Source organism: Temnothorax nylanderi, unplaced genomic scaffold (genome assembly GCF_030848795.1).
Source record: "Temnothorax nylanderi isolate EJ_2023f unplaced genomic scaffold, tnyl_v1.0 TNYL_tig0100_pilon, whole genome shotgun sequence".
In the NCBI taxonomy this organism is placed as follows: Eukaryota; Metazoa; Arthropoda; class Insecta; order Hymenoptera; family Formicidae; genus Temnothorax; species Temnothorax nylanderi.
Window position 1 is genome coordinate 217164 of NW_027249162.1, and position 485190 is coordinate 702353.

Consider the following 485190-nt stretch of genomic DNA (forward strand, 5'->3'; position numbering starts at 1 on the left):
TGTACGATCCAACGAAACGCGCATGAAGGACACTGTATCACGGGGGCCCGATGATATATCCCCTTCAACACAACCTCGAAACTCCCCGGCAAGCATACAACGAAGCAGCTTCCCTTCCTCGGCCCTCCATCCCGGCGCGGCCCTCCCTGACTGCTGCACAACCAATGTCGCTCGATTACACACATCGTTGATCAGCCTGGAGGCTCCTCAAGTTGCCCGGTGTATTATACGCGCGCATCTGCGATATACTCTCGCCATGCGATGCGAGGCCGAACGAGTCTGACGTCTGACTATTGCACGCATGATATCTGGCGCGGATAAAATGCCGTTATGTAAATTCCCCGCCCGCCCGCCCGCCCGCCCGCGGAGGACGTATACCGCGGAGAAGTTGCGAAATGTGTATTCTCACGTGTACAATGTCCGAGAACGAGGAAAGCTGCTTATATTATGTACGTACCCTAAGTACATATATGGCAATCTATAGCCGCGATATTTGCATTAATTTAATCCGCATTTGGATTTGCATTTGCGCCATACGAATCGCGATTTCGAGGTTTTCGTCCGACAGGAACCGCATCGCCGTTGATTATCGAGACAGTTTTGGGCGCATTATGCGCCCAGAGGCTTTGCTAATTGCGAGACGAGATTGATACACTTTGATCAAGGTGCACGCGCGTTGCACGCGAAAGGGAATTGAAAGGAGCGCGCTAATTTATTCAAATGAATCAGTGCCTCGTCGCGAAATATTGCAAAATCGTTTCTCACATTTCCCGCCAATTTCTATGCAAACCGGGCGGACGATAATCGATGGCTCAATTTCGTCTCCGCACCTTCCGTCTGACACCGAAGACAATGGCTATCCGTTTTTCCGACAAATTTTTCCCGCTACCCTCCCTCCCGCGTGTCGCCCGTGCTTTGGCGTGTCCTCCGGCTCCGGTGATCGCTACGCGGTAAAAATTTATCGTGGAAAATTGAAGTGCCACGGAATAATTGCTCGATCAGAAGCGATCGAGATTCCAGATAGCGGAGCCCCCAAACGATCGAGCCACGCGATAGTGGCCCCGGCCCCGATTATTGCGTGCCGTTCTGCGCCCCCTGTCCCCTCCCCCTCCTCACCGAGATCGAAGTACGAGGACTCACGAAACTCTGCAACCGACCCTGTCGCCCTGTCGATTACGATATTCCGCCAAACTTTTAATTTTTACCCCTCAATCGCTATATCGATCGTATACGGATAATTTAATATTGCGCCATCGAGCACGTATGTACGTGCTTCATGGGTGCATACACAACGATAAGATTCTTATTATATGTAAATTCTGAAAACGAGCATGAAAATTGCCCAATCGCGTCGAGATCTTTATTTCTCTTTAATAGTGTACTTCGGAGAATTTAAAGAAATGTTATCATATATTTATGGAAAGATTTATGGAAATCAAAAAGGATAGAAGCACTAGCGGATCCTGACGTATCTGCAAAATTATTTGATTTGATATTTTTCTTATTGCTGTAGTATCACGCTTAACTTTTATACTTCAGGATCAACGAGGACGTGGGGAAACTTTTGATCCTGCTTTTAACGTTTAATGCATTTTTTCTTAGATTTTTTTTAACGGACTCAATAATTCTGATTTCTTTTATTTGGAAGGGGGGTTTTAACTCCTCTCCCCCTCCCCAGGATCCGCCAGTGGATAGAAGGAAGTATTTTCGTTCTCTTACTATTGGACGGATTCCATATCGTGGAGAAAAGTTCGATAGACACAAAATTCGGCGATAAATGACGTATGTAAACACTCACCGTCACGCGAATGAACGAGCCGGCAATGTCCTGCCTCGATTAATCCCCTTACCGCTGCTCCTCGGTGCTCCTCAATGTTTAAGCTTCATGTTCCTCGATGCTCCGAATGCCGGATGGCACACAAAACACTCGTCGATCGGACGCCGCGAACGCGCGCGTACCTATTAGAAAACGGAGTCGTCCCGTTAGATCTACGATCGAAACGCGAAGCGATCGCTCGTCGAGAGATACAAAATTCGGCGTTAAATGACGTATGTAAATGATACTCACCAGTCACCGTCACGCGGATGAACGAGTGGCGATCTCCTGCGTCCTGCCTCGATTAATCCCCTTACCGCTGCGATCTACGATTGAAACCGGGTGGCCGTGCGAGGTGAGTCGATTAATGTGCCGAGAATACCGAGATGACCGCCCGTCATTGTATTCGGCACCTCCGACAGTCCCGACACCACCCAACACCTGTTTACACGCGAAGCTCATTCGGGACGAACGGAAAAGCGCGAAATACGCGGAGCGCCGAACGGTCGCGATCCGATTCGACGCGAAGTGCGCGGCATAGACCGGGAGCCAGCGAGAAAAAACATGTGTGATCGGCTACACGACGAAACTTTTTGGGACGATAGCCGGTGTCATGTGGAATACGAAAACGCAAGTATGGCGGCCTGGAGGTGTCGCCTTTGCGCAGCGTAATTTTTTGAATATGTTAAAAAAACTGTGCTTTTGGGGAATGGGCACCAATCTGATTCTTGTTTTATATTGTTTATTTGTGAGCAAAAGTACGCGGGCCGTATGCGCCATACCGATGCCGCGTCGCAAACAGCCCGCCATACTGATGAGAACGTGTCGTTTTTTTGATGCGATGTTGAATTTCGTACACCAAGCTAATTTTTTATGGAGAGCTAGATTTTAATTGTTTATCAACGAATATGAACATGCCATACCGTTTCGGCGTCTGAGTACTCGCCATACTGACGCAAAGACGTCATTTTTTTCACTAGTGCATGTATCTTAGGCACCAGTATGGCGGTTTATTTTTATGAAGATTATGCTAAAACGTGACAAGTGACTTTGAAGAAAAACTGAAAAATTTCTTAATACAACTCTACAAAATATAATATAACTCTACAAAAACATTTCTTAATTGTCATGTAATTACCTTATATGTGAACCTAAAAAACTTTTTAAATATCGAAAATTAAACAAATTGTGAGACTTCGAAGAAAAACTAAAAAATTTTTCTATCTGACTCTACGTTGTAGTCAAATTCATTTATGTCTGTAACAAAAAAACAAAAACATTTCTTAATTGTCATGTAATTACTTTATATGTGAACCTAAAAAACTTTTTAAATATTGAAAATTAAACAAATTGTGAGACTTTGAAGAAAAATTTTTTTTAAGGTAATTACATGACAATTAAGAAATGTTTTTGTAGAGTTATATTATATTTTGTAGAGTTGTATTAAGAAATTTTTCAGTTTTTCTTCAAAGTCACTTGTCACGTTTTAGCATAATCTTCATAAAAATAAACCGCCATACTGGTGCCTAAGATACATGCACTAGTGAAAAAAATGACGTCTTTGCGTCAGTATGGCGAGTACTCAGAGACGCCGAAACGGTATGGCATGTTCATATTCGTTGATAAACAATTAAAATCTAGCTCTCCATAAAAAATTAGCTTGGTGTACGAAATTCAACATCGCATCAAAAAAACGACACGTTCTCATCAGTATGGCGGGCTGTTTGCGACGCGGCATCGGTATGGCGCATACGGCCCGCGTACTTTTGCTCACAAATAAACAATATAAAACAAGAATCAGATTGGTGCCCATTCCCCACAAGCACAGTTTTTTTAACACATTCAAAAAATTACGCTGCGCAAAGGCGACACCTCCAGGCCGCCATATTTGCGTTTTCGTGTTCCACATGACACCGGCTATCGTCCCAAAAAGTTTCGTCGTGTAGCCGATCACACATGTTTTTTCTCGCTGGCTCCCGGTCTAGCAGTCTCGGATCCACGTCACTCGCCCAATCGACGCGGTAACCAATCAACGTGTCGCTTTTTCGTGAGAACCAGAAATTTATTGGCTACCGCGCGGCAAGCGTCTCCGCGTCCCGTATGCAGGAGCCATAACTTCGCGCGAGTCCGAGTCGCGAGTCGCGACGCGCTAATACGTGAACGTGCGTAGTAGGTAGAATTAAGGCTCTCGAGGTGCCTAGCAGTGCGTATACTGCGTAGGGTCTAGGGATCGCTTGGCTGCGCGACACCTTGAGATCTCTTAGACGTTGAATAATGGCCGTTGCTGACCGGAAAGGAAACAGCTGCGCCAATAACTTAGAAGAAGAAGAAGAGATCAAGACGTTGACGGAAACAGTGATATCTTCATCTTCGAAATGATCGAACTATCACGGAGAGTAGGGAGATATCTCCCTACTACGGAGGTTAGATCACCTACGTTTGGCTCGTTCGGCGTTCGTCTTTGGGGTGAGTTATGAAACTTGCGAAACTCATGTACCTATTTAACTCATGTGCTACGTTCTTTTGTAGGAACGTCGGACCGAGAAAAAGACGCCAGAACGTAAATGGTTCGTCCTGGCCATCTTTGGAGCTGTACAGCTCGAAGGCCATAACACAAGAAGAAGAAGCCAGAACGTAAAGTGATTCGGCTATGCATTGACGACCTGCGAGACTGCGATAAGAATTTAGCGAGGCTTTCGAAGTTAGATGATGTAAGTAAGATGATGTTGGATTTCGCACGTTTTATCTAAAAAAGATCATCGAAACCGCCGCGAGACCGTGTGAGCCGATTAACATATCAAGATGGCCGCCCGTATTCGGCAGTTCGGCACTTCAGACACCCGTTGTTTATACACAAAACTCGGGATGAAAAAACGCGGAACGGTTGCGATACGGTTCGACACAAAGTGCGCGGCAGTTTCAATCACGTGACTCGCATAACTTTGCGCGACGCGCTACGCGTGCAAGGATCGTGTTTGTCTGCGGGACACCTTGAAAAGTTGAAATCAAAACATTATGGAAACAGTAATATCCTCGAAATAATCGTGAAACGTAAGTGAGCTATCAGACTATCACGAGAATAAGTTAGTTCACTTACGTTTGGCTCGTTCGGCGTTCGTCTTTGGTGAGTTACGAAACTTGCGAAACTCATGTATTTAACTCATATACCATGTTCTTTTGCAGGAACATGTCAGATTGACAAAAAGATGCGAGAACATAAAGCGCTCGTGATTTGGTTACGCATTGACAACGCATTTACGACCTGCGACATGAACTGAGCGACGCTTTCGAAATTAGATGAGCTTTCGAAATTGGTAAGTAAGATGATATTGGATTTTACTCATTTTCTTCAAAAAGATTTCTTTCTATCACGATAATCTATATTAAATGTGTGTCGATATTCACTGCTGAAAATCTATAATTTGCATCACATACACTGTAGATTTTTCTAAATTCTAGGAGGTCCTTATGCATTTTTCTATTTTAAATCCTGTTGTAACTCGGATCCTATTCAAAACTTTTAGACTATGATATTTAGGGGTAAAAAGAGTTGCTCTTTCCAAAAATGTAGTCGGCAATGGAATAGAATATCTGAAAAAGAAGATAAAAAGGTTGAAAATGGATGTAAAATGAAGTAAGTGACTCCTGTTTTTTTACTGACAAATACTTAATTAATAAATGATTTCGTCTTTTTGAGTAGAATAAATCAATATAATTATTATCTGAGTGATCTATAATAAAAATTCTACTCAAAAAGTAAGACAAAATCATTTATTAGTTGAATATTTGATAGTAAAAAGGCAGGTGTTACTTATTCTTTTTACTTCTACTTTCAATCTTTTTTTCCCCAAAATATCCTATCGCATCGCCGACTATATTTTTGGAAAGAACTCTTTTTACTCCTAAATATCAATTAGAATTCAGATTAGAACCTGAGTTATATAAGAATTTAAAACCAAAACAGCGTATAGGGACTATACTGAGAAAAAAATATTTATTAGGTGGCTCCTAACAGCTTGTTTACTTAATATAATACACATATTTATTTAAAATTAGATATTTTTACTCAATTTAAATAAAAATATCTAATTCTAAATAAATATGTGTATTATATTAAATAAATAAGCTGTTAGAAGCCAACCTAACGAATATTTTTTTGGATCTAAATATTTTTTTCTCAGTGTAGACTTAATGGGTTAAAATATTAATAAAAATATCATTAAAACATAATGAGATAGTTGATTCGTTCGAGTGTCCGAGTCATTTGATACTCGCTACGATGCAAAAAATATAAATGCGTAAAGTAATCACAACAGAATGAACTTCACAATTGTAACGACCTAAATATATAACTACAAAAGCGTTATTTAATTATTATTTACAATTTGGAAACAACGAATAAAAATAATTTCAAAGCCGTAAAGATAAAAAAAAAGTTTTAAAAAATACATTCGTCTTTCGTATAACTTGTGAATTGAAAGTTATGACAAAATAAAACACACATCTTAGAAGTTACTTTAAACCATCTCAATTTTTATCGTTGACAATTTAAATTATCGGAAAAATTATCACAACTCAGCCCCATCGTTTCTCGTCGTTCCCGCGTCAGCTGACTTATTATTATGAGCTATTAAAGTTTTAGGATCTTGCCGAGCTCCGATATGGCTTCGGTGGCGTAAATTTATAAGAGTTAAAGAGCTTTATACCATTTATTCTATAAAAACACACATAATAAATGTCACGACAAATACGGTGCAATACACCGATATTAGAAATTTTTATGACACGTCAGATATAGGTAATTGACCGTCATGTAAAATGTCTTAAAATACTTTTCTTCTTTATTCTTTTATTTTCTCATTTCTCTCTTCTTTCGACTTGGACAAATTCAAAATAATTTCCTCTCGTAGGTAGAACGAATTTAATCGAAAGTTCTTTTCTCACGATTTTGCTCGCCCGCTTGAATGATGACGTTCATCGAAATCTACAAATCAACTTTCGCACGGATATTTCACGGTAATGTCTCCGAGAACGTGCGAGCAGACGCCAGTGACCATGTCGCCGACGACGAACGCCGTGGCGCAAAGCCGTTTTGACGCACGCGATCCCGAAGTTTCCATTTACGATACTTCCACGCGGAGTTTCGTACGAGGTCGCCGGGACGAGCAATTCTCGTGCCTACGAGCCGCCACGTCAATCAGTCGCCTTTACGAGCGGGTTATCCAGTGGGTTATCCAGTTCATGGAAAAGAAACATTAGCGTCGGTGCTCTCCGCGAGTTTGCTCCTAAGCCGGGAGCGATTGGCAATCTAATGTTTTTCTGAACTACAAAATCGTTGCGCGTCTTTATTGCTTCTGATTGCATAATGACGTAATAAAGGTATAGCACAAAATTTTAACGTTACGACATATCGTGGCCTGCAGATCGATCGTCAATGCACGGGTATTTGGGTCCACTTTGTACGACGGCGCAATTCTTATGCAACTCCCGGATATTCTTCTACAGCACACGATACGTTTCAGCTAGAAAATTAATTTGCTTTCTATGCAAATATCGACACGCGCTCTTCTTTGTTTTTTAAATTAAATTTTTTATAAGAAATATAATATACGTATACTCGTGTAGTATAAAAAAATTACACGTAGAGCATAAAGGAAGCGTTCAGAAAGATTCAAATTAGCAAGCACATTTAATCAACGCAGTCAGTCCAATGTTCAATGCAGATCTTTGGGGATCCGCCCGTTAAAAGGATGTTCTTTCACGATCGAGGAAAGATTTGTAAAAAGGAAGGAAAAAACTCGTTTTCTTCGACCGTCGGGACTTAAACGCAGTCCGTGCTCCGGAACCGAGAAATGGGATCGGACCGAAGTCTTAGGAGCGCGAACTATCGGTATCAAGGCGACGATAGCGGAACAATGGGGCGGTTGAGAAAAGGGGGTGGTTGAGTGATCATTCGGCATCAGTCAGAAACGATTTCCGCCGCGGCAGATTTCGCCTCGTAGTGGCGGCTCGTAGTTAGTCGCGGGGCAAGCCAGACAAATGTTCAGTCACCCCCTTAAAGGAGGCGACGTGGAAATGCGACGTGCGAGGTACCGTAAGTAAGAATAAGTGAAGCCAACCAAGTCGAGCGGTGACCGCGTTTCCTCCGAATCCCTCCGAACAATACGACGACGACGACGAACGATGGTTTGCGTTTGGCGTATGTAAAATTCGCAGCGTACCGCCGCATTTATCGCTGCACGGCGCGTTACGGCGTTACCTGGTCGAACCAGGTCGTCGTCGTCGTCGTCGGCATTCGCCCCGTAAGCGGCTGTCATTTTTTAGTAGAGTAGCGCGTAATGACGCGAGGTTGCGAGCCGAGCACGCGATTCGGGACAAAGGACGGAACGCGACGCGACGCGAGACGCAAGAATAATTTTTGAGCGTTACAAATGAACGTGGATATAGCTTCGAGAGTCGGTAAAGCTTCGAATATTTCCCATCCTGCATCCGTATGCGATGTATATAATGGTGTTTTCCCCGAAACGGCCCTCTCTGCCCGGTGAACTCCACGTTTCTCTCTATATTTGTCAAAGACGACGAGCGCCGTCTTATGGAAAATTTGTAGCTGCTACTCGAAATCAGGTGAAGCAGGCATCCGTGTGATTTGGGAGTAGGGATTTTATTGGATTCCGTCCTACCTACCTTTTATTGGCCCTCTATGAAACGATCACGGTGGGCCCCCTTTGAGAACTCAGCGTATACACAGTCGCGCATAAATGTACGTACGTATGAGTCGCGAACATATATAAATATGCCGGGCCATCTGACTTCTCCCGTCGAACCTAAACGCTGAGACAGTCCGGTTTACTGGACTGTTTAATTCGGCGACGGAAAAAGGAACTTTGATACCTTTCCCGCGCGAGCAGATCAGGAACGCTCTCGTACAAAATTATACGATGTGTCTAAAGAGAACGTAAATTATAAAAAACCCGTGTTTAAAAATGAAAATATATTGCACGCGAAATGAAATATTTTATGTAGTAAAGTTATGAGTACTTATTAGATTATATTACTGCACTGGGGGGATGAGACTTAATTATTCATATTTTTATCACAATTTAAAAATATCTTGTTCACGATAAAGAATATAAAGATATTGATATGTTAATTATTCCGTTAGATAATCAATTTCTAATCCATTTTAACGACACTAGCGATTTCGCGATACAGCGCTCGCACATGCGATATTCTAATGGCTAATTTCACGCTGGCTGACCAAATTCTTTTTCGAAAAACGGAAACGTCCACCGCGCGTGCGATCGATCACGCTAACGAGACTACGAAACCGTAAACTAGCTTCTCGATATATAGCGCAATGCAACACTATTGAACTTTATTGAAATGCCCCAGAACTCGAAATCGGCTGCCTGAGAAGGAGGGAATTGTGCGCGAGGAACGATATACTTACTTTTGCGAGGGGACGACTATTAACGAACATCCCCCCCCCCTCTTCCTCTTGAGAATTTATTTGTACAAAGTTATAATTGTACTCAAAGGCGCGGTTCACCCTGCGTTCACCGTAACGTGGCCGAGGATCCCGATATAGGAAATACTCGAAGGACCCCACTCTGATGGATCGATTTCCGAGCGATATTTTTTTCATGCACGTCATGCCGGCAACGTGCGTCGTAACATCATGCGCGACACCCTTTGTTTACGCGAGCGGTTTGCAACCGCGCGCACCGCGTACCGGATTGTCGGACGTGGACGATCTTTCGCGTTTATCTCGCGTAAAACAATGCCCGCTCCGAGGGAAGAATTAATTGGAATGTTTGAAAACATCACCGCGACCAGCCGGTGTTACAAAGTAGCGCAGCTCGTGCGGCCGAGCAATAAATTTTATACCGTCCCCGCTTCTTATTCGCCCTCACGAATATTGCATCAATTTGATTAAAAAAAAGAGGGGAAAAAAGGTTTAAAAAAAGTCCATATCTCCGATGTAACCGCTTCCGCGGCGAAAGAGGGGGTATGGGGCGCGTTTCTGGCCGCGAATCGAATAGCTATCGATATAAAAGGGAGGGGAGGTGTGAGGAGGGAGAAAAAACCGCGACGGGCCTGCAGTCGACGGGCAAGATACAAGGCAATATCGATTGAATATTAGGATCTGCGGGGCATGCGGAATCGGCGCGCACACATTAGCCTCTTTGACTTGCTAAATAGGTTAATTTGAATGTTTAAATTCCGGCTTCATGCAACTCAATTTGCGAGAGGACTCCGCGTCTGGTTAATTCCTTTCCTTCGTCCCGCGGGCCACCTCACGTCCCTCACTTCCGCCCCTCCTCCTCCTTCAGCTTCTCTTGCTTCACCTCCTCCGCCAACGCCGCAGCTACCCCGAAGCTGGACTGTTAACTTCCTGCGCATTTCGAGAGCGTCGGACATACGGAAACGCCCGACACACCCCTCTCTCTATCCCTCCCCTTCGAGCCCTCACATGGTTCCCCCTTAATTGGAGAGTATTATTTGCGCTCTGTTACGTCTGATCTTTTACGCATGGCTACCTCCCGATTGCCAGACCAACCCGCCAAACGCGGGCAAAAAGAGAAGGTCGGAGTGCAAATGGAGATTCGGATCGCGTTCGTCGTTTAACATAATTCGCGGCTGGCACGGGGCGGTGAATGAGACCGAGAAAATAGCTGAAACGGCGGTGGAAATAATGAAACCGCGGTACGCCGTAAATTTACAATTATCGAACCGATACTTCGTCTCGGACTGCAATTAAATTCTTACAACGCAGTTTCTCCAGTAATAATGGCACATCCTTCCGCGCGACTGCTCATTGACAAATCTTTATTCAGCGTTCATCCGAAAGCTACGTTAAATAATATAGTGTGTTATTCTTGAACCTATATTTTTATACTAAATAAAATTCTTTTCTTGTTTAATTAAATTGTATCCGAAACCGCCGACGTGGACGCAGATTACCAAAACTCGGGAATTTACCCGTAATTTTACGTGCGATATAAAACATTTGAAAAATTAGAAAATATGCCTATAATGGGTGCTTTTTATTTAGCGACTTAAGTCGACACAAGCGTCATTCTTTTTTTAACATCTAATGAACGACAAAGATAGAGTGACGCTTGTGTCGACTTGTTTCGTTAACTGGAAAGTACTCAATAATTTGCACACTAATAGACACGCATATGTACATCAGAATGTACGGTATATAAATATTGTTAATAAAAATTCCGTTAGAAATTATAAAGTGGACTATATCACAAATGGCAGACTAATATTTTCATAACTACATTAATCGGAATAGTACAGTTCCGGTTACCGGTAAAAACTAGCGCGTCCAAGGTATCCACATTAAAAATATTGCAAAATTTGGTTCGTAGTGCAATGGAAAAAACCTGAAAATACTGCTCTCTTGATCACGGTAACCTCTGCGCTGCTCTTGATATATATATATGCTTCCTCTCGTGTCCTTACCGTATTCATTATTTCAAACCGTCAAATGAAATCTTGATCACAGGAAAACACAATACTCGTCGTGCACTGAAGTGGGCACTTCAAAAAATATATTTAACAATCTTGAGTTACATCCACATCAGAGATAGTACATTCGAAATAAACCGTTGAGGATAATTGGACAATAAAACTACTGAAATAAACATTTTTTCGTATATTAATATCTATATTAATATTTCGTATTAATAAATAATTCGAAATTTTGCGAAATTGCTGTTTAAACTTTTCTATAATAGTCCCACACGTCGAACTTTTCGATTACTATCTGCGAAAGCACAAATAATCCTCTCTTTCAGCACGCTCCGTCTCTTAATTTATAATAATCTGCATAAAAATTATAGCTATTAATAATGACATAATTTCCTAAAAGTTAAATCAGGCTCAATATGATATTGTAATAAATGTACACTAGAATCTTTAAATTTTTTAATATAGTCGAAACAGAAACTGCTACTACAGAAAATTCTGTATTACTGTAATCGTTATAATTTTTCAAATGCTTACTTGGTCTGTATGCAATCATGACATACTTTTTTATGTCATTCTCTTTAACTGCCACCATTCGGTATGTCGTGCAACGATTGTAACATAGCATGTAACAGACGCTTTGGAACGTGCGATCGTTAAAATCGCGATTCCTGGCGCAAATTGTCCGATTACCATCATTATCACTGTCCTCCTCGTACATGGCCTGAGTAGTCGTCTCCTCTCCCAAACCGATCACTCTTTCCTCGTCGCAGTGCTCGCAATTGCACGCGGCTACATCCTCGATACCCATCGCGAAAATAGGCACTGTGCACATTGCAGTAATTATTACAGCATCACAAGTTGCCCCTTATCGAAATGCCACGAAAATTGCGTTATTGTCATTCAATTATTCTTACGTGCATGCAATAATTATACCCAAGAGCTCTTTACGTGTTTACGTGTACTTGTGCGTGGAAAAATTGATAAAAAATATTCCGTTTTCAATTTTACTCCAAAATAAACGTCTGCCTATGTATACGTACGCAATGCAATCACGATGTACAACGGTCGCATGTTCGATATCTAAATCGAGAAATGAGATAAAGCGCGGTATATGAGATGTTTGTCGAGTTGCAAAGTGTAATCGAAACTGAAGCTCGTTAAACACTATACGATGACGTTCGTTCGTCATTACAGTGCTGTAGCAGGAAAAGCTTGTTTTACGCAGAAATCACAGAATACTGTTATCAGGATGTATGTGAAAAAAATATTGTGTGTAACCGTATATACATTTTAACAGAAAAGTGTATTTATTATTTTTTTTTTTCGTGGACATTCAGAGCGCAATTATGCAGCGCAATTATGACTACGTTGCTGCATAATTAATGGCATATTAAGCACGGGCACATCTCTCTTGACAAACGCGAGTGCTTATAGCCTTAACGATTAACTCGGGAACCGTGAGTGACGAGCACGTGACTGCCGATATATCGGGAACATCGGCACACTGACCTCTGATCTCCTCAGAACGTAACTTAATATGCGTACACAGACAGTAGCGTTGCTATAACGACGTGACGACACGAAAGCAATGATTATATTGTCGATTATTTCCGCGTATCGTAACGTAACGTCGATATTCGGTTACATAATTGATCAAAGAATTATGTGCGACATTACTATAATTATATGTACATTTTCTAACAGCTTCGTAATATCGTACAACTTTGTTTCGATAAAAGCTTCTGCGCAATTAAAGTGGTTATATTAAGATGTTCAAACCATTACTTCAATATCGAAAAATTATATTAAAGCAGAGCTTGTACAAAAATTGAAACTGTTTGACTGTTACTAGCGAGAGTTTTTTTGCAAATTTTTTTCAAACGCGCTTTTTTGCTGTTTTTTTTATAAATATAAACCGTTTCTTTCATAAAAGCGCCGGCTGTCGTCGTGTTCCACAGCGCTCTCAAGTTATCGCTTTTATGTTAATTACTCGCGGGTGGTAATACGCAGGGTAATGGACTCGCGCGAGTCGAATGAGATAGGTGGCCCTAAGCTTTTTTCTCCTGGCACTCGAAAAAAAAAGGAATAATAAATATTAAAGCTTCCACCGTGTATTTCCGTGAAATAACGTTTAAATTGTTTCTGCAATATTTAGCTGTGAATATTCGCTCCGCAGAACTAATCGAGAGATCTGAATAAAGCAGGACACGTTCTAAAAATCGAAATAAAAATGATATACATAGATATCTAGTGTATTTATCTTATAACTTCCGCGCAGATGTGGGTAACGATATATTTTCGATTGATTGAAACTCTTTTCACGAATTGAAATAGATGTAATTCAAGTGACTGAGAGCGTTCGCGAAAGAGACGACCGATAGACGTCTACAATACCAAGGATCTGTATGTGTGTATGTAATCTTTTAAGTACGAGCGTATACCACTGGGATACCGCTCTCTCTCTATCTCGCTCTGACACCTTAAATCTTGAAAGTTTATTGCCATGACAATAACCGCCAGCCGGCACAGCTAACAATTATATAATGTCCTGACTTATGGACTAATTTGCATTTTAATCCGACCACCCATTGTTGCTTGCCATTGTCGACGGAATGCGCATGTCGTCTACTTAAGATGGCAAAGTTCGAGAGGTTGAAACGAGGCCGTCGTCAATTTGTAAGACAATGAACGCGAGAAAACGAGATAGATGTTACAGGCACGCGATATATAACTGTCCGCTTGAAAATTAATCGAAATAATGTGAAAATTAATTAGTTAAGGGGGTATTCTGGTTTGAAAGATCGTGAGAAAGGGTATTTTTCAGGAACTTTTTGTAGGGAAACGAAAAAAGTGAATAACGCTAAACTTTACATGTTCTTTTAACCTTATTTTAAGAATATATTTTTATTTTTTAAGTGACAAAAATGCTCTTTTTTATATTACATCCTGGTCACTAGGAGGTATAAATGAACTAGAATAAACATCATACGTTTATTAGTTTTTTTTTTTTTTTTTTAATAAAATACTAACAAAATTTTGTGAAAAAATATAATATTTTTAATGAAAAGGCCGCCATTTTGTCCAGAATGGGAATATTGGTCTAGTTTAAACAATAACCACACTGCTTCAAAATAAGATTTTTGGTTTTTGCGTTTCCAGATACCTAGAACAGCTAGAATCATTTACACCTCCTAGTAACCAGGATATAACATAGAAAAGAAGAGCATTTTTGTTACTTAAAAATAAAAATATATTCTTAAAATAAGGCTAAAAAACATGCAAAGTTTAGCGTTATTCGCTTTTTTCCGTACAAAAAATTTCTGAAAAGTACCTTTTTTACGACCTTTCTCAAACTAGAATACCTCCTTAAAGGACTTATCTTGTATCTTTCCCTCCTTTCTGCATATATTAAAAGAATAAATTATAAAATTAATAAAAATTAATTAGTTAAAGACGCATCATCTTGTGCTGTTCCACCCTTTCTGCATGCATATATTAAAAGAACAATCACTGACGTATTCACTTCGATCGCACTTGAAACTCTCTAGAATATAGAGGACCAAATGAATGGAAAGCGAAGTCGTTGCTCATGCGACGAATATGGAAAATATTCCAATTTACGAATGGTATAGTTCACTTTTCCTACGACTCCTCGCTCTTTCTTTCTCTTTCTCTTTCTCTTTCTGTCTCGCAATCGGTTCTTGACTCTATTAAAGACGCGTCCAGACCAGATCCATTTGCCTACCCGTCTGTCGGTGAGAGCAACCTATCCGCTCGCTAATTGGTAATCATTCACACCGATATTTCAACTTTTTAATCTAGCATACGAATGCGACAGCTAATACTTCCTATCACACAAAACCAACTCATCAATTAACGGCCATCATCCGTCCCTTCTTCGCGGAAGAAAAGATTCACTTGTTCAATAATTTTAATCTACAATGGTATAATTTAATTTAAGAAACGATAATATTTTTTTCCTCTTGTGTTAGAGGAACTACGTTACGTTTATCAATTGTCCCGTGAGAAACGTGTAAATCATCGTGGCCATCGGTTTGAGAGCTGATTTAGAAACGATATTCGCGAATTCGTAGCGCAGAAGTGCGGCGGACAACGTAGAGGTTGATCAGGGAGTAGGGGTCGGCGGAAAATTGTCAATCAGTGCAACCCATCCGGACTTGATTACTGCTCCGCAATCGCGCTTACAGCCGGTTCCGAACCTCAAAATCGCCCGGCCCGATTTTTTATGTCATAGTCGCGAGCGCCGGTTATTCGCCGCCGAGTATCGGTTGTAAAATATTGTTCGCCGTTCGATCCCTCCCGTGCGCACCATGCGGCGATCTTTTATTATTTTATCCGCACGCTGTTCCTTTAATTGCGTTATCGTGTACCATCTCCTATCGCGGAAAAAATATGGAGCGCAAAGCAAATTCAGACATTCAGGATATTTCAAATTCGATCTACATGACGTCCCGTAACTGGTCGGGCGGACGGTGATTCCGTATAAAAAAAAAGAGTGTCAGGAATGTCGAATAGAATTTTTCCTGCGAGGCTACCCCTATTTTTGAGAGCGTCGTTTTTGAAAACTGCAAAATTAATAATGGCCTTTCTCTCCTTTCTCGATATTATTATCGTTTTTCAATCGGCGTAGCTTATCAAATCGAGCGTTATATATGAAATTGCATTTCCCATTTTGAGACGGTATCGCGCGCGCGCGTAGATTTATGCATGTATGCGTCCCCGACGAGCGTATTTACCACTACACACGTCAAAAGTGAAAGCCCTAGCTGTTATTTTTGTCATCCAATTCGCACTGCCAGCTAGATTCTCCCTTCATTTTGTTGTATTCACGTTTTCATCTGCCTCGTGCTTGTCCAGCGTGGCGCAAAGCAGTTGAACCGCGTCGTGGTTCAATCAGAACCAATATGTCGCACTCTCATGCGAATACACACCGCGATTTCTGCGAAAAGCGCGTTTAAAGCGTGCATAAAGTGTTTGAAATTTCTTTGTAAAATACGTGTCATTTTGATGGCCGATCTGTATGCGGATGTCTCTCGCCCAAGATTTCACGTATTTTCCAACGGAAGAGAGAAGAGAGTCGTACGACGAAGATCCACGGCAAACTTTTTTATAACTTTGAATTTAGATTTTCTGCCTACGATATACAACATAAACGACCGCGCGCGAATATCTAGCGGACATTACGCGCGATTAAATAACGAAATGTGAGAATGATATTAGAAGATTAAACGGCCGCGGCGGTGGTAGCGATGTAATATCAGTTTTGTGCCAGTTTCTCCTCAGCTTTGCTGCGCGCGGCGTATTCGCGCGATGGTATTATATGGTTAAACTATATTATAAACGCGCGCAACATATGGCCAGCCATACATCATACTTCGATAAGAGATAAGAGCCATAACTTTTCGCGGCGTTACACACTGAAGTGCGCACGGCCGAGCGAGTTTCCGCTGAATTGGAGAGATTAGTAGAAATCGATCGTGCGCGAGAGAGAGAGAGAGAGAGAGAGAGAGAGAGAGAGAGAGAGAGAGAGAGAGAGAGAGAGAGAGAAATTTTATTTCTAGCGAAGCACGAGTTGTGTGTCACACCAAACGGGGGGAGACGATCCGGGAAAAAAAGAGGAGTGCACGATTGACAGTTTAACGTGGGGGCAGCGTCGGGGGAAGAGTTATTATTAATCGCGGCTTTAAAAAGCGAGTTACGAGCAGAACGCGTGATCGTGCGATCCGATCGGTTGGATACACCCCCGTAACCGGGGGTGCACGGAAACGCACGTCCTACTCAAACTGGAGCTGTCTACGCTCCCGCTATTCTATCCTCCTGTGGCGAGTGTTGTATACTAATAATAGTCAGTCACTCGATATAATAGTTGCACGTGGATAGCCAGCCATCGAACGCGTATTCTAACGTATACATATGTATGCGTATGACGTCTACTGTCTAGGCACATTTGTGATTACGCTAGGGTAAGACTTCGCGGGAGCGTGGTAGATACGTGAATGAAAGTCGATCGTGTGTGTGTGTGTGTACACGTGGGCGTCGTCTACGCCCTCCATTCACACCGATTGATGCGATATGTATCCTGGATTTATGTATGCGAGATGCGTCCCTATGTTCGAAAGGAAAGATTGGTTAACAGATTGAGTGCAGATGTACGAAATAATACAGTCGTTACAGTTTTGTCAAAATTAATTCTTTTAATTATGACTAATTAACGTAACACTGTTGGGCTTTTTATACATAAAAACGTGTGCCTATATGCATATGCGATAGAATAAAATTTACACGTTGTTAAATCTTGCATCCAATTTTTCTGTAACTACGAATTGATTAATTCTTCGATTGTGGACACGCGTTTCCTACGTCCGCCCCGAAACTCTGACAGTAACACTATTGAAGAATCAAGCCTAATTGGATCTTCGGACTCTTATTTTGAACAATCATAACGCGACGAGTGTAGACGAGTGTAGATCCCCAGATCTCGAAGTTAAATTAAGCAAAAGCTAAATGGGAGCTAATTCTCCGCTGGCAGCCTTATAAAAAGAGAGAATAAAAAGTAATAATAGCACAAAGGTCGCCTTTCATCGAAGAATTTAGCTCTTTGTGTGGGCTGCCTCTGTAACAATAATAGCATCTGCCCAGACCCAGGTCACAAGTCCCACGCGTGTGCGACGGATTCATGATATTACGACTACGTTGTAAAAATTCACACGAGCGAGAAATAATTCAATGTGCTCGACGCGAGGGCATCCTCGTGGCTTCATTCATGAGCCGCCCTCGTTAGTAACAGGGGTCGGCGCTTCGAATACAGTGTTTATAAATGTGACGTGTGGGAAGGATGCGCGTCGGTCGGAGATCAAGGGCCGACCCGGTAGGTCATCAAGGAAAATGAAATCATCGAAGGAAAAAAAAAGCCGATGACGCGCGAGGCAACAGCTGCGTCGTCGATTCATCGCCGGGCGCGGCGAACGCGGTGTTGTGTAATCGGTTAAAAAAATAATGAGGCTTTGCCGTGCATTTTTCATTAAAGCCAAAAAAATAAACAAGAAAGCGTTCCGTTTAGCGGTTTCACATTTACACGCACACCGCGCCGTTATGCAAACACGTTTTAATAGTTAACTCGTATAATCCGCGTATCGGGAAGCAGATATTAATGGCCCGCGATATTCCTACCAGGATAATACCGCTGCATGCTGATGAGTAACGTTCATTACGAGAGCATTACCTCGGGATAACCTGTGTGCAAGGGTGCAGACTAATCCTAGATTGATAAGTAGAATCCTGTGCGCACCGCCGTGTATTCACGACCGGTGAATCTTGCGAACTCGACGTTCCTCTACCGGATATGTAAGATCATTTCCGTAAATATAAGGTAACGTCTATCACATCAGGGGTAACGAGTTAATCCGACGAGTAAGGCTAAATTTATGGATACTAACTTATTCTTACATAAGCACACCCTCGCCAGAATATTTTATCTTTATAAATTTTTATAGAGCATACGGATTGAAGAATAACGACATCCTATTTACGTTAAAAATATTCCACGTTAAAAATATATTACGCGCGAATGAACTTTTCAAAGAACTTGGAGCCTGACACGCAGTGATATTTATAAAAGAGAAGAATTAAAACTTTTTCTCGGGTATTACTTCGTATATATAATCGCTGTTTAATCAGGCAATTACCGGGAATTCTTACCGAAAAATTTATTTCGGAAATGCAGCAGCGATAATCTTCGGTCGCCATAAATTATTACCAGGCGATTAACCGCGGAAGATCCGTCTGAAATGTCATCAAGGAGTGTTCACATCTCGTCGCGCGACTTAACTTATTAACTTATTACACGGCGCGGCAAGGGGGAAAAATGCGACGACGTTAAACGGTGTTTATAGAGTGCGCCTAAAACGAGAGCACTCGAATAAATTATGTGCGTGCGGCACGGAGCTGCTATAACTTTGGCGTGCGGTACTGATTATGAAGGATATTATGAGGGATATACGAAGCCGTCTGCTGGGACGCGTATTCCATACTACGTAAGAACGTAATGCGACGTAGGAAACCATCCCAGAGGCCCTCGTGCCTTCCTCCCTTTTTTTTCCTTTTTTTTTTTGACAAATATAAATTCTCATCTCCAACGAAGGAATGAGACACCATTTCTCCGGCGCGTTACATACGCGACATCGCGTATCCGCGCGCGGTAATTTTTAAGCAGATAGCATTCCAGAGAGGTGCCACCAATACCCTCGAAAGGGGATAAGTACATCGATCGGCCGTGTAGTTCTTTAGAAAAATTTGCATTTACGATGCGCCGAAGCGCCCCTTAACTCACTCCCCTCGGTCTTACAGCGTAGCGATTTGAACTCTTCAAAGAGCATCAAAGCGGACTCCAGTGTTTCCCCGAAGTTGCCGCAACACACACTCGCCCGCTCATCGCATTACGTAAAACTCTCGGCGCGGAAACTACCCCGGAGTTCTTCCAACAATCGAACCTTTTCTCTCCTCTACGGGCGCGCCTCCGCCCGAACGAGTTCTCAAATCTCTTTTATGCGTCGCGCAAAAATCCGCGATTACCGCGGTGAATTTACGCGGATCGCAAAGCCGTAATTACGCCCGTTCGGACGGAATGCCCGCCATCGCGCCGACGGTTATTTGCAATTCGTTCCATCTACTTAAGCGATCGTGTATATCCGAAGGAAGGGATACGGAAAGAGAGGGAGGGAGAGAGAGAGAGAGAGAGAGAAAGAGAGAAAGAGAAAGACTCGATGAGTCCAGACTCAACTCCGCGGGGTTCAGAAAAGTTCATCGATGCTAATTCGCCGATGAACGGGCGAGTCTCGTGTGCCGTCGGCTCGGTTTGCCCCGGCGACTTTGTAAAATCAATACCTCGCGGGTTTCCTGATATAGAAGTCTCGTTAAGCTCGATATTATCGGGGCTTTGAATACTAATTCTGTATGCCGCGTTTACCCGCGGATAAACGAAACGCTTGTTTTCGCGCGGTGTTATTTGCGAATATTACCGGGGTATAGTACCAACGTTGGCCGATCGTGTGCGTCCCATTTTTTTGTCCGTGGTATCAAAGATTAATGGAGAAAGGAGACGAGAGCCGTGCCGAATCTATGATTAATCGACCGCTGTTTCGTTATACCGCTCACGTGTTACGGGAAACTGTGTTTGTCCTTATTTTTTTGGCCGCGCCGGTTAATTGAGATTAGCGACGATATTCAAAGAGGCGCGATATCGGAGAGATTTATAATCGTGTTATGTTTTTTAACGCCAGTTACGTGGCGTTTCAATTTTTCTTCACGTTGTTACGTTCTATGATCAGCGTGGGAGGTGCATTGCGATATTAAAATTACTTGTGAGGCTCATATTTATGATTATTATTTGAATTTTAAAAACGTGTCAGGTGAGATAATTGTTCTACGCCGTTTCGATTGCAAAAGAATGGATTGTGGAATATCTACTTCGATAAGTTATTGTCACGATGACATATGTATCAATTTTTAATTGCGCGAATTAATAATCGCATATCGCAACAATTAAAGTATCTAAGATATAGATAAGTCTACGTAATAAAGTATAACACGTACTATGATAGACCATTTATCGGAGATACTTGAAATGTAACGAATAGATTATTTATTTCGTTCGTTTATTTTGTAATGCCCGTTAAATATTTCTGCGAAACTGTCTAGTACGTGGCTTTAGAATGTGTTTTTTTTTCTGTACGCCGTATGACACGTTGTGTTTACACGTGTCGGTGCGTTGAGTTTACGCGCAGTCATCACCTATTGACACTTGTGCAGGCAGGCAGGTAACAGTGCGCGTCATTCTGCGTATCTTCGCGTTTCTTCTCGAAATGTGCAATCACGATGAGTATATAATAAATCATATCTACCCAGTCAAATTGGCCGAATTGATGTCGATGGCTGAGTATCAAATTGTACGATAGTTACAGTAAATGATTACTAGCTCGCGCGGTTATTAGCCAGTCGTGAAGGTACTGAGATAACGATTACGTAATTACGAAACCGATACTTCGCACGGTTTATTTATTTGGAAACTCAAACGATGGAGAATTGTTTCACGATGATTACAAACGATAATTGTTTCCACAGAGACATTTAAACTCGAGTATATTTTACGCGCTTCGAATTTTTCACTGTTTCAAATGTAATTTGCTTTACACTTTGAAGACAATAACGCGAAATAATACAAGGATTAGATAATTAAGCTAATGAAATGTTGCTATATACTAATTGCACCTATTAATAATATAATAATATAAGTAAATATTTCTCATTACATGAATTGTATAAGAAACATCGCGAACATTGAACGGATTGCAGCTTCGCATCTTTTTCTCATTTTTTCATCGCAATGTAATAAATGCGCATCACATTCAAATGTCGGGATTGCCGTGTAAAAAATATTGCAAAATTATTCACATTCCAACTATTAGTTCGCGCGTGGATCGTAATTAATTAATTATAAGTAATTACTTTATATACCATATATAATAATATTCAAATAAATATTTACTATTATCTCCCTTTATTGTGTATTTTATAATATTATTAAAACAAATATTAAAATAAATTTTAAAAAGTTTTAAAAAATATGCGCTTAAAAAAAAGAGGATTAAAATCAACGTGAAGGACTTTAACAAATTGGTCAATTTTTACTGTATAAATATTTCGATCAATACTACTGAGACAAGTACATTATTAACAGCAAAGTTTGAATGTTACACGTAAATTATATAATTGTTTTAATGAAAATTTAAACGGTTGATTAATTATTTCGCAAACAAATTTAGTTCATTTAGATTTAGAAAAATTAAATGTATCACTGCTTATATAATATGTAATACTGAATTTCCATTGTATGCTTTCAAACGATCTTTGAGTTTTATTGTATAACTATGAAATAAAACTTATATAATTTATTATGATCTCCTTTTTCTTTTCACATTCTACTAGAAATATGCGAGATATTAGTAAAAGGAGAAATAAATTACGACATTTAATCGCGAGATGCAAATAAAATACAAGGGATAATCGTCCGCGCGCAATTGCCGTGCATCGAACAGTTTTGTTCCCCCTTAATGGGACAAACTTTGTACTAGTGAATCCACCGAAAAACGCACGAAGGTGCAAACGCGTCACGAAACCGTTCGGACACTGACAAATCTCTGTGCACGGTCCATTATTTGGATCGTTACATGCTAACTGCGCCGAGGTCCAACGTTAAAAGCATTAAGGGATGAAACGTACGACGAAGACGACCGAGGGATGTCGAAAAGCGTAGGTAGAGGAAGGCTGATGAAGGAGAGGGGGCGACAGAGATCGAGACTAGGCGAATGGATGCCAGGATGTATGTTGGTGGAACTTTGCTTTCTGGCTCTTCGAAGCGGCCCGCGCGCGCGCGCGCGCGCGTGTGCACATCCACCAGGTGGTTCATCAGCCGTACTCTGCGGCAAATGTTGGGTCCACGTTGGTTCCATCCTCTTCGTCCCATCGTTCGTATTTTCTCCCTATGCGGTGGACCATCAACGTTCCCGTCTCGTGCCGCAAAAGCTGACTACCCGCCCGCGACAAGGTCGACCTTTACTCGTTTGACCAGAAAGAGGCCAGATCCGCTTACGCCGGTACGAATTTGAGATTCTGTAAATCCACCAAAACTTGGACCTACGTCGTACTGGCTTTCCACTTATCTGCGGGAAAGCGAGAGAGAAAAGTGAGAGAGAGAGAGAGAGAGAGAGAGAGAGAGAGAGAGAGAGAGAGAGAGAGAGAGAGAGAGAAGGGGTGCAGAATCCGCGGGATAGAGGCAGGCAGACTATACTGTTTCCGGTACGATGAGCAGAAATGCCGGGCGTAATGCGAAAGGGAATCCATGTAGATGCCACTTGCCACGGTATACGAGCACACAGAGAGAGAAAGAGAGAGACACTCGTGCACGCACATATACACAAAACACATTCGCCGTCTGACAAAATGTTTGAGAGATATCAAAACCGCACGTCCGTGTGGCCGAACCGGCCCTGAACCGGCAACCTAGATATGACGGTTGCATGGCACTTCTATAATTAATTGCCGCGCGGACTCGGCGCTCCGCGGGCTGATTTATGCGAAAGTGATGTCGATCTTTCTTGTGCCCAAGCAACAGATACAATCTGGACTAAAAATCGTGTTATTATTACGCGACAATATTGTTCCGACCTTGCTGCATGCAGATGAAGCAAAATCCGGATTTCAATTCATCTGTCATTCGTGAAGACAGCCACGACAGCCGCGCGATACGATAAATCTCTGCATTAGATTAGATCCCGAAAATAAACGTAGTTTACGTTTCCTGTACCATTATTTCCATTCAGGCTTTATGCTCCATTGAATGAGCCGCAGAGCGAGATAATTTCCGAATCTATCGTCTCTGCTTGGTCCATTATTGCTCAATAAATCTTTATTTATCGGCCGCAAAATTCGTCGTCCGAAATTATACCTTCGAGTATATTCGTCATTAGGTTTAAACCTGCCATCGAACGAGAACATCTTTCTCGCTACGTCGCAATTTGCGGCGCTAATAAGCAAGTCATCGAAACGCGAAATCGAGTTAACCGTTATCTGAAGTCATATATCTTGCACAGAACCTGCGTTAATACTGAAAATGTCCGAGGAATTGATATAATTCCAACGATCTTGGAATACTTGCGTGAAATTCTTATCGTGGCGCGTCGGACTTTCAGTCCGCTTTCGGATCTCGTTCCAACGTAGGTAATTAATGACACACCGACAATCCGTTCGATCAAGAAAGAGAGAAAGAGAAGGAGCGGATTTGGTCTGACGAGTGAGTTAAATAAAGATGCAGCTGATACGTCGGTCGGCGATAACGTCAGTTTAAAATACCTCCCGCGGAACGACAGTAGAGAGAAAGAGAGAGAGAGAGAGACTGACAAGTCGGATGGACGAGTTCCATCGGCAGTCTAATTGCCGACGAAAATGATGGAAGGGAGGAGGGGCTGCGCACTATCTCGTTCTCTTCGCCTTTTACGAGACGTAGGCCCCCCGCTCGTGTACACTTGATTCAACAAAGCAAATCAGACTTCGACACGCGAAGTCGGTATGAGGTATCACGCGAGGTCGCCTTATCCTTTCCCTCCCCCGGAGGAAACCTTCTCCGCCTCCTTAGGCCAATCTTTTCCGACTGGCTTCTTAGCCTTGCCCACATTGCTTCTCTCCCTCCCGCCGGTTGTAGAATTAGTGTCAGGCTAATTCCGCGGCTGGATTTACAAGTTTTCTTTGATCGTGCGTTTCGATGCTACCATCCTCATTCTTCTATGTCCGCTCCGCGATCGCTCTCTTCAACCCCCGCGGGTTCGTCGGCGCGCCGCACCGCACCCGCGCTTTCACGGAAAAGCAATTGCTCCGATATTATGTGCTGCATTACGAGAGCAATTTTTTTCGCGTTTTTTCTTCTTTTTTTCACTCATTTTGCATGCCCGCACATAGCGGCGGGAGGGACAGGAGGGAGCGGAAGAAGAAAAGACAGGAAGCATGCGATCGGCGAGCGTTATAGTTCTCGTGCCAATTTAGACGGACCGATCGCGAACCCTCTGCTATGAACGGGATTCACACGAATGCCGGGATTTACGAGTATTCAGCGAGTGGGAACGGCAAAGTATGTTATTCGTTTGTTGCGCCGGTCCCTATTACGCGCCTCTGCACGCGCGTTCTCTTTTCCCTTTCCCATCGCGTCACCTCTGCGAAATAATCGGCGAGAATATACGTCCGCGCGAGATTCGCTATATTGTATGCGTATTAAGCGCTTACAAATGAATAATCTGCGCCGATCGAAGATTCCGGTTTTACGATCAAAATTTACATTTACAAATTGATACCATCCCGCGATGCGGTACAGAGTTCCATTAAAAAAGAAAAAAAATCTTTTGTATATAAAAAAATTGGCGGAACTTCGAAAAAAAGTATCGAGTCTCTTCAACGGATTGCGTGTTGACACAACGATAATCTTGTTTAACTATAGATAGGTACACTAATATTTTCATATAATTAATTCTTAAATTAATCAGATATATATTAGTAATTACGTGATTATCGTGTTAATTTCAATCTAGTTAATATTTGAATATTAATTTGACGATCGTGTTATTTTTGGTGCGTTTAAAGAATTCTCTTAGCGTATATCCTATTCTATAGTTATTATAATTTAATTATTTTTACGTTTACTCGACCAATCTTTGAAATACTGTCGGGATGACCTGCGCAAAACTAGAGCTAATAAGAATCCGGTCTCATTCCGGAGCGTAACTACTGAAGAACCGGCACTGGCAACAACGCCGAAACTACGTAACTTTTAAACGCTGCTGGGCATGTGTTAAACTAGGTTTTCGCGTCGCTTGGAATTAGCATTTTGACGACCCTTTTAAGAGCCTGAAACGCGATCGAACTGGGGCCTATAAGCTTCGAGAAGCGAAAAAAATAGCCGTTGCGTTGAGCACCTCTCTCTTTTTTTTTTACATATAACGCTGAAAGAACAAACGAACGCGTCGCGGAAAAAATGCGTGCAATATTGCAGACGTATGCATACTATTATATGTATATTCAACAACGCAAAATATCGACTTGCGTCGAGCGTTATTATTTGCGTAACAATGCCACGTTGTTGTAAAACATTCGAGAGACCAAATTGCTTTGACATACTTGGAAAGCGCTTAACAGCTTAACATTCATAAATTATTTCTCAAATTTATTCAAACATTAAAACTGGAACCAAATCAGTCGAACGAGTACAAACAAACACGAATGAGCAAAACTCGTTCCGGCGAGTGTCCCCGACTTGACACTCATCGAAACAATTATACATTTGTGTTTGTTCGTGCTCGTTTGCTTGGTTCGAATGCTGCTTAATATTCCTAATGTGAAATACACACATAAAAAAAATTAAGAAATTAACTTTAAAATAACAGAATCAACTAAAAAATAAAAAAATCAAGTTTAAAATTATGTGAAAAATAAAAAATCGCCTTTAAAACTGTCTAAAGTTACAACCCCCCCGACTTTCAGCCGAATTGGGAGCAAGAGATGAAAAAATTAACATATAAACTTAATTCCAACAATCTATTGCAATTGTGAATAGCAATAGATTTATTTCGATTTAATTTAGAAATTCATTTCAGAAACGTAAATGTTTTACCAACAAATAGTTCGCAACAAGCACCGACGAGATATTATTAAGGTCAGCCATCTCTGGGCAAATCTTCGTGACCAAAATAAGTCTGTTGAATCCGGCGATACTTACAGAATGTGGATATTATCGACTGTTGAAATAAATTTCTCAAGCGTCGATATATAAATATCTGAACAATTTATAATAGTATTGAATTCATAATTTATTATTATACAGATGTGTTATAAATAAGCACACATTTTTACGATACAATAATGTCGTTGTATGTTGCTGCAAAACTATATTTTTTTTCATGGTTATCATCTGCGTGAGTTACCAACCCCGGATGATAACAGCAAAAGTACAGTGTTAAATAAAAACTGAATATTATAGTATTTTTAATATACATATGTATCATAGACATAATGGGCCAATTCCTTTTAGTGACACAAGTCGACACAAACATCGTTCTATCCTTCTTGGCATTCAATGAATAACAAAGACAGAACGACACTTGTGTCGACTTGTGTCACTAAAAGGAATTGGCCCGATATCTCCATTATCAATATATAAATAATTTAACACACTCAAACTCATATTTATGGATATTTTTCTTAAAAGCGCGTAAGCAATCAAGAAATTGATATGTAATGAAACTCTCCTTTGCTTGGTCCAAATCCGGCTTAATTTTCCTGAATAATGTGAATTTGCTCATGAGAAAATAAAAAATCGACTTTAAAGGAAAAGAATCAATTAAATAATATAAATTTCTGTTAATGCATTTCCATTTTGTTGCGAAAATCGCAAAATAGTAGAGAACTTTTCTATTATACTTATATTTTATTTAATGTAACTATAATAAGTTCCACAATTATTATTTGTTTAATATTTAAGTTCCTTTTTTATAATTTTATTCCATTTTTGATAGTATTAATTTATATCTATATTAATTGTTATTTCTATACTAAAGAAGAATATATACTTATAGCGCTTTTCTTTTTTATATTTTATTACACGATATCGCTTATTATTAGCCGAATTTTTTTATTAATTTATCAAATTAGATTTATTATATAAAGTATTATATATAGATATTATATAGATAGGTTTATTAAATTAGTAAAATTACATTTTTGACGATAAAGAAATGATGTCGAATGTAACACGATTTATCTTCGTTCAGTTTCGTTTCTTATTATATTCCAACACAACAAACTTTCGAGAGAATATTTTTATTATTCTTATATATATATATATTATATATAAAATAAACAAGGAATATGGATATTAAATACGAATAACTTGACCGTTAAACTTATCTTAGTATTTGTTTATACTTTGAATGCAGGGGACCAGCAGACAATGTTAATATTTATTTAAATCTGGGCAAATGAGAAAACAAAATCATATTATTTTCATGAATTTTTATGTTTGTGTAAGACAAAATGTATTTCTTTACAAAGTGACATAGACACATATCGATATTGATGCATCAAACATAAAATAAAGATACATGAAAATTATAATATTATCTAATTATTTAAATGCTTTATTATATATTACACGGTACGTAAAGTGCTAAATGGAACTCTACCACGAATTATACTGATCGTTTAAAGCTTCATATATTAATTACGTTTCCCACAAGATCTTAGTTCGCGTATCGCTAAATGTCTGCAATTAAACGCAGCTAACATACAGCTATATTACGGGATTAATGATTAATGTTTGCTTCGAATTTTAATACCGTCCCAGTGGTCGTGCGGTCGAATCTACACGAAAGAATCTACATAAAGAAGTCATATATACATATAGATTTGCGGAAATCGCTGTATTTTTTTCCTATTTGCCGTTTGCGTTCGTCGCCAGGGAGCTTTTCTCGGAATTCAAACGCTCGAGGATCACTCCATTATTTGGGCCAATCCCGTGTTTTCGTTATCGCGCGCGTAGTAATTTCGGCAAGTACGCCGCGCCCCGCGCCCGGCTGCGCGAAGGAATGTAAGGGGTGGGGGACAGTTCCCATCAGGACACCGCGCGGTACGGCTGCGACGCGGATCCTTCCGACCTTCGATCAGCTTCGATCGTAATCGACGTAATCGTATTTGGTCGCGAACGAGCGTGATGTGTGTGATGTGGTAACGAAGGTACGGAGGGGACATGGTGTTCGCGAGTACGTTCGACGATCTCGCAATAAGAATGGCCGACATGGCCGCTTATCGCGAAAAATGCGGGTTAATCGTCGTCCAGCATGGTGTACGCGACGCTTGCGGAACCTGCGTTTTCTCGTCGCCGTGTCTCGCGCATGACGGTGGAATCCCTGGAATATCGACCCGCGATCGAGGCCGGCGTTCGAGACAATTTTGCATCGAGGTACACATCGGAGGCATCCGAGTACCGTGCCTCGCCTCTCCTGTAAGTACGCAACGCTTCATATTCGTTCGACGCGAGTAATTGCGCTCGCGAATGCGATCGCCATGTCGATGTCGTCCCGTCGAGAAGCTCGCGCGGTTTTCGTCGCGAGCGCGATGTACATCCGCCATGTTTCCCGTCAGCGCCGTTTTCCTGGAAGACGCTCGTCGCGGTCGTTTTTTTCGGGTGACGGGACAAATATTTATACGCGAGCGTTACTTCTGTAGTAACTTACGATAATTCCTTCGCGTAAACGGGGATATGTAGTAACTTACGATAAATTCCTCCGCGTAAACGGGGATTTGTAGTAACTTACGATAATTCGATTCCACGTAAATGAGTTGCACTGTCGCGGTCGCTGTCTCGCCGCATGCTATGATGACAACATCAAAGCGTACGAAGCAATAAACAATAGCCGAAGGCCCGTACTCTCAGCTCACTTTTATCATAAATGCGCGCATTTAACATATAGTTTACGTTACATGTACTGTAGAATCTTAGAAATAAATGCGCGCATTTATCGATAAAAGTGAACTGAGAATACGGGCCGAAGTCTACTACGGTTTGCAGACTATATACCGTTGTAAAAATTGGATGCAGGGATATAAATTTAGTTTACCCCCCCATGCTATTATTCTTCCCCTTTACATTGAAACATCTCTGAAATTGATTCGACGCACATAGAGTGTAACTAACGTTTCTTGCTGTTTCTGCTCCACACACGTTACTTTCCTTTTGCATCTGCCGGAAATCCGACTGAAGTTGATTAACGATAAATCGGAAAAAATATGCGAAGAATAATGTTTTACTTATTGGTGTTTGCTAACATCAAGAAGATCACCATTAAGAAGTTAATATAATTGTGTCTTGCTCAATTTAGAAATTAATTGGATCTGAAAATTAAATAATTTCCTTTTGCACGAGCCGAAATAATTAATAAGATATTTTCTTTTTTCTATTATATGCAAAATGAAGATAAACATCGAATAATATACGAATCGCCGGTTCAGATTACGGAAAACTGTGATAAATCGAAATGTTTATTTAATACATGTGCTTCGCGGAATTTAATACGGATACCGAGGCATATATATATAATGTATTCTATAATATTGACTTTCGCTTACGTTCTTTCGGACGATCGGTCTCGATTTTCTCAATTGTCAACTTGATTCGCGTCTCGCGCTACCGTCGTCGTCGTGTCGCGCACGTGTGTGAAGCTAGCATCTCAAGTGTTAGCATCTCACAAATAAACTGCAAATTCACTTGCATCCAGCATAGTTCTACAGTTCCTGATAAGTTTTAACAATAGTTCTGATGAATTTACTATTAAAATCGCGTTTTTAAGAAATGAGATGCTAACTTCCAAAAACACCTGATAGCATCTCATCGTATTTTTCGAATACATGATCACGGAGTAGTAAGTTCCATAGAGTTCTCCAGTCTAGACACATTCTGTCAATAGTTCTGACGATTAAACTCCGTAGAAAATAATTTACGATAGTTCTAGTCGTCGTAAAATATTTTTCGCGCAGTTCTAAACGTATTTAACAATTTCCTAAAGAGTTCTGGGAACTACCAACGTTGTGTTATTTTTTAAATAATTAATACTGCCTGGAAAATGGATTTTAAGACAAATAAGGGTGAGATGCTAGTCGATATTCGATAGTTCTAGTCATCGTAAAATATTTTTCGCGCAGTTCTGAACGTATTTAACAATTTTCTACAGAGTTCTAAGCACTACCAACGTTGTGTTATTTTTTAAATAATTAATACTGCCTGGAAAATGCATTTTAAGACAGATAAAGCTGAGATGCTAGTCGATATTCGATAGTTCTAGTCGTCGTAAAATATTTTTCGCGCAGTTCTGAACGTATTTAACAATTTCCTACAGAGTTCTAAGCACTACCAACGTTGTGTTATTTTTTAAATAATTAATACTGCCTGGAAAATGCATTTTAAGACAGATAAGGGTGAGATGCTAGTCGATATTCGATAGTTCTAGTCATCGTAAAATATTTTTCGCGCAGTTGAATTAGTATTTTAAAATCAGCTATGTGTTAAAGTGTAATCCAGTTTTAAGAATTTAACGGGCGCGATAATTATTTACTTTAAGTATCGATTATCTGGCACTGGTTTAATGTAAAAATATTTATGTTTCAGATCAATGCAGTGTTAGCAACTCCGCTGTTGTGCATCGGCCGGTGAGTAATTTTTAAAAACTGTGCTAACTTCGCGAATCTACACCCAGAGAAAAGATTTATTCAGAACAAATAAAATTTTGTTCAGACTAATAAATTTTTTTATTTATATATCGGCCTAATAGCATTTTATTAATTTCAAGCTTATTTATTTATTTGGCTAAATGTTTGTTGCTATAAATAAATATTTTATTAGATACTAAGTTCACATGTTTAATGTCAACTTAATGACTTTCTTAGTATCTAATAAAATATTTATTTGTAGCAACAATATTTTTTTCTTTAAATAAAATATATATTTGATTTTCATATAGGCCTATTGCTTTCTAATTTTATGCAAAAATCAAATAAAAAACAACGTTGCTTAAAATTGGTTTATTTTAACTTAAAACTAAAGAAATACAATTTTTTAAATAAACTTAAAGTATAAAAAATATATAGTACATAGTATAAAAGTATGCAATTACAGTTTTATACATAGTTAATTTAATAACAAATCGAAGTTTTTTTTAATTATGCGGCATAAGGAACAGTAATATAATGCTTCTCATTCATGCGTGTTAATTTTCGTCGATAGTTCATCATTACCTATCATTGTCCTGATTGTCAAGATTCTCGAGATTTTCATCTGCTAGTGTTAAGGGGGATACATTTTTCAATTCCAATTCAGCGAGCACATTTCATTCGTCACAGAATGCACTCGAGTGTTGCAGTTCATAATCGGTCAAGATATTTTCATGTGCATCGATAACTTTAATTATGCATTCAGCCGTATTAGAAGTCGTCGGTGCATTATTTTCGGTTGAAATCTGTATATGGGATTAAAATATTGCGTGATTAATCAGAAAAAGGTCATAAGCGCCGAAAAGTGCGATTTAAGTAGTAAAAGAGCGTATATTTAAATATACATATTTTTGTACGCCAATAGAAAAATTATTGCGAATCAAAGCCGTATTGGCGTTCGAAGATATTATTTATAAGACAGGCTTGAAATAAGGACTATATGAATACCGACCAATGTCGACATTTTTTCCATTTCTCACATTTTTTAATCGAATAACAAAAAAGAAGTATGTATAATACATAACCTATACATGTGTACGATTGTTAAAATTTATTTGACAACGATCAAAGATGGTTATCACAAATACGATATATAACTGTTTTCAACATTACTAGATGAAAAAACAACGGCAATAATTCGTTGAAGAGAAACGTTATAAGCTTACCTTAGCTTTAAGAGCTTCGACAGCCTTCTTATATCGTAATTGATCACCAGTCGAGGCAATTAATAAAAGAAGAATATCCACCGTGATTTCTCCAATTTGGTTAATTCCAATTTTGTTTTCTGCAATCGCAATTATAAAAACATTATTATTAAAACTGATGATCATACATTTCCTAAAACTGAAACGACATCGAAACGACGGAACATTCGAGAAAACTGATTTTATTTAAATAAATTTTATTAAAATAAAAAAATTTATATAATTTAATAGAATTTTTATTTGAACCACACATGCCCTCTCATTTGATAAAAATATTTGTTTATTTGAATAAGATCAAAGACACGAGATGACGAAAAGCTTCGCATTCGTCATACATTGATAATTGATACATTGTACGAGCTTTCTATAAGTGAAAGAAGAAGGACCGACATACATTTTTGACTATAAACGACTAATAACCCATTATGATAAAATAACTGTAAAAGTTATTCTTAGTGAAAGGTGATAATAGGGCGCCGGTCATTTGTCACATCTCACATATATGTATAAGTTTCGTGCATTTTAGAATTTAGAATATACTTACTTGTGAAAATTTCTATGTAGCTCTCCATATACATACGGATTAAGAAAATCGCGTCTTAAGTAAATAATGCGCTGATACTGAGTTTTTGACAATTATATTTATGTATTGATATAACAGTTTTATATATTAACATAAAGTGTGTAATTCACACACTTTTCTCTCAATATAATTGTATAATGTGAGATACACCATTTTGCACTGAGCTCTTCATTTCATTTATAGTTGTATAAAACATTAATTTACAGAAAAAGATTCGAGTTATTTCTCTTAAGTGTACTTGCGGCAAGAAATAATTGTTTGTATATGTATTAATTGATACAAGTAATCAATGAATTATTTCTAGTATTTATGTCATAAATTCCCAAAATTTGTTACTTATTAACGACTGTTATGTTTAAGTAATTACATTTATTAGCTTTGATAAAATGATTTTCTACTGACAAGTAATTGGGTTTTTGTTTCAATAAAATATTCTCTTTATTGACAAATTATTTGTTTTGGAGATAATATTTTATTGAACCAAAAGAAAAAATTTATTGTTGGAAGTTATTATTTCTTTCAATTTAGTAATTATATTTCAAGAAAATGTATTTACTTGCAACAAGTAATTTTTTTTCCGTGTATACAACTTAAAAAATTGCCATTGATTAATGCTTTTATTAAGTTTACCTACTTTTCTGTTTATCAGGCACCTACATCAATTGCATTAATCGGGAAATTAATCGTGGAATTTGAATAACATTAAGTATAAGCAACTTAGAATTAACGAAACTAATAATCGCATTCTATGTCGAAAACATTGATTTTCAGACTTATGTGTATTGATTAACAAGGGAAATCACCAAAGATTGTCCTCTCTGTAAGCGAGCGGCTCCTCGTTCTGCGAATTACTCGCATACTTTGAATTCCCCTCTAAGTACGACGAAGCGAATCATCATAGGACAGTATTCATAGTTCGATCTTATATTTAAGATCGTCTTGTCGTTAGTCTGATCATAGGCGGTCTTAATACTTTATTCAGCCAATAAAATGATCATATAGCATTTTGAAATAATGCTAATTGATGGAAATATTTTATTGAAAATATAATAAAATTATATTAAATAAAAATGTAATAAAATTTTACTGAAATCTCTCAATTGATCTCATTTCATCGTTATTCCATGAATATTTTAGTAAAAATTTTAGTTTCTTTAGTTAAATTTAATAAATTTCATGATACCTTAAAACAATTTTGTTATTACTTTTCAATAATATAATTTTAAAAAAATCCTTTCCTTATATTTTACAGTAATACATTACATTTTAGAAGAAAATTTATTATTTATTTTGAAATATATACAACCATTTTTCAATAACTTTTATTTCACTTTTCATTGATTTCATAATATTTTCAGCAGATAGCTCTGATAGAATTTTGCTGAAAGCACCATGAAATCGATGAAAAGTGAAATGGAAGTTATTGAAAAATTACTGAATATATTTTATAATGTATAATAATTTTTCCTATGAAACATGTAATAATGTGAAATATAAGGAAAATTAAATTATACTATTGAAAAGTAATAACAAAATTTATTTTATATGTACTATGAAACTTATGTTAGGGTTAAGAAGATTTTGAATATAAGATCGGACTATGAATATCGGCCTTATTGGGAACGGGCACGATGACCAAAATGGCGGAAATGAGCCGGCTCGTAAACACGCGAAACATGTGTACTCACTCAGTTTCGTCGATAAAATTGTTTTAAAAAATCAGAAATCAGTGTAGTTGTTTAGGATTAAGGTAAAGTCGGTATAATGGGGCGCTGTCGCGACAGCGAACGCCCCTGGCGCGAGCACAAACAACCCTCGGGCTTGACACGAATTCGCCCGAGATCACCCGATTCGTCCTTCGCGAGGCAACGACCCCCGCCGAGGGTCTCCTCTCGGGACGAAGACGAAGGTTGATCGATATCGATCCGCGCTCTCTTCCGTTTCTGCCTCGTTAAGGAGGAAGTCGAGCCGGTCGTTCGTGGCAATTAGCATCTCGGGAGTGTTCAGGAGTGTTCTCGAAAGTAATTGCGCACCCGCTCGATTGGTCGCCGCGTGAAACTTCTCATTTCGCAAGTTTTTCCGTTCGCCAGCAACGCGTGGCGAAGGGACGGATCACGTGATCACCGCGTGCGGTAGCGTGATTCTTCAAGAGAAAACCGTGTTGACGGCGAAACCGTCACACGAATCAAACCCGGTTTTCGCGAGTGCCTCTTTCTCGAGCGTTGTGATAACCGCGCGTAAGCTCAGACGAGCAGTCCAGTCCTTGTACAATATGCGCAGGGAGTACGATCGCGATATCGACTCCGCTCGCGGCCATCTTGTCGTGCCGCGCCGTTCTCATCGTTACCGCGGAAATACCGCGTCTCGTTGCATTAAGTTACTCTTCTCATTGTGATTAGTGTGAAACTCGCGCCCGCTATCGCGTCCCCAAGTGACCCAAAGTGCGCCTGAGCATCTCGCGAGTCATCGCGTGTTCGCGGTCGCTCATCTGCTTCGCGAGCAAGATATCCGCCGGTCGTGTTCAAGATCTCCGATCGCGAGGGCGGTACTCAATCGCTCTTCAAGATCTCCGTTTCGCGAGCCATCGCAGAGAGTACGAGCGACGTAAGATTTCCGTTCCGACATTTATCGCGAATGCTCAGCCCGCTCGATTGCGCGAGTGCGAGAAAACTTTGTAAAATACCGCGTGTCGAAATAAATTGTGTTTGTGAATCAAATCCAAAGGGCGTGCGTCATCTAAAATCCACTCCTCGCTAACTCCTCTAGGACCTTGCCCCGCGCCCTTGTCAGGGTGGTCCCGGCATTCAATTACGTGTCCCGAGGTCATCTCGGCCGGGCACGAAACAGTAGTGAAAGTGAATTTTACAATTTTATCGACAAAACTGAGTGAGTATACATGTTTCGTGTGTTTACGAGCCGGCTCATTTCCGCTATTTTGGTCATCGTGTCCGTTTTCAATAGACACCTGTCGCGATTAATGCGCCTTACTATACTGATTGGGCGACGAATAAGAGAACGAACTCTATCTACTTATATTATTATTAAAATTCTCAACTTACAGTTTCTTTCTTCTTTTTCTTATTTTCTAAATAAATTTCCAAATTATGAAGTTCTTTTATTTAATTTTGAAGGTTCCTCGCGAGTGTCCTGTGCGGTGAAAGGAGGAGGAGAAGGAGGAGAGACCTGACGTCCTGAGAGGAGGAGGAGGTCCGAGAGAGACATCGGGCACCGGCGGAGCAACCTTGGGGTAAGTATCATCTCTTATCTGCATAAAATTAATAGGTTTTTGCCATTTATTCGGACTGTTTTATTTCGATAAAAATAATTAGAAAAAAAGAAATCATTTAAAATTTTATAAAAATTTATTTTTGTAAATATTTTTTCTGGAATATAGATAATTATATCAGTGAATCTAATTAAAAGACAAATTAGATATGCGCGTAAAATTATGTGTATCTTTTGAAACATTTAATCATTTTCAGCGCCTCTTTAATTTATATCTTTCGTTTTTGTTACAGTATCATCGTAGCTACGTGGCTGAATTACTCCGCCCGTTGCGCATCGGATCGGTGAGTGACGAAATTTTTATAATAGTATGGGGTAACGGATTTGCGAGACCAATATTAGGTATATTTATGTATTGTATCCATATAATAGTACTATAGATAAATGCGACTTCTCACAGATCCGTTGCCCTAAAATGGATAGACTAGATCAGACTAGGCTAAATAATTAATCCTGGAGCATCATTATTTATCGATTTATTGTGCTTACGGGAGAATGCACCCGTAAGCACATACGTTATGTCGGTGCATTATTTATTAATGCATCTAATGTTCTTTGTATCGCAGAATATGCCAGTCACCTGAAATTTATAGGCAAATTATTTAAATTTGGCAAATATACACGGAGAAAAAAATTATGTTGTATCAATAGGATTAGTCTAATTGGAAATAATCTTGTTAATTCAATACATCATGCTTTTGTTTTAATAAAATAAGTATTTCTTTTAATCAAATAAGTATTGTTTTATAGATAGACAACAGATAGTTTAATTACAATTAAAGAATTAAAAAATATTAAGAGATATAGGTATCTGTAGATAGAGTATAGATAGGTTTAATAAAATATAATAAGTTGAACGATTATATAGATAAGACAATTTTTGATAAAACACAATTAATAAATGTGTTTCTTTATTTTCTTTTCTCTCTCTCTCTTTCTCTTTCTTCCTATCCCAAATATTCCTCCAGGATTAAATATTACCTAAATTGGTGCAAAGAAGCAAAATGTATTAATAAATTTCATGTGCATGCATTACAAATGAAAAAGACCAAAAGATATTTTGATTCATGTTGCATATTCCACATAAATCTTAATTATTGTACATATACATATATAGATCACACTAAGAAGTGTTAATCGTATTTATTTTTATTGTTTACATAATGCACCGATTTTATCCTAATCTTTTATAGTCTATCCATATAGCTTGGCTTTGTATAAACAAAGTAAAATAAAATAACGTGAGATTCAGTGAATATTTTGTTGTGGGACAAAATCATTTTTTATGTAGAATTATCTCAAAGTTGGTAGTTTTCATATCAATTATATTACATTAAAATACATAATATAATTGTAGATACGTATTTTCGATATGTCATATTAAATATAAATTTGATATTGAATAACAATTTGCGTTATAATAACGAAATATTTATATAGATATGTATATAAAAATTTGTAAAGACAAATGTTACAGCGTAAGAACTTGATAAATTCATTATATTGATTGCGATATTAATTAGGTGTAGATATTATTAGTCCCTTTGGATCTCACGTCATTTAGTCTGAATATCTCACTTGATATCTAAAGTGAGATTAAGTATTCGTGATTCGGTTCGCGGTTCGGTTCGGTTTATACTAAACATTGTTTGTTCATTTATTGATAAATAATTTATTGATCGAGTCATCGATTAATTTTTGAATTTCTCGTGTTTCTACATTATATTAATGAAATCTCAAAATTAAATTTTTCAAATAAACATTCTATTTCAGGAACTTCTTTTTTCATTATATTATTTATTTTACATTAATTACAAGAAACAAGCTCTTCAGATACTCAAACAAAGACACGATATAAGGCAAATGAGAGCTATACTCTGATATTAAAGCGAGAGATTTAAAATTTGTTTAATAAATTTTAAATCTTTCGTGTATTTCCAAGTACACGAATTTCCCAACATACTAAACCGCGCGCCGATTCTTTGTCGGACTGAAAACACAGTTTTCGTTGGAGCATTAGAATCCCTTATCCCTCCCCCCCCCCCCAAACGATTAAATCATTTGATGCTAATTTTAAGCATCTAAATTGATATAAAGAATTTATTGCGAAAAATATTTATTTTACAATTGTTTAAATCTTCCACTATTTGGCCCATTTTATAGTTGAGAATCGACAGCATCCTCAGTACCTGCCTGATCTTTTTCATCATCATATTTCCGATTTCTTTTGATCCACATGCTAGAAAAAAACAGGGTATTATTTTAAAAAGTACGCATAAAACATACGTGAAAACGATAAATTATCAGTATATTGTGCACTAACGGGAGAAGGTTACATTTTTCAGACAAGTGTGAAGTTTACACTGTGAACTGTGTGAAGTTTGCTGCCCGAGCCGAAGGCACGGACAGCAACCACACGAGTCTAAAAAGTCTTCGACCCATGGTGCACACGATATTTTTCACAATGATCCTTATGAATTTTATCAGAATGACCCATAAACGTGGCAAGGTCTGAAACATCTACATCATTCAGATTTAATTGGATGCAATATGTTGCCACGTGTTTTCGCAATATTGTGCCACGCAATGTAGAAGATTCACTTGCATTACACCCTTCTGAAAATTTTCGTATTAAGGACGTTCTCCGGTCCTTATACTAGAGAAAATCGATTTTCTTAGGATTTTACTATACGTTAATTTAGGTGTGCTTTATGCGTGGTATAAATTTCAGTACCTCTTCCGGTATAAAAAATAAAGATACTGATGAGCCTCAAAGTTTCAAAAAAAAAAATTTAAATTTAATTTTTTTTTAGTTTTGGCATTTTTTCCTTATAGAACTCGACGAGAGGAGCAACTTTGGTCCTCTTGGCCAACCTCGTATCTCTTACCGTTTGGTCTGGAAAACCTTTTCATTAGTAAAAGTTGAAACTTTGAGGCTCAGTATCTTTATTTTTTATACCGGAAGAGGTACTGAAATTTATACCACGCATAAAGCACACCTAAATTAACGTATATTCACAGTTTCAAGAAAATCCTAAGAAAATCGATTTTCTCTAGTATAAGGACCGGAGAACGTCCTTAATGCGCATGCTCTGAGATACTTATATCTTTCTTTATCAGTTTATCAGATCCAGGCAATCCAAAGATATACAGATTTTTTTCTGGTACTCGAGTTTGTTTCCGAAATTTTAAAATGAAATTAATACTTTGAAATAAATTGTTCGACAGTAAAACCGGTACTGTACGTCCCAATTTGCCTCTTATGCAAAATCTTATATATTTTTCGGCAATTTTTCTATTTTTTGGAGACAATGATTTATAAATGTATTTATACATATTTTTATTTAATTTCTCATAGTTATTGAAGTTCTCTATGAGAATTTTCAATTTCTCCTGCCCTACGTCGGTTAAATACATGTATGGAAGTTAATGTTGCTTCAGCCAAAGAAATCCAATAAGAGGCAATAAGAGAACGATTGGTGTAATGCCTCAAACGCTTCAGTTCGTTTTTTTTCTAAATGTCTGTACAATTTCCGAATATCTTCTACTGATGGAAAGTTAACTTTTTTATGCCTTTTGCGACCCTACTGTGTTTCTAAGACAGTTGTATTAATACTTGTTTCGATGTCGACAATTAGTAGTTTTAAAAAATCTTTGACTTGTTTCTTCTTTTTTTCGTCTTCTCTCTTTATACATTACGTAATGAGGATATTTCCAATATGTTTGATCAATGTTGATAAACTTGATGCTACCGCAGGAGTTTCATACATTTTTTCTTCCGAATTAAATTTTGCGACTTTATTAATCGCGCAGATGCAGTCATCATATACTTTGGGATCATAAATTGATTCAAAGTTTTCAATGTTTGTATTTATATCTTTCATCGCCAAAAAGAAACGACCAATAAGGCGTAATCTAGCACGAATCATATCGTGGTGATGTTGTGACTTATATTTTATGCACAATTTATTTGCATATAAAATTAACAATTTGTCATATCTTATAGCACGAGTCACTTCATCTCGCATTATAGGAAAACAGTTTTCCTTAAAATTTCATTTGCGGATGGATGTAATCTACAAGCAATTTTCCTACCCATAACTATAATACATTTATTTTCTGCAAATTCTTTTGCAAAAAAGCCCTTGCATTTAGCGCAAGCAGTAAAATCTTTAGCATTTTTTTTTGTTTTTTATTAGGACGTCAATTTTTAGGTCTCTTTCGGTGTAAACGAATGATGATTAGACCTACTTCGGGTCACGATATAGGTCAGGCCGCGGTCAGGTCGCTGGGTGTAAACGTAGCCATTCTGTATAAATGTAAAAAATATTACTTGCAACGCCATAACAAACGACTAGCTATAATTGACTGTCGGTAAAAATACTCATTAAATATCTGAAATGACTAACACCAAATAAGGCACAGAGTACATTAATTAAGTGCGCTTGTTGGTATGATCTAAAAGTGTAATTCCACTGCTGAAGATCATGATGAAATTTTATCCAAATGTGTGACTCAGTCTCCGGTAGAGTTGATAAGATATCCATCTTGTGTTTTAGCTCAGATCCTGATAATGTCATTGATTGCTGCTTGAAGAGTGGTAAGATTTCTTCCCCAATCCATCAATTGGATGACTGCCCAATTTTTTGGAATATACCCTAGTTGTTCCACTTGATTGTAGAACTCCTTGATATTGATGACTGGTCGTTCTAGGATCTCCAGAATTAACTTGGTGTTTTCCCTTGTGTAAGGCTTTTTTAAATCCATCACATCCAAAGCATCCCATGCAAACAATTGATAGATCTTGTCCAGATGAGGAGTGATAGCTTTATCATCTAATAAATCACTAATCTGTGGGAAATAATTAAAGTTGTGATTTTGATCATATTCCATAGCGAACCATACATCATTTGGAATTTTATAACATTCTTTGATTGATCCAGGTCTTCCTCTTTGGAGAAGTCTTCTGATTCTTCTATCCAGCCCCCAATTGTTTATTACTTTTGGTAATATTTTGTGTTTTTCATAGTAAGCAACAAAATATTCTCGTTTAAAATTGGCTGCAATGTCTCTAACAGCCTGTTCTTGAGAAACACGAATGGATGTCCCATAAAGATGCATTTTCTTGAGTCCACCTTCAATAGATACAATGGGATAATGATGTAATTTTTCCTGTCCATACTGCTCTATTAAGAAGGGGATAGTCTCCCTACCATGGAGTGGGTTTTCTTTATATCTTTTATTGTACTAAATAATAGGTTCCTTCTCAATTTTTTCAGAATTTTATGGACGTTATTTCAGTAGATATCAACAGTTGAATTTTGAGTTTTTTTTCAAGAATTGATATTTTCGGAAATTTTTAACTCAAAAGTTCTATGTAAAAAAAGGTATTTATGCATAAAAGGAGCCTCCTCTCCGATATCAATGACCTTGACATATGTTGTCAAGGTCACCCTCCTGAGTAACCTTCAGAAGTTTTTAGCCGGCGGTCGTTATTCGTTAAAAAGTTATTAACAACAAAAAGTTTGGAAAATATAGCAGCTATTTTGAGTATTAGAAGGATATATATTCAATATACAATTTATCAACAATTTACTGCTTTAAATGTTGTGTTTTGGTAAAGCAGCGACTTTCTCGCGAAATAAAGTATTCTCTGCTTTAACAAAAAGACTTCAATTTATCAACAATTTACTGCTTTAAATGTTGTGTTTTGGTAAAGCAGCAACTTTCACGCAAAACGAGATATTCTCTACTAAAAAAAAAAAGACGTAATTACGTCGTTTAACACGCCGTTGAACGTATTAAATTAACTTTTAATTTAATTTAAAAACGCAACAAAATATGTAAAACAACACATCTACTTGTAGAGTCGATTGTCACAGCGATTATAAATATTAATACAATGACAGTCATACAATTCGCCGTTGCTAACGCTGTGCGAAATCTGCGCAATTCGAAACGTTTCGCCGTTGCTAGTGCCGGGCGAAAGTGCGCGCCATTATTAAGAGTCCACGTTCGCGCCTCGTGATCCGCCATATTGGTGAACACGCAGTGCGTATCGTAAACACGTGAACACACAGTGACCGCCGGCTAAAAACTTCTGAAGGTCACGCAGGAGGGTGACCTTGACAACATATGTCAAGGTCATTGAAATCGGAGAAGAGGCCCCTTTTATGCATAAATACCAAAAAAAATTTGTATACATGAAAAATGTTGGATTTTTCTTGTACTTTGAGGTGGTAATTTTCATTTTTTACCATATTAATTTTTAGTACTTTTTTTTCATGAAAAACGAATAAAAAATTAATTATCTCAGAAGTGCCATGCTTAAAAGAAATTTTAAACACATTAATCGGATTTTAAATATTTTATTCAACTATAATATATTCAATGTTAATGGTTGTTAAGGATCGAACATAGCAATCTCGATGTAAGCATTGGGCCGCGAGGCTGACCGCTACGTGCCTGCCGTCAGTCGCGTGGCACGTATTCGATCCGGGGTTGTCGATCACGCCACCCTGCGTGGTTGATCACGCGTCGATGCCGCCCCACGCACAGGTGCGAGCATGCCGGCGTTGTCGAGAATTGGAGCACGGCGCAACTCCGGACACGCGCAGTGTCTTTGTTCGCGATAATTGCGCCCCTCTTGAGAACTCTCCCGGCGGAAGAGAACGGCCTCGTGGCAGACTCGTTTCGTACGTCTCCAAATCAAGTGATTTCGGCAAAACGGCAAATATTCTGTGTGCGTGGTGTCTCCACCGATTCGTGCGCGGCATTGCCGCCCAATAAGTTGTTAAAAGTGCGTGATTGTCAAAGAACCCGAGACGTTCTTTAATACGTGCCCCTCCGCTCAACCGGGAGAAGCACGACTCCATACTCCGAGTCGCCAAGAGCGGTCAACTGCTATCTTCGAGGGTGACCTTTCTGCTCACCAGGTGAGCTCGCCTCCGATCACTATATCATCGCGTCGCGTTCGCGATTGTCGTCTGCCTCGTGGACAAGATCTCCGTCGCAAGGGCATCAAGACGATGCTCTTGCAAGATTTCCGTATCGCGTTTGCGGCAGACAACAGATGAATCAAGATTTTCGATCGATTTGAATTCTGACAGTGTATGTGAAACGGTCGTTCGACATCGAGCCCCGATGCAATTCATTACTGGCCACGGAAGTCGTTCTCTTATTCGCAACACTTCCCTGATTTCGCCCTCTTTCTGGGCTGCGTTCGGATTCTCCATCCGAGTGCTAAAAATCCTATAAAATATGCACTGTTAAAAAAATCTGTATTAAAAATAATATAAAAATGTAGGAAGTTTTTATGCAGATACCGTATATGAAATTTCAAATACGAAGTTGAAAATTAAAGGAGTGGTATTTCGAAAATAAAAGTAACGAGTAGTAATATTACTATGCGCATCTGTTTGAAAAATCAGATACTTGTAAAGGAATCTTGATCTTTAAGTATATTTAAATTAAGTTCATGTTCATGTAAATTAGAAAACCTGTTTAATTTAAATATGCTTAAAGATCAAAATTCCTTTACAGATACACTGAAAAAGTGTTCAATAAAAAAATAATAATTTGTTTTGAGTAAATAATTCAGTCACATAGTACCAATGGCCAATTATTTGGAATCAAATTAAAATATTGTTCAGAATGAGATACTGTTTGCTGAGAAATAATAAATTATTTATTATATACGAGATGTGTACAGTGAAATGTAGAAAATATTTATTTATTGTATATATATTCCATCTACTGGTTTTTAATGTTGCGCTACTAAAATTGAGTAACTATTTACCACATTTGAATAAACAGTACTTTAAATTAAACTAAAATATGGTTCAGAATGAGATACTGTCTCCTGAAAAGTAATAAATCATTTATTGTATACGAGATATGTAAAGTAAAATGTAGAAAATATTTATTTATATAAATATTCTATGTACTGGTTTTTAATGTTGCGCTACTAAAATTGAGTAACTGTTTACCACATTAGAATAAACAGTTGTTTAATTTGAACTATTCACAAATTAAATCTTCAGAAACGCTTGTTTTAGTAACAAAATATTAACTTAAATTCAATTAATCGTTTTATGAAAAACTCTTGCATAGACTTTAAATGGACTTAATATTTACTTAAAACTGAGCATCCGAAATCTAAAAATGAAGAAGCATTATCTCCTTTCAAATTAATGTTTGATTTATTACACAAAATAGTAAGATGGTTTTCGATAAATATTTCATAAACTTAATAAATATTTATTAAAATATAATACATTATTATCTAAAATAATTAAAATTGACTTCAAATTAATTTTATATTGATTTATCATAACTTATCATAATTTTATATTGATTTATCATTATTTTATATTAATTTATCATGATTTAAATTGATTTATATTAATTTCATATATGTTTATTAAGGCTGCATTCCGATATTCACTGTTAGTACTGAAAATCTATAGTTTACGTCACGTATACACTATAAATTTTCAGTACTGGCAGTTAATATCGAAACGCAGCCTTAATAATCATATATGAAATCAATATAAATCAATTTAAATCATGATAAATCAATATAAAATAATAATAAATCAATATAAAATTATGATAAATTATGATAAATCAATATAAAGTTAATTTGAGGTCAAATTTAATTATTACAGAACTTTCTACATGTCGTAATTAATATATGTATTATATATCAATTATATAAAACAATAATATACAAAATTTTATATAATATAGACAATTAATCAATCACTATCAATATTAGTTATTATAGTACGAAAAAGGTACAGTTTGAAATAAATAAGTTATAGCGTTTATTTTCTATAATTATTACACTATTTATTAATATTTTTTAGGTACAAACTTATATGTAAACGTTTATACATAGTAATAATTTTATTTTGAACTCAAAATGAACGTCTTTCAAAAATTTTATATTAAAGAACTTAGAAATTAAGACTGGAATCTTGGGGGAGACGGCTGGTCTAGTGGGTAGAGCGCCAGATTCGTAATCCGGAGAACCGGGTTCGAATCCCGCTAGGCCGATGAGAATTTTTCTCAGCAAAACGCTGCCCCCCCCCCATCTGGCGGATAGATCTCAAATGGATACAGTATCCCTAGATGGAAAACTGGGCTCCGTCTTTCGGAAGAGACGTTAAACCGTTGGTCCAAAGGAGGAAATAGGAATGAAGGAATAGAATAGGATGGAATAGTGAATAGGGTTGGGTACGTCCCTTTAAAAACGCCCTTTAAGGCCCCCTCGGGGTAAATAAAGTATATATCTTTATCCTTTTTTAAGAAGGAATCTTTATTAAGTCGACCCAAGTGGCGAGTAACAATAACGCTTAATCACAACGTTTCGACCCGGGGGTTTGGGTCCTTCTCAAGTGTCTTGTAACAAAAAAATTTGTAACGCCGGAATTAGTTATCCTTATGAATTTTATCAGAATGACCCATAAACGTGGCAAGGTCAGAAGTGCCTGTGCCACCATCAGGCACACAAAAAAAAAGTGTCTTGGCCGAGACACTACACTAGTGTATTCCCATGTACTTTTTCCCGCTGAATCCGAATCCGAAGTCAGAATTGTCAGATTGGCTAAAATTTATTAGATAACCACAAAAAAATGCTCAAAAACACGAATTAAAGGCAAAAAAAATTGTTTTTTTTTGTGGTTATCTCATAAATTTTAGCCAATCTGACAATTCTGACTTCGGATTCGGATTCAGCGGGAAAAAGTACATGGGAATACACTAGTGTAGTGTCTCGGCCAAGACACTTTTTTTTTGTGTGCCTGTGTTATCTTAAGTATAAAGTCACAGTATTGCAAACGGCATAGAGATCAAATTACTGTTTGGAAAGGAGAAATCAATTATGACAGATACATATGCGACAAGTCGTTTTATGCTAATTGTATTACAATTATTGTAATAAATTTGGATACAAAATTCACGCAAACAGAGAACAAAAGAAGGTACCTGTTCCTGTAAATGATTAAATAGAAAGTTGACAAATTGACAATGTACAGTCGCGGTCAGAGTAGTTGCAATACTTTTCTTTTAACTCTACTGTCTTATTACAGATTTCTCGCGGCACATAATACTTATCGTATGCTACACATTTGTATGTGTATGTTTGACAATATTATTACTACCGATTGTGAAAGTAGTAGTTCTTATTCTGAATCTGAACGCGCGTTCTTAAACTCATTTTAAAGAAAATGTGTTGCAACTTGCAACTACTCTGACCGCGACTGACATAAGTATATATGACAGATATGACTATGTTTGTACATGCAAATTACATTATAATATGCGCTAACTTAAGCATCGATTATCTATACACAAGTATATATGAAAATATATACATATATAGTTACTACAATAACCAATCTTCCACAGAAAGAGAGTTTAAAAAAAGCATCTGTTGTAAATGTTCACCTGTTATACGATTTCTACTTTCGGTGACAATATTTCCGGCCCGTGAAAATAATCATTCACTTGGAACGGAGGTCGCAATTATAGTTAAATATTTCAATGCTATGTTTTTTAAATCGGAATGCATATTTATTAACCAATATTTTAGTGGATTGCCATCCATTTTCATTGGTGGTTGATTTAAGTAATATTGATGAAGTTCATCCACCATTGTGAAATCGTTATTTGTTTCGTGCTCTGCCGAGGTGCCCTCGGGACACGAATGAATGCCGGGACCACCCTGACCAGGGCGCGGGGCAAGAGCCTAGGAGTTAGCGAAGAGTGGGTTTAGGTAACGCACGCCCGTTTTTTTTATTGACAAGCACAATTTATTTTACAGTCTTATACACAGTTCCCGCACTCTTGCGCACCCGAGCGGGCTGAGCGTTCGCAGAAATGTCGGGCGGAAATCTTGAGTCGCTCGGTCTCTCTGCGTGGCTCGCGAACACGCGACCGATGGATATCTTGCTCGCGAGGCAGATGAGCGACCGCGAACACGGAGACGTGCGAGAGGCTCAGGCTCACTTTGGTTACTCGGGGACGCGATAGCGGGCACGAATTTTACACTAAATCACATAGATACGAGGCGCGGCAGAGCCGCGTTCACAATGTACGGCGCGGCACGACAAGATGGCCGCGAGCGGGGTCGATATCGGGATCGAACCCCCGGCGTTGATTTTATGAGAAATGATCGACCACTCTCACGCTCGGTGATCGCGACGCTCGAGATAATAGAGGCACGCGCGAAAACCGGATTCGCGTCGTGTGACGATTTCGCCGTCGACGGGTTTTTCGCCAAGGATTGCGCTACCGCACGCGGTGATCACGTGATCCGTCTGTGTGCGTCGTCCCGTCGTATTACGGGCGACGAAAACTCGGGAAAAGAGATGTTTCGCACGATGACCAATCGAGCGGGTGCAGATCGCGACGAAACTGGTGCGCACGATGCAACCCTTTGCACGGATGCACTGAGCGCACCCAACCTTCCGGAATTCGCGCGCGGACCAATCGACCGGGTACGCGCGCGACGAAAACCGGCTCACTCTCCGTTCACGTAAACGGAAAAGCTATCTGAGATGTTTCACGCGGCGACCAATCGAGCGGGTGCGGCTCGCGATGAAACTATACGGCCTTCGCGCAATTACTTTCGGCACTCCCGATAATATAATTGCCACGAACGGCCGGCTGGACTTTCTCCTTAGCGAGGCAGAAACAGAAGAGAGCGCGGATCGATATCGATCATCCCTCGTCCCGATAGGAGACCCTCGGCGGGGGTCGTTGTTTCACGAAGGACGAATCACGTCGATCCACGAAGTTAGGTGACGAATCACATCGATCCGCGATGTAACGCGTTGCGCGGTATACGCGAATTAGGAAACGCGTGCGCGTTTTACATTTGCATGTTGGAACAGTAGGCGCGACAACCGGGTGATCTCGGGCGAATTCGGGTCAGGCCCGAGGGTTGTTTGTACTCGCGCCAGGGGCGTTCGCTGTCGCGACAACGCCCCACCGTAACGACTTTACCTTAATCCTAAACATACCGCCCGCCTCGAAGCTTTAGTTTCGAAATTTTCTAACTCCAGATTTGACGAGATTCGAGGAGGTTGATATGTGAACGCAATGAATCTTAACTAATCGAACGCAGACTTACAACTATCGCAGAACTTTATTTACAAAACATACATGTGATCTATTCGATTACGCTGTCTAGAACTTACTTGATCTAGAATACTTGCACGGACCGCCCGCCGTGACGAACTGATTAGCGACGCGGAGGCTGAAGAGAATTCGAATCGTTGCCTGAAGTATCGTCAGAACACATCTCACAGTCAATTGGTAGCAAACACAGTTTCACGATCGGACACAGTTGTTACCTCCGGTCGCGCGGTCGTCAACAAAAACATATCTTCTTTAACAATGTCTTATTTAAATATTTATTAATTCAAATATTACATACCAATATAACTTTCTCCGAAACTCCATTCGAGAAAATTAAGCCATGGCGCAGGTTCTTTGTTTTACTATTTTAAAGGTATTGAGATATCGGCTTTATCTTGATAAGTTATCTGTATTGAAGCGTGCGGATTTAATTCTTCTTGTGCTGCGTCGTATTGCGACAGCATATTATAATACACCAGTCTCCGCTCCTGGACTTGCTCATCGGTAAAATTACATACGTCTTCTCCCATGAACAACTTGTCTAAATTGTTCTCGGTGAGGTTCCGAATATATTCGACTGCGTATAAACCGCAGTCGTTACTGGTACCTTGTTGTTGTGGCACTTTGGGATATTTAAATATGTGGCAAGTTACTTCGGAATAACGTATAGTTTCAAAAATATCATCTGCCACTTTGGGTCTATATGACCGATATGAGTCCAGTACGACACAACCAATGCATTGCCTCGTATGTCTATCCGCTTTTAAGATCACGGTAAAAAAGTGGTCAATTACGCTTTTAAGATTACGGTAAAAAAGTGTTCAATTTTTCCCGAAACTTTCTCCATTTTTTTATTTCTTCTTCGGTTAAAAAGTCACTCCCATCTTCGACCATCTCGTCTAATTCAACAATCGAAGTAATTTTCTTATCCTTATTCAAGATCTTCAGTCGAATTAATAATTTTATATTTGTAAGCTAATTCGCCCACATATAAGATACGATGATTACGATACATTTCTTTATTTATCTCTTCCAAATTTTGTATGCGTTTATAATTGTTTTTATTTATACGATTATTTATACAGCCTATCACATCACATAGGATGCAGAAATTTACATCTCGTAGATATGTTCGAATCGCCGTCGATGGATTTTTAAATTTCGGTGCTGCCATTATTGTGCTTAATGTTCCTGGCACACATACCCTAACAATTTTCTGCAGGGCATGTGGCAGACATTTTTTTATGAGCAGGTGTACGGCATCGTCTGCAAGCATTTCTCCATTTTTTACTTGTTTGGCCCATGAACAACTTGTCTGAATTGTTCTCGGTGAGGTTCCGAATATATTCGACTGCGTATAAACCGCAATCGTTACTGGTACCTTGTTGTTGTGGGACTTTGGGATATTTAAATATGTGGCAAGTTACTTCGGAATAACTTATAGTTTCAAAAATATCATCTGCCACTTTGGGTCTATATGACCGATATGAGTCCAATACGACACAACCAATGCAATGCCTCGTATGTCTATCCGCTTTTAAGATTACGGTAAAAAAGTGTTCAATTTTTCCCGAAACTTTCTCCATTTTTTTATTTCTTCTTCGGTTAAAAAGTCACTCCCATCTTCGACCATTTCGTCTAATTCAACAATCGAAGTAATTTTCTTATCCTTATTCAAGATCTTCAGTCGAATTAATAATTTTATATTTGTAAGCTAATTCGCCCACATATAAGATACGATGGATACGATACATTTCTTTATTTATCTCTTCCAAATTTTGTATGCGTTTATAATTGTTTTTATTTAATTAACAAATTCTTTTCTTCGTCAGTGAAAAATTAACCAAAGATATATATTTTTTGACCAAACTGACTTAACTGACTCAGTAATGAAGCGCCATCTCTAATCACAGGTGCCTTTACTATGTTTTTTTTTTTTTGAGGGGTAGCTTAATCCGCGAAACGAGGGGTAAATTAATCCATTCTGAAAAATAAAAATACAACATTATAAATGAGTGGTCGAACGAGACACACCGGGGAAATCAATCGGAGAATCGTTGGTTTGCTTTGTTCGCTTACCGACGACGTTTCTTGGGATTACTCGGCCCGGATTGCGGTGAATCCGCGTCGTTTTCCAGCTCCCACACCGAGGACGACGACGAGGAAATTCTGATAATTTTCCTCCGACGGGCGGTGGGCCTCCGGTTGCTCGATTCTTTCTCGTCGAGCGACGACGATGACGATGATGACGACGACGGCACTTTTTTTATTAGCTTCTTATGCACGGGCATTCGTCCTATCATCGGCGAGTCGTTTCGAAAGCTGAAGTCGGACGCCGAGGACCATGATGAAAATTCTTGGGTCTGGTTTCGGGGTCTCCCTGCTAGAGGTTTCCAGGGAACTCGAACGCTTATACAGAAAAGAAAACTCTTCCCAGATCTCCCGACGGCGTCTCCAGGTCATTTTGGGTTACCCCGAAGATTACTAAACATGCCGCTGAAAATGATTGACAAACTTCTCCATTTACAGTTCTTAAATTCTCGAAACTTGTAGCTCCCTTTACAGTGAGTAATAATAGTCGAAAATGATATAATTCAGATTGTGTTGGACTGTTAAGATTTTGACACAGGATGAAACTGATATTTCTTGGATAGTAATATATTTCTCAGTACAAGAACTCGTTGCAACGGTATAACGAAACGGAAGTGAAAGATCGGCGGGAAGCGCCACACACTCAGAGAGCAAGAACTAAAAATTAACATAGAGCGCATTCTCATACCAATAACGTAACATAGTCATAGATTAAATACATAAAAGAACATATATGCAACATGGACTAACGGAATACATTCGTCCTATACAATTATAATGACTTTTGCGTTTACTCCAACGCGATACATTTCTACCATTAATTTTTTCTTTTTTAAACGTATAATAGCGTGGAATTTCTATAAGTTTATCCGCGCCAATTAAATTAGGCGATATGAATATCAAGTTTGGATAATCTGCTATTAAATATTTTGATGAGATGTTGCGTGGAAGCACGCATATATTTTGTTCATCTAGGATTTTAAGCATAATAACAAAAAAATATAATAAATAAAAAAAGAAAATTTATAATTAAAAAAACAAAATTTTATATGTGTGTGTTGATATATTACGCAAAAAATATTGTTTTGCTTCTTCATCGCGAGAATTCAATGCAAAATAATCTATTAACATAGTAACTTGATCTAAAACGGAAATTAATGCATCTTCATCGGATCCATTTTTAATTATAATATTCTGTTCGTTAGGAAGATGAACTGGTAAACGCATTATAGTATGACTTTTATCTTGTAGCTTTTTTTCGATTATACGCCAACTGGCTTCTACAGGTCCAACATAACGTTTCTATAAAATTACGTATCTCATCATGATCAATAATTACATTTTCTGTTATCGGCTCAACTGTTATGGCAGCAACATCATATCCCTTGTAAATATACTTATACAGATATTTAACCGATTTAATACTTGAAACTATCTCAACATTAATATGGCAATTAAAAATAATTGATAAAATAGGACAATATGGAACTACATAACGATTATCAACAACATATTCTCCCGGACGTTCTAAACTTTTGCCATTATCTCGTCGACGATAATAAGGATAAGCATCTTCATCCATTCTAGTCTCTTTATAATACGGTTTAGGATAATGTTTCGAACATTTTCCATCTACCAAACACCAATCACCACAAGGTCCATGAATCGTATGTCTCATAACTGTGTCGTGTAAAACACGATTTTCACAAGGATCAGGAATTTCAGCAGAGATATATTTGTCAGCGATCTGTGGAGTTGTTATTTTGAAATTGTATTTTAAAGTAACTAACATATGGACATGTGGTAAACCGCGTTTTTTAAATTCAATAACATATACAAAGGCTATTACTTCTCCAAAGAATTGGGGGGAGGGGGAGGGGGGGAGGGGGAGGGGGAGGGAGGGAGAGGGAGGGAGGGAGAGGGAGAGAGAGGGAGAGAGGGAGAGAGAGGGAGAGAGGGAGAGAGAGAGGGAGGGAGAGAGAGGGAGAGAGAGAGAGAGAGAGAGAGAGAGAGAGCTTATAGAAATAAATGCATGTTTGAAGAAAAGAAGGGATGACTCGATATTAATATATATTACCTGGCCGTTTCTTTTTTTTTTAGCATCTTGGTATATATGATGACGCTGCATGCACGATTTGAGTGCTTTCGCATTCCTCTTCTTGAAACACGGATTTTTTTTTATGAAGTCTCGTATATCTGGGATGCTAGGCAGTTCGGCGTTTTTTAAAATATGTCCAAACTTCTCCAATATTGCCGTTTGCTGCTCTTCCGTATATTTTTTGTTATATGAATAATTATCTATAAAAAAAATGTTAGTATATATATATATATATATATATATATAATATGAAAGTTTTGTTTAAACAAAAAAATATATATTCAAATAAAAAGTAAATCAATTATATTATTAAGAAGGTACCTTGTGAATCGTCCATTTCTTCGTTGGAGTTGGCGTCTTCCACTGGCAATACTTCTGTCTGCAATTATAATAAATTTTACAATAAATGTCATCATAGCTCCTAATAAGCCATAAATATATCGAGATAATGCTTATTAGTCAAAGTTTATACGAGAACACACATTTAATCAAAGTTCGTAGAACGATTCAAACTGCACAGAGTTTTCTTTAACCAATATATAATAATATAAAAAGAAATTAGGGGTCATGCTAAAACATCATGAGTTACAATAAGTCTAATAAGAAACTACGACGAAGTTGAAAGCATTAAAATATCAGCTAGAATCTTATGTCCCCTTCAATATAAGTGTGTAACGCATTAACAAACTCACCCTGTATATACCTAATATATAAAAGCTTAACTTTATATAATAATTTCATCACGAAATGATCTGATGAGGAGACTGTCATTTACTGTTGTCACGAAACTTAGTTCTTAGAACATTCTGTACAACAACTTCCGATAGACAAGTACATCTGTAATAAGAAATTCATATTAATATTATCACAAACATCGGTTAACTCTTTGTCTCTTTCTAACGTCCGCGATTGCTGCCACCTCTGTAGAATCGGGAGGGCTTCTTGCTTTTTTGCCATCTTGGGGCTGAAACAAAAAGAGTTTATTTTTTAAGAAACAGTCTATTGTGAGTATAAAGACGTATATTTATTAAAAATATGATATATTTACGTCTTACGGTTTTGGATTGTAAAAATGGGGGAGGGCAGCCAATTAGAACGCGCCATTTTCGGGGTAGCCACGTGACGGATAGGGAAAGGAGTATAAATAGCAGCATCGACTTCTTTTTTTTTTGCGATAGGAAGAGAAAATGCCTAGTGTACACCGCCTCCCTAGGTGGTGGTCGGGAGGTCTTACGTGCACCGCATCCTTCAGGTGCCGGCCACCCGGGGTTATGTGGGGCTCGCACCCACTAAAAACTCTCCCTGTGCAACCTACCCCAGGTTTAAGCCACGAGCCCGCTTTCGCATTACACCGGACTCGCAGCAACCACACGCGTAAGCGCCCCTCCCACGTAATCCGCACGCGACCCGCTCGAAACGCGAGAACAACGCCGCCCGTCCATACCGGCACATCCACAGCCAGCCGACAGACACCGCGCTCCCATGACTGCGTCGCGGATGCCCCGCCAGGCGGGCCGCCAATCGCCCCCGTCGCATCACCGACAAGGCGCACTCCCGATTATCGAGCATTCCCTCCTCCAGTGCCCGACGTCATCCCAACCAAACCGATTAGCAACCGGGCTGGTCAGCACACGCTAAGCCCGAAATTAACCGGTACGTACGCACGCATGCCCACGCAAGTAGGACGGCTAGTTTGTCGAATAAACACTGGTGATCTAAGATCTCTAAGGCACGTTTAAAGCATCGACTGCGGATCTATCATTATCTTTTAGGCTCTCGAAGGCTACAGGTCACAGATCAGGAGCAATGGAAGCCTTTAGGAGAATTGTTTCATATTTTGATGTATTTATACAAAAGAAATTGGATATCATTAAACAGCTGCCTCTTGAAATATCCAACATGATTTTTGACATGTTGGGCAACCGATCTCTCCGGACGGTTTCAACGGTGTCTGAAGCATGGGAAACGATATCTATGGATGAACGGAGACGCAGGCTCCGTAAAACCGGCGAAGCCGCCGAAGTCGATGGTGATGGACCAGATGGTGGTGGTGGTGGTGGTGGTGGTTGCTGTGTTGATGGACCAGATGGTGGTGGTGGTGGTGGTTGCTGTGTTGATGGACCAGATGGTGGTGGTGGTGGTTGCTGTGTTGCTTTTCGTTGCAACTCGAGCTTTTGTGCTGCTTTTGACGCCGCCTCCCGCATCGCCCTCTCGAACATAGCTTGTTGTTGTTGTTGCAATTCGAGCTTCTGCAGCTTTAAAGCATGAAACCTTGATATGTTTTAGTAACTCTTTTTGATGATCTTTACAATAATTTATTCTGTCCTTCTCCATTTTTACATAACTGTCTACAAGCCACTGTTGAAATATACGACGTTTTAATAAAAAGACGTTAAATTCATCACGAATAGCCATACGATGTTTAATATATTGGCCTCTAGTTATTCGTTTATTCCTATTTAATTTTGTTAAATTGCAATTCCATCCTTGAGTACCATATGGATAAAATAATGGATATATCCATAGTTCAACATTTGGATCCATGGTACTAACGTTTTGCAAAGTTTTGTCATTTCTACTACGTATTGTTGCGTATGATTTTGGAATTTCTCCATCAGCAGTTGTACGAAAAATAGCAGCAACTTTATTAATTCTTTGAGCATTATATCGGCGTCGATCCATACCCGGTCTTAATGTAAATGATAATTGTAATTCTGGCAACAATTCTCCAGATTCTATTTCTAATTGTCGTTGATTTTCTAATTCTTCACCCATCATTTGATAAGATTGAGCAAATATATTCAATTCTCGCATTATATGTTCAAGATTTTGTATGATTTCAAAATCTAAATCTGAGTTTTCATTAAGACGATAATTTATTGCTTCATTAGAATCTACAATAAAAAGCCGACCATAAGTCGGATTTTCATTTTGAGCAGCATACAATGCTGTATTAATTTGGTAATAAATCTGTCCATGTATTTTGAAGCAATATGGACCAGGTCTTCTATTTTCAAAATTAACTAAATTATCATTAAATGACGCGAATGAAAATGTACTGTTATAACTACGAATATATTGGAAAAAATTATTAGATTTTGCATGACTACCATTAAATAAACTACGAAGAAATTGTGGAAATTGAGGAAAAGGTTCTAAATACACCGCACCGTGATTACAACAATCATGAAATGAATTTCCTTTGTTGGATATTTTTTTAGCTGCAAAATGTTTTGCCTTACAATGAATACAGGACACATCCGGCTTGCCGATTTATTTACACTCGTTGAAAGGTCGATCATTTGAAAAGTAGAGAAAGTTAAGGGTGTTCGAGCAGCACGAAAGAACGTTATGAAGAGGAAGCTATCTGTCAGGTAAAGAATTCACGTTTTGTTCTATTTCGCAGACGGTCTGAACGAAGATTCAACAAAATATAACAAAGGCTGTTAAAAGTAATACGAGATACGTTAGTAATAATCGGGAAAAGAAGCCACACGAGGACACATGAGATCATTAATAACTCAAGCCTCACGCAAGTAAATTTATCGCGCGTCTCAGATAATTCGCTCGCTTTTATCAGATTCTCTTTCGTCGGTGAAGTTGAATTTCAGTAAAAAATGGAGGAGGGTAAATTGTCTTCGATTCTTGCAGCAAGGCGTACATATAATTGTATCTATCGCGTTAAGACGAAATCAAATATTTGCATGTAGCGTCATGAGTTGTCTGGATAGTTTCACATCGTCTAATATGCACAAACAGCTTCTGGAGATTCTGAGAATAAACACTAAATAATTACTTAAATAAATAACTGCTTCTGTTGTTTTCCAATGTTTAATGAAAGTCAACTTTCCAATATAGAAATTATTGCAACAATTGATTACAATTTATATGCACAGTTCATCTTTCCTCTTTTTCTTTTGACGTTGGAAAGAAGTTCAGCTAAAACGAACAGATCTATTGTGTCATACATGCATATAATTATTTAGTAATAATTTCATCTTCTGTGCTTTTTGCATTTAAGGACGTTCTCCGGTCCTTATACTAGAGAAAATCGATTTTCTTTAGATTTTCTTGAAACTGTGAATATACGTTAATTTAGGTGTGCTTTATGCGTGGTATAAATTTCAGTACCTCTTCCGGTATAAAAAATAAAGATACTGAGCCTCAAAGTTTCAACTTTTACTAATGAAAAGGTTTTCCAGGCCAAACGGTAAGAGATACGAGGTTGGTCAAAAGGACCAAAGTTGCTCCTCTCGTCGAGTTCTATAAGGAAAAAATGCCAAAATTAAAAAAAATTAAATTAAAAAATTTTTTTGGTAAAAATTGAAACTTTAAGGCTCAGTATCTTGATTTTTTATACCGGAAGAGGTACTGAAATTTATACCACGCATAAAGCACACCTAAATTAACGTATATTCACAGTTTCAAGAAAATCTAAAGAAAATCGATTTTCTCTAGTATAAGGACCGGAGAACGTCCTTAAGATAATACTGTAAGGTTACACCTTAATAACCGCGGGATTATACTGGAAGTAGCGTGCGCGTCGGTTGCCGGTGATTGGCCGCACTGCCGACGGCAGCGCTAAATGTAAGAGCGCTAATGCGGCGGCCGGGGATTGGTTGTCTCCCCGGCGAGTAAGAGTAGTGAGGGTATTCTGCCGAGGAAGAAAGCGGGAAGTCAATCCTTGCAAGCCCGGCATGTGCTTGCAAGTCCGGCATTGTACCATTGGAAATACATTTTGGTGGTTAAAATCTGTACTTGTTCGTACCCGTACACACCGCGGTTTCCTCCTACGTGCTATCCTGACGAAATCAGCCTTACAATACGTATATCAATAAGAGACACGATATAAAATGTCAGAGTCTTTCTATGTTAAATCATAATGCAACGTCGCATTATGATATATAATGCGATATATATATATATATATTATGATATATATTTTCTTATGATATATCCTTACATTACCGGCAATTGTGCCGGTCTATTTACACGAAACACATCCGAACTATAATCCGAATTATCTTTACTATCTTTTTTTAACTACAATTGACCGACCGATTAAAGAAGAGAGCATGACCGCTTCCGACATCAAGCTAACGTGGGAGAAACTGGCTAGACAAACTTCCGAACGCATAACCTTTCGGCAACCGGTGGGTATACCGATGGACCTGTCGACGATCAAGGGGAAACTTGACACGGAGAAGTACAGGGATCCGTGGGAGTACGTCGACGACGTGTGGATGATGTTTAACAATGCCTGGCTCTGTAACCGCAAGACTTCACAAGTCTACAAACACTACACCGAGCTTTCGGAAGTGTTCAAGCAGGAGATAGATCCCGTGATGCAGAACCTTGGTTATTGTTGCGGCAGAAAATACACATTCAACCCACAGGTGCTTTGTTGCTACGGCAAGCAGTTCTGCACGATACCTAGGGATGCAAAGTATTACTCGTATCAGAACAGATAACCAAAAAAAGATGGAATGCAGAGGGAAGATAATAATAGAGAAGGAGGCGGTGGAAAAGATAGTGGAAGAGAAAGTATGAAAGATTGCAATTGTTGTAATGGTTGTGCACTTTTTCTGAGCATTTTCTTTATTTCTTGAAAATAATTTTCAAATGGAAAAGCACTAAACATATCCAGACATCCATAATTCTTAACATCTTCAGGCAAATGAATTAAGTTATGCACGTTGTACGTTACGTACTTTTCAGAATACAATATTTTAAATGTTTATACAAAATGTACTAGTAATTCATGTGCATATTTATTATTGTATTTACAATCGCTAGGAGTGCAAAGAATGGAAATTGCACAGTGTAGAACATAAAAATGTCTCTAGTAATCATTTGGCAAATATGACCACAAAGTAGCTAAACCCGTATATAAGAGAAATAGCCTAAACTCCGTCGCTTTCCAGCGATCCAATTCATCTAAACCTCTTGGTTTTCGAGAAAATTCTCTGGGTATGTACGGTATTAACAGCTTCAAATCTGTAGACAATTGATCAATTTGAGAAGCACGCAATTTAATACCCTTTATTCCTTATCGTCCCATTCTGTAAATTTATTTACATATTGTTTTAAATATTCAACTAATACTAGATGCGATCGTTCCAAAGCTCCGTTGGCTTGTACCTTCTCCGTATGGCATATATGCGGTATAGGGACGCCTCTTTTCTCTTTTTTGGTCAGGATGATTTTTTATCCACCTTTCAGGATTATATTTCTCAGGTAGTGAGAAATATTTTGAATCCATTGAAAATAAGGCATGACAAGCCATGACGTTTGATCCTTTTTTTATCTCGTCTCTTAGGTCGCCGTGGGGCTGTAGTTCTGTATTGTTTAATTTTAAATTGCTTAGCGAATCTTTTCATTAAATTATTTGTAAGCGGTTTTCATGTAGACGTCGGTAACAGGCGACGCGCGGACCGTTGATTCGGTCGTGTTTGTTTTCGACGAGCTTGTAGTCACTGTTGATCGTTGACGAATTCGGAATAGAACGAACCGAAACATGGGGAAAATATATAAGGACGCTGATCGCCGAGAGGGCCAGAGTCCTCAGTCCGCAGAATAGGCAGCACATCCGAAAATATTCTGAGCCCGAACACCGAGCGACCGAAGAGTCCACCCGCGAGGCAGAGCAGTGTTCCGGCGTTGTAACAATTTCGATTTAATAAAGTGCACTTGATACGAACATTACACTAACATTCTATCCGTGGCCAATAACTACATACTCATAAAATTTGTTCCTTGATCGCTTAATATTACTTTAGGTGCTCCAAATGTACAAATAAAATATTTTAACAGTGCATCAGCAACTTAAATAGCGGTTATGGATCTCAAAGGGATGGCAAGGGAAAATTTTGTAAGGTGGTCTTGAATTGTCAAAATATAGGAGTTTCCTTTTGTAGTTTCAGGGGTAGAGGCCCTACTACAAATATCTTATTTATCGTTTCAAATATTACATACCAATATATATAATTTTCTCCGAAATACAGATCGTACCTGAGAAACTCAACCCATCTCGGTGGTTCCTTATTTTGCCACGGATATATTGACACATCTGGGATCAGTTATTCAGATGAGAGTCTACTGCGGTTGCAGCTCGGTACAGCCGTTCTAGTTGCCGGTTTAATCGTTGATGATGCTGGTAAAATTCCAGCAGCTTTGTGTATTGTTTTTGTTGATTTTTCCGCAGCAGTTGCAGCTGTCCAAACATATCGGGTTGCTGGGGTTGAGTAAACATGTTACCTGCAACATTTTTATACAAATTTTATACACTAAATAATATATATATGTAGGGGAGTTCCGTTTCCGGAGTGATTAAGGCTGTCAGGCGTGCGAGTGAGTGAGAGATAAAGCGTATAGAAAGGAGTGGCAGGGGAGGCTGAGGAAGGAGAGAGTGATCGAGCGAGGAGGTGTGGAGGTGAGAGAGTGAGGAGGCGAGAGGGGAGATAGAGGAGGAGCAGGTAAAGGGGATTAAAGGGAAGAAAAGTGTCAAGGCGCAGAGGAGGTTAAGGCAGGAACGATAGCTAGGCTAGAGGGGCGACACGGTAGGTGAGCAGGGACGTGGGCGACGGCACGCGGCTGGGCGCGGACGATAGCTGGAATAGAGGGGCGACTCGACGGGGGATTCGGGACGCGTGCGGCAGCGCAAGGCAGGGCATAGAGGATAGTATAGATAGAGGGAGAAGTGATACGTGGAGTAGGAGGAGATGAACGAGTAGAAGGAAAGCGAGACGGAGGTAAGGAAAGTGATAGATAAGATGAAGGAAAAGGACAGAGGTAGAAGGGGGAGTACGGGGAGCACGGGGAGCGCGGGAACTTTGGATGAGTTGTGGAAAAGGAAGAGAGACGAACTAGATAAAAGCATGGGGGAAGAGAGAGATGATGCGTTTAAGAGAAGCAAGAAGACGGTAAGATCCCCTAAAACGGAGTACGAGGCAGGTGCAGAGGGACTGAGGGAGGCCATTAGAGAAATGAAGGAGGAATTTAGGAACATGATGATAGAGCTAGGGGAGGATATGAAGGAACAAGGAAGGAGGACAAGAGAGGAGATAGAGGAGTTGAGAAAGGAATTCGGGGAGCAGGAGAAGAGATGGAAAGAGGAGAGAGAAGAGCTAAAGAGGGAGAAGGTAAAAATGGAAGAAAGAGTAAAAAAGTTAGAGGAGAAAGTAGAAGGGAGAAAGGAGGAGAAAGGGGGAGGTACGATACGGGAGAGAGGAGGTTGAGGAAAGAATGAGAGCGGTGGAGAGAAGGTTGGAAAGGAAGGAGAAGGAGGAAAGAAGAAGAAATATAGTGATAAGGGGGTTGGAGGTAAAAGAAGGTGGGAGGAGGGAAGAAGCAGAAAAGCTATTGGAGGGAATAGGAGCCAAAGTGAAGGCGATAGAGGTGAAGAGAATAGGGGGGATGCAGAAAAAGGAAGGGAAATGGTGCTGCTGAAGCTGGAGAATGAAGAGCAAAAGTGGGAGGTGTTGGAGAAAAAGAGGAGTCTGATGGGCAGAAAGGAGAGAATCACGGAGGATTTGACATGGGAGGAAAGGAGGGTGAATTGGAAACTCAGAGAGATAGCGAGAAGAGAGGAGAGAGAGGGAAGGAGGGCGTGGATCAGAGCAGGAAGAATAAGAATGGAAAACGTATGGTAGAGGTGGGATGTGGAAGAGGGAGTGTTAAAGGATGAAAAGGGAAATAGAAGGAAGGAGAGCGGGGGAGAGAATGAAGAGGGGAGAGAGGAGGTTAGAGGGAGAGAAGTAAGAGCGGAGACGGGGGAATAGGAAGTGAGGAGGATAGAGGGGAGGAGATGGAGATCAGCAAAACGGAAGTTGGAAGAGGCGAGGACGGGGGGAGTAGGAAGTATTGGAGGATGGTGTTCTGGAATGTAGCAGGCTTGGAAAATATAGATAAGGACTTTTGGGAGGGGCTGAAGAAAGAAGATGTGGTAGTCTTAATAGAGACATGGATAGGAGAAAAGGGATGGGAAAGAATAAGGGGAAGATTACCAAAAGGGTACGAATGGGGAGTGCAAATGGCAAAGAAGAATAAAAAAGGGAGAGCGATGGGGGGGATGGTAATGGGAATGAGAAAAGGGATAAAAGAGAAAGGAACGGAGATAAAGATTGATAGGGAGGGGAGGATAGAGGGGAAGGTAAGGATAGGGGAGGAGAACTGGAGTATTATAGGAGTATATGCAAAAAAGGAGGAAATGGAGGAGACCGTACAGGAGTTAGGACACATAATGGAAGGAAAAGAAGAAGGAAGATTTACGATAATTGGAGGAGATTTCAACGCGAGGACTGGACAGGAAGGGGGGAGTGCAGAGGAAGAGGACGGGGGAGAGCAGAGGAAGGGGGAAGAAAATCGAAGGATAGGAAGATGGATAGAGAGGAGAGGAGGCTGGTAAATTGCTTAGAGGAGAGAGGATGGGAAATATTTAATGGGAATGTAAGAGGAGACGAGGAGGGGGAATTTACTTTCACGGGAGGAAGAGGAGATACGGTGATTGACTATGTAATAGGGGATGGTGAGGTAAGAGAGAAGATTGAGAGCATGACGGTGGGGGATAGAGTGGACTCAGACCACCACCCCTTGGAAATGGTTTTAAGAAGGGGGAACGACTAGGAAAACAGGAAGAGGGTGGAAGAAAAGGAACAGGGGAGTGTGGAACGAGGAAGGAGCAAAGATGTTCATAGAAAAAATAGGGGAAGTAGAGGAAAAAGAGGAAGAGTTAAATAAGGATTGGGAGGAAATGGAATCAAGAATAGTAGAGGCGATAAATGAGGTGGAGGAGGAGCTGGGAAGTAAGAAAAAGAGGAGGGGGTGGTGGGACAAGGAGTGCAGTGAGGCGAAGAAAGAGGCGAGAAGAAAATTGAGGGAATGGAGGAAGGGAAGAGAAGAAGGCAGCGTTTACAAGGAAAAAAGAAAGGGTTTTAAGGAGATATGTAAGTGGAAGAAGGAAGAAGAGAATCGGAGATGGGAGAGTAAAGCAGAGGAAGCAAGGAGTGAATCGGAGGTTTGGGAGATAGTAAATAGGGAGAGAAGAAAGAGGAGGGGAATTGAGGAGGGGATTGAGGAGGAAGAATGGAAAGAGCACTTTATGAAGTTGTTAGGAGGAGTAGAGGGGAGGGTGAGGATGGGGACGGAAGGGGGAGGGAGGAAAAGGAAGGAGAGGAGGAAGAGGAGGTAGGATTAGAAGAAATGAGGAGGATAATGAGGAAGTTAAAGGATGGAAAAGCTATGGGAAGGGATGGAATACCAGGCGAGGCATGGAAGCACGGGGGGAAGGAGTTGGAGAATTGGGCATGGAGATTTATTAACAGGGTGTGGAAGGGGGGAGGATGGCCGGAAAATTGGAAAGAGGGAATAATCGCGCCAATTGTAAAGAAAGGGGAAGGAAAAAGGGTGGAGGAGTACAGAGGGGTGACAATAATGGCGTCGTTATATAAGGTGTACACGGCAATACTGGCGGAGAGGTTGAGAGAGAAGCTAGAGGGGAAGAGAATAGTGCCACAAAACCAGACAGGTTTCAGAAGGGGAATGGGAACTATTGATAATATCTATGTGTTGAACCACCTGGTGAATAGAAGGTTGGGGAAGAAAGGGGGTAAACTGATTGCATGTTTTGTGAATCTCAAGGCGGCGTTTGACTCGGTAGACAGAGGGGTACTAGTAAAAGTAATGAGGGAAAGGGGAATAAGGGAAGGACTGGTGAGAAGGACGGAGAAGATTCTGAGGGAGACGAGAAGTAGGGTGAGGGTGGGAAACGAAGTAGGGGAAGAGTTCTGGACGGGGAGGGGGGTAAGGCAGGGGTGTCCGCTGAGCCCGTTACTATTTAACGTAATGCTAGCAGATATGGAGGAGGAAATGGGTAGGGTTAAATGGGGAGGGATAGTGCTAGGAGGTAAGAGGATATATACGTTGGCGTATGCCGATGACGTTGTGTTAATGGCGGAGGATGAGGATCAAATGAGGAGTATGCTGGAAAGATTGGAAGGTTACCTAGGCAGGAAAAGGCTGGAGCTGAATGTGGAGAAAACAAAAATAATGAGGTTTAAGAAAGGAGGAGGGAGGGACTGTAAGAGAAGATGGAGATGGGAAGGAAAAGTGATAGGAGAAGTAAAGGAATTTCGATATTTAGGGTATGTGTTTCAAAGGAATGGAGGGCAGGAAGCACATGTAAGGGAAAGGATCAAGAAGGCGGCAGCGGTGATGGGGAAGGTTTGGGGGATAGGGAAGAGAAGATTTGGGAAAGACTGGGGAAAAAGATTGTGGCTGTTTGATAGACTGGTGTGGACGGTTATGGGATATGGAGCAGAAATATGGGGATGGAGAGAGAGGGAAGGAATGGAAAGATTGGAAGAAAGGTATATCAGATGGGTTTTGGGAGTAGATGGAAGGACACCGTGGTATCTGGTTAGGGAAGAGCTGCAAAGGGAGAAGCTAAGAGGGAGGGCGGGGATGAGGGCATGGAGATTCGAGAAAAAGTTAGAGGAGGGGAAAGGAAGCGAGCTGGCGAGGCTATGTTGGGAAGAGTTGAGGGAAAGGGAGAAAGAAGGGAAAGTAGGATCAAGCTGGGAACGAGAGAGAGGAAGCTTCTTTGAAGACAGAGGAGTGAGGCTAAAAGAACTGGAAAGGCTGAGAGAAGATGGAGACGAATGGTATCATAAGCTATTTGGAGGAGATAAGGAGAAGCAAAGGAAAGAGAGACGGGAGAGGATCGAGGAATCGGAATATAATAGGTGGTACAAGATAATAAAAGGAGAGGGTATTCCGGGGTATCTGAAGAAGGGATGGGGAGAGAGCAGATGGAAAAGGGTGGCGAGGTTTAGGCTAGGGAATGAGATGAGAGAGAGCAGGTACTGGGAAGGAGAAAAGAAGAAATGCAGGATGTGCGAATATAGGGAAGAAACGTGGGAGCATGTATGGGAGGAATGCAGAAGATGGAAAGCAGGAGGAGGAAGTTGGCAGGAAGCGGTGGGATGGGTATTGGATGAGGAGGGGGGAGGGGAGGAATGGATGATGGAAATAGAGGGGGAAAGAAGGTAAATGGAGGGGGAGAGAATGGAGGGGAGAGAGGAGAAAGAAAGGAGAATGGAAGGAGACAGGAGTATAGGGTGGTCGGAGGAGGACGTGAGCGCAAGAAGGACGGGGGAGAGGACGCCGAGGGACCCGAACGAGGATGGGGAAGAGCCGAGACGGGAAGGAGGGAGGCAGAGGGACGCAGAAGCGGAAGTAGCAGAAGATGCGGAGGAAGCGGAAAAAGCCAAACAGAGGGGGAAGGGGGAGGGATAGGGAAATTAGATTAAGTGTAAGGTCGCAAATGACCAGGCTAAAGGGGTGAGAGAATGTAAGAGGTTTGGGTACGTTCCTCACAAAAACGCCGTGTAGATTGTGAACCCTACAGGGATATACAATAAAACGTACATACAATACAATACAATACAATATATTGACACATCTGGATTTTTTCGAGTTACCAATATAACTTTCTCCGATACTCCATTCGAGAAAATTAAGCCATGGCGCAAGTTCTTTGTTTTGCCATTTTGGAGGTATTGAGATATCGGCTTCATTTTGAGTTATCTGTATTGAAAAGTCAAAAATTAATCAAATAGTACAAACTTTTGTAGCGTAAATTTAATCATTGTACACACGTACAGATACCAGAAAATACACATACTCATTTATTTCCAATAAAAAATGGTTCGGAGACTCAGACGTGACTATCAGACCGTTCGCGGATGGAGCGGCTAAGAAATTGGCTGAGGCTTGCAGACGATTGTTGACTAATCCAAAGAAAGAAAAGAATATGAGAGAGTGGGTCGTAAAAGGTCTGTCGTATCTCACTTTTAATGCCAAAGTCAAAGAGGAGTTGATCGAGGATCTAGAAGCCATTTTTACGGTGACCGAGATCGCCGAGACTGCTGATCAATCTGTTCTCTTCGGCATGCTTATGACGTTGGTGAACTTGTGCAACGCTTATGACGAACAAGAACCCGAGATGATGGAATTGACAAAGTTTGTCAAATATCAACGCGGAAACTTCCTCGGAATTTCCGCTTGGTTCGTTGGCTCTCTCAACTCCATGTCCAAAATGAGCAAATTGTCATTGTTATTTCTCTTTAAAAAATTGTTTTAGATACTTGAACTTTTCAATCCTATTCATCAGCAATGTGTCGATCAGTTTCTCCTAATTTCCAAGTTTTTTCTATAATATTTTTTTGTCTTGATCGAATTTCAATTGTTTTTTTAATGACTCGATCTCCTGCAGTGCATTTTTTGACTGCTCAACATTTTCCACTTATTCTCTGCTAACTGGGCTTTCAACTCTGTCCTTTTGCGATTTGGTTATGTTGCAAATATTCACATCTGTAAAGTAACTAAATAAATTGCGCATACGTATGGGCGATGCAATATTACGTATGTTTAAACGTGTATAGAGTGCGTATTCAGAGTCGCTTATTGACACAAATCATTCGACATAACATCTTTAAATCTAAGTTTTTAAATATTATTAATAATACTTAAAAGTTAATTCTTCTTAAAAGATCATTTAAGCTCTCGTTAAGATTTCCAAGTTTTTTCTATAATATTTTTTTGTCTTGATCGAATTTCAATTGTTTTTTTAATGACTCGATTTCCTGCAGTGCATTTTTTGACTGCTCAACATTTTCCACCTATTCTTTGCTAACTGGGCTTTCAATTCTGTCCCTTTGCGATTTGGTTATAAATGAGCGCGCTGAACGCACTTCTTGCTGTTACCACGGGGAGCCACGTGGAGGCGTCCGCCCGAGCGCCGCCGGGGCGGTTCGGTCGCACGGCTCTGCCGCTGTTCGGTACCCCTTCGAACGACTCGCATCACTGATCTACGGCAAAAATGCCGGCAAGGCTTTAAAATCAGGAGTGTAAATGGCTCCCGAATGAATAAATAAATAAATGTGTAATTGGATGGATCAGGCCCAAGACCTTCGTCAATATATAATATACATCAGTGAGCTGGTGTTAAGAGTTTTATTCTTCAGCATTACTGCTGTCTAGGAGCAAAGGCGCGTTGTAGTCCATAAACATATGGTACAACTTTACTGACCTTCTGAGCGCTAGAAGCGATAGCGAAAGCACATTCTTAATTTTGGTAAGCGCCATTCTACTTTCCTCAATATATTTTTTTTCCGGCCAACAACGTGCATTTTATTTCATTATTCAGGTTTATACACGTCTCTGCTAAGGATCCTGCTATAATAAACAGCTCGTGTGCTGATATTTTTGTACTGTTAACAAATTCCCAATAAAGTAGATTTCTATTATTATATGCTTCTGACATATTCCCATTTGCAGTGAGCCTCTGTCTTACTTGCAGTTTTTGTAGACAGGAAACAGTAGTTTGAGGCATTGTGCTTCTCGTCCCGATAACAATCGGGAGAATCTCACATTCTTTCGCCCCTAATAGCGTTTTAAGGGGGGCTTTGAAGGACGCACATTCAGCCATCTTGTCCCTTTTTCCTTTTTCCAAGAGATCCCCATCCTCGTGGCATACTGTTACATCAACCACCAGGACCCTTTCTCGATATTGTATAATCAAGTCAGGTTGGATATTCCTGATTGAGAATCTTGTATTTGAGCTTCTTTGGTTATGGTCATACTATGTTGGCCCAAGACGTGGTGCTTTATCCATACATATACATGAATAAGGGAAGGTAAGGTAACTTTCTAAAAGAAAAAAAAAGATACTAACGAGATTTAACAACTGAACCATTTTACTCAGTAGTCTCACCGTCCATCTTACTTTACCTTTTTTTACATATTATTTTGTACTTTTTTGTGTATACATGTACCCTTATCAGCCCTGCTTAAAGATTAAATTTGGATTTTCATCGAGAAATTTCTTAGAGACGGAGGCTAGCTGTTTAACCTTGATGTTTTGTGCTTCTAACAAGGGAACCTTTCGAATTCGAAAATTTTGATTTTAATTAAACTTCCCACACATGTAGGAGGAGGAAACTTCCCAAACATGTTTGTTTAAAAAATTATTTTTTTTAAATATTGATGTTGTTAAATAGAGATTTTACTATAAGACTTTTATTACTGTTTTTTTCGGTTCCGGTTTATTAAAATTTTCTTATTGAAATTTGTATTGAAAAAAATTATTTATATGGATACTGCTTTTGTGGATATGTACTTATCGATTCGGTTCCAGTTTCGGTCCATTAAGATACTTAATAAAGGTTTCGGTTTTCTAGCTAACAAAAGTACTGGTATTTTGTAAATTACAGTTTTTTCGGTTCCGGTTTATTAAAATTTTCTTATTGAAATTGTATTAAATTAAATTATTTATATGCTTTCACGCATGTATTAATTTGTACATTAAATTTACGTTATAACATTTAATAAACGGTTACATTTGCTATACGTCTTTCGCAATCAAGGATAACCTCTAAATATTTTATACATGTAGAAGATATAGTTGTTAACTTTTTTTATACACTATATTATCAGATATGACATTAATTAAATGTTTCTTGTAAATGTATGTAACGTTTTGATGACATTTTACTTGAAAGAAAAAGATTACCTCGGATAAAGATCTTAAAATACCACGCAGTCTTCGCAGCGATGTAGCAGCCATTTCAATTTCACATGATTTCACGTTTCACGTAATAGTTTCATTTTTCACCGTTCACATTTCACTTTTCACAATTCACGCTAGGGGAAAAGTTTTATGATCGCTACTCAGGGCTGCTCGCGGAGACGAAAGACGCTCGAACTCAGGGACGGTATTAACTGTAAATTATATGGAGCTTCGGTGCGTGTTGCCCTTGCGTGCTAACCACTGTTTTTTTTAATAGAATTATTAATATTATTATGATATAAAGTTAAGAGTGACAGTAAAATGGGAATGTTAATTGCGCGCGCGTTTCAAACGATTTACCTATAAACCAAGTTTATACCTATAAATCGTTTGATAGATTGTTTTGCTACCGCCGTATGATCCGCGGCCACGGCCACGGCCACGTCCACCGCGATGCTCGTTGCTGCTGCTACGTCCACGACTGCGGTATGAGTCGCGAGATTTTCGACTCTTCATCCATCTTCTAGCTGTAACAAAAAGAGAAATTATTTAACGATTATGATGTATATTTACGCGAGCGGACACAAGTTGTAAATATATATATATGTGCGTGCGTTTGTGCGCGTGCGTGTGCGTGTGCGTGTGCGTGTGTCAAATCACGCAAATAGATGATAGTATATGTTCAAATTTAATGCCAATAGATTTCCAATAGATTTGTTGTTGCGTTCTTGCACCGCATCTCTCACACTTCTGTGTTAACGCTTGAATCATGTCCTCGTATTTCGACCAAGTGTCTACCACATGAGTACGCATGAATTCCTTGGTCCTAGGTGTAATCGGGTGTATAGGGTGTAATAGGGAGTTCCCGGCACCATCAAAATACTGGTCGATTTTGTCTACGTCCTCTTTTATTTTTTCTATTTTTATTTTATTTATTTCATAGTTGGCCTGGATCTCCGAAATTAATTCTTTTATGTGACACCTGCCCAGTTGAGGTACTATTGTTAATGCGTTTTTTTTAAGTGGTTTCCCCAGTAGGCCTATTCCACTATAAAGAAAAAATTTATTAACATTTTGTCGCTTTCAGGGACGAAACATCCACGTCAATTCTTGATGAATTTGCTCGCGAGGATAACGATATATCGTTTAAAGAAGACCGTGCACTCGATTTTATGCGCTTCATCTTTAAAATAAAAATTCAATAATTGATTTAAACTGAAGTAGATAGTTTTTCGGAACCATTTTTATTATGTCATAACATAATAAAGATGAATTAAAATTGTCTTGACGTAAAATTAATTCAATATAAAAATGTTATGAATAAATAGCAAAACGGCGTGCCATAAGTAAGAATCGCGATTTTTCTTAAGACAATTATTTTTTGAAACTTTTATATCGTGCAGAATTTAAAAAGTAAAACGGCGTGCCATAAGCAGCCACTTTTTTTAACGTATTCTACATAAACATTTTTCGAATTCTTTTTGAATTTTTTTTAAGTTTGAGCACAGTACTTAGTTTTTTTATTATTAAATTCCATAAATTGCTTATTTACTTTCTTTTGTGCTTCATATTTTTGTTTCAATTTATACAAGTTAAAACAACCTAACTTCCGAAGCGCGGATCTAGCTCGCGGCTGGTCAGGGTTCGGAGTAGGCGCGGAGGAAGACACAAGACTCGGTTAAAACAAAAACTCAACAAGATTTATTCCGAATAAGATCGAATACATTCGTGAGATCGCGAAGATCAAAAGCGCGGATATCGTAGCGGAGATATATACAAAGATCGCGGAGATCGAAGGCGCGAATATCGCAGCGAAGATATTAATACGTAGCATGTTAAAATTGGCGTTTATATAACCACTCCATTCTTGTGGTATAGCGCCATTTACGGTGTAACATACACCCTTCGCATTTGCGGTACGATTTCTTTTCAATCCGAAAAGACCAACCATATTACATTGGTTGCTTCCGAGTGCAGCACAGGATTTCACTGGTGCATTTATGGCAGAAAGCCGCAAGGTATTCCCAGCAATTTGGACTTCCTTGTAACCGACTATTGATGAGTTCGTCCCATGTTGAGGTCTTCCTACAAACATTTTATATATACCGGTCTGAAAGTTTGTTAAGTGACCGCTAACTCTTGATACTAATTCAGGACTCCATCTAAGCCGCCCTACCATATCATCTGAGTCGGGAAAATCAAATCCAGATAGTGCTTGAATTCCTTCTGGATTTAATCTTTCGGGTTCTCTATAACCTAAAAGGTTAAGATTTGGAACACTGGCATTAGGAAAAGCTCCTTCAGGGAGTGGATTCCAAGCTCCGTGTTGCTGATTCCTAGTACCAGTACGAACATAGATGTAACGTACGGTGATACGTAGCACTCATACTTATTATGATCTTCTAATCGTGCCTTTAGAGAAAGATCACATTGCAAATCGCAAAGTTCTGCCTGAAATTCTAGGCTTTGTTCCTCGATTTGCACAGTGAGAGGATTCTCAAAAAGTAATAAATCTTTTCTTAGCGTCTCGAAATCGCTGAAACGCGAATGAAATTGATTTATTAGAGAATCAATTATTATAATTTGTTTCTGAAAATTACAATTTATGCCGTGTTCTTCAAAGAGAATTTGGCAAGAGGGAAAAAAGTGAAGAATATTATTCTCTAATTGATTTTTAAATAGTAGCAGCTTTCTGCAAAAAGAATCGACATGACTAACTAATTGCGAAATAGTTTGATTGGTCTTTTGCAGCTTTAAATTTAAAGTATTTAAATGATTTGTCATGACTGTTATGAAAACAAGCTCGCAAAGCGAGTCTAAGTCTTCAAAAAAACATCGAAATTCCTCATATTTTGCAGGTAATGTGTTTTGCAAGAAAAGGAAGATCTCTTTTCTTATTGCAAAGAACTTCTCTAAACATTTTCCTGCACTAAGCCATCGAACTTCACAATACAGAGGCACATCTGTGTAAGTTGCGTTATGCTCTTCGAGAAAGTGTTGAAACTTTCGATGAGAGAGGAATTTGTGACCGCCTTTAATTGAATTAATAATTTTTGTGACGGTTTGCATTGCGGTGCATACTTTTACAACTTTCCCACATAACGCTTCTTGATGAATAATGCAATGAATGACAGGAAACTTTAAACCTCGCTGCTTTATTTGACCGAAGAATCCATTTTTTGAACCTATCATTGCTCTAGCACCATCAGTTACGATAGCCGAACATTTGGAAAAATCACTATCAAATTTTTCAAGAGTTTGGTTAACAGCTTCGAAGATGTCCAATATCCGTTGTTCTATCATGTAGTGGAACAAAATCTAAAAGTTCCTCGACATGTGAAAAATCGTTTTGCACGATTCGAGCAAAAATACTCAATTGACTCACATGTCGATTATCGGTGCTTTCATTTTTATGTACCATTGACATTCTCACCGATTGTTTTTTTTTTCCTTAGTACGCAGAGATATAAGAGATTTTGAATTTATACATACGAAACTATATACTTACGGGTATCGCAGACATTACCGATGTCCTTTTGACACATTCGACCCACGAACCCAATCGTCGGCCGTCCTTGATCGCGATCGACGAAACACAACCGTCGTCAAATTTGTCGTCGCTACCGTCACATATATCCCGATCGTCGGGGAAACTTGTCTCTCCCGAGCGGCGAGCCATCCCTGCAACATATATATATATATATATATATATAGATTAACGTTTTAGAAACACGTTAAAACACAACGCTGATAAACATCGTAGAGTAGCGAAACATCGTCGAACTGTAATAAAAAAAAGTAAACGTACTTTGCACGCAACGTTAAACGTTACAAATTTAACGAAACGTTGGGAGCGGAATTGCAAGTGTGCAACGAGACGCGAACGTAAAAACTAACGTCGCGCTACTGTACACAAGTTTTTGCGACCGTTAGGTTGGACACGACCACACAGCCCACGACGACGACGACGACGACGACCACGACGACCACGACGACGACGACGACGACGACCACGACGACGCTTCCGAATGTGCGCCGTACGACGTCATTTTCTCAATCGCGCGACGAGTACTCCGAATATCCCATCGATCGATTGACTCGATATAAATGAATTATTTAAGATGCTCGTAGGAGCATGGAACGAAACCGCGCGCGCGACGATCGTGTCGACCTACGTTCCGACCGCACGCCACCCCACTCATTCACGACGAATATTTATTTCGTCGTTTGACTCGTCGCACGGACATAATTACACGGTCAGATTTGGAGGGTCTCAAGCGAAGAAGGGGATGTGTGTGTATGTGTGTGTGTGTGTGCGCGTGCGCGTGTGTGTGTGTGTGTGTGTGTGTCTGTGTGTGTGTGTCTGTGTGTGTGTGTCTGTGTGTGTGTGTGTGTGTGTGTGTGTGTGTGTGTGTGTGTGTGTGTGTGTGTGTGTGTGTGTGTGTGTGTGTGTGTGTGTGTGTGTGTGTGTGTGTGTGTGTGTGTGTGTGTGTGTGTGTGTGTGTGTGTGTGTGTGTGTGTGTGTGTGTGTGTGTGTGTGTGTGTGTGTCTGTGTGTGTACCTTTGCGCGTCCTCTGGATGATCGAATCCATCGCGATGGGTGAATCCCATCATAAAGATGTCTTTAAGATTTCTGGCATCTCGCCAGATACCCCGCAACGCGACGATACCTCGCGAAGTCCGCAACACCCAAAATACAGGTGCCTCCCGCCTCGGGACCTGATTGCGCGATCCGTACTCCCCCGTTCAGCGACAATTTCCGTCAGCCGCGAAGGGCACCTCGCCACACGACACCATACCCAATACTCGTGCCTCCCGCCTCGGGACCTGATTGCGCGAACTGTACTCCCCCGTTCAGCGACAATTTCCGTCAGCCGCGAAGGACACTTCGTTACCTTACACACAACGCTATTACTCTAAACGCTAATACACGAACGCGGAACGCTAATACACGAACGAATACCACAATCACGCGAGACGCTAATACACGAACGAATACTACAACGAATTACACGGCGACTGTCGGCCGCGTGCGACTCTTCGGGCAGGGCGTTCACGTATTACTCTGCCGGCCGGGCCCTCCGCCAGTATTTCCCTCGATAATTACTTACGCGGTCATTAACGCAGAACGAGATACTCTAACGCGGAACGATACCTTAACGCCGAACACGACGAGTTCGCCCTTGTACACGTGTGACTCCTTTAACGCGGAACAAGACGACAACACATGCTTTCCGCGACTCTACGCGACTCTCGGAGGGGCCCCGACCGCCAGGCGTATCTTACTTGTACCCAGACGTGGTTTACGAGATGCTCGAGTAGTGGCCTTACAAATTCCGCAAGCTCGGCAGCCGGTCCTTCCGGGATGTTGTCTCTCGCCACGCCGACACGACAGTGACGATCCAGACGATCCTCTGGCCCGGCGGGATCACGCTGGGCCCGCGCGCCTGCGCGCCGTGCTTGCAAGCCCGACCGCCGGTATGCCCTCCGCGAAGGCAGCGCTCGACTTTCCGCCCCTGTCGGCGCCCTTCCTGATTGCTTCGCCCGTCGGCGGCATTTTCGACGATGTTGGGTCCGGCTGTCCAGGCCGCGACTTCCGAGCCGGTTTCGACTGCTAGGCTGGCCAGGCCAAGGCAAATCGACCGGCGGCAATGCCCCGTGGCGAGTTCCTCCGGGCTTATCCCGGCGTCGTTGGCTGATGCGTTCGCCCCGCGAAACGCTCCAAGCATAACCGGCAAAGGGCCCAAACGTGACCCGCCCGCCGGCCAACTCCTCCAAAGAACACCTCCCGTAATTCCCACGGCGCGACTAAAGCCGTTACAAGCTTTCCCGGCCATCCACTCGGCATCTGAAATTCTCGCAAAAACAATAAATTCTACCGATTCCTACGCTGTCGCCCCGCCCCGCTCCGGCGGAGGCGACATCCCGGCCGGACGTTCCCCTCGGTCCAGTTACCGTCTGGACAGGGGACGTGACTATGTCACGTCACACAATATATATTGCTTTGAAATATAATTGTTGCGCAACTACTTTTAAAAAATAAAACTCAAGTAGTACGTATCTTTATATTTCCATTCAAGGGTCTTCTCATTCCAACCCAAGCTTTAATTCTTCTTAACAAAATTATAATATTACAAAGACTCATTTTAATCACAAAGAATTAAAGAGATAACAGTACAAAATAAAAATATTTAATTAAAATAAAATAAATAAATTTTTCTTGTAAAATAACTTGGCGCTGCTAGACCTTGAAATGTAATAAAGTACTAAAAAATACTAAGTAAACTAAAATTTTGATTGTATTTAATAAAGCACAAAATTTTTGATTGAATAAGAAAGCAAAACATAATTTGTTCTGAGAGCCAATCACAAAAAGCTTCTCTTGCGACGCAAATCTTGAGGAAATAATCTTTGAGTTGTAGGTCTCTTAAATGGATGCCATCCAAGATTATGTTTAATAATTCTATGGACTTCGGTATGGCTCAGTTGTAGGTCATGTGCAATACTTCTTGTGCTCGTATGCGAATTAGCAATAACTGCCTCTCTTACAGCATTAATTGTTTTCTCTTCTCGTTGGGATCCATGTCTTGTTACACGTTCTAACAAGAACGTGTAACATCCCATGTTGACAAATTCTATTATATAAATATATAAAATTTGAAAAAAATCGTGCCCTGTTGTTTATTAGGAAATCGTTCGGCACAGAGGGCTGCGGGCTTGCTTCTTCTTCTTCTTCTTCCTTCAAATAATGGCCTTTAGTTCCTCCGGGTCTAAGTTGGCCAGCATCAGTATTGTCGTAGGCAGCCGCAGAACGTCTATTTCCACGGCAAACGCCGTTTCACCAGACCGAAATCATGGCGGGGTACTCCAGATTTGCCAAATTTGAAGTGACTAGTATAGAAAGCAGTCAAGTATGTGGTCGTCCATGTCATAAGTCGATGTTACAGAATTTGAAGAATGATAAAAGAAGTCTATACAATTTAACAGAAGGAGTTTTTAATAGAGGAAACAAATCAATAAGAGCAAGCGGAGACTCACTTTTGAAAAAACGTATTAAAATGAAGCCTTAAGGCTTGTAATCGGGCAAAAGAAAATTACGTGATTGATATCCTGCCTCGTCGCATTCGCAGGCGGCATATGCAACAATGTTTTTCCTATTTAAGGAGTAATTCAAATTGTAATGATTGCTACGGAGGTGGTTAATGACTACAATTTCCTTCTTATTAAAAGGAGAGCGGGAATACCACGGCTTAGAAGAGGTTTCAAAAAATGTACTATGGTAAAAACCCTTAACGAGAGCTTCTGTATCTAGATAACTGGAATTTTTCCATCATACATTGTTTAGCTGGCTGCGGCTTGCCTTTGATTTTTATGACATTCGTCATAAATAAGCAACATATTTACTAAGGCTCTCTTCCGAAATGCGCTGAAAGTATTGACAGTACTGCTGCTGAAATCAGCATTCCGAAATAGATTGTGGCAGCAATGAAACTCGGAATGCATTTACTGCAAACGGTAATAGTTACACCTCTGTGAAGTTAGCACCTCAATTTTGGAATTTTACATTTCACTATCCTGCAGTTAATCGAGGCGTTTGAAAACGTTCTCCCCGGTTGCGAGTGCCCAAAAGAAGAACAGCAAGCCGGTCGATCCGAAGCTTCAGACGCGACGCGTCATTTTGTCAGACGAGAATGGAGAGTAACCAAAATCGTCCGCAAAGCGCACCAAGGTGTTACCTCTATCATTGCTACATATCTATGCATTTATTTTATTTGTCACGGTTATTTCTTTGCAATTCCTTTAGGTATTCCTTTTGTAAATCTCTTATAATTTTCTTTGTTGTTCGCAACAATGCCAATTTATATTATTAATCGCGCAAGTCTTACAAAAGTCAAAGAAAGTTTCCATTCTGTCTGACTCTGAGGATAACATCACACTCGTGAAAGTTGTTAAGAAGGATTCTCAATCCACAAAAAAAGCAAGAAAAATGAAAGCGAGAATTTTTGCACAGAGATAAGCAGTGCTAAAAATGTAGATACCCCTAAGAAATCTGAAGCTGTAGTTAAGATAGATACGCTTATGTTCAATTCATTAAATCTTTAGATAGATATTGTTACATAAATTTGACATAATAAAAATTTTATAGAGGTTGACTCCAAAAAGAGCAGTAAATACGATATCTGTTGGAAAGAGTCCAACACAAAACAAGTAAACTAAAATCCAAGGAGATGAAAGTCTCCCAGTAAAAATAATGCACATTCAAAAATTGTCACAAGTTCTCCGGGTGTGTGAAGTTGGCACCCTTACTTTAAAATTCGATAGTTCTGATTAGAGTTCCAGCTTCTTTTCGAAGAGTATAGGAGTATTTTTATGTTTATAAAAAGAGTTCCGGCGATTAACATATGAAAAAGGCAATTAAAAAATGGGGTGCTAACTTCACACTCAACTTTAAGACCGAATAGTTCTGAATAGTTTATCTGAAGAATTTTGACGATTAGAGTTCCTGATAAAAGAAAAGATTTTTTGATTTTTTTCAAAAAACAAAAAAAATGAAAAAGTCTGATTTTAAGCCAGAATAGTTCTAAGTAGCTCATTTGATTTTTTTTCGAAAAGTTCTAGAGTTCCTGATAAGTAAAAAATTCTAAAACCTTAGAATTGTTTTAAAAAATCATCATCAAAACTTACGCAAATGACGTTCACGGTAGACCTTCGAAGTCGAATATCTTCTTTCTTAACTAGTGACCGGATTGTTTTCGATCATAGAAATTTCTTTCAGAATTCTTAGAGTTCTACTAAAAAACGGAACTCTTATCAGAACGTCTAGAACTTTCAAAAAAAATTTTTATGCGGACTTACAATTAGTTGAATTTCACGCGTTGCATCCTTGAAGTCGAATCTTCTTCTTAACTAGCCATTAAGAAGTTAATATATTATGTCTTGCTCAATATTTAGAAATTAAGTTAAAAGTACCAATATACTCGGACATGTACCTCTATCTGGATACTTTTATTATTTATTTATAAGTATAACGCGAATTAAGAACAAAGATACAAATATTTTTTCTTGTAGTTTGAAACTTTAGTTATGGTATCCAAACGTTTATTTCCATAAATTTATGTATTTTTAAAGGTATCCAGACATAAGCATTGGTGCATTTACTTACTTTTAAGTGTCTTAAAGGTACCGGGTATTGGAACCTTTGTACTTTAATTGGATTTGAAAATTAAATAATTTCCCTTCGCACGAACCAAAATAATTAATAAGATTTTTTTTCCATTATATGCGAAATAAAGATAAACTTTATATTCTACAAATTTAGATTTTGTATTAGACTTTTAGTCATTTTTAAGTCGAATTAGTTCGAATTTTCATTAGAGAATTAGATAATTTGTATATGACAATTAAAATTAAATCCATATAATTAATTGCATCTTTAAGCTTATCGGTTAAATGAGTTTTGATAAATGATAGCATTTATCTTGTGTTTTTACTAAATCTAGAATTTATTGGTACCTACAGTATATGATGATGAATAGTTCACAAAAGAGTACTTTTTAATGAAAAGTAGATTACAGCGGATATACTGAATAGTCCGAGCTTGTGAAAATATCGTTTTGTTAATGATACCACGTAAATGTAATTTTCAAAAAAGGCAAAAAAAAGGCGCCAAGTACACATTTATAATATATACATTAATGCGCAAGATTCACTTACGTGTACAAGCCGAAACAGTCGTTTATTATAAGTTTTAATACGATATCGTAACACGCGATTTGGCGTGAAAACGTGAGTTTTCGTTACCGCAGAGAAAGAGAGAAAAAGAGAAAAATCTCGAGATTCCCCGTGTACATGGATTTTTACGTAAATTTAACATTGTAATGACCTAACGCATTTTTATTTTTCGATATCCTCTTTCTATATTTGTAAAGAGTGTACAGAAGAATGGTGCACGGAAAGAACGGTTTTGCTGAAGTATCAAAAAATTTAGCTAGATACAGATCTGAAAATAATTTTGTTCCATCATCAAAATAATTATGTAAAACAATCAAACTGATTACTAAAATATCAAAATTTTTACAGCATTATCATTATACTTAAGCGACCTACTATAATTATTTTAATGGTGCAACAAAATTATTTTCAGACAGAAAACCATTCTTTCCGTATGTAGATTAAGGGCGTGCATTTCCATGATGCGTGAATAAGAAACTCTGCAAGTCTCCGGCTTTCGTTTGCGCTTCACAAAACCGAATTTTGTACCCGTACTAACATTATCAACAATTTCTGCGTGGTCGACGTTACTTTGTACATGAGCGTGAATAAATTGCATGTTATCTTTTTTAACCCTAGGTATACACAGTCTTATTTTGTCTATACACTTATACACTGTGGGTTCTCGGAGACCTCATCCCATTGTCATCGTAATTTCAGCAAAAATGAATTTCAGTTTATTTATTTTTTTTTTAAATCGAGCAAGAATCGATCAAGGAATAGGTCCATAATGCATAAAAGTCGATTGAATTAAAGAGTTCCGAGATATACGAGTTAAAAGAAAAGAATATATGAGACAAAAGTTTCTACGAACGCGAAAAAAGGAAGCTGGGCTGGGGTCTTGGAGACTTCACTGTGCATACCTAGGGTTAATAAGCAGCACTATGCTGCTGCATAGCAAGGAAGAAATCGATATAACTCATATTTTTATTTAACAAACCGTATATATGCAGTACACGGAAAGTACGATTTTGCTGAAGTATCTAAAAATTTAGCTAGATACAGATCTGAAAATAATTTTGTTGGTTCATCAAAATAATTATGTAGAACTTAAACTGATTGCTAAAATGTCAAAATTTTTTACAGAATCATATTTCAGCGACTTACTATAATTATTTTATTTAATGGTGTGTAACAAAATTATTTTCACTAATGTACATTTACACTAATATAAAATGTACATAAAAGAAGCCAGTTGTTGCCATTTGTACACGCATTAATCTAATAATTTCTTCGTCTGAATGTTGTTGGAATATTATCGAATCACTAGAGAATCTTAATATCTTGAGTTCGACTGATCGAGATTCAGCGGAAAGGCAAATATGTATAATATATGAGAAGCTTGAAGAAGTGCAGGATGTCTCTACTGAGATTACCCGGAAAAGGAAAAGACAGTATCTGAACATTTTTAACCCTTTAGGGGTCTGTGTACATAAATGTGTACATTAAAAAAAACAAAAGAAACAAAAAAACAAACAAAAAACAACCAAAACAAAAAACTAAAAAGAACTAAAAAAACTTTCATCAGGGACGTCTTTTAAGACTATTTTATAAATTATAACATTTTACTCCAACGGGATCGATGTGTGGCCCCTAAAGGGTTAAAGAAAGAGAAAGTTACGACAAATCGATTAACCCTTAAATGCCACCCGGGGTCCAGCGGACCCCAGACCCTTTACAATGATATATTTTCAAATGTTCCCGCCAAAAATGGAGCTCATATTTATTTATTTTTTATTTTTTATTTTTTTTATTTTGGAGCCAATATTTTAACTGTTGGCGATCTTAATTTTTTATACTATGTTGAAATTGAAATTTTTACAATATAAGCATTTTATTCTCTTTTCTAAGCCTTGAACAACATTGAAAATAATTTTCATAACTAAATATCAAAAAATCAATAAGTAAGGAGACATTTTTCATGCTGGGGTCTTTTAGACCCCATATGTCATTTACGAGATTCTTGAGAGGTGTGGCATTTAAGGGTTAACAACGCGTAATGAGTTAATATTTATTTTAACTGACACAGTAGATCAGTGTGATTATGGCATTTAAAATTATCATGTGAACGTTATTTGTTACCTTATATATTACCTTTTGTGAATCGCAGCAGAAAGAACAAAAGGTTCATGGACACATAGTTGTCTCATGTGTTGGCGCCGAACGACCGACGACACATATAGTTCGCCTAGTTTCGGCGGATTGCACTGATCCTGTTTTGTGGTAGGTCACTGGTAGGCGAGAACCGGTCGTCTCAGTTCCATTCTACAACTGCACGTGATTTCGACGTTCGTTCTGAGCATTTCCGTGTTTGCCTTATACCTTACACCGACGGTGTCGGAGAAGAAACGTCGATCATCGGAGATGTTTCTTCAGGATCCAAACAACGCACTGATGCCCCTGGAACTGAATATGCAACTGGCATCGCCATTCTTCGCGCAGTCACTGATCCCTCTACAACGCAAATTAGGTGAGAGGATGAATTCAAGCGAATGGGTATTTCAACCCCCATTGCTGCGCGGTGTCAACGTGGAGCTGCTCAATCGAAACCTCTGGCAGCAATTCTACGAAAATAATACAGAAATTATAATTACCAAGAGTAATTATATGCGGTCGGCGCATGTTCTCGTCCGTTCAGATAAACGTAAGCGGTATGGAGAAACGTGAGAATTATTATGTCCTCATGGAGATAGCACCGGCCTCCGATCGCCGCCACAAGTACTGTGGATACCAGAACGGGGGCAAGAACAGCAATATGGCTGGAGTTTTGCGGGGCCGATAGAGCCGCAACAGCCCTTCGGTTGTAAGATTTATAAGCATCCCGAGAGTCCGGCAACGGGGAGCCACTGGATGGGCAATCCGATCAGCTTCAATAAATTGAAGCTCACGAACAACATCAACGACACCAATAATAACGTGGTATTAACATCGATGCACAAATACGTTCCTAGGATCTGGATAGTCCGTTGCTTCGATGCGAAAACTACAACGAGCTCTTTACTGATCCAACCGCGTTGTTCGCTTTCAAGGAGACGGAATTTATCGCGGTGACGGCATACCAAAACGAGAACATCACGAAGTTGAAGATCAATAACAATCCATTCGCGAAGGGTTTTCGCGAGACGGGTCAGTCACGGTTCAAGCGAAAGCATCATTCGATCGATCATCAGGCCCAATCGAATTCCAGTCCCGACGAAGGGGTCTCATTGACCTATGACTCCGAATCGAATCAGCCGAACGATCCCCCTTAAGGGTTCCAAGCCCATTAAAGCATGCGATTATCTTTTACTTTAGCCGGGGAGTCGAAGTTGGCCGGCCTTGCAACGTGGGAGAAGCGGACGCGAATCCCGCCACCGTTGCGAGTCGACCTCCGGCACCAGGCATGCTTGAAACGCAGTACCCGTGCACTGCGTTTGACACAGATGGATATCCATTCACGAAATAACTTATTACTATTTGACACGGCTACTGGGGGCAAGTCTCGTCGAGACCGTGGACATGTTCGGACGTGTTTTGTCCTGAATAATTTTTGAAGATTGCTGATGCAATCAGCGCCGAGTTTGGATTGAATTTTTCGAGTCTGTATTTATTATTTTTGACTTGTTCTTGGCCGTTATGTGATCCTGAGGAGGATTAGGTGCTATAAAATTTACAAAGAAGTAGAAGGCTACGGTTACTCGTGGCATGAGTCTCGTGCGTCAAGAGGCGTAGTCGTTTCTATACCCGATAACTAGCGGCTACTCTCGAGGAGCCAGTGACTGCGTCACTGGGTGTCTCCGCACTAACCGAGTCATCAATCTCGCATCGTGCGTGCAGTGCCCTAACCATCCGAGAACCCGGGCGTGAAGATTCATTCTTAACTTCTTCATATTTACTGCGTGTTGGGGAACAAACGGATTGACAGCCGAGAGCTTCCCAGATAACCGTGCCCTTCCTTGGCTCTACAACTCACCAGCGGTACTTGGGCCCGTATCACTACAGGCTCTTAGAGGCGCAGTCAGATCGCCATTGACGCCACTTGGTTACTGCAGAACGCGCTGGCCAGCCGACATCAGATCTTGCGACCGAGCCGTACTGAATCGGAACAGCCCCATTGCAGCGGTCCAGCGAAACCACTGGGAGGTGGGCGCATGACTTGACTAGGAGACGCTATATATTCGCATCACCAGACCAGTAGCTGACTCTGACCCCAGGCCCAACGAGACTCGTGCAGAGAATCAAGGGCCTAAGACAGCCTGACTTCTTCGATACAATACGACAGTGCTTGCACCAGCGTAGTGTTCAGGCCACTTGAATCTTCGGATTCTAACACGAATTCGCCACTTTTTTCGCGTTCCTTTCTGCCACGATTTACAAAAGGTAGTAGTCTTGCCTCTGTTCACAACGCGGACGGGAGCGAGGACGCCGGCGTGGCCAGCGTGATTACCGGTAGTAGGTCCGACCGAGAGAACGAGTACGTGCATACGCGATCGCGTACTTAACGCGGATCGGCGAGCGACCGGTCGGTCGGCCGCGGGTTTGGTACACGGCCAACAGTGCCTCCGATTACGTAATCTGACTGATCGTTTCCAGTTTCGCCGGCGTGAACTCGCTTCTAGTATTATGGCCACACGAAGTAAGAAGTAAATTCGTAGTGTCAAATTATACTCAAATTAAGCTATTTTTAACCATTCTTATAAGTCGCTACTGCTACTCAATATATCGTTAATTTAACTAAAACAATGTTAATTTAATTATTAATTTGACTAATCAATGGAGTTAAAATGACATTCTTTGTGTTAAAATAATAAATTTTGACACATGGTAATTAAGAAGAACAAAATGTTATTTAACTCAAGGTATTGGTTTAAATTTTATCTTTTAATATTTAATAGCGTAGAGACAACTATAGTAACTATACCATTTTTGATTTATATAGAGTATATAGACTAATGATTATATGTATAGAATACTTTGTAATTAATTGTAATTGCAAGCCGTTTTATCGTACACAGACACTGTAAATCCAAGTGTGTTATTTCTACACGCATAAACGTTTAAAAATGACACATTTGACTGAAGCTCGTTTTACATGTTTTGTTGCGTGTTAAATCAACATGTTTAATCGTATTAATATGTTCAACCGTGTTAAATGGCATCATTCAAAACGACAAGAAATGTGTAAGAAATGTGTAAGAAGAGCTTTAGTTAAAATAACAAACTTGGTTTTGCAGTGAATTAGCCGTATAAAGAAAAGCCGAAAAAGAATTTCTCATTATTTTATAAAATTATACATTTCTTTTTTAAATGAAAGAAAATTACGCACGTTGCACGTAACTTTCTTCAATTTTTTAATACGCCATGAATGTCTGTACTTGATGCATTAAATTATGCGTTTTACTCGTTGATATTGTCTACGATAATCTTATCGTTGGATCTTTAACCGATTATACGCGTATATATCGGTGCTGCGAGATTTATATCAATATTACTCGTATAACGAACTCCCTCCGTGAATATATCTCCAATTTAAAATCGATTTAGACATAACCGTGCCGTGCCCGTACCGTTTACGGACAGAAAGATTAAGACGTTTCACACGTAGGTATCCGGCACCGGACTACCGATGCCGGGTACCCGATCGATTTTCTTTGTTTTTACAAATCGGCTATCGGACAAACATGTAAATGCTCCCATGTTAATCCATACACTTCGCGATCGGATACCCGGCGTCAGTAGTCCAGTGTTGGATACGTGTGAAACGGGTCTTAGTCGAATTTCATCCGTTGCATCTTCGAATATCTTCTTAACTAGTGGCCGGATCACTAGTAGTTAGTGGTAGAGTTACAGGCGTTTTGATGGGAGTTTTAAGAAGATATTTGACTTCGAAGGTCTGCCGTGAATGTCATTTGCGTTTGATGATGATTTTTTAAAACAATTTTAAGGTTTTGCAGTTTTTTACTTATCAGGAACTTTAGAACTTTTCGCAAGGAATTAAATGAGCTACTTAGAACTATTTTGACTTAAAATCAGACTTTTTCATTTTTTTTGTTTTTTGAAAAAAATCAAAAAATCTTTTCTTTTATCAGGAACTCTAATCGTCAAAATTCATTAGATGAACTATTCAGAACTATTCGGTCTTAAAGTTGAGTGTGAAGTTAGCACCCCATTTTTTAATTGCCTTTTTCATATGATAATCGCCGGAACTCTTTTTATAAACATAAAAATACTTTTATACTCTTCGAAAAGAAGCTGGAACTCTAATCAGAACTATCGAATTTTAAAGTGAGGGTGCCAACTTCACACACCCGGAGAACTTGTGACAATTTTTGAATGTGCATTATTTTTACTGGGAGACTTTCATCTCCTTGGATTTTAGTTTACTTGTTTTGTGTTGGACTCTTTCCAACAGATATCGTATTTACTGCTCTTTTTGGAGTCAACCTCTATAAAATTTTTATTTTAAACTTCTTTTTTTGTTTTTTGAAAGAAATTAAAATTTTTTTTATCAGGAACTCTAGTACTCGTCAAAATGCTTCAGATGAGCTGTTCAGAACTATTCGGTCTTAAAGTTGGGTGTGAAATTAGCATTCCATTTTTTAATTGCCTTTTTCAAAGTGTTAATCGCCGGAACTCTTTTTATAAACATAAAAATACTCTTACTTTTTGAAAAGAAGCGGAACTCTAATCAAAACTAAAAAATTTTAAAGTAGGGGTGCGAACTTTACACACCCAAGTTCTCCTCTGAAATAAAAAGAGAAGAAAGGCAGCTCTAACAGAGACTTGGAGGATTCCTTCTTTTGCCTCCACCTCCTCTCACACCCTCCTCTTTTAGTCTTTTTTCACCCTTCACCTGCTCCACCTGTTTCCCCAACGAGGCTACCGAGGGAACTCTTGCCCTATGCTTATTTTGGTTATCAGTTTTCTCTCCTTCTTTGGTAACCTCATTACCCGCTGGTGCCACTTCGTGGTCTGAGAGTTTATCCTTATATATGTTTATATTTGTTTGTGTCACGTTCTGTCTGTTGTTTGTCCGTTTTTTTTTTTTTGGTCAATGCATTTAAGCAACTTACCAGAGATTTGGACAAGTCGTGTGAAAGTTATTATTATTATTATTATTGCTCGGGAAATAATATCGGAATTCATAAGTTTCGTAACGAGGATTACTTTTATCTATCTGATTGTAATTAGGATAATCAATGTCGAATTCGGCAGGAATAGGTTTAAATGGAGGTGCGTTTTCTAGTTGTTGCAATTCCTGGAGGAGGGGGAGAGGATTAGAAGTAACAGCTTGCTTGATCTGGAACCTAATTCGTTTGATTTGAACTCGTCTACCTCCCTTTTTCGTCATTCAGCCCGAGTTCTCGAAAATGAATTTTAAAGCTCGCCACACTCTTCGTCAGCGCTCAAAGCCAATCCGCCACGCTCTTCGTCAGCGTAAAGGCCAAATTCACTTTCGGGAATTAATAATGATTATTGCGATTTCTAAGAATCAACCCCGTAATCACCACGCCTTTCGGCAGCGAAAGTACCAGTTCGCCACACTTCGTCAGCGCCCAGGACAGATCGCCACGCTCTTTCTCAGCGAAAACTGCGAGTCGAATCTCAGGAGTAATTGATTAAGAATTTTAATACGAGATGAGATCCCAGATTTCAAGCTTATTCTTTTTTCAAACTTATTTTACCTTTATTCTTAGATTTTAGTACAAACTGAGTTGTGCGTGAAGCGCGGTCTTAAAATGCAAAAGTACAGTAGGGATTAAGTCCCAGAATCGAGCGCGAGTGCTCGAACTTGAACGTATAGTCGAATGTCGGAAAGTGACTGTCTGGAATTGAGTAAGAATTAGAAAAATGATTTAAGTCGAGTAACAGAGCCGAAATCTAAAACTATGTGACTAACGAAGCCGAAGCCAAAAACGATGTGTCGCTCCGTGGCGTTTTCCGCCCTTTTTATACCTGAAATGGCCAGAACCCCCCGCGCGAGATTCTCATCACTTTACTACAAAAACACATGTGTTATTTTTACACATTTTAAGTGCGTTATTCATTGTAGACACTTTTTACATACTTTATCGTGTGTAAATTAAAAACACACGTGAAGTGTGTAGTTTCACTACACATTTTAAGTGCATTATTTATTGAAGACACTTTTACACGTCTTATCGTGTGTAAATTAAGAACATGTGAAGTGTGTAGTAATGCGTGTTGTTTTTACACGTTTTACATAATATTGAAAAATTATTCAAAGGGGTAGATACAGACTTTATAGACATCTATTTCGTCTCGGCCGGCCCGGGCAGCCCGCCCTCCTCACTGGAGCCCGTAATGCAAATGTTAAATACACGAGCGCGCAACATTATTGCGCAAAACCACCTCCAAATTTTCAAAGGGATCACCACACCGGTAGCACGCTTGGAATCGTAGCGCGAGCCGTCCGGCAGAGACGAACACTGAGAAACTGTTATTATGGGCTTTGTTATAACAACATCAGAATATTTTACAGGCTTTATTATGATATAATCTGCATTATACAAGTATAAATAATACTTTACTATGTTATTTGATTTATTTAAAAATATTGATTTTTTCTAGTTTTGTCCAGCTAGATTTGCATTTCATCCCACTTTGCGGCGTGACTTCTAATCCATGGTTCAGTTTGCGTATAAACTTTTGGATCCTTTGGTTTTTCGAGACAGTTCCAAGCACCTTATAGTCGATGAATCCCATTACATTCGAATATGCCAGCCAATGGATACGTTGTGTCCCAAACGTAATATGATGCTAGCAAACATATGACGGTTTTGGTGACCGTAGGTTCTGGTATTTTAACCCTTATATTTGTATCTGCTACCACGAAGGTCGAAGCTACGCCTTCTTCTGCGGTATATAAGACGGCACGTGGAGAATCTCCTTTTGCTCCGATCAGGTTCTCGGTGGAAGCCATCATCTGCCGGCATTATTTTATCTTAAAATAACCATATAGCTCATCGTACGATTTATTGGGCAATAAATCAGAACCGAATTACAAATTTTTCAGCTATAAATAAATAATGTTATTAAATAAATAATATTATAAATAAATAATATCATTAAAATTATAATTATTTTTATTAATGATGCTTTTTTCGAAAGTTTATGTGATTGTAGAGTTAAAACTTTGCAAATAATTATTTCTTATCTTATATAATTTTGGACAATTGAAAAAGAACCTAATATATGGTCCCGGATTGCTGCTCAATAAATGGAATAAACCATCTAGAAGATGGTCCTATAAAGGTTTTTGTCTCAAATAATATGTTACCTGTTTTACGATGAAGAGAGGCGTCGTCGATTTTTTATTTTTATTATTAGCGAGATCTTCATAAAGTTTTACTATAACGGACGCTTTTCCGACGTCGGTGATTGCCTCAATGCAGTAATATGTGGCCAAGGTTTTAATTAAACTATTAACGACAGCGATACAAACGGCGATGCGAGTCAAGCGCGGGACGTGGTGCGCGATAAAAATAAAGACTAGAATTTACAAGTAACGAACGTTTCGGCTCTTCCCTTGAGCCATCTTCAGCATTTATTAACACAAGAGGAAATCTATTCCTGCAGAACTCGAGGCGGCAAGCTCCCTTTCTGAGGAGATGTGATAAGCGAGCTGGTACACACGATTATGGTGGACATTTCCACTCAAGTTCTGTAGCAGTCAGAAAAGTACAATATTAAAAAGTCGTAGCAATCAGGTGTGAATCCGGAGAGTCGCACATCTCGGAAAAGAAGCGAGAATATTGCAGTCACACACGTGTCGGTTGAAATCGAAATGAGAAGAGGGTCACAAGTATGTAGGTCGGAAACGTAATTATAAACAAAGTAACCCGCCGGGGAAGGGAAAAACCGAAGGTTAAACAGTATTTATGATGGACAAGTATGCGTGGTGTAGGCAATCGGTATCTGATTGTAGGTTTAAACTATGGCGCTGTTGTCTAATGTATAAAACTTCAGAGATAAGTCGCTTGTGATAAAATCTTTCATGATCTAAAATCTCGACGTTTTCCCAATCGAAATCGTGATCATTCTGAATTCTATGATCCGTTATCACAGAGTGAGCAGAACTGTTTCTATTGATATGGCTACGATGTTCGGAAATTCTGGTTTTTAATTGTCTACCAGTTTGCTCCACGTATGATGCGTCGCAATCGCGGCAAAAGATCTTGTAGATCACGTTACTCGTTGCGAAAGTAGGAAGAGCATCCTTCTGAACTTTGATAAATCTGTTTAATTTATTAACACTGTAGTATGATAAATGAGTATCTGATTCTCTGAAAATATCTTTAAATTTGATAGAAATAGAAGGAAAAAACGGAACGGTGAACCATTTTTTAAAGGCAGCGTCATCATCGGTATCGTTAGGATTTTGTTTTTTTGTTTGTTTGAAAAAGAGACTTTTAAGACGTTCGTGAATAGTGTTAAAAATAAGGTCTAAAGGGTAATCATTGTTCAGAAGGATGTTAATAATAAGTCCTAGATTTTTTTCGTGAAACTTTGGGTGAGACAATAAAAAAGCTCGGTCGATAAGTCCCATAATTGTACCACGCTTTTGAGACGAGGGGTGACAAGAATTGTAATTTAAATAACGGCCCGAAAAAGTGGGCTTATGATACCAATCAAATTCGATAAGACCATTATTGTTGATAATGGTGGTATCTAAAAAATTGAGTTTTTTGTTACCAACCTCTATGGTAAACTGTAAACGTGGATGGAACGAATTAAAAGTTTGTAATGTGAAATCGACCATGTCGTAAGGTACCCACGTAGAAATGTTAAAACGGCCCAACATTGGGACAGTACCGTTTGCCGTTGTGCCAGTACTGGCCGCCAGTACTGTGCCAGTACAGATTCGACACAGGAGTGTAACGCCAATAACGGACGGACCAGTACTGGGCATATAACTGGACCAGTACTGGGTATATAACTGGACCAGTACTGGGCATATAACTGGACCAGTATTAGGATAGTATCGTTTGCCGTTGTGTCAGTACTGGCTGCCAGTACTGTGCCAGTACAGATTCGACACAGGAGTGTAATGTCATGCCAGTACTGGCATGTTAATCGCCAGTACTGGTTCAATACTGGCAATAACGGACGGACCAGTACTGGGCATATAACTGGACCAGTTTTGTATTTGTTAATAAATAGTATCTAATCTGTAACTGACACAATGAGTTTTCTGGAACATATATATATACATATGTTCCAGAAAACTCATTGTGTCAGTTACAGATTAGATACTATTTATTAACAAATACAATACTGGTCCAGTTATATGTATTACATATATACATATATTCCAGAAAACTCATGTATAATTTAAAAAGTATTTAGTATTAGTACTCTTACACACACGCGCTAATGAGACAAGACTATTCAGATGTAAATATTTATTTTGCGTTCTGTGTAAATCAAACAATGGGTAAATCGAACCAAGAAACAATAATATATAATGTAATACAAAGATATTAATATTTACGTAATAGGTTGCAAATCTTTTACATTAAATACAGGCTGTGAGAGGCCAAGCTGTGGCTCTCCAAAATCATATTGGATGAAAACGTACAAAGTAGTACAGTACAATGTATGATATAAAGATATTAATGAAAAAAAAAAAGAGAAAACGTTGAAGACACGTGGGTATTGTAAAGACAGCTTAACATACTGTTCTAAGTCTGTGTTACTGTTTTAAGTCTGACTTTTCTGCCACCATCTCTGTCGGGAGCTCCGGAGAACCAGCGACTTGTTCTTGTTAAAATCTCTTTCTCACAAATATTGGGGAATAGTTGTTTTAATGTATCTAATAAAGAGAATGAGTGATTTTTTAAAAAACCATATACAAATACATTTCACATGTAGTTTTATTTTTAAATTATACAAAAAAATATCTTACAAATAAATAATAATGATTTAATGCCTGCTGTTAGCAGACTTGGCTGACCGGAAAGTTAATGCGGCACTCTATTGACTAATAGCACGGCAGATGTGGAACACTCTGTACATATGATATATTTAACAGTTCAAACGTGAAATCAGTAACATTTAGTAGTCAATGTATACATTTACTACTAATTTTAAACTTTAAATGTATATCTTTTAACAAGCAATATTATTAGGCCTGTTTGTTTTAGCTAAACTTTTTGCACGGTTCATCTTTCCTCTTTTACTTTTCACGTTGGAGAGAAAAAGAGGAAAGATGAACTGTGCAAGAAGTTCAATTAAAACGAACAGGTCTATTAATTGTCACACTGATACAGATTACAGATTGGGTTAGGTTATGGTTAGGTTTTTTGCGGGGTGAGGGGTCCAGCCCCCACTAACCCTCTAGTGGTCGAACAACTTTTATAAAAAATGTACTTACAAGCATATTTTATAACTTCTACTTGACTTTTTTCCCATTTTGAATTTGGATCTTTAGACTCTTCGGACCATTGTTGAATCAGTTTTGTTTGACTTTTTGGTGGATAAAGGCAAAATGTTTTCTTGCTATCTTGAACAAGCCTTGAACAAGGAACCAAATCTATGATTTTTCGTCCATCTTTCGTGTATATATCTTTAAACCATATGATGGCATGCGTATTTCTACGATCTTCACTCATTCTATGCATGTAAAAATGAGAACATATAAAGCCGAATAAAAACATAAAATGTATGTATGCGTGCATATATCATTTTCGATCCTCTACAATCCACAAAATAGACTTTATATTTAGATTACATGGAGGGGTTAAAGCCATAGTGGTGTAATTTTTTTGACCACTTTTTTTCCTTTTTCTTTCAACAATCGAAATAATTTTCTTATCCTTATTCAAGATCTTCAGTCGAATTAATAATTTTATATTTGTAAGCTAATTCGCCCACATATAAGATACGATGATTACGATACATTTCTTTATTTATCTCTTCCAAATTTTGTATGCGTTTATAATTGTTTTTATTTATACGATTATTTATACAGCCTATCACATCACATAGGATGCAGAAATTTACATCTCGTAGATTTGTTCGAATCGCCGTCGATGGATTTTTAAATTTCGGTGCTGCCATTATTGTGCTTAATGTTCCTGGCACACATACCCTAACAATTTTCTGCAGGGCATGTGGCAGACATTTTTTTTATGAGCAGCTGTACGGCATCGTCTGCAAGCATTTCTCCATTTTTTACTTGTTTGGCCCATGAACAACTTGTCTAAATTGTTCTCGGTGAGGTTCCGAATATATTCGACTGCGTATAAACCGCAGTCGTTACTGGTACCTTGTTGTTGTGGCACTTTGGGATATTTAAATATGTGGCAAGTTACTTCGGAATAATGTATAGTTTCAAAAATATCATCTGCCACTTTGGGTCTATATGACCGATATGAGTCCAGTACGACACAACCAATGCAATGCCTCGTATGTCTATCCGCTTTTAAGATTACGGTTAAAAAGTGCTCAATTACGCTTTTAAGATTACGGTAAAAAAGTGTTCAATTTTTCCCGAAACTTTCTCCATTTTTTTATTTCTTCTTCGGTTAAAAAGTCACTCCCATCTTCGACCATCTCGTCTAATTCAACAATCGAAGTAATTTTCTTATCATTATTCAAGATCTTCAGTCGAATTAATAATTTTATATTTGTAAGCTAATTCGCCCACATATAATATACGATGGATACGATACATTTCTTTATTTATCTCTTCCAAATTTTGTATGCGTTTATAATTGTTTTTATTTATACGATTATTTATACAGCCTATCACATCACATAGGATGCAGAAATTTACATCTCGTAGATTTGTTCGAATCGCCGTCGATGGATTTTTAAATTTCGGTGCTGCCATTATTGTGCTTAATATTCCTGGCACACATACCTTAACAATTTTCTGCAGGGCATGTGGCAGACATTTTTTTTATCATTTTTTTTATGAGCAGGTGTACGGCATCGTCTGCAAGCATCTCTCCATTTTTTACTTGTTTGGCCCATGTATGTTCATTAGAATTTGTCTTCAATATTTTACTTGATTCGTCTCTTTGTATATCGTCCACTCGCAATAAAGATGGAGTCTTATCTGGATCAATGCAGCTAAATTCCCAGTTATAGGTCTTAGTCCATCGCAGGGATTTTGATAGAATATTAGATTCAACCAATATCGCTCCATAGCTCTTCAGGTGTGCGATTTAATTTATTCAAATCCGCGACTGCGGTATTTATTTTATCGCGTAATGATTGCAACTCGAGCGCGGATTCTTTCGCGACAGCTGGCAAATTAAGCAGCATCGACATGTGAATGCTTATCAAACGACGCTTATTTTCAAAACGCGCGTTCAACGTGTTCTACGCAATACCGAAATTCTCCGCGGTAACCCTGATATCTTTCACGCAATCAAGAGCGCGATCCCGAAGGCATGAAATTAGATAATACATACGCGAGAAATTAGAGATGTCGTTATTGTCGATGATAAGGGACGTAAACTGATCGCGAAAGCTCTCCCATTCTTCGTACTTCCCGTCAAACGAAGGAAGTTTTATCGGCGGAAGATGTGACAAAGAAAACACGGACGACGGAATTGCGGGTGACTGCGGTCCGAAACTGAGATTTGATTGATTCGGACTTACATACGTTTCCAGTTCCTCCAGACACTCCTTCATATAATCAGAAGCGCACTGATACTTCTTCTCGTAGGCCTCGTACTGTTGATCCTGGAAGTATGCGTGAGTCGTTCGCTTAGCAGCCAGGATCGCGGCCAGGAGTGCGGAATATCCTCCTTCGATGGTTGCCCAGACGTCCGTCAATGCACTGATTCGACTGCGAATCTTCGTCGCAGTCAGGTTATTTTTTCCAATTTTCTTGAAGTTCTCCAGTGCGCGATTGACCTTTAGCAGTCGCTGGAGCTGCCTTTCTAGCAGTTGTTCACTCATTGTGCTTGATAATGTGCGTGTCTAAAGTCTCCTCGTAACGAGAATTACCCCGATCCGTCTCGAAGGAGAATGTTTCGTGCTCTGCCGAGGTGCTTTCGGGACACGAATGAATGCCGGGACCACCCTGACCAGGGCGCGGGGCAAGAGCCTAGGAGTTAGCGAAGAGTGGGTTTAGGTAACGCACGCTCGTTTTTTTGATTGACAAGTACCTACAATTTATTTTACAGTCTTATACACAGTTCTCGCACTCTCGCGCACCCGTGCGGGCTAGCTGGCACTGGTGCACAATAGCACGCACAAGATGCGATAATGTTTTCCGCTCGCGAGGCAGCAACGGCGTTGAGCGGGCGCGCGATGACGCGGAAAGCCACGTACAGAGACGCGGACATTCACCGTTCGCGTGATTGAGACGGTGAATTTCAGGCGCGCGGAGGCGCAGTGATTTGCAGATGCACTAATGAGCGCGGGTGCACTGGTGGCACGGTAAAGCGGGTGCACGGAAGGCACGATAAAGCGGGTGCACTGAAAGTACGATAAGCGGGTGAACTGATGGCACGGTAAAGTTACGTATGCACGACGGCGTGGAACAACCGCGTGAAACGGAGTAATATTTTCTACTATTATGTATGCACGACGGCGTGGAGCAATCGCGTGAAACGGAGTACATTTTACGACTTCTTAGACCGGAGCTCTCGCGGTCCCGTTTCGGGAGTTTTCGGGGCGCGCGACCCGCATCGACCAATCATTTGTTAGCAGGATTACGCGATCCAGGCATGTCAGGATCGATAGCGCGTCAGCGCTATATAGCAACAATACCAGTACGGTCTGGAGGAACGGAAATATCTGAAGACTCTTGGAACAGGAGTTCCATATCTGCCATATCAATCTAAAATATTTTTAATGTATTAAAATGAAAAATAAACATGTTATAAATATGCATTTATACTTACGTCGTCATCTTCAGCTTCGTGAAGTTGAATTTTCTTTTGAGAAATTATTTTTTCCGAGCATGCGACGAACGACGATGCGACGAGCAACGAAGCAATGACAAAAATGATTGACATGAAAAATCTGAAAGTAGGGAGCAAATGAGAACAAAGATTTCCCGAAAGAAGAAAATAATACTTTACGTCATTTATGATTCGACGATGAAATCTGCTTTGTGGTACGCGAACGAAACAAAATTAATTCCTAGAATATGACGCGTCACACGCACGCAAACGAACGCACACACAACTATAGCCTCGCGCGTACTCGATCGTCGTAAACGGATTTTCAATCTTGCGTCACGAACGAGAGCAACGCATAGGCCATGTTGACGATATCGGTCGCCGTTGTCCGTGACAATTCTGCCAAATTTGTCAAGACGACTCGCTCCTCCGCCGAGGCATTTGGATCGGAGTGGAAGACGAACGCTGCGCAATATACTATCGCCGCGCATAAAAATAGTATATTGAATTTCAACGATACGAGCCGTTCGGCCGCTGCCGCGTCTCGTCCCTCGTCGTTCGAACCTTCCTCGTCGTGGGTGCAACGCGATAGAAATCGCGGTCAAGGAGTGACAGGGGTGCGGCACGAAATCACCTCGTTCAGAGGGCGGCTAAGGGATGACGTCACATGTATCGAATCGATACGCGATCGAGACGGGTTGAAAATCCTGAACAATTACCATATATATCTTCTACAATATCGGCATTAATAGGTGCAATACAACAATCTGGAAGTTGTATATTATCGTTAACATCATTTAATATGCCATCTCCCATATCCAATAAAAATTTTGCAAATTTAGTTTCCTTTGGAAGAACTCGCATGTTTTCCGTTAAAGAAAAACTTGTAAAATGTTTCCAAGTAGAACTAAACTTGATAGAAAGATGCACAATTTTACATCGGGTACCGTGTATCTTAATAGGAAGAAGTTGCCTGAAATCACCACCTAGTACGATAATTTTTCCACCAAAAAGTAAGTCAATATTCATAATGTCATGTAACGTTTGATCCATAATCTCTAGAGCATATCGTGGTGCCATTGGCGCTTCATCCCAAATAAAAATATCTGTTTTTTTTTTTTTTTTTTCAAATATTGAGCTTTTTTTGATTGAATTTTAATGCTGGAAGATGAATCTGCAAATAGTGGAAGTGGCAAACCAAATGTCTTATGAACCGTTTTTCCTGCTGACAATAATGTCGCTGCAATGCCCGTAAAAGCCATTGTACATACATGTTTATTACGAATTTTGGCTAAGTGATAGATAGTTGTATATGTAAACGTTTTATCTGGACCACCTGGACCATCGATATAAAAACAATTACTATTATGATTATTATTATTTAATCTATTTAATATAAGATCTACTATTTCTTTTTGCTTGTCATTTAACTGTTTATATTGTCTGATATCAACTTCCATAGCTTCTTCAATAGTCATATAATCATTTTCTTCGTCATTTTCTATCAATTGTTCCATTTGTGGAAAATCAGCAAGACTCTTACCTTTAGCACAAAGCATAGCATTGATTTGTGCATATGCTTTCTTTTGTCCTTGTAACATTCCAAAATGTCGAACATAATCTTCCGCCTTGCTACTTTAAAATTTTCCCAGAGCTCCTCGGGATGTAATGGTTGACAGTGCAATAATATACGTACAAATAACCTACGAAGCTGTCTTGGCATCATCCATTCAACAGCTTCATTCATAGCTCGTTTCCATTCATCATCATCTTCAATCAAACCTAAAGCTAAACATGCCGCTGAAAATGATTGACAAACTTCTCCATTTACAGTTCTTAAATTCTCGAAACTTGTAGCTCCCTTTACAGTGAGTAATAATAGTCGAAAATGATATAATTCAGATTGTGTTGGACTGTTAAGATTTTGACACAGGATGAAACTGATATTTCTTGGATAGTAATATATTTCTCAGTACAAGAACTCGTTGCAACGGTATAACGAAACGGAAGTGAAAGATCGGCGGGAAGCGCCACACACTCAGAGAGCAAGAACTAAAAATTAACATAGAGCGCATTCTCATACCAATAACGTAACATAGTCATAGATTAAATACATAAAAGAACATATATGCAACATGGACTAACGGAATACATTCGTCCTATACAATTATAATGACTTTTGCGTTTACTCCAACGCGATACATTTCTACCATTAATTTTTTCTTTTTTAAACGTATAATAGCGTGGAATTTCTATAAGAAATTTATCCGCGCCAATTAAATTAGGCGATATGAATATCAAGTTTGGATAATCTGCTATTAAATATTTTGATGAAATGTTGCGTGGAAGCACGCATATATTTTGTTCATCTAGGATTTTAAGCATAATAACAAAAAAATATAATAAATAAAAAAAGAAAATTTATAATTTAAAAAAAACAAAATTTTATATGTGTGTGTTGATATATTACGCAAAAAATATTGTTTTGCTTCTTCATCGCGAGAATTTAATGCAAAATAATCTATTAACATAGTAACTTGATCTAAAACGGAAATTAATGCATCTTCATCGGATCCATTTTCAATTATAATATTCTGTTCGTTAGGAAGATGAACTGGTAAACGCATTATAGTATGACTTTTATCTTGTAGCTTTTTTCCGATTATACGCCAATTGGCTTCTACAGGTCCAACATAACGAGTTTCTATAAAATTACGTATCTTATCATGATCAATAATTACATTTTCTGTTATCGGTTCAACTGTTATGGCAGCAACATCATATCCCTTGTAAATATACTTATACAGATATTTAACCGATTTAATACTTGAAACTATCTCAACATTAATATGGCAATTAAAAATAATTGATAAAATAGGACAATATGGAACTACATAACGATTATCAACAACATATTCTCCCGGACGTTCTAAACTTTTGCCATTATCTCGTCGACGATAATAAGGATAAGCATCTTCATCCATTCTAGTCTCTTCATAATACGGTTTAGGATAATGTTTCGAACATTTTCCATCTGCCAAACACCAATCACCACAAGGTCCATGAATCATATGTCTCATAACTATGTCGTGTAAAACACGATTTTCACAAGGATCAGGAATTTCAGCAGAGATATATTTGTCAGCGATCTGTGGAGTTGTTATTTTGAAATTGTATTTTAAAGTAACTAACATATGGACATGTGGTAAACCGCGTTTTTTAAATTCAATAACATATACAAAGGCTATTACTTCTCCAAAGAATTGGGGGAGGGGGGAGAGGCAGAGAGAGAGGGAGAGAGAGCTTATAGAAATAAATTCATGTTTGAAGAATAGAAGGGATGACTCGATATTAATATATATTACCTGGCCGTTTCTTTTTTTTTAGCATCTTGGTATATATGATGACGCTGCATGCACGATTTGAGTGCTTTCGCATTCCTCTTCTTGAAACACGGATTTTTTTTTATGAAGTCTCGTATATCTGGGATGCTAGGCAGTTCGGCGTTTTTTAAAATATGTCCAAACTTCTCCAATATTGCCGTTTGCTGCTCTTCCGTATATTTTAATTTTTTGTTATATGAATAATTATCTATAAAAAAATGTTAGAGTATATATATATATATATATAATATGAAAGTTTTGTTTAAACAAAAAAATATATTTTAAATAAAAAGTAAATCAATTATATTATTAAGAATGTACCTTGTAACTTGTCCTTACTTGAATGTAACTTGTCCTTACTTTCGCTGGCGTCCTTCTCTACTGGCAGTTGCATCTGCAATTATAATAGATTTTACAATAAATGTCATCATAGCTCCTAATAAGCCATAAATATATCGAGATAATGCTTATTAGTCAAAGTTTATACGAGAACACACATTTAATCAAAGTTCGTAGAACGATTCAAACTGCACAGAGTTTTCCTTAACCAATATATAATAATATAAAAAGAAATTAGGGGTCATGCTAAAACATCATGAGTTACAATAAGTCTAATAAGAAACTACGACGAAGTTGAAAGCATTAAAATATCAGCTAGAATCTTATGTCCCCCTCAATATAAGTGTGTAACGCATTAACAAACTCACCCTGTATATACCTAATATATAAAAGCTTAACTTTATATAATAATTTTATCACGAAATGATCTGATGAGGAGACTGTCATTTACTGTTGTCACGAAACTTAGTTCTTAGAACATTCTGTACAACAACTTCCGAAAGACAAGTACATCTGTAATAAGAAATTCATATTAATATTATCACAAACATCGGTTAACTCTTTGTCTCTTTCAGGGTGTCTAGCGGTCATGGAAACCTGGAAAACCTGGAAATGTCAGGGAATCTGCGTGCTCCTGGAAAAGTCATGGAAAAGTCATGGAATTTTGTGACTTTTCTGGAATTTCGTTAAAAACTTAAAAAATGACATTTTCTGTTCTTTTTTTATCTCGCAAAAAATTATTAGGATCAGAAACTTTGAGACAGAAAGAGTCACGACATCGATGACGTGTATATATACATATATATATTTTTTGTGTGGAATTCGGTGGTTGGAAAATATCGCTGTTGCTGAACGAGCTCGTGGCATTCTACCGAATGTATGTAAATATGTGGCAAAAGTTATCAAAGAAAAAAAGATTCCGAAATGCGCTACTTTTGAAACGGTTTCGACCGCGTTAGATGACAAATTACTCGTTCCTAAATTGACCTTTTTTCAATCCCTCGCGAGCGATGTACAGCCATTCATGTCCGAATTTCAATCCGATCATCCGTTGACTTTATTTCTTTACGGTGAAATTTATGCACTTGTGAGATCTATCATGAGGAGATTCGTAAAGGATGATGTCCTGAACTTGAAGGAAACGGATCTTTCCAAAATCGACGTTACTAAGAAGGATAATTTGGTACAACGAAATACATAAAAGTTGGATATGCGACTGAAGTTGCACTCAAACACGAAAAAGGCATTTCGGATCTCGAAATACTACAATTTAAAAACCAAGTACGCCAATGTCTTCAAATATTTGTAGAGAAGATTATGGTTCGCTCTCCTCTCAAATTTCCTCTAACAAAAGCCGTTTCTTGCATGGATCCGGCCATAACGAGTCGAGGAGAAATCGCTTATAAGCGGTTGTCTTTCGCATTACGGATTTATGTGGAAAATAATTTGATATCGGAAATAACGGTTGATAAAATTGACCGCGAGTACGGACATCTCATTAGTATAATATCCCCGTCGTTCAAGAGAAGTTTAAAACTTTCAAGCGATCCGAGATTCGTTTGGATCATTTCTGGGTCGATCTTATCACGAGTTGCAGTAAGAAAGATTACGAAAATTTGTCAAGTTTCATGAAAAGCGTCATGATTCTTTCTCACGGAAACGCTGCCGTAGAACGAGGTTTTTCCGTAAATAAGCAATGTTTCATCGAAAATCAAAAAGAAAAGTCGTTGATCGCTCAAAGAACCATCTATGATACAGTCAATGCCAAGGGAGGACTTGAAAATTTCGTCATAACGAAAGATTTGATACATGCAGCTCGTAATGCGCATATGTGGTACAAAGAGGAGCTTGCACGTGAAAATCAATGAAAGAGAGATGCAAGAATAAATTGTTTGAGTGTCTCTCGACCCTCCGAAGAGTGCATTCTTTCCACGATTAACCATCGCAAATAAATCATGGAACTATTACGGAATCTACTACTATTACGAATCACTATTATGTTAAGCCTTCTAATCTCATTATGTAATTTACATGAGATATGATTTTCTTCACTAGTTCGCCAGTTGACATATACTATTACTAGTTGAATTGGTACTTGATATGATACGAGTCATTTTTCGATTGAAAAATATACTACTATTTTAAGTGTTAATCATAAAATGTTTAAACGAGTGTTTATATAAAAATTATTTTAAACAAATTATAGCTAAGTGTTAAAAAACACTAATATTAAAGTTTATTTTGATAATCTGATGATGTAATGTGTTGTAAAATTCTGACAATTAACACTCCTCGCCAATAAAACAATGTTTTCTTCCGTTCTGGAGTATTATAATTTATTTTATCTGTATTTTACTGAAAAGTCACTTTTCTATTAACTTTCAAATTATGGATTAATGCCCTCGTGAACATAGATATTTGTTAGAAAATGGTCATGGAAAATTAAGATTTTTAGCCTGGAAAACCTGGAAAAGTCAGGGAATTTTACCGCTCGACTCGACTAGACACCCTGACTACGTATTGTTACGTATGATTCTGGAATTTCTCCATCAGCAGTTGTACGAAAAATAGCAGCAGCTTCATTAATTCTTTGAGCATTATATCGGCGTCGATCCATACCCGGTCTTAATGTAAATGATAATTGTAATTCTGGCAACAATTCTCCAGATTCTATTTTTAATTGTCGTTGATTTTCTAATTCTTCACCCATCATTTGATAAGATTGAGCAAGTATATTCAATTCTCGTATTATATGTTCAAGATTTTGTATTATTTCAAAATCTAAATCTGAGTTTTCATTAAGACGATAATTTATTGCTTCATTAGAATCTACAATAAAAAGCCGACTATAAGTCGGATTTTCATTTTGAGCACCATACAATGCTGTATTAATTTGGTAATAAATCTGTCCATGTATTTTGAAGCAATATGGACCAGGTCTTCTATTTTCAAAATTAACTAAATTAGCATTAAATGACGCGAATGAAAATGTACTGTTATAACTACGAATATATTGGAAAAAATTATTAGATTTTGCATGACTACCATTAAATAAACTACGAAGAAATTGTGGAAATTGAGGAAAAGGTTCTAAATACACCGCACCGTGATTACAACAATCATGAAATGAATTTCCTTTGTTAGATATTTTTTTAGCTGCAAAATGTTTTGCCTCACAATGAATACAGGACACATCCGGCTTGCCGATTTATTTACACTCGTTGAAAGGTCGATTATTTAAAAAGTAGAGAAAGTTAAGGGTGTTCGAGCAGCACGAAAGAACGTTATGAAGAGGAAGCTATCCGTCAGGTAAAGAACTCACGTTTTGTTCTATTTCGCAGACGGTCTGAACGAAGATTCAACAAAATATAACAAAGGTTGTTAAAAGTAATACGAGATACGTTAGTAATAATCGGGAAAAGAAGCCACACGAGGACACACGAGGTCATTAATAACTCAAGCCTCACGCAAGTAAATTTATCGCGCGTCTCAGATAATTCGCTCGCTTTTATCAGATTCTCTTTCGTCGGTGAAGTTGAATTTCAGTAAAAAATGGAGGAGGGTAAATTTTCTTCGATTCTTGCAGCAAGGCGTACATATAATTGCATCTATCGCGTTAAGATGAAATCAAATATTTGCATGTAGCGTTGTCTGGATAGTTTCACATCGTCTAATAACAGCTTCTGGAGATTCTGAGAATAAACACTAAATAATTACTTAAATAAATAACTGCTTCTGTTTTTCAATGTTTAATGAAAGTCAACTTTCCAATATAGAAATTATTGCAACAATTGATTACAATTTATATGCAGGTTACACACTAGAAATTGCATTATTATTGAACTGTGCATTTATCTTTTATCCATTATACATATAAGTAATTAGGCCTGTTTCTTTTCTTCTTGCACAGTTCATCTTTCCTCTTTTTCTTTTGACGTTGGAAAGAAGTTCAGCTAAAACGAACAGATCTATTGTGTCATACATGCATATAATTATTTAGTAATAATTTTATCTTCTGTGCTTTTTGCATTTAAGATAATACTGTAAGGTTACACCTTAATAACCGCGGGATTATACCGGAAGTAGCGTGCGCGTCGGTTGCCGGTGATTGGCCGCGCTGCCGACGGCAGCGCTAAATGTAAGAGCGCTAATGCGGCGGCCGGGGATTGGTTGTCTCCCCGGCGAGTAAGAGTAGTGAGGGTATTCTGCTGAGGAAGAAGGCGGGAAGTCAATCCTTGCAAGCCCGGCATGTGCTTGCAAGTCATTGTAAAGCCCCTTGCACAATGCCAGGCAACAGGCAATAGGAACAAGGAATAGAAATCAGAAATCATGTATAAATGCAAGAATAAACAGTGACACAGGCAATAGACACAGAGTTTCCGTCACGTTGGAAATTCTGTGCCTATTGCCTGTTGCCAACCAATCATAGCATTCGAATCTTTTAGGTTGTAATTAACGATTTTTTGGTTATTTCCTGTTCTTATTGCCTGTTGCCTGGCATTGTGCAAGGGGCTTTAGACTGTCCGGTAAAAGCCGGCCATTGTACCATTGGAAATACATTTTGGTGGTTAAATTCTGTACTTGTTCGTACCCGTACACACCGCGGTTTCCTCCTACGTGCTATCCTGACGAAATAAAATGTCATAGTCTTTCTATGTTAAATCATAATGCAACGTTACATTATGATATATAATGCGATATATATATATATATATATATATATATATTATGATATATATTATGATATATCCTTACATTACCGGCAATTGTGCCGGTCTGTTTACACGAAACACATCCGAACTATAATCCGAATTATCTTTAGGGGAGAGTGGCCCCATACCGACCGCCTAAATGGTAAAGGCCATAAAGTTGTTAAAAATAACTTTTTTTGACAGGTTTAAAGTTTTACTGTCTAGAGTGATCATTTCTCTAAACTTCCCGCCGGTTGATAAGGTTTATGGGTGTCGTTCTGAGAGATACAGAGAGCAAAGGCGAAAGTCTACGTTTTCGACAAGCTCAAAAAAGGTGGTCCGAAACCGACCTCCACATGGTCCGCAACCGACCCCCTATTTTTTTTTAGCGAATCGCAAGAAGAAGTAAAATTTTGAGTTCTTATTGTAATTTGTAAACAAAACACACGATGATTTGGAATTAATTGAAATGTTTGTTACTTTATTCAAATACATTTTAATGCTTTTTTAGAGGAAACAAAAATTAATTAATGAGTTAATGAATTAATCAAGGGCTATGGCTTAATTTGTTTTTGTTTTCTTCTGTTTTTGCTTTTTATTTTGCCGTTCTTCTTTTGCATTTTGTTTTCTTTTTTTCTCTTCCTGTCTCTGCCGCTTTTTTTCTTCTTGTTGCTCTTTTCGTTTTTCTTTTTCTTTCTGCTTTTGTTCCTGTTTTTCTTTTTCTTTCTGCTTTTGTTCCTGTTTTTCTTTTTGTTGTTGTCGTTTATCTTCTTTCATTTTTTCCAATGCACTTCGTGCATTTTTTTCTTCGGCAATTCGTTTTATCTCAGCGTCGGATGTCAAAATCGCTGTTCGGCCTGGCTTTCGACCTCTTCTTTTTTTCAGACTGCGCGGCGGAGCTTTCGGGAAAGGTGAAAGCTTTTCGAGACATGAATTGAGGGATGACGTTGATGCGCGCGAAGTTGATGTGCCGAATGGCATGTTTTCTTCTACTTCTTGCTGTTGGTGATTCTCTTCCTCTTCTTCTTCCTCAACAACATCGATTTCATTCGGAGCTTCATTCGGATTTGCTCGATCCGTTGTAGCACTCGGCATGAAATCGATTTCCTGGAAGATGTCTGAGTCCATTGGCCATATTCCCGTGGCTCTAAAGCCGGATTTTATGTTGACTTCATTTACGGCTAGCTCCAATGCACGTGAGGCCATTGCTGGGATGTCATATATTTGCACGACGCGCCCTGGATTCATTCGCATGAATGTTTCAAATTGCTTGTTAATCGCAGTTTTGAATGGACCAAATACGCTGACATCCAATGGCTGAAGGCGATGCGAGCAATGAGGTGGGAAGGATACAACATGAATTCCATGATCTCTGCAAAACTGCAACGCTTCCAAAGAGCGATGGGATTCGTGATTGTCCAAGAGAAGAAGCACAGGGTGTTCACGATTACAGCGAGTGAATTGTTGAAAACATTGCAAAAATTCGACGAACAATTTCGCATTTATCCACCCGCTGGGATTTGCTCCTCCTGTTGCGCCTAATGGTCCGCCATTCAAGAAATGTGCTTGAAAACGTGCACGAGGAAAGACAAAATATGACGGTGCGCGGATACCAATTGCAGATACAGCTTGGACCAGTGTCACTAAATTTCCGCGTTCGGCTGAAGTGATTTGCCCAATTTGTTTTCGACCACAACGTGAAATTACGCGGACTGTTTTGTGCACTGTAGAAATGCCCGTTTCATCAACGTTCCAAATGTCGCTTGGTCCGACTTTGATCTCGTTCATTACTGCAAAGTAATTCGCATAAAAAGCAGCAACATTCGTTGGATTGAATGCGCTGGCTCTGGCTAAGCTCGTCGCCTCGGGTTTTCTCAGAGATAATTTTGGGTGTCGGGACATAAAACTACGAAGCCACTCCAAGCCGGCCATTTCGTCGCGATCCCAAGAGTGTGGATATTTAACTTTTATTTGTTTCGCATATTGGTAGGCCAGTGATCGCGCTTGTCTCGATGTAAATCCGAAATAAATATCTGACGAATGAAGAAGATGATGTTCCAAAGAAATTTCCTGTTGTGCGTTGAGCACCTACAAGAACAAAAAAATAAGAAAAAACCAAATGTAATATGCCTACATGGAAAATGTAAACACAATTCAAAACTTACTGTTTTGAAGCCATTCGTCACAATGTTTATATTGTCGACATTCACTTCCGTCGGTCGCTCAGTTGTTTCCCGTTCTTCTGGTGAAGTATTTTCATTATTTCTCCGATGCAGCAACAAGGTCGATCGAGGAATTCCGAATTCACGTGCGGCTGCACGAAGCGACGATCCCAATTGCATTGCTGCAACTGCTTTCCGCAGAATCGCCGGATCTCTTTTTTGGGTTTTTCTTTTAAATGTTCGTCCCATTTCTAGAATAAACATGTGTGATTATCGTCAGAAGTCATTCTTAATAACATTTTGCCCCTTAAAAACACTCTATAAACAATCACGATTCCAAAAAATGGGGGTCGCTTTCGGACCACCACTTGGCGGTCGGTTTCGGACCACTCCGACATTTTTCACATAACGGCTCGTCGTTCACTGATGGCAACAGAGGCGATCTAATTTTAGTAGCGTGCGTTGAAACTGAGGCTATAAGTAATCAAAATAACTTACCTTTCGATTTTTCTGCAAACAAATAAGCACTACTAACTGAAGTACCGTGTAGCTCAGAAATGAATTCCACTGTTGTCAAAACACAATAGGACGCGAAAACATTACAACAAAATGAGAAGTATAAATGCAACCTACGACCAAATTGTCAATATTATAAGAGCGTTCCAGTCCCGCCACTGTCAATTCGGCCGGCAGCACCATCTGTGAGAAACATGGGGGGGTCGGTATGGTAGGACCGGTCAGTATGGGACCACTCTCCCCTACTATCTTTTTTTAACTACAATTGACCGACCGATTAAAGAAGAGAGCGTGACCGCTTCCGACATCAAGCCAACGTGGGAGAAACTGGCTAGACAAACTTCCGAACGCATAACGTTTCGGCAACCGGTGGGTATACCGATGGACCTGTCGACGATCAAGGGGAAACTTGACACGGAGAAGTACAGCGATCCGTGGAAGTACGTCGACGACGTGTGGATGATGTTTAACAATGCCTGGCTCTGTAACCGCAAGACTTCACAAGTCTACAAACACTACACCGAGCTTTCGGAAGTGTTCGAGCAGGAGATAGATCCCGTGATGCAGAACCTTGGTTATTGTTGCGGCAGAAAATACACATTCAACTCACAGGTGCTTTGTTGCTACGGCAAGCAGTTCTGCACGATACCTAGGGATGCAAAGTATTACTCGTATCAGAACAGATAACCAAAGAAAGATGGAATGCAGAGGGAAGATAATAATAGAGAAGGAGGCGGTGGAAAAGATAGTGGAAGAGAAAGTATGGAAGATTGCAATTTTGTAATGGTTGTGCACTTTTTCTGAGCATTTTCTTTATTCCTTGAAAATAATTTTCAAATGGAAAAGCACTAAATATATCCAGACATCCATAATTCTTAACATCTTCAGGCAAATGAATCAAGTTATGCACGTTGTACGTTACGTACTTTTCAGAATACAATATTTTAAATGTTTGTACAAAATGTACTAGTAATTCATTTGCATATTCATTATTGTATTTACAATCGCTAGGAGTGCAAAGAATGGAAATTGCACAGTGTAGAACATAAAAATGTCTCAAGTAATCATTTGGCAAATATGACCACAAAGTAGCTAAACCCGTATATAAGAGAAATAGCCTAAACTTCGTCGCTTTCCAGCGATCCAATTCATCTAAACCTCTTGATTTTCTAGAAAATTCTCTGGGTATGTACGGTATTAACAGCTTCAAATCTGTAGACAATTGATCAATTTGAGAAGCACGCAATTTAATACCCTTTATTCCTTGAATCCACAATTTTATAAGTCTTTTCATGACACCGAGACAAACGAGATGCATGTAATCCAAAGGAAACTGTGTTACCATTTTCAATGCTACGTATTCGAAAGGTGAATTATTCAAATGATGATCTTCATTAAGTCGTAATAAAAAATGTTTATCCGTGCGTAATGGAGCATTTTTATTAAGAAATACCATTCGATTATATTTCCATTCACCTTCTTCTTGACATTTGTCGCACCCATAATATCCTGTGTGGCCTTTAATACATTTCATGAATGCTTTTGCCGGGGCGTCGCATATTACAGCATTTATCAAAACTTTATTTTTTTTCCCTTTATATTGAAATCTTTCATTTTAAATTTTATTATATTCTTCAATAAATTGATGAATAATTTTATCAGGTTTGCTCGGTTTACAGTAGCGGTTTACAGTGGGGCGGCAGTGTGGTCTAGTGGTAGAGCGCCAGACTCGTAATCTGAAGAACCAGGTTCGAGTCCACTAGAGCATGGAATTTATTTTCCGAAAGCTGCGCCCTCCGTGCAAGATAGGCTCTTAGTGCGGAGCAAACTGGGCTCCGTCTTTCGGAAAGAGACGTTAAGCCGTTGGTCCAAAGGGTTAAGTGAGAGAAGGGTATTATTGGATGAGAATTGAATAAAGGGTTGGGAACGTCCCTAAAAAACGCCTTGCAAGCAATTAATTTCAATATCTCTGTCGCCAGTGACTGTAAAAACCGCTTTTTTTATCGCTTCTATTTCGTCATATATAACTTGAGTACACTGCCACTCGGTATCCATAGAATCGCACAGTACACTGCCGCTCGGTATCCATAGAATACTCCAATGACAAACGGTTTTTCTCTATAATCAGCGTGAACAATTTGCCCTAAAAGTGGCCAAAACTGTGCTTTTGAACTTTTTGCCAATGGTAATCTGTCAATGCCTAAATTGATTTTAATTGGATTTTTAATTGGTTTATACACAGGTCTAGTGTGTTGTAGATGATCTTTCAATGCTTTCTGCAATCCGTGATAATAGAAAGTGCCAGAATTACTGTTAATCATTGACGTTGTTGACGGAGTTTCCAATAATGTTCGTGCTTCACAAGGAAGATTTTCATGTCCATTAACTCTGAGATCTTTGAGCAATTTTGTAACTGCCAATATTATTCTCAAGACTCCACGTCCGTAGAAATTCTCGTAATGGAAATTCTTTTTGTAGATATAAATTCAAATCTTCATAAGACTGACTACTATTGTATTCGTCATTCAATTCCGATTCCACAAAGTCAGATTCTTCATAATTTGAATAAGAATCAGTCCTACATTCTTCGACATCTTCAGGCATGTATACATCGTTGTTATGCGAATGATCATTATTTTCTACAATAGAAATATTGTCATTGGACCTTTCTTTAGGAATCTCAATTTCTGTATCTATAATATTATCGATACGCGATAATTGTACCGAGGTGCCCCGCGCCTCGGGTGCCGCTCCACGCACCACTCGCCGCTCAATCCATTCTGAAATCAAACGACGTACGATTAGAGGTGCGCGGTTCAACGCGAAACACGCTGGAAAAATATTATCTAGTTGCTACAGTCTCTTTCGTATTCTCTTACCGTGGACGCTTGGCCGGGAAGCTAGGACCGTTTTCCACCGTCGACGACGACGAGGACGACGACGACGACAACGAGACAGTCGCGACAGTCGCGACAAACTCCCTCTCCTCCTCCTCCTCCTCCTCCTCCTCCTCCTCCTCCTCCTCCTCCTGGCTCTGCTTGGCGGCAACGGTGTCGTCCGACGACGACGAAATTCGCAACACAACTTTATGACAACCGATACTTTATGACAAACTGCTGTTTTTAAAAAAGGCATGTGCTCAAGCAGGCAGGCAGGCAGGCAAGCGGACAGGCAGGCAGGCAGGCAGGCAAGCGGACAGGCAGGCAGTCGGTCAGTCAAACTTGGATCAACAATTAGATCTTTCCAATTGCGAAATAGAATTTGAAAATAATACGGATACGAAACACAACTTAATTTATATGATACACGGATAAATTATAAAATACAAATATTAATAAAATATACAAATAACACACACACACACACAAATTTCAAAATAATAAATAATATATATAAATAATACATATTTTTAAAAAATTACTTAAATTTATATTTTTAATTATTGTGAGCAGTTTTTATGATACGGTGCATTATGTTGACTACATATTTAATTTCAGCAATGTATCGTATCTAATATTCCTGAAAATTCTTCAGATGCGACTCCATCCCGCGTACTTGAGACTAACTTACCGAATTCTTTAGCGTCCTCCTCCTGCTCCTCTTCCTCCTCCTCCTCCTCCTCCTCCTCCTCCTCCTCCTCCTCCTCTTGTGAATCTCAATCTAATAGTTTATCGTCAAATGTCTATTCCTCTTCCAACTCAACGTCAACATCTCACAATAAAGAGAACTTGTATATGAAAAAAGGTGAGAAAAAAAATTAATAAAATCAAATCAAATAGGCGAGAAACATTAATAGAAGAGGCACTTGAAGCTGTTAAAAAACTATGTCGAGTCAACCTCGCGGAGATCTCTCAAAGTGACTCCGCGGAGCATTTTGGCAACTTTATAGCAGCAAGATTACGCGAAATGAGTCCCGTTACAGTCATAAACGTTGCGAACGAGAAATTTTGAAATGTATCGCAAATTATTAATTGCCACCGTAACAAATGTCGCGAGTTTAATTTTTTTTAATTTTTTTAAATATAGATAATGTTTTATTTAACAAATGTTCAACTGAATTGTTAAATTACATTACGTTACATTACATTATTATATTACATAACGCTACATTACTTATACGCTAAAATAGAAAAAAAGAAAGTTAACTGAACCAAATCTATTATAAAATGTTATTATAAAATAAAAAAACCAACTTAAAATGTGTTAACGTCAATGATATACGTTCTCTTGCCATAGAATCGCCCCTACTCCATTAAAATTGGCATGTGAAAGGTAAAATGAAGCCCTTGTGAAACTCGTTTGAAAAAAATATATTTGAGTATAATTACATGTACATCGGCTCACAGCGATTATCGTTTCGTGGACAAAAAAAGAAAAAAAGGTAAATACAATTGAAGAATAGAAAAAAAATTTTACATATAATACACACATATAATACAGACGAATCTATTGACAATCGACGCGATAATTGTACCGAGATGCCCCGCGCCTCGGGTGCCGCTCCACGCACCACTCACCGCTCAATCCATTCTGAAATCAAACGTCGTACGATTAGAGGTGCGCGGTTCAACGCGAGACACGCTGGAAAAATATTATCTAGTTGGTACAGTCTCTTTCGTATTCTCTTACCGTGGACGCTTGGCCGGAAAGCTGGGACCCGACTGTGGGTCGTCCGCAGGGCTGCCAGAATGTGTGCCGCAGAAACCGCCGCTAGAGCGAGCTGAGCTAGCCCAAAATTCGCACATTCCCTAGCAATGTAGCCCAATATCGCTTTTTTTTCGTATCTCACATTTGGCAAAAAAATAATCATAAAAAATAAGTGTGATATACAAGAGTAAATTTCAAGTAAAACTCAAAAAAATTTAGAATGTGAAAAATCTTCAATAAAAGGAATTAATATTTATTTTTCTCTTGAAAAACTATAATAAAAGAAAACATAAAATCTTTTTTTCATTTTAGTCTTAACATACATAAAACCTTTTTTTAAAACCTTTTTTTAATTTTAGTCTAGACAGATTAGACTATAGAAGAGACGAGAACGGCTGAGAGCCAATTTCACCTTCTTCTTCTTCTTGGGTTTATTGGCTCCTGCCTCTTATACAAGGCTAACTGTAGTTGGTGAAATTGGCCCTGAGATTTCATACATCCGACAATGACATTGTCGGACGTAGCGATTGGCTGCGGGATAGAAAATTTCTCGAATCTCTAGATCGTCTACATCCGACAATGTCGTTGTCGGATGTATGAAATCTCAGCCTTAATCTACATTTATACATTTGCAATGTACGGTACCTTTTTACGCTGACGCTTATTTTCAGTGTCAAAAGACGTTACGTGATCAAAAATGACGAATCAGTATTTTTATTTTTGGTTTGATGTTCTTTTTACACTGAAAATGAGCGTCAAGCGTGAAAAGATACCTTGTGAAAAGATAGTTTGTATTGGCACTTTATGACTCAGTAGGTATGTCCGGAAGAGAAAGTACGTATTGCTCTGCATTATTACTATCAAAATTAGTAAGTGCGATATAATCTTCCTTTTCAATATCTTCGTCAACTTCAATGGATAGTGCAGAACTACTTGCAATTCCAGCATTGGCATAGTATGAAGCATTATACATAGAAGAATTAAATCGAGACAACATATCCTTAGTAGGAATAAAAGTTTGACAGCACACTTTGGTAACCTGTGGATAAAATATATAGGATAGGATAGGATTTAAGCTAAAGGGGTTCTACAATAAGTTGCAAATGCCTTGTGGCTAGTCGCAAATGACGTAATTGACAAATCACATCGCCGTATTATAGCATTTGCGACTGACAACAAGGCAATTGCAATTTATTGTAGAATTTCCCTAAAACTCTATTCACGTTTCAGTTGCGGCAACGCGTACGGCAGTGTGCATTGATTAATCAAAAGCCTTATCCAAGACTTTTAATTAGTCAATACACACTGCCGCATGCGTTGCCGTAGCTGAAATGCGTGAATGGAGTCTTAGCTTTACTATTTCAAAATACTGCCTAATTAATAGATTAAAAGAATATCAATATGGTAAAGATAATAAAATATTACTTTGAGGTGGACGCGTAGCCGCAAAAGTGCATCCAACATTTGCATCTGTATCCCGTTCCGCTGCTTGGTCTTAATTGCTGCCATAAAACTGAAAATTCGTTCAACAATTGCATTGCTTATTGGCAATGTCAAACACTTTAAAGCAAGAAGAGCAAGCTTTTTATAAGAATAGATTCCTCCCGCGTTTTTTAGTGACAATACACAGCTCCAAAAGTGCACTATATCTATCTCTCGTAAATCACTATTATAATCAGGATGGGGACATATATCAGGCAGTGTCAGAGAGCCGAGAGAACGCCATTGACTTTCTAAAAGATCTAGGTCTGCGTCTGAATCTACAATAAAATAAAAGAATCTTACATTTAAATGAATTTAAAACAAGGAATAAGGGTCATTTATGGAGTTATAGATCGATTATTCACCGACTAAATCAAGGGGAAGCTGCTCAAATAAAGGCCTAGCGGTTCTTTCAAGAGCAAAGCGTGGCGCCAAATTTTTCATCTTTTCAACAGTTTCTATGTTGTGAGGGAGTCTATCTGATAGCTGGTTGCATAAACATAGAATGTAATCAGCACATCTCTCACGAACGGTTTTTAATTTTTCAGGGGAAATATGCAAATTGAGTAGCACTTTTTGAAATGCATCTCCAAAGTTTACTCGATCCAGGGGCTGAAGATTATGTGCCTCTGACAAAGCTTTTTGTAACATCTGGATCTCGATGGAGCGCAATACTCCAGGCTTGCTAGTTTCAGCAATTGTTTTTGATTTTAGCACACGAGCAGAAAGAGAGAAGAACAGAACACGAAGATCGGAATAGACTTTCGTGACATCAGCATTTGTTTGCTCAAATGCGAGGTTGACCGTATGCACTTCGCGTAAAATTGACTTCAAGAAAGTCACATACAATAAATTGCTTGGATCTTCAAAAATTCCCACAAGAGTCAAAGCCTTATAATCATTTTCAGAAGCTTTCATCCTAAAGAATCCTTGCAATTCTGTCCACTGATCGAGAATTCCAGAGGCAACTGGAAGCCATGACATCCAACGAGTATCGCAGAGTTTCTGCAGCTTTACGGGATTCTTTCCCTCATTTATAGTCTGAAATTAGACAACATGTGTCAAGAGTCTCATAAACAAAATCTCTAAGTATAGATATGAACATATTTTAAAAATAAAATCATTTTTTACCTTATAATAATCCTTGTATTCATGTTGTCTGAGAGCACTGTGAGCAAACCAATTGTATGTCTCTTTCAATAAGTAATTTAAGTGATCAGGCATCTTGCGGAAAGCATATTGAGCACACTTGTCCAAAGAATGGCATATACATTTCATCATTTGTAAGCACGGCACTTCTTTTTTCAAATGAGTATAGAAAGAATTATTCAACCCACACATGTTAGAAGCACCATCTGTGCCAATTGCAAACATATTTTTTGGGGGAAGGCCAATTTTATGAAGATATTCCAAGAGTGTCTTTGCAAGAATTTCACCGGTGCATTTGGTAACTTTAATTATACCCAGAAAATCCGTCATAATTGATTCTTCTCTCTAACTGTAAAAACGGATGCAGAGACCCATAAACTTCGTGACAGACACATCGGTCGATTCATCCGCTATAATGGAAAACGGGAAATCCCCAACGTCCTGTACTAGCTCAGTTAATAATGCTGGTGACACTACAGCTGAAATGAGTTTGGAGCACTTTGTTCTGTGTAGACGAACATGTTCAAGTTTACTATTTTTACCCAAGATTCTCAAAAGTTCTCCAAGATGATCCACAGATGTAATAGATGTATGCATGGCTATGTAGACAGCTAACCGCAGATCTACAGTCTTTATGTCGTTAGTCATTGTTTTGTTTATATATTCTGTATAATAATAGAAATAAAGTCTACAATAAAGCAAATAAAGCAATAGGAATAAAGCCTGCGGCACACAAAGCTTTTTTATCTACTAGATCGATTGCGCGTGCTCATAGCAAATTTCCAGATAAAGTGATTCTGTGCCACGCAATCCAGTAGGTAAAAAAAGCATTGTATACTATAGGCTTTATTTGGATAGAAAAGTTTAATGTACAACGAGTATGTTAAACTAAACAAAATAAATAATTGACAAATCATATAATATGATAATAAACCATGCTGTAGCATCGAAGACTGTGTTCTTCTGTCTAGGACTTGCTCTTTCTCGCAATGTTTATTAGATTTCTTATGGGCGATAAGATCACTATGCTGTGCACGCAAATGGCATTTGCATAGTTTACAGTACGCTTCCTGCTTGCCATTCAACACATCATCCTCATTGCTTTCTTCAAGCCAATCTATGGACACAGTAAAAATGAAAAGACGTCGAATTAGACCTCTCTTCGACGCATTCGACGTCTAATTCAACATCTATTCTATCAACTATTATTTCTCACTGGGCATATATAAACTTAAATCTCAAAGAATATAATAGAAGCATTAAACAGAAAAAAATAAAGTTAAAACAGTACAGATTTGATACTTACTCTTCAGTTCTGGCTCTATTAACCATTTATTTTGGAAACGTTTCTTATATTTACCCCATTTACCCATCTTTACTATTGTAATATACAATATATATATCACATTTATTAAATTGCACACGATATAGATACCATAAGACAAATTTAAAACTACCCGCTCATAAAAGCTATCAATAACGATCAGACAAGAAGAGGACTGTGTAAAGATGCCAAATCGTGGTCTTGGTTTTGTACAGACACAACGACAAGGCACGTCAGTGTGGCGCTTGGCGCTCGTCAATTTGTCGAAGCGTCACACCGACGTGCCATCTCGTCGTGTTCGTGCAAAGCTGGGACCTGGCATCTCTGTTGTGCAATGTCCAAGTGCGTTCCTTGTCTGTGCGGCGCAAGCGTAGAATGCAGCCATAGATTTGCAAACCAGTGTTGCAAATCTCATAGTGCCAAACTATCGGTGTTTCCACAAATTCAAACCCAGATGAATTGAGTATTTTCGCTCAAGACACGGTGTAATGAAACTGTAAGATATAATTGTAAGATTACATAAAAATTATATTTTACACCGTGGCTTAAAAAATAGCAAAATGCGGAAATCCGCGTTTGAAAAATTTATACCGCACAAGAGTCCTCTAGATAGCCCAATTTGCGTTAAATAGCCCAATATGGCAGCCCTGGTCGTCCGAATCGATTTCCACCGTCGACAACAAGGACGACGAAGACAACGAGACAATAGAGACATTGGCGAGAAACTCCCCTTCCTCCTCCTCCTCCTGGCTCTCCGCACTACCGCTACGGCCGCCAGGGCTCGGCTTGGCGGCAACAGCGTCGTTCGACGACGACGACGACGACGGGAATCGACAAACTATCCGATGTACCCGCCTCCATCCGTCCGGCCAACCGTCCTCGGAAATGTCGTCGTCGGACGACGAGCACGCGGCTGATTCGACGGGCCTTTGACGGTAGGCGGCGGCGGTGCCCGGGCCGATCGGCCGCGCCTCTAACTTTGCCGCGTCTGCAGCGCTATGGAATCAAAAACGATAAATTAGATTAACAAAAGCGTTAAACGAGCACACGCACATGTACTCGCACACTACCATATACACACGCATACGTGCACACACACACACACACACACACACAATCCCTGTGAACCAGCGTTTCAGGTACTCACTCATCTGGGCGCTTGGTCCCCGTGTCCGGCGAAAGCTTGCTAGATATTCCCGGGGGCCTCGGCGAAGGCACGCTAGATATTCCCGGAGGCGTCGGCGAAGGCACGCTGGATATTCCCGGAGGCGTCGGCGAAGGCACGCTGGATATTCCCGGAGGCGTCGGCGAAGGCACGCTGGATATTCCCGGAGGCGTCGGCGAAGGCACGCTAGATATTCCCGGGGGCCTCGGCGAAGGCACGCTAGATATTCCCAGGGGCCTCGGCGAAGGCACGCTAGATATTCCCGTCGCACTGTCCACGATGGCTATCGTGAAAAGAAAAAGGGAAGCGCAACGAAATTTGTAGCACTACCAGGTGTGCTATCATTGGCAAAGTGCAAAGGCACAACCACACTTTACCTGTGGATGATTCCCTGAAAGGTGTCAAACCACCAACGTCCAAATCCTCCAGTACAAAACCGCATTTCCTGCAAATTGCATCACCGCGTCCCGGATCGATCTCGACGTCGGTGGATCCGCAACGAAGACACCGCTCGGTTTCAGACATCTGAAACACCAAAATATATTAATGTGCGATAATCCAACGAGAAATTTTACATTGCTCGTATCGTTTGTATTCGCGCCACCAACGCCAAGTGACCCCTGGGGGGCTGACGTTATTTGTGTAGATCGACCTTTTATACGATTGAAGGATAGAATACAACTAATTTTGTTGAAATCTTAGATATAAATTTGAATTTGAATAGGAACGATTAATGGTATTTCATCATTTCATACATGGACGAAATAATTGTTACCTATAAGCGGCATAAATCGAAAGCTATTGCCAAGTAAAGGCATTACTTTAGGTCCAGGAAAATCTATCGTTGGCCGAGATGTATCGATCAAATGTCTTTTCGGCATCCGAAATTTAGATATTTGCGACACCACCATTTTGATTGCTTGAAAACATTCTCGTAACATATTTGTCTAATTCTACAACGTAATATTGAACGATTTTTAACTCAACAACTCAACTTAACAAGATTATTAACTCAAGCACTTAACACTACCGGGTATATTTATATGTACAGGCAACAGTACTCGACGACCACTTATACTAGTTCTTATACTCGACTGCCAATTAAAATTAAAAGAACTGCTAATTTTTTATCAAGAGATGAAAAAGTACTGTTCTATACTATTTTCCGATTTTTGCAACAAAACAAAAAATGCACTAATAAAAATTTATGAATGAACGTGCATCCGTGCAACTCAGCAACAAGAGATAACCCATCGTTATTCGCGTACAAAAGATTAATAAGCTTTATACTATCAAAAGAATCGGGTATCTCAAGATTCGAGTCGCTTCTAAAAGCGGTTAGCAGAACCGCGTCGCGCTTTTATCGATCAAAACTGTTTATGAATTTTCGATCTATAAATATTCTACAAATGTTTGTCGCTGAATCAGACGCGGAAATGCATAGGAAAAATTAACAAATTTTTATTAACAAAAGAAAGAGATATTTCGAGTTTTAAATCGTTTTGAAGTAAGCGTCCGAAGTGCGCTGGTCTTCATCGTCATCTTCTTCTTCTTCTTCTTCTTTACAAATGGCTCCCGTTTCCGACTGTGATCGATACGGCCATGACTCACCCAAAAAAATAATTTTTTTAGCGGATTCCTCTAAATCTTAGAGGATTTTATTCTTATATATGGCCTCAAGAGAAATCCTCTAAAATCAAGAGGAAAATATTCTAAGCACAATATTTTTACAATTAAAGGAATTTCGTCTTGCATCTACAGTATAATCTTGCTATTCTTAATATCAATTTCCTCTTGTATACAGATTATATAATATTTTTTAAAGACGAATATTATATATTCTTACTGGATTTTTTTTCAAATAAAAAGAAGAAATTATTATGAAATTTATTTATTGATAAATACAATCAGAAAAATCACAGAGAAAGTACATACTCGGTAAACACCAACCAATAACATTAATGCACTCTTACTGTTAACACATCAGAGTCACTTGGAGAATTCAAAGCCGAATTGGATGGTAACTCAATGAAGATTACATCATTTTTTTCCTGTGACAGCACTGAGAGAAATTTGTTGGTGATTAAAACCATACTCGTTTTGTGAGACGTAGCATAGTGAACTTGTATGCGATATGTGGTTCATACATCCAAAATTCTGATAACGGCGCCTTAACGCGTCATAGTAGTCGATACAGAGACATTTAGTCATAGGTATCTAGACAGTTTGGTAATCTTCTCTAGACGTGTGGTACCGCGAGTCATTTCTATTCGTAACGCTCATCAAATGAATCGTATATTTACGAACACAAAATTTCGTAATGAGCCGGCACTGGTTTCTGACATTCATCCGACATTAAGAAATATTATATCATATATCCAATTCAAAATTTTATTACTCTTTTTAAACTGAATTTGTTTCTTAAGATGATTTTTGAAAAATTATTTATTTGCGCTGGTTATGACATATGTAGACTATATATAACACTTACATTAAATTAAGAAGTGGTCTACCACGAAAGGCAGTTGGCTCACGATCCAGAGGTCCCGAGTTCGAATCCCACCAAGGTAAGTGTTTTTTTCAAATACAGAAAAATAGAGAAATATTTATAATCATAGACTGTGCATCTTAAGAAACAAATTTAGTTAAAAAATAGTAATAAAATTTCAAAATAAATAATTTTTTTTATGTCGGGTGAATATGGTTCTTTACTAGACAGTTTGGTAAACATATCTAAACATTGCTGTAATTCTAACCAGACAATGCGCTTACCAGATAGTTTGGTATTATTAACTAGATGTCTTGTTACACGATTATTTACTATACTGTTTGGTAAACCGATTCTGAATTCTGGATAGCGTCACCAGAAATTTCTCTCAGTGAGTAAAAAATACAATACTTTAACTTTTGTCTCAGGCATAATACCATGACTTGAAAATATGTGTGCTGCATAATGAACAATATATTAACTGTATATACTAAGTCTTAAATAATATAAAGCTTAATATACTAACTTCATTATTTGTTGAAGAACTTTCACTCGCAGTAGCATCATTAGTGTCACGTACCAATCGATCAGTAGTAAATTGATCATCAATATTCACCTAATAAACAAAATAATGCAAATAGAAAAATAATGCTTTTTCTTGTAATACTAGCAAAATAAAATCATTAGTATTATTAAGAGTTTGTATAATCTAAACATACCTCTGCTAACTTAATTTGTTGAGTACACTCCGGTATTTTATTCTGTGCACTTATGTTTTCTAAAAACACAATCCGGTCACCGACAGGCTTGATCAACTCTTTAGCAAGGTTAGGAGTGATGAGAAATAATCTGTCAAGGGTCGGCTTCTCCAAATCGAATGCCGAAATACATAGAAAAGGTTAACAAGTTCCGTACATTATTCGAAGGAAATAATATTTAGAATTTTGTATTGCTTATTTTGAAATTATAAATTATAAGTGTTTGCGTCGCTGTTCTCGTCGATTCTAACTATTTAATTAACTTATTAATTGCATGTTTATCGCGATGATGTATAGAAAAAATAATGAACTTTATAGATTGTTAAAAGGAACGATTACATGGATCACATCTGAACTTGGAAATTCTTTTTGTCAATCCAAACTAATTAACAGTATTGCAGAATTTATACGGATCACTGATCAATTGCATGAGAAAGATTAACAGGCTTTGGGTATTGTCAAAGAAACAGATATCTCGATTCGCTATTATACTTTACCATCGTTCAATCAAAAAGATGAAGTCGATCAAATTCGATTTAAACGGCTGTCAACATCTTCGACGTCAAATTAATGTTAAATCGACGTCACCTTTCTGACTGGTTAAGCATAGATGTCTGTTATCATTAAAATAAATTATTTATTTCAGCATTCAGACGGAAATAACGGAACAATTCTTAAAATACTTTTTTCTTTTTACAATGTTAAATAACATTTATTAATTTGTCGTAAGTATTTCTACACTGAGATGTAATATTCTAGCATTGTTTGACATTGAGAAGTTTGGATTAAGTCATTGGAGGATTGTCAGAAGTGTGCTGCCAGCTTTTGTAAAAATTACAGACGGAATTGAACACAAGGACATATGTGCTCCCTTGAGACTATAATAGCTCTTCGTTCAGATTTATTAACTCCCAGATAGCAAAATGTTAGCAGAATGCGCGCAGATTGGCAGCAAATTTGATCAAAATCCCACACCAAAACCATAGCCATCTGTGTCCGCATTAAGCTCGTGTTCTGTCGACAGAGCCTGTTGACAGGCAATGTAAGCAGATTGCCAACAGAAACCGCGCAGAGCCTGCATACATAACCTGGCAGCAGATTGGCAGCAAAAACCGAGCAGAGCCTGCGCGCTCGACCTGAGAACAGATTGGCAGCAAAAACCGAGCAGACTTTGTCCATACCCATACAGCACAAAATATTTTGTAAATATTTTTTAGGAAGATTAAAATAATTCACAAAAATATTTTTTAAATCTTTCTATGTCCGCCAGATTATGTCAGAAAAATATTTTCGAAAATATTTTTAAAAAATTGCAAATAAATATGTACAATAATATTTGTAAAATCTTTCTATCAGAAATATTGCTTCGAAAAATAAAATATGTTTAACCCAATCAGCAATAATTGTTTCACGTTTGAAAGATTTTTTTAATATTTGAAAAATATACATTACACACAATATACTTTACATCTTACTTAGGAAAATATTATTTTGCATATCTATATCATTGCAGCAATTTTGGTTGAGCCTTGCGTTGTATTGCTGACAAAGATATGTCTCGCGGATATCATGATTTTGCTTCGCAGAAAGCCTGCTTATATTAGCCCTCAACTGAAATTTACTTACGAGTTCGTCTTACCATTATGCGCCGCTTAGTGGCGTCGTTGCAAACTATCACGGAAAGATGCGCTACCATGCATCTTTCTTAATTAAGAATCTGTTCGGTTTTTGCTGCCACTCTGTTTTCAAGTCATGCGCGCAGGCTCTGCTCGATCTTTGTTGTCAATCTGCTGCCAAGTATGTGTGCAGGCTCTGCGCGGTTTCTGTTGCTAATCTGCTCACATTGCCTGTCAGCAGGCTCTGTCGCATTTCTGGCTACAGTTTGACAACATCGTCTGATAGAGCAGTTTCCGCGTGCAATTTGTTGCCTTTCTGATACCAAAAATTTAATGCAGACTCTGCTTGGAATCTGCTGCTCAGGTTTGGCTATCTGGGCTGTAACAAAGTTATATAGTCATCTGGACCTGTTTTCTGACTTGAAATACGCGGGTACGTGTCTAAACATGAAAATTTATTTCAAGTTTAAAAAAATTTGATGTTTCTCTGAGAGATCGCAAAATTGATTGTTTATGAGATTACTCGATCAGATGCGACGTAACAAAATTGATGTTGTTTACTTATACAATTGTTACATTGCACGATTAAGTTGTATAAAGTGTAAAAGAGCCTTACGACGTTTCGCATCATTGAGAAATTCTTTACAGTTTTTTAAATAATTAAATCGTGTCGATTTAATTGTGGGGAGGGAAGGGTTTGTTAACGTTCTAACGATAACTGTGTTTTAAGTCCGGCTGTGATCGGCGCGCAGTGAAAAGTTGGAATATATATGTGTTACAATAATATACATATAAAATTAGATATAATATGAATTTGCCGTAACATCTATTAATGCTCGTATATTGATCTTACTCCTCATTATAAACATGAAAGACTTTATAAACGCTTTAGGGAATACGACTGACTCGGAGATGTACGATATCTTGGCAGCCGAAAACTCACAATCCGACACGTTCCTTGACGTTATTTTATGCTATGCGATTATTAAACTATGTCCCAAAAGGCAAAGATCTAGTCATTCATGTTGTAGGTGCGAATTATGTCGAAGCCATAATATCGATAGCCACCTTCTTGACATCAGACAATTTTGCTTCACGATGTCAGACAATGCTAGAATATTATCACACGGAATTATACTATGTTGATAACTTTTTATTACATAAAAAATTGTTTTACAAACACATTGACAATTCGACATTAAGATATGAACAAAGATATGATATAGATGAATAACAAATTGTGTAAAGAATAAATAAAAAGGCTTACTAGTTTGTAATTTGCACAGATAGATAGATATGATACAATCAAAGAACGGATCTGGTTCCAAATAACAGCTGTTCGATCGACTGTCAACCAGCTGTTATTTGGAACCAGATTCATTCTTTAATTATAAACAATTATGTTTAAGTATTTAATAACAAATATTCTACGATGTAACGGGGGACTTTTCTAATAATTATTTGGTATACTTATTATTACGAAAAAAAAATGTAAGCGTAACTCTATGAATAACGAGCGCTTTCCGTAATATGCATGTACAGGATATTATATTATAATTTGCATAATACTGAAAGAAAATATAAAACTGAGAGAAACTCTGACTTAAAATTATATTTAACACATTGACTGGCCACTATACAATTTAAGATACTTTGTTTCCGACATCATTTTCTTATTGAAATGTTTTTTTTTTTTCAATATACTTTTTAATTATATAGGATTTATTTTTCATCAAAACATACAAAACTTTACCCCTTCAAAAAATCAAATGGACGAATAGCTAGCGTCCATCTGTAGATCACCAACTATCAGTTAACTCGTATTCGGCGGTCAACATGTTAAAAATATTTCGAAAAGAGAAAAAGATAAAGATAATGCAATACACTCAATTATTACATATTATGAGTTGTAAATAACATACATATAAGGGAAACTTATATGAAAAAAGATTGCATATTTCTCTCAGAAGTCAGTGTTTTAGTTTTATTTCTATTTTACTTATTTGTATTTTACTTATTCTATTTTACTTATTTTAATGTTTTTTTCGTTAGGTTTTATCATTTACTTTAGTAATGGATTCAAAAGTTCAATCAGTTGGATCAGTTGTAATGCATTTAGAATTAAAGTATTATTTTTTCTAAACTATTATATGTATGTCATTTAGAACTAAACTCTCATTTTCTCGTGATATTTACAATAATTTACTGAAAGGTTTGGTTGTGCACGAGATTTACAAGGTGTTAAATGCATTTCTAGTAATCCACAAATCCATTATTCTAATTTAATACTTTGAGTGCCAAGCTGATTTCGGCATTGAACTTAATAAATCTTATACATTATTTTAATATTTTATTGCTTTTTTAAATGTCTTAAATTGGATAAATAAGACCCCAACGTCACTCACAAATGGATGATTTTACGGAAATTTACGCATCACCCAGATATAGGTGACATGATAGCACTCGGAGTGTTAAAACAAATAATAATTTGCCACTCTTTGATACACGATATGCAATAGCGTAACTATCTTGTAATTACATTGATTTGCAAATATAATGCAAATATAAAATTTGCATTAAACTATTGCAAAGCCAAATCGATATTTTTAAAAATAGTTATTGCGCACGACAAATTATTTACTTATCTTAACTATATTAGAAGCATATATTTACGCAATTACTTTTTTGTTATCCAATTTAATCGATTTATAGAAATGAAATTGTTTGTTCCGCCAATAATGATTAAACCAGAAAAGTTTATTATTTTCGACGACAATTGGCAATACATATATTGAAACATTACACGTGGCAACCGGCCAATTGTCGTCGAAAATAATAAACTTTTCTGGTTTAATCGATTTATGTATACCGATTTATATATATTTTTCTTTGTAAGATTGATTCTTTCCAACGCAAGGAGAAAGTATTATAGTACTGACAGTAGAAATTTAACTTTATTTATGCCATAGATATAGGAAAAGAGTTAATCATGAAGTCAAATGCGTTACATAAGAAATTTTAAAAAATTTTTTATATTTTTTAACACTGGTGGAAATGGAAAAAAGAACACCAAGAACACCCATCCCACGAAATCCAAAATTGATGTGTTTAAAAAGACAAGGTCGTAGAACTTATAGAAATTTTTATTCACAGTGCCTTACATTAGTAGGTGATATATCCACCTCGTGCTGCACTATAATATTAAACCCTTCAAGCATACTGTCATAAAGGCGTTAAATGTGTTCCTGTGGAATATCTTGCCGTGCCTGGAGGACTTGTTCACGCAACTGGACGAGATTAGTCGCCAGTGGTCTAGCAGCCGAAACACGTCGACCCATAATGTCCCACACGTGCTCAATAGGTGACAAATCTGGTGAGCGCGCAGGCCATGGAACTTCTCGCAGAGCATCTTGTACAACACGAGCAGTGTGTGGTCGTTATCTTGCTGAAACAAGGTGCTACCCAAGCCACCCAGGAATGGCAGAAGAACAGACTGAATGATCTCTTGAACATATCGATTGCTGTTTAAAGCACTCTTTACGAACACTAGAGGTGAACGGCTACCATAACTAATGGTATCCTGATATGGAGGAATTTGTCCTGCAGATGTTGGTTCATAAAGATAATTTCCCTGGCTAAGATGGCTGCAGTCTCAGCGCGAGCCATGAGAGTGACTTCCTCCACTGACCATCTGGCCTTTACTCGCTCGACATCAACAACGCTGTTGGCCACCAACGGATGAGCCTTGGCAACATGAACCCTAAGACCACGCATGGTCCGGTACTCTGCCGGGCGTAACTCACAGCGATAGACTTCTTAGCTGTCCTGCTCAACCATGGTTTCATTTATAATGGTTCGCTCTGAAGAGCCAGCTACGAGCCCGTCAGAATCCTCCGCACCAACGGCGCTCTCACCTACGTGTCTTGCACGCAGTTCTCGAGCCATCCGAGAGTCTGGAAATTTAGAATTGTTTGCTCTTTCTTCCATAATTTACTGCGTGTTGGGCAGCAAACGGATTGACAGCCGAGAGCTTCCCAGATAACCGTGCCCTTTCTTGGCTCCACAACTCACCTTGGACAGCGATACTTGGACCTGTATTATTACAAACCCTTAGAGACGGACTTAAATCCAGTTTGGACCACTCGGTTACTGCAGAGCGCGCGCCGACCAGCCGACATCGGACCGAGATCGGACCAAGTCGTACTGAACCGGAACAGCACCGTTTGCAGCGTTCCAGCGAGACCCCTAGGAGATGGGCGCATGACTTGACTGGGAGAGGCTATGTGTTTACATCACCAGACCAGTAACTGACTCTGACCCCAGGCCTAAAGAGACCCGTGCAGAGAATCAAGGGCCTAAGAGAGCCTGACTCCCCCGATACAATACGACAGCGCCCGCACCAGCGTGATTTTCAGACTACTCGGATTCTCGGATCCTAACAACGTTATACACAGTCCAGACGCCTGATCTTTGTAAAGCCAGCCGACGCCCGACAAACCTTCTTCGCAAGGATATGTTTCCCACAAGGAAGCTGAAGCCATGCCGTTCCTTGTCTCTTGCAACCCGTGGGACTTGCTTGCGGTATAAACGTCTAGAATGCTGGCTCAGGAGAGTCAAAGGACCCGTGTCAACCCCTGCCAAGACTGTGACGTTGGCTGATAATGTGCGCAGAGAGCCATAGCGACCCTCACTTCACTACCGCATGGTAAACGTAAAAGAGTCATAGTAGTTACTCCTGCCCTGGTGTGACGAGTGCGTAGAGTCAAGATATCCACGCTCCTTAGGACGACGCCGAACACATTATCTATCACTCATGCACAACAAAACCGGCTTTCATCACTGAAGACTACAGTATGCCACTCCTGTTTCTAATGTGCCCTTTAACGGCACCACTGCAAGCGGCTTTGACGGTGTTGTGGGGGTAGGCGAACCAATGGCACACGTGAACGCAGTCCTAATTATAGGAGACGTCTGCGGACTTTCGGGTTAACATCATGTTATCAGAGTATGTCACTGTTTATACAGTGTCAATTCGATCTTTGTTGCTACTGTCCTTCATGGTATTCTTTTTTCCATTTCCACCAGTGTATTGTATTAAATTGTTATGTAAAATTTTTTTAATTTTTTATACATAATCTATAAGTCAATAAGATAAAAATTATTGTACAATCCGTTCCTGTTAGTAATTGAAAAATTAGCATACAAAACAGTATATGCAATTTGATATGTTCTATTATCTCCAGTTAATGACTGTGTTATTCGCGATAAAAACATAACATTTATCTGCGTATTTCTCTATTACGTTATTTACAGCTACTAATTGTAACTATGTGAGTTAAATATGTGAGTTAATATTTATATATAATATGAAATATACGTACATACGCGTATAATATGCTCGCAACTCGTCGCGTCGCGTAAAAGAGTTACGGTGCGGTCTCGCTTCGCGTGTACTTGGCGCGAGACACTACCGTGTCTCTTGATATATGTACATATGAAAAGTACAGGGAAAAAAATGAATGTCCATTCGGAGTAATTTGATTTCCAATGAATTGTAACTGTTTTTGATCAAAATAGATAAGAATTATGAAAGTTCTTTGAAAATGCCACGAGAGAGCATGGTCAGATCAATTTCGACAAAAAGTGGACTTTGATCGTTTTTCTCCTGTACCTTTCATATATAAAACAATATTTGTGCAATTTATTATAGTTATCAGTTAGTAATTACTATTTCTCTGTAACTTACTATAGGAGAATGTAGAAACAATTATCTGTGTTTCTATCTCATTTTATATCGATGATTCCAGTATTTTCCAAAATATTGAATAATTTATATAAATAATGTGATGGCACTGATTATAGATTCGTAAAAAACAAATTTAAAACAAAACTTTTTATTTTTTTGTAAAAAGACTTTTGAATTAAGATCCATTTTCTGTTATCAATCCATTCACGGTTATCGACAGCCATAAACTTTGTAAATTAATATATTGTAACATAAATATATAAATAAACCAATATAATAACTTTTTAATATTTAATACATTTTCTTTTACCAACACCTGTTTTCTTATAAATTTCTTTAGGAAGGAGAGCAAATAATTGGCTGTTACAATCGAATTCGTGACTTGGTTTCTAAACTATTAATATTTGGTAACTTTTTCTTATTAAATAAATAAGATCAACAGTTATATCTTTTTAAAATAAATTTTACGAAGTTAAATGCTATGCTCACGTATGAAAAATATTTTACAAGTACTTTAATAACGCTAGAAATGGAATATTAAGGCTTAATTCTTTAATGTTACTTTTTTATTTAAATTATTGTTAAGTTATTTTTATCTCGAGTAATATTTTATTTTTTATTTCTTGAATTTATATTTATATGTACCGAACTAAGCAAATATATTACCCTTATTTCTATTTAGCTCAAACTTTTAATGTATCAAAATGTTTATAGTTTCCTAAATGATCAGTCAGAGTAGGTTGATTATCTTTATCTCTCGCTGTCGTTTTCACTTTGCGCCTAGCACTCGAATCATTAGTATCTTATTTTGTGAGATACCTACATACAGTCCATATATCAGCAAAGAAATATCACGTGTATATTATACTAGTAAAAGGGTGTTTTTTATCGATTTGTTTACGACTATTACCGATCAGAAGTACACCTGTCACAATTCATTTTCAAACATAATTGGTCCTTCGAGCCGGATCTCGCGGCACATACCTTCTTCGAGTGGATAACGGGTAAAACGGTAAGACACACGAAGCTCTTTTAGTCAAGCTGCAAGGCGGGATGAGGATACAGCAGAACAAGGGTGGTAGCTCTTCTAGCCACGCAAAGATGGATGCGAGATAATAAAGATTGAAAGATCGTACATCGATTGGGTATAAGAGAATTGGGTATGAGAGAACTTGACAATTAGCTAAAGGTTAGTATCATGCAATTAATAGTTTAAGCAGAGAGAAACCTGAGAGAGGCCATCCGGGCTGATTCGGGCTTTTTCGTGGGGACGCATTTTCCGACGCGCCGCCTGAGAAAGTGCGCCTCAACTACGTCGTTTCGCTCGGTAACCGCACATGGTTTGCGTCCGTGCTAATGGTTCGTGTCCGAACTAGCCAGTTAGAGGGGATATGCTGCGGCCGCGGCGGCCGCGCTCGGCCGGCCCGGCGCTCGGCAAGCTTCGACCGAGGAGAGAAGGACAGACATACGATTTACTGTCTCGGTTGTCTCCGTCTGCTATGCGACGTTGCCACGTCTGCCACGATCACCACGATGCCACGCATTTCAGGTATCGCGTACGGTGTCTCGCCGAGTGCCAAGTCTCGAGTTGGCAAATCGACGACGCGCTACGTTACATTTATAAATATTTATAAATTATATACATATATATATATGTATATACATATGTATGTATGTATGTATATATATATATATATATAATTTATAAATATAAAAATTGTAAATAAAACAAAATAAATATTTATTAACATAAAAATTAAAATTTGTTAACGTAATATATAGAAATCGCGAGTTTTTTATTACTATTTTCATTGACTACGTTTACACGGCTCGATTTACGCCGAAGTTATAACATTGATGTTATAACTATAACTACTGACGTTAAATGCCGTGTAAACACTTTTTTATGACGAAGTTACCACATCAATGTAATAACTTCGTCATAAAAAAAAACGTTTAGACGGCATTTAACGTCAGTAATTATAACATCAATGTTATAATTTCGGCGTAAATCGAGCCGTGTAAATGCAGTCAATGAAAATAGTATTAAAAAAATCGGGATTTCTATGTATTACGTTAACAAATTTTAATTTTTATGTTTATAAATATTTCTTTCATTTAATTTACAATCGAGCCGTGTAAACGTAGTCATTAATTCAGGAAGGAAAGGATTTTTAGGGGTCAGAGGAACAGCTACGCATAAATAAAATATATTATATATTGTTATTTTATTTAAAAGCCAATCAATTACAAAACGTTTATTATATGAAAGTACTGAAAGTAGTATAAAATGTATGTATTATCTCTGAAAGGATTTTACATATTATTTAGGATAGTAGTATATGTTTATGCCCGAAATTTTTTTTTCTTCTCCGGCTTCGCCTCTGCCTCTGCCTCTGCCTCTTCCTCTACCTCTTCCTCTGCCCCTGCCCCTGCCTCTGCCTCTCCCTCTCATCGCGGTATATACAGCCCGCACTAGGGAGCTCAACGTTTCAGGCTGTAATAAAAAGTAAATGTTTTGAGTAAATTGACATATTTTCGTATACATATATACATGAATAAATTTTATTATTAACACTTTGTCGAACGCTATCACGTATGCGTCACATGTGATATGTGCGACATCGAAGTGTTGTGTTAACATTTTTAATAAAAAATTATTCCATTTTTATACTTACGTTCAATACGATCGGCTCAGTCGCCGTCGGAACCGTTGCTGTCATCGGCATCGTGGCCGTGGGCACCGTCACAGCCACCGGGGTCGTCGTTGACGTCGTGGCTCTGGGAGCCGTCGCGACCGTCGTCGGCATCGTGGCCGTGGGCGCCGTCACAGCCACCGGGGTCGTCGTTGATGTCGTGGCTCTGGGAGCCGTCGCGGCCGTCGTCGGCATCGTGGCCGTGGGGGCCGTCACGGCCATCGGGATCGTCGTTGCTGTCGTCGGCGTCGTAGCCGAAGGACTCGTAGGAACCGTCGCGGCCGCTGGGATCATCGTTGACGTCGAGGCTCTGGGAGCCGTCGCGGCCGTCGTCTGCATCGTGACCGTGGGGGCCGTTACGACCACCGGGGTCGTCGTTGTTGTTGTCGTCGGCAACGTGGCTGCCGGGGTCGTCACGACCGCCGAAGTCGTCGTCGCTATCATCGCCATCGTGGATCGTGGATCGATGCGAGCCGCCGTATTTATTATACTTGCTGAAACAGATGACAAATATACATTACATAATTAAACATTTAAATGTTTACATTGTTGTGGAATCACGGCCGAAATCACGGGACGTGATAACACTGCATTCCACGACAATGTAAATATCGTTATTTTCGGTTATGATACTCACAGAATCGCTCGTCGCCTACCGCACGTCGTCCTCGCACCGCAACCAAAGAAAGAAGAAGGAACGTCGCGTCGCGTATCGTGATCGACTGTACGCGCATGATTGCCGATATCTCATCCTAACGCGCGCACGTGCGCGCGCTGAAATCGATAGATCACAAATATATCAATAATTTTTATTGCTATATGTTGTAAATATATGATAAATATACAATGATGTTGAAAACAATCTCTAGTCCCGTACAACTTTCTTACTTTCCACTAACATATCCGTATATAAGGAAAATTTTCTACGCGATTAGATGACATATACATTTCAACAATCCGATAGAAGCAGCAGCATGTAATCTTGAAAATCTTCTTTAATTAAGAATTGTTAAATGCATGATACTAATTGTAAGAACCATTTTACTTTCGAACGTGCGTAAAAAAGTAGTCTTTATTCAGGATTTTCTCCAGGAAAAACTCCGCAACTTATCGATTTGCAACTTGGCACGTTTATTACATTACGGACGTGCAAAGGTAAAATTAATAAGTAAAACATTTTACGTGTAAACTGTAAAACATTATAGATATTATATTAATCCGTATCGATCTTCAATGCGATATATAAATCCCTATTTCACTGATTTCACATGGTACATATGTTATTGATAAATATTAAGTATATTTATTTGCCTCTGATATTTTGCCATCACGTTAAAAGTAAATGTGAAGAGAGAGCAGAGATAAAAAGAGATTACAATAACAGTTTTCTGTTGACGCAACAGTACTGTTTGCAAACATTCTTACAGCCATGGCAGCCGTATCAATGGCTTCGAAGCAATTGCATCTCAGCGTACACGAAACGCTCTCGCTACAGTAGGCGGAGCCTTTTTTAACGGAGCCTATCCGTTCCCGACCGCTCCAGTGGACCGAAGAACGAAGTTATATGCTACGCCATTTGTGCTTAACTTTTTATATACACATACGTAGACAACCCATAAAATAAGAATGTAATACCACGATCTAGTTCTAGCACTAACAATAAGTGTATTATGTTAAACTTTATTATATATAAAATTAAGTACAAGAGAATTAATCGAAAAATCGTGCACCAACTTTTGTACAGCAGCAAACTTTTGCGCAAAGGAGTTAACGCAATAAGAAAAGTGGAATTTATTTAACAATATAACTATTGAGAAAAAACTTTGAAAAGAAAAAAGTAATGATACTTACCGTCTTGCCAAACGTGAAAAAAAAGGCTTCTCAACTTATGTCATTTATGTATATATATATAAACTATGGAAAAGTTAATGTATTTTAAACTTGTGTGGATAACGAGAAAATATTATAGGAGGACTATGGATAGAATAGGTTTTAAATAAATAATACCACAATACCTGGCTTGGCCAATAAGTGTGCATACGTTATTGTTATATTGTCGTATATATTCGACAAGAAATGGCAAAAATAATCTTTAATATATAGCTGTTATTCGCAAATCCAGGTAGTAGCTTCATTTGAAATAACTTGTAAAATATTTTTTAATATAAATAATGTTACAGAAAAATGTTTTTTTATTTTTGCATTACATTTCACAATTTTTTAAATGTTATTTGATGTTAAACATAATATTACATTAAATTATCGTACGTTTCAGATTCTATTCTATGACTTATGGTATGTACTCTGTTGTTTATACTATGAGCAATTTTGATGAGAACAAGTTACGACAGTCTTTGTACTTAGGCCTTTACTATATGTAACGTTAAACGTATATTGAAATAAAAGTGTAAGGAGGAAAATGTAATTCTGGTTGACACTTATGAGCATGACGCAAAGATCGCAATCACAGTCGAAATAATTGCATAAATCAAGGACTAGCATATCTTATCACGAGGAAATTTACAAGTAAATTTCCTGTTAAATATACAATTCATTTTTTAACAGAAATACAATTTATAAAATTGTATTCATGGCATTTCTTTTTGTAGTGATTTATAAAAATCACTGTAATAATTTGGAATGTCATATGTTATATGTTGCACGGTATTCGTGTTGCACTTTGCCCTGTGTAATTATATTGAATACCGTGTGTCAACGTGTAATATAACAAAAAATTAATGTATTTCCTTAAAATATTTGTATCATTATTCGTATCTTTTAGAATGTCATTGGTAATAAGAAAATAGATATAATTTCTCAATTTCACAGCATGATCGCATTACAACTTTTTGTTCTAGTCCGTGATAGATTTGCTAGTCTATGAGATTTATGCAATTACTTCAACTGTGATTGCGATCTTCCATGACACTGGGAAATTCATATTACTTTGTCTTATTACTGAAAAGTAATATTTGCGGTAACGTAGCATGATGTGCAAAATTCATACCCAAAGTACACATTGTAGATGCAACATCATGTTACCATGCCGTCATATTACTGAACATAATGACATTACCAAGATACTAATAATAACAAAATATTCAAGGAAATATTTATGTATTTTAATTTGCATATATAATATTAATCTTATACGTTCTACGTTACTTTTTTCTTTCATTTTAACTTTCTCGACTTTGTATATCTTTTCCTTTAGTACTTTATATATTTTCTTTTTATTACTTTTACTTTTTATTACTTAGTTATACTTTTATACTTTTTATTTGTTCGACAAGTTTTTTAATTTTCTATTAGCTGTATTTATTGCTTTTGCAGCACCATTATTATACCGTGTACGGGAATATATTTTAACTGTCATTAAGAATTTTAATGCTTGCATGCGATGATTGTAACACTTTTCATTAGTGTCAAACCATCCAGCATGCATTTTATTGGTTGCATACATACCCTCGTTTACAATTTTCTGAAGAACTTGTGTAGATGACCAGTGACGTTGCCATGTATTATTAAAAGCCATTAATTGCGTTTTGATGATCTCGTTAAAAAGGCTTGTTGGTCGAACTAATTTCGTGACTGTTGGAGCATCTTCGTCTGGGTTCGGATATTCACGATATTCAATATATTTTTCATTAGCCGTCGCATCATCCATTGGTGTTTTCGACATTGTTGTACGATAGTCATCACAATTATTTTTTTGAATACATCGTCGTGCCACATACCCTGCAAAAAATGTAATAGCATTTTCATCATAATTACCAAGTGTATTTTCATTTTCGGTGTCCATATCACCTATTTCTTCCAGAATGTCTCTGATAAATAATTCTGGATAATCAGCATCAGCATTATCGTCATCAAGAAAAGGAACGTTTGCATTCATATTATTTTCAACCCTTTTAATTGTCTGACTCGGTTGATTAATAAGGGTCTCAGTCTCCAGACATTGCACGTTGCCTTTGTCACTCGTCTGAATATAACCTGTGGAAAGAATATGTCTGAATGACAGTCGGACCATTCTTGCGGTTGGATTAGGATTGAATCCTCCGCGTTGCCGAAGTTTTGAAAAAAAATGTTCCACTGAATCTTGGTTACATAAACCTGTTGCAAGTTTAAATTCTTCATATTTACTTGCAAATTCCTGATACAGATTAAGAATAGCTTGTACTGTAATTACAAAACCTTTGAAGCAAGGAACTTTATTTATTTTATTGGGATTTTTGGACCATTCTAAAGACCACTGCACAAAGTCAGTTAATAACATTATAATGTCGGGATTTTTCTTTGACAATGGCCGTTTCCCACCAAATGTAACATTAAGGCTGTAAGAGTTGCAAGCATCAATTATACTATTCATCTTCTCTGCAAATTCAGCTGTCGCTTTCCACGTATTTAAATTTAATTCTTTTCCATCGCCGGCTGTTTTTATTGCAGCTGCAAATCTATTACTAAATAACTGAAAGGCTCTTTTAACATTCATTGCCTCAAAATTGTTCGGACGAATGTGTGCCTGTGTTATATGGGATAATAAATTTGAGCCTCTTTTTGTGGCATTATCGATACTCCAAGTCTTTACGAAATCGGAATATGATGCAATTATTTCTCCTTTGCAATATAATTTATCATGCGTTCTAAAATAACTAGCTAATCTTTTAACTAAGTGCGGGAAATCGTATGAAGCATGATATTTTTTATTATTGTAAAAAAAATATGGTTTGTGTACCTCAACGCCGAGTTCACTATAAGCGGCTTGGTTACTGGTACCTTGATCGCACGTAACGAGTTGCACATCAGCACCCGTTTCATTCAACTTGTCTAAACATATTTTTAGTATCTCAACTATTTCAGTTGATTTCATGCACTTACCTGGAAGAAAATACGCAAGAGGTTGTCGCCATGGATGACGTGCATTCAAGCTATCTAGGCAAAATAGAAAGACGCATTTAGCTCTTTCTTCTGTTCTACCTAGAGGTCCCAAATCTCTTAGACCTTCTACTTGGTCCAATTTCGAAGAATATTCTTCCCAGCTCTTTATACTCATTTCATCCCATTTTAAAGCACACGCTCTTTCTTCCTCTGGTAATTTCGAAATTTTTTCTTTTAATTTGTGAAATATAATATCACAAAATCCTGGTTTTACATCATATTCTTCTATCCATCTTCTAATTGTTCGCTGTCCAGGAAAATTACAACCAGCTTTCTTTAAGCGACAAAATGCTGATGCTGAATAATAGTACAGCTGTTTGGACAGCATTTTTTCGTCCTCTGTATATTTTGTACGTGGCTTATGCAGTTGCAAATGAATCATGCTTTTTGCAACAGGATGCAGTTCTTGTTCATTTATTAATTTTTTTAATGTTTCTTTACTCTTCTTTAATGTTTGTTTAGTCGACTTCTTTAATGTTTCTTTACTCTTCTTTAATGTTTGTTTAGTCTTCTTTAATGTTTCTTTAGTCTTCTTTTTACTTTTCAATATTTTACATTTTTCTGACATACGTTGCATGAGAACATTTTGGCGCCTTAATTGTTGTCGCAAATGTCGATTTTCCATATTTAGATCTTTGATTATTTTTGCATCTTTATTATTTGTTTGCGTGCAATTATCTTGGCGTTGATCATTTGTGGGTGGCATAGGTGGCTCGAGATGCATCCATTCCATTATATTTTCCTCTTCCGCAGTTACATCAAAATTTAAATTACCACGTTTATACGTACGCAATGCAGACTGTTCAGGCAATCGTACTTCCGTCACGTTTTCATTATTGAATGAAAATGCCGTATAATTTGTCTGTACTTCTTGTCCAATTTCGACATTTTCACTGTTTGCTGAAGAGCCTGCAGACTGTTTAGGCACTTGTTCTTCTAATGTCATGTTTTCATTATCAAGTGAAAATGCTGCTGTATAATTTGTCTGTACTCTCTGTCCAATTTCAACATTTTCATTATTTGCGGAAGAGCCTGTGTCATTGTATGGAATTGGTATAGCATTCCGTGTCAATCGTTCTTTTGTGGCGTTTGTGAAACACGTAGCCGTAAAATGATCCTCGCACAATGATGCCGATCGAAGGGTAGCGGGAGAAAATGTTTCCAATTTAGTATTTCCTGCAACAGAAATATAAGAAACTACATATTAAAATTACGATTACACGTTTACTTAAAAAAAGTGACATTGCAATGCAATTCGGTAAATCGCGTCCAATATTAACATTTATAATAAAAAGTAGAGTCGAAAAGTCTTCAATCACTTCCTCGAACCTTGTTTAATGAGACAGTAATTATTATATGTAACTGAAAAAATGAACATCGCCCTTTTCTTTATTGTGATTTAAAAGAAAGGTTGTTTGTTAACATTAAAAGTTAAATAGATTGAAAAGGGCTAAAACCAATGATCGAAAACATCGTGACAATTATAATTGATCAAAACCAACAGTCGAAACGTTGTGACGATTACAATAAATAAAGATTTGTTATTGTTCATTAGTGGAAGCTTAGTAATACAACATGTTTTAAATTAGACAAAATCCGTGTTTAATAAGGTTAGATCATTCCCTTTTTAACGTAATATACTATGTTTTATCGCAAAAAAACCCGAGGTCTTAATATCGACATATTTATAATTGTCGCGATATACATACGCAGATCTTCCTTTGTCAGCATAACAATATATTAAAAAATAATATTTATTCTCCAACAACCTACCTGTATTACGTATCCATATTTCGTATCTCGCATCCTTTTGCATTGGAAATCTAAATAGGCGCTTAGAAGGTTTCGTATTCGTACAGTCTTTGTACATACACCTATCATAAATACGAGTTACACGGCACTCACTCGACATTGTATTATTAGATAGATAGATAGAAATGTTACTTTATTACCCCAAGGGGTCTGAAAGGGCGTTTTGTAGGGACGTACCCAACCCTGTACAACACACAATATTTCATTTTATTCCATCATACATAATACGTGGCGTTTTGTAGGGACGTGCCCAACCCTTTACATATTTGCTTATTAGATCACACACTAGAGAAAATCATTAACAAAAATCAAAAACAAAAATTAACAAAAATCATTGTCTTATATATGCGTCTGGCCTTTGTGTGACCTTATAACAGTACTAATACATTTCACACCCTCCCTACCCCTTCCAGTGCCTTCCCTCCGGTCCCTCCCTTTTGTCCGCTTCGTCCTCGTCTGATTCCATTAATAGATTTTCCTCCATCTTCTTCGTGATTTCCTCCTCTGCCGACCTCACTTTCCTCCTGCCTTCTTCCTCTCTTTTTTCCCATCTCTTTTCCCTCTCTTTTCCTTTTTTTATTCTTTTCTCAATCGACTTGTCTTCATCCATTTTCACCTTCATTCTACTTCCTTCTTTTCTTCTTGCTTCAAGTACCTTCCATTTCTCTTCCTCGCTTCCCGTCCTTACTAGCAATGTTAACCAATCTCCTCTCTGTCCTATCACGTTCACCTCCTTCATTTCCACCTCCAGTTTTAATCCTTCTGTAAATAACTGCTTCACCTTTTCCCAGTTTGACTTACCTCCTCCCCATCTCTCTTTCTCTACCCTAATTATTACGTTCTTCCTTCTTTTTTCTTCCTCGTTCTCTTTGTCATCCTCATACCCCCATTTTTTCTTGAATACGTTATCCCCTCTCTCCTCACTCTCGTCTCTCTTCCTTTTTCCTGATGTTTGCTCCATTCTGTGCATCCTCCTTTTCAGTTCTTCTATTTCCTTCTTAAGATCCTTCGTCATTCTCGCTGCTTGCTCCTGCACTATCTTCTCTATCACCTCCCGGTCGATTGCTAATGTCCCTCTACATTCCACTTTTCCGTCCATGTTTCCTTTCCATTCCTCTCTCGGCATTTTTCCTTCTGCTCACCTCGTTCACCTCGCTCTATCGCATCCCTACTTCGATACTTCTTCTTCTTCTTGTCTCCCTTATGGATCTCCGGTTATGAGAACCGTAGTACCATGCTTTCTCAACAAGACAACGGGACCAGCGCAGGGGGACGCTGGGGCCCTCTTGTGTATTTTGCAGAAGGCTTCAAGCCATTATATCCTCGCTGAGATCGATAACCAATATAAACGCGTGTAAAAATCTATAACTTAATTTTACATTCTTTTATGAAAGAAAGAATAGCCTTAACTATCTTATAATTTAAATTGCTAAATAAGTACAAACATGAAAAAGGGGCCAAAAGCTTAAGTTCAAATAGAGATTGCAAAAACTTTTTTCTATTATCTTCAAGTAAGCTACATGACCAAAAAACATGCTCAATGTCCTGAAAATCGGAACCGCACGGGCATGAGGGGATTTCGCCGATACCAAACTTATATTTAATAACATTAGTATAAGGGTAACCAGCAAGCAGACGGGCCATTATTCCAAAATCGCTTCTGGAGATTCTAAATTTAGAAAGAAATATCAAGTTCAAGTTTAAATCAGCCAGATTATCCATATAAAACCTGCCCGAACCGTTATTAATATGGTCCATAAACTTATCATCTATATCGATGTATGCTTGCAAAAGATGCGAGGACATGTCTTTATGAGAGACTTTATTATTAAGTAAGGTGCCGTTTATTGAGGCCTCCTTGGCAGCCGAGTCGGCCTGCTCGTTACCCAATATACCCCGATGTGCAGGGCACCAAGAGAATCTGATCGAGCATCCGCATGATGCGGCAAGACTAAGCTTCGTCTTGATATTCGGAATTAAAGGGCTAAGCTTACCGTTACTGAAAGGTTTAACATTAGCAATGGTCTGTAACACGCTCAACGAGTCCGTACATATATTTACATAGTCCCAAGACTTAGAAAGCGTTAGGTCTAAGGCGGTAATGATTGCCAAGGATTCGGCGGAAAAGGAGCTCGTAAATTTGTTCAACTTGAACCGTAAAGTGATGTCCTGTTGAGGGATCCTTATCGAGCAACCCGCAATCGGTACTCCATTCCTCTCCGATTTAGAGCCGTCAGTGAAAATATATATCTCCGAAGAGGAAGCTCTCTTCAACGAAATTAGATTCGTGAAGGCGAGATTAGGGTTACCATTATCTTTAGCGAATTGCCCAGAGGAGCTATCAATGGAAGGATCAACAGCAAAAATATGTTGAGGAAAGGAGAAAACCGGATGTATATCCCAGGTGTATAAATGACTGCGAAACGGGGCGATCATAGGCCATCGAGACACTATGAAAGGAATATTACTAGGAGCTATGTTTTGGCGATTACTCAGCCAATGCAAATTGGAAACCTTGTTTATCAACCTATTATTACGTAACTGAATCTACCCAGAAACTGATCATATTTGTACGATATCCTCCTAATAAGCGATTTCTGTCCCGAAAACGCCCAGCACACCCTATTGGATGAAGACTTGGGGATATTCACAGCCACTTTATAAGCTGAACATAATAAGCTTTCGACAGTCTTGAGATGAGACCGAGCGGCACTTATGTACCACATAGAGCCCCACTCACAGATCGCTCGGATAGTAGCATTTATGAAGTTAATAGCTAAGATGGGACTAATACCCCATGTTCTTCCGGCAAGCCATCTCAAGATATTCACGAATGTAAAAGTTTTTGTTCGCAGAGAAGTTATGTGCTCCTTCCATCTAAGACCACCATCCAGAACTAAGCCCAAATATTTAATGCAAAGGCTCAGAGGTATGATGCCACCAGGCAAATCCAGACCCTCCGGGAGGGTCAAAGATCTTTTTCGGTGAAAAACAATGAACTGAGTCTTCGGAAGAGAGACAGACAGATCTAAGTCGTTCAGCCATTCCTCCACCCTGATAAAAGTCAATCTCAAACAAGAGATAATATTATCCAATCGTTCGTCCGAGCACAAGATCGCGATATCATCAGCGTACTGTACTATAATCGCGTTATGGGGAACATGAAGTAGGATAGCCCTAACATATAAATTGAATAATACCGGGCTCAGAACTGATCCCTGAGGCAAGCCCCTTTTCAAAAACTTGCTACCATACGAGCAGCCTGATTCATAGAAACAAGCTGTCCTAGGGGAAAGAAAGCTTTTAAAGAATCTTTTATATCCGGAAGGGATGTTGAGTTTGTTTATCATACTAAACAAAATGCAAGGGTTGAAATTGTCATAAGCCGCTTTAATGTCCAAGAAGAGAGCCCCCGTCATATTACGTTGAGCAAAAGCCTTATAGATCACCAGATTGATAAGAGCCAAACAGTCGTCACATGATTTTCCCCTCCTAAATCCGAATTGGCAGTTAGGTTGTGACCGAACGGTCTGTAGGATGTCACCAATCATACGCGGTTCTCGCGCTGGACATAGACTTTTGTTCGCTTTATCACGGCCGCCACTCGATTTACTTTAACAAACCGAGAAAGAAATATTGTTGCCGAAACTGACCTTAATTTCGCCCCCGCTAATTCCCCTCTTCTTTCTGTTTCAGGATCTCCCTCGCTGCCGGATCGTGGATCGTCGCTGGACCTCGCGTTCATGGACCTCTTCTGGGACTGCAGCTGTGCACCGCCGACTTCGCCCCGGGACCTTCGCTGGACCGCCTCTGGATCTCCCCGTAGCAGTATGTGAGTATGGATCGCCGACAGGTAGTGAATTTTAGGAACTCGGTAAGTCGTTTAAGCGTTTTCGGACTTTGGAACGGGTATCTTTAAATAATCGTGAATCTATTTCAATTTAAAGGTATAAATTTAATTTCCTCTATTTTTCAGATACAGCGATCAAGATGTTTCCCCGATTTGAGTACAAGGTTTAACAATTGTGATACGGTCACTATACGTTGAGTGAATACGCCTCGCGCTCATTAAAAGGAATACGCGTTGTTATAGACGTAACTACGGACTGACGCGCCGTACGCGGGTATGTCCACTGGTTCGGTTAAGAGAATCTTCGACTCGTCAGAAGGACCGTCGACCGCACTCGTCGAGATCTCCCAGCGGACTCCTCGATGCTCGGATCTCGCGATGCCTCTCCGGACTGCCGGTTTTGCCCCCACTCCTCGTCAGGCACGCCCAGTTCGCGCTCCGGGCCTATGGCAGTGGTCCGTTGATCGTTAATCATCTTTGACAATCACTTTGTTCTCTCGCTTCCGCGTTCCACACCGAATTTGGGAATAACACATTCCTTATTCGAGTTTTTCGGTGTTTGCGCCGTTTGTACCTCGCATTCCATCACGTACGTTCATACACCATCTGGATACCAGATGTGCCTTCGCGAACGTTCGATTCGACTCTACGCTTGTCGCTCGATTCTCCTTTTAATCAATTTACTCATTTTAATAATTAGTCTGGCTTTTGCCGAATTCTTGGAATTCTCAATTCTTTAGGAAGATCAAGCACCACGTTTACAATGGTGACTCTAGTCGCACGTTCGCTCACAATAAATTTTCCGACTTCGGCTGCAAAGTGGGTCGCTCGCGCTGTCGTTCGCTCACCCCTGGTTCGCCCTTTTTGTTGTTTTTGGGTCGATCGTTTTTACAACTCCCTATACCACGTTCGGCTGACCGACGTGTTTGCCTCGCACCTGTTTGGTCCGCCTATCGCCCGCCGTTTGGAATCGCGCGCTCCAAATTTTTCCCTACCGCGTTGGTTCGTCCATTTTTGGACTCGCGATGATTTTACCTTTTCGACAGCCCGTCCGTCCTCGCGTGTGTTCTGCCTTTACACCCGAGACTTCCCGTTTCGCGTTTGCCTCGCGGTTCGCGTTTTCGATCTCCACGCGCCTTGGTTCGGGATTTCCGTATCCCAGCTTCGCGGTTCGCGTCTTTTCCTCTGTTCCGATTTTTTAGACCCCCACGATTGGAATTTCGTTATGTTAATTGCCCCCGGTTCATTGACTTGCCCGTTCGACAACCAACGTGGTCGCGGTTACGCCATTGTCGTTTATTCTTACGGATCGGGTTGTGAAATGACTAGTGATCTTATTTAGGGTAAATGTCGTGCATTTTATTTCGTAGACATTTCCGTTGGGCTCAAGGTAGACATATCTATCTATTTTTAATTATCTACGTCGCTCGTCATCGGTCTTGCCGGACAAGTTTGTACTCGTTTATCATTTTGTTACTCTACTTGACGAAAGCCGCCTACGTATCTCGCACTCGGATCATAACTACGCATTTCCGTTCGCCATTTCTTAATTCTGTAAATTGCTCAACGATTGTGTAAATAAACATTTACTTAACCTATGTCTTGACTCTGTCAGTCTTATCTTTATTTGTAACCAAGTTCTTATCCCATCGGGTAAGTATCGCTTTAACTAATCTTTGTACATGTATATCTATACCTATGGTTGACTTTATCGGTCTCTTATTACTCCCTGTAAATATTACTTATCAAATGACTTCTTTAGCGCCATTCTCGCTACAAGTGTCGGTTTTGCCCCGCAGTGGTCTAAACTTCATATTTTGCTCTCCGTGTAATTCGCACGTCGCCCAACATGATATCTATGTGTCGGTTTTTCCCCCGACGGTTTCGCCCCGCAGAGGTAGGAAATTAACATTTTCTTATTTTATGGAATTCGCACATCGCCCAAAATACATTATAATTAATTCGCGGTTTCTGCTCTTTATTTCCCGCACAATACTTTTGCTTCATTTATTCTCGCACCATACACTTATATGTCTTTATTTACAGTCTTCGTAATATTTTCTTTCTTCCACGTCCTGTCCAATGGTGCCAGATCCATCGGTCCTCTCGATCTGTTTGTGCTGGCTCCATCCTCCATCCTTAGTCGTTTCGCCGGTGTCTTCGTTACCTTTACCACGGGCGTGGTTAGCACTCTTTGCTCGGTGATCGTTGGCTTTCGACTGCTCGTTGCTGCTCCCGGCTGCTCCGGCTCGGCTGTTGGCTGCAAGGTAAAAGCATCTCCAATTCTATATATTTCTCGAATCGGCCCTTGATCAATTTTTCAAATATTTTAAGGACATTAGAGGCCAAGGAGATAGGTCTAAAATCCACTTTATTAGGTTTAGGTATAAGCACCACATCATAAAACTGCCATTGAGAAGGATAAGATCCATCCCGTATAATTAAATTAAAAATTTCCCAGAGAATTGATTTAGCAGAGACAGGTAGTAGCTTCATAAGGTGATAACCGATAAGGTCCGGACCGGGGGAGCTAGAGCTTTTAGAAGAGGCAATAACAGCATCAAGTTCAAGTAAAGAAAATTCATCATCAAAAAGAGAACAGAGCGGAGTATCCGATATGTTTTCAAATTGATTATTCACCCAAGGAGGTGAAATGGTATCAATGTATCTGTGAATATTTTGCAATTTACTACTTGAAGGTAAAGTGTTTGGTTTGAAGAAAATGGAATTTTTAAAAGAATTGATTGTTTTCCAGAAAGTCTTAATGTTAAAATTTTCGTTCGACGAATTATCTTTCTAGCCTCATCAGAACTTTTCCTGTATATTTCCATGTTTTCTCTGGTAAAATGTGCTCGGCAGTTCTGGAAAGATCTTTTTCTACGGGCAATGGCCTCTTCACATTCCGAGTCCCACCATGGTTTACAATTCTTTACCTTGAATTTGGACTTGTAGGATTTATAAGTTTTAGATTTCTGGTCGAAATATTGGATGTGTCCAGAAGCATCAGAGATTGATGCGCCAGCTTTAAGGGCACAATCCAGGACCGATGAAGACCATCGGTCGTAAGCATGTGCACCAGATATGTCAGACAAAGTTAGGTCTTTCATAGATTCGTCAATCAGTTCGCTGAAGTAATCCTTGTTTATTTTAGTCAAGCTCATTCTAGGTCTTTTATTGGGATTTGTAGAGTTGTGATCAGAGGAAAACTGAATATATATTTGGAAATGATCACTACCAAAGGGTTCCTCGGAAATAGACCAGGAGCAATCATGGCATAAAGAACTAGAAACGAAGGAAATATCAGGGCAACTCCGAGAATGCGAATTCTCAGAAACTCTAGTGGGGTCTCCGTTGTTAAGAAGAACTAAATCGAATCCTGAAATCGCTTCCAAAAGAGAAATTCCATCCCTATTGTTCTTAGAAGAGCCCCATGTCTCATGCTGTGAATTAAAGTCTCCACAAAATATAACTGATCCCGAAGAGGCGTCCATGAAACATTGTATGAATTCCTTCCAACCGGCTTGATTGATATGCACGTCCGGAGGTTTATAGACCGAAACGACTAAGATTCGTTGATCGGATAACTTGCTTTTCAGAATCGAAATGCATGTAAATTCAATGCCCGGATTATTATGAAAATCAATATTTATAAGAATAGGATCCAGTTTAGCTCTACATAAAATGGCTGTACCGCCACCAATAAAAGCATCAGGTCTATCGTTTCTGAAAGAGTGAAAGTCTTTGAAGGAAAAATAGGATTTTCCATGAAGCCAAGTTTCCTGAAGACATACTATATCGAATTCGATAATCATATTAGAAAATTCGTGGAATTTACCCGTAATGCCCCTACTGTTCCACTGCAGTATCCTCATACTGAAAGCTTAACCGAGTTTGCTAAACAAAACGCGCAAATACTGTGATACAGTATGAGCCCTTACATGTTCGGAGTTTTCGCTTTTATATAACATTCTAATATCATTTAAAATAATTTCAGGAGCCGGGTATAAGCCAGACAACGAGGGTAATACGTAATCGGAGATCAGGTCCGAAGAAGCAGAATCAATCTGGTAATCCATATTTTCTCCAGGCGTAAGCCCCTCGCCGGATGGGCGGATAGTAGACTCCAGATCAGGAGGAGGAGGGGATAATTCGGATCTGTTGCTAACACTCACCGATCGGTTCGACCTCTTACTCCTACGATAAGACCTAATACCCTCGACAATGCTATTAGGAACCACTTTAATCCAGGCGTAATAAGCCTGGGATTTAAGTTCGTTAATGGCCTGCTGGCAAGATTCCAATCCTCTGGATCTAACCAATCTCTTAGCCTGAGAAAAAGAAGAGTTCGTGTAAGCCATAACAGTGTTGATAATCAAGTGTGATGTATAAGAGAGACAGGACGGATCAGATGAAGCATGATTGCCCCTGCAATTGATACAACAGGGGGTTGTAGTACATGGTTCGGTCGCAGGATGCGACACACCACAGCCAGCACACAGAGATTCCCCTCTGCAAGCAGCCACAGAGTGTCCCCATCTGTGACAATTAGCACAATTACGAACTTTGTTAACAAATGGAAAAACTCTACATTTGACTCTCCATATATAAACGAATTCCGGGAGGAGATTGGATGCAAAAGTGGCTTTAATTGATAGTGAGTCTTTAATTTCGTCGCTTGTCTTGTCTTTATATTTCATCCTCTCTAGAGAGAGAATTTTGACCGAGCCTTTGGGCCATGAAATCCCGTCCAGAATCTCCTCGCAGGAGAGACTAGCATCCACGTTCCTAATGACACCAGTCCTAAATATCCTATAATTAGGTATATAAACACTTAAATCCGGAGGCAAAAGATTCTTATTTTCTACAAACGCATTCGCCTCTAAATATTCCTCAAATTCAACCTTTATTAGATTTTTCCCAAGTCTTTGCATAGTATTGATGTTGTATTTACTGCATAATAATTTACCGATTTTCATTGGGTGAGCGTTACCAATGTTATCGACATTATCACCAGAGTTGGAAACGCTCTCAATATGTACCAAGAAAGGAGAGAGAGATCCATCTGTATATCTATTCTCCGATTGAGATCGAATAAAACGGAGCCTAGGGGAGTTGGGCTCGTTATCTGGAACCTTCTCGTTCGCAGCTTGTAATTCCACATTGTCATTCTTCCTTAATCTCTTGGGTGAATTTCCGTTTTTATCACCTTTAGGAGAGGACGAAGAGCGATTTTGTTCCCTCCTTTAGTCATCATGAAACAGATGAAAGACACCTAAATTCAAATGTAAGCAATACTGAATATTATACGAGGATTATATTATACACTATAATTCCAACTGAACACATTCAGGAGTATTATGCTTCCGAGTGTTCTCGAGCAATGAATGTACACAATATCACCGCCGTCCATACATAGAGGCACTCAGAGACCAAATTGTAAACAAGCCGAACCGACTTTCAAGGCGAACTTGAGAGCGTGAACAGATTAGACGAACTCATACCGACAACTAATATTATGATATTAAACCCCCCCAGATGTAGGGGGAATAAATTTTGTCCTTAAATTCCAATACAACACGAAAGACAACGCATGTAATAATTAAATAAGACTATCTGCGTATAAATATAATATTATAGGATTATGAGTGTTCCCGTGAGCGTGCCCGAATATGCGTACACAACCCGCGATCCCAAGGGCACAATCCGACCAACCAAACTCCTTCCAACAAATAGTCTTATAGTATAAAGGCCCTCAGTTTAAGGGAAAAATAATAAATTTTTAAACCTTAAGTTCTAACGCAACACACGAAATATCATGTGCTAAATAGGTAACCCATTCAAAGTTGATAGCATATAATAAATAGGTACCCATTTAGTGCTGAAATTTCCTTAGACAAATAAATTCTGGAATGTTATCCGAAGGACGGTGAAAAATAAACATGCAAAACAAGATAGAGGAGAGCTACCCGTAGGAGAAAGCAAAAACCGTTATGTATGTAAACAAGACGAACGGTCTCTCAAAGTAACATACTCGTTAATTTTACATTATTCAGCCTTCGGGTAAAATGTTCTCCATAAATAATGTTATAAAGGAAATAAATTAATCATAAATGTCTCTATATAATAATAACACGTGCGAACTATATTATAAGATCGTGAAATTTCATTAAATAACGTATACAATAATGAAAGTTCACTAAAACCAGAAAATACTTAGGTAACGAACGAAAATATAATATTACAAAATATCAAGTAATCTGGTAATTATACGCGGGTATAATTGAAAGTTTGGTAACGGCACAAACTAAATGAAAAAACACAAATATAGAGAAAGGTAAGGCATAAGCGTGAAAAGAGCAAAATCAGTAGGATGTGGTTATCTCACTCAATTAGCACACGGATATTCTCACAGAGTTCAGCTGTATGATCCTTGTAGTTTTCAGTTAATCTTCTCAATGGAATTTGTACGTGTGGCTTCTAATTATATTTTTTTTTTCCAGGTTCTCCCACGACTCAGTTTTTCCCTGTTGCGTATAAAGCCCTCCATCGCACACGTGACGACTTCCAGATTTGTTATGGAACACAGTAGACGTCGGCTGGCTATCGCATCACAGATATTCAGCAATAAATATTTGATAAATGTTGAGATCGTCACTTTCCCGACATTCGGAAAGATTCCGCCTGAAGAGAGTACATATGACTCACGTCTGTCTCAGACGGTGTCCCAAGACGGAATCCACTTCGATACTTCGATCCCTCGATCACTCCGTTTGCCCGCCGCTACACGATGCGCGCTCGCGTTGCGGATCCGCCTTACATCCTTTCCGCCTCTTGTACCATCTCCTTGCCTGTGCCATATCCTCCAGTCAACCATAACCTCTTTCTTCTGTCTCTTTTCTCCGACTGTTTTCATTTGTCCTGTTCCGCCTTTTTTCTCGCCTCCATTTCCTCCACCTCCTCTTTGCCTTCCTCACGTCCTCCGCCACTCCTCTCCGTCAACCTCTTCTCTATTCAATTCTTCCGGACACTTTTCACTTCCCTTACTATGATCCACCTGTTCCCCCGCCGGCGGCCACGGGGACCCTATATCGACATTGTATTATTATTGTTAATATAAAATTATGAAATAAATATAAATATACTTAAAATATATCCAAAAACACTAATCTAAAAATAAATGTAAGAACACTTTTTAAACAAAAAAAAGAGAAGTAAAAAAGAAAAGAAAAGAATGTCAAAACCGACACGATAAAACACACGCGCACGAACACGCAATGCTGTTTAAAGTTAATCACGTCGGATGAGACAGCGACACGCTGTTTATGTGTTACGAGAGAAGTACACAAATCTTCAAACCGACACGATAAAACACACGCTTAGTGCTCACGACCACGCAATGGTGTTTAGAGTTAATCGCGTCGGATGAGACAGCGGCACGCTGTCAACGTGTTGCGAAGCACACTAATCTCGTTAAGAGATAAGATTCTCTCTGTACGAAGTTGCACAGAACCGTGCACGAATAGCGAAATATTAAACAATATTCACAACTATAACCTTAAAGCTCGTCGCGGCCGTCACGCTTACTGACTGTTCTCGCAGTCAATGAACGATTCGCCTATTATCGCGCTTCTTATGTTTCGCGTCAAACGGCCGAGAAACTACGATTAAACGTTTATATAGACCGACTGAAAACTTTAAACGTGTTGAATTTGTTGATATCGATCCGTTATTTAAATTATTATTATATTAATATAAAGATTAACTAATGTATTAGTATTAAATGTTAATGAATTATTGTACATAATATTTAGTGCAAAATCTTTACTTTTATTTAATTGTAATCTAGCGCAAAAAGCATATAGAATGTTTATGGAAAATTGTAACTGTGCAGGTTTTGAAAATGCAGCACTTCCTTTAAGTGCAAAAAAAATGTAGTTTACACATTTCTCAAGTACACATGTATAAACTGTAAGATCGATAGGGCTCCTTGCACACAGTCAATTAATTGTTTATACTATCTTAATAACTGCAAAATCCTTACACCAAGAAGAAGTATTGAATTATTACTATTTTTTAAATTTTGATTTTATTTTTACAATATATAATGTATAACATGTGTAGTAAATTAAAAAAGTCATATTTAAATTACACTTGTGTCATTTTCTACATATTTCCAAAGATAATGATCTCTATAATGAATGAGTCGTTAACGAGTATATTCCACTAATCCTTTGCATACTACACGCCTCTGTATTAGATTCCCTTAATATGATGTATTAATACGAAGTGCCAGTATGCTAGGTCTCTTTTGAAACTTGCATTAAGAGCAATGGATACGTATTTCCAAACATAAATTTGATTATTTTATTTTAGTATTGTGGAATATAAAATCCATCAATTCATGGCTTACAATTAGCAGTAACGATGTGCGTACTAACGCAGATGCAATAAATTCATAGAATTACACATAATTGAATGAAATAATGTGTTCGAGAGCATTAAACGCTCTACTGTTATCGCATTACTGTTTTCGAATATTTTGCAACAAATTTCAACATGCAGCGGTGGAATTATGCATCCAACTCCGACTGCAGTCTATTTTCTTCACTGAAAGAAAGAAGAAGAGGAATGTTTCAAAGCATTTGTAGTGAAGTGGCCCGCAGTTTCCGACATAAGTAAAAAGTTAAGCACAAATGGCGTAGCATATAACTTCGTTCTTCGGTCCACTGGAGCGGTCAGTGGATCGTCGCGTAGGGAACGGATAGGCTCCGTTAAAAAAGGCTCCGCCTATACTGTAGCGAGAACGTTTCGTGTACGCTGAGATGCAATTGCTTCGAAGCCATTGATACGGCTGCCATGGCTGTAAGAATGTTTGCAAACAGTACTGTTGCGTCAACAGAAAACTGTTATTGTAATCTCTTTTTATCTCTGCTCTCTCTTCACATTGATTTTTAACGTGATGGCAAAATATCAATATATACTTGTGAAATAGGGATTCATATATCGCCTTGAAGATCGATGCGGATGAATGTAATATCTAATGTTTTACAGTTTACACATAAAATGTTTACTTTTTAGTTGTACCTTTGCACGTCCGTAATGTAATAAACGTGCCAAGTTGCAAATCGATACGTTGCGGAGTTTTTCCTGAAGAAAATCCTGAATAAAGGCTACTTTTTTACACGTTCGAAAGCAAAATGCTTCTTACAATTAGTATCATGCATTTAACAATTCTTAATTAAAGAAGATTTTCAAGATTACATGCTGCTGCTTCTATCGGATTGTTGAAATGTATATGTCATCTAATCGCGTAGAAAATTTTCCTTATATACGGATATGTTAGCAGAGGTAGAGGCAGAGGAAGAGGTAGAGGTAGAGGCAGAGGCGGAGCTGGAGAAGAAAAAAAAGCGTGGGAATTAATATTTATTATTATCTCAAATAACTTTTGTAATACATACTTTTTTTAATTCACTTTTAAATAAAATAACAATTAATATATAATTATATAATATATTTCATTTATGCGTAGCTGTTCCTCTGATTCCTAAAAATTCTTTCCTTCCTTAATTAATAAAAATGGTATTACGTTAACAAATTTTAATTTTTATGTTAATAAATATTTATTTTGTTTTATTTACAATTTTTATATTTATAAATTATATATATATACATACATACATATGTATATACATATATATATATGTATATAATTTATAAATATTTATAAATATAACGTAGCGCGTCGTCGATTTGCCAACTCGAGACTTGGCACTCGGCGAGACACCGTACGCGATACCCGAAATGCGTGGCATCGTGGTATAGCCGGCGCGTGCTAGCGGCAACGCCGGCGACGTCACAGCTCAAGAGAGAAGGAGACAGCAGATCGTATATCTGTCCTTCTCTCCTCGCTCGAAGCTTGCCGAGCGCCGGGCCGGCCGAGCGCGGCCGCCGCGGCCGCAGCATATCCCCTCTAATTGGCTAGTTCGGACACGAACCATTAGCACGGACGCAAACCATGTGCGGTTACCGAGCGAAACGACGTAGTTGAGGCGCACTTTCTCAGGCGGCGCGTCGGAAAATGCGTCCCCACGAAAAAGCCCGAATCAACCCGAATGGCCTCTCTCAGGTTTCTCTCTGGTTTAAGATACATCCTTGTTAATTATTCTTTTAATAATTTCCCACTCGGCATGTAATATTTCAGAAACATTTCTGCAAAATTCCATTTGAAATATTACACCTTTCATCAATATTTCAGAAATATTTCACGACCGTTTCTGCAACATTTCTGCAATGTTTCAATCGGCACAATTATTTCAAATGCAACTTTGCTGAAAGATTTCGGCAATATTTCTGAAATATTTCTGAAATATATCTACGAAATATTGCAGAAACACTTCAGAAATATTTCAAATACATTTTACACTGAGAAAAATGTTTTGTATTAGCTAACAAAATTTTGTTACTGACGCAAAAACTATTTGTTGATATGTGAAAAATGAAATATTTTGTTACCGGAACAAAAAAAATATATTAAGCCATGTGCGTATAGTCGCCGCGCATTTGTCCGAAGAAATCCGCTCTCTCAGCCGGTCACCCATCCAAGTAGTATACCGGCGCCTTGTTGCTTGACATCGATGATCGAACAGGGTAGTAGTGATCTTCTGACTCTGACGCTTCTTTCTTTCTTATACTTGCTTATTTTGGTGAGCATAAAGCTATCGCATAACAATATTAACAATACAGATATACGAATAAATCTTTTTTGCCAGTCAGCGTCGAATATTATTTTATATTAAATATTATTAAATATTTTATATTTTATATTAAAAATGCCATATGACAAAATTTGGAATATTAGAAAATTCTTAATAAAAGAGAAAAAATGCAATAAAATGCAATATTAAATAATAATAAATTTAATTTTTTATAAGTTCTAAAGTCTGTCAGCAATTTTTCGGAAATATTACAAATGCAATGTTGTATGTGAAACATTCAAAAATATAACGCGTTCAATGTAAACGTAATAATAGTTTTATCATGTATCAGAAATGTTTCTAAACCATTACATCTGCAATATTTCTTCTGCAATATTGTAGAAATTCACTGCCTGCAATTCAATTTTTCATTACCTACGCAATCTTTCAGAAATTTTTCAGAAATATTTTAAATGCAATGTTGCGTTTGATATGTTACAGAAATATTATTCGTGCAATGCAAACGTAATATTACTTTTATAATGTTTCAGAAATATTTCTGAAATATTGCATCTGCTACATTTTTTTGCAATATTACAGAAACTTACAAATATTGTAAACAACTTTCTGAAAGATTTCAGAAATATTGTTAATGCAATATTATAAAAAACATGATGCAGGTACATTTCTGAAATATTTCAGATGCATAGTTACAAATGAAATGTTAACGAAATATTTCTGCACCATTTCCGAATATTTCAATATTTCAGCAACATAACATGCCGAGTGGGTTCATACTTAGTTCTCGTTCTCATTTACAAGTATGAATGTCGATAAAAGAATTAAAGTACTAAAAAAAGACAATCGAATATAAAGGCCGCGTGTACGCATTGCAAATATTATTTTAATTCGTTCACCGTTACAAATGAGAATATCGCACAAGCTAAAAATTTGTTTTAAAAAACTCAGCAAAAACTGGTTGCAATTATAAATGTGCGATAACATATATCGCTAACACTGCGATTTTTTTTCTTGAATCACAATGCGATAAGCAATTGGATTTTTAATTTCGAAATTGCATGCTATGCGATATAAAATCGTGAATTCAGCTCAAAATCGCACTTGTAATGTGTGAAGTATTTATTCACTCAATTATATTTATATAGGATATGGTAATACAAAATGATTTAAATGTTATGAATGCACGTTTGATTCATCCGATTTTATTAAGTACTTATTTCTAATACTATACATGGTTTAATTAATCTGTTTGAAATTTGTTTTTCTTTATTAATTCGTAAAAATTTTGTAGAATGTGGTATTTATATATAATGACGTAGAACAAAGAAAATATGAACTTAAAATTATTTTGAACGTTCACAAGTTTTTATTTACGGCAAGATATGGAACAAATATACGTCATTTTTTCATATTTTGAATAAACATTTATATATGTTTATATAAATAGTTTAATATATTGACTTTCTCTAATTTAACTTATAATAATTTCGAGTGTTATATTAATTACTATAACTATTTAACATTATGTGTACAGTACAATATGCTATACAATTCTTTTTATGCCGTGGAAGCAGTTCGATTAACTAATACACAATAAAGAATCAATGTAATTTTCTATTTCATGAAGATATCTTTTTTTGAAAACGTATTCCAAATATTAGGGATTTAATTCTCAATGCTATTACACTGAAAGGCAAATGCTTCGTATTTGCTGCGTGGTAGCAATTAATAAGATTTTTAATTGTCTGATCACCATTGCAGCTGTTCTGGGCACGTAAAGCGAATTTTGTTGATAGAAAGATATCTTTCGGAACTCGATCGTAGAACTTTTCATGTCAGTTTCCGGAGATTTATTTGTCTCTCACATTTATCTAATTTATATAATATATTTCAGGATTATTTGTGGACACACCTTTTGTAAAAATGCATCAGAAAGATTAACAATATAGAATAAAAGATGTTAAAGGTATAAATAAAAAATATATGTTAAAAGGACATGCCTGGGAAGTATACTGTATAAGTATATACGTATATGTATATGTATATACTGTGCATTCAATAGTAGAATTAGAGAAAGGACGAGGGTAAAAGACAATATCTAATAGAAATATTCACAATTGCTCAATTAACGTAAAATTATAATAAAGTCAAAGATAACAAAAATATCAATCAATATTCGATAGCGATTAATCGTCGACGTATCGATATCAAAAATCTGTCAATTCGACTAATCATTTCTGGCTGAGTAATATTTGATTTTTATCTTCTTATGGCTCCTACGCACACACACTGGACACGAAAACGCTTGCCGCGCGGCAGCCAATAAACTTCTGGTTCTTACGGGAAAACGGCACGTTGATTGGCTACGCGTCACTTCTCGTCACGTGTCCGTGCATGCCATGTTCTACAAGAGCTAGGGGCATCCAGGAGCGCAACCGCTCACTGAGCGGCTAAGTAGCAATCGAATGTGATTGGTTCTTACCTTTAGCTCCAACCAATCACATTGGGCGCGTTCAGCAGACCAAGCCGCTCAGTAGCAGTCGAACGTGATTGGCTCTTACTTTTAGAACCAACCAATCAACGCAGAGTGTTGATAAGACGAACTCAACAGTTGTGTCTGCTGAACGCAGCCATTAAATTGCTCCTTAAGCCCGTGTCACACTACGTATCGCGGACGCGGATCGGATTGGGATTACGGATCGCGGATCGGATGTCAGCCAATCACATATGAGCTGCTCGTCTATGATTGGCTAGATTACGATCCGCGATCCGCAATCTCAATCCGATCCGCGTCCGCGATACGTAGTGTGAAGCGCGCTTTAGCCGCTCAGTGAGCGGTTGTGCTCCTGGGGCCCGATTCTCTAACGAGAAACGTATGCGCAAACTCTGCTCTAACAGAAAGGCTGCAAATTGATTGGCTATCGCACAGTTTTTAGCCAATAAGCTTGCAGCATACGTTTGTCGTTAGAGAATCGGGCCCCTGGATGCACCCATTATAACCTTAAGGTGTATTTTATTTTGCTCCATTACAATTATTTTGAAACGATGTAGAAATAAACCAAAAGGTAAATCAGATAATACATAATTAAAGGAAAAACGAAAACATAAGAGCTACAAAGAGCAGCTACAAGGGACAAGTTTTATGGCAAGAGCCAATCCCCTCTCGTTACACGTCAAGTGTTCCGGGAAAGCGGCGCTGATTGGCCATCGTCGCGTCTCGTTCCTCGTATATCAAACGCTATTTTAATTGTTTCGCATCACATATATTAAAACGCATCGATCGACTCTGGAAGGCACTCTAAAGATAAATAATTTCCGGAGGCTTGAGAATTCTTCTTCAACAGCCAGTCATTATTTCCGAAAATTTCGTCGCACGACGAATGGAATATTAGCGCGGCATTTTGTCGAACCGAAGAGGCTGCCGGAAGTGCGAGCTCGCGACGGAAGTGCACGGCGAGCGAACTCGATCGCGGCGTCGCTCCAGCAACCAGTCTCGTCAAACCTCGATCGGCGACCATTGACTGGTGGACTCTCCTTATTGTCGAGCGATTTTCGCTGATTTGCGAGGTATCATTACACTCTCAGCGGTTCGTCGCGCGATTTTCACGTCTCGTCCATACCAAGCGACGTTACGACCACGTGCACAATTGGGATTCATAATGACGCACGCACATCGAAACGCAGCGCACACGGCGAAACGTTCCGACGAATTTTCACGCGCGATATCGCGATAACGTCGTGGTCGTCGTATTGTCCGTCGTCACCGCCGCCGTCGCCGGTGACGGCGAGATCGGAGCATTCGGAGCTCGGGGCGGGAATACGAAAGCGATCGCGAAACGAGGATTGGAGTACCTATTGTAGCAAGATGTCCTTTTTTCCAGGTTAAACGAAAGCGATTTGACTGCGAGATGACAGTGCCACCGGACACCTATCAGATCTCGCTGAACATCATAGAGGCGATCAAGCAGCACCCGGTGCTCTACTGCACCGAGGTGAAGGGCCTGCCGGTGAAGCTGCAGGAGTTCAAACAGAAAGTCTGGAAGCGCATCGCGGACGAGCTCGGACTGGATCGTACGTCTCTATGACTATGTTTACACGGCAGCTTGTAATCCGTTTAATAACTACCGTATACTATCTGATCAAAAATTTTTTTCTTATAATGATTATTTAAATATGAGCCTATTTTGATATTCTAAACGTTTGTGAAATAGTCTTTGATATATATTGTATACTAAAAGTTGTAGTTTGAATATCGAAAAACATTTAAATCAATTTCTTTTCATGTATATATACTAGAAATTGGAGTTTAAGTATCAAAAGAAGCTCCTATTTAAATGATCACTTGATCAAAAAAAGAAAAAATTTGGATCGGATAGTATACAGTATAGTTATTAAACTGGATTATAAGCCGCTGTGTAAACGTAGTCTATGTTATTATTGTTTCTTTCTTTTTTTTACATGTTGTTATTAACATTGCTCGACACTGTCTGTTGCAGCCACGTGGGTCAGACTGAAATGGAAGAATCTTAGGGATACTTATTGTCGTATCTTGAAATGCAAGAATAAGACAGAAGAAGGGACGAGGAGGAAAAAGTGGATCTTTGAGGATCACCTGAGCTTCATAAAATACCCGTAAGAAATATTTATGACAATATTTTGGAACTTTATTTTAAATTTTCCTTTCTAAGCCGAGGATACTTTGACAGGTACGAGCCAGACTATCAGCCACAATGCATAGAATTGACCAAGGAATACATACAGGAGATAAACTCGGGTGAATTGAGTTCCGAGGGTCTGCTGGAACAATTGGAGGACCGGAACAACGAGGACTACAGCGAATACCTGGAGGTTCTCGAAGAGACATCGGCCGATCCAGTTCTACTGGTACCTGAGACGATAGAAACGTTGGATGACGTAAACAATGATGTGCAGTTTGTCACTGAAGAAATCGCGAGTGAACAAGACTCTACGCAACAGGCTCTCGACACTTACGTTCAGCAAATACAATCGAAATATCGAAAAATACGTCCGAAACGAGTGAAGACCAGTCATCCCTCCCCTTCGAAAACATCTAGCTCCAATGGGATAAAAGAGTCTTCCTTTAAAAATGCAAATGCACTTGATACTGATACAGCGACTAGTCCCATTCTCGTGACGAGTCCGTCAATACCAAGCACGTCGACCACGCCTGTGAAAGAACCGAGCGGCGCGAAGGACGACACTGCTTTCGATAAAGTTTACCTGGCACCTGAAAGTAAGAGTATAGAATTATTTTTCGACAGCATGGCACAGACGGTGAAGAAACTACCGCCTAAGGCGCAGGCGGACATTAAGATGCACATCTGCAAGCTCGTCACAGAGGCGGAGGTGCAGTATTCTGGCCAGACCATGCCGCAGACTACACAACAATTCATAGCGCCGCCTGGCATGATACCCAAGCTAGTATTGATACCTTGCAATATGATAGATAATCAAAATCCTAAAGTTTGATCCATTCATGTACATCGTACGTTGGATTACAATTATCAGATTTAGTACAAAACAATCACATTCATTTTACGTTTTACGTGTTGACGATGCGTTTTAAACCGTTAAAAATGTTCTAATAAGTAAGACTTTGTACATATGCATAAAATATCGAATGTCAGCTACACAAAGATTTCTTATATGGACAATAAAAGTCATGCTAATGCTTTAAATTATTTATTAAATTATTTAGTCCCTTTAGCAAAAACTAAAATTTGCATGAACAATGATCGTTACATAAAAAATGTATGATAGAAATACATAAAAATATATAGATCGACGAGTATTGGGAATATCTGATGTGATTCATGTTTCTGAATAACATTTAAAAAATTATATATGTATTGTACAGATGCGATTCACAAACGTGTGGATATCATCGGATTCGATTTTCAAACTGACCACAGCAGGCAGAGAGCACGACCACTTGATACGAGTAATACAGAAGTTAGTCGACAAGGTAATTCTTTCTCGAGCGTGTCGTGATACTCTCGGAGTTAACCAGTAGACAGAAACACAATATTGTGAATGTAAGGGGCGTATTCCACTGGGAATGTGCCTACACGCTTGTATGTACTTTACTCGATTTACTTAATGTCTTTGACAGATTGTAAATACACTGGGAGATTGAAAAAAATGTATGTATTATATATTTTTATAATAAAATGTGAATTTATCAAAAGTGATCTAGCAAAAAGACTGAGTGAATATTTCATCAAAATCAGTTTTCAAATTTAGTTTAGATAAATATAGTTTAATATCAGTTTTTCTCTTATAAGTTTTGTATTAATTTGTTGTAGAGCAGTTATTAATTATTCCATTTAAAAAAAGCTGAAAAATAATTATACTATGTTAAAATTTGGGCAGTTTCCCAATGCTCGATTAGAACATTCGTTAATTATTCTTCCAGGATTTTTTTATCTATTCCTCTCCCTTGGACTCCCAAAATTAATTATAAATAAACTTCTAATAGATTGTAAGCGAGAATACAAATCCGACACGAAAAATTGTTAAAAACTCCATTACATAAATGCATTATTTAGATTCTAGAAAGATAACACTGTTAAACTGCTACTATGTTTATCGCTCGTCAGGTGTAAAACAAGAATAGAATAAGCAAATAGCGCTAATAGCGCGCTCCCCGAACGCAGCCTATAGCGTATTGACGACTTATTAATGTTTATCAATGTATCTTTGATAAACAGATACTATGCAACTAAAGAAATAGTGTTACATAACTGCGAAAAAATATATTTGATTTTTACTCAGATTAAGAACTACAAGACGATTGCAAGCATGATGTAGCGCGCATGCACGAAACACGTGACACTTTACGTATTTTAATTTTTAATTTAAATTATCTCTGAAACAAAATAACATTGCGTTCAGTACCAACGATGAAAATTATAAAAATAGTTAAGTTATGATTGCAAACAAACGGAAAACATTATTTGCGTATCTAAATCATTTCATAACAGCAAATTAGGGAGAGAGGGAAGAAGGACGAATTGCTCTATTTGCGAACGATGTTCCAGAAGTATCATTATTATTATTATTATAGAGACCCTGTATAAATCAGGTAATTATAAATCAGTGCGGTATAAAAATATATCTTTTGTAAATCACACGTTTCCTAACACGGCGTAATTTCTCGAAGATAAATAACGGGAAATAAGTTCTCTCTTATCAGAGAGCTAAAAGCACGTATCCAGACCACGCATGCGCACGTGAACCTCACCGCGCGTCGTTTATAATCAGCGAGAAACTACAATTTTTTCTTCTTTTCCATCCGTAGTAACCGTAAAGGCCCTTGCACAATACAATGCCAGGCAACAGGCAATAGATTTTCAACGTGTCGGGTGCCGTGTATCGAATCGGCTCAGTGAACGATTGCGCTCCTGGATGCCCCTAATTGCTGCAGCATTGCTACAGCCGTGTATCAAAATGTTATTCCCTGTTCATATTGCCTGTGTTTTTCATTGTGCATCCAGCTTAATTTGCAATCTCGTCGGCACTCGGCAGAAATAATATCAAATGTGAATCGACGATTTCGTCCGTTGATAAGCGGCCGAGATAATTTTGTTTAGTTGTTGTTTCATGCCTCGATAACGCTGATAAACAGCTGTAAATGTTTCCCACTTTCCCAGTGGAAAGGTTTAAACTTAAAGAGCGATCTCTCCGGAACAGTTGAGGCTCGGCCGGCGAGGATGCTGCGACACTTGACGCGGGTGCAGCGGCACGCGGACCTGCTGAGGCAGCGTTCGGCGGCCCAGTTCGCCAACGACGCCAACTCTTCCAGGAAGCAGGTGAGTTGTGCGCCCGACGCGAACGTCGACCGGGAGCAATTGGAGGTTAGGAGCCTGACGGATGACAGTTCGATCGGATGAGATCTGTGGAGTTCGAATAACAGTAACAGATGATATCCTCGACAATTCCGAGCAAGTCGAACCTTCCTCTCGGAGCAACATAAAACTTCTCGTCGCGAAACCGGTCGTGATTGGCGTGTAATCGCGAATCTGTCTTCGGGTGGATATAATTGAATAATTCGTTTACGTTCGTCGCAGACTTTGACGAGGACGTTTTCAAGTGCGGAAAGCAAAGCTGGAACGATGAAAATTGTCGTTCATCACGCGAGCAGGAACGTTGAAAGCGAAATGTTTTTGAGGTTAGGAAATCTGCCTTACCGACGGTGCGGGATCGGCGACACGTGATGGAACGGCGCGCGAAATTTGAACTTCAATGTAATTGTAAGAACAATTCGTAGTTGTATTTTAATGCGGTAAAATAGTTAAATGTTTGTGAGTATTTTATGAACTATAAAGCGACGAGTCTCTGTTTTGAGTATCTGTGAAAACCGGAAGTGAGAGTTTTACTGAATAAATTCACTTTCCACGTTTCGAATGAATATATAAATAAATAAAATGTGCGGGTTTCAAAAAGATGGGTGAAGCCTACGTGGAAAAATTTACCATTTTTATTTGTCGAACTTTATGTAGGAACCCAGTGGCAGCTAGCAAAAGCTTCTAAGACGTCTTAAAAACGTCTAAAAGAAGTCTAAAGACTTCGGATGTCTTTAAAGAAGCTTTTGCTAGCTGAGGAGTAACGAATACTTTCGTCCAAGACCAAATTGAACTGAACGTTTAACCGGTTGCCGTTAATTAAATTTACAGAGTTCAGAGGTCAAAGGCGACGATGACAGGAAGAAGTATAGAGAGTTCGTCGACACCGTCACCCCAGGGCAAAAACTAATTAAAGGTCTAAAGCGAGATTGGAAAATGCTGAAACGTGTACTGTCACCTAACAGAGAATTCTCCGACTTCGAAGCGCTGTGGAAACCCGAGATAATTCCTAGTCATTGTGACGTGCTCATCATTGGCGGTGGAGCGATTGGTAGCTCGATAGCGTATTGGCTGAAGCAGAAGATCTATAGAGACGAATTCAAAGTTGTTGTAGTTGAGAAAGATCCTACGGTAAGACATTGATACATGTGCTTTCTAGTTCTGAAGCTTTCTTTTTTTAGATCAATAATCTATTCGTTTGATCATTAAACGTATAATAATAAAATATTATTTCAGTATACCAAAGCTTCCACAACTCTTTCGGTAGGTGGTCTGCGTCAACAGTTCTCTCTCGAAGAAAATATCCTCATGTCACTGTACGGCGCGGAATTCGTGCGAAATATCAACGAGCATTTGAGCGTCCCTGGCGAGCCGCCCATCGACGTGAATTATCACCCTTACGGCTATTTGCTATTGGCGACCGAGGAGGGTGCTGAGACTTTAGTACAGAACTCAAAGTTACAGAATTCTTTAGGAGCGAAGAATGTCATTCTTACGGCAGAGAAGCTGAAGCGCATGTTTCCTTGGATAAATACCGATGGGATCGCGGCGGGTTGTCTTGGGCTGGAAAAGGAAGGATGGTTCGATCCGTGGTCCCTGTTGTGTGCCTTCAAGAAGAAAGCTAGTCATTTGGGTGTTCAATACGTCAATGCCGAAGCCAAGGCTTTTAAGTATAGGACGCTGCCAGGAGTTTATGATCGTGACATGAATCCTGCCAAAAAATTAAATAGCGTAGTCGTAAGTATACATACATACATATACCTATATGTACATGTATACATATACACCTGTGTATATGTATATATACAGGAGATGTCCCATTTTTATTGTCTACTTCGAGTATCTTGTAAATGCCACAGTTTCGTGGAAAATGTTTCAGACAAAATATGTTTGATCCTGAGGGAGCAGTGAAAAACTATTATTTGTCTGTGAAAACACTCGCACGAAATACTCCCTTTACAAGATATTTGAGGTAGGCAATTAAAATGAGATATCCTGTATATTGACATATAATATTCGTAATTGTAGAATGATAGACATATGTGTTTTTTATTAGATAGAAACAGAGGATGGTGAGATTAGGACAATAGAGTTCGCCAGAGCTATTATTGCTGCAGGCGCGTTTAGCGGCAACGTAGCCGAGTTGGCTGATATCGGAACAGGCGAAGGATTATTATCTGTACCTTTACCAGTTGTACCTAGGTAATTTCATTAATAAGGGAAAAAATCGAATTTTGATACTTTTTGCCTCTATATCTTTATTATTATCGAATTTTCTTTTATAGGAAGAGATACGTATATTGTTTTCATTGTCCTGACGGACCTGGTTTAAACACACCTTTAACGATTGACTCTAGTGGTGCATATTTCAGGTATGAGTCTAAATACTTTTGAGATGTAACATGTATTATTTTACAATTAAAGACAATAAAAGTAAACGAATATAAATTATTATAATACAATTTTTATAAAATGTAAATGAAATAACTTCCAGACGAGATGGTTTAGGAGGTAATTATATCTGTGGAAAATCACCAGAATCAAACGAGGAGCCGTCGATCGAGAACTTGGATGTCGATCACGAATTTTTCGACAATAGAGTGTGGCCTTTACTCGCTCACAGAGTACCAGCATTTGAAAACTTGAAGGTACGTATACTTTTCATTATTGACATAAAATACTTATAATTCTGTAAAAATGTTGAAATTATATTTGCTTTTTTTCTGATGATGTATATTCTATCATTATGTATCAGGTGAAATCTTCATGGGCTGGATACTACGAATACAATACTTTCGACGAAAACGGTATTATCGGTCAGCATCCTTTTCATCACCATGTATACATAGCGACTGGTTTTAGCGGACATGGCATTCAGAAGGCACCAGCGGTGGGACGTGCGATATCAGAGCTGATTTTTCATGAACGTTTTCTGACTATAGATTTATCCAAACTGAGTTTCGACAGATTCTTAAAGTCGGAACCTATAAGAGAAGCTAGCGTCTTTTAGGTAGTAGAGAAATAACAATCATCTTTTTTTTTGTACTTGATTGTATTATGGGGTCTGTTATACTGAACTGGTTGGACTAGTTCAGAGTTTATCTTTTTCCTTCCAATGTGGAATAAAAAAGATGAACTCTGAACTAGTGCAGCCAGTTCAGTAACAGAAAACAGACCCTATGTATCATGTAAATTTGTAAATATAATTATTACAAAACTTGAAAAGGTATCTTTTTAATAATAAAAATACCTAAATGCAACAATTTTATTAAAATGCAATTTTTACAATGGTATTTTGCAATTTTTATAATGGTAATTTCACAGTTTAATTTACAATGGCATTAGTATATAAACTGTACACACAAAATGATTCAATATGTGATCAAGTTAAAAGTACGCGACTCAAGTTTCACGTTTCACAGCTAAAACTTCATTCATATATGCCGCAGCAACTTCTTCGCCTATATTCTGTAATACATCTCGCAATTCGCTAAGAGATGTATTGGTTTGTATCTACAAAGAAATAAAAATTACACAGTTCAATGATTTATGTCGATGAGAACATACGTTCGAAAAAATGCAAAAGAACGCGCGAAATACTCGATGAGAAAATGAAAATCTTACAGCAATAAAATTCAAGAGGAGCAACGTCGAATTAGTTGATGAGCTCTGTTCACAAATATTCAGTAAGTACTCGAAGTTAAAATGCTGCGCCAATTTTCTCCATCCCTTTGTCACGTCCAGAATGCTTGCTAATTGCTTTTCCTCCTCTGAATCCATCCACACTTTCTGCGTGTCGTCTATATTTTCCTCTTTAATTGTGTCGTCTACTAACATGTCACTTTGACCAGAAACGAGTTTCAAGATCTGCAACAACGCATTTTTTCTTAATGATAAATACGTTTTTATAGATAATGATAACAGATAAGATAAATGATAAAATTGATAAATGTATTTTACAAGTTACATGAAATGTTTTCCGTACATCTGGCATGTTTGAGGCCAAGTCAAAAGATGATTGCCCGGTGCATTCTTCTATATTTTCATCTTCCGACTGTACTTCGGTTTTTATATCTTCCATCGGCTCCTCCTCAAGCTATCATAAAAACAATCAAGTTTAAAAAAAATTGAAAACACAAGATACTAACAGTAAGCAATTATACGTACGGTACACGATTCACGATCAAAATTCCGTAAGTGCGGATCAGCGCCGTATGTCAATAAAAGGGCACATATCTCTTTGGCGTTCGTTCCTGGTATAACTATTGCGGTGTGTAGCGCCGTATTTCCACTAAAGTTCCTCATGTTTACGTCTATTTCGGTCTGCTTGGAGAATTAAGAGTATTAGTATAACACGATTTTTTATATATAAAAAAAGGATGCATTTTCAATTAATATTCAATCCTACGTGTCTTAACAGGTACTCGACAACGTGTTTATGGCCTCCTTCGACTGCTATATGTAAGGCAGTTCTTCCGTAGGTCATGTCAGTACTATTTACGTCTGCGCCAGCTTTCACGAGAGCACACACTGCATGATGAGAGCCCGCTTTGGCAGCTAATTGCAAAGGTGTCCATCCTAAATCCGTATTTGCTTCGATGTTGACGTCTTTTTCACGTAATAAAACATCAATGTTTCCTTCCGCTTCTGGAACTAAAATTATAACTCTATGTAAATTTATACATAAGATAAAATTATTATGTATTATTTGTTACGCAACTGTTACGTTTTATCTCTACTACTGAACCGAAATATTTCGTCAAATATTAATTCATCACATTTGTTTTAAAGTGTTGAATTCTTTTAAATACCCTTAAATTAATACATACACTTTACAGCTCTGTGTAACGGCATTTGTCCGTAATGATCAGTTATATTTGGATCTGCACCAAGCATGAGTAATGCTCTTGTAACTTCCGGTTGATCTTGCGAGACAGCATAATGCAGCGGACTCTATAATATAACGTGATACATTGAAATTTTTATAATTAAATAGAAAATAGAGTATAATAATATCGAAAAAGTTTACCTTTCCAGAACTGTTTTGAATGTTCACTAACTCTTCAGCATCTGAATGTAGAGTGCTCAAAAGCATTAAGATTCGTTTTACATTATCCTTTTGTCCATATCGGAGCGCACAGTGCAATGGCGTATCTCCGTAAGTTGTTCTGTCTTTAAGCGAGTTTTTAATAATATCTTTCACTTTATTTGGCTTTATTCTGATATTTTGCATCATCTCGATAATAATGTCTTTCGCAAACAATTTGTCGTCCTGTAGAAACATAAAATACAAATTTGATTAACATACAATAATGATGCAACAGCAATAGAGATTGCTATAATGAATTGCTATAAATGAATTTGTTTTTTAAGACACATACATTGAAACTAATACTTGCCTTTTTATTCGGCGCACTATCATAAGTTAACTTCTCTTCGCTTTGTAACAATTTCTCGTACAACATAAGATCTAATTTGAACAATGATACGTTTTTTATATATTGTGATTTTTAAATAAGCTTTTTTATTCGCATAAAAGGGCACTTACCATCTGAATTTATATGTTCGACAAACTCGCGGAACTCACTAGAAGAACATCTGTCATCTAACATCTTTTTTAGTTCTTTCGATATTTCTTTAGATATTTCGTTGCTTTCGTTGTTTGAGGACGTATTTGTTAGTAGTGGATTCGTTAAAAACATATCATTGTTAAATGTCGCTTGCGCCAATTCCGCGCTATTTGAATGAGAGACTCGCGTTCTCTTCCTACCTAAAATTGCAAAAATTTTGAGGAATTAAATTGAAAAAAAAATATAGGAGAAAAAGGCAAAACAAAAAGGAAAAACATAATAGATCATAACTAAGAATATTTAACTTTACTATCAACTCACCTAACATGCGGTCACTCGGCTTATACGTGAACTTGATTGGTTCTGAACAAGCTGCATCTGAAGGACGTTCTAGCTGTATGAAGACTTCCCTTGGAGAAGTGATACTTCGATCCTTGTACGGTGGAGTTCTAGAAATACAGCACGATCAATCATATACGTTGTGTAAGGAAGAAAGAATATTTAAGTTAATTAAGAATACTTAAGTTGCTAAATCACATGTAATACGTACCGAAATGCCACGGCATATTGATGATGGACATCCAGTTCCGAGAAACGACCATAATCGATCCAGGTTTCAGTGTCGTCTTCGTCGATCTCAAAGAATTTTATCTTTATGTTTTCTGTAATATAATGCGTATTTTTCATCAATATGTACGTACATACAACGTACATTGTTTATAGGCAAGGCATATTTATCTAATGCTAAGTCAGCAACGCTTACTTTTTGAAACTTTCTCCACAAGTATGAACACCTCTTCACCACCTTCACAGCTACTAGTAAATTTGTCAATTCTGCATATCTTAAGTTCTCCAGTTAATGCGCTTTCTGTTAAAATAACATTAGGGTTTCTTTAGTCGATGAAAATGACTTTTTATTGTTCATACATTTACTGACAAAAATTAGGAATTAGGAAACAAAGGTGTTCTTTAAGAAAATTGTATATTTTTTATTTCCTAAAATATATACGTTAACAAGAAAAATTATAACTTATAACTTTCGTCAGTAAGTGTGTGTATGTATATACACACACATATATATATATATATATATATATATATATATATATATATATGTAGTACAAAAGTAAAGTCAGAACCTTGATATACTTTTCTTTAAAAACTTTATCAATAAATTATTTAAACTTACTCAAATTATTGATTGGGTTGCTATAAACCGGCGCTGTAATCGGTCTCATAATATTATGTACATCTTTGATAAATCCTTGGAAACAAAGAGCAACACTGTTTAAGTTTATAGCTTTCTGATACTGTTCTACGTCGGCTCTAATCTGTAATCATTGTAAGATACGTTTTGAAGAGCGTATTCAATTTAATTTTTTTTTAGTAAAAAAATAAAAATATAGCAGCATTAAAATCTACCTGAGCGTCATCGCGCAAACTGAGAGTAGCGTTTATATTTGAACGTTTGCGCTCCTCCAGAACTTCCTCGCGCAGTTTTCGTAGTATTTCGTCCTTAATGTATCTTCTCGCCGTATGTATGATACCCATACCAATAAATCTGAAATAGAAGCATGTATAACGCTAACTAAAGAATAAAACAGAAAAATTATGTTTGAAATTATGCAATGCTAGAAGATGTAGACATACTCTGCTGTAAAATCATTTTCAGGCGAAACTTCTATATAATGTGGATCCCCTTTATCCGTACTATCAACTCGCCTCACTAATCTATGAGCATGTGGTATCCTGAGATCTTCATCAGTTGTAACCAATGTGCAACGTATTATCGCTTTATCCAGAAAATTGTGTAACTAAAAATACAAATAATAATAATAATAATAATAATAATAATATCATTATGTATGAAGAGAAATTAGTTTAGACAACTAATATTAATTTTTTTTAGTAATACAAAATTCAGCATATTTACCTTAACTGTAGGTACGGTATTTTTATTTCGTTTACGTCCGTAATATGTACCTAGCAGGCTTCCATGTGTCCCTGCCATTTCGGATTTGTATCGAAATCTAAATTTACCCACTGGCTGCGTCAAGATACTGAGAGATGCCTCGCCAAGTATCGTCACTAACAAGTTAAATAGAAAAGTTTCATTTATATTCTCTATGCAAAACAATTATCACTAACATTAAAATACAAGGAGTTAATATTAAATATTGTATTTGCATAATTCAGACGCATACACAGAGACGGGTAAGTTACGTCTTAGATAAGACAATTTAAAATCGTAAATGTATACCTTTTGCATTCGTTATATTAATATAATCCTCTGTGACATGCATAGGCGACGAGGACGTCGACATGGGTGACGTAACGCTCATGTTTCCCTGAGATGCAGAACTGCTGATTGGACTTAGGACACCTGTACTATCCATTGATGTTAAATCTGGAAGATGCAAGGCACATATATATAAAATCATAAAAATTAATGGCCTAGTTTACACCGTGCGACCTGATCGCGACCTGACCTAAAATAGGCTTCTAAACAAAACGTTTACACCATGTAGACCTATGATACTTTTGGTCGAATATAGATAAAAATCCAGTATCCAGTATTTATTGGTACACTCTCTGCACTTTAGGCGATCTTTAGGTCACCTGCGTTTACACGCGTTACGTCCTACTTTAGGTCTACGCCTAATTTAGGTCAGGGCACGCGAAAAAGAGACCTGACCCAAGCGAGGTCGCAACTGTTTACATCGTCGCGACCTGTCGTGTTTGGGTTGAATATAAGGTATAGGTCGCGGCCTAAACGCACGGTGTAAACTAGGCCAATGTATCTTGTATAAAAAGCGTATTATAATGTATAAAAAAAAACGTCATTATATATAGCATTATGCAACGATAATCTACCCATGACTCGTTTTAATAACTATATACACAATACATAAATACGAGAACATCACAAGTTCTTTTTAATATCTCAACAATACTTATTCTTTTGGAGCGTACCTATCTCGTCATTCTCGTCCATAATATTTTATAAGTATCTTAAAATATAAAATATAAATATGGAATTTTGATGCGACAAAAGATTTTCTAAAATGCTCAGATATTCAGGACCGTGTGGCACACTTTAGGTCCAGTTCCACGAACGTCGGTTAACTTTTAAATCTTAGGTTAACTCACTCTTCGTCTCTTTCTAAAGAGGACGTTACGAAGAGACGAAGAGTGAATTAATTAAAAATTAACCGACGTTTGTGGAACTGGCCCTTATAACAATAGGTCTGTTTTCTATTGCTGAACTGGCTGTACTAGTTCAGCAACAGAAAACAAAAACCCACTGTCACTAGTGTCACTTCCAGTTACTTCCAAAATCTGCCAGATAAACAAGGAGAGCACGATTGTTTTCTTTTTACATCAAGGTAATCCTCCTTGTCACATGTAAACAACTGTCAGGTATGTTTTGAGATACGGTAGAAAGCGGGGATGTCCCGCGACCTCGCGTCGGGATGCGTGCAGAAACAAGCGACGGAACTGATTACGATTAACTGACGTATTAACAATGCAATTGCGGGTGAGTCGAGTTCGATTAACGTTTCTTCTGGCAGTCTGGCACGTTTGCAGACGCAGGACAAAACGCGCGCGCGGCGCCAGAACGCGCGCTCGCATTACCGTAAAACTGGTAGTACGGGTCCTCATTATCCGCGGTAACGCCGGTCGTCAACATGCTCCGCATCGCCATATTAATGTTCTCGTAAGCGTCCGGCATCTCTGCGGACGATTATCCTCACTTCTCGCGAATTAGCGGGACCGGGCAGAGTACGCGTGATACTCGTGATGCCTGTCACGCGAGTTGTCACACTAAGTTGTCACCGGAGACTCACGGAGACTTGTAGATCTCGACTGGACTCGCCGTCAGGACGTGTGTCAGACACTCTCGTCCCGACAATGCCGCGGCGATAACGCGAGCTTGTTACTGCTTGTTACTCACCAAACGCGCATAATCAACTGCCTTTAATTCCCGGATGCGTCAACGATATAACCTTGATGATAGCCGGCGGTTCTTCCCCGAGAACGCACAACGCACGTCGGCCAATCGCGCGTCAACGCGGCATCGCGATATGCATGGATTTTCCGCGATTAGGGACGTATTCTGCGTCGCGCGATACCCCAACGAACTCAGAAATCCCTCAGGAAGCCTGCTCTTATTCTCTCGGGTCCAGCAAACGGCTTGATTTTCGCTTGAAAAGCAGCTAATATTTTGGCTCACATTTATTTTGCGTATACCTGAAACTTCGCAAAATATCAACGTCGAAATATGAACTCTGAAAACCGTATATAAAGTATTATTCGAGACTCATTGATTGCACGAATCGTATAATTACAGTATTTATCTTCTCTTCCTTTTATTTCAGTCTCCTTCGAAACGCAGTTGTGTTCATCGTGCCACACGCTTCCTGCTTGTCATCCCGATATTTGCGATATTCTGTTTTAGTTTTTGCGAAGTTTCTTGTGAATTTCCAAACGTTATCAATACTTCCTGTTGCCAAGTTTAAATTACCGGAATTATCTTCATTGATCGTTATGAGAAGATAAAAAACGATTAGTTAAAACACTCATGTGGAAAGTTGATCCGAATAGTGTAGTCAGTTACATCTTGATTCTTTGTACGAGCTCTTGATCTTTTCTTCGTGCTGTAAAATATAATAATACCAAATTAATTTTGATTAATCTCAATTGGCAAGATTCAATATTAGTACAACTGATTCAAATTGAACAGGTAAAACAGCAGTTTTATTAGAAGAATACTTATTGTAAAGATTTTGTTAAAGCAAAGAGAGAGAAACAATAAGTACTTAGTCTAAAGTAAAAAAATAACATAGTGCTTATTGAAAAAGTTATTGAGAAAGAGAAAAAATATATAAAAACTGGAAAATATAACATGTGAGCGTTAATTTCAGCTTGTACATAATTAGATGAATGTTATATTGTCTAAGATCAAATTAAGAATTGCATGCATTGGAGGACATCCATCAGCAGTTGAAACATCCCGAAAATGTTGCAGGAATTTTCATATGTTGCGCAGTTTTTTTCCAGGTCATCGCTTATCCCGGTGAAAGTATGTTGTGTGTCAGAAGTAGATGACATGTCCTTTCTCTCGTTTTATCTTTATTTGATAATTATTCTCCGGTTTCGAGGTATTGACATGCCTGTTCTTACTGTATGGTCTTTCGAAAATTTTAGAATAGAAATATTAGATAGAAGATTAGATAGAATATTCGAAAAATTTATTCAACTAAATTTTAACTCAGCGAATTTTTATATTAAACATAAATTCATCATCACTATCGATTTCTCTCTTATCTTAATCAGTAAGTGCTGAAACATAGTATACTCAGATAAATTCCATGCTTATCGAAATAAAATTCAAAATTATTTAACAAAGAATAAAAGATCACGAGAAATTATTATTATGTAACAGCGGAAAATTCTGAAATATAATCATACACGTAATTTTTAAGTCCATTAAATTCTCGATCTTATTGTTAGTAAAAAAGATGCATTGAAATAACTTTTTAAACGTTATTAATTTATCTTATTAATTCTAATTAATAAAAAATTTTATTAATTTACGTATTGTAATTAAACAATTATAATTGTTAACTAATTAATTAACCAACATAGGTCATAAATAATCCTGCGCTTAATGAACTTTAAAGCTTTTTTATCCTGGGAAGAAATTATCCGGAACAAATTCATTTAATTTTCACAAAGTAGGCGCGACTGTTGACTGATTAATTTACTTTTAGCTGCTGGCTCATATGTACGTTCTATGATGTTCTACAAGATAACGATGTAGTAAATGTGTGTCTATGATAGCGCCTTCAGTATGTTATAATCGTACAAGCCTCGATTAGCATACATATGGTGGGGAGACTGATAGCGCAAATATATATCTCTCTGGACACCTTTGAGCTGTCCGTGAGTTAAATTCCACTCGTTACACGGCTCGTAGAAACGCTTTCTCTGCAGACATCGGATCAACCCGTACAGTAACAATGTCAGCTAAAAATGAAAAAATCGGGATCATTGGAAGGTAAAGTAATCAACTGTAATTTAAATTAGAATTTGGATTGTTCACATAAAACTGCAAGCTGTAATAATTGTGTAATACGTTCATCGATTAATGCGATTTTTATAGATAATTGATTACTCGTTACTAATCTATTGTAACAAATAATCACAGTAATTGAGCATAAGCAATTACTATTTTTTAGCAACGTACATAGATAAGTTTATAAGTGCCTTACATTGGATTGGTTATAATATCATTCGGAAAATCGGTTTTCTCTCATCATTTTAATCGCTCAACGTTTTTCAAGTTACTTAAGAATTGTTGTGCTAAGAGTGCAATTAAAGTTGCTTGAAACTGCCGTTTCAACAATGATCGAAACAGCTAATCGCCGCACAAATCTCTATAAAAATTAACTCTTATTCATAGAACATTATATTTATAGAACATGAAAGAAAGGTAGTTCTTTAACGGTTAAACTTGACCTTCACAGCTGATTCACAGAGACTGTTAGTTTAGAAAGGAAAATTGTAGTGTTTTTTACTAATCGCGATATGTATTCTCAAGAGCAATAAGAAAAACATTCAAGAATACATTAAAAGGCACTGTTATTCTCAATTTTAATTATTTATTAGCGCGTTTTATAAAAGCAGTGAATTTTTATTTCATTCAGCATTAATGTCCGATACTTTATCATTCTATTAATCTATTAATCTATTATCACATCGTACCATCGATTTTTTTCCAAGCCATCAAACGATGTTTTACAAGAAGGGCGATTGCAAAATTCTTAAGTAATTGCACTTTTTCGTAAGCTATACTCGTCCGGAGATAAGATAATGCGCGGAGTGCCGGTAAACAACGTTTCTTACAGTTATATCTAACAAAATGACGCGTTTGCGGTCATTTATGATGATTCTTACAACAGATATCTATTTTATAAGTAAAACATATCACGCGAGAATGCAAACTTGAAATGGAGTATCGTAAAAATTTCGTACCTTTTCATAAGATTATCATTTTATATTTGTCTTAATATCTATTTCAGTGGCTTAATCGGGCGCAGCTGGGCGATGCTCTTCGCCAGCGTAGGATACCAGGTGACCATTTACGATGTCGTCCAGGATCAAATTAAGAGCGCATTAGAGGACATCCGTCAGCAGTTGAAACGTCTCGAAAGTGACGGCCTTCTCCGTGGTGCACTGACGGCGGATCAGCAATTTAATCTGATAAAGGGTCTGTTCGTCCATTTCTTCTCTTTACTACTACAGCTATTACTACAGCAGTTTCTTGTTACTACAACCATTGTCCTTTAACGCAGAAACGATTACGTAAAATGCAATGATTGCGATGTTGGGCGAGATCCACAATAACATCCATTTCTCGTCGTTAATATGATAGGATAGCGTTCGGGATGGTTTTTCCAGGAAAGTTTCATTTTCCATGTGGAATTTAATCAAGGATCTGGATTGTAGGATCATCCAATTTGGCGGAGACTGTGAAGGGAGCGAAGCTGGTCCAAGAATGCGTGCCAGAAAATCTCCCGTTGAAGACGAAACTCTACAACGACCTCGACAAGATCGTCGACGACAAGGTGATCTTGTCATCTTCGACGTCCACGTTCCGCCCGTCTCTTTTCAGCGAGAAGCTAAAACACCGCGAGCAGATTATCGTCTCCCATCCTGTACGTATTTTCAGACTACTTGTAATACAGTAAATAATTTACAGATTTTTTTTGCGAAATCTTTGTGCTATAAATCGAATTAGCAGAGATTAACATTTATATATAAAAATTCATACTTATATTACATATCAGAGAGAGACATTTATAAAATTATTATAAGATTTATTGTAAAATATTACAAGACATAAGATTATATATTGCATTTATAGTTATAGATATAAGTTTTGATGCAAATGATAAATATTTACTTTTTTTAATACTAATAATTCAATCTTACTAAAAGACAATCTCGTAATAACTCAAGAATTAACAAGATTAGGCAAAAAAACATTTGTTAATCGCACCATTTGTTATTTAAATAAGTTATTTTGATAATTAGAACTCTTATCGTGTTGCAAATACAGGTGAATCCTCCTTATTATGTACCACTTGTGGAAATAGTGCCAGCCCCGTGGACGCGTCCTGATATTCCTGAGAAGACGAAGGCCATCATGACTGAGATCGGCCAGAAACCCGTTGTCTTCAACAAGGAGATCGACGGTTTTGCGCTCAATAGAATACAGTATGTGTAATCGGACGTTTCGCTCGCATAAATCCATTTTTGGACGATTATTATCGTTCAACTGTACAATGATACTTCACATACAAAGAAATCACATCGGCAGGTACGCAATCTTAAACGAAGCTTGGAGATTGGTAGCTGATGGAGTACTAAGCGCAAAGGACATTGACGCGGTGATGAGCGAAGGTCTCGGAATGCGTTATGCTTTCCTCGGTGCCTTCGAGGCCGCGCATCTGAATGCCGAAGGTAAGCCAGTCGCATCATCTGGATGCGAAGAGTCGTTATATCACCATAAAAATCAAGCGAACTTTTCCACGGGGATGCAATTCACGTTGTAACATATTGTCTTGTAGGAATGAAGAAGTACTGCGAAACATATAGCAAATCGATCTATGATACGAGCATGACTTTCGGGCCGGTGCCCAAATTCGTGGGCGAGATGGCGGACAAGATCAGCAACGAGTTGAACGAGATGTGCCCACTCGACAAGTTGCAGGAGCGACGCGCATGGCGAGACACCGCCTTGATAAAGCTGTCCATTCTCAAGAAAGAGTTAAATGAGATAAAAAAGTAAAAATTGATAAATTGTACACATGCCATTGATGTGCCAACATTGAAATCTTTTAAACAGACCTATGTGTGATGCAGTAAATTTTATCACGAAATTTTACCAATTTTAAATGTAAAAAATGTATCATTTCTACTGTATAAATTAAATGCAAATTATTTCGTTCTTACATATTAACGCAGAAATGGAGATGCATATATTATTTGCCTACCTGGAAATTATTTCTTTATTGTAAAGATAATATAAAAAAGATAAGTCAAAATGGAATTATATTTTACTTTATTTATATAGCTACAGACTTTAACGTTTTCCTCCAACGCGAGGTGCAGCTTTTTGCGTCACCTTGGCAACCTTCTGTTTTGCTGCTTGTTTCGCTTTCGGAGGAGCAACAGCCTTCTTCGTTGCTTTCGCGGCTCTCTTTTGTTCCTTCGCAGCCCTGAGAAAAGGAAAACGAGCGAATCAGTTAAAACATAATTATGACGTAATATTAGATAATACTATTATATTGATTGTATGAATCCGCAAAAGCCAGACAATGTAATTGAAAATACAGTTCCGGGTGAAGTAATCCAGATTTGTTTTAAGACATTCTGAAATCTGACGAAACATAAGAAGCTTTGTCAGAGGAACAGATGTCTATCGCATGCAGTTTGTCTTCGAGCAAAAGTATATACTTGCTACTTGATATATAGGCTTGTTCTTTTTAGCTGAACTTCTTGCACTCTTTTTTCTTTTCACATTGGAGAAAAAAAGAAAAACCATGCAAGAAGTTCAGCTAAAAAGAACAGGCTTCATGGCCCCTTTTCAAAACGCACATTTATTGATAAATGCGCACATTTTTTTTTTTTGAGATGCTGTAGTTAATGTTACATATACTATAGAAACAAACGCGCACATTTATCAATAAAAGTGCACTTTGAATACAGGCCTATACTTCTAAATTGCTTCAGAGCGAATAATTGTTTAGTTAACAAGCGAATAGAGATAATCGAAAGAATGCATACTTGATCGCCTGTTCCCTCTGAGCTTTGCGAATCTCTGGCTTCATGTTACGTTTAGCCAAGATATCTGTGAGGGAAGCGCCGACGATGGCACGCTGGAACTTCTGCGTGCGCCTCGTCCTCTTCTTGGTCTGCTCTTCCTCCTGACCCTTCTTGTGTTTACGTCTAAAAGACAAATTGCGTTAATTCCACGTTCCCTGGAAAATTGCACGTCGGCCCGATTTTATCTTTACCTGTATAAAACGGTCCATGTCACTTTCCTAGGATTTCGCCTCATCAGGTGAGCGGACTCGCATTTCGAGTTGAGGAAGGTGAAAGTCTGCGGAAGCGAGATGGGGGTGATTAGTTACGCCAACACGTGCAACAGGCGAAATAGACGACGAGACGCGTCGCGATAATCGAGAAACGCGATGGAAGGCCATTCGATCGCCGATTATTCCGCTTGCATCGTCGTTACGTCGCCATCCCGGCGATACTCACCTTTCCGTCAACTTTGACCATGGTCTTGCCATGGCCCGGGTATATCTTGTACCCGCTGTACGCGCACAACCCGATCCTGGAAATAGCATATGTGGATTAATTACGGACATCGCGTTGTCGTAACGCGTCGCGTTCCCGTCGTAAATACGACGGGATCGCATCGGGAACATCGGATTCGTATCTCCGCAACGGAAAAACCGCAACTTACTTCATCTTGACACGACGCGGAGAAGCACGCTCGACAAAAATGGCCGACGCTCTCGTGCTCCGCGCTTACGACGGCGGCGGGCGGACGGATTCACACCGGAGTTCTCCGTCGGACCGGCAGGGTGCGTTCTTGTCAGTTAAATATCTCTAATCTGATTGGTTCTGCCATTTTTAGGTGAGAATGGCGGAACCAATCAGATTAGAGAACACTTTCCGAAGGACTCGATTAAATGAACATCATATGCATTCTTATTCTATGCTCATACAGGTACACGTGATGCATGCTCCGGTATATCCGGCATCTGCTGAGAACCACGTGAAAATATATTTGTTTTCTCCATTCAGTTAGATAGAATTATATGATAGGTGTACGAGGGATACAAATCCAGTGAAATTATAATTTCGTTTTTAGTCAGCGTAATAATTGTGAAGAACGTTGTTGACGTTCAGTTGTTCTCTGTGAGAGGTTATGTCTTTCCGTGGACGCGGTGGCGGAGGTTTTAGGGGAGGCGGTGGTTTTAGGGGTGGCCGAGGTGGCGGAGGGTTTAACAGGGGACGTCCTGGTGGTTTCGACAAGGGCAGAGGGTAATTTAATCGATATTGCAATGATAATCTGCATAAAATACACCAGACAAATTTGTTATAGGTTAGATTAAATCACGAGTGAAATTCCAAAGCGTTAAATGTGCTTCTCTCTGTAAATTCATCACAGGTACGATCAAGGACCTCCGGAGACAGTAACGCCTTTAGGACACTACACATGGACGGTAGAGAATGACTTGGTTCTTAAAGTCGACATTGAACAGGTGCCCTTTTTCAATGCGCCGATCTACACAGAGAACAAGCAGCAAATCGGGAAGATAGATGAAATATTCGGCAATATTCGTGATTATTACGTTTCTGTTAAGGTAGCAGAAAACGTGAAGGCTGGCAGCTTTCAGAAAGATGCTCAGGTATTGCAACGCTAAAATTAGCAACATTTATATATATATATATATATATATATATATATGACTACCTTATTAAATATAAATTTTGAAAAAGTCATACTACTTCTTCAATTTTTAATTGTCTAATCAATCTTATAAAATCGAATACATGGGATGAAGGTCAGATCAATCGATTACAAGTTAACTGTTCTCACATGGAGCCATATATCATCCCAAAAACATTCGTATATGAATTTTTATGTATGTACATATGTTATTAATTATTGATTATAGTTATATATTGACCCAGCAAAGCTATTGCCTCTTCAGAGGTTCTTGCCAAGACCTCCTGGAGAACAAAAAAGAGGTGGTGGCCCTGGCAGGGTCATGAAAAGAGGCGGTGGAGGCAGAGGAGGAGGCTTTGGTAGAGGCGGTGGCAGCAGGGGTTCCTATGGGAGAGGAGGAGGCGGTGGTTTTGGTAACAGAAGTGGCGGCAGTGGAGGATTTAGAGGTCGTGGAGGAGGCGGTGGATTCAATCGTTCCAATTCAGGTGGTGGTCGAGGAGGAGGAGGAGGAGGAGGAGGAGGCAGGGGAAGATGGTAGATTTTAAATCAACATGTTAATGTACTAGAATAATATCTTGCGACGTGTACTATAATGATAAATATTATAAATCATAAAGAGAAAATTAAATATTTTATACAATTTACTCAGTTGCCAAATTTCTTTTAATTGCTTCAACTATATCGCTATGCCAAGCGTTATTTATTTACATACATGTACGTACATATACACATGTGGATTTGTGCTACAACGTAACATATGCGTGTACGTATATTGAAAATTTTATATAAAATCGAATAATACGATAAATCAATCTTGATCGAACTTTATACATTTCCCAAGTTCTTTCTCCGCTCGTTTCAGCAATTTATCACGCCCTCTTTGCTTGACTTTTTTCTTCTTGCTCAACTGCTCCGTCCTGTCTTCCGATATTTTATCCCAATATAACTTCTCTTCATCACCTGGAAAATTGGAAACGTAAAGTTGGCGATGCATATATTATTCGCAATATACAAGATATTTACCTTCTAAAACAGCCAAGCGTCTTCCTTCATAGCTCTTCTGCACGAATGTCTGTGCAGCTTCTGCTGTTTCGCATCTTACATAGGCTTCACAAGAATCAGCTGTTACGTCTATATATTTCACAGAATTGTTTTCTTTTAACTCCATCTGAAATTAAATATTTGGCATATATAATATTTTGCATTTATAAAATTCTTGTTAAAGATGGAATCTTTAATATATTATATACATAGTAAATATATACATATATCATAATAATAACAATATATAATAAATATAGTATATATACAGTAAATATATAATAATAATATATATTAATATATTAAATACACATTAAAGAAATTCTTTCTCTAATATTAATTTACCTTGAAATTCCGCAGATCTGTGCAAGGCTCATCCATTTCGATCTTGACTATGATTCCTGGCACATAATTAACACGTCCATAAGATTTGTTTTCTTCATTAAGTTTCCCGTTATCATTTTCATGTTTAAATTTATCATGCGACGTATTATTCTGTCCGGTTTTATCGTGGTACCATCCATTCTTTGTCATAATTCCGCCTCTTTCCACCTCGGCTTTCCTTAAATGCAGTTTTAGTTGTGACATTTTAGATCGTTGCAAATCTAAGTATCTGTTTCTAACACGCTTCCAATCCGACTTCGCCATTATTTGCAATCCCATTTTACTACAGATGTCATTGTCCTGAATTTTGCTTCTTTTTTTCCGATTCTTTTTCTTCTTCCTTTCGTCGACGCTAGTCTCCTCGCTATTTCTCATGTCGAGATCTCTCGCGGAATGTTTTTCAGTTTGTAATAAAGCATTTGGTGTCTCATTGCTCTCATCGCCTTCATACAGATATCCCAATTCTGTCGTTTCATTTTTATTCGAACTTATCACTGGTTCTTCGCATTCTTTTTTTACTGCTTCTTCACTGATGTCTTCTGCAACAATTGTGTCGTCTATCGTGAGTCTTTTCCTCTTTTTTTCTGTGACTTTGTTACGATTTTTGTTCGAAATCTCTTGATTTTCTATATTGCTGTTTCCAGTGATCTCTTTTTCGCCTTCAATACATGACTTTTCCGGAGCAAGTTTCCTTTTCTTTAAGCTTTGTCGACCATTATCATCTGCTGTATCTGTTTCGTTATCGTGAGTATTATCCTTGTCTTCGGATTCTTCTTTTGACATCTTTTCTTCTTCATTCTGCTGATCTATTATAGTTTGATCTATACTTTCTTTCCTCCTTTTTTTTACTTTAACGTCGCTTTGGTCTGCAGCAAACGATTTTCCCGGGGCATGTTTTTCTTTCTTTAAACTTTGCCTAACATTATGATATGCTGCATCTACTTCGTTATCGTAACAATTATCCTTGTTTCCTTCGAGTTCTTCTTTTAGCATCTTTTCTTTTTCATTCTGCTCATATGTTGTGTTTTGATCTGCAGCTTTTTTCTTTTTCTTGACTTTAATATCATTTTCGTCTGTAACAAGCGATTTTTCTGCAACATATTTACCTTTTTTTATATCTTGTCTATCATTATTATCTATCTCATTATCTTTGTCTTCAGAGTCCTCTTTTGATACCTTTTTCTTTTCATTCTGCTGATCTGTCGTACTTTGATTCATCTCCTTTTTCTTTTTCTTGATTTTAATATCACTTTCGTCTGTAACAAACGATTTTTCTGAAGAATATTTTCTTTTTTTCGAACTTTGTTTAACATTATTATCCGCTACATTTATTTCATTATCACAAGTACTATCTTTGTCTTCAGATTCAGCTTTTGGTATCTTTCCTCTTTCATCTTGCTGATCCATTATATTTTGTTCACCAGCTTCTTTTTTCTTTTTCTTAACTTTAATGTCGCTTTCATCTATAACAATCGATTTTTCTGAAGAATGTTTTCTTTTCTTAAAACTTTGTTTGCCATTATTAGATCCTGTGTCTACTTCGCAGACGTCATCTTTATTCCCTGTTTCTTCATTGGATGCCTTTTCTTTTTCATTGTCTTTCAGTTTTGTCTTAGCCTTTGAACTAATTGCTCCAACCACCGCATCTTTTTTAGGTTCGTCAAATGTCGTTATACTTAATACTTCAGTAGGAGGTGTATACGATGGTAAGACATGTCCCTTTTTCCGGAATATCTGTAAAATAATACGTTAAACTATAACACATTGCCAAGTTATGGAAGTTCTTCTATTATTTTTCCCATCTGCAATTATATAGCGATATATTTGACGACCGTTAACGAGCACTTATCTTACCTTGATGCATTCTTGAGCACTGCTTGGCATATCAAATTCCACAAATGCGAATCCCCTTATCTTCCTGTTGCTCTTGTTACGTGGAATCGAAACGTAGTCTACCGATCCGTATTTAGAAAAAATTGATATCAACCAGTCATGATCAGCATCTGGAGGTAGATTTTGCACATAAATCGTGCATTCGTCGACATTTTCCTTCCTCTGAATCGGAGTTAATCGACAGACTTTTGTACCGTCCTCTGATACTTTTAACATAGTTGATCCCTGCAGAGCCTTAGCTATCCTGCTGATATCTGTGGTTAACTCGCGCAGCTTATTGAATCTTGTAAATACCTCGAGATCCACATCTAAAAGACCAAAGGCAATTACAGCTGGTACTTTGATATCTTTTAATAAGATTAAAAAAGTAAGATATTGTATAATCTCGGATAGCTAAATCTGTCGAGAACAAATTTTGTATCTACTGCAAATTTCAATAGAATGCCAAGCTATTCTACTAGAAAGCAGAATTATTACAGAATCCGCTAACAGAATGACTGCAGAAATTGAGCAAAATCTGTGCCATTTTGTAATCATTTAAATAAAGTATTCTACTTGTGATGGCCACGTATGCCCCTACAAAGATGGCACCACACCAATTAATCGCATTTTCTCGCAAGCGCTCGACCGCGCCGACTTAAGTATACAAACAAATTCAACAATAATATTCATTGACCCGACCGACCACGATGCTCTTATCGAACGACAAGAGCTAGGCGGGCATTTGTGGAGTGGCACCATCGCGACTTGCAGAGAGTTGCATGGTATTTTTAGGGATGCATCCTCTACGTAACATCATTAGGTACATCCAACCATACACTCCTCTCCATTATCCACAATTGACAACCACCCACATCCCCAAACTACTTAAATGTTTGCAAAATGAGTTTACAAAACTCTGCTCGGTTTCTGTCAACAATCTGCTGTTAGATTATATTGGCAGGCTCTGCTGGCAAAATACATGTTTAATATGAATGTAGATGACAGATCTGTTATGATATCTGAGCAAGTCTGCTGCCTATTTATTATCATGCGAGTACTTTACTTTCTAGAATGCTATTATATATACTTTAAATCTAATAATTGATCTTGAATCAAAGACATAAGGAAGAATTAGGTACTTACAGGGACTTTCTTTCAAACGTCCAGACAGGTAGCGATCCTTATTCAAGTTAGCATCGCTGAAATAGAACTCCATTTGCTTGAGTATCAAGGAGTGCAACGCTTTCTTCCTCAGTCTCGGTTTACCATGCGAAGCGCCCGATTTGTTGTTGCGCTTAATCGTATCGATTACTGGTGCCTGTATTTGAGGAACCGGTATACTTTCCGAGGCTAGCTCCATATCTGATTCCTCCATCACCATTGTATTCTCAAAAAGACATGCAACAGGCTCCCTGAACAAAATTCACGTACTGTAAGAAATATTTACAAGTCGGTGTTCGAGTCAATGTACAATTTCTATTTTATTCGTAACTCAACAAATTTTTTTTTTTTTATGTCCCTCGGGTGAGGGGAAGTATGTGCCAAATACTACGTTTACGCGAGCGTTACTTCTGTAGTAACTTACGATAAGTCACTCGTTTACGCGGAGTAAATTATCGTAAGTTACTACAAAATCCCATTTACGCGAAGGAATTATCGTAAGTATAAGACTCAACGTAAACGTAGTATAAAACTCACCAATTATTTACAATATAGGTTAGGTAGATCACGAAAACTTGCGAGGAATAGCATACGACCACGTTCAACGTTCAACCACGCAGACCACGCTGCCTCAACCACGCTTAACCACACTTAACCTCGTTCTCGCACTTCTCGTTCCAAACAATTCTCAAGCCTTCTAGATTTCTAGATGCAAGCTGCGTAGTATGCCGGGTGCCAGGCCAGCAGCCAGATGCGATTTCATGGGAGCGGTGAGTGGTGAGTGCGGTGCGGTGACGCCAGGGACGCGGGAGACGTGGAACCCCCCATGCCCCCATCACATCCCACATATCCCACATCCCACTACACGTAAACATATCGATGTACTCAAAACCGAAGCTCGCCGAAGCGAAATTTATGTGGCTTCGGAAAACGAAGCAAATATATATGATGTATATATTTATTTATACATATACAATATAATAAGTAAATATAAATAAGCGTCTTAATGAGATTTTTCAAATTTATCTTTAGTACATTAATTTTTTTATAAATAGTTATTCGGAAAAAATTTTTTTAGAGATAAGTTGTGAACGGACTGATTCCTTCGACAGAACGTTGCAAGCTGATTGATATATCACTGATTCGGATATAAATTTATCAACGAACAAACATTTCAACTCACGTAAATGAAAGAGGAAAGAAACAGACACGTTAATGAAAATAATTATTTTAATTAATATATGACAAAGAAAATGGTATAATAACGGTGTATAACAATATTTAATCTTTTGAACATATCATTTTTTACATTTTAGGCCAATGATTTATTCAAAGATTATTAATAAAACTTTATTTATTATTTTTATATTTATATGTACAAAGCATAAACTGTAAATTAACTATAGATATAAATTTAAATGTTAAGGAAACTAATTCATTATTTAAATTTATACAGTGTTTCTTTATATACTTCGTACATAAAAAATAGTAAATAATATTTGCATTCACCATTATTATAATTTTTCGTCCGATTCGAATAAGGTAAAATATTGGAAGATTTCAATTACAAGGGAATGCGAATAATCAATTCATTAATCGACCTGCACTGATTTATTACAAATATTAAAATATGTAATTTTCAGTCGTTTACATAGTTTTCTTATGTCATTCTTAAAATAGCAAGTCACTTGAGGGATATAGAAATGTTAAGTTTTTAAAATTTCTTTCCTAGAGGAGACCCGAAGAATATCGAGCCTTGAGCATTCGGACTATCAGAATCTTATTCTGACAGAGATTACGCTTATTAAACAACGGGTTTGAAAACAAACGGCGACGTAATTTTTCCACGACGTGGAAAGTTTCCACGGACAACCGGCGGGTGCAAGTATTCCTCGACAGGAATGTATTTCGGTCCACCGAAGGTGTGAAGCAGGGCGATGGCCGTCATCTTCAACTCGGCGAAAAAGAATTTGTGGTCTGCGCAAAACAAACGGTACAAATGTAATCTGACGTACAAAAATTCTTTAGATAATATACGAAGACACTAGCGATATTACTTGCGGGCATGTTCTCCAGCTTCGGGTGACGGCCGAAGAATAATTGCTTCGCGACATCGTGCTCCTTAGTATTGTTTTTCAGCTGTTGTTAAAATATCAAACATGTTAGTAACGGCTAAATGCAAAGAATAATTCATAATAAGCAAGTAGTTTACTGACCCCTATAATCTTTCCAGTTAGCATCACTCTAACGCATCGTGGGTCCATCGGATCATATCCTTTATCCTTGCAATAGCTACCTTGAGCCAATGACACCAGGATAGTCGCACGATGATCTTTCTATAACACAATCGGGCATTAATGCAATATAATTGTAAAGAAGTTTAGATCAACGATTAGCGACAGGCGAGTTAGATTATTTTGATAAAATTATATTTTTAGCTTCTTATTTTTTCAAGCCAAATAATAAAATTATATAATCAAACTTTTTGCTTATCTCTTGATAACACAGTAATTAAATTCTTTTGAATTATATAAGACAATTACATAAGATAATTATCAGAACTCTTTAATTATAAGATGTACATACGTGATATCAAAATGTGAAACAACAGCAATAATTTTTTTAAGTTACACTTTGTGCAAGTATAATAAAATATTGTAGGTTTAATCTGAGGATCGTTTCTGCAAACTGAACAAGTATATCTTTTTAATTAACATAACAATCAATGTAATTATCGCATGATTAATCTTCAATTTCTTCCCAATCGATAAGAAAATGATAAGAAAAATTAATGGTCCAAAAAATTATTAGAATTTCTGGCTTCTTTTCCTGCGCAGTTGTTAATACTTGTTAATACTATATATTTTTGCATAATCATGAAATAATCATATTAATTTTGTATATTGATTTAAAACAATGATACACCTTTTGCAGCTTGCAAGGATAAGACAACAAAAAAAAACAGTGTATTCTAAGCAACATGCTGCATTTTTATCGTCTTATGATGCCTTATCATGAAACATCAAATTTAACCCTGATAATATTTTATTACATTAGTATAGATATAATCTAAAAAATTATTGTTATCGTGTAACGTTTGATGTCATGCACAGTGTACATTGTATAACTAAAAAAGTTTTAATTATTGTCTTATCAAGAGATATTAAAAATATAATTATCAGATCGATTTATGCAAGGATCTCTTTTTTTAACAGAATTATTGTATTGTTCGTCACATTTTTCAGACTCGTATCCTAGATGCTTTAGATAGTATAACGTGCAGTACAACGTATACAATATATGCGGTATACGTTGCACGGATGTGCAACAGCTAATAATCAATTGATATCGTACTATCACTACTTACAGCAAGATCTTGAGCGGTGAAGTCGAGAGGAGTGAGGTACATGTACGGTATTCCAGTACCGTTTCCAACAGGCCCGTCGGCGATGGAGATCAAATTTGCAACGGGAAAGCTTTCAACATCCTTCCTTGTGCTTATCGTTGCTACGGCTCCCCAATCTGCCGACACATAGATCCACACGATACTGAATGCGTAAATAGGTATATTAATGATACATGACGCGCTGAATTAAATGATTTTAACAAAACTCCTTTTTTTCCTATACGATAAAATGATTCGAATTCTAAAAGTAGTTCCTTTCAGGTTGACTCGAGTGAAGAGAGAGCCAATTTCTTTGTTTGATCCCTTTGTCTTCTCTTCTGGGAAACAAAAGGATTATTCTTACATTTACTGTAATATTCGAAGCGGTCTTTTTGTCGTGTTTTGCATTCGACAATGGCGACGAATTACTTATTTTTAGTTGACATCAGGTCAAATATGCTTGGCGCGAGACCAAAATACCGATATTTTGTTGACGGCAAATAGCTGTACGTATATACATATATTATTGTATATATATATATATACACGTTTTATCGACAAGACGCAATAATAACACACCACGTGCAGTTTTTTTTTCTTTTTCGTCCTATCCCCGACTTTCGATAATTATCTCGGCACGCACTTCTTGATAAAATAACACGCAAGCTGCGAAAATTTCCTTTCAATTACATACTTAATTCAATCCTATTATCGAATCGAAACTGCACGCAGCGTGTGCGCGTGTATTCGCGCACGTACATACGTCCGCCGCGTATCTCGAAAGTCCGTTTACTCTTTATAAAACAGATACGCGTTTATGTAAGTGCTGTTTACAGAATACATTAGCATATATATTCTGTATGCTGGTGTATATTCTATAAATATATCAGAATGTATAATTAATTAAATGATATAATTTTTAGACATAATATTATTATACTGTGCTACTTCATTAATGTAAAAACTTGTTCGGTAGGTTTTCTAAAAAGATATCACGATTACCAGCTTGATTAACGACGAATCTGGCTAATAAGGCCGGTATTAGATGCTCTGAGACTTGGGCACGAGTGAGCCGAGCCGGCTGAGCGTCGTCGAATCCAATCGAACGCGTCAGGAATTCGACGGATTCGTGCAGCTCCTTTGTCTTCCTCTCCACGGAGTTCTCCTCGATTTCATTCCAGGATGCGGGCTGCGCTCCAGCATAGAGTTTACTCGCGTCGCTCAGCAGGACGCACAGAGCGACGACGCTCGCAAATCGCGACATCATGGTACGCGCTGTACGCTGTTATTTCACGACGCGTAATTGAAGCGAGAGGACTACTCAGCGATATTTTCCCACAAAGGCGGTGCTCGGGAGCAAGTGCGCCTTACAAGTGGCTAATGCTGACTGCGCGCGCTTTACAAACCTCGCGAATAATGACTACTCGTCATTGACGAGGTCGATGACTGTTTTTCCTTGACTTGCGCAGCGAAGACAAATTTGGTAGATTAAATCCGGACGCACGCGTATTATTGTTGCGTCGTTATCGCGCGCGTTTAGCAAATCGACGCGCCGCGTCGCGTTTCGCGCGACGATGCGGCGAAATTTGAAAAAGATCAACTCTGTAAGCTTACTTCGTAATATCGCGCTATGTTTCATTGCAGACTTGCCGTCGATATCGTGGGAAAATGCTAAGACGCGTCAAGCGAAAATCAACTTGCGATCTCTACGTTTGACGCATCATGACTCGAGTTTTCGCGGAGGTAAGATCGCCGTTAATTTCTAACGATCGACGACAGATCGAATTCGCTGCTCTCCGGAAGATACGAGCGAATCATTCCCTCCCCGGGTCTCGTAAAATTTTAGAAGATCGTTTGTGGCGCCTGGTTGTGGTGCAAGGTCGAAGAAACTGGTACGCCGGCCGCTGCGAGGCACTCCGCTCGATGTAGGTCGTCGTCTAACTGTTCTACGTACCGTTTCTCCGCCCCTGGAGACTCTGTATCCTTCGACAGCAGCAACAGCAACAGCGTGAGCGGATGTAGCAACACCTACACGATGATGTCCGTATACCTCACGCTGTACGTTATATCGTTACGGTAATATTAGCGGCAACGCGATCGCAAGAACTCGGTAGCGTGCACGCCCTTCTTACGTCTTCTTCATTGGAGAGGATTTCCCTCGTCGCTGTTGAAAACTGCTGAAAACCAATTATCATTAATACAAAAAATGTCGTTACAAAGCAATATTGCGTTTTTCCGCCCGAATAGGTATCAAGTTAACGTTTCGACTTACTTAGTCTTCTTCAGAACGCAATGAGAACAAATCTGATAAAAATACATGTCAAAAAAATAAAAAAGATGAAAATAAATAAGAAATTGAATAGTAAACTCGTAATAATAAGACTTGATAGAGTAACTTAAACTATACTGTCTCATTTTTCGATTATTAAACTTTTGAACTTGAGTCCGACCATGAACCATAGTTTTTTCATCCATGCGATTGTTGTTCCGTTTATGTATTATATTGTATTTAACCATTTTATTATGAGATTATTATTCAATTTTTTATTTATTTATGACATCTATTCATCTTTTTAATTTTTTACATGTAATTTTTTATCAGATTTGTTCTTATTGCGTTCTGAAGAAGCCTAAATAAACGTTAACTTGATATCTATTGTTTCTAATAAATCAATTTTTATTTAAATTAACATATCCTTTGTCGTTGCTCGAAAATTGGCCGTTTGACTTTCACACTTAGCTTTGATAAAATAATTATATTATATTTTTACATCATATTATATTTTATATGTTACATTATACTTTTTAATTATTTTTTAATTAAAATATTTTTCTCACGCGCTATTTTTATACAGATTTATATCTGCCTGCAGCGGAATTCTTCAAATTTACATTTCTATTACTACTAATGACGATTCGTGTACGATTTATATAGCTTTTAACATCACAAAGGCGAAGTTTTGTAAAAAAAAAAACGTTTGATGGAAAGTGTATTTTGAACGAAGATCCATCCGTTCGCGTTGTGCCGTCTTCGCGCGACATCCGTCTTTTACAAGTAAATGCAGATTTCCGTTATCCTTTTATCTTATTGAACACCAAGCCGGGTTTTAGCTATCGCCACTCTGTAATCATCCGCTTCCTCGTTTCTTCCTCGCCTCGCGGACGCGCGGCCGCGGCGTTCTCCTACTCTTCGGGTCATTTCATGCCGAGATCTTCCTCCACCGCATGTCCTCTTGCCACCTCTTCGTCTTCGCTCCTACCGTCCTGACGACAAGGCTGTTCAGTCGTTATACGACCTTCTTCCAGGGTTACCAGCCAGGGGTTTCCTGCCAGTTTCCCGCGGCTCTGATTTTTTCGTCCTCGACGCGCGCCGATTGCGTTCGCAGAAGAAACGTTTTTCCGTCGTCGGGGACTAGCACGAAACTGTTATACGCGATTACTAACATTCGGATCAGATGTGTTACATGGAAAATCGTGTGTGGATGGATCAGTAAATAATCGCAAGAGCACCAGGAATCGCGTGGAGCCGAAGGGAGGCCTCGATCTGTCGGCGATTCACTGTTTCTCCACATAATCGAGGTATAAACAGAATGCTTGTTTTGCAAAAAATTATTCATTATATTTACACAATTAATAATAAAACGCTTTTCGATGCGATATGTTCGGTAAGTTCGTCAGGTGGCTAGGTCCAACGATTGAACTAAACGCGAAACTATTAGAACCTGTAATTAATTAATATGTTGACAAATAATTGATGTGACAATTCTCTGTCTGGATTAAAATTAAAATCCTTAAGGGTATCGGATTGCATAAGTATGGAACAGCGAGATCTATCGTTTAAGAAAAAGAAGGTACCAATTGACATCCTCCAGATTTGCACGAACGTTATACATCCCTCGCGAACAAGCCAGAGAGGATGCAGCATCCCAAATCCAGGGCAAAATGATCGCGCGCGTAAAACCGTGATTCGCCAGGCACACCGCGTGCGAAATTGAAATTACACAATTCGGGGGCAGGATCCCCCCCCCCCCTGAAGCGGGGAACAAAGTGGGTCATACTGACCAACATCACCTGGCCGCGTCCCATTCACCGTGTCAGGAAATACCGAGACACCGGGTCACGACCACGGACGTTACGGCCCGTGTTATGAATGGTGAGCGGCGTTAGACAATTTTAACGGGCGAATACATGTCACCGCGCAACGTTATTCGACCTGGATATTAAAGTCAGATATAGGATTATCAAAGCCGTAGGACAACTCGGAGGAAACGTTAAGACAGATCCGTGCGGGAAGCGTGTAGAAAGACAAAAGAAAGAGACGATGCGATGCCGGAAGACGTGGAGGAGAGAGGCTTGCTGAAAACCCGTTATACATTGAAACGGAATTCCACTTGACGTAATATAGTCTATACGTTACAAGGAATTTATCGGAATTTCTAGGTTGCGAATTTGCATTTATCCCGAAGACAGATTCTCTCAAAAACTGCGCGTACATTTGTTATCTATTTATGCCACTCACGATCGGCTTCGGTCGAACGGAACTTGTTTGGAGTAACGGCCTTACATTTATAATTAGTATCTCATTTGGCATGCTACGTTACAGCGTAAGATGACGCGTTTACAGTAATATTTCCGGAATTCTCACAACGTATCTGATAAGCTTATCTAATTGTGATCTTGCATAGATAGACGTGTATGTATCTGCGTTACAAATAGATTTAATTATGCCGCTATGTTTAATTTTACTGGATGTGGGTCATATGTTGCCTTCTTTTTAATGCATTTCTTTCGCTGTGCAAAACGCGACACCCGCATTTGAAATTGAGATAAGAACCATCACGTAAATACTGGCACAAATGCAGAATGCTGGTGTGAGAAAAAGAATTCATGAAAAGGAAAGCCAGATATTGCATTGTACAGGTTGCGTTGTAAACTATTTTTGTACCTTAGACGTAAAGAATTGTATTTCCATTATTATGAATTTAGAGAAAACAGAGTTTAAAGTAGAGTTTTAAATAGGGAAGTGGTGTATTTTTTTAAGATATAAAATACAAGCATCAAATTGATTTATCGAGTTTTTAATAAAGTAATTTAACTGACATGTTTAATAGTATAACACGCTGTACCAAAATTAAGGCACACTGTGAAAATTTTCAATATGATTTTTTCTAAACATTGTGTTCTAAACATCTTAGGAACTATAGTAATAATAGACATAAGACTCTTTATCATTCTTTATCGTTTATCATTATACAATTCAAGCTCCTGTTATATTAAAAAATTTTATTTTTTAATAAGTATATTAATCCGTTTCCACAAAAAATGGAGATACGATTCTTTACCTCTAAGGTACAGATTTATGATGCCCCTAGACTAATCATAAGCGATAATTTCCAGGCATCATATGTGAGAGATGCGGAGACGCCTATGGACATTCCTCGCCCTTCTGGCATGCGTGTCGGGCGAGTATCTAATGGGCGGTCATCTGGATAACAATGCCGGATCAAAGAGCCGATCCGGCAAGCTCGAGAGCTCCTCCACGTCGAGACGGAAGATACGTCTGGACGACCTTGACCTGGATCTCGTGGCGGCGGAGAGCACCGTTGCCGCTGCCGCTGGCGATCCCGCTGAGGCCTCAACCGGCGACGACGGGGACGCTCCACGTTACCATATCCCGTATCCTTTCGCCTTCAACGGCGGCAAGCCGTTCTCCCTGGAGAAGGACCCGATAACCGGTAAGATCGACTTCGCGAAAGCACCGCCTGTCAAAGCTCTCAACTATACCGGTCGTTATCGCGAGCGAGGGGATAAAGAGAGTGAAGACGGCGATGACTACGGGGACGAGGATGAGAGCGGCGAGGAGAACGCGGGACAGGAAAGAATAAGGAGCAAGGACGGCCATGACGTCAGGCCGAACGAGATCAACACGCACACGCCTAACTTTCACGACTTCCTGAACCTGCCCGTCCATTATTCCTCGGACAAATACGGGAACGATAAGTACCCGTTGATCTCGAGCTCGTACGCGAATACGAAGGTGCAGAGCGGCGCCAACAGCTACAGCACGTACAATCACAGACCTCATCATCCGGAGAGCGATATGTATGTGCTTCCCGTCAAGAGCCCGTACCCGCCGGTAACGAAAACGAACACGTACAGGACGACGACTGTCGACGATCTTAAAGCGAAGTGGACGAGCACCACGAGCCGTCCGTTAACGACTACGACTTCCGCGTCGCCGATCACGACGAATTCGTCGCGCATCGTGCTTTCTATCTCAACCAAGGCACCCGCTGTAACCACGTGGAAGCCGTCCAGTACCCCGGTCACGTTTCACCCGATCGACCGTACGGAGACGGAAAACGAGAAGAATCTTCTGCCGATAGAGAAGCTGCACGCTACCAGCCACGCGGAATCTCATCGAAATCGAAGCGACGTTCCGGCGCGGCCTGCGAGCGACGGGGCGACAGAGAAGACGCCGGTCGCCACTCGTTACAAGGACCAACCGAATCTCAACAATCTCGTGCTGTCCCACGCGAGACCCGAGACGAGACCGTCGCCGCAAAACGAAGAATATAAAGATTCTTATGACGCATACGAGTCGGACGGTGAGGGCGACGGTGACGGCGAGGAGAACGATTACTTTTTATTCGGCGATTTCTTAAAGGAGGATGTTACGTCGGCACCGTCTACGACCACTTCCAGGGCAACGACCTCGACGACGGCTGCGAGCACCACCACGACGGTTACCGCGTCGTCAGCGGAAACCACGACGTCGACAGTCGCGCCTTCACGACCCGTATCTTCGACGCTGCCCACGTCGCCTCAAGAAGACGTGCCCGCGAACAAACCGTTGCAATTCCCAACGATGTCGCAACACCCTTCGTCTTTGAACAACGACAGAAGACAGGGCGTTACGGAGCGTTACGACAGTCACGGATATAGACCGAACCCGGTAATCAAGGAACCAGACTGGATAGGACCGGGAGTTCCGGTGGAGAGCACGAGTAACATCGTGATACCGCCGGATCAGGATACCGTGTCCTTCGTCCTGGGAAATCGCCAGAACGTCGACGGCGGTTATTACTCGGTCGGGACAGCCGTTGGGGAGAATCCTTACGGCTCGTCCGAGACCGACGCTCTGTTCTGGCCGCTCCGCAACGATCCACACGAGCCCACGAAGGAAGTGAAACACGAGCATTTGCCGGTTTCCGTTACCGAATCGAATATCGATCGCGTTACGCAGAAGTGGCCGCCCAATTCCAGCCCTCTGAAGGGCAGCAACGAGCTCGACCTGACGAGACCTCAGAGTCCCCTTGTCGCTGCCACAAGCACGGTAGTTCACGATACGAAGAATCTAAACAAGGAAAAGGATGCCGGCTATGTCACTTTTCCAGATGACGAAACGAAGAAGAACGTATTGACGGAAGAGCACGTCGTGATCATAAACGAGGCTGACGGCAGCGTTCGCGAATTGCCACCCAAGACGACGTTGACGGCGACGAATAGAACGAGGCTCAACGCCACCCAAGACGACGTCGTCGGAGACCTGCCGCAACTCGCCGAGGACCTGGTGCCGCCCGCGGAGAGTCCTAGACCGCCGTCCTATTACTATCATCACCAGCACGATACGTCGAGGCCGAATCACTCGAGGCCGCCCGTATCGAGATTACCCTTGCCGCCGCGTATCAAGCCACCCTCGGGGTTGCCGGTGTCCCCGTTGGACGCGGGAATAAGGAAACGTCCGTACTCGCCGGACACGAAGCTGCCCAACATCCTGCCGCAGTTCCGTCCTAATGCGAAAACGTCGCACGGTCATCGCGGGCCGGATATAATAGGGACGATGCCAGCCGGGCAAGGGATGTCCACGAGAATCAGACAGCCGTTGCCGGCTCATCCGTCGCGGAGGCCTCTGCCGCCGCCGCCGCCCTCGTACCTTCAGCGCCTGAATCCACCGCCGCCGCCGATCCACGCGGTCAGACTGGCCCTCACGCCGACCTCAAAAGTGGACAGCGTAGTCCTACCTCACGAGACGGAACCGACGATACGAAGACTCCGTCCCCCGCCCGGGGTACCGTTCGTATCGCGGGGCGGACCGGAGGAGAACACGCCATCGAACAGATTGCTCGCTCCCGGCAACGGTGACGGCGAGGGCGGCGAAAACAGGAAGGAGGATCGAGGCAAAAGTGAGGTCGTGGATGAACGGGAGGTCGAAGGCGCGGAAAGGTATCCAGAGGAACCGCCGATGACCCCGCCGAGACCGCCGCTGTTCCCGAAGCGCAGAACGGCGGATCCGCCGCGCGTCGCGACCTTGCAGATGATACAGCATCACGGCGAATTCAGCGACGAGGGTGACGAGGGTGACGAGGCGCAACCCGTGCTGGCGCACGAAGCGGAGCGCAGAAAATCGGATAATCATGATCCATCGGAAATACCGGAGCAACCTGTGTACGTTGTGTATCCGGTCAACACCGCGGTCAACATACATCCGGACGATTCTAACGAGAAGGACGGCAGCGTCGTCGTGGGTACGCGGGGCCCTCAGCGACCGCTACCACCCGACACGCTGCTTCAGAACGAACCGGACGACACGCACACCGTCTACAACGGCAGACCGATCGCCCTGGACTTTCCGTATCCGCTAGAACGACCCGATCCGTCGTCCGTCTTTCCCGTCGGCGTGAAGGAGACGCCCGTGCTGATACCCAACGAGCAGCGGCAGCAACAGCAGCAGCAGCAAGCTTCCGCTGCGATCGCGAACGAGCGGGAGAACGAGAAGAACGACGCGGTGAACGTAATCCCGTACTTGCAGGACTTCCTGCCGTATCGGAAGAAGAACGAGGCAGCGATCTCCGTGACGTTGCATCGCACGGCGTCGATCGCGACGTCGTCGTCGTCGAGCTCGACGTCAGCCGCGTCGACGTCGACCTCGACGCCGATCGCTTATGTTTACACGCCGACGCACGCACCGTATCCGGCACATCGTCTCGACGAGATTCTCGATGACGACGACGCTGCCGCAAACGTCGACGCGAAGCAGACGGTGCTACTGCCTTCGCAACAGCCGTCCAGCTCTTCCAGCTCGGCACCGGCGCCGCAAAACTTCATGGCTCCTTTCGTCGCCAGTATGAGCGCCGAGACGCCGAGCAAGAATGGCTGGAGCGTCGTCGAGCCACCCGCGGCAGCGGAGAGGAAGTCGGACAGCGACGGCGACGAGGCGAAATCTGCCGACTCGGAGAACGACACGCAGACCGAGAGGAACGAGTTCGACCCCGATAATTTTAAGCCGCAGCTCTTCGGTGGTTTCAAGCCGCTCTACGAATTTCCCACGGAGGACGTGGAGCGTCACGACGTCGCTGATGCGGACACCGAGATAAACATGCCCAGGCACGCCAAGGAATTGCTGCCTGTACCTGATAAAGGATAAACTTGTAAAAGACACCCGGACACTTTGCTTCTTTTCTCTTGAGTCTTGCTCTCGGACATTTCGCTCTTACTTATTACTACTCTTCTCGCGTATATGTAAACGAAAACGTAATATGTAGACGAAAGCGAAAACGAAACGTACGCGCGTAGCAAAGAGAATGAAGAGCGAATGTCTCTGCGCGCTGCTCGATGAAAAGATGCTTCGTAGTATCGTAGTAGAGCCAACTCGAACGGTAGAAGACTGTACTCCATTTTCACTCCGCTTATAATGTATTATTAATATGTAAGAACGTCGCGATATAAAATAATATTTAATTTATTACAATTAAATGACTAGCATTTGTTAATCTCTGTCTTGTAGCAGCGTTAACATCAGCCAAGTATTGGAATATGTAGAAAATATTGATGCACGTATCGCTAAGAATGAACGTATCGAAAGTATCAAAACGTTGAATAAAAATATCAATAAATATTAATATAAGTTTTTCACGAGCAATACTTTTGCAATGTGTTTTGTGCAATTGTGTATTATATTCATTAGGCATTCCCATTGAAAAAATCCAAAAATTAAACCTTGTACTTCACGTAATTTCTTACTTACATTTATATTATTATATCGCTAAATTTTATGATACTTTTGGTCAAATCATATTATGTATTATATTATATAATATATTTACTATTTTTTTATGTAAAGATATTTCTCATGCAAACGTATGAAAGATTAAATTGTCTAAAAATTATTCAGAATTTTTTAAAAGGAAAGGAGATAGGAAAAATTAATTTTTGGCATTTTTTCTCTTATGATCTTTTCTATTGTGTACTTCATCATACAGTCTTATATAAGTCTTATATAAAATTTTTACTTAAATGCGTACTTTTAGATTAGAAGCTCTCGCACCACACGTCTTACCCAAACAGTCGTAGGTCAAGTTTGAGAACAACATCACCGCTTTCGACTTCATGCAAGTTGATCCTTTTCTGGATTGGCCCGCAAGAATTTTTACTGTCTCTCATTATGTCGGCCACTCTGATCTCAGCGCGACCAAGGAACTCTGCATTAACAACAATATCGCGGACATTGAAAAAGTTATAATTTAGCGATTAGAAGATTAATTATTAATCTCATGTAAAATACTCATATAAAATTCAAATATGTCATTAGACTCGTGAAAATGTCAACAAATTAATCAACAGCTATACGAATCAAGCGCGGTACGTGGTGCGCATTTTAATTCGTTACTTCTGTAACTATTAATTTCTTTACTTGCGCACTACGTACCACGCTTGACTCGTATAGCTGTTTATTAATTTGTTGTCATATAAAATTATTCAATTTCCATAATGAAGATTATACCAAAGACTTACCATCAGGACTATAGTATCCTTTGTCGAACACAGTGATGCAAAGAGTATCCTCGAGCAGGTCTTTTACTTGGAATTGCATTGAAGCATCCCACAAAGGGCAATCACTTCCGGATACGACACCCGTTCTTTCTTCTTGAGAACCCATGGACACTTTGCAGAATGCATTACACTTCCCTAGAAAAGAAAAAACGCTTGTATATGCATATGAGTAGTCTATCATCATAAACAACAATTCTAACGTACAAAAATATATATTTTTTTCCTTTAAAGCGTTAGTAACTTTGCTTTTGTGCAACAATTGCATAGTCTTCAAAAGTTCTCCCAAACATAGTATACTTACCCTTGTCCACAGATTTTTCAGCTAAACTTAAGTCCTCCCAAACATAGTATACTTACCCTTGTCCACAGATTTTTCAACTTAAAAGCTTAATCTTCCTTGTTGTAAAATTGATATATTTTAATAAATGTTTCTCATAGTTAATATCTCTTTTGAAATAACTTTTTGTCATGCAATTACGCTCTCTTCCAATTTTTTTTATTCGCCAAAGCATTTAATTTTAAATTAATATATCGTGTGAAGAACATTACTGTCTTTTAAGTCGTACCAGAGACATATGGATAACGAGTTTAACTTACAGCATGGAAAATAATCGAAATAGAGAAGGAAACTGTGCAGTAAAAACACGTGAAAATCATCAAAATCAGCAGGTGCAATAAAAATCAATCAAACGAGTCACCATTCCACATGAAATACAAGTACAGCTGTTTAGAATTGTTTTAAAATACAGGATCTCGGTACTTTACCTTTCCTGCCAATGGCAAGATTTTCAGCCTCGACAACTGCTAGCACCAGCCTACCTTGTGGAAGTCTCCTGCGAACTACAACACCATGGCAGGTTTCTGTTAATAGTAAAGCGTGGCATCCAATTGTAATCTTAGAACTGATACAAATGTTTTCTGGCTTGATTTTTCACTAACGCACACGTGTTTCTCGTCCGATAGACACAATTACTATATACACTGTTTTGACACAACCTTGAAATTGCAGGAGCATTAAGCATAAAGCGTTAAAAAGCATATCAAGCTACACTGAGAAAGACAAGGTGCAATAACAAGCAACCTAAACCATTGAATCCTTACCGGATGGAGCTTTTAAGTTGAAACCTTCGAGCACAGTGACGAGAATTCTGCCGCACGCTCCAAATTTCGCCTGTTCTGTTCACCCACATAAAGTGAGTAGTTATTATTGAATATTGAATTTATTAAATAGCTCAATTATTTATGCAAACGTACAAGCTCGACGTCAATGTACTAACGTACAAACATTATATGCTTATAAATCGCGTCGGAAAGCAATTTACAGAAGTACGAATACACGATGTTCGATAGGTTCAATGCCTGATTAATTATCGCAATGGCTACTCACTTGACCGCTGTCTTTGCAGGCAATTCTGCTCATTCTCCAGAAACTTTTTGCGTGCTTCCACGATTCGTTTCGACCACATTAAACATTCATTCGCAGACGATGCTAATAATATTATCGGCTTCTTTTGGTCTTTCAGTCTTATTGTTAGAGTTTTCGAAGAATTGTCCGCTGCGTCACTTCCGCTCAGGCTACTGGTTCCGTCACTTTCTCCAGACAAAGACAATTCATTGAGAAATATTGGCTACGAAAGAAAAAAGTCAACTTTTTGATAACGGCATTGTAATCATGAGAAACTTTGACTTATAAAAATATTCTTCTCTAAAGTTCGCATACATACTTTTCTGTACATCTTGAACTTCTGATGCTCGTTACGTTCGAACGAAAATTGTTGACAATTTAAGGAAAATTTCAATGGTTGAACGAACAGTAGAAAGTCATTCGTGAGGAAGCTGACGAGCTCTTTACCACTTTTTGACTGTAACAAAACGACAGTAGAATCATGTGGCACAAAGGTCTGCAGAATCCCTGAAGAGATATATGTTACCTTATGAAGTATACCGAAATGTAACAGTTTTCGCAGTCCTACGGAATTCGTCATGGAATTAAAGACAAGCTGCTCTTCAAGGCCGTCACATATAACATGAGTTTGCAGCCATTCCAATCTGTCAGAATTTTCTTTTTCCCCAATACTTTCGTTTACCTACGTGATGTACAATATTAGATAACACAAATCCGTAAATTATTCTATTCTCCTGTGTACTAAGATATATTACGATATATAAGCCTAGTTTACACTGTGATTACTTGATACGCGTATTAAATAGTAAATAACTAGTAAATTAGTTTAATTATTGGCTGATCAGCTCAAATATACTATTTGATACGCGTATCAAGAGATCGGTGTAAATTAGGCCTATATTACTTTGCAGAATAAATCACTTTTACTTCGCCAGTCAATTAATAAACAACAATGGGAATATTAATCGACTCTACTGGCTGATTACATCAGCTTATATTGGTTAAAAGAGCGTCTTGACGATAATCGAACCATCGTGGTCGTATTGTCTTGGCGATTATAACGGTCAGTAGAGTCGATTAATATTCCCATTGTTATATATTACTTTGCTTTATACTTTGCTTGATGTTATTTTTACCTGAGTACAAAACTCCGTGGCTTTGGCCAGTGCTTCTTGCAGATACTGCCTATCAGGATGATCGACTGGCGTGTAATCTAAAATCTATAATTACCATATTACATATATTACAGCATATGACTACAATTATCTGCAGATAAAAGCGAATACCTTCTTGATGATGAGCGGATACCTCGTTATCCTTTGCATCGGCTTAATTAAAAACGAGCTTAGTGGCATCCCCTTCGTCCGCGGATCTTGCTGACATACCTGCGCGACCTTAACGAATTCCGGCGAAGTTTCCGTCAAACGCTGCATATACGTCGCAGCTGGTAATTGGCTGCTGCAAAATCTTATATAAGGTGACATCCTAGGTATCTGTGCAAAATACATAAATTATATGTAAACAGATTTCACCAACCAAGATGTTTCTGTGTCGCACATTTAAAATTGCACTTACATTTTCACATAATACATCGCCAATCATTCGTATTACTCCGTTATAGCTATTATCCCTTCGTATCCTCAGAGTCCTGCAAGAAATTCACTCGTGTTTCTTCAGTGATTTTGACATCGATAGAAAGTATACTCTGTCATAATATACTAATAAATTCTGGTTACCTCAAGAAGTTATCGTTACATGCGATAATATCTCTCGTATTGATAAATATCCTCTCTATCTCATCGATACTTAGGACTAAACTTTCGATTAACGGTTTCTCAAACACCTAAAATGTGCAATATACGTATATAAATATATCTGTCATACCAGATTCCCCGAATCTCCTTTCATTTTCATCGATCTTCTAATCAATTTGGAGTCGCGCGTTTTCTTTAGTCATCTTTCATCTCTTGAATACATGCGTGACGTTAAGAATTAACGTCAGTTTCGAATTAAAATCTTGTTGAAGCTTATAATAAGATTTCGTTGTGCATATGTGATTGGCGATATAATTTCCAAAGTCACTTATTTGCACTAATGAAGGAATAACTTTTCAACAGACGCCACTTCTCGGCGGGAAAGTACTCCAAATTGACATAAAGAATCCTTGGATGAAAGGAGAGAGAACCGTACGTCATTCTAGACTAGAATTCAAAGAAGAAAACGAAAAGGAATACCTCATGTACTAATCTCATGTCTTCTATGTAAGCTTGCTCAGTCACGATTAGCTCTTTAATGTGTTCCTGGCGTTTTCTCTCCATGGAATCGTGACATATCGTTGTATCGATCGTCAATTCATTCGCTACACATAAAATATATACAAAAAAGATGTTTCTTCCGCGTAAAATCGTCATTAAATATGTTCTTTTTAACTTGTATTATCTAAAGCGGGAACACTGATTCTCATTCTCAGAAATAATAAACGTAATATTTTGATAAAAGTATTTCGTATCCCATTGGAAGTACATTGCGAAAAAGAGAGAAAATATATGTTGAGACAATGTCGATAAAAGAATGCCGTTGCATTATGAGCGATAATACCGAGTAACACACGATTCGCAAAAATAATTTTACAACAGACAGATATTTTATTTCGATCAGCGGTGAAATGCGAACGTATCCGTGTATGCACATATGGATATGTTTACATATGTATAAGAACATCGGCGTACATATGTGTGTGGAAACACAATATAATATTTCTATATATATATATATATGTATATATGTATATAAAGTGTGAACAAGATTCGTATAGTCACACAGAATTGTTCATACTCTCTTACAACATTCTCCACTACACGCCAGATTACACCGTATCCTATTGTGAGACTTCAGATGAGGTTCGATATTAGAATAAACAAACAACTTGCAAATAGTAACAATCTTAGGAGTATAACGCACTACACGGCTACATCGACTAAGGGTAACCAGTTGCACAACTTGCTTTAGACAATCCCGCCGCGTCACCATCTGAATAACGTTATGCTGGACTGGTTGTCTGGAATACCTAATTATTAAGCACACAATTATTGCCACTGTGACATAACGTATTTACTCGCTTCTGTCGTGGAGGATTACATAGAACGCGTAAAAGTTCTCGCAATAGCAATAAATAAATATGTTGTGCGCTTGATTTCTTGCCGAATTAGCTGTATCATCTTCGTTTCTCTAAACGACCTTATGATTGGAGCCTCAAGGGAGTCTCTAAGGAAGCCAGACCGATCATACTTTTGCGAACATTCGTAAAAATGTTCATCGAACGTTAAATTGTCAATGTTGTATCAAAGCTTCGTAATTACGTGTACGCTGAACTCGGTGCAAAATGTAGGCTCTAATAGGGTTCTCAAGGATCTTCTTTTTTCTTTTCTCGGAAACAATAAACATTTGAATATATCTTTTAATATAATAAATTCTTTGTAACGAAGCACTGTATGTTAACGGGATAATAGTACAATACATTACACGAATAAAGACGTTGACTGTCGATTACGATCCAGGAAATGAACAGTCAGTCGATTAACACACACACATATAGGAATGCGATTCGATGGAAAAACTGATTTACAATAACATTACTCACTGAATCACGTGGTCAACACTATCGTTTACTTATAGCTCATTATTAGTGATCCTCGGCAATTATTGTTCACGTACGAGTGCTAATTTATTTAGGCTCTATCGTAAAAGGCTGTGAAGAAGGAGCACATTACCCTTAATCTCTTTAGTTATTTACAGCAAATAAAGTACTCGTTACTCGTGCGAGATAGAAGCACTAAAAATTGAACAATCATTGGAAATTATGCCGAATCTACAATGAGCAATTAAGTCGTGTATCGCTTTGCTTTACTTGACTTCTCTTCCCGTTTTCTACGCGAATGAACAGAATACCTTTGCACAATTCGCTAATTTCTTTCACTAGACGTAAGAAGCCGCGCGCAATGTCAGGCGTCGAATGAAACTGTGTACACTTTTGGGACATTTCTGGGCTCCTTCTCCTCTTATATCGCTTTCGATCGTCGCAGCTAATAACCGGCTGCTCGATCGTGAGATCGTCACACATTTTCTAGGCCTCAGGGTGAGACAACGCCGTGATTTCTAACGGCCCGCGATACGTACCATAGTAATGTTCATAAAAGACAAAACATAACGCAACCATCGTTGCTTTTCTAACGACTATTTCTATTTCACACAACTGTGATCAACGCAGGTATTACAACTACAGACGGAGGAAATAACAGAAACACAGTGATGAACCTTAACTTCTAAGGGACGATCGAATTAAATACTCGAAATTTTGATCGACCACCAAAATGTTCCGAAGCAAGAAGAGACAAGGACGCTATCCTAAAAACTTGCTTCTTCCTTTTTCGAAAAGCATTTTTTACTTACAATTTGATATACTTTTATAGACCAAGTTCCTTAAAATAAACCTCTTAAACGTAAAATCGAGCTGAACATACGTTAATCCGCACGTGAACGTGGACATCGTCACGGGATGCAGTATGCATCCAACATGAACTTAACAAATCACTTAAACATTAAGTAACAATAGTATTCGTACCATGACGTAATGTTAAATATTTCTAACGTGAATAAGCTAAGAATTTAATATTATTGTTTCTTAATTGTACGTCAGCATAGATAGAGAACTGAGGTAGACCTTTGGTGTTGGTGCAGATCAGGTGGTCGTAACACTAATGAAACGATTGGACTTGGTACATGCGCGCATTATTTTTATGCAACGAACATAGTATTCGGATGGAAATTCGTTTAAAGATGTAAAACGGTTAAAAGCTAAAATGTCGTGACTCATGTTAACAATTCGAATGATAACATTAATGAAAGAATGAGTGCAACCCCGCACCAGAGGGAAAGGCTTGTATAATATGTATAGGTAGAGGCTATATTTATAGAGACGAAGAGCCAACCCTGAGTCTTTCTCCCTGCCCTTCTCATATTAATTTTTTCTTTTTCGATTCCCCCCCCCCCTCTCTCTCTCTCTCTCTCGCACACATACACACGCACACACATACACTCCTTTCCCTTCTTATTCCCCTTTCTCTGTCTTTCTTTGCTCACTTTTTTGCTTTTCTTTCTTTTTTTCATGCACAGTGTCTCCAACGATGAGACTTCTGTTGTCGTAGCACGCCGTGCCGAATGTAGGAGCTGCTATTGTTCTTATTACACTTCAGGTGCTTTTAATTTAAACCAGCAATGCTGTTCTGCTGCTCGGCCCTTTATGCTGCGTGTTAAGCAAAAGCGAAAGATATAATTAATAAAAAGGAGATTACAAAATGCGCGAATTATAGACTAAGAATAGAAAAAACTGAGGCAGCTGTTCTCTTCAAAGCATCTCTTCTAATTTTAACATATTAAAATTGTCGTTCGAGAGAATCATAGAAGCATAGAATTATACAAAGTGTTTTGCTAAATAAAAATTCCTATTCCTTTCTTATAAGGCTTTCCGCATTAAAAAATTTGCAATTAAACGCACAAAAAAACAGCCAATTCGAAATTTATTAAACGAACAAGAATTCTATTCAGAAAACGTTCTTGTCAGTTTTGTTCTACTTGGGAAAATATAACAGCCACTGTAGGATCTTTAAAGACCGCGTTCATACAGATTAATTATAATCTACAATAATCTACATATTATATACGAGTAATAAAATCGCAGGTTACATCTATCACAATTGTTAACTGTTAATTGTTAATCGTAATATCAAGGAAACGGCTACCTCTGACGGAGAGACGGACGGACGAACGAATGGGTAGACATGCAAGGCAGACACGCAAGCTGTTTCGTAAACTGAGAATAATCTGTCGCATCCGTTTCTATTTCTATTTCTAATGTAATGTAAACCACAGGCGATAAGTGTGTGAACGATCTCTTTATGCTTTTGATATACCAATAACCAGTGCCATACACAACGCATATGCATTAGAAGAATGAGAATAATGTCAATTATTAAAAAGTGCAAGCGGGCTTTGAGGACAACCAAACGCATCACTTTTACACAAATACTTACATTACAAAAAAAAGAGCTTTCCAATGATATCATTAACTCAGACAAGGTATATAACTGATGGAGAAAATATATTCTTCGATATATTAATCTACATTGAGCTTATAAAAAATGCTTTCTCTTTCTCTCTGCTAACGCTCCATTTACAACAATATATATTAATCTAGAAGATGCAGGAAATACGCTACATATTTTCAACTTTACTGTCTTACAAGCTATTAACTTATAATATAATGCTAACATTAAGTATATTTGATAATAATTGCAATAACACGCTCCATCTTTACTTATTCTACGAGTTATAAAATGGTATAACTCGAATTATAAGGTGAAGCCTAACTATAATAAAATAATATAATAATAACATAATAATAATAACCATGATGACAACGATGGTGGTGTTGATGATGATAGAAATAATAATGGCGATAGTGTTGATAATGAAAACAACAACAACAATGATAAAAGATACAATAAATAAATAGTCGTTTTAATTGAAACTTGTTACACCTGACGATCGTCCGCCTATCTGTAGCCAGAAGTTATATATTTCGCATTTCTATAATTTTTATTTTATAATCTATTAGTTGGTTCAATCACTCTCTCTAATGTTTATACGCGTGCAGTCAGTACGTGTGGAAATTTAATATAAGTTAGCGCTACATAATTTTCTCTGTTCACACTGTACTTGTGAGGTTAAAAAGCCTAAGGTGATTCTGGGATTCAATTTCGGCAATCACGTACGAAAGGAATACTTACACATAGGTGATACGTAGTTGCTCGGAAAGACGCCGGATACGCCGTTCAATTCACCTCTCCACCATGATGCTTCTTCCTTAGCGAGTACTGATATAACGTCACCTTTCTCGAAGCTTAATTCATCCTCATTTTGTGCTTGGTAAGGATACAGAGCCATAACACGTTCTATAAAAGAAAACACTTATGCTATAATTTTAGCCCGAGTAGATTGTTCTAAGAATTAGAATTTAATCTAAACATAGATAAGTATAGTTTTGAAAAAATTGTAAGATAATAAATAAATTGCAGAATTTATAATATTTACCAATATTTGGATCCGTTGGAGAATCTTGATATCCTTGGGAGACAGGTGTACTTCTGTTACTACTACTGGTTAAGGGTCTAACATAAGTTGCTGGAAACCAACCAACTTGCCTCTTTTTACCGCGTGCCTAAATAAACAATGCGCTAGTTATTACTTAACAGTATGATAGTTAAGATAAAAAAAAATTTGTATTCTTTCTACCTGAAGCTCTCCTTCCCACCAACCGCTGTCAGTCTTTTTACGAATCATTATTAATTGTCCTCTTTGCAAATCTAACTGTTCTGCACTTGTTGCTTGATAGGGCGCAATAACTTGAACAATTTCTGGTTTCCTTCCTCTCTGTGAAAAAAAGATTTTTCTCTTGAGTAAAATTAGCTTTTCGATATATTGAAAAAATTCCATATATTGAAAAATTTTAAAGAAAAAGAAAAACAGTTTTATATAAAATACAATAACGATAAAAATGGATGTAATAATATGATCAAAAATACCTTATAATACTGCATTATCGGGATGTCGGAAGCACAAAAAAGCAGTAAGCAATTACACTCTTATAATAGAAAAAGGTCAAATTGTGAGTACATTAGAAGTTTTTGCTTTTACCTGCTGAGCGGCCATAGCAGCAAAGTCTGGTAATTCCGCTCTATCCTCAGCAGCTGCTCTTTCATCTTCTAACTGCTCCGCCGTTTTCTCTACCTGCTAAATACGAGCACGCTTTATAGTTTGTCGTATTTAACCTTTTTCTCATTGTCCGATATCAATAACGGATAAGTGGATTAATAACATTAGCATTTCAACACGTACAGTTAAATGTGAGATACAATTGCAAACGCAATTTGAAATAAACAATTACGAATACGCACTTGCGACGCTGCGGTCGCCGGAGTATCAGTTTCACTCTTAGCATCTGCGATTGCAGCAACATCAGTGGACTGAACGTTAGTAGACAAAGGCGCACCCTAACACACAAACCCGTATTAGAAACTTTCAAGCAAGCTTTGTTAATCCAAACTTTTTGAATTGACAAAAAAAACAGAAAAAAATAGTTGTCAAAGCAAGCAATTATCTTCAACTTTCGAATAAATTAATGATTAAAAACTAGCCAAGATGAAATGCAAGACATTTCTAACGTACCTGATTGGGAGCGTCGCACTTCTCTACGTAATTAGAAGGAAAGATTCCACTTTTATTCCCTACACAACCGGTCCACCATTCGCCTTCTTTTTTCGTAACTAATATAACTTCCCCTTGATTAAAATTGAGATCGCCGTTTTCAGTCGAATCGTATCGATAAAGGGCAACGTAATATTCATTGAGACCTTCAACCGCGGTGTCTTTACTGCTTGCGATTATTTCTTTCACGTACGACTTGGGGAACCAACCCTTATTTCCAGTGTTGGCTGAACCGTACCACCAGTCGTCCTGAATAAAATAGATGCTTTAGAAAACGTATGTATATACATTATCTTTCATATAATAAATATAATAGTAACCTGCTGCTCAGAAACATTGATAGTTTCTCCTTTTTCAAAAGTAAGATGTTGTTCCATAGTAGGTCGGTAAGGAAACAAAGTGGTAGCTTGTATGTTACAACATGTACCTAATCCTAAAGTAGGTATAATAGCCTCTACTATCGGGGCTTCTCCCCCTAATGATCCCGCATCGGATACGTTCTCGGGAACTTCCGCTATTCCTCTGCACAATCACAATAAAAAGGCCAACACTTGGTGATATATGGAATGATACACTCTTGATATTATCATCATAAATGAAAACAACTAACTCTAACGTTCTCTTCTCTACACTGTCTTGTTGTATGAAAGTACGTTCGTTGTCCAAATCAGCTGTACCAGTATCCACTGGTTCCACATAAGATTCGGGAAACCAACCAGTGTGACCACGAATTTCTCCCGCCATCCATCCTGGTTCAGCATTTTGCACAGGTGGTACCTAATAGCACGTTATATTACGTTAACTATTCACGTATTGAATCAATTTTCTTTTTAATAATGGCAATTCTATTGCGTTTATTGTATTTACCAATATAATATCACCAGGTTGAAACGATATTTCGTCTTGATTTCGCGCTACGAATTCGTAAAGGGCTCTGTATTTGCGGACGCCCACAACGGCAGCTTCATTTATTGAGCTCTCAGTAGTTTCGTTGACAGGCCAAGCTGTGTCACTGGTAGGTGGCTCTCCCCAACCGCTATCTCCCCACGCAGATGTGGCAAAGTCAGCAGCTGAGGCATTGCTACCTGACCGAAGTTCGATTACTTTCTGCTTTTTCTCATCAAAAGTGGCATAGAGCTGTTTACAATCCGTCACTAGATTCTTTATTTGGGTCTTAATATCCTCGAGCTGAGCGTTATTATTTTCAATATCGGACATTTTAGAATCAATCTGAAAAATACAAATTAGAAAATAGAATATTGATATCGCTGAAGTTAAAGTCCATTTATGCAATTGACAAACGTCAGGATCATACCTGCTGTTGTAAATCTGCTATTTTATCTTTCATCTGCTTAAGAGTAATTTGTTTATTGTCGAAGGCCATTTTAATAGCCTCTTGTCCGGCTGCATCTTGCGCCGCATTAATTTTATTTCTCGCCTCGATACGTGCTTTCTCTTGAGTCAGCGCTAGCAATCTTTGATTTTGTTCCCGAAGTTTATTCTTTAACGCGGCCATTTCTTGTAACTGCGTGTCTCTCGTTGTTCTCATACCATCGATAGTCGTTTTGACGCCTGACACTCCTACCCGAGTGTCACAAATCTTTTGTGACAATTCCTTCACTTTGTCGTTCTAAAAAGTCAGAAAAGGCAATATAAGGTTTGATCATTGAAGTATTATCTGGATCTATTATTTGAAGTATGTATCTTTCTAATATACTTACAAGTGTTCCAAGTTCGATGGTCAAGGTCTGATTCCTCGCTTTTAACTTGAGAAGAACGTCCTGCTCTTTTTGCCTCTGCGCTTGCAATTCTTGTGACTTCTGTCGTTCCCACTCCAACTGCCGTTGTCTCTCCATTTCCCTAAATGTCGCGAAGCAGCGCTGGTTTTAAATCCATACAGATACAAATTTATCTAATAATATTGTATAATGAACTTACTTGCGTGCCGCCTCTTTCTGTTCTTGCGCGCGTTTTCGTTGTTCATCCTTCTCCTGTTCGATTTCCTTTTGCCTCTGCATTTGCTTTTCAATTTCCGCTTGTCTACGCCTCTCTTGCTCTAGTCTGCATCACAAAACACAAAGTTTTTTCCTGTGTTACGCTTGATTAATGAGCAGTCGTACTTGCCTTATTTTCTCCTGTTTCTCGGCCTCCTCCCGTTCTTTGCGTTCCCGTTCTTCCTGTTCCTTCCGCTGAATCTCTAATAGCGCTTTACGCCTACGTTCTAATTCCGCTTGACCTTTCTCAAAGTTCTCTTTACGTTTATCTTCGAATGAAGTCTGGAAAAAGACACTTTTTTCCCTTCCGTTTCTTTTTGCGCAAAAAGATATTTTTATATTGGACACGTACCTGTGGCATGCCCGCTAATGGATCGATATTTTCCGTTGCATTTTGAGACAGCGTTAAACTGCTTTGACGTTGCCGTCTAAATGTAGGTGGGATAAGTTCTAGTGGAAGCGTTGTAGGTATAGTCTCGCCGGCTTTAGCGATATCGCAAAGATGCATTGCAAGCACAAATTCCTCGGAGCCTAAACGTCCATCCGAATCCATATCAGATAGAGCCCTGTTGACATACATTTTGGAAATTTATTTTTTGTTCTACAATACGTATAAAGAATGTTGTTTCATATGCTATTTTGTAGTAGTATTTTGTTACTATACCATATTTGAGCGAGTATGAGTTGTGGCAGTTGCGACTGCACCATGATATTTCTTGCTTGAGGCCCAGATAAAAAGCCAGATCTCGTTCTGTCCCAAGTATTAAATAATTGAGTATACTTTAATTTAGTCTGATGCGGCACCGCCCATTCCGTAGACTGCGGAGAGCCAACCGAATGCTGGCTGTGCTGCGAATCCATAGAGCCTACTCTGTCTATACTTGGTGGACGTGCCGTTGTACTCAAAGGTGTATTCGTAGACACTGGCGTTTGTGTAATTGCGCCATTGACCAACGCGCTATTTGCAGTTGTCGAGGACACTAACGGTAACGCTACTGACGGAGCAACTCCAGTACCTGGAAAAAAAAATTAATAAAAATTAATATTGTAATAAATGCAAGTACGATCACGAGACATTGTTTTGCATATATATCTATATATACCAGTATTTATTGATCCAATGGATGGTATCATACTAGGAATGCCAGTCATAGGAGCAACCATACCTGCACTAACCATGCCTAACGGCTGCGTCGGCATTGATTGTGCCATATTAAAGGCAGCCATTGGTATAGGAGTTGTATTTAAAGGGGCGATTGATGCCACTGATGGAATACCTAATTAAAAATTAATAAATATATATAATTAAATAACTTATGTTTATATTTTAACGCATTCTTATTTTTTTACCTATTCCAGGGGCAGATATAGATGGGGACGAAGAAATAACTGAGGAGCCAACGACGGAAGTCGTAACTTTCATTGGCGACATTCCTGCAACAGGACTATTTGGAAACGAAGGTGGTGCTGGTTTGGGTGGTGGGCCACCCGTTGCTGCCACAAAATTACTCCCTGAAATAATTCCGTGTGATTATTATATATGTCAGAAAACAGTTGTAAATGTCCGATTATTTAAATCCAAGCGACATTCATTATTTCTGTTCGGTAAATTATGACAAATATTTAAAAAAAAACAAGAAAAAGCACAAGCAAAAAGATTGTGCCAATGCTTTCTTTCTTCATAGCATGTCAATTTTAATCGAGCGATATAATGAGATTTACTAGTAATTGTGTTAGCCATAAACAATACATATTGGGTTTGTGGTAACATGTTTATTTAAACATACCAATATTTGTGGGTGGTGCAGGTCTTTGTGGGAGACCACCGGTCGTGGTATTAAGGGTAGGTGCGACTCCTTTTTTTGCCGCGTAAAGTGTAAATTTATTATTAACGATATATATAATTGTCGAAAATGAAGAAATGCAAATATAATTACAAGTACACAAACGGTACATAAATGTAAACCCCTCAAGTAGATAATAAGTAAAGGGTTATCATCGACAAATAAAAATTTAAATTCTACGATTAGAAAATAATATCACGATCTTTCCATTTACATAATAACATCCAAAGTTGTTAATGCCATCGCTTTTATCTCTATGTTTAAGCATGAGAACTATCCCGAGTTTGACTTTTTGTTGAATAATATTAAAATGCTATACAATAATCAAGATGCAAATGGATTTGTTTTTTCATGATAAGTATACTTGCTAAAAAATCTATCATCGCAAAGTCCAACACCTACCTACACGTGTAATAAAAAAATAGTAAAAAGTACTAAAAAGATAACGAATTTTTAGTTTAAGCAAAGACTAATATGTACTTTTGAAAGCTTTCGCGGCGACATAAATTTCTGAAACGAGCAACATCAAAAGTATAAGCTGTGCATTTACTTGTATATTAAGGAAATCATAATTATCTCATAAAATAATATCATAAATAAAGCTATGTCAGACATATCTGTAAAGACATTCCAAAATTATGTAATATAATTAAAGTGTAGTGTACATACACCAGCGAGAGAAGGAGTTTGCTTTACATTATATTATATAACATAATAATGTTGAGGAATAAAATGGTTTGAAAATATGTTTAAACTAAGAACACTGTCAGGCGATCGAATAGAAGCTTGCTTCAGGAAAAAGAAAACAAACTGGCTCATAAAACACAGAACATTCAGTATGATTAACATACCCACAGAAGGTGGCGCGGGTCGAGCGGGTGGCTTAGACGGTATATGAGTTGTGGCATGTGTGCTTGGAGCCACATTCTGTCTATTTTGTTGTAATGCTGTGTAGTATGATGAATTATGAATAACACACAGATAAATTATGTTTGATAATTAATGTTTCGTGGCCAAAATAACAGCGACTTGTCCAATTTAATTTATGAAAATGATAGATAGGACTGACAGACATGATATTGTAATAATATATGTTGGATATTAGTGGTACTGTATTTATGTTTGATACATCTGAATGAATCTAATAAGCGACGAATATCTGAGTGAGAAAGAGGAGAATGTACCTCTGGGTGCTTATAGACGCTCTTACAAGTCTCTTATAAATCGAGATCTTTTTTCTGTTAGTTCATGAGATATCACACAAGCATCTAGCTGACAATCATTGATCGAGGTAGAGGAGAGTGAATAACACCAAAATGAGTCAACGTTTAATGATATATACCTATAAGGGTGTTTCCAGCCGTGGGTATCGCGCTTGCCATAGGTTGAGATACCATCGGTTGATGTCCGCTTAAATTTACTAGAGAGCTAACGTTACTTGGAGCGGTGGAACCATTTGGCAATCCAGTCAGACTAGCGTCGCCTAAAATGTCTCGTGATGTAACTTCATGTTTCCCGCACAAAACTATTCTATTCACCTACCGATTGAGAAAGACTTTAAACTCTGTATAAGAACGGGTGGCAGTACTTTGGGGATTTCGAAGCCGCGCAGTTTCAAATTGATCAACTTGCACGCAATACTGAACTCATTTACATCCATCTTCCCATCTGCGTCTGTATCCGATAATGCCCTGTAACGTACAAAAAGATTAGGAAAGATTAGGAAAGCCCTATAAAGGTTTGGGGGCAATAAACAGCATCCTTAAATAGTATCTTTACCATATCTGTCCGAGAATGGGAGGTGAAAGTTGAGATCTGAGAAGGAAACCTTTCGCTTGCTCGCCAGTAACAATTCCATTGATCGGTTTTAACGAGTCAAATTGTTCCTGGTATCTCATTCTTTCTCTAGGCTGGATCACCCAGGGGTCCATACCTGCGCATCAAACACAATATTTAGAACAAGCGTACCATAATTTGTAATAAAATCATTCATTTGCGAAAGCATCACGTCTAGCTCTTGTCCAAGTCCGTCTATATCGAGAAAAGTTGCTAATGTTACAAGATAAAATTATCTATCCCAATATAGGAAATATCGAGCGTGATAACGTGTACTACAGATGACATAAGCGATAACAAACTGATATTAATAGACGCGTAAAATAGTCAATAGACGACTGACAGCGGGGAATAATAAGCGAGATTCACCTGGTGTCTGGGGGGTGACCATTTTGTAGGGGGATCGCTGTTCGCTGCTTCGGTACTCGGTACTCGAGGCGGTATCACGTTAGAACCTCGCGTCTCTCGCGATCGAGCGGTTTAGCGGCGATAGTTCACGCCAAGGTTAGCTTAGGTTAGGTCACGGTGATCGATCCTCACCTCGACGGCCTCGCGCGACGGGATTTATCTGCTAACGAAGAAATCGAGTCAAGGGGGAGACAAAGGCAGCCGAAGGATCGAGAGCCGCGCGATTTCTACTCGCGATCGGGGCAACGATCTCGGTACAACGGTAGAGCTGGCGGAGGATTGTCCGAAATATCGAACGCTGGACCGCGCACGTCGAAAAAAAAAATAATAATAATAAAATAGGTGATCTTTATCGCGGACACGCGAAGGGCGCTCGCCGAATCATCCGCGTGCGTGGCCCATTTCCACGTCGCGAAATCGCTAATCGCGCACCGCCCACCGTTGTCGGTCGTTCGCCATCGACGCCCCTCATCGCGCGACCTACGACCCCGCCGTGCCGTGTCGTCTCTCTACCTGGGTGTCGATCCACCTGCCTGCCCGTCCTCGCGTCAATCCAACTGTCAATCGCGGCGCGTCCGTATCCTCTGCCGCGTGCGCGCGTGCCGAATCGAACAACGGCGGAATCGATCTTCCCGCCCCGCGCGGGAGGGAAAGAGGGACGGGAGAATCTGGATCGCGCGAGGAGCTGTGTCGCTGTGTGGCTGTGTGTGCCTCTCTCGGCTCGGCGCGATCGGGTCGCGATCGAGGGGCGAGCGACGAGATGACCACCACTGACCGCCGTCAAACTCACCCAGCTCGCGACCGCTCGTGTGCAACTACTCGCGCACGTCACTTTCACGAACGCTCGGCCGCGCTCGGGACTGTTCGGCGAGAATCGATATCCCGCCTCCGAGACTGATTCCTGCGATCCGCGGCGAAGATCGTTTGGTTCCCCGAGAGAGAAAAAGAGAGAGAGAGAGAGAGAGAAGTTTGGGCGGCGGTAACCCTCTCGAACGACGAGTGCGGAATGTTGCCGGAAGCGCGGCTTCGAACGTTGCGAATGAGATTAATTGCGCACAGTCGCGGGCGATCGTCTCGCGAATTGCGACGAACGTTAGAGCGGTTAGAGCGCTCCGTCCGGAGCGCACTTCAGACCGTAGCCGCGAAGGTGCATGGCTCATCGACGACTTGCGAGTCGCAATCGCGGTCATTTGCGTCATTTGCGAGCTTTCGTCGACGCTTCCTGGCACTGCGGGCGAAATAGACGTTTGTATCGACTATCGACGAGATAGCGAAATGTCAGGGGTGCCTTTTCAAGAGGAGAGGGGGGGAGGCCGGGGAAGGCAATTAATCGGCTGGACGGACCGGACGGACGGCCGGCCGATCCTATACTTTACGCACCGAGCGGGCGAGCGCGGCGATACCGAATTACGAGTGCCCGAACGGGGTACGCGTCCTTGGCGATAATAGATATTCTTCCACGCGTACATACGTGGCACACGTATACCGAGCGCTGGAAATTGCGGAGCGGGCGGACCGGGCAGTCAAGCCGGAAACGCCGAGCGTTCCGCGAATCGGCGCTGATCCACTTTTAACGACGGTGCCCGCGCGTGCCTCCGCGATTTTCGCAGCGCGAGATCGTTGATTATAATTTTCGAAATAATGACCGCTCCTCCTCCCCCCTTTCAACAGTCCCTGATGCCGTCGCGCGTTTCGAGAGAATCTCTCGTCCCTCTCTCCCTCCCGATTCCCTGATGACACAGATAGCCCTCGCTATCGCGGGTTCTTTTGTTTTCTTTTTTACTGTCTCTCGAACGAAAAGTGCCGGTCGAGTCGATAAGTGCATGTTTGTTGCATCAGGATTCGCTTCTCGCCGATAAACCCGCCGGCCCCGAGAGGGACTCCGTCTAACGATATAAACGCGATCACGGCACGCCGTTAGAAACGCTTATTGAAAGCGTTTCGCAATCGAGCGGCGGCCTATAAGTACGCAACCTCCGCCGGCGACGTTGGCGCGGCGTCTTCGCCGTTTTTCAGAGATCGTCGTCTGGGACTTGGAGAGCTCGAGAGGACCACAGGTATCGCCGATTAAAGCGGGACGTCGATCTCGAGACGATCGTGCCCTTGCGGCACACTCCGTCGCTTTCGCATACGGAATCATTTAGTGCCTCACGCGTGAAGTTGCGCGCGTATCGGAGCATTTTCGCGACGCGTGCTTCGCATCTAAATATCCGCGCGTCGTGACCTGACGGCTAGAACAAAATTTTAACAATAATTAATTCCCAACGAGATATAATAAAATAATAGCGTTGTTTTATTGCATTATAATTATTATTAGAAATTAATTATTATTATCTATTAATTATTAAATTATTATATATTATATTATTATATTTTATGTTTGTCATTTTACACTTATATCGTATAATTATTATTATTAGGTATTAATAATTATTAAATTATTGAACGGTCACGATGCGCGAATGTTTAGATGCGAAGCATGCATTTCGATTCGAGCGTGTTCCCGACATGCGTAGTTAATCGTTTTTTTTTGCCGGGGGGGCGACATTCCATTCAACATCCCGATCGATCTCTGAATTGACCTCTCGCAATCAATTTTATTGTTTATATAACCGGAGTCTTTTAGTATTATTCCACTTCTCGTCCCGTTTCTGTTAATCCGTCAGACGCGCAATCGTTGCTCGCTTTTCGTTCCGTCGCACGAGAAAATTTATCGGCGTCGTTACGCGCAGCGTAAACTTCACAGCGCATCAAATTTGAACGAGATCGAATAGAAAGCAGTAACGAAAAACTGTAGACGAGGTCAGGGCGAGGTTAATCGTTTGTACATACTCTCTAAAATCTGAATCAGTGAATAGTCACTGATTCAGATTTAAAGAGTACATACGAACTATCGCGAGCGAATAAATGAGAACTGCTTAACGAATGAATTATTGCAATATCTATAGGTATATATACGCGTATACGAGCCGATTATGGCGATTCTTTCTATACGGCGATCGATAAAAGCGTTTCTTCGTGGGATTAAACTGGCCCACGTTTCGCGATCTCTTGTCGATTTAATTAGAGCGCATCGAAGGACGCGTATAATCATGCATCGTAAATGTCTAACTTCGTCGACCGATAGCGCCTCGTTTCTTCCTCGGAAACGGCGCGATGGTTGTGCATATTTAATGATAAGGGTGACTTCGATCGAATTCCCCATTTGACTTAACACTTCGGGAGCTAGGTATATAATACGTCGATACCTTCGCTCACAACGCGGCCAAATTCAGCCGCGCGCATAAATGAGAATGCTTTAAAAAAATTCAACAAAATAAAGGAGCAGAGAGTTATTACAACGTGAATTACATTAAAAGTTGATTTTTAATTAAATATATATAAATTACAAAACCGGCCGTTTTGGCTCCACTTCAAGCCGTCTTCAGCAATAAAATAATAAGGCCGGCATAGTTTAAACCCATCAGCAAACTAACGTCAAAACATCAAATGACGTCCTCGACATTTTGACGTCAAAATGTCAAATGACGACAGCTTGCTATCTGGGAATCCGGCAGGATTCGTTACGAATTGGTTATTGCGACGAAGAGGGGGATAAGAAAGGTGCAATTAATATTCTCCATGTAACGTTATTGTACAGAGCTCTGGGAGTCAATTATGTATCTTGAAACGAGACGAAAATTACAAAAGTGAGGAATTTTAATTAGAATATCTACGATTTTATTGATCGAAATCGGTTCACTTTTATAATTTTTACCTTTTTTCAAGATACATAAAATCGACCTCCTGTTCTCTGCATTTCATATAAGTAAAGGGTACCAAAGTTATTTTTATTAATTTTATTACCGTTCTACGTATATACCATTTCTATGTAGCCGCAACTGATGTTATGTATACAAAACTTGTAGGTACATATATACATTAAAAAGCGCATGCGCCAAATAAGATCATATGCCAATAAGCTAACCCTTTACACATTCTCACCTATACTTGCGGCCATATGCCTATATGAATGTCTTTGTACCGTTACTTGACGCATGCGCAATATAACACTTTATAGTATTATATAGTATATACTTTTTTGAGGATACAATATACGACCAGTGTATAAAGAAATTCGCCGTCTAGTATCAAGAGACACGGTAGTGTCTCGCGCCAAGTACGCGCGGAGCGAGATGCACCGTGACTCATTTATGCGAACGCACGAGTTGCGATACCTACATATATTACATAGAAGTATGTGTATATACTTATATATTCGTCGAACGCGCATATGCTACATGCAACTACAGAAAGCAAGATAACGCTACGAATTTGATTCGCAAACGGACGCGCGCAACGCGGTGAAGTTAACCGCGATAGCGCGGACACACGTGTCGCGTTTGCGCACGTGGACTAACGTTGCGATAAGCAGGCACGTAACATACATACGCTATTCGCAACTTTTTCATCGCGCGGGCACCCGCAATGAGGGATACCCGCCGCGCGCTTATATCGCTGTTACGAATGCGCATTCCACGAAAGGAACGCAGAAGGCGTCTCGCGAAACGCTATCAACAGCGTGAACGTAGCGGCGGAACGTATCAATCAATGAATCTGAAAGAGAAGCTCGGGGTCATCGAGAGACGGCGATCTTTCGCAAAGACGACCCCCGGACCCGGAAGGATCCTTATCGACAATTCTCACGGACTCGTCGCAGCGGGGGAGGGGGGGGGGACGCAAGACGCTGCCGTCGCCGATTTCAGGCGCCGGCGCCCGGCGCCAAGTGCCTTCTCCCCCTCCCCGCGGCGGCATTGGTAGTTTGTCGCGTGTTCACCCCGCGACGCGCTAAAGCTAGCCAAGTTCGCGGCTAGCGTCGATCTGTCGCGTTTTGCGTACGCACACGGCATCAGCCTCAGCAAGGATTCTTATTATAGGCGTGCGTGCGGTGCGTGCACACGCGTGCACAGTGCACATGTGTGTGTGTGCGCGCGCGCACAAGCGGTACACGTGTCCCCGTTCGATAACCGTCGGTAAGTCCCACGTTTCTTCTTCCTCCCCATCGAAATTCGCGGTCTGATGGCGGAGGAAGGTCGATGGGCGAGAGACAATCAAACGTGCCATACGGGTGCGCGAGGTGCGTGTACGTTGACGCGCCACCGCGTGCATCGCGACGGCTTCCCTTCGACGAGGGCTGTCGCTATCGATCGGCCAGTGCCGCGACGAGAGCAACCATCGCGCGACAGCCGGCCGGCGTAGCGTGGTGCGTGATATCGCACCGGCACGTCGAAGTCAGCTTCAGCTAGAGAGGCTCGGGGCTCCAGTAACGCCAAGAAGGTCACGCGGGGAGGGTCACGCCGAGTCACGTTTATGGCGCGACTCGGCAGCCTCGGCACTGCTCGGCACCGCGAGTTCGACCGTGGAAGGCGCCGAGGCACGGTTAGCGTCGAGGGAGAAAGAAAAAAAGAGAGAGAGAGAGAGAGAGAGAGAGCGCGGGTAATTACATCATACCGTCATTTTTCTGAATGGGGAATCGACGGTCATCGGTAAGTGGCGCCGACGCCGCCGCTCGCGCATCACGCGACCGTCGGACGACCTCCCCCCGCCCTCCTTCCCCCTCCCCCTTCCCTCCTCGATCGCCGTTGGATTGCAAATTACGATAATGCAGTTGACTTGGATCGGGGGAACTGCTTGATTACAAGCGGGAGCCGAATGATCGGAATGCGCCTTCTCGTTAATTGGCGGATCGCCACAGTTTATCGAGCGATTAAATCCAGAATGAGAAAACGCACGCGACACGATAATACGCCTTGCGTCGAGGATCGCTTACGTATTTGTCTCGACGGAAGTTGCTCTCCATTGTGCGCACGACAATGCATATATACGCGAGAATAATCCGATCTCAACGATCCTTATTGTGGAAAAAAAATGCGGAAGCTTGTGTGTGCGAGTAATTGGAGGTGGACATGACTCCGATGTCCGGGCGAGCGGTGTATCGGCCACGCGTCCGCGTGTTCGCGTCCCACGTTTGCCGCCGAGGAATTCTCAGCTCACGTTAACGCTCGCCGTGGTATTCATTATTCGTCTAATAAATATTTCATAGTTTCGCCTGCTTTCTAGAAATGAGACGTAGGAATAAAGGTTCTGCCTTTTTTTCAAATGTTAATCTCGAACTTTGTACTTTGCCGGGCTCTCAAGAACAGGAACTTGCGTTTTCGAAGGTATTTAAAGGCGCTTTACTGAACCGAGAATCTGTTCATGACAGTTGTATCCATTCTACCATATTTTACCAATGTAGATTAACTTTAATTTCAGTTTAACTTACTTTTTATCTTTTTCTAATTTTTAAAACTAGAAAAGATAAGAAGTAAGTAAAATCGCATTAATCTGCATTGATAAAAATAGACGTCAGTCGGTGGAGAATAATCGGAAAGAAACGGACGCGAAGGACGTTGATGCGCGCGTAGGAAAACCTGCTGGCATATTTAATAAACGACGGAAACTGTGGTGAGATAAAATGCGAGAAGGCATGTGTTCGCCATTCGCGGAACAAACAACTTGCGAGATGCTTAGATTCTCGCGCCTGGGGGTTCTTTGAAATGCGAAACGTAAGCTCGTAAACCACGTGAGCAAACGTGGACGTAAGCGAAGGTGTAAGTATACGACACAATGGAATAATAACGCATTTGCAAAGACACGTGGCTAAATACGCAGACTCGCGCCTCATATTTTTGACCTTAAACCCCTCATAACGCGCAGTTTTACTCCTTATGTAAGCGCAGACGGAGCCGCGGCGCGGTGGGGTCGCGCGACGGCCGCGACGTGGCGGAATGTGTAGTTTGTTTGTTTGCAAATTAGCAATGCCTTCGCAACAACCTTATAAGTAATGGAAGACTAGTAACTAGTTTGTAGTACGTGCGCGGAACCTTGTCCGAGAATAGTCATTAACGAGAAGTTCTCCGTGAATCGATAAAAAGAGAAGTATACATCCACTGAGATAGACGATAATGCCGTTTCAAGTTTTCCTTTCTCTTCAGCAAATCTTCAACATTCTTAGAATATTTATGCGTTTATGCAAAGATATCGATGGAACTTACACCTACATATGCGAATACGCAAATATCAGAATTTTCATGTACATACACATTGTACATATATGTATCTTTCTTTCTCCATCTTTGTATCTTTTTCCTCTCTTTTTTATCTTTATTTTATTCTTATTCTTTTTCTTTTTATGGTAATGTTTTTCTGCATCTTATATTACTTCGGTTTTAAAACATTGTACTATATCTTGAACATTTTTTGGTGTTCTGGTTTCAGCCAGCTTAAGAGAACGCTGTCCCCTAGAAAGTGCATGATAAATGACGATATTTAGCCATCTATCTCTTACATTTTTTTGCGTTCGGTTAGATAGATGTGATAAATTAGGGATGGGGAGTTATCTCGTAGAACGAGAGAAAAAGAGAGATCATCGATTCCTCTTCCGTTGGTCCACAGGCTCTAAAAACGACGTATGGCCACGTTCAATTCGAATGAAAAACAGAGACAAGCTGGACAGGGGCAAATACCTTTCCCGTTTTCGCGACGTGGTTACCAAGGGGACCGAAGGGGGCGAGGCGAGTAACGCGGCGCAGCGTGGCGCCCTTGCAAGGACAGCCGCCTTCTCAATGTATTCCAGCTCGCGAAATTTTTAACCCGTTCCCCCGTTACGCGCTTCACCGAGCCCGATCCGGCCGTTCTCGAAACGCGCTCGCGCGACGACGAATTCACCTTTACGATTGCACAAATAATTAATCGCGCCTGCTAAAAGCGCTTCAAGTAGAATCGGATCGATTCTCCGAACGGCCGTGCCGGCCAAGTGCCGAGAGTGGTACCATCTACTTCTATCGAGAACGAATTATCCGCTCTTAGCTCTTACCTCGAAGAGACAGAAATGTCCATACGGTTTTACACGCGCGATTAACGAACATTGGATGAGACGGATAAGGCAGTGGGAGAGACGCGAAATCTTCTAGAAGGGTGCCAGAGAGACATCTCGGTTCGTCTCGATTTGGCCCAACTTGATACCGGCACGACGACCTCCTCCTCCTCCTCCTCTCGTCTCTATATCGCCTTGCGTCCTCTCCTCCGTCACTTTTCTCTCCGGAACGCGGCTCCCTTCGTCGGCCGGCGCGGCGGCGCGGCGTCCAGCAGAAAAGGCAACCGTTAAGGCCCGTCCGGATGGATTTGCATAAAGCGTAGGTACGCAGAAGGAGAAAGGAGCAGCCGATCACGCGTCTAAGGAACGTAGCTGCCGTAGCTGGCATCCTTCGCAAAACCCGACCTAGATCGGTCGATCTTTTTTTTTTCTTCTTTCTCCTTGCGCGCGAGAATGCGGGTTACGCGGTTATGCAAATCGATCTACGGGTAAAACCATTGCGCGATTCTCCGTGGAACGCGACACGTTATTACGCTTATCCAACGCGTATCTATAATTGGCTGGAAAAAGGGAAAAAGAAAAACGCCGGCAAGCTGGCGCGCGCGCGCTGAAAGTTCGCGAGCCTGCTGAAGCAGGCAAGTTCTTGCACGCAACCGCTGCGCTGCAGTTTGAACAGGTGAACGCTCCTTTCTGACATTGCGTGTACTTAAATGTCAAGCGGCGTGTGTTTGCAACAGGACCTCCATTATCACGTGCTTTGTCGACGCGTGGAAGTATATAAATTAACGCGGCAATGTTAACTAATAATGAGGATTACGTTCCATTTTTCACCAAATGTTCACCATAGCCGGCTTGATTTATTTGCCTACCGGTTGCGTTTCGTACTGCAATTCGCATTGCGTTTATTATCAAATGTACTCTCGTGAGAGAGCCTTCGACTGGGGAGACCGTCAGACTGTTTGCTCATTAGCGCAGCGGCTAATGCAGAGCGACGACTTCGGCCGAGACACCAGTGCCATTTTTCTCTCTTTCTCTCTCTCTTCTCTCTCTCTCCCCCGTTCTTCCATTCGCACTCGCGAGAAACCAGTTGCGATTTTTCACGCGGTGGGAACTAGAAGCCGCTCCCTACTATAAATAGCCTTCGGGTTTCGCACTGGGGCCGACGATGTCGGCCTCCGACACGGCGACGGCGGTGGTGGCGATGATAGCGGTGGCAATGTCTGGGCCGGTATTGCTAACATGCGCCCAACTGGCATTTCTGTCGCGTGCGAATAATCGGCCGCCTATCTTCCAGCTGAAGCTTCACTTCTCTTCTTACACGATGCATTGATACTCGTGGAAAAAAGAGGGTGAATGAGAAGGGTCGCGGCGTATTAATATGTGTGTATATGTACATCTATACTTTAGAGGTAGAGAATTGTATCTCCAGTTTTTTTTTTAAATTAAAGAGTTCATACTTTTTCCAATATACCAGGAGTTTAAATCGTATAATGTGGTTAAGGGTCTTATGTCCCTTAAAATTATTACTAGTTCCTTAGATACAATGTTTAGAAAAAGTCATTAGAAATTTTCATAGAAATAATGAACTTCAAATCCTGTTTTCTCTAAATTTCTAATAATGGAGATTCTTTACCTCTGAGGTGCAGATGTATGCAGATACACGCCCGAGAAGCGCGACGGAGGGAGCGAAGAGGATAAGGGGGGTCCGCGTCGCGACCTGCATCGGAATTTTTATTAGGCGAGAAGGAGAGCCCCCCACCCCCCAATCGCCGGGCGACCGATCGTCTCCGCTTAAGACGAAAGTGCGAGGCGACGACCAAATTTGGAGCGCATGAGATTAGAACGGCTAATTAATCGAAAACGGCGCGATCCGCGCGTCCTTCGCGAATTTCGCAATTTCAGAACCAGGGGTACCTACGTAAAGCGGAATGGCATGCAGCATGGTATCCCGCTCGTACCCCTTTGCAAGAGAATTTAATTTGTTGAAAAATATCTCAATCGATTGCGCGTCACGCGATATGATTCGGAACGAAATCCGGGAGGGAGGCTGGTGAATATATACAGCAATCAGGATTGCTTTAGCTATCGAGTCCTTGCGATAACGTAATCTTATCGAAGGAAACTAGTATCTCTATTGCTCAAACAAGTAGTAGCTGTCTTTCTCGTCCAAGTTTACAATATATTGTTCAATCGTATCTCAGTCGCGTGGTTCATAAATTATCTATCACAGACGATCCTGTGAAGATCATGCGGGAAAATATTACGGAAAACTGCAGTAACGATGAGATATAACATCGAGCCGGCGAAATTTCGCGGCGCGCAAGCTAGAAGCCACCGCGTGAAGTCGCGAAAACGCGACATGTCGCAAAAGCCGCGTTAAACGGAGCGTAGCGTTTTATTGCCGGTTTCCTTGCTCCATTGCCCTGCAAGTTATAACGTGCCTTATCTCTCGCATCATCCAAAATAGGCTCGTCTCGCTGTGCGTGCCGCGGTGTGAGTGATTTAAAATCGTCTTCGCGGAGGACACAGTCGAAAGGCGGAAGAACAAACAGCCCGAATACAAATATCCCTAATTCCGGTGATCGGAGCTCGCGCTCATTAGCCGTGAAAAGAGGCTTTATAAGGAGACACGGTAGGGTATCGCGCCAAGTGTATACGCGCAGCGAGACACAGACCGTGCAGCTAGACGCGAGCCGACGAGTTAGAAGACCTTTAGATTATCGAATCTCAATAACGGCTGAACCGACCAAGTTCTGATTAGGCTCAATCGATAGCTCGGGTTCGAATTATATGATACAAGGAGTATACGCCGCGACGGGCGGCACGCGCGACGGACCGATCGGTTCGCGCGCCTCTTCCGATTCTCGAGAGGGGGAATACGAATTCGAGTATCCTGAGTGTGATTGACCTGACAGAGAGAGAGAGAAAGAGAGAGAGAGAGAGAGAGCGCCTGGTCTTCCTCCCTTTTTATTTCGCATCCGTTTTCGCCCCCCGGTCGAGACGTTCCCCGGGGGGAACGTGTCGGGCCCACGTCCGATTTTGACAAATCGAGATCCGCCTTTGTCCAGGGGAAAGAGAGAGACGGAGAAAGAAAAAGATGAAAAAGAATATCGCTCTGAAGCATCCGCGAAGCACCGAGTGCACCGAGGGCCGAATCTAGCCGGCGCGGCGTACTTGAAACGCGGCTCCGGGGCCCGGGGTCTCCGGGGACTCCGGGGAGCCTCTCGGTGAGCCAAGCCGAGTCGTGTCGTGTCGAGTCGTGTCGAGTCGAGTAGAGTCGAGTCGAGCCGAGTCGCGGTGAATCGCGTTCGAGCCGGAGCGCCGGAGCACGCCGCGCCGGCTGAGCATGTGGCCAGTTCGCCAGTTTCCGTCCGTCCTTGGTGCGCGCAGGGTTGTGCTCCATTGACAAGTGCGGGGACCGTCTGCGTGCGTGCCGCCGGCCGACAACGCGCCTGTTTGCATTTCGAAAAAGCTGCCCGGCTCGGAGATTACTTGTGTGCGATCGGTATTATACACGCGGTATTATATACGCAGACATAGAACTAAACGAGCGGGTAATTACTTCGTGTCCGTCTCGCGCGATATCGCATCTTTGCATTAAGTAAGCCGAGAGACACGCTATTAAATATTAAAAGATAAAACTTAATTGAGTTAAATAACAAATACCTTGAGTTAAATAATATTATGTTATTTTTAACTATACCACGTGTGTCGAAATTTATTACTTTAACTCCGTTGGTTTAGTTAAATTAACATATTGAATAGTAGCAGTGGCGACTTATAGGAAATTGTTAAAAATGACTCAAATTGAATATAATTTGACACTACGAGTTTAACAGTCCAGGCTCGAAATATTGTGCTCGACCGTTACATTGCCGTGTTGTCGAATAAAATTTCTGCCGGAGCGTTGTAAATACACGTTCAGGGCAGCGATCACGTAACTTTCCCGCGGAAACGTGAAAAAACGTTTCATGTATTGATGTTGAATAGAAAGAGATAGTCACATGAAATTTTTCAGTTTTCACGTTTCCACTCTAGGGGAAAAGTTACGTGATCGCTGCCCGGAGAGCTAAGTACCGCACAATCGGTATATTAATCTGATGTATTCGTATACTTTAGCGAGAGGAGAGCTTAACATTGACGCGAGAATTATCAGAAATACTGATTATATACGTTACTTGTGTTATGACAAGATTATTACTAATTATGACATTCTTTGTTTTGATCTGTGTCACAGAATAATGTATAAATTTATAAACTTGAAAGAGAACTGCATCTTGCATTTCTCTTAACAATAATCTTGTCATAACGCGTGTAATATATAATTAATAAATATTTCCGATAATTCTCGCGTCAATATTAGATCTCCTCGCTAAAGTATGAATACGTCAGATTCTCTATGTGTCGTCGTTCGTATGCGGGAAATATAGTTTTACGGAGGAATTTATAGCACGAGTAATTCGACGAACGGCAAAATGAAAAAGGGAAGCGAAATTGACGGTGTTAATAAACGAACGGTGCGCGGCCAATAAATAGGCCGATATTACCCGTTTGCCGTCTTTTCCTTTTCGAGTTCTAATCCAAAGACAATTGTATCAATTGCATCAATGACGATCCGCGCTGATCGTCTGTCCGCGAGTCTAATTAGTCTGAACGGGTCTCCCGGGTGGTGCATTAAAAGCGCTACGCACCAGGCGTAATGTTCGGTATTGGGCTCGGTATTAAATCTTGCGACTTGTCAAACCTCTCCCTTTCTCTCACTCCTTTGCATACATATGTATATCGTTGTTACGCAATACGCGCGCAATGCATGAACAATGTTATAAACAACATTGCATTACGCACACGCACGACTGCTCTCGTACATACGGTCGGCGAATACGGTCTCCGCGTCTTTGATGATAAGCTTATTGTGGAAAATAATGCGAGGCAATTAAAAGTAGAGCTGTTACTTTTGACAACTTCGAAGCTTTGAAGCCTCGAAAAAATTCGAAGCTTCGAAATTTCAAAAAATATATTTGTGTGAATGGCAAATTCATTCAGAGAACGTTAAAAGCTTCGAATTTTTTCGAATATCGAAACCTTCGAAGCAAATGACTAGCCTTAAAAGCGCGATGGCTTGGAGAAAACTATACGTGGAAAATCAAACATGTACCCTTATAATTGTTCAAGCGTCTTTATAATTGCCTTGCGCGATTCTTAATGCAAAAAGGAGTGAAATATATAAGAGACTGTAAATAAAATAACAATAAGTTGTAAATATAAAGATAGCGCGAAACAAGTATCACACAATACTACAATTTCTTTTTCTGTTGCCATAGTTTTGCCCGGAAGTCGACCTAAGGGAACGCCTGATGTGTTCGGAAATCCGATAAGCGGTTTTGGCCGTCTCCACCGCCGCTGGATCGAGCCTTATAGCTAGGAATATCTCTCGAGGAGCGTGTACGAGTTGCCCTCGTGAACTGTTCTGCACGCGCCTGTTTCTCTCGGAGCTACTTCCGAATGTCACAACGAAAAGAATTCTCGTGACACGAGATAACGATGTCAGAATCGATAGAGTATTATTAAAACGATCGTCCGTCGCGAGTGAAGCCGTTAATCGTGTACCGATAAGGGTTTCTATAAAAGCTCTCTCTTTCGCGCGCATTATCGTAAATACTGAATAACGTAGGATAAACTCCGGAAGGCGAAATGGCGTACGACGACGTTATCCTTCGTATGGGCGAGTTCGGCCGCTACCAGCGCAGGGTCTATCTTCTACTCTGTCTTCCAGCGATATCGTGCGCCTTTCACAAGCTAGCCGGAGTGTTTCTCGGAGCCAAAATGAACTCGAGGTATAGTACAGAGCAAACGTGAAGATAATTACACGGTGGATTACGAGGAATTTATGGTAAAAACGAACTACTCCTTTGCCTCCAGGTGTTTGCTTCCACATGAGCACGCGGAGAACGTCACGTTCCACCTGAGCCAGGACGTGCTGAACGCAAGCTATCCGTGGGACCATGAACTCCGAGGGTGGTCCCAGTGCATGAGCCGTGACATTATCGACCTTGCGAATGGCACGATTTTTGGAAACGCAATTGGCAACGGCACCGAAGGAGGAGGCGTCAGCAACTGCAAGCAGCACGTGTACGACAGAAGCGTGTACAAAAGTACAACCACTTCTGAGGTACGAAATAATAATTATTTTGCTGTAGCGTCTTTGCAAACTAAAGTGTTACCGCGTTTTCTCGACAATTCTCGCACGAATGAGATCCAAGTGGAAATTAAACGACGAGACGAACAGAAACTCGATCTAAAGAACACGTATATGAATCTCGATAGACAGATGACGGATAATAAATGTTTGTTTTTTTACAGTGGGACTTAGTCTGCGACAAGGCGTGGCTGAGAGCGACGGGGGACTCGTTGTTCATGGTAGGAGTCATGCTTGGCTCGATGATATTCGGCGGTTTGTCCGATAAATATGGTCGTAGACCAATTTTCTTCCTGTCTTTAGTCATACAGCTGGTTGGCGGTATACTAGTCGCTGTCGCGCCCGAGTTTATTTCCTACGTAATCTTCAGGCTAATTGTCGGGTCAACCACCAGTGGAGTGTTCTTAGTAGCTTATGTCATAGGTAACTGAATTCGATTATCAATATCGTTCATAATATTTAGCGATGTGTCGAACAAAAGCTTTGGAAAACTTTAATTGTATCAGGCAGCATGTAATCATCTCTTTTTATCTTTTTCAGCTTTGGAGATGGTCGGGCCAAAAAAGCGGTTAGTGGCTGGTGTTGGTTGCCAACTATTTTTCACTACTGGATACATACTCACCGCCGGTTTCGCGTATTTCATTACTGACTGGAGAATGCTGCAAGTAGCCATCACTGTGCCAAGCATCGCATTTCTACTTTACTGGTGGTACGATATATAATAGATATATTCCAAGTAACGCGTACAATTCCGGACTCAGCATCATAATTTACAAAGTCCCGGTTCGTGGCAGGTTCATTCCCGAGTCCGCGCGATGGCTTCTAACGAAAGGTCGTCTCCAAGAAGCGAAAGATTTGCTGCAACGTGCTTCTCTGGAAAATGGCGTAGAGATGCCGAGCGAGACTCTCGATACACTTCTTAATAATAACAGCGAGGATAGTATGCCCGACGCAAAGAAGCCTTCGCTCTTTGATTTGTTCCGTTATCCGAACTTGAGGCGGAAGAGCATTCTCCTATTTTTTAATTGGTACGACGAGATGATTTCGTCAGCTATTTCATGCATTTCGTTTTTTTTACGCTTGAGTCTTACGTTTAGTTCTGCGCTAATTTTGATTTTCTTGTTCATGCAGGCTCGTAAACAGCGGCACGTACTACGGACTGTCTTGGCACGCGTCCAATCTTGGCGGTAACGACTACGTTAATTTTGTAATATCTGGACTGGTAGAAGTACCGGCGTACACTTTCCTCATTTTCACCCTGAATCGATGGGGCAGAAAGATCATTCTTTGCGGCTGTATGATGGTGTCCGGATTAGCGTTAATTGCCACGTTATTTGTTCCTGCCAGTAAGTATAAATTTACTAGTATAAATAACAATTTTATTTAATTCGTGGCATCGTAATTTTATATCCTCTTACACATATGTGTTTGAGTAAAACTGTCTTTATTTGCTAATTTGCGAAAGAACATTTAAAGTGAATTCAACATTGAATTTAAAAGTCATCTATCCTTCACGTTGACGCTCGACGCTCATTTCAGCAAGCAAAAATCTTCAGAAATAATATCTTTTTATATATATATATATATATATATCCGTAAAATATTATTACTTGAAGATATTACTTGAAAATAATTGAGATTTTACGTATTTCGAAGTCTATGTTTGATTGTACTGGGACGATTAACGACAATTCAGTGACGACGCTGAATATTAAACAAATTCAACTTCGACGCTAGCGTCAAAGGGAAATCACGTTCACCCTGTTGACGCTCATTTTCAGCGTCTCATGAATTGTGTTGCTAATAAACGAATTCATTTCTTTTCAGATATGCCGTGGTTAATCGTTTGTTTAGCAATGATAGGAAAACTCGCTATTACTTCCTCCTACGGTGCAATTTATGTGTTTACTGCCGAACAATTTCCGACCGTCATTCGAAACGTCGGACTAGGTGCGAGTTCCACCTTCGCCCGAATTGGCGGAGTTATCGCGCCATACGTCAATCATCTGGTATGTTATAAATATCACGCTATTTTCTTTGATATCTAGAAGCATAGAGACATCCAAAGCAAGCAATATCGATGTCCGATTGTTATAGATGACATGAAATCATCTAATTAGCATGTTATCTAATCGTTCCAGTCGGAAGTATGGATGCCATTACCACTTGTCATATTCGGATCATGCGCCTTACTTGCTGGACTAATGTCTCTTCTTCTGCCGGAGACATTAAACAAAAAACTTCCTGAATCGATTCAAGACGGCGAGCTTTTTGGAAAGTAAGTTTTCCCTGTTTTGACATCTATTCCATGCAGCTTATTACCTCAGGTACATAAATGACACATTCTTGGAAAAATTTTTTTTTAGGAAATTATCGAAGAAGAAGAAAAAGAAGCAACAGTTGATGCTCGAACAATTGAACGATATAGAAATAATAAAACCGTTAAAGGCGCAGGAAAAGCAGAATGGTGTGCATGAGAAGCAGAACGGATGACATTAATTTACGAAGATCAATGTCGGTATTACACTCAAAATACATACTCGATTCCCGTCTGACCGTGTTTTAGATGTCTGCCACGTGCAGCACACACGCCTGCGGGGAACTTGGCGTAACGCGATGCTTTCGGTCTGAACTTCTAATATCTACAATCGATTAACATCTGTTCGTCCTTGGTCGAGCGATCGTGTCTCAATTGAGTCGGTTCGAATAAACAATTGTTTATACAGAAACGAAAGTTAATCAACCGTCAGAAGAAACGTACATATATTTCTAATATGTATTTTGAAAATAGGTGATGATGATGGCGTTTATTTAGGTGTCATAACGTGTTGCGGTAGCCCATAGACTATAAGAATTCTGCCGACAAACATATCACTACTCAAACATCTAAACGTTCTTTGTAAAAGAATGACTATGGATTATGTATGGAACATTGCAACTTATCAATATAAAAATTTTTGCTAGTATTCTTCCTCTCTGCTTTCCTCCTTTAATTCGTTGACAACTGATTAAATATCGCTGGTCAATAGCAATTACCTCAGAAAGGGACACCTAATAAAACGTCTTATTATACTGTGAACGTAATTTTAAACTTCACTGATACACCTGAATACATAAATATAATCTTTTTTTACTCAAGATGAGATCACGATAAAAATTTCAAACTTGTGAAGGAAAAAAATTAAACGATTTCTTCATGACATGTCTTATTTAATATATATATATATATATATATTGTATATATTAGACACATATATCATATATGTGTCTTATTTTACATACTATATATATTCATCGATATTTGGATAGAAAATTACAAACAATCAATTTTACATTTTTCTCAAGTATTGGGAAGCTTAATTTGTAATATTTGTAGTTAATCATTTCCAAATATGGCATTTCTTTTCGGGATTCATTGCACTGCCAACCGGGCAATTGTAAGCTTCGGCGAAGTCTTGTGAATTTGAAACGCTTCCTATCACTCTCAACCGTCCGGTGCTATGCACGTCAGATTGAGCGTCATCTATAGTGGCGTTACTCGTTGCCGCAGCTTCACACCACAACTGCAAGCATTACCGTAATTTCAAACATATATTAAAACACATAAACGTTTACTTTATCATTATTATTATTATTCTCACAATTTTTAATTATTGCAGCTCTGTATTCATGGTCTGTGATACTTACATTAGCATAGGATAGGAAGAAAAGTTGTTCGGTCGTGAGGTTTTCATGGCCCGGCAACACAGTATCCGGTTTTCCGCATTCTCTTTCTCTCCTTTGATACGCTCTAAACGCTGCCTCTAATCCCATTGTATCCGCGATATTCTCTCCCGCCGTCTTGTTGCCATAATTCTGCAATTTTTGACAATATAAGTACGATTAAACATTTTCAAGACGCACGACAAGAAAAATAACGGTAATTTAAATTAAAATGGTAATTAAAAATACAGAATAGATAACGTACCTTTATTTTAAAATTCGATTCTTTGTCAACGGGATAATTGTTAAATTGTTCGACAAAACATTCTGCTCTTTTGCCATATGCTTCGGCCATTGCGGATAACCATTCCACAAAATCTCCGTTCTTATCATACAAGTGTCCTAAAAATTATTTTTTGGTTCTTTTTATCATATTTTTTAAATATTTTCAAAGAATTTTTCAGATATACTTTGGAGTAAAATGATAGATGTCACTATATTATCGCAACAATGAAATACTGTAACTTAATAAAGTAAACGAGAAATACTATTCAGAAATATTATTTCATAACGTTACCAGAATCATCGAATCCATGATTAACTTCGTGACCCATGATTGATCCAATAATACCATAATTAATAACTCTGGAATAAAGCGTAGTTAGAAAAAATTTTATTAAAAATTATAAATTTTTTAGAAATAATGTAAGATTGTTTGTAATAATGTAAGCTTGTCACTACGCTAGTCGCGTTGATATTTTTAATCAAAATTATTCACTTACTGTGGTCGGTCATAAGCAAATAATGGGCTCTGGAAATCCGCTGCCGAGAGGGCTATAATCGAAAAAGAGATTAATATCAATGACAACGTGAATAGTTGTAAATTCGTTTAGATTTAATTCTTCTAAAAAAGGCGAACCTATGGAATTGTCATCCGGGGAGAAAAATGCATTTACCATTACAGGGCTTATCATTCTGTAACACGGAATTTATTACATGAATTTATTTCGCAAATTAAAAAATAAAGCTGTAATTATGTCGGAACAAATACAAATGCAATATCTTACTCCTCTTCCTCTTCCTCTTCACCTGTCTTCAATAAGCTTCGTAGACTTTTCCACTTACGGTATCTGTCATAGCTGAGAGTATTCTCGTAATGCGAATTTCCGACAACGAGCTTTAACAGATTATAATTAAATAAGACAGTCACTATAGGGAGTGGCAATTAATGAATTTTAAGAAACTTACTCCTTGAAAATATCGTTTAACGATAGTGTTATTCCTATACCAATCTGGATATCCGATAAAGTTGTTCATATTCACTAATTTCGCTAAAACAAAATCCCTAGTATCCTCATCCACCCAATCTGATTCTTTAATCTGATACTCTACTTCCTTTTGTATATCGTCTATCATGTCCGATGCCTGCAATAGGAATAAGTGATCCAATCGAACAAAGATAGTCAGAAGACTGTTATAATAATTCAACACAAAGTGCTTACGGTTGCCAGGATTTCATCAGAGAAATGGTTTCTCACATATTCGTACGCTAGAATGTCGCTCATTTCTATTTCCTGTGCACATTGGGCCGATCTGTGGTAACAATTCATGATCAGTTTGACATCGGTATAATCTAGAACCAACTCAATTTTGATTCACGCGTTAAAACTATATTAAGAATAAGAATGTACCCAGCAAACACCAACTAACGCAAACAGAATCACGATGATAACGAGAAGAAAAAAACATGAAAAAGACTGGCGAGTTCGCGAAAAATAAAAAATTAGGACATAGTAAACAGATGAAGAGTATGTAAACGTTAGTTTTGGTGTTTGTTAGGGTAAAAATAGAATCTAATAAAAAATAATTATATTTCTAGCGAGGTGAAGAGCGAATGGTTACGCTGATAATTATGTGAGAAACTATTTTCGATAAAAGAGCTTGGCATCATACCTCGCTGGAAATCCAAATATCTCTTCATCATCATTCTCCTCTTTTCCTTCCCATGCATTGTATAATTTTCTCATTTCACTTGTGGTAGTTCCTATTATTCTGCTCAAGAAATTCCAATGTATATAGTTCACTGAAACATTATCTCGCGTGAGCGTGTCTATCGACGACATTTCCTTATTATCGCCGCACTTTTATCAAAATTTACCGATTGTTCGACTCGACGTCTCATCCAGCAAAGCGACAAGACCATCGAAGTAATTTGGTGAATTAATTTTTAAATCTAAATCGCTATCTATAGACACGTGGGCCTCATCAAATAATTCTCCAATTTTGTACAGCCAGTTAATCTATGTGGCGTCAATCATGCTTAATTAGTCAGAGACAATAACAGATTAAATTAATCAATTAAAAAACGACTTACTGCGCTGTTGGGAGTTGCAGGTTTCTTTTCATCATACCATGCTTGGAAATCTTTGAGCGTCATCTTCTTATCCTTGCTGCGATCTGTAGTAATCTGAAATATATTATTATACAGTCTTCTTTATTCGTTGCCTGCGAAGTAATGTATAACACTCACCTTAGCTAGTTTCATGTTAAATTCGATCATATCTTGAATATCTTTATTCATATGTTCCTCCGAGACTTCGACACCTCTTACTTTCGCTATGGCGCGAGCTACTTTCGAGATGTAATTAGCGTATTTCTTCAGCTCATCAACTTCACCAATCGTTACTTCTGTGCTGATCTGCGGTGTTGTCGCCTCTAAAGTTTTCTTTAGTCTCTCCATACGTTCTTGATGCTTCACGCGATTTCTTTTGTTCTTCCGCACGTGTAATTTCTCTTGAACATGTGTCGATATTGCTCGTCTCTTTACCCTCTCTTTCTTCATCTTATGGTTTTTGTACTTCTTGGAGTGAGTACTACTCTTCATCCGTTTACTATGTCCCAATTTTTTATTTTTATTTTTTATTTTTTTTACGGACTTGCCAGTCTTTTTTATGCCGACTTTTTTCTTCTCGTTATCATCGTCATTCTGTTCGTTTGTATCATCATCTTCATCGTCTTCTTCGTCGTCATCTTTATCGTCATTTTCATCGTCATCATTATCATCTTCGTCATCATTGTTATTATCGTCTTCATCGTCGTCGTCATTATCACTTTCATTGTCATCGTTACTATTACTACCGGTTTCATTATCATCTTTGTTTTCGCTTCCAGGTTCTTGACTACCTTTCTGCTCGTCGCTTTGCTTCTCCTCGTCACTGGGATCTGGAAGAGACGGAAAAAAATTAACGGAGCCGACCGAGACTCGAAACTCGGGATCCTTCGTTCATACGCCTAGCACTTAGGCTGCTACCCCATGACTGCTCCACTACTACGTTGATTTTCCCGATCTCCTATCAATACCGGCCTTACGGCCCTAAATTTCCTACAGTTACTATTAGTACCGGTTTCGTTATCATCTTTGTTTTCGCTTCCAGGTTCTTGACTATCTTTCTGCTCGTCGCTTTGCTTCTCCTCGTCACTAGGATCCTCATCGCTTTCATCTTCTTCGCTATCGTCGATTTCACCCCAGACTCTATATGAACCCGGAGGCATATGCGGCATATTGATCTAGCAATAAGAACTTACATTAAAAAAGATCACTAATGAGAAATTAAGGCAAATTTTCTGAATATAAATTTACATCCACGTGTAATGCAAAGAGCAACGCAAAAAATGAGTGCTCGATGATACATAATATATGTGAATGCTGTATACAGCGTCTTTATAACGTTATTATATATAATAACGTTATAAAGACGCCAATTACATCGCTTTTGGATTCAGATTTGATTGCGTAATGTTAATACCATGAAGACATAATGATAATCTTAATTAAAAGCTTCTGATAAGTACATGTACTATTTTCCGAGTATCGTTCCAACCATAATCGATCACGCGCACGTCGTGAAAAGCATTTCTTCCCGTCAAGCGCACATATTGATCATCCACTTTTTGCCAACTGTATTCCTGCTCGTTCCACTCGTCCGGTTCCATTATCAACGGCCAGCCGCCTATTCGCGACATGGTAAAGACAAGCGGCTCGAGCCCATACTTCTCCATTGCATCTAGAAGCATTTCGTGAATCAGCGATTATATCGTGGAACACGATTATGTATAAAAATAATAAATATTCGAATTTTTGCACGGTTTCAATTCATTCGAGAGTCATTCGCGGTTACCTGTATCCGTGCATACCGCGTACCACTTCTTCGCGAGCTTCACCGCCAGAGGATCGCTCTTCTTGGGACCCTCGTCAAAAATTTCTGCGAAATATCATTCAATCTTTAATATCATTACACACAAGTTTCGAATTACAGTTTGAGCTGATTTGGCGTTTACCCTTTATTTGCTTCATGACATTCATTTGCGCACTTGCGAACATACTCCAGGTTTCCATCCCCTTCGGAAGGGGATTATGCTTCGGCCAGTTTCCACATGCGTATTCATAAAAATCATCGCACGGATCCACAGTTTTGTCCATGCTCTCCGTTATTATCCGAGCTGGAAAAAAATGAAAGCAAGAAAAAAGACAATGGATATAATTATAAAGATTTAAATTACCAGACTAGCTGTAAATTGAATTATAATTACAACTACATCCGTTGCTGTTTTATAAATACCTATTTTTTTGCACTCCTGAGATTGGCATACGGTCGAGTTATTTACTTCCTTATTTTCTTCCTTACTTTCTTCCTTATTTTCATCTTGTTTATTGTTTAAACCAAACAACCATTCTAGATGTGAAGGATATTTCTGGTTTTTCGACGGTGTGCCATTTTTCACTAGAAGTACGCCAATGAAGGCGCTACAAAATGCAATTCAAAATCAAATAAGTATAATGGTACTATGTAAGAAATGATAAGTAACGATATATGAAAATAAAAAACAAAAAATAAATCTGATGTATAAAGAATAATTCTTAATTAATACCAGTACTTATTTCAGAGAGTGAATCTAGAATTTGAAACGAGAAAAACACATCTATATAAATATGGATCGCTTAGGCTTTCCTGACTTATCAATTAAGACAGATTAGTTTTCTAAAAATCAAAATTAGTGATCGCCGATTCGCTTATGATTGACATCGTATTTAAAAAATAATTATTATAAGTTACTTACAGAAAGATTAACCGTCTCATTGTTGCACAACAATCTGAGGCTGATATAAATTTTAGTTGCACTATGTGGTAAATGTATTCTTACGTTCTTCGCCGCAGAATAAGATTATTTGTTGCATAGCTCTTTTATTTATACTGCGGAAGGATCCTGCAACGCAATCATATCGAATTGATAGAGCCGAAGGCCGGAGGCTCATCATCTTTTGTCCTTCTGATCTATATTAATATGAAACGGTGCCTACGATAACAGATATGCGATAACGGATAATGCTGTAATCTCAAACTCAACGAATATTAATTTTCACAAATTCCTCTTTTTTTCTCGCCCAAGTTTAACAACTTGGAAGGTAATGCACAACGAATAGATCTTCGAAAATAGTACCCTTTTTCGAAAATTTGGAAATGCTAAATAAGGATTAATGATAAATGAAAATAGCAATTGAATTGAATGTCAAATAAATGTTTAAGAGTTGTTTACTTTATTTATAGGTATTACAGGCAATTTTACGTATTATATAAGAAAGTTTGTCACAAAGATATTTACCTTAATACGCTTTTCTAAAAAAAGGATATTTATCACCTCGCCCAGTAACATTGTAATTCCAGAAATTTATTTATCGCTTACCTATATTAGATAAATTTAATTAGAAGCATAATTTTTATCATGGTCAACGGGATCTCGTGTATCTATTTAATTAATCGACGTACTTACAACAAATTATCGTTTTCAGGACGTCCGTCGTTTCACGATTATCATATCTATTCACGTAATGCAATTTAAATAAATTGCAAAACTGTGAAGATAAATTGATTGCAGAATTGTGTGTTGCGCATTAAAATTATTATAATGCTCTAGAATTTCTTTCACGTTTATTAATCACGCTTTCAAAAGATGTATCGTAAACGGAGCAAAAGTTAAAATTTCTCTAAATATCAAATAAAATACCTATTATTTTGTAAATATAATAGGTATTATAATACGTAAATATAATAGGTATAAAATAAATCTTTATTTACATTTGCAAAAAACTTTCTTTTATAATGATTTATAATGATTTTTTAAAAGAAACTTAGATTGAAAAAGGAGTACGTAATAAACGATCATGGTAGTTTAAATTATAAATATATAATTTAATTCCAATTCCGGTTCATGTTATTTCGGATGATTTTTGTATCCAATTAACGCTCTGACGCACGTGCTTAATTAAATATTTAACAAACTGAATGAAATAAAAATAATAAACTTATTAGAATGATAAATGACCGAAATATAATAATGTACGTGAAAAGCAGAAAGGGTAAAGTTAATTTTCGAAAACCAATATGATATCCAAAATATGTATTCCGTTTCTAATCACATATTTTAGACGATTAAATTTAGCATAATCAGATATTATTAAAAACTTATTCTAATATTTGTCGGATTTTGCTTCGCACCCTTAATATCTGCTGTTAAGTAATTTTTATTCTCAATAGATCGAATATAATCACAAGCAAATTGGTCGGATATAATATAATATTATTATAGACATGTGCATTATTTTATTAATCAATAATTACTGTGAGATACTGCATGAAAGATTCTTTGCAAGATTGTTTTAGATCACTTCCAGATATTGCCGTTCGTTTCGAGATTCATCAGACTGCCAATCGGGAAATTGCTTTAGCAAAGTTATCTGAATTTGATACGGAGCCTATAATTCTCAGTCGCCCGATGCTATATGCTCATCTCTCTTGGCGAGTTCCATTAACTGATTGGCAATCATTTCTCATCATAACTGTAACTGTAACGTTTTTATTTTTATATAATTGAAGTGCAAAAATATCATTAATTATATTATTATCTTCTATAATTTTGATTTATAGTTTTCTAAATGCCTGTCACACTCACATTGGCAAAGAATAAAATAAAGAACAGTTAATTGTTAGTAAAATCTTCCATGCCCGGAAGATACTTTCTTTCTCCTTATTGCCTTAATAAACGTTAAATATCGTCTATAATCTCATTGCGTCCGCGATGTTGTCGCAGTCCTGTAATTTCAGTCAGTAAAAAATGAACAATAAAACTTCAGTAAAATAAAGATGGATTTGATATCAACGATCAATAAATATAAATGACTAAATAAATTTTCAGTAAAATAAAGATAATTTAAATATACAGCGAGCGATATACCTTTATCTTTTTATTTATATTTTTATTCAATGGCATAATTATTAAACTGTTCCACAAAAAAATCCTCCTTTTTGTCATACGCGCTGGCCATTGATGAGAACCATCCCAGGAAATCACCATATTCTTATCGTAACATGTGTCCTAAAAATTATTTCTCTATATATATTTCTCTTTTTTTCACCAAATATTCTTAAAGAGCTATCATTATATTATCGCAATAATTGTAAACATTAAGTATACAAAGAAAGCATAGAGCTTAATAGCAGTGTTATATTTTCTAAAGTACCTGTATCATCGAATCGCTGTAAATATTTGCTAAAGACAGTTTTCCAAATACTTGCTTTTTTTCATACCAGTTTTCATACCAGGTTGTATATTGTTCAGCAAATTTATTTGAAAGGAGAATGTGACAAACGACAAACGTTTTATGAAATCGTATGGAGTATATAGTTCCTCCTATTTTGGAAAGTTCTTTTACCTAAAAAATAAGTAAATTTTATCTAATTAATAATTAATAATTATATAGAGCTGACAATGGAAACTTATATCAAAGAAAAAAAATACAAGAAACGATTAATTAAAAATGACTTTTGGACAATGGTTCTTGGAGATACTGTTCCACTTCGTTCAATTCTTCTACATGTCGTAAAGGAAAATGGAATGTACATATATACGTACACATATTTAAAAATGTAGGCTTATTCTCATTTATTTCATCTGCATTTAATTCCTTTCTGTAACTTTTAGTTCTTCGCAGCACTCTTTGGTTTTGGTTACGTCTCTGAACAAAAATAATTCCGCAAACACTTTCCAAGTTTTTTATCTAAAAAACGAATCAAAAGAAAAGTTTTAATATAATAATACAACTAAAATTATTTACAATATAAAACAATTAATTAAAGATAAAAATTTATAATTAATAACATTAATTTTTATTATAAGCACAATTATTATTCTAATTAATTTTAAATTTTAACATTATATATCTGAAATGCGCAACTGGCAACTGCTGCTTACTTGGCGGCTTGGCGCATCGTAATTCACAATTCACCGTATCTACGGGATTTAACCTAACCTCTAACTCGCTGCAGGTGAGATCATTATTTACACCTATCAATCGCAGTTCGATCGGATATTATATTATCGATTATTCTTCAGCACGTACTCCGATCTCCTTCTATAATGAATCTACCTCGAGTACTGATTGTTAGCACGAAGGAGGGGAAGGCTAAGGAAATCGCAGAAAGTGAGTACAAGGGTATACTGTCATAATTCTCTTCATAAATAACTATTTATGCTGTTCCGTGTAATTGTATTTCACGTGTGTTTCTAACGCAGGCATCGGGGCGGAACGTCTGTCCGAGGAAGACAAGATTGTGGACTACATGTGGAACATTGACAACAAGTATTACACATCACAGGTCTTGGTACGCGCCGTAGAAAACTTATCCCACAAACTGTCAGCGGAAGAGGTCGACGCGTTAATCGTGTACCACGACGCGCAGGCAGTAAGAGACATAATGGGAGTTTAGCAATTAAATCGACGTGTGTTGACGCCAATTGATATTCCATAGGATAAGGTGGACGAGGAGCTGGAGCAATTGGCGTCCTTGGCCACTTCTTTGACAGCAGCAGAGGTGCTGTTGTTTTCCTGCGGCGCGATATCCGACTCGTTTCTGCGAGATAAAGGTACTGGGGCGATGGAGAACGTTGACGTTTAATGTACAAGTACATTTATTCCCGTATTGTGCACCAAGTCGATGTCTCTTGTATGTTTTTAGTGTTAAATTGGTGCGTGCGCAACAAGTTTGAGCTGGTCGAGTTGGAGCAAACGGGAGATTCGGAATGCGATGCGGAGGGCAATAAATATGGCATCGATAGGATCATCGAAGCTCTGCATGCTCACATGTGGCCCAATATCGTGCTTAAAGGTAGCCGATCGAAATTGCTGCTATTAAAACGGAAACCCAAGTATACAACTCTTTCCACGTAAATGTGGATTAAATTGCGTTTCGTTGTAGACAAGTCGTGTATGGGGCAAGCGCTGGAAGTGAACAAGATTGAAGAACAATTTGAGAATATTCGGTTAACGCGCGACCCTTCGGAAACGCTACGCATGCAAGACATGCTCGGTCAGTACGAATAGTATGGACGAAAGTGAGTCTATGAAGCGCCCGTGGATTATTTTATCGGATCTTAAATTTACAGACGGCATAATGGGCGACGAAAATGCGGACTTCGGAGAGCTGTACGGCCAATTGATGGCCATGAAGGAGCACGCGGCGTCCTTGCCGACGAATGAAAGGCGCCTGGTGGCGGAGCAAGTAGTCACCGCTTTTTGGAAAGCTATGGGTGGCGATCTTCTGGAGATCGAGGATTAAATCTAAGACCCGATATGTACTGCGTAGATCGATAATTTACTTTAATTTCTCGATTCTGAATTGATTTGAGATAGGAGGCTCGGAATAATGCGACGCAATTTACGTAAAGACTGACGCATACTGGAACGATGTATGCATCAAGAATGTATAATAGAAAGAAGATTGTTTAGAAAAGAATTCCGTGTAACTAAAGTGTATAATGTTTCATGTATAATATGAAGGTAGATTAATTATTTTATGTACTATAAAAAAAGACGTATATCTTAAACAAAAATCATACGAACGAAATTTCATAATCGATACGTATATCAATGTTATTTAGGACGCTATGTATATATAATGTGTATTTCCCAATAAAATAATTTTATTTAAGAATAAATGCGAGAAATTTTTTACATCGAGTTTTTGGTAACGACTATATATAGAAACAACATATGATACAATATATTTGATGAATGTATACATCAATATGGTCTGTGGCTGTAATACAGTGTCACCTGTGTATGTACAAGTGTGTGTTACTGGGAAGCACTCAATAATGGTTAGGCCCTGTGCACAATAGAGCACATATTAGGAATGAAAATAAATATAAAATATTAAGAATCGGAATTAAAAATAATAATTAAACGTGACGCACAATGGAAAAGAATAAAATATAAGATATAAATATAGGAATATTCGTACATTTACATATCCTAATTTAATATTTATTACAGGAATATTCCTATATTTATATATATCCTAATATTTAATATTTATTCTTGTTCCTAATTGTTCCTAATATGTGCTCTATTGTGCGCAGGGTCTTACTGTATGCACTACGCACTACGCGAGTGCCATCCTAACCATGCTCGACTTGAGTCGACTGTGCGACGCGATGATTCCTGATGCACGCACGTGGACCTCCACATCGCTTTTCGAAAGCTGACTTTTGGATTGTTCATTATTTATAGGCGATGATGAATCCTACAACGAGAAGGATGATCTCGTTTAGGTTGATTCGCCCGTACAGCCAGTTGACGAACAACAAACCGGCTAACTTGATCAGAAACGAATTTCTCGATTACTTCACGAAGGATTTAAAGCACAGCTTTATTCGTTCCAGCCCAGTCTCTCCGATCACCGATCAGTCCCTGGCGTTTATTAATGCTGGCATGAATCAAGTATGCTCGATCTTGAAAAATGTGCCTCTGGTAATAAGTCCGCTGATGTACACTTCTATGTTTACTTTTTAGTTTAAAGGGATTTTCTTAAATTATTACGAACCTCCTGTGACGAAGGTCGCGAATTCACAAAAGTGTATCAGAGTCGGTGGCAAGCACAACGATCTAAGTGTCGTTGGCAACGATAGTTATCACCATACCTTCTTTGAAATGCTTGGCAACTGGTCCTTCGGAAATTATTTCAAGGTGCAATACAAAAAACAATGTTATATTCACTTGGTTGTTTCCACTTGCAGTACTTATTTATGTAATCTTATCACCTTCAGGAAGATGCTTGCTCATATGCCTGGAATTTGTTAACGAACATTTATGGCATACCCAAAGAATGTTTGTATGTAACATATTTTGGTGGTAACGAGGAACTAGGCATGAGTCCAGATCTGGAGTGTAAGGATATTTGGTTGCGACTTGGTCTACCAGAGTGTAAAGTTTTACCTTTCGGTATGCGAGACAACTTCTGGGAAATGGGGGTGTCAGGCCCTTGTGGACCTTGTACAGAGATACACGTTGACTACATGAAACGATCAACTAATCAAGCCGAACGAGTGAATAAGGGATATGCCGATCTTATGGAGTTATGGAATATAGTTTTTATCCAATATGAAAGGTGAACTATTAATTCTTGGCTCTAAGTATTTTAAATCTTTTCAATCATACTATGCAGCATGCTTTTGATTATATATATATACTTATATTTTTATTATCTTGTGTACTGAGAATCTAGATATTGTTTGAAATTTTTTTCTACTTAATATCATAGTTTGCTAATTTTATCAGTTAATGTGAAATTGCATAGTCTATTCAATATCATAATATTTTATGTTAGGCTTGCGAATGGATGTATAGTACCTTTACCAAACCATCATGTTGATACAGGCATGGGACTTGAACGATTAGTTACCTTACTGCAAGGAAAAACATCAAATTATGATACAGACCTCTTCCAGCCGTTGTTCAATGAAATACGAAAGCGCTCGAATGCGCCAGAATATAAGGGAACGTTTGGTGATGATGATACAGGCAAAATTGACTACGGTTACAGAATTCTAGCTGATCACGCAAGAATGATTACTGTTGCATTGGCTGATAATATGTTACCTGAACAATAGTATGATTTTAGTATATCTAATATGTATATATTAGACGAATATGTATATGTTATCGTCAAATATATTATAGTATTTGTATATAATTTCAGTCCAAAGTTGCGGAGAGTATTGCGGAATGCGATAGACGTAGGGGAGAAAGTCTTCAGAAAACCTGGCATTATTTCAGAACTTGCCTGCAATGTAGCTGATAACCTGGGTGTAGCTTATCCAGAATTGCATACTAATCTGAAACAGGTAAAATAATTAGAATTAAAATTATTAGGATAAATATTGAAATGATGAATGCTGTTAAGCTCTCTTGTTGAGACACATTTTAAATGATCTCAATGTTACTGGATGCAATTTATCAGATACAAAGGATAATAGATTTTGAAGAAGATTTGTTCAAGAGATTACGGAATACTTCTGGTAAAATGTGGAGTAAGATGATTGAAACTCGTCCTGAATTAACAGCAATCACCGATTGGATGGCTCCTGGTCTAGTTGATGGCTATAAAGATCTACAATCCATGTTGAAAGAATTGTAAGATATTTCTTTTAATTGTATCTTCTTTTACATAGCATAATATATTAATATAATACATATATAATGATCCATATTATTATTTACAGACGTAAAACTAACGTGTTGCCTGGAAATGTCGCATTTAAGCTGTACGATACATATGGTCTTAATTTGGAAACTATAGCGCAACTAGCACAGATCGAATCTTTATACTTTGATGAAAATGATTTTGAGGAGCAGCTTAATAATCGTAGATATCAATCAAGAATTGGATTAGACAAACGTAGTACTGTAATTACTAAAGAGTCTTTGGGAATACTTGAGAAAAATCACGTACCTAAGACGGATGATTCATTCAAGTATAATTATATATATGACGGGAATACCTATATATATGAATTTCCAGCGCTTAACAGTAAACTCATTGGCATTATTCTCAATGGTAATGTCAAAGCAAACCACATATATATTTTTCCGATTAAACTGTACAATGTAACTCTAAAATTGAATATCTATTTCACATATCGTAGGAGAATTAGTTGCGAGTAAAAATTATTCCAATATTACAAAAGTTAATAATGCTGACGATAAAATACTCATCAATGAACTAGTAAATAGCACAGGCGAGATTGGAATTATATTGGACAAAACTGAATGTTATTCATTAGAAGGTGGCCAAGTTTCAGATAAAGGAAACATTCGTATTAGAAATCTACTTTTTAATATAGATAATGTCAGGAAAGTAAACGGCTATGTGATTCATTCTGGACATTTCGCCAAAACAGATTTACCGTAAGTGTCTCTTATATTTAGATATATTTTTAGATAATTATAAAACTTATTTCAATTTATATATTCTAATTTGATTACAAAAAATTATACAATACACAAATCTGTTTTCCAGCACATCAGAGCTATATTTACAAATAGAAGATGATTGCTTAGTCAATATAGAACCGAATATTCGTGTTGGAGCAATGAAACATCATACAGCAGCACATTTATTAAATGCAGCTTTAAAGCAAGTTATGCAAGTAATTTATCAACGTGGATGTACAGTCGATACGGATAGTTTAAAATTTCAGTTCAACTCGTTTGGCGAACAACTTACATCAGGACAAATGAGGACAATAGAAGATTGTATTAACAATGTCATACAATCTCATACTGCAACGACTGTGCAAACTGTGAATTCGCTCGAACTGTTAAAACAAAATGTTACATTGGTTCCAGGAGAGATATATCCTTACACAGACATTAGAATCGTAGAAATCAATACTGACGACTTGAAAGCGAAGTTAGTGAGTCCGAATTTTAAACATCAACAAATTCTTTGAGCTAGATTTGATGCTAATATCAATTGTGTACATTTAGGGAACCGTGCTGCGGTACGCATGTTCATAATACAGGTGTACTACAACACTTTTGTTTTTCAACATATACCTCAAAGGGAGTAACAAAACGCGCTGTTAAAGCTGTTGTTGGTCCAGGAGCTTTACATATGAGACAAGCCGGTGAGAGAATGTGTCAGAGAATCGCCGAGCTAAAAAACGTTTTACAAAGTGGCAAGCTCACATACGAGATACTTAATGCAGAAATAAATCGAATAAAACAAGAGATTAATGATCAGCACGTACAAGTACCTTACTTGATTAAAGAGAAATGTTTGACGCATCTGGAGAATTTGAGCAAGACGATATGGCTGCGAGAGAAAGAAATAGAAAAGTACGTAATATATGCGTATCATATATGAGTAATCTGTTTAATTCTGAATAATCTTTAATAATGGGTGTTTTATAGAGATTCTATAACTCGTGAAATCACTAACGCCACGGATTTGTCATCTTGTTTTATCGTACACTGCCTGAATAAGAATCCCACATATTTATCATTGCATGAAGTTGTATCGCTCTTCTCTGGGATGCCAATATTAATTTTCTCTTGTACGAATGGATTTGTAAAGGCAAGATGTTCTATGCCACAGGTATATTTTATTCATATGTTTCATAAATGTAGATTTCAATATAAATCGTATAACAATATATAAGTTATGTTACAAAGAGTAAATAATTTAATGTTTAAATGTAGTAAATTTAATGTAGTAAATAACATAAACGTTTATTATTAACCGTATATAGGAAATGACCTCTAGTGCATTTAACGCACAAACTTGGATGGATATTGTACTTCAAATCTTTAATGCAGAGCACGGACCTATCAAGGGATTCAAACCCATGTTAGTCGCAAATATGAAATCTACAAAAATATCACAGGATTTTCAGATACGTATGGAAAAAGCAATTACAGAGGCTACCAAGTTTGCGTCCACGCATGTAAAGAAAGTTGAGCTCGCTAATAACAAGACTCAGTAAATGACTTATTTCGTATTTTATCTCTTCATCCTCTTTCTATTCGAATTGACATATTTGTAATTTAACGTAGTACCTAAATAGATCAGCCTTTATTTACCTATTTATATATTTCCCATTCGCGTATAAACATCAACGAAATAATTCACAAAAAATTTCAGCTAAGATGTAGGTCGTACATGTCTCGTGTAAAATTGCTTTAGCGCAGACCATTGGGCTGTATGGAGCAATATATGTGGCCTCTTCGTTCGCATGTAATCAACCGTTTCTTCAGGCGTCCAATTGTTTTTCTAGAAAAACGACAAGAACATTTCACTGCTAATGATGTCAAAATTTCTTCAATTTTACGTTTAAACTATGTCATGTGATCTCACTGTTATTAGATAGCATGCAACCAATGTCGCGCTTCTGGTTCTTCCTGCTTTACAATGAACGTAAACCGTGCCAGATTGGTCGCGACCATCGACGATACCTGTATGACTTAATTTTTTACTCGATACGTTGCGGAATTTATTAATAAAGTTTACACCTTCCTCCAGTTTCTCTTGAGAAGGTGCTTGAAAGATGTCCGTTGTAGACAACTGCAGAAATTCTACATTGTACCTGCGCCATTCCTGAATGAAGAAAGAGTATTGTTGCTCTAAGTCATGTATAAGTTTATTTTACACTATCTCTCACCATACTATGGTTTATTCTCAAGATTCAAAGTCTTATTGTCGCGCACCTTCTCTGTGTTGGATAACAAAGACAACTCGTAATCCTCATTCATGGACACGACAGCCTTGATATTTTCATCGTCGATTAACTGAAAAAGAAAAGAAAAATCTAAGATGTAAATTGTATGTAATAACGTCATTTAAATGCTTATAATTTAGCAGCTGTTGCATGAGATTTATTTGTTCAAATGATTGATAAGTTTAAAATCTGAGACATACTCTTAATGTATTATTACACAGAAGAAGAGTCACATGTTATGGATCAAAACACACTAAATATATGTATTATAATATAATATATATTATAATATAAATATAAATTATAATAACGTCTTTTGTGGCATTCTTATCCGACATTTATTTAAAAATGAGAAGATCAAATAAAAAGCCGTGAAGGCATAAATGCAAGCTATTATTGTGATCAAAGTAACATTGCTGATTTGAAATATACATCCTTAATTTCTGTCGTAAAAATAGATTTATAAAAACATACCTGCTTGGTCGTTCGTCGAAACGGTAAGGCGCCCAGTACAACAGTCTCGTCTATCCTATCGTACCAGTTCCGAGTCGTAATCTTCTCCATGACGACGTTATAAAGTAAGGTTGGATAAAACGTTACCCTCGCAAACATTTTCGCTAAAAATCAATTCCGAAAAGTTAGCTCGAGTGACGATTTAAATACTTTCGAGAGTTGAAAGAAGAAACGTAAAAAAAAAGACGGATGTATTTCAGCCTTGTGATTCTCAATCAACGGTCAACATAACGGTAAATCTGATGTCTCAAATAGGTTGAAGAAATTAATCCCGTTTAATTTCCCGATTACGTACGATACGTATGGTTTGCATATAGATCACAACGAATGAAAGACGGAAGAAATGTCTTCCATGACAAAAGTGAATTTAACACATGTGGCTCAGATGACCTACTCCCGCAAGATGAACGTGGCAGGATCATAAGACTGGTGGGGAAAGTGATGCAATATACGCTTCCTCGGCTAGCACCTTACATTTCCATAAATTTTTAGACTTTATTTAAAGAAAAAAATTTTTTTTCTGAAAGATATTACAAGGCATTTGGTGTAAGATCCAACATCTTGATAGTAATCGAATGTTACTTGATTTTATACAAGGATAAAATATAGTGGAAAAGTAAGATCGTTGTTTTTTCCCCAATATTTAGGATTATTCAAGTCATCAGATGTCGTGTATAAAATTATGATCTATATTTTCTTTCGATTAAGAATCATTTCTATAAATAAATATATACAAATATATTTACATATAATTATCATTAGGCTAAGCTAACTTCGCGGTTTTCTGATATCTCGAGTAAATCTATATCTAAGCAATAGGATCCCAAGTCTCCTTTCCTAAATAAAGCGATAAAGTGGTCCGCCGCAGATTTTAAATCGGGCTTGACTGCTAATCGGCCGTCGAAGCTCTTTATCTTCACGGTTTTTCCCAACTTTGCGGCAATGAACGTGAGCACGTGCAACACATCGTCATTTGGTTCTTTCAAACCCAATATGTCCACATATTCAAATCGGCCGTTCTTATTCAGCCAGAATAGTAGATAATCCGCGAGCAGCTGCGATCCCGCTACATGATCTTGCAGACATCCGACCAAGGCCAGCTTGAAGCCAGCATGAACGTCTTTGATGGAAGGCGCTAGAATACCTGGGGTATCAATCAGATACACTGCTGGGTCCTCCGATATTTTTACACGAGTCAATACAGATCGCGTGATACCAGCCGTCGCGCCGACCGGAGTAGCTTGGCCCAGGTTAAGGTGATTGTTTCTCAAACGATTAATCAGAGAGGACTTTCCAACATTGGGCACGCCGATGATCATCATGGAATAAGACTCCTCCTCCGCCCTATTGTAACGTTGCGAATTTAACATCAACTTCTTGGCCAGGGGCAGGATCCGCCTCACGCCTTTGCACCGTTGATCTTTGAGATTTGCGAAGATTACGTTGGACAGCCCTTCTCTGTTCAACGTAGAGACTATACTGCTCTTGTGTCTCGTGTCGGCCAAATCTCTTTTGCTCAGTACAAATATGTGTGGCTTCAAGCCGGTCAGAGTCCTGCTAAAATCGGCGTAACGCCCGGAGACCGGTACCCGCGCGTCGTGAACCTCTATGATGCAATCGATATTTTTCAATCGCTGTTGCATCTGCTTTAGACCCTTCGTCATGTGTCCGGGGAACCATCGCAACACATTCGGCGATACGAACTTTTGTCGTAGATTCGCGACTACTTTACCTCCTGTATTTGTCATCGTTCCTGCCGTGGCTTCAACGTACGTTCGATTCGATACTGCGTCCTTAAACGATCGTTCCTTCTCATAAATTCTAGAACATCGATACAAGTGACCGGTTAATGATCGTTAAGATCAAGAACTCGTGAAGAACGGAACGGTGTACGGAACGATCATTCAAATACCTAGAAAGTCTCTTCGGAATTTATCTTAAAAGACAGGTATTATTACAAATCGAACATTGATATCAATGCAAAGAAATAATAAATCATGTGACAAATAATAGAGCACGCGAGACAAATGCTAGCATGTAGGATGCAGGTTATTGCGGGGGTATTTTTTTTATTGGCCAACTAAATGTAAACATGAAGTTGCCATTACATGGAGCGCGGAAACGCGGAAACGCGGAAGCGCGGAAGACAAAATTTACTAGATTTCCGTCGATCCGTTCCGTTCATTTGGTTGCCTGAATATTACATGGAGCACAATTTGCGCGGAAAAGCGGAAGCTCTCGACGCAAAGTCAATTGAAACGAGGTAAAAATTACAAAAGTAAACAGATTTGCTAGATTTCGACAAATAAAATCGTATAGATACTCTAGTGAATTTCCTCACTTTTGGTAATTTTCACCTCGTTTGGGCTGCGTTCCAAAACCACACTCTTAGCGCAAAGAACGTGCTCTGTCCTTGTTCAACTTTCTGTAATGCCCGTTCTAGACTGGAGGATGATCCTACTCGCGGCTCATCCTATAATGAGTAGTGTAGACGAGTAAAAATCATGGATAATCAATGATTTTTTTTTGATTATCCATGATTTTTACCCGTCTACACTACTCACTAGGATGAGTGTGTGTCCGGGCAAGACGTAAGCAGTAAGAAAATCAACGGTATGGATTCACTACTGCTTACGTTTTGTCTTAAGTTCTTGACTGTGATTGGCTGATTTGTTTACTACTAACGTCTTACTGCTTAAGTTTTTCTATGTGCCCGGGCCTTTAAATTCTCCTTCTATTCATATATGCCATATACTACGTTTACGCGAGCGTTACTTCTGTAGTAACTTACGATAATTCACTCGTTTACGCGGAGTAAATTATCGTAAGTTACTACAAAATCCCGTTTACGCGAAGGAATTATCGTAAGTTACTACAGAAGTAAAGCTCGCGTAAACGTAGTATATTACTACGTTTACGCGAGCGTTACTTCTGTAGTAACTTACGATAATTCCTTTGCGTAAACAGGATTTTTCTTCGCGTAAACGGGATTTTGTAGTAACTTACGATAATAATTTACTTCGCGTAAACGAGTGATTTATCGTAAGTTACTACAGAAGTAACGCTCGCGTAAACGTAGTACAAGCCGCTCAGTAATGCCCGATCTACAATAGCTGGAGTAAGCTGGAGTAAGCTGTAGTAAGCCTCAAGATGTAAGAAATTGACCAATCACAGTCGATTATTCTCCTTACATTCGCCTGTAATTGGTCAATTTCTTACATCTTGAGGCTTACTACAGCTATTGTAGATCGGGCATAACAGTTGAACGTGATTGGCTCTTACTTTTAGAACCAACAAATCAACGCAGAGTGTTGATAAGACGAACTCAACAGTTGTGCAACAGTTGTGTCTGCTGAACGCGCCCATATAGATGTTCTAAGTTCTAAGCTCAGTTCAGTAGTCTCAGTACACACGATCAACATAGCACTGTGTTTCACGTAGCGTTTGAGCGATAATACTTTGTACATAGTTAAACTGGTTCAAACTATAAAATTGTAGCCACTGGATTACGAGCGACAAATTCGCTTGAAACGCTTGTTTTAGCAGCACGTGAAATTGTACCTTAAGGATTCTGAAGAAGCGGAGCTTCAAGAGAAAAAGCCCAATTTGGACCACGTGGCAAGCGCGCAAATACATTTTGTACAAGTCGTGCGCGGGACATTATCCGAACAGTAAGCTAGACCTCAGACTGTAAAATTCAAATAAATGTGCTCGTATTGAACATAAAATACGGACCATAGATTACGTTTACACGTCACCATTAATCGGGTTTAATAACATCTGTAGTTATATATTATAATTTCCTTAAAACGCACATGTTCATTTATACGAATTCAGGTAGCAAGGAGAATTTACAGAGAATTATTTTTAAATTCCCGAATTATGAAATGAACTCTTTTTCCGTACCATTTCTGCTCTAAAAAACTCTTAAGAGTTCAAAAGAAATTCATTTCTATGACTAAGTTTACACAACGATATCGGTTAGAAATTCGTTCAAACGAATAATTAGGTAGGGATGACCCTCGCAGTAGGGGAAAGACTGGAACTTATAAATAGTCAATAAACAGTCAACGAGACACAGTCCTACAGTACAATTTAATCTTGAAACTCAGCAGAGGTGGCACCGTCTGTAGTAGCTGAAAAAAAATTTCAAGTGAAGAGCTACTTCAAAAATTTGGTTAAATTTCGCTAGTAGTCCTAATACAGCCGCGAGTACTGGAGATCGCAAATTTGGAACTGACACGAGTGACGTATGCACAGAGGCTACGTGTGCCAAACGCAGGGTCTCAAAACTTTGTTTCTCCGTGCAAAAAATTATTTTTTGTGGCTCTTTAAGAAAAATAACATCAAAAGAAGTTAGGTAAGTGTTAAAATTAAATATATGACAATTATTATCAGTGAAAACTCAGCCTTATTTCTGATTGCCGATTGCCAGTTAGGGCCAAAGCACATAACATAACGTAGCGATATACGATGGCCGTAGTCTCCGATCTGACAGATCAGGATACGCCAAAGCTTGTGCGTTACTTACGTCCACGACTACGACTGTCATATGTGCTTTGGCCCTTACTGTTACCAAAAAAGTTAAAAGTTTGTCAACTCTGCAACTCTCTTTTGACAACCGCAATTAGGAATGTTCAGTGTAAAACTCGGGGCAGATGGCGCCATGGCGTTCTGTCCTGTCATGGCGGCGTCACTAACACTAACTCAATATACATGTGTGTGTTGGTGTATCTGTGAGCACATCCGTGAGATATAAGGTCTGTTTTCTGTTGCTGCACTGCTGAACTAGTGCACTCTAGTACACTAGTTCTGTACTAGTTCAGCAGTGCAGCAACAGAAAACAGACCTTATATCTCACGGATGTGCTCACAGATACACACATGTATATTGAGTTAGTGTTAGTGACGCCGCCATGACAGGACAGAACGCCATGGCGCCATCTGCCCCGCGTTTTACACTGAACATTCCTAATTGACAAGCGCAACATGAAAATAACACTTTTCAACTAGTAGTTGCGTAGTTGCCATCGTTTGCGACGTATTGTAGGCTGGCCCTTATAAACTCGCCATTTATCCTAGCGCGTGAGAATTCTTGTTTACGAGAAAGGCATTTTATATACTATTAATTATATTGTATTAATTAATTACTATATTTGTATATGTATGATATCATAATGCGGCATTTTAACATATGCAAAGAAGCAAGGATTATTATATTCTCCATATCTTTCGTTTTTTTTTTTTTTCAGATAAAGAATATGACATCCCATTATCAATTTTTATATTGCGAGAGTTGTAGTGAATATCCCTATGTTGGCAGAGTATCCCTAGGAGAGGAGTATAGTGTTGATTTTATCTATCAATATGTGAAAGGAAGATTTGTTCCCAAAAAGCACCAGAATATTAGTATATTTCGTACTGCTCCTGACATAATTGGGCCACCCAAATTTTCAAATTATGGAGAACTATTTCATTTATCATGTTTCGTTGGAGAAAAATTGGTATGTGTATTTCTTGGGGGTCGATTGTGTATCTGCAGGGACCGTATTCTCGAGCCTGCCCTAATGATTTTCGTATGCGACTTTCTATTTGAAAAGCATTGAATTTCGCATGCGAGTTTCATGAAAACGATTCGAGAATAGGGCTCCTGGGGGTCTATTACGATTCTTGAAACGAGGAGAAAATTACAAAAGTGAGGAAATTCACTAGAGTATCTATGATTTCATTGGTCGAAATCTAATGAATCTGTTCACTTTTGTAATATTCACCTCGTTTTAAGATAAGTACATAGGAAGCTTTCCAGCAAGCGACACAAGTGACTTTTGTCTTTGTTACTTTTATTGCCAAAAAAGAAAGGCAGCTTTCCAGAAAGCGACACAAGTCGACACAAGTATCGTTTTATCTTTGTTACTCATTGCCAAAAAAGAAAGATAGAACGATGTTTGTGTCGACTTGTGTCGCTTGCTGGAAAGCTCTCATAATTGACTCTTAATACTGTCCTGTAGAAAGTAAATGCAATTTAAATTTACGCTACAAGATTTTGTAGTATTTGACAAAGTGGTACCTGATTGACCACGTCGCCAATTGGCTAATTTAATATAAAAATTTCTGATTGGCTAGTCTAGCGGAAAAACTCCAAGCACCGGCTATGGGGAGCTTTCCAGCAAGCGACACAAGTCGACACAAGTGTCGTTTTGTCTTTGTTACTTATTGCTAAAAAAGAAAGATAGAACGACGTTTGTGTCGACTTGTGTCGCTTGCTGGAAAGCTCCCATGGTCAATCGCAACATGGTCAAACGGGACGCTACCTATTGGGCATCTTATATCTTTTCTTTTTTTTTAATACAGAGAAATCAAGACGATGTCGATATATCAAGATCCCCATGGCAAAACAAAGAACCTATTATAGTAGAGTCTAATTTTTTTAATTGGCGTAACGCACCGATCGAAAATAATTATATTGGTATGTAATATTTGAATTTTGATAAATAAGATATATTGTTAAAGAAAATACGCTTTTGTTGAGAAAAGAGTATAATATATATTTTCTATTTTGAAGATATCGAGTTTCATGAAGCTGTGTATCCAATCAGAGTTTCTATATACGAAATACATAATCCTGAAAGCGTAATTGAAATTTGGGCTCAAAATTCTAATAACCAGTGGTTTCAGTTGTGGAATGGTTGTGGATCATCTGAGATTGTGCCTCCGATATCAAGATTATTTTCCCCATCCTTATCGCATCCGTGCAACTTTAAAACGAAAATGCTCAGACTAGTATTTGCCGACAGCTCATCTCAATCTTACACAAAGATAGATGCTGTGATGCTTATCGGTACATCAGAATTGATCCTTTCTAGAAATCCTAACGAGAGTTTAACTATTCTGTTAAAAAAAATTAACATGTTCTATCACCATGAGGATGATTATAATAATTTAAAAACAGATTTAAAAAATGCACACTTGGATATAGTCCATCTGCAACAGAATTTTCCTGAATATTGCGTTATTTATAAAAGGTATTATTATTGTCGACATTAAGTAATAATAAAATTTTTTTATTTTCTTAATGATAAAAATAAATTTGTTTCAATGTTATTTGCAGCGATATAAAAAGGGTTTCTTATAAGAGTAAGAAGCACAAAACGGTATTTCAGGAGATAATCCCTGATGGTTATGTGCAACCTAATGGAGAGAACTCGCGTCGTATTTTATCAAAAAATCATCCGAATTATGCTAAGCGTATGAAACTTTCTTCGGATAAATCCAAGGAGCTATCACGTTGGAGTTATTTGTCTGCGCTTCCTGTAAAATATTCTAAGAAGTCTATATTTCTCATAATAATATTTATTGCAATGTCATCTTGTGTAAAGTTTAATATTTTATCTTTGCAGGATGAAGTACTACTAATGATATTAAAAAACATAGATTTGATGACGTTATGCCGCATGAGTAAAATAAATTGCCGCTTCAATAATTTAATACGGGACCGTGAACTCTATACACGTTTGAACATACGATGTGTAACTTGCAGACGTAATATGCGCAACATATTTCGTTACTTTATATCTAGATGTAAATATTTGCGACAGTTAGATCTAACAGCAAGCAACTTTAATGTTAATAATTTCGTAAAGTTTCTTGATAATTGCGGCAGAAATTTAACGCACTTAAGATTGAGTGACTGCAACTCTGTCAACAATTCTGTCTTACTTAAAATTTCAGAGACATGCCAAAATTTGAAAGGTATGTATGTACGTATGTATGTATTTATATTGTATATGATTGTAATGATTACGGGTAATTAATTGCATATGACTAATACATGTTTTTTTTAGAATTGGATCTATATAATTGTTATCTCATAAGAGACGAAGGATTTTCGTATCTCGAGAAGCTAAAAGGTTTTGAACATTTAAACCTTGATAGAACACGTATAACAACTAAATGTCTTTGCAACATACTGCAAAAAAATCAACGGATGCGTGAGTTACATTTGGCACCTATCACCTTATATAATAATTTAGACCAAGACGCAGTTGTAATAGAGTTAAGAAATTCGTGTCACGACTTGGAAGTAATAAATTTACTTCACGTACCAGAGGATATGGTTAATCTTACAGACCGGGGTATTAACGCCCTCGCTGACTGTAAGAATTTACGAAAAGTGTACCTTTCCCTGTAAGTATAGGCTACATTTTCCTTTTTCAAATTCATGTTTCCATATTTTTTATTGAAAGTATATTTGCTTCTCTTGCATCTCGAGCATCTTGAAAAAGTTGCGTTGATTTTCTCTTTACAATACTTTGAAGCACTGTAATAATTATACGGTTTTTGTTACAGATTAGAAATCAGATACAATACTAATAATGATGATCATTGCTTAACCAAATTATTTTCTTCCTGTCAACTCCTAGAAGTGGTTTATTTGTCCGGTTATATCCTCACTGATCCTTATTTGAAATTACTATCGCAGTGCAAAAACTTAAAACAATTATATTTTTTTCATATAAACCTTGTAACATATGATAAATGTTCCGTCATTTTGGAACAATGTCCTAAGCTGCAAGAGTTTCATCTCATAAACTGTTATAGCCCAGGTAGGATAGGTAATATTAGCAATTATTTAGTTAATCAATGGAAGGAAAGATATCCGCATGTGTCTGTCTATACATTCAACTGATAATTTAAATAGTTTTTGTTTACTATTTTGGGACATATCAATTTACTTTTTACTTACATTCACTTTTTATATTTTAAATAGTTTTATATTTTTATATTTACATATATATTTCCTTCTAAAAATGTTAAATCGATACTCGCATCTCTCGAAGTTTATTGTTGACTCTTCCGCGATGCTGATTAGTTCTCTCGCTGCGCTTACTTCATGAGCGGCTGTCATGGCATATTTTGACAATACATATCTGTTGTGTAGCTAATAAATAGCGCGCGTCTGTGATGTTTAGTTCACTTTTTATAAATAATCTGGTGAATTATGTTGTGAAAGAAGTTAATGCCTAATAAAAATAAAATCTTCATATTTATTTATAATTTTATTTTCGAACACTTCTGTTTTTTTCTTAAATAGCGAAACTTGAAATATGAATTTAGGATCTTAAAACACAAGAAAAATTTTCTTCTGGAAATATGCTTGCAAACTTTCCATTCAATTAAGGTAGATACTGCATCAGCGAAAACAAAGATTTTTGATTGGCATGAAACTATGTTATTCTATAGGGCATTATACGTGATCAGGAATTAATTCACGATTTTTTACCACGTAATTACGGAAATATAAGCATTCAAAGTTGGTCAGTTTTACATTAGGGTATGTGTGAACGACGTGCAAAATCGTAATTCACGAGATTTTACGAGTATTTTAAAAAAAGATTGAGGTTTGGAAAACAGAAGATCTTATCAATTAAACTATTACGAATGATTTAAAAAAAAAAAAAAACGTTAGTTCACCATTGCAATAAAAAGATATTCAATATTACAGCAAACAAAATGTAGCTAACAGAGAAGCTCTGGCTAGGCTGCGTCATCGGAAGCGTCACTCGGGTGTTCTCCCTTCTCCTTCTAACTTGCTAAGATAGAAGAAGAGGGGAGTGTGCTCGTGTGCGCTCGGGTCCTCGGGTGACGTTTCCGAACGCAGTCAGTGGGCTGGCAACTGGCAACAGCGCGGACCGCACCTAACCTCACTGTCGACGCCAATGTCAAAATAATCAGAATTAATGACCCAAAACTTCCAGAAAGTCATTTTTTATCATTATTTTGATAGTTGAGAAACTTACGATTATATTGCACCCAATTTTTTAGATTTTTGTTACAGTCGTTTTGACAAATGTGAAGTTGGTACCCCTGTGTAAGACACTTCGTTTTTAATTAATTACCTGTATCTGGGATTAATTATATGGTGTTATTATATATTTCTGGAGACTAGAAGTTGCACGGAACAAGGTGATACCAAATATACATTTTTTAATACATTAATAAAATTTTTTTTCGAGTGCTCTATTTTGACTCACGACAACGCAGTATCTTGCAAACTTTCCATTCAAAGAGATATTGACTTCTAAAGTTACAAAACTATATTAGAAATAAATAATTTCGAAATAATGTAGGTTTATCCTCTTTACTGCTTTACAGTAATCAAAATTTACCGTAATCAAAATTAAAATAATTATTGTATTTACCGCTTTACAGTAGTCAAAATTCGAGTAATAAATATCTTGTTCAAAGTGATTAAAGGCCATTGCACGTAACAAAATTTTAGTCATAATCGTAAGGCCGTAAGAAAATAGACCAATCACACTCGATTATTCTTCGAGCTCAAGGAGAATAATCGACTGTGATTAGTCTATTTTTTTACGGCCTTACGATTATGGCTACGGTCAACGTGACGCTACAAATGCTTTGGAGCGTTCTTCTTCTCCTTCTTTCTTCATTGAAAGAAAAGAGAAGAGGAATGCTTCGAAGCATTTGTAGCGTCACGTTGACCGTAGCCTATGACTAAAACTTTGTTACGTGCAATGGCCTTTAAGGGGATCCTAAATACCGACAATTACAGTCAAAGCTCGTTCTTTAAAACGGCTTTATAGATCGCAAAATCCTTTTACAGGAGTAAAGTATAGGTACTAATGAAGAGTGGGATTATAAAAAATTAGTAATAATTGAAAAAAATGTAAAAATGCTGTCACCTCATTTTCTAATATAAACAGTTGTATAAGTAATATGTACGAAATGAAATGTTCCCACTCTTCAGAAGACGTGCACAAACAATAACGTACCTTTGAAATTGAGATTGAAAGCCTGGAATAAAAATGAGAGCTTCGAAGAAATTATAACCTATAACCATGTCTATCCTTGTCTATCATCATTGTCTATACAAGGACAGATATAGAATTTGGTCGGTAATACTGCGGCTCCAGGATCCCCTTAACACCAATCTTTTTAATACGGTGTTCTCAAGCAAAAAGTGTATGAAATGCCTGATCCATAATGTCAGTCAACCACTCATTGGTTGGTATTCATAAAGGCCATCGCGCACAAAACGCATTTAGATAACAGGATTAGTTCATTTTGCGTTAAGTGTGAAATATAAATATAAATCTTCATGAATAAAAATTATTTAACAAGATAAATGTTTTAAATTCAGCGGTAGGGAACGCCATATTGATTTAATTGATTCTAGCTTCTATTGGAGGCGCTGCCTTTCAATGCCTTCGTTCATAAGTAACACGACTAACATGAGAGTATAGTTTACCCTGGTCCTGGACTCCTCTGTTCCTGGTCCACCCCGTTTGGAGCTAAGTGAGAAGACGTGGTGTCACACGTGAATAGACGATTTTTCGAAATCTTCGACGAAAATGGCAATGCACATACCGAAGGCGCCCGGCGTGGCGCAAATGCTCAAGGATGGGGCCCGCGTAAGTGACACCATTCCGTTTCTCGAATATTTACCGCGTGCACGCGACGAACCCCGCTACGCGGTTCCATTGACGACGCTCGATCCCGGTACATGAGAAGAAGGGATCGTCCCGCGTTCTTACCTTTTATGGATATTTTAAATCGAAATTCGACGTACCCGGGAATCGTCAATGCGAGCAAGGAGCGGCCTTCCCTAAATGATGCCTGAAATGTCGTGCCTTATTCTAGAAAATCAAACTTGAATAAAATATTAAAAATAAGTCATTTTTATTTGTGTGCACGCGTGCACGCGGTGCGTGTGTGTATGTTGTCAAAGTTTTTGTAATTTTTTTTCAAGTTTTATGTGCATGGCAAGTAATAAAACGAAAAATTTGGCACTGTCCGGAATGTTGTTCCGTGATTCAGAAAATTAAATTTGAATATTAAGAATAGATTGTTCGTGTATAGATTATTCGTGTGACGCGTCAAGATTTTTTACAAACTTACGTATAGTACAGCAAATGTCAAGATGGAAAATTTGACTTTTTGCGCACGTTGAACCAGATTTGGCTGCTCGAGATTTCAATATGTTTGTTACTTTGCATTTTCAGTATTTTTCGGGCCTCGAAGAAGCGGTCTACAGGAACATTACAGCCTGCAAACAATTTGCGGATACTGTAAGGAGCGCATATGGCCCTAATGGCATGAACAAGATGGTCATCAATCATATTGAGAAATTGTTTGTAACTAATGATGCAGTGACGATTGTTAACGAGTTAGAAGTGGAACATCCAGCTGCCAAATTATTAGTCTTGGCATCAAAAATGCAGGAAGCTGAAGTAGGAGACGGGACAAATTTTGTTATTATCTTTGCTGGAGAACTGCTTCATGCCGCGGAAGGACTGCTTCGCCTGGTACATTGATTTATAACGTTTAGTTGTATTAATGTATTAATAAAGCATTTTTGTCTTATATTTGAAGTATAAAAAAAATTTTGGGAATGACACATGTGTCATTAATAGAGATATTTCATACTTTGACTTTTTAATTATAGGGCATTACAACTTCGGAGATTATTGAGGGTTACGAGGCTGTCTTGAACAAGGCACTTGAAATCTTACCGACCTTGATTGTTCACGAAGTGAAAGATGTACGAAACGAGGAACAAGTGAAGAAGGGAATTAGGAGCACTATCATGAGCAAACAATATGGTAACGAGGATATCCTTGCTTCCCTCGTCACCAAGGCTTGCATCTCCATTTTGCCGGAGAAGACGACATTCAATGTGGACAATGTGCGAGTTTGCAAGATACTCGGGGGTGGTTTGAGCAACTCCCAAGTGATGCAAGGCATGGTATTTAAGCGTCACGTGGAAGGAGAAGTCACGAAGAAGACCAGCGCGAAGATTGCGGTTTACACCTGCGCCGTGGACATCATTCAGACCGAGACCAAAGGCACTGTGCTGATCAAAACGGCCGACGAGCTCTTGAAATTTTCGCGCGGCGAGGAATCGCTTTTGGAAAATCAAATCAAGGCGATTGCCGATAGCGGCGCCGAAGTGGTGGTGTCCGGTGGAAAATTCGGCAGCATGGCCCTGCACTATATGAACAAGTATAATCTGATGGCCGTTCGTATCCCGAGCAAATTCGACGTTAGACGACTTTGCAAGACCGTCGGTGCCACTGCCCTCTCTAAGCTGGTAAATTTATTCGTCCCAATTTGTTTTCAGCGTTTTGTATATCTTTATGTTACTTATACATGATTATGCGTTGGAAATAAACTATTACAGTAATCGACGGTTTCTATTAAAGGTGCCTCCGACAAAAGAAGAGCTAGGATATGCCGACACGGTATACATAGACGAATTGGGAGACACCATACTGGTGGTGTTTAAACTGGAGGGAAAGGAGAGCCGCGTCAGTACCGTGCTTGTGCGTGGTTCGACCGAGAATTATATGGATGACATCGAGCGCGCGATCGACGATGGTGTCAACACGTTCAAGGGTACTACGAGAGACGGCAGATTTGTCCCGGGTGCGGGCGCCACGGAGATCGAGCTCGCCGCCCAGCTAGCGGCGTACGCAGACACGCTACCCGGTCTTGAGCAGTATGCTGCGCGCAAATTCGCCACTGCTCTGGAGATATTCCCGAAAACGCTGGCCGAGAGCAGCGGTTTCCGCGCTTCCGAACTTGTATCGAAGCTGTACGCAGCGCACAAGGAGGGAAAGAAGAATTACGGTGTTGACATCGATGTACGTCTATTTCCTTAGTTTTAATATGTTCAATATCTCTTCGACGTGTTTGTCTCGAATATGAGTATATTCGTCACTCTCTTTTTTAAAACTATGGCATCTTGAGCTGCGTTCGTTTTGACACTTTCAGCGCTGAAAGCATCGCTCTATCTTTGATATTCGATGTGCAATGAAGATAGAATGATGCTTATAGTGCTGAAAGCGTCGAGAACCTAGCCTATATGGATAAAAACCCGAGTCATATACTTTTTGGATGATAATATTAATTATATAATATGAATTATATTACAGGCTGAAAACGCAGCTTTGATTGATACCATCGAGGCAGGGGTCTTTGATCTGTATCTGACGAAGCAATGGGCGATCAGGTACGCGGTCGGTGCGGCGTGCACGGTTCTCAAGGTGGATCAAATTATTATGGCAAAACGGGCGGGCGGTCCGAAAGTTCCAGCGGGAGGCGTTCGCGACGAAGACGAGTAATAATGCACGAATTGACGGCGTAATTGCAAACTTTCTAATTTAAAACGTTATTTGTATTTCTGAGTTTCTGGGAATGTCATTGAAATAGAAATAAATGCCGAGTTTGTGCTTAATTCCACATGATTAGAAAAGAAAATGTACTTTCTATCGCGCACCGCACTTGTGCATTTCTCTAAAAATGGTCAAGAATTTCTATAATTTTATATTTTCACCCAATGTACTTGCTGAATTTCGAATTGTATTAATTAAAAATTCAGCAGATGTATTAGATGGATATTAACTCAAATACTAAATAAACTTGTTAAATATACTATCCGATATCATTTTCTCTCTGTTACCTTGAACAGAAATATAAAAATCACGCAGTAAATAAAGAATGTAATAAATAACATAGATGAGCATATTGCAAAAATAGTTTTGTAATGTGTATAAATTTTGTTCCAAAATCTGTATAGTAACATTTCTTCGGCTATGAAGAAATCAAATCAATTATATGGATGATGAAGGGAGCTTTCCAGCAAGCGACACAAGTCGACACGAGCATCGTTCTATCTTTCTTTTTTGGTAATGAGTAACAAAGATAAAACGATACTTGTGTCGACTTGTGTCGCTTGCTGGAAAGCTCCCGAAGTATATCGGTGTATTTTTTATTCGAAATAAGACAGCGATTATGTATAGTTAAAATTTTAAAATTAAATAATTTTCAATGAAGAAACGGAAGAAGTAATTATCGGATTTGTGCGACAATTTTATCGGTGCGTTCCAAAACTCATCAATTTTAAAAGTTCCTAAAGTCCTTTCCGTGCTTCATGCGATAGCCAATCATTGACATTCGTATTTCTAACTGAACACACCTGAGCATACCCGGCGGCCTACCCGGCATGATACCCGGTATATAGTTAATATAGTTTAGTTCGTCCTTTTTTGTCCGGCCGGCTTGTCCTTACCGCTTTATTATCCGTTTGTTTGTAACTTGTAATTTTCCTGATGAGAAGCAAATAATAGTGAAATTGTCATAATGTTTCGCACGGTAAGTATATAGCCGTTATTCTACAGAAGATACGAAATCATTTCAGAATGAAGCGGATGAATTTACGTAGTGCATTATTTTTTTTAGGTTATTTCACAAGCACGTCGAGCCGCCCGGTTAAACAATGTGCGATATTTGTCGGACGAAGTGAACGAGACCACAAATATAGAAAAGTGTAAGTACACAATGTCATCGGGGAATTACTCCATAAGAGTAGATATTTATAATTAAACAATTCATATTTTGACTTGTATACGGAGTATAGTTCTTTAATGCTATCATTTTTCAATTTTTCTTCTTTTTGCAGGTGTAAACAATGTAATGTTGCTTGGAAGGGTTGGAGCGGATCCTCAAAAACGTGGAAGCATGGAACACCCGGTTGTGATATTCTCTCTTGCGACACATACGAATTATAAATATGAAACAGGTAACATACAATCTGCCTAACTAGTTTTAAACGCGCAATAATGTAACGTTCAAAGGAATATGTTTGAAGTTCACACGGAAATTCGAACGACTCGCTAGATCACGCGCCCGCTGCGTGTATTTTCACCGAACGAGCGAATAGCGACGCGAGCAAAATAAATATCACCTGAAAGACGCGTGATCGTACCTTCAGACAGTCGGTCGAACGTAACGAGAGCTAGAATACAAACGATCTCTTCCATATCTCGCTCGCCTCGTTACGCGCTCGCTCGGCACCCTCAATCTAAGTAAATCTTAAGTGTAATCGTGGAGGAGCGTAAAGTAGACGATCGTCTCCCGTTGGGCACCCAAAGTTTATTGTCCAAAAGTTCCGCTTATCGCGTTCAAAATCAACGAATCGCGGAAGTGCTTAGAACATTTTTAGCGGACAGAGAGTCGTCATCGCTCACTCGACGCTGTGCCTGTCTATTGCGAATTGAACGGTGTTCTCCAACATTTTCGCCGCCTTTTTTTCCCCACACCGATCCTAGCGTGAATTCCTCCGCGTCACACTCGCCCCGCGCTCAAGTCTGAGCGACCCGGCATCTCAGGCGATCTCGTCGAGATCGAGCCTGAACAGAATAATTATATTAAAGTATATTTATTTATTCCCAGGTGATATATTGAAGTATATTTATTTATTTCCAGGTGAATTTATGCAAAGAACAGACTGGCACAAGATATGTGTTTTTAAGCCTACTTTAAGAGACACTGTATATAAATATCTAAAAAAAGGTCAGCGAGCGATGATAAATGGTAGAATAAGTTACAGTGAATTCAAAGATGGGGAGGGAAACCTATCCTCCAGTACATCTATCATAGCAGACGATGTAATATTTTTAAAATAAGAAGTTTTCACGTGTAAACAATACATATATTTTCTATATATATTTTTTTCAATAAAAATTAATGCAGAAATAGACATTTCATTTCCTTTTATTCTGCAATCTATGTGGATAATTAGAACGACTTGTATTTGCATAAAATATATCTTTGTTTATATTTGAAACGTCAACTATATTCATGAATTAATATTGTTCATATAATCCTTGCTGTAATTCGATTCATTAAAAACTGTAAAACTGTTGGTGTCCAAATGCATGTTAGATATATTGATGATTAGTGTCTGAAAAAAATTTATTTTTCGCAAATTGTATTTTGGATGAATTAAAAGAATAGTATACGTACCTTCTTAATAACTAAATAAGTCTATATTTACAACATTCATTATTTCATGTACTCTTCATATAACAACTTATATAATAAAACAGTTCTAATTTCTAGAATTTTACATTGTTTTATACACGCGAAACGATATATATAAATTTCTTCAATCTTAGACGTATATGCATTGTTTCGCACTATTATTATGTCTTCATATATGCTGTTACATACATATACATACACATATAAATATATTTATATATATTATATACATATATTTATATAAATATATTTATATATGTATATTTATTCATTTATTGAGAGACACGGTAGTGTCTCGCGCCAAGTGTACGCTCAGCGAGACACAGACCGTGTATATATATATATATATATATATATATATATATATATATATATATATATATATATCTATATAAACACTTCCGTTCCTCTGACATTTGTCCATGTGAAAATTATTTACACGATTGTAAGGAGAAAAGATGTACATACATATATCTATAATGATATATATATCTTTAATGTATAGACGTACATACACATGTGTTCTTTACATGTATATATGTGTATACATGTGTGTATCTTTATAGATATATATATCTTATCTCGATAACATCACGCAATTTTTAGACAGACGTTTTATCTAGTGTGTGTAACATGCACACGCATTTTATCTAGATAATAATTCCTATTCAACTATGTAACTCGTTCTGCATTATATAGTATAGAGATCACAGTATACAAGAAGCCAGATATATATTTCTCAATATTTATATATCATACCTGCCTCATTCATTCTGTCGTCCTTTCGCTCGCACTCATACTTTAGAGTTTTCTCATATTTTCTCAATTTTATATCTCTCAAGCTTTTATATCTTCGGTTTTATATATCGATTTTATAATTTCAAGTGCAAAAATACAATTAGCAATCTTCTTAAAATCTGTTTCCTAATTGTATATGCGTCTTGTTTCATCATGTTCTTCTCTATAGTCCTCTTTCGCGGACTTTCGCGGTTTATCCCCTGGTTGACAAACCTCGGATAAAGAGTCGTGGAATGTAAGCCACAATCACACAGGCAACAAATATAGAAATTTCGAATATAAATTTTGATAGTAAAATATATGTATATATATTCTTTCTATAGATAAATTTATATATTCTAACTCTGGCCCCGAATTTCCATAATATTCTTGCACTACTCCTCTAATATTCGTCTTAGCTTTCATTCGCATTTACAATTCATTAATTCAGTTCATTAATTCCGCTTATATACAGTTCCTACAACGTATAATCGATTATACGACACTCGATTGCGGCGCGTAATCCTTGATATAACGCGTACATCGAGCACAAGGGATGCAATATTGGTTCCAAAATCGTGATATATCGAGTTTTTTTGGAACAGTCGACTAAATACATAAAACGTTCTCTTATTAAACGGCAAATGTTCTTGGCACAAATACGTGAAAGTAAACGGAGAACCGTTTCGGCGCATATACAGTAAGAGCCTGAGAAAATCCAATTAAATCTTTCTTCGAAAATCTGATTCTACATAGATATACATAATTATTGAACTGTCGTGAAAAGATTTTGTCAAGCTCTTTGTACATCAGAAACTATGGAAATATTAATAACGTAATTTTTCTGTGATGCAGTTACATTGAATGTCTCAAATCAAGTAGAGTCTCTCTTTGGGATCGACCTTATTCATGGACTACCTTTCGGCAAGGGAAAAAAAAGTCGTACATCACAGAATATATACTTAAGATTAAGAAAAAAAAAGAGAAAAAGAGAAACGCGTAAGAAAGGAAAGACCTGGTAACAGTTCTTCTTCTGGCATTCTTTGTACATTGAATCGTCGTGTGTATGGTTCTTTAAGTGCACCCAAGACCGTACGTTTCATACACACCTCGTCGTTGTAAAAATGGAAGGGAAATTGCCCGGTACGGATGGTTTGCCCCGTTACGAGGAGGGAGTGAAGTGGAGAAAGGGATAGGGCGGAATATCCGCGAAGATTCAGCTTCACATTGAAGCATCTGTCATTATCGGCACTCAGTAGAATCTGTGTGAGGGCGAAAAGGAAGGAAGGGAGTGAATCGTTATCTGATTTACACCATGAGGGGGATATTCTCTTCTTGCGCTTATTATCGCACTCTTACACATAACGACGAAAATAGGATTCTGCGTGATTGCAACTTTGAGTCCCCGACAAATACATAGAATTGGGCACAAAGGGCATAAAATTTCATTTCTTGGATCTTTAAAGAATCCCTCATCCCTAAAGCATCAATTAATGTGCCTCTGTGAGTTGAATAAACGTGAATGCTCGTTTGTCTTCTTCCATTCTGACGATTATTCGCAGAAAGTCTCATAACATGTTAGCATACAAGATCGTAGCTTTCATAACGTTTCGTCCTTTCGATTTATATTTTGAGCGTCCTAAGATTTATTAACGATTGCATTCGGCAAAATCTCGAGCCATCATGGCATGCTTCTCTACATCAACTACCACTTCCGAGATTAGATCTGATCTTCATTATCGCATTTTCCCGAGCTTCATCGATGAATTACGTTTTTCGGATTTCGCCTTTTTCCATCTTGAAGATCTTCACGTATCTTCATGCAGACGATGCCACGTTCTTATGAACAAACCGGACGGAGTCAATGATCGCTTGCGAGCGATCTCCGATTTCACTCCGCAGTTCGTCGATCGGTTGCCGATGTGGTACCCTTCTTACGTCATTTCGCCGCCGGCCTCGCAGGCCGCCGTGGTGCGGTTAATGATTACGCACGATCATTGCGTTCCTACCATCGCTAGGTCTCGCGTCACTTCCTCTCTTCCGGCTCCTGATTGGTCTTAATGAGATTGTACGCGTGACTTCTGTACTTGGCAGGTGGGTCGTGCAACGACAGGGGCTGCTGCTGCTGTTCGCTCGACGGCTGGTTCATGCTGGACATCGAGAGGTCCGTCGGCATGTCCGCTTCCGGTTCCGCCTCGGGACTTCCGAGACCCCTCTCCTCCTCCGGTTCCGATTTTATTCGCATCTGATTGCGCAGCGATGATATGTTCTTGATGTTCTTCAACTCGATCGAATTACGCAGAAATCTGCAAAGAACATAGATGACCCATTGAATTCTTTTTGCCCGTATACATATTCTAAATGCGAAAGTTATCGTTGTATTAAGTGATGAGTAGAAACAAAAAAATAGATTCTGATATTAATATTTTATTGAAATTATTTCAAAATTAACAAATTTACTCGTCGTATTATATCTCTATCACATTTTTTTTGTATAGCAATCACGGACTAATTATTTATTGCAATAATACTCACTGATAACAATGTCGTTCGCCCTGGACTTTTCTAAGTATGTTCACGCGGTAGTAATAACGTAAAGCTCTGCTCATTTTGTCGTAATTCATAGAGAGATGATTCTTCTGGATGCCCCAGAGTCGCGCTAGACCAGGCGGATCGACGATCTTAAAGACGCCGGTTTCCCGACTCTTCCACGAGATGTAATGCTGATACCGTTGCGCGGGGTCGTTCAGCAATTGCTGAAGGAAGTCCCAGAGCAGTCTTCCGTCTAAACAGAACGGCGGAAATTGTGCTACAATGTGAATAACAACCATGGGAGGATTAAAGCAACGGTACTACGAGATTCTGTATTTAATAAAGTGTCGTCTAATATTAATTAACAATCCAAAAAAAACATAAGAATGGAAAATTGGCATTTCTTAGCTATCTTTATAACGCATTTGCGTTATCTAAAAACAGCTACGTTTCGCCGACTACGACTAAAAATCGCGGGTTAATCGCAGATACTAACTAGTGTTGGGCTCTGACGAATCGCTGGGGAAGAACTCTCTGGTCGCGCTGGCGGCGGTCGATCGGAAGGCACCGGGCGTCAGCGGCATCAATTGGTGCGGTAACGTCGGGCTCGGTTGGTCCTTGACGCTCACCTCGCTGAGCCTCTGTGCCGTCAAGGCGGTCGGCGTGGCCGGTGGGCTGCTGTTGCCACTCGATACCTGATGAGTGTTGTCCTCGTCCGAATCGCTCTTGTAGACCTGCGTCTGATTCGCGTCGGTCGCGTGGCTAGGTGAGCCCGACTGACTGTCCACGGACGGCGCCGGCGACAGCGTCACCGAATTGGCCGACATTAGCGAGGCGAGATTCGAGGCGTACGGCTGCGTCTCCGTCCACGTCGGCGTAGGCGGATGTGAATGTGGACTCAGCGGATACGTGGACGGTCTGGTAGGTGTCACCGGACTGCTCGGCAGGCATCTCTGTAGCTGACTATAGTCGCGCACCAGCATGGTCAGCACATTGTGCAGCACGTCGCCGGCGCTCGGACACCTCTCGCCCATATCGGCCTTGGTCAGCAGGCACAGGGCCTTGCCGTTCATCTGGAACACGTCCATGTCGAACGGCGGCAGGTCGAATTCCCGTTCAGCCCACCGCAGGAACGCTGCCACGTCCTCCCGCGACCACAGTCTAGGGTCGGACACTGAAAGGAGAGAAGATGCCATTGGCTGTATTCGCGGCGGTCTTTCTGACCACTATGCGGTTTAACATCGTCTATACGTTCTTAATTAATTCACTAATACCTTCAATATAACAACGTATTAATATTGATACGAATAGTATGAATAAATCTAAAAAAATCGGAGCAATTAAAGTGCGATAAAAGAAATATTCTTTAGCTTCGTTTTCACTCACGATCAACGTTATTCACATAAAAATTCTATGAGACCTGAAATCGGTCCACGAACTAAACACTTTTATTTTACAAACTTAACGTAAAGAAATTATAATGTTATACTTAATGTTATAATATATTATTCTTAATATTATAATATTTACCCAAACTCGTTGGTAGGTGAGTTTTAAAGTCCAAGACGGGATTGGGCTGTGGGTGTGTCGGTGGGAAACCCATCGAAGGCCCATACTGGGCCCTCCAGACCCAGTCCGGACTGAAAGGCAAGGATATACCTGGGGGCAGCCGGGGCTCCATTCCGGTCATTCCGCCCGCAGCGGAAACCGCCGGTAGCTGCGATATCTGAATCGGTGGCAGCAATTTCATAACACGCCCTCAGATTTACTGATGACTTCTGCAACAGAAGAAATAAATCAAGTTTATTAACAGATCTGATTTTTAAGAATCTTGTGATTTAGCAAATCTCGTAATGAGGTAGGTCGATATACCAGAAATGTAAGTTGACTCGTGTAGTCTTGTAAATATTTAATTTATATCTATACGTAATAAATACATCTTTGTGATTTAATAACTAGTTGAATGTTCTGGTATCATTCCAGTATCATTCTTTTCTTAGAAATTATGACTTTATTAAATCTTGCAATCAGATACAACATTATCGCTCGATCTGCTTAGCGAGCACGTAACACGAAACGATGTTGGCGTCATTTCGACGCTACAGGCGCACGAAAGTGATCTATATATATTTATTTGCGACTATGGAGACGCGACACTGTGTGACGTAAAGTGCAATCTTCCGTATCTATATCGTCGAAAATCGATCCCTGATATATAGCGCTTTACCTCATCTAACGATCGGCTCTCCGATGTAGAACGGCGGAAGATAATAGCGCCAGATTACAGTTACACGTCGACTTCTTACACCGTGGACGTGGAACAAGCAAGACGATTTAAGAAGAGAGAAGATGAGAAGAGAAGAGGAGAAGAGAAGACGGGGAGAGGAGAGAAGAAGACGAGAATAGGAGAGGAGAGGAGAGGAGAGGAAGAGAAGCGTCGCGACGGCGGCGTTTCGATACGTCGTCGTTCTCCATTTCCTGATCGGCGACCGGTTCGCAGACGTTCATCGACTATTAGCATAGAATGTCGGGGCATAAGAATGAAAGCCGGCAGGAAACGTGGATTTACATAACGTATTTCCATCGACGTCGACGAAGCTATTTCCGTTCTCGACGTCGGCTCGCGGGGACCAGAGAGCAGCTAAGCGAAACTCCTTATAGCGCACGGCCAACGTCTAGATTCTCAGTTTCGGGCTTACACCATTCATTCGAAATCTCTTTACACGTACATCTCGTTACAATCTCTTTACACACCGTTTAATTGCTTCCAGAACCTCGGTCCTTTAATTTCCGTCGCTTACGATATACCGGAACTAGAAGTGTTTCGTAGCTACAGTCTTCGACTTCAGAGGATACGTCATTAAAATTCAGACTGAGTCACTTCGTAAGGTTTATATGTTATATCACTTATACAAGATAAGAATTGCACACCTTGTGGTCCAGAATATCATCGGTTATGCGGAAGACCTCGCGATAGAGTTACGTTGGAATGTAAACAAAAAGGAACTAATTGTAAAAGAGTAGTATAAAGCGAGGTAGCTTCCTCATCTCGGTAATGACACTATTTACGTGATAATCATATGTTTATAATCTGCGTGCTCGGTTAGATATAATTATTAACGTATCGGTGGGTGATTGCGCCTAATGTCGCGCGGCATGTCTATAGCTTTCTTATACTTTGACTCGTGACATTGTAACGCGAAAAAATCACGGTTACGATCTGATTTAATACGTCTCGTAACGAGCGGACTTGCGATAGGAAAAAGCCTATTGACGTCACCGCGCGTTCGATATTATCGAGGTAAAATTATACAACTATTGTAATGTGATACTGTTTATGTCGCTTTACATATTTAACGTTATCGCTGTTCGAATATTTCGGAACAATAAGCAACTCCAATTTCGTGCTTATTGTTAGAAAACAGAAATGTTTATATAGTTACAAAACACTTTCACTTTAATTTATTCTTCCCTAATTACTACTTTTTTTTTAATCGCTGCATTTATTATATTGATTATTGCCGTAAATGAAAATAAAAATACAAGTAAAAGTTAATTTTAAAACTCTTGAAAAAGTAAGCCAGTCTCTGTCATTATTCGGCTCCTTTTTTACTCGAGATTCGGCGATCGACGGGTTCCGGAATATTTTCAGTAAAAAAAAATCTCCTTTGTGACACTTCGAAAAATGATCGGAGGAAGCTCTCGGCGGCACAATTGCGGCGCAATGCTGGCTCGAGAAGAGAGAGAGAGAGAGAGAGAGGATTGCCCCGAGGGAAGAAGGCAGGAACCTCGGCATGCGAAGGTCGATGTGCCGTTGTCTCGCACCAGGAAATCCTGGTCGTCTCTTCGGTCTCCCCCCCTTCTCTCCTTTAAATACCGCGAGTAAGCAAGCGGCCTCATACTCAGGTGCTCCTTTCGGTCGGCGATTTTTTTGCGACTCGGCTAATTAAAGCGGCTACTTGAGAAGCGGCGACGAGGGATGGGATTTGAGTGATCGCCTTCGCATCTGCCTCGTGACGTTGGCTTCTGCGTTGCTTATTCTGCCATTGACTTATTATACTTAACTCCGAATTACAAGACGAAAGATCCACAGATATGAAAATATCTTTCGATGGCCATCGACTTGAAATCGATCACCTTAGGGGATAACATTTCAAATTACCAGCGCATTTTGCAGCTTCGACCGAGACGATTTTAGCGTATCGGAATGCGAGAGACGAAAAGAGCGATAATTGCGCAAGACCGAGCGCGAGAGCGAGACATATATTTTTCCCCTCGCAAGGAAGGTACGAAGAAAACACCGGATTCTGCGGTTCCGTTCGCGTGTTTCTCCTTCGCGAATCGCTTTTTTTTCCCTTGGCGACGGAAGAAAAGAGAACTGATCGCCTTCGCAAATCGCAACGGAAGAGACGGGTCGCAAAAAATTGCAACCGCGACGCCACTTGAGACTTCCGGTACGCGAGCTGAAGGACGGAGAACGCACCGGAAGCGCGTTCGATCGCGACGAGGTAACGCTGACATTTCCGCGTTGCCTATTTCTTTGCGCCACGTCACGGCACGGCACTTGCGTAATATATGTTTAAGTTCTTGAAAACCCCTGAGCACTTGGAGAGCTCCTCTTCTTCAGTTTCAACATGCGTCTCAATTATTCCGCTCTCTCTTTTACGAATTTTAATATAATTTTAATTACATGACGCAATCAACTATATGTATATACATATATATGTATCACTGTGCGGATACCGTGTTTTTGGAGCACTCACCCGGGACACCTAGAGACTTTTAAGTCTAAAGGGTTTTTGAAAGCGTTCCTGTGTTACAAAAAATCTATAAAAATTCATATATCATCTTTAAGGTTTCAAAAAGTGATTTCTATACTTACATAAGGCCGGAACTGTTGCAATTTTTTTTTAAGTGTTGAAACATCAGGAGAAAATTGTGAAATACGAAAAATTGATTGTGCCTTAAAAGGCCCACGGTGTCCACGCAGTGATATATATACAATATATATTTTAAACAAGATAAACTAAAAGATGAACATATATCTTACAATGTTGTTAAGATTTAAGATCGATTTTTTTTCGTCTTGCGAAATTACTTTCGTTAATAAAGAAATTACTTTCTTTAGTTGCCGATAAACAAAAAGAATAGATTAAACTAATTCATGAAGCAGATAAATTCTTTCTTTTCGTTTTTCTCTTTCTTTTCCTCAGTCTTGTATCTTTTTTTCTCCCTAAGCTTCCTTTTCTCGCTTCCTTGTCTTTCTCTTCTTCACTCCGACATTTCCTCTCCTCTATTCTCAATCCAATAATGTTCCTGTCACGTGGAGGACCTGCAGGTGACCTTGATTATACCGGCTTGTTTACGATCGATCTTGCGACTTAACGACTGGGTTTTCCGACGCGAAAAAGCTCTCAACCGATCTCGCCGTTGCAAATGTGTTTACGTTGTCGCGTGTCGGAATAGCTCGGAAGTCTTCACGTAGAAGTGAGTGCGATAATCGTTTGCGCGTGTAGATAACGCAGCTCAGGCAGTAACTGTCATTCGCCATCACGCATCGTAACGCAACAGCCACGTGTCTCGCGCCGCGACATGTATGTAAATATTACCGGAAGCTGCAGACCTCGATTCGCAGACCCCGAATGTCGCGGAAGGCGCGAATGAATCATGTAAATGAGCGAATCAAGAGAATAGAATATTCATTCTCGTTACGCCAGCGTGAAGATAAAAACACTAAAAGTAACACGCATTCGATAATAAAGACATTCTGAATTCATCTCCCGCAATCTTTGAATCAGCGGTCTTTTTTTTTTCGCCGCGACGAGACGCGATGATTGTATTTAAATCGAATCGACCGTGAAGTTGAAATGCATGAGGTGACACCACGTGCTCCTCATGTGAAACGCGGCAATCTGCGCGCCAGGGCACTAACAGCCAGCGCGGGCGGCTCGTCGGCCGAGAAATACCTACGTTTCGCGGAGCGAGCGATAAAGTATAAAACGTTTTCTCCTCCCCGGGGGACAATTTAATTCCCGTCAGTCAAACGCGACGCGCCTCGGGGCTGTAATCGGTCAGCCGGCGGGTCGGCAAAGGATCCATGATTAGATAGACCTCGTCATACCTTGTCGTTTCGGTCTCGCCGTCCTGTAAGGACGTCGGTTACGGTTACATTGCCACTCGTCGTCGTCGTCGTCGTCGTCGTCGTCGTCGTCGTCAACGTTGTCGTCGCTGTCGTTGTTGTCTCTCTTCGTCGATCGTCGCGGTCCCCTTAATGTCAGAGGTTCGTTATGCCTTATTCATATCGGCCCGCTGGCACGTACACACAAACGACCGGTTGCGTAACCCGCGCATAAGGAAACGACATGTGCGATTTGTTAAGATTAACACGCACGTACACACGCACGATACGCATACACTTGCTCGCGATATCGCTCGACCCGGTACCATTGTTGCGCGATCCAAAGCGAGTCTCTCGACGATGACTCTCTTGACGTGTATACTCTTACGAGATACAAAATCTTGGGCTGTGTGCACCAAGCGTGTGATAAGCGATAAACCGTGTATGAGTAGGGACCGTACGTAAAAAATAATTCGAACGTATGATATAACGAGTTTATACGTTAGTAATAAAAATGTAGCGAATAATGTATTACACGATACACAGCCAATTATTAATAACAAATTAATTTATAAGATATTTAAGAGAGAATGTCTATCTCTCGACCAATACATTTTATACATCTTGTATCCGCGCGTTGAAGTAATTAATTTCTCGCGATGAATAAAAATCCCAGAAAAAAGATCTGCCTAGAGTAGAAAAACATTAATGGACCAATTAGAATCTTCAAGGCTCAGTACTATGATGAGTATAAGAGGCGATCTTTAGCGATATCTTGCTTACGAACGAGCCGATGATCTTGCAAGAAATTATCCGTGCGGTGTAACAACGTCGTTCTGACGTCGTCGCGGCGTCTTCTCGGGTCGAGAAGGAAGAGTAGGTAAGTACCGCGCATCCGCGCATGTGGCACACGCACGCACGAGGCGGATGCGCAAGACGGACGGATCAAACGGACGCGGATGCGTTTCGCAACGTCGGAAAAGGCAAAAAGAGTCAACCGTCAACCCGTGCGTCAACGGCGAAGTTTCGATTCTCGTATCGCGCGAAATAATCGCGCGAGCGACAATTAACGTGCATTAATAATACGATACCGCGCGATTGCGATCGCTCTCGTCAATTACGCGCGGATCATTCATTAGAGCGCGGCCCGTCGTATATCGATAATTACTTAAGCGTGAACGGCGCCGACACGTCCGCGTGTCACGCCACCGACGCGGCGCATAATAATCGCTCGGCAAGAACCGCTCCGGACTAAACGGTTATTCGGAAAGCGCGTCCAATCGCGAGCGATAGTTGTCGGGCCTGAAGAGTTACATGGTAAAAAAAATAATTCTACGAACGCGGTATCTCGACGCGGTTGGCCGTTAATAGCGCGACGAATGAATCACTGCAGGAAATTAGGAACAGCTATATATCCGCGCGCAACGTAATACTATCGAATATTTAAAATATCGGACGCGGTATCGGTATCGGAGAAATGATCTTACTTTCCTAATTATATATTTTCCTGCAATTTGGTTAATTATTTTGTTTTGTTTTATTAACGGTTGCGTGCCGCGAGATGGAATCCGGAAAAAAATATCGCGTGGCGCAGCGGTACCCTATTCCCTGTTCACCAATTGGGTAAAAATAACGGGTATCGATGCACGCCCGAGGCGACGGTGGGTGACGTGTGTCCACATGTCTGTGTGTGTGTGTGTGTGTGTGTGTTGCGACCTCGTGTGGGTGCATGTCTGAAAATACAACCAGGAAGAGGTACGTACATACGAGGAGGTACGAGGAATCGGTTCGCGTACACGGTGGAAGGAGGAAGGAGGAAGGTCCTTGGCGCGCGCGTTCGAACAAGGATTTAAGATTTATCATGTATAACGCTCAAGAACGCGAAGGAGAGCCTTATCTCCTCCTTCTCTATCGGATACCCGTTTCGCGTTTCTTCCTCCTCGCGCCGCGCCGTACCCTTCCGGGTTTTCTTCACTTCCTGTTTCTCCTTCTCGCTCTCTCTCTCTCTCTCTCTCTCTCGCGCGCGCGCGCTCTCGCTCGCACGCACGCACGCACGCACGTGGACGCTTTATCGGCCCCTGTCTCTTTGTCCGCCGATGTCGAGCTGCACTACCGCGCGCGAGTGATTAATACGGCTAACATACCTGCGCGAGATACGTAAACTGGCGCAGTAATTAGCGGACAGCGATTTTTAACGAATCTCCAATCTCGCACGTCTGAAATCTGTTACTTAGCGCCCTTCCGGTACATTCACCTTTTTTTCTTAAGGCGTTATTTATTTTTGAAGAAAGAGCACATTTTATTATCAACTTTACGTCGCACTTTGAACCTTCACGAGTGATTTGCACTCGTAAAGGTACTAGATACGGCGGTTAGATATTGTTGTAATACAGGATTTCAAAGGTCAACATTCATTGTTTGCTGTGACAATCGATCCGTCATTTGCGTTGGATGTAACTTCACCGATAACAGCGCGCTGTTGATAATATAGCTTCCAGCGTCGCGTCGCCTCCCGATTTTATTCGGAATATCTATAGACACTTTTATAAAATAAATTTGTATACGTAGCGTCAGTAAATTCCAAAAATAACCCAGGCAAACATAATGATATTTTTATATCGACCTTAAGTTATCCGAGACAAAGGATGGTACGTCACGATGATTAACGTTGCACGTAATATGAAAGAAATAAAAAAAAAGATCCGGTTTTTCGCGAAGAACTCGCGGTTTCCTCGCGGAAAGTGGAAGTTTCCGCGAAGACCGAATATCGACGCAAGCGCGATTGCCGGGAGATAAGCCGCAATAAGGAAACGCGTTCCCGGTGCATGACGCGTTACCGAAGCTTTAGTGCCGATGACGCTGTTGACCCGCCTCTTGACGCGACTCGCACGCAGTTTCACGGAAGAAAATAGTTTTCCTGCTTTGTACGATCGTAGATAATTAGGTAATCTTATCACACCGATATCTTCTGCCGAGTGTGTAAGAAGTCTGTAGCTAATCGGCCACGGCAAGTTTAACCAGTTTGAGAATGCGTTTCAACGAAATATGCCCTCGATGTAATAGCGAGTACATTGTAATAAGTATTTTTTTGAGCTGATATTAACGAATATTACTGTTAATATTACTGTTAATTGTATCCGAAGCATCAGCCGCTGGCGAACGTCGCGCGTCGGTCTATTCGCTTCGGATCTTAACTTACTTACTTTAATAGTTGGAAAATAGAATTTAACTTACTTTTTATCTATTCCTAATTTTTAGACAAAGATAAAAAGTGCAAGTTAAACCGAGATTAAAGTCAGGACATCACAGTCCCTACGTCGTCGGTGCAGCTTTTGGAGAACCGAAGATCACCGCCGATCTTGGTTTACGCGTTCGTTTATACGTCGAGCGAACAAATTCATTAACGCTAAAAAATGCGCGGTGGCAACTTGGCGTTATCTCCGTCGTTGATCTTTGCGCACCATCGGCAATCGCTGGTCACGCGGCCGCGCCACGAGTTACGCGCTCGCCGCGTAATCGTGCGTTACGCGTGTTGCACGCGTAAACACGGATCCGAGTATCCGCAGGCTGGCCTCCGAGCGGTACCGAGACCGACCGGAGAAAGTCGAGCAGTCGAGAGAAGTGCAAGGAAATAAATGCGTGGTAGCGAGCGCGACGTTCTCCTCTATACCTACCTTCGGTTCCGTCCGTTCTCTCCTTCTTTCCCGTTTGCCCGGCCTTCCCTTCGCTTTTGTTACGTTACGACGGGACGTTCCGCAAATATCCGTCCGCGCTCCTCACGCGAACATGTCGAGCTCTGCACGAACGTTAAGTTTTTGCGGATAGAAAAGTCCGAGCGAGAAACATCGAAACTACGCTACACGATAGTTGGAAAATAGCTGAGATAGCTTTCGTTTAGCAGATAATGTTTGTAGAGAAAGATGTACTCTCTCTCTCTCGCTCTCCTAGAGAAGCTGAAGATACAATGACCAGAGTTTTTAGAATGTTAATATTTACGATTCGCGAATAATTTAACGAATCAAGCGCATTAATAATGCTATAAGTAATTATCGTTACCACTTTCGACTTGTATATATAGAAACGTATTTGCAGAAATTACCTATTTAAGCAAAAAGTTCATCGATTTTCTGACGCCAACTGCATAATTTACTGAAGATCAGATACGTGACCTCTCGTTTCGATATAAAATCACGTGTTATTTGCGAAGCTAATCCGCAAACCGCTGATTTAATCAAACCAGAAAAAAGTATTAAATATTGCGCCATATTATTCAACGATAAGAATTGAAAAGCTGCAACGAACAGCAACGAAAGAAACTTGACGCGTTAAGTATGAAGAGGACGAATTATCAAACTTTATCTCGTCGGGTGGCTAGAAAATCCAGTTGTCTAATGACTTGTTCTTACCGAAAACTTGGTTTACCAACTTGCTGGTGAATCTGCGAGGACGTGACGCAAGCGTCGAGCTTGCGATGATCGAAAATACTCGAGTTCGCCGACCAGTCCAAGGTCACGTGGAAAAAGACACGAAAGACATCAGGACGACTTTCCAATCACGAGCTCCGCTAAGCAGTTCCACTCCCGGAACTTTTTAACTAACGAACCAGGGAACGTCGCGGTGTAATAAACGGCGTCGATCTCTCTCTCTCTCTCTCTCTCTCTCTCTCTCTCTCTCTCTCTCTCTCTCTCTCTCTCTCTCTCTCAATTTTCATTCTATAGTCGAACGCAGGTAAGGTCGCGCATAACAGCGATAATCAGATACGCCGCGTTCTTTATCTAATCAGAAATCCAAATAATTTCCCATTTGCTCTTCACTTGAGAAGCGGTAACATCCGTGGTCTTTTCCTCACGGTAGCGACGGATATTTCGTTCACGCTATAACATGTGGAGAACAATATATTTTGTACTTTCGTTCAGACTGTCTGGACTTTTTTAGGTGGATTGTGTATTTAAGTATTGTACGAAAAATAATCAACACACGTTTCAAAGAGGAAGAGATTACGATATTCCGAAAATGTCCTAATTGGTACGTTTCAATAATTTCTCGTAAAGAGAATACCGAGTACGTCGTCACATTTTCCCCTTTCCTTAATTTGTCAAACGCAAGGCGCGTTCTCGACGTTCTCGGAGATAAACTCTCTGCCGGGCCCTTCGCGTTGCATTTTCCAAGTATTTATGCGTTTGACGCACGACAGGTATCGAGAAACGTGCATTATCGACGCGCGCTTATCACGTGCCCGTGCTTCTCGCGTAAAACAGAAGGTGACTTAATCGTGACGAGCGCGCGCGCGTATCGTTCCTCAAGGCGGAAGCGAATCTTCGCGATCGCGGTTGATCCGAATCGCGAAGACCTTATCGCCGCTTCCACGTCGCGCCGAGAACGTATCGTCATGCCGATACGAAAAGCGTGCGATAATTTCGCGGACCAGGACGGAGATAGCACGGTGCGCGTTATCGAGACTCCGATCGGTCGCCGATAAATCGCGAGATCTTGCCGCTCCGCCGTGGAAATCGGCGAGATTGTTATTTCATTAAATATAGATAACGATGGATGTTGAAGTTTGCTCGGACGGGGGGCAGATCGTGTCCGAAGAATCCTCTTCAGCACGGTCGAATTTATTTTGACAGAAATACGTTATATCAATCGCAGCATGATTTTCAAATTCGCGTAATCTCGAAAGATTGCAACGGATTCCTCATCGATCTACGATCGAGGAAAAAGCGATACATGCTTTTTTAGAGATTTGTTGACGTAACAATCGACGTAATAATAATAATAATAAAAATAATGGACAGTTACGATGTAAATTTACTGCTGTAAAACCGCAAATCTTCATGGAATTTCGATGTTTTCACAGAAAATATTACGATAATAGATCGTATGCGAGTATTATTTTTCCAACTTTTCGATACGCGAGCGTACACGTAATCGTATACGTAATATCGCGATTTCGTCTGCGTTCAATTTTAAATTTTTTCAAGTTTGCCTTATCGAGGTACGGACGTGAATTTCGGAGGTCACGAGAGCGAAAGCGACGTTACAGGTGCGCAGCCGGCGCTTATTGACTGATTTATGTTTGCGGGATTCCTTAGCAGCCTCGATTTTCCGACGTTTCGTGACGGCGAGAGCAACTGTGCTAACAGAAGAGATATCGACTAGCTAGCTTTTTTTTTCGGTAAGTTTCACCTTCCTTCCGACTGAATATTTCCCGGTCCATCCTTTTACCTGCTCCTACAAACAAAGGGGTGTGCGCATCCGTGTAAATCATGGGTCCTCCATTTTGACAATCGTGGGATCGTCATCGAATCCATAAGGAATTTTTACTTGTATCTGGCGATAAAAGCTACTTTGTATATTTTAATAAATATGTGTAAAAATATATGTGAACGTCATGTAAATTTTATTTCGATTTTTCCTTCGTCTGCTAATTTTTGTTGACGTTACACTGTAGGATAATTCGAAAAGCTTATCACATGATACTCAATATGTGCCTCTTCCGTTTCTGTCTCCTTTTCTTTGTTCTCCGTTTCCTCTTTATCGCCCCTGTTACACTTTATTTCTATACAGACACAAGTTACGAAATATTCGATAACGCAACAGTGCTCCACCTGCGCGCATGCACATAATTGCGCTTGCAACGCACATTAGCGAGTCTATAGATAAGCCTTTATCGGTAAGAAAAATATCGCGTCTTCGACGCCGAGCGATGGAAAATCGTTTTTTTTTTAAATTTCACAAGCGCTTTCGAAGTTTATTTATATTAATAAGGTGCTCTTTCACAATTTTACGAAGTAAGTTTTCATTGAATTCATCTGAATTTATCGTCAGTCGATGTAACTGCAATCGTGACAATAAACCGTTTCCCGATTAGACAATCTGTAGACTCCGGGGGAGACTTGTTCTATATTTTCAATAAAAAATACCGTCTATCTACTTAGTCGCTTGTGGCGAAAGAAATGCGGGATGAGACAATAGCGGTTCAGCCGACTCTTGCAACTACGTGGCGCCGCTCTTGCGACATGTAGCGATAACCCGGACTTGCGAGTCGAAAAGAATCCCCGATGGAGCGCGGGATGTTGGAAAAATTCACGATTACCAGACGGAATTAAGTCACGCGTGATTGCCTGACCCGACGCGGTTTAATTAAATTGCAACTAATACACCGAAGATTTATAAGTAAAAAACTGTGAGAAGTTTGGAAAGAAACTGAGAAATTTCGCAATTTTTCTACTTCAAGATAGCGGATAAATTAACAAATAAGATAATTAAATTGGCTAATATCAAATTATCATCGCGCAGAAAAAAAGAAGTGTCAAATCAACACTGATATACCTACTTGTATATACGCAAGAATATTATAATCTTATAAGAATTTCAACTTTTATTTAAACTTTTTTTTCTTGATTAAACTATATAATATTTCGGTTAATTATAATATAAATGACTTCATTTAAGCAAGTTGTTTTCGTTTAACGCAATATATAGTCTCATTTTAAAATTACATATTTTTGCATATATACATCAATATTGTTTTCTGTGCGGAAATGAAAAAGGGAATAATATAAATAACTTGCAATACTATATACAATAAATATTGCAAATTGGTCGTTTACGACTCTCTCTCTTTGTCTTCGCTTCATCTCGTGTGTCGCGCGCAGCATTGTGACTGGCACAAATATAGCCCGTAATTATCGCAGTATTAAAGTTTAGTATTTGGAATTTCGCGCACTGGTTGCTCAGCTGCACGAGATAATGCGCCGTTATTAAAAAAACTGGGCAAATAAAACTTGAATAAATAAAAACCGTCATAATCGCGAATTGAAGAGATACCAATCTTCAAATATCATCAAATATTTTCTTCCTCATGACGGCATGATGCGACGATATTCTGAGAATCTCTCGTAAATGAATAATATGTGATAAAGATAAGGGAAATCGAGGTTGCTTATCGATTCATTCCATAAGTAATCCGGCTTCAGGAAAAAGTATTTTTAGTAATTACATTTCGAGTCGATTGTGCTTATATATTTAAGAAGATCTTCAACATGAAAAGTCGAAAAATTTTAGCAAACTAAGAGCTAGAAGTTAATGTAATGTAAAATACATTTTAACAGATACTCGGTTTAAATTATATTTTATTGATCGAGTCCGCGACGAAGCTTAGAAAATCGGATTAAATTCATTTTATTGCCAAGAAAAAAAATCAATTTCAAATTCGATTAAGCGATACTCTCACCCGCGAAGTATGCGAAATAACACGTGAAAATTCACGTTCGCTAAATGAATTCAATTATTATCTCTTGTTCTTCACGCGCGCGAGTCACGAAAAATACATATTAATTTAATGTAGGAAATGTAAAAAGGAGCCCAGAGGCGAGAGATCGAATCTCGACACGGAATGAAAGGGGAGCAGGATGGCGTGGACGTAGCTTAACCATGTGGGCTGCGCACTCGACCGATAAAACGACTCGACTCGACGACGTGTCAGTGACCCTTTCTCGTCCACCACCCCCTTCCTCCATTCGTCTCCTGCTTCTTTCCTCCGTGCCCTCGACACTCACCGCCGTCGTTCCCTCCGGCTTCGTTTCCTTCTCTCCCGGCTCCCGCTGATAGTTTCGAGGCACCTGCCCGCCAATGTCGACATGTCAGGCATGATCCGGGATGTTTGCCTTGTGGAGATTCAACGGAAGATCTGACTACGAGTCAGAAATGATCATTCCCTCAGCCTATTACGCGAGATGGACTGTGAGAGATTTACTTTTAAATTTATGCTTCTCGCTGAAGCCCTTAAAAGACTCTCCAATACATTTCGTGTTTTTCCAAGCAATCTCGGAATTAAATGTCTCGAAGAGGAAGATCAGGGAGAATCCCATTCTTTCCCAGGAAAAACCGAGCGTTGAACGTAGACACGCACGTGCGGGAATTTTCACGTGTCGTAAATGGGAACGGTATTCCGAAGGAAAGAGAGCGCCGATCGAGTTTAAATCCCCAGGTCACTTCGTAACAAGCGCGCGGGCCCGCGCGATAAATTGCGGTGCAATTACGCACGATCGCCGTCAAGTATATAAAATCACACGTCGACGATTACGTCGGCAACACCTGTTGGCGATTTCGCACGCGTCCTCCGTGAGACGCGTTTCGCTACGCACGACCGGCGATTCCGGGAGGAAAACGATACTCGTCTTTAACGCGCGTTCGACCTATAGGTTTGATTTACATCCCATCTACATCCTTCGCAACGCTTCAAGATCGACGTTTCCGAGTTGTGACGCAACGACGAAAGTATACTCGCGGCGAGCCGTGTAATTATGCGACAACGTATATCACGTGTATGGAATTGCGTGGGATGTAAATAATCGACTCGCTTAATGCATTACCATAATTATGACGATTCTATCGCTCGGGTGTTATTTGATTATCCTCGTTCCTTCCTCGGTGGAAGAAAGATGAGGAGCTCGGTGAAGAACCCACCGCGCCGGTATCTCGCATCTTAGCCAGAGACGGAAGCGATCGCGCGGCAATGCTCTCGAGCGCGGGCCGCGAGCGCTGCTCGTTTCGAAGATCTCGAGGCAGATACGTCCTGGAACTGGATCCGCGTCGCCCTCGAGCGGTGTTCCACATGTTACCTCGCCACCAGCGCGGCCAGAGAGATTCACACGTAGCACATACACACACACACACACTCGCGAAAGCGCTCGGCCGAGAGGTCCACAGCGCGACCGGTATCGGCACGCGGTGCACACTGTTATTAAGGAACGGTCTTTAACAATTAGCACTCGAGGTATCGTACCCGTTGATCGCTCGAGATAATCTCGCGTGTTCCACGTATCCCGCAACGTACCTCCTCGCAACGATATCCCTTTCCGAAATACCATCCCGGGAGAGTCCGGGAGATTATTACGGATTTATTCGCGTTCGAATAAGGTCTGGCACCCACTCGTGTAGCGCCGAGGTGGTATGTATCGGAAATGCCGAGGCAGTCAGCTGCGACGAAAAATCGACAACCTGTTACGCGCGGTAGAGTAACGTTATTCGAGACTGAGAACCACTGGCCGGGTCGGCCACAAAGAGAGCAGCGTGTGGCCTCCGATGCACGTGCATACAAGTAACGCCGGAAGTCGATAAAAAGCCTGGTTCACCCTCGGCATCAGCTACTCTCTCGTCATGGGAAACAGCTTCCTCCTTCCAGTCCTCTTAGAAGCTCTCTTCCGTTCCTCTCCTCACCTTCTCCTTCTCCCCCGTTTTTTCCTCTATGTTTCACTTTCGACTACTAAAATGGTCCCCAAATTCTGAAAAGATTTACCACGCTATCCTTTTGTCCGTTATTTATCCCTATTTCCCGCTGCCTTCGAAAACACGTCATTTTTGACAGACGAACAAACACGGTATAAAAAGCATTTTTTAAAGAATTATTGACTGTACAAAAAGGAAACACTAACTAAGAACACTAGCTCGCTCCGTGAGCGAGTATCTAATATTATTGATCAACGATTGATGAACGTTCGGAAATTGTGTACGAGATGAAAAGGGTCTTTCCGTGGCCATTTAGAAAACCATGTCTGGAGGGTCAAGACGTATTCAGTAGAGGGAAGAAGAAGAAAAGAAGTAAAATTAAAAATGATCATAAGTTTCGCTTCCAAGAACTTAAATGCAAACATGTGCGTCCGTAGTGCGGAGCACTCGGAGTATAAGGCGAAGGAAGAGAAAGAGAAAGAAAGACATGTTTGTATAACGTCGACAAAATACATTCCCTGCGGCCGCCTTTAATGATCAGCACGTTAAATGCACATTACACTCGGCGATAATAAACTTACAGCTATTAGTCGCAGATTTGTCCCAGCGCGATGTGCTTTGATACCAGATTATTTTACGGCAGAAACGAATATTATTAATAGAATTATAAATTCTGAGGCTAAGATAATTTCCTATAATCGATCTAGTTGTGTGTTATTTTTATATTAATTTTAAACCTTGGCAGGCAAAGTTAGATTTCATGTCAAGTAAAAATGGCTGTAAATAGATTGTAAAATATAGCCATCCTTCTTAATCCTAAATATAGCCTGGCTATCTTCCTTACAACTTTTATTATGTGAAAAAGGTCAGAGAATTTAGGGAATTCTTTATCGACCACTTCATCATTACTATTGTTAGCCCCTCGACTCAAGGAAAAGCAACAAACCTAGCTTAAGGACGTTCTCCGGTCCTTATACTAGAGAAAATCGATTTTCTTTAGATTTTCTTGAAACTGTGAATATACGTTAATTTAGGTGTGCTTTATGCGTGGTATAAATTTCAGTACCTCTTCCGGTATAAAAAATCAAGATACTAAGCCTCAAAGTTTCAATTTTTACCAAAAAAATTTTTTAATTTAATTTTTTTTTAATTTTGGCATTTTTTCCTTATAGAACTCGACGAGAGGAACAACTTTGGTCCTTTTGACCAACCTCGTATCTCTTACCGTTTGGCCTGGAAACCCTTTTCATTAGTAAAAGTTGAAACTTTGAGGCTCAGTATCTTTATTTTTTATACCGGAAGAGGTACTGAAATTTATACCACGCATAAAGCACACCTAAATTAACGTATATTCACAGTTTCAAGAAAATCTAAAGAAAATCGATTTTCTCTAGTATAAGGACCGGAGAACGTCCTTAATAGAACGCAATTATAAGGAAAATGTCAAAAAAAATGTCAAAAAGAAAAGTGTAGCCAACGTTTGTTAGCTTAATATCGGAACCGCGGAATATTCGAGAAATATCCGTAAAAAGGAACATAGGATAAAAATTTTTTTTTTAAATAAAACCGACTTCAAAAAAAGCTCTAAAAGGTATTCAAAAAATTAAAAAAAAATTGAAAAAAGCTTTAAAAAGTATGAAATAATTGAAAGTATTAACTTTTAAGAATTCCTTTCAATTTTTTTAAATCGGTGCAAAATTAATAATACTTTTAAGAATCCCTTTCAATTGTTTGAAGTCGGCGCCAAATTAATAATTACTAAATTAATTTGTATGATTTTTAATTCTATTTTAAATGACTGAAAAAAATCATCGGCGCAACATAAAAAAAACGACGAAATCGAGGGTTTTCGGGATTCGAGTCTCGGAGTTAGACGGCGCGTGCAAGCTAAACGACTGACTTGACGATAAATGTTGTTCAAATCATTATTGTAAATAATTTTGTGCTCTACAAAAAAGGTATGTATAGTTAGTTACCCTATCTTACCTAGTTTTCGAGATATTTGAGAAAAAATAAAAAGAATCGCATTTTTTGTTGATAATATTGTCAATAACTTTTTATTCCCCGTTAATTTTGCGAAGCAAAATAAATCCCACTCACCTCAAATCAAAGCGATTCATGGTGGTTGCAACCTGGGAAGATTAATTGGAAGGTTCGATTTCTAATATGAGCTAGTAACCATAGTAACCAGTTTATTTACAGTGTAGTGACTCAAAATATTTTTAAAACTAAAATAGATGAAACAAAATCACTAATAGAACACAACAAAAATGGGGGTAATGCGACAAATTTTCAAAGAAGAAACGCTACATTTCCCACACGCAGTACATATTACTCGTGCTAACCTATGTCGTATTAACGGACACACTCGTTCCGGATTTATCGAGTTTATTGGCTCGTAGGAGACCCATCTTGCTAAATCGAGATCCCGAGAATCGCGCGTACGGCTCGCGGGAGACGCGATCGCGCCTAATATAAGCCAAAGGAATCGCGCCGACACCGGGGGGTAGGGACACGGCCAATGTGTACCAGGAACGCGGATCTGCGTCTGGTAGTAGCGTATATAAATACGCCACTAGGAAGTGCTTGCCAACAGGAAGCGTCCGCTGGGCAATGAGAAACAATAGTGCGACGCGGCGCGACCGCCCACTCTCGGAGCCGCGCTAAAATCGACCGAATTTTCGCCCACCTTCGCTCTATTTTACCTAACGCCCGAATGTTTAGCTGCGCTCATTTTCGCTTCTCCCCCCCCCCCCGTGACGAAAAATCACGCGCGTGAATCACCGGGCAGAAATGCATGTCGTGGGATACATGGAAAACACATAGAAATACAAGGAAAAAAATTAGAAAAATATATAAAGAGATATCTCGACCCAATCCCGAACTGAATTTTTCCAACCAAAAGAGAAAGAGAGAGAATCTATCGTTCGTATGATTTGTCGACTAGACGCGATAAAATCTTTATGAAGAAATAAGGATCGAATGCAGAGACCGGAATTGCTTCTACGTATACCTGATATAACCCGTGTTGCGCAATTTAACGAGAAGCATGACAACGCAACGATAGTTCATGCATGTGCAACACCTTCTATTGCACGATCATTCGTGCAACAACAGCGGGCATGCTCGGTCTAATGCGCGACCTACAGACCAAAAGTAATTAGTATGCTAAACTATTTTGTCGGGCGTATGCATCGACCCGGCGGCGCAGATAGCGGAAAGTTTTACGTCAGCCGTATGAATAAACGATGGCCGGCACATCAAAATAGATTCGCGTAAAATTATTCAGTAGGCCACGTGACCGAACGGCCCGGTATTAATCGATATTACACGGGTATTGAGGCGACACATGACTCGATCGACGGGCTTTATGAGGGAGGGATTATTTAGAGCGGCAAAATGATGTTCCTTTAGAGGCGCAGAACGAGGCATTTCACGCTCTTCTCTTTCTTCCGGTGAAGTTCACGGTGAAGTTTTGTAAATCACAACTTATAGATTGTATTTTGAAGTACTTGTAATTCAATTATAACATTTTCATTGTGATGTTGATTATCAAATATCTTCGATGGAAGTGATTTAATTCGAGGGTTTACCGCGAATTTAAACGCATGGTTAAATAAACGACATTGAAAATTATCGGCGTTGAAAATAATGAGTAAGGGCAATGTTTTGCCAAATTAATTTGGGCACTCTTTCGAAAGAATGCGCGGCTCTTAATCAGAGCTGAAGAGATAGATCAAAATTAGGATGATAACGAGCTAAACGAGGTCACGAGATCATTTCTCGCGGAAGTGTTATTTTCACCATGTGGGAAACACTGTCCTAGACGTTATGTAAGGACCGTATTCGAAGTATTGCGTGAACTCTCACGGATGTATTGTCTCGCCACTTAGCTCGTGAGATCGCGGATCGTTAAGCAACATCGATATTATAAATCTACAAGAAACTTGGCAACGAAGAGCCGAGACGTCACGAGGAAAAACCGCAAAATAAACGGGATTATTTCTGATATTTTTAACATCGATATCTTATCTTATTACTTAAGATCTTCGATTAACATCTTACAAAATCATGTCAAAATAATCAACATGTCAAAGTAGAAATATCTGACAATCTTGTGTAAAGTATAATTTGAAAATATTCTATTTATTTCTTTTTTTAATCGTTTTATAATAATTATTAATATATATTAAAATATTAATATATTAATATTAACATGTGCCGCGTTCACATAATAATTACAAATTATAAATACGATTTACATCACATTAATTAATGATAACATATAAATTATTGATCTTGTTTTTCAGTAAATTGTTACTTAATTACCGCAAGCCGTGTCGATCTTGCATATTAATATTTGAAATGGCATCGACTGATATCGGCGTAACTCGTGATAATTGCTAGAGAAGGTCTCAGTGACCATAAAGCGTCAAAACGAGCAGCCTATTAAATTTAAACGCCTCTCCGGTCGTGGAAAGAAACCGGCCGCGAAAGTCCGCACGAGTATAAATATGTCGAGGAGGAAGTGTGCGACTATAATAATAGAATCGGCGGAGGTATGCATCCCGCGGAGGGAGGAATCTCGACGACGACGACGACGACGACGACAGCCGTTATTGCGGCGAAGGCGACAAACATGACGAGAGAAGACCGACCCGAGCGACCGCATTAAACAAGTGTTGATCCGGTCGACGGAAAAGTGTTCCCAATAACTGGGGAAGTAACGCTGAAGAACGATTGGCTGTCCGGTTATTTATCGTAATAGAATAATGCGATCGTAGGTGCATGCGTGCGTGTGGCTGACGGCGCGCGGCGCGACGGGCGCGACGGCCGTATCGTCTCGCAGCTCGCAGCTCGCAGCTCGCAGCCACCCATTCCGATAAAAGCCACCCATCGTCATGCCACAATAACGATAGGATCTCCGCTCGTCGCTCGTCAGTCGGATGCGGGTCAATGGATAGTCGTGAATAGAGCAAAAATGAAGAAAAGGCATGCGTGAAGAACTATATAGGAGTTAAGATTTGTCGAGATGAAAATTTGAAAAATTATAAGAAAAATGTTGAATATATGACGTCATATAAATTGTAGTTAAATGTATATGTAGATTTATTCTCTTTTCTTTAATTTATAATAATAAATAACACAAAATGAGTAAAATAAAAAAGATAGAAAATTAATTTACAAGATATAATACATAAGTGGAATATAAGGATATTTATTTTAATTCTGTATAATTCGTAATACAAAATTAATTAAATCGAGTTAATTTATTCGTTGACTCACAATCAGCGAAAAGATATTGATAGTTATTGTTATATGTACCTATATGTAATATACGAAATATTATCCGTTTATTGAAAAATTCGGCAACGCTGTTTTCACATTTTTTTTTTGTTAACGGAACACGCGACGACGATTTATATCCTGTGAACTGTTATTGCGTGGCGTTCAATTTTCAAGCGAAGTTTCACCCACTTTCGCTGTAATTATCACTCGATGTATATACCACCGAGTGTCCCGACTGTTCCGTCCACCGGCCGGAGATAACTCGATACGAGGCGAGAATAAAACAAGCTCCGGTGTATTCTGTATGGGGTACGCGAGGGGGTCAGCGAGGGAGGTGGATGGCGGACGAAGGAGGGATAGGAAGAACGAGAAGAAGGAAGGAGGAGACTATCGTCGTCTCTTGTCCCGGATCCGACTCGTAATAATAGTTATTTTGACAGTGAGGAATGCCAGAGTGAGCGCGAGCGTACGCGTGAAACGCGAGAAGAGAGGCGAAGAGAGAAGTTGAAGAGGAGGAAAAGGAAGAGAAGACAGAGAAAGAGAGCGACAAAGACACGATTGACAGCATAGTGCATTAAGAGGGAAACAAGAGAAAAAAACCGAGCGCTGGTATATTCAAATAAAAATTGTCTTACATCTGCAGTATCTATATCGAAGAATTTCTTGCTTTCGTCGTAAAAATATTGGAACAAATACGCCGGATTTAAAAGCGCTCCGTCGTTCTTTGTGGCTTCCGAAATGTTCCACGCGGCGGGGAAGAATTTCGCGGGCGATAAAAGGCGCGAAAAAAAGCTCTCGGAAAAGATTTTCGCGGCAAGATACTCAAAGCGACCGAGTCGTCGCTTGTGTAACTTCTTTTCCTCAATCCCTTCCTCGTCGAGAATAATATCCCACTTTCGCGATATTCCACGACGTCCTGGAAATTAGTCACGGAAGTCTTCTTCCTCTAAAATATTTCCTCCCGCTAATGGAAGCGTCCGTACTTTATTTACCGAAAGCATAATATTGCGATTTACTCTCTTGAGATTTATATTCAGAATTTTCACCCCCCCCTCCCCTTTCCTCCTACCATGTTAACAATCTGAGAATTCTTTCAAGCCACACAAACTATTGGGTGGAATGGAAAAAATCAGTTATTACAAACTTTTTTCTAAGTTATTTGATATAACTTTGGTAATGATTTTTGTTTTTGATAAAAACTTTAATAGAGCTTCCCTTTAATATCTATCTAATGTAATATTTTTTATTCAATAGATATTCACGATATTTTTAACTTTCTGCTTGTCTTTTTGCGACTGTCCTATTATAAAAAAGTTTATATTTGATTTTATCAAGCGCGGACACTCACAGTTAAGGATGGATATCACAAGGAACATTTCAGTCCCTACACACACCTACATACACACCTACACATCGGTTTAAAATTCTTTGCGGCTAACGCTCATCTTATCCGCCTGAAGCGGTCGCGAAGCGCGCAACGTCATGGCGAAGGCTAACAAATTTTTATTCCGTTCTCCCTCTTCCTTTTTTTAGTCTTTCTTTTCCTTCCTGTTCGGCGAAACGGATTCTCGGAAGGAAGCGAACAGGAAAGAAAAGGAAACAAAAAAGCTGGATATCATCCATCGCATTGTGGCATCTTCTTATTGGATTTCTTGTGTTCACGCTATTGAAAGAGAAAAGAAACGAAGGAAGAAAAGATAAAAGATACGAAAAATTCGTTCGAAATCGATTAGATTTAGATTTCTAACATAAAAAAATATGTTTCTTTAAATAGCATCCAATATGACGACATTCGGAAGAATGCACAGCAGGGAGTCCTTCGAAAAGGTTTCGGCGAGTTTCGAATGGTGTGAAAAAATTATTCTCAATGTTATCAAAATATTTTTAGTATAATCTATAATGATTAGATATGTTGAATATAACAACGAAGTTTTGCCTATTTACTGTGATGCAAGGCTACTCCTGCGAAAGTAACAACTCCTATCGATAAACAAACGTTTTATTGTAATTAAAAGATACAAGTAAAAAATAAGCTTTAGTTTTTGCTATTCTACTCCATTTATATAAAACACACACGGCGTCTACCTCATATTCTTATTTTTTTATATTCCTAAATTAGATTGTATCTCGCTTCCACTTTTCCTCAATGCAATTGCACTTTTATTTATGTGGATGTATATGATGTGAAAAAATGTACGTATATAAATAGTGTTTTGAACTTGGGTCCATAGATTCACTAATTGTAAGCCTAAATGACAGCGGTCAATCATTTCTGTGAGAAGATAGAAAATTATCCCATACAGAAAAAAATCCCATATTTCCATAGGGAGTAGAGGCAAAGTAATCCCATCTTACGGTGTCAAGCTGCAACCTTTTTGTTCACGAGCTTTTGACCTGGGCATGACCTGAGCACTCATCGAGTTTCGATAAATTGGGGATGTGCAAAAATAGTGAGGACAATCAAAGAGTCGCGTACATAAAAAGTCTGCAACGCTTGGTATTGTCAGAGGTGTTTATTTTGTCTCTACAAGAGTAACTATCCATCTATCAGATGGGGTTGGTTTATCCATTCAAGAATACTTTACATTGTATTGAAAAAAAAGGAGTTTTGCCGCAAGGTATACGATATAAAAAAATCAAAGAATAGCATCTCAAATAATTTCCTTTAAGTCTCGCGTCATAAAAACCAATCGCGAAAAAGTTTATCGCAGAAATCCGTCGGCAAAATGCGGCGCACGGACAACGGGACACCCTGTATAAACGTATCCGTTACGTAGCACAGGTGGACGGTAAAAGGACGTACAAGTAATTGAAGGAACAGGATACTTATCGGAGAAACGGAGATGAATGAGGAAGAGAGCCGAGATAGGAAGCAGAGCGGGACAGGGGGGGAAAGGGGAGGCTGATAAAAACGCAAAGAGAAGGAACAGGGACGCGCGGGGAAGAGAAAGAAAGGAGAGCGAGGGAGACGAGGGGGGAGACGAAACTCGGGGCGATTGCGCGAAGCGAAGATCCTTCTCTCGCTGCCTCCCGAGAGAGCAGAAAAAAAAAGGAAAGGTCCAAGGTCCGTGCTTCCGGTCCGGATACCGACCGGTTCTCTTGCGATACAGACGTGGAAGAGGAGGGAGCAGGGAGGAAGGAAGATAAAAGGATCTATCTTCCCGTCCAAGCGCGAATATCCGCGTCGAGCAAAATCTTGGCGAGTGGGCAAATGGTTTCAACGGCGTTTATACGCCTTATCGATCCTTCGAAGAAGCGCTATTATTGATCATCTTTCTGAAGTGCGAAAACGTCGAAAAAATCGCGTGAAAGCGCAAAATATTTATATGCCGTAAAAAAATGAGCAAATAAATATGTAAAAACTTTAAAAACTTCACAAATCGCGAAATGTAATCTTTTTTTTAGAGAGTCTGTTATAATTGAATATTTTATAATTAAATAATGGAATAAGAGAAGAAATATATAGAACGCTTTACTTTATTACGAGGATCTGTAATGTTCTTTGAATTTACCTCGACGTTTTTGAAGAAGCTCTAAAGATGATTCCAAAATTATAGGAAAAATATTGAAGAGCGTACATCGAAGAAAAGAGGGATCTCAATTAACAACGATCTTGGCACAATTCGAAGTCGATGCTCTTTTCTGCTACTCGATTGGAGATAACACATTCGCAATTTCCAATGACACGACCGCGGATGTAGCGGATTGAAATGCAATTAAAGGGCGAAAGATCGTTCTGTTTGGCATGCAATAAAAATAGGGCACATTGCCCGCAAAATATGGAAATCGTATCGTTGGTAATGTGAAAATATACTGTACCAGTTGCTTATGATGGTTTCATCAACTTGCAATTAATAATTGTATGCTTTTATCAAACTTCGAACAATTGTTTTCTATTCAATATTCCACGATCTATCTAATAAAACTGATAAAATATATTGATAAAATTAAAATAAAATGCTTATATTTATTTCGATACTCGAGACGAACTTACAGTCCTGTTTCGTCGAAAGAAGAAAATTATTTGCTGACGCTCGCTACCACCTTATTGTCATCACCGATAAACGATTATCGATCGAACGACGATGACAATAACGGCTAAAATATCTGTGATAATCGGCCGACGTATGACAGACATTGATTATTGCATAATAATCCGCGTCAAACAGCTTCTAGGAGTCTCTCTTTACAAGAAAACTATCAAGATTGGAGATTGCAATAGAATTTCTAGATGTGAATAAACTAATAGAAATTTATATGTATAATAAAACTCTGTAGAGATTTCTGTTTAACTTTAATTTATAAATTTCTACTAAAAAAAGGAAAAAAATTGAGAAAATATCAGCTTGTCAGCCAATGGGAACAAAATACACGGTTTATGCATGTTTTCGCCTGTTCCACTTGTTCGCGTGCGAGAAAAAGTAATCTGGTTATGAATATAAGATTAGAATTTCCCGGAACGACGCAGTCCAGCTGTCCTACTCGCATTACTTCGTCAGCATCGATCGCGCTTGTCTGGTCTATTGTAACTTTATATATTCTTATATATTATATTCTTATGCGCAATCGGTTTCCTAGAAAATTAGATCATTGCTTCTGCCACATTTTATTAATAAATACTCTACAAATTATAAAAATGTATAAAGTATTATCGAGCAAACGTTCAATCTTTCTAAAAACTTTCCGTATGTTATTACGCCCTATCTTTGTCATTTTCACATACATTAAGGAAGTCGGTGCCCGATCTCTTTAGATAGGTGAAGGATTTTATTAATTACGAGATTGGGCGGTCTTTGATCAAGGTCGAGGAGGAGTGTTCCTCGCCCGAGTTGGTCTCGCCCGCGATCTCGGCGATCGATAGAGCCGCTCTAGAGTGGAGAAGCAAGCACCGAAGAAATTTCCATCCACCCCTCCCGCCCTTGACCCCCTACCTACTCCCACAGTAGCCGACGGTAGTGCGCTTCCTCCCTTACTTCCGGGTTCCGGGCTCTTCCGGCGAGCTCGATGGAATTACGTTAGAAAGGCTTTCTTCTCTCCCTGCTCTCTATCTTCCCCTCTCCCCCGACTTCTCCTTCCGCTCTATATACGCGCCCTTCGCAGCCCACCTCTCATTTTCCTCTATTCACCCTGTTCCCGGCCTCTTATCAACGTCGACTTCGACGAACCATCCTTCGCGCCGGTCGTTTCCTCTGACGTTATATAAAACGAGACTAAAGACTCGTGCAGGCTTTCAATTCTTTGGTGATTTTCTTCGCGATTTACGTGTGTCGGCCAATGGTTTATGATCATATAAAACTCTGAGATTTGCGTGTATTATGCTTTCCGACTTTAACAATTTCTGATAATTGGCACTTTTCTGATAACTGCTTTGCGTAAAAAACGCATTAAAAAATGGATAAGACAAAATAAATTAAAAGAGAGAGAAACGGAAAAAATAAAGATTAGAAGGTTACTGATACGCCTCGACATATTAATCGGAATAACCGGCATTCCTCCGATTACAGCCGTGGTACAGAGAAAGTGCGCAACTAACGATACACACCCTCGTGGATCGCTGAATTCCGAGCAATTCCGGTAATCCGTCCCCTTTAAATGCTAATGTTTCGCCGACGCGAGACCGCCGCGCCGCTATAAGTTGCCGAGAGAGGAGGCCTTCGCGTGTGCGTTTCTCTATCCGCGCTTCCGGGTGACAGGTCTTCCAGCGGGACGACGGAGCCGCGCGCGTTCAAAAGACTCGTCTCTCCTCTCCCGTCTCGGTCACGAGTTACTGTCTACGGTTCTACTCCGGCATTCTCCTTGGGAATTCCACGTTCTTTCGACGCTCACGTCAGCCTCCGGACGCGTATTGTCCATTTGGTATACTCTACGTTTCTATACGCTTCTTTCTTCACGTCTACAAATCATCTTTACACAGTTCGAAAGTGTCTTTCGCGTCGAAATAATTATCATAAAAATTCCGTAAAAAAAGGTACAGCTTAGAAAATTCAAGTATCCCCCCAATGTACTAATAAAAATATATTCCTGGTGAAATAGTCTTTAATTTCGTACCTTTGTCTTTCGTAGTTGCTTTTTCATATTTGTCTCTTGTATATCGTAAGAAAGAAGAAACATTGCGCGAACGTTAAGAATGTTAGCAGCGATTACGTTTAATTTTACTCTTGTTGTCAACAAGTCGTAAAAGTCTGATTAATTTTTTTTTTAGCGCATATCGCGGAATCTCGTTCGTATACGCGGCACAATCGTAAATCAAGCCGTGTGCGCCGCGCGAGTTGGATCGGCTGCGCCCAGCTTGTACTTATTAATTTAATCGTAAATCAATCAACGCGCGTCGCCGACCTATGTACGCGCGATAACTGGCGAATGTTCAAGTAACAGCGACATTAATATCCATGCTCTCTAGTAGCATCCGGCGCATGTATAATTCCTATTAGGAAAGTTCGCGCAGCAACACAGATATACGCTTCTCACAATCTATTTAAATTGCATATTTCGGATTTACGGGCTTCTCCTGCGTCTTACCCATGTATAATCATTATCTAAGTTCAATGAACTTTGTATACACTCAATATTTATAACAAATTTCATAATCGGATTAATTTTAAAGCAGCAAAGTTCGAGGATCTAACAAAAGTTTAAATATTTCTTCAACAGTGTTATGTGCAGTGCTAATTTAAATTATATATATCCGATTATAAAAGAGGACGCAATTATGAGAAAAAAATGAAAAGAGAAAAGATCGTAACTTTGCACGCGGCAGAGAGAATGCTTCTTAGACATCGCTAAATTTAGCGTTGAGGGAAGAATTGCAATTCTGTGCGCGGCGAACGAGCTTCCGGTTCCTGTCCGAACTGCTACTCTCGCAGCTTGCCTTTATTCCACTCTCTTTCTCTCCTCCGTTCTTCGACGCCAAGAGGATGGCAGCCTGACTTGCAGCTGCGACCTGCGACACGACGCGCGACGCGTGCAATGTATTTGGATCCGACGATGACGACAGCGTGTCGTATCAAAAGTTAAGAATACGACGGCCACACGGAACGAGGATTACGCGTCCGCTCGTTCGCTCGGTACACTCTTTGTAACCCGTGCATGCAGATGATAACCTATGTACATATCGCAGTCGTCTGCCAGCCAGCCAGCGGCAACGGCGTCGTCACCGGAAACCACCGGCAATCAACCAGGCGGCCGAATATCTTTGTGTTGAATCGACGATAAATGACTCTGCGATTTCTCAGGCACACACATATTTTTCACCAAGTTAAAACTCATGTTAAATTCTCGTACGTTCTTTTCGCTTCGCATTGTTAGCCTGCTTGATAGACTTTGACGCTGCAATACCTATGTAAGTTTGTATCAGCTGAAATAATTTATAAAGTCGATAAAAACATTTTGTACTACTATTAATAAAGAAATAAATCCTTTGCCTCAGAAACTTCTTTATATCGTGTTAGCAACGCGCTTGTAGCGCTATTTAATTGTCTAATTGATAATTAATGTTCATACGTGAATGAATAAAGAGATTTAAAAGATGGCTTTGGCTCCTAACATATTTTTCCAAGATTCGCAAACGGATTCTCAACTTACGCCAATGGATCAAGCGACCGACTCCTCGCTTTGTCTTCTTACTATCTACTCACGGAGTTTGTAAACATCTCCACGACGACGGACTCTTCTCGCGGAGGAGATTTACTTAATTGCGCGCGCGCCGCGCCGCGCCGACCGCCATTCTCGCGGTTTCGCAATGAGGAAGTATCGCGAGGAGGATCCGCGTTAATCAGTAATCAATCCGCGTCTTTACCGGACAAAGGAGGAAAGCAGCTCCGGCTCGCGCCTGGCGCGACGAGGATATCGTCACGCGCGACCGCTTCTCTCCTCACTCTCGGTTAATTTGCCCGGGAGGAACTGAAGTTTTTCGCAGACGAGTTTCCTCGTTGCGTTATCTATTTTTATCGCACGACCAATCGGAGTAGGACAGCGGTGACACGGATATGCAACGTCGCGTGATTTTTTTTTTAAACTCATCGATTCATCATTGAAATTACCGCGGCGTGAATTTTCGCTGACGATTGATTTCTTTTCCTCGTTTCTTGGCTGTCAAATTTAAATAACTTCGACAGGAATAAGAAATCCAGACTGTCTGGAAATCAATTGTGAGAATCTTTCCCGCGTTATTCGAGTGGTATTTTTTCCTAAAAAATTATTGCGATGCTTTCGGAAACGCAAATCTGTACTGTCATTGTCGCGTACGTACGCAAACGCCCTTCTTTCTACGTTCGCAGAGAATGCGTTCTCCTTTTATCTTGTGGCGCATTAAGTGGCTGCGTAATGCCTGCGTAACTTGCGTGTCACACAGGCACACGGGCATGTGATTATTCGCGATCAGTCGAAAACGAAACTCACCGGAATTACGATTTTCGGTCTTCGGTCGCGACGATTGGGTTACGGGGCACGTGCGCGGGGAACGATACCCCGCAGAAAACTTGAGAAAGAGAAAGAGAAAGAGAGCCGGTTTCGCCTGATGGCGGTGCCCGCACAAGACTCGCGGAAATCTTGCGAAAGCCCCGAGCAGGTTGGGTATTACGCGCGCAAACTCGCTCGCTCGCGCTCGCGTTATGTAAATGATAACGCGCAACTTCCTCAATAACGATTAAGAAATACGAGCGGTTCCTACCGGGCTGGGGTTTACGTAAACACGTTTCCGTAGCCGGTAGAGTCTCGCCAGATCCCATCGATCCCTGTCGTCGGAGTGACTGGGAGTGACGCGCGCTCACGTCTTTAACGTCGCCACGATCGTCGCCGTTCCGGCAGAAATCCGCTCGAGGGGGCCCCATTTACGGCGGAACGGTTTTTCGAGCCGATAGAATCGCCTTTGAATATTTCGACATCCGCTTCGGAAGGTGTGTTTGAACGCCGATTCGTTTCCGCACGACGTATAACCCGTGCGTACTCATTTTAATTTTTCGTAGGAACTTGTAGGAACTTGTAAGTAAACGTTACACAATCTCGCTTGCGTAACACGTCGAGAGAGATATCGTAACATTTATTTATATCTAATAAATGTGACAATGCGAAAACGATCGAAACCTGTCTAATTTTGTATCAGCTATCTTCCGAGTCTTTCTGTATTCATATAATCATATACCTATATATACGTATAAAACGTTTAATATTTATATGAATCATCGCGAAGCTATCTCACTGATGGGAAGTAGCGTCACCAAAGTAGTTCGGTATCTTAAAAGTAGGCTAAGCACACCTTAAATTATTGCTGTAGGTTAAATAATTGTACCTTACGTAATTGCATCTAATTATATACGTTAGCATCAAATGGCAGCCGTTTAAAATTACACCAAGATATGCTAATAAGCCTTAATTAACATTTTAGAGTCCACCTTCGCGTGATAAGATAAAAGATTGTTGTAAGATTACATATAATTATTACTGTCATGCCCTATTTTATCAGCGTTATTATATCCATTGTTTCTTCATGAATTCCAAACAAAATTGATTACTCCATGATTTCGGGCGCGATCGAGCGACTCGTTAATTTCTCGTGGCGCGGAAACTCGCGGTTAATCCGAAGAATCCTCCGATTTGTCGGGCTTTCGCGAGAGACGCACTCGCACTCCGCGTCCACGGAGACGACGCGGACTTATTTACCCGTTCGCGATGTCCCGCGCAGAGGCGAACGCGCGTTTGACGTCAGCGACTCGCGTTAATTAAATTCCGCACGACCGGTTATTAACATCGCCAAGCGGATTAAAAGCGAGGCGGCCGGGGCTTCCAGCGGATTTCCGGGTATACCGCGCGTCGCGGCGCGCCGCGCCGCACCGCGCCGCGCCGCGCCGGAATTAACTCCTCGTGCTCGGATACGGTAACGAGCCCACGGGCTGCGTTTCGCTCCGCGTATCTCGAGCGCGGCCTCCACGAGGAGAATCGAGGAAGAACGAAAATGGACCGGCGGCGTCGAGTGGCTGACCTTTCGCATATGAGAGCTCGACGCGTCTCGCCGCGAGAGTCGCGTCGAGACGCGAAAAATAAATCGCGGGATCGCACGATGGAAAATACCGGCAACTTTTCCGCGAGAATGTGTCAAATTGAAAGCGATAAATTAAAATAATTTGCAAAATTAGGAATTTTGAAGGAGAGGCGAATCGTCGTTATATACCGCAATCAAATGCAATCTTCGTATGTTATTCATCAAGTAATTTCCCTGATTTTCGTATCCGTATCGATTATAGGTTTTCGCTATTAATAACACTGCATTTAAAATCGTTGTGGATGCAACTTCATTTTAGTGTTTGCAAAAAGGAATAAAAAATAAGAATGATTGGACACACTTAAAACATAATTTGCTCAAACTATAGCTGTAAAAGCCACATTTTCAGGTGTTATATATTTGGCACAAAGAAACAATGTCATTTACAGGCGCCACAAGCGCCTGGCAATAGTCAGGCAAATAAAAATTAAAAACAATCAATTGGGAACTATAACAGTTCGAGATCAGGCCTGTGTTTAAAATAGTTTCATATCCATTTCTAAATTCTAATTCTTAGAATTAGAAAAAGATAAAGAATAAGTTAAACCGAGACGAAAGTTAATCCGTATCGATAGAAATATAAAGACACATCATTCATCGCGAAACGCGGAGTATACGCGGACCCGCGAATGCGAGTGGTAAATTTTCGCGAATCTCGAGCGAGTTCCGCGGCGTTCGTAAAAACGGCGAATCTCGCGATTCCGCGAAATGCGGAACGGCGCCGGTGCCGCCGGTGGTGACACAGCGAGGGTTTGTTTACAATCGGGAGAAACTCGTCGAAGGAGCGTCGGGCGCGCGCACGCGCCCCCGACTGTGCGTGGCATACGTGACACGTACGTATATAGGTATCGGCGCGCACACACACGCGCGCGCACCCCGAGAGACGGGGGAGGAGGGCGCCGCGAAAATTCGTCGTCGGACAATTACCTCGATCGCTGCCTCTGCTTCGTCGTCCGTTGTCGGCGCTCCGTCCCGCTGCTCCGTTCCTCTTCGTCGATAAAAATCCTTTGCCGGGCACCGACACCGAGCTGCTGGGGCTAATTATCACTTGCCGTCGCGCTCCAACCGGGCACAAATCATTCCACCGTTGTTCATCGGCGGGGGTTCAAATTTCGTCGCACTCCTCGCGATTCGTGCGCTCCACGCACGCACGCATGCACGCACGGGGACGGCACGCGGCGCGCGTAATCAGGTCGCGGCGGGCGGCATCCGCGCGCGCGAGATACCGAAAGAGTGAGAGAGTGAGAGAGAGAGACGGCGAGATTATCCCGCGCGGAAACTCGTCGTCGCGGCGCACGTGAACACGTGAGAGGGATTACTATCCCGGTACGCGTATCAGCCGCCGCGTTCGTCAAGTTATCACAGAAGAGAAGAACGGGAGAGAATCCTCGGTCATTAGCACTCCCCAGTTTTAGCGCACTCGTGTCACTCGTGATTTGTCTCTCCGGCTTGCTTGCGTCGCGGCACTCGTATACTCCGCCGGTGTTCTCCTCCGGTCTTCGCGATACGGCACAACGGAGGAGGCGGGGCGGGGGCGGGGGGGGGGGGATGGCGGACGCGGGGACGTACGCGCTCGCGCGGAACGGACAACGCGGCCCTCGCGGAGGTGCGATATATCACCCTCGTCGACGGCGTTTCGACGGCCTCGTCGTTGCGGCAACGCGCGCTGCGATTGCGATTTGCGATCGGCGAGCGGCTTCGTACCTCGGTACTGTCGCGTTACGAGGTCGGCGAGCGACTGATCCGTCCGCCGCGCTGTAGGAAGTGTCGAGTGAAGGTTGCCGCCAGACGCGCGACATCCCACCCCACCCCACCCCACCCCACCCCACGCCGCTCCGCTCCACCCGACGGACGCCCGGTCGCTGCGCCGCGATGGTGCGCCGTGCGCGAGCGAGACGGCACGATGCCGTATTACTACTCCGGAGAACAAGTGGAACCGCTCGGCCGACCATTGGCGGCCGCCGTTGGCCAATCGCGGGCCGCCATTGGCGTCGGCGCCAGCGGAAATAATCGAACCGCCGTCATCGCGCGGCTTGAGTGGGGTAGATCGCCGCGAAGTCGCGACGTACCGGCGAGGGGGCGAGGACGGAAGGGAGAGAAAGAGAGGAACAAGGAGAGAGTGAGATCCCCGGCCGACTTCCTCGTAGCTTCCTCGTAATCGCGATCGTGATTGTCGTCGAGTTAACCCCCTCCGGCCGATCGTCTCTCCTCCGCTTTGCCGCGCGGCGTAAAACAACGGCGTAAAACAACGGCGATGTAGGTAACAGGCGGCCGGGCCGGCCCGCGCCGGCCCCGCGATGACTTTTCATTTCCTTCCTCCTTCGGCCCCGACTTCAGCCCCGGAATCCACTTGCGTGAACTTTGCAGCTCCCGCGCGCGCGCGCGCGCCACGATACGCGCAGCTACGTTTATGCTGAGATTCAAACGGCTACGCCGTTGGCGCCCGCGCCGCTCGACTCCGGAGTCCGGACGACGAACAGCTGAAAATGGTCACACGTCGACGTTCGATGCTCCCGCGCGATATTTTTGCACGCCAGTAGCGGAGTGGCCGCGTAGTTCACGTGACAGATCGATTTTCCCGGCTAGATACACGGTAAGATAAATATTTGATATAATAGCGCATGTTTCTCGTGTAGCTGTTCTATATAAGTTTTATTAGCCGATATCTCAACTTCTCAACGTTCTCAACTCTCCAACCGCATTCGAGGTTACTCGCCGAAATGCACTTGGAAAATTTCTGCGATCTTATATCTTCGAAATTTTTCAGGTATTGTTTTTTCGCATAAATCTCCGAGATAAATAATATTACGAAAAATCACTCATACATGCGTGCGCGAGCGAAACGAATTTTTGACGATCAAGATCTTTTTCAATTTATTTAAAATATACTTGAGATTGAGATAAATTATAAATACCATTCCATCTTTTGCAAATGCATTCCTTATCTTGGTTGTCTTGCTTTTTCTTATAGATATGGTTATCGTGTAAGCTTAATTATATTTTACTGTATTTACCGGTTCGGTTTGACGAAAATAAACGCCACGATCGCAATCAATATACCGATTGTCTTAATATCATACAAATCGATCCGGATATTATTTGTTGTTCGCAGTTGTGTTAATGTTACAATAAAGGAAAAAAAATGAATGTGTTAATTAATTGCGAGATAAGATGCTTAATCGAACGGGAAGTAATCAAGTTTAAACGATCGAGTGATAACGCATTGCGTCCCATTCTACGGAATGATCTTAAAGGCTTAAACACAATACAAAGGTAACAGGTAATAGGAACAGAAAATAAGCCAGGAAACAGAAATGACCGCACTTCAATAATATAATAAAATCGAAAAACTGTGATTGGTCAGGTGCGGGTAATAATAATAAGAATAGAAATCCATCGCGCCGGAAATTCTATTCCTATTGTCTAATTCATATTCCATTGCGTTGATACACAGTTTTTAGTAAGTTGAAATGTGGTTATTTCTGCTGCCTGTCTTTTCCCTTTCTTATTCTCTATTGTCTGTACCTTTGTATTGTATTTAAGGCTTAACCCGGGAATAGTCACCCGGGGTAATTTTTGAAAAAATAAACCTCACCACCGGCACAGTAATTTTCTTTACTGACCTAGAATTGATATATATAGTCTACTTTTCGATGGTCCTGAGATCCAACCTGCATAATAAAAAGAGTTAATTTGTACACTAGTGCTGTTGGCGGCGAAGACAAGCTCCCCAATATATACATAAATTATATATGATAATTTCAAGTAAATTAAAGTAATGTTTATATGTGTAACTTGAAAACCCTAACAAGTTAAATTTTAAACTGCACTATTTATGTATTTATTTTTTTTCTTTGTTAGTTTCCAAAGTTCCTCCAAAAATGTATAGCTAACGGCGCCAGTGACCTGTACATTTATAATACCAACCAATTGAAACTTACTGGGGCGTAGAAATCATCCCAGGAAATCGTTTATGTTAGGAAAATTAATAAAGTATGGTAAGAATTTACATTATAAATTAGAAATAATAATATGAGTTTGAACGAGATTGAGTATATCTATAATATGTTTATAAATAAATAATAATATATAGATAATCATAACAACTATAATATAAAATAGGAAAAAAAGAATTGAATAAAAACATGTGTATATAAATGCTTAAAAAAATAAGTAATAAAATAATTGTTATCAATTTTTTTATTATAAAATATGTTTTGTTAATAACAAATATAATATTTCTGTATAATTTGAAAGAGGAAACACAATATCACATTTTAAGTGTCAAATACCTTTATATAATAATGACTCAGCCTTGTCTTAAATTGCTATAAAATAAATATTATCTATAATAAATTTCCTTTTTTTCTAATAACTATTTTTTACGATCTCTCCTTTAAATGCAATCTTATCGAAAGCCCGCAATATAAAAGCGTTTTATTAATTGCTATGTCTTCATTTTGTAAAAATACTGTCACAATAAGTTGCTTAATATGCTTCTTCCGTTTGTTTAACATTTTTTTAGTTTTTCGTTACTATTTTTAGAAAATATTGCGTAAATCTATACACAATGTTCTCAAATGTTAATAAATTATAGAACAATCGATAATATACAATACGTAATAAATAACAATGACATTTAATTGGGATGTAAAAATCACTCTAGGTGGTCATTTACGCAAAAAAAATCAGGTGACTATTCCCGGGTTAAATAGATCGCATTAGACATTCCTATCGCGAAAGACAAGAGAACAAAGTAGAATTTTTGAGTAGAAAAGAAAAGTCATTGACACTCCGATTTTTTGGATTAAATTATTAATGATATAGCTCTGATAGCTTACGCAAACAGATAATATACCATTTCACTGATAATCGAAAACGATCGCCGTATCGATAAGAAAAAACGCGAATGTAACTACCGTACGTTGCGAATATTTAGCTCCGCGCGATAAAAAAGATCGGGCGCTTATTTCAGAAAATAAAAGAACTTTTTAATGTCTTGCGAATAATGCGTTATTGTAGAAAATATCTACTATTTACTATCTTAAACTGTTTTTAACTTGAGCTTTTTTTTTTAGTGTGACAATCGCACTTTTTTGCACGAACGTTCGCAACTTCGCCGCTTATTCCGTTATTTATCGCGGTATGCAAAAGCGCGATCGACAACCGGTTATTTTACGAATTCGTTCGTCCGCTTGCGATACAGCGAAACGCGTCGCACTTCGAACTTGTGGAAAAAAAAGAACGGCGTCGGATCACGGGGGGGAAAATGCTTGTTAAGACAACACTCGTGGAGAGGCGGAGAGAGAGAGAGAGAGAGAGAGAGAGAGAGAGAGAGAGAGATATATATATATATATATATATATATATATATATATGGAATGGAGAAATAAGCGAAAGATAACATAAACGAGATATAAAAATTTTAAACCGGTCGAAATGTTTGCTATCCGTCGCAGGATATGAAGTAAAGCTACCGTCGGACTAGCGGATAATAATGAAAGCAATCTCGAGAATAGAAAATATTCATAAACTGTGAATTATATACTTTTCGAAAAATTACTCGCTTTGATCAATTTCAACCGCGCTGTCGTTGATCCGGCCGAACTCATTAATCCGCCATAATCTCGAACAAACAAGTCCATCTCCCTCCTGCGTTTCTCCTCCCTTCAACGGAACGATCCCACCGCCGCCGCTTATCTTCTGGCAGAACGCGAAAAGTGCTACAATACATTGCCACGCGCGACGCACGTGGTCTGGTTTCCAGATTCCTATCCTCTCTTTATTCTATTTGATATCGTAGCGGATAAAAATTGCCATGTGATTCATATTGGGGAACGAGATCCCTCGATGAGCTCTCTTGGAGTGGGTTCTTCCTTAATTAATATCTCGGGGCACCGAATCGATACCTTCCGGGGAGCAGCGAATTATATATTATCGCAAATCAAGTACACGTATTTTATGAACTCGATTTCGAAAAGGTAACTCACTGTTTATCGAAATAAACTTTATTTTCGCACGGAAACGAGATGATCTCTCGTTGCGACATGCAACCACATTAGTGGTCATACAATCTGTATTAAACCCTGACCTTGCCACGATAATGAGTCTAATTTTTGAACGTGATGTGTCACTGGTTGTGTATAATCTCCCGCTTGTTCCTCGAGATTTTCTTCTACTTTCTTTTATTCTCTCGCGAAAAGTTTTTAGCAAGAGGCGCAATTTAGAGAAGCTGGAAGTTTTAGAAACCAATAATTCGGATAAACGTCTTGAATTACTATTGAGAAAGAAGATTCTAGCTGAAACATCGTTCTTTCTAGTCTGAAGTAGAGACGGATCAATATGCATTCTCGAATCTTAACATTTCCGACGGGCAAAGGTAACTTCCTAAATAAATTGTGTGCATTCCGGCTATATTGTTTTGCTTTAAAATATCTTCCAAAGTTCAATAGAATGTTGCTAACGACTACTGCACTGCAAATCCAAGTGTGTTATTTTTGCACGCATAAACATCTAAAAATGACACACTTGACCAAAACTCTTTCTTCATGTGTTAAATTACGTCATTTAAGACTTTTAACCCTTATGTGGGCAACCAACTTTTGCCACGTCGTTAGGCAACCAGGGTACCCGGGTATCCACTACGAGTTTTTCTTAATTTATGAGTGCGAAATCGTTTGGAAACAATTTATTTTATTAAATAAACTTCCATAGAAGCTATCTAAGTTATATAAGAGTCCCGGGGCCCGTAAGAACATTCACAGAAATGTGAAACGTACGGCCCTGAGAGGCACGCAGATGCGAAGGTCGGACTAACGTAGGTAACCGGAGAGGGGTGAGGCAGGAGTGGTGGAATAGAGAAAGTAAGAAACGTGTAGAAGCCTGTTGAATACGCAGCAGTAACGGTCGACAGCAGTTATCACGTTGTTTTTGTTTATAAAAATAAAACGTGTGTATTTTACGTGTGTTCGGAGAATTGAAATTTATGCACTATGGACGAAGAACTATCTAGATCTGAATTTGCAAGGTAAATATTATTCTATATATTGTTCTATACATATTATTCTATAATTTTCTGTTTTCTTTTATCATATTTCATTATCGCGTTTTAACTATTGAATTTGAATCCAGATTGAATCGTACCGAAAGAGATGCGTATATAAAGCGTTTGCTTGGAGACGCATCTGAAGAATCGGAAATCAATGATAGCAGCGATGACGAGGACTGGGTTCCGAATAAAGTCACAATGAATGAGCCACAATCGGACGCGGGAATTGCCGGCGAGTCGTCAGAAGGAGAGGGAGAGAGCGACACTGAGCCTGAGGAATGCGAGAGTGAAAGCGAAGATACACCAGCTGCAGCGACGCGGGAAAATGTAACTACTTCGTACGTAACTAAAGACAATACCGTTTGGTTGAAGACTCCACCTCAAGTGCATCAAACCCTTTCACATAATATTTTACGCCAAAGAAGTGGCCCTCACAAATCTACGGAAACGTTATCGGTAAGAGATACATTTACCAAAATTATTACTCCCGAAATGGTCGATCTTATAATTCGACATACAAACAGAAAAGCCGAAGAAGTGTACAATAAATATAACGCAGAGAATCCGAATTCTCAACGATCGTGGAAGGCAGTAACTCCTCAAGAATTTTATGCTTTTTCCGGAATTCTAATTTGTAGTGGCGTAAACAATTCCAATACTGACCATACGAGCGAAATGTGGAAAACTACGTCATATCCTCTATATCGTGCTGCAATGGGTTACAAAAGATTTCGTTCAATATTGCGATTTATTCGATTCGATGACCCCAGAACACGCCAGACACGAGCAGAAACAGATAAACTTGCTCCTATAAGAGATATTTGGACGATTCTCAATTCTAATTTGAACAAGATGTACAAACCGACAGCAAATTTAACGATTGATGAGCAATTGTATCCGTATAGAAGTCGCACAAAATTTACCCAATATATTCCGTCGAAACCAGCAAAGTACGGAATCAAAATTTGGTGGATCTGTGATGCGGAAAACGCGTACCCCCTGCAAGGTATTATTTATGCTGGAAAAAGTGGAGATGTTCGAGAGAAAAATCAAGGGGAGAGAGTTGTAAAAGAACTCGCAGCACCATTCAAAGGAAGTGGCAGAAATATTACTATGGACAACTATTTTACTACTCTACCTCTGGCTAAACATTTACTTTCGTGGAAAATAAGTATCGTTGGTACTTTGAGGAGAAACAAGCCTTACATTCCAAAACAGATGGCTCCCCATAAATCGAGAGAAGAATTTTCCACGCTCTTTGGTTTTCATGAAAATGTCGCAATTTGTTCATATGTTCCAAAAAAAAACAAGGCAGTAATTTTGTTATCGACTCTGCATTGCGATACTGCTGTAAGTGATAATGAAAAGAAAAAACCAGATATGATCGCTTTTTATAACAAATATAAATGTGGCGTCGATACAATGGACCAAATGGTTAGCCGATACAGTACACACAGGCGAACTTCAAGATGGCCTCTTGCTCTGTTTTTTAACATTTTGGACTTAGGCTCTCTTGCCTCATACATAATTTATTATGAGAATAACAAAATGATTTCAAAAAAAACTAACCAACGACGGTTGTTCTTGCGACAACTGAGTGAGGAGTTGGCAAAACCATTTATAGAAGATCGCTCAGCCAACGTGCAAATAATGCGCCACTTTTCGACGAAACTTGCGATTGACAGCATCATCGGCTTGCAACTTAGACCTTCTGCGATTCCCTTGGTCCAAAATCAGCCTCGAGACAGCAGTGGCAGGAAGCAAATCACGGGATTGTGCCATATTTGCTATAAAGAAACGATAAAAAGGCGCAGGAAAACACGAAAATGTTGCGCGGCATGCGAAAAGCCTGTGTGTGATGAGCACTGTAAAACATCGGTGAAATGTATGGACTGCATCTAATAAATGTTCACAATTCATGAAAATCATTAGAAATGTTTATTTATTAACTAACATTCCAATAATAAATGATAAAAAATGTTATTAATTCATTTACAAGTAAAAAACATTATTTTTTATCTAGTGGGTACCCGGGTACCCTGGTTGCCCGCATTATGTATGTGTACTTTTGTCATGTTTTTCAGGATCAAAATATTACAAAAAAAATTTTCTGTAAGTGAATTTCCCTTCTAAAAGAGTTAAATAATGGAGATTCGGAGGCATAAATCGAAATTTTAATTTTTCATCAAACTACGAGCAAATATATAGCGCGGTGGATACCCGGTTGCCCACATAAGGGTTAATAAATTAAAAGTTAATACATTCAATCGTGTTAAATGACGTGATTCAAAACGGAAAGAAATGTGTAAGAAGAGCTTCAGCTAAAATAACACACTTTAACTTGCAGTGTGTAATGGACTTATATGCTAAAAAAATTTTTAATTTACTGTTCTCGACATTTCATTATCATTTGTACCCGCACTGAAACCGGAGAAAAAATGGGAATCTGAAACATTTCTTTTTGTTTTTAATTGGTTCAATTTTATGGATCACGTTCACTAGGTTGCAAATTTTATTTCAGTGATACGGGAAAGTTAAATAAACAATCGTGTTTTAAAAATTATTATATTTTTTTCTCAAAAAGAGGTCATCTATGTAAATTAAAAAAAAAATTTGTCTCTACCGCGCTTTAAATTCTTTTACTCTTATGTATTCGCGAATCCCTCGATTTTCTATACTCTGCAGTCCCTACTAGTACCAAGGTGCGGTAAGAGGTCGTCATTGTGGACGAGATGGTTAAAAACAGCCGTATTTTTCCGCGCGATGCACTGAGGTATTCCTGGAAAAAAAGCACGCCATGATCGGCACCGGGCCACGATCACCATAGAATCGGTCGATGTTCATATAAGTTGGGGGCCCCAAGATATAACAGGAAAAACAGGTTTGTGGGCGTCCTCCAAGAGCTACCTGGCTCTCTTCTCGACAAGTTCGCTTCCACCGAGGGTCCGGTCTACTTCTCTTTTCTTCCCTTCGGGATTATCGGCTTCCTTCCCCCGGTTCCCTTGACGGCCGCCCACAACCTGAGCCTCAATTCCTGCGGAAGGGATCGACGAAACAGGAAGGCGAAGAGGCGAACGAAGAATGAAGAAAAACATGTACGAATATACGCGCCTGCGCCCACGCGAAGCGCCTTTCTTTTGCAGGCGTGTTTACACGACCGCAGAGAGACTTCCTCCAAGAGTGTGCACTTCATTTTGAAGCTCCCGCGATACGTTTACAGGAGCGATAAAAGTAAAAAGCGTTGAAGATTCATCAAACTGTTTAAACTCAATATAGTTTCCGAAGAGTGCGCGCTAAATTTCAAAAGTTGCTAGAAAAAAACATAATAAAGATAAAATATCTTGAATTTAACACTCATTAAACTTCAAGCTTAATTGTTGCAGTTTTTCGAACATTTAATTTCCGAAACTTCTTTATATCGAAAGAAACTTGTCTTAAAACTTTTATTTCAAAACCTGTTCATTTTATCGATAAAATATTAGAGACGAAAAATACCGTTTCGAATTATATTAAAGCTGAAAAGAGACGTTTAATTTTAGGCGATTAATTTTTCGATAATAAAGCGACGATTCCATTTTTTAGTTCTTTTTAATTCTTTTCTCCAAAACAAATGTCTATATTGTGGTATGAGAAATTGACTACATTAATATGGATATGATAAATTAATAATATCTAAATATTTTTATTATTCGTATTAATTCAAACATATATTAGGAAAATTAGGAAAATAAAGAATCATAAACTTTTACGGTATCGTAGACTTTTTAATGCTTTAATACTAATAGAAGCTTGTTACAATCAAGTAGATGATGGTATCTCTTCGATTAATTATATCACGTAGAAGTATAACGCTTAGTTGGTTGACTTTTAATAACGATCGTTTGAAAGTTTGAAAGAACACGCACTTGCCACTTGTTCTCCTCGAGTGGATTTTATTATAGTTTTCAAAGTTTAACGATAGCTTTGCTAAAGAATTCCAATCGCGTGAGAGATACTAAATGGGGTGACTTGCTGTGCTGGAACCGTAAAATCTATCTAAAATCTAATCTTTATGACATACGGCAAAATTCTAAAGATTCAGATATATGCAAAATAGCCGAAGAAAGGACGTTATCACGAGAGAAAAAAGAAGGTTTGTGATACCGATTATTTGTCGCTTCTCAGATAGCATCCGAATATCCGGAATGTCTATGGACGTAATATGGACATCCACGGGATATCGGTGCTGTCTGGCTCGCAATTACTTTTGACCGTCTGACAACTATCTTTTGTTAAATTTCAACGAAGCCTCGTCGAAAGAGCGTCGTGCATATTTATCTCCGGAAAAGCAAGGTTTATATACACTTGTGTCTAAAACATCATGTGTCATGATATAAATCTGCATTTTGAAAGGACAGAGGACACAAAGGAATGTAGACGCTTAAAAGCATTTCAAAGTAGATCATCACCCTTAATTAAGCAAATCTTTATGAGTTTTTGTTTATTTTAAGTCCTTTATTTTACAAAAGTTATCTAAAATCTATGACACATCATGCAGAATATTTTTAAGATCGAAGCATAGGAAATTGTATCGACAGTAAAGTTGGAAAACTTTTTGACATTTATTAATGAGTGCATTAACCCTTAAAGTGTATACGTTTTTTCGGTATCTACTAAGTGTGTACGTGGGTCTGTCACATTCAACGCTATTTTTCCCTACCTTAAAGTATTTTAAAAAATTCATGAAACATCTGTCTACATTGTAGTTGACGATTTTATAGTCATTTTGATAAATATCGTTTATTTAATATCTTCTAACAGGCTTGCAAGTTTTACGGTTACGAGCAGATATCACTTTGGCTCGGACGCCGTAGACCGACGTATACACGTTAAGGGTTAAATATATTTATAAAAGAATATTGTATAAGTAACAAATATTCGTGCTATTATATAAAAAAAAAATTTTCCGCGATATTTTATTCCATATTCTGTAAAATTTGGATGGAATTTCACATATGTATGTCCATTATAAGCTAAAATACTAAATCGGCTTTTGAACCCCCAGTGGGAAAGAACTAGCTAGCTAATGTTGGATCTTTTTCTTCGTAAATATATAAAAAGGACCCAACTAGGATTCAGGGGTTCACATTGAAGTCATCGTTCGCGCAAACAGGAAAAGTTCTTTCTATTTTTGCCGCCCTCATACCTGCTCTTATGATTAATCACCTTTTACTAAGCACAAAGACGTGAAAAAATAGCATGTAAGATTTTTAAGTAAAAATGATGGAAACCGAAGAAAAAGGATGAAGTAGTGAAATGTGATGATTGACTGTCTTGTTGTTACTGTTATGTATATCGAATAGTTGATTAATGCTGTCAACAATATGATATATTATATTTAGCGAAGCTAAATAACTTAGCTTTAAAAAAGGTCCCGGATAACTTAGCTTTAAAAAGAATTGTCTATACAATTCGACAGAAAAAAAACTCCAGACCTAATCATTTCCCGTAATGTTTTGGACGCTGAATACGACTGTGTTTACTAAATTGCTCTATTACATCACAATTTTGAGAAATTTACAGTTAAAGTCGCAAAGAAAGGCTGTTTTTACGTATTTTGTTATATTATAATTGCGTTTAATTATAATTCATTATAAATATGTGACGTGCTGGAGAAGTTTTATTGCAATTAAAATTAAGTATGTTGTTAGGACTTTCAGCCTTCAGGAATTTTTTGTGTCGGCTACGGTCAATAAGATATTCATTTTTAAATATAGAGTCTATTGCGGAGAAAGCTGTTAATTAGAATATTAGATCATTAACGACTTACCAAATATATACTTTTTAATTAAATTTATTTAAAGTTTTTTAGGTCGTTGAATACGAATCCAATGTCAAAATTGACAAATTCAAATCATTCAATGGTTGTATAGGAATTTTTCACACATTACTTAATACAAATTTGATATCTAAATTGACATCGGACTTTCGTATTCAGCGACCCTATAAAAACCTATAAATTTACAATAAATAAACATAATTGAAAGCTTATTTAATAAATCGTTAATGATCTAATTCACAGCTTTTCCGCAATAGACTTCTCATATATAACCATGAATATTTTGTTATGGTTACATAGCCGACACAAAAAAGTTCTTTGAGGGTTGAAAGGTCTTAACAACACACTCGTGAAAATAGCCCTTTTTTGCAACTTCAATTTCAAATTTCTTGAAATTGTGACATATGGAGCAATTTTAAAACCAGATTCGTATTCAGCATACAAAAAACAATTATAAGAAATGACTAGTCTCGTTCTGGTGTTGAAAGAAAAGTGATTTTCTATTGATCTATTGAACTGTGCTATTAAACGAAAAGCTCCGGATTCAATTCTGTTGGTCCAGTCACTCTCACATTAACATTTTTTCTCACTTCTGTGTCTGTCTTATAATCTTTAAACATCTATCTATCCTCGTATCCCCAAGACTTAACTTCTCGTCTGAATTTCCCTAAAATACTCTTGTGTGAGAATATAAGTAGGAACACGAAATATCTCCAACTTCGCGACGTTTGGAAACAGCGAAGAACACTTATGCCCTTTCTGAACATGTATATTCCACTTGTAAGAGTAAGACTCTGTTCAATTCGTTTGTTACTTCCACGACGCTAGAGGCATTAAATCAAGCTACAGATATCAAGCTACAAATATCTAGATATTTCGCAGTGTCTTTTCTTACTGAAAATACGTGCAATTATACAGAACAAGCGAGTAGAGAGTGTTGGAATTAAAATATCGCCGGCTCTCGCAGCGGTACGCGATTGTTGTGCACGCGCGCATTGCTCTTGTTTGTTGGCTCGACCGCCGGAGCATCGAACGTTGTCAGCGGTTTAGTAATCTGGTGGCGGCGACGCTGGCGCAATCCGGGAATTTCTCGCGCGAGGCGAAGGAAGGAAATTGCGTTGCCCAATTAGAAATCGCGGGAGACCGCAGAAAGAACGGACCGAGAAGAAGAAGGAAAGACGGGGAAGAGAGGGATTTACTCGGAGTAAATCGGGCGAGAGGGAACGGAACGGGACGGGACGGAACAGAACGAGGACGCGACGCTTCGCGTATTTAACCCTAATCTGGCCAATCCTGTTTTCCAACCGAAAGAAAGAGCGCGCGACGATGCTCGCTAGTATAATCATTTAACGAAAGTCGTCGTTGTCGTAACGATAATTATGTAATAGAAGCGAAGATTTTAGCATTCCAAATGTATCAGAGATTGCGTGAACTTTAGTCAAATCCAGTTTTACTTAATCGATTTTTTTTTATTGCTACATAATTATCAAATTTATCAAATTTAATTTGTAATAATATATAAATACATAAATTGTGTGTGATTTATTGTATGGATAGTCTAGGACAGATAATGAAATAGACAGGCAAGTAAAGCTTACGAGAATACGAGATTGTCGACACACTGGTGTAAACGATCGTCAGAGATGACGATAAATCAAACGAAGAGTAAGCTTAATAACTTTTTTTTTTTTATAAAAAAGATGCAAAAATATCCGGTTCTCTCCGTGTTGAGCGGATAACAGTCTCTTTCCCCCTCATCTCCCCGCGGTCTATCTCGCGCGTGACGGGAATCACTTAGGTCGCGGTGCGGCCTCGCGGCAAGATGCAAGAGGAGCGTGAAAAAATATCGGAGATAATATCCGTTGCGTTGATTATTATTAAACGTCGTCACTTGTCCGCCGTGGATGTCCGCGCTTTTTTTCCACGAGCGTGATATAAAAAGGCGTCGCGCACCGTCCCTCCGGCACGTAGATCGGCGCCGCCGTTTCCACGAGGCGACGATATAAAAAGAGTCCCTTTGCGAGTGATCCTTGCGGATGATCGAGGATTAATAACGACAGGATGAACTTTAACACGCAGCTAGCATTTATCCCGCGGGCGGTTATCGTCGAAGCGAGAGAGGACGAAGCGATCGAGCCGGCGCGGCGGCGGCGTCGGCTCCGGCGCTCGGCTCCTCTCTCGAAAGGCCAAGCCGCAAGTAAAGATCGATGGATCGATAGATCACGGTATCCGCGCGTTTGCAGTCCTGCGAGTCCTCCTCCCTCCCGCCCGTCCTTTCCGTTCGTTAGCCGATGCTCCTAGGTGTCGTTTGACGCGGGGATTATTATTTATCGTTCTGTACGCTTGAGGAATTAATCAGAACTGCGCGACGCGCGTGGGAGACTCGGAACTCTGAAAACGATATATGAAATTGACGCGCCATTTTTGCGAACGCTTTGCGTGTCACACGAGATGTTTCGTTACGTTAAATCGTCCGTGACATTTTTATAATTATGTCTCTTATATCAAAGATTAAAATTAGAACTATATATTGTGAGGACTAGTATAATATATATCAGCATCGTACTAGTTAAAAATTAATCTTTGGATTTTAATCATCTGTATTAAATATAAGCCAGTTATATTAAAAAAATCTAAAAGAACGTTTTTAGTGGCATCTGATATCGAACGCTACTCTATTTTTTTTAAGGAATAATTCATAAGTACTTCATTTTTTGAAACTAAGATGGAATCAATGCGTGTCAAATGTTTCCGAGATAGCAAGAATACTTTATCAATATACATATCAAACATTTTTTTTTATTGCTATGATTCGCCGAACGACGTTGATTACTCTTCTTTCTCCAGATATTGGAAAATGTCAGGCGTTACGAATTTCACGCGAAATAATCGGATTCGCTCGTGTTCTTCTGATTTCTGCTTGTAAGTCTGCGAGAGCTCGCCGCTGTTTGAAGTCGGCATCGGGACGCGGTCGATATAATTTCCGGTGGATATACATCACTGGGATTTATGGACGCGTTCGCTGATTTACCATGTCTCGCGTTAATCGGGATATTCTCCCGTCGATCGCGGAAGAGATCGCGGATCCACGATTTATAGTAGGCCTGGCATTGATTTTGCGATGCGATGCACGCGCTTTCGCGGATCTTGCGTTCGTTTCCTCATTTAAATGTATGACTGCCTTTTGCTGGCGTGAGGAAAAAAACTTGCATTTTAATTCTTAAATTAATTGAGCAAAATTATTATCGACGCTTTTTTTTTTGCGCGGTTTTTAATTAATTTTATTGAATGCATGAGATCCAATTTCTTTTGTATCGATAGAAACTTCGATGGGCAAAATTTAATTTAATCTAACGCTATATATTTATATCAGTGTATTGTGCTTCAACTTCTCTATTTCAATATTTCACGAGTACGTGTAAAATACCTCTTGAAATACTGAGTCGCGTTGCTGAAGGGTAGTGCGTTCGAAAAAAAAGAAAAAAATCGACAAAATAAAAATTTCTCTGCACATAGACAGTTTTCATTTGTATAATATTTCATATTTTACCTCTCCGTTGAACGCGCGCGCAGAGTTTACGTAATTTCAACACAACGTGTGTTCGACTGGCGTATCGGTGCTGATAATGTAAAACCAGGATCGGGAGAGAAAGTGTCTCTCCTTCGCCTTAAGGCTCGTTCACACGCGCTTCAAACACCGTGGCGCGGCGGCGGCGCGACGACGGTTCGCTCGCGGGCGCGTAAATGCACGCAGGCCGAACTTATATAATCGATTACGGTAATACAACGGAGTTATGGCAATCTCCGGACAGCCACGGCAGGCAGGCCAGGTAACCCAATTCCGTGTTGACCGGACATATTGGTGTTTGCCGCACCGCACACCGCGTTGTCGGTCGAAGAGAAAAGCGCGGCGAGGGAAGGTGGCCACTGGCCAGCGTACCGCGGTCCTCGCGGGATATTACCTCCATCGAACTGAAACGCGATCGTTGTTACCGGACCCCCTTCGATTTCGCATCCGTTCCGAGCGACGCGGTCGCCGGAGATTTGTTTCCGTAACACTTCGAGTTTGACTGGTATTTCCAATTTAAATCCCCCGCCGATCGTTAAACAAACATCGGTAAGCAAACACACTCGCGTTTGATTATTCGGCGTGTGATTATTCAGTGCGTTGTCTGATTTAAGTATATGAAAACGTCGGTGATTCGCCCGCAACGCGTTTTTCAGCGTACACGCACGCGCGAGATGAACGCCCGCGTATACTACGCGAACCGGTGGGAAATAAGCAAACCGCGGAGTGTAATTACGTAACGAGACAGGCGCAGATTGAGACGCTCCTAACTAAGTCATTTATTTTTCGCGGCGTTTGATAATGTACGAGAATTACGAGGAGGCGGGATATATTTATTTTGTATTGACATGTTCTACTTTATTATTTTGAAACTATATGTTATATTTTATAACTGATAACCGCAGAAAAGGTTGTAGGTTAAATAATAATTAGATTTTATTGATCTGAAATTTAAGGCATATACGTACGTGATATTATTATATGAAATATAATACATATTTATATATATTTAATAATTAAATAATATTCGATACACATACACTGAGAAATCCATTTGTTGAATCAACTAAATCTTTAGTTGGATATGAGCAAACAAATTCTTTAGTTAATATAACAAAAAATTTGCTTAACATAACAAATTTTTTTTTTGTTTTTGTTATGTAAACCAAATTTTTTGTTACATTAACTAAAGAATTTGTTTGCTCATATCCAACCAAAGATTTAGTTGATTCAACAAAATGGGTTTCTCAGTGTAGAAACTTTGTATAGCTTTAAAATTAGCGGTATTTTTTAATTTGATGAATTGGCGTGTTTTTTGCATGCAATCTTGTTAATGTAAAAAAACCGTAATAGCATAACAGCGTTCTAAAGATGGAAAATCGTTAAGAGAAAGAGCGAGCTCATTTTACGGACTGTATTATTCGATCTGGAATTAAATTTCTATCATTTAAGAGTGAACGGAAGTAATGAACTGATTGTGCAATAGGAAATTCGCTAATAAAAATTTAATTATACGAAACTGCAGCTCATGATAATAAAATAAAAACGATCAATTTTTCCATCTTTAGACATTATTTACAGTAATACGCAAAATTATATTTTATAGCATTTGTTATATTTTTACTTCCGTATTAACTTGTACACAAAATGTTTAAATTTTCGTTGAAGCAGATGGATGAGATACAGAAAGATTATCGGGAATTATTTCGCTAAATTAGTCGAATAAGTTGCAAGTTATTTTCAAAAACAAGCAGATTAGACAAGAAGAATTTAATCGCGAATTCGCGAGGCGGTAAATTCATTTAGTCGACTCCGCGCGAATCCCGTTCCAATTAGGCAAGCGCGAAATTAATATTTCGAATGGCTCCCGGTGCCGTTTAAACGCAATACGTAATAATTCGCGATAACGATCGAACCGTTGTGCAACATCGCGCCGATAAGTTAAGAAATAGTGTTTCCGCGCTGAAAACGTCAGGAAACATTATTCTACGGGACATATCGCGCGCGGGAATCTGCTTTAATCCCAGTAATAATCGCGCGGCAAAAGCGAGCACCGCGAATGAGAAACGGTGGAAAGCGAGCCTAATGAGGGCGATATGCAATTTATTGCACCGGCACGGCGAAGCTGGTAACGTCGTCGTGGCGCCCGCGCCGGACGGGCCGCCGATGAAAAAGGAACGAGACAGAGACGTGGAGAAATAGATACAGGAAGTTAGGAATCGACAGAGATGCATATAAAAATACTTATTCCGCTTCGGGAATTAAATTTGACTTCTCAGATGATGTAAAACAGTAAATAGCTTAAGAGAGAAAGAAAGAGACGAAAACAGAGGGTGAAAGACAGAGACATAGACAGGGGAAGTGGGAGAAAGGGACGGAAAAGAAGAACGAAATGAGCGACGTTGTAAGTAATCGGAGGAAACGCGCGTGGTAATCGCGGGCTTATTATGGCTGTTGAGCGAACGAGAACATAGATTACGAGCGCGTCGATTAGCCTAACTGCGAATTGCTCTCGGCGGCAGTGCGCCTCGAGATGACTAATTTGTGTAATCGGGATGCGATCGTACTGAAAAAAAAAAAGAAAGAAAATGTGCACGCGTACAAGTGCGGCGCGTTTGGCCAAGCGCTGTACACGTAATCATTAAAATGTTTACCTTATTTCGACGAGCTCTCCTGTGAGCGATGTTTCCCATCGATTAGATTGATTCGTACCACTGGCATCGGTGCTTACGCTTGAACAGTCGATTATTGTATTCTTTTGTCTTTTATCTGTTTGAATTCCCTTGCTCTCGGCTTTCTTGCTATTTATTTCCTACATATATCTATATATGTATAATTCTTATTAATGCCCTATTTATCCTGAAAATTTTACTTTGAGCATGATTTTATATTATAGTCGTGTATTATGCTGCCTATAATAATAACTATTATCACTATCTATCAAACGACTCACTATGATTTTTGAGAAATCTTTTTGAATTTAATAAGGGAGCTTTGAAATACTTATGAATTAGTCGGAAATAACTCGAGCTGTTTATATATAAACACATTTACCGCGGATGCGATCACGGTTCACGGGCCAATTTAGCAACCTATTTCGGCAGTATTAATTTTCAGTTCCGATAATGCTCGCGCAACTGGAATATTTTCTGAGAATTAGTGGAGGAGCAAATAGCAAAAATAATCGCGAAACATCCTCGTCATCGTCGGCATCGTCGTCTACTAAGCAGTATTTAGAATCCCCCCGTGGAGAGAGAGAGAGAGAGAGAGAGATGATCGTCGATCTATTTACGCGTTTCTGGACGTCTCGGAATTTTGGACGGCGAAATTAAGCGGCGGTATCGTCGTGCAAATTAAATTCCTAGGCGCGTCGACCGGCCGTAGCCAGTCTTCTACCCGCGGCCGAAGTAGTATAATTCGTCGTGCTTATCGATTGTCGTCGATTCCGAACCGGAATTCCTCGTTTCTCCAAGGAGGAAGTTTTGTTGTTGATTCAAAGCGATATACATCTATCGAATTAATAATCAACAATATCTGTCAAACTATTTTATTCGCGCAACAGTACCGGTTTGCTTCGGCGATACAATATTGTTGATTCGCACCAGACAGCGATAATTCAGTTTAAGAGAGTAGCAAGCAGGAATCTCATACTTATTTCTTATATTTTTTAAATCTCGCTATAATTGTCGTATAACGCGATAATATATTATACCCATTTTTAACAGGTCTGGAACATTTTGTATAATCGGACCAGTCTGCGGCGGCGGATCTTCGTCATCGACCGAAGTTCGCGTTTCTTCCTTCCTGGCGCCATGCAGCGGGGCTTTATCGCAGTGGTGAGTAATTCATCGAATCTGCTTAAGTTTCCCGTTCATTTCTCGCAATCGGCTTTCAGCGTCAGCTGCACAATTCCGTAGAAATTTCGCATGTATTCGCGTAACGTTGCGAAGCAACTTGTATGTAGACTTTAACGAATCTTTACGCGCGTACATCGTTTTATTCGATGCACCGTTTATTATAGAAAAGTTTAATTATGGCATTGAAACGTCGCCGTATCATAAATAAAATATTCAGCGTATAAATTCGTGTAACCTATAGATAAGAAAGTTAAATAGTAACCTTTTCGCATTTGTTATTCGGATTCGTTTTCGTTTTTTTGAAGATGTTAGGTGGATGTCGTGCGAAAGATATCGGTACTTTGATAATACAGATTTGAATCTTTTGTGCAACGTATGTTGTTAGTATAGGCTATATATACTTACATTATTAATACAAATGTCTTTTTAACTGCAGATATTTGTTGTCAATCTTTTTCAACATATTTATGTTTAATTTATATTAATTGCTAATTTTATTATAATAATTGTGTAACAAATTACATTCACATTGATACAAAGTTGTACGTTGCAATTAAACGCAGAATAGAATTGTGTCATCCGTTTACGTGCTTACACGAAGCTTAATTTGTTGTTATATGCTTCTGTAGCTTAAGGCATTGAAACATTGATGTAACGCAGTGCAATGTAGTGGGTAGGTAGAGTTCGGGTTGTCAGATGATAAAGCTTTTCAAATCTTTATGCCATTTCTTCGCTATTTTTGAGAAAACTTATCGACTTATTGAAATTGTCATTATTATTATCGATCATAGACTGAATTTACGATTCTTGTAGTAAAGTCTCGCTTTTATCAGAGACACCCTGTGTGATTTTTCTTCCTAACACTTACGATATGGGAGATGCTTATACATTCCCCATGGGCATAGCACGGGACGAACGAAAACATTTCCCCCATCCGTGGGCGACCGTGACGATTCGATTTTCAAAAGCCCGTCACGTAAGACGAGAACCAGACGAAGTTAGGCAACAAGTGGAAGATAGGTCCGACGGGAAAAAGAGGCAGGCAGGCCCTCGCGACCCTCGTTGAAGTTTTTCCTCTCTCCCGTCATCTTTTGTTACGTTCTATAGCAAGTTGGAGGCAACCCCCAACAACGGCGAGGTCGTTGATGCTTCTTCCTCGCGATGCTTTCCTCCACGTCATTTTCCATCCCGCGTTCGAACGTCGTTGTATCTTAAATGATATACCACGGATATCCCTCCGAACGTCTGCCTCGAACGTAATTATTACGAGAATAGAAGACAAGAGTTAATAGTGACGTAACTAGTCTAGACCGCGCACTTAGAGTATCAGCTTCTTATAGTTATCAAATTATATTTCCCGTGACCGCGTACGAGAAGCGTTTCCTTTCACGAAAATTTTGCGTCAATTTAAAGATTACGTAGAATTTTATGAAGCTGAAAATTTAGAAAGTAACTTCTTAGGCAGTAGTATAGTAAAAATCGATTGCGAAGATAAGCTGTATATAAATATGCGGAAATCTTTCATAATAACTTCAACTCAGTGAATGAAAAAGTAGATATGTTTTTCATAGAATATAAATTACCATAAAACCAATAATGCAACGCTATTGGATGACGGAATTTACGATCAATATTTTGGACGAAATTATTTTCCAGACATACATACGATTTTGTTCGATGCAGATTCAAACGTCGGAGACATTCATTCTTAAGTTTTGCATCCGAACTGACGAGTTTCGGTTCAGATTTTCCTTGTTTATTTTATCGGCGATGATCGGGCGCGCGAAAGAATGCCACTAGATGTCTCTTTTATTACAAAATAAATAATTTGTCGAAAGACCTTGAATCTTTCTTAAAGATTCAAAGATTGCATCGTTTTTTTTACTTTAAACTGATTATGAAATGAATTTCATCATTCTCTATTTATATCGTAAATAAGATAACAATTAAAAAAAAAACAGTTGAACTAAATCAGGTTTAATTCAAACTAGTGCAAAGAAGTCTAAAACACTCTTAGGCTTATGTGCGTTGCACTTTTCGACTCGGCTTCTCCGCTTACTCGGCGCTTTCGATCCGGGGTAATCAGGACGGGCGCGTGCATCCCGCCAATTGTGTGTCGAAGAGCGATGACGAGACCTTTACTGGAATCCGGTCTCTTCCTCTCTCTTCACCTCTCGGCGTTGCACCGCGACCGAAGGAAGAGCACACAGCCTCTTCTCGAGAACGATTACGCCACCGTGCGCCTCTCTCGACCACACGGCCTGCGCCACGCCACAGAAGCGTCTCGGAAGCCGAGAGGATGCACAAAGTAGAAAGGACGGAGAGTGGAGAACGCCGATGACGACGGCAGCGAGGAGGTGGTCAGAGGGAGAGCGCGGGGAAGGGTGTTCCAACCGTCGTCCCGGATGTGCAGCATCATTACACGGCATTCTTTGGTGATGCAGGCGTCCGAGATATCTCTCTCTCTCTCTCTTTCTCTCTCTCTGTTCCTCCTCCCTCCCCCTCCCTCTTTTGTGCTCTCTTCTTTGCGCGACTCGTACGAACGCGAAAATGCACGTAAACGGGCTGCCCACGCAAAAAGGGCGAAGAGATGGGGACCATCTATCGAGGAAGAGATCACTACACATGAGATCAGACATGAAAGATGAAGGAGCGATAATCTAATTGCATTATTGGGGATCGGAAAATTTGAGAAAAGAAACGTAAATTTGAAAAGATGTAAAAGTAAAGAAGCTTATTTTTGTTGTTAATTTTGGAAACATTCGAAGCAATCGGATTGCTTGCCCTCATTTAATTGGGAGAGCTCGAAAGAAATATGTAGATTTCTTAATTACGTTTCTTAACGTTTCTTTAGTATTTGATAGGTTTTAATACTAAAATTATTAATAATTGAAGTAAATTTCAAGAGGATCTCTTTCATATGACGGGATCGAGTATCGAGTGTCTTTGCATTCTTCGGTCAGTTCAAATTACTGATGGCTCTTAAATAGAGATTAAACGTAAATAGTTTGTTGGCGAAAATATTCGATTACATGAATTTTACGACATAAATGCACGCGCTGAATATCTCCGACAAGTGTGTCGTATTACCGGGGAGTCGAATTACCGATTAAAGAGAAGACCCGCGTTCCAGGAAACTATCGCTTCCTCGATTATTATGCGAAAGACGGCATTAGTGTCACGTAGCGTTCACCCGTTTTCCGGGATACGGGGAGATACCTCGATCATCATTTATGCAAATTAACATTTTCCCGCTCCGGACATGGGCAAGATCGCGGTTGAGCGCCAAACGACGGTTTGCCAAAGCATAAACGAGCCGTCTATATCTCGAAGACAGTATATGTCACATTTCTTATTTATCGCAATTGAGATGCATGATACATTATACCGTTTTCGTACTATTTTTCAATCCAAATTTAACTTATGTACATACTCTTTCAAAAAAAGTTTTGAAATATTTGTAATATTTTTATTAACACATTATTAATTACTTTTTCGTGACTATGGAGAAACAAAAGAACAATTTTTTCGCGTTTTTATTTACACATATAAATATCTAACTTCTGTATTTGCAATAATCTTCTTCAATTTTTACATACGTCCCTATTATACAAAGAAACGTTTTTATTCTCATGTTATATACGCGGGACATTTCATTGAGGATTGAATCGTAAAGTAGCCAATTCGCAAGTGTCAAGGGATTGACTCAGCAATTAACGATCGTCATTATATCGATGCCTTTCAGTCAAGACCCCTGAGATTTTCGAAAATTCTCTTCAAAGGCTTGGCTCGAATTGTCGGACAGGCCGGCCCGGGTCCCCGTGCGTAACATTGGACATGTTCGATCTCTCGAACGAATCGTCCTCGCGTCCCACAGGATTAGGAGGGAGAAGGTAAGTGGCCTAGGAGAGGTAGCGGAGTGTGTCGCTTCTGCGGGCGTGCATAACACGCACGTGCATACGCATGTACGCACACACCCACGCCCTGGCGAACGGGCGACGAGGCGGCCGCGGCCGGTCGTAGTACACTCGACTCGAAATCAGTCGCTCGTACGAGCACTTACGTTGGAGGTGGAGACAGAGAGAGAGAGAGAGAGAGAGAGAGAGAGAGAGAGAGAGAGAGAGAGAGAGAGAGAGAGAGAGAGAGAGAGAGAGAGAGAGAGAGAGAAAGAGAGAATCGGATAGGAAGACGAGAACGAGCGGAACTGAGGTCCGCGGAGCTTCCTTTCCTTCGGACATGCCTGGCTGCCTCCTCGTCCTCTCCCACAGATTACGACCGACTTCTCCTCTCCCTCTGCGCGCACCTCACTCAACCTCAGACACACACTCTCTCTTTTCTTTTCTTCTTTAGCGTAACTTGGTTCTACATTCGTTTATCGTGATACCTAGCTAATTGCTTTGCCACTAAATCTAGAGACAAATTTAAGTTGTGAAAAGATAATTCAAATATAATTTTAAAAAACTGTTTTCTTTTTGCATAGAATTAATAATTATTTCTATTAAAATCCTTTTAAATTTTCAAATCTATTCTATGCAAACTTTCTGGGGAATGAAGAAAATATTAGATTTTATCATATTTAAGGTAAGTCGGGAAATGATGCCACTTTGTTAATATTTCGTTTAATATTCGATAGAAAATAATGTTTTCTAGTCGTTAACGTGAGATTGTTCATACAACGAGTGACAAGCAAGCTTCTCCAGTTTTATTGTGTTAAATCTGAAAAATCTGGGAAGATCTATTCAAACCAAGTGTCGAGTTTGTTTTTTTTCTCAAAGTATTCCTATCAAAGCATAAAATAACAGTATTAAAATAACATTTATGTACGTCTTTCTTCATTAAAGTAACGACTTTCCTTTCCATATAGGGATGCAATGCTTTTGACCGGTACTGTATATTATAGATTTTAGTTTTTTAAAATATCGTGAATATTGGAATCGCTATATACAATATTCGATAAATGTATATTTAAAACAAAATTATTAATTTTTCTGTGAAATTGTGTTCTGTGAGATTTTACCAACTGTTAATAGTTAAATAATTTATTATTAAAAATAAATCAATATTTTTATGTATGTATTACATTTTATTTATTGAACGCTGCATATTTCTCACAATACTTGCATCTTTCTCCGTTATAGGTGGCATCTTTATAGAAGTAAGATGTCAGTTTTGCGGAGATAAACATATAATCAAATTACAACATTTTAACGATAACTTTTAGGGTGGCTATTTTCAGCACTGCTATGTGAAAATTTACGTATTATTTTGCAAAAATTCCGTAGCGGTTGTGACTATTGATTTGTTCACATTTCTATATTTTTTTACTATGGCATCTTTCCTCGACTTATATATTGTACGTGACATTCGGTCATACATTTGTTTTAAGTAACAAATAGCCTTCCTCTCTTTTTTTCGTTTATACACTTGTCTACTGACGTGCAAACACGACGAGACAACGAAACATAGTTGCTAATATCGAACGTGTAACGACAATGATCGCGAGACCATTAGGAACCTTCTGGCCTCGAAAGGAGGAACTACGTTGGACGCACCTACTTCCGGGACGCGCCATGCCTCGTCGCGCCTTCACCTGCGAGGAGTCCGTTCCACGGGCCAAGCCGTGAAAGATCCTTAGGTATCCGACGAGAACTGTCGTACACAAAACTCTTGATCGCGTACAGCGACTAAAAGAAACTAATCGGGCCATCATACGCCGGTGTATATCTCTCATTTCGATAATACCTCAGCCTGGTGCAAATATTTAATGCAAATTACGGCTGTTTTATATGCAGTGCATTTTATATACATGGAAAGAACGGTTTTGCTGAAGTATCTAAAAATTTAGCTAGAGACAGATCTGAAAATAATTTTGTTGCACCATCAAAATAATTATGTAGAACACTCAAACTGTTTGATAAAATGTCAAAATTTTTTACAGCACTATTATCATACTTCAGCAACCTAGTATAATTATTTTGATGGCGCAACAAAATTATTTCCAGATCTGTATCTAGTTAAATTTTTAGATACTTCAGCAAAACCGTTCTTTCCGTGATCAGTAACGATTTGCAGGAGATTGAAATTTTAACCGAATATTCGGGTCTCTTCAATTAACTTAATTTAAATTAACTTAAATAAAGAAAAATCAATGAAGATAGAATTTATTCGAGAGAATCGCTCACTTTGTCGCACGTTATATCTATGATTACGTTTTTGGCGAATGTTCATCAAGTAGTTTGATGTTCGAAAGTTGCGAGTTACGAATTAAAAGCTTAGAGCTGAGAGAGTTAGAAACTGAGGAAACTGGAGTTTGTGTACAAACATCCGATATGCGTTAAGCTTCTTAATACATATAATAATCCCAGGCACTAAAACTTTCCTGTATTCGTTGTTGCATCGGAAATGACAGTATAGCAAGCGTGTGTACCTTTCCCATCGTTGCGGCTGATCGAGCGGCGGATTGACCGAAGAGGTATGGGCGAGGCGCGATGAAAGTAACGGGGTGATCGTAAGTAGAAACGGATCGTGCGTGCCATACGATAATACGCGATAGGTACGCAACAACAATGGGCTACCGTACCGCAGCGCTCGAAAGCGTCGCTGATGCAATCCGCAGCAAGTTGTGACACGCGCGAACACACACACAATGCAACGAGCGTCGCCGAGGGTACACATAAATCGCATACTTATCGCCCTCCTGTAGGTAGCCTTGAGACACCACGGCACGGTGGTGTAATGTGTATCGTATAGTTCAAAGATCACAATGCCCACACAATGATTTCGTTCATGGTTCTTAAGTCTAACAAGTCAGACGGAACGAAACACTTCCAGCTTTTCATCGACTATCTCAATTTTCCGAAGACTCGTATCTATATAGGGATCTATTTTGTTTTAAACCTCATCAATCAATCCTTTGGTTAATTGATGATAATCCCAGGGATAGACTTATTGTTAGACGCGCCAAATTTTATCATATGTGATATCTATTATCACAACATTATGACTTGACAGACCTAAACTCATATCTAAATTTTGGCATGTTTTTTACCTCACTTCAATAAAAATATTAAAAAAGTATACGATTTTTATCTCTGAAATAATAGAAAAGGCCACGCATAAATGGTCTCATCTGCGTTGACGGTGGAAGAAAGGTTGCGACAAATGGGCAGCATAAGTGAGCCGTGTACTGGAAACCGAGCCATGTTTGGGCCAGATGTCCTGCATCACTATTTTCGAATTCCATATAGCAAAGTCAATTTACGGCGAACAACTGTTTCGAGAAGAAAGTTCGAAAGGTCGTTCCGTGTGATTTGAACTTTAGTACCGCGTGTCATTCCGTACGGTAGCGGAACCTTTCGATTGGCCGGGAGTCGATATTGCCTAGATACCGTCGCGCACGGTGCACGATTTATTAATCCACCACGTGGTGCACACGCTCGTAAGATAATGCCTCGTATTCTCAGCGCACATTTGCCGCTAAGTGTGCCTGCCTGACTCTCATTTCGTACTTAAGTCGCGTGTCACGCTTATATTGTATTAGACAAATTGAACGAAAGATCAGGCCGTCACGTTTAGCGGCTAATTGCACGGCGCGAACACCATTAAGCATGTATTCTTACCTGCATTTAGCGCTAAATGCGATCTTCCGATTCTGAGTTTTAACGCTTTTGATACGAAGATTGCGTACAGCGTCAATATACGAGGTGAGAATCAGATAGACGTATTTAGAGTTAAAGTGAAATTATTACATGCTATTATTACATTATTACATGCTATTATTACATTGTATGATCACGTTAAATAAAAATATAAATATAATAATGCAGAATATATACTCTTGTATACTCTCAATATAGCTCGATGTGTATATTAATTAAAAAGTGTCAAACAAATATCGAACTAATTACAATTCATATTTTATGAAAATTAGTTTTAATATAGAAAGAAATATTAAGATATTTGATATAATAGAATATTTTTGAAAGTAATACAGAATATATATATTTTTATATGTTAGTGGTCAATACAATTAAGTAACTAAATACGTTGTTATATTTAGAAATATTCAATGCAATGGGTTTATTCCAAAATAAACTGTATCTGAAAAAGTTTCTGTCAGAAGCGTGTAATCTTACTAAAGCAAGTAAAATGTAGAGTGATTAATATATTTTTGTTCAACGTTTTGCCATATTTGCAATCTAAATTAGACATTCCGTATAGAATGCAAGTAAACAGGTTTGATCGCAATTTGACCACAAAAACTTGAGGCCAAGGTAAAAAAAGTGGCAATTACTTAATTACCAAACAGTTAATAGTTACAGAATTTAATACAGAAGTCAACAATTTTATGTGAGTTAAGCTTTAACAACGAAAGTAGATAACAGAAGATCAGTTTTTAGTAATCTTTTTAAATTTACTTTGACTGCTATTTTACAATATTACGTTTCAATTTTATAGAAACACATTAAATCCCCGATTTAAATATTAATTGTCAAAATAGAAACCATTAAAAATCAGAAATTCACTTTATGGTTATTTTACCAAAAGATTGACTTTATATTTCACAAACAATTTACGAAAAAATATTTTTAAATTTGGAACCCTTATATCTTATGAAAAATATATTTTAAGCGGAAAAGGATTAATCAGCTATCAACTTATCGTAAATATACATCTAATAATTTTGTGCACGAGCATACTTTCTCCCACAATCGGCTTTATATGTATTTAAGCTATTTAGCACGTGATAATTAGGGTTTTTCGTCGTGTGTTACGTGTTATGCCCCCCGGGAAGAATCCATTTATGGTACTTTAGAAACGGTGACGTAAAGTCATCGACGAGCGGTCACCGCCGATCGCGGAAGAAGAAAACTTTGGACAACTACGTCATCATCGCGTCCCAGTCTTCGCCGACGAGTTCCTGTACTCCGTGCGGTTAGATAACAGCAGGAAGCCGATTCGGTTGCATAATATCGATGTTGCGCAATCGATACCTTCACCTTATGCGCGCCTTATATCGTTATGTCGAGAGAGAAAATCCTGTCCGGAGAAAGGGGACGGCGACGAAGGAAGGTGTTTCGGATAGAATTTCGTCCAAAATTTAATCCTGCGCTGGTTTCGTAGAGATTATATAGACATGTTCCGTGCCGGACTAACTTTACGTGATTTGTTTTCTACGACATGCGGATCACCAGTGACCCACGTAGTATGTTCATTATAGTTGTTAAATAAATTAATTGTGTTTCATAATAATTACAAAAATTAATAACTAAAAAAATTATTAATTATAAGAAAAAATGCCTAATGCGCAAAATGCAATGCAAAACAAAGCGAATACTTTATTAAATATTTATTTAATATTAACATTTATAATATGAAAATACTTATTAATAATAAAAAAAAGCCAAAATATCAAACGGCCTGTCTGAACGGAAAGTCCAGCGTGGGTCGCCGGTAACCCACGCGATATGGAACGTGTTAAGAAGTTTACGGAACACAAGACGGTAAAGTTTTTAAAGATGTAATTAAACGATAAAAATTGAAAAATTTGATATTCTTTGATATACTGATTGTTTGATTGTGAAAATTTGATATTTGATATAAGAAATAAAATATTATTCTTTAGTTTATTGAATATTTTTTTTCCTTATTATATTGATAGCGTCTGAATTTAAATATTATCTTCGATTTCTTCTCGTTTTTAACGAGAGAGGATGAAATCATAATACCACATTTATTTATTGTTGAAACTTTATAATCGATATTGGTTTCTATTATACTCAGCGCAATTTTTTTTATATTTTTATCACGCTAACTGCAATATGCCGCATTTTTACGTTTTAAACAAAGAAAATAAAACAAAAATACTGCATCCGAACGTCAATGCTAATAGCTTGAAAGCGAGTTATGCTTTCGAACGTACTCTGTCTGTGATGAATTTACCTGACAAATCTCTAGTCATAAGCTTTATTGATTTAAACTTAAGTCAGATTGCATTATAAATGCGCATTACTTAAAATGTGATTATTGCGAGCTCGGAATGATTGCCGCTACTGTTAACGATGTTCAAACAGAGAGAGAAACTCATTTTAATACACTCGTATGTTACCGCACGATCACAATAGACTAGCTAATATTTAAGCGGCGCGGAGTAACAGCGATACCCGAGTGACTAGAATGGATATTCGCGTTCTGCTTAAAATTCCGCTCGTTCTCGCCTGCTATACTCCGGTAAACTAACAAAGGTTGCGATAGCGACCGCCCTGAATCTCTGATTCTTGCTAGGGATCGGCTCGAATTATCGCTGCTTTCGTCGACCCGAAACAATATCGAGTGACTCCTTGGAAATCCTGTTACGTAAAATTCCTTACGTCGATCAATAATGGATCTTTTTTTTTGATTAAATTAATATTTTTTGGACCGTAAGATAAAAGGAAAACTCTGATTCGAATTGCAAGGTATGTGTCGGAGTAATTATGTTCGAAAATTATTTCGCGAAAGAGGGGGGGTGACGTTTTTTCTCTGAGAATAAAAGCAATCTCTTTTCTTGCTGGCAACTCGGCAACCGAGTGTCACACCCGAGCGAGCATTATTGATAGTGTTTTCTCTGGCGTGTCTCTCTCGAAGGTGGCATGGGCACGTGGGCAGCTAGGCGTGTATCGATACGTTTCCGAGATATCATGTCTGTTGGAAAAGCCGAACGCGATGAGGTAATCAATGCGGGGAAACCAGTGCTAACAAACACGCGTACGGAAAGCGGTGCAGTAAGTTCGCTTCTTTTAACTGGAACGAGGCCCAGCCTCGAGCTGTCGAGTTGATCGATTATCGAGCGTCAAAAGTCAGTTGCACATGTAAAACATGGTAAAAATGCTTTTTTTTGCGTAACAGAAGGTGAATCGAAGACCGTCCACGGATTATGCCTATCAAATTTGTCCAAAAAGTTATAAACGTGAACAACTACAAGCAGTTCAGTCATAAAATCATTACGCAAATGAGGACGTAACGGTCGTAACGAAGTCCGCGCTCTTGGAAGCGCCGCAGCTTTGCGAAACATCCTACGCAATCCATACGTATATGAAATACCTATCGAGCAAGGATATGTCAACCACCGTTGAGATATCAACATGTAGCATAAAGAGCGAGAAAAGCCACTCGGTTGCGCAACCTATTCAGCCTAAGTCGTACATTTCCGATGGGTCGTTTCAGAAAATCTTATAGGAACGGCGAACGAAGAATGCAAGAGAAAAACCGGAAACGAAGCGCGAAAAAAAGGAAGGGATCGAGAGAAAAAAAGAAGTTACGGGTCAACGGCACACATCGGGCACGACATAAATCAACCTCTCGATTACGCAACGTTGATTTATCGTCGGCGTTGGTCGCGCTCGTTAGACGTTTTTCTCTCTCTCTCTCTCTCTCTCTCTCTCTCTCTCTCTCTCTCTCTCTCTCTCTCTCTTTCTGCCTCTCGACCACGTGCGTTTGCGCAGCGCTCGCAGGTCGCGTGCACACGCATTCGCTCGCGTAAATATCGGTTGGTGTACACGCGTCGTGCGGTGCATACCGGTGTGCACAGGCAATCCGCGTGCGGACAGCTAATCGGCGCTGTAACATCGTCGCGAATAAAAGAAGGCTATTAACGCGCGCCAACCAGCGTCGTTTTACTGCGCGTTTGTTCCGGCTCGCCGCTGGTCATATGGATTTTAGCGTCTGCTGGTCATAAATAACCGTGCAACGGAAAAGTCGCGGGGGACTGCGTAACAACAAAATAAATGTTATTGCAAATTTATTCGCGCTACAAGTATTTTAGAATGATACAATTCAGCTCGAGACTTTGATTCTTAATTCTTTCGTTCTCTCGCTCTTCAATCCTTCATTCGTTGGGAAAAAATTATGAGTAACTCCGTTGTTTTGTATTTAACGTGACATCTAAAAATTTCGCAAAACAGTTTCTATCTCGGTTCGGCCATTCAGATGTGTGAGCGCTTGTTTCGATTTCACGCAGAAATTCGCGGCAGTATCCGGTCATACTCTGCGCATGTGTGTAATTAATCACGTTGCAAAAAACGTACAAGGCAAGCGTTGTCTTTGATTTTTAATGCGTTGCTACAACCATCGGACGCGGGGGGTTTTTTTTTTTGCGAGCGAGGCTATTTCTATTCTGGTTCCGGCATCCGTCGTTTTCTAAGCGCTCGCGGAAGTTTCGCTGTCGTCGTTTTCTTTCTATTTCCTACGTTATCCTGTACTGTTTCGGAAACTGTTCGATATTACATTCTTGGGAAATGGATCTCTTTTTGTAAATCCGCTGCAGACGTTATTGATGCACCACCACCGGCCGGAAAATTGTTCATGATTTAAACATGTTTATTGCAACGTCGAGATGTAACGTGTATGATATTATGAATAACATTTTTTGAATAGTATACTTATATTTTTTAATTCATAACCATGAATGATAAAATAATTCATTACCATTATCTTTTACATCTCAGAATAAAATCGCGCGCTAAATTGAATTTTTTCGATTTACTAAAATCATGCCGGAAAAATTCTCGATTTATCAAAGTCACTATAATAATTATTTCATTTCTCTCGAGGCGTAAAAATTTGGCAGGAAGTAATGGAAATTACGTAAATACTTTCTCGATCGAGATAAGATAAATTGTATTCTTCAGATCAACGTTAGATTTAACGTATGGCGTGTTCGCCGAGATTAATTTCGCACGAGAAACAGAGTATTCGATAAAATTAAATTTTTCGGTGTTAGCTATTAAAATATATTACGGAAGATAACATTAAGTCGGTTGGTGAACGTTTTTCGTGATTATGTACGGCGCGGCGCGTTGTTGCGTACACAAGGTCGCCGCGCTACCATTCGCATTTCGATATTTGAGGCATGTAGATAGTAGCGCATTTTATCTTCGTATTAAAACGCTCATTCTTCACAATCGATTAGAGATTTATCTAATCACGACTAATTAATTCTCGTGACTACCGTTTCGTGGATGTTTCGGGCCTGTAGAAGTTCTTGAAGTTAGATATTTCGAGTTGCTGCCTCGAAGCAAGAATTAGAAATAAAGGATCAAAGGCTGTCGTTTCGTGTTATGTGGAATATCTTTTCACGTCACACTTAGTAAGTGCAATTTGCCTATCACTTTCATCGGCAACGCGGGATAACTCGCTGCTTTGTACAATATACCTACTCTTATGATATGTGATTGATTCGAACTGATTCGTAACGGAAAGCCGAACGATACATTTATTAAAAATCTGAGATACGGAATATTTAGCGTATACACTTATTTTACAATACGATTTATATTTCATTGAGTCGGTTGACGCGAGGTCTTGGCCTTGGTAGACATTTTTTTTGTTTACGACGTACAGCGCGCTATTTATGAAAGGTCGTTTCGTTATCACTCAGGCAGCGAGACTCGAACCGGCAGTACGGCATCCCGCGCGCGTCGCGTTATTATCCCCCGAGATTCCATCGCGACAAGTACCGGGAGAAAACGCGGTTATTCTCTGCGAACGATTAGTTATTGCCTGTCCGTGCAATTAATTATCCACTAGAATTAACGACTCATAAAACGTACCGAGGCTAACTTATCCAAGCAGACGTATCGTGCGATTCATTTATCGAAGTAGAAATCGAGGCGATAAAGAAAGAGTTTGAAATAATGAATCATTGTTTCATTCGCTGTTATTTCCTTTAATATAACATTTTTAATACAACTCGCATCGCGACTTGAATGTAATTTGTTCATTACAGGATCAAGAGGGCGGAGCAACGCACGAATCCTGCCTGTCCGAATGCTTCAACCCGCCGTGATATATCGCGATCGTATTTATTAATATTTCGTGTATTTCGCGGGAATGCCGTGCAAAAAGTACGCGCGATTTCGTATTTCCGTTTTCGCGAGTGAGTGTTGTGCAACGACGAGGAATCCGAGAGGAGCAGAAGGAAGGAGGAAGCCTTGGAGGCATCGGACGACGGCGGAGCAACCACATGGGGTGAGTGATTTATTATTTATTATTTTATTTGCTGTGCGCGGAATTAAAACGCGCCCGTTATCTTATTACGATTCCTTTTTTAACTGTGTCATAATTACCTATATTACATCATTTAAATCGTGTCGAAACAAAATTTGGCAATTTCCTATCGATACGTTTATTCTGCCTTTAATGAACATTATATACTAATATAGTCTATATGTCCATATTAATTCCGGATAATTAAGCCCCAAAAATACATTGTTAAAATTTCGTGTAACAAACGCGAGTATTGTGGGACAATCTGCATTTTCAAAAAGAGACATTGACGAGTATCGATTGATAGGCGAAAAGCGCGCGAGAGGCATTAGTGTGAGGTAACGTCGAGGCCGAGTACCGGTTGTAACGGTACGTTACTGTATTGTGCATTATCTATAAATTGCGTTTCTCACTGTGTGTACGTGCATAGACAGCGCGCGCGTTTTTCTTCAGCCTTGAGAACACCGCGAGCCCGTTATGCACACGCGTGCTTATCTGCGTCTCAATCGCTATTACTGCCGGGTATATATGAAAGTGCGAGTCCGGACGGTGAAAAGTATGACACGCTAATGACATAAGACCTCCGGGCCAGATCGGGGCGGTCGGTACTCGGGAAATTAACGCGTCGTAATTAATACTACGTACTACGAAACTCAGGAATGCATTGTTTCGAAACCTTAACGGCACATCGGACAGTTCCGTCTCTCTCTCCCGATATCGCGATTAAGAGGACGCGAGGCGCGCCTCGCCTTGAGATCCCTGAGATATCGCGGTGTTACACCGGCATTCTCCGAAGAGATTTCTTCTTAAAATGCAAATGAGAAAGCTCGACGTCGTTGCTTTCTAATTTCCTAATTTTCATTCTAAGTATTTTAGCAATTAACCGTAGCACTCAACTAACTTTCTGATAACAATCGTTAGATGCGTTCTCTTGTCAACGTTTTAAACGGCGAAATTTGCAAATTGATGGTGAAGAATATACTCTGTAAAACGGAAAATAATTATGCATTAAAAAAATATGAAGGAATTACAATATATGCAGTTAATGCAGCTTTAAAAGAATACGCGAGGCGAGCTGGTTCCTGATATTTTTATTCAATTATTTTGATAACGCATTTTGAAAAGTAGATCCGATATTTAACCTAATTCGTATAAACTAAACGTTTTAAATTCTGCTCATTTACATTTGTCTCGATTTTGCCAAGGATCTTTCATCTTTCTTCATAACTCGACGTAACTGTTGTAAGTTACCTTGTTTCCCGTTTGATTTTTAATATTCCGGATTGAAAAATGGAGCATCTATCTGCATCAGCTTGTTAGGCACCAGATAAGACGCCACCGAGATCGGGCCGCGCGCAAATGTCGCGAACGCGGAGAAAGTAGGCTTAAATAATAATGCATTCATGAGTTCTTTTTCTTTAAACAAACGCGCCGCCGGCATTACGTCAGGGGTGCAGTCGCTCGAGGTGCGCGCACCACGTAATGCATCCGTGGAAGCGTGGGAGCCGCGGCGGGCCGCGCCGCGCCGAGTATGAGTGCGCGAGCGGCTTCCTCTCACGGCGTCGCAGCCGCGCTTTATCTCGCCGTTTATAAATAAGGCGACCTCTCTCTTTCTCTCGATGGAGGAGGCGGTGGAAGAGGAGGTACGCGTTGCTCAGTTCCGGCTTCCAGTCGCCCGAGTCTCTATTAATACTCGATCCCCTTAGTCTCTCCGTCCTCTGTCTCTCTCTCTCTCTCTCTCTCTCTCTCTCTCTCTCTCTCTCTCTCTCTCTCTCTCTCTCTCTCTCTCTCTCTCTCTCTCTCTCTCTCTCTCTCGAGCTTCTCTTCCTCCTCCTGTTCTATAGCCTCTCTTTCACCTCGTTCGTCGATCCGTTACTCAATCCTTCTGTCTTCTCGCCACTTCGCGCGCGCGCGCGCGCGCGCTTCTTCCATCGGCAATTCCCAGGGAAATCGTACACTCGATAGGTCCGCTCTAAAAGAGATTTAGCTAAACAAAGGAATCTGGATATTAAGAGATGAACAATTATAATAATACCGTCTCATCGTTCTATATAACTTTGTCACGAATAGGCTATGAAATTCTTTTCTCAATTCCCTTAATGCTGAAGGATATAGATAATCTCTTTTACGAACTATTGACAAAATAATGGGAATATGTTGTCGTAATTTAGATAACTGAAAAAAAAAACCGTAAATTCTCATTTTTAAGTTGCATTTCTGCAAAAGAATGCTAGTAGGACGTCTAGTTTTAAATATCGACTTATTCCTTCTACATTTATTTATGATAATTTAGTTTACATCACTTTATTTATTTTTAATATTTTATAATGTCGAGCTGATATAAAGACGAGGGAGAATACCTGACCTAATACCGATCAGAAATTTTCGTTTGCGGTGTATCTATTGCCGGTTTAGGTAAGCGCATAATCGGGCTTACGGTCGGGCTTACGCACGCACGCACTCACGTACGTGGTGCCCGCCGTATAGATAACACACTGTTGTTCGACACCATTGTAACCAACAGGCATTTGCGTGCGGCAGGAATGTCCACGGTCACGTCTAATCACGGTTAATCGGTATTCTAATCACGCGGCCGCAACCAAATCGAGATAATCGATCGCGGTCAACGCAGCGATCCCGCACTCGTGCGCTCGGAGCGAGCGCACGAACAAAGCGTAGTAACGTAATTAAGTGATTACAATTAGCTACGGGCGTCGAATAATTTTCTCCTCCCGTGATTCACGATATAAACAGTTGATAGCCGTACCATATGCTCGACACCCGGAAATGATTGTAAAGCGGGGAATCATAATTGATCATCTCTTATATGTTGTTTTTAAGTATGAAAATGTAGATTATTTTCGATAGTTTTGTTATTTGCGTCATTGTTTTTGTACTGTTTTGCCGACTTCTTTTTAATCATTTGCTAAGATTGTTTTTTAATTAAACATTTTTCACTTTTGTGCAAAACATGTCGCCACATGTTTTGTTTTTAATGTTTTCTTATTTGCTTATGTCTACGTTAATATATGTTGCTTACTTGGACAAAAAATGTTTCATAAATTAGATAAATTATCTATTAAAAAGTACACATGCGTTTTAAAATACTTCTGAGGAAATTATGTCAAAGTCAATAAAAATACACACTAGTCGAGCAATCAGTCTAACTCGTACGTGTCATATATATTTCTCTCAACGATATAGAGCTTTGAATTAGATAATATCACTGACGCCACTTATCTTTAATCTTGAGCACTAAAGATCCCGCTACTTCTCACCGCTTTACTCTAACATACTGGAGCAAGTACGTCACAATAATATAATAGAGGAGGCGATTTCTATAATATCCTAAACGTATGTAAATTTCAGATGGATCGAATATCATATCGCGATAAAATAACAATATTACTCTAATTCTGAAACGCGTTGTACAAATTTTTTTTCGATTAGCGGAAAACCTCTCGATTTATTTTAGAAACTGTCATCGGCGATAACGATGAGATGTGCAAAATGTAATTTTTATCGCGTTGAGAGAAAGAATAAATCGCTGCACATGGCGCCGGCAGTTGTGACTTCGCCAGTAAATCACGGTCGATTTATGGATTAACAGAATGTTTCATTAGGCTAGCTCTCTCAAATTAGCCTTTTTTCGGTTAAGTTCGCGAATTGATCGCAACCAGAAACGGATAAAGAGTGTGAATTATTCGAAAACTTTATTTCGTGTAATCCTCTGTGCTGATAAAAATCACATATACATTAATTTTCTTCATAAATTACAATATATGTATGAGTAAATGAAGATAATTCTATAAATGTGGACACGATCTTTGCAGTAATAATATTTATGGATGTTTCATTGATTGTAAAATTAAATGAGATACAGATATATCGCTATAATACTCGATGCGTATAACGTGCAACGCATTTCGCTGTCGAGATTAAATTATGATTATGAAACATTCGATCGTCGGTCAATTTTTGTAAAGCGGCATTAATGCATCTGTTAGCATTTAAACGGTTAATAATTTAACGAGCATTTACTTATGTCTAATTTAAAGAAATCGGGCGTCGTAAACTCTTTATTACGATTGCAACACGCGTCAATGAGGACTAATTTTCTTGGAAAGGATATCTAAAGTACGCCGGAGGATAAAACCGCGCCGCGGACAAGCACGTACAAAATGTTTATGATAATTGTAAATTGCGGGAGAGTACGGGTATCAAGATAAAGAGCCGGCGTGAAATGTCGACGACAATATCTCGCTTCTGCGTTAAAACACGCGCCGGATCACGTTGTTTCAAGAGCTTTCAGGAATGGCTCGCGCATTAATTCTAAAAAGGGTACGGAATAAAAAGTACATTAAAGATGATAAATTCTCATTTACAAATTTATCACCTCGCTCTTGTTTATTCTGTTGAAGAATTCCAGATATCAATCATCCGCTTGGCGTTTTTAAAGTAATAATTCGCTGTCGTAATTTTCTTGTCGCACTTTAATATAATTTCAACATTCATTTTTTGCTTATCATCGCGATCAGTTTGACCGTTAAAGTTTTATCTATCGCATCAAACGCTGTAAAGGTTTCACGTTAAAAGACGTCTTTCTTAAATTTTAAAGAGCAGGTTACGCGAAGAGAGATTTGAATTAAATATGTTGACAGAGATTATAATGTAAAGTGTCTCCGTTAATAATTTCTATTAATTAGGAATTCAGCATTCTTTTCCGAAGAAAAGATTATTTTAGCCTCGGCGTTAGAGTTTAATTACATTTGTTATATCTAGAATCGTAATAATTGGAATAATCGTATCGCGAAGCTTTAATATTTCACGAATACTTTACCGGGTTCCGGAGACACGGAGCTCGCACCTGAAAAGGTATGCCGCGATAACGGTGAAAGGCGAATAACACAAGTGCCTCCGAAGTCGCATAGTTTTCGTTTAATAACAGTAGCGACTCGCCGTGGCTCGTTATTACAATTATTTTAAACGCGCACCTTTAACCGTCCTGTCTATTACCGTTTATTAGTGCCCGCCGTGTAACAGTCATCCGCGTGTAAAGAAGGCAGCCTGCTTCTTTCGTTTTTTTCGATTTACTTAACGAACCCGATAGTCTGATCACCGTTATTGCGGTCCATCAATAATATAAATCTGCTGCGCTAAAAACAGACCGATCCTATTCCCGCGACAGCATCCGCGCTCGCGCGCGCGCGGAATTGATGTCATTACTGACGCTGCGAACGAGATCCCTATTTACCGCGGAGCAGCATCGTGAATTCTCGTTATATCCGGCGATCGTTTCCTGCCTTCTCTCTCTTGTTTAACGGACTCGGCGGTTTGGCGAGTTTATTTTATAATTATCGCGAGTTATGACATCCGTCCGGCGCGGCGCGGCGCGCGGCGTCTTGCCGATATCTGGGAAAAGTTGTCCGTATTAAACAGGTTCTGCTGCACGAACGTTCGTAAAATATTCATTCGCCGTGCCGCGGCGAGTAGAAAAATTTCGGATTAATCGTGTAAGCATATTAGGATCGATTCTCTGGCGGAACATTGAAGCTTGATACGCTACCATTTTGTGGCGGTTTTCAATTTTCTATACGCGTCGGTTCTACTCTGTAGCACTAAACTCCAGCTGCTGCCGGGACTCGATATCGCCCAAATGGATACATTGTTCTAACCGCGGATATGAGAGCATTGGACATTTGATTTATCCGATCAAACTTGGAAACTTCGGGAGACTTCGAGGCTTGTCACGTGAAAATCTTTCCGATATATTAACTTTTGATTAAAATAAACTAGATCAGCGAATAACGCTGACTGCAATTATACGGAATGCATAATTTACTGCAACATATTTTCCTTGAATTAGCCACGATAGTCAAGGACGTTGCATATCTTAAATGCGGTATTAAAAAGCTGGCATATATATTATATACTTCGAAATAGCATGGTTTAATGGAGAAGTATTTCTCCACAATTTTATTGCAATAATACAATATTTATTCTTTTAGTGGTCATACCGTATAAATCATGCAAAAGAACGCGATTGCCTACCCTTAAAGAGTTACTAAATAAACGATGAAACAAGAAATCCGTGATTTAACAAGTATAGAAACTTTACATTGTTCCTCCTGAAGAATCATGATTTTTAACTTATTAATTTTCGAATATTTGTATGACTAATTGGAGTCCATGTCTTCTAAAACTATAAATTCTTCTATAAATAAAATATTAGAAATTTCGGGTCAGGCGTGCTTATGACATTTCGACGTTCGTCTTGTGCTCGTTGAAGTCGCGAGGATCGATGGAAGGCCGAAGATTAGACGAAGGCAGGGAAATCACATCGGAAGACGTTATTAATAGGCCTGATCGTACCGCGTGGGAACCGAATCACTGCTGGAACTAATTGTCACGGGTGTGTGCTGCGACTCACGGTCGGTCAGGGTCGGTGAGCGCCGGAGTTCCGTCGCGACCGGAAGTCTCCGCGGGCTTTTCGACGATACCGAGGAAACGGAGCACCGCGCTACGACGAATAATGCTATCGTGTCATCGGCACGTCCGTTTCACGATATCGCTCATGACTCTCCCGTGCGTCAGAAGAAGGCGGTCAGCGTGGTGCTGGAGATAAAGATCGCGAAGTGTCCAACCGCAGCTTGACGTAGCTTGACGCGCATGCGAAAAAAAGCCCGATTTTATCAATTTCGCAATTGTATAGCCCGCGATCCTGTAGGAAGAGAAGATCCAAAACGAACGATATCTTGCCCTGCAGTAAGATGTCCACAATTTTTGTGTATGATCACGCTTTCCCTAATTTTTAAAATTATTTAAAAATGGGATTTTTAAATGGAAAATTGCATGAAAGTTTCATTTTAATTTATAGTTTTTTATTTATTGAAATTTGTTACGTTAAAAATACAGATTGTTGCATTTTAATTAAGTATCTATAATAAAACTAAGGAAATATTATATTTAAAGGTCTATGATATTTCGACAATCTTGGGATATCTTTTGTCCTTCGTATATGAAATTAATAATTAACACAATATATTACATAGAGACACCTTACTGTGTGATATATGTACATATACAAAAACTTTTGCGCCGTTCTGTTCGGTTCGTAACGCTCGTGGCGAGTTCTTTTTATAGTCGCTGCCACTCGTTGCGACGGATAATTTGCCCGTTAAGAGCATTCTCGAATTAACTCATGTTCCCTCTTACTTACGACGAGCTCGCGCGAAACTATTTTCGCTACGCCTCGGGTACGCGCGCAGGAAGCAGCAACGATTTCCACAAGATGACGTAATTTCGCGCAATGAGTCCGACAATGAGCGACGACGAAGCCGACGCAAAAATTACTTAGAAGAGGGAGAAGACGAAGACGAAGACGACGACGACGACGACGACGATGGAACGGAGGAGGAAGTGACGCGACGCAGAATCACGCAGACTTAACCGGAAATAATCTCATCGGAAAATAACGCGTCATCCGTGCTGGCGTGCAGCAAGGAACACGACTCTTTACACGAACGCGAGTGCATGCGCCGCGTGTACGTCGCGTGACGTTTTCTTCTTTCTTCACAGCAATAGCGACAACGACAGTTTTTTGCACGACGACCGTTTTAATGCGCTATTGCTTTTATTTAGATAATGGCGATGTAAGTAACCGCCAGTAGGGCTTGACGGTAATAAATGATAGTTCGCTTAGCCGTCATAAACTTGCTATGAACCGCCTTTTAATTTTTTCCAACTTTTTATATAAAATACAAACTGTGTCTCTTGTTCTAAAACTGGCGGCGATTAATCGGACAAATGTAAGTTAAACTATTATAATTTTATAGATATTTTTTTTCTGCGAAATTATAAACGGATGCTGATACAAGTGTTTGCGCGAAGTATATAGAAATATAGATATATATAAGCTTTTAATATTATTGAGCTATATTATTAGTGAAAAAACAGCTGGATAGTTTGCCCAAAACTAATCGTATAATGTGCAATCAAAATTTGACAAAGATAAATAAATATAATGGCAAAACGTGAAGAATTCCATCGGCGAAAGAAGGAAATCGTAAAATATGAGCGATGGTTACACCCATCATCACCATTATCACGGTAGATGTTATCGCCGTGACTACCATTAAACATCGACGACGAGTCATCGGAGTTGGTTACTCAGCTCGCGGCCGTGCGACTCTGACCGACCTCCCTCCTTTTTTTCCCTTTTTCCCCGTGGATAGAATTTGAATGAAGAACTCGATTAACCGGCGTTCGAACTATTCCGGGAAGAAATTCCTGGACGCACGGACGGAAGTCGGAATATCTTCGTTCGCGCGCGCGGCGTCATCACGTTCGCCGATATACCAGGCGTTGTTATACCGAGAAGCGAAGCGTCATAAAAAGTGACAATTATAGATTATGATGTCACTATCTTTTTCCGCATTTTAGTTATTGGATTAGATAAATGCAAATCAAACGGTAGAAAGCGAGAACCCTTTGAAAAATCATCAAGCGAAAATATATTTTACATTTTGTTCGAAAAATCTTTAATTTTATGTATAAAATGACGACGACTAGAATTAGGATTAATTTGTAGATGATATTGAGAAAGATATTTTATAAAATTTCACGTTTATGCGCTAATATACGTTGATGCTGTGGGCTTGAATCACTGAGGAATAAGTCCGCATATTTTTTCGTATCACGCAACGTTCGTCCTCCTCTTCTTATTTTCATGTCTCTTGAAATAAGCGCGAACGAACGTCTCTCGAGACCCTTCTCCCGTTTTCTCGTACTTGACGCAAGTTCGACGCTACCTCACTCTACCTACCTTCCCCCGGCCGTCACCGTCCCACCGCGCCCTCGCTATGTTCCCTAGAAAGAGGAGAACTCTGTGGAAATCCTGGCGAGGAACGTCGGTTCCGGTGGGCGGCGGGAGGTGGGCGGTAGAAACTCACGGGGGTGTGGGAAGGGCGGCCTCCCCTGGCTGGGAGGCATTTCATTTCCTTGGCGACTTCCGGCAAACGCGACGCTTCCGCCATATCGGGGCCGCTGCCGACGCCGACGCCACCGTCGACGTCGAGTCTGTTCGTGTTCCTGCGCTCCCTGGTTCCGGTTCCGGTCTCCCCCGGTCCGCGCTCACCCCCGCGGTGCCCACCGTCGTCTCGACTCGAGCTTCCACCCACGCCTCCGGGCGCACCGAGTCCTTCCGCTCCCTCTCTCCGACGTTCTCCTTTCGCTTCCGTTCGTGCCACCCGCCCGCGCCGCACCCCTCGGCACCAGGCTTTTCCGCCGCCCTCGCTGCTGGTGGTGGCTCTTCCTTCCAACTCGTCTGCGACACCCGCTACGCCGTTAACATTACCAGCACTATTACCGTTAATAGTGTCGTCGCTGATGCGGTCGGATCGAAAAACGTATCGTTTAAAATACGCTCCCTTTCGCGGGAACGGGAAAGTGCTCGGCGATACCGACCAATCTAGTAAATCAATTTGACAGCTTTCACATTTCTTTAGTAAATCTATTATTTACTCTCGTTAATTTCAGTAAATTTCAACTTAGAATTACTTTCCAGACTGCACACATCTTTAAGACATCTTAATGACGTTTTTAAGACGTCTTATGTCTCGATCTTGAACATGGTGCTATCTGAGTTGTTAATAGCTGAATTAATAATAAGGCGGGTAACTTTTGCCAGTTTTTCCAAATTATGACCGATATAATTTTATGCTACACTAGAAAATAATGTCCACTGATTGCGTGTCTGCAATAACGGAAGAACATCCAAGTAATCCAGAATTAAGCGTATCGAAATACCAGCGATTTCATCTCCAATAGAGAAATGAGGAAAAGTCGATTGTTCGGAGAACTGTCTATACTTGCTCCGCGATGGATTATCGTGGCGTGTCTTTTCGAGACACATCTCGATCGAATCGATTGGGTGGCGAGACGAGGCACGGAAATCTCGATCAATATGCGACACGCGCGTCCGATTATTTCGAGATCCACTTAACTTCGCCGACGCCGACGCCGACGCCGACGCCGACGCCGACGCCGACGCGACGTCGACGCCGACGTTGACGAGAGCGCGGATAGATATACCTCGTGGCCCCTTGGTTCTCCGGCGGTATTTCGTGTAACGGGAGGAATTGGTATGCCCGCGTGTGTCGCGGGATTACGTATTCCCGGTGAGAAACCGAGCGGTTCGTGCACTTACCCCGGATGTACGTGTGCGCCGCGACACGCCGCGAGGAACACAGGCCTTTAAGCACCTGTCGCGCGCGACGTTTTCTTGATTTTGCGATGCCAACGAACTCGCCGCGATACACCCGGAATACATTTCGCGCTGCGAAAAAGGGGCGCCTCTTCCGGGTCGAGTTTACTCGGCGATTGGGTGTCGATGGCCGGTATCTCCCGCGGGATGAAGTACTTCCAATCTTCACCGGAGATTTCGGAGAAAATGGATTATCGATGAAACCACTCGCGCGTTTCTTTCGAAAGTATACACACGTATCCCTCATCGAGTATGTGGGAACGAAAATAAGAGATACTAAGTAAAAGTTATGTCATTATTATATGCGTAATTTTTCGGTGACAAAATAATGTTGTATTTTTATAAGAAAAATATGTTTTAAAGATTATAATTGACTCTATAATTTGAATATTATAGATAATATGTATAAAATCGATAGTATAATTTAAAATATATTTGAAAAGTGGAAGGCTTGTTCATTTTTAAACATGTTAGGAAAATAATTATTTATATGCGAATATATTAAACATCGTTATATTTTCTGACTTTTCTTGATACATAAATTACTTTATACTTTTATGTTGATTATACTACAAGCGCATTTCAGCAAATTGATTAGAAAATATGTTATGCCGTGCACCTAGTTATGCGTAAAAGAAGAGAAATACCGCTTTTATATATATAGATTATATTGACGAATACAAATGGCTCTGGACCAAGTAAATAAGATTTCCTCGTGACGGAATTAACGACAAGATATGTAAGCAATTAAATTATCGTCGATTTACGCACACGCAAAGCGAATGGGCGCGAAGGGGGAATAAATGAGACAAATGAGAACCTGTCGCGAGGAAGTCGTTGTTTTTTTGTGAAAGAAGTCAGAGAAGCAATTATCGAGAGACAAGCGCGCGCGAGGGAGAAACGGGCGAAGGAACGCACGTGTGTTACATTCACCCTCGGCGTGATGGGGGTAACCTTTCACACAGCCCGGAGAATATAAGTTTCCCCGAGAGAGCCAATGACGTTTCTCCTCCAGGGTTTCCCGTCTCCAGTTCCATAATGTCCTCTCTCTGTAATACGAGCGATGGCACGAAATTGTGGCGTTTATATCCCGCGATTAAGAAGTTTTGTAATATTGTATTTTTTGCGCCGCGTCTCGTCGATCTCTGTCAAAGTGACGGTTGCGAAACGTCGCGGGGAAACCGCGGCCGAAGTTGCGCATTATGTCGACGCGCTTTTTTGCCGCCAAACTTTCGCGCGACCGTCGCAATTGTGATATTGTTAGGTACGTCGAATTCTAATACACAATATTTCAAGAGCCACGATTTTAGTAGATTTTTCGGCGAATATTGAATCAATTTTTCCTTCATTAAAATATCTGAAGAATCTAATTAAAACAATGATGGAATTATCACGATAGGAATTCTAGAGAATCAATTCGCAGAACTGAGATCGTTCTATATTTAAATTGCGTTGTTACTATTAGATGCTTGCTCATTTTGATTTCTTTGTATAAATATCTTATTTCACGTTTTTCCAATTCTCTACTCGATTCCTTTAAATCGACTCCCCCTAGATCTCGTGTCCTAAAACTCGTCGATAGGTAAAGTGAAACAGGGAGTCGTATATATTTACCTTGGAGACTAGGTTGTCGCAGGTGCAAAGAAAGGTACCGTCCTCCTCGAGAGGAGGAAGTCTTTCAGAAATGTTGGGTGGATTCTTCCGACCCTTCGCAGGATGGACATTGAACACGTTTAAATTCCAGTGAATCGTTTCCAACAGGTATCGACCCCTCGCGTGGTCGAAGCTGTGGAATTTCTCGATCGAAACACAATACGGAGATCACATTCCCGGCCACATGGCTGTCACTCTTTTTGTATAAAAGCTACCTTGTATTAAAAATGACCAGAAAAGACGGTGCGGATATAAAAAATGATCCTTTCCAAATTATCGAGTGTTCAATTTGTTTTTAATTCTATTTTGATTAGTAGATTAAAAAATAATTTATTATATACAAAAAATAGAAGCAATTCCTGTTTAAAATTATGGAAGGATGTTTCTTTTAAATAGGTAGTTCACGTTCTTAAAATTATATTTATAGTTTAAATTTCTTAGTATATAAATTATAGTTATGTATTAAATATAACATATAACGAGTCTTATCTAAATTCTGTTGAAAACCATCTTTAATTATGCATAATCTGAAAACAATTTTCGTAACAAATTTTATTTAACTTATTTTATCAAAAGAAATTAGTCAAGAAATCTAATCTGTATATAACCATATCTTAACATTGGCACGTAGTTTGCATTATTTGGAAAATATGAAAAGAAATAACATATAATAATCAATCTTCAGGCATTTATCGCGATAGTCGACTCTATTATCGAAGATATTGAGATTTTTTTCCTGTTATTATGTTCACGCTTCGGTAGATGCAAAATAGATCATTAAATTATACAACAACGTGGTCATAACTCGAGCCGGCCAGCGAACCCCGAAATCTGGAAAGTATTTTTCGATGATTTACGAGCTACGCGGTATACGTGCCGGTTCGGTTTCCGGGCGACGAAGAAAGCATCGAAATTTTGGCCGATACCCACCAGCGTGGGTCGACGTTGCGTCTCGACGACTGCTCTAACAGCAGTTAGGAACGTTAACGATCGGTCGTGAGTGATAAACGATCTTGTGAAGTTTTAAGACAGTGGTTCGAAAAGAATTAGATTTTGATGGCACGCGGGGGTTTTAGAAAACTTACGACCTCTACGTTTACGTTTCGTTTAAATTATAGTCTGCGATTGAAATATTACTACAAAATGCGAAAACTAAATTTCGAGAATATTTCTTAATTATGTCTTAATTATTTGAAAATTCCTTATTTTTTAATTACTTTAAAATTGAATCCTATTTTTAATTATCTGCTAATATTCTTTCGCTGTCGACACTTTCTGCTGTCGATACTAATTATCTGGAAAATTAAACTATAAGTTAAAGTTGAGTAAAATTTATTTATAATTAGAAAAATTAGAAAAATAATTAGAAAAATTACTATATCGAATGCAATCAAAAACGCATTCAGCTTTTTCACGATTGAACTTACAAGAAAGCCTCTGTGGAGAGGCGCGATTTGCGATTATTTTCGCGCGAGGAATAGTTTTGCGCGCGACGAGTCGACGAGTCGACGAGTTTCGGAAGAACGGCATTGAATTTTCCGTCACGACGAACGTGATGTTGTGTCGCACGAAGACAGGAGGGTGGTGTAACGGCAAGTGTATCGACCCTAAAGTGCACAACCTGCGACACCCTGAGATCAGGGTGTTTTCTTCCGCGGGGTCGCCCGTAAAAATGGAGGAACGTTCCCGACAAGAGAGGAGGGCGACACGGCGCGGCGGAGTATACGTCACCCGACACTCTCGCAGGTCCCCAGGGTGGGTTAAACGGTATCATCCCCATATGGAAGGGTCCGTACCACGTCGTAAACCACACGGGGCACCATCTGCGCTCGTTTCAACGTCCCGCTACCGCTTTTTCCATGAACCTGTCCGCGTTCGTAAAATGCGTTGACGACGAGGCATCACGCATGATGCAACACGGATGCGTTCAGTAGCTCGTGCACGCAGGACAGATTTATCATCATAGGTTTTCGAAAAATTGTGGAAAAACCGGCATTGCGAGGATAGGGAAAATAGCTGTAGTTTCGTAATGAATATATTCGATAAATGTGCAGGGGATATTGCAGAAAATCTTTGAGATTAACTTTCCTTCTGTCAAAGTTTAATTCCATGAAATCTTGGATATCTTGGATCTTTAATTCACTTGAAATCTAATCAATTTTAACATCTAAATAATAAAGCTAAAAGTAAGTTAAAATTAAGATTTTATTATTTATATTTTGCACTTCTGTAGCTAATTGTGCATAATTTTTAGTTTTCAATTACAAAATTTTCGTTAGATTATTTCGACTTTCGGAGAATGGTGCATGTATGCGCAGAGTCATGTTACATGTGCTCCCCTGAACGAGCATGCATGTGCGTCTTTGCGACAGTAAACTCCAGGAGGTCCGACGTTTACAGGCAGGACGTTCCGCGGGCTGTGGTACACGTGGGACCTCCCTGCACGTTGTCGGAAAAAGAGCATACAAAAACCACGGTTTGTTTAAAGATCGCTATTTCCTTTCAGGCACTTTGCCTCGCTCGTTCTTTTCCCCCGTCATGATCCTCGTTGACGACGCGATCTGTCGATTTTGCAGGCTTGTTACGTTCTTCATTACGATCTCAATCGCAGTATAATATATGTAACTGATATTTAAACCACTTTCATCCGAATCTCAAATTCACGTTTTAGAATAGAAGAACGAACAGTATACAAAACAAAGGGATGATTTTTTTTTAAATACGCACCATGCAATTAGTTTAATTCGATTTAGAATCTCGTCCTGGACGGATCGTCGAACGATACTCTGATGACTAAATCTATGTTAAGCGAACATGACGAGATGCGTAACATTTCGAAATAATTTACCGACGCCCAGTTTCCTGTCTGCGGTCGGCAGGATCCGGCATGTCCTGAACGTTTGAAACGTGACTCATGGATCATGTCGCAATCGCGATCGCCCATTATGACTGGCAACGATGACTGACGTCGATGCAGATGTTGACACGGCGTCTCATAAGACCCTGTTTATGCGCCGCGCATAAACGGACTCGCGCTCTTTTGTCATCAGATTTTATGGTGTCTAATTCGCCGCGTTGGCATATTGCCCTATCACTTGATGCACATTTCGCTTGCATAAGAGGATGATAATATTATTACATTGCATCGCGATATTACAGTAAATTCACTCAATTATAAATTACAGAACAGGGATATAAATATCTTTATATATCTATATATATCTAGACATTTTTATATTTTTTGAGGATAAAATAAATAAATGTTAAATTATACATTCAAAGAAATATGCGCCATGCATTAAATTTTTGCCATCTCATATTTGTATACAATAATTTTATATTTTGTTTTGTCATACAAAGTCTGGCACTGTCAGATACAAGTCAGATACAAAGCACAATTATACATATTCCACAATATGGACAGTTAATCGAAAAGTATAACGTATGATTTCCGAAATTGGCAAATATTGTGTTACCAGGGAGTGGTCTAATTATCTCGAGAGAGGAAAACATTATTTTCCATTAGAATCTCTCTGGTGCGGATTGAATTGTGTGGAAATGTTGCTATATATATATATATCTCTCTCTCTCGGATGAAACCCAGCGACGGTGACGGGATAATGGCGAAACAGAGAGGGATACCGCGCGTCGGTTTTTCAGCGGCCAGAAAGAGCGTATAAGTCCGCCTTCGCCATGTGTTGTACGACATGCGGAACGGGAGAGAGATGGTAAAAAAGCATCACACACACACACACACACACACACAGAGCGCGCGGCGCGCAGGGGTAGAGAAGGCAAAATGGATCGAGGGTGTTGCGAGGGGTTGAATTATAAAGATGAAAGCCGTTGTCAATAGGGAGGACCACCGCCACCCTTCTCTTTATCCTCTTTTGCACCCTCTACCGCGGGATCGAGAGAGCGTTCTGTCTCTCCTTCCGCCGTCTCTCTCTCTTTCATCCAAGGGGTGCTCTCTTCTTTCCCTCTTCTCTTTTCCATTTCTCTTGCCGCGTACGCGCCCGCTTCCACCAGCATAATATGACTCGTGTCTCTCAAAACTGGCACTGGAACCGTCGTTCCGTTAGCGATGAGTTTTCAGATCTGTCTACTGGAAGATAAGATACGCGCCGCAGTAATCAACCGCGGCGGCTGAAACTTCGCGACTGCTGCTGGTCCAGTTTCGCTTTGCGCGCGAAACTCTGGTTTCGCATAAATACGTCAAAAGTTCGAGGTAGCGCATCGCTCGTCGATGACTCGTTCTTTATGCAGGGTCGAGTATTTTTACCGCATGTTTTTAGAATTTGTTTTAAAAAGCTATATTGATAAGCAATTACACACACCGCGTATTCTATCAATTTTTTGTAGCTTATAGTGGACTTACAAACCCTATCTTCTCCCTGCTGAATTATTACATAATACGTCATTAAAGCGAATTAAATCCGGTTCAGTCCAGTCTTTCAAACCTGGTAAGTGTCAAGCAGATGACGAATTTACTTCGACGAATAACAATTATTCATTCGATAAGCTATTACGTCTCTCTTATGAAATCGCGAGGATCAAAGGAGAAATGTCTAACGATGGATAACTTCTCGTTTAATGAAATTATGCGGTAATGAATTAAAGCGAGAGCGTCGTGAGTAGGATACTGAAATAAGCATAATGCACGTAACGCGATATTCGCACTTTGTGAGAGATCAACGAGATAGTTCTTTCCAAGATGACTTTTCCATCGGGCGCGTTGATCCCGGCAATAGGTCAGACTACAAAGACCGGTTCTTTCCGAGATGTTCGCGCGATCGTAGATCACAAGAGGATCTCGTTGAGATCGTCGCCATCGTTCTCCGACTACAAACGAATCTCGTTAGAGATCGTTGCCGCGAGGCCGAGTCTGTAATTCCTATCTGTAATTTCAGGGCCGTACTCGGCCACATGCTTTTCTCACGACTTTACATACATATACACCCGACTTCGCTTGTTATTTTTATATTCTACTTCGAGAATTTAGTCTCTGCGATAAGTTATTAGAAAGTTATTACTTTACTACGTTTAGACGTAAAAAAATCAAAGTCACAGTCGCTCTTATAAATCAATTTTGAGCACAATGCAGCATGAGAAATCACGATAGTTATTTAGATTCTCCAAAACTAAAAAAAAAACATATATATGAAAATGAAATAAATCTTTCTGAATTGATCCCCCGTTTGACGCCGAGCGCCAATTTCGCGCGGTTCATATATTTTTTTTTCGCCGATGCAACAATAGCTAACTGCCCCTTTGAGGGCGTGGTGCACGCGAAAGGGAGGACGATCGAATCGGCCATTCGTTTCAACCCTTGACACCCTACCGACTCGGAAAACGAGGCGCGCATCGCGAGACGGATCGGTTCGCGACGCCGCGCTTCGAAAATCGCCGTGTAATTCCGATTGCCGGTTCGGAGCCGGCTTGTGTTTTCCGACTCTAAAGGGGGAAGAGACGCCAACTCGGTGGCGGCATTGTGGCGGCATTGTGCCAGCGATTATGCGTCGTGCAACGCTGCCCGGGGATACGTGGGAGCAACCGGGTGCGGGCCGCGAATCCGTGACGAATTTACTTTGGCGATGTTCACCCTATACGGGATATTCGCGAAATCGCTAGTTGATCCGCGAGATTACGATGGAGACAAGTCAAGAGTGATTCGTCATTTTGTTTTGCAGAGAATTATACATAGTTATTCACTGCAAAAGTTGAATTAATGATGTTATTGGAATTTTTTCACATTAACATCAGTGTTAGTCTTTATATCCTCGCACTTCTATAATATAACTTCTGAATATATTATTGTTTTAACATTTGAAGTAATTTCAAGCATGATAAAATATGTACGTCAAAACAAATGAATTATTAAACTAACTTAATACTAAAGTTTAAACGAATCTCTAATATTTTTATTGTATTATTTCATCAAATTTTAAAATTCGACGAAATAATAAAAGAAAAAATCTATTTAAATATTAATTTTGCTGTTACGTCGATTTATTAATTTTTTTACCTGTTTCGATATACATATTTATTCTCTTCAAGTCTTGACATTAAATTACTTTAAAATGAGTATAGGCAAGCTTTTTAATTTTCACTGAAATAAAATGGTTTCTATATTCTGCGCATGATGATAAATCAAAGAAAGTTTAAAGATATCTTATTTTAAATGCTCATATTAAGCGTACTGTTGAGCAAAAATGACATCGCCAACTTCGTCAACACTTAATTGTCCGGAAAGTCAAACGCATTGTCGGAGGAGGAGTTCGATCTCCGGATATTCTCCGCGGAAGGAGTCGCGGCGAAGTTCGTTAAAGGAGAGAAAAAAAGGAAATGAACGGCGGATGAAATCTCGCGAGAGAGAATAATGACCCGTCGATCCGATCGACGATTATAAATTGCGGCACGCAGCTGGAACTATCGACGCCGTTGCTCGCGTACGGACGAACGAAGGATGTACCGGTCTCTTGCCGGATCGATCGATCAGCTGACCGTCATCATGGATCCGTCAATGTTTCTCCTCTGTCATTAGATGGACGGGAGATTTTGCATGAATATCATTTGGCGGACTTCTTCCGTAGCGTTAGACAAAACGGATTCCAGAATGGAGAAATAATTATTTATTTTAATCCGTAATTAGACAGGAATTTTGTGTGTCGGCGTCACAAATTCATCAAAAAATGTTTTTGCTAAAAAATTTTTTTCAATTGTCAGACATTTATTTCACGATTTATTTTTGCTTATTTTTTTCTGTTTATTGAATTTAATACGAAGAAGTTAAAGGAAAGTTTAATCAATTTAATGAAAACATAATTTGCATTGTAACGAAAGAATATGATCTCTGTCTTCATAAGAAACGTATTAGTACATTTTTATTTTCCATAACATGTTACGTTTAACGATCAGCGCGTGCTGAATGTTTTTCTGCCATCCATAGCGGACCGTATATACGAGCGACTTATATACGACGATTGCATACAGGACGCTTTTAGTAAATTGAGTGTTTGCGCGTACGTTCGTGCTCGTGCGTACAAAAATCCAGCGAGGCCCCGTTAGCCTAATTAGCCGGTTGCATCTCGCGGCCAGGCCAAGAAGATCGTCGCGCCGGCCGGCACGAAAAGTGAAGAGGTGATTCGAGCGGAGTCGAGCGTGCGAAGAGGTCTCATTCGAAACAATTGCTGCCGGTCCATCAAGCTTCATCAGGGTGATTAGCGAACGACGTACCCCGCGGGTCGTCCCTTTAGATTAGCCACAGCAGTGTCCTCCCGCTCTCTCTCCCGATCCTCTCCCCCCGCCCCTCCGCCGCGCCGTTTACTGGCCGCCGTCGTCTCCACCTTCTCTCCTCGCCTTCGTCTTCTTCTCGTTCTCATCTCGTGCGATCGTGCCGCTCGTTCCAGCCACCAATGAGCGTTGCATGTCGGTCAATGACACGCGCGAACACGCGGACAAAGTGGCACGTCGACGTCACGCAGAGGTTCCTTCTTCCAAGCCCATTCCTCTCCTTCCTCTCTCGTGACTCTTCTCTTTTTCTTCTTCTCTCGGTATCATCCTCTTGGTTGCCTTTTTATCGTCCGGAGCGTGTTTAAATTAACGATAGGAGCGCCGGGATGAGAAGGGAGAGAGGAGGAAGCATATGTACGGAAATCATAGGCTAACTCCTTCGAGAGTCGTTAAAATCCGCATCGCGCGATAAGATTGGGTTTCATCGAGTATTACATCATTAGATTCAACTGCTACTATCGCACTTATTCGTAATGCGGTGATGACTTTAACCGATATTTAATCGACGACTTAGAGCTCAATGGAAGCTCCTGCGGATCTAAGATGGATGTCGATAAAAAAATTGATCTAAGGATTTCTTCCTGTGAGATTTTTCACTGGTACTTGCCATTTATTATTGCCTTTTCAGGATAATAATCTGGAAGCAGCCTGTCTGTAAAAACAAAAGCGCACACGATACACTTAATTTTCCTCGTTTCCTGAAATCATCTCAACTACTGTCTATTTAAGTTAATAACCGCGACGCGACGCCAGCAGGATCGGGGAGGAAACGAAAGTATCTTCCGCATGCAAGGAGCAACATTGTAAGCTGTAATACGTTCCTCATTTTTGCACTTTTCTTTTATTAGTATGTCGCTCGTCTTGTCGCTGTCATTATCCCGTTAATAACGTATTATCAAGATAGGAATATCCGTCTATGTATTTTCTTTTCCATTTTCGTTTCTATCCACTCGAGGACCTATTTAAAGACGCGCGATTATATCGTATTTACATAAACGCGATTACAGTAAAGCTGAATTAAACCTTTTTATAATAATATGTTTTATACAGTCCACATATGGATATGTAGATAAATTCTCTTGATTACTGTCCCTGCTATGATTAAAGTAACGATGGAAAGTTAATGGTCGGAGGAAATGAAATGCATGTATCTTTCTTAAAGCGCGTCATATATTATCGATTATTTAGCCTTATTATATATTTTTTTGGAGAGTGCATAATGTTATGAACCATTCAACGCCATAATGATCGCCTTTTGAAACAGAAAATTTATATCTTTTAATCCCTCTCTTGGGATTTTAAGCATCCAGCAATTGTAATGTATACGTTGTATATGAAAAAATTCTATTATTGTCTAATTATTGTCAGCATACCAGAAACTCTGCGAAATTTGCAATACTCTCGAAAATATATCTTTTTAAAAATTGCCTTTTTAGAATTTACGTCTTTCTATTTTACGAAAACTGTGAAATTCGTAAAGTTTTTGGTATGCTCTTAAAATTTCTTTATCTATAACTATTATTACAAGATGATTAAAATTCTGGAAAAATTTTTCGTTTAAAGGGAATGATTGTTTTGCTTATAGAATTGCTTCTATAAATATTGAAAGTTTGCTATATGTATATAGATATTTATACATGTTATTGCTTTTATGTCTAAATTCTAGACAAGTTTTAATAAAAAAAAAAAGTTCTCATGCATACATTTGATATTGTTGAGTAGTGTCGTTATTCAATAGACGCGTCGAAGGCGGAATCTCTTTGAAGAAACCTAAATTAAATTTTATGAGTTCGAAGAGTCGGTTATTGATGTGGGAAAAATCGCAGTTGGGTCTCAGTGATATGCTTCATGGATAAGTTACGTGGAACTGACCGCGTTCCGCCATGTGATCCATTTATTATCTATCGACTGAGCGTTTCTAATTTCCTACTTTAATAGTGCGCCGAGTGTGCGTCTTTTCATTTTCTATTTATTACTTTTAGGATAGTTATGACTGGTGAGTGATCCATAGTTTTCTCGATCCGTAATTTTCAAAGTAGGTCACACTAACAAAAAAAAAAAAAAGAAAATTCTCTACATCATGATATAAGACACGTGAAGAAATATATTCTTTAATGGATGAAATATTTTTTATAATTACTTCTACCAATAATATAAGATTACTACGATGTATGTATAACTTGAAAAATATAACTGAAAAACCGATCAGAATATTATTAAAGAGTAGTACATATGTTTCAATGAACAAACTTTTTTTCCTTGAACTACTTTGTGATATAATAATATATAAAAATATAACGAAATAAATAATTATTCGATGGACCTGTTCAAACGGATACGAAAAAGATTTCTGCCTTTTAACGATATTCTCTAATGGTCAAAATAGTGCTTGTCACACGTCGCTTCTGGCGGGGCTCTAACTATCCATCGGGCAGGCATTATCAATGCACCCCGATCGATTTTGGTGGTTCGATAGTGCGACGCGGTCGCTATTTCTCGGCGGGAGTCCAGTTTCCTGGACCAATGACCACGCGCGAGGGTTAGCGGGGGACGGCAAAAATCCATGGGGTCTCTGCCGACCGGTCGGTAGTAGTCCAACTACCCTCCTGCAGGATAAGCCGAGATTGATTTGGCACTGCGAGCGGGAGAGGCGGGGGGGAAACGTCGACCGGCACCCCCGGGGGACCGATCCCAGCTGCGCCAGGAATGACTAATACGCGAAACGCTCTCGGGGTGCGTCCGCATCTAGGGGCGGTAAGCGAGAGATGCAGGGGGTGGATGCACCGAACCCGAGGTCGACGGTTGAAGCGAACTTCGCACCCTTTTCTCAATTTTTGTTGTCGATGAAGTTCGAAACTTCCTTTGAACAGACTAGACTGATGGAGTCATAATTTATTTTTTGCGTATAACACTTAGTTTCATGATTAGCTGCGAGGACTTAATTTTGTTGACAAAAATCTCATGGAAAATATACGATTTCCCTTAGAATGCGTGTCGAACATTTTTCATCTAATAATTTTTCGTTTGAATTCAAAATTATTCTCAACACAGCAGTTTGCTGGCATCGACGCGACCCAGTAACACTGCACGCGGTCTCTTCTCTAACATTCAAGTGGCAAATGCTCCGGCAAGACGAAAGACATCCCGATGCACGAGCGGGCGACGCGCCACCGAGCACGTCGGACCAAGTGGGAACGTCTCTCCGACCATTACTTCACCTCGTGCTCGAACGGATTCTGACTCCACGGGTTAATTCGACGGGATTGCGGTGACGGGGAGGGGTGTGGCGAGGGCAATCAAATGACCGATTGACAGAGAGGAGAGCCGAGATAGAGGGAACGCGAGCGTGCACACGAGAGAGGCGACTGCAGTTTAGAGCGAACGCGGAGGAGAGGAGAGAAGTAGGAGAGAGGTCTACTCTCGAGATATGTGGGAGCCACTCGGTCTCCTCGTACACACAGATAGTTTCGAACAACTTTAATTGATTTTAGGGGGACACGCGATCGTACCGGAGCGCGACAGTCGATCGCGCTCGTTCTTGACCGTCACGAACGCGCTCGTACGGACGAGCGAACATTTTCGGTAACGTAGAGTCCGATTGGCTCTAGAAACAGCAATATATTTGCAGTTCGATAAATTTTAGCGAATTCAAAATGCATATCATCGTCATTAATCTCATATGTAATAAATATGTCTTATAGGATTAATTTATCAATTATATAATGGTGACAATTAAGCTTTTCGCATTAGGCGGTTCTGAATTTGAAAAAAAAAAAGAGTAAAATTGAACCCAATCTCGATTTTACTCTTTTCGGAAATACTCTCCATGATATTTATTATGTAACCATTTGCGATTCCAATATGTGAGTTTCCAATCGCGATTCCGTCTGTTCCATTGATTGCAATATCTTGTCGAATACCCTAATTAGTCATGTAGCAAATATTTTCCTTGTACATCACACGTGCTTGTCTTATTCCGAGTATGATGAACGCGTATCGTCGCGCCGACATGAGGTAGAGCTCCCGATTTCTCTAGAGACGCTCCGAAGCGTTGAATGGGCAGCGTTGGTAGGTTGAAAACTAGAACGGAAGCCGGTGCCCTATAGTTCTCCCCACAATCGATATGAGGCGACGCGGACCGGACTTCCATCCCCTGGAAACGAGGTCGCGCGACTCCCAAAGGGTGACATAGGGAGAAAGAGACGGGGATGTTGAGCGGGGGGGCCCGACGAAGGTTCGGCCGAGGGCTGAACTTGTTTGTCGGAAGCGTAGGTTCCCTGCTAATGCCCTGGTTAGTACTCCGGTTTCCTTTGTGCCACCCCACACATAGGCAATGGCATCGTCCACCCCTCCGGACCCATATCCCAGGTCGGTTTCATCCCCCGCGCGCGCGTTCAAACCATGTGGTGCACCCTTCCACGCGCGCGGCCACCATGGTAACACACCCCTAGTTCTATGCAATCTAAGTCCCGTACACGCGCCCTATTTAAGCGGACCACGTGCCGGGGAACAGGGGGAAGGAGAGAGGGTAAAATCTCGCGGAAAATCGATTTTCCGAAATTTCATAGCGCATCAATCGTGCGAAAAGTTTGGATTTAAGACAGAGAGACTTTTTAATGATAATCAAAAATATAGCTTTGTATTTTTAAGAATCATAATCAAAACGCAAGACCCGTCGCGTTAATAATTACTGTTTATTTAGATTAATTAAATTTCCATTTATTCATAAATATGGTTATGTTCAAGGAAGTTGTAGCAGTTTGTTAATTTGAGATTAATTAATTCAATTTGTGGCTAGTGTTTAAAACAAAACTATAATATTATCTTACTTATCACTCTGCTTTACTCTAGAAAAAAAAATCAATAATATTCATACATATACGAAATAGGCTTATATTATTTATTTGATATTTTTTAAACAAAATTATTGACATTATAGTTACATACTATTTTATATTGATTGCTTACACATAATGGGGGAAAGGGATGAAAGATCCTATTCCGTAACGAGACACGTGTACCGCGGTCTTCTTCAAGCTGCGAAAGGGTTTCCACCTTCCAGAGGAACGTCTTCCCCCCGTCTCTGCTGGCCGTCCGATGCCTGTTCCCCATTGTTCGTAAACGGGCCTTCACACCGGGCGCGGCGCTTTACATGCCGCGCTGAGCCACTCTAAATGATGAGATTTTCGCCGGCGGTCGAAAGAGCGTCGGGGAGACGGGGAACGTAAAGGGGCGCCCGGAAAGGGGAATGGGGCGAACGAAGCCGCATTAAAGTATTGCTCCGGTCCGCTTTTGCCACGGCTTTTGCGTCGCTTTTTGGTCGCGTGGAACAATGACGAATCCCCGACGTCATTGTGACCGTCCCCGGCGTCGCGGAGTCTGAGGAAAAGCGCAGGAAAGAGAGGAAAACGTTGAAAGGAATTCGACGGGGGTGAACGCGGGGAGGAGGAGGGCAAACGCCGCAGAGGGTTGCGGAAAGGGGGTACGCTGAAAGAGTTGGTGTACGCGTCGGGTGACGATCACTCGCCGCTGATTACATGGACCATTGTGCAAGGACAACGACGTTGGCACACGTGGGAGTGAAAGAGGATAGAGCGCGGAAAGGAGCGCGGTACTTTGGTACGGCTCTTTGGTTCGGGAGGGTGGTAAAACGCGCAGAAAGGGCGAGTCTCCGTTACGAGATATTGTCGTCGTCCACTTGATTAAGACGCCCGAGGATGCCTGATACAAATCTCATTAAAGACATTTGACTAACGAATTGATGTATTCAGTTGCATCAATATCTTGAAGTGGTATTTTATTTATTTCATTTATTATTGAATTTATTTTCCTTGAATTGCAAATTTTGCAACGTGCAGTTCTTCTCACTTGTGCGAATCTCTCGTACGAATATAATATATTCGTGTTTCATTATCCTCTTCTTCCCATTTATCCTCTCATAATTTCTCGTATCTGCGACTTCGACTTTAACAAATCAACAGAAAGTATTGAAGTATAATTACAACGATTGATTGTATATTTATCATATTGTATATTTAATTTATTGCGATATTTTATAATGACATGTATTTAATGGAGCAAGCAGTTAATCACTTAACATTCCAAATATTAAATAGAGATTTTATTATATCCAAAATATATATACTTCAGATTTGTACAACTACATGTAAGTTGAACACGAATAGGTTTGTTTCTATTTTATTTAGTTTCATGGTGACTATCATAATCGCGAGCTTTGCGGCGATGTCACGTTAAAATGGCATCGATCGTCGAGCGGCAGGAGGAAAATCAGATCCTCCATCGAGTATCTTGATTGGAAGGGCGTGGTTTCCGGTATTTAGAGTGTTCCCCGATCCTCGACGTTACGCACTTGCGTAACGACGTGGAGGAGGAAAAGAAGGACGGCGACGACAACGGCTACGACGACACGTTTTTCTCGAGCGTGGGAACACCTACGATTGTCATGTTATTCTCGAGTTGGAATTGACTAATGTTAATTAGCTTTATCAGTCCGACGATTTTTATCCGCGACTGTCGGTAGATCAATAATCCCACGTCCTTCTCGTTTCGAAAAGTCAGGATTTCCGCGAGAAACGTTGAAAGGCCTTAGATATTTCGATTATTAACTTCCGAATTACCGAACCCGGGCGCTGCGGAATTCGGTCTTACAATAGTATACGTACACGAGACTCATCATTACCAAAAAAATTAGTAGACATTAACTTCTTTTACAACATAGTTTACTAGATTATTTTTAAAAAGTAAATATGTAAATATAAAAATATTTAAAATATAAAAAGTAAATCGATATGTCTCAAAATAGTAAACAGAAACTATTAAAATTATCAGCGGAATGTATAAACGGACACATGCGGATATCTTTCCTTCCATTGTTTAACCAATCGATCGCTGATATCACAGAATATAAGAAGAAACTCTTGCAGTTTAGGACATTGTTCCAAAATGACGGAACATTTATCAGGTATCGTAAGATTCACGTCAAAAAGATATAACTTTTCCAAATTTTTGCACTGCGCTAGTAATTCCAACTTGCGATCAGAGAGGACAGCATATGACAAATAAATTTCTTTTAAATGTTGACAGGAGGAAAGTAATCTGTTCAAGCTATTATCAGCGATTGGGCGTCCGCATCTGTAACAAAAATTATATAATTATACTTTAATCGCAAAGAGGAAATTAATATAACTTTTTCAAGATGCTTGAGACGCAAGAGAAGCAAATGCACAAATTTCGACAAGGGATACGGTAACATGTATTTTGAAAGAAAATATAGCACACACTCACAAGGAAAGTTTCAATTTTTGTAAGTTCTTACAGTCAGCGAGAGCGTTAATACCCTGCGATGTAAGATTACTTGTGTCCTGTAAATATATTGCTTCCATGTCCGGACACGAATTTCTCAACTCTATTGCAACTGTGTCTACGTTTATACAGCGCCTAGGTTCCAAATTTAACTCACGCATACGCTGATTTTTTTGCAGTATTTTGCAAAGACGTTGAGCTTCTATAAATGTATCACAAAGGTCTAAATGTTCCAAACCATTTAGCTGCTCAAGATATGAAAATCCTTTGTCATCTATGCGATCACATCCAATTAGGTCCAATTCTAAAAAAAAATGTATTAATCATATACAATTTACCTATAATCTTGACAATCACATATATACATATACATATATATATATACCTTTCAAATTTTTGCATATCTCTGAAATTTTAAGTAGGGCATGATTGTTAACAGACACGCAGTCACTTAATCTTAAGTGCGTTAAACGCCTACCGCAATTGTCAAGAAAGTTTACGAAATCCATAACATCAAAGTTGCTTGCTGTAAGATCTAACTGTTGCAAATATTTACATCTAGATGTAAAGTAACAAAATATATCGTGCATATCTGTAAAAGATACATTTCGCATGTTTAAATGTGTATAGAGTTCAGGGTCCCGTATTAAATTATTGAAGCGCTTATCTACATAATTCATGCGGCATAACGTCATCAAATCCAAGTTTCTTAATATTATTAGCAGTATTTCATCCTGCAAAGATAAAATATAAAACTTTAATACACGAGATGACATTGTCACAAATATTATTATGAGAAATAGACTTCTTAGGATAATTTACAGGAAGCGCAGATAAACTGCAACGTGATAGCTCCTTTTCGGATTCATCCGAAGAGAGTTTCATACGCTTTGCAGATTCTCTGCCGACATGGGGATATCGACTGCAACTCTCGTAATATAACGGTTGACAATAGGATGTCATATTTTCTTTCTGAAAGAAGACAAAAAATATTGAGAATAATAATCCTTGCTTTTTTATAGCATATACTGAAATGCATTATAATACCATATATTTATAATTACAGCGCAAAGATTATATAATTTAAGTTTATCTTGCTTCTATTTACATTGCTAGTACTGACATTATTGTTTGCATGTGTACGTGACGTAAACTACAGATTTTTAGTACTGACAGTGAATATTGGAACGTAGCCCTTGCTTGTAGAAAACGATTTCAATTAACACAACAAATCTTGTTTTACAGAGAATAATGCATAAGGTATCTATTTTTAAAAACATCAATTTTCATTGAACTACTTTTTTTTACTTTTCTATTAACAAATTGTACTTCCATTGTAGAATATTATGTACATACATAACATTTAAAATATGTCAGTCAAACTCAAAAATTTCTTCACTATTGCATCGTTCTTTTATAACAGAATAAATTGTTAATAAATAATTATTTTATAAATTTTAATTTTAATCTCAAATTTAGGATATTTTGCTTTATAACATATTGCTTTATTTCAAAGAGTAGAAACTTATGTTAACGGGCCATGAAACCTAATATATTAACAAACGTATGTAGGTTTTAATATGGTTAAACGCAATATAATATATCTAAATACATAAAAATCTTAAATATTTAATAAGTAAACATAATCGAAAATTAAAATAAAGCGTATCTTAGTCAATAATATCTGAATACATAAAAATCGGACGTTTCGATCTTCGTCGGGGTCATCTTCAGTGGTACGTTAAAATTTGCGGAGTTAAAATATAAAATTGTAGGCATGTTTGCGCTAAGCCAATGCATATGCATCCTAAATCTAATTTCTTAATTTATGAGCATATATGTGATGCTGTCTCTATGGATCTGTTTTACGTGACTTTTATGTCCATAGTATAGAAAAACGATCAAGAGATATGCTGACAAATTGGCATTATTTTGAGTGTCGGACAAATATATAATCTAAAGCTATTGTATATGAGTCGGGGAGTCTAACATATAAATAATAGTAAGAAAAAATTATTTACCTTAATAGCCAAATTATGCATGTCCACGATAGGCAGACCACAGAAAGATGACTTGCACCGTTAAAGGTAACGTTTTAAGTAAAAGTCGATGTGTCTGTTGATGTCTGACATGAGTCAAATCAATAAACATAGTGTGATTCTAAATAGTAAATAAAGTGGTATCACTAAACTTCTCAAGTTTAGTGATACTGCGTAGTGAATTGAGAATGGGGATATAGCTTAAAGATATATAGGAGGTCTGTGTCAGCCAATCAACATCGCGGAAAAAAAGTTCTAAAACTTTGATACATTCGAGATTTAGTTAATACGCCTTTTTAGAAAAGGAATAGCATAGTTTAATTTGCGAATGATTATGTGGAAATATACCCTAAAAAATAAAATTAATCAATGTAAATATATATCTAATTAAGGCGACTACATAATTACCGTTTCTATTTTCAAATATCATTTGTATATTCGCTATTTCAGTAAATCAGAGGAAAAGCTTGATTAGTCTATTCATAATGTAATTTATATATAACGTACAAGAGAGAAAGAGATAGAGAGGGAGAAGAAAATGATGTTTTATCTGAACAACATGTTCTCAACGCGACCGCTCGGGGATTAGTCCGTGATATAAGCTACGTGATATCAGATATTGATCATCTGGAGCTACTGCTAAGATATCGAACGGTACACCCGTACATCAAACGTCGCGACCGCTCGCAAAACCAGTCGCGAAGAAACCGGAAGCGAGTTGGATTCTTACATGGAAACGCCTCGATCGGGCAGGTAGGAACAGGTAAAACGGGTGGGGCTTCCGCTGTGAGAGATCGTCGAGATCGAGATCGATCGCATCGATCATGCGCCAGCGGCAAGAAACACCCCGATAACCGGACGGAGTTATCTCTCTGGTGACGCGAGCATCGGCTTTGCCCGTTCTCTTGTCCGTCTCGTCGATCGACGACGCTGCCCTTCTTGTTTCCCGATCGGGTGGAAATCGGTTACGCCAGCCGGACCTGCCGTTTGTAATTCAATTAAGAAAGCGCGAACTGTGTGCGCATGACGTAACGGAACCGCTTTCGTTACGTAAACGCGCCTCTTCATTTCCGCGCGTCTGTAAGCGCGCGGGATCCGCGGTAGAGAGAGAGAGAGAGAGAGAGAGAGAGGGAGAGGGAGAGATAGCGGAACCGAATTCGTTATACCCTTCGATACGTTTCGCGATATCAAGAGGGTGATAAGTCTTCTGTTACATGTACGAGTCGGTTACTTTCGTCGATTGCGAGATCGTTTCTGTGTGCAATAAAAGATCCGTGTAACGCGCCGCGCAACACGTAATCGGAAAATCGCGGCTGTTATATATGGCAGTCTCTTTTACCTGGATTTCTATTACATATGTATATTTTCACTTGTGGCCTGAAATAGGAAGAACTTCAGTAATGCCCGCACATTTTTTTCTAATCGATGCATGGAGATGCCGCAACGCGATTTATACGTTACTGAATTATACGTCTAATCAATAACATCAGGCGCATTGAAACGCTCAATTTCTGGAGGAGAATCGGCGAGATCTCGACCTCGAAGTTCTTCGTATCCTGGGGAAAAGATTCGATATCGCGTAACGGCTTCCTCCCAACCAGGTGCCACTTCCTGGTTCTTCGAGGAATCTCGTATAAATACACCTGCACGCAGGTGGACGCGGATGAAGGAGTCATTGGGGGAGAGGAAGGTGCGCCCGCCGTTATTATTCCGATGCCGCTAAAGATGGAAAGATATAGAAGCGCGATGAACGATGAGACAAAATTCGCATCTTCTGTATTCCGGAAATCATAAATTTCAAGCGACTTCGATTGACATATGACAGCCTTTTCGTGTATGTCCAGTTTGCGTTTAAATTTACAACAAGTTACACATTATATATCTATGCTTTCTCTCGCATTCTGACATTCGTGCATGTACAATTTATTTCGTTATCCTATCGAAGCGTGTCACGTTTGGTGCGCAGATTTTTACAATTTTTCAGAACTATCTCGCGTTACATACTTACGCATATAGTATAACACGCATGTTTTTACCTTCTTTAGATGTCAAGCGGAAATGTACACAGTTATCTGCATTCCGACGTAGCTGCCTTCCGTACATTTTTCTCTCTTCATTATTAGTCGTGCCGTGTCATTTCGTTTCGCCGCATTAGAATTTTCGCGTTCAGGTGTAAGCCGCGTGGCTATAGAATCGCGAGGTGAAGCGATAATGCCATTTTGCAGCGAAGGAGCGCATCGTCGGTCTTACGAGGCGAACGCGGCGATGTACCGTACACGCGTTTAGGTCGATCGGCAGAAGCGCATAGGAATCCGGGAAGCGGGACCCCGGGGGCCCCCGATGTCCCTCATATCTGCGCTATACGGCCTTCCGACCGCGAGGGTTGGCGGAGGAGGGCACCGGGTACCGTTCTGTCCCCGGGAACCTCGGTTCACCGGGTCGGTTCTCGGTTCTCGGTTCTCCCAATGCCTCTGTGCGGCTCCCCCCGGCAAAAAGCCGCCCGCCAGTCCCGCCACCACCGTCCCTCGTCGCCGTCGTTCCCGCGAACCACCATCCTCCGCTCCGGCGCGGCGCGGCGCGGCGGCCGACGTTCGAGCGGATTTTGCCCCTGAAGGCGCGTCGACGCGCTTCTCACCCGTTCTTTCTGATCCCTCGTGAGGAGGAGACTCGTGTAGCACGAATGATTATGAATTCGTAATGAGAACGTGAGAAGACTGCGGATGGATCGCCTGTTAAGGCCGATCCTGCTTGAACGCGCGGCATCGGTTGTTAACTGCCGTGCTTGTGTGCGCGACTCGTTATCACATGTATGCACTTTTTCTGAGTTATAATACTCGCGTAATATCTTTCGATATTTTAAAAGCATGCATATTACTTTTAAAATGTAATTTAAATATATTTTTCTTCGAAACAATATAGTACATCAAAAAGTAGAGTATAAAATTTAAAATGTTTTCTATACGAATTTATATTCGCGGAATTTAACTTTGCTACGAAACGTTTTGGCGAAATTTAAAGTAACTGTTAATATAAATAATTTTATAGTAATTGAGAAGTACCTGATAAATTTTTATATAATTTTATTATTTATTTGCGCATACAGTCTAATTCATCTAATTCTCAATTTCAATTTTTAATCGCTTCTCTCATAAGAACGAATGTACATTTTTACTTTGATTATTAAAAAAAAAAACTGCGGGAGGAATTCTACAAGCGGTATCTTAAGTCGATCCGGATCAGGAAATGCGAGATATTCAGCGGAAAAGAATTCTCTCTCGTAGGCGGTGGAACTAATGCGACGATCGCGACTCGAAAGCCTCCCGAAGATGAGGGGAACGCGGGTCCCCGGGTCATTCCAACGGTGTTTCCTCACCTCTTCATGGTAGGACCGTTCGATTCCTATGCTCGGTGAAAGCAACGTATTCCCCGTAATGACTTCCCCGGTCGGCGCGGTAACTATACCGTCCACCCGGCGGAGTAATGTCTGGTAACACTGGTAGTGGTTACTAGCAATCGTCGTTACGGGACTCTCCAGACGTACGTACGTACCCGGCGTGCTACCGAAAGAAGGATCTCTCGCGTATCTCGCCTCACCCCGCTTCGTCTCGCCCTGCCTCGCTTCGCCGCGATCATCGCCGCGTATACTTTGTTTGCCGCCGGCTTCCGCGAATTCTCGCGACCGAACTGTGACCGTCTGAGACCTCGTGGGAGTCGCAATAAAGTTCTTTAGAACACATGATCGAGGATTCCGTTAAGGTAATTACTCGTGCAGCGAAGACCCCGCGGCATTGATAATAATCAATCGTCTTGAGAAAATTCCTCGAAAATTATAGAAAATCTTTTTGTGAGTTTGAAAATAAATGCTTAAAGCTTCTGAAATTCGTATAGTATGAAATAAATGGATATTATCGGAGAAATTGCGTCAACAAAATTAAGAGCGCGAAGGCACTTAGTGTAAGTATCCGCGTGTAAGAATAAGAATAGGATAAATTCCTAACGTGGAAATATCGCTAATTGCATCGGCGGACGCCTCGCTGTAGAGTAGAATATCGATGACCGATAGTCATTTTTACCGCGATATCGATTATCTAAAAGCGGCAGCTGGACGGCATTAAAATTGCAGAGAAATCAAGACGCGTCATTTCGCAAACCGTTGAAGATTATTAGCGTCGACAAAAATCGAGCAGTACTTTAAACGATCTGCGCGCGACTAAAATACGTTGGCTAGACCGATAAATGTTGAATATTTTCGCAAGTACGGAGCTGTCACTCATGCACTTAATAAAATATAGCATCTTAATTTCATAAAAACCCGTCAGTATTTGATACCGAGATCAAATAATCTATTTTTTGGCTGTACAAGCTTGGTCTGATTAAATAGAAGACACAAATAGATTTAACTTATCTAACCCCAATTTTTGTATTTTCATAAATAAAAATTTTTTTTAATTTAAAATCGTTTTAAAAAGTCGATAAATTAATATAAATATGACTAATCACAATATCATAGATACCCTTTTTTATAAATATAAAATATTGTGAGCTTTTATTCTTGTTATTGTATCGCAATATATATGCAGTATCTTCTTCACGTTAATCGCCATTTTTTTAAATTTTACATTTATTAAAGAATGTGCGATTTGTAAAATTACATTATTAGTAATATTTACACTATATACCGACAAGTTGGTTTCTCGTCGTGAAAGACGTAGTCATTCTATCGCGATGTAAAATGAACGTGAATCGATCGTCTCGCTCGAAGAGAAATAATCATGCGAGAATGACGCCGAGCGTCTTACCGGAAGTGGCCGCTACTCGATCCACCTCGTAGTACTTGGGAGGGACCACCACCTCCGTCATCATATCACCTCCATCGCCATCTCAGTGAGACGGAAACGACCGAGGATGAGCGTGTAGCTTTTTACGCGAGCAAGAGTGACGAAGAAACCGGGCGGCGGCCCCGACGAAGTGAGGAGAGGGCACCAGTATATACCGAGGGAACCCGGACGGGAGTTGTGGGGGGGGAACGCCACGCGTGATCGAGTTACATGGACGAAGTGGCGTGGTACAGGTGAGGTGAGGTTGGTGCACGGACTGCGGGACAAAGAACCGCAAGAAATACCGATACCACCTTACTCTCCGGCCCGTAAAGTCGTTGTCGCGCTCGAAAATCAGGCGTCTTCGAAGAGACGCGCGCGCTCGCTCAGGTTATAGAAGAAGTTCCTAACTCTTCCCGCTTATCGAATTAACACATCGTCATTTGCAAAAATGTGCGGATTTATCGTGACATTAAGTTAAGAAGATTTAAGACGAATTTCTCAGCTTGCAATTAGTTACCAACTGATCCAATGATAATAACATAAGGAATAATTTTGATCACAATAGCAAAAGTATTATTGATATTAATAGCGATAATAAGAATTATATTAATCTTCGAAATCTTGTCTATCTGGGGTACATTCGACGCGAGATTCACAGCGCGCGGCAGCGTTACCAATTAAATTTAATTTCTACTTTAAGAGAGAGAATTAATATTCACGCCCAATATCTTAGCTCTAATTTCATTTACTAAAACTGGCAAGTCAATGTAATTAAGACCATTTCTCGAAATGGTTAAATATCCACCGGCGTTGATGTTACAAGCGTTCGACAATGCGCGTTCGTGCCGAGATTGCGAGCGCGCCTTTATGGGCCCGCTGACACGCGAGCCGACGAAGACATCGATACATCGAAACGTTGATACCCCGATGGCGTTCCCTCATCCTCCCCTTCTGTGGTTTACATACCGGAGGGGTAGCCCTGTATCGTGTCGCGACCATTATGTCGCAAAACCTTCGCCTTACCGCGATTCGGTGAAACATTATTCTTCCAGACCGGGCAGTTCTTGGCGCGATGGAATTTCGAAATACGAGAGCGCAGTTTGGTCAAGTATCTCGACATTTTTATGCCTTTTCCTGCACAGCTTCGAGTTCCCGACTTCCTCTCGAAAATTTCCTTGGACGAGACACAACTCTTTATACTTCTATATTTGATTTTAAATATTTTATTAAGAATTAAATTAAAACTCTGCAGAAACGAAAGATTCGCTTATAATTAGCTGAATTGAATTTTTAGATTAATTTAGGATTCTGGATCGATTCTTTATTTCCGAATAAGAACAAGAGTAAGATTTGTGTATCCACCGTCTGAGCCACGGAGAGTCGAATAATTATCAATTTTCGATTACTTATAACAACGCGGAAGCTATCGACGCTTGACGTTTTCGTTAAGGAAGGATTCGGATTGGTCGAAGAATCTTATTACGCGTCATGTGCGCGCGGATACATATGGCCATTTTGTACGGGAGCGAGACGTACGTCGACGTTCCGTTATCGTGCTCTCGGGCTCTCTGCGCGTTCTCGGCGCATTTTTCGTCAAAACAGCCGAAGGCGGGCGGCGGCTCCTCGTTACCGATTCCGCGTACCTCATACGAGAGCGCCGATCTCTCGTTGCGCGCCTTCTCCTTGTTACGGGATCGCATGTACTTTGTTGCACCGTGTCCTTTCCGTCACGGCGCCGACAAAGGACCCTTCAATTTTCCCCCAATCACGTAGGAAATTCTCTCGCCGCGCCCTCGTCTCGCTTTATATCTCTCATTGTATCGGGCGCGTCTTTTGTGCCGGGCACAATTATCGCCAGTTACGTAAAGTCCCTATACACGCGATAAAGCCCTTTTCTTCTCTCGGAGAAGACGCCCCGGCCGCGGCGTCCAACGAGATCCTCGTTGTTTCTTTTCGTGCCTCCTCACTTTGCGAATTTTCGGCGACGGACGTACGCGCCTTCCTCCTCCTCGCTTCCTCCTTCGTGTGTTGCTTCGTGACACGCATTGTGCCGACCGGAGGAATTCATGCCTGTCGCGAGTGACGATAACTATCACATGTCAAGCGAACGTCCTGACTCAGGATCATTAGGGCTACAAAGATACTTTAATCCTCGCGCGGATGGGCGCGTTATTGCACGAAACGCTATTGGGCACATTCGAGGTCTTTTAAGGCATCTCTTGTTTTACAGCAGCTATACACGTTCGCGTTTCATATACGATCACGCCGAAAATTTCTCGAAAATTTCTGTGGTTTTTGTCATGCAAAAGCAATACAGTTTACATGGTTTTTTAAATAAATAGAAACTGCAGTATCATACTTCATACTTTCTTGTCGTTATTTGTGGATCTATAAGATCTTCAGAAGACTTCTGCCAAGTGTTGTTGGTAAAAACAGTCTGTCAGAGATTTGGATTTTTCCCTTTAAAAATCAAGTATGTGAGAATCAAAGGGATTAATCTTAAAATCACATCTTGATATGTTTCATCATTCTATATGTTTAATTCTAGTTTCTGTTCTAAAAGAGACATAATAATCTTATCATGCAGTAGGGATCGTTGCTCCCATTATCGTCTCGTGGAGATAATCCGACGCAAGTCGAACTGACGCTTTGGAATAAGCTCGCAGGTCGGCGGCAGAAGGCAGTGATGATTCGGGGACGTAGAACGAAGGAGCGAGAGTATAGACTCGGCGGGCGAGGGAAGCGAGAAAAGAAGCGTAATGAGAGAGCGGAGAAGCGGGACGAGGGAGGCATGGCCGCAAATTGTCTGAATTAACGGGCACGGGTAGGGTCGTGCGGGGGTCGCGTGGCGTGGCGATGAAACACCACGTACGCGACGCGCGTTCGATCATCGTCGATCGGCGGCTACGTCGTCGTCGTGATCGCGAAACGACGTTGCGACGGCGCGGCGTGGCACGTGGACGCACGTGTGGGCTCCGCGGATTTCGCGGATCGCGCCGAGCCGGACAAAACTTTCGCGGTTATCTTTAAATTGACGCAAACCGAGCCGAAATGATCTCAATTAGGGGGTTCGGCCTCGCGAACAGGCCCGACGAATCTTCCTCCGGTCGACTCGGACGTGGCGGCGTGCCGGGCTCGAAAGAGGTCGTCGCGTAATTGGGCGAGAAGTTATTTTCAAGCGGGTGCTCGCTCGACCGATGCTCGGCTAGAAGGATGAAGTAAGAAGAAAGAGAGAGAGAGCGAGATGGAAAAGTTTCTAGTTTCTATCGACGAAATTTATTTCGACTTGGCAGATAATCGAATGTGAACGTCAGGTGTAAATTAATGAAATTATATTTATATGTAGTTTCTAGCGATCTAAAATATATAAACACATACTTGAACAAATTTGATTTTTTGTATCAGTATCAGTATCGGTTTAACTAAAATATTTTTTACGTTGTTAGCAGTTTCTTTTATCTCCATCTTAATATTATTAATATATTATGTGTGATATTCGTTAAATAGTAAATAATATTAGGTGATAGTGATATTTAGCCAAAGAACATCCGTCAATTGAAAATTATCGAATAACCATTGCTGGATAATCATACGAATTTACAGACATACAGACAAATATAATAGATAGATAGTATCAATAAATGGTTTGTTATTGGTACAAGTTTTTCTCACAAATCGCAAATCACATGGAGAACCGCAAAGCGTTGAGAAAGTCGATGTAGAGATCGAGCTTTCAGCTCGACTCCGTTTAGGAAGTAGGCTAGTCCCCCTAATTGCAGTTAATTGCCCATTCGTTGGCACTCGCTTACTCGCGATCAGCGGAGGTTACGCAGGGCTACTCGATGCTTACGTAATGACCTCTCAGCCAATATTCCCGAACACAATCTCGCGTCACAAAGCACCGTATTTCAAGTTCGACGGAAAAAAGTTAATTTACGAGGTTCATAGGTTTACAATATCCCACATTCTTGTCTCACATTTTTCGAATTACGTCCCAGATTACAAACTCGTTTTCTCGTAAATTTTTGTCAAATTTTTATGTAGATTGGCGAAGTCTGTCGGCGACGTGCAGCAGATTTAGTATTTTCGCTTTAGCGAAAGTAGTTTGTAGCAAAATGTATAGGATAGATGAAGTGCGAAATGCAGATTGCACGGGTTAATCGAAGATCCGGTTGCAAATGAAATGGAATGTGGTTTTAGTACAATTTAGTTTCAATACTAACGAAATGCGTTAAATATAAATTACAGTATAGCCATCTTCTACAGTCGATCGTTTTGTCTTGAATAATTAAGCAGAACGTATTTAAATTGTTTTTAAATTATTTCTCTGCGTTTAAAATTAATTCTTCGCGATGTGGGCGAAATAAATCTTCGCTTCCTAGAAGAGATGGAAAATTTTTGAAGAGTAAATCGCAGTTTTCTAGTAAAAATGCGTTCTCTCCGTTTTAATATTTCGGGGTTTTAATATTTGCAACGCTCGACCGCGGAATGCGGACTGACGCGCCGCAGCTCGGGTTAAATCGCGGGTCTTCATTGATTTTCGTCTCTCCGGGAGGGCGCCGGGGGTGTTAAAGCGCTACAGGCAGTTTTAGAAGCCGGAAGCAAGTTCTAGCCAACCCGGAAATTGCCTCCGCGCGGCGGCCTCTGGCGCAAGAGATAACCTTCGGAAAACCTCTCGCCTCCTCGTTCCTTCGTCCTACCTCCCTCCCTCCCTCTCCCCCCTCACTCTCTCTCTTTCTCTCTCCCTTCATCTTTCTCTCCGCTCGACGGGCACACAGATAAGGTGCTACCCTACGGATGTTCTAAGTTTCAAACGATTTGTGTGGAGATGATGTGATCGAAACTCCGCTTAACGAAGCAAATTTGCAATATCTGCTGCCACGAGAAATTTCTTCGCGAAGATAGTCAAGCTATTTCTTTACTGTTTCTGCGCTGATTTGATCCAATACAAATATGTACAAAATAGACAAAATATAAGCAAGTAGATCCTAGATAAATTAATCCACAATTAATAATGATTTTTATTAAAGATAATATAGCATGACAGAACAGTGCGACTATCTTAAAAGTAAAGCGTTTAGTTGCGCAATAAATTTTTCCTTATCTTACATAATTTTATACTAGACCAAAAAATTTACAATATTATATTTCAATAAATGGATAAATGACAAAGGACTTTCGGTTATTCGTTATTAAACATCAATGTAACGTTAATTTACGCGCTGTCAACCGCGTTGTAGGTTCTCTCAATGCGCCTTTTTACTTGTCACTTGTTATATTTCCCGCTGTATTCTTTTATTCTTAAAAGAAAAGCAAGAAATGCGCACGTATAAATTTAAATCGCTCTTATGATCAAGAATTTAAACCAGATTGGTCAATCAGGCCGCAACCAATCGTTCTCGGGTTAACCATAACTTCGGCACGGCAATTCATCGAATTAAACTCTCGTTATTCGTGCGGGAGGAGTTCTCGCTTCGTATACCGCTGTCTTTCCATCGCTCCTTCGCCCTTTCCGTTTCTATTCGTTCGATATGCTCTCCTCGACCTCTTCTCCAAGGGTTACTCTTCCGAGAATCGCGGTCGTTATCGAAAATGAAGTGGATTTGATCGGGCAGACCTCGTATCTCAAACGAGGAAGGTGTGCCTGCATGATATTTGCTTTGCTTCTTCCATGATTACTTTTTCTGAACGGAGGAATTACACCGCCAAAATGAGACGTGGTGAGAGCGAACGAGCAATAATTCCAGTATGTATGAAAATAATTTTCATAAAACTAAATCTTGACAAAAGCTGAACATTTTTCTAAAAAAGACATTTGAGTGTTTAATTTGTAAGAAATTTTCCAATGCTATGGCACGAATTGATGACAAGTATTTAATTTAAAAACGAGTAATTATCGATATATTTCTTTTTAACCATACTTGCTAATTTAATCTTTTTATAATCTTGAAGTTGTCGAGTTTTTCAAAGGCGATCCTCGGTTAACGCGAGTGAGGGGTGGGTTTATCATCAGTCGCAACGCGCGGAGGACTGAGAAAGGAACGGAGGTGAAGACAGAGTGAGCGTAAAGCCCTTGTCGAGGGAGTTTTCAACCGCTCTCCGGCCCTTGCTGGTCGTTCGCCAGGGATGCCGGAAATTGAGCAGAGTCCCTCGCGCTTCCTGCTTCCGCATACGTCATCGATTCACCCCCCGTTCCCCGCGCTACGGCTCCAACTTCCTCCTTCCACCTTTCCGCCACTCTCTCTCTCTCTTTCTCTGGGATACCTCCGGAGTCTGGATCCCTCTCCTCTCGTCGACGACCCCCCGCGTCGCCCTCGCCCTCGTCCTCGTCCTCGTCGCCGGAACGAAAGCTTTGGCAGCGACCGTCGGAACTTGGCAGGGATCGATAATCATGGCGACGGCGCCGTGTTCCCGTCGGATTTTCACCTCCTAAGCTCGCCGCCGCTCGTTTGCACGCAAACACCCCCAACATGCCGCCCCCCCCCACTCCCTTTTTCCTCCACGAATCTCCCAAGTGCGGTTTATGGCAACGCGACCACCTACGTCGAAATAACGACGGGAGATTTTATCTGGACCGAGCATTCAACTCACGAGAAAATCTGCGGGTAAACATCGTTGATTTTTTTTGTCCTCGATCTTTCGAAATTGAACAAGTCCTCTTTTATTAAATCCAACAACATCGTGTTGCCTACGATGAAATATTGACAGCAAAGTTTACTTTTTGTCGTTTGCAAAAAATTACATTGTCTGGCGTATCGAGTTTCTTTTTTCTTCTATTTTATAAAAACATTAGTCAATAATTATTATTTTCTAGCATGATTATATAAATACGTTTTTAATAGTACTATGTTTCGAATTTCGCACATTAATGGTAATGACGCTCTTGCAAAATGCGGAAATAAGAATTTACGAGTGCGGAACAAGTAATTGATATTAATTAAAAACTCTTTGGATACATTTTCTTTTGGAGAAGTTATTTATAGCCGTCAAGACGCGCGCACCAATTGCAGCCAGTAATACATCCTGTTGTAGGAAATAATAATAATATCGTTGCAATAATGTCCTATCACGTAACCCGTTTCTTTCGCAATCGCGCCGTCACGGTGAACGAAAGAAATCGACCGCACGATGCGATCGATTGGTTGCGAAATCGCGACCAATCCGCGCAAGAAACCCGCGCTCGCGTTCCACCACGCGGGACTTCCGGTATTTCCGCTTACGTCAAAGCCAGCTACATCTACAGCGTCCCCTTTTGCACACACATATACATAAGCGCGCACACACATACGCACATCCATGCCGCCACGGTTCATTTTCCACCGACGGCTCTCTTCCACCCTACTTCCATCTTCTCGACTAACCTTCTTCCGGGTGCCACCCTATCCGTCACGATCACTCAAACCACCTGCCTTCGCCTGACTCAGTATTTGTATTTCTATACACGTGTATCGTGTGTGTGTATGTGTCAAATGTGTAGATGTCTGCGCGCCGTCATACAATAACGCGCAAATCTGCTTCAATAAAGGCGGCACGGAATCTCCTCGGAATATCACGGCGGGTTAAATTGAACACCTCTCCTAACACGGCTACAATTACACGACCTACTTTGCGCGATACGCAGACAAAAGCTTCGAGCCACGGCATGGCGATAAAAATGAAAATAAATATGAAAACAATTAAAAGCAAATGAAAAAAAAATTCTGAAATTATTTTATGCATTTCCTATGATTCAGAATACGAACACTGTATCGAGAAAAAATTATTTCTTAAATGGCCAAAGCATCCACAGGATGCAGTGTAGATGAATTATTCTGTATGTCGAGTGATATTTGCTTAAAAAAGAAGATCAAACGTTTTAACTTTACTTTTGTGAGATCAGTATTAATTTTAAATTTCTTCAGGATATCGATACTTCTTTGTTAATTCTAACGTGGACCTATTGGCCTTGCTGATCACTTCTCTCGCGAAACTTCTCGCGATTCTCACATCCCACGCCAATGCGCTCGCGCTCGTTTGCACGCGCTTCGATCCGCAACTGCTCCCGCATACACACGGGACGAGTAATCGATAATAAGTTAATGGCCACGTTCGTGAAGCGTACTGGCGAATGTCGGGGCTATCCAATCGTATACCGATGACAACTTCCGGTCGCCGTAACGACCGTCCGACACGCGATAGCGATCGCGGGGACTCGCGGCCCTCAGCGAGAGATCGGCCAGATTACCGGGACGAGCAGTCGGTTGCTCCTGGCGATGGCCGGATCTCGAAGCGGCCGACTGTACGTTGCAGCCAGTTGCAGCGTCAAGTTTTGTATATGTTACGCTGATTATAAGCTCGTGTGGAACAGATCCCGATCGGTTGCGTTTGCTTAACGACTTCGGCTCTCACTCTCTCACTCTTAAAAATAATATGATAAAAGCAAGTATCCGAATGAAAGGATGATTGAATATTGAAACTTCGTGATAATACTTTGCATGTCACAGGTGGGGAAATATATTTTTAAAGATACGAAATTATAATTTATATAAGTTACTTTGTTAAAAATAACTCGCGTTTGTATAGTTTTTTAATGATACGAATACAGTTTGCAAAATATATTTGTTATAGGTTCAACGGGCATGTATCATGAATGCAGTATTAATTCTTCTTATACTGTCTCTGATACTTATCAGCTTAGTATCAAAGTATCGTAAACATCTGAGCACATCTGGCGATCCACTTTCGGTCAGGTGGCTTCCTCGGCGGCTTCTTCTTGCTGTTCAAGATTACCAAAAGTGGTTATGCGCGAGCGCATCGCCCGCTGGAAGACAAGAAAGAAGAAGAAGAAGAATAAACGGAGGCCGGAGCGCGCGAAGGCAAGAAGGAGAAAACGACCGGTGGAAGAGTGGAGGACGTTCCGTTATCGCTCACCTCCGCATAACCGTACCTCCGTAACGGAGGGCGCGATCCCAGATCACCTCGTGTCTCTTCACCGAGGAGGCCAGGTCATCTAGCCGTAACCAGTGCGATCCGACCGTCGTCTCTCCGCTTTTTTCGCCGCTGTCTGCCAATCCTCTTTGTCCCTCTTTCTTTCTTTCGCTTTCTCTCTTTCTTTCTTTCGCTTTCTCTCTTTCTCTCTCTCTCTCTCTCTCTCTCTCTCTCTCTCTCTCTCTCTCTCTCTCTCTCTCTCTCTCTCTCTCTCTCTCTCTCTCTCTCTCTCTCTCTCTCTCTCTCTCTCTCTCAACTTTTCGAGCCAAGTGAATCGATTAAGAGCTGTAGTAATAGCCAGACGCGCATCTCGACCGTGTGTATTTCCCACTCGGCATACCAAAGATAGAGAGAAGGAGAGAGAGAGAGAGAGAGAGAGAGAGAGAGAGAGAGAGAGAGAGAGAGAGAGAGAGAGAGAGAGAGAGAGAGAGAGAGAGAGAGAGAGAGAGAGAGAGAGAGAGAGAGAGAGAGAGAGAGAGAGAGAGAGAGAGAGAGAGAGAGAGGGCCACATTCACGGTAATCACATTTTCCGGATCCCCGGAATGCCGCCGACCCATCATCTCTTTTGCGCAGGGCGCGATCCTTTCCTTTCGCGCGAACATCACTTCTGTGTACGGATTACGGTATACGTGTGATATTTCAATCGCCGGTTCTCTCGGATCGTCTTGATTCCGTTGGCCGTAGTTTCTTGCTGGAAACTTTGTAGGACGGGGGCGGGGGCTCAGAGCGATTCGAGTTACCAAACGAGAGAGAACATTTTACTTCCGTGTATCGTCCACTTAATGAGAATTCCTCCTGACTTGCAGCAATTTCGGCGTCTCCTAACTGTTTCGGTCGATGCCGAGCACCTTTGGCGTCGTGTTGATGCCGTGCACTTGATCCCAAGTAGATTCAGAGTAGACGCGCAGCACTGAATATACAGAATGTCAAAGGAATAGCGATGTCTTATCTCGTATGCTGCAAAATGCTCTCAGACTATTTTTTAAAACAAAGAAGTTTGCATTTGTTACGAGACTCGAAGCAGCGAGAAATCTTTGTCAAAACTTTTGATGTCCCTTTCCCTCGCGCGGAGAACCCTCTCTTCCAGAATATATATTCTCTAAAAAACTTCGCAAACGATGATCTCCTTTGGCAATCGATGTGCCGTCCCACTTGAGACAGGCGCTATCGTTTCCGGCGGGTTGTCGCCGAATGTGGCGCGACACCCCCGCGATTGCCTTAATGTTCGCGTGTAACGGCTCTCCTCGTGACGTTCGTTTGGCTTCCGGGACAAGCGAGGGTCGCCGAAGACCCGGAAGTTCGTCCAACTCGGCGCATTAACCGGCCTCTCGTCTCCCCTTCTTCTCTCTCCCTTTCTGCACGACGAACGAAGGCGTTATGGCGCCTTTTAGGCCTTCGAGAATCCGACAGCCTCTAGCACCCGGAAGTGGACGAGAAAACGATCCATAATACCAGACCCCGGTACGCTCGTAACCCGAACGTTAAGGAATTTACCGCCGAAATTATTCTCAACCCGCAATTACGTCCCAGCGAGCCGCTTTTGGACTGTACACTTGATCTGCCTTTATGTGTGTGTGTGTGTGTGTGTGTTTTTGCCAATCGTGTTTTAACCTTCCGAGACCCTGCGTATCATGCACGATTAGGCGAAGTAGCCGTTCTTCGAACCTGTTAAAGCACGGAATTTATATTTAATCTCGTTAAAAATGACCTCATTTAAATCCTTTTTAGACTCTTGGATCTTTGCGTCGCTTTTGGAGAAAAGCCATTTAAAAAATTAAGAATAAAGTAAGAAATAATCATAGATTCAAACAAGTAAAAAGTCATGATTTACAAAATAAATATCAATTTAGAGAGATGGAATACATTATTAAACTAGATGAGATATAAGTTTTGATCTGAATATCATGCATCGCGATATAAAATTTTCAGTGTTTTCTCCATTTATTAAGAGCGATATTTTTTCAGTTTTAAAAAATTTAGGACATGAAAGCTCTTTATTACAGTGGCGAATGCTTAAGTTACTTAAATATATCCTTTTCGCTCGCGAGTCTAGTCTCAAAAAGCGACATGCCTCTGACGGGTTTCTTTAAAGATACAGTAACAGTCTGAAGACTATTACGGTGCTTTATTTCTGAAATGGCGCGTATAGATTTTGTCAAATGACCTCCCGCAAATATGGACGTCTTTATCGGGCGTCTTTATCGAATCGAAGTTGATTATTTGACTTCGAAGGTTTTTCGAAAACGACTTATTTGCGTCCACTTGACGAGTCCGTTCAATAAATAAATCAATCGCGATATACAATCACCATCGTTAAAAAGCAGTCAAATGCAGCTCAATATCAGTTAGAATTTCAAGTGAAGAAATCTATCATTAAAGCGACATCGCCGTGATCGATAGTCCCACATGACGAATAAGATAATGAAGAATATACAGAACCTCTCAAACTTTTATCACTTCTTACTTATAAATTCTTTGATTGTAAGATTACAGCATTAGTCTTTATAAGTAATTTATGAATTCTTGCGCATTAAGTTTTGAAAATAGATATTTCGTTCGATCCGAAGTGTACTTTATTTTGCTAGAATTTCAGTTCGATAATTTTAGTTTGATTAATCTGTTATGGACTCTAGAAGAAGAGAGATGACATTCAATCAGATTTTTGCCGATAATTGTTTTTGCAGGACTGATTAACGAATCCCGTAGACGAAAAATAAAGAGATACATTTTACATATCCCATAAATATTGAATGTTTCAAAATCTCGAGTAATTAGCGACCCGACGTTTCTCCTGGCATACAATCTAATCTATTTCAAAATTGATTGTAGAATCCGTGTACGTAAGGAAGCACAGCGGTGACTTGCGGCAGCTTGCGTAAAAGCCAATTTGCAAACTCGTCCGCAAATTGATCTTGCGCGACCCGCGAGTCGGGAGGATCGAAGAAACCGCGAATGCTTCCGCGGCGGCCGATCCGAAGAAGTCGCGGTGTCGAAAGCCCCGAGGAATCGGATTGGCTCACCTACTGGGGATCCCGCCAATCGTCGTGGTTCCCGAAGACCTGGTCCCCATTGGGAAAAATCTTTAAGGTCGCTCCGCAGGAACAGTTAGTCGATCCGGAAAGCCGTTATATCTCCCAATACCACTTGGCAGCGGCGGCGACGGCGTCGGCGAGTCTTCGTGCTTGCTTCGGGGAACTTTCCTCGCAGATGACCTTCGGCTCCCCGCGTGCGAACCAGTCGGCGACTAGGCGCAAAATTCCGCAACGCTACCACTCAAATTTCCTCGCGCACCTATATACGTGCCAAGAATGTTCAACTAATATACGACTCGCGACTATTCGACAAGTAACACGACGACGGGCAGAAAAAAGAAAACGAAACTTGATAAGAAACTCGAAGAGACTCGTTTCATTTAATTGTGAATGGCCGATCCTGCAAGATATCTTCATCGACTCATTCAGAACATTGATTAAACGCTGAAACATTCTTATCTGAATTAATATATTTGGAAACCAATGAGCCGCGTTAATGCATGCCGAGTTAACGATATCACACATCTTCTCAGAAAAACAGGAAGCGGGTAATTGCTGCTTTTCGGCCATTAAGAGCCGCTCGCGGGCATCGGACCGGTCGTCGTCTCGATAGTTAGGAAGTTGTCAGGAGTCATTGATCTTATCGGAGGAAGGACGACGGGAAACGCGAATCGAGATTCGCGTCTGCGATTTCTTGATGCGTAATTAAGCGAAAGAGTGTGGATGTCGCGAGACGCGTGCACACTCTTGAAACGCTCTTGCTTCTTCTTCTTTTTTTACGCAAGAGAAAATAAGCGCAGGAGAGAAGCTGAGAGAATCCGTCGACCTTACTCGACGCGACCTTCGAATTCCGCCAACGTCAGCATAGCGATATCGTCGATACTTTTTCCTCGATGTTCCCATTAGAGTATTGCGAAAGAGATACGATATTATATAAATCTCACGCAGAAAATCTCATTTTCACAGTTTTTCCTGTGTTCTTAATGCCCGTCCGGTTTGCTGTGACATTGCTGTTCTTATAGCAGAGATAAAAAATATCCCGACGCAACGATTATGTTGAATATTATGATTTATTAACAGTATAAAGAGAATAATTACATAACGTAAAGATGTAGATATCGAACGGAGTTTAATGTGTACCGGGGTACAAACAGATATAACAGGTTCTATATTTCTTCTTCTTTTATTATATTGACGATTACCGTCATTACCGACACGATTAGCTGGCATTCTCGTGTTAATTTCACGCTGTTCGAGATAACTTCGATAAATGCAATCGATATAAAATATTCTATTTTTATTTCGACATTCTCGGCATTACGCAATGTAATAACTAGCTTAAAAATATTTTTCTGTATATTATTTGGGTTTAGCGAACCCACGGCGGGTATCTGAACTCCATTCACAATCCACAATCTGCAATCATATACACGCGTTTTTATGTATGACATTGCAGTAAATAATTGAAAGTAGAAGCAAAAATAAATATAGTATCTATAATTTAAAAAGAAGAAAAATAAATTGAAGTACAGTGCTTGAAATTTATTATTCAATTTTATTGCCGTATAGAAACTTGGCGCGAGACACTACCGTGTCTCTTGATAGGTACATGTTAGACAAGCGCGATTTCAATTAAAATCACAGAAAGAAATGTAAAATTACGTGACGATATCATCTGGCGCGTGCAGAAAGTATGTCGAAGAAATTCGACTATGAGACGTTGTTGCGATATCACGACTTGATTATTATGCTTCGCCTGACGTGAATTCTAGGCGTTAATCGGTTGCAAAATACCGATAGCCGTCTTAACGTGGCGCTATGTGCAACAATTCTTATCGCTTGTGCCCAGCTCTCCTTGCATTTTTTTTTGTATCGCCTTACACAACGCGTAAATATTTCTTTCCTCATATATATAGGTATCTCAATATAAATTGAAGACTCGCGTACACTTTTAGGTAGCTAAGCTTTGTGAGAATTTACGCTGTCAGTTACGAGTGTTCCTTCTTCGCTTCCATCAATCGTGTGAGTCGAATTAATCGCTAAATTATCCTTACATAATTTTATTTAATTTAACTTTATTAGCGAAATTTTTATTTGATAACGATAAAATCTTATTTGATAATGTTTTCTAAGCTTCCAAATTTACTCATTCCACACCTCAGATTTAACATAATTTACGTTTTTGCTCATAGAAATCGTATTACCTAATTTCTTATTAGAGATACGAAGCGTCGAAATTTTTAGCTCTAGTCGGGTAAAGTAAAATTTCCTCCACTATCTAGTGAAATCCTCTGACAAGCTCTCTTAAAAACTTTCTGTAGTAAAAACCACCCGTGTAAAAATATTGAGAAATTACACATAATTTTTACAGATTAATTTCGTGCGACTTAGAAAACACGCGTTTTTTAGCATTTTGTATTTATATAAATCAGATATAAATCAGTAATTTTCCTCTTTTGAATGTTCACAGACTTCGCTGCACGAGTTAAGGCCATTGTACGTAATAAAATTTTAGTCATAACTATAAGGTCGTAAGAAAACTGATCAATCACTATACCTTATTTTTCAACCATAAGGAGAATACTCGACTGTGATTGGTCAATTTTCTTATAGCCTTACGATTACGACTAAAATTTTGTTACGTGCAATGGCCTTTAGGATACGTGGCGTAGTCCGAGCCAGCAAGTGACAAAGCGCGGCGAATTTCACTTGGCGCGCCGCGCGCCGCAGTAGATACGGACAGACGAGACGCGCGCAGAGACGCGGCAAGTAGATAGGGGCACCTATGCGCGGCCAGTCAAAGTACCTGTTACCGCACGGCGCGGCGCGGCTCCGGGCGCCTCGGAGAAGGCGGTCTTCAGACTCCGGGCGTGGGAAGCTGCGTTGGCGTTACGTTACGTTACGACAATTGGCCCTAACGCGCTAGACGCCGAGCCAATTAAGAGAGGAGGTCTCTCCTCTCGTCGATGACGCCACGCGGCAACGATCGAGAATGCCATGCCATGCCGGCTCGTCTCTCTCTCTCTCTCTCCCCCCCCTCTCTCTCTCTCTCTCTCTCTCTCTCTCTCTCTCTCTCTCTCTCTCTCTCTCTCGCGGATACACGAAGCGATCCCTTTCACTTTCCTCCGCGAGTCCGCACGCGAGAGCCGATAAGGCCTCGCTGTCCTTACTGGAAGAGATTTTCAACAGTTAACGGTATCAATAATACGCTAACTCTCAACGGGTTACTAGAGTTAGGAAGAGTTCCTCAAGCTTCCGGCTTTTGATCGCGTGAGCGTGGAAATTGCGCGTCTTCGCCGATTACAGAATTAAAGGTTGCGGAGTATTTGTTGATTATTACGTTTTTTTCTTACGATAATTATTCGGAAGTCTTTCTTTGTCTTTGCTAAGTTATCTCTTAGAAATAAAATGTATGCATCTCACTTTTGAGGAGGATGCAATTTATAACTTGTCACGCGATAAAATAATTTTAATTCTTTCATGATATGCGCGCGTTATTAACATAGTACACGTACGTGTAAGTGGATACACGATGAATCAGAGGCAAATAACTTCTCACAGTCGGAAGGAAGTCGCGAACAAAGCGTCGTTTCGCGTACGCGGAGGCAAGGTAAGGGACAAGATAAAAATTCTACGTGCAAAAAAATGGAGAAAAAGTCCTCCCCGCAGGGGAATTCCAGCGAGTTCCTTCCTGGTAGCCGTCACCTCCCTCGGCCCTCGTTTCTTCCTGTAACGAGGAGAGGACGCGAGAGAGGAAGAGAACGGCGACGGAGAGGCAGAGGGAGGTGGCGGCGGCGGAGGAGGAGGGCCGGGTTCGCCTCGTGGGCGACTCGTACGTTCCTAAACTGCATTCCAGCCTGCGTTGCCACGTCTCGTTTCACACACGTGGACACGCGTGCACACGCCACAAACACACACACACACACACACACACACACGTTCACGCAACACACACACACACACACGTTCACGCACACACGTACATGCGACACACACACACACACACAACACGCACGAAAGATCGCAACCAGGAGCGACTCTTTCGGGTGGGGGTGCATCGGAGCTCGACTCCTCGTAAATATTCCGGCCAATATATCCCTCCTTTCTTCTTTTCGCTCTCTTGTTCCGCGCCCTCCTCGCGCCTCGCTCCTCTCCTTCCGTTTACCGTCTTGTTCCTTCTCTTTTTCGCGTCGTCACGTCCGCGAAACTGCGCCACGAGTCGAGCCAATTTCGCGTCGTCGCGCGTCGTCGTCGCCCGGCACAAGTGAATTCTGGGACGCTTTTGAGCGGAAAAATTTGGAACGCGCGCGACAGAAATGTCTTCGCGGCCCGTCTACGAACGATCTTTCGAAAATCCTGTTGTCGTCGTCGTCGTCGTGTCGCGCGAAAGTTACCACGCGATACGAAAACTTCATGGTACATTTACTTGTTTTATTTTTCGCTCGGAAAAAATATCCGGTGAATATCAGTCAACGCGGCAAATCGTAGGAAATAGAAAATCTCGTCTTTGCATCTCTTGAAAAGAGATAAAGATTATAAAAAGCAGTTGTTTTCTTTCACAGAAGAGACGTGATGTGGATGATTTTTCTCCTATAACATAATTAGTGTTTTATAATTTACATTATTAGAGAGAAACAATAAAAAAGAATGGATGATTAATTCACACTTTTGATATGGTATCAAAATTTCATTTTATTATCATAACATTAATATAAAAAAATTAACACATTTGGCGATGCCTTTCTTGTAATATACAGGGTGTTTCCCGAGTGTGATGTCGAAAACTCCAGGAAGTGATACCTTGGGCGATTTTAAAGAAAAAAGTTCCTATGAACAAGCAGAGTTATGGGCCTTCAAAGTTAAAAAAAAAATAAAACTTTGAAGGTCCATAACTCTGCAGGGAAGCATTTCCGGGTCCGTGTTCATAGGAACTTTTTTTTTTAAATTGTCCAAGGAATCACTTCCTGGAGTTTTCGACATCACTTAAGAAACACTCTGTATATTTTTTACATTGCTAACAAATAAACGAAAAGAAGAGCACAAAAACGTAATTAATGTAATTATACACTGTATGCACACAATTAGTTTAGAGGAGAATAGTACATCTCGGTATTGCTAATTTTGATAGAGCAATTCATACAATCTCTGTGCATTTCAAAAAGCGTGTGTATATCTATTGAAATTGAATTGTCGCGTATACCTAATGCGCTCCGCCATCGCGGAAACATTTTGAAAGTCGATCGAATGGAATTTTAATCGCGCCGGTTTTGTCTAGTCGAGACGACGCTGAATTAGTCATATTTCCATAAGATTTGCATATGCGTTGCGCGCGGAGAGAAGGTGAGAAATAGGGAAAAAAGAAGAGATAAATCGATACCAAAAGGAAACAGAATAGACTCCACGGAATGGTGGTAAACAAAAGGCTCTCTTTTCCTTCGCGAGTAAATCACGACACTCCATCTCGTATCTCGCAGATTCGGTATATTGAAAGCAAATATCTTTTCCGGTTAGACGTTTTCCCGCTTATTTACTCCTTTTTTTACGCGTCTCGACGTATCGAACGTAAATGTTGTCCTTTGATAAAGATCAAGTTACCTTCTTGAAATTGTTGCGCGGTAGAAAATGATTTAATCTCTTTGATGTAACAAACAGGCTTTTCTTCTAAATTATGAAAACTGTGTCAGGGAACTAATGTTGTCCCGATTGATTCGCGCTACGAATACGTGAAAGTATTCGACGTACGTTCGTAAAGAACGTCGTTCTCAAGGATACCTCGGGACAGCAAATGCCTAATGATAATAATCGCAAACACATCCACATTCGCAGTGCGGATCTACTTTCAACGCGCACGTGACGATGACGAATCCCTTTACGCGAACTATTATCGGAGACTCACCGAGCGTGACAGGATTCGCAGAGACAAAGGCTAAAGACGCACGTAGCATGCTCGGTAACACGACGGGGCGTTCGTTGCAGCGTTTCGGAAGGAAGGGCGAAGCGGACAGCTCGAAAATCCCTTTAAACGACGAGAGGACAGAGTCGATCGGTTAATTTGGGCCTGTATTCGATGACACTCTCCAAGGAGAGTGTGGAAACTGTGGCGGTTCCGGAGCAGTTTCGCGGTAAAGGGATTACGATGGACGGCCGGAGGTCAGAGCGAGTCGTTCGGTCATAGCAAAGCGTGCGCGTGTGTGCACAAAGAGCGAGAGGCGGGGGGAGGGAGGCATTGAGGATATTACTCGCCGGAGAGCTCGTTACACACGAGCTGGCCTCCGGGGTAAAATTATGCCGGAAGAAGTCGGAATCCACCTTTTTCTCCTCTGTCTCTTATGACCACGGACACAAGCGCGCCGACGCGACGCGACGGTTGGGTACGTTTCGTTGCGCGAGCTTCGGAAACAAACGCGAAAACGTCAGCCTCGAAAAGCCTTCCCTGAGCTGGTTTTGATTAGAGCGCCGAGACACATGTTGCCGCGAATCGCTCGCGCGCTTTTAAACGAGAATTATCATCCAAGTGGCAAATCGCACTGTCAAAAGTCCTTTATTTCGCATACGGCGATACGGTATAAAATTAGAGAAGTCTCTGCGCATAAATCAAATCGCCGTTGGCGCTCGACACGTGTTGAAGAGTCTCGACTGCGCTTTGATCTACCAATTAGTCTCATCTATTTCCGTTCGCACATCCGCGCTATCTTGCCAAAACAGCGATGCTCCTGGAGTCTACGAGAAAGTGCAAAATCTACGATAGAAGTCGAAACACATGCTGTACTACTAATTATCACTAATTGTAAGTTAGCTTTTATTATCGATCAGGCAACTTATTATTAATATCAGACATTGCAATTTATTATTAATATTTATCGCATTGCAGTAAAGAGTTATTGGTATTATCATTGTATATAACACCGTAAGCAAATGTTTGACAAGATTGCATCTCTGTTTAATGTAATATACCTATACTAATACTAAAATCGCGTCTCTTCATCATATGTTTTTCATCACGTTCTTCGCGTTGCGTTTTATGTTACATCCGCGTGATTGAGGCTTAAAGTTCGTCCGACTGGTAGTTTTACCAGTGCTCCCATCTATCTGCAAGACTGACGACTGGTTTCTGAATCACAATAGAGCATAAAATAATTGTAAGTGATATTATGCGTTGAGTACACGTTAACGAAGCGTTCGTGGCTTATCTATTTTCGGACGACACTCACGATCAGACATGCGTGTGATAACGATTTGTAATAGTTTCAGTTTTGAAGTCTGAATCATTAAACAAAGCGTTCCCTTAATATTATTTATGAAATAGTAAATGAAAAACAGGTCATTAATTTTTCATAATTTTTTGCTGATTAGGTAAACGCGCATAGCTCGTTAAAATCAGAGATCTTTTGAAAAAATTGACAATAAAATCATTATTTAATTACGTGATAATTGCAACAATAGCGAGGGAAACAGTATCCAGATAGCGCAATTAAATATCAGGATAATATCCGCTCATAGCGTGCAGATGGATAGATAATAATATAAGTTTATTGAAATCAGCGGGGAATCCGTGAGAGATTCATGAATAAATCCCATAAGATTCCCCCCTTGCTAAACAACCCGCAGCAACAATAGCGACAGTAACAATGTGCGAAAATAGCGTCGATTAGCGTTCGAGATAAAGGCCGATGCCTCTCACGTGCAATGGCCACTGCGCCAAGATCTACGGTGCTCATGCCGCGCTTCCGCGTTCGCTAATCGGCGGATCTAACCGATCGATCGCACGATCCGGGATGACGCACATCCGCGTAATGCGCCCGCAAAGATCGATGCGTCAACGTTCTCGGTAAACGGCGGGGTTTGTGTCGCAGATATTTGTCACGATCGCGGACATTTGTCACGACGAGCTCACCACCGGGCGCGGGCGCCGCGATTTTGCTCGGCGGTTTTCCGACGAGATACGAGCCGCGTTATGATCTCAACGTGGTACTTTCTTTCGCAATTTCGCATCGGATTCTTCCTCGTTCTCGCGGCAAGAATAATCGCCCACATCTCGCGCGCACGATCCCGCGATCATGTCGGAGTTTTGCGACATGAGAGTACGTGTTTAACATTAATGTTTATTTGTAGGGTTCAGTTTAAGGCTGCGTGTCCACGATGCTAGAACTTAGTTCAAGTTCTCGGACCGAGAGAAAGTTACCGAAACTTGGATCGTGCGGACATACGAGTTTTGCATCCAAGTTCAGTGTGTCCAGTTGCGGGGTGTGTCCAGTGTGACACTTGCGATGTCAGGGACGCTAGTGTGACAATAAAAAGTTAATAATAATATTAGCGAAGCACACTTTGTACCCATGTTGCAAGAATAAAATAGGAATATGAGGAAGTTCACACGTAGTTTCTTATTATAAAATTAAGCATACAATGTTATAGATTATGTACATTATATCTTTTTATTCTATTTTAGATTGTTCAAAAATAATGTAGTCACAATTAATAATGTCTCTACAAAAACTATACGATTAATTATTTTAATTTTACTAGCACCACAGACGCGCGCTTCGCGCGCGCTATTTAGCTTTAACATTATGCTATTACTATTACACTATTAATTTCTTGATACACACAACTGTCAAAATATACGATGACAGCTGCAAATGAAGTAAGCGCAGCGAGAAAACCAATCAGCATCGCGGAAAAGCGGCAACAATAAATTCGACTATCGACTTAACATGCCTTTTTTTAGAAAGGAACCCCATTCATCGCCAAATTCGTATCGAATAAATCAGCACATTTTGTTTGTCGTTTTCCTGTAAATGCATTATTTTATTAGCTCCCTAAGTAGAGAATGGCAATAGCGGCGCAGCCCTTAGGATGTCAAACCGCGACGTGCGTGGCGCGGGTGGTTTGTCGTCGGTGGTTTCGGGATGGAGCACCGCAAGTAGAGTGCATACGGCCGTCGCGTCGGTCCTCCGACGCTGTCGCGGCGCGGCGGCCAGTAGCGATCGCACGTAGTGCCGCCGCGCCGCGACCGTTTATTTTGGATCTCCCGCGAGTTCGATGACCGACGACCGACCGCCGCGAGCGGCGACGACCGCGAAGGAGGAAAGGCGCTGCGCCCAAGCGTGCCATGTGCACGCGCGTTCGCCCGTGTACAAGCCCGCGTGCAAGCGCGACGACTGGCATTCGTAATTGTCGTCCGGCCGTCCCGTCCGCGCGGGCATCTCCGGCCGTGCCCGAGCGCGAAGAAATTTCGCGCGAGCCGGAGCGAGAGCGGCAAGCCGTGCCGGGAGCCCGGCGAATTGCGACGGCGGCAATTTCACGAATGGCATCACGATTACGAAATCCCGCAGAGACGTACGTCTCGCGATTTTCGAGAAAAACATTGGCCGAGAAGGCGGCTTTATATCACAGATTTTTTGCGTGATTTTCACCAACTGATCTAACGGTTCGCGAGATGTTTCTTTTTGCAGCGATTGCAAATTCATAAATTTTTATTGTAAAATTTCATAAACATTATAATTATAATAGAATCTTTTTCGTGTTTGAGATATACTTTTTACAATAGTTTATATTACATTTCCGAATATTTTTTTATTTAATACTTATTTAGTAATCTAAAACGCGTTTGCACGTGGTATTTCGTCTCCAATCCGGATCGGGGTGCGTTTTGAGAGAAGACACAGCCGGGGTCAACGGGGGGGGTCCAACATTTTTGGTGAAATCTCGAAACGGGATCTCGAGCCGTCGAGACGTAGCACCGGCTCGCTTCAGAGAGACGGTAATCGTCACCGATGATTTGAATGACCATGTAATTCGACGCCGCGGCACAACAGGCGGGCGTTTGTTCAGGTTCGTCCGAGGAGGAATCCCGCAGCTGCAACTGCGAAATTCAAGAACAGGCGACAGCGACAGCGACACCGCCGACGTCGTCGTCGCCGAGAGAAGGGAAAGGGGATTGCAGCGGGTGGTGATGCCGATGACGGCGAGAGGGGCCTGACGAGTCTCTCGGAGACGGGGGTAGACGGGTGGTGGTGGTGGTGGGGGGGGGAATTTTCAGGGGGCACGCGCACTTGTGACCAACCCAACCGTTGGAAGCCGTTGGGTGAAAGAACAAGACGAGGAGAAAGAGCAGATGCCTCTGTTATTACAGGTTTCGTCTTTCGTAATGCTACACCTCCGCTCGCGAGAGGCTCTCTATGAACCTTTAGGTAACCTCTCCTTCCTCCCCCTCCGTATATCTTTCGCAGCGCGCCATTTCGATTCCTTTCTGCTGAATTGACCTAGTGCCGGGTAAATTGAAAAAAAAGTAGAAGATATCCTTTTCACCGCCGCTCAAACATCGATCCCCCATATTTTATTTCCTTCCGACAGTTGTGATATCCTTTTCTTCATTATCTCTACTCTGTCTCTTCATACATTATTAGTTTCACTATTTTTAATCAGTTCTGTTCTTAGAACATCTTCTAACAAATTATCTCTATTAGCGAAGTCATTTGAAGCGTCTTTGTGAGTTAATAAAATTGAATTAAAAAATGAACAATTTAATGAACACTAATAAAAAACGAAGTCGTTCGGTCTTGATTAGAGCTCCCTTGAGGCGGAAATTTACGTATTACATGACTCTCGTTTTACTCATACAGCGATCAGCATATCGGGTCTCCAATCAGCCTCGATGTACCAGTACCTGTTAATCGATCTATCAGGCCGAGTTGCGTCTTTCCACGTCGTGACAGTTTCGGTGGCGTTACAAGATCTACGCAGCCGCCGCCGCTAGATTGACCAGTTTTTCGTTTAATCTCCGATTCGTAGGCATAGCGGCGCTCGAGAAATATCGTGATGCTGAGACGTCGATAAGTCGGATGGAAAGGGCATAAAGCGGGAAAGGGAAGCGGAATCTCGGTAGGGCGGCAAAGGCACCGGGGGATTTCGAGCAGGCATTCAATATTTCGATCGATGGAGACGGCCTTTGATCTTACGGTACACCGGCCGCCCTATGTCTGCCCACTTCTTCCCAGGTGCTCGGTGCATCTTCATCCTCATTCAAGATGGCAGTTCCTTTTTTTCTGCCCAATCCCCCGCGTCACCCAACCGTCCCGCCTCCCGTCGATATCTCGGAAGATCTACGTGGCTGGAAGGTATGAGGGAGCGATCTATGTCGAAGAACCGATTCCTACGGCTTAATGCCTTTCACGGCAGCTCTCTTTGCCGAGGGTGTCGTTTTTCGAGGAGAAACATTGGGGAGTATCCGAGAGAAGATTTCATAGTCGCAGGAATTAAGAGGGATTCAAATATCAATATTCTAATATTTATTAGATTACGTGTATTTCTTTCTCAGTAGACACATAGGGATTTCTATGATAACTTTTAATCCGTGTAATGACTCAAGCAACATTGAATAATAAAAAAAAGAGATTGATATTTCTTGCTTATATAATCTTATATATTATTATATAAACAAAAGTGACATTTAGAAGCACTTTATTTAATGCATTCTTATTAACGAAAAGTTCTTTTCGAATTTATCAAGGAATTCGTGTCCATTGTGAAACGCCATCTTTTCCACACGGGCGCATTTTCCCTAATAATTTTCGTAACAGTCGGCCCGCGTCTTCTCGATTATGTCGGGGGTGAGACACGTTCAAAAATTCTCCAACGTCGAGAGAAATTCGGGAACGTGACTCGGTGAATCGTGATTAATATACCCAGCGTGTCCTACGGGTCCTTTAAATCGGGCGTTAGCCGGCTTCCTCGAGCGTGTATCGTCGAGCCTGAAAGGATTATAAATAATTTCTGGTTGCGGGATATAAAAGAACTAGGCGCGCGAGGGAGGTGGCGTGGAGGAAGAGAGGACGGTAACGGGAAGAGGAGCAAAGGATACGCGCCGAAATTAGGTCCAAGGTATCCCGGCACGCCCACAAGATCTCCGCGGTACGATCCTGTGTTGGGATAAGGTGGATTACCGTCTCTGGAATCTCGCCTCAGATGCAGGTGTCCTGGGCTCGGAACCATCGCCGAGTACGGGATGTTTCGACACGCCGCCGATCGTTCTTTTAGCATATTATGCGCATGACTAAAGAGTATTTTCATTTACCGAATATCTAATGTTAATGCAATCAAATACAAATCCAATATAATATTTATACTTTATATATTTACACGAGAATAATGCTAATAAGATTAGGTAATTGCCCTACGTGACAGTAAAATTAACAAGGTATGGTATTGATTTTTTTTTATAATAATAGCGAAGATTATAATTACTATATTTATAACTAGAATGTTATATATAAAAGTTGTTTGCTGGATACATACTTAAAAGCACAATATATAGGAAAATTGTGGGGGAAATTATAAAAGAATAATCTATTAAAACTTACGTATAATATATGAATGTTTATTGTCATAACAGGAATCATAATGCATCAGAAAATACTTAATCATTAAAAATAGTTATTTAAATAAAATACTTAATAATCAAGAACTCCATTACTTCATATAAATTATTATTTCGTGCTGAAGTTACGTAGAGTTACATTTAATTAGTTATGATTTTTTATGAACTTATATTAATTAATCATTAAACATAGTTATTTAAATAAAATTTACTTAATTATCAAGAACTCCATTACTTCTTATAAATTATTATTTCGTGCTGAAATTACGTAGAGTTACATTTAATCATTTATGATTTTTTATGAACTTGTATCGCAGTCATACCTAAAAATTCTAATTTATATCACGCGTGACCCGAACCTGTTCCGTACGATTAGCCGGCGCAAGGGACTCGCCACTTCGAAGGTGATCAATCGTCGCGTCTTTTTTCCATCCTCTTTTTCTTCTTCCCCGTCCGTTTATTTTCGCGAAGCGCGGCTTACGTCGTCGTCGCTGCCGCCCGACTCGAAACGTACGCGACTCGAACATCCTGTTGGCGTCGTTCCGCCGCCCGAGAGCATTCAGTGCCTCTCGTCCTTGTTTTTCGCTGCGGCAACATCCGCGGAATTGACGTCTTCGTGGGTTAAGGCAGGCCGATAAGACCACGAAAAATGGAAAAACCTGTTCCTCTTCCTGTGTCGGGGATGAGACGGCCGCGATCATTACATGCTCGAACGCACACCAGGAGTCTCGAGGAGCGCGCACAGGATACCCGGCTCCGTTCAGGTATCTCAGATATATACGGACGGATGATACAGGCGGAATCTTGATGCGTCCGGAAGCGTGTACCGGATTCGTTTTATTTCCACGGTCGCTTTTTGCGCCTTTTGCACTACGCGGTTGGTCGGACCGAACCGGCCACTACTGACCACGGTGAATAGAGAAGGTAATTTCCTGCAGTTTTCCGAGGATATTAGACAAGAGGGAGTGAGAAGGATGCAGGGTGAAGCTCAGTCTCCGTCTCGGTCGACGTTATAAATATAAGGTATAAAACAGCGGCACAACGAATTAGGAATTTGCATCAAAAGCATCAGAGCAAAGTTACCTACGTCCACGAATACACACGATGTACAATAAAATAAAGGTACAAGATAATAAATCGTAAATAATACAAAATAAAACTGTTATTATTGCAGGTTTTAAAATAAATACGTTTGTTTTTAATCTTAAACATTAGTTACTTTTTCTAATAATTTTTTAAAAATAAAATGATAGTGCGCATTCAGACTTTTAACAAAGATCGGAATACAAGAGAATCGAAATAGCGAGAAGGCACAGAAAATAACGCCAAAAAAAAGATACGAGACTATATTTTTCCTTTTGATTCGTGGACTTATGAACGGCACCGACAACACGATACATTTGCGATGCAAATCCTCTTGGTAGATCCGTCCATTCGGCAGTCGTGCGATAGGAAGTGAAACAGATAAAACGGAAGGCGGAGTCCAAGGCTAATTCCGTGCGGGGCCTAAACGCCGGCGTGGATTGTACGTTCGCGGTGGGGTACTGATAAAACTCTTTCCTACTTTCCCGGCTTCGATACCTGTAATGATCGTCGGCCGATCGCGGCCGTACCAGCAAGCGCGATTGCGCGGCATTAAGCCACCAGTTTCCAGTTCGCGGGGCAATTATTTATAGCCCTGCATCCCTGGTCGGCTTATCTGCATATCATAAAACGCCACGGCGCGGCGAGCCGGCCGGAGACACTTCGCAAGCCCGGACCGGATGGCTCTCTCGCGAAACGGATGCTGAAATCCGCCGGTCCGCGCGCACGCGGACGCGTAAATATGAGAACATAGACGTGTGTACCCATGTAAAGTGTTAAACAGCGGAGAGAGACGGAGTCAGAATGGCTCATAATTTACCGACGATGAGGGGGACCCTTGAAAAAACGGCGCGGTACATTAAATTATAATTCTGTGAACATTGTAGTGAGTTTTAATTCATACTACCTGTTGATAGGGCGTTGAAATTTACCGAGATGTGCCGGCATTCACGATTGCTGTCCCGAGAAAGTGAGAGATTCAACTGCAGCTGTTATTTCTTCAATATCTTCAGTAATGACAGTCTCATCATTGACTTTCAAATCAGCTCGTTTGATTCTTTGATGCTTAATTCTCGTTAATCGCTGTTTAGGTAAAATTAGTTAAATATTTGATATATCCTGGCGTAATATTTTCATAGAACTGCCCATAATTTCGACTAGTTTTATGTCTGTCAAACGTATGTAACCCCTTAAGCGAGTTGCCACACGTTTGTTAACTCGAATCCCTAAATCGTATATCTATTTTAATACTTCGCATAGATTGACGTCTCTAAATGCTAGTAATAAATGCATAAATATCGTAGGCGATTTCGTCTTGACGCTCCATTAATTTATCATCGCTTTGGCGATTTGGATTCTAAGGCAAACCGCACTGAGATGCGCAAAAGTCGCAATGCAAGAAGGCTATTAATGAATAATCGTAGTTTACGTATAGGCGTGAGAGTTCCTCGGGAAGAGCGATTAAATCGCAAGCTCAAGGGAAATAATATTGGGCCCGTTCGGCGAGTATGTATATAGAGAAACGAGAGAGAGCGTCTCAAAGCGTCGGTTTTACGAGATCTTACGCGGAGTTAATAAAACCGTGATAATGACGATCAACATTTTACATTTATGAGAGTCGAGCAGTGATTTAATCAACTCGCAGCGATGCACCGCGCGACGAGGCGAGAAAAACAAGATCGCTCGTTCGCGCGCGGACAGATCGGCTAATCTCCGCGTGCGCAGCCACTCGATCTAATTTATTCGACCTCATAGATTATTCTGAAAAATTAAAGTAACTTAATGGACACGGCGAACGGCCGTTTTCATAACCTGATTTAATATCAATCTGCGGAAGCATCATTTATGTAGATAACGTATCTTATTGCACGAGGCTTTAACTCGATCCGAATTAAAGGCAGATGTTCTCCCTGTAATACCATTTCTCATCGCTTGTTTCTATAATAAATTGATAAAAGTTAGGTTACTTATTATTTCTGACAATTTATGAAATTTGCATTGGATCGGATGTCAGGGCACTATATCGCCGTTTTATTGGAATATATCCAGTTTAAGTATTTATATACACATTTATTCCTATTCGTGTGTATTTATATATTCGACCTGGCACATAAGGCCCGCAAACGACTCAATAAGAGAAGGAAACTCATTATTGTCCCTATCGTCTCGTTAATCGGTGTCGGTTAGCAAAGCCGCTCCGCCTCAGGTACGGTCCGCGTTCGAGCTACCGAAGGACGAGATTACACGCGCCCGCGGAGACGCGCCGCGCTGGCTAACGAATGAACCGAACGTCGCGTTGCGTCGCGCCGGGCGAGTACAGGCTTTTTCCCAGGACGATTATAGTTCCTGAGCGACAACGTGCAGTCGGACGGGTTTAAAGTATCGTTACGCGTCGCGGCGATGACCCTCGATTAAGCGCCCACCGTCGTCACCGCCGCCACCGCCGCCACCGCCGCCACCGCCGCCACCGCATTCCGATCCTCCTTTCTCCGCTCTCGCCGAGGAAGCCTGCATGCCGTGCTTGCTTCCCTCGGAACGGTCCCAGGGATCCGGTATTACGAGAGCGCGCATTATCGCGCGTAACAGCCGATATCCGTCATCCGGCGCGATTAAACGCGAGACGATGGTGCCTCTGACGCGACGCCCGGGGCAATCAGCTCGTTCTCGACGAGGAAGACGCGGCGCCGGCTACTTGTTAGAATAGGAGCAGATAGCTTCCATCTCGCGAACACGCGTTAATCAAAGTTAATCATGCCCCAATTGACTTTCCGTCTAGTTCTGGGTGAATAGAAAAATATCGCGGCCGATCAATATTGATACACAAAATGGAGAAGACTGAAAGACCAATATATAATTTTAACTATCACTTAACGATATAGCTATCGCCAAAGTTATTTATCGACGTGTTAAGCTAACAATTTTAATTATTGGTGCTAAAACTCAAATATAATCCGTGCGATAAATGGAGCGTAATTATAAACGCGCTACTCGTCGGCAATCCCGATTCGTCAAGTCTTAGATCTTTCCTCGTCACTGTTGGCTTTCGCGTTTAATTCATCAGCGTTGCTCGACTGATGTGAGTCGCGTCCCTCTTTTATCAGCAATTATAATCGCGCGAGTGATCCCCGGGAGCGGGTCACCCACCGCGGGTGGTATTCTGCATGCATAGTGCAGCCCGAGGTTGAGGACCCTGCGTTTGAAGTTTACCTGCCTGCGACAGAGTGTGTTTACAACAGCAGCAGCCGCGGGCGTATTGAAGGAATTTATGCCTAAAAGGAAGCGGTCGGTCGTTCGGTCGGTCGGTGGCCGTTCGGAGGCCTCCGACCGAGGTGATCGCTCCTAGCCGTGTCCTCGAGATTGACTGGGCGTTGGCTCCGGGGGCCCCCGAGCCTCCGCGCTTCCTCATGTAATCGGCCTCTCCTTCTACCTCCGGGGAACGAATCTCCGTATCTAAACGATTCACGCGCCGGTCCAGCCCTTCCGCTTCCTTCTCGTGGAGCCGATTATCGTCGATCGACGTCTAGTTAGGAGTACACGATACATAATTCGCATTTGCGAACGATTGTATTCACGCGCGGAACGGATCTTTTCTGGAGAAAAGATCGATAGGAGGAGCGACGATATCGATTATTCTATTTAAAGGGAATCCGATTTCCAATAGCCCGCAAATGTCGCTGGTCTAAATAAAAAAAATATGAGAATGACAATAAAAAAAAAAGAGAGAGAGAGAGAGAGAGAGCAAAGGAGAATTGCTATTTGACGTTTAAAATTTAAATATTAATATTTTTCGGCATTTTAAATAATAAAATAGCATATTTCTATATTGAAGTTTTGATAAGCTCCTTGATCTGCATTTTGAGCTTCAATGTACTTTGCAGCTTTGCATGCAAATTTCTGATTACTTTATATCTTGTTAACTCTTCTGAAAGTACGCCCGCGCTTCCAGCCATTTTCTTTGCGATATCAGCTCCGAGAGAATCTTAGCGCGCGTAAAATATTTACAATTCGCGCCCTCGCGCCTCGTTACGCCCGTTACTCCTTTCGATCTTTAAGAGATCGTCTCGCACGATTGTTAGTAAATTGATAAATCGCTCCGAGGATTAGGATGAGAGATACTGTCAGGTCATCGAACAAACTCTGCTCGGACGATTTACCGCTTAGTTCAATCCTGCGGGTTTAAGAAGGAGTTGACCTCGTCTTCTAGAAGACACGAACGTCACTTCGTGGTCACCATCAGCAGTATTCATCAGGGAATAATTCTGCTTCGTTGTGTACAGAGATATTTAGTCAATTGTTTTAAAAGCAGCCAAGCAATAAGTAGTGAGATAGAAATGGTTGGTTATTATGTAAATAATGATGGATTCTATAAGCGTAACGAGAAATTGTCTAATGAGGAGGGAGGGGAAAGGGGCACATTGCAAATATTACTTGAATTTGCGATGTGTTCATTGTAGCTCTGATGGCCTTATAACATATTCCATAAACTACCTGGATTTCCAAAATTACGAGGAATTATGTCAGTCGGTTTCCAAGAGTTATTTATAAGAGTTGCACAAAGGACTGTTGCTAAGGTGCATCGAAGAGTCTTTCAGGTACTCGATCATAATGCGGTCACGTGGCTCCGAAGCGTTTAGGAGAGGTCTTGAAGGCTATACGCACTATGACCATAGAAATCGTACAGTCTTCAGAACTGTTCTCCCCGGATTCAAGCAGGTGTTCCATCGGTATGGGAAAATCCGGCAAGATGATCTTCCGAGATAAAAAAGGAACTCGGACGAAGCTGTCTTGAATCAGCGTGCCTGAAATATTTTCGAAATTCGAGCATTCGCTGGTTCAAATTGACAAACGTGAAACAAACGACAAATACTGATAAATAGCGACGAGCGCTGCAGTAAAATTCTATTAGAAAAATGTTTGTTCAACGCACCGATATATTTTTTTTTTCGTCGAAGAGGAGAGAGAGAGACTACAGAAAAATGGAAAAAAAACCGTTGCGAATTGGCGAATCTTGATGAGAACTCTGCGTTTCGACGAAATTACGCTTCCTTTGAAACCTGATTACGGCATAGAAATCGCGCTCTCAATACGTCTTCTTCGAGCGAGCTCGAAATTTCATCCCTGACATCGGGGGCTGCATGTCGGGGAGCGCAGTCTTTTTTTCCAGACAGCACAGAGATCAGCGCAAATGGCGTTGCGTTATAGTTGTGAATGGCGAGTCATTTGCATAAAGTTTCGTGCGCTAAGCCGGGGGTGCGTGAAACGAGTCCGGTGCCCTTCGCGAATCGAGGGGACACACCATTCCGCCAAGATTAATGGCGACACGCGGGAACGGTTAGCGAATAACACCCTCGGTGACTTCGCGTGGCTTGAGTAACCAGCTGCAATAATATCCAACGTAGTAAAGTGCCAGGTAATTGAATATTTAGGAACATGATTATTTTATCGGCACAATAATTTCATGGAAACTGATACCGGAGAACAGTACAATGGTCGATGTATTGTAAAAGAAAATAGTCGCCATAGCAATTACCCGATGAGATGCTCCAGTTTGTCAACCATAAGTTCATTATCTCAACTTCATTATGTATTAAAGATCATTTTATTATTCATAACACTAAAATATTATAGTACAATACAATTAATACAACTTATGATTTCTGGCAGCTTTCATATTTTCCGGATAATTCATATTGCACACCAATAAGAGGTGGATACCGCACCGGAGAAGGGATGAGGGTCATCGCCGAGTATCAAAACGCGGTAAATCAGACGTTTCTCGTCATTGGCAACCGCGGGGTGGAAGAAATCCCCGCTTCGTTTATTCTGCGTCATTGCGGGAGCGTACGAGCCGAGGGGCAAAGGGAGAGGGACTGACGAGGGGTCGTAACCAGGGCCAACCCTGGGTCCTGGTCGTGTGTCGAACAATGCGCCGACTCTTCCCCTTATCCCGTCGCCCGCGCACCTCACGGAAGAAGAAACCTACGAGATCCCGCCGATCGCTTTCCCACGACTCCTACGACCGTTACAGGTTTCCTTTCCAATCCCTTTTTTGCCTCCACCACGGCCTTTCTCCCTCTCCCGCCACGTTGTCGGCTTCTCTTGCGCTCCTCATGTAAGATTCGGAATGATCTTACCCGAGCTACGAAACGCACGTGTGCGCACGCATCATCTCGTTGGATGGGGACGAACAGAAGGGAAAAAAAGAGATACCGAGAGGTTGAAGAGGAGAAATGTCGAGTTCTAGGACTCGTTCGCCACTTTACATGTGTCCGAACCGCGAAGGGTTGATTCTGATCGCCTGCGACATCCGGAAATGATGGAATGGGAATCTAGAGTAAAAGAGCAATCTCCGATAATACTTTTTGAAGTAAAACTTTTGAAATAAAACTTCTTTAGGCACGGTAGTGAGTTCGATGCGACACGAAATCACGAATTTCGCGACACAAATTTTGCGACACGAAAAGTGTAAAAAAAATTCGACCAATAGGCGTACGGCATTGGCGAGACGGCTCCTTCTTTTGGCACGGTAGTAAGTTCGATTTTGCGACACGGAAAAGCGACACGAATTTTGGGAAACTTGAAGGTGTAACGAAAATTCGACCAATAGGCGTACGAAATGAAACTTCTTTGACACGGTAAGTAAGTTCGATTTTGCGACTCGAAAACGCGTCACGAAAATTCGATCAGGCGTACGGCACTGGCGAGACGGATATAGTGAGAACTGCGTGTAACGCTACATTTTCGATTTGCCGCCGGCTTGGAGTGACTAATTCCGTTGTATTGTTTTTGTATTAATTTCAGAAAAGTTATGGCAAAGCCTTGCCTTCAGAAGTTTCACTTCTAACGCGCGTGGCGACCACGCGTTCGTTTTTTTTAACATTATCATTTTTCAAAATAATAAGTTAATTTCAACGTAATAAAACTGTTAAAATGTGAATAACAACGATCTTGACTGTGATTCAAGCCGCGACGCAGCAATGAGACAACCGATCAACATCGCAGAAAAAAGGCTTCAACACTTCGATTATATTTATATAATCGATTATTATTTATATAATAATAAATAAATATGAATATTTTATTTTTATTAGGCATTAACTTCTTTTACAACATACAATAGTTCACTAGATTATTTTTAAAAAGTAAATATGTAAATATGAAAATATAAAAAGTAAATATAAGTAAAAAGTAAATTGTTGATATGACCCAAAATAGTAAACAGAAACTATTAAAATTATCGACTATATAAATCGTAGTAGTCGAATACATAGACAGATACTTGCGGATATTCTTTCTTCCATTCATTGATCATATCATTATTTCGACTAACATCACAACATATGAGATAAAACTTTTGCAGTTTAGGACATTGTTCCATAATAATGGATAAATTCTCATATGTAGCACGTTGCACACGAAAAAGATGTAACTCTTCCATGTTTTGGCACCCCGTTAGTAATTTTAAAATGCGATCAGTGAGGGCAATAGAGGCAAGATAAACTCCTTCCAAACGTTGACAGGAAGAAAGTAATCTGCTCAAGCTGTTCTCAGCGATTGGGTGTCTGTAACAAAAATCATATAATTATTGCAGTACTTCAATCGCAAAGAGAAAATCAATGTAACATTTTCAAGATGCTCGAAATGCAAGAGAAGCATACACACAAATTTCGATTAAAAAATATGGTATTTTAAGAGAAAATGTAGCACATACTTACAGGGAAAGATGCAATTTTCGTAAATTTTTACAGTCAGCAAGGGCATCAATACCCTGAGATGTAAGATCAATAGTATACAATAAACTTATTACTTCCACGTCGCGACATGAATTTTTCAATTCTTTTGCAACAACGTCTATGTTTCTCATATTAGGGTTCACAAGTTTCATTAATTCAGGTATATATAGTTCTTCCAAATGTAACTCATGCATCCCTTGATTTTTTTGCAGTATTTTGCAAACACGTTGAGCCTTTATACGTAGACTACTAAAGTTTAAATGTTCCAAACTATTCAGTCTCTCGAGATACGAAAATCCTTCGTCGTTTATACGTCCACAACTATTTAGATCCAATTCTTAAAAGAATATGTATTAGTCATATGCAATTCATCCATAATCTTAACAATTATATATACACAATATACATAACATGCATACGTACCTTTTAAATTTTTGCATATGTCTGAAATTTTAAGTAAGACAGAACTATCGACAGAATCGCAGTGACTTAATCTTAAGTGCGTTAAACACTTGCCGCAAATGTCAAGAAATTTTATAAAATCCTTGACAACAAAGTAGCATCCTGTAAGATCTAATTGTCGCAAATATTTACATCTAGGTGTAAAATAACAAAATATATCGCACATATATTTATCAGATTTAATCCATCGCACGTTTAAACGTGTATAGAGTTCAGGGTCCCGTATTAAATTATTAAAGCGCCAATTTACTTCACTCATGCGGCATAACGTCGTCAAATCTAAGTTTTTAAATATTTTTAGCAGTATTTCATCCTGCAAAGATAAAATATAAAACTTTAATACACGAAATGACATTGCAATAAATATTACGAAAAATAGACTTCTTAGAATACTTTACAGGAAAGTCTGACAAACTGCGTGATAGCTCCTTGGACTCATCCGAAGAGAGTTTCATACGCTTCGTATAATTTGAATGGCTTTTTAATAAAATACGACGCGAATATCTTTGTCCAAGGGGTTGTACATAACCCGGGATCACCTCCCGAGATACCTTTTTGTTTCTCTTATAAGAGGTCGTTACATCGCTGCAAATAACATCAGAATAAATTAATATTTATTATTAAAAGAATAAAAAAATATTGAATATTACTTAATATCAACGATTATAATATACCTTTCACAAATAATGCAATATTCGGGAAAATTCTGTTGCAGATGAACTATATCCAAATTTGCACTATTTAAATCTGCTGTTAAATTATGAACTTCCTCATGGCATGGAGAGTACATGCAGTTAATTCTTTTTAACAGATTAGTTAAACTCTCGTTAGGATTTCTAGGTAGGATCAATTCTGATGTACCGATAAGCATCACAGCATCTAGCATTGTGTAAGACTTAGGTGAGCTGTTCCTAAATACCAATCTGAGAAGATCGGTTTTAAAGTTACACGGATGCGATAATGGTGGAGAAAATAATCTTGATGTCGGCGGTACAATTTGAGACGATTCATCCCACAACTTAAACCACTGATTATTATTAGAATCTTGAGCCCAAATTTGAATTACGTTTCCAGGATTATACATTTCATATATAGTGACTCTGACTGGATATACAGCTTCATGAAAGTTGAGATCTTCAAAATAGAAAATATAATTATATTCTCTTCTCAACATGCAAAAATATATCTCTAACAATATCTTATTTACCAATTCAAATATTAATACATTACATACTAATACAATTACATACCAATATAATTTTTTTCGACCGACGACACCCAATTCCAAGCTATAACATGAATCTCGTAATTCTGTACTTTGTTTTCCCATGGAGATGTTGAGATACCAACATTACGAGGTGTCTGTATTAAAAAATCAAAAAGTGTTAAATACTACAAACTCTTGTAGCGTAAATTTAGTTTGCAATTACTTTACAGTACAGGACAGTAACAGATAGTACCAGAAAATACACATACCATGTCATATCTAAAGACTGGTAAATGAAAGAGTTCTCCATAGTTTGAAAATTTAGGTGGCCCAATTATGTCAGGGGCAGTATAAAATATGCTAATATTCTCGTGGTACTGAACATATCTTCTCTTCACAAATTGATAGATAAAGTCAACACGATCATCCTCCTCTCCTACGGATACTCTGCCGACATAGGGATATCGGTTACAACTCTCGCAATATGGTTGATAATGGAATGCCATATTTTCTCGCTGAAAGAAGATAAAAAATATCGAGAATAATAATCCTTGCTTTTTTAGCATATACTAAAATATATTACCATATCATAGAGGAAAGTCCCCTGTTATGAGATAGGCTCCTAATATGCGACAGCAAGGTTTCTACTAAACTAATAGGCCCTATCTGTTGGTTCCACCATGAACTTATTACCCTTGGGATAAAACCTATTTAGTGGAAAATTCATTGTTTGATCGTGCGTGTAGTCGTTGCAGAGAAAGAAATTGTGAAATTGGATGTTGTCAAGTGCCATGGATATGAGTCTTTAAACCTTGTTTATTATATAATTAATAAATATTTGGCAATAAGTTCTGCATGCAGCGATAGAGTAAGGTCGTATTAATAGGAAAATACGGGATATGTTGAGTTGTTCAATTGTAGAGATTAGATTTGGTGATCGCGAAACCGCAAGGCGTGGTGCTCGTAACATGAGATACTCAGGGTACTCCTGGGTTGCTGGAGTATGAAAGTTATTGTATAGTAATAAAAGAAGAGAAAATGGGGAGAGTTGGCAATTACCGAGCCCCTAAGAACCGAAGCGTATATCTAAGCTCAGAAATGCTTCAAAAAAACAAACTGTGCAGTTTTAGATAGGTCATTTATTTGGCTATCCATATATCATACCAATAATGTTGAAAGTTAAACACAAACTAAAATATTAATAATTTTTCAAAAAGTGAGAAAACGCGGTATTATCAAACTGGTCTGATAATATCGTGACCAGGTCTGATAAAATCGTGCCCAGTTTAATAAAGCCGTACCTATAAAAATTACTCTGGCTTCAGCCAGTGACATGAAGTAGAACACAATAACAAAATGTTTTTCTTATATTTATGCATTAATATCGTCTAGTAGGTACCTACATATAAAAATAAGTGAATGCGTTAACAAATAACGATCATTATAAATTCAAATCAAAACTTAAGCAACGATCTTTTCTGTAAGCACCTTACATTGTAAACTAAACAGTCTTGGTAACTCTTAACACACAGTTATCGTTATACCTATGAGTATTATACCTTGGGCGCGAAATTATCAAACTCAATCATTTCACTTTACAACCTTAAAATATATAGGAAAGAAACGCGTGTTTCTAAAATCACTTTGCAACCTAATTTTATAGTGTTTTAGCTTATCAAATCCATCAGGATTATTTCTCTAATGAAAATATTATGTTACTCACCTCTTATCGAAACTACCAGCAAAATTGCAACGAGCAAGCAGAGAAGCTTCCAGAGCGCACTGTGTTTACATGGACGGCCGGAACGCATTGACGGCGCATGCGGGTGGGGTATTTCGTGTTACTCAAAGTCGGTAAATGGCGCGTCGCTACCGACCTTGGTATTACTCTATGATATTAACATCATTGTAGGCGCGTAATACAAATAGTTATTGAGATAAACAATGGCACGGAATTGTCAACCGCGCGGTAATTGCCAACTCTCCCCTACTATAATGCAAATGCGCAAATATTTTTGCCGAAACGAGAAATGACTGATTGTCATTATTTGTTGACGCACGCAAATTCGTCAGCTCGGCGTTTCGTGTCTGTTTCTTCGTCATCGAGAAAGGCGTAATCCATTCACGAAACTGACGTCCATTCGAAAACGTTTCTCCATCTCGTGTAGCAATTGAGAGAGCAAGGCGGAGAAAGAAAAAAAGTCGCGCGACTCCCGGTGACACGCGACATCCGACATCCCGTAATTTCGACGGCACGCCACTTATTGGACCACTTTCACTCTATTATTGTCAACACAAAGAGTCCGTTCGTTATTATCGGCAGCGTCATTATTCTCCTTATTGCACATTAAGGCTCGATTAGGGCTCGCAGGTGGTCGCCGTCATGGAAATTGCTTCTACGAACTTTCTGCGACGCACGTGTGCGCTAATGGTGATCGTTTCTTCACGAATTTCGTTCGGAGTTCCGAAGGAGCTTCCCGATACGCGTTCCTCATTGCTAACAAGAATGCTGTAACTCCGAACGGGATGAGATATACGTTTAGGTATACGTAATACGATATTATGTGACTTTGAACAATGAGGATGTATATTATATGTCAATAGCAGATAAATATCGATACTTGAAAATTGTACAATTCTTTAAAATCTATTTTCTTTTTTTTTAATTTCAGCAGGGATGCAGAAATTCGATGCATTAATATATATGTATATGCTTGCAAATAATTTACATTCTCCACTTGTGTATTATTAAATAAAAGAAAAAGTCTTATTATTTCTTGTGACTCTTACAATTCCGCAAGGAAATATTTTGTCAATAAAATTATAGCCAAATACACCAACAAAACTAATGTTATATTATTATTATGCTATATTATTATGCTATATTATTATTATGCTATATTATTAAAAGGAATGTGTGCAGCAAGTAATTAAAATAAATAATTAGTTTTTTGCAAATTAAATATAAACCGAATGATTTGCTTAATACGTTTGCTATTATTAATTGTTACGTAAATCATAATGAATAATTTTGAATTAATAATTACGATTTAATCAGACTTGAATTAAATGATTAGGAACTAATTAAAGTTTTGAAACATTACGATCGACAATAATAATACTAAATTAAAACATTTTGAAGATAAGATAATAAATCGAGTTGCAACTAAAATTATCTCGATGATAGAAATTTCGGGGCTTCACATTCGGCCGATGATTGGCCGTTCAACGTTATATTTATCACTGGCGACCGCAAGAATTTTGAAACTTTCTGGATCGCGGTCGGATGACATGCCTGGCCAGGAGGAAGTCCTACCTGGTCGCACGTCGTCATACACCGAAGAAAGGTGCGGCGAGTGGCTTTAGAGAGGAAAAAAATTTACGGCTAAGGGAAACATCATGCGGGGAATAAAAGCAGGCACGAGGATGAAACGTGCCAGGATATACATCCTAAGTGTCTTTTGTACCCTCCTAGGGTTTGCGCAAGGGAATTTTTCTCACACGGGACTTAGAAGGTCCTGCGAGAAGCGATGCCCGATCCCGAACAATAATAGGAACTTAAAAACGATCCTTCCCGAAAGCGTCATTGTCCTGGTTTCTTCAGAAATCAGGGATCGTCGTCTTTTCCTCGTTTTTTCATCCTCTTTCGCGCGTCTCTCGCGGCGTGTTTTCTCTCTCGCTCCACCCTCTCTCGGCGACGCTGAAATTCTTGAAATCGTTCGCCTGTGGGTCACCGACCTCGGGCCCATGTGAACGAACTGTTTCGCATTTTTTCTGGCCGTGAAAATTGAAAAGGGACGATTCTCCACAGGTTCGTACTTTGACGCGAAAGTTAAAAGAGGAAACGGATCCTAATGAGCGATCGAGGTGGGCGACGGTGATGAAGTAGCGAGAGACGTGAATCGAACAACGAATCACGCGAGAGCGTCGTCCTATTAGTATTTACGGAGAAAATGTCAGAGCGACACAACCGATCGCGGACTCTTCGCGCTTCCACCGCACCTTTAAGCCGCATTCACGTCACTTACGTAACGCGATGAACTCTCGCGGAGCGTCCTTTCTCTTCCTTTCGACTATCTCCGTCCTTCGCCAGTGGCGTCGAGGCTGCGAGATCGGAAGAAACGACATATCCCGCAAGAATTATCCTTGATAATATATGAAACACATATACCTATATTCGTTATAGTCGTTATAATATATTCAAAACTGAATCAAGCGTTGTAGGGAAAAATTGAGAAAAAATTAAACATCTCTTGATAGATAATATTAAATCAATTAGCTTCTTCAAATTAATTAGTTGTAATTTCGTTTTTTAAATGTTCTATGTCGCCAAGTTGTACAGTTTTACACTCGATTCTTACCTCACGTATACGTACTGCTGTTCACTGTTACATATTAAAGGATAAAATTTAAATACCTTAAGTTAGATAATATTTTCTTGTTTTTGACTACCATATATCAAAATTTATTATTTTAACACAAAATAGCATTATTTTAACTTCATTGGTTTAGTTAAATTAACGAATATTAAGTAGGAGCAGTGGTGACCTGCAGGAATGATTAAAAATTACTCAAATTGAGTATAACTTGACACTATGAATTTAGTGTTTCACACACACACACACACACACACACACACACACACACACACACACACACACACACACACACACACACACACACACACACACACACACACACACACACACACACACACACACACACACACACACACAACACACACACACACACACACACACACACACACACACAAGTTGCGAAATTTTATTCGGATTTTTTAAGTTATTTGTGATAAATGGACTACACTTCCGTATTTCTTCATAGGCAGTAGTCTTCGCCTTTCGAGCCTGAAAATGTTTTGCGATAAAATATTTGTCCTTTCAGCTTTTTTCCCAAATTTTCCCTAATTAGATTTGAGATTTCCTCAATCTGGGGGGATGTAATTCAGTATGCGAGGATGCTCTCTCTCTCTCCGTCGATTCTACGCCGTTGCGCCGCGTTCCGCGCGGTCTTCCTTCGATTCTCCGGGGTACCGTCTTCTCACCCACGATACGGCTTGCGCAACTTTATTCTGTTACTTCACGAGGATTTGCTCGCACGAAGCTAACCTATCCCCCCGTCCTCCCCTTGTCCCCCTTCTTATCCGTCGGAGCAGAGATCGGCGCGGGTGCTTTGTCGATGTTGGGTAATCCGACAGCAGCAAGAACATCTTAAAGGATGCATCCCGGATAGATTTATCGATAGCGTTATGTAGACGCGCCGTGTTCGACGCGCCGCGGATAGAGTCGCAACACGATTGAGCAGCGTGAGTCGTTGCTTTTCGTGTTCTCCAATACGAAGAATCCGACAAACGTAGCTCGTCCGGCGATGCACAAAAGCGTCGTGCCACGAGTAAAGATGAAGATTTAATACGTCGGAAGCTTAACGCTCGGTCCACAGACAGGTGAAGCGAGGTCTCCCTCGGTAGAATTTGACTTTCGCCCTTTCGCGCTTAAATATTATCTGATCGCAATTACTATTTGTTCTTGGACGTATCCTTTAGTTGGACCGTCACAAAGCGCGATATATACGCGCAACTCTCAGAACTCCTTGAAGAAAGTTGTATCCTCACCTTCACTTCGTCTCGGCGAAACACCCGCGTTCAAAGAGATTGAAAATGTCAGGGACCCTCCGTCTGTATCGCTACGAATATTCGATTCGAGAACGCGTTATTGAGTCATTTCTAATCTCGATGTCGTCGACGAGACAATTGTACGAGGCGAACGATTGACGCGGCTCGCCTGCGCTCATCCTCACAGCATCCTTTCCCTTTCGTCGCCGCGAGGTGCGAGCGGACCTTTAGCCGGCCGAGAAGCGCGCGGATACCGATTCGCGATGAATTATTTCATAAGCGTTCCCGATACGGAAAAGTTCATCGCTTGCCGCGCGCGCGCGCGCGCGCTTGCATGCGATCCTAGGCGATATGAGGGGTTGCGCAAAAACCAGTCGTGCCGACACCAAGAGGGATTCTGGAGGAAGAGCGACGGCGACGCATGGCGTTAAAAAAGCGGAAGTAGGGGGAAATCGTGAGGGACACGATCACGGAATTGTACACTGAAAAAGATATTTATTATTTGGCAAGAAAATAGATATCTTTGAATTTAGTTTCCTTAATTCAAAAAAGTATTAGGCAGATTTGAGAAAATATTTTAAACTCAGAAAAATGTTTTCTTAAATCTACCCAATTAATAAAATTAAGAAAACTAAATTGAAAGAAACTAAATTCAATGCTGCTCGAGAGTAACCGTCTCCTTGTCATTTCATTTGAAGTCCACGGAAATTCTTCGTGATTTTAATTCTTTCGTAGCCAAAAGAGAGGAGCGAGTGAACGCTCGTTTCTGATCCCTTTGCTCGCTCTATTTACACAGTCACGGATATAACTCTTATTTAAAAAATAGGAAAATGCAGATAATTTTGTAACGTAGAACTGTATAATTTTACGAAACGGTGACTTTCCTATCTAGGTGAATAAGTTTTAGGTAATGATTTTAAAACGACGGACGTCGCGTATAAGTTTGGTTTAATTCTGACTACATGTTCTGAATTAAATAACGAAATGCTAAATCACGAGAGTATAATTTTACAAGTGACCCGATGGACAGGATCGTTTCGTCACGAGATCAATATCTAATTATCGATGTCCGATTTTAGTTTTTGGCGCGATTCAAATTAATCACATACACGAGCGTGTGTGGCGTCCGCGGTGGATTTGATTAAAGTTCATCAGATCGGTAACCGATTTTGTCAGAGAAGTCGTTGCTCGCTCGGTTCGAGGGGGCTATGTTTAACGGCTCTGAACGAAGTATCTGTAATCGATGCAATTAGGCGTCTTTAGACCGCAGTTCGATACAGGTGACCCCGTTTATACAAAGAGCGTCACATTTTCGCGGATGCAAAATGATGCCGTTGATATATCAAGTTCCTCGAATATTGCCGCTAAATTAAAAACACCTGATATCGGAATACAGTAAATGAGTATTCCTTTAAAGAAAAGAATTATTCTTGGCGAGGAAAGGAAAACGTTATTTAATTAGTCTTGAATACAACTTTCGATCAAAATTTAATTTCCGAAATATAATTATTTTTGGCGAGGAAAAGAAAACGTTATTTAATTAATCTTGAATACAACTTTCGATCAAAATTTAATTTCCGAAATATTGAGCGTTGGTAAATAGAAAAATGTAAAAAAAGCTGCCATTTAGAACGCCATTTCTTCTTTTTAAGACTGTTAAAAAAGAGGAAGTTAAAAAGGACTAGATAATTAATTTAATCGCAAATAAATCCTATTCTTTTCCGATTCAGCTTCGAAATCTTAACGATACAGATCGGTAATGAGAGATTGAAGTTTCGCGAAGTCATCACAATCGGAGAAACATTTCACGAGACGGCCGTTTAAAGAGATATCTCGCAAAAATTACGAAAAGGCATATCTGGAACATAGGACTCGCAGTTGCTGTGGCTCCTAAGACGAGCTCAACATCGTCATTATAATCAGCAACATCATCATCATCATCATCATCATCATCATCATCATCATCATCATCGGCATCATCGCGCAGCGGCGACCTGGACCGATTCGCACGCCATCCACGCGCGGGGAAATACCGAATGGGACGCGATCTCCTCATCCTTCCCGGCCGCAAATTGCTTTTCAAACCGTCTCTTTCTGCGTGCGGTCCCCACCTCTGCGTTCGCAGTCATCCCCTTCTTCATTTCCAACGCATCCGGTGATTTGCGTCCCATATCTCTCGCGCACGAGACGGTCGAAAACGCGCCACATGCGCTGACCGTTCCTTCGGTTTCCTGTACCACCGAACTGCGCACTCCATTGATCTGCTTTATTATTCACGAACGAAAATTACGAGATTGTCCTTTTTGAGAATCCTACGGATTAAACCGAAGCAATTATATAAAGATTTAATAAATAATGTCCGGCGGTCGTGGCTGAATGTGCAAAAATTAATTCACGCAAGAAAGATCGTTATAGCAGTTTATGTGAAGTTACGAACCGACAGATTCGTACGAGTTGACGCCACAATAATATCATGAAAAGTATTTGCTTCTAACATCTTTAAATTAAAAAGAAAACAAAAGGAAAATCTAAAATATTATATTAATTGTTGATTTTTCGTTTTTTAAATTCACTAAGTTTGACATTTCTCGTCAAAGAGATGGTCGAGGCTGTCGTCTCGCCCAAAATTGGTAACATCGAAAATAAGGAGGCTCGCTACAAGCTAACGACAAAACGTCATTCGCGGAAAGTACGCGGGACATATATACCGGAAGAAGAAACGGGAACGGGAAGAGGCATGAAAAAGAGAAAGAGAGAAAGGATAATTGGCGAGACGATTAGATCGACGAACGACCGGGCACGCGATTACGTCAGACGTTGCTTAATATCTTCATGCGAACCGGTACTCGGCGAAGAGGTCTCGCGATTGCACCAGGTGTAGACACGAACGAGAGTCGTGCCCCGTCTGCTTCTCTTCTCCTCCTCCTCCTCCTCCTCCTCTTTCTCCTCCTCCTCATCCTCTTCAAAAGTCCGCGCACGTTTTCTCCGGATGAGAGATCGGCTAAAGGTTCGGCTCCTCAGTGCGCTCATCGTTCCGTATACTCGCGCACTCCGGGACATTTATGCGAGAGGCGAGATAAATGCATCTCTCGTTCGGCGTCGTGTGGGTGCCAAACGGATCTATCCTTAAGCGGGATTGCACAAGACAAGTTTGATTAGATCGCAATCCGAGGCGCATAGACGAGGGAAAAGGCGCTAATTATTTTTCGTAGCGCCGAATTTTGTCATCTTGAACGGCCTCGGTGATAACGAAATCGTTATTGCGCGATAAAAAAGAAGAAACTTTTTTTTTAATGCTTATGTTTCCCTGATAGATACAGATACAGCCTGCAGGTACTTGGGAAAATTACCATGCATTTTTAGCTACCTAATACTGGTATAATATAATAACGTAGAGTTATCGCGAGAGTAAACCAATATTCGAGATTGACCTTTTCTCGGCGAAAGTTTAATAGGACATCACTTGTATACCCATATATCGTATCTTCTAAATTCGTAACGCCAAATGCTTTTATAACTCCTATTAAACCGTTCAAATTATCATAAATCCCCGCATATTTCTAATAATTGACAGACTAGACGGGACACCTATATTATTTACGTATTAAAATCGATGCTGCGTGTAAAAAGGGAATCCAAATTGGCGAAACGTTCAGCGAGGCTGCCATGTAATCGTCCCACCGACGCGACGCCGACGGGGGGGGGGGGACCATGTATACGCGGTGACATAGAGCGAGAGAGCGGCGGCGGGAGATAAAATCCGCGCCGCGCCGGGGACCGGGGAGATCGAGGGAGAGAGGAAGCGAAGTTTCTTCGGCTGACCCGACGCGCCGACGGAACGAGCTCGCTCACGCGTCCAATTGCACAAGCCCCGCTTTCCTCGTGACATAATATTATTTAACCCAGAATAATGCCGGCGTGCCAGGCGCTTCTTGCGCAACGCGGCCGCCGCGCCGCCGCCGCGTGCCGGTATTTCGCGAGACCTGCGGTATGTGCGTTTGGAGCCCCGGGCCCTCCCTTCTTCTCCCCCCCCCTCGATTCTTTTATTATATAAAAGGCTTCCACCTCGAAAAAAGGGGCCCCCCGCCCGACGACGTCTTGAAGGAGAGAAAGAGGGGTCCGACGCCTCCTCCCTTTCGGTATTAGGAAGTCGTGCGAGAGGCCGCGATACCGCGAGAAAACTCGCGGGTTCTTTCGCTCTGTATACTCGATTGGAATCGGTTTGGCTTTAATTATAGAAACCGATTTATATAACGTCCGCGGCGGGATCGAAACGCCGAATGATTTGCCGCGGAAAAAGAAATCTTAGAAATGCGCCGGGAAATATCATTTTTCCCACTGTTTTATTGCGAGATGATAAGTTATATTCATACACAAAGATCCAAAAAGATATGTCTATTTTAATTAATTGCACAATTATTCTTTATTTCCCGACTAATTTTTAGATATATTTTTAGCATTGATGATTTATCCAGATAGGAGCATTAAAAAAATTCAAAGTTTACCAACATTAATTGATACAAGGATTCTACGTTTAAATCTTAGAACTAGACTACGTAGACTACAAAAAAATTATATCCTTCTTGTGTCTAAGCATTATTAAGATCCAGCAAAGCGTTTGTTTAGCATACTCATGATAACGGCGGCGAGATTACGCCGCGCGCGGCGCATCTCACGTAAAAAAATTACGTAATTTGCACTGCGCTTCGGAATAATAAGGATTACGTCAAAACATATCCGCGTGCTGCAGAAACGACGATAAGCGCGAATAGCTTTAAACGGGGTTGGCAAAGGGCGCTAAGTCTGATAAAAAGGATTGCGTACTGGATAATGACGGCCCAGAGCGAGATGCTTGAGACGTCAAGTTGTCTACCCGGCGATATTCCTCAAGTAATTCCTGATATTAACGCGTTTGTTCGCGTACGGCCGAGCGACCGGCGCGCGGCGTGATGGTAGGTCATGTCGTGGTTCTTCCAACACAGTCGCGAGAAGATCGTGGATCCTTCCTCGGAGCCCACGGCTGGTACGATTTCCTCGGCGATCTCTCTCTACGAGCGAATTAAAAATCAATCAATTTCTCATTTATTCTAAATCAATGAGATAGGGGTGAACAGTACAGTTGTTGGCCACTTTACAATAATTGGCCACATCTTAAAAAATTAAAGATTATAAAGAAATACTATTAAAATGTTTTTAATTATTTATAAATACAAAAATATTATCATTATTTTTTTATAATTAAAAACATTTTAATATAGTATTTAGAGTGGTTAATAACTATACTGTTTACTCCTATGCTATAATTTTAATATCTTGTCCAATTTATTTAATATTTTCGCGTTTTGGTCTCTGAAACGAATCATTGCCTGTTCTACAATACATAATCATTATGATGGCACATGTTCTTTGTACATCGTACGGTTTTGCGAGGGTTAATTTGTGTCGGGGAAGAAGGCGCCAGTGAAAGGTTTCCCCTTGATAAGAATGCTTTAAATCACGAAATGTCATAATGTATTAACGTAATTAATTATTTAACTAAGAGTCATGTAACGGGTAAGATACTTAGTCCGCTGTTAGATAAATCCCGGAAGGATTGCGTTAGGTTCTTGCTTGTCGCGCGAGACAAGTCGCAAAACGAAGAAGAAACGAGAATGAAGAAAGATCGTTGCGTTCGTTTCGGTTTACGTCGCGACCCGCTATTTATAAAATCTTTTTAGTTACAAATTAACGCCGGTGATAATTTCCAGACTTTTATGTACTGAATTATATAGCTGGTTCTAAGCTACTTCAACGTCTTGAAATCTGAACACTGGAACAGCCAAAAATTCCTTTTTTAGTAAAATCATTATAAGAAGATAAAGATGTCATTTTTGTAAAAATTAATTCATTGATTTAGAATTCGTTTAGACTCGTATAATTCACCGATAAATAAAATATGAAAGAAAAAAAAGAATTAAGAAATGAGACTGTCGTTGTCGCTGAAAAATATTTATCGATCTAAACAAACGATAAAATTCTACCGTTAAAATTTGCAATAACAATCGTCATCCCTGATGATTTACCGAATATCGTTTTTTTTTCCTCTTATTGGCAAACATCGCGGTCGATTATGCTATCCATTCCTCATTAGCATTAACTCCTCGGACCCGTGGGTGACCTTACGGAGGATAAAAGACGGATTTTACGCGAACGACCGAGCGTGTCCCATACGTGGCATTAGTATTCCAGCGGTTGCGCGTGCCTGGTTGTACGGTGCTGGTACTGGACGAGGATACGTACACGCGTGAGCGGCGTGCCAGTGCGTAGAGCTGGTGCGTGCATCGCTAACGCGATATGCCATGACTCGTCGCGCGAGCGATTCGGCCCCCAAAGGTCGGCGTGCGGTACGAAACGCAAAGCGTTTCACGTAACGCAGCGAGCGCGTACTCGCGAATTTTCATGAAACTTTAAACGCGCATCTCGAACGGGAAAGCGATAAAACGATGATTTAGAAGCAATTTTCTAACAGATAAATAGTAAAAATAACACACGAGAAGCGATGCTTTTCACTCTAATGTCCGTTTCTATTAATGCGGATTAAATTTAATCTCGGTTTAATTTACGTTTTATCTTTTTCTAATTCTTGGAACTGGGAAAAGATAAAAGGTAAATTAAATCAAGATTAAAATTAATCTACGTACATTGGTAGGAACGGTATCAGTTTGACAATTCATTAGTAAAGATAAAGTCAAATTATTTTATATTGCTATTTTCTAAACAATGCATCATGTCGAATATATAGAGGAAAGTACCCTATTATGAGATAGGATCCTAATATGAGATGGCGGGGTTTTTTCATGATGGGATCAACAGATGGGGCCTATATAGGGCCTTTTAGCCTAACATATCTCATATTAGGATCCTGTCTCATAATAGGGGACTTTCCTCTAATATATGTTATTCCTATAATTAATGTTGAGTTACTTTCTTAAATGAACCACGGTATTATCAAAGAATATCTGCCGGGATCATAATTTCTTTCACGCGTGATAAGTAATAAATTAAATGGAGATGAAAATTGCGCGGTATATGAAAGCGGTACATCATCACCTCCTTCATCTTCGTTTCCTTTGTCCCCTTCGATCGGAGGAGGCATTCACTCATTGGTCACGCGTAATAATGCGATGCATCGCGGGGGTTTGCGTCAGAGCACGTCGTCGTCGCGAGAGTGTCGCGACCTTAAAAGAAGGAAAAAAAGAAAAGAAAAGAATCTAGTTTATTTCGCAATAAATTCCCCGTTCGCGAGTCGAGCCAACGATGCGCGCGGCGCGATGTGATTTGTGTATCGTGCCGGCCCTAACTAAAGGTCGAGAGTGGAAAAGAGATGCGGTTGCATCCTCCTTGTGCAACTTCTCCTTTCTCGGTTTGCGGATTTCTGCGGGAAACTCTGACGCGCGGGACGACCGCGGCGCGGCGGCGAGTTCTCTCTCGAGCGGGCGGGAGTCGTCGAAGGCGGAGAATCGGAGATTACGCGATAGAGATAGGGCACGTGGGTGACTCTGTTGATCTGGAGCCGCGCTAATACCGGCTCCCGAACTGCCGAATTTATCGTTTGCGGTTTGAAAGCTGATCGAGATGGTGACGCGAGATAATTTTGTTGCAGACGCGTCATTAATCGTGTAAATACTGATCGATAGCGAAGCCTCTTTGGTCAAGAAGACACCTCCACTTCGGAGATCGAATCGCGCGCGATACAGATATTATTTGAAAATTGATTTGGAAAATGATGGTTTGAATAATTGTGCGTACAATACATTTTTTATAATAAATTGTGTAAATATTTAATATACTGATAATACTTGTGTCGGGAAGAATAAATCGAAGCGCGGCGGATTGAGAAGAAATTTCGTCCTATAATTCGTTGCCTCTCTCTCTTTAAAATGTTTCAATTTCTAATAAAAAAGTTAATTCCTTTGTGTAATTTCGGTTCATAATTTTCGAATATCAGGGACTTGATGATTTCCACGGAATGGAAATTCCCATGAATTCCTTGGAATTCGCTCATTCTCCGCGGGGTATGCACTCTCGACGTAATCAAAACGGTTAGACGCGAGTCTTCTAAAGATGGAGGAGGCGAATTACCGTCGAATTGATATTTGCACTAATCGGATTCACGAGCGAATATAATCCTAAACGAGCACACGAACACCGTCCCATTAAACTCACGGGGAAGTTGAAGCGAAAGTTTTGAATTTCACGATTCGATTTTTCACCATTTTGCACTTGTATACCGTTACCGATTAAAATTATTCTTGTCGAGAACGCAAGATTATTTTGCTTTATATATGATACTGATGATACATCGAAAAAACTCGCGAAACCGAAAACAATCAAAACGCAATTAAAAAAACAACGCATTGAAAACAATCCGAATTTTTCGGTGCTAGATAAAACATGAAGCTTTGAATGAAAACAGCGGGCAATTTGATGAACCCAGTTGCCCGGGACGCAAATATTCTCGAAATAATCCGATCGATACGCGCAGACAGTTATTCCTGAGTCTCGCTTTGGTATGACATAATTCGATAATAAATTTCACATTCGCTATATACGAAGGAATCAAATCATCGCTCTAATTTCAGCGAACTCGCTCGCTCGCTACCTCGTCATAGAGACATGTGCAAGAATATACCTGGCTAGGTCGAATTTAAATTCCTAATTAACGAAATTATTATTAGAGATAAACAACGCTATCCCGCTGGCTGCGAATATTTTGCTCGAGATTCGAAATTGATAAGACAAAAAGATAATAGTGTGATGATCGCGTCGAAACTGGAAACCAAAATCAAACAAAGGCTGCGTTCCGATATTTACTGTCAGCAACTGTCAGTACTGAAAATCTATAGTATACATGACGTAAAATATATGAAAAAAAAATAGATTTTCACTGACAGTGAATGACAGGGAATGCAGCCTGCATAGTATATTTGTAATATGAAATTACAAAAAGATAACGAAGTTGTATCACAGTAAAATGTAATATAATTATTTATTTACGCGGAATAAGGCACTTAAATTAATTTTATAGGGCCGGAAAACGCCGCTGGGCGACCAAGAAACCGATGAAATCCGGGAGAGGCTGCGTTACATGCATAAACTCCTCGGGGCCTTTGAAACGAACGCGAAGGAACGGTCTTGCAATTACGCGTTGACGCAATAGTGCGAGGGGCGCACCGCGCGCTCTCCGCGGGTTCTCGCTTTCTCTCATCTTCCGAACGATCGAGCGGCTGGAACGCTGGATATATCGAACGGGGACGGAACGAAGGACCTTGATCCTTCTCACCGCGACACCTTCTCACCGTTTTCCCTTCCCTTCTCCGTTATTATATCTTTTTTTTCTCTCTTCTCCCTCGCTTGCGATTCGAAGCGCGCGACGACGGACGTAGCTCGGGGTTCTCGCTCGGTTTTTCTCCGGGCTGTGTGGATGCGTTACGTAAGGCGGGGTTAACAGCGAAATTCTCGGTTTCCACAGCCTAGTGAACCGCATCGAATCGCCGGGATACGCGTACAGATATATTGCAACGTGCTCATTTCTGCGGTCGTGCCGCCACTCGCCGGAGAAGAAGGACAAAAAAGAGAACACCGCTGCAAAACCGCACCGAACGGCGCTTCCGGAGGAGTCCGTATGTTTTACGTCTTGTTTGCGGCGTGTTCATTTTTCTGGCAGAAAAAATGGGGGCGAGCGGGGTGTCCTCAATGACTTCGATCGCGGTCCGGGCCAGATTTGACAATGCGACGGAGATGCGCGGACTTTTGGAGTACCCGCTTCTCTTTCCGGAATTCAGCGAGGCAACCCTTTTCCGGGTTTTTATTTCGAACGCAGATGGTCCACACGAGATTCAAACGAAAAAGAGACACGCCAAGAAAATTCCCTTTTTGAGCGGAAATCAAGAAATATAAAACAAATATCAGATTAAAGCTAATTTTTTACTGATTACAAATTATACTTTTATCGTGTTATCATGAATTACCATTTTGAATCAATAAAATAATAAAAGCTGATTATTTCGTAACTAAAATCCATTGAAGTCAATTTCGAGCTTCGGATGCGCCCAACGTAGTGTTCGAAAATCGAGTTCTATTTAGCGAACACTCTCTCGTATTGCGGTGCAATGCGCAAACGTTCTCTTTAGGCCATATTCGATTTTACTCACAAGAAACACGTTTATACTATATTGACAAATTAGGCAACTTAACTTCGATCCACAATATCTCGAAAGCTAGACGCGTCGTAACGTAATAGTTTATTCGCAAGTAATGATCTACTTTTGAAAACCCTTCCAATGTATACCTCACTCAATTTAAACTTTTTGTGCTCAAAAAGGAGACTTTTAAGAGCCATTGTGAGCGTTACTCTTTCGATCGAAATAAAACGCTTCGGTATTTGCTTAATAATCGACCTCTTTTTCCTTCCCTTCGAAAGGAGGATCTTTTTTATTTCTAATAACTTCGTGTTTCTTCCATTAAGGATGCACGAGATGGATCAGGCGGGTCGCGGGGCACGCGGGCCTGATTGTCTGTCCATCGCAAACGGGGCACAGGCAGCACACGTAACAGGCACGCCGAACGTGTACCGGATGGATCGCTCCGTGTTCCAAGTATTACAAGAGCGATCTCCTGCGTGTCGAGACTGCCGATGCGACGAGAGGCCGTCTTCGCGGGACGCACTCTTCCTCGTGTGCCACCGTCGCCAGAAAACGCCAGGGTGTGGCGCCAAAACCCGGGGAACAACCTTAGGCACGACCTCGTCCGAGACGGACAAAAGCCGCGTCGATCGCACCTCCGGTTTTCGGCGGCTGGAGTATCCGCGTGGGATGGCAAGGGCCTGCATTCCACTTCTGGAATTTCATACCTTACAATTAGAAGGAAAGGATCGTATGTCCATTTCGAGAAAACAAGGTTTAAAGTTTTAAGTAGGGAAATGATATATTTTTTTTAGATATAAAATAAAAGTAGCGATTTGATTTATTAAGTTTTTAATCAGTATCTTAACTCAGGGATAGAAATTAGTTTAGTCTTAGAGAAATGTATGAGAGTAGTAAGGTAAAATTGTAAACCAAGTCCATTTCTTCAGCAAAAAGCTGAAGTTAAATAAATTATTATTATTAATAAATATCTTAACTGACATGTTTAATGTATAACCAATAACACGCTGTACCTGGTTTAAAAATTAAGCACTATAAAAATGTTCAATACAACTTTTTCTAAATATTGTATCTTAGTAATAATAAACACATAAAACGTTTTACCATTATACAATTTAAGCTCCCGTTATATTGAAAAGTGTATTAACTCCATTTTGACAAAAAACTGGAGATACGATCCTTTATCTCTAAGGAAATCTACAGATTTGCTATTGATCTGCCGATCGACCTGCCGCAGGTCGTGCAAATGCATAGTACTGCGTTAGCTCGTCATTTCAAACAATCGCATACTTTCTTAAAATGTTCCTTTAACATATCACGTCATGTTTCTATTTCTGATACTGAATCGATCATATTATAAAATAGGATGTAATCTATTACCTCATCGACATTTAACTACAATAACGATATACAATACTCTGTCCCATTTTTTTATTTAAAGATCTCACTTTGGACAAAATAAATTTCAATAAATAACTTTCCCTCGATTTTCCGGTATTCATTTTTCGAGATTATTGAAATTATTCAGAGAAACGATCGCTGTGTTATTAAAAAATTTATCTTTTTTTTCTGTAAATGGAAACAATTGCGATTTCAGATTTCTTCTAAGTTTTTAACAAATCAATTCAACGGATCATCTGCTCAAGTTGACTTGAAATATGAACATCGGACGATTAGCGTCCGATGTTCATATTCGAATACTCGCGACTTCGACTTCGTGGGATACGTCTCGGTCGCGTAGGCGATCGATCCGCGCCGCGGACTGCGGACTCGCGCAGCGGGTAAGACAAGTTTACATCGCTACGCAACGGCCGGCGCGTCCTGTAAGTGTATCGTCGAGTACGTAACAGGAAGTAACGCGGCGCGAATATTAACGAGCGGGCGCGCACCACGAAAGCGTTTACGGCTCGCTCTCCGCGCTGCACACACGCGCGCGCCTTCGCATTTTGCAACACGTGCAATATGCGAATGCGCGCGCGTCCGATGTGTTTTCGCACCGCATCCAGCCTCGACAGCGTTTCGCGGAACGGGCGCAAACAATACATATATAAGTAACGCTTCGCCTCGCATTCCGAGGTCGTGAAAATTAAAAGTTTTCACGGCGGGAAATGTTAAAGGAATTCCGCATTTGAGAAGAGAGTAACTGCTCTGCAACGTTTTACAAAACAAGACACATCTTATTTGCCTTTCTTGCCATTTTGGAGTCTGGAATAAAGAGCATCTTGTATATTTTAAGACGATATAAGTATTGCTTTGAAAGCAAATTACCTAATTGGTCATCCAAAACTTGGATGGCACAGGTATTACATAATACTATATATTACATTATAGTATATTATAATATACATTATAATATTATATAAATACTATAACAATGTTATATAATAGTAGAAAGACTTCCCAATCATCTTAATCACATTTATAACATTTCTAATTAGGGGAGATATTCAATATGGTTATATAAAACAAAATAAATCTTTAATATAAAATCTTAACGGGATAGTACAATAAGCTTATCAGGAAACATCACAATATCTAAATTGCTTAAAATACTCTTAACCATATTTGTGAGAGATGCGATAGACAAATCTGATGATGGGTGAAGACCCTAAGCGAAGAGTGTAATTTGGTATACACATTATTTTCACATTAGACTCACATTGTTCTTTATGTACAATCGCTACACGCAAAAGGCTGTGGATTTGAGTAAGTTATTCCTCAGCTGCGCTTAAATTTGTCTTGGAAGGGCGGCAAGTCCAAGATCCTGGCTGTGCCGAGGAGTACCAGTACTGGAAACGAAATAACGTTTGAATAAGATTCGTCAATTATATTTCGTTAAGTGAGATTATTTGCGCCGAGGGTGCGAACGCTCCTCAGCAATATTCTGTTTTTTTACATAAAGCAGAACAAAGCCGGCAATGTTCGACACGCTTGCTCGGAATCGACGTACCAGAGGCGACCGAGTACATCGCTGCCTTTCCTACTTGCTTCTGGTACTGTTTGGAGTGATGACAGACGTATAAACCGGCGGCGACGAGGCCGCCGCCGCTCAGCAGTCTGCACTCGAGACAATCGCGGTTCCTGTTGCTGATCATACTGTTCACCGTGTGTACATTCGTCATGTCTCGATCTTCGACGCGGTTCACGAAGACGCCGCATACGGCGGGATTTTCCAGCGAGGTTAGGAAACGAACCGTGCGACCATCATTGGACACTTGTCAATTGTTCAACCATCAACTTTCTCGATGCGTTTTGGAACGCATCGGAAAATACATCTAGGGACTTTCGGGAAAGGTTTGTTCGTGTTGCTTGAAATTCCTAAAGGTGGAAGCACATAAAATTGCAGGAGCCATGAGCAGAATGCAGAAGCCATATGCGCATGCGCTATGGTATCTGTAGAGCTCTACAAATACCATAGCACATGCGCATATGGCTTCTGCATTCTGCCCATGGCTCCTGCAATTTTATGTGCTTCCACCTTAAAAGTTCTTACACTTAGGCCCAGTTTCACAGTGGCCAGTTAGCTTAACTAGTAGTTAATTCTCACTCTCCGTCTCTTTCTAACCTCAAAGGTTAGAAAGAGACATAGAGTGAGAGTTAACTACTAGTTAAGCTAACTGGCCACTGTGAAACTGGGCCTTAAAAACGAGATAAATATAAGGCCAATTCCTTTTAGTGACACAAGTCGACACAAGTGTCGTTCTGTCTTTTAGGCCCAGTTTCACAGTGGCCAGTTAGCTTAACTAGTAGTTAATTCTCACTCTCCGTCTCTTTCTAACCTTTGAGGTTAGAAAGAGACAGAGAGTGAGAGTTAACTACTAGTTAAGCTAACTGGCCACTGTGAAACTGGGCCTTATTCATTGAATGCCAAGAAGGATAGAACGATGTTTGTGTCGACTTGTGTCACTAAAAGGAATTGGCCCATAATTCGGACGTTGGAGAGAGAGAGAGAAAGCGAAGATTCGAAGTGCAAAAAGTGTAAACAACTAATTTTTGTCGAATGCGTTCCGAAACTCGTCAAGAAGATAGCGTTTTCAATTAGACATCGACTGTGCATCTCTTTAGGTTTCGTTGTTTCATGCCACGACTTTTTTAACGACCGAACCGGAAGTCACGTGTGCAAGATCTTGCGAGACGTACTTGGCTACCCGGCTTCCGGTCTGTACGCGTTCTTCTTCTCCTCCTCTCCTCCTCGTTCTGCGTATCGTTGAGCCCATTGCTCGCCGATAGTCGTAACTTAAAAGATAAAAATATAAGTACAGAGAGAAGGATTGAGGACAATTGCGTACGGAAATAATGGCGGCAACAATGAGGTGTCTTATGAGGTTCAATGTGGGACTGACAAGCAATACCCTTCTGAGGAATAGCTTTCTGAACTGTACGTAATATTCGACTTAACCTCATCATACCTGCTCGCGGCGACTAGTTCATTACTCGCGTTACACGTTAGTACGTGTACCGGTGTACGCGATCATAATTTTCAGTTAATACACAATTCAGGAAATATATCGTCAACATATATTACATATCCGAAAAGAATTTAGCAAGAATTCAAATATTTTTATAAAATCCTTCGAACGTTTAAAATAGTGAGTTTTTTTTTTACATATCTATACACTTTTGATATATACACTTTTTATTTTGCAGCTTGCAGATTTTTGTATTCGGACCAAAGCCTGGGTCTGCAAGGCTATGAAAATGCACGATTAAACTTCCGCAATCAGTTTTTAAATGTGGAGAACACATTCCGCGGTAAGATGGAGGAAGTGTGCAACACAGACTCGAGTATGATCTTCACTGAAGATCTGAAGTCCATGTTGCATCTAGCTCAAAAGAAACCCGAAGACATTGAACTGCTTGTCAAGATGCTAACGAAATTTAACAATCAAACCAAGGAGATGAGATTCGGTACTTTTATCTTCGGTCCCGTGGTGATGCGCGCCTTCTATTACCTGGACGAACCAGATCTCGCGTACACCGCTTTCAAGGATCCCAAGTTCGAGAATTTCTTTGATCAATTAGTCAGTTACCAGATTCTCTTGTCTCTGTTATATAAGCATGGAAAGTACGCTCAAATGAGAGAGGTGTATGATATAATCAGGACCAGGCATATAGAGACCGGATATGCCAGGAATTCTTTGATATTAGTTATGGCTGCCTGTTACAAGGAGGTAATATTTTTGCGAGGGCGATTAAATTTTAATGAAAGACTCCTTACATTAATAATTTTAACATAATTTATTCTTAATGCTTCCAGAATACACCGGAGACGTTGGAGTATGGCTTGAAAGTCTGGAGAGAAATTGACGAAAAAGGATATATGATCATGCGTAGAGCCACCACATTTTTAGCAGCTCTAGCCATTAAGCAAAATTTGTCTCATATAGCTATAGAAATCTTAAGTTCGATAAAAGAGGCCCGATACATCCATATAAGATGTTTGAAAATTGTAGCTTACACGGATTTGAAGAGATTTACCGAGATAGTGCCCATACTTAGAGCATCGTTGGAGCATGACAGGCCGAATTCTAAAAAAGAATGTTATTTTAGAGACGTGGTACGTATCCAGTTTAAATAAAGTCTTCATATAGCGACGTAACATACGCACACGTTACATTTTATTTGCATTACATCTTCAGATTGAGAAGCTGGAAGAAGCTATGGCAACGGAGAACATCCCTGAGGACTTCGAACTTTACAAGTTGATTACTTTATTGAAAAAGGATGATCACATCCTACCCGAGGTAAGTTCTGCCATGACAATCGTTCTTATATTTATCATTGATTATTATTACTAATTTATTGTGTTAATTACAAAAATTTGTACCGTCATTTTATTTTTTACACTTATTTTTGTACAATATAAAGAATTTCTACGTGCATGCGAAATCCTGACAAATTAAGCGTCATCTAGTACCTATTAGAATAGAGGATTGAATGACAATCATATTTTTGCAGACATTGGAAAGCAGTATTTGCGCGGAAATAAAGGTGGATAAATCGAAAACAAGGAAATTTGGCACAATGACAGAATCCAATTTTCCACAGCGACAGCGAAATTTCACGCGTAATAATAGTAGACCGGCATTGCGTGATCTTTTGTAAGTATGTTTATAGAAACATGTCCATACGGAAGTTGTAGAGCGTGTCTCGATATAACCGATGCGATTGGAGTTATCCGAGACAAATTTAAGATAAAACCAATGAATAAATATACGATTTGTTTCGACCGATGATGGACGAAATCATATTTGTTCTTATTAAATAATTAATAATTAATGCACCTTCTTCCATGCACCTTTCCATAAGTTGATACAGTTTTCAGTAAGATTCAATAAGGAACTTATAAAATTACTCCTGTTAATTTAGATTTATTATACTTTTTACAATAAACCATAATAAAATTGTCTGATCCACAGAAACTGCGAAATTTTGTTAACTTAGAGATTATCAAGTTCTCTCTCATTATGAAATAACCATCGTGACATATTTTCTGAAGTTTGAAATTGCGATTTCATTACTGATATTAGCGACAATATCCACTGATTATTAATTGGAGCGCAATCCTTATTTCTGTAAACAAAATACATTTGACAACTCAGCAGTTGAAAACATACAAGATTAATATATCATTTCCATAGTACCAACCTGCATAAAAGAGCTGCAACAAAATTAGCCCAGCTCTCAACATTGCTGGGATATGTAAATATATTTTTCTGAGCTTGTCGAAGACCCTCTTTCGTGCCGAAGTGACTGTACGCTGATGCGCAAGCTACATATACGATATCGGTCATAGACGTATTTCTGCTTAGCGTCAACGCCGTTAGAGCACATTTACGGAAAATATTCAGATCTTCGTCCAACAGTAAAACTCGAACAAGGCGTACCCAATATCTAACATCGTCTACAATACATATTCATTGTAAAGGATAAGCTTCTTAGCTTGTAGGCATCTATCACTTAATGATATATGATAACGTTAATATTACTCACTAGGATGCCTGAAAATAGCTTTGGTGAGTATTCGTGTAGCTTGAGTGAGATTTCCCTGAATAACTTGACGGTATGCTGACAGTATGACGACGTGATAACCATACTCGTGATGATTTTCATATGACTTCAATTCGTTCAGTACCAAAGAAGTCAAATTAACGTCGTCATGTAAAATTCCTAACGCGGCAGTCGCTAAGAAACCAGTCACAATAGGCGGTTTTATTTGTATACATTGGAATAGCAGGGTCTTGACAGCATCTGCCCCTTGGAACATGTAAGCGATCGCGGCCATCGCGCACAAGATATTCGCTTTATCCGCACTAGTGTCTGCTAGCCAATGTAAAGCTGCTTCATATGTATTGTACGATTCTTCGTACTGCTTGGCTAAATACATACAAGACATTTTTTTAATTTATTAAAGTTACACGTTTAGCTGTACATAAATTTAAGTATATAATTTTTTTTTAATTTCCATGACTCCATGAGAGTATTTGAATCATAGTTGACAGATCTCAATGGGTTTTATCTCAGTTTTAAAAGAAATTGATTAGAGAATCGAAAATTGTAAGTAAAGGAGCATGAAATGAATGGTGTAACCCGTCTTGGGAACTTATATTTCAATACGATAAAAATAATTTCTAATATTTCTATACCTTTGAATAAGGATAATGCAAGATGGCACTGAGAATTAAAATTTGCGCATTTCACTTGTTTGCACAATGCCACCGCTTCTTCGTACTTTCCGGTTTGAATCAGGATGCGTGCCAAGTTTATGGATATCATATCTCTTTCTTCATCCTCGCTTAGTTTTAAAGCTATGGCAAATTGCTTAGCCGCCGTGTTGTATAATTTCAGCCGTTCCAATAATAAGCCATGGGTATTCAAGGCGTAAACATCATACGGCTCGCGTTCTGGAAAAGAAACCGGAAATTTGCCTTAAAGTACTGAAGAGAGTATCACATCATGCTGATAACATTATCTGCTAACCTAAATACCAAGTGAGAACGTCAGATGCTGCAGGTATCGCGTGCATGTTCTCGATAAAATAGATCAACAGCGGATCTTTCTTCATTGCGGGACTCAGGAGAGTAGTAAGCACCCAATGAGCATAGCCTAAAGCCGCTTGATTGTGATAACCCAGTTGCGTCGAATGCCGAAACAGATCCATCGCTTCTTTCCTCAGGATCTTTTCCGCGATTAATCCTTGTCCGACCCAGCTATTCACGTAACTAGGATCAGCACGTTGCGCTCGAGAAAATGCTTCATTCGCTTTATAGATATCTCCTAAATGTTGCAACAAACAATTGTCACAAAAAATGCGTACATTTTAATAAAAGTTAAAAAATTAATTATCTTTAGAATACCTAGATACAAGTATAATGTTCCCAAATTGCTCCAAGCTGTTGCATTGTTCGATTCTCTCTCGATCGCCATAACGTAACAATGCTGAGCCAGAGCATAATTTTTTACATACACTGTCATACAAATAACACCCAGAATATTCCAATGTAGCCACGATTGCGGGCAGAGTTTAACGGCACGTTTTGCAGCCTCGTAGCACTTAGTCGCCACATCGCTCTTATTGACTGTAGTAGCGCGATTTAGTTGCATCAAATAACAGCAGGTTAAATCATGCCATAACGATGCAGAATTTTGCATGGATATTATCCGATTAAAATACCTGAAAATAAGACAATTGGACGATAAAGTGAGATTTTATAAAACGTAAAAATGATACAAAATATTAATGAAATCTCATGACAATATTCATAAGCATTTGATACATGCAATCTGTTGTATATTAATAATTGCGTTTAATTAATATTATTCTTGTCTTTTAAACACGGTCATATTATAAAATAATTTAAGAATATATCCTTTTTTTACCCTATTGACAACATGATTATCTCGTCTCCTTTAATATTCACATATTTTTCGGTACTGTCGCAATTCATCATCGCCAAAGAGAAAGCCTTTGGCTTAATCCTTAAATAGCAATACTTTTCTGGCAGAGTGATTATTCTATAGCACACATCGCCCAGCAATTTGTAATTGCAAAGTAGATCATTACGTATCATAATAACATCTACCAAACTGTCTGCTGCTTGCTGTAGATTTTCCCTCGCGCGACATAGAAATTGTTTCGCGATATTTTCCTTTGCCAAACCTATACACGCTTGTGCTAGACCCTTCAATGCAAGAATGTGCCGTTCATCGTTCTGCAATATACTCTCGAAGGCTTCTTTGGCTTCTTTATGTTGACCAATGAGCTAGGGAAAAGATTTTACACGAATATTACATTTATCTACATTGTCTACAGTTATCTACATTTTCATAAATTTTATTTACTAGTTTGATATTTGCTAGTTGTATCATGGGATACAAGGATCCTGGGCTCAACTGTAGCGCGCGTTGATACGATTTCAGTGCCGATGTGTGAGCACCGCGTACTAAGTACGCATCCGCCAGAGATTCCCAGCTGTGACTGTACAAAGTGCAAACTTATGAGACAAGGAATATCATAGCGCTCTGTAACACAACAGTAGCGAGTTATATTATACTTGTCATTAGGATCGGCTCTGATCACATGCTGCAATGCCGTAATAGCTTGCCCCGCGTCACCTTCATCCAAGTAATGCAAACCCAGTTGGAGCCAAGCCCATCTCGGTCCAGTACCTTGCTTAGTTACTCTGTGTAACAGTCGGATATTGGAAGCCTGAACAACGATATATAATATTAGTATTGCCAGTATTGGTCGGAATAGTCATCACGTATAAATTTGTATTTTAAAAGAAAATAAAAGACATGGTCGTATGATGCTTACGGTATCCTTGAGAAGACGATAAGCTGTGCTCAATCCAATACCAGCTTCCTCGGAATTCGGATTGATTTGCAACGCGGTGTGATAACATTTCCTTGAACGTTCTATGTCGTTACTATGTTCACGGTAATAACGTCCTAAGTAAAGCATGCATTCCCAATTATTTCGATCCGCTTGTACGCCATTTAAGAATGCCACCAGACTGCGGTTGTAGTCTTCCATATCCCAATATATTTTACCAAACAGCAACCAAGCTTCAGAATTTTCTAAAGCTAGCTCGAGAATGTTAACAGCTTCCTGATACTGTTTGTGCTCTTTTAGATGCAACGCTTTGAGAACAAAAGCTTGGAGCTTAGTTTCATCCTGAGATTCCAAGTTATTTATTATAGCAGTAACATCTGGTTCATCCAGTAATATATTTGTGCGTGCATGTATCACTCGCAATTGTACGGAAGGCTCAATGCTTAACAGCTGAAAATACAAATTTATTATACATTAATAAATATCGAGAAAGGATTTATAACGTTTGTGTTAAATAATACTCACCTCTTCGCACATCTGACGCGCTTCCACCAATTTTTCTTTGTCGCTACTTCTGCTTATCGCTTCAAGCAACCTCAACTTGATTCCCTGTTGAAATTTATCCTTTAAACAGGGTTTTATCAATTGTAGCGCTTTTCTGGAAGCATTCTCAGTTTCTTTCCAGCAGTAAAGGTCATAATGTATTTGGCTCAACATCAACCAAGCATAAAACGATTGCGCATTTAACGATACTACTTTTTTCAAGCAATCGCGTGAATCGATCAACTCATCTTTTCTTTTCAAATATGCTGCTTTCGCGATAAGCGCAACATCGGAATTTGTGCTCAGCTTGGAAAGCGGCTCATAAAACTGAGTTATGTCGATCTCAAGCTCATTTTCAGACAGTGCAGCGTTTTCGTAATAGATACGGCACAACCATTCTATCGTATAAAGAAACTAATTGTATAGTGTGAGAGTATAATGCATTAAAAATTTCGGTAAAAATTGAAAGATAATTCACCTAGAGGACAAGCATCCTGTGGAAATTGAATATGCATGTCTCGAGCGGCTGCTAACAACGCTGTAAATTTATTTGAATCATACAGCATTTTTAAATATTTCCTGTAATACTCTTGTCTATTCATTAGCTCTACGTCTTTTATTACAGACGCCAACACATTTTCATAAAGCTCCTGATGCTCGTTTATTCTATCATTAGGGTACTCCGATAAAACCCATACCAGGGTCTTATCGATCAGATTGATCTTCTCTTTGGTAGAAACCTCTCGTAACGTGCTCAATGTGTTCAACGCTTCGGACAAGACATCATCATTCTTGATGCGCAAGATAATTTCGGAGATTTTATTCACGAAATGCGCGAACTTAGGAGAGTCGCTAAAACACAAATGGTTTATCTTTTTCTCTAATTTTTATATAGTTTAAAATGATCCAAGAATTATGATATCCTACCTATCTAACTGCAACAGTTTGCAATAGGCTAGAGCCAACTTTTTCCAGTTGTCGTGATCCTGTGGAGCTTTCTCATAATGTGCCGCTAATCCTTGCCAGGCCAACGGATTATTCGGTTGCACCTCCACGGCCTTTTGAAGGACCAAGGATACCTGCGATTTAAATTCCTCCACCTCTTGCATGGAACGTGCTAACAGAACCAACGCCGCATAATTGCTCTTGTCCTTCTTCAAAACCTTCTTGCATTTCTTCATAACTTCCAGATATTCATTTTGCTTGAAGGACTCGCGGGCCTCCTTCAACAAGATCTTTATGTCGTCCGACATTTTGCTCTTTAATAAAATAAACAAAACGAACGTTATTGTAATAGGTTAGATTTTATAAATCTCTCGCCCTCGCGGCCCTCGACATATTTGTCAATGGTGAAAACACGGCTTGCGAACGCGATAGTGAACGCTCGCATGTGCACTGATGTGCACGCGCCTTGATGCCGCACATATACATGCGCAGTGCACCTCATGTATATATCTGTCGTGTGCGAACGTGTAGGAGTCGGGAGGTTCGGAGTCGGAGTGTAAAAAGCTGGTAGAGCCGCCGAGGAGGCCGCCCGATGGATTTGCCCCGTTCGTCGTATTTACGCCCGTCGCTCGTCCACCCTTCGACGTCCGCGCTGCTCTAGGATTCACGCTCTAGGTCTCCTCCGTCGCATCGCCGCGTTGTCGTTCGTGTTTCTAACCTAAAGATCCACCCCCACCGCACGCGAGAGGAGATGAATGCCATGCTCCTTTGATAGAGGCATCACGTCGTTGCCGACAGCATCACCGACAAGCAGCCGGATCCCCAACGCAGCCCCCCCTCGTCGCATCGGAAGACCGTCGTCGTCGATCGACCCGTGAGAGGCTGACAATCGGGATACGGCACCCGTCCCAAGTATAGACACCTCCCCCGTTTCCACGCAGCTTCTCTCCCGTAGCTCCTTGTGTTTCACGCAGCCTGTCCTGCCTGTCGCGAATCCGCGTCGCGTCGTTCGCGCGGACACGCGGGGTGTGGCTGTCGCTTCGTCGTCGTTTCATCGTGTACGGTTGTCGTCCGATCGCGATATTTTAGGCTATGTTGGGCCGCGAGTCGCGCGACCGCACGTCTACTACACGAAGGATTCGAGGTTAGGTTGAAGCCTCGCGGTGAGACGGCGACAATCGGCCGTTCGATCGGATCTTGACCCGTGAGTTTCGTCCTCTTTTCCTTTTTACTATTTTTTTCTTTTCTCAACAGCCTCCGGAGTCCCGTGCGAGCCCTCGCGACGCAACGAGATAGCGACACGCCGTGTGATTCCCGTTAGATTCGTACGTTAGAATTACGATTTCCATTTGTGTGCGAGAGGAACACAGATGAAATCTGAGAGACATCGCGTAACGATTTGTCCGCCAATTGTGTTAACGGTGCTGATTTCTGTGTGTTATTCAGGTACAGTTACTATACTCGCAAAGCCATTACTACGTATAGTAATGTCTGTCCCTCCCTCATCCTCCAACAATATATCTGACAATAATAAGCTAGGCGGTGCCAGTCCTAGTCCGATTGAGGGTATCGAGGGGGTTCCAGGGCCGAGTTCCTTGGACCCTATGCATTCGGTGTTGCCACAAGACGAGGAATCCGAGGATTATGGAGATGATGAGGAAGAGGGTGATGAAGAAAGCAGCGAAGGGGAAAGCGAGGTAAATTCGCACCAGTTTTATTTTGTTTATTGTTTTTAGTATAAACGGGAGCAGCAGGCTCTTTTAGCTTTAGCCTTTGTTGTAAATGAGACAAACAAGGCCATTTCTTTTTATTAAACTTATGGCTACAAGTTCAGCAATATTCTTCTAATTAATGTTTCGCTATGTTCCCAGATTAGCGACAGCGGATTGTTCTGCGACACTGAATGTACAGCAGAAGTTGAGAGCAACAATTGTCAATCACCCGTGTCACAGTCCCGAGCGTTACCTCTTCTTTCTGAACAGGTTGAGAGTCCAGTATCGCATAGTTGTGTGCCATCGGACGCTGTCCAACCTCAGAGAAAGCGAAAGAGTGAAACAGAGTGTTGTCTACCTTGTAAAAAACTTAATCCAGAAGAAAAGTCTCATACAATGTGAGTGTTATGTTGCTTGTTATATAGAAACTGTGAGAACTTTCCAGCAAGCGACACAAGTCGACACAAGCATCGTTCTATCTTTCTTTTTTGATAATGAGTAACAAAGATAAAACGATACTTGTGTCGACTTGTGTCGCTTGCTGGAAAGCTCCCTGTAATTTATGTACGGATTTTAATACTTCTCTTCTGCGCTTTAGGAGTGCGAGAAAGCTAGATGATAAGGGTAAACACGTGAGATGTGTCATTCCTACTAAGGACAATCCTCCTCCGGAAATGAATAGTTGGCTTTTACAATTTCAGGTATCTGCATAAGTAGCCTTGATATTTCTAGTAAATGCTGGGAGCTTTCCAGCAAGCGACACAAGTGTCGTTTTTGTCTTTGTCATTGCCAAAAAAGAAAGATAGAACGACGTTTGTGTCGACTTGTGTCGCTTGCTGGAAAGCTCCCATTATCAAAAGATGTAACGTCTCGCGGCCAAGTTCACGCGCAACAAAATCGCGTAAGACCCGAGGCACATATGACAGTCGTAGTTGTGGACGTACAAGCTTTTGGTGTATCCTGATCTGTCAGGTCGGGGACTACGACCGTCGTATATCGCTACGCCATGTTATGTGCTTTGGCCCTAAGCCAAATACTAATAGTAAATAATAGTAACAAAAAAATCATGTTGACAGAATTAGAGAAAATTATATAATCAATTATATTCAGAGCTTTTTAAAAAGCAATGGAAAATTATACTTGTTGCAGAGATGGTCAAACGCAGAAAGGATGTTAGCGATAGACGAACTAATAGAGAGATGCGAGCCCACGCAGGTGCGTCACATGATGCAGGTGATAGAGCCGCAATTTCAGCGAGACTTCATATCGCTGCTGCCGAAAGAGTTGGCGTTGTCGGTACTGGCCTTCCTGGAGCCGAAGGATCTCCTAAGGGCGGCACAGACCTGCCGGAGCTGGCGATTTCTAGCCGATGACAATCTGCTCTGGAAAGAGAAGTGCAAGGCAGCTGGTATAGAGGACTTGAAAGATCTACCACCGCCGAAACGAAAGAACTGTCGGAGCAACCATAACTCGTCGCCGTGGAAGCAGGCTTACATGCGACAGCACAATATTAAAATGAATTGGAGAACGAAGCCGATCCGCACTCCGAAAGTGTTGAAAGGTCACGACGACCATGTTATTACATGCCTCCAGTTCTCCGGTAATCGGATAGTTAGTGGTTCTGATGACAATACTCTCAAAGTATGGTCCGCCGTCACGGGCAAGGTAAACTAAATCGCGTAAAGATAAAGGGATTTAGCAGTTATGAACGAGGGAGGAGATGATGTATATCCTGTGTTTTTTTTTCTCTCGATGTTTCAGTGCTTACGGACATTGGTTGGGCACACCGGGGGTGTATGGTCTTCGCAGATGTCCGGTACGATTGTTATCAGTGGTAGTACGGATCGTACTTTGAAAGTGTGGAACGCGGAGACTGGCCAGTGTATTCATACATTATACGGTCACACGTCGACGGTTAGGTGTATGCATCTGCACGGTAACAAGGTCGTCAGTGGTAGTAGAGACGCGACACTAAGAGTGTGGCAGGTGGACACAGGGGAGTGCTTACATGTGCTCGTGGGGCATTTAGCGGCGGTCAGATGTGTGCAATATGACGGAAAGTTGGTGGTCAGTGGTGCCTATGACTATATGGTCAAAGTTTGGAATCCGGAACGTGAGGAGTGCCTTCATACCTTACAAGGACATACTAATCGCGTTTATTCCCTCCAGGTAAGTGCCACCGTACTCTTTAGATCGCTTTTGATCTCTCTCTCTCTCTCTCTCTCTCTTTTTCTTTCTCTCTCGACATTGACGAGTGTCCGTTTGCCGTTTCCTCTCCGTTAGTTCGATGGTGTACACGTTGTTAGCGGATCATTGGACACGAGTATACGAGTGTGGGAGGTAGAGACAGGTGCTTGTAGACATACTCTGATGGGTCATCAATCTCTCACTTCGGGGATGGAGTTGCGCAATAATATCTTAGTATCGGGTAACGCTGATTCCACCGTTAAAGTATGGGACATTGTTAGCGGTCACTGCCTTCAAACTCTCTCCGGCCCGAACAAACATCAATCAGCGGTCACTTGCCTTCAGTTCAATAGCCATTTTGTGATTACGTCCTCTGATGATGGTACAGTAAAACTCTGGGATGTTAAGACTGGTTTGTATGCTTTTTTATCGCCGCTTATCTATAAATTTTCTGATCGGAAATCGATGCGTGTCGATCATCGAAGACCAACTTGTGTGTTGTGTTCGCAGGTGATTTCATTAGGAATCTAGTTGCTCTGGAAAGTGGGGGTAGCGGCGGTGTTGTGTGGAGGATTCGAGCGAGTGATACGAAACTAGTATGTGCAGTAGGTAGTCGTAACGGTACCGAGGAGACGAAACTGCTTGTCCTCGACTTCGACGTTGAGGTAAAATAGTGAGATCCACCCACGTGGACCCAATCGCCCTCTTTGTACGACTTCTGTACATATTTTCAATTAGTCTAAAAAAACTAATCTACGCTGTACAATGATTTATGTATTACATAGTGTGATTGTGATAAGACTGTGTACGTGCCGTAAAAATCGGGCAAAGTTCTTACAGGGGGAAAGAAGTGGGAGGAGAGGGGAAAAAAACTGAAAAGGAAATGAGAGATGTAGCGAATGATCCAGGTGGATTAAAGTGCCCGTCGAAAAATTACATTTATATCGTTTTTTGTCGGAGCGCACGCGCGTTGTTGTGTACAAACGTAAGATTTATGAGACTCGTAAACTTACGGGAAGGAGGGGGGGAGGGAGGGAGGGGAGGGGGCGAAAAACTAGGAGCTTATCAGTGTACTTCTGAATTTTCGCTGTTATAACGATTCAGTGGAATCATCGACGATGCAAAAGTAGCAAACATCCCTAACGAGAGATTCATTGTAAGTATAACAGGTTTATTATGTGGGCATTTAGGAGCATTTGTCAACGGTGGCAGACGAAAACGAGGCGACTGAGACGTACTGAAACTGCGAGGCAGAATGACATTAATCGAAGAATCTCAATACCTCCTGGGGCAAACGAGAAAAAAACGACACGTCATTCGGATCATACAGATCTTTTTACGAGAAATTTCGAACATTTGTGTAACCGGCCGATTACCGTCAAACTGATTTTATCAAACTGTCAGCTTCGATATTTTCCTGATCATATAATTTCAGACTTTATTTGCCTATATAAACATCGATCTGGTTATGAACAAATATTTTTATAAACATTTATAAGCTAGTATTTCCATACGATTGACGTTTATTGAAGGAGAATAAGGTTTTTTTTTCGGCAATTAAAGCAAAATTATTCAAACTAAAAAAATTTGGTTAAGAATCTTTTCTTCTTGTAGTAAAAAAATCTACTTCCAATGTCGCGTGTTTCACTCCATTGGTGCAATATAAGGCCTGTTCTTTTTAGCTAAACTTCTTGTACAGTGTTAATCTCTTTCCTTTTTTTTTCTCTAACGTGAAAAGAAAGAGAGGAAAGATGAACCGTGCAAGAAGTTCAGCTAAAAAGAACAGGTCTGTACAAATATAGCGCACTTATCACGTGCAATACAAAGATTTTACAGAACGATGAACCAATACAAGCTTACACAGAACAGAACAATACGCCTGTTTTTCTATGATTAAATGTTTTGATCTCGTCAATATTGAGTGGACTTGTTAACGGAAGAATATTTGTATTAGCCAGATCTTTACATTTAGTGCGGAATCGTACGACGAAAACTTAGACCATTATATCAGTTGTCACTGATGAATTTTATATGGATTCTACTGAATCATGTCATGAACGACATTATCGGATAATGCAATCTGTGCAAATGCATCTTTATTATTGGACCTAGGTTAGACTAGGTGTCGTGTTTATTTGTATATTGCTCAATAGTTTATGTTATAAGAATGTGTTACCTGTTGTATCATTTTTTTTTAAAATAAGAAATAGAAAAAAAGATGTTGCTGCATATTTTAGATTTTGTTTTTCTTTTTTTTTAAATTTATAAGTGTACACATGTTCTTGTGCTGAGAAACATATTTTGTACAAAATAAATATTCGATTTCGATCTCTTTCTACACAGCTGTGAGTGTTATCTCGCCATACTATACAATCAAACATAGAAAACGCATTCTCCTCTCATCATCTCGCTTGCATTCGATCAAATAAATGAAGTTCAGTCGTGTCTTACAATGAAAAAAAAGAAAAGAAAAAAAAGAAAAAGAAAAAGGCCTATAGATGCCATAATAAAAGGTTTAACTTCGTGGCCAATATAAATAGCGGCGTGCTACACTTCGACAATGATGATAAGCGTACAGCCGTTGCACTTCACTTGAAGTATACTGTCCTTCTCAGGAAGAGTATATCGGTCGACAAAATATTTATCGCCGCACCTACAACGGTAGAACCACATGTCTTCGAAAACGGACTCCTCCATGTCGTCCAGTGAGAGATGCGCGTACACGGGACCGTCTTCCTCTTCTTCCTCTAACTGCTCCTGCTTGCAGACCGCATCGTACATCCTCCTGGACTGTGGATGTCCGAGTATCTGCCAGGCTTCCCTGACGTCGTGAAACTCCTGAATGTCCGCGGCGCTGTTCTTATCAGGATGAAACTGCAGTAAGCGTCGATGGTAAGCGCGCTTGACCTCCTCCTGAGTGGAGTCCTCGCTGCAGCCGAGCACCTCGTAGTAATTTAACGGCATCTTCACGAACGTCCCGAGCTAGAGCATCATAGATCATCACTCTTCAGCGGCTAACCTCTACATTGCTCTACATGTGACTGTTCACATCACATGATCTCAGCTTTATGCCAAGTTTTAAGCAGGACTATCGATTTACAAAGCGAGTTACTAGCGAGTTACCAGCTACTATGAAAATTTTTAGTTTTAAAATAGAAGGGAGAGAGCCTATCCATACAAACTTGGCATAGATGCATTATAATAAGGAAATGGACTAGTCCATTTCTTTATGCACATTTATTGGTTTATAAACCAATCAATTTTCTTATGCATAATGTTTATGCGCTATGCAAATTTGTTCTGGATATAGATACCCTTTATATATAGGCTCTGTGCACATAGGAATAAGAATAAATATTAAATATTAGGGAATCGGAATTAGAAATAATATATAATTAAACGTAATGCACAATGGGAAAGATTAATAGCGTTTTCGAGCGGGCCGAGTTTCAACCCAACCCGAGTTGGGTTATGACGTCACATTCTGGAATCGTCCAACTAGAAGAAGAGCATGTGACGTCATAACCCAACTCGGGTTGGGTTGAAACCCGGCCCAGTCGAAAACGCTATAAAATATAACATACAAATATATAGGAATGTTCCTACATTTATCCTCTAATATTTAATACAGGATAATTAATATTTATTACAGGAATATTCCTATATTTATACATCCCAATATTTAATATTTATTCTTATTCCTAATATGTGCTCTATTGTACGCAAAGCAAGCTGTTACCTCTGAGGAGATATAAGTATACTATACTCCGTCCAACGAGAGATTGCGAGAGATCACGAGAGATTGGGATTGAGACTATTGAGAGTAGTCAGTAGATCAGACGAAACAACGAAAACTCGTCTTCTTCTTCTTTTCTTTTTATATAGCTCCGGCCCTCACGAAAACTCGTCCGTCTCGCGCAGGTTTCCCCCCACAGAAGGCCTAGAAAGCCTTCCTCGCTTCCGTGCCGTATAACGAGCGCGCTGCGCTCTCCCTGGCTCTCCCCACTTTGCCTTTGCCCACCTATACGCAGAACCACTCTCAAATGGCCACGAGGAAATCGATCTTTTCCCCTAGGACGGAACCGTGAAAAGTGAAAAGTTTATCTCTTTCTATTCAACACCAATAGAAAGAGATAGTTACATGAAACTTTTCACTTTTCACGTTTCCACAAATTACATGATCGCTACCCAGCAGAACGTTTATTTTGCAACTGTTGGAAGTTTTCTGAGCTCAGATTGGATTATTCTTTTAGATCTAAAGAATAATCCAATCTGAGCTCAGAAGACTTCCAACAGTTGCAAAATAAACTTTCTGCTGAACGCAGCCATTCTCTCGTTGGACGGAGTATAGAGAGGATACTGACTCGGCTGGGTTTTGGGTTGGCGCGAGCCAAGAGAGAGATAAATATCAGGACAGGCTGTCTTTGTCATACAATTTGTGACAACATTATTTTTCGTTCTAGTACAGTTTTTATATTTACAATAATTGTCGTATTAAAATATACCGAAGACTCCTATTTTGTTATAATTTTATATATGAAAGTAAATATTTATTTCAATTCGGCAACTGTCGGCTTGTTTTTGCCCTTGATTAGGCATAATTCAATTCGACATATGTGGATTACCCAAACAAAAGGGGAGTTTTCGGTGTATTTTACAAGTCTATTTTATCAATTACAAACGCTTATTGAAAAACATTTTTATTTTAATGTATGTTGCAAGAATTTTCATATTTTTCTCGCTTCTGACGTCATCAATCCAAGATTGATCCAAGATGGCTGCAGTGAGTGAACAGAAGCTTCAAGATACTCATATCGTTAAAATTAAGACTGCGATATTCACTGCTAGTATTGAAAATCTATAGTTTACGTCACATACACTGGCAGTGAATATTGAAACGCAGTGAATTGATATCTATGAATCGATAGAGATATTTTATTAATTCACAACATCGGATTTTTTTATCGTTTCAATACGCTTGTCACGGATAAATCTCGATTCGCACTCGCGGACAGTAACGCTGAGAAAAAGAGAGAGAGACAACGAGACAAATGTACTTTCAGTTTCTTTTTTTACATTCAGTCGTCTAGATTCAATGATTGCGATAAACGTTAAAACCTGAAAACTGCCAACGTCTCTCCATATTCGCGCCGATGCCGAACAATTCCTGTTTGAAGACCTGTGGAAAACGCTGCATTAAAACTTCAACTTCGTTCGGTTTAATGCCAGGCTCCATTTTCTGCAAGTAGGACCATAAATAATCCACGCTCGCACCGAACGGGTGGATGTGCAGAAACGTCGCTATAAGTCCTGCAACATGTTATTGTATTATAAAGTTAATATTATAAAATTGTCTTTAAAGTCATTCTCTGAATTGTTTCTGAAATTTTTTATGTTACCAATAAGCTTGGCATCCTTCTGGGTCACTTGCACAAAACTGGAGGTAAGAATGTGTTGCTTCGGTGTGCGTGGCTCTTCGCTGATATCGTCGTCCTTGTCGAGCGTGATAATCTCACTCTCCCTAGGCTCTTCCTTCTTCGTGGCGTTCAGCTTGACGGTCAAATCCTTGATCTTCTGATCGTCCTGCGCCTGCTGTTTACGCGACTGCATTAGCTGTTCCTGCATACCCTTTAGCGTTTGCTGCAGCATCTTCATTTGCTTCTCCTTCCCCTCCAACTCGATTTTCGTTTCCGATTTCAAGAGATCCACCTGTGAAAATTTGTAATAAATTAAAATTTTTCTCGAAAAGAGATTTCTCGAGGCGATTATCAAATCAATTCGCTTTAATACATACTTCGTTCTTGTACGCTTCCAACTGGCATCTCAGACTGTCATTCTCCTCTTTGAGACTTTGCAGTCTTTCGACGTCCTCTTGATTGCCGTCTAATTGATTGCGCATTTTCTTACGTTGAGGTTCCTCCTCCGAGTCCGACACATCCATCTCACCCTCGCCTTCAATCAAACTGTCTTCCAGCTGTACCGCTTTTATTTCCTGTTTGTTACGAATGGCAAAAATTATAAAGTGCTCCAAACTGTGGCCGTCGCTTTTTCACACAAATGCATGCAAAGTATGTAATTTCCTATCTGCCGTTCAAACAACAGTATTTAAATACATCCCTAAATGTGGCTGGTTTCATTGTTTTTTCCTTTTCTTGTTGATGTATTAATACAGTATTAATTTTTTTTTATGTACACGTAGCTTCGTACATTTCTGTAATTCAGAGTTTAGGCGCGATACCACATATTTCGTCTCAGTTTTCGTTTATGGAAGTGTTTCTGGGATTTTTGTTTGTCTTTTCAGAACGATTTGGGCTTACCTGATTGATAAGAAGCAGATGCAGCTCTGAAGTACAGAAATAACAAGTATTGTATATATCGAATAACGCTGTTCAAAAAAGAAGTGAGGCAAATCCATGCTGAATAGTCTGTAGTTGGTTTTCGATCCGAAAGTGCTAATCTCCTATTACCTTCTGTTCCATATGTTGTTCTTAATGTTGTGCGTGTTGCCGACAGGATTTATCTGCCATACTGTTACTGGCATTCCACGACAAAGTATCGAATTGTAACGCACGAAGAGAAGCGTGTGTCTGACCGATTTCTTTTTTATATAGCAGGCGACTCGACTCTTTCCTCAATTTGTCACTTACCTGTGGTTACCTTAGAAATACTATTTGCAAAACGAGCGTGTTTCGGAGGTATATATCGTGCAAACGCGCAGAGGAGCATATTGCGACAGAGAGAAGATTTTGAGATTTGCTTTTAAGTTATACGCAAGAGAAAGAGGAAGTATACAGAAGATACACGCTACCAGCATGTGAGAGAGTGCATTTACATACATACCGAGGATTGTTTCTTCCACATCTCGATGTTCTTCCGCTGCGCCTTAGTGAAGTGATCCCAGACCTTCTTGTGGCTGGCCGCAGTAAAGACTCGTTCGATCTGACTGACTGTTGATGACATGTGGTCGCATGTTGCATACAAAAAAACACAACAAATCCTCCGTTGGTATACCTTTTGCTTGAAACTCTAAGCTCAGTAGTTTCGGTCTATGCTTTTAGAACTCATTACATATACTCGTTATGCTTAACGTTTAGTTATTATCGTGATATTCCTCGAGCGGGAATGGTATCTCGATCTCCTCCTTTAATAAAATCGGAGCGTGTTTTTCGCACGTATATACAGCTACGGAGTCTCACGGAGTCTCACGTAGATTGTGCCGAGTGTGTTGGAGCGCATCTAATCTAAACGTAAAGTTGGTTTCGCCAAACATTCCGCTCTCATTGTTCGCCTTTCCACCATACTGCGGATAATGTAAACCCCGAAGACTTGCAATCCGCGGACTTCCTATGTCAAGGACTATTTTGAACAGCAGCAATACAATACAATCTTGTACATTGTTGAAATACATCGTATGATGCAATGCATATACATGAACATTGACAAAGAGAATTACATAAAGGTTTCGATCCGTAGTTCAAAATAATCTTTTAACATTGGATGCCCAGCCCATCACCCTTACTCCGGTAGCATTGCCAAGCATGCAACTTTCAAGTACACTATGACTCTATGAGATAGAATTTGCGACAAGATCGCCTTCGTTCATCGGTTTTGTTGGATCCTATGTCCGAGAGAAGATAGGATTTTTTCACCCACCTTATCCTCGCCTACTATCACTGATCCTTCCTACCGAGCCGCCTCCAATCGTGCATTGACCACAAACAGAATTCATAGACGGATTCGCCATGATACACTTGAGAGATTGCTAAAGTTAGTGACGAGACAGAAGTACTTCGTCGTATATGTATCAAGAGTAGGTTTTACGTCAAGCGTATCACTTGATATGCAAAAAAGCCGGTTTTCGGAAGATCATATGTCGAGAGACTGACAAGCTTAACATTCGAATTTGGCTTTGTATACCTGATTACAATCGGTTGTCGTGTACCTTAATGTCATGAATCGTTATTCTTAATTATCACGTAACGATGTAACGTACCTTCGTAACTGGTATAAGAAAAATCTCTGCTTTTTATCGGAACTCAATACGTGGGCACAAGGATTCGTCATACACACAGTGTGAAGAACGCAGCGTATACCGCTGTTGTTACTTTAAGATTACAAACGGGATAATCACGATTTTTGTTGCGTTTTACTATATCCAAATAAGGATTTCCTCTATTGGTTGTTGGGCCTATTTATGCCAGAGAATGAACTTACCAGCCAATGCGGATTTTCTTAGCGCACACGAAATATGTACGATAGTATGGAGCTATCTTAAGAGATAGAAAAATAAGAAAGCGTGTAAACGTACATTGTATGAGGAGTCCCTGCATTCTTCCTTTCATTAATTCTTTGGCCTTTTGTAACTCCTCCTCGTAAGCGGCCTTCTCTGTCAGCAGTCGTCGAACGTGAGAGTTCGTTGATTGTATCATGGAGTAGAAGATATTGGCGTTACGTTTGATGCAATCTCCTCGTTCCAACCACGTTACAACAATCTACAATACACATTATGAAAACAGGATTATGGAAATACAGAGAAATTAAAAAGTAAACTGGAAAGTATCATTGTTTATTAGAATTGATTGCTCACTTGTACTGCTTTCATAAACGTATCATCTTGTTTAATCTTTTCGCAAATATTCGATGCCTCGTGGTCCGTGTAATGCACTACCGGAGGCGGACTTGACGGCGGCCTTTGTCTCTCCTTCTCTACTCTTTCCCTATGACGTTGTTCCCTCTGCAATTGTCGTTGCCTGCACTCCCATTCATATTGATCGTCTCTAGCCTAAAATCATTATTAATGATTACATATATATATATAGAACTGGATTATATAATATTAATTAAAAATTTCCAAGAAATAACAAACCTGAGCGAAATCTACATGGAGTCTACCGGTATTTGCAGGTTCTCCACTGGATCCTATTCTTACTCTATAACCCGATAAATAGATTGCTGCATCGACGCTAGCTTCCAAGACGAAACGTATATGGCAGAAATTCTTCTTGGAAAGACGCAAAGTAGTTATCTCACCACACCGTTCGAATATTTCCTGTATTATGGCTTCGGTAATATTCTCCGGCAACCCTGCGCAGGTAAGTGTGATTACGTAAAGACGTACATTCTCGAGTATAATTCGGCGCAATGCTTACCTCCCACGAAAATTGTTCGACATCCCGGTGGTCTCTCTCGCGTAGTAGGCGGTGGGGCGTTCGGATTCGGTGGAAACAACACGCAACTCTTACAGTGTATGATCTCTTTGGTACCCTGAGGCGTCATCGGCGGCGGCGGTAAGCTCGCAGTCATTATTTGCGCCGCGTCTGTCATGATCTGCTCGGCGCCCAATATCTGTGCGCCTATCATACTGCCGTCGTGCGACATCATACCCATGCCCATCGGATTGTAACCGTGCGTGTGACTCATGTGCGGACCCAGTGCCATCTCGCCCATCATGGGCCCCATCGGTCCCATGGGACCCATGCCCATCATGGGATAGCCCACTCCCATACCCCAGACACCGGCGGCAGGTTCCATCTGCTGCGTGCCTATGCTCGGCGCGTTGCTCGCATTCGTCGACGACAAAACTTCGTTGTTGTTGGAATTGTTCACGTGATTGCTATTGTTCTTAGAGGAATTCCCGTTGTTTCTCTCCTCGACTCTTCGATCGTCCCTTCGATCTCGGTCGTTCCTCTCCTCTCGCCTGTCCCGGTCTCTGTCGCGTCTGTCGCTGCGCTCTCCCCTCGACCTTTCAGCAAGATAATGCACAAGCTATAACTTGAATTGCAGATAGACTTTTACAAAGTTGTAATTGTTACTCGTGCGATTCGTCATCTTTTCTTATGCACGGTCAGGACAAACGGAGGTGTGTCACCTTCTGTTGTTGTCTCGCGCCTCACGACTGTCCCTGTTCTCCCGATCCCTTCTACTGTCATTCTTGTCGCTCCTCCTGTCGCTGCTGTCATCCGACGTTTCCCGCACTACCGGGGGCTGATTCTTATTCGTACTGAACTCCAGGGGCGAGTCGTTCATGCCGGGCAGTGGTATGGGCGGTGGTGGCAGCGGTGGGAAACCTTGACCCGCTAACTCCATGAAGCTCTGTGGTCCGGCTATAGGGCCCAACGGACCTATTGGTCCCATGCCTGCAAATTGCACATCATTGGTGAAAGAGAAAAAAAGAAACGGCGTTGGGATGCAGGAGATCGATTTGGAGGCGAAAAACGGAGTAAACGATTAGAGAAATCAGTTGTCGCTCACCCATGGGCGGCATAGCGGTCGCCGGTACTCCGGGGAAGTTGTAAGCCATCTCTCGCGCGATAACCTCCGAGTTCCATTCACAGGAGGCGAGAGGCAACGGAAGTAAACACACCGCTCCGCGAGATATCCCGCTCGTCGTCGAAGTCGCGGAGACAGAGATGGCGGCGGTGAATGTACAGGGTGGTCATAATGAATCTGAGGTGATTAGTGATTATACGGCGCGGAGCCGGCGGAGCAGAGGTAGTAGAGTCCCTAGAGATAAAAGTCTTGTCCAATTTTTGATTGACTTGATAGGCTATGGCCCTGCGCACAATAAAGCACATATTAAGAATTAAGACTAAATATTAAATATTATTAGGATATATAAATATAGGAATATTCCTGCGATAAATGTTAAATATTGGGATATCTAAGGATATTTAGAAATATTCCCATATTTACAGCTTATATTTTATTCTTTTCCATTGTGCGTTACGTTTAATTATTATTTCCAATTCCAATTCCTAATATTTAATATTTTTTCTTATTCCAAAATATGTGCTCTGTTGTGCGCAGGACCTATGGGTAACAGTCGGACTATGAATACGGGCCTATATGTTGATGGACTCCAGAGAGACAGGTGCCGTGGTATAAAAAGAAGAAGAAGCAACGGCCGGTGTATAAACATAGATGGCTGCCCGCAAACGTCAGTTCACCTCGAGGCAGCCTCGCAACGCCTTCTCAGGTGATCATGTGCCCGAGGATACTTACCTTTTGCATCTCTCACCAAGTATAATAATTGCGATTTGACCGAGGTACGTATTTCTGTTGAAGTTCCTTAGATTGCGACGTTCGTATCGTACGCCGACGCGTCTCGCAGTAGTACGTTTGTTTACGTGGGTAGACCCACAAAAACAACCAATGTACGATAATAACAACAACCACATATCTCTCAAACAAAACCATGTATCAAAGAAACGCAGCTTCGTCAATTAAACTTGTTTAATTATGACTCGATATGGCGATTGTATGTGAAGTTATATATATATATATATATATATATATATATATATATATATATGTGTATATATGCAATAAAAGAATGTTGAAATTGATTGTTATGTATGTACAGACGGCGTCATTAATGCCTTCCTAGCTGTGTTCTGGGGATTTCTATAGTGCACGTTACATGTACTATGCCTTCAGGTGGAAGGCATTAATGACGCCGTCTGTACATACATACTACAATCAATTTGCCACAATATAGAGATTGTCTGTTAGATTTTAGTCATCGTGATTTTAGACACATTTGCAGTAACAGTTTAAAATATGAAGACATTCTTATCTTTTCTCTTCTAATTGTATGTACACATCTTTTACCTGATATACAGAAAAAGTTATATAAGTAAAGCACATTTATAAATCTTCTAAATCTTAATATGTACATTTTCCTACACATATTTCATTAATCCAGTTTTAGCTTGGTGTTCTGTACGAATCTGATATACTGACAGGAACTTTGTATACAAACTTACTAAAAAAAAAGGGAAATGATAATCAAGTATCATTTATGTATGAACAATATAAATGGTAACTATTAAAATAATTCAATAAACCCTTTGCTTATTTTATGTAAGACTAAAGCTAATATTACACAGTTAATTTTTCATCGAGAAAACATGTACATTCGTACATGGCCAAATTAATTTACATGCAAAATACATTTCCATAAAAAAAAAATTATTTTTAGACTCGAGAGCACATGTATAAAGTGTCATATCACTTTATTTAATCAATCATAACATTCAATAATACATAATTTAACTGATAAATGTATTTTGTGTGTTTAAATTTTTACATAAGGACATGCGTTTTGTTATGTTACGATACACTCGATTGTAGGTAATATCTAGTTGTTTTTTTTTTTTTTTCAATATCGTAGGCAACTATGTCGTGTAGAATTTTTTGACAAGATTCGAAACACCTCAAACGCTCCATTTTGTAATTTACATACGTAATACAAACAACGACTCCAAGTAGCATATGTGCGATTGTATTTACATGAGTAACTTCGTTATCGCGCCTCGCGTTCTAACAGGTAATTTGACGTACTTTTATCCATACGTACTTCGTATATATTCCCCGAGACCCAATCTCCATATATACCCGCCCCCATATTCCCCAACGTAAAGTGAACAGATTAAGGCTCCAGCAGGCTATAGGCTACGTTCTACAATGTACAATATATTATGTACTTTGTTAGTTTCCGTTTTCCGCGTACAATGTCTGGCTGTGTAATGTGTAGTAAGGTGAATAGCACCAAGAGACTTTTTTTTCCCCCATTTCTGCTTTCGAACTCAAACGGATCCTTTTTACGATGGCTATACTATAACGCGATTCAATTTGGAAAACAAGTTGCGCAATGATTAACATTTATTTCATTCGGTAGTTCATTAAACTTTGCAACGTATCCATTATATAATAGACATACTTATTATAAAACAATACATTTTAACAAAAAATGTATATAGACTTATACCTTTATGAAATGTAAAGTTGGATAAAAATAGTAGGCCTTGCCCACCAATATCTGTTAAGAGTTTATGTTTCCTCGTTTTCTCGTACTTCATGTATTGAATGCGGTAATGAACACTTAACGGTGTTCGGTACCGGGCTGACAAATCATGGATAGACACATCCAATGTCTTCGTATTACATTTGATATATTATGCGTTTGATATCACCCATGGCCCCAGCATGTTGTATCGATAAGTAACATAATCAGAGAATATGTATATATGTATATATAATATATATATATATAATAAAATTCGGATAAAAATGATATATGTACGTATATATATCATTCTTCAAACCGAATTTTTAAATGCACGAGATGTGTCATCGAGTCGCTTTAAGTGATCTAAGGACTTAAGCGTTACAGATTTGTCTTCCTTTCAAAATGAGAGTCAGTCTAAAGGTCTTTCTTATACCTGACATAAACTATCAATTTCGCTACTTTATTCGCGTACATCATCACATCCGTAAGAAAATGCTTTTTTTTATCATGTAGTATTTTTCGTTTTTTTTTACAGGCTCTATTCACGTTCCACAATTATACAATTTATATCAATAAAACGTAAACAACATATCATAGTCTTTAATATTTCAGATAGAAATATGTCTATAATAAAATAATTAAAATTATTTTGCTTTGAGTCAGGGTGAACCATCGAGTGACAGATAAATTGTGCTAGAGCAGATTGATGTAGTTGTAATGACAAGATTATCAATAAGATAATAACCTCAGTGAATAATATATCGTGTATTAATTTCATTTATATATTAAAATAATATACAAGATATAATTTCCTCCAGAGAAAAAAAGCGTTATATAAGTAAAATATAATTATATATTATATATATTGTATAAATAATTATGAGACATCACTGGTGTTACTATATTTTTGATAAAGTTCGTAGGAATTTATAAATTTTGTCAATTGTGAAAAACTGCCTCTATCTGCTCATTACTTCACAACTACATGATTATAGTTTAAATTTATTTTTCGCTATTTATGTCTCACAATCTCAAGCTATTCAATACATTGAATTCAACTTCAGTTCAATCACTTAACATAAGAACAAGGATCCCCATTACCATTGGCCCGGTTTTTCATTTAAAGGTAAATTTATCTAGTCAGGTTGCTTTTACTTGAAGATTAACTTCCAGGTGAGCTGTTATATTGCGTTTTTCAATGTATTGTTTGTCGTTGGTTAATCAACTTTCGGTAAACTTTGCCCATCAAAAAATTTCTGATGTTGGTATTACAAATCAAACAAGACTATAGTTCATGTAATGGTAGGTATCTATAGTTCATACAACATTTACTATAGATAAATACAATAAATCAAGAATAATGTTGAAAATAAAAGTTTTAGTTAAGTTTTAGTGTTATTATATAACTGTGAAAGCAGAAATCGAGACGATACAAAAGAATATAAATTGAATACCATAAATAGTTACAGAGGATTTGTTACACATAAGCTAATGATAGTTATTATGGCTGCGTTTGCTTTGGGTGCTTTTGTGCTGAAGCGTCAGTCTATCTTTATTGCTCATTACATATTGAAAGAAGATAGAGTGATGCTTTCCAAAGCGAACGCAGCCTATGTGAGCAAGAAAAAAATGCAAGTTTGGTCACGAAAATGCAAGTAATGGATAACGGAGGTATTGATATTCTTTTGTTGTAGAGAATTATAATGTTAACAAGTAGAATTATAATATATAATAACAATTAGAATTATAACATATAATAACAAATAGAATTATAACGTATAACAATGGATTTATCTTGAAATATCAGTTCTCGAACTAGCTACTGCGATTAACAAGAAAATATTAATATTAATTTATATACATTGTTCTGTCCTTCGACTGTCGGCTTTGATAGTTGAAATTTAGAAAAGAAATCGAGATCATCTAATTCATCAAAATAATTCGATTTACACCGAAATATTTTAGATCTCTTATAAATTCTTCTTTACTGCTATAAACGTTTACATCAAAATTATCGAAATCCATGTTGATTAACCCTTCGTGGTCACTATGGGGTCAGTATGACTCCAAAAATTTTTCAAAGCAAAATTACACTAACTCCAAGCTTAATTTTTACGATTTTTTTTTCAATATTTAATATTAAATTCATTAACAAAATTAATATTGCGACAGATTATACAATATATAAAGAAGGTTCAGTAATTTTCTCAAGTCAAAATAATGAAAACTGTAAATACGGCAGCCGATTAAAGTCGCTGGGGTCGTTTTGACCCCGGTGTGACCATTGAAACAGTAGATAATTTTTTTTCTTTGGGATATTTAACGTGCCGTCAACCTTTATAGACTATTAAGGGTCTTTTTATAGGTTATATGGCACTGTAGATAGTGTGACCACGAAGGGTTAATAATATGCACAAAACTCAAATTCTGTTTACCTCAGCATAAAAAAGCTATAAGATCAGTTAAGATCTTCTAGTAAAACCAGAAGTTAACCAGTAAAGTTTTCTGATAGTAAAAGTTAGCACTACGAAACTATTAGTTTAATGATCAACCATGAATTGAAAAACGCAATTTTTATTTTAAACTTTAGGTTAAGCCTAAACTACAAATTAACCAGAGAATGAAAAACCGGGCCTTTTTTTATAAATAGTGAATAGATCTTTTACTTTGATAGTTATTATCATTTTCATGTCCATTCAAAGTTAAAGATTATATCTTGCACTATGCTGCACAATGCGAATATCACGGTTATAGTTTTAAGGAAAATGGTTGAAAAAAAATTAAAGTGAAGAAACAGCGTGATTTGTACAAAAGTACCACTGTCGGATGTTGATTCTCAATTTTACAAGAATTAGCACGTTTGTAGAAATAATCAAGCCATACATTACGTTACTTTATGACAAACTTATTTAGAATTATTTGGAGAAGTTATGTTTTCACAATTAATTTTTTCGAGACAATTGACAACGCCAAAAGTGTTAACCTCCTTATTTTATTGCTTTTTGTAACAACATACAGTATGGAGTCGAGAAGAATCTTGAGTGGCATGCATGAGTCGAATATCTCTGATCAAACGTTATTTAATAGTGTTATAATTTGCTCCCATGCACATCACACCTCCAGACTTCACTCATGCAGCAAAATGCGCTTTTTTTTGTTAATTATTTCTTTTAATATAAAAAAATCTATTTCTATTGACTTTTAAGCTCTTTGCCAATACTGTACGACACGATTTTGTTCCAGTCGATTTTTGTTCGCATTACCGGCAATTGCCTTCGCAGCGCCTTAAAGGTGGTGTCCGACATCGTTTGATAGTTCTCGGAAATTGCCGTTTGATAATCGTTTTCGGATTCTTCGACAAACCGTATCAAATCCTTCGCCGTTTGCTTCTCGTTCGAGATCGGCAGGCTCTCCTTCACGTCCTTGCTACTGACCAATTGTACATTCCCGTCCTCGTAATAATGTACTTGTACTTTGAGGCTACCTCTCAGTTCGGCGTTACCCGAATTCGGGGTGAAACTGACGGTCCACACGGAACGCCAGCGGCCGTTCCAGAAGTTTTTAGGTTGAAACTGATGATCCTCTATGCACGCCGTTAACGTTATGTTTCCTACACGACATAAAAATCAATTGTTACTCGATATGTCCTTCGATTTATTTTAACACAATCGATCGATCGTAAACAATTACCTCCAAAGGATTTTCCAAAAACTGAGCAAGCGCCATGTCTGTAATGACTTTGAGTATAATTCGTTATCTCTTCTTGAAGGGCTGACCTCCAAGGCTCCGCTATGGGATCTGGCTCGTAAAGTTCATAGTCTTGCGCCTCCTTCCTCAGATGATCATATTTAAAACTTTGCTTACTCCGTGCGTCGTAAAACCTCTGAGAACCCAAGTCATTGTGTTCCGTTATAAGCACTGGGTGCTCACTTCCCTCTACCTGCGGATGAAGAAAGGGACAGGGTTTTAATTGTTACTTTAGTACTTACTTTAATTACTTTACTTTTAATTGTTTATCTTACACACCTATCTTTTCTGTGCTAATTAGCTATGCTAAATTTCCTATGGTTTCTTATGCTACTTAATATACTATACTAGGATCTATAATTTTGCACACATTTATCACAATTGGATAGAAGAAGAGACAGATATATAAATCTAAAATTTTCTCTGGTGTAAAATAAGTTATTCGCAGTACGAGGTAAAAAAAGACACTGCGACATGGCTGCTGGCACAAGCAATGCCTAACTTCGACCGAATTATAACAGTTTCCAAAATAAACAGATGTCAAGGTAGCGTTCCACCGTAAAATAGAAACGAGAGGAGACGGTCTTCGCTCATTATTAGGAAATAGACAGCGGTGCAAGCACGCGGTTTCTAGCTAGGGCAACATTTCTATAACCTGCCGCGAGGGTGTCGGGCAGTCGAGCCGGTGCGAGAACGCCGGGGACGTCACCCGGACTCCCAGAGGGGGGAGAGGGTCCGATAACGTGAGTCGGCCCAGAGATAGAGCGTGTAAGGTCACCGTGATCGCACCTCGCGGGCCCTCGGAATCGATACACACACAATTGAAAATGAAAAGGGGGCGAACGCGCGAAAGGGCGCCAAGGACCGCGAGGTGCGTTCACCGCGAGTCCGGGCGAGAAAAGGTATTCAAGGAAGCCCCGCGCGGGGAACTGGAATCGGCGGCACCGTCGGCGGCCGCCTGTGGTGACGACGACGAGCACGACGATGACGGATGATGATGATGATGATGATGTTGTACCTTAACAGGCGTGAGCTGGTCCTTGTTGTACTGAGCGAAAGCGCCGGACGCGCCCTCCTTCAACAGATTGTCGTTGTTCAGCAGGACTCTCACGTCGTTGAACACCTCGTTGAACTCGCCCGGCGGCGAGTGCAATATAAAATCCGAGACTATTCGCACTTTTTCCTGGTCCGGAATCACCGCATCTCCGTCCGCCGCCATCTTACCTTTGCCACTGGCACGCACAGCGCTGAGCGCACGGTCGCGCACTCCGCCACTCCGCCGTCGCCACTCGCCACCGCCACCGCCGCTTCCTCCGCCGCCGCCGCCGATGTCAAAAGCGAGGGTACGGTGCGGTGGTCACGGACGGGGTCAGGTTAGGTTGTGCTTGGTCTCTCCGGATTTTGACACCGCATCTCGTGGCGCCGCGCCGCTCGCGAATGATGCCGATGTACCGGGTCGGATGGCACGAGTCGACCAACTTGCCATAGCGCGCGTATCTCTGGCCCTCCTTCTTCATTTTTCCCTCTTTTTTTCTCACAGCAGTTTCCGCAAATTCGATTTTTCTGTCACGTTTCGATATATGTACTCTTTCTTCGTTTGACGTTTGCGACGTCCGTCCGCTCGTTCGCGTTTCCTCATGGAAATGACGCTTGCTTTTTCGAAGTGTCCCGCCGAGATTAACAGACGGTTATTTAAGACTGAGAATTTAATTTAAAAGGCTAAATTAGAAGGCTAAATTTAAAACTCCATTGGTTTTTTTTTTAACAAAAAAGTGAGATTTGAAAAAATGAGAAAAATTGTCTATATATATATATATATATATATATATATATATATATATATATATTTATATATATATATATAAATGTAATAATCTAATAATATGAAATATGATTGTATATAATTATATATAGAATATTGTATAATCTAATTGCAAATTTAATTTTTTGTAAAAAATCTAAGTTATTTTTCTAATTATTTTTCAATTATTCTTATTATTTTTCTTACATATATAAACAGAGATTAGTACAAAAGAAATAAAAAATATATAGACATATTCTAATAATATATGAAAAATTTTTTCCTAGGTATAATCCTCCTCTTCCTTCGGAAGCTGCGCGTTCTTTCCTAACTTTCTCCCCTATCGTAAAGCTAAATCCTTCTTCTGTTATTTTTTTGCATCTTCTCCGCTACTTTCGAAGCTCCGTACGTGTGCGGAGATGATTCATATCGAACGAGGATGAATCACACCCTTGGAAAAGTTTCTCGCACGCGGAGACGGGGCGAAACATACGCAGTTCCGTCGCAGATAGTGCGCAGCGTTTAATCTCAAATCTGGCAGCGGGAGCGATAACCGGCGATATATAATTATTGTCACTCGCGTTACGCCCGGTATATAGTTCTTCTCATAAGAATCGCTCATTATCTTGTCATTTGTGGATGCAGGAAGCGGAGTAAAATAATAAAAATAATGTAACGTCATTTCTAAAAATAATATCGCTTTGCTGCAACAACGACACAACTCAAAAATTGCGATTTTTGAGTTGTTTGCAAAGGAATGATAACAATTCAATACACTGAACGAAGAGCCGATATATATATGCTAGATATACTCTTATTCCTGTACAATCAATTATTACACCAAAATCGCATTTAAAAATAATATTACACAATTTTTATGATTTCAAAACATTCAAGCTCATTTTTCTGGAAAACTTTGCTTTTTGAGGTATGTCATTCTTACAATATACAAGAAAAATAATAAGAAGTATTAAAAAATAATTAAAATTATTATTTTTGCTTTTTTTTTTACAAAAAAAAGTGAGGTTTGAGGGAATGAGAAAAATTGACACGCGTAATAATAATGAAAAAAAAAAAAAAAATAACACAATAACTGCAAGACATAGGGTCTCTAATTACCATTTATTTCTGTGATTTGCATGTAACTTATGCGAACGCCACCCGGTATATCCCCGTCAAAATCTTTTTGCACGAAAGAGAATATCAGCGGCACGTGATTTTTTTGATAACGACAACATTTTTTTTATATCGCTGACAAATCGTTTATTATGAACCGAAATTAGCGTGGAATCGCGGTGCGTTGTCGATCACTCGAACTCTCTCGTCCGTAAATCGGTAATGGAACAAAATCGACAGATATGTTTAATTACTCTCGTGCAAATGATTGGAGATAATTGGAATAATCGTTGTCCGGGCGAGAGCAGCGTGAAGGATATTACTTTTATAAATGTAACGCGGATCGCGTAATTAAGAGGCAATGGAGGATGATCTAATAGAAGGATCGCTTCTATTTGTTTCGCGCTGTCTCTTGCCAAATTATATCCCTTTGATTCGTTTGTTGGAGCTCGCGAACAAATAGCGTTAATTACGTGTCGAATTTTCAGCGTTCGCGTGCTAATCGTTTCGAAGGTTTTAGAGACTACTCTTCGTCAGGTCTAAGACGTCGGAATTTCGATTGAAAATGGCAGACGATCCGAATCGTGACATCTTGCCCGTAAAAGAAGGCTCCTGCGTGGACACAATCGTCAGTGCCATAGGTTTGTATCCATTCATTTGTATCTGCTGTAACTGCAGTTGGATATTTAATAAATTAACTAACTTAATTAATTAATAATTAATTTAATTAATTTATTATTTATTAATTTACGGCCAAGTATTCGACGCTCCTCTATAATTTGCAGCTGCATTTTCTATGCTTCAAACGCAAAAACATATAAATTTCTCCTAGCATGATATTCTAGAAAATTGAAATCGATAAACAATTAATATTAATGCACAAATTTCCTATTTACTTTCGCGTGCAACGATGTGCAAAGATGCATGTGTGAATAACATTTTAAATATCGGCAGACCCTAGGGAACGTCATCTCGTTTGTAAGCTTGATCGCTATCAGCTGGAAGACAAGTATCTGCGTTTACTCGAGGAGGCGAGCAATCTGAAGAAATTGTCCAACTGCCAGGAGGATAAGATCAAGCGGCTCGGGACGAAGTTGATTAGGCTGGCTAGTAATCCAAGATCGTGTGGATTAGCATTAGATATTGCCGACGATAGGAATAGAACGGCCGCCCTGGAGCTTGAAAATATTAAGGTAGATCTCGAATAACAGCATTCTTCCTTTCTCGTATCATGATATGATATCTTTAATTTGGAAGAATGACGTTTATATTCCATTGTATTATTTTTAGCGTAGATATTATTAATGCGTGCGGAAGATTATGTGATCATAAATTTAATTTTAAAATAGATATTCCGAGATATTGTTAAATATTGTTAAACGTTTCAGCTGAAGGAGAAAATCGCCGTGATGAGAAATCAATTGTTGAGTCACACGATGAGCGGCAGGTCGTCGTCGCGCAGCCGTAATCTCGTTAGACCATCGTCTTCCGGGCTTGTGTAAGTATATATGTGCGCTACACACGTATGCACTATGACTCATTACGTCGCGGCGCATTGAAATCCTGAATCGGCTCCCTTTAGGACGTGTCGAAGCGAGAATAACCGCGTGAGAGCACCGTCCTGTCAGTGCATCGTCGGGGCAGGGGACGATGATAACGACATGCGAAATTACCTCGTTAAAATCGAGGTAAAATCAGCTCGAATAAATTTCAGATATTTGCACACGTTCAACTCTTCGTATATTGTATCCTATCCATTTCATTCGCACAGCACAATCGATGTTATATTTCGTGTGTGACAGAGCAAAATAAAGTTTGCAGGATGATGTGAAATATTATTGCATAAGCTCCTTTGCACGATTTGATATCACCAGTGGGCGATCACACAACTTCACGAATATGCAGGCTTGTTCGTTACTAATATTACACGCCATAATCTCTACTTAGCGTTCAACTTTTGTTCGCAGAAACTGGAGGCGCAGAAGAAAGATATGGCGTGTCGTATAATGGAACTGGAAAAAGAGCTGGCACATTTGACCAATAGTCAAAAGGAGAAGGTGGCGGAAAATGTAGAATATATACGAGTGTGGCGACAAATGAAGCAGCTGAACGATAAATTAATGACGACTCAGGAGAAAAACACCGCACTGACCACCGAAATTAATGACTTGAAGACGACCCTCGAACAAACGACGAGGTATGCTCATTATTGGTCAAGATCTCTGATCTTTATATATATATATATATATATATATATATATATCTTTATATATTATATATATATATATATATATATATAGAGGTATATATATATATATAATTTTATTTTTATAGATGTAAATTGTTTAATATATATATTTATAATTTGGTTATTACAAGAATTGTTCAATATAGTGTGTTTCTAATTTAAAAATGTATTATTTTATTAGAAACAATCAGGAAATCACAGCCGTTCTTTCCTCAGAGAGAACGCGCATAGCCGAGATTGACGACCAGATGTTGAAGGCAAAGAATTCACAGTTCACGTTACGCGAAAAGGACGAGCAGATACGGGATCTTATGAATGAAATTAAAATATTGCAACAACATAATAACGAACTTATTGCGCTCACCTCGAAATACGGACAAGTCGAATTGGAAAATATAGAATTGAAAAAAAAGCTTTGCGACGACGCTCAAGAGCAACAGACCTTGAAGACTGCATTCAACAACGAGCAGACTAACATTGTGGCATTAAAGGCTACCAATGAGCGATTGCTCGCGAAACTACAAGAATTGCAGGATAACATTGATACCTTGACGGTACAACTAGCGGTTAGTACATATTTGTTGTATATATTTTAGAAATTGTTTAATGCTGGACTAATTCTCAATTTTATAATATTTTCAGTCTTTACATACGCAAGTTAAAAAGCGCGATTCTACAATAACAGTACCGTCGTACACGGAACAGTGCAGAAAATGTTGCGAAATGTACGATAAAATTGTGCAGTTGGAGAAAACTGTCGGCAACACTCGAGAAGATTGGCAATCGGCGGATAAATCAGTACAGACAATTGTCATTACTAGCACAAGGGAGCAGGGTACAATGATAATTTCGAATAATGAAGACAAGGCGAGGTTGCAGTCACCATTGAAGGAATGGAAGACGAATCAGGAAACAAACGGCACGAGTGTTTTATCCCGAGAAAAAATACTAAAGCTATTGGATCAGGCACAAATTAACACCCCTCTGGATGCGTCGAGGATCACGCCGAAAGAAGAATACTCAGGCATTTTGGACGTAGCTCAGAGGCACAGGCAAGTCGTACCTCTCGAGAAGCTACTGTTCGGTGATTCTAATTGTTGACAAAGACTCTACCGTTCGGTATTAACAATAAATATATATTTTATAAAGCATTATTATAATGCTATATATTTTATATAGCATTTATATTCTTATACAGTACAAATGTCTAGCAAGAAAATTGATTAAATATTGTGTCAATGCTCTTGTGTATATATGTATGTGTGCGTATATTGTGAGCATATGTTTGTTTTTTAATCAGGGACTTTTTGCATATTCCCTTAATTCAATGATTGTAATTAGTATTTTATATTTTGTATTCCTTGTGTCGCAGATTAAATCAATAACTTGTGCATAATGGAAAACCTTGTGTGTTCAAAAATCTACGAATTTCTCGATATTATAAGACATATATGTATATATATTTTATATATTCTATTTATTTAAATAAGTATATGGTTGTAACAATTTTTTGTATATGTACATGTGATATTCTACCACAATTTTGTATTTAATCTTATTTTGTCTTATATATCTTTCAACACTATTAAAAATTAAAAGGTTTAGGGTGTCACAATATCATCATTAGTATCTATTACAGCGATCGGGAAATATCTCAACGTGATGCGTCAAACTCTGTACAGAAGAATTCACAGAAAAGACTTGCATATTTGAAGAATTCGAATATAACGCTAGGTCAAATGTTTCTGGTTTTATTCGACGTTTTGCAAGAACTTTTATTGTTTACTGATGTCGATGAAAAACTATCTCCGAGTCATCAAGCATCTGCGATCGGGGATCCGTTAATTGATATTAACAACAACAACAACGATTTTCCTACAATAACTACTCGCGATATTAACCAACGTGATTTTAGTGCAGGAACAACGAATGATCTCGGTAATGATAATCATATAACGGCGATCTGACATCTTTTTACAAACACGAATAAATGCATCGGCAAAAGTACGAAAACGAGCGATTATACCCGTAATAATTTTGTTTTTAATAAATTGTTATGCGAATTTAGAATCCGATTATTGTTGTATGAACTGTTCCCTCCAATCAACCGCCAGTTTCTCCAAGAATTGCGATTTTACATGCAAAAAGAAATCTGTAACCATTTTAACGAGAGATGACGGTTCCTCGATGAAAGACACATTCGATGCTACTTCCTTTCCTGTGACTCACGAGAAGTACAGAAAATCATCTTATCGAGACATTAGTAAAGATTTCTGCGTAAGCAACTATCATAATTTCTCATGAGACATTAAACTGTAGCGTAACGCCAATGATTTTTATTTAGGCAGAAAAGATGATAAAGCTGAAAAGATTAAAATCGCCGCGTTATCCCAGATGTAATTTAATGTGTCACTTGCGCAAAACGAAAGATCCACTCTCTGTGCAAGAGAAGCTTAAGTTGCCTTGCAGAATCAAATGTTTGACCGACAGCAAGAAGTTACCGGTGTGCTCAACAGAGTTCTTTCCTTTATTGATTACTGACAGGCAAGGTCTCATTGAGATTCACATTTCGCGATTGCAACTTTCTACATCGGTTAGTATATTGCATACATTTCATATATACATGTAGACGAAATAAAATAATAAACTCTTATATAGTTAATTATTTTATTTCCTATTCAAAAATTTCAATATATGTGGATATTTATTAATTATCTGACGTTAACTCTTTCCTATGAAATAAATTATGTTTAGATATCTCCGCGAAGAAATTAAAAAGATTATTTTTCATCGATTATATATTGATAAATATATAGTAGTACAATCTATCATTTATTTTTTCAAGTGAAGAACATTATTTTGTTGTACTTGAGATCATTAGGTCGCGAAAATACCGGACGAAGAAGATATATGTAGTCTTCACATTTACGTAAGCTGGGACATTTGGGGCGAGAAGACAGCTTACACACCGAGAATGAAGTGTCCCAATTTGATCTTCAACTCATCCTCCGTGTATCGCATAACGGATCTCTTCTCCTTCTTCAAGAACGTGCTGTCGGAGTATCTCATATTCCAAGTGAACATTGTTCGCGGAGACGGTACCAGTTACACGCTCGCCCGAGCAAAGGTCTCCATCAAGGATATCTTGGATTATCCGCAGAACAAGTTGCATTATATCGTTCCTGTGAACAGCGTCATTTCTTCCTTCTTCGGCGTTAATTTCGGCCAACTGTCGTTGTGGGTCCGGTTGAGCTGCAACGTCGACATGGTCGAAGCTTTTAAAAAACAATGCGGCATAAGCTCGTTAAAAGATACTCTTTATACGCCGTCAGTAAAAAAGGAGGAAGGAGACGTACCTCAGAAACCACTTCCTCGACGCCCCACGAGACACGTCGTTGACGTAGTGTCGTTCAAGGATCAGCAACAAAGGGATAGTTCGGTGTCTGAAGATTCAACGGATCAAGATAACCAACCGCCATTAGATTCAAGTAACACCCCTGGAAAAATGTCTCAAAATTTTTCATATTATTAATCAGAATTTCTATAAAAGTTTTAAAACTTTCTCAGAATTTTAAGATTTTCTCAAATTTTTTATACGAATTGGAATATTTTTCGGAAGAACTCAGACAAAATATAATCATATATTTCAGATTTTTTCCGCCAACATATCTTTATAGAAATCTGAATAAATATGAGAAAATCCGCGCAATTTATCAGAAATTTTCATACATGGATAATGAAATATTCCGAAAACCTTTATCCAATTATTTCTGAAAGTATCTACGAAAGAGTTAACATATTTTTTCAGAATTTTTCATAAATCTAAAATATGAGAAATTCTTAGAAAATTTCTGAGAAAATATGAGAAATTTTATCACCAGGGATTATATGACCGTGATTAAAATACTTGATTAAAATTTGATTGAGATTTATCAGATTGTATTTTTTTGTACATGATTAAATCGATTGGGATCGTATGTTATTAGCAGCAATCGTATTTTATAATTAATCGTATGAATATTCTCTATGTCCAATTTAATTCACTATTTAAGACGTATTGATTGCACCTATTGAAAGAACTCTTAATCAACGTTACGTTGTCAAAACCACAGATTTTCAATACGAGACTGAAAACTCGGATGAGGACAATTATTACATTAACTCGAATAATGAAGAATCGTTTTCGCCTACCAACAAGACGAGTAAAATGTCTAAAGACGATAGAACGATTACAGCGAGAAGGTGAGATTTCTTCCTCACACTATGTAGTGCTTTCTCACGCTATCTAAATTGCTTGCAGAATCTAATTTTGCAACTTGAAAAAATTGTATAAATAATTTTAATCAGTCCAGATTCCGAAGCGGATAACAACGAGAAAAAGGGAAATAACGATTTGAGGGATTCGTCGAGCATGGCGGAGTTCAGGACATTAATCGCGAATGTAAGATACGTTTAGCAATGTTACGGAAAACTCTCGCGATTGTATGAGAAATAGCGAAAGCTCTAGTTTTATCTGGAAATTATCGAGATTGCGGACATGTTCAGGGCATTTCGTTGTCCGAAGGATCAAGCAACACAATCTGCGACATGAACGAGGTTCTCTCGGACAGAAACTGGGAGAGGTACAAGCAGAAGAGTCTGCTGACTGCTTTTACCAGTACACTTAGTAATTAATTATACGTCTGCAATCACATATGTTGATTGAATAGCTCGGTACTGAATTTAGTCGTCCAAAAACACTTGCAGGAGCTAATTCGTTAAACGTGGAAGCGCAGGATTACCGAAATGACATCTTTACTTGCGTACGAGATTGCTCCATTAGTTATACTTAAGGTCCTCCACGAAGAGTGCTGGATTACAAACATAAATTTCCCGTGATAATGCTACCGAATATATTTTATATTGTCTACTTAGCGACGAAAGCTAAATAGTTACAACAAATTAAGCTTCAAACTTTAATATTTTTAACATCGGTTTAAATATACAAATTCCCGATTTTATTGTTTAATGCAAAAAATTAAAATGTGCAAAATAAGCTAATGGAATTTTTGTTAAAGGCAAATTATTCATGAATTTATGGAAAAATATATTGTTATTACATTAAACCGTCGTACTTTACGATCAGCAGCGTCTTAATAATATATATGAGTTAGCGCATTGTATGTACACCAGCACGTTTCTGATGGAGAAGTATATCTAAAAATATTAATTATAATTTTCACTAAAAATAACTTTATAATGTACGTGATATTGTTCATAAAGTAATTTAATGCAGTTCTGATTCGTACACGTCTTTTTCAGAGCCACGAAAAGGATGCAATAATTATAGAAATAGTGAGCATGCAGCTTTTGGACGAGAGTTGCGTCATGCAGGATGATGAGATACATTTGCTTTACGTAGAATATTCTTTCCTCGGGAATCGCGGTGAAGATATGGAGACTGTCTCTGTCGAGAAACCAAAAACGGGCGGTCAAGAAATGATCTACAATTATAAGAAAAGTATATCTCTTTTTTATATGTATATGTAAACAGCAAATATTTTCTTGACCGCTAATAAAAAGACACGTTTTCAAATATGATGTAAATTATAATAAACGAGAAAAATTGTATATTATTTAGAAATCGTGCAGCATAAATAAGTACAAAATAGTTTCGTAATTTTAGAATTTTGGATTAATGAAGTGACACATCCCATACAAAGACATAGTTTGCGCGCCATGTTGGCTGAAACTATAAGTCCAAACATCAATTTTACTGTTCTTAACGAACCATTACCCGAGGAAAGAGAAGTTAAAGAGTGCGAGGAGGTCGGGTGAGTATAACGACTTATTTTATTTTAAATTTTTACAACGTTATAGCAATTATATAAAAATCAATATTACTCATTCGTATTTTCCCTTTGAATACGATAAATAATCTTTAATTTTATGATTTTATAAGATTTTTTTTTTTTGAGATATAATATTTGATAACTGGATTTTTACTTTTTTCTTCTAGTTACGCAACTTTCAATATAAAAAAATACGCGCTTGGTGATGAGTGCAAACATGTATTATTGCCGATTAAGGATAATCGAAACAGACAAATTGGAACGCTGAAGGTAATACAAATATTATATAATTGATTTTTTCATTAAAATTAAAAAAATTCGTATTGATTATTAAATTTAAATTTATCGTAGATTGCTGTGTCCGGTTTGAATGCCATTCGACAATGTTTACCAAGATCAAGATAGATCAATTGCGGTAGATAATAGCAATGTGGGAGATAAATGTTACATGAGCATTTAGATTATATTAGAAGATTATCGAATTGAAGTCGGCAGATCAATATGCTCTGAATGCTAATTATATACTAATTATATATAAAATTTTATTCAAAAAATTGTCTATATATTTTCTAATATCAAGTGACACGGTAGTGTCTCGCGCCAAGTACACGCGCAGCGCGAGCGCCGCGCCGTGTCACTTGACACCTTCACGCGAACGGACAAATTGCGAGTACCCGAGATTTTGAGATCTCAATAACACCAAAATTATTTGATTTCTCGACTAACTGGCACAATGTAAAAAAGTATGCACATTAATCCAAGATTTTAAAAGCATCGTGTTGTCATTTCCAAATTCATTTGTGATGGTACGGAAAAATCCATCATGCGTTGTAGACACCATTATATACGTCGAAGGTGTATAAAAAATATAGAAAAAAATATAACTTCCTCCGCCAGTAACTAAAACCAAAATATTATTTGATTTCTCGACTAACTGGCACAATGTAAAAAAGTATGCACATTAATCCAAGATTTTAAAAGCATCGTGTTGTCAATTCCAAATTCATCTCAATAACACGTATAGACAGTCACATGTGGATATCTCTTCTTCCAATAATGAAATAAGCCATCGTTAATATTACACATTATGTCGAGATAAAACTCTTGTAGTTTAGGACATTGTTTGAAAATGATGGAAAATTTATCAGGTCTATCATAAACCACATTTGCAAGATATAACTTTTTCAAATTTTTGCACTGCGCTAGCAATTCCAAATTGCGATCAGTAAGGACACCACATAAAAAAAAAAATTCTTCCAGGCGTCGACAGGAAGAAAGTAATCTGTTCAAGCTATCAGTGATTAGGCTTTTTGATCTGTAACAAAAAATCATATAATTATCACAATACTTTAATCGCAAAGAGGAAATTAATGCAACTTTTTCAAGATACTTGAGATGCAAGAGAAGCAAACATACAAATTTCGAAAATAAATACGGTAAATGTATTTTAAAAGAAAATTAAAAGACATACTTACAGGCAAAGTCTCACTTTTCGTAAATTCTTACAGTCAGCGAGAGCGTTTAAACCCTGCGATGTAAGACTTATTCTTAATAAACTTATTACTTCCAAGTTGTGACACGAATTTCTTAACTCTATTACAACTGCATCTAGGTCTAAATCACTCATAGGTGCCAAATGTAACTCACGCATCCCTTGATTTTTTTGCAGTATTTTGCAAAGACGTTGAGTTTTTATAAATGTCCAACAAAGGTCTAAATGTTCCAAACCATTTAGCCTCTCGAGATATGAAAATCCTTTGTTGTCTACGCGATAACAACGACATAGATCCAATTCTAAAAATAAAATATGTTTTGAATATATGCAATTTACCCGTAATCTTGACAATCTATATACAATATACATACATATACATACATGCATACCTTTTAAATTTTTGCATATCTCTGAAATTTTAAGTAAAGCACGTCTGTCAACAGATTCGCAGTCACTTAATCTTAAGTGCGTTAAATGCTTGCCGCAATTATGAAGAAAGTTTATAAAATCCGTGACATCAAAGTTGCTTGCTGTAAGATCTAACTGTTGCAAATATTTACATCTAGTTAAAAAGCAACGAAATACAATGCGCGTATCATATCTGCTGTTGCTAGTTACGCATCGCACATTCAAACGTGTATAGAGTTCAGGATCCCGTATTAAATTATTAAAGCGCCAATTTACTTCACTCATGCGGCATAACGCCGTCCAATCTAAGTTTTTTAATATTTCTAGCAGTGTTTCATCCTACAAAGATAAAATATAAAACTTCAATATGCGGATGACATTGCAATAAATATTATTATGAGAAATAGACTTCTTGGAATACTTTACAGGAAGCTCAGACAAACTGAGTGATAGCTCCTTGGATTTATCCGAAGAACGTTTTATACGCTTGGCATAATTTAAATGACTTTTTAATAAAATACGACGCGAATATCTCTGTCCAAGAGGTTGGACATAACCAGGAATTATTTCCTGAGATGCTTCTCTGTGTCTCAAATTACTCTTATAAGAAACACTTCTTATATCGCTGCAAATATCATTGAAAAACAAATTAATTTTCATTATTAATGGAAAAAAAGAATTTAAATATTACCTAACGTCGACGATAATAATACCTTTTACAAATAACACAATATTCAGGAAAATTTCTTTGCAGATGAACTATATCCAAGTGTGCACTTTCCAAATCTGCTGTTAAATTATGAACATGGTCATGGTGAGGAGAGTACATGCTGTTTATTCTTTTTAACAGATTAGTTAAATTCTCGTTAGGATTTCTAGAAAAGATCAATTCTGATGTACCGATAAACATCACAGCATCTAGCTGTGTGTAAGAGGCAGATAAACTGTCTTTAAAAAATAGTCTGAGCATTTTGGTTTTAAAGTTGCACGGATGCGATAAGGGTGGAGAAAATAATCTTGATTTCGGGGGTACAATCTGAGACGATCCATCCCACAACTGAACCCACTGATTATTAGAATCTTGAGCCCAAATTTGAATTACGTTTCCTGGATTATATATTTCGTAAATACAGACTCTGATTGGATATACAGCTTCATGAAACTCAATATCTTCAAAATAGAAAATATAATTATACTCTCTTCTCAACAAAAGCGTATCTTTTCTAACAATATCTTATATTTATCAATTCAGGTATTACATACCAATATATTTATTTTCGCTCGTCGTATGACATAAATTGATTGCAATAAGATCAATAATGGTTCTTATGGAATCTTTGTTTTGCCACAGAGATATTGAAATATCGGCACCATCCTTCCTCTATATTAGAAAATTAAAATTGTCAAATAGTAGAAAATCTTGTAACATATAATATATAGCGATTACTTTGTACAGGATTATAACAGAAATAGTACTAGAAAATACACATACCAACCAACCTCCAAAAAAGATTGGTAAATGAAATAGTTGTCCGTAATTTTGAAATTTGGGTGGCCCAATTATGTCAGGGGCAGTACGGAATATGCTAAGATTCCGGCTGTTCGCGGAAGTAAGAAATCTTTTCTTCACAAATTGATAGATGAAGTTAACACTTTCCTTTTCTCCTACGGATACTCTGCCGACATAGGGATATCGACTACAACTCTCGCAATATATAGATTGATTGTGGATTGTCATATTTTCTCTCTGAAAGAAGACAAAAAATATGAAGGATAATAATCCTTTCTTTTTTAGAATATGCTAAAATGCATTATAATAACATATATTTATAATTATAGCGTAAAGATTACATAATCTAAGTTTATCTTGCTTTCATTTACATTGCTAGTACTGACATTATTACATAGTCTGTATGTGTGTGTTGTATATTGTATATCATTATTGAATAATTAATTATTTTAAAGAAAATAACAGTTTTTTTTAAATTTTGTTAATATAAAAAAATGTTTTTTTTATAAGTCTGAAATGTCGCGAGCTCTGTGTTCTTCTACTACCACGTGGCACACACGTGCTCGAACACAAAAGAAAAAACAAAAAAATTGCAAAACTACGTTGCTCACATTCGCCACACTTACACTTAATTTCTAAGTGACTGAGGTCTATACAATAGCTATAAGAGTAGATGAAAGACGCAAGCAGTAAGCTGTTTACTATATAAATGGAATTTTTACAATCCAAGAATAATAATCGACTGCAGTTATGGCTTCTGCCCACAGGACGCGGAAACGCTTGCATAAACTTTTGGTTCTTACGGAAAAACAACACGTTGATTGGCTACCGCGTTGCTCCTTGCCGCGCGGCAAGCGTTTCCGCGTCCTGTGTGCAGAAGCTATTAGTCAATTTTTACTGCTTACGTCTTATCGCATACTCTTACGACTATTGTAGAACGGGCTTAAGATTTTCTGAAATATATTTTTTATTATCTAACTTAAAAAAAGGTATCCTATATCTTGTTTTCCGATACACGTTATAGAGTATTTCACCATGTGTGGTAGTGTGTTTCATTACGTGGTAGTAGGAACATACGGCATATACACGCGTGCACGAACACCAAAGAAAAAGAAATTGCAAAATTTAAATTGCTTACGTTCGCTACACTTACGCTTCTAACAATAAGTGACAAACATTTTTCAAAATGTATTTTTTCATTTATTTAATGTATCTTATGTCTCATTATTTGATACAGCTAGGTTATAGCGATCTAACAATAAGTCAAACTATTTAATGATCACACAGTGAATAAAGAGAATTATCCGGAAATTTAACTCGGAACTGAATAAAAAAATTAATCAGAAAAACTTATTTCTGTCGATTTTTATGCTACTTACTGTTTATCAGCTAGGCAGATTTAAATTTTTCTGTATAAATTGAAAAAATCACAAATAGGCCAGTCAAATTAGACATTTGAGCTCGGAAGTGAAGCGGTATCAGTGAAACCTTTTTAGGGTTGTTGGGGGGATGTAGAAGAGCTTATTTCTGAGTTTTCGGGTTAATCGGACCGATGGGTTTTTAAGGGGGGGAGGGGGAATGAAAAATTTCGTTTTTTCGCAATAACTCGGCGAATTTTGACCGTACATGATTGACTAACCCCTCATTTTGTAGCTCTTTTAAAGCCCTACAATTCATTTCGTGAAGACCCTAACTTAAAATCAAGATTTGTCGAGTTCTAGCCGGTGAAAGTGGGAAAAAATGTATTTTGTCGCGGTTTTTTGCGTTTATCTCGTTTCCATTAATAGATAGAAATGTGCCGCCACTGACAAAGTTGTAGGGCTTGAAGAGACCTACAAAATGAGGGGTCAGTCGTTCAGATTCGTTAAAAATTGAGCTCTGGAAGTCGCGCTTTTAACGCGTGGCCGATCGTCGCCGGCGGCGGCGCGGGCGGCGCGGGCGGCGCGGGCGACGATCGGCCACGCGTTAAAAGCGCGACTTCCAGAGACTTTCCTGTAGTGCGATTCTGTAACTCGTTATGCGTCGTTATGTGCTCATAACGACAGTTGCGCAGCTTTTTTCCCATATAGTATACCTGCGCAACGACAACATAACGATACCGACACTGTCGTTAAGAGTTACAGAATAGGGGTACTGGGCTCAATTTTTAACGAATCTGAACGACTGACCCCTCATTTTGTAGGTCTCTTCAAGCCCTACAACTTTGTCAGTGGCGGCATATTTCTATCTATTAATGGAAACGAGATAAACGCAAAAAACCGCGACAAAATACATTTTTTCCCACTTTCACCGGTTAGAACTCGACAAATCTTGATTTTAAGTTAGGGTCTTCACGAAATGAATTGTAGGGCTTTAAAAGAGCTACAAAATGAGGGGTTAGTCAATCATGTACGGTCAAAATTCGCCGAGTTATTGCGAAAAAACGAAATTTTTCATTCCCCCTCCCCCCCTTAAAAACCCATCGGTCCGATTAACCCGAAAACTAAGAAATAAGTTCTTCTACACCCACCCAGCAACCCTAAAAAGGTTTCACTGATACCGCTTCACTTCCGAGCAAAAGCCTTTTTTTTGTCTAATTTGACTGGACTAAAAAGAGAAAAAATGTTGGAACACGTGGTTAGTGAGCGCACACCACTTCTGTATGGGTCCACAGCTATATTATATACTAGACTGCCAAGTCTCACGAAATACATGGACCTGAAAAGTGTTAAATCCAAACCCCAGGATTCAGGTAAATTACTGGAAAGCGAAAGAAAGACTACCTATTATAGAGGGTGGGGGATATTGAAGGATGCAAGCAGGTATATAGGTACATATAGCGTTTTCTGCTGGAAAAACTACACAGACAACATATAACACTAACAATAAGAAAAAGATGTTTTTCTTAAGTTTTCTTTTTGACAAAGTGACAAGATGTGGGAAAGTCTTATTGAGAAAGTCATCATAAAAAAAAGATACCGTTTCGCCGTCTCTTTAATGGTGTCTTTCAATAAAGACAAAAAAAACGTGTTAAAACTAACGAACGATTATATTGCAATTTTATATTGTAAATTTATCAAATTTGCTAAAATTTACAAAATCGTGAAAGCGTTTTTAAATTTGACAAGCTTAAGCCGTTTTCCCCTAGACGTAAACGTTTAGTTCGCTTCTCTTAAATTTTAACGATTCTCCAGTTTAAACGATTGTATTGCAATTTCCTATTGTAAATTTATCTAATTTGCTAACATTTAAAAGTCTGCAAGCATTTTCAAATTTGACAAGCTTAAGCCGTTTTCCCCTAGACTTAGGCGTTCAATTCGCTTCTCTTAATTCTAACCTAACCTAAAGCCTTGTGTACACGATACTAGAAATCGGTCCGAGTTTCGGTTTAAGCTAATGAAACTGCTGCTTTTCTGTAAGAGCTGCAAGTTGATTGGCTTAAACCGAAACTCGGACCGATTTCTAGTATCGTGTACACAAGGCTTAACGAACGATTGTATTGCAATTTCCTATTATAAATTTATCTAATTTGCTAAAATTTGCAAGACCGTGAAAGCATTTTTAAATTTGACAAACTTAAGCCGTTTTCCCCTAGACCAATAGACCAAAGATATTTATTGAAAACCAAAGTCAGAAACCAATAAATTCATATAGAAATTTGTTAAATAAATTAAATTGGACAAATTTACTAAAGAAAAATGAAAGATTCAAACAAACGCTTACCGCGCGGCAAGAAGCGACGCGGTAGCCAATAAGCTTTTGGTTCGAACGGAAAGGCGACGCGTTGATTGGCTGCCGCGTCGCTAGTTACTGCGCGGCTAGCGTTTCAGTGTCCTATGGGCAGAAGCCATAACTCGTTGAATTGACGCTCTACGATCTGTGTAATCTCGGATCTTCTTCGTTCGAAATTCAATTCAAATACGACGTACTTGTGCTTAGCTCTCGACGTACATCAGAGTAGATATTGCAGAGAAAGTAGTCATCCTGTTACGTATTTCTGCTTTCGAGTTGCAAAACAACATTAACGGTAAGTAATCTACATCTCCCGATCGTAATTCTCGTTATTAACAGAGTGCTTTTCTGTATTAGTGGATCGTGCGAAGAGTGCGCATTAACGTTGCGGTATCGATATTTTCTCCTTCCACGCACAAGCTGAAGAAGCAGTAAGTAATGTACATCTCCCGATCGTAATTGTTAAAGAACCGCAAATTTCCAAAAAGCAGTTTGGCCAAATTAAATATTTCTGTACTTTCAATGAATATTTCGCGAATATTATTAATTTCGCGAATATTTCGCAAATATTAATTTAATTAATTTTACAGATCGTGCGAAGAGTGCGCAGAGTTACAAAAACGTTGCGGTATCGATATTTTCAGATTCCACGGGCTGAAAAAGCAGTAAGTAGGGGAGACCGGGGCTAAACAGTTCGTTTTTTTTTCGGTGCCGATTTTTAACAACAAAATAAATAATTGTAGTTAAATGTGGTATACTACTGTAAAGAGTGAACCTTTAGCTACAAAATTTATATAGGAAATTTTTGTCTACGTCGCTTTGTTTAACCGGTATAGAGCAAAAACGACAACGGTGGAAAAATTGAAATCTCAAAAATGCCGGGGTATAACAGTCTGCACTGCATTTTCAATACATATACGTACATCTAATTCTAAAAAATAATAGGATACATGCAATAATTGTTTTTTAAGAGAAAAATATAAAAATTTATTTAAAATTTTTATGCGAAACATTATTAAAAAATAGTTACGAGGGTTCCTCTTTCCGCAGAAGTCACTCGCTCGACTTGTTTCACTCCTCGACGTCCGATGACTCTATTCGGTGTCTGAACGGTTGTAATTCCCGTCTCATCCATATTCCATATGCAGTGAGCCCGAAAATGCCTTGGAAATGCACCCGGACTGCTTACTGACCGATTAGCCCCAAACACAAGTTTCAGGTTTGATCGCCCACGAAATATTAGACATCAACGATAATGAAAAAACTACACTGGATTCGTGTTCAGCATGCATTACTCTTTATAATCACGTACCTCGAGATTTGGAGAGCAAATATTATTGCAGATATTACAAAATTTCCACGCGCAGAAAATGTAACTTTCACCTTTCGAAAACACGTTTGCCCTCGTAAAAATCGTAACACGGCAGGTAACCTGCCGAAACTCCGTTGGTCACATGGGTACTATAAGCAGCGTTTACAATGTTAATAGCGAGTTTGCACAATATACAGGTTCCGAGATATTTGATTAGACGTATTTACCCCGTAGACGTTTTAGCCCCGGTCTCCCCTAATGTACATCTCCGGATCGTAATTGTTAAAGAACCGCAAATTTCCAAAAAACACTTTTGGCCAAAAAGCACTTTTGGCCAAATTAAATATTTCTGTACTTTTAATGAATATTTCGCGAATATTATTAATTTCGCGAATATTTCGCAAATATTATTAATTTAATTAATTTTACAGATCGTGCGAAGAGTGCCCAGAGTGCCCAGAGTTACAAAAACGTTGCGGTATCGATATTTTCAGATTCCACGGGCTGAAAAAGCAGTAAGTAATGTACATCTCCCGATCGTAATGATAAATTTTATGTCATCATATGGTCAACGTCAAGAATCAGTTTGAAATGACTGACTTGTGATATGCTGTTTTACGAAACTCACGATATATGTAACAATTACAAATTGCATGATCAGTCATAATTTTCTTCAGTTATAACATATTTCAAGTATCTTCTTAAATAGAACAACGAAAAGATGAAATAAAAGTCAAAGTTAGTCTAACTATTTTGCTTAGAAAGAGACGAAGAGTGAATTAAGCTAAGGTCAAAGTTATGCGGCGTTGGTGCAACCATGCCTTAGTACATTTAATTTTCCTTAACATCATCAATAATAAAGATTATTTCTTTTTATGTATTAAAATATATGAATACATTTAATTTTTTTCTTTATATCTTTATAATTATCAGACTATTTTATTTTATGCCAAAATATATTAGTACATTTAATTTTTCTTAACATCAATAATAAAGATTATTTCTTTTTATGTATTAAAAGGTATTAATACATTTAATTTTTCTCAACATCTTCAATAAAGATAATATCTTTTTATGTATTAAAATATATTACTTAATTTTTCTTAACATCTTCAATCTATATATATAAAGATTATTTCTTTTTATGTATTAAAAAGTATGAATACATTTAATATTTTTCTTTACATCTTAAATAATTATCAGACTATTTTATTTAATGCCAAAATGTATTAGTACATTTAATTTTTTTTAACATGTCCAATAATTGTCGAACATTATTTCTTATGTATATCAAAATTCAGAATTGCTTCATCTCTTTAAGACATTTTTTCATATAATAAAGAAGTCACATGTAATTATATTCCTTTCATTTTTTTTATGTTGCAGTTTTTGTCATGTCTCCGCGTGAAGGCCTGCGAGACGCTCAAGATATTATGGAAAGCGAAATTCCAGATTTTCCATACCAGTTAGGTCAAATGAACAGGTTGTTAATGACCCACCAATTGGACACGCGGGAGCACTTTATCCGTCTCATGGAGGACATTGAATTTCGTCAGCCTACGATTGACGCACATATTCCCACCCTAGTACATCGCATGAGGGTTATTAGAGAGGGCCGTCTTCTCCGTCGCCCTCATCTCCCACTCCCCAGCCGTGGCCCAGTATAATATTAATGTGTGTGTGTGTGTGTGTGTGTGTGTGTGTGTGTGTGTGTGTGTGTGTATGTGTGTGTGTGTACATACTGTAAAAACTATTCAATATATTAATGATTCAACATATTAACTGCTTTAAATGACTTTCCTTTATTCATACATGTACTATTTCCACATACACAGTCGTTTATGCCTTTCAATAGTCAAAATAACTGAACTATTTTGAAAACTTTAATATGTTGTACTTTTTACGTGTTTGACTGGCTGTAGCTCAAAAACTGTCCATAGGTTGGCCTTGAGCTCATAACATTTTATATTCAGATCATAAGCTACTACACATAAAAAATTTAGACAATTTTACAATATTAATTTCGAAGAATTAATATTTCTTTTCACAGACTTGTACATTTAGTTGAAATAAATCAAGTTATTTTACAGGATTGTTATGTAAATGATAAAAATTAAAGTACACGCACTTGGGGTTAAAATTTAATGTTTAACTTGCAAAAGTACAAGTTCTTCAAAATTAATATTTCTTTTCACACTTGTGAATTTAGTCGAAATCTAACCTAACCTAACAAAACGATTGTATTGCAATTTTTCCATGTAAATTTATGTAATTTGCTAAGATTTACAAGTCTGTGCAAGCATTTTTAAATTTAACGAGCATTTGACCAGCTTTAGCTGTTTTCATGTTGACCAATACCCCTATTTTATATACTTTTGATAAAAATTCGGTCGAATAGTTTAAGAGTGTATAAAGATCATACATCTATTTTATATATATAGAAATATATAGATAAAATTCATATATAATTGCATTATATATAATTATATACAATTATATATATAATCTTTTTTCCTAGAGAATACATTGTGAGGAATATTCCGCTGTACTTTTGTGTTTTTCAAAGAGAAATCTAACCGATCTTAGAAACAGGAATCCAATATTTGTCAATAAGCTATTGACCGGATATGATAAAGATTCATGATTATAAACATACTTTATCGATTACTAGATAGATATCACAAATATGGTATTCATGATTATAAACATACTTTATCGATTACTACACGGAAAAAAAGGCTTGGTTGAATTTACCAAGTTTTTCTTGGTTACATATATATTGGTAACTACAACCTTTGACTTGGTTGCCGTAACCATGTACACTTAATTTGTTTCACGATTCAAATTTGGTAGGAACTATTGGTGCTTATAATCAACACAATTAGTTGAGGTAACCAAGAAATTGTATTCTGATTGGTCACCCAGAAATTAGTTCTCACAAACCAGCTACCGTAGCTGACCGTAGCTAGTTTAACCAAGTTCTTGGTGAATTAAGCCATGGCAGCATGGCTGCACTGCAGTCGAAGACTGAACGTGCTGACATTACGCGGATGTCGTTCGACCTGTCGTTGCGTCGTCGTTGACGATTTTTTTCATCGGCGTCGTGTGCGGGTATCGGTCGCGGTGAAACGCGAACGGTATCTTGGAGAACGGAAGCGCGGCGGGAATCGCCGGCGGACCCGCGGTGCCGACCGCGCGAATCTTCGTCGTCGTCGTCGTCATCGTCATCGTCACCATCGCCGCCGTCGTCGCAGACGAACGGAAGAAAGGGAAATCACCGATGTGTGTTACCAATTTCTTTTGGATGGTCCAACCAAGTACTATGGTTGCTCCAACTACGGCAGTATAACCAAGTACTATGGTTGCTCCAACTATGGCAGTATAACCAAGTGCCGTTGGTATATGTGACCAAGATATCAGCTGGCGCATATATAATCAAGGCACTTGGTCGAGGCGACCATTTTTTTTGTTATCTCAACCAAGTCTTTTTTTCCGTGTAGATAGATATCACAAATATGGTAAAGCATTGAATAAGATATATACAGTGATAAAAAAATTTTTTTCGATGAAATAAATACATTTTATTGAAATTAAATTTTTTGACTTAAATAAATATTTATTTTGTTTAGAAAAACGTTATTTTGTTTAGAAAAAATTATTATTTGAATGAAAAAAAATATCATAATTTTTAAGATCAAATATGAAACAGTTTAAAATAAGAATGTATTTATTTAAAAATAAAAAAATCATTTATTATAATGAAGAAAATCTGTTTTTTTAAAACAAGCAGTCGAAAACAAAGAAATTATTTATTACTTTAAATAATTCGATATATTTAAAATTAAGAAAACGAATGTAGTTGATATCTTTAATTTAAAACCAATAAATGTTTTTTTAATTTATGTGTCTACATTTAATTAGCCGTAAAAAATACATATTTTTGGATTTGGTACACCGCGCCGCTCAATGGCAATAGGAATGTAAACACATAATTTAAGAAAATATTTTTTTATTTCAAGTAAAAGATATCAACTACATTCGTTTTCTTAATTATAAATATATGGAATTATTTAAAATAATAAATTATTTCTTTGTCTTCAACTGCTTGTTCTAAGAAATAGATCCTCATTATTATAATAAATAACGTTTTATTCTGAAATAAATATTTTTTTATTTTAAAATGTTTTATATTTGATCTTAAAAATAAAGAGAATCTGTTTTTTTAAAACAAGCAGTCGAAAACAAAGAAATTATTTATTACTTTAAATAATTCGATATATTTAAAATTAAGAAAACGAATGTAGTTGATATCTTTAATTTAAACCAATAAATGTTTTTTTAATTTATGTGTCTACATTTAATTGGCCGTAAAAAATACATATTTTGGATTTGGTACACCGCGCCGCTCAATGGCAATAGGAATGTAGACACATAATTTAAGAAAATATTTTTTTATTTCAAGTAAAAGATATCAACTACATTCGTTTTCTTATTTATAAATATATGGAATTATTTAAAATAATAAATTATTTCTTTGTCTTCAACTGCTTGTTCTAAGAAATAGATCCTCATTATTATAATAAATAACGTTTTATTCTGAAATAAATATTTTTTTATTTTAAAATGTTTTATATTTGATCTTAAAAATAAAGAGAATCTGTTTTTTTAAAACAAGCAGTCGAAAACAAAGAAATTATTTATTACTTTAAATAATTCGATATATTTAAAATTAAGAAAACGAATGTAGTTGATATCTTTAATTTAAACCAATAAATGTTTTTTTAATTTATGTGTCTACATTTAATTGGCCGTAAAAAATACATATTTTTGGATTTGGTACACCGCGCCGCTCAATGGCAATAGGAATGTAGACACATAATTTAAGAAAATATTTTTTTATTTCAAGTAAAAGATATCAACTACATTCGTTTTCTTATTTATAAATATATGGAATTATTTAAAACAATAAATTACTTCTTTGTCTTCGACTGCTTGTTCTAAAAAATAGATCCTTATTATTAGAATAAATAACGTTTTATTCTGAAATAAATATTTTTTTATTTTAAAATGTTTTATATTTGATCTTAAAAACGAAGAGAATCTGTTTTTTGCTTTTACTCCTGTCGCATTCTTCCCTAAATTATGTTTATTGTTTTTTATTCAATCAAAAATCTAGTACTAATGTTTAAATTTTAATGTTTAAATTTTAAAGTCTAGCAGCGCCAAGTTTTTTTACAATAAAAATTTATTTATTTTGTTATAATTAAATATTTTTATTTTTTACTGTTACTTCTTTAATTCTTTGTAATTAAAATAATTCTTTGTAATATTAAAAATTTGTTAAAGAGAATTAAGAAGCTATTACCACTTGGGTTGGAATAGGAAGACCCTTGAATAGGTAATAGGTAATAGAATTTTGTGAAGAAGAAATTAAAGATTTTATATCTTTTTTTGAAATATATGTCACTTGAGTTAAGTTAAGTAATATAATTTTGTGAAAAAGAAATAAAGCTACCACTTAGGTTGGATTTTTAAATTTACAAAATACATTGCGTGTACTTGGCGCCTTTTTTTACCTTTTTTGAAAAAGGTAATTTTGTACTGATATCACCCATTTTGTAGTGTTAAGCAAAGATCTGCAAAAAATTTTTATTTTTTATTTTTTAATTATTCACGAAATTAGCAATAACAACAAATTAAATTTTTATTAAATTAGCAAATTAATAATTAGTTACAAAAAATTACTGTTTACATAAAAATTAATAATATTTAAGTAAAAGTAAATTATATATTTCTCACAAAAATTAAAGAAACACTAAAATCTTTAAAAATAGGCAAAATTCAAGCAGCTGTAACTTTGTTATAAATGAACAAAATTTAAATTTAAAGCTTAAAACCTGAATTTTTACATTATTTTCATCCATTTGTATCATATCTACATGTTATTTAAAAAAATTTGGCAATTATACCGTTCAATAGAACAAAGTTTCAGCTTTAAGAATCTATTTTTTGAATTGCGATACGATGATTTCTAAGGGAAGTATGAGCAATCAAAGTCAAAATCCTCATTTCTTATTCAATCCGCGATAAATCAGTAACAAAAAATCGTAGAAACATTTTTAATAAAAGATTTTGCAAGGAAAACTTCAAGCTTTTACGTTAGAAAGTCAAAAATTTTCACAGATTTTTTTTGTGCACTTGACAGGCCCACAAAGTGAGAAAAAAATTTTCTATTTTGTCTAGCTCGTAGTTTTCTATATGTAAAAATTACCAAACTCACAGAAACTAAAAAATAATAATAACCTTTCGAAAGTAGAAATTTTGAGCTTTAAAATCCTTTTTTTAAATTTAAATTTTGTTCATTTTTAACAAAGTTACAGCTGCTTGAATTTTGCCTATTTTTAAAGATATATAATGTTCCTTTAATTTTTGTGAAAAGTGTAGATTACTTAAAAAATTGGTAATTTGTCAGAGAAAAATTTCTAGTTTGTGAAAGTTAGTAATTAGGTGAAAATGAATTAATTTCTTTTGTAAACTGGTAATTAGTAAAAATAAATTCTTTATTATTAAAATAATTAATAGATGGTTTATCAAAAATAAATTACTATCTATTTGAAAATTAATAATTAGTGGAAAATAATTATTAATTTTTTCAATAATAAATAAATAGTCTCAGATAAATTACTTATATTTTAAAAATTATTAATTGGTTGAATATAAATAATTTAATTATTTATATTATTTATATTAATTATTTATAATATTTATATTATTTATATTTATAAGCAGTTAAATGTGGTTTAAAAAAGGTAATTATGAAGGAGAGGGGCTTCCTCACCGAATTGGCTAAAATTTTAATTTTGTATATTTTGGTGCGTAAAACATAAATCTATAAGTTAAAATTGTCGCTCTCAATTAGGAAAAAAGTTATTAAGTACTAAAATTGATAGTTGCATGGTTAGAACAGGTTTTATTAACCGTTCCTGTTTCTTATCGATTTTGCCATTAACTCGGCTAATTGTTCTTCCACGGATTTTGGAATTTCCGCCTCGACATAACGTATCGACATAACGTATCATCTACTATCTATAATATACGATGCTATATTTTTATTATCCATTTGTCAATTCAATTAGAAAAAAAATTCAAATTCTTTTATTTGAAGCACTTGTGAGTTTTACAAAAATGTCTCTCATTATGTCTTGTATCTTTATCATTATGATATCGTTCAAAATTGCTACTCTTAGAAAATGTATGGATAAGCTTGATAGGACTTGCTATTTTATCTACGAATATGCAATTAACAGATCCAAACAGTTAAGTGACAAGTATATCGACAAAGGTAAAGTCTTATTTGCTTGAATCAACATGCTACACGTATGTATATCACGTAAGTATGACAACGGAATGGAGATTATTGGAAACAATCGGAAAAGGACATAAAAGATAAATCGCGGATTTATTTATGAATATTCTATATTAAACATAATTAAAATAAAGAAAACTGTACTTTGTAATTTTTAATAATATATTATAAAATCTAATATGTATATATGTATATATGTTTGAACTACCATAAAACAGTCATTTCATATAACTATTAGCAAGATTTTGAATTTATGTTTACCATTTATTGGTTCATCAAATATACTTACATATAGAAATATTGTTAAAAATATGTACCACATTGTAAGCTTCTGTCGACCATTTACCTGCAAAGGAGTAACATCAAAGTATAATTACATATCCAAAGATAAATAATTTTGAGTAGAGATGTATATATCTAAAATCTACTTACACGTAGGAGTTGATAATAATCTCGTTGATTGGAATGTGGCTTGGATCAGTCAACTCGCAAAACTGTAATATAATAATAAATCAATTAGAATTTTCGGAAACATCACTTCATACGATTCTTTCACACGATGGCGGTTAATGTTAATTTCCGATTACCTTATTATTATGTTTCGCGTGTTCTATACTTGTCGTCATGACGAAACATCTGACCGAGACATTGCGCTTCTTGGCTACCTCAATGTATACCTCAATGTATCTCTTTCTCGAAGCTGGATCGGGATTGGTATTGTCTATAACTATACTTTTTCCTTGATTCAAGTATTGTTGGACTGCGGCAATACACTTCTGCCAGCTCCCTAAAGTGTCTCTGTTGACGTATCCGTATTCCTTCAGATAATTCTTTGCAAAATGCGATTTTCCGGAGTCTGGACTGCCGACCATAAGTACCACCTGTTAATGGATATCTATAAGCACGAGGAAAGAGCGGGCCTCTGTTCACATTTGACGTTCACGATGATATTCGTGTTATGCACGATGCTTCTGTCAAAATCGAGGAATCACATGCGGAAAAGTTTTACTTAGGTATTTATCATTAAAAGAATACTTTGTATAATTCTCTTTTATGTTATTTTTTTATTTTTTCTCATTAGATCATGGTACAAGAAGAATCCTTTAAACGAAATTGGAAATTGAAATTTCCATCTACTCGCTGGAAAAATGTGTTTGTTCCTCTTGTACCATGATCTAATGAGAAAAAATAAAAAAATAACATAAAAGAGAATTATACAAAGTATTCTTTTAATGATAAATACCTAAGTAAAACTTTTCCGCATGTGATTCCTCGATTTTGACAGAAGCATCGTGCATAACACGAATATCATCGTGAACGTCAAATGTGAACAGAGGCCCGCTCTTTCCTCGTGCTTATAGATATCCATTAACAGGTGGTACTTATGGTCGGCAGTCCAGACTCCGGAAAATCGCATTTTGCAAAGAATTATCTGAAGGAATACGGATACGTCAACAGAGACACTTTAGGGAGCTGGCAGAAGTGTATTGCCGCAGTCCAACAATACTTGAATCAAGGAAAAAGTATAGTTATAGACAATACCAATCCCGATCCAGCTTCGAGAAAGAGATACATTGAGGTATACATTGAGGTAGCCAAGAAGCGCAATGTCTCGGTCAGATGTTTCGTCATGACGACAAGTATAGAACACGCGAAACATAATAATAAGGTAATCGGAAATTAACATTAACCGCCATCGTGTGAAAGAATCGTATGAAGTGATGTTTCCGAAAATTCTAATTGATTTATTATTATATTACAGTTTTGCGAGTTGACTGATCCAAGCCACATTCCAATCAACGAGATTATTATCAACTCCTACGTGTAAGTAGATTTTAGATATATACATCTCTACTCAAAATTATTTATCTTTGGATATGTAATTATACTTTGATGTTACTCCTTTGCAGGTAAATGGTCGACAGAAGCTTACAATGTGGTACATATTTTTAACAATATTTCTATATGTAAGTATATTTGATGAACCAATAAATGGTAAACATAAATTCAAAATCTTGCTAATAGTTATATGAAATGACTGTTTTATGGTAGTTCAAACATATATACATATATACATATTAGATTTTATAATATATTATTAAAAATTACAAAGTACAGTTTTCTTTATTTTAATTATGTTTAATATAGAATATTCATAAATAAATCCGCGATTTATCTTTTATGTCCTTTTCCGATTGTTTCCAATAATCTCCATTCCGTTGTCATACTTACGTGATATACATACGTGTAGCATGTTGATTCAAGCAAATAAGACTTTACCTTTGTCGATATACTTGTCACTTAACTGTTTGGATCTGTTAATTGCATATTCGTAGATAAAATAGCAAGTCCTATCAAGCTTATCCATACATTTTCTAAGAGTAGCAATTTTGAACGATATCATAATGATAAAGATACAAGACATAATGAGAGACATTTTTGTAAAACTCACAAGTGCTTCAAATAAAAGAATTTGAATTTTTTTTCTAATTGAATTGACAAATGGATAATAAAAATATAGCATCGTATATTATAGATAGTAGATGATACGTTATGTCGATACGTTATGTCGAGGCGGAAATTCCAAAATCCGTGGAAGAACAATTAGCCGAGTTAATGGCAAAATCGATAAGAAACAGGAACGGTTAATAAAACCTGTTCTAACCATGCAACTATCAATTTTAGTACTTAATAACTTTTTTCCTAATTGAGAGCGACAATTTTAACTTATAGATTTATGTTTTACGCACCAAAATATACAAAATTAAAATTTTAGCCAATTCGGTGAGGAAGCCCCTCTCCTTCATAATTACCTTTTTTAAACCACATTTAACTGCTTATAAATATAAATAATATAAATATTATAAATAATTAATATAAATAATATAAATAATTAAATTATTTATATTCAACCAATTAATAATTTTTAAAATATAAGTAATTTATCTGAGACTATTTATTTATTATTGAAAAAATTAATAATTATTTTCCACTAATTATTAATTTTCAAATAGATAGTAATTTATTTTTGATAAACCATCTATTAATTATTTTAATAATAAAGAATTTATTTTTACTAATTACCAGTTTACAAAAGAAATTAATTCATTTTCACCTAATTACTAACTTTCACAAACTAGAAATTTTTCTCTGACAAATTACCAATTTTTTAAGTAATCTACACTTTTCACAAAAATTAAAGGAACATTATATATCTTTAAAAATAGGCAAAATTCAAGCAGCTGTAACTTTGTTAAAAATGAACAAAATTTAAATTTAAAAAAAGGATTTTAAAGCTCAAAATTTCTACTTTCGAAAGGTTATTATTATTTTTTAGTTTCTGTGAGTTTGGTAATTTTTACATATAGAAAACTACGAGCTAGACAAAATAGAAAATTTTTTTCTCACTTTGTGGGCCTGTCAAGTGCACAAAAAAAATCTGTGAAAATTTTTGACTTTCTAACGTAAAAGCTTGAAGTTTTCCTTGCAAAATCTTTTATTAAAAATGTTTCTACGATTTTTTGTTACTGATTTATCGCGGATTGAATAAGAAATGAGGATTTTGACTTTGATTGCTCATACTTCCCTTAGAAATCATCGTATCGCAATTCAAAAAATAGATTCTTAAAGCTGAAACTTTGTTCTATTGAACGGTATAATTGCCAAATTTTTTTAAATAACATGTAGATATGATACAAATGGATGAAAATAATGTAAAAATTCAGGTTTTAAGCTTTAAATTTAAATTTTGTTCATTTATAACAAAGTTACAGCTGCTTGAATTTTGCCTATTTTTAAAGATTTTAGTGTTTCTTTAATTTTTGTGAGAAATATATAATTTACTTTTACTTAAATATTATTAATTTTTATGTAAACAGTAATTTTTTGTAACTAATTATTAATTTGCTAATTTAATAAAAATTTAATTTGTTGTTATTGCTAATTTCGTGAATAATTAAAAAATAAAAAATAAAAATTTTTTGCAGATCTTTGCTTAACACTACAAAATGGGTGATATCAGTACAAAATTACCTTTTTCAAAAAAGGTAAAAAAAGGCGCCAAGTACACGCAATGTATTTTGTAAATTTAAAAATCCAACCTAAGTGGTAGCTTTATTTCTTTTTCACAAAATTATATTACTTAACTTAACTCAAGTGACATATATTTCAAAAAAAGATATAAAATCTTTAATTTCTTCTTCACAAAATTCTATTACCTATTACCTATTCAAGGGTCTTCCTATTCCAACCCAAGTGGTAATAGCTTCTTAATTCTCTTTAACAAATTTTTAATATTACAAAGAATTATTTTAATTACAAAGAATTAAAGAAGTAACAGTAAAAAATAAAAATATTTAATTATAACAAAATAAATAAATTTTTATTGTAAAAAAACTTGGCGCTGCTAGACTTTAAAATTTAAACATTAAAATTTAAACATTAGTACTAGATTTTTGATTGAATAAAAAACAATAAACATAATTTAGGGAAGAATGCGACAGGAGTAAAAGCAAAAAACAGATTCTCTTCGTTTTTAAGATCAAATATAAAACATTTTAAAATAAAAAAATATTTATTTCAGAATAAAACGTTATTTATTCTAATAATAAGGATCTATTTTTTAGAACAAGCAGTCGAAGACAAAGAAGTAATTTATTGTTTTAAATAATTCCATATATTTATAAATAAGAAAACGAATGTAGTTGATATCTTTTACTTGAAATAAAAAAATATTTTCTTAAATTATGTGTCTACATTCCTATTGCCATTGAGCGGCGCGGTGTACCAAATCCAAAAATATGTATTTTTTACGGCCAATTAAATGTAGACACATAAATTAAAAAAACATTTATTGGTTTAAATTAAAGATATCAACTACATTCGTTTTCTTAATTTTAAATATATCGAATTATTTAAAGTAATAAATAATTTCTTTGTTTTCGACTGCTTGTTTTAAAAAAACAGATTCTCTTTATTTTTAAGATCAAATATAAAACATTTTAAAATAAAAAAATATTTATTTCAGAATAAAACGTTATTTATTATAATAATGAGGATCTATTTCTTAGAACAAGCAGTTGAAGACAAAGAAATAATTTATTATTTTAAATAATTCCATATATTTATAAATAAGAAAACGAATGTAGTTGATATCTTTTACTTGAAATAAAAAAATATTTTCTTAAATTATGTGTCTACATTCCTATTGCCATTGAGCGGCGCGGTGTACCAAATCCAAAAATATGTATTTTTTACGGCCAATTAAATGTAGACACATAAATTAAAAAAACATTTATTGGTTTAAATTAAAGATATCAACTACATTCGTTTTCTTAATTTTAAATATATCGAATTATTTAAAGTAATAAATAATTTCTTTGTTTTCGACTGCTTGTTTTAAAAAAACAGATTCTCTTTATTTTTAAGATCAAATATAAAACATTTTAAAATAAAAAAATATTTATTTCAGAATAAAACGTTATTTATTATAATAATGAGGATCTATTTCTTAGAACAAGCAGTTGAAGACAAAGAAATAATTTATTATTTTAAATAATTCCATATATTTATAATTAAGAAAACGAATGTAGTTGATATCTTTTACTTGAAATAAAAAAATATTTTCTTAAATTATGTGTTTACATTCCTATTGCCATTGAGCGGCGCGGTGTACCAAATCCAAAAATATGTATTTTTTACGGCTAATTAAATGTAGACACATAAATTAAAAAAACATTTATTGGTTTTAAATTAAAGATATCAACTACATTCGTTTTCTTAATTTTAAATATATCGAATTATTTAAAGTAATAAATAATTTCTTTGTTTTCGACTGCTTGTTTTAAAAAAACAGATTTTCTTCATTATAATAAATGATTTTTTTATTTTTAAATAAATACATTCTTATTTTAAACTGTTTCATATTTGATCTTAAAAATTATGATATTTTTTTTCATTCAAATAATAATTTTTTCTAAACAAAATAACGTTTTTCTAAACAAAATAAATATTTATTTAAGTCAAAAAATTTAATTTCAATAAAATGTATTTATTTCATCGAAAAAAATTTTTTTATCACTGTATATATCTTATTCAATGCTTTACCATATTTGTGATATCTATCTACACGGAAAAAAAGACTTGGTTGAGATAACAAAAAAAATGGTCGCCTCGACCAAGTGCCTTGATTATATATGCGCCAGCTGATATCTTGGTCACATATACCAACGGCACTTGGTTATACTGCCATAGTTGGAGCAACCATAGTACTTGGTTATACTGCCGTAGTTGGAGCAACCATAGTACTTGGTTGGACCATCCAAAAGAAATTGGTAACACACATCGGTGATTTCCCTTTCTTCCGTTCGTCTGCGACGACGGCGGCGATGGTGACGATGACGATGACGACGACGACGACGAAGATTCGCGCGGTCGGCACCGCGGGTCCGCCGGCGATTCCCGCCGCGCTTCCGTTCTCCAAGATACCGTTCGCGTTTCACCGCGACCGATACCCGCACACGACGCCGATGAAAAAAATCGTCAACGACGACGCAACGACAGGTCGAACGACATCCGCGTAATGTCAGCACGTTCAGTCTTCGACTGCAGTGCAGCCATGCTGCCATGGCTTAATTCACCAAGAACTTGGTTAAACTAGCTACGGTCAGCTACGGTAGCTGGTTTGTGAGAACTAATTTCTGGGTGACCAATCAGAATACAATTTCTTGGTTACCTCAACTAATTGTGTTGATTATAAGCACCAATAGTTCCTACCAAATTTGAATCGTGAAACAAATTAAGTGTACATGGTTACGGCAACCAAGTCAAAGGTTGTAGTTACCAATATATATGTAACCAAGAAAAACTTGGTAAATTCAACCAAGCCTTTTTTTCCGTGTAGTAATCGATAAAGTATGTTTATAATCATGAATACCATATTTGTGATATCTATCTAGTAATCGATAAAGTATGTTTATAATCATGAATCTTTATCATATCCGGTCAATAGCTTATTGACAAATATTGGATTCCTGTTTCTAAGATCGGTTAGATTTCTCTTTGAAAAACACAAAAGTACAGCGGAATATTCCTCACAATGTATTCTCTAGGAAAAAAGATTATATATATAATTGTATATAATTATATATAATGCAATTATATATGAATTTTATCTATATATTTCTATATATATAAAATAGATGTATGATCTTTATACACTCTTAAACTATTCGACCGAATTTTTATCAAAAGTATATAAAATAGGGGTATTGGTCAACATGAAAACAGCTAAAGCTGGTCAAATGCTCGTTAAATTTAAAAATGCTTGCACAGACTTGTAAATCTTAGCAAATTACATAAATTTACATGGAAAAATTGCAATACAATCGTTTTGTTAGGTTAGGTTAGATTTCGACTAAATTCACAAGTGTGAAAAGAAATATTAATTTTGAAGAACTTGTACTTTTGCAAGTTAAACATTAAATTTTAACCCCAAGTGCGTGTACTTTAATTTTTATCATTTACATAACAATCCTGTAAAATAACTTGATTTATTTCAACTAAATGTACAAGTCTGTGAAAAGAAATATTAATTCTTCGAAATTAATATTGTAAAATTGTCTAAATTTTTTATGTGTAGTAGCTTATGATCTGAATATAAAATGTTATGAGCTCAAGGCCAACCTATGGACAGTTTTTGAGCTACAGCCAGTCAAACACGTAAAAAGTACAACATATTAAAGTTTTCAAAATAGTTCAGTTATTTTGACTATTGAAAGGCATAAACGACTGTGTATGTGGAAATAGTACATGTATGAATAAAGGAAAGTCATTTAAAGCAGTTAATATGTTGAATCATTAATATATTGAATAGTTTTTACAGTATGTACACACACACACATACACACACACACACACACACACACACACACACACACACACACACACATTAATATTATACTGGGCCACGGCTGGGGAGTGGGAGATGAGGGCGACGGAGAAGACGGCCCTCTCTAATAACCCTCATGCGATGTACTAGGGTGGGAATATGTGCGTCAATCGTAGGCTGACGAAATTCAATGTCCTCCATGAGACGGATAAAGTGCTCCCGCGTGTCCAATTGGTGGGTCATTAACAACCTGTTCATTTGACCTAACTGGTATGGAAAATCTGGAATTTCGCTTTCCATAATATCTTGAGCGTCTCGCAGGCCTTCACGCGGAGACATGACAAAAACTGCAACATAAAAAAAATGAAAGGAATATAATTACATGTGACTTCTTTATTATATGAAAAAATGTCTTAAAGAGATGAAGCAATTCTGAATTTTGATATACATAAGAAATAATGTTCGACAATTATTGGACATGTTAAAAAAATTAAATGTACTAATACATTTTGGCATTAAATAAAATAGTCTGATAATTATTTAAGATGTAAAGAAAAATATTAAATGTATTCATACTTTTTAATACATAAAAAGAAATAATCTTTATATATATAGATTGAAGATGTTAAGAAAAATTAAGTAATATATTTTAATACATAAAAAGATATTATCTTTATTGAAGATGTTGAGAAAAATTAAATGTATTAATACCTTTTAATACATAAAAAGAAATAATCTTTATTATTGATGTTAAGAAAAATTAAATGTACTAATATATTTTGGCATAAAATAAAATAGTCTGATAATTATAAAGATATAAAGAAAAAAATTAAATGTATTCATATATTTTAATACATAAAAAGAAATAATCTTTATTATTGATGATGTTAAGGAAAATTAAATGTACTAAGGCATGGTTGCACCAACGCCGCATAACTTTGACCTTAGCTTAATTCACTCTTCGTCTCTTTCTAAGCAAAATAGTTAGACTAACTTTGACTTTTATTTCATCTTTTCGTTGTTCTATTTAAGAAGATACTTGAAATATGTTATAACTGAAGAAAATTATGACTGATCATGCAATTTGTAATTGTTACATATATCGTGAGTTTCGTAAAACAGCATATCACAAGTCAGTCATTTCAAACTGATTCTTGACGTTGACCATATGATGACATAAAATTTATCATTACGATCGGGAGATGTACATTACTTACTGCTTTTTCAGCCCGTGGAATCTGAAAATATCGATACCGCAACGTTTTTGTAACTCTGGGCACTCTGGGCACTCTTCGCACGATCTGTAAAATTAATTAAATTAATAATATTTGCGAAATATTCGCGAAATTAATAATATTCGCGAAATATTCATTAAAAGTACAGAAATATTTAATTTGGCCAAAAGTGCTTTTTGGCCAAAAGTGCTTTTTGGCCAAAAGTGTTTTTTGGAAATTTGCGGTTCTTTAACAATTACGATCCGGAGATGTACATTAGGGGAGACCGGGGCTAAAACGTCTACGGGGTAAATACGTCTAATCAAATATCTCGGAACCTGTATATTGTGCAAACTCGCTATTAACATTGTAAACGCTGCTTATAGTACCCATGTGACCAACGGAGTTTCGGCAGGTTACCTGCCGTGTTACGATTTTTACGAGGGCAAACGTGTTTTCGAAAGGTGAAAGTTACATTTTCTGCGCGTGGAAATTTTGTAATATCTGCAATAATATTTGCTCTCCAAATCTCGAGGTACGTGATTATAAAGAGTAATGCATGCTGAACACGAATCCAGTGTAGTTTTTTCATTATCGTTGATGTCTAATATTTCGTGGGCGATCAAACCTGAAACTTGTGTTTGGGGCTAATCGGTCAGTAAGCAGTCCGGGTGCATTTCCAAGGCATTTTCGGGCTCACTGCATATGGAATATGGATGAGACGGGAATTACAACCGTTCAGACACCGAATAGAGTCATCGGACGTCGAGGAGTGAAACAAGTCGAGCGAGTGACTTCTGCGGAAAGAGGAACCCTCGTAACTATTTTTTAATAATGTTTCGCATAAAAATTTTAAATAAATTTTTATATTTTTCTCTTAAAAAACAATTATTGCATGTATCCTATTATTTTTTAGAATTAGATGTACGTATATGTATTGAAAATGCAGTGCAGACTGTTATACCCCGGCATTTTTGAGATTTCAATTTTTCCACCGTTGTCGTTTTTGCTCTATACCGGTTAAACAAAGCGACGTAGACAAAAATTTCCTATATAAATTTTGTAGCTAAAGGTTCACTCTTTACAGTAGTATACCACATTTAACTACAATTATTTATTTTGTTGTTAAAAATCGGCACCGAAAAAAAAACGAACTGTTTAGCCCCGGTCTCCCCTACTTACTGCTTTTTCAGCCCGTGGAATCTGAAAATATCGATACCGCAACGTTTTTGTAACTCTGCGCACTCTTCGCACGATCTGTAAAATTAATTAAATTAATATTTGCGAAATATTCGCGAAATTAATAATATTCGCGAAATATTCATTGAAAGTACAGAAATATTTAATTTGGCCAAACTGCTTTTTGGAAATTTGCGGTTCTTTAACAATTACGATCGGGAGATGTACATTACTTACTGCTTCTTCAGCTTGTGCGTGGAAGGAGAAAATATCGATACCGCAACGTTAATGCGCACTCTTCGCACGATCCACTAATACAGAAAAGCACTCTGTTAATAACGAGAATTACGATCGGGAGATGTAGATTACTTACCGTTAATGTTGTTTTGCAACTCGAAAGCAGAAATACGTAACAGGATGACTACTTTCTCTGCAATATCTACTCTGATGTACGTCGAGAGCTAAGCACAAGTACGTCGTATTTGAATTGAATTTCGAACGAAGAAGATCCGAGATTACACAGATCGTAGAGCGTCAATTCAACGAGTTATGGCTTCTGCCCATAGGACACTGAAACGCTAGCCGCGCAGTAACTAGCGACGCGGCAGCCAATCAACGCGTCGCCTTTCCGTTCGAACCAAAAGCTTATTGGCTACCGCGTCGCTTCTTGCCGCGCGGTAAGCGTTTGTTTGAATCTTTCATTTTTCTTTAGTAAATTTGTCCAATTTAATTTATTTAACAAATTTCTATATGAATTTATTGGTTTCTGACTTTGGTTTTCAATAAATATCTTTGGTCTATTGGTCTAGGGGAAAACGGCTTAAGTTTGTCAAATTTAAAAATGCTTTCACGGTCTTGCAAATTTTAGCAAATTAGATAAATTTATAATAGGAAATTGCAATACAATCGTTCGTTAAGCCTTGTGTACACGATACTAGAAATCGGTCCGAGTTTTGGTTTAAGCCAATCAACTTGCAGCTCTTACAGAAAAGCAGCAGTTTCATTAGCTTAAACCGAAACTCGGACCGATTTCTAGTATCGTGTACACAAGGCTTTAGGTTAGGTTAGAATTAAGAGAAGCGAATTGAACGCCTAAGTCTAGGGGAAAACGGCTTAAGCTTGTCAAATTTGAAAATGCTTGCAGACTTTTAAATGTTAGCAAATTAGATAAATTTACAATAGGAAATTGCAATACAATCGTTTAAACTGGAGAATCGTTAAAATTTAAGAGAAGCGAACTAAACGTTTACGTCTAGGGGAAAACGGCTTAAGCTTGTCAAATTTAAAAACGCTTTCACGATTTTGTAAATTTTAGCAAATTTGATAAATTTACAATATAAAATTGCAATATAATCGTTCGTTAGTTTTAACACGTTTTTTTTGTCTTTATTGAAAGACACCATTAAAGAGACGGCGAAACGGTATCTTTTTTTTATGATGACTTTCTCAATAAGACTTTCCCACATCTTGTCACTTTGTCAAAAGAAAACTTAAGAAAAACATCTTTTTCTTATTGTTAGTGTTATATGTTGTCTGTGTAGTTTTTCCAGCAGAAAACGCTATATGTACCTATATACCTGCTTGCATCCTTCAATATCCCCCACCCTCTATAATAGGTAGTCTTTCTTTCGCTTTCCAGTAATTTACCTGAATCCTGGGGTTTGGATTTAACACTTTTCAGGTCCATGTATTTCGTGAGACTTGGCAGTCTAGTATATAATATAGCTGTGGACCCATACAGAAGTGGTGTGCGCTCACTAACCACGTGTTCCAACATTTTTTCTCTTTTTAGTCCAGTCAAATTAGACAAAAAAAAGGCTTTTGCTCGGAAGTGAAGCGGTATCAGTGAAACCTTTTTAGGGTTGCTGGGTGGGTGTAGAAGAACTTATTTCTTAGTTTTCGGGTTAATCGGACCGATGGGTTTTTAAGGGGGGGAGGGGGAATGAAAAATTTCGTTTTTTCGCAATAACTCGGCGAATTTTGACCGTACATGATTGACTAACCCCTCATTTTGTAGCTCTTTTAAAGCCCTACAATTCATTTCGTGAAGACCCTAACTTAAAATCAAGATTTGTCGAGTTCTAACCGGTGAAAGTGGGAAAAAATGTATTTTGTCGCGGTTTTTTGCGTTTATCTCGTTTCCATTAATAGATAGAAATATGCCGCCACTGACAAAGTTGTAGGGCTTGAAGAGACCTACAAAATGAGGGGTCAGTCGTTCAGATTCGTTAAAAATTGAGCCCAGTACCCCTATTCTGTAACTCTTAACGACAGTGTCGGTATCGTTATGTTGTCGTTGCGCAGGTATACTATATGGGAAAAAAGCTGCGCAACTGTCGTTATGAGCACATAACGACGCATAACGAGTTACAGAATCGCACTACAGGAAAGTCTCTGGAAGTCGCGCTTTTAACGCGTGGCCGATCGTCGCCCGCGCCGCCCGCGCCGCCCGCGCCGCCGCCGGCGACGATCGGCCACGCGTTAAAAGCGCGACTTCCAGAGGCTTTCCTGGGCTCAATTTTTAACGAATCTGAACGACTGACCCCTCATTTTGTAGGTCTCTTCAAGCCCTACAACTTTGTCAGTGGCGGCACATTTCTATCTATTAATGGAAACGAGATAAACGCAAAAAACCGCGACAAAATACATTTTTTCCCACTTTCACCGGCTAGAACTCGACAAATCTTGATTTTAAGTTAGGGTCTTCACGAAATGAATTGTAGGGCTTTAAAAGAGCTACAAAATGAGGGGTTAGTCAATCATGTACGGTCAAAATTCGCCGAGTTATTGCGAAAAAACGAAATTTTTCATTCCCCCTCCCCCCCTTAAAAACCCATCGGTCCGATTAACCCGAAAACTCAGAAATAAGCTCTTCTACATCCCCCCAACAACCCTAAAAAGGTTTCACTGATACCGCTTCACTTCCGAGCTCAAATGTCTAATTTGACTGGCCTATTGTGATTTTTTCAATTTATACAGAAAATTTAAATCTGCCTAGCTGATAAACAGTAAGTAGCATAAAAATCGACAGAAATAAGTTTTTCTGATTAATTTTTTTATTCAGTTCCGAGTTAAATTTCCGGATAATTCTCTTTATTCACTGTGTGATCATTAAATAGTTTGACTTATTGTTAGATCGCTATAACCTAGCTGTATCAAATAATGAGACATAAGATACATTAAATAAATGAAAAAATACATTTTGAAAAATGTTTGTCACTTATTGTTAGAAGCGTAAGTGTAGCGAACGTAAGCAATTTAAATTTTGCAATTTCTTTTCTTTGGTGTTCGTGCACGCGTGTATATGCCGTATGTTCCTACTACCACGTAATGAAACACACTACCACACATGGTGAAATACTCTATAACGTGTATCGGAAAACAAGATATAGGATACCTTTTTTTAAGTTAGATAATAAAAAATATATTTCAGAAAATCTTAAGCCCGTTCTACAATAGTCGTAAGAGTATGCGATAAGACGTAAGCAGTAAAAA

The 485190-nt window shown here is 39.2% G+C and overlaps 33 protein-coding genes, 8 long non-coding RNA genes, 1 other non-coding gene and 2 pseudogenes across 100 annotated transcripts; 21 read left to right on the forward strand and 23 right to left on the reverse strand.

Annotated features, from left to right (window-relative positions):
- Nucleotides 1–11362: 11362 nt before the first annotated feature.
- LOC139775514 (uncharacterized) lies at nucleotides 11363–12471 on the reverse strand. The gene is made up of 3 exons (XM_071711540.1): nucleotides 12340–12471; nucleotides 11834–12121; nucleotides 11363–11653 (listed from the first exon to the last, which is right to left on the reverse strand). The coding sequence occupies exons 1-3, from the start codon at nucleotides 12368–12370 to the stop codon at nucleotides 11622–11624; spliced, it is 351 nt and encodes a 116-aa protein (XP_071567641.1). The 5' UTR covers nucleotides 12371–12471; the 3' UTR covers nucleotides 11363–11621.
- A 16059-nt stretch (nucleotides 12472–28530) lies between these two features.
- LOC139775561 (uncharacterized) lies at nucleotides 28531–140151 on the forward strand. 2 transcript variants are annotated; one of them, XR_011718860.1, is made up of 5 exons: nucleotides 28531–28916; nucleotides 31077–31117; nucleotides 36097–36212; nucleotides 36484–36534; nucleotides 138400–140151. XR_011718860.1 is itself a non-coding variant. In XM_071711631.1 (3 exons), exons 1-3 carry the CDS (start codon nucleotides 28662–28664, stop codon nucleotides 138527–138529), a joined length of 426 nt encoding a protein of 141 aa, XP_071567732.1. In that variant the 5' UTR covers nucleotides 28531–28661; the 3' UTR covers nucleotides 138530–140151. The 2 variants fall into 2 exon arrangements, 1 of the variants encoding a protein (XP_071567732.1); XM_071711631.1 differs by lacking the exons at nucleotides 36097–36212; nucleotides 36484–36534.
- LOC139775555 (uncharacterized) lies at nucleotides 50585–53750 on the reverse strand. Of its 2 annotated transcripts, none has more exons than XR_011718856.1 (4): nucleotides 53279–53750; nucleotides 52908–52965; nucleotides 52566–52786; nucleotides 50585–50806 (listed from the first exon to the last, which is right to left on the reverse strand). It is a non-coding gene; the product is annotated as an uncharacterized lncRNA (long non-coding RNA). The 2 variants fall into 2 exon arrangements; XR_011718855.1 differs by having other exon boundaries at nucleotides 50585–50893.
- On the forward strand, nucleotides 75009–82619 carry LOC139775513 (T-box protein 2-like; annotated as a pseudogene).
- LOC139775557 (uncharacterized) lies at nucleotides 127469–128619 on the reverse strand. Its single transcript, XM_071711628.1, has 3 exons — nucleotides 128591–128619; nucleotides 127936–128447; nucleotides 127469–127754 (listed from the first exon to the last, which is right to left on the reverse strand). The coding sequence occupies exons 2-3, from the start codon at nucleotides 128401–128403 to the stop codon at nucleotides 127581–127583; spliced, it is 642 nt and encodes a 213-aa protein (XP_071567729.1). The 5' UTR covers nucleotides 128404–128447; nucleotides 128591–128619; the 3' UTR covers nucleotides 127469–127580.
- On the reverse strand, nucleotides 131296–132541 carry LOC139775551 (uncharacterized; annotated as a pseudogene).
- LOC139775560 (uncharacterized) lies at nucleotides 138638–143653 on the reverse strand. 2 transcript variants are annotated; one of them, XR_011718859.1, is made up of 2 exons: nucleotides 143520–143653; nucleotides 138638–140813 (listed from the first exon to the last, which is right to left on the reverse strand). XR_011718859.1 is itself a non-coding variant. In XM_071711630.1 (2 exons), the coding sequence occupies exons 1-2, from the start codon at nucleotides 143527–143529 to the stop codon at nucleotides 140580–140582; spliced, it is 1038 nt and encodes a 345-aa protein (XP_071567731.1). In that variant the 3' UTR covers nucleotides 138638–140579. The 2 variants fall into 2 exon arrangements, 1 of the variants encoding a protein (XP_071567731.1); XM_071711630.1 differs by having other exon boundaries at nucleotides 142726–143529.
- An 8933-nt stretch (nucleotides 143654–152586) lies between these two features.
- Nucleotides 152587–154967, forward strand: LOC139775537 (uncharacterized). Its single transcript, XM_071711611.1, has 4 exons — nucleotides 152587–152835; nucleotides 153150–153339; nucleotides 153765–153900; nucleotides 153975–154967. Exons 2-4 carry the CDS (start codon nucleotides 153177–153179, stop codon nucleotides 154756–154758), a joined length of 1083 nt encoding a protein of 360 aa, XP_071567712.1. The 5' UTR covers nucleotides 152587–152835; nucleotides 153150–153176; the 3' UTR covers nucleotides 154759–154967.
- A 1659-nt stretch (nucleotides 154968–156626) lies between these two features.
- LOC139775533 (FAD-dependent oxidoreductase domain-containing protein 1) lies at nucleotides 156627–160683 on the forward strand. The gene is made up of 7 exons (XM_071711607.1): nucleotides 156627–157100; nucleotides 157965–158264; nucleotides 158370–158870; nucleotides 159190–159335; nucleotides 159419–159505; nucleotides 159628–159781; nucleotides 159889–160683. Exons 1-7 carry the CDS (start codon nucleotides 157002–157004, stop codon nucleotides 160141–160143), a joined length of 1542 nt encoding a protein of 513 aa, XP_071567708.1. The 5' UTR covers nucleotides 156627–157001; the 3' UTR covers nucleotides 160144–160683.
- On the reverse strand, nucleotides 160385–166912 carry Rel (nuclear factor NF-kappa-B family member relish). Of its 4 annotated transcripts, none has more exons than XM_071711565.1 (18): nucleotides 166659–166912; nucleotides 164964–165110; nucleotides 164637–164791; nucleotides 164354–164517; nucleotides 164126–164264; nucleotides 163893–164034; nucleotides 163467–163571; nucleotides 163254–163365; nucleotides 163025–163152; nucleotides 162682–162903; nucleotides 162533–162603; nucleotides 162163–162405; nucleotides 161963–162086; nucleotides 161542–161786; nucleotides 161301–161456; nucleotides 161101–161229; nucleotides 160758–161000; nucleotides 160385–160646 (listed from the first exon to the last, which is right to left on the reverse strand). In XM_071711565.1, exons 2-18 carry the CDS (start codon nucleotides 165097–165099, stop codon nucleotides 160536–160538), a joined length of 2625 nt encoding a protein of 874 aa, XP_071567666.1. In that variant the 5' UTR covers nucleotides 165100–165110; nucleotides 166659–166912; the 3' UTR covers nucleotides 160385–160535. The 4 variants fall into 4 exon arrangements, with proteins under 4 accessions (XP_071567666.1, XP_071567663.1, XP_071567664.1 ...); XM_071711562.1 differs by having other exon boundaries at nucleotides 166340–166911; XM_071711563.1 differs by having other exon boundaries at nucleotides 161119–161229; nucleotides 166340–166907.
- A 1665-nt stretch (nucleotides 166913–168577) lies between these two features.
- Had1 (beta Hydroxy acid dehydrogenase 1) lies at nucleotides 168578–171739 on the forward strand. Its single transcript, XM_071711617.1, has 6 exons — nucleotides 168578–168764; nucleotides 169789–169976; nucleotides 170216–170424; nucleotides 170829–170986; nucleotides 171090–171232; nucleotides 171340–171739. Exons 1-6 carry the CDS (start codon nucleotides 168727–168729, stop codon nucleotides 171558–171560), a joined length of 957 nt encoding a protein of 318 aa, XP_071567718.1. The 5' UTR covers nucleotides 168578–168726; the 3' UTR covers nucleotides 171561–171739.
- Nucleotides 171740–171816: 77 nt separating this feature from the next.
- Nucleotides 171817–173384, reverse strand: Rpl24 (ribosomal protein L24). Its single transcript, XM_071711623.1, has 5 exons — nucleotides 173244–173384; nucleotides 173036–173111; nucleotides 172789–172874; nucleotides 172559–172720; nucleotides 171817–171990 (listed from the first exon to the last, which is right to left on the reverse strand). The coding sequence occupies exons 1-5, from the start codon at nucleotides 173246–173248 to the stop codon at nucleotides 171855–171857; spliced, it is 465 nt and encodes a 154-aa protein (XP_071567724.1). The 5' UTR covers nucleotides 173249–173384; the 3' UTR covers nucleotides 171817–171854.
- On the reverse strand, nucleotides 172062–172192 carry LOC139775562 (small nucleolar RNA SNORA79). The gene has a single exon (XR_011718861.1). It is a non-coding gene; the product is annotated as a small nucleolar RNA SNORA79 (small nucleolar RNA).
- A 110-nt stretch (nucleotides 173385–173494) lies between the features above and the next one.
- Gar1 (Gar1 ribonucleoprotein) lies at nucleotides 173495–174880 on the forward strand. Its single transcript, XM_071711621.1, has 3 exons — nucleotides 173495–173827; nucleotides 173955–174195; nucleotides 174466–174880. The coding sequence occupies exons 1-3, from the start codon at nucleotides 173712–173714 to the stop codon at nucleotides 174772–174774; spliced, it is 666 nt and encodes a 221-aa protein (XP_071567722.1). The 5' UTR covers nucleotides 173495–173711; the 3' UTR covers nucleotides 174775–174880.
- Larp7 (La related protein 7) lies at nucleotides 174877–179448 on the reverse strand. 2 transcript variants are annotated; one of them, XM_071711566.1, is made up of 6 exons: nucleotides 179235–179448; nucleotides 178680–178948; nucleotides 177516–177862; nucleotides 175623–177395; nucleotides 175260–175404; nucleotides 174877–175196 (listed from the first exon to the last, which is right to left on the reverse strand). In XM_071711566.1, exons 2-6 carry the CDS (start codon nucleotides 178915–178917, stop codon nucleotides 175045–175047), a joined length of 2655 nt encoding a protein of 884 aa, XP_071567667.1. In that variant the 5' UTR covers nucleotides 178918–178948; nucleotides 179235–179448; the 3' UTR covers nucleotides 174877–175044. The 2 variants fall into 2 exon arrangements, with proteins under 2 accessions (XP_071567667.1, XP_071567668.1); XM_071711567.1 differs by having other exon boundaries at nucleotides 178680–178966.
- Nucleotides 179449–180293: 845 nt separating this feature from the next.
- On the reverse strand, nucleotides 180294–183523 carry Creg (Cellular Repressor of E1A-stimulated Genes). The gene is made up of 5 exons (XM_071711619.1): nucleotides 183085–183523; nucleotides 182065–182219; nucleotides 180914–181033; nucleotides 180755–180836; nucleotides 180294–180674 (listed from the first exon to the last, which is right to left on the reverse strand). The coding sequence occupies exons 1-5, from the start codon at nucleotides 183347–183349 to the stop codon at nucleotides 180502–180504; spliced, it is 795 nt and encodes a 264-aa protein (XP_071567720.1). The 5' UTR covers nucleotides 183350–183523; the 3' UTR covers nucleotides 180294–180501.
- A 508-nt stretch (nucleotides 183524–184031) lies between these two features.
- On the forward strand, nucleotides 184032–192004 carry LOC139775517 (uncharacterized). Its single transcript, XM_071711557.1, has 2 exons — nucleotides 184032–185661; nucleotides 187480–192004. Exon 2 carries the CDS (start codon nucleotides 187496–187498, stop codon nucleotides 191507–191509), a length of 4014 nt encoding a protein of 1337 aa, XP_071567658.1. The 5' UTR covers nucleotides 184032–185661; nucleotides 187480–187495; the 3' UTR covers nucleotides 191510–192004.
- Nucleotides 192005–192291: 287 nt separating this feature from the next.
- Dap160 (dynamin associated protein 160) lies at nucleotides 192292–209831 on the reverse strand. 15 transcript variants are annotated; one of them, XM_071711543.1, is made up of 35 exons: nucleotides 209515–209831; nucleotides 208686–208884; nucleotides 208260–208413; nucleotides 208023–208171; nucleotides 207823–207963; nucleotides 207332–207427; nucleotides 206424–206492; nucleotides 205987–206148; nucleotides 205740–205913; nucleotides 205301–205652; nucleotides 204989–205202; nucleotides 204767–204918; nucleotides 204581–204703; nucleotides 204364–204502; nucleotides 203958–204272; nucleotides 203510–203872; nucleotides 203253–203419; nucleotides 202963–203164; nucleotides 202604–202891; nucleotides 202333–202428; nucleotides 202073–202168; nucleotides 201671–201808; nucleotides 201470–201596; nucleotides 201166–201330; nucleotides 196555–196679; nucleotides 196057–196163; nucleotides 195896–195968; nucleotides 195607–195813; nucleotides 195457–195540; nucleotides 194847–195002; nucleotides 194640–194777; nucleotides 194303–194543; nucleotides 194017–194091; nucleotides 192877–193050; nucleotides 192292–192563 (listed from the first exon to the last, which is right to left on the reverse strand). In XM_071711543.1, the coding sequence occupies exons 2-35, from the start codon at nucleotides 208705–208707 to the stop codon at nucleotides 192418–192420; spliced, it is 5430 nt and encodes a 1809-aa protein (XP_071567644.1). In that variant the 5' UTR covers nucleotides 208708–208884; nucleotides 209515–209831; the 3' UTR covers nucleotides 192292–192417. The 15 variants fall into 15 exon arrangements, with proteins under 15 accessions (XP_071567644.1, XP_071567645.1, XP_071567643.1 ...); XM_071711544.1 differs by having other exon boundaries at nucleotides 208686–208887; XM_071711542.1 differs by lacking the exon at nucleotides 209515–209831 and adding an exon at nucleotides 209238–209508.
- Nucleotides 193428–206808, forward strand: LOC139775548 (uncharacterized). The gene is made up of 3 exons (XR_011718847.1): nucleotides 193428–193768; nucleotides 193925–194108; nucleotides 205996–206808. It is a non-coding gene; the product is annotated as an uncharacterized lncRNA (long non-coding RNA).
- Nucleotides 209832–210164: 333 nt separating the features above from the next.
- On the forward strand, nucleotides 210165–225783 carry Orct (Organic cation transporter). 13 transcript variants are annotated; one of them, XM_071711593.1, is made up of 10 exons: nucleotides 210165–210781; nucleotides 221943–222455; nucleotides 222541–222790; nucleotides 222982–223240; nucleotides 223358–223526; nucleotides 223612–223845; nucleotides 223949–224163; nucleotides 224645–224826; nucleotides 224959–225095; nucleotides 225184–225783. In XM_071711593.1, exons 2-10 carry the CDS (start codon nucleotides 222313–222315, stop codon nucleotides 225308–225310), a joined length of 1716 nt encoding a protein of 571 aa, XP_071567694.1. In that variant the 5' UTR covers nucleotides 210165–210781; nucleotides 221943–222312; the 3' UTR covers nucleotides 225311–225783. The 13 variants fall into 13 exon arrangements, with proteins under 13 accessions (XP_071567694.1, XP_071567692.1, XP_071567690.1 ...); XM_071711591.1 differs by lacking the exon at nucleotides 210165–210781 and adding an exon at nucleotides 213553–213736; XM_071711589.1 differs by lacking the exon at nucleotides 210165–210781 and adding an exon at nucleotides 213763–214199.
- Nucleotides 225784–226035: 252 nt separating this feature from the next.
- On the reverse strand, nucleotides 226036–231796 carry LOC139775520 (neprilysin-like). Its single transcript, XM_071711561.1, has 19 exons — nucleotides 231638–231796; nucleotides 231139–231323; nucleotides 230858–231019; nucleotides 230698–230781; nucleotides 230372–230583; nucleotides 229921–230086; nucleotides 229050–229741; nucleotides 228894–228986; nucleotides 228678–228819; nucleotides 228473–228602; nucleotides 228022–228112; nucleotides 227768–227944; nucleotides 227587–227696; nucleotides 227439–227494; nucleotides 227302–227353; nucleotides 227097–227164; nucleotides 226785–226921; nucleotides 226505–226672; nucleotides 226036–226380 (listed from the first exon to the last, which is right to left on the reverse strand). Exons 1-19 carry the CDS (start codon nucleotides 231655–231657, stop codon nucleotides 226198–226200), a joined length of 2928 nt encoding a protein of 975 aa, XP_071567662.1. The 5' UTR covers nucleotides 231658–231796; the 3' UTR covers nucleotides 226036–226197.
- Nucleotides 231797–234484: 2688 nt separating this feature from the next.
- On the reverse strand, nucleotides 234485–234968 carry LOC139775550 (uncharacterized). Its single transcript, XR_011718850.1, has 2 exons — nucleotides 234827–234968; nucleotides 234485–234632 (listed from the first exon to the last, which is right to left on the reverse strand). It is a non-coding gene; the product is annotated as an uncharacterized lncRNA (long non-coding RNA).
- On the forward strand, nucleotides 234772–236569 carry LOC139775542 (alpha- and gamma-adaptin-binding protein p34). The gene is made up of 7 exons (XM_071711620.1): nucleotides 234772–234900; nucleotides 234968–235055; nucleotides 235148–235317; nucleotides 235384–235498; nucleotides 235591–235740; nucleotides 235831–235941; nucleotides 236018–236569. The coding sequence occupies exons 2-7, from the start codon at nucleotides 234992–234994 to the stop codon at nucleotides 236188–236190; spliced, it is 783 nt and encodes a 260-aa protein (XP_071567721.1). The 5' UTR covers nucleotides 234772–234900; nucleotides 234968–234991; the 3' UTR covers nucleotides 236191–236569.
- An 86-nt stretch (nucleotides 236570–236655) lies between these two features.
- On the forward strand, nucleotides 236656–241407 carry Alars-m (alanine--tRNA ligase, mitochondrial). The gene is made up of 13 exons (XM_071711560.1): nucleotides 236656–236731; nucleotides 236993–237353; nucleotides 237426–237599; nucleotides 237680–238020; nucleotides 238240–238521; nucleotides 238612–238756; nucleotides 238873–239045; nucleotides 239135–239469; nucleotides 239558–239819; nucleotides 239932–240324; nucleotides 240402–240752; nucleotides 240828–241011; nucleotides 241166–241407. The coding sequence occupies exons 2-13, from the start codon at nucleotides 237147–237149 to the stop codon at nucleotides 241397–241399; spliced, it is 3081 nt and encodes a 1026-aa protein (XP_071567661.1). The 5' UTR covers nucleotides 236656–236731; nucleotides 236993–237146; the 3' UTR covers nucleotides 241400–241407.
- Ptpmt1 (protein tyrosine phosphatase, mitochondrial 1) lies at nucleotides 240999–244947 on the reverse strand. Of its 6 annotated transcripts, none has more exons than XM_071711616.1 (6): nucleotides 244557–244804; nucleotides 243789–244465; nucleotides 242606–242748; nucleotides 242121–242201; nucleotides 241771–242010; nucleotides 240999–241686 (listed from the first exon to the last, which is right to left on the reverse strand). In XM_071711616.1, the coding sequence occupies exons 2-6, from the start codon at nucleotides 244390–244392 to the stop codon at nucleotides 241558–241560; spliced, it is 1197 nt and encodes a 398-aa protein (XP_071567717.1). In that variant the 5' UTR covers nucleotides 244393–244465; nucleotides 244557–244804; the 3' UTR covers nucleotides 240999–241557. The 6 variants fall into 6 exon arrangements, 3 of the variants coding, with proteins under 3 accessions (XP_071567717.1, XP_071567716.1, XP_071567715.1); XM_071711615.1 differs by having other exon boundaries at nucleotides 244377–244465; nucleotides 244557–244780; XM_071711614.1 differs by lacking the exons at nucleotides 243789–244465; nucleotides 244557–244804 and adding an exon at nucleotides 242940–243407.
- A 1112-nt stretch (nucleotides 244948–246059) lies between these two features.
- Nucleotides 246060–253932, forward strand: LOC139775526 (F-box/LRR-repeat protein 4-like). Of its 6 annotated transcripts, none has more exons than XM_071711571.1 (9): nucleotides 246060–246315; nucleotides 246482–247004; nucleotides 247896–248147; nucleotides 248995–249109; nucleotides 249206–249665; nucleotides 249752–249953; nucleotides 250041–250392; nucleotides 250485–250827; nucleotides 250990–251698. In XM_071711571.1, the coding sequence occupies exons 3-9, from the start codon at nucleotides 247905–247907 to the stop codon at nucleotides 251327–251329; spliced, it is 2055 nt and encodes a 684-aa protein (XP_071567672.1). In that variant the 5' UTR covers nucleotides 246060–246315; nucleotides 246482–247004; nucleotides 247896–247904; the 3' UTR covers nucleotides 251330–251698. The 6 variants fall into 6 exon arrangements, with proteins under 6 accessions (XP_071567672.1, XP_071567674.1, XP_071567673.1 ...); XM_071711573.1 differs by having other exon boundaries at nucleotides 246757–247004; XM_071711572.1 differs by having other exon boundaries at nucleotides 246760–247004.
- Cct8 (chaperonin containing TCP1 subunit 8) lies at nucleotides 253906–257097 on the forward strand. The gene is made up of 5 exons (XM_071711600.1): nucleotides 253906–254075; nucleotides 254667–254969; nucleotides 255110–255754; nucleotides 255867–256307; nucleotides 256599–257097. The coding sequence occupies exons 1-5, from the start codon at nucleotides 254016–254018 to the stop codon at nucleotides 256785–256787; spliced, it is 1638 nt and encodes a 545-aa protein (XP_071567701.1). The 5' UTR covers nucleotides 253906–254015; the 3' UTR covers nucleotides 256788–257097.
- A 567-nt stretch (nucleotides 257098–257664) lies between these two features.
- Mtssb (mitochondrial single stranded DNA-binding protein) lies at nucleotides 257665–259204 on the forward strand. Its single transcript, XM_071711624.1, has 4 exons — nucleotides 257665–257817; nucleotides 257905–257992; nucleotides 258125–258244; nucleotides 258931–259204. Exons 1-4 carry the CDS (start codon nucleotides 257806–257808, stop codon nucleotides 259128–259130), a joined length of 420 nt encoding a protein of 139 aa, XP_071567725.1. The 5' UTR covers nucleotides 257665–257805; the 3' UTR covers nucleotides 259131–259204.
- On the reverse strand, nucleotides 258902–296213 carry Aop (anterior open). Of its 2 annotated transcripts, none has more exons than XM_071711608.1 (5): nucleotides 295401–296213; nucleotides 264328–264575; nucleotides 263294–263971; nucleotides 262801–263074; nucleotides 258902–262571 (listed from the first exon to the last, which is right to left on the reverse strand). In XM_071711608.1, exons 2-5 carry the CDS (start codon nucleotides 264545–264547, stop codon nucleotides 262292–262294), a joined length of 1452 nt encoding a protein of 483 aa, XP_071567709.1. In that variant the 5' UTR covers nucleotides 264548–264575; nucleotides 295401–296213; the 3' UTR covers nucleotides 258902–262291. The 2 variants fall into 2 exon arrangements, with proteins under 2 accessions (XP_071567709.1, XP_071567710.1); XM_071711609.1 differs by having other exon boundaries at nucleotides 262801–263050; nucleotides 295401–296211.
- A 148-nt stretch (nucleotides 296214–296361) lies between these two features.
- On the forward strand, nucleotides 296362–413957 carry LOC139775549 (uncharacterized). Its single transcript, XR_011718848.1, has 4 exons — nucleotides 296362–297066; nucleotides 314633–314743; nucleotides 328530–328771; nucleotides 413181–413957. It is a non-coding gene; the product is annotated as an uncharacterized lncRNA (long non-coding RNA).
- On the forward strand, nucleotides 301053–303449 carry LOC139775529 (piggyBac transposable element-derived protein 4-like). Its single transcript, XM_071711585.1, has 2 exons — nucleotides 301053–301500; nucleotides 301605–303449. Exons 1-2 carry the CDS (start codon nucleotides 301466–301468, stop codon nucleotides 303421–303423), a joined length of 1854 nt encoding a protein of 617 aa, XP_071567686.1. The 5' UTR covers nucleotides 301053–301465; the 3' UTR covers nucleotides 303424–303449.
- Nucleotides 394700–399717, reverse strand: LOC139775527 (F-box/LRR-repeat protein 4-like). 3 transcript variants are annotated; one of them, XM_071711578.1, is made up of 8 exons: nucleotides 398765–399717; nucleotides 397311–397488; nucleotides 397085–397196; nucleotides 396509–396968; nucleotides 396233–396419; nucleotides 395796–396147; nucleotides 395355–395709; nucleotides 394700–395201 (listed from the first exon to the last, which is right to left on the reverse strand). In XM_071711578.1, exons 2-8 carry the CDS (start codon nucleotides 397311–397313, stop codon nucleotides 394874–394876), a joined length of 1797 nt encoding a protein of 598 aa, XP_071567679.1. In that variant the 5' UTR covers nucleotides 397314–397488; nucleotides 398765–399717; the 3' UTR covers nucleotides 394700–394873. The 3 variants fall into 3 exon arrangements, with proteins under 3 accessions (XP_071567679.1, XP_071567678.1, XP_071567677.1); XM_071711577.1 differs by having other exon boundaries at nucleotides 397311–397556; XM_071711576.1 differs by lacking the exon at nucleotides 398765–399717 and adding an exon at nucleotides 397625–398070 and having other exon boundaries at nucleotides 397311–397556.
- LOC139775547 (uncharacterized) lies at nucleotides 406998–416055 on the reverse strand. 3 transcript variants are annotated; one of them, XR_011718845.1, is made up of 3 exons: nucleotides 415808–416054; nucleotides 415517–415646; nucleotides 406998–413550 (listed from the first exon to the last, which is right to left on the reverse strand). XR_011718845.1 is itself a non-coding variant. In XM_071711626.1 (2 exons), the coding sequence occupies exons 1-2, from the start codon at nucleotides 415977–415979 to the stop codon at nucleotides 415576–415578; spliced, it is 243 nt and encodes an 80-aa protein (XP_071567727.1). In that variant the 5' UTR covers nucleotides 415980–416054; the 3' UTR covers nucleotides 415314–415575. The 3 variants fall into 3 exon arrangements, 1 of the variants encoding a protein (XP_071567727.1); XR_011718846.1 differs by lacking the exon at nucleotides 406998–413550 and adding an exon at nucleotides 413774–415062 and having other exon boundaries at nucleotides 415808–416055; XM_071711626.1 differs by lacking the exon at nucleotides 406998–413550 and having other exon boundaries at nucleotides 415314–415646.
- A 971-nt stretch (nucleotides 416056–417026) lies between these two features.
- On the forward strand, nucleotides 417027–419102 carry LOC139775536 (pentatricopeptide repeat-containing protein 2, mitochondrial). The gene is made up of 5 exons (XM_071711610.1): nucleotides 417027–417235; nucleotides 417505–418028; nucleotides 418115–418414; nucleotides 418497–418601; nucleotides 418816–419102. Exons 1-5 carry the CDS (start codon nucleotides 417154–417156, stop codon nucleotides 418960–418962), a joined length of 1158 nt encoding a protein of 385 aa, XP_071567711.1. The 5' UTR covers nucleotides 417027–417153; the 3' UTR covers nucleotides 418963–419102.
- Nucleotides 419103–419208: 106 nt separating this feature from the next.
- LOC139775518 (superkiller complex protein 3) lies at nucleotides 419209–424647 on the reverse strand. Its single transcript, XM_071711559.1, has 13 exons — nucleotides 424163–424647; nucleotides 423714–424087; nucleotides 423218–423633; nucleotides 422675–423142; nucleotides 422412–422566; nucleotides 422200–422335; nucleotides 421738–422120; nucleotides 421215–421531; nucleotides 420838–421134; nucleotides 420504–420761; nucleotides 419851–420234; nucleotides 419506–419761; nucleotides 419209–419430 (listed from the first exon to the last, which is right to left on the reverse strand). Exons 1-13 carry the CDS (start codon nucleotides 424486–424488, stop codon nucleotides 419298–419300), a joined length of 3903 nt encoding a protein of 1300 aa, XP_071567660.1. The 5' UTR covers nucleotides 424489–424647; the 3' UTR covers nucleotides 419209–419297.
- A 51-nt stretch (nucleotides 424648–424698) lies between these two features.
- Nucleotides 424699–430421, forward strand: Ago (F-box and WD-40 domain protein 7). 5 transcript variants are annotated; one of them, XM_071711581.1, is made up of 10 exons: nucleotides 424699–425092; nucleotides 425435–425505; nucleotides 425627–425877; nucleotides 426052–426290; nucleotides 426491–426593; nucleotides 427042–427557; nucleotides 427654–428061; nucleotides 428176–428491; nucleotides 428590–428744; nucleotides 429270–430421. In XM_071711581.1, exons 3-10 carry the CDS (start codon nucleotides 425668–425670, stop codon nucleotides 429318–429320), a joined length of 1998 nt encoding a protein of 665 aa, XP_071567682.1. In that variant the 5' UTR covers nucleotides 424699–425092; nucleotides 425435–425505; nucleotides 425627–425667; the 3' UTR covers nucleotides 429321–430421. The 5 variants fall into 5 exon arrangements, with proteins under 5 accessions (XP_071567682.1, XP_071567683.1, XP_071567685.1 ...); XM_071711583.1 differs by lacking the exon at nucleotides 424699–425092 and adding an exon at nucleotides 425269–425324; XM_071711582.1 differs by lacking the exon at nucleotides 425435–425505.
- LOC139775546 (dnaJ homolog subfamily B member 14) lies at nucleotides 429230–432105 on the reverse strand. The gene is made up of 2 exons (XM_071711625.1): nucleotides 431819–432105; nucleotides 429230–431061 (listed from the first exon to the last, which is right to left on the reverse strand). The coding sequence occupies exon 2, from the start codon at nucleotides 431041–431043 to the stop codon at nucleotides 430627–430629; it is 417 nt and encodes a 138-aa protein (XP_071567726.1). The 5' UTR covers nucleotides 431044–431061; nucleotides 431819–432105; the 3' UTR covers nucleotides 429230–430626.
- A 393-nt stretch (nucleotides 432106–432498) lies between these two features.
- Nucleotides 432499–438528, reverse strand: LOC139775525 (ecto-NOX disulfide-thiol exchanger 2). Its single transcript, XM_071711568.1, has 10 exons — nucleotides 438331–438528; nucleotides 437948–438215; nucleotides 437229–437821; nucleotides 436946–437163; nucleotides 436667–436861; nucleotides 436388–436571; nucleotides 434920–435026; nucleotides 433874–434071; nucleotides 433479–433788; nucleotides 432499–433389 (listed from the first exon to the last, which is right to left on the reverse strand). The coding sequence occupies exons 1-10, from the start codon at nucleotides 438377–438379 to the stop codon at nucleotides 433172–433174; spliced, it is 2340 nt and encodes a 779-aa protein (XP_071567669.1). The 5' UTR covers nucleotides 438380–438528; the 3' UTR covers nucleotides 432499–433171.
- A 439-nt stretch (nucleotides 438529–438967) lies between these two features.
- LOC139775532 (uncharacterized) lies at nucleotides 438968–451398 on the forward strand. 5 transcript variants are annotated; one of them, XM_071711602.1, is made up of 8 exons: nucleotides 438968–439124; nucleotides 448022–448174; nucleotides 448488–448726; nucleotides 448922–449031; nucleotides 449116–449221; nucleotides 449501–449730; nucleotides 449963–450347; nucleotides 450424–451398. In XM_071711602.1, the coding sequence occupies exons 2-8, from the start codon at nucleotides 448099–448101 to the stop codon at nucleotides 450880–450882; spliced, it is 1605 nt and encodes a 534-aa protein (XP_071567703.1). In that variant the 5' UTR covers nucleotides 438968–439124; nucleotides 448022–448098; the 3' UTR covers nucleotides 450883–451398. The 5 variants fall into 5 exon arrangements, with proteins under 5 accessions (XP_071567703.1, XP_071567704.1, XP_071567705.1 ...); XM_071711603.1 differs by having other exon boundaries at nucleotides 448047–448174; XM_071711604.1 differs by having other exon boundaries at nucleotides 448054–448174.
- Cpa (F-actin-capping protein subunit alpha) lies at nucleotides 440077–446165 on the reverse strand. The gene is made up of 3 exons (XM_071711618.1): nucleotides 445635–446165; nucleotides 444560–444809; nucleotides 440077–444479 (listed from the first exon to the last, which is right to left on the reverse strand). The coding sequence occupies exons 1-3, from the start codon at nucleotides 445833–445835 to the stop codon at nucleotides 444061–444063; spliced, it is 870 nt and encodes a 289-aa protein (XP_071567719.1). The 5' UTR covers nucleotides 445836–446165; the 3' UTR covers nucleotides 440077–444060.
- A 12297-nt stretch (nucleotides 451399–463695) lies between the features above and the next one.
- LOC139775552 (uncharacterized) lies at nucleotides 463696–464300 on the reverse strand. Of its 2 annotated transcripts, none has more exons than XR_011718852.1 (2): nucleotides 464049–464300; nucleotides 463696–463917 (listed from the first exon to the last, which is right to left on the reverse strand). It is a non-coding gene; the product is annotated as an uncharacterized lncRNA (long non-coding RNA). The 2 variants fall into 2 exon arrangements; XR_011718851.1 differs by having other exon boundaries at nucleotides 463696–463924.
- A 7357-nt stretch (nucleotides 464301–471657) lies between these two features.
- On the reverse strand, nucleotides 471658–472083 carry LOC139775558 (uncharacterized). The gene is made up of 3 exons (XR_011718857.1): nucleotides 472002–472083; nucleotides 471847–471908; nucleotides 471658–471760 (listed from the first exon to the last, which is right to left on the reverse strand). It is a non-coding gene; the product is annotated as an uncharacterized lncRNA (long non-coding RNA).
- A 918-nt stretch (nucleotides 472084–473001) lies between these two features.
- LOC139775559 (uncharacterized) lies at nucleotides 473002–473427 on the forward strand. Its single transcript, XR_011718858.1, has 3 exons — nucleotides 473002–473083; nucleotides 473177–473238; nucleotides 473325–473427. It is a non-coding gene; the product is annotated as an uncharacterized lncRNA (long non-coding RNA).
- Nucleotides 473428–480799: 7372 nt separating this feature from the next.
- On the forward strand, nucleotides 480800–481404 carry LOC139775553 (uncharacterized). Of its 2 annotated transcripts, none has more exons than XR_011718853.1 (2): nucleotides 480800–481051; nucleotides 481176–481404. It is a non-coding gene; the product is annotated as an uncharacterized lncRNA (long non-coding RNA). The 2 variants fall into 2 exon arrangements; XR_011718854.1 differs by having other exon boundaries at nucleotides 481183–481404.
- Nucleotides 481405–485190: the final 3786 nt, after the last annotated feature.

Excerpts from the sequence above, each read along its gene's own strand:
- LOC139775514 (XM_071711540.1), bottom strand. The coding sequence starts at position 12,370 with ATGCGACCGTTGTACATCGTGATTGCATTGC. Across the intron at positions 12,122-12,339 it reads GTACATCGTGATTGCATTGC|TGCCTATTTTCGCGATGGGT; the intron begins GTACGTATACAT and ends CAATGTGCACAG. Across the intron at positions 11,654-11,833 it reads CATGATTGCATACAGACCAA|ATTATTATAAATTAAGAGAC; the intron begins GTAAGCATTTGA and ends ATTTTTATGCAG.
- LOC139775561 (XM_071711631.1), top strand. The coding sequence starts at position 28,662 with ATGGTGTTCGCGAGTACGTTCGACGATCTCGCAATAAGAATGGCCGAC. Across the intron at positions 28,917-31,076 it reads TACCGTGCCTCGCCTCTCCT|ATCAATGCAGTGTTAGCAAC; the intron begins GTAAGTACGCAA and ends TTTATGTTTCAG. Across the intron at positions 31,118-138,399 it reads CCGCTGTTGTGCATCGGCCG|GATCTCCCTCGCTGCCGGAT; the intron begins GTGAGTAATTTT and ends TTTCTGTTTCAG.
- LOC139775557 (XM_071711628.1), bottom strand. The coding sequence starts at position 128,403 with ATGGCGATGATAGCGACGACGACTTCGGCGGTCGTGACGACCCCGGCA. Across the intron at positions 127,755-127,935 it reads CTGAGCCGATCGTATTGAAC|CCTGAAACGTTGAGCTCCCT; the intron begins GTAAGTATAAAA and ends TTTTTATTACAG.
- LOC139775560 (XM_071711630.1), bottom strand. The coding sequence starts at position 143,529 with ATGAAAATCGGTAAATTATTATGCAGTAAATACAACATCAATACTATG. Across the intron at positions 140,814-142,725 it reads GTAAGAGGTCGAACCGATCG|CCAACAGCCGAGCCGGAGCA; the intron begins GTGAGTGTTAGC and ends TTTACCTTGCAG.
- LOC139775537 (XM_071711611.1), top strand. The coding sequence starts at position 153,177 with ATGACAGTGCCACCGGACACCTATCAGATCTCGCTGAACATCATAGAG. Across the intron at positions 153,340-153,764 it reads GGACGAGCTCGGACTGGATC|CCACGTGGGTCAGACTGAAA; the intron begins GTACGTCTCTAT and ends TGTCTGTTGCAG. Across the intron at positions 153,901-153,974 it reads CTGAGCTTCATAAAATACCC|GTACGAGCCAGACTATCAGC; the intron begins GTAAGAAATATT and ends ATACTTTGACAG.
- LOC139775533 (XM_071711607.1), top strand. The coding sequence starts at position 157,002 with ATGCTGCGACACTTGACGCGGGTGCAGCGGCACGCGGACCTGCTGAGG. Across the intron at positions 158,871-159,189 it reads AAAAATTAAATAGCGTAGTC|ATAGAAACAGAGGATGGTGA; the intron begins GTAAGTATACAT and ends GTTTTTTATTAG. Across the intron at positions 159,506-159,627 it reads TCTAGTGGTGCATATTTCAG|ACGAGATGGTTTAGGAGGTA; the intron begins GTATGAGTCTAA and ends AATAACTTCCAG.
- Rel (XM_071711562.1), bottom strand. The coding sequence starts at position 166,436 with ATGCCGGACGCTTACGAGAACATTAATATGGCGATGCGGAGCATGTTG. Across the intron at positions 164,792-164,963 it reads TAATATAACGAATGCAAAAG|TGACGATACTTGGCGAGGCA; the intron begins GTATACATTTAC and ends TTAACTTGTTAG. Across the intron at positions 163,572-163,892 it reads CAACCCAATCAATAATTTGA|AAAGCGCATTAACTGGAGAA; the intron begins GTAAGTTTAAAT and ends TTATTTTAACAG.
- Had1 (XM_071711617.1), top strand. The coding sequence starts at position 168,727 with ATGTCAGCTAAAAATGAAAAAATCGGGATCATTGGAAG. Across the intron at positions 169,977-170,215 it reads GCAATTTAATCTGATAAAGG|GATCATCCAATTTGGCGGAG; the intron begins GTCTGTTCGTCC and ends TCTGGATTGTAG. Across the intron at positions 171,233-171,339 it reads CGCGCATCTGAATGCCGAAG|GAATGAAGAAGTACTGCGAA; the intron begins GTAAGCCAGTCG and ends ATTGTCTTGTAG.
- Rpl24 (XM_071711623.1), bottom strand. Across the intron at positions 172,875-173,035 it reads TGGTCAAAGTTGACGGAAAG|ACTTTCACCTTCCTCAACTC; the intron begins GTGAGTATCGCC and ends TCGCTTCCGCAG. Across the intron at positions 172,721-172,788 it reads ACATGGACCGTTTTATACAG|ACGTAAACACAAGAAGGGTC; the intron begins GTAAAGATAAAA and ends TTTGTCTTTTAG.
- Gar1 (XM_071711621.1), top strand. The coding sequence starts at position 173,712 with ATGTCTTTCCGTGGACGCGGTGGCGGAGGTTTTAGGGGAGGCGGTGGT. Across the intron at positions 173,828-173,954 it reads GGTTTCGACAAGGGCAGAGG|GTACGATCAAGGACCTCCGG; the intron begins GTAATTTAATCG and ends AATTCATCACAG. Across the intron at positions 174,196-174,465 it reads GCTTTCAGAAAGATGCTCAG|TTATATATTGACCCAGCAAA; the intron begins GTATTGCAACGC and ends TATTGATTATAG.
- Larp7 (XM_071711566.1), bottom strand. The coding sequence starts at position 178,917 with ATGGTGATGGAGGAATCAGATATGGAGCTAGCCTCGGAAAGTATACCG. Across the intron at positions 177,396-177,515 it reads GTGCTCAAGAATGCATCAAG|ATATTCCGGAAAAAGGGACA; the intron begins GTAAGATAAGTG and ends ATTATTTTACAG. Across the intron at positions 175,405-175,622 it reads CAGATCTGCGGAATTTCAAG|ATGGAGTTAAAAGAAAACAA; the intron begins GTAAATTAATAT and ends ATTTAATTTCAG.
- Creg (XM_071711619.1), bottom strand. The coding sequence starts at position 183,349 with ATGATGTCGCGATTTGCGAGCGTCGTCGCTCTGTGCGTCCTGCTGAGC. Across the intron at positions 180,837-180,913 it reads TAACTGGAAAGATTATAGGG|CTGAAAAACAATACTAAGGA; the intron begins GTCAGTAAACTA and ends TTTTAACAACAG. Across the intron at positions 180,675-180,754 it reads GCTGGAGAACATGCCCGCAA|ACCACAAATTCTTTTTCGCC; the intron begins GTAATATCGCTA and ends TGTTTTGCGCAG.
- LOC139775517 (XM_071711557.1), top strand. The coding sequence starts at position 187,496 with ATGCGGAGACGCCTATGGACATTCCTCGCCCTTCTGGCATGCGTGTCG.
- Dap160 (XM_071711543.1), bottom strand. The coding sequence starts at position 208,707 with ATGGTCACCCCCCAGACACCAG. Across the intron at positions 208,414-208,685 it reads GGTCACCCCCCAGACACCAG|GTATGGACCCCTGGGTGATC; the intron begins GTGAATCTCGCT and ends TTTGATGCGCAG. Across the intron at positions 204,919-204,988 it reads CATTAGCGGGCATGCCACAG|ACTTCATTCGAAGATAAACG; the intron begins GTACGTGTCCAA and ends GTCTTTTTCCAG.
- Orct (XM_071711593.1), top strand. The coding sequence starts at position 222,313 with ATGGCGTACGACGACGTTATCCTTCGTATGGGCGAGTTCGGCCGCTAC. Across the intron at positions 222,791-222,981 it reads AAAGTACAACCACTTCTGAG|TGGGACTTAGTCTGCGACAA; the intron begins GTACGAAATAAT and ends GTTTTTTTACAG. Across the intron at positions 223,527-223,611 it reads GCATTTCTACTTTACTGGTG|GTTCATTCCCGAGTCCGCGC; the intron begins GTACGATATATA and ends GGTTCGTGGCAG.
- LOC139775520 (XM_071711561.1), bottom strand. The coding sequence starts at position 231,657 with ATGAGACGGTTAATCTTTCT. Across the intron at positions 227,697-227,767 it reads TTAAACGATATTTTCAAGGA|CTCGTTGTCGGAAATTCGCA; the intron begins GTAAGTTTCTTA and ends AATCTGTTAAAG. Across the intron at positions 227,165-227,301 it reads TTTGCTTATGACCGACCACA|AGTTATTAATTATGGTATTA; the intron begins GTAAGTGAATAA and ends GCTTTATTCCAG.
- LOC139775542 (XM_071711620.1), top strand. The coding sequence starts at position 234,992 with ATGAATCTACCTCGAGTACTGATTGTTAGCACGAAGGAGGGGAAGGCT. Across the intron at positions 235,056-235,147 it reads GGCTAAGGAAATCGCAGAAA|GCATCGGGGCGGAACGTCTG; the intron begins GTGAGTACAAGG and ends TTTCTAACGCAG. Across the intron at positions 235,942-236,017 it reads ACGCATGCAAGACATGCTCG|ACGGCATAATGGGCGACGAA; the intron begins GTCAGTACGAAT and ends TTAAATTTACAG.
- Alars-m (XM_071711560.1), top strand. The coding sequence starts at position 237,147 with ATGATGAATCCTACAACGAGAAGGATGATCTCGTTTAGGTTGATTCGC. Across the intron at positions 237,600-237,679 it reads CCTTCGGAAATTATTTCAAG|GAAGATGCTTGCTCATATGC; the intron begins GTGCAATACAAA and ends TATCACCTTCAG. Across the intron at positions 239,820-239,931 it reads TTCGCCAAAACAGATTTACC|CACATCAGAGCTATATTTAC; the intron begins GTAAGTGTCTCT and ends TCTGTTTTCCAG.
- Ptpmt1 (XM_071711616.1), bottom strand. The coding sequence starts at position 244,392 with ATGACAAATACAGGAGGTAAAGTAGTCGCGAATCTACGACAAAAGTTC. Across the intron at positions 242,749-243,788 it reads GTATCTGATTGATACCCCAG|CGAAAATGTTTGCGAGGGTA; the intron begins GTATTCTAGCGC and ends ATTGATTTTTAG. Across the intron at positions 242,011-242,120 it reads TGTTATCCAACACAGAGAAG|GAATGGCGCAGGTACAATGT; the intron begins GTGCGCGACAAT and ends TTCTTCATTCAG.
- LOC139775526 (XM_071711569.1), top strand. The coding sequence starts at position 247,806 with ATGTATGATATCATAATGCGGCATTTTAACATATGCAAAGAAGCAAGG. Across the intron at positions 250,393-250,484 it reads GACATGCCAAAATTTGAAAG|AATTGGATCTATATAATTGT; the intron begins GTATGTATGTAC and ends TGTTTTTTTTAG. Across the intron at positions 250,828-250,989 it reads CGAAAAGTGTACCTTTCCCT|ATTAGAAATCAGATACAATA; the intron begins GTAAGTATAGGC and ends TTTTTGTTACAG.
- Cct8 (XM_071711600.1), top strand. The coding sequence starts at position 254,016 with ATGGCAATGCACATACCGAAGGCGCCCGGCGTGGCGCAAATGCTCAAG. Across the intron at positions 254,076-254,666 it reads TGCTCAAGGATGGGGCCCGC|TATTTTTCGGGCCTCGAAGA; the intron begins GTAAGTGACACC and ends TTGCATTTTCAG. Across the intron at positions 255,755-255,866 it reads CCACTGCCCTCTCTAAGCTG|GTGCCTCCGACAAAAGAAGA; the intron begins GTAAATTTATTC and ends TTTCTATTAAAG.
- Mtssb (XM_071711624.1), top strand. Across the intron at positions 257,993-258,124 it reads GACCACAAATATAGAAAAGT|GTGTAAACAATGTAATGTTG; the intron begins GTAAGTACACAA and ends TTCTTTTTGCAG. Across the intron at positions 258,245-258,930 it reads GAATTATAAATATGAAACAG|GTGAATTTATGCAAAGAACA; the intron begins GTAACATACAAT and ends ATTTATTTCCAG.
- Aop (XM_071711608.1), bottom strand. The coding sequence starts at position 264,547 with ATGAAATTGCTGCCACCGATTCAGATATCGCAGCTACCGGCGGTTTCC. Across the intron at positions 263,972-264,327 it reads TCACCTACCAACGAGTTTGG|TGTCCGACCCTAGACTGTGG; the intron begins GTAAATATTATA and ends CTCTCCTTTCAG. Across the intron at positions 263,075-263,293 it reads TTCGTCAGAGCCCAACACTA|CACAATTTCCGCCGTTCTGT; the intron begins GTTAGTATCTGC and ends TTCACATTGTAG.
- LOC139775529 (XM_071711585.1), top strand. The coding sequence starts at position 301,466 with ATGGACGAAGAACTATCTAGATCTGAATTTGCAAG. Across the intron at positions 301,501-301,604 it reads TCTAGATCTGAATTTGCAAG|ATTGAATCGTACCGAAAGAG; the intron begins GTAAATATTATT and ends ATTTGAATCCAG.
- LOC139775527 (XM_071711576.1), bottom strand. Across the intron at positions 397,197-397,310 it reads CAGTCTTTAGATATGACATG|ACACCTCGTAATGTTGGTAT; the intron begins GTATGTGTATTT and ends TTTTTAATACAG. Across the intron at positions 396,969-397,084 it reads GGTCGAAAAAAATTATATTG|ATCTCAACTTTCATGAAGCT; the intron begins GTATGTAATTGT and ends TCTATTTTGAAG.
- LOC139775547 (XM_071711626.1), bottom strand. The coding sequence starts at position 415,979 with ATGACGAATGTACACACGGTGAACAGTATGATCAGCAACAGGAACCGC. Across the intron at positions 415,647-415,807 it reads GATGTACTCGGTCGCCTCTG|TACTGGTACTCCTCGGCACA; the intron begins GTACGTCGATTC and ends TTTCGTTTCCAG.
- LOC139775536 (XM_071711610.1), top strand. The coding sequence starts at position 417,154 with ATGGCGGCAACAATGAGGTGTCTTATGAGGTTCAATGTGGGACTGACA. Across the intron at positions 418,415-418,496 it reads AATGTTATTTTAGAGACGTG|ATTGAGAAGCTGGAAGAAGC; the intron begins GTACGTATCCAG and ends TTACATCTTCAG. Across the intron at positions 418,602-418,815 it reads ATGATCACATCCTACCCGAG|ACATTGGAAAGCAGTATTTG; the intron begins GTAAGTTCTGCC and ends ATATTTTTGCAG.
- LOC139775518 (XM_071711559.1), bottom strand. The coding sequence starts at position 424,488 with ATGTCGGACGACATAAAGATCTTGTTGAAGGAGGCCCGCGAGTCCTTC. Across the intron at positions 424,088-424,162 it reads AAACTGTTGCAGTTAGATAG|CGACTCTCCTAAGTTCGCGC; the intron begins GTAGGATATCAT and ends TTTGTGTTTTAG. Across the intron at positions 420,235-420,503 it reads TGCATTATCCTTATTCAAAG|CCAAGCAGTACGAAGAATCG; the intron begins GTATAGAAATAT and ends GTATGTATTTAG.
- Ago (XM_071711581.1), top strand. The coding sequence starts at position 425,668 with ATGTCTGTCCCTCCCTCATCCTCCAACAATATATCTGACAATAATAAG. Across the intron at positions 425,878-426,051 it reads GCAGCGAAGGGGAAAGCGAG|ATTAGCGACAGCGGATTGTT; the intron begins GTAAATTCGCAC and ends CTATGTTCCCAG. Across the intron at positions 426,291-426,490 it reads GAAGAAAAGTCTCATACAAT|GAGTGCGAGAAAGCTAGATG; the intron begins GTGAGTGTTATG and ends TCTGCGCTTTAG.
- LOC139775546 (XM_071711625.1), bottom strand. The coding sequence starts at position 431,043 with ATGCCGTTAAATTACTACGAGGTGCTCGGCTGCAGCGAGGACTCCACT.
- LOC139775525 (XM_071711568.1), bottom strand. The coding sequence starts at position 438,379 with ATGGCTTACAACTTCCCCGGAGTACCGGCGACCGCTATGCCGCCCATG. Across the intron at positions 438,216-438,330 it reads GACCGCTATGCCGCCCATGG|GCATGGGACCAATAGGTCCG; the intron begins GTGAGCGACAAC and ends TGCAATTTGCAG. Across the intron at positions 433,390-433,478 it reads GAAGGATGCCAAGCTTATTG|GACTTATAGCGACGTTTCTG; the intron begins GTAACATAAAAA and ends AACATGTTGCAG.
- Cpa (XM_071711618.1), bottom strand. The coding sequence starts at position 445,835 with ATGGCGGCGGACGGAGATGCGGTGATTCCGGACCAGGAAAAAGTGCGA. Across the intron at positions 444,810-445,634 it reads ACCAGCTCACGCCTGTTAAG|GTAGAGGGAAGTGAGCACCC; the intron begins GTACAACATCAT and ends CTTCATCCGCAG. Across the intron at positions 444,480-444,559 it reads TTTTGGAAAATCCTTTGGAG|GAAACATAACGTTAACGGCG; the intron begins GTAATTGTTTAC and ends TATGTCGTGTAG.
- LOC139775532 (XM_071711602.1), top strand. The coding sequence starts at position 448,099 with ATGGCAGACGATCCGAATCGTGACATCTTGCCCGTAAAAGAAGGCTCC. Across the intron at positions 449,222-449,500 it reads ATTACCTCGTTAAAATCGAG|AAACTGGAGGCGCAGAAGAA; the intron begins GTAAAATCAGCT and ends TTTTGTTCGCAG. Across the intron at positions 450,348-450,423 it reads CCTTGACGGTACAACTAGCG|TCTTTACATACGCAAGTTAA; the intron begins GTTAGTACATAT and ends TAATATTTTCAG.